Below are 535258 nucleotides of genomic sequence, written 5' to 3'. Positions count from 1 at the left end.
GACCATAGGAAGCAGAACAGCACAGTCTCCAATTACGCAGACTGTAAGCACGGGAATAAAGCTTTGTTTGATTTCTGAAACCCTTCCTTTATGTCCTGTTTTCATCCAGGTAAGGGTCAACTATATTCACAATACTACTGACAGCAGGAAGATTAAAATATTCTTTACTCAGCAGCTTATTAAAAACAGCTCCCATGATGTTCAAACCGACTTTTTACACAGAACACTGACACAGCTTTGCGTTCTGAATCTCTTTTTCTCGTGCTTTTATTTAATGTGGCACAACGCACTGGGATAGGGGTATTCTGTTCACAAACCAATAGCATTTAAACCACAGCACCCACAAAGCTGCAAGTAAGTGTTTTGCACACTAAGCAGGTCACCTGACTTTTCCCAGCTTTGTTTTGGGTTGTGGCACCTTTCTTTATTTTTTTAAATGATTTTTTTAAAATAACACTTACAGGTAATACACTGGGATAGGGGGTCTTCTTCATGGCTCAATAAGCATTTCAAATACAACAGCCACACTGCTGCAACCAAGTGTTTTACACACCAGACAGCCCCTAGAACCTTATACAACCTTGCTGTGGCTGTGGCACCTTTCTTTATTTTTTAATGATTTTTACAATATGGCACCATTAGACAGGCGGTACATGGGGATAGGGGGGTGCTATTCACGAATCAATAGCTCTTCAAGCACAAGAGTGCTGCAACCAAGTGTTTTACACACCAGACAGCTCCCCTAACCTTATACAACCTTGGTTTGAGTTGTGGAACATTGCTTTATTTTTTATGATTTTTTTACTGTAATCAAGTGTTGTGCTCACTAGGCAGGCCTCCTGACCTTTCACAGTCATGCTTTGTTGTGTGAAACTTTAATTCTCTTTTTAGGATTTTTTTAACATGGCAACTTCCACCAAGATGGGTAAGGGGTGGTGGGGGTGAGTAGCACCCCCCTATCCCCATGTACCGCCTCTCTAATGGTGCCATATTGAAAAAATCATAAAAAATAAAGAAAGGTGCCACAGCCACAGCAAGGTTGTATACGATTAGGGGGGCTGTCTGGTGTGTAAAACACTTGGTTTCAGCAGTGTGGCTGTTGTACTTGAAATGCTATTGAGCCATGAAGAAGACCCCTATCCCAGTGTATTACCTGTAGTGTTATCTTCAAAAAATCATAAAAAATAAAGAAAGGTGCCACAACCCAAAACAAAGCTGGGAAAAGTCAGGTGACCTGCTTAGTGTGCAAAACACTTACTTGCAGCATTGTGGGTGCTGTGGTTTAAATGCTATTGGTTTGTGAACAGAATACCCCTATCCCAGTGCGTTGTGCCACATTAAATAAAAGCACGAGAAAAAGAGATTCAGAACGCAAAGCTGTGTCAGTGTTCTGTGTAAAAAGTTGGTTTGAACATCATGGGAGCTGTTTTTAATAAGCTGCTGAGTAAAGAATATTTTAATTTTCCTGCTGTCAGTAGTATTGTGAATATAGTTGACCCTTACCTGAATGAAAACAGAACGTAAAGGAAGGGTTTCACTAATTAAACAAAGCTTTATTCCCGCCCTTACAGTCTGAGTAATTGGAGACTGTGCTGTCCTGCTTCCTATGGTCATAGGCGGGTTTTTCGCATGAAGCCGTATTGAACAGTATTTCTCGCGTTGTGAACGTGTGTACACAGGGGTCCCCCGGGTTCCAGTTAGTGCGTAATTACGCATCGATGAAAAACCGGAGGTTTAAAAAAAGATAATTAACTCACTGGATAGTTTGATGTAGAGGCAGTGGAAATTTCCACAAGTCATGGTCTTTAAAATGCAGTTGGTTTGAAGGTGTTCTGTACTTCCATTGTGAAGATATGGACAAAAGAATATTCGTGCTTGGATAAAAAAAAATCATAAAAACGACAAAGTGAAGGCTGAGAAAGCATTCACAATGTATTTTATACACAGAGCAAGTGTTCTCGCAACTCTAAGAGGTTTCGTGAAAACGCTACAGGCGTGCCAAAATCGTTTTCGAACTTCAAGCTAACTTTACCCCGGTACTGAGCAGAGACAAAATGTCCTGCTGCAGTTCCTATTCCTCAAGCACAAGGACAAGCGTTATTGAACCCCAGGAGTGCCAAGAGCTGTAATCCAGGTGTACAGGCATTGTAGCATTGGAACGTAAAAGTTTTACATTACCCTATTTTTAAAATAGACATCGCAAACTCAAAAATAATGCCCCCAAAATAAACTAAACTAGCAGACTAGCAGACTAGCTGTCTGTAGTACGTAGGATCCTAAAATACTTGTGACACTTCCCTGCTTATTTTGTGTTGGTAGTAATTTAGCATGAGATCAATTTAACAATTGATCAATTTTATTTCATTACAGAGAACTCGCCATACTTTATAAAGTTTTTTACAGTTGACTTTCCTTTACATTTTTAGTTCCTGGAGACGATACTCTTCTGAATAATGGTGAGTTCAGACCAGTAAAGTTGAAGCTTTTGCAAATATCTTAAATTTAGTAATTTCAACAAAGCAGGCTGGAAACAATATTTATTTGATGTGATTTGTATGGAATATGTATCCAGTGCTTTAAGATTGTTTTTCTTTAATACAACCTAGACATTCACTTATCTAATCAATAGAGATCCTTTATACATTTCAGGAGGTTTGGTGCAATGGATTGGTTTTCCATGATAAAGATATTATTTTATATTTTATTTAAATAAGTCATTTTGTTGATGTATGAAATGTATGAAATACATTTTAAACAGCAGTTATAGAGCATTTCCAGAAAGGCCTAATATGAACACTGAAGACATTTTATGCACGTCTTTTAACTCATTCAATGAGACAATAATTTTTAGTCAGAAAGTTCAAGCCAGTCTTTCAGTTATCCCAAGTTAAGCACATTAGAAATTAATTTAAATAATTGTCTGATATGATATTTTATCCTCTCGTTTTCATAGGATTGTTGTGGAATTGGTGGTAAGTTTTGTAAATGACTAAACTCACTAAATAACACAAGCTGTTACTGTAGTGTAAGACTTCATTCATATTTTTATAGGCTTGGCTGAGTAAACATGAATTGTTCAAAATCATGAGCATTCCATAAGACTCAGTGATCTCTGCAAAATACTCTTTGTGTATGTAATCAGCCTTCATTTCAATGCTTATTTTTACATCTACATAAAATAGTTAATTGTATAAAATAAATGTTTTTAATCCTGAAAATATCAAAATTTCAAATCAATTATGTAAACACATATAAAAAACTTTGCTGTCATTATTATTTTGAGTACATAAAAGAGATGATTATTAAACTAATTATTAAACCTCTGAGAAGTCATGTTCTCACTGAGCACTGTATCACTATTCAAAAGAAGATTATTGAATTCAACTCTGTCTGAAGACTAAAGAATTTCAGTACCTGCAATGAGTTTCTTCATGACATCTCTCAAAGTCAGAAGGAAGACAGTGAGTGGAGATACAGTATGATCACACTTCAGTATCTCCAGTAGGATTTTCCAGTCCATAGATATTAGACTCTTTGTATTTTTAAACAAAACTCTGCTGTTTATCTTCCTCCTTTCTCCCGTTCCAGGTCTCTTTACCCAGGAGACTCTTTTACTTCTTAAATATAAATGGCTCATTTGGACCGATTGTGCCAAAATCTTCAAGCACTGTGAACACAAACTTACTCTCTTCACAGTTTCTAATGAGAAAGATTTCAGTTCCCTTCACCTATAACATATCAATATTTTGGCTCCTGTTGTCTGTAATTGTAGAGAGGAAAATAGCAGAGCTTGAAAAACAGAATAAAGATCTGTGTGATGATGAAGTACTGTTCTGTTTCCAGTGTGTTTGAAGTGTACTGTCATTAGCAATGGGGTTCTAAAGATGTAATAATAATAATAATAATAATAAACTTTATTTTATATAGCGCCTTTAAAGGTGGCTTCTCAAAGCGCTTTACAGGATGACAATAACAATAAATAAGAAGACTAAACAATAAATAAGAAAATTTCACAAGACAGGACACAATTATAATTACAACAATACAACAATAAAGATAGAGGAGACCGTGGAAGATGGTATTAAGAAGAGCAGAGGGGTGAAGAATGGAACCAGTTAAGTAAAGGCTTTTCTGAAGAAGAAGGTTTTGAGTCTGGATTTGAAGGAGTTTAGAGAAGGTGACTCTCTAATATCCTTGGGCAAAGAGTTCCAGAGCTTGGGGGCATAGCAGGAGAAGGCCCTGTCGCCCATACAATGTAGACGGGCTTGGGGGACAGTAAGGAGAGCAGAATTTGAAGAGCGGAGGTTGCGAGGTGGGGAGTAGGGCGATAAAAGTTCAGACAGGTATTGAGGTGCCAAGCCATGTAAAGCCTTGTAGGTGAGCATGAGGATTTTAAAGTCTACGCGGAATTTGACCGGAAGCCAGTGCAAGGACTCGAGGATAGGAGTAATGTGAACACTTGTACTAGACCTGGTCAGGATTCTGGCTGCTGAATTTTGGACATACTGCAGCTTGTTCAGAGTAGATTTAGATACACCAGGGAGCAGAGCATTGCAGTAGTCAATTCGGGAGAATACAAATATGTTGATCAGCTTTTCAGCCACAGTTAATGATAGCATAGGGCGTAGTCTTGCGATATTTCTAAGGTGAAAAAAAGATGTTTTGACAGTATGCTGTACATGTGGGTCGAATGTTAAGCCAGAATCGAATATAACCCCAAGGTTTTTCAATTTTGATTGAAGCTCTAGTACAGAGCCATCTACAGACAGGGTTACAGGACTGGCTTTACGAAGTTGATGGGGGGTACCAATAAGCATGACCTCAGTCTTGTCACAGTTAAGATGAAGGAAGTTTTGAGTCATCCAAATTTTTATGTCAGAGATGCAGTTAGATAGAATAGAGACAGCCACGTCAGTGTCGGGTTTGGTATGGATGTATATTTGAGTATCGTCAGCGTAAAAATGAAAGCTGAGGCCATGTGATCTTAAAAGCTGACCAAGTGGGAACATGTAAATGCTGAAGAGCAAGGGGCCCAGTATTGAGCCCTGGGGGACACCAGACTTGACAAGACCGATTTCAGACCTGTACCCATTGAGAGAGACAAAGTGACAGCGATCAGTGAGGTAAGACTTAAACCATTTGAGGGCAGTGTCAGAGACTCCAAACACAGTCTCGAGACGAGAAAGCAAGATGTTATGGTCAACAGTGTCAAAGGCAGCACTGAGATCAAGAAGGATGAGTATGGAAAGAGAACCAGAATCAGAAGCTATTAGGAGATCGTTAGTGACTTTGACTAGGGCGGTTTCTGTGCTGTGAAGTTGACGGAAGCCAGATTGGAAGGGTTCGAAAAGGTTGTTTGTCATGAGGTGGTTATGTAACTGAAGTGTGACAGCACGTTCTAGAATTTTAGAGAGAAAGGGTAAGTTGGAGATGGGGCGAAAGTTGTTAAGATTGTCGAGAGCCATGTTAGGCTTCTTTGGCACTGGGGTAATAGCAGCAGTTTTGAGGACCGTTGGTACAATGCCGGTTCTCAAGGATTCGTGTATTATATTGAGGACAATGGGACAGAGAGAAGAGAAACAGGACTGGAATAAAGTGGTGGGAATGGGATCTAAAATAGATGTGGTGGGTTTCATGCGCGTAACTAGTTTGTTTAGGGATGCTGAGTCAAGAAGAGAGAAGCTGGAGAGACGGGAACCAGAGAAGTTGGATGAGGAGGGAGGAGGTGTGGAAATTATATCCGTAGTGGAGAGAATGTGATGCCGGATGTTGTCAATCTTAGAACTAAAGAAATCTAAAAATGTGTTGCAAAGTTGTGATGAGGCAGGTAATGTGGTGGGGCAGTTTGGCTTGAGCAGTCTGTTGATGGTGGAGAAAAGATGTCTGGGATTGTTTTGGTGGTTTTCAATGATGTGAGAGAAGTAGGTGGATCTAGCAGACTAGATGTTACGCCTTCTATTAGATTAATGAAGTTATCTTTTACTGCTAGACACAACTGCCCTCATCACTCACTGATGACTGTATCATGCTCTGTTCTTATCTCCTGTTGTCTGTATTTGTAGCAAGAATAGCAGATCTTGAACAACAGAATAAAGAGCTGCATGATGATGACAGTAAGTACTGTTCTGTTTTGTGTGCATTTGAACTGTAGTATCATTAACAGTGTGGTTTTGCAGGAATAAGAACAGATATTACACTTTTTTTTCTTTAGTGAAGTGTTTTTTAGTGTTTTAGTGTTTTAGTGTTAGTACTCGTGATCTCTCCCATGAGTGTATTGTGCTCTGTTGTTAACTCCTGGGTTCTGTGTTTGTAGAGAGGAGAATGTCAGAGCTTGAGAAACAGGTTAAAGAGCTGTACGATGACAGTACAGTACTGGTGTACTGGTGTATTTTCTGTGTGTTTGAAAAGTAGCATCATTAACAGTGTGGTTGTACAGTACAGTCATAAGAAAAGATATTACACTTTCTGGGTTACCACAGTGGTGCAGCGGTTAGCATTGCTGTGTCATGCTGTCATGTTCGTAAACCCCTCCTCTCAAGGATGCTCCAGCCCTTCCTTGTTTTATACTCATCTCCCGCACTTGCCTCTGGTTCCAGCCCCCATGCTATATAAGCCAGACATTCCTACCTATCTGGGCTCAGCTTTGGAAGATGGACGCCTGGAAGTCCGCCTACCCACGAGTCCAGGAGCGACTCGATGGCACAGGCTTCATCACAGCATCCTGACCTACTGATCCCGCTCCGGCTATTAACACTGTTTGTCTGTCAGGATGGATTACCCGGTCTTGGGCATTTGCTACACTCTCGGATTTGCCTCGGACTCCCTTGGACTGTTTGCCTCGGCCACACCTCCCCTGAACACCAGCGCACCGTGGACACGCCCCCTGTTTTCCTTCCAGCCCCTAGCATGCCTCTTTCCCCATGTTTTCCTCACTCCCCCCCAGATTGTGTTGTATGCATAGGGTCCTGAAAGATCGCTTCGTGACACATGCATTCCACATGCACTAGCACTGTCACGCATTCCACACGCTCTCACAAATGCCGTCACATTCCCACGTGCACTCACTTAAACAGACGCTCAGACCGCAACTAATCTTCCTATCGCCTTTCAGTCCCGTCACTATTTAAACCCTCCTCTTTTCCTTTACCTTACTCACTATTTCGGATTCTCCCTGGAGCTCCCTAGTGCGTGTACCCTCTTTCTAGAGCTTGTTCTAGTCTTTACTTCCTGAATCTCGCTAGATTCTGACCACATCTCCGCCTTTGCGCTTTTGGATTGGTTGTCTCTCTGTATTGTCTCTACCCGGTCTTGACTATCACCTGCCCTTTGGATTTCGGATATTAGGATATTACTGTGTTCATGTGAGTTTCCTCCAGGGGCTCTAGTTAGCTCGCATATTCCAGAGACATACTGGTAGGTTAATTGGTTTCTGGGAAACCTGGCCTTGGTGTGGGTTTGTGTCATTGTGTGCCCTGCCTTGCCCCTCTTGCTTGCCGAAATAAGCTCTGTCTCCCCCTGACCCTAAATTGGAAGGAGTAGTTAGAAAATGGATGGATGACACATTCTGTTACATTAATGAAGCGTTTCCTATTGTTAAACACAGCTACCTCAGTACTCATGTCCTCACTGAGGAGTATATCATGCTCTGTTGTTAACTCCTGTTCTCTGTATGTATAGAGAAGAGAGTAGCAGATCTTGAACAACAGAATAAAGAGCTGCGTGATGAGAACAGTAAGTACTGATCGGTCATCTGTTTGTCTAAAGTGTATTTTACTTATTACACAATATTCCTGGTCTTTTCAGCCTGTACCCATTTTCTTAAATTTATATATATGCTATATATTTTGCAGCATAATTTATTGCTGGAGTCTGCTTCACCTATGAAGGAGAAAGCAAAGGGAGTTTGAAAGTGGCAGGAAGTGTAGTATTTAACATGAACAACAGCTTCCCATTGATAAGAATATATATATATATCAGGCACAATTCAAGTCTGACACATTTCTCTTTTATTTATCTTAGTTTCCACTAGTGTGCTCTAACTCAGGTATAATTGTTGATCTTTATTATTTTTTACATTTCTTCCGGAGTACAGTAATAAAATCCTTTCACGATCTCTGTTTTGAAACTCTAAACATCTGCATCTCCTTTCAACTATCTCTGTATGACACCCCTCCCATTCAGCTGTAGTTGCTACAAAAACACCAGCCAGTCATTTGTTTAGGCCTGCACGAGGGAATCTACATTTCTGAACAGAAGACTCTTGTGGTGTCCCAGTAGAGCCATTTTGACACTGAGCAAGCGTGGCTGCTGACAACACAGTACCTGGACCAAGGCATGCGCAGTTACAAAAAAAATCACCTGTGCTGTAAAAGCTCATGTTTCCTGGTTTCCTTCAAGAGCTGAGTGGGAATGACAGGGGAGCAAAGTTTATGAAGTTAGATCACGAATGTAAATGAAGGTAGTTGCCCAAATCGTGATGAGACTTGTTTTGTTTTCTTTAAGAGGCAGCTGTGAAACTTTACATAATAACTGCTTTCAGGCTCTTAAAACCTAAATTTTACATCCTGCCACAAAGAGCCAGGTGATATACGGTATCATACTCTGTCATACTCTTGTTGTTTGTGTTTGTAGAGAAGCGTGTAGCAGAGCTTGAAGAACAGAAGAAGAAACTGCAGAATGAGAAAGGTACAGTGCCCATTGCAGTTTTGTGTATTATTTCTACAGTACAGGTTTAGTTTACACAACCTTCAGTCAACTTAGAATTTTTAATTTAAATTTATAGATAAGTGTGTAACAGAGCTTAGAGAACAGGATAAAAAGCTGCATGGGGAGAAAGTTCCTGTCCAACTTGCAGTGTTATATCATCAATTGTATTTATCTACACCGATCATTTTAAGCCATCATTTTAAAGTTTTCTGTAGCAATTTGGATTGTGCATGACTGAGCCTGGTGTTCAATAGAAGGATGTTCATTGATGTCCCTGTTATCAGAGCACCTGGATAGAAAAGACAGTCACCTACCTGGTCAGATCAATAGACCTAAAGCCACATGTTCTGGATTGTGATATTGCTGCTTTTCATTGATAAGAACAAATATTATAACCTTCACTTTAAATGTTTTGAAATGTTACTAGTCTCTATGCTTATTAATACACCTGTCCTTTGTTTATAATAGATCTTTGAGACCTTGATTTTGTTATTGAGCTTTATAATTCATATTTTACATCAATTGTGTTTTGTCATCTGAATATTTAAATTGCATTTGCATATATGCATTTAGACATGATTTACAGTGCTCATCAAATATTTGCCAGGTCGACTGTTTCCTTGCTAAATTCCTTTGCAAATATCAATTTGTGTTATAAAATACAGGAACTTATTTCTCAAATTAAACCTAATTATAAGATTTTGAGGAACATTATTGTCTCAACTCCAAAAATACTTTTTGCAAAAGTCTTATACAATTAATCTTGGCTTCACTTTTGAAAGGCAATAATTTTCGTTATAAGAGAGAAATGCATACAGTATATCCCTCTGTAAAATAAAGGTCAAACTAAATGGCATTATTTCTTAGAAAGTTTTGAAAATGTATAATCTCTTTTTAGTGTATGAGCTAATAGTGGATTTCTCTCTTCTAGATATTGCAGTGAGATGTGCCATGACAGGTATTTCTTTTTATTCCTGTCTCAGAATTATTATTAATTTTGTCTTAGTTTGCTTAAAGTTTTGAAGTACAGCAGATACAGGTTTGTTCAAGGTTGTAAGGTTATTTTCAATTTTGAATTGAAGTGTGGAGGAATAGTTTTATTCTTGATTTAGAACTGGAGGGGTGTACAGTAGGTATGAATTCTAGGAAAGTCACTACTGTTGTACATTTGAACAAGGAACTTCACCTAAATCACTCTAGTCACATACCCTGCTGTGTAAAGGGATGAAAATGTGTGTCACTTTGGATAAAAACCTCAGCCATATTAATCATTAAAATTGTTAAAAGGTACATTTAGAAACCAAGATTGTTTGTTTTGTTGGGCATGGACAGATGGGAAGTATGGGAGTTTATTGAAAGACAAAATGGAATGGAGAAGGTAAAAACAATTTGGTTTCTGGAATATTTTACTGGACGGTTTGTATAAAAACCCTATTTACTGTATTCTATTTCATTTGAAAAATTATCAAATATATATGTTAAAGTTAAAGACAGTAGTTAGGAATAGAATCCAGGATTTCTAGGCAATTCTAAAATTAACTTCTCTTTATATGACGTGTAGGTACAGTATCTTCCTTTCTCAGGTTCAGCTGAGGGTTGCTCTGAAGTCATTCTACTGGTATGAGCAAATGCTAACAAAACGCTAACTTTAGAATTCATTTTGTTGCACCAAGGTTTTTAAAAATTATAAATATAATTATATAATGTATAACAATTCAGGTGGGTAGCTGCGTCAGCATGCGTAGGCTGCAAAGGAACAAGTAATAGGTTTATTCCATGCTGAAAAAAAGAAGAAAGAGAACACAACGTTTCGGCCGTGGAGCCTTCTTCAGGTGTGAGAGAGACAGGGCAGTAGGCAAAGGTAAAGTATCTGGAGAACAAAGGTTGGGAGGGAGGAGGAGTGAGAGGCGGGAGCAGGGGACAGAAAGAGAGGCCAATCAAGAGGTGTGAAGTCAGAATGGGTGCAGAGAGGTGTGAAATGAAACTTCCAATGAATGGAGAAAATTTAAAAGAACAGTAATCTGTCGTTAAGGGAAGGGAGAATGTGTGATCCTAACTGCAGAATAATTTTAGTTTCGGTGGTCTTTCTGATGTATGAGTTCGGAAAACCGTCTTTGAGAACGCAGACGGAGAGATTAGAGTGGTCGTGGCCGTCAGAGGTGAAATGAGAAACAATGGGCTTGGAGAGATCTTTAATCTTCACAGCCCTGACGTGTTCTCTGAAGCGGTCTCCGAGTCTCCTTCCTGTTTCACCAATGTAGATGGCTGGGCATTTACTGCAAGAGATACAGTAAATAAGGTTGCTGGAGGTACAAGATGCTGTCTGGGTGATCCGGAATTGTCCTGAGGGGCCTTGAATGAGTGTGGTGGTGGCTGTGTACTTGCAGGTGATACAGCGAGCTCTGTTGCAAGGGAAAGTGCCTGGTGTGGATGGTTGTTGAGGGCGGTCAAGGGAGCTGTGAACAAGGATTCTCTTTCAATAATCTTTTTCCGCATTCTCTTTCAATAATCTTTTTTACCAACAGGTCAGTGGAGTTGCCATGGGCACCAGAATGGGACCCAGCTATGCCAACATTTTTGTCGGCTGGGTAGAAGAACGCTTCTTCGCCTCCTACACTGGCTATGTCCCTGACCTCTACAAACGATATATTGATGATTGCGTCGGTGCCGCCACATGCTCCAACGATCAGCTCGAGTTCTTCCTGCACCATTTCACCAACTTCCACCCGTCCCTCAAATATACAGTTCACATATCTTCCACCACTCTTCCGTTTCTAGACATCCACTTGTCTATCAACTACCCCCGACTTTCCACTTCAGTTTATTACAAACCCACGGATTCACACAGCTACCTCCTGTACAGCTCATTTCACCCCAACCACACTAAAAACTCTCTTCCTTTTTCACAGTTCCTTAGGTTACGAAGACTATGCAGCGACGACATCGACTTCGAGAACCAAGCCCTCGAAATGTACTCATTTTTTATCAACAGAGGATATCCCAGCAGTGTGATTGACAGGGCCCTTGCCCGAGCCAAAAACACCCCCCGGACCATCAACCCGATCAGGAACTCCCGCCGTAACAACCGCATTCCCTTGGTGCTTCCTTACCACCCTAACACACTTCCTATCCCCAGGACCATTAACCAGAATTTTTCCATCCTACAGGATGATCCCTCCATTGGGGCCCTCTTTTCTGATCGCCCTATCATCTCATATCGCCGACCACCTAATCTGCGTAACCTCCTTGTTCACAGCTCCCTTGACCGCCCTCAACAACCATCCACACCAGGCACTTTCCCTTGCAACAGAGCTCGCTGTATCACCTGCAAGTACACAGCCACCACCACACTCATTCAAGGCCCCTCAGGACAATTCCGGATCACCCAGACAGCATCTTGTACCTCCAGCAACCTTATTTACTGTATCTCTTGCAGTAAATGCCCAGCCATCTACATTGGTGAAACAGGAAGGAGACTCGGAGACCGCTTCAGAGAACACGTCAGGGCTGTGAAGATTAAAGATCTCTCCAAGCCCATTGTTTCTCATTTCACCTCTGACGGCCACGACCACTCTAATCTCTCCGTCTGCGTTCTCAAAGACGGTTTTCCGAACTCATACATCAGAAAGACCACCGAAACTAAAATTATTCTGCAGTTAGGATCACACATTCTCCCTTCCCTTAACGACAGATTACTGTTCTTTTAAATTTTCTCCATTCATTGGAAGTTTCATTTCACACCTCTCTGCACCCATTCTGACTTCACACCTCTTGATTGGCCTCTCTTTCTGTCCCCTGCTCCCGCCTCTCACTCCTCCTCCCTCCCAACCTTTGTTCTCCAGCTACTTTACCTTTGCCTACTGCCCTGTCTCTCTCACACCTGAAGAAGGCTCCACGGCCGAAACGTTGTGTTCTCTTTCTTCTTTTTTTCAGCATGGAATAAACCTATTACTTGTTCTAATGTATAACAATTACAGGTTGTTAAGAGTTAACAGCCTGTGAGATTAATAACACCTAATTCTATGTGCCTTAGTCTGTACATTACTCTGTGTGACGTCAGATCAAATGTGAACAAGGGGACAGATGATCTGGCCATGTGGTGATGTAGATACTGAAGACAAGAGGGAACTGAGCCATGTAGAGCAGGAGGCATTATAAAAGTGTCAAGAGCACTTCTTGATATTGTCTTAAATTTCTGAATTATTAGTCAGAATGATAGGGGCCAAACCAGCTATGAACTAACCTAAGAAGCAGAAATAGGTCTTTAAGCAATTTAGGAGGTGTCACATATTTGACTGCCTCAGGGCTTTGTTGTTCTTCAGTATCGTGACAAGTACAGTAACATCCAGTGACTCCCAGAGCCTTGTTTTTCCATCCTGGAAGCTCCATGAGTTTCAGTTGCACTGTCTGTTGGACCTCATGGACACTGACTAATTGCTCATTTAAAGGATTATATGAAATCTTGGAGTCATTAAAATGTCATATGTTATACAATATGTAAACTGCATGGAGAAGTGTTGAGCTCACTTGATTTTATGTATGAATTAGTTTTACTTTTTCAGGCAAAGTACTATTTACTTTAAAATATTTGTGTGTACTGTAAGTGTCTTGTACAGATGCAGCCATTCAAAATGAACGGGCGATACCGCATTATTTTGCAGTGCGCTTTACGCAGTCTACCGCGAGTTACCTTAATTCTCCTATAATACCGCAAGTAAAATAATAGTATCCGGAATTTCCGCAAGGTGGAGCTAATAAAGCTCAACCTCTCATGTTTGAGCTGTCGCCATCAAAGTCTTTAACGAAGATATTACTAATAGTATTGTAACGCTTACGGCCGACAGGCACTGTGTTAGATAGATAGATACTTTATTGATCCCGTGAGGGAAATTGCAGTGCAACAGCAGCTTAACACACACAACACAGCCACAGTGTAACGAATTATATAATAATAGTACAATACATACAATACAATACAAGAGTTACTCACAGTCCGGACACACAAGAGGAAACTAGAACAGAACAGTACACAGAAAATCGTATCACACGTATGAATATAAATATAGATGTAACCATAGATATAAATATAAATATAAATGTATTGCACAGGTCCCTGGCATATATTGCACAAAAGTGGCTGTAAACGGGAAAAAGAAAAAGAAAGAGAACAGATGTAGCAGTAGATGTGTATATGCGTTTAGTCCAGAAACAGGTCACTGTCGCTGTTGCCTCTGCCAAGACGCAAGGTGGATGCGTTGTACAGTCTTATGGCAGACGGCAAGAAGTTAGAGCCGGCGTACCAGAGCAGGTGATGTCACCGCTCTTCCCTGTGATAGCAGGACTACAGAGAGAGAGATCTCTCTTTGGCTCACTGGGCTGGGTCCCTGCTGAGTGCCGCGGGAGTTCCGGGTTTGAGCCCCCGACGGTGGGGGGCCGACCTAATGCGGCACGGGCACCTGCCTGAGCGTTACAGTATTAATAATGAATGACCTTGGACAAACTGTAAACTCAAAGTATTACCCTGGTCCACATTCTTTTTTTTAATTGACCGTCTTTGTAAAAGTAACACCACAGCATTTCGCAATCACGCATTTGTCATGCAAAGTAAAGTAATTTTTGAGAATCGATTCACCATGCCTTTCACATGCTCATAGAAGATATTGATTTAGGAACATGTATACTGTACTGTATACAGTATGTACATGTATATTTAATGTCTTAACTGTGCCCGTTTAAGTATTGAATATTTATATGGAATTTTACCACTGAAGGGAAAATTTAAGTCATTTTAATAACAATGAATAGTCACCTATGCGTTACAATATAAACATTTATATTGATTTAAATCGCGTTTTGATTTAAATCGCAAACGCAGGTTTAAATATATGTGTTTTTTTATTCACAATCAGACAAATGCAACATAAATTGATATCTTTGTCTTCTAAGTATCTTAATAAACTTTCAGCATAGCTTTCTCCCCGTTTAGATTTATTTTTCTTGGGATCTTGGGATCAAACGTGGAAAGGTTAGATTGTAATCGTTTTTATATTTTAAATACATTTTAGAAAAGTGTAATCTATACTAAAAAGCTGTACACCACCTGCTATAAAGATACATATTTTAATACTTCCGGGTTCGGATAGGACAGACACAAGAACTCAGACTTGCGGAGTTAAAGCAAGTTAAAACCTTGATTTTATATATCACCTTTAAAAGTGGCATCTCAAAGCAAAGTAAATACCCAACACTGATTGTACCCATCTGTCATGCTAATAAAGCACCTTGAATTGAATTGAGAGAGAGATTTAAACTGCGACACTTATCATTCAACCAGAGCTCGAAATATCACAAGGATCTCAAGAGCACAGCAAAGACTGTATTAAAAGTATACTAGTGACAAACTAGTATACTTTAGATCTTTTTTCTGAACCGGGGAAAATCTAAACATGTTTCTCTATAACAATAATAAAAAACATTATTTTACATATCACCTTTATGTGTTATGGTTAGCTGGTCTAAGAAAGGAGACTGAAAGTCATTCACATTGTTCAACATTATCTCCTTGTGGCTCCAGTGAAAACAATGCTATATAAAGACACTGTGAAGCCCTACCTGAGAGTTTCAGAAGATGGCAGATCAGTGAGGCTGATGGAGTTAGGGTTTCATTTCATTCAACTGGTCCAGGATGTCTTTGCACTTTGTGCTACATGCTCTCCTTGTTTCTCTCCTCCTGCCCCCAGTGCCAGTGACCCTGGATCAGGACACAATGAACCCCTCCCTGAGAGTGTCAGAAGATGGCAGATCAGTGAGGTGGACAGAGCAGCGCCAGAATCTCACTGACACCCCAGAGCGGTTTGATAAAGAGCCGTATATCCTGGGCAAGAGGCCAGAGGGGGCTGTGTGGGGGTACTACTGGGAGGTGGATGTTAAGAATAAGAAATACTGGGAGCTGGGAGTTGCTAAAGATTCAGTTCCCAGGAAGGGACAACTAACTCTGAGCCCTAAATCTGGCTTTTTTGTCCTCGGTCTTTGGAATGGAAAAACACTGGAAGCTCTGACTGACCATGAAACACCCGTGATCTCAGTTCCCATTCCCAAGAGAGTGGGAGTCCATGTGGACTACAGAGGGATGAAAGTCAGCTTCTATAATGCTGTAGATCACTCCCACATTTACACATTTGAAGAGAATATTGACAAGACAGTCCGTCCATTCTTGTCCCCTGGAAACAACGACCAGGATCCTCTGATCCTATCATCACCTGTACTGTCAGACTAGTGTGCAAAGTGTGCTGCTCATCTCATATGGGAAAATATGTTTGTATGTCACATTTTCTTTATATCTTCATTTAAAACTATTTCATGTGTGCAAAGTGTATTGTTCTTCTCAGAATCATCATTTATCAGCTATAATATTAAACGTAGAATGTGACCGGGCCTTGTTTTACATAAAGTAAATTTTGCTTTACCAGACTAATAGGAAAGGGGGAGTATTGCCCTCAGTCTGATAAATTACCAATGATATATTTCAGGCTTTATCTGACCACACTTAAAAACAGTAAAGGATAATTCAAACATTTGCAAATTCCTCAGTATGTTCTTAATTTAGCCCTTTACTTTTTTATCCTGTTTGACTGTTAAAGTAGATTAGTTTAAGTTGCCACATAGTCTTATTTATAACACTAGCTTACTTTATATTAAAATCAGTTGTATTTTAAGGTGGGTAGCTGCGTCAGCATGTGTAGGCTGCAAAGGAACAAGTAATAGGTTTGTTCCATGCTGAAAAAAAGAAGAAAGAAAACATAATGTTTCGGCCAACGTTGAATTGTATTTTAATGTTACATATAACTAAATATGTAAGTTTATTGTAAGAGAGCAACTGCTAGTTTCCAGTCTAACAGGTTTTCAGGCCTTTGATACAAATTTTAGGACAGTAGCATTCTTGTGCCTGGTTCAACAGTCCTGTCCTTACACATCTTGGGGGAGACTGTAACCGAAGTCTGTACCCCTTTGAAAAAAAATGAGGCGACACACATACATACTAATGAATACGTTAGATGAATACACAAATGCATACATACATCAATGAAAACACATAGTAAATACCTGTGAGAAATAATACCACCATCACTGAAACAGCCCTCTTAGACTAACTTTCTTAAAATGTGGTATTGTTAAGAAAATTCTCTTACCTGTATATAATTGTATATAAATTATGCCAAAGGTTTCAGGTAGAATTGATTGTTGCTTTCACGTTGCCAAAATCTGTTCTTTAGGAAGTGATGTAGCTATGTTGTCAAAGCCAACAGATTTGACCCCCATCTGCTCGACCACGATCTCGAACTGTGCTTATTTCCTGGTTACCTTTCCTGCCACAGCACGCTGTCTGTCTGTGTGCGCTGGTGCCCGTCCCTGCGGATTTCCCAGTGTCCGCTGCCTCTCGCCCTACACGTGCTACACCTCAAGACCCGACTCCAACAGACTGAAAATAAAGAGCACAAAAATAGATTTTCATCCTGGAGACAAAATACAACCAACTGTTCATTGTTAATATTTAAAGAATAAAACAGACTGTAGTTTTGTATTTTGTGTGATGTATTGAAACAATTATTTGCTATTTTCATTAGGTATTATTGCTTATTGAAGCAGACCACTGTAACAGAGTATTATGGCAATATCAACATACTGTGACAGAGAAAATGTAAATAGTGTGCCTCAGCAGTAACAGCTTTGCAATTGAAATGTGTTTATATGTAGTTTGTTAAAAAAAACCCTGCATTTTTAATAATAAAAGTGGAAGAAAAATCAACAAAATACACATTAAACTTTCTTGTCATGTGTCTACTGAGTGTAGAAATACTGTAATTACAAAGCCAGCCACAATACAATTTGATATATCCACTACATTGTTTCATAAACACTTGCAGTAATTAATGTAACTTGTGTACAAGTGTGCAAGCAATATTCATTTTCAACATTCATTGTGGAAATAAAGTAGAATTATATGGGCAATGTATTCAGTAAAGTGTTTTTTTTCTTCATTTTTGGCACTGTTTATACAGAACAAAATCCACATAACACCAGTTTTATATGGGTATTTTCAAAAAACAAAATCTACAGTGACAAAACTTGAGATTTCTTCATAAAAATCTTGTATGACTGCTTGAAAAATAAAACTTAAGCAGCTGCTGTATTTGCTCCTGCAGAGTGACTCACATTACACTGTAACTTTAAACTAGACCGTGTCAGCCTAAAGTCGTCAAACAATAATTAAGATTGTATGTAAAAAAAACACTGGTATAGAAATTTCAAAACAAAATAAAATTATTTAGCCGTGCAGAACGTTTTAAACTTCAGTTAGACCAGTCCGTGGACTAGTCAAATACTTAAAGTACACCTAAATTAAAAAAAACATTGGAATGTCTCTGTCAATTTTTTTTGTCACTCAAAAATTCCCAATACGTCATTTTTTCATATCGATGTAAAAGAAAAATGACCTAACACATTATTATTATTATTATTATTATTATTATTATTATTATTATTATTATTATTAGAACAGGGCAACGGGAATGCTGGAAATGAAGGTGGAGACTTTGAGAATGGGAGACGTGAATTATGTGTTTTCATTCCTGCCGTTTTACTTTTGTTTTCCTGTGTAACTGAGCCACATACTGTATTTGAAGGTTTCTGTTGCTGCTGACACACTGGGCTGGATTCGACTTAAGTCATTCCGGTTATCTGGAGCACAGTTGTATCTCCCGGACAGATTTAATTAATCGTTGTTTCAGATCCCCAGGAATAAAAACAGGTAACATTTTACTTAAGATTACTATATCGCTGCTCTTCTTTCAACATTTGTTCTCTAATGACATACAATGTCGGTTAATATTGACGGTTTTCCAAATAAAAAGATCTGGAGCTGATTCAAGAGCGTAATTGGTTGTGCGGTCCAGATTTACTGTACAGTAAATTCTTAGTGACAAAAAGATGTGAGGTATATCAGCAAAGGAAGTTTTCGATTGTTTCGATGTTGGAAATAATAACACTTTTTGTCAAGCTTTTGGGAGATATGTTACCCATGCTTGAAAGGCGAGCATTTTTTATTTGGGTGTTTGGAAAATAAGGAACCAGGGGTGACGAGAGACATTCAGGGTCGAGGGCAACATTCTAGATCTGGGAACCACATACAAAAGAAAAAAAAACAGACTATGTAAATATCTCTGATTTGTAGAGATCATGTAATTACTAGCCTTACAAAATAAACACGAAATTCTAAAGTTCTTTTCTTTATCAAAATGGAGACTACAGAAACACTTTCATTTTCGATCAGGGTGAGCTCGAAGAGGTTTAACTGTAAAGAGTTTCATTTACTGTAGCTTAATCAGTAACTAGCTGAGCAGAAGTTTGAGACCAGTCAGTAGAGATACTGTACTGTCGTGGAGACCTTTACAAGACTCTGGAGACTAAAATGCCATTACATAGACAGAGGCAGAGGAGTTGTGTTAGAATAGAGGGTAGCAGGAAAGGAATTTTTGGAACAGTGTCCAGTTTGCAGTACCTCTCGTCGCATACTGTATAAAAAACAAGAAAAGCAAACCCAGCCCTCCTACTGTACTTCATTGTTCACGGAGCTGTGGGATCAAAGTTCATTGACTTTCACAGAACACTTACAACACGTGCGTAAACATTATGGAAACGAGAGTCTGTAACTCCCAAATACTGTACCAGCAGTTTTAATGCGTGAGTGCAAGCGGTTCCGGCTTTGTAAAACTTTTACATCACCTTCTTTTTGAAATCGAAACTACAAGCTCATAATGTTACAAAATAAAAATAAGAAAACATGTAAATGTGTTTTTGTAGCACTTAGATTAGGATCCTGAAATATTAGTGGCACTTCCCTACATTTTTAATTTAATTATAAAATCACACCACAGTTTTCAACATAATTTGAGAATAAATACATTATCGATGTCTTAATATGATATTATTATCAATATAATATCATTATGGAATATAGTTTAATAGTACCTTTTGCAGTACACATGCTTTTAAAAAGGTTGTGCTTTTATTTCAGTATTTGCCTTATATTCATTTCCTGGAGATAAGACTCTTCTGGAGAATGGTGAGTTTACTCCTTTAATGTTTAGCTATTGGAATTAACTAAACTTCAAGCATATCAACAAAGCAGGCTTGAAACGAATATGTGCTTATGTTTTGTTATTTGTACAGAAGGAGTATGTACTGTAGTGTTTTCAGATTTATTTATTTAAATCTGTATTAAGTTCTTGATTTGTTCTGGCAATGTTATCTAATGTATTATAATTATTTATAATACATGAATGTATTAGTATAGTGTATTAGTTTATAATCACCCGATCCACCAGAAATTATTCTTGCTGTTGACAATTGTTTCAATTGATGAAACTCTTAGTAAGAACATGTTATTCATAGTATGAACACAACCTGAAGAATTTCACCCGTCTAATTAAGAGAGATCACTTTATTGACGATATACAATTTCTTGTATTAGGAACTTGTCTTTTCACATACCCCAGCTTGCTCTCCATGAGACACAGACAGGGAGAGAAGCTTGGGGTCAGAGCGCAGGGTCAGTCCAGCTATTTATACAGCACCCTGGGAGCAGTTGGGGTTACAGAGACAAATTCTATATTGTCTCTGAGTTACAGTATTATTCTTAATAATCAAATATGTTTTACACTGCTGTTTCCAGTATTTCCAGAAAGGTCTAATACAAACACAATGGGAAGAAATGAAGTTGCACGTCATTTAGCTCTGGAATTGTTACTGCCAAGTCAGGAAGTACAAGCCACATTCTCAGTTATGTAAAATTAATTTTATAAGAAATTGTTATAAATGATTTACTGACATTCTTTGTTTCTATTTTGACAGGGACAGGAAACTTCTAAACTGGGTATGTTTTTCTATTTTTGTAAATGATGGGTAATTATACTGTATGTGTCAAGATTAAAATCCTTTAAATTACAGGTATGTTTGTATACTAATTTGTTAACAGCCACAACCAGATCTTGTACTGAAAGACAAGTTTGTACTGTGGTGTTTTGGTTGACAAAACATGATCCGTTAAAAATCATCAGTATTGCATGTGGTCTTCTCTGGTCTCTCTATGATACTTTGTTCATGAGATTTTGTATACATGCAGAAAAAAGCATAAGATAGTGAAGACATATTGGTCATTTTGCATTTTTTGTGTAACTGCAGCCAGTTTCAGATGCTGCTTGTTGTTTGTTGGGTTTTCTGACTTTAAAGAAGTCACCACCTACATGGTGCAGTCTGTTTTCCTGTGTTTGTGCACTGTTAGTGTAGTGGGCAGTCTTCTGTGTTTGTACAGTATTTAGTGTAGTTGGCAGGCATTTGTGTTTATTCTGGGTCATTTGGGTCACAGTAGATAATTTCATTATATTATTTTCTATTATATATTATAATTTACTTTATATATATATTATCTCAAGGCTGAGGCATGTGTCTTCAAAAGGAAGATACACTTGGAATTATACATTAATATGAGTGTTTCCTTTGATAATTATATGTTTTTAGAGGATTTAGTTTTTTCTGTAAAGATGAATCTCACACAATTCTCCCTCACTTGTTGATCTTGTTTCTACATTTGCCTCCTGATTCATACTGTATATCACTCCTCCAATTGAAAAAGTCCCTTGTTTTTTTTTAGTAGTCAGACTAAATTACTTAAATTCTCTCACAAACACTGCTATGAAAGACTAAAGAATTCCAGTTTCTTCAATTAGTTTCTATTGACATTTCTCAAAGTCAGAGGGATGACAGCAAGTACACATATGATCACACTTCAGTATCCCCAGTAGCATTTTCCAGTCTGTAGATGTTAGACTCTTTGTATTTTTAAACAAGAGTCTACTGTTTATCTTCCTCAGTGCTCCTGTCCTGAGTATATTTACCCAGGAGACTCTTTTACTTCTGAAATATAAATGGCTCACTTGGACTTGGATTGTGTCAAAATCTTCAAGCAGTGATCAATCATATGTCCGTCTAAAGTGTATTATCCTTAACTAATTTTACAGTCATGAGATCATATATGAAACATTATGTTTTGTTAATCAGTCTAATTAACTTTACATATATGCTGTAAAAGAGTATTTTAATTGTTTAATTGTAAGAGTTTTGTACGTCAATCCATCTTGTATACCTGAACACAGGAATAAGTGCTCAGTTAGTCCTGACAAGCACTATATTCCTGGTCTTTTCAGCCTGTAGCCATTTTCCTAAATTTATATATACAGTATGCTATATATTTCACAGCATAATGTATTGCTGGAGTCTGCTTCACCTCTGAAGGAGAAAGCAAAGGGAGTTTGAAAGTGGCAGGAAGTGCAGTATTTAACATGAACAACAGCTTCCCATTGATAAGAATATATATACAGTGGTGTGAAAAAGTGTTTGCCCCTGATTTCTTATTTTTTTGCATGTTTGTCACACTGAAATGTTTCAGATCATCAAACAAATTGAAATATTAGACAAAGATAACACATGTAAACACAAAATGCAGTTTTTAAATGAAGGTTTTTCTTATTAAGGGAAAAAAAAATCCAAATCTACATGGCCCTGTGTGAAAAAGTGATTGCCCCTAAACCTAATAACTGGTTGGGCCACCCTTAGCAGCAACAACTGCAATCAAGTGTTTGCGATTACTGGCAATGAGTCTTTTACAGTGCTGTGGAGGAATTTTGGCCCACTCATCTTTGCAGAATTGTTGTAATTCAGCCACATTGGAGGGTTTTCAAGCCTTAACCGCTTTTTTAAGGTCAAGCCACAACATCTCAATCGGATTCAGGTCAGGACTTTGACTAGGCCACTCCAAAGTCTTCATTTTGTTTTTCTTAAGCCATTCAGAGGTGGACTTGCTGGTGTGTTTTGGATCATTGTCCTGCTGCAGAACCCAAGTGCGCTTCAGCTTGAGGTCACGAACAGATGGCCGGACATTCTCCTTCAGGATTTTTTGGTAGACAGCAGAATTCATGGTTCCATTGACCACAGCAAGTCTTCCAGGTCCTGAAGCAGCAAAACAGCCCCAGACCATAACACTACCACCTCCATATTTTACTGTTGGTATGATGTTCCTTTTCTGAAATGCTGTGTAACTTTTACGCCAGATGTAATGGGACACACACCTTCCAAAAAGTTCAACTCTTGTCTCGTCAGTCCACAGAGTATTTTCCCAAAAGTCTTGGGGATCATCAAGATGTTTTCTGGCAAAACTGAGACGAGCCTTTATGTTATTTTTGCTCAGCAGTGGTTTTCGTCTATTTTTGCCCAGTCTCTTTCTTATGGTGGAGTCATGAACACTGACCTTAACTGAGGCAAGTGAAGCCTGCAGTTCTTTGGATGTTGTGGGGTTTTTTGTGACCTCTTGGATGAGTCGTTGCTTCGCTCTTGGGGTAATTTTGGTTGGCCGGCCACTCCTGGGAAGGTTCACCACTGTTCCATGTTTTCGCCATTTGTGGATAATGGCTCTCACTGTGGTTCGCTGGAGTCCCAAAGCTTTAGAAATGGCTTTATAACCTTTTCCAGACGGATAAATCTCAATTACTCTGTTTCTCATTTGTTCCTGAATTTGTTTGAATCGCAGCATGATGTCTAGCTTTTGAGGATCTTTTGGTCTACTTCACTTTGTCAGGCAGGTCCTGTTTAAGTGATTTCTTGATTGAGAACAGGTGTGGCAGTAATCAGGCCTGGGTGTGGCTAGAGGAATTGAACTCAGTTTTCCAAAGATGTGATAAACCACAGTTGATTTATGTTTTAACAGGGGGGGCAATCACTTTTTCACACAGGGCCATGTAGGTTTGGATTTTTTTTCCCTTAATAATAAAAACCTTCATTTAAAAACTGAATTTTGTGTTTACTTGTGTTATCTTTATCTAATATTTCAATTTGTTTGATGATCTGAAACATTTCAGTGTGACAAACATGCAAAAAAATAAGAAATCAGGAAGGGGGCAAACACATTTTCACACCACTGTATATCAGGCACAATTCAAGTGTGACACATTTCTCCTTTATTTATCTTAGTTTCCACTAGTGTGCTCTAACTCAAGTATAATTGTTGATCTTTATTATTTTTTGCTTTTCTTCAGGAGTACATGAATAAAATCCTTTCACAATATCTGTTTTGAAAATCTAAAGATCTGCATCTCCTTTCAACCATCTCTGTATGACACCCCTCCCATTCAGCTGTAGTTGCTACAAAAACACCAGCCAGTCATTTGTTTAGGCCTGCATGAGGGAATCTACATTTCTGAACAGAAGACTCTTGTGGTGTCCCAGTAGAGCCATTTTGACACTGAGCAAGCGTGGCTGCTGACAACACAGTAACTGGACCAAGGCATGCGCAGTTACAAAAAAAAAATCACCTGTGCTGTAAAAGCTCATGTTTCCTTGTTTCCTTCAAGAGCTGAAACTTCATAACTCATCATAACTCCTTTCAGGCTCTTAAAACTTAAATTTTACATCCTGCCACAAAGAGCCAGGTGATATACTGTATCATACTCTGTCATTCACTCTAGTTGTTTGTGTTTGTAGAGAAGCGTGTAGCAGAGCTTGAAGAACAGAAGAACAAACTGCAGAATGAGAGAGGTACAGTGCCCATTGCAGTTTTGTGTATTATTTCTACAGTACAAGTTTAGTTTACACAACCTTCAGTCAACTTAGAATTTTAATTTAAATGTATAGATAAGTGTGTAGCAGAGCTTAGAGAACAGAATAAAAAGCCGCATGGGGAGAAAGTTCCTGTCCAACTTGGAGTGTTATATCATCAATAGTATTTATCTACAGCAATCATTTTAAGCCATCATTTTAAAGTTTTCTGTAGCAATTTGGATTGTGCATGACCAAGCCTGGTGTTTAATAGAAAGATGTTTATTGATGTCTCTGTTACCAGAGCACCCAGATAGAAAAGACAGCCAACTACCTGGTCAGATCAATAGACCTAAAGCCACATGTTCTGGATTGTGATATTCCTGCTTTTCATTGATAAGAACAAATATTATAACCTTCACTTTAAATGTTTTGAAATGTTACTAGTCTCTATGCTTATTAATACACCTGTCCTTTGTTTATAATAGATCTTTGAGATCTTGATTTTGTTATTGAGCTTTATAATTCATATTTTAAATCAATTGTGTTTAGTCATCTGAATACTTAAAGTTGCAGCTCAATTATGCATTTAGACATGATTTACAGTGCTCATCAAATATTTTCCAGGTCGGCTGATTCCTTGCTAAATTCCTTTGCAAATATCAATTTGTGTTATAAAATACAGGAATTTATTTCTCAAATTAAACCTAATTATAAGATTTTGAGGAACATTATTGTCTCAACTCCAAAAATACTTTTTGCAAAAGTCTTATACAATTAATCTTGGCTTCACTTTTGAAAGGCAATAATTTTCGTTATAAGAGAGAGATGCATACAGTATATCCCTCGGTAAAATAAAGGTAAAATGGCATTATTTCTTAGAAAGTTTTGAAAATGTAGAATCTCTTTTTAGTGTATGAGCTAATAGTGGATTTCTCTCTTCTAGATATTGCAGTGAGACGTGCCATGACAGGTATTTCTTTTTATTCCTGTCTCAGAATTAAGGAGGAATAGTTATTATTCTTGATTTAGAACTGGAGGGGTGTACAGTAGGTATGAATTCTAGGAAAGTCACTACTGTTGTACATTTGAACAAGGAACTTCACCTAAATCACTCTAGTCACATACCCTGCTGTGTAAAGGGATGAAAATGTGTGTCACTTTGGATAAAAACCTCAGCCATATTAATCATTCAAATTGTTAAAAGGTACATTTAAAAACCAAGATTGTTTGTTTTGTTGTGCATGGACAGATGGGAAGTATGGGATTTTATTGAAAGACAAAATGGAATGGAGAAGGTAAAAACAATTTGGTTTCTGTAATATTTTACTGGACGGTTTGTATAAAAACCCCATTTACTGTATTCTATTTCATTTGAAAAATTATCAAATATATATGTTAAAGTTAAAGACAGTAGTTAGGAATAGAATCCAGGATTTCTAGGCAATTCTCAAATTAACTCCTCTTTATATGACGTGTAGGTACAGTATCTTCCTTTCTCAGGTTCAGCTGAGGGTTGCTCTGAAGTCATTCTACTGGAGTGAGCAAATGCTAACAAAACGCTAACTTTAGAATTCATTTTGTTGCACCAAGGTTTTTAAAAATTATAAATATAATTATATAATGTATAATAATTACAGGTTGTTAAGAGTTAACAGCCTGTAAGATTAATAACACCTAATTCTATGTGCCTTAGTCTGTACATTACTCTGAGTGACGTCAGATCAAATGTTAACAAGGGGACAGATGGTCTGGCCATGTGGTGATGTAGATACTGAAGACAAGAGGGAACTGAGCCATGTAGAGCAGGAGAAGGCATTATAAAGGTGTCAAGAGCACTTCTTGATATTGTCTTAAATTTCTGAATTATTAGTCGGAATGATAGGGGCCAAACCAGCTATGAACTAACCTAGAGAAGCAGAAACAGGTCTTTAAGCAATTTAGGAGGTGTCACATATTTGACTGCCTCAGGGCTTTGTTGTTCTTCAGTATCGTGACAAGTACAGTTACATCCAGTGACTCCCAGAGCCTTGTTTTTCCATCCTGGAAGCTCCATGAGTTTCAGTTGCACTGTCTGTTGGACCTCATGGACACTGACTAATTGCTCATTTAAAGGATTATATCAAATCTTGGAGTCATTAAAATACCATATGTTATACAATATGTAAACTGCATGGAGAAGTGTTGACCTCACTTGATTTTATGTGTGAATTAGTTTTACTTTTTCAGGCAAAGTACTATTTACTTTAAAATATTTCTGTGTTCTGTAAGTGTCTTGTACAGTACCACAACTTAATGCAGCTTTCTGCCATATTTAAAAAATATTCTGTTGTCAGGCTGCACTACTGCCAGGACAACAGAATATGCTGTGCACAACACTGCCAGGTGGAACACAGAATGCTTAATATGGCCTGTGGAAGCATTTGGACTGTAGCCAGAACACACCTAGTTTTACTAGGTGAATATGTAGATGACATATAGCCAGTTGTTTGGACAGGTCTCTGTTATACTCTGTTGTTTACTCCTGTTGTCTGTATTTATAGAGAGAATAACAGAGCTTGAACAACAAGTTAATGTTCTACGCACTGAGAACAGTAAGTACTGTACTATTTGTTGTGTGTTAAAACTGTAGCATTGTTAACTGAAGGTTTTGTCTGTAATAAGAACGGATATCACACTCTTGTTGAAAAGTGCAATGAATATGTGCAGTGTTTTATTAATAGTACTGTTCTAAAGTCATTTTCACATCATTTTTCATTGTTTGAAGACATTTTTTTTAGTTTTATCCATTTTTTTCTGAAACCTTAATTACACCCCCTTCATAGTTTCTGATCTGATCATAGTTTCTTAATCTCCTGCCTCCTGTCTGTGAATGACAGGTTCTGTATTCAAAGCAGCATTTTGATGAACATCAGGGATCCTATTGAACCAACTAATTACTGATTTAAAGGTATTCTGTGTATTATAGATCCAGCAATTCAGAATGCACACCAGATAATGCAGCACACTGCACCACACATACCACAATTTAATGCAGCTTTCTGCCGTATTTCAAAAATATTCTGTTGTCAGGCTGGACTACTTGTAACACTACCAGGTGGAACACTTAATGCTTAACATGGCCTGTGGAAGCATTTGGACTGTAGCAAGAACACACCTGGTTTTACTAGGTGAATATGTAGATGTCATATAGGCAGTTGTTTGGATAAGACTCTGTTATACTCTGTTCTTAACTCCTGTTGTCTTTTCTTGTAGAGAAAATAAAAGAGCTTGAACAACAAGTTAATGTTCTACGCACTGAGAACAGTAAGTACTGTACTATTTGTTGGGTGTTAAAACTGTAGCATTGTTAACTGAAGGTTTTGTCTGTAATAAGAACGGATATCACACTCTCGTTGAAAAGTGCAATGAATATGCGCAGTGTTTTATTAATAGTACTGTTCTAAAGTCATTTTTACATCATTTCTCATTGTTTGTAGACATTTTTTTACTTTCATACATTTTTTTCTGAAACCTTAATTACACCTGATCTGATAGACAGGAGGTTCATCACCTGCCTCCTGTCTGTGAATGACAGGTTCTGTATTCAAAGCAGCATTTTGATGAACATCAGGGAACTACCTACTGATTTAAAGGTATTCTGTATATTATAGATCCAGTCATTTAGAATGCATGCCAGATAATGCAGCACATTGCATTGCACATACCACAATTTAATGCAGCTTTCTGCCATGTTTTAAAAATATTCTGTTGTCAGGCTGCACTACTTGTAACACTGCCGGGTGGAACACTTAATGCTTAACATGGCCTGTGGAAGCATTTGGACTGTAGCCAGAAAACACCTGGTTTTGAATCCTGGACAGTCTTTTTCCAATTATAGAATTTAAGTTGTTTACTGTTTAGACTTAAGCTGTGTATTACAGTATGAAAAATATTAAATTAATTTAAAAAGAAAGTAGGGCTATTTTGCAAAAACAAAATTACTCAGTTTGATATATAAAAATAGTGGCTGCACCTGTAATTACATTCATGTTGAGCTGTATTCATGTGTAGTCTTTTTTTCATTAATTGTTCTGTTTTATAGTTACAAACATCATTTTTTAATTTTTAAGTATTTCAAATACATTTTCAGTTTTTCCCTCAAATTCTTGTTTCAGAACTGAGTTTGAAAATGAGTGTTTTTTATTAACAAATGTGGGTCTTATTGAACCAACTAATTATTGATTAAAATGTGTAGATTTAATTTAATATCAGAACTACAAAGACCTCAAACAACTTTATTTAGTAAAAGAAAGGTGAAATATATATGCAATGATATTGAAATAGTACAGAATGGAGCAGTAGATTGTACACCAACCTTTTCAATTTATACCTTAAGTCTTAATTATAAGGACTGTAATATTTGTGTCCAGCACAGTTATTCTTTTGACAAGTTTAATTAAGAACACTCCTTAATCTTTTGCTCTCTAAAAACTCAGGAATGATGGAAATTGGAACAACTGTTGTAAATATTGAGTTGTATTACACTGGTAGGAAATTGGCAATTTTAAGCTTTGCATTCTACTTCTCTGCCCTCATAAATTACATAGAGAAAACCCCTAAATAACACACAGAACACATTCAAACACAGTGAGATCTGAGAGCATAGTACTAGAGCTCATTCCATACATTTACCTGTGTGTTTCCAGCACACACCAGGGACACAACCAAGGATGATCTGTAGAAAAGATGTGATTGCATTTTATCACTTTGAAAGCCTTATCTTTAAAAAAGCCAGAGGCAAAGTTTGAATCCGAGGATTCCCATTAATGTTCTTGTTACCTAAATGTCACAATCGTAAACCCCTCCTCTTAAGCACTCTCCATCCCTTCCTAGTTTATTATTTATCTCCTGCACCTGCCACGGTTCCTGCCCCCATCCTATAAAAGCCAGACATTCCTGCCAATCTGGGCTCAGCTTTGGGAGGTGGATTCTTCCTGCCCCTAATCTAGTCTTTTTTCCCTGTGTCTTCTGACTCGTTTCTGGATTGTGCTGTCTGCATAGGGTCCTGAAAAAACACTTTGTGACACTAAACATCTTGGGTAGAAGAATGGTCATCTTTCTAGTTGGATTAGAGAATGTAAAATCATGTTTTCTAGGCTATGATCTTACTGCTTTCCAGTGATGAGAGCAGGTGTTATACCCTTTGTTTTTATAGGTTTTATATGAAATTAGATTTCTTTGTTTTATTAGTGAGCTTCAGTTCACATTTTGAAACAGTTTTGTCAATGATATGTTCTTGAAGTTGTAGTTATATTATTCATGACATTTAGGACCTAGTTTTTAGTGCTTTTCAAATGTTTGCTAACTAAACCCACTTTCAAATGTTAATTCCTGTATTTTACCACAGAAATGTACTTCTAATTAATCCAAATGAATAAGGTTTGAGAAACATTGATATCTAAAATATGAAAATGATTTTTACAAAAATAAAAAGGCTCTGCCTTCCATAGTTTATCTAGGATTTACTTCTGGGAAGACAAAGATTTTGTTTTAAATGGGAAATTATTTTTTTCCTTATTATAATTTAGGAAGAACCGAAAGGCCTCTTTGTTGCAAAGTTTTGAAAAAGTAAAATGTCTGTTTACTGTGTGAATTAACAGTCACTTTATCTCTTCCAGACTTGGTATTGAGACGTGCCATGGCAGGTATTTTTTTTTGTTGCCATCTATACATTTGTTCAGTTTCCTTTTAATTGAGAAAAAGTTTGTGAACCCTTTGGAATGATCTTTATTCCTGCATTAATAGCTTTTAAAATGTGATCTGATCTCTGTCATAATAATGCATAAACACAATCTGATCAAACATGTAACACACAAACAATTGCACTTTTTCATGTCTATATTGAACACATTGTTTAAATACTTTTTTCCAGCAAGGACAGAGAGTATGTGAACTCTTAGGATAATGACCTGTATTAAAGGCAGAAGTAAGGATTCTAAAGGGTTCACAAACTTTTTCTCTTATAACTGTATACAGAATATAGCTTTGTGGAGTAGTTAGGAATCTGGACTCAGACCTGAGAGGTTGTGGGTTCAAATACCATTTGAGACCCATTTGTACCTTAGAAGAAGGTCCTTCATTTGAAGCTGTATAAATTGGTTCATAGAAGTTACTTTGAATAAAAGCATCAGCCACATTTAATGAGAGTTAAAATATGTATTTAGAAACCAAGTTTATTCACATTAAGTTCTTGAATGGCCCTACAGAGACTTGTCGCATATACGCAGTGGACATACAGTACGAGATTTGAGACAAAAAATATTTTTTGGAAGGTTGTACTAGACCATTTGAATAAAAATCCTGTAAGAGTACTCCAATTGGCTTGAAAACATAACACATTTGTTTTTCAAAGTGAAAAAACAGTGGTCTGGATAATCTAGTTTTACACGAGGCTACTGGGTAAATCTAATTTATGTGAGATTATGGTTATCGTAAGGGTTAGCCCTCACAACCTTGATCAGAGGCCCCTGGGCTACACAGTTTGTAGCCCCCCCCATCTCAATTACCAGAAAAAAACAGGAGAAAATACTGTAATTCAGTGATGTGTTTAATAGCCTGCTTCCGCCGATTCAGACGTGGCACACGCAGGGAACACACACATACAAACACACTACTATAGCCTGTACTGTAAGTACAGCAATACAACCAATAAATCAGATTCACAGCCAATCTAGGAGCTGGCTCGTCATCATGATCGGCGTTGATGTGGTCTGCGACAAGGCTGGAGCTGGCTGCAACTAGCCTATCAACCGCGGTTGTGGTAGCACTGGCTGCAATGTTAGCCGTGAACTTGGGGTCAGGGTCTGGCTCAGGCTGACTGGAAAATGATCAAGCAGACTAGAAATAATCAGTCAATCTGGGGACATTTAAAGTAGATCCTGCTCACGCTGTTCTTTTAACATCTGTGCTTTCTGTTTTTACACCCCATTATCATATTATAATGAATACAGCCGACATACAGGTTGTACAAGCCGGTTGCAGTGTGGTGATGGCACCGCCTTCTACTCCCCTGCGCATAACAGGGAGGTTGGCCGCCCTGGCTGACAAAGGTCTGCTTTAGCTCAGCTGGCAATACCCCTGTTGAGTGATGCTGGGGACCTGGATTCAAGCCCAAGATCCCAAACTTAATACAATATTTTATATCTCTCATTTTGATGCTAGCCACCGTAAACTTGCACCAGAGATGACCCACTGAGTGACACAACAGTGATATAAAATCCACCAAATTATATTTGAACCGCGAACACATTGCATCTAACCAATCATCGATTCACAAATTATTCAACGTTTTTATGGACCAATGGAGGCCCACAGGTCAAGTTACAAAAATAATAATAACAATAATTCAGGCCAATCAGGGGCCCCTGTGCCGGCCTGTTCGTTAATCTTGACAATATCCCTTTTTCTCAGGACAGGGTGAGTACAGTACCCTGCAGTTACTCCATTGGATGTGGGTAGATGCTGATAAAATTAGTATGTTCATAATTCATTTGGTTGCATCTAGGTTAATTATTACAATAAGAATGATAAGCATCTTATAAGATTATTGACAACTAGATCTGTGTACCTTCAAATGCACATCAATCTGAATAACCATGGACATTTAGAATATGGAAGTCTATGATCTGACCACTTGGCAGTGTAGGTCCTTGAAGGAATAGGGCCCAGAACTATTGAGGACTGTAGTCACTACAAAGTGTCAGAGGCTGTTTTTCTTTATTGCAACAAATACATTCCAGTGCTCTTTATTTAATAAAGTGTAAAGTACACTGTCTGTTGGACCTCTTTGAGGATTTTATTAGAGCATTTATGAGATGTTCAAGTCATTAAATGATCATTACAAAGTGGACAGTATAGTGAAGTAAGGAGTTGCATTGTATATATGATTTTCTTTCACTCTTTCAGACAATGTTGTTTTATGAAACATTCTGAGTGTAGGGATGCAATGTGTGTCACCCACTGTGTCCTGCCTTAAAGCAGTGTTACACAGAAATGTATAGTCCAAGTACAGCCTTGGTCACCTTATGTTATTACCAGGAATAGGAGTTTTTGAGTGACAGTTACAGTTATGACCTAATGGCTATTCCTTATCATGTTATCCCACCTGTTAGCTATTCCTGAGATGTCACGTACAGCAGCATGTCTGTTTAAAATTCACCCAAGCCAGTTCAGGAGTGAGTATTTGAATACACATGCAATCAACATTAAACAATCATGCAACTGAAGAAGCAAACATATTGTGAAAGAGAATTAATCCATTTTGTTTCACTCAGGTGGTTGAAAAATGGTGACTTTGAAGGTCTTTACACTTTTTACTACATTCCCTCCCTGTTTCTCTCCCCATGTCGCTAGTGAAAATGAAATGAAAATGCTAGATAAAGACACAGTGAAGCAATTCCAGAGAGTATCAGAAGATGGCAGATTAACAAGGCTGATGGAGTTAGGTGTAAGGTTTCAAAAATAGTTCAGGAGATATTTGTAAGTTTTACTACATTGTCTCCTTGTTTCTCTCCTCCTGCCCCCAGTGTATGTGACCCTGGATCAGGACACAATTAACCCCTACCTGAGAGTGTCAGAAGATGGCAGATCAGTGAGGTGGACAGACCAGCGCCAGAATCTCACTGACACCCCAGAGCGGTTTGATAAAGAGCCCTATATCCTGGGCAAGAGGCCAGAGGGGATTGTGTGGGGGTACTACTGGGAGGTAGATGTTAAGAATAAGAAATACTGGGAGCTGGGAGTTGCTAAAGATTCAGTTCTCAGGAAGGGACAACTACCTCTGAGCCCTAAATCTGGATTTTTTGTTCTGAGCCTTTGGAATGGAAAAACACTAGAAGCTCTGACTGAACCTGAAACCCCCCTGAAATCAGTTACCATTCCCAAGATTGTGGGAGTCCATGTGGACTACAGAGAGATGAAGGTAAGCTTCTATAATAATGAAGATCACTCCCACATTTACACATTTGAAGAGAATATTGACAAGACAGTCCGTCCATTCTTCTCCCCTGGAAATAGAGACCAGGATCCTCTGATCATATCGGTACCAGAGCTGTCTGATTAGTCTTACAGGAATGAATGCATAATGTTTAAATAATCATTTGAAAACTCTTATGTTCAGAACTGCTTTCCATAAACTTATTTTTCTAACTAATAAACACATTTTTACTGATTATATTAAGCAGTGCAATCTTAATATGTTCTTAATTTTGCCCTTCACTTTCTCTACACCTGATCCTGTTTGGTTGTTAAATCATATAATTTATACACAGCCTTTTCTCTAAAACTAGATTAGTTTATATGAAAATGAAGTGTACATTATTGTTGAATACATTTAAATATTATATTACATAAACAGTATATTAAGTTTGAGTGTGATGAAAGAAACATTGTTCTTGGTCAATGTTGTGTTTGTTTTCCTGATAGTGAACATTTTTCAATATACTGTACATACTGTATAAAAGTGACTTTGATGTTGTCTCTGTAGATGTCTAGTTGTTTTCTTTCTGATGGAAATGAAATTCTCTAGCACTTGTTTAGTTTTTCGAATATTTTTACCTATAGAAAATAGGTAGATCATGCAAAGCTGTGAGTTACTGTGCTGTGGAGTACCAGTCTGTGAGAATCTGCAATAAGTAAGGTGGTCGATTCCCATAACAAAGTCACAAGGAAACTTTTTTGTATTTTCCCAAACTCTGAAACACTACAGAAACCTTTAAACACATGTAACATAAAAAATAAACTCCTGTTTTGCATTTACATCACATCTGCATTTTGAAAAAATTATAACAGTGGTGATAAAAATGGCCTGAATGCTGTTTTGCTCATTATCTTAATTTCAGTAACTTTGTTTTTGTATGAAAAGCCAGTATGTGGTGCATTGGCTGTATAAGAATATAAAATGTTGACATGAAGTTCCTGACCAGTGTCTGTACAGTACTTCATTGTGTTTTGGGGGGCTGGATAATGGGTGGTGTCAGATGAGGTGTAAATATGAAAAACCTTCCTGTTGTGCTCCAGATTTATTAACCAGCCAGGGTATAAATTAACACCACTGAGTAGTTCTAAGCAGTGAAAAAACAGGTACTGAAATACATTTATCTTAATTAAAGAGCTTTACATTAATCTGATTGTATAGAGTATGTAGTATAAAACAATATTTCAAGGGTACCAATGTCTGACTTAGGAATTCATGTTGATACCAGTAAGGGATGTGTCCTAAGGATGGGACCCTTATAAAACTTCACCCCCTTCTCTCTCATGATTGTATATGTTAGCAATCCTTAATAACGCTACAACTCCTGTCCACTGTCTGCAAAGCATTAACTAATGATTAAATGTAATAAAACAATATATTTGTAGTACATGCAAAAGCAAATTTATCAAATTTTGAATACTAAAATGTCTTCATGCAGCAGTTCAGATTGTACATTCATAACAAAAACATTCTATAATACTGAAAAACAAAACACACAAAACAAACGACAAGCCATCTGTCACGCCCTCTGCAGCCAGAGGGCGCTCCTACTCTGTCCTGTCCCTAGTTTCCTGCTTTGCTGTCGTTCCGGTTTCCCTCTTTCCTTGGGCTATATACAGTGGTGTGAAAAAGTGTTTGCCCCCTTCCTGATTTCTTTTTTTTTTGCATGTTTGTCACACTGAAATGTTTCAGATAATCAAACAAATTGAAATTTTAGACAAAGATAACACAAGTTAACACAAAATGCAGTTTTTAAATGAAGGTTTTTATTATTAAGGGAAAAAAAAATCCAAACCTACATGGCCCTGTGTGAAAATGTGATTGCCCCCTAAACCTAATAACTGGTTGGGCCACCCTTAGCAGCAACAACTGCAATCAAGCGTTTGCAATAACTGGCAATGAGTCTTTTACAGCACTGTGGAGGAATTTTGGCCCACGCATCTTTGCAGAATTGTTGTAATTCAGCCACATTGGAGAGTTTTCGAGCCTTAACCGCTTTTTTAAGGTCAAGCCACAACATCTCAATTGGATTCAGGTCAGGACTTTGACTAGGCCACTCCAAAGTCTTCATTTTGTTTTTCTTAAGCCATTCAGAGGTGGACTTGCTGGTGTGTTTTGGATCATTGTCCTGCTGCAAAACCCAAGTGCGCTTCAGCTTGAGGTCACGAACAGATGGCCGGACATTCTCCTTCAGGATTTTTTGGTAGAAAGCAGAATTCATGGTTCCATTTACCACAGCAAGTCTTCCAGGTCCTGAAGCAGCAAAACAGCCCCAGACCATCACACTACCACCACCATATGTACGGCGCCCTCCAGGGGCGCCGTACAATGGCAGACCCTGCGCTCTGACCCCAAGCTTCTCTCCCTGTCTCTGTGTCTGTGTCTCCATGGAGAAAAGCTGGGGTATGCGAAAAGACAAATTCCTAATGAAAGAAATTGTATAGGGCTAATAAAGAAACACACACACATATTTTACTGTTGGTATGATGTTCCGTTTCTGAAATGCTGTGTTACTTTTACGCCAGATGTAATGGGACACACACCTTCCAAAAAGTTCAACTTTTGTCTCGTCAGTCCACAGAGTATTTTCACAAAAGTCTTGGGGATCATCAAGATGTTTTCTGGCAAAACTGAGACGAGCCTTTATGTTCTTTTTGCTCAGCAGTGGTTTTCGTCTTGGAACTCTGCCATGCAGGCCATTTTTGCCCAGTCTCTTTCTTATGGTGGAGTCATGAACACTGACCTTAACTGAGGCAAGTGAAGCCTGCAGTTTTTTGGATGTTGTTGAGGGGTTTTTTCTGTCCTCTTGGATGAGTCGTCGCTGCGCTCTTGGGGTAATTTTGGTCGGCCGGCCACTCCTGGGAAGGTTCACCACTGTTCCGTGATTTCACCATTTGTGGATAATGGCTCTCACTGTGGTTCGCTGGAGTCCCAAAGCTTTAGAAATGGCTTTATAACCTTTTCCAGACGGATAAATCTCAATTACTCTGTTTCTCATTTGTTCCTGAATTTGTTTGGATCGCAGCATGATGTCTAGCTTTTGAGGATCTTTTGGTCTACTTCACTTTGTCAGGCAGGTCCTATTTAAGTGATTTCTTGATTAAGAACAGGTGTGGCAGTAATCAGGCCTGGTTGTGGCTAAAGAAATTGAACTCAGCTTTCCAAAGCTGTGATAAACCACAGTTGATTTATGTTTTAACAGGGGGGGCAATCACTTTTTCACACAGGGCCATGTAGGTTTGGATTTTTTTTCCCTTAATAATAATAACCTTCATTTAAAAACTGCATTTTGTGTTATCTTTGTCTAATATTTCAATTTGTTTGATGATCTGAAACATTTCAGTGTGACAAACATGCAAAAAAATAAGAAATCAGGAAGGGGGCAAACACTTTTTCACATCACTGTATACTGTAATACTGGTGTGGGTCTGTTACTGATTTTTTTATTTTATTTTTTTAAGTTGAAAAGGATACAAAGGCAGGCTCAAGTAAAAAGAAAGAGACAGAATTCTGTCAAAGACTACTTACGATACCAGAACATGACCATGAGCACATCCCCATTTAAGTACAGTTTCCTGTTTCACAGGGCTGAAGAGACTGCAAAGTCTGGAAAGGAAGAGATTTCAAGGTTGGTATCACTGATAGAAATTGAGGGGTGTCTGGGGGTGAAGCAGTGGTGAGAATTGAGGGGTGTCTGGGGGTGGAGCACTCAGGGGAACGAATCCTTCAATAAGCACTTTTTATGCCTCCATTTGTATTCATGAAGCATGCCAGATTTTTTTATTTTAATTTGGCTAGGTCAACAAGGTCTCCTGTTTTTATAGTGATAGAGCTGCAATCTCTGCAGGTGCTTCTGTAAAGTGTGACGAATAAGAATTATAACATTCTGAGCCAAACAAGACAAAATTTCCATCTTCCCCAACTCAAGCTGAAACTAAATCGTGAAAACCCCATCAGATGCTATTTCTTTCATGTTTAACGAAAATCCAGTAAAACATGGACTTTAAAAATCACAGTTCCATTTTCTTTACCAAATATATATTGTCACACCTTTGTGAAAATTAATGATTATGAAAGAGCATGTGTAATGTCTTTTGCATACATCAAGTATAATGCTCTCATTGAGCATTCCTCTGTAAAACACGTCTTTTTCATAATTTTTGGGAAAAGCAGAAAAGACACAGCTTCACAAATTTCCTTTTGTTTTCTTGGTGTGAACCAGTGGAAACGTAGACAGGTTGTTGCCTAATCTTTAATAGATTTAGAATGATTTAACAGTAAGACTTATACCTATTACTGGTTTACAGTCGATCTTTCTATAAGCATGAAAAACAAAAGTTTTAAGACTATGCTTATACTAAATACATTTTATCTTGGATTTACACAGCAAACGACAAGAAACGAGTAATTTGAAGGAGAAAGAAACTGACAGTGACGGGTTCGCCGAGAATAGACGGGAAGTCAGGCTCATGTTTAACTAAGAACGGCGCTTTATTAATCGGACGTGCGTCCGCCACAGCAACCACAACAAAGGGAGGGAAAGGGAGAGGCAAATAAGCTACAACACACTTGGGGTCAATTCGGGAACAGTTACACAGTATAGGGTGGTAATTGGGTACAAACCCAGGGACTGTGCACACCTGTTCCACCAGAGGTCAGCTACACTTGCCAGTAGCTCTCCTAGTCCTCGCCCTGGCCACCACTACTTCCGTCCCGCCCCTCGCCGAGCACCCCAGCAGGGCGCTCTTCGGCCGCAGCGCCAGGCGAAGGCTCTACAATATAATGACATGCAGCCTTTTCAGTAGAGATAAACTGGTATCGTTTCCCAACGACATAAAATCCCATTTCCAGTCCGCAGTGATACTGTACGCTTAGACCTATTTCTTGGGTGTAATGCACCTGACTGCGTGAGGGCTGCAACACACAGTATGACTCACTATGCACTAAATAGTGAAATCGCAACGATATTTCCGTTTTTCTATGGGACCTCCAAGCCATTTGGCAAACTACACAGAGATAAAGTACAGCCGACGACAGGTAAATGAGATGAGTCAAGCAGAAACAGATACGTCCCATTTTTCATGGTGTTTCTGACACTCACCTTAATCTATAGTATAAGAACAATACTTATACTATAGTATAAGAAAAAAGAAAAAAGTGCGGAAAAAAGAACTGTGGAAACAGGAATGCAGCCCTCAAACCCAGAAACAATTAGTTGCAGGACGTACTGTAACACAAGATATACTTCACACCTTCTTCAGGTGCGAAGGCTCCACAGCCGAAACGTAGAGTTGTTTTTTCTTTTCCTTTTAGCATGGAATAAACCTTTACCTGTTCCTTTACATTCCTACGCAGGCTCACGCAGCTACAGTACCTACTTGAACTTCTAACAGTTAAGACGAAAGTCCTGTTGGTAGGCATGTGTTAGCCGCCGTATCTCGTTTAATCACAAAAAGTGTTGTTTTTTTCAGTGGCCCTAATAAACATCCGTACCTTTACTTATTTTGTATCTTAACCTCCGGAGCTGAATGGGAATACTGGAAGCATACGTGAGACATTGCGTGGGTGTGGGCCACGGGATTGAACGTAGTTTCGGTCCTGCGTTTTTTTTCCCCACAGGTCTGAGCGTGTCTGCTGTTGCTGATCCGGTGTGAAGGAGTTGAGCTGTCTAACACAATCTCGCTACCTGCAGCAGAGCTGTATTCCTTCCGCCGGCTGATCCCCTTGAACAGAAACAGGTAACAAACGATCCTGCATTAATATATCGCGGCTCATCTATCCGCATGTGTTTTCATTGTAAACAAAATGCCTAGTTTATGAATTACCACTAAACGACCGCGACTTAAAATAACTCAAGGTGATTGACTGACTGACAGTGTGGTCCCGACTTTTATTTTCTTAATGCCAAAAATTTGTGCAGTGTAGTGACAAAGAACACGTTCAGTTGTTTTCGGGAAATAACGCTTTCTGTAAAGCTTTTCAGAGACTGTTTGCCTACAGGTGTTTTTTTCCGATTTTTTTAAAATGAAGATGTAGGGGTGATGAGCGCTCGACAGCAGGTTTTGGGAATCCGAGGCAATAGAGCTGAGACAGATGGTGGGAATCGCGTTCAAGAAACATGGTAAATCGTAAATCGGGGCTATTTACACATCGTAAACATGTGTAAATATCCCCTGCTCTGTGAGAGTAATTTAATCACAGGGGATACAAAAGAAACGTTAATTTCAGAAGCCTTTGTCTATAAGAAAGTGGAGATTAAATATTTCACTTTCATGCCATGATGAAGTTAACAGTGTCTTTTCTGTGAAGAGTTTCATTTAGGTTAAATCTTAACCAGGGGAGCTCAGCCGAAATTAGTCAGAACAGGTATCGTATTGAGCTGGAGATTTTACAAATCTTCAGGGACAGAAATGGCACTAAAGAGAAGGGTTAAGATCGAGGACAGGGATTCTGTAGAACAAACACGGATAACCCGCTCCTCCTACTTTCCTGGTCACTGAGCTGTGCATGAAAGTTGCTCGATGTTCACAGAACGGTTAGGACATCCGCGTACTTTTAACGCCCGGCTGTCTGTCCTGTAGTTAGAGCTTCTTTTAACTGGAAGAAGAGACGCACAATCTCAAGGAGTGCTCAACTGTTGTACAGTAGGTGAGTCTTGGTGAAGTACCTTTAAAACCGTTATTGACGCAGTTTGTCTAACCTACCTAGTGCGAACACGCTAAAACGTAACTGAACAGTGACGAAATGTCCTGCCTCAGTTCCTACTCCTCAAGCACGAGAACAATGAACCCCAGGAAGAGCTGTAATGCAGGTGTACAGGCATTGTAGCATTGGTAAAAAGTAAAAATGTAAAAGTTTTACACTACCCTATTTATAAAATAGACATCGTAAACTCAAAAACAATGCCCCCAAAATAAACTAAATGTGTAGCTGTCTGTAGTACTTGGGATCCTGAAATACTTGTGACACTTTCTTAATTATTTTGTGTTGGTAGTAATTTAGCACGAGGACAATTTACCAATTTATCAATGTTATTGCATTACAGAGAACTCGACATACTTGTTTTCTCAACATATTCAGTTTTTTTTCCTGATTTTGAGTTCCCAGAGCTGAGACTCTTCTGAATAATGGTGAGTTTAGACCAGTAAAGTTGAAGCTTTTGCAAATATCTTAAATTTAGGAATTTCAACAAAGCAGGCTGGAAATAATATTAATTTGATGTGATTTGTATGGAATATGTATCCAGTGCTTTAAGATTGTTTTTCTTTAATACAATCTAGACATTCACTTATCTAATCAATAGAGATTCTTTATCCATTTCAGGAGGTTTGGTGCAATAGATTGGTTTTCCATGATAAAGATATTATTTTATATTTTATTTACATGAGTCATATTGTTTCCTAATTAATGAAATACATTTTAAACAGCTGTTACAGAGCACTTCGAGAAAGCCCTAATATGAACACAGTGAAGAAATTGTATGCACTTCTTTTAACTCATTCAATGAGACAATCATTTTTTAGTCAGAAAGCTGGTCTTAAGCAGATTAGAAATTAATTAAATAATGATAATAATATTAAATATTAGATTATTAAATAATGATCTGATATGATATTCCTTCCTCTCATTTTCATAGGATTGTTGTGGATTTGGTGGTAAGTTTTGTAAAAGATTAAACTCACGAACTAACACAAGCTGTTACCATAGTGTAAGACATCTTTCATATTTTTATAGGCTTGGCTGAGTAAATGAGAATTTTTCAAAATCATGAGAATTCCATAAGACTCAGTGATCTCTGCACAATACTCTTTGTGTATGTAATCAGCCTTCATTTCAATGCTTATTTTTACATCTACATAAAATACAGTTCATTATATATTATAAATGTTTTTAATCCTGAAAATATCAAAATATCACATCAATTATCAATTATGTCATTAGTTTTATGAGTACAGAAACGAGATGATTATTAAACTAATTATTAAACCTGTGAGAAGTCATGTTCTCACTGAGCACTGTATCATGCCATTATGGAAGAGAAGATTATTGAATTCAACTCTGTCTGAAGACTAAAGAATTTCAGTACCTGCAATGAGTTTCTTCATGACATCTCTCAAAGTCAGAAGGATGACAGTGAGTGGAGATACAGTATGATCACACTTCAGTATCTCCAGTAGGATTTTCCCATCCGCAGATGTTAGACTCTATGTATTTTTAAACAAGAGCCTGCTGTTTATCTTCCTCAGTGCTCCTGTCCCTGGTCTCTTTACCCAGGAGACTCTTTTACTTTTTAAATATAAATGCCTCATTTGGACTGATTGTGCCAACGTCTTCAAGCAGTGTTAACACAAAAACTTAATCTCTTCACTGTCTCTAATGAGAAAGATTTCAGGTCCCTTCACCTATAACATATCAATATTTTGGCTCCTGTTGTCTGTAATTGTAGAGAGGAAAATAGCAGAGCTTGAAAAACAGAATAAAGATCTGTGTGATTATGAAGAACTGTTCTGTTTCCAGTGTGTTTGAAGTGTACTGTCATTAGCAATGGGGTTCTAAAGATGTAGGAACAGATGTTACACCTTCTATTAGATTAATGAAGTTATCTTTTACTGCTAGACACAACTGCCCTCATCACTCACTGATGACTGTATCATGCTCTGTTCTTATCTCCTGTTGTCTGTATTTGTAGCAAGAATAGCAGATCTTGAACAACAGAATAAAGAGCTGCATGATGATGACAGTAAGTACTGTTCTGTTTTGTGTGCATTTGAACTGTAGTATCATTAACAGTGTGGTTTTGCAGGAATACAGCTGCCCTTAGTACCCATGTTCTCTCCCAGGAGTGTATTGTGCTCTGTTGTTAACTCCTGGTTTCTGTATTTGTAGAGAGGAGAATCTCAGAGCTTGAGAAACAGGTTAAACAGCTGTACGATGACAGTAAGTACTGGTGTATTTTCTGTGTGTTTGACATGTAGCATCATTAACAGTGTGGTTGTACAGTACAGTCATAAGAAAAGATATTACACTTTCTGGGTTACCACAGTGGTGCAGCGGTTAGCATTGCACTGTCACGCATTCCACATGCTCTCACAAATGCCGTCACATTCCCAAGCGCATTTAAACAGACGCTCACGCCGCAACTAATCTTCCTATCGCCTTTCACTTCCGTCACTATTTTAACCCTCCTCTTTTCCCTTACCTTCGCTCACTATTTCGGATTCTCCCTGGAGCTCCCTAGTGCACGTCCCCTCCTTCTATAGCTTGTTCTGTTCTTTACTTCCTGACTCTCGCTTGATTCTGACCATGTTTCTGCCTTTGCGGTTTTTGGATTGGTTGCCTCTCTGTATTGTATTGTTTTGACTGTCGCCTGCCCTTTGGATTTCAGGAACTAGGACTTGTTTCTTTTTTGGCAGCCTTTTCTATCTGGATTATCTTATTACTCCTCGGGAAATAAGCCTACTTGAGACCTGCACAGGGTCCTTATTTTCAGCATTCAAAATTGCTAACATGCTGCCTCTAAGAGCTTGGGCCCTGGGTTGCTGTCTGCATGGAGTTATTTTCTCCCTGTGTTCATGTGAGTTTCCTCCAGGGGCTCTAGTTAGCTCGCATATTCCAGAGACATACTGGTAGGTTAATTGGTTTCTGGGAAACCTGGCCTTGGTGTGGGTTTGTGTCATTGTGTGCCCTGCCTTGCCCCTCTTGCTTGCCGAGATAAGCTCTGTCTCCCCCCTGACCCTAAATTGGAAGGAGTAGTTAGAAAATGGATGGATGACACATTCTGTTACATTAATGAGGAGTTTTTTTTTATTGTTAAACACAGCTACCTCAGTACTCGTGTCCTCATTGAGGAGTGCTCTATAGTGCTGAGGATGCTCTGTTGTTAACTCCTGTTCTCTGTATGTGTAGAGAGGAGAATAACCGATCTTGAACAACAGAATAAAGAGCTGTGTGATGAGAACAGTAAGTACTGATCAGTCATCTGTTTGTCTAAAGTGTATTATCCTCATTTTACAGTCATGAGAACATGTACAGTATGAAACATTATGTTTTGTTAATCACCCTATTGTGCTTATATAAATATGCTGTAAAAGAGTATTTTAATAGTTAAATAGTAAGTTTTGTACATCAATCCATCTTGTATACCTGAACACAGAAATAAGTGCTCAGTTAGTCCTGACAAGCACAATATTCCTGGTCTTTTCTGCCTGTAGCCATTTTCTTAAATGCTATATATTTCACAGCATAATTTATTGCTGGAGTCTGCTTCACCTCTGAAGGAGAAAGCAAGGGAGTCAGAAAAGTGGCAGGAGCTGTAGTATTTAACATGAACAACAGCTCATCGTTGATTGACTATATATTGGGCACAATTCAAGTCTGGTATATTTCTCCTCCATTTATCTTAGTTTCCACTAGTGTGCTCCGAGTCAAGTATCATTGTTGATTTTTATTTTTGTTCTTATGTTTAGGAGTACGTAAGAGTCAACTGTGAAACTTTACATAATAACTACTTTCAGGCTCTTAAAACCTTAAATTTTACATCCTGTCACAAAGAGCCAGGTGATATACTGTATCATACTCTGTCATACTCTTGTTGTTTGTGTTTGTAGAGAAGCGTGTAGCAGAGCTTGAAGAACAGAAGAACAAACTGCAGAATGAGAGAGGTACAGTGCCCAGTACACAGTTTTGTGTATTATTTCTACAGTACATATTTAGTTGACACACCCTTCAGTCAACTTAGAATTTTTAAATTTATAGATAAGTGTGTAGCAGAGCTTAGGGCTTAGGAGAAATTTCCTGTTCTACTTGCAGTGTTATATCATCAATAGTATTTATCTACGGTGATCATTTTAAGCCATCATTTTTAAGTCTTCCGCAGCGATTTGGATTGTCAATAACAAACACAGGTCTGAATGGAGGGATGTTCATTGATGTCCCTCTTACCAGAGCACCTGGATAGAAAAGACAGTCAACTTCCTGGTCAGATCAGTAGCCCTAAAGCCACATGTTCTGGATTATGATATTTCATTGATATGCAATCCTTTTCATTGATAAGAACAAATATTCTTACTGTACCTTCACTTTAAATGTTTTGAAATGTTACTACTCTCTATGCTCATTAATACACCTGTCCTTTGTTTCTAATAGACCTTTGAGATCTTGATTTTGTTATTGAGCTTTATAATTCATTTCTTAGAAAGTTTTGAAAATGTATAATCTCTGTTTTTATCTCTTCTAGATATTTCAGTGAGACATGCCATGGCAGGTATTTCTTTTTATTCCTGTCTCAGAATTATTATTATTATTATTATTATTATTATTATTATTATTATTATTATTATAATTATTATTAATTTTGTTTTAGTTTATTCAAAGTTTTGAAATAAATACAGGTTTGTTCAAGGTTTTGAGGTTATTTTCAATTTTGATTTGACAATGATGCACTGGTCTGGAGTTACAGTTATTACTCTGGACTCAGAACACCCTGAGGGTTGTACAGTAGGTATGAATTCTAGGAGAGTCACTACTGTTGTACATTTGAACAAGGAACTGAATCACTATAATCACATACCCTGCTGTGTAAAGGGATGAAAATGTGTCACCGGATAAAAACCTCAGCCACATTAATCACTAAAATTGTTAAAAGGTGCATTTAGAAACCAAGATTGTTAGTTTAGTCATGTATGGGATTTGATTGAATTACAAAATGGAATGGAGAAATTAAACAATTAGGTTTCTGGAATATTTTACTGGACGGTTTGTATAAAAATCCCCTTAACAGTATTCAATTTTATTTGAAAAATCATCACATTTATATGTTAAAGATAAAGACAGTAGTCGGAAATAGAATCCAGGATTTCTAGGCAATTCTCAAATGTACCCCTTTTTATATGACGTGTACAGTAGGTACAGTAGTTTTCAGTAGGTTCAGCTGAGGGTTGCTCTGAAGTCATTCCACTGGAGTGAGCAAATGCTAACAAAAAAGCTAACTTTAGAATTCATTTTGTTGCACCCAAATTTTTAAAAATATAACATTATAATTATATATAATCATAATTATAATAAGTACAGGCTGTTAATATTTACATCTAACATCTAATTCTGTGTGCCTTAGTCTTTATATTACTCTGAGTGACATCAGATCAAATGTTAACAAGGGGACAGATGATCTGGCCATGTGGTGATGTAGATGCTGAAGAGAAGAGGGAACTGAGCCCTTGTGGAGTAGGAGAAGGCACTGTAAAGGTGTCAGGAGCGCTTCTTCATAGTGGCATGAATAACTGAATTATTAGTCATAGGGGCCAAACCAGCTAAGAACAAACCTAGGGACACAGACATAGGTCTCTAAGCAATTTAGGATGTGTCATACATTATATTTGGCTGTATCAGGTCTTTGTTGTCTCCCAGTTGTTGTTGTGACAAATATAGTATATTCCAGTGACTCCCAGGGACTCGTCTTTCCATCGTGAGTTTCAGTTGAGAGAGAGTCATTATTATCCCCAGGGGTTTTACAGCAGCAGTGTTGCTGTGCAGATGGACAGAAGAACATAAAAACAGGAACAACAATATATATATATACATATTTGCATAGAAAGTCAAGTGTTAAGTAAGGATAAAGCTATTGGTATGAATGAGAACTTAAATCTGTTGATTTTGGAGTTGGGGAGTCGCTATCTGCGTTCTGGTGGGAGTAACTGGAAGATATTAAATAAGGGGTGTGAAGGATCATCACAGATGGATTTTGCTTTATGTCAAACACATGGATGATAGGTGGAGGAGAGGGCTGGAAGATCAGCACCAACGACCTTCTGACATGTTTTCACCAGTTTGTTCTTGCCTCTCAGATTAAGGTTGCAAAACCAGCAGATCAGGGTAAAAGTTATAACAGTTTCAAGGAAGGACCGGTAGAACAAAACCTACCTATGAATCATTGATCTTAAAATAGTTAAGCTTCCTTAAGAAAAAAAGATGCTTTTGACTTTTTCAGAGGATCAGGTCAGTATTGTCTTCAAAGTTAAGCTTGGAGTCCAGGACAGTCTCCAAGTACTTGTAATGTTTTACTAGCTCCACTAAATCTCCCCCCCATGAAGGTTAGGGTGGGAGTGTTTTTCCTGAAGTCAATTATCATGTCTTTGGTCTTGGACAGATTTAGCTTGAGGAAGTTTTGTTCACACCAGGTGGCAAACTCATCAATGATCGGTCCGTGGCTCCACTCGTTGGCTTGCAGCAGGCTAACAATGACAGAGTCGTCTTCAAATTTCATTATGTGTCTTGAGAGTTGCAATTGTTTGTGTATAGGACAAAGAGTACGGGAGACAATACACATCCTTGGAGGGACCCAGTAGAGGAATGCTTTTTGTTGGATAAAAGGTTGTTGACTCTCATCCTCTGAGTTCTGTCTGTTAGGAAATCAGTAACCCAGCTGACGAGATTGAGATCAAGACCAAAGTTTGATAGCTTAGTTGCCAGTAGGTGAGGTTTAATACAAATAAACGCAGAGGAGAGATCCACAAACAGCAGTCTAGCATGGGTCTTGTTTCCCTCAAGGTGTTGGAGGACAAGATTGAGAAGGCATGCTGTAGCCTCTTCCACCTCCCTATCTGCCCTATTAACAAAATGTAATGGATCTAGCTGATCCTTAACTTTGGCCACAATCTCATTTTTCATCATCTGTTCAAAACCTTTAATAACAGATTAGAGGTGAGGGATATTGGTCTGTAATTATTGAATGAACTGGGAGATTTGACTTTTGCTACTGGGACAACAACTGATTATTTTCACACCTGTGGAACCTTTTGTTGGGTTAATGACATTTGAAAAATAAAAGAAAAGATGCCACACTGCTGTCTGGCACACCTTTTCAATACTCTACTCCCCACCGAATCAGGACCTGGACTCTTCCTCTCCTTAATCTGCCTGAACCATTTACAAACCTTAGACTCATCAATTCTAACTGCACGATCAGAGATCCTGGCTCTGAACTCCCTAATTTCATCAGAAAAATCATGTCAAACCAAAGATAAAATTGATTCAGATCATTGGCAAAGATTAATCTGATTTGCCACCTATATTAATACTGATGCCTCTATTCTTGTGCATTCCCACCATAGACCTAATACCCTCCCATGTAGAGCATGAGTTATCCTTATGTATTACTTCCTCCACTTTATCCTTATACCTATATTTAGTCTTATTAATCTCTCTTTTGAAATCTTTTGCACTTCTTTAAACAGAACAGTGTCACCTTGATGGAAAGTGATTTTTTTTTTCAAATTCAGAACTGACTTGAGAGATTTGGTCACCCAGAGCGAGTTAGGCTATAAATTGCAAGATTTCAGAGGAATAACGGTATTTTCTGAAAAAAACAACAACGCATAACTGGTGATTGTATCTGTCAGCTCATCGAGATTAGAGCACGAGTGATTAAAAAATGTCCCAGTCCATGCACTTGTAGCAGTCCTGCAGTTGCTGTATGGAGTCCATGGTCCAGACCGACAATGCTCTGCGTTCGGCTTTACCTCTCTTCAGGGCAGTTTTGTAGGTCGGAATCAAATGCACTGATTGTTGGACCTCATGAACACTGACTAGTTGCCAGAGATCAGAGACCACATTTAAAGTGTTATATGAGACTTTCAAGTCTATGAAATGTCAAGTGTTATAAAATATATAAACTACATAGAGAAGTGTTAAGGTCACTTGATATCTGATTCAAGGTTAGAGATTCAGTCTAGTCCCTTTCTTTTAAGCCCCAAAGAGAAAGTGTTGCTGGATAAGGACATTATGAACCCGTAACTGAGAGTTTCAAAAGATGGCAGAGCAGTGACCTGAAATTGATTATGGTTAGAGATTTTTGTGACTCAGATTGTCCAGGAATGGAGACTATGAAAATCTTTGCACTTTTTACTACTGTACATAAACCTTAACATCAGTGTGTCATAAGATGGCAGATCCTTGAGGTAGAGTTAGGGTTAGCTGGTCAAACAATGGAGACTGAAAGTCTTTCACTTTCACTACATTCTCTCCTTGTCTCCAGTTAAAAAAATCTGAAATAAAGACACAACGAAGCCCTACCTGAGAGTTTCAGAAATAGCAGGAAATAGTGAGGCTGATGGAGTTAGGGTTAGGATTTAATTTAATTCAGCTGGTCAAGGAGGTCTTTGCACTTTGTACTACATTGTCTCCTTGTTTCTCTCCTCCTGCCCCCAGTGAAAGTGACCCTGGATCAGGACACAATGAGCCCCTACCTGAGGGTGTCAGAAGATGGCAGATCAGTGAGGTGGACAGAGCAGCGCCAGCATCTCACTGACAATCCTGAGCGGTTTGATATGGAGCCGTATATCCTGGGCAAGAAACCAGAGGAGATTGTGTGGGGGTACTACTGGGAGGTTGATGTTAAGAATAAGAAATACTGGGAGCTGGGAGTTGCTAAAGATTTAGTTCCCAGGAAGGGTCGAATAACTCTGAGCCCTAAATCTGGGTTTTTTGTCCTCAGCCTTTGGAATGGAACAACATTGGAAGCTCTAACTGGCCATGAAACCCCTGTGATCTCAGTTTCCATTCCCAAGAGAGTGGGAGTCCATGTGGACTACAGAGAGATGAAGGTCAGCTTCTATAACGCTGTAGATAACTCCCACATTTACACATTTGAAGAGAAGATTGACAAGACAGTCCATCCTTTCTTCTCCCCTGGAAATAAAGACCAGGATGATCTCACCATAATCATCACCTAGGTTGTCTCACTAGCTTTAAAGCAAAGAATGGATAACTTATTCTTTTATGTTCAAAACTGCTTTCCATAAACTTATCTTTCTCACTCATTAACACATTTCTGCTGGCCTTACTGAGCATTTCCTCTGAAACAAAGTTATTTTAAACATAACATTTATTCATTTTACAATATGTTTACATTAGAGAAGTATGTTAAACATTGTTCCTGGTCAATGTGGTGTTTATTTTGCTGACTTATCAAACCTTTAATCAGTATATGTTGTACTGATTTACAATTTACAATCGAGATGGTTTCTCTCTAGAAGTACTATTTGGTTTCTTTCTGTTTAAAATGAAATTCAGTAGGACTTGTATTATTTCTGAGTTTTGTTTTAAATTGATTTAATTTGTTTTAATTGATATATCAATTGATTGATATAGGAAATATGTATACCATGCAAAGCTTTGAGATGTTTGAGATATCTGTGTTGTGGAGTACAACATTGACACATTCACATAAGTCTGATGGTGAGAATCTGCAGTTAATAAGATGGTTGTTTCCCATCACTAAGCAAACATGAAAGTTTGTTTAAAGTTCCCAAACTTTGAATCACTACAGAAACCTTTAAACACTGAGATGTTTAAAGAGATGAGTGAGATAGAAATGAAGCAATATACTCCAAAAACTGGAGCACCTGGAGGAAACCCACACAAACACAGGGAGAACATACAAACTCCACAGACAGCACCCAGGTCTGGAATTGAAAACAGGGCCCCAGAGCTGCAAGTCAAATGTCTAATTAAACAAATGTCCAAAAATTATTTAACTAAAATAATTATTTTAGAATTACTAAATTAATTTTAGTAAGACAAATGATGTCTTTATTCTTGTGTAATTATTTTACTAGCACTGAAAAAATACAATTTTACTAATCACTAACTGGAACCATTGGGCAGCTGGAGATGAAGGTAGAGACAGACCATGTTGAAACATGAGATCAGTAACTCCTGAATTATTTGTGCCATAATGAAAAAGTCAAAGAGTAGAGGATTTCATCATATTAATCAAAGAAGAAATAAAGTACAACCATGATTGCTGTTGACACTATCACTATATGTAAGTACCCTTATTAAAAGAACAGAATTGTTTCTGTACGAACGTTTGACAAATACCTGCAGATAAACATCACCACTTCAACCCTCTTAGACTAACTTGCATAATAATACGTTAATACGTTAATACGTTTGGGCTGATTGTTGTTTTGAGCCTGGTCATATCCTGCCATCTGTTTGAGAAATATTGTACCTATGTGGTTTTTGAGAAAGCCTGCAGTTATAGAGAAACTGTCCATTTTCTTTCCTTACTTATAGCATCTTTCTAAAAAAAACATTTTTAAAAACTTGGAAAGTGGCCAGAATCGTATTCCAAAAACATGCTGCTTTCGCTCCTGTATAAATGCACCTCTGCTGTACCAGCCTGGTGTTTGGCTATCTGGTCCAGCAGGGAATCTGCAGACCAGTTGGTTTCTGTCAGTATTCTCAGTCTGAGGATCAGCTCTGCTGGATGTGGGTTGATCTCCCGAAACCCATAAATTCCCAGTTCTGAGCAGGTGATCAGGGAGGACATGTGAACCAGAGGAAGACAATGAGGGTGAAGAACTGCAAATAAGTAAGTCTGCATGCCTGCATTTCTGAATAATTCGTTTTTTTTCGTGTGGCTCCATAAAGGCTAGATGAACTGTGCACCTCTCTCTCTCAACTCAAGGAGAGTTGCTATGACATTTGTCCATGAACAAAGTAGGCCTGGTGATTCTCAAGTTGAGAGAAGAGATTCCCAACACCAGACACAAGGCCACAAATTTGGGGCCACAACTTGGCAAGGAATGCTAGGAAGGACTTTTGTAAGCTGCAGTTTCAAGAAACTGAGCAAACAAACCTAAAAAGCATCCACATATACAGTATGTATATCCTGTATACCAAGAACACACTGTTTTGTCATTTTACTGATATTAAATGTGACATCATTTATATTAACTGACATCATGTGCTTATACTGAAATAAAACAACCAACTGCATTAAACCTCAAGCAATAAGGGAGCCCGTAGATATCACTTTTGTGGTCTTAAAGTGCAATTTATAATAAAACGGAAGAAATTGCAACAGGCATTATTGAAAGGATTTAGAATTTAGAAAACAGATCATTCCGATCCATCCACATGATGGTCCCAGTTTGGGAAAACAGAGTCACTTCTCTAGTGGTTAAATGGGGTATAACCCCCTCCCATTGCTTGTATAAAAATCAGAATTTTGACCCATTAAAATAGCATCCTTCATTGAATATTAATAAAAAAGACTGTAATGGAGTACACATCACATACTTCATTATCTTTAAAAAAGGGTAAACTGAACAAGAAGTTTTCCCAAATACTGGACATTTTATCCTGTATCTCCTCATAGAAGCAATAACAATCCCTGAAGGAGAGATATGCAAATCACAAATTTGAACTGGCCAATCAGAACCCTGGCAGGAGAGACAAGCATGTCTTTCTCTGAAGCCAATAAATAGGGCAAGCCAAGAACCACAATTGGGAAGTCAGGCCTGCGAGACTGGAAGTTAGGTCCGGAAGTACTTGAAGAAGTTAGGCCCAAGTGGACTAGATTTCAAAACCCAAGGAAGCCGGCACACAAAGGAGAAGAAGTAAAAAAGATCTCAACTGGACCAGGGAAGCAAAGTCCAATACGATGTTCCATCCTCTCCAGTCAGCAGCCCGTCTACTTGCACTCCACAGCTATGCTGGATCAGCTCCTCAGCAGGGTCACAGCACCCCTCGCCTAATAAATCTCCACTGATCAGGTGATGCCTACTTCCCCGCTATTCAGAATGTAAGCAATTGGAACTTACCAAGCACCCTCATTTTCACACCTCTTAAAGGAATAGGTTTCATGCACCTTGTGCTTGGGTTCAGTGTTTGATAGCATAAAATAGTTATCTTAATGAGAACTTACTGTACTCTCATGCCTTTTGCCTCATATAGAATTTATTAACACTTAGCTGTTCTATATTCAGTAAATTGCACTTTTCTTTCAATTTATTGTATCAATTTCCTCATCTCTTTCTTTGTATTAATTTTATTTCTAATAAACTAATCTATTTTAATAAACCAAAGCAGTCCTGACTTAAATTCACACAGATCAACCACACTGCTATCTTGAATTTGGTTTATTAAGCATTAAAAATCACATTAATCTGGCTGTGGTCATAAAAGGGTTGGTGTGGTGATTATCACAAGATCACAAGACCTGTTTTATATCTTCCTTTGATGTTTCAGTAACCTAGGACACATGGTTTGGGTCTTGCGGTCGAAAGTGCCTACAACAGGGTCTAAGGTTTAGTCACATGTGCTTTTCTCCCAGAATATGTACGATTGACTGGACTGAGGTTCATGCAACACTCCAGAACCATCTGATCCGTGCACACTAGGTCAGGTGAGAAGAGATCCTATCTTGAGGCTCAGGGGCAAAAACGGCCTTGTCCACTGTTGCTCTCACACCAAGTCATAATATGTTCCCAGGACTCCTGCACGTTGATGTCCTCTGGGTCAGGACTGGAATTCCTGTTGCTCTGCCCGTCTCCATCCATGATGCCCTGCTTGACAGATCTGCTCTCTGTGTCACGATATTAGTTCCCCCTCCTTAAGGGTGCTCCAGCCCTTTTACTTAAGGCTTTATTCTCTGCACCTGTTCCCCATTCCCAGCCCACCTTAAAAGCCAGGCGCTGACGCTCATCCGGGCTCTGCATCTGATTTCTATATTGTGTGAGTCCGGGACCAGGAAGCGCCTGGTCCCGTTAAGGTTTTAACCTCTGTTCCCGTTCCTGTTCCCCGTCCGCCAGTTCCGACCCGGCCTTCATGGTTTTAATTCCCTTCTTTTGATGGATCTCCTGGTTTTCGACTTACTCATGTGTTTTTGGATACTCTAAGGACTTCTCTCTCGGATTGTTCACCTCGGCCACACCTCCCCCGTGCACCAGCGCACCTTGGACACGCCCCCCTGTCTTCAGCCCCGTTTTCCTGCATGACGTTTCCCTAGTGTTTCCCCACTCCGTCGGACTGTGTCGTCCGCATAGGGTCCGGAAAGAACTGTTCGTTAGACTCTGCTTCCAGTACATGCAAAAGAAAATCTGTCAGATTTATTTTCAAGATTTTAGATTTCAGATTTACCAGATTTACTTTGGTTTGAAAACCAAAATGTCTTCATACAGCATCCTAAATTGTCCATTCACAACAAAAATGTCATATAATACTGAAAAAGAAAACAAGCCATCACAGTTTTCACAGGACAGAAGGCTGAACTTGAAATAAGTTTGCTTACAAAACATTTGTTTTATATGTAATCCTTTATGAGCATTAATGTTATTTCCATGAACATACACTGCTATTTAGAGTTCACCAGTACAGTCATCTCTGCTATTGCATGAGTTTTGTTAGCATGAAGTGGGTGTCACATGATTGGTGAATTGGGGAACATTGTCAGTAAAACACAAATTTCGTGTTGGCAACAACATGATTACATCCCCAATATTTTAAAAGTGAGTTTTCATTGGCTTTTCAGAAGTGTAAACATACACATTTGGAGCATGGAGACTACGTGTAGGAGGTGTAAGTATGTATTTTTAATGAGTAGTACACAACTTTTAATGAAAATAGATGATTGCATCAGTAATACACTAAATGTTCCAATTATTTGAATTATTTTGCCCATGAAAACTCACCTTACGCTTTGCGGGATTGGGGAAGAATGCAACTTTATTGCGTCAAATGCTCAGTTAACCCGCCTGCTTTGTTGTAAACTTGAGAGTCACTCCGCAATTTTCGTTCTTTTTTTTTGCTAACTTTGCCGTGTTTTGCATAAATATGAGTGGACAAAGTGAGAAGAATGTTTACAAGAAGCATTCTGGTGATCAAATTGCTGGTGGTGAATGTAAAAGAAAGGCCATAACACTTTAGGAGAAACTGGATATTATAAAATGTTTTTGAACTTAATGAAAGAACAAGCAAAATTGTTCGTGCAACGGGAATCAGTGAGGCTACATTACTTATCATTAGACGCAATGCCCAGAAAATTAAAGCAAGTTGTATTGCTGGAACAAGCTTGAGTGCTAGCAAATCTGTGAGATCACAGCAAAAGGAAGTTGAGGAGATGGAGCAGCTTCTTGGTGTGGGGATCAAAGAACAAACAAAAACTGATCTGGGACAAGCTTTCTCACTATATTAGAGGCTTATTAATTTATGAAGACCTTATGACAATCCTGCAGATGTGCTTGCCTTTAGTGCCAGTAGTGGCTGGTTTGTGTCAATTTTGAGGCAATATTTTTTGTGGTCTACTCCTAACCCTATTTTTTCCCTGTTATTTTTATTGCACGATTTTCCTATTGCATTTTATTGCATTTCTATGACTGTATTAGTAAAACTGTGTAGAGTGTGTTGGATATCCAATGAACCAGTCAAGGAGGAAACTGAACAATGAAAGAGATAAACCTCCCTGGTTTATCAGAAGATAAACAGGGAGTGTTTGTCTGCTCCTTGTGTGGAAGCTCAGAGAAGTTTGGGAGACACTGGCTCAAATCTGGTGTCTGACTGCACTGCCGATTTACCACTTACAGTAATAAGCTTAAATGTTTCATTTTGATTTTGAAATATTATGTTAGTTTATACTTAAAAAAAGTTGGATGAACTAAATGGGTTTATGAGCACAGTCCCTATAATACCTTGAATAACCTCCGCTTAACACATCAATCACTTTGATATTTTTGGAAACAGAGAAAATGTTCCTCCTTTTGATTTGTCCTTTCCAGTTGGTGTTGTACCCGACTCTCCTGTTTCACCTCCTGCAGGTCCTCCAGACTCCCTCTTCACCAGCAGGGCTGTCTCTTCACAGGCAGAGTCTCTGCTCTTCTGCTCTGCGTCCTTCTCCTCCGCTGTGCCTGTTCCTCCTGGTCCAGCTGGGCTTGAGGCTTCAGGATTGTCCTCCAGTGCTGGAGGTGCAGCTGTTCCCTCAGACTGACGCTCATTCTTGTAAGTGAACGTTGGGTTTTTATAGTCTTCAGTCTGGACTGGGGTTTCAGGAGGAGCCTCACTGCTCTTCCCTTCTTTCTCTTTCTTCTTGTCTGTCTCCTGATGTGTCTGACTTGCGTCTGTTTCTTCTGCTTCAGGACTCTTCTTGTGCAGGGCCTCTGTTTGAGCTTTAATCTGAGCCCATGGCTGGTCAGAAGCTGCCTCTCTGTCTACAGGAGAGATGGTGAGGGGTTTCCTGCACTGTTTTTCAGTGCCAAAGAAAGGATGGAGCCCCTCAGTGAAGGAGACAGAGAAAGTGTAGATGTGAACTCTGGCTTCCACATTGTAAAAGGAGACCTGCCCCCACCAATAATCCAAATACACCCCCAGTTTCCTGGGCTTCAGGCTCAGGGGGAGGAGAGTGTCGGGGTTTGTAGCAGCAAAAAACTTTTCATCAATCAGTCTCAAAGCCCAGAATCCTCTTTCACTGTGAATGATTACTTTCCCACTCCTCTTAGCAGATCCTTTGGCGACTCCTACACTCCAGTGAGTCTTCTCCCCCACCTCCACCTCCCAGTAGTGTCTCCCTGAGGTGAAGACATTCCTACCCAGGACACAGAGAACTTGCTCAAATCTCCTTGTACTTTCTGAGACAGCCTGCTTCTCTCCCAGTGTCACAGTCTTTCCACCTTCAGACACAGAGACAGCCTGCTTCTCTCCCAGTGTCACAGTATTTAAACCTTCAGACACACTGAGGGTGACCTGTGCTGTTTCAGGATCCAGAGTCACGTCCACTACAGAGAAGAAGAATAAGCTGAATAAATTCTGCAAGTAAAATACACTTTGTGTTATAGTGCATGACATGGCTGTAGAGGGGTGGAGGTTTTGGGACTGTAGGTGTGGGGTTGAACCACCAGAGGGCGGCATTGTTACAGTCCCAGGGATACATTCTCCACATTCTCACCAGGAACTGACAGCAGCTGTGGAAACCAGCTCTCTATAAAAGTGCCCACTAGGATCCACAGTTTGTCTAACCTGAGCCTCACTGTCAGTTTGGAAGATCTCAGGATGAGATCCATTGGGGGGGGGGGGGCATTTGTATAAAATGGTTATGATTGAATGGAAGGTTAGGACTTTTCTTACTTAGTAGCAGCCTCAGTTGTTTCTGTGTTGAGTCACTGATAAGGAAGAAGACGGGTAACGAGAGAGACTGGCTAAATGGAATCGACTGGGTGAGGAGCTTCCACTGCTACAGTATTGTGATGTAGAGTCACACGTGCAGATGGAGGGTCAACTACTAGGGGTTGTAACACTGGGGTGGTTCCCTGGACCAATTAATTTCCCTTCCTAAGCTACTGTCAAAGTGGGATCTGTTACAATGGTTTAGATTAATGTACAAGGTGATTAAATGAGCAGTGCACTTAGTATTGAGTTTGGATGAGACAGCAGTGTACCTACTAGCGGTGCATTTTCATAGACCTTGGTTTAAAATGTTTCAGTCCTGAATTATTTAATTTCAGTTAAATAGCAGCAATCTCTGATACCCTATAACCAATCAATAATCATAACTTTTAAAGAATGTATATACTACTTGTTTTACAATTAACTGCATAATGAGTAAGATATAATGCACAACCCAACAAATAATTGAGCAAGACAAAAAACAAGGTGAATATAAAAAGAAAACGGTACCTTTAGATTCACAAATCCTGTTCCAAACTAGAGACAAAAAAAAATGTTTATTCATAAAACACTCTCAATTTGATGCCATATTGAATAATATGTATCAAGACTTGGCAAGATTTTGTGAGCATATCAGATAAATTCAATGTTGGTAAAAGTATAAAGATGAAACTAGAGTATTTCTAATGCACTAATAAAGAATGATAGTTCAGTCATTCCTATAGTAGAAATTGGCTGGTTTCTGAAGCTCAATTTATAATGAAAGATTTGTACAGTACAGATATACTGTAACTTATTCTAACAATATTTGTTCACCTAATCAATGCATACTGATGTTTATGATGTGTCAATCTTAACTTGTCAGGTTGTTACAGATGTTTGATCTCTTGCAGTACAGAGCAGGTGCAGCAGGTACTCCACATGGCTCAGTATCAGGATTAAAACTATAGCTGCAGCATCACAGGTGCTCTGATCTCATAGTGGAAAGCATTACCAAAGGGAAAGCTGTCTGACACCAATTATATACATCACAATACAGCCCTATACGTATGTATTGGGTATTTTTCATTTAAAACAGCTGTGAAATTGTATTATTTTGACCTGTATTATTTAGGTAAATCTCACAACAAAATCAAAACTAAGTGACAATGGCACAGTATCACATTTCATATTGAAGTCAGTATCTGAAGTACTATCAACTTAAAAATTAAATACAGAGTTTTATATTGAAAACATAAATATATATCTTTGACTTTGACACACCCATAAAGACCAAACAAAAACAAACATGTTAGAAATAGTTACCTGAGTTTGGGATTTGTCTTACAGCGTCTGTGAAGGAAAGAAACAAGAAGGCTGTGTAAACTAATCTCAAAAAATACAATTCTGTTTAGACTTCCAAGTACCAGAACATGAGCACAAGCACATCCCATTAAACTGCAGAGTTTCCTCTGGGGTTAAAGTGTGAGCTACCTGCTTTACTGCAGAACAGGAAGTTTGTTTGTAGTCAAAAACAAGGACCCAGCTCTGGAAAGCAGGGGCTTCTGGGTAGGAAGTACAGATGTTTGAATTAATCACTGAGAATTATGGGATTTCTGGGGTTGGAGGGACTGATGAGATCAGAGACTGGGTATACTGTCCCTTCAACTCTTTATCCCTCTGATTTTCTTGGACAAATAGAGTTGGGATCCTCTGGGAAGGGCTTTTGTCATCATTTCTCTTTGCAGGAACAATGTTCTGTAAACCTGACTCTTCCTCAGGGCTAGATATGACATTTATATCAACACAACAATTGAAAACAAACTGTGAGCCACCTTCATCTACAGCACAGCTTTATGGAATATCCCTCACCCTTACAGGAGGTCTGGATGTCAGGTGGAAACAATAAACAATTAAAAAAGTAGTTGTTCCTGAATATTACATACATACCTAACAGATCTGTCTGATTCCCATGAGCTGCAAATAAGAAAAAATATTTCCATGTTTTCATTATTATTTATGGCTTTTGCATAAATATGATAACATCCCCAAAGCCCAGTTCATATTATACAGTATAGTGTGTACATTACAATAGTATAGTTGTTTTGCTAATGTTATTAATGCTAATAACATTCATAAACACTGCCACATAATAGAGGTATTTGTTTATTGTATTTCAAGTAACATTTACATGGTAAACTATTTTACCACTAACTCATTAAATTAATATAATCTAAACTATATATTTTTTTCAGCTTAATTTAGAAGTTAGAACACTTCTAAATTAGAAGATAATAATTAGAATTAGTTAGAATAATAATTAAGATGTAGTGTAACTAGGATAAGTTATTTATTTGCTAATGGTTGAATATATATATTTAAACATTATCTATCTGCATTTACGTTCCTGAAATGCATGTTCACCAACAGTTCATTACAGCAAGACATTCAAGTAGGTGGCCGCATCAGCATGCGCAGGCAGCAAAGGCACAAGAAAACGTTTATTCCCTGCTGAAAAGAGAAGAGAAGAAAGGCTGTGGAGCCTTCTTCAGTGGGCTCAACATTGTGTTTCTTCTGTTCTCTTTTCAGCACGGAATAAAACCCTTACTTGTTCCATTACAGGAAGACTTCCAGACACTGGAAGAGACAGGAGAGGGAACAGCACTGTGTGTCCACACCTGGACAGCAAAAAGACTGTGAGGGGGTCCCCCTGCCACAGAGGTCACTCTACAGCTGTGACCCCCAGGCATGCTCATTCTGCAATACGAAATGTGATCAATAATACAATTTACCTTTTTGGAGGCTGTGCAATTCTTTTTCCACACGGTCTATAATATTAAGCAAAAATCAAACAATAAGACCGTATTGGTTTTATGTGGCATCGTTTAAAAATTGATCTTTTTCATAAAATGTTATCTAAAATCAGAACAGATGTTAAAACGTTTTGCATTACAGCAGTATCAAACGACAGTGAGTGAGACAATTTATACAGTGTGCCTCAGAATACATTTTAACCATGTTTATATCTAGTTTAGCAAAGTTTATATAACAAGTGTAGCAGGACAATGTAGAATATATTTACAGTAAGTAGCCCATTAAGCGCAGGGTCATGGGAGGAGCTGGAGCCTATCCCAGCAAGCAATGGGCGCAAGGCATGCACAGACACAGACACAGACACTAATCTTAACTTTCTTAATTTTCTTAGTTATTTTCCAGATTTCTATTTAACAAAAGGCTTTTACCATTCCCACAGTCAAGAGGTCAAAGTTGTTAGTCATTAGTGTGTTTATTCCCATTTTATGACACTGCATAGAGAAAGCAAACTTTTGAAACTTACCATATTCCTTAAGTTTCTTCTGGGCATCTGAAACAGAGAAAATCTGTTGTGACAAAACTTGAAGCTGTTTCATGAAAATCCTTGAAAAACAGTGGGAACAAACCCTTGACTGAGTGAATCTGCTGTGTTTGCTCCTGCAGGTCGACCTACAATGTACTCTAACTCCAGTCTAGAAGAGTGACCTCAGTCTCCTGGTGTTACAGGGCCTGGCAGTACACCAGTACACTGCGTCTGATGATACAGTACCTTGATTCTTTTTTTGAGCATAAAGCAAAGCAGCCCAGAAGCAGAATAGAGCCAGTACTGCAGGAATCACGATAACAGAGATGTACAGTCTCACAGGATGGCTGCATTCAAACACACGCTCTGCAAAACAGGGGATATAGAGAGTTTTTCTTACAGTTACAGGCTTAGAACTTTGTTTTTGTTCATCAGAATACCATGGATTGAACCAGCAAGTTGAAGTCATATTTGGGATGACTGTGTTCTGTCCTGTGAACAAGGTTCCAAAGAGAGGAGGTCAGTACTGACACGGTGCCTGTCTGCATTACCTTCCCTGTTCCACAGAACACATGGTGTTCAGAAAGGCTTTTACTTAATTAGTGTCTGTCTGCATCATTGTCTAACCTCTGCTGCACTTCCATAAAGGCGCTATATACTGTATATATTTTTTTTATTATTATGCTCTTCAGGAAAAAAGAAGAATCCAAGGTCTAAACTCACCTCTGACCAGCAGGTTCAGTGATCGCTCATCAAAATACTGCCCAGGGCTGACGTGACATGTGTAGATTCCTTCATCTGAAGCTGTAACAGCAACAGGTCTTTCAGCAACAGGGAAACGTTGCCTTTCTCCAGATCTGGATGGACCAGGCTGACTCTTCCTTTATAGACAGATCCTACTGTCTCCTTCCCATTCTTGTGCAGGTAGAGAAAGTCTGTGAAGCTGCCCTTGAACCACCTCACCTCCATGCCTGCAGCACTGGTCACGGGTTCGAGGTGACAGGGGAGGACAATGCTGCTGCCCTTAATGGCAAGCATAGAGGATGATGGGACCACGACCTTAACCTGCCCTGCAGAGGAAAAGAGCAGGAAGGTGTGTTCATGTTGTACATGTAGTAGTCATGTACTGTGGTATGACTGAACGTGCTGCTGCCCTCAGTCACCTGACCAGCTCCAGGAAGACAATCGGTCAGGTGATTGAAAGCAGGAAGCAGAGGTTTTTGGGAAAATAAGTTAGTGACGCCAGTTTTGTTTGAGGCCAGTAAGCAGTTTAACTGCTCATGCCTGTTTTTTAGGGACATCAAGAAGTTCAGGTAGGAGTTCAGAAAAGAACTTAGATTTTGGTTTGGTTGTTGTGGGTTTAGATTTTCCCCTCACTTAAATAAAATCACACTATTTTTTTCACTTCCGCTATCACTTAACAGCTAAAAATAGTGTACTGTTTCCCAGACCACAACCAATGTCCACATCCTCCACCAAAACTGATGGGCAAACCTCTATGGCTTCACAGTGGACATTTACTTTTTGATTAACACCCATTGTGCATGTGTATACTTCTGCATTGAGTAGCTATGCAAATGTGTATTAGTGCATACTGTATGCAAATCTGCTCATGTTTGTGAAGTACTTGTGACCTGTAGTTTTGACTGGTGTCATATTCAGGATGTATCACAGTTTGGACTATGTACTTCTGGAATAGGCTACAGACTGCATCATATCCCATCAGAACTATCCACTGTCAGACAGTCAGTCAGATGGACTATTGTGCTTGGTTAAGGTTACAAGGCATACTAATTCAATTAGAATTCCATGTTATTAAATACTTCTGATAATCTTTATGGGCCATGACCAAGCAGTAGCAAACAGCTGTATCTGATTGTTACAGTAAATTAAAAACCCCATCACCCTATATCTCTCATTTCTTTTCTTACATGTGTTTTCTTCACTGTCTCCTTCTGATGTTGCCTTAACTCTGTATTTGTAACTCATCCTGGGTTCAAGTGAACTCAGTGGCACAGAGCTGTCCCACGCTTACCTGTCTCAAGTGCTTGTGAGAGGGAAAGCAGAAAAAGCAGTTCAGCACAAAACCGGAGGAAGTTCCCCATCTTGCACCTGACAAAGAAGATACAGTTGTTCTCTTTATCTTTGACTCCAATCGCTGGACAAACTACTGCTGTTCTCAGTCTGTCACAGAATAAAATAGACTCAGTAGCCTATTCTTTATCTGAAGAGACAAGGCCAAGATTTCACAAATTTCACACTTTCAAATACTTTAAAAAAATTAAACATTAACACAGTGAATAGCAGGCTCTTGTGACCTGAGCTCTTGTGCCCTGGGTTTTACTCTGGGCTAGGCATTCTCTCCCTGTGGTAGCCTGTAGTTTAAACTCTGTGTTTTCAAATAACCCCAGAAATATGTTAATGTGAGTACAGTTTAATAAATGCTATTGACTTGGCCTTCAATATTATATGTATTATATAAAAATACACATTAGAAAAAAACAGTTAATAGGAATATTATTGTATACTAATGAAATAAATCAAATGATGACAGAAATAAACATTATTTAAACAATTGTCATATGAAGTAATATCAAAACAAATATAAAGCTGAAATAAGGCAAAATGTGTACAGTATTTTTAATTATTATTATTAGTATTATTATACAATGATAATGTGTCTCAAAATAAAAACATTTGATTATAATTGTTTTTTTCCACATACAGGTATATATTATAATAGAGCATCTGTAACGTTTTCAATTTCATGTTAAACAAAAGGCAAAAATAGCAAATTATGAATAAAAAAGGAAAATGCTCTAAATAGTATTAAAATCAAACAAATACTGTACTTCACGTAAGAAAGGAAATTAAGTCATACCAGACGCAGGTACATTTCTTTTGAGAGGCTACTCCTTATTCCTGGAATTGTGCTCCGAGACAAAACTAATAATATTTCAATGAAGTACCTCTGTACCCATCGAGAAAAAGTGAAGTGTTTGTGCAGTGTTTTTTAGTACTGCGGCAAAGCTCTCGGAACTCTAATAGAGAATACCGCAAATGAATGACAAGGGGAGAGTAATTTGAGAGGGTTTTCTTTTTTATTCTGGAAGTGTGCCCCAGGACAAAACTATTATTCGACAAAATACACCTTTATCTATCATGAAAAAGTGAAATTACAGTATTTTACGAAAGTGGTTTTAAGTACTGGGCAAAGCCTTGGGAACTTTAAAAGTCTATACTCAACAAGGTTTTCATTGCTTTTCCTTAGACCTGTTATTTTTTCACAATACGCGAATTTGGCTTTACGTACCTCCCTTACCCCTGCGTAAATTGTGAGTCGACTGTACTCAGCTCATACTGTACATATTCATCGGGTTCTGACATCTGAAATGTTTACAGTTCTTAAACGTCTTGAAACCGTCTTTTAACTAGCACGCTTCATTACCAACTTAAGATATCAACCATTTTATGAGCAAACGAAGCCGAATTAATCGACTAAGTTCAGCTAAGGCTTTAATTAAGCAAATGATTCAGCTGGAACAGGAGCCAGCAGGTGTGGGGATCTGTATGAAGTTTATATTTTCGGTTTGGGGTCGAAGGTGGCAGAGGTGTTGAAAACTGGAGCGGTCCTCCATGGAGCGACATTATTCATGACATAACTTTTGAAGACCGAAAGCGAAAAAAAAAATATAACTCGTGACTTGTTTTTACAAACAGCGTCACATTTTAAATAAGTGTACCGAAGCCTGGCTTTTTACTTTGGTTTACCATCGGATCCTAAAACATCCATAAAGATGTGAGAAATCGCTGAATATCAGACGCGTCTCACGGTTTGTAAAAATGGTTTTTTTAACTCGACAATAGTGCGCGCTCGGGGCTGAGAGGTGTTGACTGAGAGACCTCAGAGAATTACAGAGCTTCGTAAAACCCGTTTTACTTACAAATCACCGTCCTATAAGATACATCTTGTCATGTTAAAATTAGTATTTTAGTGTAGTTAAGCAAACTGATATGGGTGTGAATGTCTGATTGGGATTGTGGACACAGATCCCGCACACTGCACAGTAGTACAAACGTGTACAAATATAAGTCTCTCAGGATAAAAGTATTAGCCAATTTGAATTCGTATTTTGATTAAAAATAACAATAAGCGGAAGGAAACGGATCAGATATATCACAATTAGTTATTGGGTATAGCAATGATAACCACCAGACAGACCGTTTGCACTCATTCTCTCATTCTCAAACAGAATGTCTTGGCAAGTCACAGAACTGCTTATCAATCGTGAAATATTTTCGATACTTTCCGAAATATCAGCTAAATTTGTGATGCATTGATAGTCCAGGTAACGAAGAAGTCCACAGTTTTTTTTTTTCTCCAAAGACCTGATCTTGATCATAAAGGTGTCCTGGCAGATTGGTACTACAGTACGCCGGCGCCGTGTGTATACAGAGCCACCCACCAGCTACCTTGCAAAATCTACTGTACCTTTTCAATAACAAGAATGCCAAGAGACAACAAAAGATGCAGGATAAAAGACGGAAAGACAAGAAAATAACCGTTTTATAGAAAACAAATCTCTTACGTCCTTGAAGGCTTCGTCTTTGTGTAAAATGGAGTCGCATAAATACACTTTCACTTTCTTATCTTAATTCCTGCCAGGCATGGGTCGGGAATTGTCTATTTCAGGCAAACATTGTGTGACTGGCAGGGACGGAGAGAATTCTCCATTTTCATTGGAAAAAATTGTTTTTCCAGGGAGTAAAAAAAACGCGCTATGGTATCTCAGAATTGCGACTTAGTAACTCAGAATTCCGACTTTATATCTCAGAATTCCGACTTAGTATCTCAGAATAGCGACTTCATATCTCACATTTGCGACTTCGAAATAGCCCACATTTCATTGTCTATCCTTTTGTTATTGCAACGGATTCGGGTTCTAGGGCTTGTGCTCTCACTGCATTGGCTCGAACCCGGGTCTTGCCAGCTGAGCTAAAGAAAACTTTCTTTAGCCTCGGCGGTCAGCAAACCTGTTATGCGCAGGGGAGGGTGGTGCCGTCACCACACTGCAACCAGATCGTACAACCTGTATATCGGCCGTTCCGTTACACTATATTCATAAATAGTACAGGATCATAGGATCTATAGGCCTGAAGACTTGTCTTGTACAGTGCCCTGATAAAAATCAAATTAATTACACTAATTTTTATAGAATCCCATTTCCACCAGTGAGGCCTCCATAGTACCCGGATGGAATAGTGCACGGTGGGCTTTTAAAAAAAGTTTTTATTTAAACACCAGAAATACAAAAACGGAGACAGAATATGAAATACTCTGTGTATTTGTACTTGTAGAGAGGAAAAGAGCAGAATATTCAATTCAATTCAATTTATCTTTATATAGCAACTTTCACAACAAGGTTCCCCCAAGGCACTTAACAATGCAATACAGAACAGAAAAGACCAGAAGACAATGGAGGAGAGGAACCAAAAACTCCTGAGTAAAGAGAAAAATAAACCTCTAGGGGTCCAAGGTTACCTGTCTGCCCAGCCCCTCTGGACATGCTATCATTATACAATTAAGAAAAGGTAAAAATCCTTCAATGATGTCTTCTGTGTATGAACATGAACAGCAGCCTAAACATCTACAGCTTGCCAAAGGTACTGTGCTGTCTGCCATGTTGTATCATGAATGGAACTGTTCCAGACCACTTTTCATTTGAGGTCTTTCATCTTAAATACACTGATAATGTGCACTCAGGTTTTTTTTAGGTAGTGCTTTAAGGAATCTTTTTAATTTGGATCCGAAGTTTCACTTTGCACATTTCTTAAAAAATAATTAAATCCCTTCATAGTGTCTGATCTGATAGGCAAAGAAGTTAATCCACTGCCTCCTGTCTAGGTATGACAGCGCTGTTATTCAAATGCAGCATTTTGATGAACAATCAGAGATCCTATTGAACTAGATGGATATTAATTTACCTGTATAGAGTTAATTTAATCCCCAAACTACTTAAAATGAATTTATGTAATAAAATAAAGGAGAGGCATCTACAGTATGCATTGGCATAAGCAGTTAAAGTTAAGTCCTGTATATCATTTGAGACCTGATATCCTTTGAAGGAGATACATTAAAATACAGTATTTTCCAATTCATCAGTGTGTACAATACATACATATTGCTAAAAATTATTTTAGTTTACAACACAATTTCTCTTCTCGGAATGTTCCCAACTGGTTTACAGAAATCCCCAATAAAATATTTAATTAAAAAGTCTAAAGAAAATAATTTCACAAGTTTTGGCAAAGTGAAAAGTCTGTTCATTGTATTAACACTGCCTTATCTCGTCCAAATATTTCAGTGAGACATGCCATGGCAGGTATTTTTGTTATAATCAGTTTTAGTTATTATGTAGATTGACGTAAATACTGTATTTTCAGAAATGTTATGCATTGAATCTGAAGTTCACACTGAATAAGCACATAAGTACTGTATTGTGAAAGATTGTGGAAATTTTTGTTTCTTTTATGTGGTCCAGAAATGGAAATTGGGAAAGTCTCTTGCACTTTGTGCTACATTCTCTAAACCCCTACCTGACTGCGTCAGGAGATGGCAGATCAGTGAGGAAGACAGAGTTAGGATTGGGATTTTATTTCACGCACTAAAAGCCTCTCACTTTGTACAACATTTTCTGCTTGTTTCTCTTCTTGTGTCTCCAATGACAGTGATGCTAGATAAAGACACCGTGAACCCCTATCTGAGCGCATCAGACGATTGTAGATCAGTGAGGTGATTGAGATTAGGAGTTAGGAATTAATTTACCTCAACTGGTTGAGGAGGTGTTTGCACTAACATTGTCTCCTTGTTTCTCTCCTCCTGCCCCCTTTGACAGTGACCCTGGATCACACAATGAACCCCTACCTGAGGGTGTCAGAAGATGGCAGATCAGTGAGGTGGACAGAGCAGCGCCAGAATCTCACTGACACCCCAGAGCAGTTTGATAAAGAGCCCTATATCCTGGGCAAGAGGCCAGAGGGACTGTGTCGGGGTAGTACTGGGAGGAGTATGTTAAGTGTCACAGATGTCGGAGAGGACGAACTGTGGAGAGGCAGGAGAGCAAAAGACCCTATGCGTAGTGGTGAGACGAGGGTTAGCCCGGGCTCAGCTGTTCAGGAAATGCCGTATAGAAACCTATGCCCTCATGGGGAGACCTGGTGCTAGGCGGGTTTCAGGACATCCAAACATCAATGCTGAGCGAAGGCAGACAGAAAGACCCGGAAATATATAGTCCCAGAGAGAGAGCCCTTAGTCTTTGGGCTGGATCAGCGCTAGAAACTCGAAATGACCCTGGGACTGCGGTGAAGGTGATGAGCATTACCAGGAGAGTAGGGGTCCATGTGGACTACAGAGAGATGACTCTCCTTCTACAATGCTGTAAATCACTCCAACATTTACACTTTCAAAGAGAAAATCAACAAGACAGTCAATTCTTCTCCACTGGAAATAAAGACCTTGACCCTCTAATCATATCAGCACCTGTGCTGTCTGACTAGAATTACAGCAATGAAAGGAAAATTAGTACATTTGTCAATTCATGTACTCAGAACTGCATTCCATAACCTTTTTCTCACTGATAAACAACTGAAAACAAATCTAAAATTTCACTGGCCTTACTGTGCACTTACCCGAACAAGTGATAGCAGTGATAATCTTGAATATATTTTAATTCAACCCTATATTCCCTTTACACTTGATCTTGAAACTAATCTCTTTTAAAAACTCTACAGTGGCCTATCTCTAACACTAATTTAGTATTTATGAAGACAAAGTATATGTTATATTTAATATAATTAAATATACTTAAATGTGATTATGCAACAATAACAGATCTTTTGAACATTTGTGGTAAAGAGAAATCTTTAATTGTAATGGTAAAAATGAAATTCCTGACCAATGTTTGTACAGTATTTCATTGTGATTCTTGGGGCTGGACACTGCATGTTGTCAGTTGAAGTTGACAATATAAAAACAATGATAAACTTTCCTGTAGCTCACAAAGCTTATTAATGCTCCCCGTTAGGGTATAAATGAACATAATTAAAGAGCAGTTCTAGGAAGTGAAAATGCAGGCTATGAAACACATCTGAATTAAACTGAGTTAAATAGATCTGGTTGTATGTGTGTTATAAAATAATATTACCAATGACTGATTCGGGAAGGTTCTGTTGATAGCAGTCAGGGACGTGTCCATAAATTCAAACTAGGGAATAAAAACACTCCACCCTCCTCTCCAATGTAGAGTACATGTTAGCAGTACTTACACCTGTCCATTATCTGTAAAGCCTTAACAAATCATACAGTACACAGACACTGCAATATGTCTACATTGCTTTATTTATAAAACATCCATCAATCCATCACAGCTTCTTCTGATTCAGGGTCGCGGGGTAGACAGAGCCCATCAGGGCAAGAAATGGGAGCAAAGCATGGAATTCCAGTACATGCAATAGCAAATCTGGCCAATTTCCTCTCAGCCATTTTGATAACTAAAATGTCTTTGTGAGGCACCATTGTCCATTCAGAATAAAACCATCACACAATACTGAAAAAGAAAACTCACAAACCACAAGCCATCACAGTTTTGACAGGACAGAAGCTGGCCAAGCTTTAAATCAGTTTACTTTCCAAACATCCTTCATGAGCATTAATGTTATTTCCAAGAACATACACTGTTCTTTACAGTTGTCTAGTATTAGTGAAACTGTGTGGGGTTTCTCAGATATGCAGTGATCCAGTCAAGAAGGAAACTGATCTATCTGAGATAAACCTGCACTGGGAGTGTTTGTCTGCTCCTTGTGTGGGAGGTCAGAGGAGTCTGGGATATGCTGGTTCAAATATCATCTCTGACTGCACTCAGTGTGCTAATTTATGAGTTATGAAAATAAGCTCATACAGTATGCTTCATTTTAATTTTGAAATATGTTAGTTTATACTTAAAAAAAGTTAGAGAAACAAAATGGGTTTATGAGCACAGTCCCTATAGTACCTTGAATAACCTCCGCATAACACATCAATCACTTTGATTTTTTTGGAAACAGAGAAAATGTTCCTCCTTTTGATTTGTCCTTTCCAGTTGGTGTTGTACCCGACTCTCCTGTTTCACCTCCTGCAGGTCCTCCAGACCCCCTCTTCTCCAGCAGGGCTGTCTCTTCACAAGCAGAGTCTCTGCTCTTCTGCTCTGTGTCCTTCTCCTCCGCTGTGCCTGTTCCTCCTGGTCCAGCTGGGCTTGAGGCTTCAGGATGGTCCTCCAGTGCTGGAGGTGCAGCTGTTTCCTCAGATGGACACTCATTCTTGTAACTGAACGTCGGGTTTTTATAGTCTGCAGTCTGGACTGGGGTTTCAGGAGGAGCCTCACTGCTCTTCCCTTCTTTCTCTTTCTTCTTGTCTTTCTCCTGATGTGTCTGACGTGCGTCTGTTTCTGCTGCATCAGGACTCTTCTTGTACAGGGCCTCTGTTTGAGCTTTAATCTGAGCCCATGGCTGGTCAGAAGCTGCCTCTCTGTCTACAGGAGAGATGGTGAGGGGTTTTCTGCACAATTTTTCAGTGCCAAAGAAAGGATGGAGCCCCTCAGTGAAGGAGACAGAGAAAGTGTAGATGTGAACTCTGGCTTCCACATTGTAAAAGGAGACCTGCCCCCCTTCATAATCCAAATACACCCCCAGTTTCCTGGGCTTCAGGCTCAGGGGGAGGAGAGTGTTGGGGTTTGTAGCAGCACAAAACTTTTCACTATTCAGTCTCAAAGCCCAGAATCCTCTTTCACTGTGAAGGATTACTTTCCCACTCCTCTTAGCAGATCCTTCGGCGACTCCTACACTCCAGTGAATCTTCTCCCCCACCTCCACCTCCCAGTAGTGTCTCCCTGAGGTGAAGACATTCCTACCCAGGACACAGGGAATTTGCTCAAATCTATTGTCACCATCTGAGACAAACTGCTTCTCTCCCAGAGTCACAGTCTTTCCACCTTCAGACACACTGAGGGTGGCCTGTGCTGTTTCAGGATCCAGAGTCACGTCCGCTACAGAGAAGAAGGATAAGCTGAATAAATTCTGCTGGCAAAATACACTTTGTGTTATAGTGCATTACATGGGTGTAGTGGGGTGGATGGGACCGGACTGTAGGTGTGGGGTTGAATCACTAGAGGGCGGCATTGCGACAGTCCCAGGGATACATTCTCACCAGGAACTGACAGCAGCTGTGGAAACCAGCTCTCTATAAAAGCACTCACTGAGGAGACAGTTTGTCTAACCAGAGCCTCACTGTCAGTTTGAAAGATCTCAGGATGAGATCCATTGGGGGGGGGGCATTTGTATAAAATGGTTATGATTGAACGGAAGGTTAGGACTTTTCTTACTTAGTAGCAGCCTCAGTCGTTTCTGTGTTGATTCGCTGATAAGTAAGAAGACAGATAAGGAGAGAGACTGGCTAAATGGAATCGACTGGGTGAGGAGCTTCCACTGCTACAGTATTGTGATGTAGAGTCACACGTGCAGATGGAAGGTCGACTACTAGGGGTTGTAACACTGGGGTGGTTCCCTGGACCAATTAATTTCCCTTCCTAAGCTACTGTCAAAGTGGGATCTGTTACAATGGTTTAAATTAATGTACAAGGTGATTAAATGAGCAGTGCACTTAGTATTGAGTTTGGATGAGACAGCAGTGTACCTACTAGCGGTGCATTTTCATAGACCTTGGTTTAAAATGTTTCAGTCCTGAATGTTTATTTAAGTTAAATAGCAGCAATCTTTGATACCCTATAACCAATCAATAATCATAACTTTTAAAGAATGTATTAACTACTTGTTTTACAATTAACTGCATTATGAGTAAGCTATAATGCACAACCCAACAAATAATTGAGCAAGACAAAAACAAGGAGAATATAAAAAGAAAACGGTACCTTTAGATTCACAAATCCTGTTCCAAACTAGAGACAAAAAAAAATGTTTATTCATAAAACACTCTCAATTTGATGCCATATTGAATAATATGTATCAAGACTTGGCAAGATTTTGTGAGCATATCAGATAAATTCAATGTTGGTAAAAGTATAAAGATGATACTAGAGTATTTCTAATGCACTAATAAAGAATGATAGTTCAGTCATTCCTATAGTAGAAATTGGCTGGTTTCTGAAGCTCAATTTATAATGAAAGATTAGTACAGTACAGATATAAGTTATTCTAACAATATTTGTTCACCTAATCAATGCATACTGATGTTTATGATGTGTCAATCTTAACTTTTCAGGTTGTTACAGGTGTTTGATCTCTTGCAGTACAGAGCAGGTGCAGCAGGTACTCCACATGGCTCAGTATCAGGATTAAAACTATAGCTGCAGCATCACAGGTGCTCTGATCTCATAGTGGAAAGCATTACCAAAGGGAAAGCTGTCTGACACCAATTATATACATCACAATACAGCCCTATACGTACGTATTGGGTATTTTTCATTTAAAACAGCTGTGAAATTGTATTATTTTGACCTGTTAGGTAAATCTCAAAACAAAATCAAAACTAAGTGACAATGGCACAGTATCACATTTCATATTGAAGTCCGTATCTGAAGTACTATCAACTTAAAAATTAAATACAGAGTTTTATATTGAAAACTTAAATATATTTCTTTGACTTTGACACACCCATAAAGACCAAACAAAAACAAACATGTTAGAAATAGTTACCTGAGTTTGGGATTTGTCTTACAGCGTCTGTGAAGGAAAGAAACAAGAAGGCTGTGTAAATTAATCTCAAAACATGCAATTCTGTTTAGACTTCCAAGTACCAGAACATGAGCACAAGCACATCCCATTAAACTGCAGAGTTTCCTCTGGGGTTAAAGTGGGAGCTACCTGCTTTACTGCAGAACAGGAAGTGTGTTTGTAGTCAAAAACAAGGACCCAGCTCTGGAAAGCAGGGGCTTCTGGGTAGGAAGTACAGATGGGTTTGAATTAATCACTGAGAATTATGGGATTTCTGGGGTTGGAGGGACTGATGAGATCAGAGACTGGGTATACTGTCCCTTCAATTCTTATCCTTCTGATTTTCTTGGACAAATAGAGTTGGGATCCTCTGGGAAGGGCTTTTGTCATCATTTCTCTTTGCAGGAACAATGTTCTGTAAACCTGACTCTTCCACAGGGCTAGATATGACATTTATATCAACACAACAATTGAAAAGAAACAGGAGGTCTGGATGTCAGGTGGAAACAATAAACAATTAAAAAAGAAATTGTTCCTGAATATTACATACATACCTAACAGATCTGTCTGATTCCCATGAACTGCAAATAAGAAACAATATTTCCATGTTTTCATTATTATTTATGGCTTTTGCATAAATATGATAACATCCCCAAAGCCCAGTTCATATTATACAGTATAGTGTGTACATTACAATAGTATAGTTGTTTTGCTAATGTTATTAATGCTAATAACATTCATAAACAATACCACATAATAGAGCTATTTGTTTATTGTATTTCAAGTAATATTTACATGGTAAACTATTTTACCCCTAACTCATTAAATTAATATAATCTAAACTATATTTTTTTCAGCTTAATTTAGAAGTTAGAACACTTCTAAATTAGAAGATAATAATTAGAATTAGTTAGAATAATAATTAAGATGTAGTGTAACTAGGATAAGTTATTTATTTGCAAATGGTTGAATATATATATATATTTAAACATTATATATCTGCATTTACGTTCCTGAAATGCATGTTCACCAACAGTTCATTACAGGAAGACATTCAAGTAGGTGGCTGCATCAGCATGCGCAGGCAGCAAAGGCACAAGAAAACGTTTATTCCCTGCTGAAAAGAGAAGAGAAGAAAGGCTGTGGAGCCTTCTTCAGTGGGCTCAACATTGTGTTTCTTCTGTTCTCTTTTCAGCACGGAATAAAACCCTTACTTGTTCCATTACAGGAAGACTTCCAGACACTGGAAGAGACAGGAGAGGGAACAGCACTGTGTGTCCACACCTGGACAGCAAAAAGACTGTGAGGGGGTCCCCCTGCCACAGAGGTCACTCTGCAGCTGTGACCCCCAGGCAAGCTCATTCTGCAATACGAAATGTGATCAATAATACAATTTACCTTTTTGGAGGCTGTGCAATTCTTTTTTCACACGGTCTATAATATTAAGCAAAAATCAAACAATAAGACCGTATTGGTTTTATGTGGCATAGTTTAAAAATTGATCTTTTTCATAAAATGTTATCTAAAATCAGAACAGATGTTAAAACATTTTGCATTACAGCAGTATGAAACGACAGTGAGTGAGACAATTTATACAGTGTGCCTCAGAATACATTTTAACCATGTTTATATCTAGTTTAGCAAAGTTTATATAACAAGTGTAGCAGGAAAATGTAGAATATATTTACAGTAAGTAGCCCATTAAGCGCAGGGTCATGGGAGGAGCTGGAGCCTATCCCAGCAAGCAATGGGCGCAAGGCATGCACAGACACAGACACAGACACTAATCTTAACTTAATTTTCTTAGTTATTTTCCAGATTTCTATTTAACAAAAGGCTTTTACCATTCCCACAGTCAAGAGGTCAAAGTCGTTAGTCATTAGTGTGTTTATTCCCATTTTATGACACTGCATACAGAAAGCAAACTTTTGAAACTTACCATATTCCTTAAGTTTCTTCTGGGTATCTGAAACAGAGAAAATCTGTTGTGACAAAACTTGAAGCTGTTTCATGAAAATCCTTGAAAAACAGTGGGAACAAACCCTTGACTGAGTGAATCTGCTGCGTTTGCTCCTGCAGGTCGACCTACAACGTACTCTAACTCCAGTCTAGAAGAGTGACCTCAGTCTCCTGGTGTTACAGGGCCTGGCAGTACACCAGTACACTGCGTCTGATGATACAGTACCTTGTTTCTTTCTTCGAGCATAAAGAAAAGCAGCCCAGAAGCAGAATAGAGCCAGTACTACAGGAATCACGATAACAGAGAGGTACAGTCTCACAGGATGGCTGCATTCAAACACACGCTCTGCAAAACAGGGGATACAGAGAGTTTTTCTTACAGTTACAGGCTTAGAACTTTGTTTTTGTTCATCAGAATACCATGCATTGAACCAGCAAGTTGAAGTCATATTTGGGATGACTGTGTTCTGTCCTGTGAACAAGGTTCCAAAGAGAGGAGGTCGGTACTGACACGGTGCCTGTCTGCATTACCTTCCCTGTTCCACAGAACACATGGTGTTCAGAAAGGCTTTTACTTAATTAGTGTCTGTCTGCGTTGTCTAACCTCTGCTGCTCTTCCATAAAGGTGCTATATATTTTTTTTATTATTATTATGCTCTTCAGGAAAAAAGAAGAATCCAAGGTCTAAACTCACCTCTGACCAGCAGGTTCAGTGATCGCTCATCAAAATACTGCCCAGGGCTGACGTGACACGTGTAGATTCCTTCATCTGAAGCTGTAATGTCTTTCAGCAACAGGGAAATGTTGCCTTTCTCCAGATCCGGATGGACCAGGCTGACTCTTCCCTTATAGACCGATCCTACTGTCTCCTTCCCATTCTTGTGTAGGTAGAGAAAGTCTGTGAAGCTGCCCTTGAACCACCTCACCTCCATGCCTGCAGCACTGGTCTCAGGTTCGAGGTGACAGGGGAGGACAATGCTGCTGCCCTTAATGGCAAGCATGGAGGATGATGGGACCACGACCTTAACCTGCCCTGCAGAGAAAAAGAGCAGGAAGGTGTGTTCATGTTGTTCATGTAGAAGTGTCATGTACTGTACTGTAGTGTGACTGAATGTGCTGCTGCCCTCGGTCAACTGACCAGCTCCAGGAAGACAATCGGTCAGGTAATTGAAAGCAGGAAGCAGAGGGTTTTGGGAAGATAAGTTAGTGGGCCAGTTTTGTTTGAGGCCAGTAAGCAGTTTAACTGCTCATGCCTGTTTGTTAGGGGCATCAAGAAGTTCAGGTAGGAGTTCAGAAAAGAACTTAGGATTTTGGTTTGGTTGTTGTGGGTTTAGATTTTCCCTTCACTGTAAATAAAATCACACTATTTTTTTCACTTCCGCTATCACTTAACTGCTAAAAATAGTGTACTGTTTCCCAGACAACAACCTATGTCCACATCCTCCACCAAAACTAATGGGCATACCTCTATGGCTTCACAGTGGACATTAACTTTTTGATTAACACCCATTGTGCATGTGTGTACTTCTGCATTGAGTAGCTATGCAAATGTGAATTAGTGCATACTGTATGCAAATCTGCTCATGTTTGTGAAGTACTTGTGACCTGTGGTTTTGACTGGTGTCATATTCAGGATGTATCACAGTTTGGACCATGTACTTCTGGAATAGGCTACAGATTGCATCAAATCCCATCAGAACTATCCACTGTCAGACAGTCAGTCAGATGGACTATTGTGCTTGGTTTAGGTTACAAGGCATACTAATTCAATTAGAATTCCATGTTATTAAATACTTCTGATAATCTTTATGGGCCATGACCAAGCAGTAGCAAACAGCTGTATCTGATTGTTACAGTAAATTAAAAAACCCATCACCCTATATCTCTCATTTCTTTTCTTATATGTGTTTTCTTCACTGTCTCCTTCTGGTGTTGCCTTAACTCTGTATTTGTAACTTATCCTGGGTTCAAGTGAACTCAGTGGCACAGAGCTGTCCCACACTTACCTGTCTCAAGTGCTTGTGAGAGGGAAAGCAGAAAAAGCATTTCAGCACAAAACCAGAGGAAGTTCCCCATCTTGCACCTGACAAAGAAGATACAGTTGTTCTCTTTATCTTTGACTCCAAAAACTGGACAAACTACTGCTGTTCTCAGTCTGTCACAGAATAAAATAGACTCAGTAGCCTATTCTTTATCTGAAGAGACAAGGCCAAGATTTCACACTTTCAAATACTTTAAAAAAATTAAACATTAACACAGTGAATAGCAGGCTCTTGTTACCTGAGCTCTTGTGCCCTGGGTTTGACTCTGGGCTAGGCATTCTCTCCTTGTGGTACTGTAGCCTGTAGTTTAAACTCTGTGTTTTCAAATAACCCCAGAAATATGTTAATGTGAGTACAGCTTAATAAATGCTTGTGATTTGGCTTTCAACATTATATGTATTAATTATATAAAAATACACATTAGAAAAACAGTTAATAGGAATATTATTGTATACCAATTAAATAAATCAAATGATGACAGACATAAACATTATTTAAACAATTGCCATATGAAGTAATATCAAAACAAATATAAAGCTGAAATAAGGCAAACGTGTACAGTATTTTTAATTATTATTATTATTATTATTATTATTATTATTATTATTATTATTATTATTATTATACAATGATAATGTGTCTCAAAATAAAAACATTTGATTATATTTGTTTTTTCCACATACAGGTATATATTATAATAGAGCATCTGTAACGTTTTCAATTTCATGTTAAACGAAAAGCAAAAATAGCAAATTCCTGGAATTGTGCTCCGGGACAAAACTAGTTTAGTGAAGTTTTTGTGCAGTGTTTTTTAGTACTGCGGCAAAGCTCTCGGAACTCTAATAGAGAATACCGCAAATGAATGACAAGGAGAGAGTAATTTGAGAGGGTCTTCTGTTTTATTCTGGAAGTGTGCCCCAGGACAAAACTATTATTCGACAAAATACACCTTTATCTATCATGAAAAAGTGAAATTACAGTATTTTACGAAAGTGGTTTTAAGTACTGGGCAAAGCCTTGGGAACTTTAAAAGTCTATACTCAACAAGGTTTTCATTACTTTTCCTTAGACCTGTTATTTTTTCACAATACGCGAATTTGGTTTTACGCACCTCCCTTACCCCCGCGTAAATTGTGAGTCGACTGTACTCAGCTCATACTGTACATATTCATCGGGTTCTGACATCTGAAATGTTTACAGTTCTTAAACGTTTTGAAACCGTCTTTTAACTAGCACGCTTCATTACCAACTTAAGATATCAACCTTTTTATGAGCAAACGAAGCCGAATTAATCGACTAAGTTCAGCTAAGGCTTTAATTAAGCAAATGATTCAGCTGGAACAGGAGCCAGCAGGTGTGGGGATCTGTATGAAGTTTACTGGATATTTTCGGTTTGGGGTCGAAGGTGGCAGAGGGGTTGAAAACTGGAGCGGTCCTCCATGGAGCGACATAATTCATGACATAACTTTTGAAGACCGAAAGCGAAAAAAAAAAACAGATATAACTCGTGACTTGTTTTTACAAACAGCGTCACATTTTAAATAAGTGTACCGAAGCCTGGCTTTTTACTTTGGTTTACCATCGGATCCTAAAACATCCATAAAGATGTGAGAAATCGCTGAATATCAGACGCGTCTCACGGTTTATAAAAATGGGTTTTTTAACTCGACAATAGTGCGCGCTCGGGGCTGAGAGGTGTTGACTGAGAGACCTCAGAGAATTACAGAGCTTCGTAAAACCCGTTTTACTTACAAATCACCGTCCTATAAGATACATCTTGTCATGTTAAAATTAGTATTTTAATAGAGTGTAGTTAAGCAAACTGATATGGGTGTGAATGTCTGATTGGGATTGTGGACACAGATCCCGCACACTGCACAGTAGTACAAACGTGTACAAATATAAGTCACTCAGGATAAAAGTATTAGCCAATTTGAATTAGTATTTTGATTAAAAATAACAATAAGCGGAAGGAAACGGATCAGATATATCACAATTAGTTCTTGGGTATAGCAATGATAACCACCAGACAGACCGTTTGCACTCATTCCCTCATTCTCAAACAGAATGTCTTGGCAAGTCACAGAACTACTTATCAATCGTGAAATATTTTCGATACTTTCCGAAATATCAGCTAAATTTGTGATGCATTGATAGTCCAGGTAACGAAGAAGTCCACAGTTTTTTTTTTCTCCAAAGGCCTGATCTTGATCATAAAGGTGTCCTGGCAGATTGGTGCTACAGTACGCCGGCGCCGTGTGTATCCAGAGCCACCCACCAGCTACCTTGCAAAATCTACTGTACCTTTTCAATAACAAGAATGCCAAGAGACAACAAAAGATGCAGGATAAAAGACGGAAAGACAAGAAAATAACTGTTTTATAGGAAACAAATCTCTTACGTCCTTGAAGGCTTCGTCTTTGTGTAAAATGGAGTCGCCTAAATACACTTTCACTTTCCATTTTCATTGGAAAAAATTGTTTTTCCAGGGAGTAAAAAAAACGCGCTATGGTATCTCAGAATTGCGACTTAGTAACTCAGAATTCCGACTTTATATCTCAGAATTCCGACTTAGTATCTCAGAATAGCGACTTCATATCTCACATTTGCGACTTCGAAATAGCCCACATTTCATTGTCTATCCTTTTGTTATTGCAACGGATTCGGGTTCTAGGGCTTGTGCTCTCACTGCATTGGCTCGAACCCGGGTCTTGCCAGCTGAGCTAAAGAAAACTTTCTTTAGCCTCGGCGGTCAGCAAACCTGTTATGCGCAGGGGAGGGTGGTGCCGTCACCACACTGCAACCAGATCGTACAACCTGTATATCGGCCGTTCCGTTACACTATATTCATAAATAGTACAGGATCATAGGATCTATAGGCCTGAAGACTTGTCTTGTACAGTGCCCTGATAAAAATCAAATTAATTACACTAATTTTTATAGAATCCCATTTCCACCAGTGAGGCCTCCATAGTACCCGGATGGAATAGTGCACGGTGGGCTTTTAAAAAAAGTTTTTATTTAAACACCAGAAATACAAAAACGGAGACAGAATATGAAATACTCTGTGTATTTGTACTTGTAGAGAGGAAAAGAGCAGAATATTCAATTCAATTCAATTTATCTTTATATAGCAACTTTCACAACAAGGTTCCCCCAAGGCACTTAACAATGCAAGTGACCATACCTGTTATGAATACAGAACAGAAAAGACCAGAAGACAATGGAGGAGAGGAACCAAAAACTCCTGAGTAAAGAGAAAAATAAACCTCTAGGGGTCCAAGGTTACCTGTCTGCCCAGCCCCTCTGGACATGCTATCATTATACAATTAAGAAAAGGTATAAATCCATCAATGATGTCTTCTGTGTATGAACATGAACAGCAGCCTAAACATCTACAGCTTGCCAAAGGTGCTGTGCTGTCTGCCATGTTGTATCATGAAAGGAACTGTTCCAGACCACTTTTCATTTGAGGTCTTTTATCTTAAATACACTGATAATGTGCACTCAGGTTTTTTTTAGGTAGTGCTTTAAGGAATCTTTTTAATTTGGATCTGAAGTTTCACTTTGCACATTTCTTAAAAATTAAATAAATCCCTTCATAGTGTCTGATCTGATAGGCAAAGAAGTTAATCCACTGCCTCCTGTCTAGGTATGACAGCGCTGTTATTCAAATGCAGCATTTTGATGAACTATCAGAGATCCTATTGAACTAGATGGATATTAATATACCTGTATAGAGTTAATTTAATCCCCAAACTACTTAAAATGAATTTATGTAATTAAAAAAGGAGAGGCATTTACAGTATGCATTGGCATAAGCAGTTAAAGTTAAGTCCTGTATATCATTTGAGACCTGATATCCTTTGAATGAGATACATTAAAATACAGTATTTTCCAATTCATCAGTGTGTACAATACATACATATTGCTAAAAATTATTTTAGTTTACAACACAATTTCTCTTCTCGGAATGTTCCCAACTGCTTTACAGAAATCCCCAATAAAATATTTAATTAAAAAGTCTAAAGAAAAGAATTTCACAAGTTTTGGCAAAGTGAAAAGTCTGTTCATTGTATTAACACTGCCTTATCTCGTCCAAATATTTCAGTGAGACATGCCATGGCAGGTATTTTTGTTATAATCAGTTTTAGTTATTATGTAGATTGACATAAATACTGTATTTTCAGAAATGTTATGCATTGAATCTGAAATTCACACTGAATAAGCACATAAGTATTGTATTGTGGAAGACTGGAAATTTTTGTTTCTTTTATGTGGTCCAGAAATGGAGACTGGGAAAGTCTCTTGCACTTTGTGCTACATTCTCTAAACCCCTACCTGACTGTGTCAGGAGATGGCAGATCAGTGAGGAAGACAGAGTTAGGATTGGGATTTTATTTCACGCACTAAAAGCCTCTCACTTTGTACAACATTTTCTGCTTGTTTCTCTTCTTGTGTCTCCAATGACAGTGATGCTAGATAAAGACACCGTGAACCCCTATCTGAGCGCATCAGACGATTGTAGATCAGTGAGGTGATTGAGATTAGGAGTTAGGGTTTAATTTACCTTAACTGGTTGAGGAGGTGTTTGCACTAACATTGTCTCTTTGTTTCTCTCCTCCTGCCCCCTTTGACAGTGACCCTGGATCAGGACACATTGAACCCCTACCTGAGGGTGTCAGAAGATGGCAGATCAGTGAGGTGGACACAGCAGCACCAGAATCTCACTGACACCCCAGAGCGGTTTGATAAAGAGCCGTATATCCTGGGCTAGAAGCCAGAGGGGACTGTGTCGGGGTACTACTGGGAGGAGGATGTTAAGTGTCACGGATGTCGGAGAGGACGAACTGTGTAGAGGCAGGAGAGCAAAAGACCCTATGCGTAGGGGCGAGACGAGGGTTAGCCCGGGCTCAGCTGTTCAGGAAATGCCGTATAGAAACCTATGCCCTCATGGGGCGACCTGGTGCTAGGCGGGTTTCAGGACATCCGAACATCAATGCTGAGCGAAGGCAGACTGAAAGACCCGGAAATATATAGTCCCAGAGAGAGAGCCCTTAGTCTTTGGGCTGGATCAGCGCTAGAAACTCGAAATGACCCTGGGACTGCGGTGAAGGTGATGAGCATTACCAGGAGAGTAGGGGTCCATGTGGACTACAGAGAGATGACTCTCCTTCTACAATGCTGTAGATCACTCCAAGATTTACACTTTCAAAAAGAAAATCAACAAGACAGTCAATTCTTTTCCACTGGAAATAAAGACCTGGACCCTCTAATCATATCAGCACCTGGGCTGTCTGACTAGAATTACAGGAATGAAAGGAAAATTAGTACATTTGTCAATTCATGTATTCAGAACTGCATTCCATAACCTTTTTCTCACTGATAAACAACTGAAATCAAATCTAAAATTTCACTGGCCTTACTGTGCACTTACTCGAACAAGTGATAGCAGTGATAATCTTGAATATATTTTAATTCAACACTATATTCCCTTTACACTTGATCTTGAAACTAATCTCTTTTTAAAACTCTACAGTGGCCTATCTCTAACACTAATTCAGTATTTATGAAGACAAAATATATGTTATATTTAATATAATTAAATATACTTAAATGTGATTATGCAACAATGACAGATCTTTTGAACATTTTGACAGAAATCTTTAATTGTAATGGTAAAAATGAAATTCCTGACCAATGTTTGTACAGTATTTCATTGTGATTCTTGGGGCTGGACACTGCATGTTGTCAGTTGAGGTTGACAATATAAAAACAATGATAAACTTTCCTGTAGCTCGCAAAGCTTATTCATGCTCCCCGTTAGGGTATAAATGAACATTATTAAAGAGCAGTTCTAGGAAATGAAAATGCAGGCTATGAAACACATCTGAATTAAACTGGTTTAAATAGATCTGGTTGTATGTGTGTTATAAAATAATATTACCAATGACTGATTCGGGAAGGTTCTGTTGATAGCAGTCAGGGACGTGTCCATAAATTCAAACTAGGGAATAAAAACACTCCACCCTCCTCTCCAATGTAGAGTACATGTTAGCAGTACTTACACCTGTCCATTATCTGTAAAGCCTTAACAAATCATACACAGACACTGCAATATGTCTACATTGCTTTATTTATAAAACATCCATCAATCCATCACAGCTTCTTCTGATTCAGGGTCGCGGGGTAGCCAGAGCCCATCAGGGCAAGAAATGGGAGCAAAGCATGGAATTCCAGTACATGCAAAAGCTAATCTGGCCAATTTCCTCTCAGCCATTTTGATAACTAAAATGTCTTTGTGAGGCACCATTGTCCATTCAGAATAAAACCGTCACACAATACTGAAAAAGAAAACTCACAAACCACAAGCCATCACAGTTTTGACAGGACAGAAGCTGGCCAAGCTTTAAATCAGTTTACTTTCCAAACATCCTTCATGAGCATTAATGTTATTTCGAAGAACATACACTGTTCTTTACAGTTGTCTAGTATTAGTGAAACTGTGTGGAGTTTCTCAGATATGCAGTGATCCAGTCAAGAAGGAAACTGATCTATCTGAGATAAACCTGCACTGAGAGTGTTTGTCTCCTCCTTGTGTGGGAGGTCAGAGGAGTCTGGGATATGCTGGTTCAAATAACATCTCTGACTGCACTCAGTTTGCTAATTTATGAGTTATGAAAATAAGCTCATACAGTATGCTTCATTTTAATTTTGAAATACAGTATGTTAGTTTATACTTAAAAACAGTTAGAGAAACAAAATGGGTTTATGAGCACAGTCCCTATAATACCTTGAATAACCTCCGCATAACACATCAATCACTTTGATTTTTTTGGAAACAGAGAAAATTTTCCTCCTTTTGATTTGTCCTTTCCAGTTGGTGTTGTACCCAACTCTCCTGTTTCACCTCCTGCAGGTCCTCCAGACTCCCTCTTCTCCAGCAGGGCTGTCTCTTCACAAGCAGAGTCTCTGCTCTTCTCTGTGTCCTTCTCCTCTGCTGTGCCTGTTCCTCCTGGTCCAGCTGGACTTGAGGCTTCAGGATTGTCCTCCAGTGCTGGAGGTGCAGCTGTTTCCTCAGACTGACACTCATTCTTGTAACTGAACGTCAGGTTTTTATAGTCTGCAGTCTGGACTGGGGTGTCAGAAGGAGCCTCACTGCTCTTCCCTTCTTTCTCTTTCTTCTTGTCTTTCTCCTGATGTGTCTGACTTGTGTCTGTTTCTGCTGCTTCAGGACTCTTCTTGTACAGGGCCTCTGTTTGAGCTTTAATCTGAGCCCATGGCTGGTCAGAAGCTGCCTCTCTGTCTACAGGAGAGATGGTGAGGGGTTTTCTGCACTGTTTTTCAGTGCCAAAGAAAGGATGGAGCCCCTCAGTGAAGGAGTCAGAGAAAGTGTAGATGTGAACTCTGGCTTCCACATTGTAAAAGGAGACCTGCCCCCCCTCATAATCCAAATACACCCCCAGTTTCCTGGGCTTCAGGCTCAGGGGGAGGAGAGTGTCGGGGTTTGTAGCAGCATAAAACTTTTCATCACTCAGTCTCAAAGCCCAGAATCCTCTTTCACTGCGAATGATTACTTTCCCACTCCTCTTAGCAGATCCTTCGGCGACTCCTACACTCCACTGAGTCTTCTCCCCCACCTCCACCTCCCAGTAGTGTCTCCCTGTGGTGAAGACATTCATACCCAGGACACAGAGAGCTTGCTCAAATCTATTGTCACCATCTGAGTCAGCCTGTCTCTCTCCCAGAGTCACAGTCTTTCCACCTTCAGACACACTGAGGGTGGCCTGTGCTGTTTTAGGATCCAGAGTCACTTCCACTAAAGAGAGAAAATATGTTCATTGTTAACTGTGTTCTATTTATCACCTCTTTTATCATTTTTGTGATAAATGATTTATTTAATAGAGTATTTAGTACAGTTAAATGTACAGTAGAAGGAAAATATATGTAGTCAATGCTCTTGGATTTTTATTTTCTTGAGGCCCATTTGGGGTAACCATAAGCAGTTATGGTTAATAATCAGGTATTCAGTTATATTAAAAACCATACTATATTAGCTAAGGAACAAGTAATAGGTTTATTCCATGCTGAAAAAAAGAAGAGAGAAAACAAAACATTTCAGCCGTGGAGCCTTCTTCAGGTGTCAGGTCACACCTGAAAAAGGCTCCACGGCCGAAACGTTGTGTTTTCTCTCTTCTTTTTTTCAGCATGGAATAAACCTTTGCAGCCTACGCATGCTGACGCAGCTACCCACCTGAACTATATTAGCTAAGAACTAATGTCTTTAAGTTATTTAACTTACAAATAATTATAATGTTAAACATCAATACATTTATACAATTACAATTCCCCCTTCATTCATGATTGAGCTATAATGTTGAGTTAAACAATAATAATGAAAATATAAATGTTACCTTTAGATTCACAAATCCTGTTCCAAACTAGGAGAATAAAAAAACAGGATTACTCTTGAAATACTGCAAATCCCCTTGCATCTCAAAAATAAGTTTCATTGTTTTGTAAGTAAAACTGAGGAGAATTCTAGTTGGGTGATATTAAATAATTAAAAATGTGTTTGTGACTTCATATAATATAAGGGGGATCAAATCAGTTTCTGTCTTTACTACAACAGGTCCTGTGTATATCTCGTAATCTGATTCTTCAATTAGGCTCATTTAAAAGAAAGACAAAGTGTAGACTTAATGGCACAATCTAACAGCCTTGTTGTTTAAAATGTGTAAGTCTTTGAGGGTGCTATTGACATTTAAACTCTCTCAGTGCCATGTGGACTCTCACAGGTGCTGAAGAGAGTTCACATGGCTCAGTTGAGGATAAAAACTCTAGCTGTGGTAGTGCATCACAGATGCCCTGATGGAACAGGTTAAGCCCACTTTATCAATGTGGCTTAACAATATTGACAAAATAACAAATGAACATATTATATGTATTTGTCATTTCATATCCCAAAAATGAAACACATTTTACCTCTGAAGCCGTAAGCTGAAGGCTGAAGCAACAGGAAACTAAAAATTAAATTATATATATATATATTTTGCATAAATGCAATGTATTGTTTACTGTAATATGTTGAATATGATGAGATCATGGCTACTGGGACTCTGGACACGTGCTCCTTTCTCTGTGCACCCCCAGCACCCGATGGCATCACAATTGCTTACTTTCCTTTTAGCTCTACTCTCTGTCAAGGCTGAGAGGGGCCTTCACTGGGTTCTCAAGTGGGTAGTACCCCTCCTCACCAGAGTTTCATTGATCAACCCACAATACCTCAGGAGGGCTCAACAGCAGAAGCCAGCACCCTGGAACACCTCCACAGTACGCCACTCAGCACAGCTCTATCTCCCTACAGCCACTGCTCCTTCCTTTTAATCCATGTCTATCTGGATGCCTCCTCTGCTTGCTTACTGCCTTCGGTCACTAGCTTCTTCCTTGCTGCTCCTTCAATACCAAGCAGCCTCAGGCCTCGCCAAAGTGGCTGCCCTGCAAAACCCCCCACAACCAACTTCAACTGGGAGATTCCTTGCTCTCCATCTGTTTTGCTGACACTTGAGGATGAGGGACTATGGAACTTACTGCTACAACAAAGCAAGACCGAAATAGCTACCTGAGTTTGGGATTTGTCTCACAGCATCTGTGAAAGAAGGAAAAACAAAGGTTACAGAAAGTAACCACAAAGTACATTTATTTAGATTTAAAATAGAGCAATCGAATGTGACCAAGTACATCCCACCTGCAGGCAGATTTTCCTCTGATTTTAAAGCCCCCTTAATTAATTTAGTATAAGCAGAGGATAATGTAGGGCTGGAGTGACAGCTGAGTCAGAAGTGATTGAGATCGAGTACACTATTCTCTGTAAATAAACACAATGCTTCGCAGTTTTAGTTGCTGCTTGGGCTTTGGAATATCAAAGTTTCCTGTGTCTGAGAGCAGCCTTTGCTCCAATAAAGATTCCTTTCACCATATTTATTCAAGCAAGTCTGTGTTTGAATGTGCTCAGGGTCTGTGAGCCACCTAATTACCTCCGGGACCTACAGTACTACAGTGAACTTCCCACTCATTACTCCCTCTTGTCCATCTCCATCACGATTTTGGTCAGCTTGGAATAAGAGGTTCACATGTACAGGAAAGGTGGCAGATATTAGCACTGCTGTTTATTAGAAAAGTACGTTCTAACAAATCTACAAATCTTAAAATCTGAGGGGATGAAGAGACTGATGAGATCAGAGAGTGGACTAACATTACTGTTCCTTTTTGCCTCTTCTCCTTCTGATTTTCCTGAACAAGCAGGGTTGGGAGCCTCAATAAAGGGCAACTGTTGTCATTGCTCTTTCTAGGAACAGTGTTCTGTAAACTTGACTCTTCTTCAGTGTCACGATTATAGTCCCTCCTCCTTAACGGGCTCTGGCTCTTTTCACTTCGGACCTGATTCTGTGGACCTGCCCCTTGTTCCAGCCTCCTTCCCGTCCCCTTAAAAGCCAGACACCCACTCAGTTCGGGGCTCTGCATCTGATTCCCATATCGTGCGAGCCCGGGACCTGTATTCGTTTGGCTCCGTCATGTTTTTAAGTTTCCGTTCCCCTTGCCGGTTCTGACCCAGTTCATGTTTTTAACCTGTCTGTCTTGTATGGATCGCCTGGCTTTTGGACTTTTCCCTGTCTTTTGGATTTTCCGTTCATCTCATCCTTGGATTGTTTGCCCCGGACTCACCCCCCTGGACACCTGCGCACTTTGGACACGCTTCCCCATATTCATTCCCGATTCCTGCATGACTTTTTCCTAGTGTTTCCTCACTCCACCCCAGATTGTGTCGTCCGCAGAGGGTCTGGAAAGAACTGTTTTGTTACACTCAGGGCCAAATATGACATGTATACTGTATCAAAGCAACAGCTGCAAACCAACTGTGATCAACTTTCCTCTACAGCACAGCTTTATCCAATATCCTGCTTCCAAGGATACAGGAGGTCTGGGGAAAATAAGTACTTAGAAGAGTATTACTGATGCAGAGTACTTCTGATGCACATTAGATACATACCCAACAGATCGGTTTGATTCCCATGAACTGCAAATGAGAAAAATATATATTTTTATTTCTCTTTCCACATCTTCAAGTTTTCAATTTAATACTTAACATCATCATTGTCATCATCAATCATCATCTTTACAAATATAGCATTTTATTTATTGGATGCTGTACTGTATATCATTCATCATTTATTTGTTAACAGTAGAATTGGTATGTGTTTAATTCATCTGTTCATGAAAACTGTTTCCCTGGTGATTAAAGTATGTGAATATTTAAGCTCTCTGATCACATTCCACTAATGTGGTCAAACTAACTGTGAGATCAGCCATAGTCTGGTTCACAGCTGCCCTCAGACATATCAATATGTATCAGCCCTGTTAATCAAAAACTTGTGTTTTGTAAATGGTTATTACAGAAATAAATAAATAGGACTTTACCATGCCAACATAGTACAATAATAATTCCAATTTAACTACTGCATGTTAGTTAAATATTTAAAAAAAGAGCTGAATATATTTATTTTATAACATTCCTGTTTCTACATTACATATCTAGATATATTCAAGTTGAAGTTATTTTTCTCAAACAAATCTTAAACAAATCTCAAACAAATCTTAAAAGACTACATTTACATTCTACAAGCCAAAGTTACATAAAGTAAGTATATACAATATGTGTGTGTGTGTGGAATGTTGTAAACACGTATGTATAAATCAAAGCTATTTATTTCAAATCAGACAGTTGAAAATAAAAGTTTAAGCTTTTATTTGTATTTCAGGCAATCATACCACAATATCAGAAGAACATTTTTATTTTATTTACTTGCAAAATTCAAATAAAATCTAAAATTAAAGATTTGGTGTATAATATGATTTACCTTTTTGGAGGCTGTGCAATTCCTTTTCGACACGGTCTGTAATATTTCAAAAATACAAATTAAATTTATCAGGATGTGCTATGAGTATTGATTTTTTATCACAAGGCTAAAAAAAATGAACTTACCATATTCTTTAAGTTTCCTCTGGGCATCTTAAAAAAATAAAATATTTATTGTAAGTGACAAACTTTACATTTTTACTGAGAATAAAAGAATATTGGAAGCAATAATAATTGTGATTTTAATACCTCTCTGTATATGATAAACACTTGTATCACTTCGTGAGTAAGGCCTGTGTTGTGTGAATTTATACGAGGTCTTGCAATGTGAATTATATTATGATCAACTACAGTGTTGATCATAGTGTTAGTGATCACAGTGCAGAAATCACAGACTGGTGCAGTCAGATCTCAGCCAAGCAAAGTCCAGTCAAGGACAGCCCAATCCCAGTCCTCATAAGACAACTCCAGTGCCAGGTTTTCAAGTTCAGAATTCTCTTAATTGAACCTTTAATTAAAATAACCTAATTAGTGAGACCTTTTGAATTGTTTTTTTGCATACAGGCTTTCGAGTAAAGTTACATCTGTTCCAGAACTGAATTCACCAAGGGCTTAATTCGCAAAGTAAGCAAATTAGCCAAATAAATTGGCCAGCAGCCATATCACCCTGCAACTCACAACTGGCAACCCACTAAAGCTAAGCAGGTGTGAGCCTGGTCAGTACCTGGATGAGAGACCTCCTGGGAAAAACTAGGTGTTAGTGGGGCCAGCAGGGGGTGCTCACCCTGCAGTCCATGTGGGTCCTAATGCCCCAGTACAGTGATGGGGACACTATACTGTAAACAGGCGCTGTCCTTCGGATGAGATGTAAAACGGAGGTCCTGACTCTCTGTGGTCATTAAAAAATCCCAGGGCGCTTCTTGAAAAGAGTAGGGGTGTAACCCCGGTGTACTGGCCAAATTTCCAATTGGCCCTTACCAATCATGGCCTCCTATTAATCCCACTCTATGAATTGGCTACATTACTCTGCTCTCCTCCCCACTGATAGCTGATGTGTGGTGAGCGTTCTGGTGCACTATGGCTGCTGTCGCATCATCCAGGTGGTGGAGGGGAGTCACCATTACCTGTAAAGCGCTTTGAGTGGAGTGTCCAGAAAAAGCGCTATATAAGTGTAAGCAATTATTATTATTATTATTAAAAACCTGAAATACTCCTCAGTAAAACTGTAGCCTGTTTCAGTTTGAAATATGACAATACCTTGATTCTTTTTTTTTGCATAAAGGAAAGCGGCACAGAAGCACAGCAGGGCCAGTACAATAGAAATGATGATAACGGAGAGGTACAGTCTCACTGGATGGGTGCTCTTAAAGAACTCGTCTGTAAGAGAAACAATAGAGTAATTTTAGTTTGTGTCAAGCAAAATCTTACTTAGAAAACAATGAGGTTTCAGGAGAAACCTAGGGCAGGCAATACCCTGCAGTTTTAAAACATCTCATTTTCCAATTGGCCCTTACCAATCAAGTAAGGGCCAAGAGTGGTGTCTTGTGACACCTTGACCATTGGGGTGAATATTAATGGAGGCACCATTAGGGCAGGGGTCTCCAATTCCACTTCTGGGGAGCAGGTGTGTCTACAGGTATCTCTTTAAAGCACCAGTATCTGATGCCGGGAAAACAGGTCCAATTAATCCACTAATGACTCGATTCAGGTTTTTACAAGCCCAGCTGACTGAAACCTCCAAAATAAGATAGAGTGACCCCCTGCCCAAGGGTATCCTGGGTTGGCAAATGGATGTAAGGAATGCTGGTAATGCTGGGAAGGAAGCATTCACGTCTTCACATCCTGTGTGTACAGGCGAACCTCAGTTCAGATCAGTGACGGCATGAGACGTAAACGTCCTGTCACCTGAACCATCGTTCCCCGAGCTTCTCTTCGGGAGAAGAGACACTACAACCTGAATACAAAAATTGGTAGGGAGAGCTAAGACATGCGACCACAACAGGTTTTGGAGGGGGCCAGGCTCAGAGGAAGCCTGATGGGGACATTTGGATTCGGGTTCAGCCTCTGGGGGAAACGACCTACCGTTGACTTTCATCCGCGACTCCAACTGCACCCTCTGCTGCTGCTGGGTCACCACACAGTCCACACCATGGCTGTTGGTCCTCTCTACGTTGAGGTGGCTGGTGACGGAGTAGGGACTGTCCTTGCTGGGCTGACTGACTGGCTCCACCACCGAAGAGAGTTTTCTCCCACCCTTGTCTGTCCAGAACATCTGGGGTTCAGGGTACCAGCCCTCAGAGTGGCAGCTCAGCTTCACAATGTCTTTATCAAATTTGGAGATTTCTATCTCCGGGCTGCTGCCTTTGCCTGTGAGTAGAGCAGAGATAAATCAGCTCACTGAACATGTCCTTTGTACATCAGCCTGTGCAGAAATCACTAATCTCACGGGAGGCAATGCTGGCCAGCTGACATAATAATAATAATAATAATAATATTTTTTTAATTATTATTCCTTATATATGTATAGCACTTTTGTGGATACTCCAATCAAAGCACTTTACAGGTAATGGGGACTCCCTTCCACCACCACCAGTGTGCAGCCCCACCTGGATGATGCTCCAGTACTCTCACCACACTCCAGCTCTCAGTGGGGAGGAGAACAGAGTTATGAAGCCAGTTCAGAGAGGGGGATTATTAGGAGGCCATGATTGGTAAAGACCAGGGGGAAATTTGGCCAGGATGCTGGGCTAACATTCCTACTCTTTCTAAGCATCCTGGGATTTTTAATGACCACAGAGAGTCAGGACCTGGGTTTTACATCTCATCTGAAGGACAGGGCCATTTTACAGTAAAGTGTCCCCCGCCCACGGGCGGAGCGGTGGCTCTGTGGCTAAGGACCTGTAACTGGAAGGTTGCCGGTTCAAATCCCACGGCTGGCAGAGGAATCCTACTCTGTTGGGCCCCTGAGCAAGGCCCTTAACCCCAACTGCTTCAGGGGCGCCGTACAATGGCAGACCCTGTGCTCTGACCCCAAGCTTCTCTCCCTGTCTGTGTGTCTGTGTCTCCATGGAGAAAAGCTGGGGTATGCGAAAAGATGAATTCCTAATGCAAGAAATTGTATAGGGCTAATAAAGAAACATGATTATTATTATCACTATACTGGGGCATTAGGACCCACACAACCCACAGGATGAGCACCCCCTGCTAGCCCCACTAACACTTCTTCCAGCAGCAATCTTAGCTTTCCCAAAGGTCTCCCATCCAGGTACTGACCAGGCTCACACCTGCTGAGCTCCAGTGGGGCTGCCGGCTGTGAGCTGTGAGCTGTGAGCTGCAGAGTGATATGGCTGCTGAACATTTCACAACCAGAGCATGGCCTCATATTATTTTTTTGTTCATGCACACAAGTGAAAGCATTTGTCTCCTTAGTGAACACATGTTCACTAATGTCTCAGAAAGGAGTACAATCCAGGGAAATTAGAAAGGGGTAGAGAATATCGACCTTCAACACAGCCTCCAGACGTACTGACAGAAGCCGACAAGGCTGCACTTGTACTCACGTGTAACACGTAGCTGCATCTGGGGCTCCTCATACCAGTCCACATTGCTGACATGACACTTGTAGATGCCTTGTTCCGAGATCCTGACGTTCTGGAGCAGCAAGGACACGTTTCCTGTCTCCATCTCCTGTCTGAAAAGCCTCACTCTGCCCCTGTAGTCCGACCCCTCTTTCTCCTTCCCCTCCTTGTAGAGGAAGACCAGGTTGTCAAAGTTCTCTTTGAACCACCTCACCTCCATGGCTGTGGCACTCATTTCGGGGGACAGCTGACAGGGGAGGACAATGTCGCTGTCCACACTGGCCACCACAGGCTCTGACGGCACAATGAGCTTAAACTCCTCTGTAAGGAACCAGAACATTGTTAATGAACGAGTGATCTACAGTGGGCAAGTACAGAAATAGGAGTGTGTACATCCATCCATTTTCTAACTGCTTCATCCAGATTAGGGCTACAGTTGAGCTGTCACGGCATTCAATGGGCGCAAGGCGGGGTACACCCTGGATGTGATGCCAGTTCATCGCAGGGCAGACACACAGATACAAACACTCACACCGGGGCTAATTTTCCCAGAAGCCAGTTAACCTACCAGAATGTTTTTGGATTGTGGGAGGAAACTAGAGCACCCAGAGGAAACCCACGTGAACATGGGAAGAACTTACAAACTCCACACAGACAGCACCCCAGGAATTGAACCCGGGGCCCCAGCGCTGCAAGGCACTGTGCCACCCACATTTATATAGAGTAGGGGTTTATTAAAATTTAGCAGCAGATTGCTACTGTCAACTTAATTGGTTTATTCAAATTGAGTGGCACATTACTAATGCAATGTAACTAATGTCAATTTTATTTCCAATTCCTAACACAGCATAATGTGGTTTTTAAAAGCTATGTATTGTGGAGCTTTCTGATGTCCATATTTGATACAGCCCTTTGAAAGGATCATACATTTTCCTTTTGAGCACTATTTTTTTTATTGACTAAAAAATAGATAAATCATTATTTACAAAAGTATAGCAAGCTCCTCATGGAGCAAAATGCCCTGTATGATTTATGGAGTTGTGCACCTGAACTGTCTGTCTTCTTTCCCGAAACTCATTGGATTTTCTTTAAAGGAAATATGCAGAATTTGACTGTGTTCTGTTTTACAGGAATTCCATTAGACACAATTATTCTAACGATTTAGCGAATAAAAGATTATTATAGAATCAATGGAATAACCTAATGTTTACGGCACTTCAAATTACATAAATTTATAACTGTAACAGGGATTGGACACTCCTGTCTTCAGTGACAGTTAATTTGCAGGTTTTCAATCCAACTGTGAATTTCAAAAGCTTAGATAAATGAATTATTTAAATGAGAAGACTAGTGACAGTAGATGAGATTTTTCAGAAATTATTTCAGAAAAAAAGAGTGACACACTGAACAAAAAATAATTCAGTCACGTACATTTCAAGTCTGGTGTATCATGGTGTTTACTGGGCTATTTAATCAAAATAGTAGTACTGCCTAATAAGGTTGGCTTGTTTTTTTTATGCTGATCATTTGCATTTCTGTTATTTCTCTTTCTTGAAACATTTACTTATATACAGTATAAGCAGTTTATATCTTTGTTCTGATTTCGATTAGAACATAATTTGGTGATACTGATTATCTTTTTGAGAGATTCTGTTTCATTCGTATTTTTATCTTCACTTGTGCCAATATTTCATTCTAGCCAACATACAGTATGTTGCTGTACATCTGCCTCACCGTTTTCTTACTGCAGATTGTTGTCAAGTACCACAACACAAGGACAACCTGAAACCTTCTATGCAGAATGACTTGATAACTCAATTCCACACCTATACTCACGTTTCGAATCAGCATTTCTGACGAAGGAAGTCAGGAAGAGCAGGAGCACGGCGCAGGCCACGGCGGAGTTTCCCATAACGCACCTGTCCAGGAACACAAAGTCAGGGTGCAGCAGTTTAGCGCGCAACTCCAATTCATTACACTGCACCTTACACCAATCATTTCCCTGAGCCCTTTATCCCACCGATGACACCATATTTGCAAAATATGGCTGGCATCTTCTAAGCCCCAGTTTATGTTATGAAGAAAACATATTACGGCTGATTTAAACAAAATATTTCGATAGCTAAGGGCAGTAATTAACATTCCACAGGGCAGGACCAGGACTATGTTACCAAAGTTGATAAATTGTCTTCAGTCTCAGGACAATGAGAACCACATACATTTCAACATGCTGATCAATAGGAGGGCCTTGGTGATTATTTTCTTCTTCAGACCATTTATACAAGTACTGTAAGAGTAGCCTTTTTGTTTTCAGCCCAACTTTCTGTTTCATCTTCAGCCTCCACACCACCTTCAATTCAAAAGTACTCTGCAGCAGGTGAAGTGTTTCCCTTATGTGTAGCAAGCACACCTTTGCTGCACCCTTCTTTAATCTGCTTCCTGTTTGGACAGCCCTGAGGAGGTTACTCATTAACGATGCAGACACAGCTGTGAACAGCATTTCCAGAAGCAGGATTTTTGTTTCTGTATCAACCCAGATGATTCAATTCCTGCCCCCCACATGAGATGAACTCTGGCAGAAATGCCTACAGGCTAAGTGCTCGTCACTAACCCCATCTATCTTTGGAAGAGGGCAGAAGAGAGATATGAAGCGGGTACTTCATTGAAGAGACAGGTACAGATGAATTCCACACTGAAAAGGACAAAGAAGAAGCACTACATTCGAGCTTTTGAATGGCTAAACCCTTTTCAACATGGAATTCAACTTTACTTGAATTTACTTGTTTTACTCAAAACCGCACGGCAGCGCCTATTCTTTCTCCACAGGCTAAAGACGTTTGGCATGCCATCACATATCCAGGCCAGCTTCTACAGGTACACTATTGAGAGTGTCCTGACTGGCTGCATCACTGCCTGGTATGGGAACTGCTCACCCCGGGATCGCAAAGTACTGCAGAGGGTGGTGAAGTCAGCGCAGCTTATCACCAGCTGTGAGCTACCAAGCATCCAGGAGATCTACTCAGCTAGATGTCTGAAGAAGGCCAGGTCCATTCTCAAGGACCCCAGTCATCCCAGACACAAACTGTTTTCCCTCCTACCGTCTGGTAAATGGTACCGAAGCATTCGGTCCAAGTCCAACAGACTACAGAACAGCTTCTACCTCCAGGCAATAAGAATGCTAAATAGCCAACCTGCAGCTCCTTTAGCAAATCACCTGTAATGGCTACATAGACACACAGTTTTCATTGTATTCAGTGTATTCAGCATAACTGTACTACTTAGACATAATATATTGTTTACACCCTGGACACATAGCAGCTCTATTTATATTGAGTTTTCTCTGAGTTTACATGATTTAATTTCTATTACATTATTATCTATTATGATGTAACCTAACCCCCCCCCATTATACCAGAGCACAATAAGGCACTGGTTGTATTCAGTATTAAAGCACTGCAAAGGAGCACCTAGGAAAGGCAGCAAGTTAAGTCACCCTGAGTTTGATCTTCAACACTGGGCTTCCCTATCGTGGTGTTGGAAGCCCATTTTCCTGTTGATTATTGCACTTGGTTACTTTACAGAACTTTTAATTAATAATAATCTGATTTAATTAATACTAATATGATTAGTGGAGTTTTAAACAGAAATTCAGGAGTGATGTTAGATCCTAATCTCACACACTTCTGTTCTCCTAATTATGGTCTTGCAACTAGGGCATCTTTTTGTGCGACTCTCTTACAGCCCCCCACCTCTCTACACCCTTGTAGCAGCTCCCTAGCTCATTCCCGGCGAGAGTCACGCTTAATATGCTCTACCTATGAATGACCCGAGTACTGAAATCTAAATTGTTTTCGACTCTTAAACATCTTGAAACTTTTAACTTGCGCGCTTCTTTACCAAACATAAAACATCAACCTCTCCAATAACAAGTGAAGCCACATTTATCAATTAACTTCAACGAATTAAGCAAAATGGTTCCGTTGGAAGTCAGCAGATGTGTTGATCTGTATGAAGTTTATATTTTCAGTTTTGGGTTGAAGGTGGAAGAGAGGTTGAAAAACTGGTTTTGCTATTCTAGTTGTGGGGCATTCCGGTGGGCCGTCCTGTGTGGTTGTGCACCCGCGACTGTGTTCAGAAAACCGCAGGAAAAAAAATCTGCGTTCGCCTTTCTGTCCATTAGCGATTCTTTCCAAAAAAAAAATTGCGGGAGGAGACGGGATTATTACGTTATATAACCGCTCCCAATACACAAACCCAGGGCTGAAGGAGTACCAAGAAGCTACAGTAATGTTCGTAATACATAATTGCAAAGCGTTTCTTCCAGAGACAGTAATAGTAATGTTAAAAATCCACCGCGACCACTGTGGTCATATGGGAGTGTTTTTATTCCTCCCTGAAGCGGTCACGCTGCCAAGAATCCATGACATAACTTTTAGAAGACCGAAAGCGGAAAAAAAACAGATGTAACTTGTGACTTGTTTTTCCAGACAGCGTCACATTTTACATACGTTGGCCGAAGCCTGGCTTTTAGCTTTGGTTTACCACCGGATGCTAAAAAAATACACAAAGATGTAAGAAATCACTGAATATCAGACGCGTCTCACGGTTTCTAAAAATGGGTTTTTAAACTCGACAATAGTGCGCGCTCGGGGCTGAGAGGTGTTGACTGAGAGACCTCAGGGAATTATAGAGCTTCGTAAAACCCGTTTTACTTACAAATCACCGTCCTATAAGATACACCATGTCATGTTAAAATAAGTATTTTAAAATACTTTTTTTTTAAAAAAAGAAGACTGTGTTAAAGCAAACAGATCTTGGGGTGAAAGTCTGAGTGGGGCGTGGACCCAGCACCCGCACACTGCCCAGCAGTACCAACGTGTACAAATATAATTCGCTTTGGATAAAAGAATAAACACATTTTAATACGTTTTTCGGCTAAAAAATAACACTTAAGCGGGGGGTAACGGATCAAATATGTCACGATTAGTTTGAAGGAGTATAGCAATGACGTCATAACCACCAGACCGTTCGTACTCATTCTCAAGCAGAGTATCTCGGCAAAGCACAGATCTACTTATCAATCGCGAAATAGTTTCGCTTTCTAAAATATCAATCACATTTGTAAATGGATCGTTACTTGACATCGTTAGTCCCCGGTAACGAAGAAGCTTTTTCCCCCCCAAAGACCCGATCTGTCGATAGTAAATCCAATAGGCATATTGGTGTTACAGTACGCCTGCACCCTGCGTATCCGGAGAAACCCTCCTGCCACAGTGCAAACCCTCCCTGTTCAAGAAGAGGAATGCCAACCAGAAGACAACGGTCGACGCTGGATATGAGACGGAAAGACAAGAAAATAACTGTTTTATAGAAAACAAATCTCTTACGTCCTTGAAGGCTTCGTCTTTGTGTAAAATGGAGACGCCTAAATACACTTTCACTTTCGTATCTTAATTCCTGCCACGCATGGGTCGGGGATTTTTTCTTTTTCAGAGCAAACATCGTGTGATTGGTCAGGACAGATAATTCTCCATTTTCATTGGTAAAGAAAGCTGCGCGAATCGTCCCTCTTGCCTTGATTTTATTCCCCCGGCGAAATAAACTGTACTGTGGGTGGTTTACTGAGAATAATCCCTAATCAACTCTGAACTGTACCGCAACTAAAACAAATTAGGAAAGATGTAGAAATTTCTCAAGTTCAGCTTTCAGCAAAAAAGCTAAACATTTCTATTAATAGTGAAGGGGATCAATTTTACAAACCATTTGATTGTATGTCTGTTATACTGCATATATAATCGAACGAGTACATGTGCATTATAATAGTAATATAACGCAATGGGGGCTCAGGCGGGCGCCCTTGCCGCATTAGGTCGGCTCGAACGCGGGACTCCCGCGTCTCTCTGCAGCGACCCAGCCCGGTGAGGCAAAGAGAGATCTCTCTAAAGCCCAGTAGCTGTAGTCCTGCTATCACAGGGAAGGGCGGTGACGTCACCTGCTCTGGTACGCCGGCTCTTACATAGTGCCTGTCGGCCGTAAGCGTTACAATAATAATAATAATATAGTGCCTAAAAGTGGCTTCTCAAAGCACTGTATGGTAAGAAAAGGCACACAGTGAGAGGAGAGCAGAATCAGGCAATTACAATAAGGGTTTAGAATACAGTAGGAAAGCAAAGGGGCAGACACAAAGCCATTGAAATTAAAGTCCCTCTAAAAAAGGTTTTCAGTCCTGATTTGAAAGAGCTCAGGAAAGGTGACTCTCTAATGTCCTTAGAGCTAGAGTTCCATAGCTTTGGGGCATAACAGGAGAAAGCCCTGTCACCCCAGAGTGTAGACTGGCTTGGTGTACAGACAGGAGAGCAGAATTAGAAGAGTGAAGGTTGCGAGGTGGGGAGTAGGACGATAGTAGCTCAGACAGGTACCGAGGTGCCAAGCCACGCAGAGCCTTATAGGTGAGCATGAGGATTTCGAAGTCCAATTTTGAAGGAAGCCTGCGCAAGGACTCCAGGACAGGAGTGATGTGATCACTTGCACGAGACCTGGTCAGGATTCTGGCTGATGAATTCTGGACATAGTGTAGTTTGTAAACAATTACAATGATGAAGGGAAAGTGTGCTCTGAAAAAACACATGAAGGAATTTCCAAAGCTTTAGTTCAAGTTACATAAAAAATATTTTATTGGAGACATTTCTGAACAACACATACACAATGGACAACACTGTATATACATTTCCAACTATCGAAAAGACTGCTAATGTATTATTATTATTATTATTAATAATAATAATAATAATAATAATAATAATAATGTTGTTGTTGTTAATAATATCTAATTATAGTTAAACATTAATAATGATTGTTAAGCATTTTCTGATTCTAAGAATAACACTTTAAATGAATATAATAATCGCATCTTCTAGTTTTCGAAAACAGTTACACTATGTCATATTGTCATTAGCCAAGTTAAATTTTCATCAGCCCATGTTTGTTTTCTCAGGTCAGCACAGTCCAGTTGTCCTCGTTGACTGAAAATAAGATTCTGTACAATTTTTCCGAGGACCGTTTTGATCATCTTTACCGGGTTTCTTTAACTAACCGGAGTGCCGTGATATTTCAAAATACACGTACATTATTTCATAGTACAAAGCTTTGATTTATTGCCGAATTCACCTTATTTACTTAACTTTGAACTTGAATGAACGCGTTATGCCCGTCGTTCTGTAATTTTTTGTACTGGAATAGACGAAATGAAATGCTTTTAGTATTACAAAGTTTCGAATAAACAGAGGGCGATATTGCCAAGTTTTCCTTAGTTTACTTAACCTTTTTTGAGTCGAGCCTGCTGAACATGAACGAACACGATGCGTCACTGCTTCTGTGCAGGGATAGACACGATGACATTCACTTTCATCGAACTGCGAGCGGAGAATGAAAAATATTTTAAGATACTGTAATATCTGCCGACATGCACTTTGCCAGTGCAAAAGCAGTATCAATAACAGACGGCATTTTGACCTGACCAGCGTAAGCAGGGAGTGACGTCACGCGAGTCCAGGTGTCGAAACAGTGAGCCCAGACGTGTGGGTATAAAAAATGACAGAAAAAAAATCAGAACAACAGCAAAACGAATTCCATCTCCTCCTGCAAAGTCTTAGAGGACAGTACCGACGAGCTATAGATCCATGGTTCAGGTTTGAAAATGGAACAGCCTTTCCACTGAATTCACTCTAATTGGATTTATGGTATATTTAAATCAGCTCTTTCGAGTCATCGAAACTGCTGTGGTTGGTCTCGGAAGCCAAAATAAGAAGTCTTCCCCTTCTTTTCCACCGAGAACCGCTTCCCCAAACGCTGACACCACTTCTTGTAAATGAGTGATGTCGTCCTACTCAATACTCGGCAATATGCCGCAAATACCTGTTCACGGCAGGATTCGAGTGTCAGTTTTTTTTTTCTCCCGGCGCGATTATTCTTTAAATGGAAACCTTCCCGGCTGTTGTATATAATTCAGCATCCCGTGAAGATCTGTATCCCCTGACTGACTGCTCCTGCGCTGCCTTCGTATTGTCTGTAGTAAACGCGCCAATCTTTTTATTTATTTACATCCTGTGATTTGCATGTCCCGAACACGAAAAAGAAAAATGACACACAAGCATTGTCCGCGCTCTTCCTGGTTCCCCTGTCTTATCTACAGAAAACACAATCCGTAAATGCTGCGGAGGACGTAAATACGTTGGAAGACAGCTTTTAACAGACGAAACAACCTTGCGTTTTCTGTAGACAGGACCACCCGAGATAGCGCAGGCAATGCTAGTGTGAGTGTTTGTCTTGGTGTTTCTTGTTCTCACTTTCTTCCACTTGTTCAGCAAAAGTCTTTCCTGCTGCAGTTTCACATTGTTTCACAGTTTCTTACAGTTCTTTGAGGTCACATTTGGAGTCAGGAGCCGTCCTGGGCGAAGTAGGTAACTGCATTAGGGCCCCGTGGCCAGCAGGGGGCCCCCTCAATGTGCAACACAACCCATTTTTAATAAGCGCATTCAAATGTGAGTGAAAAATTCCCCTATTCTGTTACTGCAGTGGAATATCCTAATGGAAGCCCAGTCATAAAATTAAGAATCAGGATGCTTCAGGCTGCAGTACAGTTTCACTTTAAAGCTTAGAATGTCAGCTTGACATTATTCTATCATACAATGCTAAAATATCCACAGACACCAGTGGAACAATCAATAAATCAATATTGTTTTATCAGTGTCTTGTCCTAATATTCATACTGTACTGTATATGGATATTTGGTAACCATGTTGTGCCATTTTCTAATCTCGATTCTTGCTCAGATATTTGTATTTTCCCCCTTTTTAGCCTCGTCACCTATGCAATACCAACTTTCTGGAGATTAGACCAGCACTAACTGTACTCCTCATGATGGCAGTTTCACTTCAGTGCAGGACAATATGTTCTAATGAACTTCAGCTGGAACCTTTAAAAGTGGCTTCTCAAACCACTTTAAAGCAGTAAAAACCAAACAAAGGAGGCAACAGAATTACAGAAATGGGGAAAAAGGGGTTTGCAATACAGTAGGACAATAAAATAGCAGACAGAACCAGTCCCCTAAAAACCCTTCTAAAGAATGTGGATCACTTCCATGAGTCCTGATACTGGCTGCTGAGGTCTGCACTTGCCCAGTTTTGTTCACTGTGCATGTAGGCACCCTGGTGAGCCAGGAGTTGTAATCAATTTCAAAGAGGATGAAAATGGTGACTCACTTTTCTTAGCTACTGTAAGAGGTAAACATAGGAGATAGTCTGATATTTGAGGAGGAAGAAGGATGATTTTACAATATTTGCACATCTAGGTGCCTGGATCTAATAGGAGCAGCAGGTGCAGTGTCCTCCACAGACAGGGATACTGCACTGGCTTTACAGAGTTAATGGGAGGAGCCCAGAAGCAAAACTTCAGTCCTGTTGCAGTTAAAAGAAATAAATGTTTGTTCTTAACACTTGCTTTCATATAGAAAAGTGTCTAATTACAGTATGTATTGTCAGCTCTTGGGTGCTCTTATTCTATGCAAATCAAGTATGCAAATCAAGGGCCGTTTAAAGATTCGTGTTTCAAGCCACGTATTTAAAAAAAGTGAGGATTAGTAACTTCCTGTATCACAAGACCATTGTTTTCATACTTTTCATTGTATTCGGCATTCTGCACTACTTGGACATACTGTAATGTAGTGCATACACCCTGGACACATCGCAGCTCTATTTATATTGAGCTCTGTCTGAGTTTATTTTATTCCATTTCTGTTGCAGTATTACAGTGGATATAAAAAGTTTACACACCCTTATTGAAATTGTGTGTTTTTGTGATGTAAAGCCAGAAATTAAGATAAATCACGTCAGACATTTTTCCATCTTTAATGTGACCTTGCAACCAACAAAATTCAAGAGAAAAACAAATAGATAATTATTAAGAAAAATAATTTAAATAAAAAAAAACCACAACACCATGGTTGCATAAATGTGACTTATATCCACTGTATGAGTCATCATGTAACCTTATTTTGTAACTTTAATTTTGTGATTTCTACCCCCACCCCTGCCCCCTTGAGCTCGCAGAAGAGACATTTCATTTCCAGCAACTACTGCTTCACGGTGTGTTGTTGTGGATTTGATAAATACAATTTGACTGATTTGATTGCAAAAAGAAAAAAAATCTTAAATGTGAAAAAGAATCAGGATCTTTTAAAGGGGGCACTATGCACCAAGATAACCCAGGTAGTTCATAATTCGACTGCAAAACAACATTGGAAACTCTACCGTCTCACATGCAGACCAGGGGAATCTTGGAAAGGATTTTTATTTTCAGATAAAACAACCGAACATATAACCAACACACTCGGTACTTTTAATTACTCGATGTGATTAAATCAACGGGTTTGCATTTTGTGCAATTTGAGTTCGGTGGGGTGGAAGTTTTGCATTTGAAAATAGCGCCTCCCTTTTCGAAGTATGACGCAAATACAGAAAGATCACGACCATCAGATCTTTCAATTGTGATCTTTGATAAGCTGACCCCAGTGGCAGAGACTTGAAATGATTTCTGATTGATTGTCTGCATCTCCAGAGAAGACCTCTTTGAAAGCTTCATTTGTCGAGAACGTTATAATGATCGTTACACACGCTAGTAAAACTTGAAAAATATTGTTACAATTGTGACTATAGATTACAATTGCACAGTTTTCACCGAAACAAATTGCACCCGTTGTTTTCATCACATCGAGTAGTTAAAAGTACCGAGTGTGTTGGTACCTTTAAACTGGCTTGTACACAGTCACGTGATTACCAGGAAAAAAACAAGGCGCTATATCTTGGAACCGACAGCAGCAAAACGCTACTTTCAACAGCACAAACCGGCACAACGTAGCAGTAACGAATGAGATGGGTTTTATCGTTTGTGCTGTCTGTAGGGGAGGGATCAACCTCAAGAAGATGCGTTTTTAAAAAGTTATGCCGACACACACTCTGTCCGTATTAGGAATACAACTGAACGGAAATTAACTAGTTAAATGTTTCCGTTATGAACACACTTCTCACCTTGAAGAAGACTCTCCTGTAATCAACTTGTTGTCATCTACCTTCGCTTTCAACCTTCATGCCTAATATCAGCTCGTGAGATGTATTGTCATACGGAGGTGTTTGCTGGCGTTTCAATTTGCTCAGGTCGTCAACACAGCGAGATCTTCGAACACAGTGAAAGTTACCGCGACCTGCATTACAGCTATGATGTTAATATTATAAGCAATCATTGTGAAATTCAAACACATCACAGTGCCATTCGATCAACGGCATTTCATCACGATTTAATGAGGTTGTTTACAAGTTGTATTAATGAGATTTAGGGTTCCGCTTTGCTGTAACTCTTTTTCCTTGTCAAGGTTATATTTTATATTGTTTCAGTTTAGACTGATGATACACGAACAAGTTGATCACAGAGTATCCGGGCAGTCAAGCTGTGTCACGTGATTTCACTCGCAACACCCGCGTCCGAAACCTCAGCGTGTGAGAATGTTCTGGACTTCCTTACCTGCTCCTGATTGGCCCACAGGACAGCGCGCGTCTCAGTGCGTGTATATAAGCCCCAGCAGCAGGCCCCATAGTTATTCTTTCTCTTGAAGTGTTTTTGTGTGAGAAATGGGGAGAGGAGTGGGTGTGATGGATTTCCTTTTGCCTGGATTGTTAGCATGGCTCTGTGTTGCAGTGGCCCAAGCCCAGCTCAAGGGTCCAGGTGCTGTTTTTGGTGAAGAGGAAGATTATGATGGTTTTGAGCCCAATGTGGGTAGTCCTGTATTCCAGGAGACCCCACCAGATGGATATGATGGTTATTCTGCTGGAGAGATGAGAGGGGTGCTAAATGGGGAAGAGCAGGACTTGATGGAAATGAGCTCTGATGCTGAGGGGGAAGAGCTGGATAAGGACTCTGGTGCTGATGTGCAGAGAGATGTGGCAGCAGTGACAACTGGTCCCTCTGGAGCAGATCCTCCCTCATCTGATCCTGGTAGGGAGTTTCTTCAAATCTGTGGAGTGAAGACAACTGCATGGTAGTGAAGTAGTTCTACTGTATTTCCTCTAAGAGGAAGTCTGGATGCATAGGAGTGTTCATGACCAGTGGAATGTCTGCATGACTCCTTGGCATATGGCTGCTCCTTCTTTCCTTTAAGTAGGTTACAACAGAAATTCCTTCTGATGGAATCTTCATCTAGACTGAAATGCATTCTTGTAGCTCTTCACAGGAACAAGTAAATGTTTATTCTGTACTGAAGACAACCCTTTACTTGTTCCTTTGCTGCTACTGCAGCTATCAACGTGAAGGTATTTTGCCCAGTAACGCTTCTTGTGGTCTTCTCTTCCCTCCCAGACTCTCAGGGTGACCCCGAGCAGCAGCAGCAATCCCACAGCCGCCCCCTGCTGTCCTGTGGCAAGAGCAGTATGATGCTCAAGTTCTCTGTGACGCGGTTCAGCCGAGTCTACCTGCTGAAGGGTGAGGTCCTGCCCTGTCCACTGTACCTGCATCCTGCAGCATAAGCTGACCATAGTGGTCTAACTTGAGTAAGCAGCTGTAAAAGGCTGGAGTGGGGGACTTGCTGTAAGTTCCCAAAGGAGGAGGCAGAGAAGGAATACAAATTGTTCCTCTTGCATTCTGTTAATGCAAGGGGTGTCATTGATGTGTCCCTTAGAGCTAAAGGGAGAGCTTAGCTGTATGAATTTAACCCCCCTCTTTCCTACTTCTCCCAGGTAAAATGCCTCCTCTCTTGGTCAGTAGCCTCCCCAAGAGATGTGGGCACAAGGTGCGGACCACCAGGAGCTGGCTGGTGCTGGTGGCTTCCTACAAAGGGTGTTACGTCAGGACCTGGGTAAGGTGCCAGTCTGGTGCTCAAACATGCCTGGGTGAGGTTTGTCAGTGAGGAATTGATCCTGTGATGCTCTTCTCCACTGCAGAGGAGGAACCAAAGGCAATACTATGCCCTGACAGTGAGATACTATGACAAAGAGCAGAGGAGATGGGTGACTGGTACTGTGTCCTGCCATGTTCCAGTTGCCCCTCCTCCCCCACCCCCTAGAGGCCTGACCATCTCCTGCAGTGAGGTGTGCATGACTGTGACCCTGCCTGCTGGCCCCCTGGAGGAGATCAAGGTTCAGAGTGAGTGATTGGCAGTGAGAGCGCCACTTCAGTGGGGTGTCAGTGCATTTCCCTGGTAACATGCACTGCATTGCTGAATAGATGTGAATACTTCTTAGCACCTTGTTCATAGTATGGGCCATGAAATCTGACCATAAATCTTGTGGTCCCTGTGCAGGTTCCTCTGGCAGTCTGGTGTCTGTCCTGGACACTCCATCCTGTGGTTACTCAGTGACTGCAGGGCAGCACCTGAACACCCTCTCTATCCTGTACACTGGCTGCCATGTCCGGCTTGTGGTGAGGAGATTCACATAAAGCTATTATGGCCAGTGGGTGGGTGAGCCTTCTATGGGTGTGAGCACCCTCCAACTAAAGCTGAGCTGTTTTATTGATCTCTTTCCAGCATGGAATAACCCTTTACTTGCTCCTTAGCAGCCTATGCATAGTTATGTAGCTAGCTACTTGTTAAGATTTCCAGCAGGCACTCCAAATAAGACCATAGCTGGTCCCTGAGCAGAAGGAATTGCATTTGATAGCACCTTCAACTTCTTCCCAGCAGTGGATTAATGGCCTTTATTATTGTAGGATCACCGCTACACTGTCAAGGTAGTGTATGTATCGAAAGATGGGCCAAGAGGAGAGATTGTGGTGTCCTGTCCCTATCGCCCCTACAGACCAAGGGAGGGTGAGTGAATAGGTCTCTTTGGCTTAGCCATTCCTTCCCTGGTTGTGCTGACGTGTCTAATCCGATCACTGTAGGCTGCAAGATACCCAGGAGCCATCGGGTGGCCTGTGGTCCAGGGAGGCTCTCCACAGCCCATTGCTTGGCCAAGGGATGCTGTGTGGACCCAGGAACATCCTCTTGCTATTATCCCCTGGAGGGTAGGCCTCTTCTGTACTATCCCAGTCTTGGGCAACTTCCCACCCTAAATGGAAATGGACAAATCCTGACTTGCCCTTCTCTCCCCAGAGTGCACTGCTGACAAGCACTTTGTCTTTGCTGTCCCTCGGACCATCTCTGTACCCCCTGTGGATCCTGCCAGCCTGGTGATTGCTGGCAATGCGTCCTGCACCCCTATCATCTGTACCTCAGAATTTGCCATCTTCAAATTCCCTGTCAATGGCTGTGGGACCCATGCTTTTGTGAGTACAGTGGGAAAGGGACCAGTTAAGAAGCCCTAAAATTGACTGGATAGGGTTCCTCTGAACAGGAGCACTACCCTCCTGTGGGTGGTTATTAAACATGTACTGACCCTGCTTCTACCTGGTCTCTGCTCAGGTGGTGGGAGAGACCACCATCTACCTGGCAGAGGTGGAGACTCTGGCCAGATGGAACATCCAGAGCTATGGAGTCATTACCAGGGACAGCCCCTTCAGGTGAGCAGGGACACCATTTCATGATCTTGGGCCTGTTTAGATGGTAGCACTTGTGTAATCCTCCACTGCTCTCCAGACTGCTGGTGGAGTGTCGCTATGCTAAGGGGAACCTGGCCAGCACAGGCTACCTGGTGAAGAGCCCCTACCTGCCCTCTGCTGTCCTGTCCCAGGGAGTGTTTGGGGTGCAGCTCCGGATTGCTACAGGTGATGCATCTTAGCAGAGGGACAACTGCTAAAAATCTATGGTTTGGGTTGAACAACCTGCTTTCTGTAGAATTCCCAACATGGTACAGCAGTATAAAATGCTAAGCAACCCTTCTCCATCTTCTAGACGAGAGCTACTCCAGGTTCTACCCTCAGTACCACCGTCCCCTCCGGCTCCTGCTGGGGAACCCAGTCTACCTGGAGGTGCGACTGCTGAACTCTCCAGACCCCAGCCTGGTGCTGCTGGTGCACTACTGTGTTGCTTATCCCCGGTCTGGCCAGGCTGTCTGGGTGCTGCTCTATGATGGGTGAGGGGCTACTGTGTGTAAAGCTCTAACCCTGGGCTGGTTAGTGGGTTGCAGACAGTGTCCTGATCATGCTGCCTCTCCCTGCAGCTGCCCCAACCCTCTGGACTACGGCCACATGTCCACCCTGCACATCCACTCCAAGCTGCCTCTGCCCAAGCACCACCGCCGCTTCCACATCCAGACCTTCCAGTTCCTGGACAGCACCTCCTACTCCTACATCAATGAGGAGGTGAGGCTTTTTGAGGATGCAGACTCTATAGATCCCTATAGAGCCACATGCTGAGTTGTCACTGTTATCCCCACTCTAAAATCCCTCTTGCCATTCCCCTCTCCTCCAGATCTACTTCATGTGCTCCACAGAGCTGTGTCTACCATCCGAGCGGCAGTGTGTGGAGGGCTGCTTTGATGGCCGCAGTGAGTGTCTGCAGTTTCATATTCTTCCCCAGCGTGTGTTCCTTCTGCCTGTGCTCATCTGATGCCTTGCTTTCAGCTGCTCAACAGTATCTTCCCCTTGGGGACTTCCTGTTTCTCCTGCAGTAATCCCAGTGCTGGAGAACCCTGATGCTGACAGGCGCTGTGTCAGGACCCCCTGTCCAGGAAAGGATGAGGGTCCCAGGGACTGAAGGGTACGTAGGGTACCATTGCACTCCTTGATCAGCTTTTTAATGCTGAGTGTAACATCAATAAAATACTATGAGGATTCCCCTCTAGGGTATGGGTCTACTGCTCATATCTAAGGCCTACTGTAATTCCCATCTATAATCTTGTTTCTTAAGGAAACCTCTTCCTGTGCTCAAAGAGCTTTTCTCCTCTTTTTCAGGTTCCTGCCTACTACTTTGTGCTCCAGGAACCAGCAGCCTCTGTGTCTCAGATGGTTTTGTTGGAGAACATCAATCCTAATAAAGATGTTGCAAGTGACTATGTGCTGAGTATTTGGAGAGGGGGGGGGGGCTGGGCTCTTGAGCAAGTAAAATAGGTGTCATTATCCAGGGTGTGTCATGGGCTTACTGACTGTAAGGGTTTAATAGTGCCATCTGGCATTTCTTTAGTTGCTATGATGAGACCCTGTCATTCCTTGGTCAATATAGGTTACTGCCAGTGTCTTGGTGAAGTCTGCTTCCACTCAAATTTCAACCTGGATTTTGGTGAACTTGTCTTTTTAGGTATTTTTCTGTTCTGGACACTTTTAGTCAAGGCAGGTTGAGCCTTCACCAAAGCAATGTCTATTTTCACAAAAGTAGTTCTTGCACTTTGCAAAATATGCAGCATGACCTGTAAGAATGAATTCATAAACTTTCTGCTTAGGCTCTACCTGGAAGCTAGATAGGGGGTAGTAACCTGTAGCTTCCACAATGCGTTTATAGACCTCCACCTTTAAAGAAAGGTGTGTAAAATCCCACAATCATGAGTGATGTGATTCAGGCAGTGTTAACAAGAATGTCTATACAGATCTCACTGCTGTAACCACCTGTGAAACCAGTGTTGTACAGGGTATCTCAACTTGTTCCATGATGCTATTCCTCTCTGTGCCAGTGACAAGGTGTTCTGGAATGGTTTGTGAATGAGAGGACTGTCCTAAATCACTCCTTTTTAAACATCTAGCTGTGGAAGTGGGTCCATTTAAACATGGATAATAACAGTTTATGAAAGAACTTGGATAGGTTCACTTCTGTTGTGTGACAATATTTTCCTAGTCCATGTCTGCATCTGTGGGATGGTAGACTTTCTGATGTTTTGTGGATGTGTTATCCACTACCTTGTGCAGTAGTACCCTTTAAAAAAAATCCTGCTTTTTTTTTTTGTTCCCCACCAGTGACGAAGGAGCATCAAGTGTCTTCAGAGAGTGGCCACTCCAAGCTTTTTGAAACGCGTGTCACGACAGACAGGTTGAATCTCTGCACGTCCATTGGTGCACATGTCTGAGAGAATAAGAAACTGATTAATTCTTTAGATTTTAATCAATCGCACTGTGACTAAGTGCTAGCTAAAGCCTTTGTGCAAATGTTCATTTTTTTTAATGCTACATCTGCAACTCTTCTGATTAGGATATCGCGGGCAATTTTTTCCCCATTTACCCAAAAGTACAGAAGATACTAACAATGCAACATAAACTACTGCCCCCCACCCGTGCAACAGAGGAAATTAGATTTGTCCTTGCATTGGTAATGGAGTGCTTGCGCTCGGCAGCCGGGGTTACTGACAGTCGGGGTCGCCTTGGATGGTCACTTTATCACCTGTAAAAAGGTGCTGTGTCTCGGAAACGCACGCCCCAGCACAAGCGCAGCACTAAAAAATGAGGTGGGTTTCAGCGTTTGTGCTGTTTGTGGGAGGGCCAGCTTCATGCTGCTGTTCCAAGATGGGATCTTTTGTTTCGCTGGCAACTCATTAGTTCTGAGGAGGTCTTTCAATTTTTTGTTTTAAAGCGAGATGTTAATCAGCTTTTATAGTGCTCTTTGGTATCTTGACATTAAAATACCGAAAGGGGCGGCTGTTTGTTGTACGCTTCGTTATCAAATGGTCCAGAGAGCATAGGACTCAACTGGAATTAGCGGACATTTGCAGCGTTAATAATTGCTTACACTTATACAGCGCTTTTCTGGACGGACACTCCACTCAAAGCGCTTTACAGGTAAGGGGGACTCCCTTCCACCACCACCAGTGTGCAGCCCCACCTGGATGATGCGACGGCAGCCATAATGCGCCAGAAAGCTCACCATACATCAGCTATCAGTGGGGAGGAGAGAAGAATAATGAAGCCAATTCATGGAGGGGGATTATTAGGTGGCCATGATTGGTAAAGGCCAATGGGAATTTAGCCAGGAATCCGGGGTTACACCCCTACTCTTTTTGAGAAATGCCCTGGTATTTTTAATGACCACAGAGAGTCAGGACCTCAGTTTAACATCTCATCCGAAGGACGGCACCTGTTTACAGTATAGTGTCCCCGTCACTATACTTGGGCATTAGGACCTACATGGACTGCAGGGTGAGCGCCCCCTGCTGGCCTCACTAACACCTCTTCCAGCAGCAACCATAGTTTTTCCCAGGAGGTCTCCCATCCAGTTACTGACCAGGCTCACACCCACTTAGCTTCAGTGGGTTGCTAGTTGTGAGCTGCAGGGTGATATGGCTGCTGGCTGTGTTCTTCGTAAGGAGGACGTCTTTTTTCAGCACAACCTTTTTTTTGGCTGGTCAGGCAAAGTAACAGACAGTGTCGCCTGCTGCAGTCCAGGTCGTTGATTTTTGAGGGAAAAATGGTCTCCTTATGGTGATACAGTACATACAATTTCTCTATTGCATACAACTGACTATGATTAGTAGTGTTTAGGAAAGTGATTTAACGCGTAGTTGTGTTTCCTGGCAGTTGTGGTTTTCGTCATTATCTCTACTCGGGGTTACATCGTGTTTCAAGCTCTCCCCCAACATTGCCTTTCGTAAATGGTAAAGCACGTCTTAAGGAGTTACGAAGGACCTTGTTTTCATTCTAATAAAGTGTCTTCATCGTTCTGTGGAACAGTATCTATGATTACACAGAACCTGAATGTGCAGCGGTTTTGCTGTGTGTGAAATATCTCTTCTCAAGCTGTATGAAAGCCTTTGTCAGGTTTCTTTGGCGTCCAGGCGATCAAGAAATAAGATGAATTTGTTTGCTGGCTTTACACAGAGCTCAGGTGATATTCCGAGCGTGATCTTGGAGCATTGTGGGTCAGTATCTGCACTGTAAGAGGCATTTTGAGTAATGCAGTGTAAAACCCCGCTTCGATAAGACCATAAAAAGGTAAACGGTCTTTTGACAGGCTGTAATAATGGACATGTTTAACTTGTTTTAATGAATTATACTCATTGCAGTTAGTACTGTAACTCTCTTTGTCAAAGTTAGACTTTTGTTGTTTTACTTTAGTCCTCTCATTCAGGAAGAAGTACTGTAGCTCACACACTGCTGACCCGCATGTGACTTGAGGTTCTACCCTCAGTACCACCGGCCCACTCACTGTTTCTCTTTGCTTTTTAGGGTCCTAGGAACTGGTTCTGGGTCCAAGATGTTGTTGGAGAAAGTGAATCCTAATAAAAATGTTGAACTGGATGTCTTGTCAAATGGATGAGGGAGCTGAGTTAATTAAAATCTCTCCACTGAATATAGTAATATCCCAATTTCTCTGGACTATTCTTGTTTACTGGAATTGCTCTATTTGGAACAGCTTGCCAAATGTCTAGATGGTGTAACCCACTGATTTTGTCTACAGTTCTTTCCCAAGGCACAGGGGAAGGGCTGTAGTTGCTGAAAGGAGAGCAGATCTGCATGTCATTCTAGGAGTCAAGAATTGAGCTTCTCAAGGAGTGTTCAGCATGAACTCCTCAGTAGTGACGAGGTACTCCAGGCAGCTATTGACTCCATTTACAGCCACTGCTGTATAAACCCACTCAGCAGGAGGTTGGCTTTTGTGTTTGTAACAAGCACAATGGTCTGTAGACATGGGCTGTGTTTGTGGTTAAGCTTCTGTGTTCACAGAAACAATCAGTTCCCCGGTGCAAAAACACCTGCTAGTAAGAGAAGGGGGCACCAGCTGTGTAATAAATCGGTTGCTCTTGACCTCTGCTGCATATGGTGTCTGGACCCAAAGCTGGAGCTTGAAATTTCCTGAAGATCCTCAAGAGCAAATTCACCCAAATTGCTCCATGTAAACAGCCAGCTGTCTACTCAGTTACAAGAGTAACTGCGTTGGAAGACCATTACTAGTCTAAATAGTGAAATACTAGCCTTCAACATTGTATTCTGAAGGGGGGGGTTTGCAATTGTAAGCCAGGCTCTAGCTGTACAGTAGTTGACTTCTATTCTGGAGTCACTACATCTGGTCAGACTTGTTGCTGTCAAAGCTTCCAGAACTGGTGAGGTACCTGCATATGCTGGTAGTACCTGACGACTGGGGCTCCTGGTGCCCCCACAAACGTGCTGGGTTTTGCTCCAGCAGTTGCACACTCCTACTCCCCCTTCCATGACATCATGTTAATTTGAACTGTTTGTTCCCACCTTTAATATGTTGGGGCTTTAAGTATTTTGGAAGTGAAAGAAAATCCCAAACTTTTCTGGAAGGGGGGGAAAAATAGGGGGGCAGAAGGACACTGTTTGAGAACTAGTTGCCCCGAAACATAAAACCCATCTCATGTAATCAGAGATGTAAACAGCCTGTGAGGTCAAGCTTCTTCACAGTCCTCTTCAGAGACACTTAAAAGAGACCCATATACCCCTATAGAAGGTGGATTTACCCCAATACAAGCGAAATGTTGAGGGAAAAAAACACCAGTTTATTCGGGTGGGATATCCTTGCCTTATTAACACAATATACAAGAAAGTAAGATTACATTTACGCTAAACTGTTGCAGGACAGCGTTAATGGTAAAAGTGCTTACTATGTAAAGGACAAGTTAAAACGTATTTAACATTATAGGATAAGACAGAAGTTCTGTTGAATCCTTTTTTGTCGCCATCTTATGCGGACGTATTCGATCCACATAATGTTTTTTCATATAAACAGACAAATAGTGTCGCTTGTTGCAGCCGGTGGCAAGAATAGATCTCGGCTTATTGCAGAGCTGGGTACAGACACGACCAGATAAATAAAGACGGACTATGGGGAGTGGTGGTAGGAGAGATGATCCTCGCTGTTTGTGTTTTAACACGTGTAAAATGAGCTGCATTTTCCACAAGCTACAGCAATGTGTTCGCATGAAAATATGTTCTCATTAAGAGCATTTCTCTTTGCTACGCCCGTTCCCCTGGATAAAGAGTTTTACACAGCGTTAATGACATTAGTTTCGCTTCTCCCGTTAAAGCTTTTTATCGCATCTTCATTTATCAATGAAAAAAAATCTATGATTAAGAGAACACCAAGGAAGCACATTTTTTTCTGTGGAAATCTTTTCTTCTCTCAAGCTATACGAATGTATTTCTTAGGTTTGGATTAGGTTCATACAATCGATAAATAATACGGCGTGTTTTCCAGCTTTTCACTGAGCTCATACAGTAGCAAGATCTTCGAACTCGGTAAATAATACCGCGATGATCACAGCAACAGTCATGCTGTATAAGATCAATGCGGAACTTACGCTTCCATTTTACGCTGAAGTTTATGAACAGAATTTCATCAATCTTTAATAATGGGATTGTTGACAGTTTGTATTAATGAGATTTACCATTCCCGTTTAATGGAGTCAATACTGTAACTCTATATCTTAGTGAAAGTTAGACTTTAATTGGTTTTGTTTATTAGGCTGATTCAGAACAATGTAGCTAAACGCTGGCCCGTACATGTCTGCGCCGTCATCTTGTGTCACGAGATCTCATCCTCAACCCCAATACAAACTTCAGCGCGTGAGAATGTTGTGGCCTGCTTACCGGACGCTGATTGGGTTACAGGACTGCGCGCGCTTCAAAGTTCCTGAATATAAACCCCAGCCGCAGAGCAGAAAGTTATGCTTTCTCTAGAGTTTGTATTTGATTTCATTGGAAATGGGTGCTGGTGGTACTGTTGGGGCTTTATTCTTGCCTGCATTTTTAGCATGGCTCTGTGTTGGAGTGGTACAAGCCCAGCTCAAGGGTGGTCTTTTTGATGAAGAGGAGGGTTATGATAGTTTTGAGGCAAGTTTGGGTAGTCCTCTGTTCCAGGAGTCTCCAGAAGATGGATATGAAGGTTATTCTGTGGGAAGTGGAGTAGGTGGAAGAGGGGAGTCAGTAGCACAGAGTAGGAAGGAGCAGGACTCGATGGCAATGGACTCTGACTCTGAGGGAGAGGAGGAGATGGACAAGGACTTGAGTGCTGATGTGGCTTCTGAGAGCATCACAGGCATGCAGAGAGATGTAGCAGCTGTGACATCTGGCCCCTCTGGAGTTGAGGACCCTTCACCTGAAAGTGGTAAGGTATTGTTCACTCTCAGCTGAAGCAAGGGGATGGACACTTCTATATAGATCAGCTGTTTCTTTCCCCCTGACACCCCACTCAGCCTATCACCTATAATGCATCTCATTCCTTGTCCTGTTGCTTTCCCAGACTCTCAGGGAGACCCTGAGCAGCAGCAATCCCACAGCCGCCCCCTGCTGTCCTGTGGCAAGAGCAGCATGATGCTCAAGTTCTCTGTGAGGAGGTTCAGCCGAGTCTACCTGCTGAAGGGTGAGGTTCTGTCCTGTCCACTGTACCTGCATCCTGCAGCATAAGCTGACCATAGTGGTATAACATGAGCAAGCAGCTGTGACAGGCTGGAGTGGGGGACTTGCTGTAAGTTCCCACAGGAGGAGGTGGAGAAGGAATGCAGATGGTTCCTCAAGTCGTGTTAATGCAAGGGATGTCATTGACATGTTACTTAGAGCTAGAGTGAACTTGGCTGTATGAGTTTAACCCCCCTCTTTCCTACTTCTCCCAGGTAAAATGGCTCCTCTCTTGGTCAGTAGCCTCCCCAAGAGATGTGGGCACAAGGTGTGGACCACCAGGAGCTGGCTGGTGCTGGTGGCTTCCTACAAAGGGTGTTACGTCAGGACCTGGGTAAGGAGCCAGTCTGGTGCTCAAACATGCCTGGGTGAGGTTTGTCAGTGAGGAATTGAACCTGTGATGCTCTTCTCCACTGCAGAGGAGGAACCAAAGGCAACACTATGCCCTGACGGTGAGATACTATGACAAAGAGCGGAGGAGATGGGTGACTGGCACTGTGTCCTGCCATGTTCCAGTTGCCCCTCCACCCCCACCCCCTAGAGGCCTGACCATCTCCTGCAGTGAGGTGTGCATGACTGTGACCCTGCCTGCTGGCCCCCTGGAGGAGATCAAGGTTCAGAGTGAGTGATTGGCAGTGAGAGTGCCACTTCAACAGGGTGTTGGTGCATTTCCCTGGTAATATGCACTGCATCACTGGAGAGATGTGAATACATTTTAGCACCTTGTCATAGGCCATGAAATCTGACCATAAATCTTGTGGTCCCTGTGCAGGTTCCTCTGGCAGTCTGGTGTCTGTTCTGGACACTCCATCCTGTGGATACTCAGTGACTGCAGGGCAGCACCTGAACACCCTCTCAATCCTGTACACTGGCTGCCATGTCCGGCTTGTGGTGAGGAGCTTCACTTCATGGTTTCATGAACAGAACTTGGTTGGATCATCAACTAATAACTTTGTCATCCTAGCAGACAATTGTGGGTGTTTCAGTAAGGTGACTGAGCTTCTAGCATCTTCACTTACCTCTTAAAGACCAATACCTTTTGGCTGTACATTTGGCATGTATTTGGAGTCTTTAAACCAGTAAAGCGCTCTCGCACCCAAAGAGCTTCACAACTGAAGTTTTATCCATCTCTTTCCGGCATGGAATAACCCTTTACTTGCTCCTTAGCAGCTTATGCATACTAATGTAGCTAGCTACTTGCTAAGACTTCCTGCAGGCACTCCAAATCAGACTACAGCTGGTCCCTGAGCAGAAGGAATTGCATTTGATAGCACCTTCAACTTCTTCCCAGCAGTGAATTAATGGCGTTTATTGTTGTAGGATCACCGCTACACTGTCAAGGTAGTGTATGTATCGAAAGATGGGCCAAGAGGAGAGATTGTGGTGTCCTGTCCCTATCGCCCCTACAGACCAAGGGAGGGTGAGTGAATAGGTCTCTTTGGCTTAGCCATTCCTTCCCTGGTTGTGCTGACGTGTCTAATCCGTTCACTGTAGGCTGCAAGATACCCAGGAGCCATCAGGTGGCCTGTGGCCCAGGGAGGCTCTCCACAGCCCATTGCTTGGCCAAGGGATGCTGTGTGGACCCAGAAACGTCCTCTTGCTATTATCCACTGGAGGGTAGGCCTCTTCTGTACTATCCCAGTCCCAGGCAACTTCCCACCCTAAATGGAAATGGACAAATCCTGACTTGCCCTTCTCTCCCCAGAGTGCACTGCCGACAGGCACTTTGTCTTTGCTGTCCCTCGGACCATCTCTGTACCCCCTGTGGATCCTGCCAGCCTTGTGATTGCTGGTAACACGTCCTGCACCCCTGTCATCTGTACCTCAGAATTTGCCATCTTCAAATTCCCTGTCACTGGCTGTGGGACCCATGCTTTTGTGAGTACAGTGGGAAAGGGACCAGTTAAGAAGCCCTAAAATTGACTGGATGGGGTTCCTCTGAACAGGAGAACTACTGTACCCTCCTGTGGGTGGTCATTAAGCATGTACTGACCCTGCTTCTACCTGGTCTCTGCTCAGGTGGTGGGAGAGACCACCATCTACCTGGCTGAGGTGGAGACTCTGGCCAGACGGAACATCCAGAGCTATGGAGTCATTACCAGGGACAGCCCCTTCAGGTGAGCAGGGATACCATGTAGTTCTGAGCTCCATTTCATGATCTCGGGTCTGTTTAGGTGGTAGCACTTGTGTAATCCTCCACTGCTCTCCAGACTGCTGGTGGAGTGTCGCTATGCTAAGGGGAACCTGGCCAGCACAGGCTACCTGGTGAAGAGCCCCTACCTGCCCTCTGCTGTCCTGTCCCAGGGAGTGTTTGGGGTGCAGCTCCGGATTGCTACAGGTGACGCATCTTGGAAGAGGGACAATTGCTAAAAATCTATGGCTTGGGTTGAACAACCTGCTTTCTGTGGAATTCCCAACATGGTACAGCAGTATAAAATGCTAAGCAACCCTTCTCCGTCTTCTAGACGAGAGCTACTCCAGGTTCTACCCTCAGTACCACCGGCCCCTCCGGCTCCTTCTGGGGAAGCCGGTTTACCTGGAGGTGCGACTGCTGAACTCTCCAGACCCCAGCCTGGTGCTGCTGGTGCACTACTGTGTTGCCTACCCCCGCTCTGGCCAGGCTGTCTGGGTGCTGCTCTACGATGGGTGAGGGGCTACTGCTTGTGCAGCTCTAACCCTGGGCTGGTCAGTGGGTTGCAGGCAGTGTCCTGATCATGGTGCCTCTCCCTGCAGCTGCCCCAATCCTCTGGACTACGGCCACACTTCCACCCTCCACATCCACTCCAAGCTGCCTCTGCCCAAGCACCACCGCCGTTTCCACATCCAGACCTTCCAGTTTCTGGACAGCACCTCCTACTCCTACATCAATGAGGAGGTGAGGCTTTTTGAGGATGCAGACTCTATAGATCCCTATAGAGCCACATGCTGAGTTGTCACTGTTATCCCCACTCTAAAATCCCTCTTGCCATTCCCCTCTCCTCCAGATCTACTTCATGTGCTCCACAGAGCTGTGTCTACCATCCGAGCGGCAGTGTGTGGAGGGCTGCTTTGATGGCCGCAGTGAGTGTCTGCAGTTTCATATTCTTCCCCAGCGTGGGTTCCTTCTGCCTGTGCTCATCTGATGCCTTGCTTTGAGCTGCTCAACAGTATCTTCCCCTTGGGGACTTCCTGTTTCTCCTGCAGTAATCCCAGTGCTGGAGAACCCTGATGCTGACAGGCGCTGTGTCAGGACCCCCTGTCCAGGAAAGGAGAATGGCCCCAGGGACTGAGGGGTATGAAGGGTACCATTGCACTCCTTGATCAGCTTTTTAATTCCGAGTATAATGGTCTCAAAATCCTATTGAGGATTCCCCTCTAGGGCATGGGTTTACTTCTCATATCTAAGGCCTACTGTAATTCCCATCTATAATCCTGCTCCTGTTGCAAGCTTCTTGAGGAAACCTCTCTTCCTGTGCTCAAAGAGCTTTTCTCCTCTTTTTCAGGTTCCTGCCTACTGCTTTGTGCTCCAGGGACCAGCAGCCTCTGTGTCTCAAGATGGTTTTGTTGGAGGAAGTCAATCCTAATAAAGATGTTGCAAGTGACTATGTGGTGGATTCTTGAGCAAGTGAAATGGGTGCAATACCTTGGATGATGTTGTGGGCTTACCAACTGTAAGGCACTAATAGTGCCTTCTGGTATCTGTTAGTTGCTACAGTGTAGGTTGTTTTCAGTGTCTGGACTGACCCTGCTCCTACCTTCTCTGCTCAGGAGAGACCACCTACCTGGCTGAGGTGAATACTCCAGCCAGACAGAACATCCAGAGCTATGGGGGTGACTAGCAGGGACAGTCCCTTCAGGTTACCAGGGATACAATGTGTAGATGCAGCCATTCCAAATGAGCGGGGTGCACTGTGGTACAACACTGGGTCTGTTGCATCATAACACATTGTCTTGTGTTTCTGCCCTATGCAAATTAGCTTGTTAGTAGTATCCAGAATCGCCTTCTAAAACACCCAGGTAGAGCTAATTAAGTTTGCTGTCAGCAGAAAACACCTGCTTTTGAATCCTGGTCACTACTGAGGGATTCTTTATTCAGTATTCATATAATTAAGAATTTAAGTTCTACTCTGTAGGTTTCTAACTTTTAAACTGTATTAGAGCATGTTATCATTATACATTAAAAAGTTGGTATTTTATGGAAGCAAGATTGCTCAGTTAGATGAAAGTACACAACTTACTACCTTAAGTATTTTAAGCATGTATCTTTACTGAAGGTAATACCAGTAGTCTTTATAATGAATGACCTTGGACAAGCAGTTAACTCTAATGTATTACCCTGGTCTATTTTTTTTTGTAATAGTCTTTGTACATGAAAAGACTTTTTCGTTGACAAAGTAACACAACAGCATTTTGTTGATCTGATCACCTATTTGTATAATTGGAAACAAAGTAAGTCTTGAGAATCTGATTCCCATCCTCCTAAATCCTATTAATTTAGGAACAAACATGTAAACTTTATATTGGTAGTTTAAAGAAAATACACCCCACTATTCCATTTCTCCCTAAACATGTTAAGCATCAAAGTCTTGTGTGGTTATCTTGGGAACAGTTTTACATGGTCCTTCTGCCCATGTTGCTGTATGTTTATATACAGCACACTGAGGGAAAAGTGAGTTTTATACTCTTCTGTGAGTATGCTCAATATTGGAGTAATCAAAAGTATACTTTTAGAATTTGATTAATAGGGAATATAAGTTCTTGATGTGTGGTTCCATAATATAATTATATTCCTCTACTGTAGCACAAACAGTAGTAGACTTTCTATTGATGTACAATATATGGCTGTTTCACTACTTGTCACATGACTGCATCAGTGGCGTGATGGTTTAAGTGACTGACTTAACCCTGAGCTCAGGTGTTTTATATCCGCTATCGCCATGAGTTCTTTCAACAAAACATCTTTGAAAAACTTTAGTAGTATGGGGACTTAAACTTTTTTTTCTAAATATCTCAACATTTCAATTTAAGTTTATTAGTAACTAAGTTTCAAACTGCTATCAATATGTGGAAAAATAAGTGAATCCTGTTTTTTTTTATGGGCTGTAGCTCAAATCCTCCTTAACTAAAAATTAGACAATATTATTGGACAAGGTTGAGGCTAAAGAAATCAATAACGATTTTAATTCAGAGATCTAAATATATTTAACGCGTACACCTGACATGAGAGGGTGCGTCTGCGCGGTGACGTCTCCGTCCCTCCCGCTGAATCGCTACACTAGCAGGGACCTGTGCCGTGTGGATCCCTTTACATCTCCCTTCAGATTTAAGTTTATTAATATCTTCCGTATCGCATTACAATTGTTACGCTTTTCAAAGGTGGAAGTCCACCTCTTTTCTAACCGCTTCATCCAGGACAGGTAACAGTTTCACCCCTCTGCCTGTCTGACTTTCTTTTTAACGCTTCTGTTCCCGAATCGCAGCGGGTGAGAAACAAAGTGGAACTTAGAGCGTACACATTTGAAAACTTATTCTTTATATTCGTTCAAATCATGATGTCTGTGGGTTTTATTTTACACGGGAGACTGACACAGCTACTGTATAGCCGGCTAGTGTGTATTGTCTGTTTAGGGTTCTGTAGCATTCCAGTTAATGTTTGTACTTGCAAGAATAGATCACAAACATTAAACAAAAAACATACTTGCTTTATTCTGTCCATTTGAGCAATCTTGCTTTTATAAAATATACTGACTTTTTCATGTTTGATGTGTAAGATGCTGTAACAGTTTAAAATTATTAAAAATCTAAACTGCATCAACTAGAATTCTTATCTCTTAATATAACTACCAACTGGTATTAAATACAGCTTTTTACTATAGATTACACTTTTCTGAAAATGTATTTAAAAAATAAAAATGACTACAAACTAATCCTTCCACATTTGAGCCCAAGAGGAATCACATCACGCTCCTGCTTTGTTTAGCGATGGTATGAACAAATCTAAATGCAGAGAAAGCTATGCTGGGAGTTGATAAAGATAGAAGACAAAGATAATGATTTACGTTGCATTGTCAGATTGTGAATCAATAAAGGCATTTAATTAAACACCTTTTGTTTTAATTTAAAATGGGGCTAATGGGGACTCATTATTTCTCTCCTTGTCAAAACTTGTTCAATTCAATATAATGCCAGTAATATTTGCTATTTTAGTTTTTCAATGAAATGTTTATTTGTTAAAAGAACTCCTGGCGACAGCTGAATGTGAACCCCCACCCTCAGCCTTATAAGTCAGTCACTTAAGCCATCACGCCACAGAAACAGACACATACAATATCAAGCACTGAAACAGCCATACACACATCAATAGAAAGTCTTATACTACTGTTTGTGCAACAGTACATTAATATACCGTTACTAATTTATTTAGGTACGTGAATCCATATATTCCCTATTAATCCAATTCTAAAAGTATGCATTTGTTTACTCCGATATCAAGCGTATTCGCAGAAAAGGTTAAAACGATCAATTTTCACAAACTATATAAACATACAGTACAGTAATATGGTCAGAAGGAGCATGTAAAAACGTTTCCCAAATAACCACATGTAAGACCTGGATGCTTAAAATGTTTAGGGAGAAATGGAAAACTGGTGTGTATTTTTTCTTTAGACTACCAATACCAGCAATATAAAGTTTACATAATGTTTATGTTCCTAAATTACCATCATTTATGACCTTCAGATGCGGTATGCCCCTATTCTTCTTATGCTCAGCTACTAAAATTTCCCTTAAGTTGTAAAATTCCATATAAATATTCAACTAAGTGGATTAAAATGTGCACAGTAAGATTAAATGATTAAATCTTTTCTCTACCGACCAATGCACCACGGGTGCCCCTGTCGGTCATTTTGGCCAGCCAGTCACACCGCCGTACGGCGCGGTGGCCTTGTGCTTAGTTGCGTGCAGTACGGGTTTGTACCGCGAACCTTGAATGGCTGCATCTGTATGAGACAACTGGGCTAAATGTGGCCACGAGTCATTCCTTAAAGATAGATTACAGGGGCGCGCCGAGGTGGTGCAGCCATTAAAAAGAGAAGCACAGCCTCCACCTAGTGGTAGGAAATGGAATTACAGTATTTAACCTGAATTTGAAGTTTGTTCTGTAATATTGAAGTTAACAGAAAATATTATTTCAGCCTCAGCTTCGTCTGTCTTGACAGTGGGGTTGAAGTGAACAGCCCTGTGGAGCTGCCCAGGCCCTTGTCTTTAAATGCAGCTCACTGCGGCTGCTATGGTAAACATCACGGTATTGTAGAGCTCTGGAGACGAGCTGCCCCTGAAGCCTGAGGACCTGACCCCTAGCTGCCTTCTCCAACAGACTCACTTCCCCCTTTCCCCTTCCTCTGTGAATAGGGGACCCCGCTCCCTCTCACCCTCAATCTTGCGCCAAGCCGCTAGCTGAGCAGTTGGCTCTGTAGGCTACCTCCTCTGCTTGCCTGAGGGACGAGCACACCCCTGTCTTGTAAAAGGGCAGTAAACCAGTGAGGTGCAGTTCCAGTCTCCTGCTTCTCTTCTTACACCGCCGCCCGTGTGCAGGGGTAGTTAATGGAGGACCGCTACAGTATTACCAGGCCGGGCTCCAGGGTTTCTGCCACCACCTCAGTTCATTATTTGTTGGTTCTTACCCACGTGGGAGCGTTGCAATTTGTTTGCTTCAAATTTAAAAAAAAATGAAAACATTGAAATTGTTTATTGAAAAAAAACAGTTTCTACTAGTGTATAACATTTTCCAAAAAATAACTATTACAAACATTTTCAGTTAAACTTATTATTTATGTACAGTACTGTAACAAAGAAAAGCGTTACTATCTTCCAGTTTGGGCAGCTTCTCAAAAATTAAAGGAAATTATCAAACATACTGATTTTTTCTACTGTTTATGCTTGCTAGGTTTTTTTATTTCTCGGTTAAATCTAGTATTTTTGCTATGGTACTTTACACTGATATTAATGCTCGTCCCGACAAATAATTTTCAGACATGGTGGATCTCAAATAGGTTTTAATTAGTTTCAGTTTTGAGAAACTGCTCTCACCAGAACTTACTGAAACTGGTAATGATAACATAATGTGTAATACAAAAGCAACGTTTGGGGTGAAAAAATATTTTTTTTGCTACAAATTTACACTTTTACAGGGGGCTTCAATAAAGCTGTCATAAATTTCTTCTCCATCAATACTTTAGAAAAGCTTTTTAGAAAACTAGCATTTCATATTTTAATATCATACAAAAAGTTGAAATTATGAGCTGCATGCACCTGATAAAATATCTTCTTGAGGAAGGTATAGCTACATCCACAATACAATGGAAACATTCAACTTTAAACCTTTCTTTTGTATCCAGAATAGAATCACATTGGAGACTGATAATAAATCTGTCTTCTCTACATTCGTGGATGAATGAATCGTTGAGATGCAAACATCGGTTCAGCGTCAAAATCCTTTGCTATTGCTGCTGCCTTCTTGATGGTTTCTTCAAATCCTTCATCCCAATGATATTTAAAAAAATACTTTTTATCCAAAAGTGTCTTAGGGTATGTATGCATTTTCTGAAAATGTCAATAGGGTGAAGGTTTTGCTGAAAAGAAAATCATCCAAACTTTACCAGTGACAATGTTTACACAGGAGTACTGAAAAAGATTATCTTTCAACAAAGAGCCTCAAACAGCTTCGAGCCGAACATGCCAGGCAACCTCTCTGTATTTCTTCTGTGTTTTGGTAGATTTTTCTAGAAAGAATATGATGGCTGAAATATGACCCCTGGAAATGTGCCTGTGCTTGTTTTGCTGGTGCCTGGAGCTGGCCCTGGGTATAACACGCAACAAGAGCGTAACTATATATAATATATAACACACAACAAGAGCGTAACTGCATCTAATATACTGTATAACACTCAACAAGAGCATGATTGAATATAATATATAACACATAAAACTGGAGGTCATGAACTGCCTGTTTAAAGGGAATGGAAGCTGAATGAAACACGATGCTGCAGGTCTGCTGTGTCTGGAGTGCTGCTGTGGCTCAGGGGGTCACTTGCCCATCGTATTCATTGTCACCCTGGAGTGTAGGTTCTGGGGAGACTCTCCCAGCCAGGGTTTTCCCTGCAAGAGACAGAAACACTCAGTTCACCACTTCAGTATGAGTTTGAATCGTATTTCAGCTCAAGTTATATGGTTGTGGTTAAAGTAGAGTGATTCTCATTATCAGTTCTGCAGGTCTTAAACAGCTGTGGTTCTACCTGGTACTGAGGCCCCATCTTCCTCTTGGACATCATCATAGACCAGATCATCCTCAGTCACACCCCCTGGAGAGAAGAGAGTCACCTGGAGAGTTAGTGAGAAACCTACAGTATATCATCACTATATCACTGAATACACACTACAGAACAAGATGATGAGAATAGTATACAGTATATACACTAAAACAATATCCAATATCTACCTTACATTCCCATATGCCTTGCCATTGACACAATGATAAATAAAATAATTCACACTGACGTTTGTTTCATACATTTAAAGTCATATACAGTAGAAGACACACAGCTTAAAATACTCAGAAACAGGTGTGGCTCTACCTGGAACTGAGGTCTCTCCACCCTGCTTCACATCATCATAAACCAGATCATCCCCAGACAGACTCCCTGGAGAGAAGAGACTCAGTCAATTGTATCCGCAAGCAGTGAGTAAAGTCTGCACCATTCACTTCGATGAGTTCAAACACCTTGATTCATACCCAGTTCCGATAATTTACCACTGTTGTGAAATATATACCTTTGCAATAGCTCCCATGGTCCTGACACTTTGAGGTGGTGCCCCAGGACTTAATCCTTTTATTTATGCACAATTCATTACTCTAAAATCTGCTACAGGTAGAATGATCACAATCACTTCAGGCCCAAGACTGTCTTACCTGGAGTTTTACTGTCCTCATCTGCCACATCATCATAGTCCAGCCCTCCAGAGAGATCACTCCCTACAGCACAGAGATCAGACAGGACAGTCACTCCAGCTGCTGAGAGACTCCTCTCCTCACTAGACCCCTTCTACTGCTCTAATAGGAATAATGTTTGCACAACTGACACCAGCTTCAGGAAGAAGACAGTAGTGAAGCAGATGGGCAGCAAACCTTTTCTGAGCTGTCTATACTGTCCCTGCTGGTAGAGCTTGTAGTCAATTTCCTCATACAGAGCATCCTGGTAGGGTAAGGAGGTAATTTCTCTTTGAGCAATCTCTGATTGGAGATGAAGAACAGGCATATTAATGTCGGGATTTTGCACAAACATTATTCATTGACTGATTATTGTCAGTATGCAGAGGGCAGTTTGTCATTTTTAACAACCAAAAATAAAAGACAAATTAAAACAAAGAAAAAAATATCAATTTTTAAACACAGTGAAAGAAACATATTTCAAAGTGAAAGGAACTGTGATTCCCCAGTGTATCTTTGTAAATGAGGCATCATTCCTCATTTCTTCACTTCACTGCCAGATCAGAGCCAGACCAGTACTGTGGAGGTGAGATCAGACACCACTGACCTGCTCCTGATCAGCACTGCTGTGCTGTCGAACACAATACAGAGTTTGACTGGTAGAGACAGTGGGGAGACCAAGCTCACCTTTCTGAAGGGCTCTGTTCCTCTGTCTCTGCCCACAGGCCAGGGCTGCAGACACGAACAGCAGAGCTCCCAGGACGATGCAGACTGTCCACAGAGAGGACTGGCCTCCTGGAGCCTGAGGGGCTGGTCTGGGCTTTGGAGGATCTGAGACAGAGGAGGAAACAGGCTAATGGTTTTCTTCTATGTAAGTTGTCTATGGTGGGATGATCTGATGCAAAGGAGATGTCAGTCACACAAAGAATCATTGAGTCAAGCTTGAAACCATATGAAGCAAAATATGTGAAGATTCAGACCCCACTGAACTGTGAGGTGTTTTTATAACGATGAGGTTCAGATATGATTGAAGTTAAGGTCGCTGATATATTGTACTTGTTAACTGTAGAAAAGAGGGCTCAGAAATGTTTGAAAATCATCTATTCAAGATGCCACTAGCTCTCTCTGCACTCACCAGCACAGCGAACCCCTGCTCTCCTCCTGTGCTGGCAGTCGCTCTGCCCCAGTGCGGCGTGCTCACAGTCCCACAGGTGGAGTTCGCTGCCCCTGCAGGTCACCTCGTCCAGCCACACCGTCCCGTTCCCCTCCCCCCAGGAGGCCTCTGTCCCAGCGCTCACTGCCTCCCCACAGCCCAGCTGCCTGCACACCACCTGGGCGTCCCGCAGGTCCCAGGAGTCATCGCACACCGTCCCCCAGGAGCCCCCGTACAGCACCTCCACCCGGCCAGAGCAGTTACTGACCCCTCCCACGAGCCGCAGCCTCTCTGTCTCTGCAGGGAGAAGGGGACAAGAGAGTCAGGTCTGGGCAATCATTCAAAGCTCTCTGGTAAAATCTGGTCAATTAATTTGCACCCAGGAAGGCAATCATCAAGAAAAACTGTGGAGTTCCATTCCCTCTGATAATTCCCTCTGATAATCAAAACCTCTAAGGAGAATCCTCAACTTTAAAGCAAAATTCTATGTCAGGGGCCCCCTAAGGTCCCATCCATAAGACATAAGACATGCTGTCTGCTCTGGGCTGCACTGCCAGTGAGTGTGTGCAGGTGAGGGAGTGCTGGATCAGCCCATTATATCCACAGGGCATCCAACTGACCTTTAATGGCACAAGCCAGCTGTTTAATGAATTAACATTTAGATCACCGGATCTTTAAAAGTAGGTTTTCCCGAAGACATACTGTTAATGGAAAATAAAAATATTTGATAAACATAAGAATCGTGATCCTCAGTCACAGTTCAAGCACCTGTGTCTTTATGTTTTCATACCAACACGATCTCCTATTGACATAATGGATCCTTAACTGGCTTTAGTCACCTCAATTTTCACTGTATCCAAGTTTTTAGTCATCAATGAGATCACTGCAGGACTCGCAGGCTCTGATTGTAGCTCAGGAACAAACAGGCAGAAGTTTTTCCCTTCGAGGTGCTGGTTGTATCTGAGGCACATGCCACGTGTGTCAGTGATTTTGTTTTTATAAAGGCAGCAGCAACATTAGCAGAAAATCTGTTTAATGTAGGTCTGGAGCTCATAGACCATCATGGTTTAAAACACCTGTCAGATCGCAAAGATACTGGCAGAATCATTCTGTCTCCTGCAGCTCTCTCTCTCTTGTGTGGCTTCTACAGGAAACAGGCTCCTGAAGACAGGGGAAGCTGTTTCTGTGTGTCTGCTTGTGTGAAGAGAGTGTTTTCAAAGTGAATCCTACAGACAGTGATATTGTTGGACACTTACATCACAATGGCTCACAGTTGATAGTTCTCTAACAATTTCCAGTTATTGCACAACACAATGTGGCACAATGCAGTAAGAAATAAGGGATGATACTGTGTGTTGTTCAGTGTGATGTACAGGTGTCGCAGAGTGACAAACGTGTGTGGAGGGCAGCAGGTTTTGGAGGCTATATTGATGTTAAGAATGTTTCTAGTGGCCAGTGTCATTGTTAGTTTTGGTATGTTTTTGTTTCGCCTTGTGTCCACTTCTTCCCTCTAATCAAGGACCCCAAGCCTTCCTAGTGCGGATGTCACGGAGTAAGGAGAATGGATGTGGGGGCACCAGGTGTCAGGAGCTGTGAGATTTAATTTGCATTGAAGTGCCAGTGAAAGTCAAGTGTTGATGCAGTTTCATGCCTTGGCCCCATGTGTTTCCTGCCCTGATCAAAGACCCTTTTAGCACAGACACTGAGCAATTACCACATCATTCATAAACAGACTGGAGTTTGCCCCTGATCGAGAGGAGCACCCAAAAAACAGAATGCAAGTGCATTGCCACAACTGGCCATCTATACACAGCCATTTCTGAATGTGCCCAGGGCAGTAAGCTCTGCCCACGCCCATAACATCACAGGGGTACTTCCACCCCCTGGGGGATGAGTCAACAGCCCTTGCTAAGAAAACTTCAAAAAACCTCAGTGAGCAGAGAATGCTGGACTACTGGAGAAGGAAGGATTGTGGGAAACTGCAGCAGTTGGACTCAGGAGGACTCGACTTGGAGAGAAGGGACTGGGAGCAGAGGAGGATGACCCCAGCATCGTCTTCTTCCCCTTGCACCTAAACATCAGAGACAAACTGGGTAGTGGGGAGAAAAACAAGAGACACATTTTTCAGCAGTTCCTGTAGTTAGGGGTCACCCACTCCATGACAGCCCTCTTTTTTGGGGGGGCAGGATCTCCCACAAACACCAGATGCAGTCATGGGACAGCCAGGGGGTTTAGAAGAGGGACAGGAGAGTTAGAAGAGGTTCCATGGCCCCTGTGGTGTAGTGTGGCCATGCTTTCCATGGTCACATGGGACTTAATGTTAGAGAAGGGAAGGGAGCAATACAAAATGAGTGACTGATGAACCCAAAGATAAGAAGTAAGAGGTTGAATTGTGGGACAGTTTCAGTAGATTAGCTGATGGGAAGGTTTTTTTTATTGTTTTTTTTTGTAGAAGCAGTTTTAGAGAAAAACTGAGGGTCCTGGAGAGAAAGTGTTTTGAGGTTGGTGAGTGGACTAGTTACCCAGATATATAATGAAGACAGGCTCAAGGAATCACTCAGAGCTCGAGAAGAGCTTAGGCTTTTGTTTTTTGTTTTATGGGGCCATAACCATACTGTGAAAGAACATTTCTCAGGAAAGTCACAGATGCTGCAAGGGAGGTGTGGTGGCAAAATAGTTTGTAGGCCCATTGATACTGTCTGGAGAAGCCCTGTATGCTGCAGGATAGTGATTGGGGATTATGGGATCCATGAGAGTATGCCTTCATGACAGTAAAGGTGTACTGCCCATGTGCTGCAAAGGAGGTGTGCTGTTGAAAATGGTTTGTGTTTTCTGTGTTACCTCCTGGCATGCAGCCTGGGAGAGCCCTCTGCATTGCAAGGGATGCTTATGGCAATCAGAGATTATGAATCCGCATTACTGTAGAGAAAAATTGACCTGGGAACACTGGGAAACTGTGAAAGAGACAGATAGGTTATTTGGAGAACCATGGTTACTCTAGGCAGATGGATCCTGGGGCTCTGTGGGCCACAGATGTGATTTAATTTGTTGCAGCCAGAAACCAGTAGACGAGTCTGAACCGCAAAAAGATTCCGGGGAAGCAGGTGCAGGACAAGGAAAATCTGAGAAAGCGCAGAAGTCTTGAGAGACAACTGACATAACAGCAGCCTGTGGATCGACAACGGCAGAGTCCACAGACTGGGGAAAAAGCGAGCTGGGGGAAGGAGAGCCAGGGACACCGGACTGGACAACAGTTGAGGTCCACATGAAGAAATGGAAAGTGCTAACGGGTAGAAGAATGAGGGAGTTTTCAGAGGGTTGTCCAGTGAGGGAGAAGGACAAAGTGCCAGTATCCAATTGATTCCAAAGTCTGATGGAATTAGGATCTGGGGAAGGGAGTAGAGGAGAATCTGAAGGGGTAGGAAATGCATGTGTTATGAAGGATGACAGTGTGTGTGAGTCGAGGACAAGTGAGGGAAGCTGAAGGTATGAAGTATGAATAGGAAACAATCGAGAACATTGGTCTTATCTCTTGCAATTAAATGATATTCTATAAGGCTTCTTGGTGACTCTTGATCCCACCTACTAAGTTTCGGCATAAAATTACCGTGCTGTGTACAGCACCATACAGGCCCCAGAGAGTTTCTAAAAACAAAATTCAGATAATTCAACAAAACCACCTGTCCCAAACCTGGCTTGGGCCAAAAATAGTAGAATGAGGTTAAAAATTGTCTCAGTAGTGTGTGAATGCTAACCCTAACCCTACCTGGGCTTCCAACTGAGCATTTCCGCAATCTATACCTGAGCCTCTCTGGGCATCGGATTTTGACGTTCCCCAGACCGAAAGGTATGAATAGGAAACAATCGAGGACATTGGTCTTATATCTTGCAATTAAATGATATTCTATAATGCTTGTTGACAACTTTTGATCCCACCGACTCAGTTTTGGAATAAAATTACCGCGCTATTCACAGAGCCATCCAGGCCCCAGAGAGTTTCTGAAAAAAAAAATTAGATAACTCTACAAAACCACCCGTCTTAAACCTGGCTTAGGCCAAAAATAACATCACTGAGGTTAAAAACTGTCTCAGTAGTGTGTGAATGCTAACCCTAACCCTACCTGGGCTTCCAACTGAGCATTTCCGCGATCTATACCTGAGCCTCTCTGGGCATCTGGGCATTTTGACATGTACCAGAAACTTAAAGGTATGTGTATGAAACAAGCAAAAGTACTGACAAAAGGTTTTCCAAATTTATTAAATTCAATAATGTTTTGTTAAAACGTTTGACTCAGTTTTGGGATACTGTTACTGAGCAGTGTACATTCAGTAATTGGATACCAAAACTGAGTAAGATAAAAAGTTTAAGAAAAGCTGATCTAATGTTTATACACTCTTATATTTCTCATTTAAAGTGCAAATTGCATCTTGTCCTAAAGCTGACTTGGGCCCCAAACTACAGCACTAAACGTGATATTGACAGACAGCAGCCTTTGAGGGGGACCTCTATTTAAAACCACTGTCTGTGAGAGCTTCTAGAGCACTTTGAAGTCCTGCCTGAAAAATCTAGAACTGAACAACACATTGATTGATTGATTGATTGATGCCCATGTTAATGGGCTTACCTATTAAATATGTTCAAAATGAACACTTTTATTGGAGAAACTTGATTACATTAGAACCCATCCCTGCAAAATAAGATTCATTTTCAGAAGGCTTGCTTTTCATAAATTCTCACAAAAGACTAATTGTAAAAATATAACCAATAAACCTTCATGGAAATGCGTGACACTGGATAATTATCAAACAGCTCAGTTCCGTTTCCATTTTGAACATAAATACACCTGGGAAATAAACGTTCTAGAATAGTACTGTTATATTTGTTGTAGATTACTACTTTATCTCTGGAATTCTGTAATAAAGGCACAAACTTCCAGATTCAGGCACAGTTTCTTCCCACAAGCTGTCGGATTACTGACAGATCTAGCACTACCACTGGCTCACACTGGTGTTTTTTTTCTCACACTGCTTGTCCAACATTTATGATTTTAATGTCTATGTATTGGAGCATACATGCAAATAAGCATTTCATTGCACTTGTGCATGTGACAAATAAACTGAACTGAACTGAATTCATCTAAGCATGAAAGCAATAGATCTCAGGAGATAAAAGCTTTGATAGGAGCCCCTGCTAATTTAACGCCGGTAATATAAAGCAACACTGTTTCTAAAACAAAGTAAACCTTACTGAGAAAGAAAAAGCAAACACATTCAGCAGAATAACAAGAAATTAAACTCAGCACATGCCAGATATACTGCAGAAGTAACAGAGTTCCTCTTCTTCAGGAAGATATAAGAAGCCCAGGAAGATACTAATGGTTTTAATTAACAGAGGTTCAAGAGGAAATCAAATTCTAATCTCGCACTTCAGATTTCATCCACAAAAATACTCCCTGGCTGCCCACATCTTTGGACACATCTTTTCTTTTACCCCTCCCTCCACCCCAACTTCGCCATTCCATCTGCCTCCCAGGTTCATTCCTCGAGTTGTGACAGCACTGGTTTCCACAGTATTAAGTATTTTGTCCCTTAAAGACCATAATTATTAATCGTGAATAGAATGAGACCAAACTACTAAATATGGGGTCTACAGAAAAGACAAATGTATTTTCCAATTCCAATGTCTTGGAATTACAATTTAGGATATGGCTATCTTCTATGGAGAAATGCAGGGTTTTGCTTGCAGGTAGCAAAAAAAAAAAACTATAATTACAAAATGGGAAATACTGAAAAAAAAGTGTTTATGTTGACGCATGATTTACATCTTTTACACAATGTGAGAAAGCAATTGAAAAGGCGAACAAAGAGCACATAATTTAAAATAAGATAAGTTAATGATGTTAAATTTGAATTAACATAATATGAATTATGTTAAAATTGTACAACTCACTAATAAGTTCACATTTAGAATATTGTGGTCAAGTTCTGTCAACACACTACAGAAAAGATAGTGCTGCTCAGAAAGTACAGAGAAGAGCAAGCTCCATGAAGCTGGGCCACTACAAACAGCACAGACAATGAAACTCATCGTTATCAAAACCGCATTTGTCAGTGCTCCATTTATGCTGATTTGTACCAATGAACGTAGCGTTTGCACTGCTTTCATTTCGAGATACTGTATGTAATGTAACATATTACATAAGTGTCATGTAAAATCATTCATAAAATTTAACCTCTTAAACAAACATTATTCATATTTAACTCGAATTAGATTATCAATATGTATTTTGTAACATGAATAAAGATATCATATTACTTGTTAAACTCTTTAAATATTAGGATCTTCTAATGGATTTAACATCCTACTTTAATTTACACACTCAAATATGGACAAAAAAGTATATTTCTAATAAATCTGTTATCAATTATGGGGAGATACCATACCCATTAAATGAAATGGTCAAGATCTTACAGAAGGGAAGTATATCTCCAGTAAAAAGAGTTTGTTTTGTTGTGTTGAACAATAAAAAAAATATTATTTCAGCTGCAGCTTTGTCTGTCCTGACAAGGTATAACATATTGTATATCAAGAGCACAAATGAGTATAATATGACCCACACCACCCACAACTAGAAGTTATAAACTACCTCTTTAAAAGAAATGTAAAACTGAATGAAACACAATTGCAACACAAGAAAGAACTGATTCTGACAGTCCAGAACAGGATTGCAAATTAAGGTACAAGAGAGTGAATTTTTAAGCGTGGGGTGAGAACAGTGATTACCTTTGGATCATGTTTCATGTTTACTTTCTCAGATTTCTGAATAGTACGCACATGGATAAAATAGTCCAAAATTATTTCCATCATTGTAAGAGGAAAGGATTAACTATAGTAAATACAGTAAATATAAATCCCATTAAGGCTTTTTGTTCTAAAGTTGAGTAGCATTTTGATATCCATATCTCCACAGTCCTGTCCTGTCTCTCCTCAGCCTTGTCTATTGGTCCTGCTGTCTGCTGCAGGTCTGCTGTGTCTGGAGTGCTGCTGTGGCTCATGGGGTCACTTGCTCCCCTCATAGGGCTCATCGTATTCATTGTCACCCAGGAGTGAAGGTTCTGGGGAGACTCCTCCAGACAGGACTTTCTCTGCAATAGATAGAAACACTCAGGTTCACAACTTCAGTATAAGGCTGAATCATTTCTCAGCACAAGTTACACAATTCTAGATAAAGTAGAGGTGATTCTCATTATCAGTTCTGCAGATCTTAAGTAACAACTGTGGTTCTACCTGGTACTGAGGTCTCATCTTCCTCTTGGACATCATCATAGACCAGATCACCCTCAGCCAGACCCCCTGAAGAGAAGAGAGTCACCTGGAGAGTTACTGAGAAATGACTACACCGTATCACTGAAAACATACTATTAATCAATATGTTGATGTGTGTACACTAATGATCAAAATCCTGAATACACACCACCAATCATTATGTTGACTAGACACATTACTGAACACAAAACCTACCTCATACACACTTCATGCTCTTTTCATCAAATATCTTTCTTTTCTCAAAATCATGATAAAGCAAATTATACTGAGTTTTGTTTTATACATTTATAATCACTTAGAGGACACACAGTTTTCTAAACAACTCTGCACATGTTCAGAAATACTTGTTACTCAATAACCTGACTATACCTGCTAATAAGGTCTCTTTGTCCTCCTTCACATCATCATAGCCCAGATCACCCTCCGTTAGACCCTCTGGGGAGAAAAGAGTCACCTGGAGAGTTACTGAGAAACTATCATCACTGTATCACTGAATACACACTACTGATCAATATCTTGACAATACACCACTGAACAATTTCCACAATCTAAACAATACACACTTTCATGTTCCTTTTAATTAAATACCTTATCTATCCCAAAATCAGTATGAAGTAAATGACAGTGACTTATGTTTCATCTAATCATAGTTCCTTAGAGAATATACTGCCTTATGATCAGCTCTGCAGATGTTCAGAAACAGCTGTGACTCTACCTGGAACTGAGGTCTCTCCATCTTCCTTCACATCATCATAGTCCAGAACATCCCCAGACAGACTCCCTGGAGAGATGAGACTCAATCAACTGTATCCGCAAGCAGTGACCAAAATCTGCACAATGCATGTATTTCAACTCATATAAGGTTTCATATCCAGCTTCAATAATAAACCCCTGTTGTTGGATATGTAGTTTTGAGATATTCTTGATCTTTAGTACGTTGGGATGGATATTGTGCAAGAGATACCTTGCACAGGATGACAGAGGCGCCCTAATTTGGTAAAACCAGTAGAATCGACCATCAAGACTTTCGGAAGTAGGTGTCACGATCGTAATCCCTCCTCTTAAGGGCATTTGGCCCTTTCGTATTTTAGTTGATTATGTGCACCTGCCCCCTGTTTTGTCTCCTTATTTAAGCCTGGCCCTCTCACTATTCCTGGCTCTGCATTGGAAGACAGACGCCCAGAAGCCCACCTACCAGCGGGTCCTGGATAGACCCGACAGCATAGGCTTCATCATGGCGTCCTGACGTGCTGAGTCTGGTGCTTGGAGCACCTGGCCTCATTACTGTTTTTATCCTCCTGATTCCCTGTCCCTGTTCCGGATCTCATTCCAGTTTTAATCTTGTCTGTCTCAGATTAGATCTCCCGGCTCCTGGATCCTGGACTACGCCCTGGTTTCCCCTTTGGACTACTTTAGGACTTGTTCATCTGCGCCACGCCTCCTGAGCACCAGATTAAAGCCATCACACTCCCCTGTCTGTCTTCCCATCCTGCTCCTCCTGTGTTTCCCTTGAAGTCTTATTCCAGTCACTTCCAGATTATACCATCTGTATAGGGTCCACAATACGCACTACTCAGGAGTCAGGACCAGCTCCCGTAACTGTAGGAGGAACCTTGAATACCTGAAGTACTCAAGTACCTGAGGTGCAAACCTCAGAAAATCACCTCAGAACTCCACACAGAAGGCACATTCAAATTGCAATTACTCAGCAGTGGTGCCCTTGCTAAATCTTCCTTATTCATCTACAAACTAGCAACAAAATGCTCCTAGATATGAATGGTAAAATAATTAAACTCACTTCAGGCACCTGCCTGACATACCTGGAGTTTCATTGTCCTCACCTGCCACATCATCATAGTCCAACCCTCCAGAGGGATCACTCCCTGCAGCACAGAGATCAGACAGGACAGTCACTCCAGCTGCTGAGAGACTCCTCTCCTCACTAGACTCCTTCTACTCCTCTAATAGGAATAATGTTTGCACAACTGAACCCAGCTTTGGGAAGAAGAGAGTGACGAAGCAAATTGGCAGCAAACCTTTTCTGTACTGGCTGTACTGTCCCTGCTGGTACAGCTTGTAGTTGATTTCCTCATATAGAGCATCCTGGTGGGGTAAGGAGGTCATTTCCAACTGAGCAATCTCTGATTGGAGATGAAAAACAGACCCATTATTGTCAGGACAAATGTCATTCATTGACTGGTTAGTGTCAGAATGAACAGGGAAATTCCTCATTCTCACTAACCAGAAAAAAAGTTACAAACTGAAAAAAAATGAATTGTTGCACTCATGCAATGTACAGAACCTGCAGTACTCCACAGTGAAAGAACTGTAACACTGTGTGTCTTTCTGAATAAGGGCACCAGTCACCATTTCTTCACTTCATTGTCAGATCAGAGCCAGACCAGTACTGTGGATGTGAGATCAGACACCACTGACCTGCTCCTGATCAGCACTGCTGTGCTGTCAAACACAATACAGAGTCTGACTGGTAGAGACAGTGGGGAGACCGAGCTCACCTTTCTGAAGGGCTCTGTTCCTCTGTCTCTGCCCACAGGCCAGGGCAGCAGCCACGAACAGCAGAACTCCCAGGACGATGCAGACTGTCCACAGAGAGGACTGGCCTTCTGGAGCCTGAGAGGTTGGTCTGGGCTTTGGAGGATCTGAAGCCAAATGGAAAATATGTTGCTATTCTTTTTCCTAGCGTCATCCTAGCATTGGGCGGAGCGGTGGCTCTGTGGCTCAGGATCTGTGCCTGTGACCGGAAGGTTGCCAGTTCAACTCCCGCAGCTACCAGTGGAATCCTACTCTGTTGGGCCCCTGAGCAAGGCCCTTAACCCCAGCTGCTCCAGGGGTGCTGTACAATGGCTGACCCTGTACTCTGACCCAAGGCTTCTCTCCGTGTCTGTGTCTCATGGAGAGCAAGCTGGGGTATGTGAAAAGATGAATTCCTAATGCAAGAAATTGTATAGGGCTAATAAAGCAACATTATTATTATTATCATCCAACTACAGTATAAGGTCTTTCTCAAAGACAACGATATGATGCAATGGAGATATCACTCACACACTGAAGCACTCAGTCAACCTTGAAACTATATGAAGCAAAATTAGTGAAGATTTAAAACCCAGACATGGGGTTCAGACATGATTGAACTACAGGGCTCAGAAGTGTTTGAAAATCATATATTCAATCATATACTTTTTAATATATCTTTGCACTCACCAGCACAGCGAACCCCTGCTCTCCTCCTGTGCTGGCAGTCGCTCTGCCCCAGTGCGGCGTGCTCACAGTCCCACAGGTGGAGTTCGCTGCCCCTGCAGGTCACCTCGTCCAGCCACACCGTCCCGTTCCCCTCCCCCCAGGAGGCCTCTGTCCCAGCGCTCACTGCCTCCCCACAGCCCAGCTGCCTGCACACCACCTGGGCGTCCCGCAGGTCCCAGGAGTCATCGCACACCGTCCCCCAGGAGCCCCCGTACAGCACCTCCACCCGGCCAGAGCAGGCGCTGGGACCCCCGGACAGTTTTATCCTCTCTGGCTCTGGGTGCGACAGAAGTAAAAAGAGATTATAGAGAGATACTACTGATGATTTTAAGCAGAAGATTTCTTGCAAATTAAAACAAATGAAAAAATCTAGTTACTACTGTAGCAAACACGGTAGTTCTTATTGAAATATTATTGATTTCAAATCCATTTTCAGCAGAGGGTTTCACTCATCTCTTTTCAATGTGTCAACTAAAGCTGAGCAGGTCATAGTCCAGCTGTGCAGGTGTAACAGGCAGTGATCTGGGGTAAAGTTTGCTGTTAAACTGAAAGTAATACCAAGTCCTTAAACTAATGAGGAAGACAGACATACTGTACACTCTGCACTTACAAATCAACACTTTCTAAGTGTAGATTCCTAATACATAAGTAGCTGCACTGATAAGTCTCTTGCTATGCTGTGTTGTACTACTAGATGTGATCAGGATAGAGCCTCTAGTTTCTCCAATCCTGATGTATCCTAGTTACAGCACTCGCTGTGCAATCAGACTCACTGGCACAGGACACTCCTGCATCCTCTTTGTGGCGGCAGTCGCTCTGCCCCAGTGCGGCGTGCTCACAGTCCCACAGGTAGAGTTCGCTGCCCCTGCAGGTCACCTCGTCCAGCCACACCGTCCCGTTCCCCTCCCCCCAGGAGGCCTCTGTCCCAGCGCTCACTGCCTCCCCACAGCCCAGCTGCCTGCACACCACCTGGGCGTCCCGCAGGTCCCAGGAGTCATCGCACACCGTCCCCCAGGAGCCCCCGTACAGCACCTCCACCCGGCCAGAGCAGTTACTGACCCCTCCCATGAGCCGCAGCCTCTCTGTCTCTGCAGGGAGAAGGGGAACAGAGAGTCAAGTCTGGGCACACAAACAAAGCTCTCACATCATATCTGGTGAATTATTTTGCATGAGGAAGGTAAATTCCAAAACCATGCAGAGAACAAACACTGGCATACCCTGCCAAAAACCTATTTTTTGGACTCAACTTATACAGCAAATTTATAAGGAGTGGCCCCCTTTTCAACTCATGTTGTCCCTGTCTATAAGAAAAGTGTGTGAGCCTCAACATGACATGGCACATACCTGCTACCCAGCATACTGTAATGCAACGGGGACTCAGGCGGGCGCCCTTGCCGCATTAGGTCGGCCCCCCACCGTCAGGGGCTCGAACCCGGGACTCCTGCGTCTCTCTGCAGCGATCTAGCCCCGTGAGCTAAAGAGAGATCTCTCCACAGCCCAGTAGCTGTGGTCCTGCTATCACAGGGAAGGGCGGTGACATCACCTGCTCTGGTACGCCGGCTCTTACACAGTGCCTGTCGGCCGTAAGCGTTACACTCTCCCCCGCTTAAATCGCCGTCCCCGGCGAAGGTCTATCCCACCCCGCTTCTGACACCAATGTAACGCAACGGGGGCTCAGGCGGGCGCCCTTGCTGCATTAGGTCGGCCATATCCCGACTGAGGCTCGAACCCGGGACTTCGGCGTCTCTCTGCAGCGACCTAGCCCCGTGAGCTAAAGAGAGATCTCTCTTAAGCTCACGGGGCTAGGTCACTGCAGAGAGACGCGGGAGTCCCGGGTTAGAGCCCCTGAAGGTGGGGGGCCGATCTAATGTGGCAAGGGCGCCCGCCTGAGCCCCCGTTGCGTTACAATACTATAAAAGGGGTAAACAGAAGTCTCCCATCACCATGATGTTACCTGGACAGTGGGGCTGATCTGGGTCTTCAGTACAAGGTCTTGGGGTGGTGGGGGCTGGTTTCTCTCTTTTACCTGTAGTAAATTTAATTAGGTATCTGTAAGTACACTCTAGTGAACCAGTAAAAGGAAATTAGAGTGGAATTTACCAGCATTTGTGGTCATTCTGAAAATGCTTTGAAAATCAGGGAGCAGTGAAAAGAGAAGTTAAATCTGTAAAGCACTGTACCTGTGCAAATTAAACCTACTACGTCTCTTTCAGTACAGGTGTTCTCTCCCCAAGGGGAATGGGGGCACTGCCACAGTGACACGTCATGCTTTTTACACTGAACATCATCAAGCCATTTGAGACCTGACCCATCGTCAGGGGTATTAAAGTCAATGAAATCCCCACAGTTCAGCTGGCGACATATCAGTGAAGCTGTGTGAGAGTCCATGAGGTTTTGACAGATGTTTCCCCAGGTGCCATTGTAGAAGACCTCAGCTCTCCCTGCGCACTCAAACTGCTCGCTCACCAGCCTCAGCTGCTTGAACTCTGGGGAGAGAGATGGTTAATTACATTGGTAATTAACGAATTAGTAATTTAATTTAATTAATTTATTATTAATTATTAATAAAGAAGCTATCATCCAAACAGCTTTGTTCAAATAAAAATTAAAAATCAGTTGAATGTTATGTAGCTGGTTTTCTGTGTTTGAGTTGGACAAGGTTAAATTTAACTTTAAGTTACATTTTTTCTATATTCTCACAAATTCATAAACAGGATTCTGCTTCCACACTGTGTATCATAGTTTCCCTAGTGATCATTAAGTAAACTTTCTTCTCAGGAGATTAATATTGATTAAACAAATTTCTTTGGTTATAAGAAATTAAATCACACCTGAGCACACAATGGTCACGTCCTCCTTGTGTCCGCAGTCGTGCTGACCCCAGGGTCTGGAGGGACACTCCCACAGAGACGACTCGTTCCCCAGACAGCCCACCTCGTCCAGCCAGATGGGTCCGGTGCCCTGGCTGAAGGACACTGGCGCTGGGGCGCGGACGGCCGTCCCACACTGGAGCTGCCTGCACACCACCTGAGAGTCCGCCAGGTCCCAGGAGTCATCGCACACCGTCCCCCAGGAGCCCCGGTGATACACCTCCAGCCGCCCAGCACAGGGGCTCTCCGCCCCGGACAGCCGGAGGAGCCCGTGTTCTGTGGGAGAGGAAAACAGCAGGAACTCTGCTCACTCTTGTGTGTTTCAACTCTTTCACTGAGACACAGAGAGGAAACGACAGGATCTCTCTCGGGAAGGAAGAACAATGAGAGACCTGTTTCACTTTCTGAACAACAACAGCAATGATTGTATTTAACAATCGACAACACTAAAAATTGTTCATAAATTCACGTTTAAGTTTGGCAGTAAAGGAGCTGGACCATAAGCTACATATTTTATAATTCGTTAAACATTTTGCTTCTGGGGAAAAATAATAATAATTAAGATGTAATGTATTTATAAAAGGAGGTAAAATATAATGCAATTAAAAAATTAGACAACGTTTCAAATTCTATCTCAAAATTCAGCATGAATAAAGAAAATGTGTGTTTTTTATTTTGTGAAACTGATTTCTCGTTCACTAAGCTGCAGTGTGTGTTTCGGGCAGGCGTGTTGTCAAAACAAAAGGAGGTAAATTATAATGCCCTGTGAAAAATAAACATATTTGCACATTCTGCCTAAATGAGTGATGAGAATTTTTTTTTCTTTGAATTCACCAAGAATGAAGACAGATTTAGTTTTTTTTTTCTTTCATGAAAATGATTTCTCGCTTCAGTGTGTGTTTCGGGCAGGAGTGTTGTCCTGCAGACGGACTCACTCTCACAGAGCACTCCCACGTCACTCCCGGAGCTACAGCTGACCGGCTGTGGGCGGCTGCAGTTCCCCAGGTGAGTCTCGTTCCCGGAGCACGAGACGCCCGAGAAGCACACGTCACTGCGGCCCGACCCGTAGCGAGAGGAGCTGGAGGTCTCTAGAGCCGAACCGCAGCCCAGCTGTCTGCAGAGCACCGAGGCGGCAGAGTCTGTCCAGGACGAGTCCAGCAGTCGCCCCCACTTGCCGCTGGAGAAGACTTCCACCCGCCCGTCACAGTGCCCGGCTCCTCCCACCAGCCTGACCCCTCCCGCCGCTCCTGGCAGAGTCAGGCAACACAGGAGACAGACAGGAGTTTCACAGTGAAAAAGAGCCGTATCTAAATACTGTGGGAGGTTTCATCACTTCAGAATCAGAACATTAACAAGAGATCAGCTCTGTTTAGGATAAACACAGCTCATTCAGAAGTTGTGCATTCAGCAGTCTTTCTTTATAATCGCAAATGCAAATAACCATTAATTACTACTAATAACGTATGCAAATTCAGTAATAACTTTGAATTAATAAGTTGTTATTATTAATCATGTGCTTACGTAATCTGCATACATTATGCATGTATTAATCATAAGAGCACACAATAATAAATAAGAACATTGGAAATCAATTTCCAGTAATGTAAACACAAATATCCATTATTAAGTGATATCATGCATCATATATGTATCATAATTTATTATTAAAAGTAGTATCCTAATTTGGAAACCCATAGTCAGATTCACAAAATGTACACTTTTACAAAAACAAACTCATTGTCATTGCTCATTGTAATAAAATGTTAATCTAATTTCCCATAATGCATACTGTTGAATTTCAAAATAATAATGTTATTAGTTCAGGTGGGTAGCTGCGTCAGCATGCGTAGGCTGCAAAGGAACAAGTAATAGGTTTATTCCATGCTGAAAAAAAGAAGAAAGAGAACATAACGTTTCGGCCGTGGAGCCTTCTTCAGGTCACCTATTACTTGTTCCTTTGCATAATAATGTTATACTTTATATTAATGAATTGAATGATTCCCAAGTAAGCCCTTTATACAAACCTGAACTGATAAATAGTTCATACCTCACTGTGGAATTTCATTCTCATGAACCTTAAATAAAAATGGCCTGTTACAGTCTGGGAGAGAGCAGGACTCACCAGAGCAGACGACTCCCACATCTCTGCTGTGACTGCAGGAGCTGTGAGCCCATGGAGAGATGGGACAGTGTCTTAGCTCAGTCTCGGTGCCCTCACAGTCGAACACATCGGTCCATGTGGAGCCATTGCCCTGTCCGAATCTGGCCGGGCCCAGGACTGCTTCAGCATAGCCGCAGTTCAGCTGCTGACAGAGGACTGTGGCGTCCCGGAGGTCCCAGCCCTGATCGCAGACTGTCCCCCACTGAGCCCCCAACTTCATCTCCACTCTGCCAGAGCACCGGTCAGGACCGCTGGCCAGCCTGAAGTCAGTGTAGCCTGGACACAGGACACAGGCCACAGGACAGGACATGGGACAAAGGACATAAACACAGGACACAGGACACGGGATATGGGACACAGGCCACAGGACAGGGCAATGAGTGGAGATAAGAGAGAACAAAGTGTATCATCCATTGATAATACTAGGTTAGCAATATTTTGTTGGTGTTCATATTCATGTGAAAAAAATCATATAATATTGTTATTGTTACGGATTCGGTCAGAGAAACCGAAACCAAGTAGTGAACCCACTTGCGGGAGCCGACAGAGACGAGTCGTGATCCTAATACCGTAGCCGAAGGAGAGAGCCGAGAGTCCAAGGGAAGCCAGTGATCCAAACCGAGAGGGAGTAGCTAAAGCCAAACCGTAATCCAATAGACGTAGTAAAAGGGGAAAAAACAAAGTCGGAACCAGAACAGTACGAGGAGGTTGAAGGCGTAGCGCAACTAAGAAGCTCGAAAGGGAAACCAATACTGAGCGAGGAGGTAGGGAAAGACTAATGCTTAAATACCAGATGAGACGGAGGTGTGGTGGTGAATGCGTACCGTGATAGGTGGACTGATAAACTAAGGCTACGCCTTCTTCTGCCTCTTTCGTTGCCGAGAGGCAGGGATTGTAACAGTTATATGATTTTTCTATTTTATATGACTTCATATTCATGTGATCATATTCTCAGACAAATATTTACTAAAAATTGGGACTTAGAGTTTCCATTCAAATTTGCAACAGTAATATAGTACTTCAAATATGAAGTAAAACTTAGCTGTTTTAGTTCTCTGACTTTTGAGATTTGTCTAAAACCTTTAAGATTGATTTTGATATGTTAGGAAGTAAGATATTGTAAGTTTCTTACCATAACAGACAATGGAGACGTCATCCGCATGTGTGCAGTTGTGCTGCTCTCTCTTCAGGACTGGACAGTAGGTCAGTTTCTCCTCATCACCCCGACACTGGATCTCATCTCCCCAGACGGGCCCAGTCCCCTGTCCTGAAGAGGCTCCTCCCAGCACAGCCCTGGAGACTCCACAGCCCAGTTCTCTACAGACCACGTCCGCGTCTCTGGAGTCCACAGACTGAGAGCACACTGACCCCCAGGTGCCTCCTCGATTCACCTCTAATCTTCCCTGGCATGTCCCTCCAGAGAGCCGGGCTGTGTCTCCTAACATAAAGAGAGCTGAATTCATTGAACAGTTTTGCATTTCATGGGAATGACAAATGGAAGGATATTTTTTAAGTATATAAATAGTCAAGAAAATAAAAGGGAGACTTTTTAACCGAAGAGTTAAATGACTACCACTGTCAAAACAAAACAAAGAGTAATTGAGATCCTGGATTAAACAATTACTACAAACCAAATGGGAATGAGAAAAATAATAACATCTTTACAATTTGATTTTTCCATGAAATTTCACAAATTTGAGTTATTAGAGGCACAGTTGGGTTATAATATCAATAATAAATACATAGGTGAAGAATTCATAAAAATATAACAGACTTACACTTACATAACAGGTCACACTGTTTTTTAGATTGTATTATTTTTAAGTTAATGGCACATATTATGTATAAACACAACACATACAGGCCTACACAAATCTCACCTGATTCCACAATCCAATGTTAAGGTTGCAACAGACCAGACGTGTGAAGGAAATAAAAAGGACACATCAGTATCCACTGCCTTTCCTGACACCCACGGACACTCAATTACTGTATATGAAGTTCACATTTGTAACTAATGCGAACTAACTATCAGTGTTGTGTGTAATTGTTTGTGTCTCACTCGCCTGTACAATGTGATCTCTGTGTTTGGATCACCTCAGTATCCCCATCACAGAGACTCCACCACCAAGGTTCTGTGTATCATCTGGTCTGATGTCACTGGTTAAGTGAAAGACCAGATCACAGGATTTAAAAGTGTGAGCATGTGTGGGAATGGAGATGGGCTGAGAGACTGAGGTCCACATAGTTTAATTAGTTAAATTCAAAATAAACATTTTCTATTCTTATCGTCATGGAAAAGAGTCCATGAATTATTCTTACCTGAGCATTTCAATCTAATGTTGTTCTCATGAGTGCAAGACTGTGAATCTGCTGGACAGTCTAGCAGAGATGACTCTGTTCCATTGCAGCGAACCCCAGGTAGAGAGATGGGCTTTGACGCATCAGGGGAATACTGACCACTGACAACAGTTCCACAGTTCAGCTGATCACACACAACTTTACCATTTTCGTAATACAAGTCTATGTCACAATATGTCCCCCACTGTCCATTCTTAAAAATCTCGACTCTTCCATCACAGCGATTTCCAAATCCAACCAGCCTCACATCCTCACATCCTGAGAAGAGAAACATGTGTTAGTGAAGAAAACAGAAGAAATAAACAGGTGAAGAAGTGCAGGATTGTTATGTTTGGTTTGGTGGAACCTGGTAAGCCTTCTGTTTTCTAAAGGTGTTCTCAGTCAGAGGGAATCGAACCCTCACTGTCCTGTCTGGTTCCTTGGTCCTGGTCAGGTCTCTACTCACATGCAGTAATATAACTCCTGGGAAAACCACTCCTTGGAATTTTCCTCTTAAGGAATTACTGCTCTTGATACCACTATTACTGCTCTTCTCTCAACTACTTTCACTCATATTCTATTCCCATTCCTTTATTGTTCTCCATTATACTCTCAACACTGTTACTACACTTAATTCATAGGGAGAAATGTAAATATTAAAAAACAAAAAACAGAAGTGTAATTACAGATATTTTCTCATGAAATTTCTTTTGAAGATCTTTTAATTTTCTAACTGCTTCTTCTAGTACAAGTCACGGGGGGCACCGAACTCTATCAGCCACAAGCAACAGGAGCATGTCAGTGCATACTTAATTCTGTTTACTGAAGCTTTCAAATCTTCTGTCATGCTAGCAAGCTACTGTACATTTTTGCCAGAAAATACAAGATATTCCTTCTTTGCAGTTCCTATCATCCTATTTTCCTTCTTAACATGGATCTTAAGTTCCTTGAGAAAGTTCTAGCAGGTTGAATGGAGTTCTTTTTTTCTCTCCATTATCTTAACTGTAAAAACATAAAATCATAGAAACCCAAAATAAAAAACTCCACAGCTGAGAGCAAGAAAAAATCTGACAGGACTGAGAGTAACTGTTACGGTACTGTAGGTATAACTTTTTTAGTTGTAGTGGGTAGCTGCGTCAGCATGCATAGGCTGCAAAGGAACAAGTAAAGGTTTATTCCATGCTGAAAAGAGAAGAAAAAGAAACACAATGTTACACCTGTGGAGCTTCCTTCTCTTTCAGCATGGAATAAACCTTTACTTGCTCCTTTGCATAACTCTTTTTTTATTGAATTCTGCACCCTCCAAAAATTATCAGGTTATTACACAAGCTCCATTCAATTTTCATTTTGCAGTGTGATTAAGGGCTCTGTCACACGCAAAAAATACATATTAAGACAAAAAAGAAAAAAAATCAGGTTTATGTTCTTTTCTCCAATCAGTTGTTGTTCATCTTCAAATTTGACTAAGGTTTCTGTCGTCGAAAAATATATATATATAAACAAAAAAGATTGTGAAATTGTTAAAAATACGATACAATCTTTTAACTATAAATTTCTTAAAATGTATTTAGAGGTGTTTCCTGAACAAATAAGTATTTGAATTCTTTCATTTTAAGAGGGAAAAATATGCTAAAAAAACTTATTTTTAATTAAGTTAAAATAAGATAAGTTGATATCCTTAAAACTCACTGAACATTTTTACTTATTGTTTTTAAAAAGCACAGTCACCAAAAAGATATTCTTCTAGGATTTTACCAGTGGCTTAAGCATGTTGAATAAAACCATGTTGAATTGAGAAATAAGTGAGAAAATCACCTCTCCTCTGTGACCATAAGTTATTTAAAAATATTTATACTGAGTTATTACAATATATTTAATTTGTATTTAATACTTCAGACAAACATTGATTATCGAACAGAACCTACAATTCTAATCATATTAAATTTGTCAGCTCTGTCCACCCTCATGAGTGAAGAGCGACTGTCTTAACATACACATCCAGTACCATACTGATAGACTGCAACAGCAATAAAATAACAATAAGGATTACATTAATCAGAACTCACCTGCTAACAGAATTATGATCAGGTCAAAGAGGTAAATAAGTGGAATCTTAAGGATTTTTTCCATCCTTGTCTGAGCCCTCGTGTGAAAATGATAATGCGCACTGATTATGTCCCAAAGACGAACACCCAACATCACTCCTGCTACAATGTCACATCCTCGAACCTGTGTCCACCAATCACAGACACACGCACCTTCTATAGGCCGAGAGGTGGAGCCCCAGAGTTAGGGAGATGACCAATAGGAGCCCCTGATTTCAGTTTGATCCATTTATAGTAGAGATATGTATCTTCATTAGCAAAAACGTCTCCTACTGCAGGTACTGTACAGTCTTGCAAGCTCTTTGAAGTCTTTTTCAGCAAAAAAAAAAAGATTATACAGTATGCTTTTAAAAGTTAATCAAGATATCAAAAAGCAACATCCTGCTGGAGCAGTTTATTTACAAAACTTTAAATTACAGCTCAAGACTGGGTACCTGCAGGATAGGCTGAACTTGATTCTATTGCGTACTGCTGTCTATGAGCTGCTGGCTGTACTGATCTACTATAGAGTGATATGACTGTAACCAAATCCCAAGCAGCACTGTTAGGACTTATAAACACAAGACAGCTGGTTTAACTTAAACACAGTGCTGGGCCTGGGCTGCACCACAATTTCAGTTCACAACGTTGCCAAATTACACAATCATGACCCATTGCAAAGAGCAAAGTGCGTAAAGTAGGTTCAGGAGATCAGTCTGCTGATACAGTATTTAAACTAATTTGTGGAAAATTACCATAAAAGAATTGTCCTGACACTCTGGACTCACTTGTTCAGCAGACACTCTAAATATTGGTGCCAAGGTGCTGTGATACGTCCACTCAGTCTTTTTTAAAGGGCTGACTGTATCTTTATCAAAGATGAGGGCCAAGTTGCAAATTCAAAGCAAAGAAAATGCTACAGTGCCATAAGCTGTTGAAGTATCTGAGGAATCTAATTATTTTCAACACAGTGAACCTTCCTATCCAGTCTTTGTGAGTGAAAACACTAATATTATTAATGCTTTGTGACCTATAAGCTGTCGGTTGTGGCCTTTTCCTTGGAAGGGTGAAACCTGGTGCCTCCTGTGAGCCTACAGTGACTCTCTGCATGCTGTCTGCTCTGGGCTGCACTGCCAGTGAGTGTGTGCAGGTGAGGGAGTGCTGGATCAGCCCCCCATTGAGACACACAGTCCAGAGCAGAGGTCCAGCACAGTGTCTCATCCTGGAGCCCATTATATCCACAGGGCATCCAACTGACCTTTAATGGCACAAGCCAGCTGCTTAATGAATTAACATTTAGATCACCGGATCTTTAAAAGCAGGGTTTTCTAAGAACATTAATAGAAAAGAAAAACATACTGTATAACGAACATAAGAACAGTGAATCTCAGTCACTGTTCAAAAGTCCTAATGTCTTTATGTTTTCATTCTATCACAATCACCTATTGACTTAGTCAATCATTTACTGTCTTCAATCACCTTAATTATCGCTGTCTATGTCTTTAGTTATCAAGTGGTTTGGTTTCCATACAGAACCTGCAGGCCTGTGGCTCTCTGGGAGTAGGAGAGAGGATCACAGCAGCACAGCTAAACACAGCAAAGAGATCACCACAGGACTCGCAGTCTGAGATTGTAGCTCAGGGCTGAACATGCAGGGTTTATTCTGTTTGAGGTGCTGGTTGTATCTGAGACACTCACCACATGCATTAGTGATTTTTTTAAACAAGGCAGTAGCAGAAACTGTATAATACAGAACTGAGATCATAGGCTATCGTGTTTAAAAACACCTGCAAAATACTGGCAGAATCATTCTGTCTCCTCCAGCTCTCTCTCTAGTGTGGCTTCTACAGGAAATGCACTCCTGAAGACTGAGGAAGCTGTATCTGTGTCTGCTTGTGTTAACAGAGTGTTTTCAAAGTGAGTCCTGCGGGCCGAAATATCGCTGGAAACACAATGGCTCACAGCCGCTGTCAATAGTATTCTGACAATTCTGTTTCTGTTGTGTCACAATGTGTTAAAATACAGTAAGAAATCAGGAATGATACTGCAGTGAGCGGCCCTACAGATTGATAATGGCAGGGAACTGACTGGAGACAGGAGTCGTCTTAGTTTTAATAGCAGGGGGTTTATTGCCCTTTAGTTTACAGGGCTGTTCTGCTCACTAGGGGGGAGAGAGATGGGGTGATAGAGTGAGAGGGGAGCAACAGTCTCCCATAGCAGCACATGTGGCGAAACAGAAAGTGGAAATGGGGGACCCTCCTTATACAGTACAGGTCAATGCAGACAGGGTCACAGTCAGGGTCAAGGTTGAGAGGGAAGAGGGACAATCCTGTCACGGAAGCCAGGTTGGTCTCCCATGGAGAGTGGTGTTTTTGACCCTACGTGAGGTGGCGATTCCGGGAAAAGGACTATAGACGGGGTTCAGGGTAGACACACAGGGTTTATTGGTGCTCACAGTGAAGTAGGGAAGTTCGTGCAGACGAGAGGGGAAAATCCGTAGGCAAAGATATCCAAGAAAGTCCAAAGGGAAGTCAGGAAACAGTCCAGAAATCCATAGCCAGGAGATCCATCAGGAGACAAACCGGAACACAGACGAGAAGACAAGAATCCAGGGAATACGGGGCTCAGTGGGTCAGGGAGCATTACCAGGCCTGTGCCCTCGGGTCACGGATATGGGGCGACCTGGTACTGGGCGGGCCATCAAGCTACAGTGTACTAAAGCTGAGCCCTGAAGGCAAGAAGGAGTAAACTTAAATAGGGAAACTAAAACAAGGCACACCAGGAAATAATGCAGGTAATAATTCAAAGGACTAACGTGAGGAGGTTGGAGCGCCCTCTGGAGGAGAGGATGGTGACCGTGACTAGTACAGCACTGCTGCAATATTGTGAGCTGTTCAGTGGAAGACACAGCAAATTCTTCACTTTTACATCAGTGCTGTGCAGTTTAGACTGAATTGGCTGTTCACGTATTAAAGGAATTTCATGCAAAGATTTTGAAAAGAAACTTTTTCAGAAAGAGACACTTTTCTTCTGCAGTGAGGATGATGTGTTTGGTTTCTGGGAAAACACCCAGAGACGTCATCCCTGCACTGCGACAAGCTCACAGACTTTTTACAGAGTCTTTGTGCCTGAAGGAATGTACAGGTGAACAGAGTGACAAAAGTGTGCGGTGGGCAATAGGTTCTGAGGTATAGTGACTTTAAATATGTAAAAAATAGCCAGTGTCTTTGTCAGGGTTGGAGTGTTTTAGTTTTAATTTGTGTCAGCTTCATCCCTCTAATCAAGGACTCCAAGCCTTCCTGGTGTAACCAGTGGGGCAAGTGCAAATCATCAATGACTGAGCATCACACTGTTTGTCTAGAGGCCCATTTACTACCCCACAGTTCTGTGGTGATGTGGGACTGGGAACAGGCTGGACCAGCCCTGGAACAGAGACTCAGAGGAAGCACAAGGAACAAAGCAGGCAGAGACGATGCACTGTTACATCTGAGTCAATACATACAGTCAGTTTATTAATTAGCTTCTACTAGTTAAGTCTGCCTATTGCCTACTGGGATCATCAAAACACTCCAGCCCCTCACTGCTGTCCTGGAGTTCTGGCCAGGAAGAAAATATATAAACCTCACTCAGGGGGCTCTTATTGAGAAAGATGTGGGACAAAGATCACACCACTGGACATGGGAGAGGACTTGGAGACCGGAGGGGTACAATGGTGCTATGAGGCCCAACAAGATACTAGACTGAGGCCCAACAGAGTACCAACAAGATACCAGACTGTGGTAATTTGGAGAATGTTACTGGATTTTCCTTTCTGGGGCATTGGTTTTGAATTGCTGGTAACCAAAAACATCATATTTTTGAGTGTGTGTCTTTTATGGATGCCTGTCTGTTCTTCTGTTCTTTCAAAGGTCCTTCACAGCAGGACAGAGCTGCTGCACCATAACAATTCCTCCACACTGCTGCCCCTGTAGTTCTTCTAACTATTCCTCCTTGGATACAACCTAAGATCAGTTTTTAGCCTGGGCCTTTATTACTACTTTACGTTACTAAATGGCAGATAAGTAGTGAGATTATTAAATGCAACAAGTCTACCAAATCAAAATAAAACATATTGTCTAAAATCTTATTAAAACTTAAATTTATTAAGAAAACAAAACAGAAGGATCACCAATAGGCTCATACCAAGAAGACATGGTAATGAAAGCACATTTGAAAGATGCTTCAGGTTGCAGTACAGTTTCACACCACTCTATTAAAGTGTACAAGATAGGCTAAAATACATACTCGATTTGTTAAAAGGTTGTTTGCAGGGACACACAGAGGTGAACGTAGCTGTTAAAAGACAACCACAACCTCCTCCTGGTGGTACAAAATGGAATAACAGTTCCATTACAAGATCACAAAAAAGCGCTGTGGGATCTTGTCTTTTATATCATGGTATAACACATAGCAGGACATAGCATTTACTGTAATGAATATAATATGAACTATAACACACATAAAACTGCAGGTTACAAACTGTCTCTTTAAAAGGAATGGGGAAATGAATGAAACAATTATAACACAATGAAGAGCAAATCCTGTGAATCCTGGACAGGACCGATTATTAACCTTCAATAGACTTACCAGGGGGTGAGAACACCGATTATTTGTTCTATATAATTGTTTTACATTTATTTTTCATCTCAGAGATTTCTGAATAGGCTTTGAAAATGACTTAAAAATCATTTCCATAATTGTAACAGCAAAGGACAAACTCAAGTAAATAAAAACAAGTTCCATTGAATATTCTATTTTTGAAAAGCTGAGTAGCATCTTGACATCCCTGTCTCCCCAGTCCTGTCCTGTCTCTCCGCAGCTCTGTCCATTGGTCATGCTGTCTGCTGCAGGTCTGCTGTGTCTGGAGAGTTGCTGTGGCTCAGGGGGTCACTTCTTCTGCTCACAGGGCTCATTGTATTCATTGTCACCCAGGAGTGAAGGTTCTGGGGAGACTCTTCTAGGCAGGACTTTCCCTGTAAGCAACAGAAGCACTGAAAACTTTGGTTTTCAGCTTACACAATTCTGGTTGAAGTAGAGTGATTCTCATCATCAGTTCTGCAGATCCTAAGAAACAGCTATGGTTCTACCTGATACTGAGGTCCTGTCATCCTCTTGGATGTCATCATAGGCCAGATCACCCTCAGTCAGACCTCCTGAAGAGAACAGTGTCTGTTACCTGGAGAGTTACTGAAAACCTATCATAATGGTATCACTGATCAAAATCCTGTGAGCGCACTACTGAGCAAGATGATGACTATAGCATATATACTCCTCTTATTGTTTATAATAATATGCTGTACATAGTGAAAAAGAAAAAAAGTACAATATAGAGTACAAAAACAGTTTCATAGCTTACAGTTTAATACAGATAGAATGTAAGGCAATCAGACCATGGTGAAAAGGTAAGTCCGAGTTTGGATCTGAAGAGAGTCACTGAAGTTTTCTCTTGTAGGGTCTGAGGAAGGGCATCCCATAGCAATGGAGCAGTGCCAGAAAAAGCACAGTCTCCGAAAGTCTGAGATTTAGTACTTGGTAGAGTGAGCATAGGACCTGAGATCTTGTATTGAATACATGACTATGTAGGCAAGCAAAGTAAAGACTTAAGTGTAGAAGTGATATGCTGCCAAGATCCGTTGTGAGTTAGTAATCTAGGTGCAGAGTGAACAATCACCTGATCAATTTCCAAAACAATATAAACACGTACTGTATGTGCGTTTACATTAAATACCTTTATATTCCCAAAATATATATTCATATATAAATATAAAGACTTTTATGTATTAATAGACCTTTAGAGGAAACACTGTCTACTGATCAGCTCTGCTGTGACTCACTGAGCTCTCTCCATTCTGCTTCACATAATCATAGTCCAGATCATCTACAGAATGACTCCTTAGAAAGAAGAGACTCAGTCAACTGAATCCTCAAGCAGTGAACAAACTCTACACCATGCATGTACTGTATGTTAACTCATATAGAATTTCATATCCAGTGGCAATAATAATCAACTGTTGTTGGATGTATAGTTTTGAGGTTTTCTTCACCTTCAGTGCCTTCTTTCCATAACACTGGGATTGGTATGGGACCAGATATGCTCTGAACAGGATGAGAAAGGTATTCTAATTTAGTATAGCCAAAAGAATCGACACACCAAATCTTTGGGAAGTGGAAGGAAGTTAGAGTACCAGGAGGAAACCCATCCAAACCTGACAAGCCCATATACAGTAAAGTCCACGGAGAAGGAACTAGTATTTGATCACAAAACCCCGAGGCTTTGAGACAATAGCACTATCCACCTCACAGCCGTGGTGCTCTTGAATTGGAATCGTGGTGGTGCCTGGGGAGCTTCTAAATCCTCCTTATTCATGCCCAAACCAACACTGAAAAGCTCCGAAACTCGAGAAGTGAAAAAAATCACAATTACTTCCATCCTCAGCCTGTCTTACCTGGAGTTTTACTGTCCTCATCTGCCTCATCATCGTAGTCCAGCCCTCCAGAGAGATCACTCCCTACAGCACAGAGATCAGACAGGACAGTCACTCCAGCTGCTGAGAGACTCCTCTCCTCACTAGACTCCTTCTACTCCTCTAACAGGAATAATGTTTGCACAACTGACACCAGCTTCAGGAAGAAGACAGTAGTGAAGCAGACAGGCAGCAAACCTTTTCTGCGCTGGATGTACTTTCCCTGCTGGTACAGCTTGTAGTTGATTTCCTCATACAGAGCATCCTGGTAGGGTAAGGAGGTCATTTCCCACTGAGCAATCTCTGATTGGAGATGAAAAATAGGCCTGTTAATGTCAGGACATCCCACAACTTCATACATTGACTGGTTAGTGTCAGACACTGGACACTGGACACTCTCTCATTCTCAATAACCAGACAAAAATCACTAATTGAAACTGAAAGATAAAAAATTGAGTTTTTTAACTCAGCAAGTCTACAGAACCTAATTCAGACTCCACAGTGTATCTCTCTGAATGGGGCACCATTCACTTCATTGTTCAGATCAGAGCCAGACCAGTACTGTGGAGGTGAGATCAGACACCACTGACCTGCTCCTGATCAGCACTGCTGGGCTGTCGAACACAATACAGAGTCTGACTGGTAGAGACAGTGGGGAGACCAAGCTCACCTTTCTGAAGGGCTCTGTTCCTCTGTCTCTGCCCACAGGCCAGGGCAGCAGCCACGAACAGCAGAGCTCCCAGGACGATGCAGACTGTCCACAGAGAGGACTGGCCTCCTGGAGCCTGAGGAGCTGGTCTGGGCTTTGGGGGATCTGAAACAGAGGGAAAAAACTGCTTCTATTGTTTTCCCTCAGCATTTTTCAAGTATAATATAAACTCTTTCTCAAAGGCGAGGATGATCTGATCCAAAGGAAATGTCAATCACAAAAAGCACCACTCAGTCAAGCTTAAAACCAGATGAAGCAAAACAAGTGAAGTTTCACACCCAACTGAACTGCAAGGTGTCTTTAAGAAGATTAGGTTTAAGATGTGATTGGAGGTAAGATCCCCGATATATTGTACTTGTTAACCGCAGAAAAAAAACATTTACATTTGTTTGAAATTCGTCTAAATGACACTAGCTCTCTCTTTGCACTCACCAGCACAGCGAACCCCTGCTCTCCTCCTGTGCTGGCAGTCGCTCTGCCCCAGTGCGGTGTGCTCACAGTCCCACAGGTGGAGTTCGCTGCCCCTGCAGGTCACCTCGTCCAGCCACACCGTCCCGTTCCCCTCCCCCCAGGAGGCCTCTGTCCCAGCGCTCACTGCCTCCCCACAGCCCAGCTGCCTGCACACCACCTGGGCGTCCCGCAGGTCCCAGGAGTCATCGCACACCGTCCCCCAGGAGCCCCCGTACAGCACCTCCACCCGGCCAGAGCAGGCGCTGGGACCCCCGGACAGTTTTATCCTCTCTGGCTCTGGGTGCGACAGAAGAGAAGTAAAAAGAGATCATAGAGAGATACTACTGGGGATTTTTAGCAGAAGATTTGTTGCAAATTAAAACCAATGAAAAAATCTAAATCTAGCAAATATAGTAGCTCTTATTCAAATTTTATAAAGTTTGATTTCAAATCCATTTTCCACAGAGCTTTTGACTCATCTCTTTTGTATGTGTTAACTAAAGCAGGGGCTCCTACTCCTGGTCCTGGGGATCCCCACACCTGCTTAATTCAATCACTGGATACCTAATAGATCTGATCATCGTTCTGTAATTATTCTGACATCCTTAACCTAAAACAGGTCTGTGTTTCTCTACTTAAAATCTTCAAACTTTCAGCAGAAAAAACAACTGGCAAAATGTCCAACCAGGTGACTTGTTGGATGCAGTACGTCAAGAGTGGATCCCTGGATCAGGACTGGGAACCTCTGAACTATAATATATAAAGCTGGTGCTGTCCTGAAGACTAGAAGTGAACAGAATATTGTTCCAGCTGTTGTAAGACACAACATGATCAGGTGTCATGAGTGGGGGTGCTGTGTGCAGTACAGGGAGGTACAGATGGGATAGAAGACATCTTGAGCTGTGCAGGTGATATGGCCTAAAGTTTAGGTTCTCAAAGTGAAAACAATACTAAGTCTTTAACATTTATGGACCAAACTGGGGCGCTGGTGACTACAGCACACTAAAAAAGAAATGAATGATAACTGTAATTAAACAGGTTATTTTTAACAACAACTTACAAGTGATCTCTAATATCTTCTAAAACAACAATGAAAGCAGAAGAGACATCTTTTTTTCACTGTAATAAATCTTTTTTAAAGACCCACCATCACAACCCGACAATAACAACAATCTCACACACCAAAATAGAACCTCAAAAGCAAGAGCTCAGCACGTACCTGCTGCACCACGTGCTGAAACTAAAAGAGTAAACTTGTTTACCTGACCACAATAACGAAGTATGAAGGGGGGGGGCTAATTGGTTTACGTTGTTGTCATTCATTATTTTTTTAACCATTTAGAGCCCTAGGAGAAGTGAATGCCTCTCTGTAAAATGTCTCAGGAAAGAAAAAAACCCAAGTCAGGCTTTATTTGCGAAGCACACAGCCCTTGTGACCATAATTACCGGGCCTCTCTGTGGTCAACAAATCAAACCTGCTAGGAAGTCTAGGCAGTGAGACAAAAGCAATTAAAGTAATTGCAATAGCAATTACAGCTTTTTAATATTTTTAATAATATTTATAAGTCTTCTGTGTATGCAAGAATTGTCATTCTGGTTCCTGTCTTCACAATAAAATACGAAGATTTTATTTTTTGTTTGTTCAATTTGTCACAATTTTATATCCAAGCTAGTAGACACATAGGGCAAGGTCTACGAGCATTTCCAGCTATTTTGCAGTGCCACAACTAAAATAATTGATCTTTGAAGACAAAAATCTATTTCTTGTTGTTTTTTTTTTGTTATTTTTCCTGGATATTGCTGTGTGGTTAGTGGACACAATAAGTCATATAAGAGACCTAATGACTTACACTTAATGCCAATTGTTTAGCTTGAATCTAACCCATAAACCAGGCTTGTACTTTATAAACTTTTAGAGATATTACAAAATGTTTGAGGGGACATTATTGCAGGCAGAAATTGCCTCTACAGGTCTTTGACACTAAGGAAAGAACAAGATTTAAGATATGTCCAAGATAAAACCAGTTGCTAGTTTCCTAGTACTTAAGTCTAGCTGCAGTGATAAAACTGCTGTACTGCTTTCTCTTACTACTGGATGTGATTAGGATAGAGCCTCTAGTTTCTCTAGTCCTGTTGTGTCCTAGTTACAGCACTCGCTGTGCAATCAGACTCACTGGCACAGGACACTCCTGCATCCTCTTTGTGGCGGCAGTCGCTCTGCCCCAGTGCGGCGTGCTCACAGTCCCACAGGTAGAGTTCGCTGCCCCTGCAGGTCACCTCATCCAGCCACACCGTCCCGTTCCCCTCCCCCCAGGAGGCCTCTGTCCCAGCGCTCACTGCCTCCCCACAGCCCAGCTGCCTGCACACCACCTGGGCGTCCCGCAGGTCCCAGGAGTCATCGCACACCGTCCCCCAGGAGCCCCCGTACAGCACCTCCACCCGGCCAGAGCAGTTACTGACCCCTCCCATGAGCCGCAGCCTCTCTGTCTCTGCAGGGAGAAGGGGAACAGAGAGTCAAGTGTGGGCACACATACTAAGCTCTCAGGTTAAATGTGGTCAATTCATTTGTACACAGGAAAGGGAAAACCTAGCAAGGAAAACATGCACCCCAAACCTGCACTCTAATAGCAAAAACCTTTATGGGAAACCTCCACTTGTAAAGCAAAATTTTGCATGGGTGACCGCCTTTCCAGGTCACCTCACCCCCTGTCAATAAATAAAAAACTGGATCTCCTACTTTGTGTGAGACCAATCTATCACTCAGCACACTGAAGAGCAGGTAAACAGAAGTCTCCCATCACCATGGTTTTACCTGGACAGTGGGGCTGATCTGGGTCTTCAGTACAAGGCCTTGGGCTGGTGCCGGCTGGTTTATCTCTTTTACCTGGAAAGAATTTAATTAGGGATCTACTACACAAGGTGAAAAAATGGAGTGGAATTAAAAAAATCTATTCAAATTGCAAACGTGCATGATGCTTTGAAAATAAAGGCGCAGTAAAAAGAGAAGATAAATCAGTAAAAGACTGTACCTTTGCAAATTAAACCTGCTACGTCTCTGTCAGTACAGCTGTTCTCTCCCCAAGGGGAATGGGGGCACTGCCACAGTGACACATCATGCTTTTTGCACTGAACATCATCAAGCCATTTGAGACCTGACCCATCGTCAGGGGTATAAAATTTATCAAAATCCCCACAGTTCAGCTGGCGACATATCAGTGAAGCTGTGTGAGGGTCCATGCGGTTTTGACAGATGCTCCCCCAGGTGCCGTTGTAGAAGACCTCAGCTCTCCCTGCGCACTCAAACTGCTCGCTCACCAGCCTCAGCTGCTTGAACTCTGGGGAGAGAGACAGAGTCATTGGTGATTAACTACTGTACACAGCAACATATTAACTAATTCACTGCGAATAACAACACCCAGGAATGAGGTTTTCTGAAACAAGTATGGAGTGTTTTAGTGAGCTTAATCTGCTTGGCACAGGGCTAATCTCCTGGCCATAACATAAGGATTCTGGGATCCCTGTGCAGAATGAGGTGCAGCAGCATGGGGTGGAGGAGGGAAGCAAAAAGATGTATTTGAGGGAGAGAAGGGGATAACATGTACCATTTATAATGTTTCAGTTGAGGAAATGACATCAGCAATGATTGTGAAATACTGGAAGCTGAGTCCAATTTAACTTGGTTGTTGTTATCCTTACTGAACTAAAAATTCCATTTAGTAATTTAGTAATTCAGCTGATTCTATTATCTGCAACAACTGACTTTTATATCCATTTAAATGGCTGGTGGTTTACTGCAGTGCTACAGATGAAAAACTCTGCTGAAGCATGTAACAATATGTCTCATATGGGATTTAAGCCCACAACCTTCTAGTTATGAGTCCAGAATCCTAACTACTGGGCCACACAGACAGAAGGCACTGGACCCAGGTGATCACAGCTGACAGTAAAGAGGTGATAAGTAGCTGGAAATAAAAACCTGAACTCTCACCACACATCAGCTCTCAGTGGGGAGGAGAGCAGAGTAATGAAGCCAGTTAATTGATGGGGATTATTAGGAGGCCATGATTGGTAAGGGCCAATGGGAAATTTGGCCAGAACACCGGGGTTACACCCCTACTCTTTTTGAGAAACGCTCTGGGATTTTTAATAACCACAGAGAGTCAATACCTTGGTTTTGCGTCTCATCCAAAGGATGGTGCCTGTTTACAGTATAATGTCCCCATCACCATACTGGGGCATCAGGACCCACATGGACCGCAGGGTGAGCGCCCCCTGCTGGCCCCACTAACACCTCTTCCAGCAGCAACCTTAGTTTTTCCCAGGAGGTCTCCCATCCAGGTACTGACCAGGCTCACACCTGCTGAACTCCAGTGGGCAGCCAGTTGTGAGTTACAGTGATATGGCTGCTGGATTAAAGTTGCAGTACTGCATATTATAGATCAATGTTCGCTACAGAATTGCAATTACAGAACATAAAGGCCAGAATCACTATTGAAAAAGACCTGCTGTTAATGGCAGATTGATATCAATTAATATTTTTCGTTGCTTATGAGGAATATGGCTGTCACACCTGAGCACACTATGGTCACGTCCTCCTTGTGTCTGCAGTCGTGCTGACCCCAGGGTCTGGAGGGACACTCCCACAGAGACGACTCGTTCCCCAGACAGCCCACCTCGTCCAGCCAGATGGGTCCGGCGCCCTGGCTGAAGGACACTGGCGCTGGGGCGCGGACGGCCGTCCCACACTGGAGCTGCCTGCACACCACCTGAGAGTCCGCCAGGTCCCAGGAGTCATCGCACACCGTCCCCCAGGAGCCCCGGTGATACACCTCCAGCCGCCCAGCACAGGGGCTCTCCGCCCCGGACAGCCGGAGGAGCCCGTGTTCTGTGGGAGAGGAAAACAGCAGGAACTCTGCTTACTCTTGTGTGTTTGAACTCTTTCACTGAGACACAGAGAGGAAATGACCCACTTAGCTTTCTTCTTGAGAGGAAAGCATAGTGGGTCAGTTCTTTCACTGAAAATTCAGTCTGAGATTATTAAGAAGGACAGAAGCATTTTATACAACAATCTACAACAAAATAAATTGTTGATAAATTCATGTTTACATTTGTCAGTAAAGTAGCTGGATCTCAAGCAACAAGTTTCCATTTGCTTATGGGAAATAATGATAACTGAGAAATCAGTTATTTGGAATTATTCCATGTCACTTGTATATTCAAAAGGTGATCAAATATAATTCCCTTAAAAACAAACATATTTGTAATTCTATCTAAAACTTCAGCAAGAATGAAGATAGATTTAATGTTTCTTTTCTTTAGTGAGAACAATTTCTCATTGAGCTGCAGTGTGTAATTTGGGCAGGAGTGTTGTCCTGCAGACGGACTCACTCTCACAGAGCACTCCCACGTCACTCCCGGAGCTACAGCTGACCGGCTGTGGGCGGCTGCAGTTCCCCAGGTGAGTCTCGTTCCCGGAGCACGAGACGCCCGAGAAGCACACGTCACTGCGGCCCGGCCCGTAGCGAGAGGAGCTGGAGGTCTCTAGAGCCAAACCGCAGCCCAGCTGTCTGCAGAGCACCGAGGCGGCAGAGTCTGTCCAGGACGAGTTCAGCAGTCGCCCCCACTTGCCGCTGGAGAAGACTTCCACCCGCCCGTCACAGCGCCCGGCTCCTCCCACCAGCCTGACCCCTCCCGCCGCTCCTGGCAGAGTCAGGCAACACAGGAGACAGACAGGAGTTTCACAGTGAAAAAGAGCCGTATCTAAATACTGTGGGAGGTTTCATCACTTCAGAATCAGAACAGTAACAAGAGATCAGCTCTGTTTAGAATAAACAGCTGTTTCAGAAACAGTGCAATATTCACTCAGCACTTCGTAAATATCTTCAAAGGCAAACATGTAATGATTGCTATTAAAATTGTGTGCATGTAAGTAATTAATTAACAATTATAATTTGTTTTATGTCAATATGTAATATCTATACATTCCACATGCATTAATAGTAATGAATCATATTTTTGGACACCAATTGACAGATCATATAAAATGTAAGGTTACGATAAAGTATACATTTAGCATGGACATACAGTCCAAAAACAAAGTCTGGGAGGGAGGAGGACTCACCAGAGCAGACGACTCCCACATCTCTGCTGTGACTGCAGGAGCTGTGAGCCCATGGAGAGATGGGACAGTGTCTTAGCTCAGTCTCGGTGCCCTCACAGTCGAACACATCGGTCCACGTGGAGCCATTGCCCTGTCCGAATCTGGCCGGGCCCAGGACTGCTTCAGCATAGCCGCAGTTCAGCTGCTGACAGAGGACTGTGGCGTCCCGGAGGTCCCAGCCCTGATCGCAGACTGTCCCCCACTGAGCCCCCAACTTCATCTCCACTCTGCCAGAGCACCGGTCAGGACCGCTGGCCAGCCTGAAGTCAGTGTAGCCTGGACACAGGACAGGGCAGAGAAGAGAAGTGAGTGGGGATTGTGAAGCAGAAGATGTACTGCATTTCTGTATTACCAATAGATAATACTGGAAAATTGATAATTTGCAGGTCTTCATATTAATGTTAATATATATATGGTATTAAGGAACAAGTAAAGGTTTATTCCATGCTGAAAAGAGAAGAAAGGAAACACAATATTTCGGCTGTGGAGCCTTCTTCTGGTGTGACTGTTTCCTTTCTTCTCTTTTCAGCATGGACTTAACCTTTACTTGTTCTTTTCCAGCCTACACATGTTGACCCAGCTACCTACTTGAACTATATTGTCATGTCATGTCATTTACCAAACAACTTAGTACCATACGGTGTCCCAGGAAGCCGGAGTCTCCTTGGCAAGCAACAAGCGCAAGGCACAGTACACCCTGGACAGGGCGCCAGACCATCGCAAAGAAAGTGCAAGCATGGGGACAACTTGGAGGCCATGGGGGGAAATTTGTCCCGGAGACCGGGATAACACCCTACTCTTATCAAAAAATACCGGGGGATCTTTAATGACCACTGAGAGTCAGGACCTCAGTTTAACGTCTCATCCAAAAGACAGCCCCCACTACAGTCTAGTGTCCCCACCACTATAGCAGGGCATTAGAACCCACACAGACCACACAGTGAGGACCCCCTGCTGGTCCCACTAACACCACTTCCAGCAGCAACCTTAGCTTTCCCAGGAGGTCTCCCATCCAGGTACTGGCTAGGCTCACACCTCCTGAGCTTCAGTGGTCAGCCAGTTGAGAGTTGCAGAGTGACATACCTGCTGGTGGAACTACATTGTATTAAGACTTATATTATATAATATATATATAATTATATTATATAATATATATATTTTAATTTGCAGGACTTCATGTTTATGAGATCCAGATCTAATTCGGATAATTACAAACAAAATGGTGATTATTAAATAAGGAAGTTTTTCTTCTACACATTTTCCACAGTAATAATAGAGTACTTTTAAGATGAAGAAAAGTTGAAATACACATTGCAAGAGCTTGTGCCTTTTAGTTCTCTAACCTTTACAATTTCTCTGGAACCTTAACAGATTGTAATTCATTTTTGTAAGGAAGAAACTGTAACTTTTTTACCAGAACAGACAATGGAGACGTCATCCGCACGTGTACAGTTGTGCTGCTCTCTCTTCAGGACTGGACAGTGGGCCAGTTTCTCCTCATCACCCTGACACTGGATCTCATCTGCCCAGACGGGCCCAGTCCCCTGTCCTGAAGAGGCTCCTCCCAGCACAGCCCTGGAGACTCCACAGCCCAGTTCTCTACAGACCACGTCCGCGTCTCTGGAGTCCACAGACTGAGAGCACACTGACCCCCAGCTGCCTCCTCGATTCACCTCTAATCTTCCATAGCACATCCCTCCAGAGAGCCGGGCTGTGTCTCCTAATTGAAATATAACGTGTGTTTACATTCAGAATAAAACAGTTTCTTTCCGATCTTCCTGAATATCATCCATGATTACAGGTAACAGAAAAATGCAGGGACGGTGAATCTGCCTTCTGATTTGTTTCAGATATCTGGATTTAGATAAAATGTAACTGTGATCAAAAGATAAAATATTTCACTGAGCCATCATTTTAGCTGCCTTATTATAGTTGTAGTATATAACTATAGTATTATAGTATAGTTTAAGAGAAATTCATTTCAGAATTTAAAGGGATAAAAAGTGAGTACAATGTTATACAATATTAACAGCGATAATTCCTTGTTTATTTGTTTTAATCTTTTTTTCTTAAAGCTTTCTAAACAAATGCGGTAATGTTAAAGCTACCGCTACTGTTACAAATACTACTTCAAGATGAATTATTAAGAATTTATAAATAAAAACAATACAAAAATTGTTTTTATTAGTGTAAATTACTAATAGTAGTGTAAATTACACAGATAAAAACATGTTCTTTTTGTGTCAACATCGAAAACAATCTATCCCTGAGGATAAAATCAGAGCAGCCCTTTTGTTGTTTGTTTTCTAAAATATATTATGAAAAGAAAAGTGTGACCATCCCCTTACCAGTGCAGATGACTTCAGTGCTCCCTTGAGAGCATACTTTTGAAGCAATTGGGTCAGATTTACAGTCTTGCAAAGAGGATTCCGTTCCTATGCACTGAACTCCAGTCAGGACAAAGGTATTTTTATCACTGTAAAAGTATCTAGCAAAAATGTCCCCACAGTTGAGTTGATTACATATAACTTTTCCCCTGTTCAAATTCCAGCCATTATGACAAACTCTCCCCCATTTCCCATTCTTAAAAACCTCCACCTTTCCACGACAGCGGTTACCATGTTCCACCAGTCTGAGATCCTCACAGCCTGGAACACAGAAAAACATGACTTTAGATTCACAAAGAGATTTAGAGCCAGATACTGTAATTCACAGTGTACATCTTTACTAGTATTGACAGGACTCCATAAATTCCTTTAAACTAATAACTATTAACATGTTCAGAAAATAATACCCCTTAGTCCAATTAGCATTTCACTAGACAAGAGTCTGTGAATCACTTCTTTATCATTGATCATTGTCCTCCTGCTTCACAACCCAATTTACTCAAGAGACGAGCAAGCAACAGATCTAAACCTCTAACACTGCAGATACACAGTACAGTATTCTTTCTGTTAAAACCTTTCTCATGCACTTTTTATGATCCTCTCTGATAAGATGAAATGTCACAGATAGGAAAGGCAGCAGTTCATAAGTGACGAGCTCCTGAAGTCTGACATTGTCTCCTGTGACAGAAGACTAAGATTTCAAACAAACAAATATCTATTTGTACTAAGTGCATGACTCATTGCTTGTTTAAAATGTAATAAGGCAACAGATCATTACAGACTTTATAAAAGTTATTTTTGGAAGGTGAGGTTTATATCTAGAGCAGTAAAGCTTTGTACAATGTAGTCATTCAGAAGGAAGAAGATGGATAGACACTGGGGGGTAATAAACAGAACTGGCTCAGAGAGTTTGTAGTCTGTGAAACGTTCAAACACTTCTAATGTGAAGATCTTAAATGAAAGGTAATTTGAAGCATTTAAATAACAAACATAAATTGACAGTGTTTTCATGTACTCTCAGCATATCCACCGATCATGTGATTTGTGAAAACTAATGATGTTAAAGGAGTATAACAGAACAAGATTTACCAGAACACACAACGGTGATGTCATCTGCATGTGTATTTTATTTTTTAACCATTGAATGACATTGTATTTGAATTGGAATGTTTTTGTAATGATACATTCAGTAACTCATCCATTTTACTCCACCCACACACTCACACCAGGGCCAGTTTTTCCAGAAGCCTATTAACCTACCAGTTTTTTTGGAATGTGGGAAGAAAGCGGACCATCTAGAGGAAGTCCATGCGAAAAAGGGGAGAGCATGCAAACTCCACACAGACATCACCCCCAGGAATTGAATCCAGGGGTAAACTTTCTTATATTCTTATGCTCTATTTTATTCACACCACTGTTGCTCTACTCTTACTGTAGTTCTTACCAAGAAGATGTACATTTTAAATATAAACATATATTTAAATATAAAAGGTATTAGTCTTTTTATATTTTAATACCTTTTTAATATAAAAATGTATATTGTGAAAAAAAGTATTTTGTCATACACTTCATCTACTGACTAAATTCAACAAAAGCTGTTACCCAGCAAACAGAAAAACAACTGCAGATGTATTAAATTGAAAAAAGGCTATTTGAAAATAAAAAGAAAAAAAGAATGTCAAGCACATGCCACTAAATTCTAAATGATTTTATTAAACAGAAAAGTCACACGTTTTCTTTCACATTCTCAGCTTTGCTGAGAATCACACTGGATAGTGTACTATCCTATTATACTGTATATTACTACTGTATAATGGTATGTATTATACTATACAATGCAATAGGATTGTCTACTATCCTATCATATACTATTTAAATCTGGAAACGGCCTGAATTAAATATAATAAAGACAATGTCAGCATCAGCCTCCAGCAGATGGGCATTTCAACAACTGTACAATTACACTGGGAATTGGCAAATTTCAATAATCTTTCTATAACATACTGTATCTTCTTCTGTGTTTGTAAGCAAACATTAAAAATATCCTTGTAAATGAAATGATGCATTGCCCAGCTTAAGGTATGGAATAGTAAAAAGCTATAAAAGAAAAAAATAATGAAAAATGTTTAACTGACAGCTGCTTATGTTTCTTCTGTTTACTTATGCTGAAACATCAAATGAAATCAAGAGAGAAAATGAAGTGCTGAAGAGAGAAAAGTCTGTCATTTCTGAAACCCAAACCCAGATATTGTTTCCTGTAAGAAAAGACTGTTGTGTTTCTATATGTAGTAGTAAAAATAAAGTCATAGAAACCCCAAATATAAAAACTCCACAGCTGAGGGTAATCACCGGAGAAAGACCAACAGGACTTTGATATATCAGAAAATAAAGCAGGTATAAGATAGGTATCATGCTCCCTTCAAACATATATCAGATGAACTCAAGTCAATCATTCTGCATCTCTAAATTTTCAGTTACAGAAAAATATATTTAGACTAACAGAAAGTGAATTTTCAAGTTCTCTACTGTCTGAATGAAAAGTCAAAACTGAAATTGTTTCATGAATAAAGATGCCATCAAATTCTTTAATTTTAAGAAGGAAAAATGTTCTTATAGTAGCCTTCTGATGCTGACTGAAGATTATTAGCAGTAGTACCACCAGCATTATAGTAGTTGTAGCAGAATTTTTTATTTTAGGATCGCTCAAAACAAAATTTTCTACTAGTACAGTACTACCTTAAAAATTGAATAAAAACATGTTGAGTTAAGAAATAAGTAAGAACATTACCCTGCCTCAATTGTCATAAGTAATTTAAAATATTTAGACATTGCTCGCATAAGATACTTTTCATTTAATACTTGAGAAATACTGGGATTATCTAAAATATCTTTCAGTTCTTATCATATTAAATTTGTCACTGTCTGCTCTGGCCACCATCATAACTGAGGAGTGACTGCTTTCACACACTGATCCAGTACCACACTGAAGGACTGCAACAGCAATCAAGAAACAATTAGGGATAAATGAACCAAAACTCACCTGCTAACAGAAACAGGATCAGGTCAATGAGGAAAATAAGTGGAATCTTAAGGATTGCTTCCATACTTGTCTGGGTCCTTGTGTGAAATCAACAATGCGCACTGATCTCGTCCCAAGCTCTCGCATAGATGAACACCCAACATCACTCCTGCTACAAAGTCACATCCTCGCACCTGAGCCCACCAATCACAGACACACGCACCTTCTATAGGCAGAGAGGTGGAGCCCCACAGTTAGGGAGATGACCAATAGGAGCCCCTGATTTCAGTTCGATCCGTTTATAGCGAAAAAATTCACTTTATTAGTAAAAACGTCTCCTACAGCAGCTACACTCTTGCAAAGTGTTTAAAGTTTTTTTTTGCAAAGAAAGATTATATGATTTTAAAAACTAATCAAGATATCAAAAGGCAACATCCTGTCAAAGCAGCTTTTTGACAAAACCAAAATTATAAATTAAAACTCAAGTCTTGGTGCATCTATATTAGGCCAAAATTCATTATATTATATATTATGTAATCCGCTGACTATAGTGATCTGCTGCAGAGCGATGTACAGTAAATGTGACTGATTCATGATCAGCACTTAGGACTCATACATAAATACACATGAGATAGCCTGTTTAGTTCAATCACAGTGCTGGGCCTGCACACAATTTCAATACATATCAGCTACAAATTATTGGATCATAACCTACTCAATCCTAAAAAATATATTCTTATCATTTAATTAATAATTTGTTACTTTACTTCACCTTATCACTGTTTCCACGTCTTAAGTCATCGAGGGGTTTGGTTTCCCTATAGAACCTGCAGGCCTGTGGCTCTCTGAGAGCAGGAGAGAGGATCACAACTACACAGTTAAACACAGTAAAGAGATCAGCGCAGGTCTCCCAGTCTTTGATTGTAGCTCAGGGATGAACGTGCGGTATTTACTTCCTTTGAAGTACTGGTTTTATCAGATATATGCCATGTGTGTTAGTGATTTTTTAAAAAAAGGCAGCAGCAATAGCTCCCTCTATATGATACAGGTCTGGAGCTCGTAGATCATCATGTTTAAAAACACCTGTCAGATCGCAAAGATACTGGCAGAATCATTCTGTCTCCTGCAGCTCTCTCTCTGGTGCGGCTTCTACAGGAAACTTCAGAACTCCAGAAGAAGGAGGAAGCTCTGTGTGTCTTCTTGTTTTAAGAGTGTTCTCAAAGAGAAGGCAGTATTGTCAAACACTTGAAGCATAATGTCTCATGGCCACTTTCAATAGCTCTCTAACAAGTCTGATTGTTTGCAACACAACGTTGTAAAACACTAGAATAGATAAGGATTGATACTGCAGTGAATGGCCCTACACTTCAGTTCAGCAGCTTGATGGTGGCAGTGAACAGCCTGGAGACAGGAGTCTTAGTTTTTCTTACAGGGGGTTTTTGCCCTTAGTTTATAGTGGGAGTGCTGGTCACTAGGGGAGAGAGAGAAAGGGGGATACAGAGAGGGGGGCTGCAGTCTCCCATAGCAAGAAGAAAGATGGGGGACCCCCTTATACAGGGCAATGCAGGAGGAACTGAATGCAGTCAGGGTCAAGGGTGAGAGGGAAGTGGGACAGTCCAGCACTGCTGCAATACTGTGAGCTCTTCAGTGGAAGATTCAGCACATTCCTCACTTTGTATCAGCAGTATTGATTGAACTGACCCTTCACGTACTACGTGAATTTAATGCAAAGTTTTTGAGAACATTTTTTTTTTCCAGAAAGAGGAACTTTTCTTCTACAGTGAGGGTGATGTGTTTGGTTTCTGGGAAAACAGCTGCAGATGTCATCATTGAACTGCAACGATGTCACAGTCTTTTGATAGAGTCTTATTGCTTGAATGAAGGTACAGGTGTCACAGAGTACCAAAAGTGTGTGGAGGGCAGCAGGTTTTAGGGCTACATTGACTTTAAGACAATGGCCAGGGTTTGTCAGAGTTTTTTTGTTTCTGTTTGTGTCTGCGTCTTCCCTCTTATCAAGGTCTCCAAGCCTTCCTGGTGTAAACTGTGGGGCAGGTGCCAATCAACAAAGACTGAGCATCACACTGTTTGCCTAGATGTCAAGTAATTACCACATAGTTCAGTGAAGATATGGGATTGGGAACAAGCTGGACCAGCTCTGGAAGAGAAAGGCAGAGAGGAAGCACAAGGAACCAAGCAAGAAATGAAGAAATGATACACTATTACACCTGATCAAATGCATTAAATCAGCTCATTAATTCATCTCCACGAGTTAGGTTTGTCTGCTGCAATTCATGATCATCAGAATACACCTTCTCCTCAGATTAGCCTCAGCCAGGGGTTCTCAGCTGTCACCAGCAAACATGGGGTTTCAAATCCCAGTCACTGCTGAGGGGCAATCTTTTTCCAATTAAGTTGTATACACTTTAGACTTTTAATAATTTTAAACTGCGTATTACAGCATGTTAAACATTAAAAAGTCAGTATATTTTACAGAAGCAAGATTGCTCAGTTACATAACCTTCCACCTTCTTCATAAATAATTTAATTATGCAAAAATATTTGAGGCGTCTAAGGCTTTAACTTGGTAACTTACAGTGGGTTCTGATTTTAACATGCTTGTTCTAACATTATTAAGTTTATATATTGCACTTCATAAAAAGTTACAACGTTTTATCCCTTTCTAAGAATACGTAGTAAGAACACCACTTGCTGTTACTGTAAAAAGATAAACGTTGTAGTGATTTAACATCACTTGATAGTTATATTAATATGAAATTGTGTAACTAAGCAGCTAAAGAATCACAAGTGGACGTTTTGGAAACATTTTGACATTCGTTTCTTTTTTAAAAAAAGTTCTGTTGTCCTTGTGGTAATGAGCACTGTAGTGTAGCAAGCTGCACCCAGGCTCGGTTTGTTTCTCATATAGCTTGGGATTTTTTTAAAAACCAATAACTGTACTATATAGTACAGCACCTGGAATCGAACTTAGTCCGTCAGCGTCACTCAACAGGGAACCATTCTGATGAACTAGTATAAGTTAAACATTGTGTGACTTTAAAAGCTGTAAAAAAACGGTTTAGATAGTTAAAAAACACTTTTTATGTGCGACAAATGGGTGATTTTTCTTCCTCGTGATCATCTTAGAATCTTTGGGTACACTGTAAGATTTGTACTTTTTAATTAAACGTTTAAAACACTTGAATTTAATCAAAGTTGTACAGATTTAATACCTCTCGATAGTAATATTAATATGGAGTCGTGTAACTAAGCACCTAAAATATCACAAGGGGACATTTTGGAAACTTTTGAAGTTTGTTTTTCAAATATACATATTATTGTCCTTATACTAGTGGTAATAGGCAATGGACTGTCATGTAGTGCTCTGAACCCAGGCAGTTTAAAGCCAGATCAGAGAATTATTGTTTCTTACATAGGCGAATATATAAGAATAGTCCACTATTATAGCTTGTTGTTGGCTACGGTGTGAGTGTATCTGGATGAATTATGTAAATGATGGTTTCGTGATTTAGGATTCCTTCACTTTAATGGAGGGAAAGGGGTTATATTTACACATTGTGTATCGCCTCTTCTTATATTTGTAAAAACATTCCATGGACGAGCTGTAAACTGAAGAGAAAGAAAAGACACGTCTCCTCTTTTCAGCTTGGAATTTAACCTTTATACAGACCCTTTTGGCTATATTTTATAAATAGCCGGATGAGTAATAATGATTAATAATAATTGCTTACACTTATATAGCGCTTTTCTGGACACTCCACTCAAAGTGCTTTGCAGGTAATGGTGCTCCCCTCCACCACCAAATTTCAGCATCCACCTGGATGATGCGACAGCAGCCATAGAGCACAAGAATGCTCACCACACACCAGCTATCAGTGTGGAGGAGAGCGGAGTAATGAAGCCAATTCATAGAGGGGGATTATTAGGAGGCCATGATTGGTGAAGGCCAATGGGAAATTTGGCCAGGACTCTTTTCAAGAAACACCCAGGGATTTTTAATGACCACAGAGAGTCAGAACCTCGGTTTTACATCTCATCTGAAGAATGGCGCCTGTTTACAGTATAGTGTCCCCGTCACTATACTGGGGCATTAGGACCCACACAGACCGCAGGGTGAGCGCCCCCTGCTGGCCCCACTCACACCTCTTCCAGCAGCAACCTTAGTTTTTCCCATCCAGGGTCCCATCTCCTGACCAGGCTCAAACCTGCTTAACTTCATTGTGTAAAAACAAACTGGATTAATAACTAGAATAAGAAAAAATATTTGACACATACTTTGAAACCATACGGCTTTGGAACAGAGGGAGGCAAGCCCCGGCTGGGAGGGGGTTCGGTAGTTTGATTTTCCTGTGCAAACCTTATTCGCTACGTTTTTCGTGGATTCCGTGTTTTTAACTAAACCCATTTTTATGGGGTTTAAAACCATGCTTTGTCTATTTGAGGCACACATGTTATTGTTTCCTATTCTTTATTTTTTTTTAAATAAAAAAATCAGCATGATATCGCGCCGATTCTTTTATTTTATTGTGCTGATTCAATTAAATTGCCCATCGTTCTACACAATATTATGTTACGTTTTTGAGAGACTTCAGAAGGCTTCAACTGGTGCATAAAAAATCTAGCATAATGCCTTCTAGCGTTATGAAATCACTTGCACCCCTGATCCGCTTTATTCAAACTAAGGTTTCTGTAATTGCAACAAGGTACTAGATATAGTTTAAATAAAAGTTGTGATTTCTTTTTCACAAATCGCAAGCTTTTAAGCTGTAGGTTGCAGGCTCGGTGTTATTTGTTCACAAAGTTATTGACATCTGAAACATTGTGTCACATAAATAGGTATTTTAATAAGCGAAGCTTATGAAAACCGAAGAAAAATCTGACTGAAAAAGATACAAGAAGCTTGAAATTATTATTAAATTAGTACTGCTAATAATGACCAGACACATTATTATAGTCTCAGTGGTATTTTTAATTCTGCTTGTTATTCTTGATTTTAATTACAATATATACGATTTCATTTTAAGGCTTGAGGCGTCTGTTAAATTGCCCCACGAAGAATGAAGTGTTTTGAATTAAACCGATTGAACAGTTGACAGTATTCACGTTTGCTAGTTCGCGTTTTTATTTCATTATTAATATAATTTAACATTAAAAATGTTATAATATATATATATACAAAAAAACATGTTAATATAGTGTACCTAATATTTACTATTTTAAGTATTTGTTAGAAGAAAAGCTTAATCATCGAAAAAATTATCATCAGTGAATGAGTCAAATTAAAAATAAAACGTGTTTACAAAAAAGTGGATTACAGTAATACTGCCAGCTGTATAAATACATATATTTAGATCCTTAAATTAATATAGTTAATAATTTCTTTAGATAAGCGATTTCATATTATATTTCCTATTTAGCGGGTTCTAAAAAGTTTGAGTTTTTTTACTGCGATTAACGAGCATAGAAAATACTTGCACATGGAATTCAGAGGGAGTTTCAGAAATTAAACAGTCTGGAACACCCTGTCTCAAAAATACACGTTTGATAAACTGAAGTTTGTGAAAACAGTGCCAAATCACCCCAAACAAAATACAATTTTAAAATAAAAGTAGTTTGAAATTATTAGCTGTTATTAATAAATCACTTAATTTTGAACGTGTTGTGATATTTAGAAAATACCATTAAATTCAATATAATGTCGATAATATTTACAAATTTAGTTTATGAAAGAAATGTTTATTTGTTAAAAGAAAGGTCATGGCAAGAGCTGGGTTCAAACCCCCAACCTCCAGCATATAAGACTATATGAATATAATTATATCGTTATTAATTTCTTTAGATACGCGATTCCATCTTATATTCCCTATTAACCAAATTCTAAAAAGTATGCATTCATTTACTGCGAAAACGAGCGCAAATATTAATAGAAAAGGTTAAAACATTATAACTTTTTCTGAAGTATAAACTTCATATAATCAGAAGGAGCACATAAAAACTTTTCCAAAATAACAACAGTATGTAACCGAATGAAAAACTTTGATGCTTAAAATGTTTATGAAGAAAGTGGAATACTGCTGTGCATTATTTATTTATGTGGGTAGCTGCGTCAGCATGCGTAGGCTGCAAAGGAACAAGTAATAGGTTTATTCCATGCTGAAAAAAAGAAGAAAGAGAACACAACGTTTCGGCCGTGGAGCCTTCTTCAGGTGAGCCTTCTTCACACCTGAAGAAGGCTCCACGGCCGAAACGTTGTGTTCTCTTTCTTCTTTTTTTCAGCATGGAATAAACCTATTACTTGTTCCTTTGCATTATTTATTTATACTATCAATACCAGCCATATACAGTTTACAAAATATGTTTATGTTCCTAAATTAATATCATTAATGACTTTCAGACACGTTATGCTCCGCTTCTTTGTATGCTCAGCTACTAAAATTTCCCTGTAGTTGTAAAATTCCATATTAATATTAAATATTAAGTGGAGTTAAACATGCACAGAAAAGAGATTAAATGAAGCAATCGTTTCACTAACAACCAATGCACCACAAGTGCCACCTTTCGGTTATTTTGGCCAGCCAATCATGTACTGTGGTATAACGTGCTAAACTGTAGATAATTTTGCATGGTACAGGGTTTTACTGTGCATTTTGAATGGCTGCATCTGCATATCTGCAGCAGCCATATCACCCTGCAACTCACAACTGGCAACCCACTGAAGCTCAGCAGGTGTGAGCCTGGTCAGTACCTGGGTGGGAGACCTCCTGGGAAAAACTAAGGTTGCTGCTGGAAGAGGCGTTAGTGGGGCCAGCAGGGGGTGCTAACCCTGCGGCGCATGTGGGTCCTAATGCCCCAGTGTAGTGACGGGGACACTATACTGTAAACAGGCGCTGTCCTTCGGATGAGACATAAAAAACCGAGGTCCTGACTCTCTGTGGTCATTAAAAAGCCTTTATCAATCATGGCCTCCTAACAATTCCCCTCTATAAATTGGCTAAATTACTCTGCTCTCCTCCCCACTGATAGCTGGTGGTGAGCGATCTGGCGCACTATGGCTGCCGTCGCATCAGGTGGATGCTGCACATTGGTGGTGGTGGAGGGGAGTCCCCATTACCTGTAAAGCGCTTTGAGTGGATTGTCCAGAAAAGCGCTATATAAATGTAAGCAATTATTATTATTATTATTATTATATCTGAACTTCCCTGGGCATCAGATTTTGACATTTTCCCCAAACCAAAGAGTATGAGTGGGAAACAATACAATGGATCGAAGCTCTTGCAAGTGAATGAGATTCAATAATGCTTGGTTACAACTTTTGATCTGACCGACTCGGCTTTGGGATGCAATTGCCACGTGGTGTCACGATTGTAGTCCCTCCCCCTTAAGGGCGCTCCAGCTCTTTCACTTCGGTCTTGATTTTGTGCACCTGCCCCCTGTTTCAGCCTGTTCTCAGCCCACCTTAATAGCCAGATGCCCACTCAGTTCGGGGCTCTGCATTGAGTCCCGTATCGTGCGAGCCCGGGACCTGGATGTGCCTGGCTCTGTGATGGTTTTATTTTCTGTTCCTGTTCCCTGCTGGTTCCGATCCGGTTCTTGTATAGTCTCGGATGGACCACCCGGCTTTGGACTTTGCCCGTTTTGGATTCCCCGTTTGGACTACCTCTGGATTGTTTGCCCCTGACTCACCCCCCTGGACACCTGCGCACTTTGGACACGCCCCCCATTTTTGCTCCCGACTCCTGCATGCCTTTTTTCCCTGTGTTTTCTCACTCCACCTCGGATTGTGTCGTCTGCATAGGGCCCTGAAAGAACTCATGTGTTACACCAGGCCATACATAGTTTCCAAAAAGTAAATTTCAGATAGTAGGAAAAAGTCACCCATACTTAACCTAACTTGGTATCCATCACTGAGCTTTAAAGTTGTTTAATTAGTATGTGAATGTGAACCCTATCCCTAGCTGGAGTGTCAACAAATTCTCCAAACCAAAAGGTTTGAGTGTGAAACAATCAAAGCCATTGATAAAAGCTTTAATATAATCTATAATGTATGGTTAATGCTTTTGATCCAATGACTCAGGTTTTGGATCCAATTTCCACACCATCCAGGCCCCAGAAAGTTTTTCAGATAGAAGCAAAAAGTCACCTGTCATAAACCTGACTTGGGCACCAAATTCAAGAGCTTAGCTTAAATATTGTCTGTGTAATCTGTGAATGTCACCCTTACCCTACCTGGGGTGTCATCTGAGCATTTCCACGATCTATATCTGAACCTCTCTGGAAATTGGATTTTGACATGTTCACCAAACCAAGAAGTATCACTTTGAAACAGTCAAAATCATTGATCAAAGCTCTTGCAAATGTATTAGATTATGTTTGTTTGCAACTTTTGATCTGACTGACACAGTTTTATGAATTAATTACCAAGTGATGCACAGCGCAATGCAGGCACCAAAAAGTTTCTGACAAAAAAGGTTCAGATAGGAGCAAAAAAACACTCGTCCTAAAGCTGACTTGGGCCACAAAATCCAGCGTTGACCTTAACAATTGTCTAAGTAGTGTGTGAATGCTATCTCTAATTCCACAGTCAATATCTGAAGCCCTACAGGCATCTAATTTTGACATGTTCTCTTAGCCAGAAAGTAAGAGTGTGAAAAAGTCAAGAACATCGATAAATACTCTTGCAAATGGATTAGATTCTATGATGTTTGTTTGCAATTTTTGATCCGACCGATCCAGTGTTGGGATAAAATTAGCGTGCTGTGCACCGCACCGTCCAGAAGTTTCCAACAAAACAATTTCAGATAGGAGCAAGAAATTACTCATTCTAAACCTGACTTGCTGGCACTTAGCTTAAAAACTGTCTAAGTAGAGTGTGAATGCTAATCCTAACCCTATCTGGGGTGTGAACTGACATGTACATTAATCTGATATGAAACCTTATTGCCAATTTTGGCTTAAGAATGTTTTTTTTTTATCATCCAAGAAAAGAACTTGTTAGAAAAAGACATTTATGAAGCTCAAGGCCAGGGAATTAGCTCCGGGAAAAGGAAATAGAGTCGATACAGTGATACACTCATATTCAAGACCAAACAGCCTGTCTTACATATTAAATTCAATTTACTTTAATTCAAATTGTATTGTCCCATTTGGGGACATTCGTTTTACAACACACTCCTAACAAAATAACACAATAACAGACAACATTTTACCAACCAAGATGTCAGTGCAGCACTGATACAGCAAGATAAGGGAGAAGATAGCTACGATTGTTTAATTAAAAGAGATATTGCAGTGGATGATATTCTGTATGGAAGACATATGGAAGATTCCGAAAAAGCTCAAGACACCACTATAGAGGCCCCCGTACCAAAAAAGAGGAACAATGACCTGACACTATTGGAAATGCAAGAGAATATTATAACAATACTGCCAGCCACAATCAACGAGAGCACAGACAGCCTGGAATGGGTGATTCAAAACAAAATAGCGAGTATAGAAGCATTAAAAAATCAATAGATTTTGCATTTAAAGAGGTTGCCAATCTGAAAAATGAAGCTAAGAAAATTGAACAAATAACTGAAGAACAAGCTCCTTCTCTGTCCTGTCTCTCATTTCCGGTTCTCTGCTGTCCTTCCGGTGTTTCTCTCTCTCTGGGGCTATATATTTCCGGCTTTATACTTCCAGGTCTTTCACTCTGCCTTGGCTCAGCATTGATGTTCAGATGTCCTGAAACCCGCCTAGCACCAGGTCGCCCCAAGTCCGCTACCTGAGGGCATAGGTTTCTATACGGCATTTCCTGAACAGCTGAGCCCGGGCTAACCCCCATCTCGTCACTACGCATAGGGTCTTTCACTCTCCTGCCTCTCCACGGTTCATCCTTCCCGACATCCGTGACACATCGAGGAGTTTACACCAAAAGTAAATGAAGCCAAAAGATACAAACGATGATGGAATTTGTCCCGGAGCAGGAGAAGGGGGATGTTTAACAAAAGAAACTGAAAAAGCAAAGTCAATCTGGCCTGGGTCGAAAACAAATATTGAATCAACAATCAGCATTGTACACCAACTGGAGAGAATGAAACCGATTGGAGATATGATCATCATTCGGTTTACAGTCAGAACTACAAGGGATTTACCATGGAGTGAATATTTGAGAAGCAAAAAATTTAGGTTTGGAGAAGATATGATGTCATCTGACAAAGCTGCCAGGAACCAGCCAGGAACATGGCTGAGACGTTTGAGCTCAATTACTTATCTTTTGAGGCATGATCTAAATTTACATTTAGTGTGACAACAACCAAAATGAGGGACTAATAATCTTTTAGGATTATTACAGTTTTTTATATAAGGGGACTTTCCCTTACTGTATATCAATCAATAGTATTCATCAATAGTATCTGATGCTACCTTTATTTCCAGGGGGGTATTACTCTCCTTAGAGGCAACAACAGAACCTATAATTACCAATCAATTAAATGAATTTATTCGGTGGTGTTAACAATTTAAAATAGAAATGTAACAACAATTATATAAGGAACATATGTTTACCAACATACATTTCACTTTGAAAGACTTACTGGAACTTAAATTTTAATAATACAAATTGGCAGAGAGTATGAAAAATAGTAAATATGTATTGGCAATGTGTGTATTGTAACGTATTACCAATAAAATTGAAGACGTGTCATGTAACATTATTCATAAAATTTAACCTGTTAAACAAACATTATCCAGATTTAAACTCAAATTAGATTATCAATACGTATTTTGTAACATGAATAAATAAATCATATTACTTATTAAACTCTTTAAATATTAGGATCTTCTAATGGATATGACACCCTGCTTTATTTTACACACTCAAATATGGATAAAAAGTATATTTTCTAATAAATCTGTTATTAATTATAGGGAGATACCATACCCATTAAATGAAATGGTTAAGGTCTTACAGAACAGAAATACAGTATTAAAACTGAATTTGAAGTACACATCCAGAAAAAAGAATTAGTTTTGTTGTGTCGAACAATAGAAAATATTATTACATCTGCAGCTTTGTCTGTCCTGACAAGGTATAACATATTGTATATCAAGAGCACAAATGAATATAATTTTACCCACACCACCCAGAACTAGAAGTTATAAACTACCTCTTCGAAAGAAATGTAAAACTGAATGAAACACAATTGCAACAAAAGAAAGAACTGATTCTAACAGTCCAGGACAGGATTGTGAATTAAGGTACAAAAGAGTGAATTTTTAAGTGTGGGGCGAGAACAGTGATTACCTTTGGTTCATATTTCATGTTTACTCATGATTTCTGATTTCAGAATCCTGAATAGTATGCACATGGATAAAATAGTCCAAAATTATTTCCATAATTGAAAGAGGAAAGGATTAACTCCAGTAAATAAATATAAATTCCATTAAGGCTTTTTGTTCTAAAGTTGAGAAGCAATTAGACATCCATATCTCCACAGTCCTGTCCTGTCTCTCCTCAGCCCTGTCCATTGGTCCTGCTGTCTGCTGCGGGTCTGCTGTCTGGAGTGCTGCTGTGGCTCAGGGGGTCACTTGTTCTGCTCATAAGGCTCATCGTATTCATTGTTACCCTGGAGTGAAGGTTCTGGGGAGACTCTTCCAGACAGGACTTTCTCTGCAAGAGATAGAAACACTCAGTTCACCACTTCAGTATAAGGCTGAATCATTTCTCAGCACAAGTTACACAATTCTAGATAAAGTAGAGTGATTCTCATTATCAGTTCTGCAGATCTTAAGAAACAACTGTGGTTCTACCTGGTACTGAGGTCTCATCTTCCTCTTGGACATCATCATAGACCAGATCACCCTCAGCCAGACCCCCTGAAGAGAAGAGAGTCACCTGGAGAGTTACTGAGAAATGACTACACCGTATCACTGAAAACATACTATTAATCAATATGTTGATGTGTGTACACTAATGATCAAAATCCTGACTACACACCACCAACCATTATGTTGACTAGACACATTACTGAACACAAAACCTACCTCATACACACTTCATGCTCTTTTCATCAAATATCTTTCTTTTCTCAAAATCATGATAAAGCAAATTATACTGAGTTTAGTTTTATACATTTATAATCACTTAGAGGACACACAGTTTTCTAAACAACTCTGCACATGTTCAGAAATACTTGTTACTCAATAACCTGACTATACCTGGTAATAAGGTCTCGTCGTCCTCCTTCACATCATCATAGCCCAGATCACCCTCCGTCAGACCCTCTGGGGAGAAAAGAGTCACCTGGAGAGTTACTGAGAAACTATCATCACTGTATCACTGAATACACACTACTGATCAATATCTTGACAATGCACCACTGAACAATTTCCACAATCTAAACCATACACACTTTCATGTTCCTTTTAATTAAATACCTTATCTATCCCAAAATCAGTATGAAGTAAATGACACTGACTTATGTTTCATATAATCATAGTTCCTTAGAGAATATACTGCCTTATGATCAGCTCTGCAGATGTTCAGAAACAGCTGTGACTCTACCTGGAACTGAGGTCTCTCCATCTTCCTTCACATCATCATAGTCCAGAACATCCCCAGACAGACTCCCTGGAGAGATAAGACTCAATCAACTGTATCCGCAAGCAGTGACCAAAATCTGCACAATGCATGTATTTCAACTCATATAAGGTTTCATATCCAGCTTCAATAATAAACCCCTGTTGTTGGATATGTAGTTTTGAGGTATTCTTGATCTTTAGTACGTTGGGATGGATATTTTGGAATAATAGGAATAATGTTTCTATTATTCCTATTATTCTGTGCACCTATTATTCTGGTGCACAACTGACACCAGCTTTGGGAAGAAGAGAGTGACGAAGCAAATCGGCAGCAAACCTTTTCTGTACTGGCTGTACTGTCCCTGCCGGTTCAGCTTGTAGTCGATTTCCTCATATAGAGCATCCTGGTGGGGTAAGGAGGTCATTTCCCTTTGAGCAATCTCTGATTGGAGATGAAAAACAGACCCATTATTGTCGGGACAAATGTCATTCATTGACTGGTTAGTGTCAGAATGAACAGGGAAATTCCTCATTCTCACTAACCAGAAAAAAAGTTACAAACTGAAAAAAAATGAATTGTTGCACTCATGCAATGTACAGAACCTACAGTATTCCACAGTGGAAGAACTGTAAATCCACAGTGTATCTTTCTGAGTCAGGGCAACAGTCACCACTTCTTTGCTTCATTGTCAGATCAGAGCCAGACCAGTTCTGTGGAGGTGAGATCAGACACCACTGACCTGCTCCTGATCAGCACTGCTGGGCTGTCGAACACAATACAGAGTCTGACTGGTAGAGACAGTGGGGAGACCGAGCTCACCTTTCTGAAGGGCTCTGTTCCTCTGTCTCTGCCCACAGGCCAGGGCAGCAGCCACGAACAGCAGAACTCCCAGGACGATGCAGACTGTCCACAGAGAGGACTGGCCTTCTGGAGCCTGAGAGGTTGGTCTGGGCTTTGGGAGATCTGAAGCCAAATGGAAAATATGTTGCTATTCTTTTTCCTAGCGTTATCCTAGCATTGGGTGGAGCGGTGGCTCTGTGGCTCAGGATCTGTGCCTGTGGTTGGAATGTTGCCGGTTCAACTCCCGCAGCTGCCAGTAGAATCCTACTCTGTTGGGCCCCTGAGCAAGGCCCTTAACCCCAGCTGCTCCAGGGGTGCTGTACAATGGCTGACCCTGTACTCTGACCCAAGGCTTCTCTCCGTGTCTGTGTCTCATGGAGAGCAAGCTGGGGTATGTGAAAAGATGAATTCCTAATGCAAGAAATTGTATAGGGCTAATAAAGCAACATTATTATTATTATCATCCAACTACAGTATAAGGTCTTTCTCAAAGACAATGATATGATGCAATGGAGATATCAGTCACACACTGAAGCACTCAGTCAACCTTGAATCTATATGAAGGAAAATACGTGAATATTTAAAACCCACACATGGGGTTCAGACATGATTGAACTACAGGGCTCAGAAGTGTTTGAATATCATATATTCAATCATATACTTTTTGAATATATCTTTGCACTCACCAGCACAGCAAACCCCTGCTCTCCTCCTGTGCTGGCAGTCACTCTGCCCTAGTGCGGCGTGCTCACAGTCCCACAGGTGGAGTTCGCTGCCCCTGCAGGTCACCTCGTCCAGCCACACCGTCCCGTTCCCCTCCCCCCAGGAGGCCTCTGTCCCAGCGCTCACTGCCTCCCCACAGCCCAGCTGCCTGCACACCACCTGGGCGTCCCGCAGGTCCCAGGAGTCATCGCACACCGTCCCCCAGGAGCCCCCGTACAGCACCTCCACCCGGCCAGAGCAGGCGCTGGGACCCCCGGACAGTTTTATCCTCTCTGGCTCTGGGTGCGACAGAAGTAAAAAGAGATTATAGAGAGATACTACTGATGATTTTAAGCAGAAGATTTGTTGCAAATTAAAACCAATTAAAAAATCAAGTTACTACTGTAGCAAACACGGTAGTTCTTATTCAAATTTTATAAAGTTTGATTTCAAATCCATTTTCAGCAGAGGGTTTGACTCATCTCCTTTCAATGTGTCAACTAAAGCAGAGGTTCCTATTCCTGGTCCTGGGGATCCCCACACTTGCTTAATTAAATCAGTGAATTCCAAATAGACCTGATAATGGGGTTAATTTGAACTCTCAGTGTTTTCACATCCTTAACCCAAGGAAGGTCAACATTTTAACCACTGTTTTTCTTATCTTACAATCTCCAAACATTCGCCGAAAATAAAACTGGTGAAGCTTCCAACCAGGTAACTTGTTGGTTCCATTAAGGATTTAAGTCAAGAGCTCAGCAGCAGTGAAAACCAGCAGGTGTGTGTGTCGCTGGATCAGGATGGGGAACCTCTGAACTATAATATATGCGGCCGGTGCTGATCTGAAGGCTAGTTGCTGTGAGACTCCACATGATCAGGTGTCATGAGTGGGGCTGGTGTGTACAGTACAGGGAGGTACTGATGGGATAGAAGACATCTTGAGCTGTGCAGCTGTAACAGGCTGTGATCTGGGGTAAAGCTTGCTGTTAAATTGAAAGTAATACCAGGTCCTTAAACTAATAAAGAAAACAGACATACACTCTGCACTACTTTCTAAGTGTAGATTCCTAATACATAAGTAGCTGCACTGATAAGCTTCTTGCTATGCTGTGTTGTACTACTGGATGTGATCAGGATAGAGCCTCTAGTTTCTATAGTACTGATGTATCCTAGTTACAGCACTCGCTGTGCAATCAGACTCACTGGCACAGGACACTCCTGCATCCTCTTTGTGGCGGCAGTCGCTCTGCCCCAGTGCGGCGTGCTCACAGTCCCACAGGTGGAGTTCGCTGCCCCTGCAGGTCACCTCGTCCAGCCACACCGTCCCGTTCCCCTCCCCCCAGGAGGCCTCTGTCCCAGCGCTCACTGCCTCCCCACAGCCCAGCTGCCTGCACACCACCTGGGCGTCCCGCAGGTCCCAGGAGTCATCGCACACCGTCCCCCAGGAGCCCCCGTACAGCACCTCCACCCGGCCAGAGCAGTTACTGACCCCTCCCATGAGCCGCAGCCTCTCTGTCTCTGCAGGGAGAAGGGGAACAGAGAGTCAAGTCTGGGCACACAAACAAAGCTCTCACATCATATCTGGTGAATTATTTTGCATGAGGAAGGTAAATTCCAAAACCATGCAGAGAACAAACACTGGCATACCCTGCCAAAAACCTGTTTGTTGGACTCAACTTATTGAAATTAAAAAAGCAAATTTATAAGAAGTGGCCCCCTTTTCAACTCATGTTGTCCCCTGTCTATAAGAAAAGCGTGTGAGCCTCAACATGACATGGCACATACAGTACCTGCTACCCAGCATACTATAAAAGGGGTAAACAGAAGTCTCCCATCACCATGATGTTACCTGGACAGTGGGGCTGATCTGGGTCTTCAGTACAAGGTCTTGGGGTGGTGGGGGCTGGTTTATCTCTTTTACCTGTAGTAAATTTAATTAGGTATCTGTAAGTACACTCTAGTGAACCAGTAAAAGGAAATTAGAGTGGAATTTACCAGCATTTGTGGTCATTCTGAAAATGCTTTGAAAATCAGGGAGCAGTCAAAAGAGAAGTTAAATCTGTAAAGCACTGTACCTGTGCAAATTAAACCTACTACGTCTCTGTCAGTACAGTTGTTCTCTCCCCAGGGGGAATGGGGGCACTGCCACAGTGACACGTCATGCTTTTTACACTGAACATCGTCAAGCCATTTGAGACCTGACCCATCGTCAGGGGTATTAAAGTCAATGAAATCCCCACAGTTCAGCTGGCGACATATCAGTGAAGCTGTGTGAGAGTCCATGAGGTTTTGACAGATGTTTCCCCAGGTGCCATTGTAGAAGACCTCAGCTCTCCCAGCGCACTCAAACTGCTCGCTCACCAGCCTCAGCTGCTTGAGCTCTGTGGAGAGAGACAGTTAAATACATTGGTAATTAACTACACAACAGTGCATTAACGAATTAGTAATTTGGAAGAAGCTATCATCCAAACAGCTTTGTTCAAATAAAAATTAAAATTCAGTTGAGTGTTATGTAGCTGGTTTTCTGTGTTTGAGTTGGACAAGGTTAAAATTTAACTTTAAGTTACATTTTTTCTATATTCTCACAAATTCATAAACAGGATTCTGCTTCCACACTGTGTATCATAGTTTCCCTAGTGATCATTAAGTAAACTTTCTTCTCAGGAGATTAATATTGATTAAACACATTTCTTTGGTTATAAGAAATTAAATCACACCTGAGCACACAATGGTCACGTCCTCCTTGTGTCCGCAGTCGTGCTGACCCCAGGGTCTGGAGAGACACTCCCACAGAGACGACTCGTTCCCCAGACAGCCCACCTCGTCCAGCCAGATGGGTCCGGCGCCCTGGCTGAAGGACACTGGCGCTGGGGCGGTGACGGCCGTCCCACACTGGAGCTGCCTGCACACCACCTGAGAGTCCGCCAGGTCCCAGGAGTCATCGCACACCGTCCCCCAGGAGCCCCGGTGATACACCTCCAGCCGCCCAGCACAGGGGCTCTCCGCCCCGGACAGCCGGAGGAGCCCGTGTTCTGTGGGAGAGGAAAACAGCAGGAACTCTGCTCACTCTTGTGTGTTTGAACTCTTTCACTGAGACACAGAGAGGAAACGACAGGATCTCTCTCGGGATGGAAGAACAGTTAGAGACCTGTTTCACTTTCTAAACAACAACAGCAGTGATTGTATTTAACAATTGACAACACTAAAATTGTTGATAAATTCACATTTAAGTTTGGCAGTAAAGGAGCTGGACCATAAGCTACATGTTTTCTTATTCGGGAAACATTTTTCTTCTGGGGAAAAATAATAATAATTAAGATGTAATGTATTTTGTATTTATAAAAGGAGGTAAAATATAATGCACTTAAAAAATTAGACAACGTTTCAAATTCTATCTCAAAATTTAGCATGAATAAAGAAAATGTGTGTTTTTTATTTTGTGAAACTGATTTCTAGTTCACTGAGCTGCAGTGTGTGTTTCGGGCAGGAGTGTTGTCCTGCAGACGGACTCACTCTCACAGAGCACTCCCACGTCACTCCCGGAGCTACAGCTGACTGGCTGTGGGCGGCTGCAGTTCCCCAGGTGAGTCTCGTTCCCGGAGCACGAGACGCCCGAGAAGCACACGTCACTGCGGCCCGGCCCGTAGCGAGAGGAGCTGGAGGTCTCTAGAGCCGAACCGCAGCCCAGCTGTCTGCAGAGCACCGAGGCGGCAGAGTCTGTCCAGGACGAGTCCAGCAGTCGCCCCCACTTGCTGCTGGAGAAGACTTCCACCCGCCCGTCACAGCGCCCGGCTCCTCCCACCAGCCTGACCCCTCCCGCCGCTCCTGGCAGAGTCAGACAGTACAGGAGACAGACAGGAGTTTCACAGTGAAAAAGAGCCGTATCTAAATACTGTGGGAGCTTTCATCACTTCAGAAGCAGAACAGTAACAAGAGATCAGCTCTGTTTAGGATAAACACAGCTCATTCAGAAATTGTGCATTCAGCACTCTTTCTTTATAATCGCAAATGCAAATAACCATATATTACTACTAATAACGTATGTAAATTCAGTAATAACTTTGAAATAATAAATTGTTATTATTAATCATATGCTTACGTAATCTGCATACATTATTCATGTATTAATCATAAGAGCACATAATAATAAATAAGAATATTGGAAATCAATTTCCAGTAATTTAAACACAAATATCCATTATTAACTGATATCATGTATCATATATGTATCAGAATTTATTATTAAAAGTAGTATCCTAATTTGGAAACCCATAGTCAGATTCACAAAATGTACACTTTTACAAAAACAAACTAATTGTCATTGCTCATTGTAATAAAATGGTAATCTAATTTCCCATAATGCATACTGTTGAATTTCAACATAATAATGTTATTAGTTCAGGTGGGTAGCTGCATCAGCATGCGTAGGCTGCAAAGGAACAAGTAATAGGTTTATTCCAAGCTGAAAAAAAGAAGAAAACACAACGTTTTGGCTGTGGAGCCTTCTTCAGGTCACCTGAAGAAGGCTCCACGGCCGAAACGTTGTGTTCTCTTTCTTCTTTTTTTCAGCATGGAATAAACCTATTACTTGTTCCTTTGCATAATAATGTTACACTTTATATTAATGAATTGAATGATTCCCAAGTAAGCCCTTTATACAAACCTGAACTGATAAGTAGTTCATACCTCACTGTGGAATTTCATTCTCATGAACCTTAAATACAAATGGCCTGTTACAGTCCGGTAGAGAGCAGGACTCACCAGAGCAGACGACTCCCACATCTCTGCTGTGACTGCAGGAGCTGTGAGCCCATGGAGAGATGGGACAGTGTCTTAGCTCAGTCTCGGTGCCCTCACAGTCGAACACATCGGTCCACGTGGAGCCACTGCCCTGTCCGAATCTGGCCGGGCCCAGGACTGCTTCAGCATAGCCGCAGTTCAGCTGCTGACAGAGGACTGTGGCGTCCCGGAGGTCCCAGCCCTGATCGCAGACTGTCCCCCACTGACCCCCCAACTTCATCTCCACTCTGCCAGAGCACCGGTCAGGACCGCTGGCCAGCCTGAAGTCAGTGTAGCCTGGACACAGGACATGGGACATGGGACACAAGACATGGGATATGGGACACAGGTCACAGGACAGGGCAATGAGTGGAGATAAGAGAGAACAAGGTGTATCATCCATTGATAATACTAGGTAAGCAGTATTTTGTTGGTGTTCATATTCATGTGAAAAAAATCATATAATATTGAAATATGATTTTTTTTTATTTTGTATGACTTCATATTCATGTGATCATATTCTCAGACAAATAATTACTAAAAATTGGGACTTGGAAAGGCAATTTATTTTAATAGAAAGAGTTTCCATTCAAATTTGCAACAGTAATATAGTACTTCAAATATGAAGTAAAACTTAGCTGTTTTAGTTCTCTGACTTTTGAGATTTGTCTAAAACCTTTAAGATTGATTTTGATATGTTAGGAAGTAAGATATTGTGAGTTTCTTACCAGAACAGTCAATGGAGACATCATCCGCATGTGTGCAGTTGTGCTGCTCTCTCTTCAGGACTGGACAATAAGCCAGTTTCTCCTCATCACCCCGACACTGGATCTCATCTGCCCAGATGGGCCCAGTCCCCTGTCCTGAAGAGGCTCCTCCCAGCACAGCCCTGGAGACTCCACAGCCCAGTTCTCTACAGACCACGTCCGCGTCTGTGGAGTCCACAGACTGAGAGCACACTGACCTCCAGGTGCCTCCTCGATTCACCTCTAATCTTCCATAGCACATCCCTCCAGAGAGCCGGGCTGTGTCTCCTAACATAAAGAGAGCTGAATTTATTGAACAGTTTTGGATTTCATGGGAATGACAAATGGAAGGATATTTTTTAAGTATATAAATAGTCAAGAAAATGAAAGGGAGACTTTCTTAACCGAAGATTTAAATGACTACCACTGTCAAAACAAAACAAAGAGTAATTGAGATCCTGAATTAAACAATCACTACAAACCAAATGGGAATGAGAAAAATAATAAAATCTTTACAATTTGATTTTTCCATGAAATCTTACAAATTTGAGTTATTAGAGGCACAGTTGGGTTATGATATCAATAATAAATACATTGGTGAAGGATTCATAAAAATATAACATACTTACACTTACATAACAGGTCACACTGTGTTTTAGATTGTATTCTTTTTAAGTTAATGGTACATATTATGTATAAACACAACAGATACAGGCCTACACAAATCTCACCTGATTCCACAATCCAATGTTAAGGTTGCAACACACCAGACGTGTGAAGGAAGAAAAAAGGACACATCAGTATCCACTGCCTTTCCCGACACTCACAGACACTCAATTACTGTATATGAAGTTCACATTTGTAACTAATGTGAACTATCAGTGTTGTGTGTAATTGTTTGTGTCTCACTGGCCTGTACAATGTGATCTCTGTGTTTGAATCACCTCAGTATCCACATCACAGAGACTCCACCACCAAGGTTCTGTGTATCATCCTGTCTGATTTCACTGGTTAAGTGAAAGACCAGATCACAGGATTTAAAAGTATGAGCACGTGTGGGAATGGAGATGGGCTGAGAGATGTTTGGAAGAAGCTACTGTGTGTAGAATCTTGTATATACTGTAGTAGTTATTCTTTCTGCTACAGTTACAAGAATGTGCACTGATGTCCACATAGTTTAATTAGTTAAATTCAAAATTAACATTTTCTATTCTTATCGTCATGGAAAAGAGTCCTTGAATTATTTTTACCTGAGCATTTCAATCTAATGTTGTTCTCATGAGTGCAAGACTGTGAATCTGCTGGACAGTCTAGCAGAGATGACTCTGTTCCATTGCAGCGAACCCCAGGTAGAGAGATGGGCTTTGACGCATCAGGGGAATACTGACCACTGACAGGAGTTCCACAGTTCAGCTGATCACACACAACTATACCATTTTTGTAATACAAGTCTATGTCACAATATGTCCCCCACTGTCCATTCTTAAAAATCTCGACTCTTCCATCACAGCGATTTCCAAATCCAACTAGCCTCACATCCTCACATCCTGAGAAGAGAAACATGAGTTAGTGAAGAAAACAGAAGAAATAAACAGGTGAAGAAGTGCAGGATTGTTATGTTTGGTTTGGTGAAACCTGGTAAGCCTTCTGTTTTCTAAAGGTGTTCTCAGTCAGAGGGAATCTACTCACATGCAGTAGTATAGCTCCTGGGAAAACCACTCCTTGGAATTTTCCTCTTAAGGAATTACTGCTCTTGATACCACGATTACTGCTCTTCTCTCAACTACTTTCAGTCATATTCTATTCCCATTCCTTTATTGTTCTCCATTATACTCTCAACACTGTTACTACACTTAATTCATAGGGAGAAATGTAAATCTTAAAAAACAAAAAATAGAAGTGTAATTACAGATATTTTCTCATGAAATATCTTTTGAAGATCTCTTAATTTTCTAACTGCTTCTTCTAGTACAAGTACAAGGTCAAGGGGAAACACCGTACTCTATCAGGCACAAGCAGTGCATACACTGGACAAGATGTCAGTCCATCACAGGACACACACACACATTAGAGCCAGTTCTCCCAGATGCCAATTAACCTTCTAGTACATCTTTGGACTGTGGGAGCAAAACGGAGAACCTGGTGGAAACCCATGTGAGCACCTCAGGAACTGAACCCAGGGTCAGGGAGCTAACCACTGCGCCACCATGCTGCACCAGTTTTTAACATATAAATTTACTATATTGTGATATCAGATACATATGGGATAAATCATGGGAAACATTTAAAGCTTATCTTCGGGCAAATAATCTCTTTTGTGTTATAAGGACAAAAAACACAATAGCAGACTCTCACTTGTATTTTTCAAAAACCCTTCACCTGAAATTTATGAAAGTAAATTTGATCTCCTGTCAACACAGCATGCAGAGCATAATTCATGTCCAGTTTATGGCCAAAAGGAAATGCATGGGCACTGAAGTCAGTATAGCCTGGACACAGGACATAGACTTGTCTTCCATCGATAATACTGGATTTTTTATTATTTTGCAGGTCTTTCACTTGCTGTATTAAACCCACTAGTTTTCTCACGAACATGGGGACAAGGCAGGCAAAGCCCTTGCTCATCACCTCTGTCAGCCTACAGTCACATCAAGTCACATGCAGGTCCAGTTAGTGGCCGACAGGTTATTAATGATCAATTTTTTCAATATTATTCAGAGCTGTGCAAATCTGGATCAGCCCCAGATCCCTCTTAAGTCAATGCTTTTTGAATAATTTGAATGTTTACTACTATGAATCAGGTCATTCAGGCAATAGATGCCTGCAGAATGACAAATCTGCTGGACCAGAAAAGTTTTAAAAAACAATACCTCTGCAGCTTTCACCCCTACTTAATTCCGTGTACTTAAGCTATCCCAGCGGGCAGTGATTCGTCGAATATACGTATATTCACGGTGAAAATACGGCTATACGTATATATACTTATAGCCGTATTTTCACCGTGAATATACGTATATTCGACGAATCACTGCCCACTGGGACAATTTGGCATACAAGGGTTTTGCGGAGGGGGTCTTGCCACCTACCTGAAAAAAACAGTAAAATGTTTGAGTGCCTATAGATTTTCTATTTTTATTTTATTGAGAAAAGTTGATACCATTTCCTGGACACACCGCCCCCCATCAGTGCGCGGTGCCCCGGGAAAAATCTGTAGGGGGGCGTCTGAAATTCTAAGGGGGGTGATATTTATTATTATTATTATTATTATTATTATTATTATTATTATTATTGTTTCGGTTGAAACGGAGCTGTACGGTGCAGCTACCCAAATGAAATCTCGCAGCTATGCCATTGATTAGTGCTTCATGATAGAAGATAACGACTAGCAATCTGGTATTTGCGATGAAGTTCAGTTTCACATTTTTCGTCACTCTCGTGGTTTGTATTGCCTGGGGCGAAAAGTACCACAAGCGTTCATTTTTGCAGCTACATCGATGGAGGTTCTGAATCGTTAAGAAAAAATAGTTGTAAAACCAACAGAAAGCACAGACTGCTATAACTAGTCCTAGTTATATAACGATTTTAATATAAGGATACTGCAAGGAATCGGTCCACCTGAGCAAACAGGATCGTAATGTTGACACTCACTAACGACACTGATATGTGCCGTTCTTGGACAGAGAGTCCTCCTGCACATCAAACAGTCCGAGTGACTGTTAGTGTCAATTAGTGTTGTCTGACCATTGACAAAGTACATCTATTTTTTTAGGGTGCAAATTAAGTTAGGTAAATCCTTTTGCCCAAAACTGAAGGGGCGACACTCCTCCCTCCCCCCGGGACGCCAGGCCTGTCCCCATCCTATTCCATAATGTCATTATATATAATACCATACAACAGTGACCGATCCTTATTAACTGCTTGAGTTACAATTGCACATCAGCACATAGCAGGGGGCACATAGCCGCAATGTATTATCAATGTAAAATTTCAACCATAATATCGACAACATTAATAAACGCATAAGTTGAGAAAATATCTAACCCAGCATATTTTCTGGTTATATACCACAATGCATTGCTAGTATTCGTTGGTCACCATTTTGGACACGTTTTTCAATCGTAGAAGATTGAAGTATTTATCTGCAAATATCTCAGCAATCCTCTTTTGACGAGTAAGTATAAATAATAATAATACTATCTGAATACATACAGATCTTACTTAAAATTATTTTGATTAAAATAGTACGTGAATAAGCAAAAAATGGCACATAAAAATAGTGTGAATGGGGAAGATGACACAAAATAGTTTTGCCGTTTCTCTAATTATTCTTATTATGTTATACTTTCAAATTTGGGTACTCTTTAATTTTGAGTAAGTGTGTTAATGTAATTAGTTTGTGTTTGTCATTACTATACTGTATATTGCCATGCTACCAGAATTTGTAGCTGAAGTTTAAGACTAGTTGTGTTTTTTATGATTATTGCCCATATGTTGATTGTTGATTGATTGTATACAATGTATAATTTGAAATACATATTTTTCAGGTGTGAATGTGTATTTTCAGAATAAATTTCTAAACTAAATCATTGGCTTGATTTACTAGTTTCTACACCTGTAAAACCTATCTTTGATGTATACTAGACTTCTAACCATATACGTATAATAGTCCTCTAAAGTTATCCGTATAATAGACCTCTAACCATATACGTATAATAGTCCTCTAAAGTTATCCGGAACTCCAACCATATATGTATAATAGTCCTCTAAATGTATCTGTATAATAGAACTCCAACCATTTATGTATAATGAACATCTAATCATAGACGTATAATTGACGTATAACAATAGACGTATGTTAGAATTTCATTCTAGACTAATTGCGGACCACATTTATACGTCTAAGGTATGCGTTTAATAGTTGTATATTATACGTCTTTTGCCCACTGGGTCTGTCATGTAAAGCTGCATGCTAGCAAGCTACATTTTTGCCAAAAAATATAAAATATTCCTTCTTTGCAGTTCCTATCATCCTATTTTCCTTCTTAACATGGATCTTAAAATCCTTGTAAAAGTTCTAGCAGGTTGAATGAAATTTTTTTTCCCCTCCATTATCTTAACAGATCAATCTGGTTTTATTAAAAATAGACATTCCTATTTTAATTTCAGAGTTAAAATACCAATTTCAGAGTTGGTCCAGATGAACTAAACTCAGTCACAATACTTTACCCTGCATCGTGGAGCAAGGAAAGGGTGCCCAATCTCCACACTTTTTTACCTCTGCTATGGAGCCGATCACTTACATGATTTTCTTACCTGATTCATGTACTCAGCAGATGGTAGAGTGTACCCATGGGGTAGTAGTTTAGCAGATGTATTAATTAAATTTTGATAAGACCGAACTTTTCCCTATTAGTAAGACCAGCACCCAAAATCCACTCCATACCTTACTATTTAAGATCGCCCACTCCAAATTTTTCTACCTGAGAGTCACAGTTACAAGATACAAGTAAAGTTTTTTTCCCGTGCTGGAAACAAAAGAAAAGAGATATAACTTTTTGGCTGTAGAACCGAAAAACATTTTGATGTCTTCTGTCTCTTTCGCTTTCATTTTACTCATTTTTATAATAATAATATTTTAGTATTGAAGAAAGATGTGAAGACGGGGGTTTGAATTTAATCCTTTCTGTATGAGGTTTAGACTTCTAAGTTACAAGCTGGGGTTTATGGCAGGAAAGGGGGTTAACTGATAAGGATTGCAAATGCAAGCTAGGAACCCCCCTGGGTGTAATCTTAAACTGACCATTTGGTCAGGACATCGTAAACTGGCCAAATACCATGAACCCCCCTCTTTACCATCAGACTGAGTGACATCAGAAACGGAGAAGAAGACACTATATAACCCAAAAGTTTGTAACAGTATACTTCGGTTTTGTTGTTTCTTGCGGGAAACAAGACTTCGGCTTTATTGTTCCTTGCATGCAATAAACTCATCTGTTTTGCTTCATCTTGGAATCAAAAACCTTATTCGTTCTGTTACAACAGTATGTAACTGACACATGTTGGTTTACAAAACAATAAAAATACTTGTAAAAAATTGTATTGTTGATAAAATAAAGCAAATGTCTTTAGACTGCATTCAACAAACAATCACAGAACGGGCAAGTGAAAACCAGAAACTTTTGAATTAGACAAAGACTACATATAGAATTACAGTACATTTCTATACATTCTAAGTAGATTTATTTTCCTCAGAAAACCCTAACCTTTCATTTCACATCCTCATCTGCCCTCAGAATCACTCTGCACAAATCAGTTTGTGTTTGGAAGTGGGTTGTTTATTAAGCAGTAGCTCAGCTGTTTAATGGGTTTACACAGCCTGGGCAACCTAACCCCTGCCAATCACCCATTACTTCCATACTGTATGTGTTAGACAACCGAGTGATCTTCTCCCCTTGTCCTGGGGCTTTGGGGATATAGAGCACTGCCCAGGCACTAGACTGAATTAAATATAATGAAGGACAATATCGTCTTCAGTCTGCAGCAACTGAGTACTTCAACTCCTTGCAGAAATATTTTGGGAACTGTCAAATGCCGATAATATTTTCATAAAATATACTCTTTTACCTTTTAAGAATGTGTTAATAATGTCCCTATAATTTAATTCGTTATAGTTGTGAAAAAGATGTGTTGTGTAACTTAAGATATCTACAGGCTAAAGCTAAAGAAGGACACATGCAAAGTGTTTGACAGACAGTTCCTTCTGTTTGTGTTGTTACCTTTTGCTGAAAAATCTATTCAGATATCTAGGAAACTGAAGAGCTAAAGAGAGAAATGTCATTAATCTCTGAGCACCATAACCAGATGTTGTTTCCTGTAAGGAGGGGCTGGTTGATTTCTATATGTAACTGTAAAAACATAAAATCATAGAAACCCAAAATAAAAAACTCCACAGCTGAGAGTAAGAAAAAATCTGACAGGACTGAGAGTAACTGTTACAGTACTGTAGGTATAACTTTTTTAGTTCTAGTAGGTTGCTGCGTCAGCATGCGTAGGCTGCAAAGGAACAAGTAAAGGTTTATTCCATGCTGAAAAGAGAAGAAAAAAAAACAACTTTTCACCTGTGGAGCCTTCTTCGGTTGTGAAGAAGAAGAAGGCTCTACAGCCAAAATGTTGTGTTTTTTTCTTCTCTTTCAGCATGGAATAAACCTTTACTTTCTCCTTTGCATAGCTCTTTTTTATTGAATTCTGCACCCTCCAAAAATTATCAGGTTATTACACAAGCTCCAATTAATTTTCATTTTGCAGTGTGATTAAGGGCTCTGTCACACGCAAAAAATACATTTTAAGACAAAAAAGAAAAAAAAACAGGTTTATGTTCTTTTCTCCAATCAGTTGTTGTTCATCTTCAAATTTGACTAAGGTTTCTGTCGTCCAAAAATATATATATATTTAAACAAAAAAGATTGTGAAATTGTTAAACATATGATACAATCTTTTAACTATAAATTTCTTAAAATGTATTTAGAAGTGTTTCCTGAACATATAAGTATTTGAATTCTTTCATTTTAAGAAGGAAAAATATGCTAAAAAACTTATTTTTAATTAAGTTAAAATAAGATAAGTTGATATCCTTAAAACTCACTGAACATTTTTACTTATTGTTTTTAAAAAGTACAGTCACCAAAAAGATATTCTTCTAGGATTTTACCAGTGACTTAAGCATGTTGAATAAAACCATGTTGAATTGAGAAATAAGTAAGAAAATCACCTCTCCTCCGTGACCATAAGTTATTTAAAAATATTTATACTGAGTTATTACAATATATTTAATTTGTATTTAATACTTAAGACAAACATTGATTATCGAACAGAACCTACAATTCTAATCATATTAAATTTGTCAGCTCTGTCCACCCTCATGAGTGAAGACCGACTGTCTTAACACACATCCAGTACCATACTGATAGACTGCAACAGCAATAAAATAACAATAAGATTAAATCAACAAGAACTCACCTGCTAACAAAATTATGATCAGGTCAAAGAGGTAAATAAGTGGAATCTTAAGGATTTTTTCCATCCTTGTCTGAGCTCTCGTGTGAAAATGATAATGCGCACTGATTATGTCCCAGAGACGAACACCCAACATCACTCCTGCTACAATGTCACATCCTCGAACCTGTGTCCACCAATCACAGACATACGCACCTTCTATAGGCCGAGAGGTGGAGCCCCAGAGTTAGGAAGATGACCAATAGGAGCCCCTGATTTCAGTTTGATCCATTTATAGTAGAGATGTGTATCTTTATTAGCAAAAACGTCTCCTACTGCAGGTACTGTACAGTCTTGCAAGCTCTTTGAAGTCTTTTTCAGCAAAAAAAAAAGATTATACAGTATGCTTTTAAAAGTTAATCAAGATATCAAAAAGCAACATCCTGCTGGAGCAGTTTATTTACAAAACTTTAAATTACAGCTCAAGACTGGGTACCTGCAGGATAGGCTGAACTTGATTCTATTGCGTACTGCTGTTTATGAGCTGCTGGCCGTAGTGATCTGCTATAGAGTGATATGACTGTAACCAAATCCCAAGCAGCACTGTTCGGACTTATAAACACAAGACAGCTGGTTTAACTCAAACACAGTGCTGGGCCTGGGCTGCACCACAATTTCAGTTCACAACATTGCCAAATTACAGAATCATGACCCATTGCAAAGAGCAAAGTGTGCAAAGTAGGTTCAGGAGATCAGTCTGCTGATACAGTATTTAAACTAATTTGTGGAAAATTACCATGAAAGAATTGTCCTAACAATCTGGACTCACTTGCTCAGCAGACACTCTAAATATTGGTGCCAAGGTGCTGTGATATGTCCACTCAGTTTTTTTTAAAGGGCTGACTGTATCTTTATCAAAGATGGGGGCCAAGTTACAAATTCAAAGCAAAGAAAGCAAAGAAAGTGCCATAAGCTGTTGAAGTATCTGAGGAATCTAATTATTTTCAACACAGTGAACCTTCTTTTCCAGTCTTTGTGAGTGAAAACACTTATATTATTAATGCTTTGTGACCTATAACCTGTCGATTGTGGCCTTTTTCCTTGGAAGGGTGAAACCTGGTGCCTCCTGTGAGGGGGCTGCTCTGGGCTGCACTGCCAGTGAGTGTGTGCAGGTGAGGGAGTGCTGGATCAGCCCCCCATTGAGACACACAGTCCAGAGCAGAGGTCCAGCACAGTGTCTCATCCTGGAGCCCATTATATCCACAGGGCATCCAACTGACCTTTAATGGCACAAGCCAGCTGCTTAATGAATTAACATTTAAATCACAGGATCTTTAAAAACAGGTTTTCCTAAGAACATTAATAGAAAAGAAAAACATACTGTATAACGAACATAAGAACAGTGAATCTCAGTCACTGTTCAAAGTCCTAATGACTTTATGTTTTCATTCTACTATAATCACCTATTGACTTAATCAATCATTTACTGTCTTCAATCACCTTAATTATTGCTGCCTATGTCTTTAGTTATCAAGTGGTTTGGTTTCCATACGGAGCCTGCAGGCCTGTGGCTCTCTGAGAGTAGGAGAGAGGATCACAGCCACACAGCTAAACACAGTAAAGAGATCACCACAGGACCCGCAGTCTGAGATTGTAGCTCAGGGCTGAACATGCAGGGTTTATTCCGTTTGAGGTGCTGGTTGTATCTGAGACCCTCACCACATGCATTAGTGATTTTTTAAACAAGGCAGCAGCAGAAACTGTATAATACAGAACTGAGATCATAGTCTATCGTGTTTAAAAACACCTGCAAAATACTCGCAGAATCATTCTGTCTCCTCCAGCTCTCTCTCTAGTGTGGCTTCTACAGGAAACGCACTCCTGAAGACTGAGGAAGCTGTATCTATGTCTGCTTGTGTTAACAGAGTGTTTTCAAAGTGAGTCCTGCGTACCGAAATATCGCTGGAAACACAATGGCTCACAGCCGCTGTCAATAGTATTCTGACAATTCTGTTTCTGTTGTGTCACAATGTGTTAAAATACAGTAAGAAATCAGGAATGATACTGCAGTGAGCGGCCCTACAGTCACATTTAGCAGATTGATCATGGCAGGGAACTGACTGGAGACAGGAGTCGTCTTAGTTTTAATAGCAGGGGTTTATCGCCCTTTAGTTTACAGCGCTGTTCTGCTCCCATAGCAGCACATGTGGCGAAACAGAAAGGGGAAATGGGGGACCCTCCTTATACAGTACAGGTCAATGCAGACAGGGTCACAGTCAGGGTCAAGGGTGAGAGGGAAGAGGGACAATCCTGTCACGGAAGCCAGGTTGGTCTCCCATGGAGCGTGGTGTTTTAGACCCTATGCGAGGTGGTGATTACGGAAAACGGACCATAGACGGGGTTCAGGGTAGACACACGGGGTTTATTGGTGCTCACAGTGAAGTAGGGAAGTTCGTGCAGACGTGCGGGGAAAATCTGTAGGCAAAGATATCCAAGGAAGCCCAAAGGGAAGTCAGGAAGCAGTCCATAAGTCCATAGCTGGGAGATCCATCAGGAGATGCAGACAAACAGGAACACAGACGAGAAGACAAAAATCCAGGGAATACGGGGCTCAGTGGGTCAGGGAGCATTACCAGGCCTGTGCCCTCGGGCCACGGATGTGGGGCGACCTGGTACTGGGCAGGCCATCAAGCTACAGTTTACTAAAGCTGAGCCCTGAAGGCAGGAAGGAGTAAACTTAAATAGGGAAACTAAAACAAGGCACACCAGGAAATAATGCAGGTAATAATTCAAAGGATTAACGTAAGGAGGTTGGAGTGCCCTCTGGAGGAGAGGATGGTGACCGTGACTAGTACAGCACTGCTGCAATACTGTGAGCTGTTCAGTGGAAGACAGCACATTCGTCACTTTGTATCAGTGCTGTGCAGTTTAGACTGAATTGGCTGTTCACGTATTAAAGGAATTTCATGCAAAGATTTTGAAAAGAAACTTTTTCAGAAAGAGACACTTTTCTTCTGCAGTGAGGAAGATGTGTTAGGTTTCTGGGAAAACAGCTAGAGACGTCATCCCTGCACTGCGACAAGCTCAGTCTTTTTACAGAGTCTTTGTGCCTGAAGGAATGTACAGGTGAACAGAGTGACAAAAGTGTGTGGAGGGCAGCAGGTTCTGAGGGTATATTGACTTTCAGTATTTATGTAATGGCCAGTGTCCTTGTCAGAGTGTTTGAAGTGTTTTTGTTTCTTCTGGTGTCTCAGTCAGGGGTTTTCAGTAAGAATGGTGTGGGACACAGGTTACAACACCAGACACAGGACAGGACTCGGGACGGGGGCAGGATTTGGACAGGACAGGGGAGAATTTGCACCACTGGGTGCAGGAAAGGACTTGAAGAGCAGAGGGGGCTCTACAGAGAGCATCAGAGGAAGGCTGAGGCATCGTCTCCCTCCTCCTACCCTGTACCTGTTGCAGAGAGACAGGGTAGGGGGAGCATAATGGGACATGTTGTTTAAGATGGGTGGGACTGAAGGACAATATCTTTTCCTTCGGTGTGGTGGAAAGGGGAACACATCAGAATACTGGACTGTGGCCGTCTGGAGAATGCTACTGGATTTTTCCTGCATATCAGGGTCACTATACATTTGTGATACCCCCATATCTGTGACACAGCTTGTAGTTTTCAAAATATAAAATAGGTGAAACTACACTATAGAAATCAATCTGATAAAAACTGTGGGTTTGCCCCCAGCGTTTGTGAAGCTACAGTAAAAAATATGTGGGCACTACAATACCCAAATAGAAAATGGTACAACTGGGGGCTGAAACTGACGGAATACCTGTCAGTGATCAAATCAATAATCTAACACGACTTGTTTTTTTCTGATAGAATAATGTCCAGAATTCTTGTTAAAATATTTGTATTATTTTTTATTAAATCAAAAACAGCATTCAAAAACTGAAAAAAAGCAAAATATCCCATTCCCCCTCCCACCCCTCAACAGTATTCCAGAACACAACATTGGAGCCCAGACAAGGATTTCTTGAGCTATCCATTTTATAATGGCATATAAGCAGTGCATTTAATCAATGCAACAGAAATTACTTGAAATGAGAGGCAGAAACGAAAGAGTAGTTTAAAAATCCTTCACCACAGAGAATGATAACTTTCTGTTATTCCTGCTGTAGTAGAGGTTCCAGTTCCAGAATCTGAACCCAGCAGACAGTGTCGACTCAGCCTCAGCCTTGTCTCTCCTGACTGTGGAACTGAAGTGAACAGCCCTGTGGAGCTGAACAGCCCCGTCTCTTTAACCACACCTCACTGGGGGCTCTCGTGATTCACATCATGGTAAAACGAACAGTTTAACAAGTGCAGAGCCGAATATAAAATGCCTAACAGTGTAATACACAAAACTGGAGGTTATGAACTGCCTGTTTAAAGGGATTGGAAGCTGAATGAAACATGATGCTGCAGATCTGCTGTGCCTAGAGTGCTGCTGTGGCTCAGGGGGTCACTTGTTCTGCTCGCAGGGCTCATCGTATTCATTGTCACCCAGGAGTGAAGGTTCTGGGGAGACTCTTCCAGACAGGACTTTCCCTGCAAGAGACAGAAACACTCAGGTTCACAACTGCAGTATTAGGCTGAATCACTTTTCAGCTCAAATTACACAATTCTGGCTAAAGAAGAGTGATTCTCATTATCAGCTGCAGATCCTAAGAAACAGCTGTGTTATTACCTGGTACTGAGGTCTCATCTTCCTCTTGGACATCATCATAGCCCAGATCACCCTCAGCCAGATCCCCTGAAGAGAAGAGAGTCACCTGGAGAGTTACTGAGAAACTATCATAACTACACAGTATCACTCAGAACATACTATTGATCAATATGTTGATGAGTGTACACTAATGATCAACATCCTGACTTTACACCACCAATCATTTTGTTGAGTAGACACATTACTGAACACAAAACCTACCTCATACACACTTCATGCTCTTTTCATCAAATATCTTTCTTTTCTCAAAATCATAAAGCAAATTATACTGAGTTTTGATTTATACATTTATAATCACTTAGAGGACACACAGTTTTCTGATCAAATCTGCACATGTTCTTGTTACATGTTACTCAAAAACCTGACTATACCTGGTAATGAGGTCTCTTCATCCTCCTTAACATCATCATAGCCCAGATCACCCTCAGTCAGTACCTCTGGGGAGAAGAGTCACCTGGAGAGTTACTGAGAAACCATCATCACTGTATCACTGAATACACACTACTGATCAATATGTTGACAATACACCACTGAACAATTTCAACAATCTAAACCATACACACTTTCATGTTCCTTTTAATTAAATACCCTTTTCTATCCCAAAATCAGTATGAAGTAAATGACAGTGACTTCTGTTTTATATAATCATAGTTCCTTAGAGAATATACTGCCTTATGATCAGCTCTGCAGATGTTCAGAAACAGCTGTGACTCTACCTGGAACTGAGGTCTCTCCATCTTCCTTCACATCATCATAGTCCAGAATATCCCCAGACAGACTCCCTGGAGAGATGAGACTCAATCAACTGTATCCGCAAGCAGTGACCAAAATCTGCACAATGCATATATGTCAACTCATATAAGGTTTCATATCCAGCTTCAATAATAAACCCCTGTTGTTGGATATGTAGTTTTGAGGTATTCTTGATCTTTAGTACGTTGGGATGGATAGTTTGCAAGAGATACTTTGCACAGGATGACAGAGGCACCCTAATTTAGTAAAACCAATAGAATCGACCATCAAGACTTTCGGAAGTAGGTGTCACGATCGTAATCCCTCCTCTTAAGAGCGCTCAGCCCTTTCGTATTTTAGTTGATTATGTGCACCTGCCCCCTGTTTTGTCTCCTTATTTAAGCCTGGCCCTCTCACTATTCCCGGCTCTGCATTGGAAGACAGACGCCCAGAAGCCCACCTACCAGCGGGTCCTGGAGAGACCAGACAACATAGGCTTCATCATGGCGTCCTGACATGCTGAGTCTGGCGCTTGGAGCACCTGGCCTCATTACTGTTTTTATCCTCCTGATTCCCTGTCCCTGTTCCGGATCCCGTTTAATATTTTCGGATTGGATCTCCCGGCTCCTGGACCCTGGACTACGCCCCAGTTTCCCCTTTGGACTATCTTAGGACTTGTTCGTCTGTGCCACACCCCTGAGCACCAGATTAAAGCTGTCACACTCCCCTGTCTGTCATCCCATCCTGCTCCTGCTGTGTTTCCCTTGAAGTCTTATTCCAGTCACTTCCGGATTGTACCGTCTGCATAGGGTCCAAAATACGCACTACTCAGGAGTCATGACCGGCTCCCGTGACAGTAGGAGGAACCTTGAATACCTGAAGTGCAAACCTCAGAAGATCATGTGAATTCCACACAGAAGGCACATTCAAATAGCAATTAATCAGCAGTGGTGCCCTTGCTAAATCTTCCTTATTCATCTACAAACTAGCAACAAAATGCTCCCAGACATGAATGGTACAATAATTACACTCACTTCAGACACCTGCCTGACATACCTGGAGTTTCATTGTCTTCATCTGCCACATCATCATAGTCCAGCCCTCCAGTGAGATCACTCCCTACAGCACAGAGATCAGACAGGACAGTCACTCCAGCTGCTGAGAGACTCCTCTCCTCACTAGACTCCTTCTACTCTTATAGGAATAATGTTTGCACAACTGATACCAGCTTTGGGAAAAAGACAGTGACGAAGCAAATCGGCAGCAAACCTTTTCTGTACTGGCTGTACTGTCCCTGCTGGTACAGCTTGTAGTTGATTTCCTCATATAGAGCATCCTGGTAGGGTAAGGAGGTCATTTCCAACTGAGCAATCTCTGATTGGAGATGAAAAACAGACCCATTATTGTCAGGACAAATGTCATCCATTGACTGGTTAGTGTCAGAATGAACAGGGAAATTCCTCATTCTCACTAACCAGAAAAAAAGTTACAAACTGAAACAAAAATGAATTGTTGCACTCATGCAATGTACAGAACCTGCAGTACTCCACAGTGAAAGAACTGTAACACTGTGTGTCTTTCTGAATCAGGGAACCAGTCACCATTTCTTCACTTCATAGTCAGCTCAGAGCCAGACCAGTACTGTGGAGGTGAGATCAGACACCACTGACCTGCTCCTGATCAGCACTGCTGGGTTGTCGAACACAATATAGAGTCTGACTGGTAGAGACAGTGGGGAGACCAAGCTCACCTTTCTGAAGGGCTCTGTTCCTCTGTCTCTGCCCACAGGCCAGGGCAGCAGCCACGAACAGCAGAGCTCCCAGGACGATGCAGACTGTCCACAGAGAGGACTGGCCTCCTGGAGCCTGAGGGGCTGGTCTGGGCTTTGGGGGATCTGAAGCCAAATGGAAAATATGCTGCTATTCTTTTTCCTAACATTATCCAAGTACAGTATAAAGTCTTTCTCAAAGACAATGATAGGATGCAATGGAGATATCAGTCACACAATGAAGCACTCAGTCAAACTTGAAACCATATGAAGCAAAATATGTGAAGATTTAAAACCCATCCAACCAAGGTACTATTTGCAAAATACTTTTAAAAGGATGGGGTTCAGACATGATTGAACTACAGGGCTCAGAAGTGTTTGAAAATCATCTATTCAAGATGCCACTAGCTCTCTCTCTGCACTCACCAGCACAGCGAACCCCTGCTCTTCTCCTGTGCTGACAGTCGCTCTGCCCCAGTGCGGCGTGCTCACAGTCCCACAGGTGGAGTTCGCTGCCCCTGCAGGTCACCTCGTCCAGCCACACCGTCCCGTTCCCCTCCCCCCAGGGGGCCTCTGTCCCAGCGCTCACTGCCTCCCCACAGCCCAGCTGCCTGCACACCACCTGGGCGTCCCGCAGGTCCCAGGAGTCATCGCACACCGTCCCCCAGGAGCCCCCGTACAGCACCTCCACCCGGCCAGAGCAGGTGCTGGGACCCCCGGACAGTTTTATCCTCTCTGGCTCTGGGTGAGACAGAAGTAAAAAGAGATTATAGAGAGATACTACTGATGATTTTAAGCAGAAGATTTGTTGCAAATTAAAACCAATTAAAAAATCAAGTTACTACTGTAGCAAACACGGTAGTTCTTATTCAAATTTTATAAAGTTTGATTTCAAATCCATTTTCAGCAGAGAGTTTGACTCATCTCTTTTCAATGTGTCAACTAAAGCAGAGGTTCCTATTCCTGGTCCTGGGGATCCCCACACTTGCTTAATTAAATCAGTGAATTCCAAATAGACCTGATAATGGGGTTTATTTGAACTCTCAGTGTTTTTACATCCTTAACCCAAGGAAGGACAACATTTTAACCACTGTTTTTCTTATCTTAAAATCTCCAAGCATTCTACGAAAATAAAACTGGTGAAGTTCCCAACCAGGTAACTTGTTGGTTCCATTAAGGATTTAAGTCAAGAGCTCAGCAGCAGTGAAAACCAGCAGGTGTGTGGGTCGCTGGATCGGGATGGGGAACCTCTGAACTATAATATATGCGGCCGGTGCTGATCTGAAGGCTAGTTGCTGTGAGATTCCACATGATCAGGTGTCATTAGTGGGGCAAGTGTGTAGAGTACAGGGAGGTACTGATGGGATAGAAGACATCTTGAGCTGTGCAGGTGTAACACGCTGTGATCTGGAGTAAAGTTTGCTGTTAAATTGAAAGTAATACCAGGTCCTTAAGCTAATGAAGAAGATAGACATACACTCTGTACTTACTTTCTAAGTGTAGATTCCTAATACATAAGTAGCTGCACTGATAAGCCTCTTGCTATGCTGTGTTGTACTACTGGATGTGATCAGGATAGAGCCTCTAGTTTCTCTAGTCCTGTTGTGTCCTAGTTACAGCACTCGCTGTGCAATCAGACTCACTGGCACAGGACACTCCTGCATCCTCTTTGTGGCGGCAGTTGCTCTGCCCCAGTGCGGCGTGCTCACAGTCCCACAGGTGGAGTTCGCTGCCCCTGCAGGTCACCACGTCCAGCCACACCGTCCCGTTCCCCTCCCCCCAGGAGGCCTCTGTCCCAGCGCTCACTGCCTCCCCACAGCCCAGCTGCCTGCACACCACCTGGGCGTCCCGCAGGTCCCAGGAGTCATCGCACACCGTCCCCCAGGAGCCCCCGTACAGCACCTCCACCCGGCCAGAGCAGTTACTGACCCCTCCCATGAGCCGCAGCCTCTCTGTCTCTGCAGGGAGAAGGGGACTGAAGAATCAAGTCTGGGCAAACAAACAAAGCTCTCACATCATATTAAGGGAATTATTTTGCATGAGGAAGGCAAATTCCAAAACCATGCAGAGAACATACACTGGCATACCCTGCCAAAAACCTGCTTGTTGGACTCAACCTATACAGCAAATTTATAAGGAGTGGCCCCCTTTTCAACTCATGTTGTCCCCTGTCTATAAGAAAAGTGTGTGAGCCTCAACATGACATGGCACATACCTGCTACCCAGCATACTAAAAAAGGGGTAAACAGAAGACTCCCATCACCATGATGTTACCTGGACAGTGGGGCTGATCTGGGTCTTCAGTACAAGGTCTTGGGGTTGTGGGGGCTGGTTTAGCCCTTTTCCCTGTAGTAGATTTAATTTTTAATTTAATTGCGGAAATGCTTTGAAAATCAGGGAGCAGTGAAAAGAGAAGTTAAATCTGTAAAGCACTGTACCTGTGCAAATTAACCCTGCTACTTCTCTGTCATCACAGCTGTTCTCTCCCCAAGGGGAATGGGGGCACTGCCACAGTGACACGTCATTCCTTTTACACTGAACATCATCAAGCCATTTAAAACCTGACCCATCGTCAGGGGTATAAAAGTCAATGAAATCCCCACAGTTCAGCTGGCGACATATCAGTGAAGCTGTGTGAGAGTCCATGAGGTTTTGACAGATGTTTCCCCAGGTGCCGTTGTAGAATACCTCAGCTCTCCCTGCGCACTCAAACTGCTCGCTCACCAGCCTCAGCTGCTTGAACTCTGTGGAGAGAGACAGTTAAATACATTGGTAATTAACAGTGCATTAACAAATTATTAATTTGGAAGAAGCTATCATCCAAACAGCTTTGTTCAAATAAAAATTAAAAATCAGTTGAATGTTATGTAGCTGGCTTTCTGTATTTGTGTTGGACAAGGTTAAAATTTAACTTTAAGTTACATTTTTTCTATATTCTCACAAATTCATAAACAGGATTCTGCTTCCACAATGTGTATCATAGTTTCCCTAGTGATCATTAAGTAAACTTTCTTCTCAGGAGATTAATATTGATTAAACAAATTTCTTTGGTTATAAGAAATTAAATCACACCTGAGCACACTATGGTCACGTCCTCCTTGTGTCCGCAGTCGTGCTGACCCCAGGGTCTGGAGGGACACTCCCACAGAGACGACTCGTTCCCCAGACAGCCCACCTCGTCCAGCCAGATGGGTCCGGCGCCCTGGCTGAAGGACACTGGCGCTGGGGCACGGACGGCCATCCCACACTGGAGCTGCCTGCACACCACCTGAGAGTCCGCCAGGTCCCAGGAGTCATCGCACACCGTCCCCCAGGAGCCCCGGTGATACACCTCCAGCCGCCCAGCACAGGGGCTCTCCGCCCCGGACAGCCGGAGGAGCCCGTGTTCTGTGGGAGAGGAAAACAGCAGGAACTCTGCTCACTCTTGTGTGTTTGAACTCTTTCACTGAGACACAGAGAGGAAACGACAGGATCTCTCTCGGGACAGAAGAACAGTGAGAGACCTGTTTCACTTTCTAAACAACAGCAGCAGTGATTGTATTTAACAATTGACAACACTAAAATTGTTGATAAATTCACATTTAAGTTTGGCAGTAAAGGAGCTGGACCATAAGCTACATGTTTTCTTATTCGTGAAACATTTTGATTTGATTCTGGGGAAAAAAATAATGATTAAGATCCTTTTTTGCAATTACTACACTTTTAATGTATTTTGTATTTTCAAAAGGAGGTAAAATATAATGCAATTCAAAAAATTGAATTCTAGCCCATGAATAAGGAGAATTTGGGTTTTTTCTTTTGTGAAACTGATTTCTAGTTCACTGAGCTGCAGTGTGTGTTTCAGGCAGGTGTGTTGTCCTGCAGACGGACTCACTCTCACAGAGCACTCCCACGTCACTCGCGGAGCTACAGCTGACCGGCTGTGGGCGGCTGCAGTTCCCCAGGTGAGTCTCGTTCCCGGAGCACGAGACGCCCGAGAAGCACACGTCACTGCGGCCCGGCCCGTAGCGAGAGGAGCTGGAGGTCTCTAGAGCCGAACCGCAGCCCAGCTGTCTGCAGAGCACCGAGGCGGCAGAGTCTGTCCAGGACGAGTCCAGCAGTCGCCCCCACTTGCCGCTGGAGAAGACTTCCACCCGCCCGTCACAGCGCCCGGCTCCTCCCACCAGCCTGACCCCTCCCGCCGCTCCTGGCAGAGTCAGGCAGTACAGGAGACAGACAGTAGTTTCACAGTGAAAAAGAGCCGTATCTAAATACGGTGGGAGGTTTCATCACTTCAGAATCAGAACATTAACAATATATATCAGCTTTGTTTAGCTGTTTTCAAATCACTCTTCCTATATATATGCAAATGTAAATATGTATTAAATACGAAAAAAATTGTGGCCAATTAGTAATATAATGTATGTAATTGTAGTTAATAATAATTGTAATAATAAACACAGCTCATTCAGAAATTGTGCATTCAGCACTCTTTATAATTGCAAATGCAAATTGCCATTAATTACTACTAAAAATGTATGCAAATCAGTAATAACTTGTGTTATAATAAATATTTATTATTGATCATATGCTTATGTAATCTGCATACATTATTCATGCATTAATCATAAGAGCACATAATAATAAATAAGAATATTGGAAATCAATTGTCAGTAATCCAAATGCAAATATCCATTACTTACTGATAACATTAATTATGTATGCACATTCCAAATTTATCATACTTTATTATTAATAGTAGTATCCTAATTTGGAAACCCATTGTCAGATTCACTAAATGTACACTTTCACAAAAACAAACTCATAGTCTAAAATGGTAGTCTAACTTCCCATAATGCATATTAATGAATTGAACAATTCCCAAGTATGCACTTCATACAAACTGAACTGATATGTAGTTCATACCTCACTATGGAAGTTCTTTCTTAAAAACAAATGGCCTGTTACAGTCTGGGAGAGAGCAGGACTCACCAGAGCAGACGACTCCCACATCTCTGCTGTGACTGCAGGAGCTGTGAGCCCATGGAGAGATGGGACATTGTCTTAGCTCAGTCTCGGTGCCCTCACAGTCGAACACATCGGTCCACGTGGAGCCATTGCCCTGTCCGAATCTGGCCGGGCCCAGGACTGCTTCAGCATAGCCGCAGTTCAGCTGCTGACAGAGGACTGTGGCGTCCCGGAGGTCCCAGCCCTGATCGCAGACTGTCCCCCACTGACCCCCCAACTTCATCTCCACTCTGCCAGAGCACCGGTCAGGACCGCTGGCCAGCCTGAAGTCAGTGTAGCCTGGACACAGGACACAAGACATGGGACACAGGACATAAACACAGGACACAGGACACGGGATATGGGACACAGGCCACAGGACAGGGCAATGAGTGGAGATAAGAGAGAACAAAGTGTACCATCCATTGATAATACTAGGTTAGCAATATTTTGTTGGTGTTCATATTCATGTGAAAAAAATCATGTAATATTGTTATATGATTTTTTTATTTTGTATGACTTCATATTCATGTGATCATATTCTCAGACAAATAATTACTAAAAATTGGGACTTAGAAAGGCAATTTATTTTAATAGAAAGAGTTTCCATTCAAATTTGCAACAGTAATATAGTACTTCAAATATGAAGTAAAACTTAAGTGTTTTAGTTCTCTGACTTTTGAGATGTGTCTAAAACCTTTAAGATTGATTTTGATATGTTAGGAAGTAAGATATTGTAAGTTTCTTACCATAACAGACAATGGAGACGTCATCCGCATGTGTGCAGTTGTGCTGCTCTCTCTTCAGGACTGGACAGTGGGCCAGTTTCTCCTCATCACCCCGACACTGGATCTCATCTGCCCAGACGGGCCCAGTCCCCTGTCCTGAAGAGGCTCCTCCCAGCACAGCCCTGGAGACTCCACAGCCCAGTTCTCTACAGACCACGTCCGCGTCTCTGGAGTCCACAGACTGAGAGCACACTGACCCCCAGGTGCCTCCTCGATTCACCTCTAATCTTCCTTGGCTTTGGGTGCCTATGAGCCGTGTAGTGTCCCCTATCGGGATATAATTCACCCCATTAATAAATATAAATAATAATAGTAATATAGTAATAATAATTTATTAATCTACTGTTTTGAAAAAACAATTTGTACATTGTCTCATCATTCTTATTTTCTGATCAGGATTATGATAGCAATGTTTAAAAGCTGAGTGTGCTGTGGGTCCATGGGGTGTTCAGAATCCGAACAATCATTGCAGTTTATTTCTGCTCATTTCTGCTTCATCTTCATTTTGTCTGGTCAGGTTTCTCAAAAATAAACTACTGCAACAAGTTCTTCTACTACAGTGAATATTACTACTACTAATAATGCATAAATCCATATGGCAATTGAGACAGAAAAGCTTAAAGAAATTGATTTAGTGTTTACTTCAAAGCCTTTAAACTTTTTTATTGGAGAATCATTGCATCTCAGGTCAGAAATTGAAACCAAAGAGCCATCTACTGTACCTATCTAGCTATACTGTATATCTATCATGAATCAGGATGCATTTGGAGCATGCTGTTGTACTTTTTAATCATATAATTTACTTTAATATATAATGTTAATGTAAAAAAACAGTTGCCTCTAATGGGAATATGTATTTCATAAACAGTACAGAGAGAAGAAACAGTGTGTATTAATTAAGTATTGTTTTTTTTTTTACAAAATGTGAATATAAAGATTTGTTTTGTTTTAAAATCACATTAAGGCACATACTGTATATATACATGTCAAGGATTCCTACCTGAACACTTCACTCGAATGTCTTTTTCATGAGAACATGACAATAAGAAAAAATTAAAGATGGTTGTCAGTGAATTCTCTGGACAGTCCAGCAGACTTGACTCTGTTCCAGTGCACTGAACCTCACTCAGCATGATGGGCCCAGATGATCCTGGGGCATAATAAAAACTTTCATAATCCCCACAGTTCAGCTGATTACACACAACTTTACCATTTACATGATACCAGGATGAAGCACAAACTGTCCCCCACTGTCCGTTCTTAATAACCTCCACTCTTCCATCACAGCGATTTCCAAAATCCACCAGCCTCAGATCCTCACATCCTGAAAAGAGTAAAATAGGATGTTAGAGAAACTAAAAAAATGCAAGCAATTTGAGCAGTGCTGCATTGTTATTTCATGGAATGGTAGACAAGCTGTGGACATCAAGATTTTTTTATGGTTTCAACATTTATGCCTTGTCATATTTTCAGTGAAGAAAAGTACATGAATATTTACTAGATCTAGATTTTGATGTATACTGTATATGTTTTGTATGTATTTATGAAAGTATTACAGTATATATTAAAGCATAGCATGTACAGTACAGTATATACAGTATTTGTATGTACTGTATATATTAAAGTGTTCTGCAGTGGCAAGTTGTCATACATTTAAATAAGTTTTAATTTACAAATCAACATAGACATGGAAAATAAACTTTCTAGAACAGTATTGTTGTACTAGTTGTAGATTAAAGATTGTGCACTGGAATTTATCAGAACATGAAAGCAACATAATCAGGAGCTAAAAGCTTTGACAGGAGCCCCTGCTAATTTAAGTCTTGTAATATAAAGCAACACTGTTTCCAATACAAAGTAAACCTTACTGAGAAAGAACAACAAACACATTCTCACTGCTCTTGAATTCTAACTATGTTAATGTCTGCAGTATAACCAGAAATTAAACTCAGAACTTGACAGATATTCTGTAGAAGTAACAGAGTTCCTCTTCATAGCCCAGGAAGATACTATTGGTTTTATTTAAGGTTCAGGAGGAGATCAAATTCTAATCTTGCACTTCTGTTTTTATACACAAAAATATTCCCAGGCTGCCCACATCTCTGCACACATCTTATCTATCACCCCTCCCTCCAACCCAACTTCGCCCATCCAGCTGCCTCCCAGATTCATTCTTCGAGTTGTGACAGCACTTGTGTGGAATTAGATTTTAGAATGTAACTGTCTTCTGTGAAGGAGTGCAGGATGTTGCGTGCAGGTAGTAAAAACAAACTGTAATTACAAAATGGGAAATAATGAACAGGGCTATTAATGAAAAAGACTTAGGTGTTTATGTTGACATCATTTACATCTTCTAGACAAGGTGGGAAAGCAACTGAAAAGGCAAAAACCAAAGTTAACAGCATAGCATTAAAATCAAGGGAAGTTAAAATAATGTCTAATAATGTCACCTTTAGAATTTTGTGGACAAGGTTTGTCAACACATTAAAGAAAAGATAGCGCTGCTCTTAAAGCAGCTCAGAGATGAGCAAGCTCCATGATGCAGGCCCCCTACAAAGAGCACAGACAATGAAACCCATCGTTATCGAAACTGCATTTGTGCTCCATTTGAGCTGCTTTGTGTCATTGAAAGTAACGTTTGCACTGCTTTCATTTCGAGATTGTAAGGAACAGTTCTTTCCGGACCCTATGCGGACGACACAATCCGAAGAAGTGGGGAAACACTAGGGAAACGTCATGCAGGAATACGGGGCTGAAGACAGGGGGGCGTGTCCAAGGTGCGCTGGTGCACGGGGGAGGTGTGGCCGAGGCGAACAATCCAAAAGAGTAATCCTTAGGGAATATCCAAAACACAAGGGTAAGTCCAAAACCAGGAGATTCATCAGAACACGGAATTAAAAACCACGAAGGCCGGGTCGGAACCGGCGGACCGGGACCGGGCGCTTCCAGGTCCCGGACTCGCACGATACGGAAATCAGATGCAGAGCCCAGATGAGCGTCAGCGCCTGGCTTTTAAGGTGGGCTGGGAATAGGAAACGGGTGCACAGAATAAAGTCTTAAGTGAAAGGGCTGGAGCACCCTTAAGGAGGGGGGACTATAATCGTGACAGAGATACTGTATACTGCCTTAGTTTTTCAGGGGTGTGACATCCCCCCTTCAATGGCGCAGGAAAACTGAACTGGTGTTCTTCTTTAATGCAGCATTACTGCCAGTTCTTGCCATTGAAAGTAGCGTCTGAGCTGCTTTTGTTCCCGAGATGTAGCTCCCAATTTTTCAGGCAATCCAGTGACTATGCAATGCAAACTTGATCGGTAGGAGCACAGTCTGGGAAGTTCATACACGGGATTACTGTTATTACACGCGGATAACAATATTTGCCATTTAATTTCTGTTTTTGTCTCGGGGGTCTGGTGGGGTAGAGATTTTGCCTTTAACAGCCTTATTTTCTGTGCATGTGTGTGCATATTGTAACGCTTACGGCCGACAGGCACTGTGTAAGAGCCGGCGTACCAGAGCAGGTGACGTCACCGCCCTTCCCTGTGATAGCAGGACCACAGCTACTGGGCTGTGGAGAGATCTCTCTTTAGCTCACGGGGCTAGGTCGCTGCAGAGAGACGCGGAAGTCCCGGGTTCGAGCCTCCAGTCGGGATGGGGCCGACCAGATGCGGCAAGGGCGCCCGCCTGAGCCCCCGTTGCGTTACAATATGAAGAATAAAATTAAATTTGTCACCAATATCATACTGTAATCACAAGAGTTGCCGTTTAGCCTTCAAAGGCAAACAAAAGCAAATGGCTGTATTTTCATTAAGAAGACTTAAGCTGCCATTTCATAATACTGTGTCAATAGTTTTTAAAACTGAAGAAGCAGTAGAATAACGTTTGTCAGTGTCCATTTTAAATAAATAGGTAATTTAAAGAACATTTAAAGTTTCAACTCATCTTTCAGGCGACATGCTTTAAAAAACGTAGAATGAGCAACTTTCTGCATTAAAGACGGTTTCTGCATTAAATTGTTGTACAATTTATTTATGCAAAGCAAATAAACAAACATGGAAAAATACCAGGGAATTGGATTGTATGTTTTGTTACGATCACAATGTACTAAATTGACATACTGTAAGCAGTTAATCAATTGTTAATTTCAAATCAGCAAAACAACACTGGAAATGCTACTGTATCACACATCCAGACTTCACTAATATTTGAAAATATCTTTTTATTTTTGAAACATTGTATGAAGACAATATTGTATTTGAATTGGAATGTTTTTGTAATGACACATTCAGTAACCCATTCATTTGAATCCATCCACACACTCACACCAGGGCCAGTTTTTCCAGAAGCCTATTAACCTACCAGTATGGTTTTTTTTGGAATGTGGGAAGAAAGCGGACCATCTAGAGGAAGTCCATGTGAAAATGGGGAGAACATGCAAACTCCACACAGACATCACCCCCAGGAATTGAATCCAGGGGTAAACATTGTTTTATATATTTTTATGCTCTATTTTATTCACACAACTGTTGTTCTACTCTTACTGTAGTTCTTACCAAGAAGATGTACATTTTAAATATAAACATATATTTAAATATAAAAAGTATTAGTCTTATTATATTTTAGTACCTATTTAATGTTGTGAAAAAAGTACTTTGTCATACACTTCGTCTACTGACTAAATTCAACAAAAGCTGTGTTACCCAGCAATCAGAAAAACAACTGCAGATGTATTAAATTGAAAAAAGGCTATTTGAAAATAAAAAGACAAAAAGAATGTAAAGCACATGCCACTAAATTCTAAATGATTTTATTAAACAGAAAAGCCACACGTTTTCTTTCACATTCTCAGCTTTGCTGAGAATCACACTGGATAGTGTACTATCCTATTATACTGTATATTACTACTGTATAATGGTATGTATTATACTATACAATGCAATAGGATTGTCTACTATCCTATCTTATACTATTTAAATCTGGAAGTGGCCTGAATTAAATATAATAAAGACAATGTCAGCATCAGCCTCCAGTAGATGGACAACTGTACAAATACTGGGACTTGGCAAATTTCAATAATCTTTCTATAACATACTGTATCTTCTTCTGTATTTGTAAGCAAACATTAATAATATCCTTGTAAATAAAATGATGCATTGCCCAGCTTAAGGTATGGAATAGTAAAAAGCTATAAAAGAAAAAAATAATGAAAAATGTTTAACAGACAGCTGCTTATGTTTCTGCTGTTTATTTCTGCTGAAACATCACATGAAATCAAGAGAGAAAAGTCTGTCATTTCTGAAACCCAAACCCAGATGTTGTTTCCTGTAAGAAAAGGCTGTTTTGTTTCTGTATGTAGTAGTAAAAATAAAGTCATAGAAACCCCAAATAAAAAAAACTCCACAGAGTTAGGAGAAAGAAGACCTAACAGGACTGTGATTTATCAGAAAATAAAGTAGGTATAAGATAGGTATCATGCTCCCTTCAAACATATATCAGATGGACTCAAGTCAATCATTCTGCATCTCTAAATGTTCTGTCACAGAAAAATATATTAAGACTAAAAGAAGGTGAATTTTCAAGTTCTCTACTGTCTGAAAAAAATGAAATTTTTTCATGAATAAAGATACCATCAAATTCTTTGATTTTAAGAAGGAAAAATGTTCTTATGGTAGCCTTCTGACACTGAAGCAATAGTACCACCAGCAGTATAGTAGTTGTAGCAGAATTTTACATTTTAGGATCGCTCAAAACATATTTTTCTACTAGTACTGTAGTACCTTAAAAATTGAATAAAAACATGTTGAGTTAAGAAATAAGTAAGAAAATTACCTTGCTTCAATTGTCATGAGTAATTTAAAATATTTAGTTATCGCTAACATAAGATACTTTTCATTTAATACTTGAGAAATACTGGAATTATCTAAAAGTTATTTCGGTTCTTATCATATTAAATTTGTCACTGTCAGCTCTGGCCACCATCATAACTGAGGAGTGACTGCTTTCACACACTGATCCAGTACCACACTGAAGGACTGCAACAGCAATCAAGAAACAATTAGGGATAAATGAACCAAAACTCACCTGCTAACAGAAACAGGATCAGGTCAATGAGGAAAATAGGTGGAATCCTAAGGATTGTTTCCATCCTTGTCTGGGTCCTTGAGTGAAATCAACAATGTGCACCGATCTCGACCCGGGCTTTCGCATAGACGAACACCCTACATCACTCCTGCCACAAAGTCACATCCTCGCACCTGAGCCCACCAATCACAGACACACGCACCTTCTATAGGCAGAGAGGTGGAGCCCCACAGTTAGGGAGATGACCAATAGGAACCCCTGATTTCAGATCGATCCATTTATAGGGAAGATATTTCACATTATTTGCAAAAACGTCTTGAGCAGAGAAGCTGCACTCTTGCAGAGTCTTTGAAGTATTTTTTTTTGCCAAAGAAAAGATTATATGCCTTCATAAATTAATCAAGATATCAAAAATCAACATCCTGTTGAAGCAAATTATTTACAAAGCCAAAACTTTAAATTACAGCTCAAGTCTAGGTACCTGTAGTAAAGGGGAAATTTCATTCTATTGCGTCCTTCTGTACATGATCTGCTGACCATAGCGATCTGCTGCAGAGTGATATAACTCTGACCAAATCCTGAGCAGCACTATTAGGAATCATAAACACAAGACAGCAGGTTTAATAGAGTCTCAAAACAATTGTGCAAAGCTGCTGTAATACAAGTCCACTCGTTGTCTCCAGGACTAAATATATCTTAAAATATAATTTAAGTTGCAAATTATAAAAGAAAGACTGCAGTGCCATAAGCTATTGAAGTATGAAAGGAGTCTAAATGTTTTCAACACAGTGAACCCCTTCTTTCCAGTATTAATGTAGTGAAAATCATTATGCTTTACCAATATTATTAATGCTTTGAGATCTGCGACCTCTCAGCTGAGGCCTTCTCCCTTCAGAGGATGCAGCACAGTGCCTCCTGTGAGGCTGCAGTGACTCTCTGCATGCTGTCTGCTCTGGGCTGCACTGCCAGTGAGTGTGTGCAGGTGAGGGAGTGCTGGATCAGCCCCCCATTGAGAGACACAGTCCACAGCAGAGGTCCAGCACAGTGTCTCACCCTGGAGCCCATTATATCCACAGGGCATCCAACTGACCTAATGATGTTAACATTAACATTTATATTCATATCACACCATATCTAAAAAAAAAAAAAGATTTTTCTTATGCCATTATTAGAAAAGAAAAACAGTTGATACACAAAAGAACAGTGATTCTCAGTCATTATTCAGAGCTCCGATGTTGTTATGTTTTCATACAAACATGAGATCCAGGGCCAATCACCATTTGATCCTTAATGATCATTGTTTCCAGGTCTCTGTAGTCAGTTCCCTACAGAACCTGCAGGCCTGCGGCTCTCCGGGAGCAGGAGAGAGGATCACAGCTGCATAGTTAAACACAGTAAAGAGATCAGCGCAGGACTCGCAGACTTTGATTGTAGTGCAGTGACGAACGTGCAGAGTTTATTAGGCACACGCTATACGAATTACAAGCATGATTTTTTTTAAAGACAGCTGTAAAACCTCCCGGTGTATAATGTAAGTCGGGAGGTTACAGACCATCGTGTTGAAAACACCTGTCAGATCGCAAAGATACTGGCAGAATCATTCTGTCTACCGCAGCTCTCTCTAGTGTGGCTTCTACAGGGAACAGCTCCTGGAGACGCTGCTGTCTCGGCGTTTGAACATGTGTGTCTCCTTGTGTTAAGACAAGATTTTTTTAAGCAAATGACCAGCAAATGACGATATTGTTGACAACTTGAATTGCTAACAGTCGCTGCCGATAGTTCTCTAACAATTCTGTTTATCGCGACACAATGTGAACAAATACTGAAAAAAATAAGGCTTGTTTCTGGGGAGTGTACTGTACGGTGGTACAGTATATACAGTACATTTTCATCACGTTGTGTAGGCAGTATTGATTCACCTGACCGTTCACATATTAACGGAATATAATAAAAAGTGTTTGAAAATAACCTTTTTTTTCACAACGCACTCCTCGACCTCTGAAGTCGCTGTGTTTGACTTCTGGGAAAACGGCTGCAGATACAGTCATTGCACTGCGGCGAGATCACAGTCTTTGAACAGAGTCTTTCTGCTTCAAACAGTGTACCTTGGAAGAGATACAGGCTATAGTAAAATCCAAAATAGTCGAAACTAGACTCCAGAAATCAATCTGAAACGAACTGTGGGTGTGCATTCAACGTTTGTGAAATTACATTCTCGTTCTTAGTACGCTGACACTAAAATACCATTTGAAAACAGTACAATTTGTAGCTACAGACTGCCTCTGTGGTGAGCTCCGTTCTTACTATACGTTTTAATCTTTAGAGGGCATACACAACATCGATAAACTAGCCCGGACTTGCTTTTCTAACACAACACTGTGATTTTCTATACTGTAGTTTGTACTGTATCCAGATCTCTCCTAGCATTCAGAGCTGTAACATACCCAGTTCAGGATCAAAAACACAGTAGTACTGTGTTTCTGTTGCACAAAAATGTACAGATGCGCATCCCGCACATCTTGGAAAACGTTGGTACATCTTTCTCCATTACTTAATTAAAATGTTATTTCTTCCGAAATCAACACTCAGGAATGTTGACGCCTTTTCTTATTGCATCAGGAAGAAAAGCTATGTGTTCCAGTTTAGAAACGGGATTCCAATAATAATCGGGCGCAGGGTCGGTGTCGCTATCCAAGGTGCTGAAAGACCAGCACTGGGATTTTATTTTCCACCGGGATTTCTGTTTTAACGACCAAAACCGGGATTGTAACGACGTCGTGAATTGTAACTAATACCTGTTGGTGTATACGTTTATGATATCTCGGCTTCATTTAAATTTACGCTCGCATCCGTTCCTCACTCAATGTGCACCCTCGTGTGGTTACTATTTTACGGGTTTGGCCTGTACTCAAGTCCGCAAGAGAAATACTAGTGCCAGTGCAGAGAGAGAGATTCCTGTGGTGCAGAGAGTGAGCCTTTCTCACAATAATGTTTTATGTTTCATGTGTTGTATGTATTGTTAACGAATATACTTGTACTTTCAATATCCGTACATGTTGCGTTAATTGTTTTTGCTTTGGCGACACTGTAACTCATCGGTCACGTCAATAAAGCTCATAGAATCAGACTTTGGATCGCTCTCCTGGCTCTCGTGTGCTGCCGGCTGGTTAATAGGGGAAGAGTTACAAGTGATCCCGCTGCAGAAAGTTTTCTCTTTCTGAGCCCTGAAGCGGTTTATCAGAAAGGGGGCCGGTTGTGTTTTTCGTGACCTCTCCTATAAAGTCTGTGGAAACTGTGGAGGCGGAATACGCCTTTCCGGCTCGTTTGCGCGCCTCCCTCCCGCTTGCAGTCGCAGCTCCGCTTCGTTCTTCTCCATTTGGCGCTGTGGCAGGACGAACGGCCCGGCGTTCTCACTCTCTCCCTCGGGGGGAACGCGGGTTCCTCGAAACGCGCCGAATCTGCACAGGCGGGCAGTGACAGCAGGAGGCGGGCGAGCCCAGACAGAGCGGAGTCCGAGGGAGTCGAGGCAGCGATGGAGCGTCGCTCCGAGCCTGGGGAGGTGGCGTACAGGACCGTGAAAGAGGTGGACCCGGAGGACGAGGTGGAGATTCTGTGGGGGGGAGAAACAGGTACTGTACGGTAACATCACAAGACGACAGAGGCAGGATAGGAAACTGTGAGTCAGCGTGAGGCGATATCAGAGGATGATACAGTGAAATGTCACGTAACATGACACATTACCCTGCAGTTAAATTTAAAATAGTGTTTCTGTGTTAATTGGGTGCATTTCAAGTGAATATATAAGTAAAGAATAGATTTGTCATGAAACTGGGTTTGCTACACCCAAATTATCAGATCTAAATAAGGAAGGAAGGATTCTGACTCATTCTTAGACGATATATTGAATTAGATTGAATTGAGTGATGTACTGTAATGTAATAAATAACAATCTCTTACCAGTTATAAAGATGCAAAAACAGCTTTATTAATGAAGTCCAGCAGGGTTGTGTGAAGTTCATCCTAATCCTGTGAGATTGTACGGATTTTTCCAGAAGAAACGATCTGAAACAATGCTGATGTAGCATGTGTTTAAGTGTGAATGAGATTTATGTAATGGGAGAATAGTGGGAATTGGAGCATTCAAAATCCTGGTGGGAAAAATCATCCTACTTTCAGATCTGAAAACTGGGTATACAATGTACAGGTTGGAAAAACAAGTATTCCATATATAGACTGGGAATTCAATACCTTAATCTCTAATTAAAGTAGACATGTGAGATAGGCAAAAGTCTGTTGCCGAGGAAGATCCAAATATAGCAACCAGATAAATTCCCTGGAATAAAGGAATATCCTGCATTGACAGGCTGATTTTTTTTTTTTTAGTCAGGAAAAGAGAAAACTACAATTCAAATACTCAAACTCCTCTCTGATATTGACACAACCAGCCTAGCGGACGTCTTCAAAATCAAAAACAGCGAAGCCCAACCCATAGAACTATAGGGGGGAGCTCTTAAAACTGAGAACAGGGGGCGCTGCTTTACACAAAGGGTTGTGGGAGTCTGGAACAAACTCCTAGAGATGTACGGGTGAGATCCCTGGATCCATAAGCTACTAGCAGCCAAATGAGGCCGCACGCCATCCTCTCCGTTGTAACCTTGTGTTCTTCTGTTCTCTCTTATTGGGTTTGTGAGTGTTAGTATAGAGTCACGCAGCTCAGGCCTTTGTAGTGCAACAGTCACTATAACTCCCGGCAATAAACATCACTGTGTTGGTGGGGTTTTATATTGTTGTATATTGATTTTTGTATGAGAGCTTTAATTCAAGGGGTTGAGACATGCTTCCAGGAAAGCTGGCGTCAGCACGGGGGTTTTGTGGGAAATGAAGAAATCGAATGTGAAAGAAGTCTTGGCAAGCACGTGGGAAAGGAGTTGGGGCCCCCTTCCTGTCGTGAGTCGCCCTGCACTCTGTCTCTCTACTGCTGTGATGGCTAAAAGCTCCAGACAAAGTGTCTGGCCTCAGCTGGGCAGAGCATTGCCACACGCAGCCCCCCTCACTTCCTTAGTGGGAGTCGTCATGACTCTGCTGCGTGTTGCTCTGACCGATGGTAGGAGCCGAGGTCAAGAGCTGATTTGCAGAGCTGCTTTGCTCGTGTAGTCGAAGCCTTTGGCCGCTGTCCGACAGTCGCTGCCAGAGCTCTGGGAGTCAGTGAACTTATCTTTTAGCTTTGGATAGTAGTTTCAGGAAAAAAAAATCAACAATTTAGCGTTGGTAGATAATTGGTTGGTTTTTCTAACATTAGGGTGGTATGGTGGCTCAGTGGTTAGTGTTGTGTTACGCCACGCCCCCAGAGTACTCGTCATTCCACCTCGCATTCCAGCACGGTTCCCAAATTAGCCCATTTACCCCAGCCTATTTAATGCTCCTCCACACATTTCTGTAACGATGCGTTGGTCAGGACCCTGTGCAGACGGTATAATCCGGAAGTAAGTGAAACAGACACGGGGAGAAGACGATGAGGATCTGGGCGGGGTGACGAACAAGGAGGCATGACGACAGAGGAGTCCAGGGAGAAGTCCAAAAGTCCAAAGCCGGGTGATCCATCCAAGACAAAACAAGACAAGGTTTGAGAACCGGAACGGGATCCGGTGCAGAGATGGGGAATAAAAACGGGATGATGAGGCCAGGCGCTCTGAGCCCCGGAGCCAGATGGTCAGGGCGACGTGGTGAAGCCTGTGCCGTGGGGTCTCTCCTGGACCCGCTGGTAGGAGGGCTTCCGGGGTCTGTCTTCCAATGCAGAGCCCAGAAAAGAGTGAGCGTCTGGCTAAATTAAAGAGGGGCTGGATAGGAGGCAGGTGCACATAATCAAATAAAACGTGAAGGAGCCGGAGTGCCCTTAAGAGGAGGGATTACGATTGTGACAACTTCCCTCTGCTCAGTACTAGGTTTATCCTGGCTAGAGCTACTCTTTCTATCGCTGTGACTATCTATTTGTTTACTGGCTTCCTGACCCTGGTTTGTTCCCCGACTACATCTCCTGGTTTCGGTTTGGGCATTATACTGATTGTACTGGATTTGACTCTTGGCTTCCTGCTCCCCTTCTGGTTATTTGTACTTTTACCCGGCTTGATTACCTACGGCTTACGGACCTCGGATTGCTCACTCAACTACACCTCTGGATATCGTTCTGGTTTCTGCACAGGGACCTCACTACTACTTCGTAACATATTGATACCTCACAACACTAGGGCCCTGGGTTCAATTCTGGATTTGGGTACTGTCTGTGTGGAGTTTGTATGTTCTTTCTGTGTTTGTGTGGGTTTCCTCTGGGTTGCACTAGTGTCCTCCCACAGTCTAAAGACATGCTGGTAGGTTTATTGGCTTCTGGGGAAATTGGTCCTAGGTGTGAGGGCGTGTTTGTGTCTGTGTCTGTGTTTCCTCTGCAGTGGACTGGTATCCGATCCAGGGTGTACCCTGCCTTGTGTCTGATGATCACTGGGATAGGCTTCTTTTCACCTGCAACCCTGAATTGGAAGAAACAGTTAGAAAAGGGACAGAACGATTAATAATATTAACATACAGAGCTACACATGTAATAAAGCATTCATTCCAGCAGGTGTCTCCTTCATACTACTCAAGGAAAACAGCATCTCATAGCGGTGATGGGCTTTTTGTCATTAATACACGTTTCACCTATTCAAAAAAATTGCTAAGACTGTAACTTCTTTGTTATTCATGCTAACCCTGTTGACTGGTGAAAAAAAATTGCTGTGCAGGATGAAAATTCCAAATCTTTCTGTGCTTCTCAGGGTCTCATGTAAGCTCTGCTGGAAGGGTGTCTTTGTACAAAAGCACTGCCCTGCTCTTTGCATCTCTGTGGATTCTTACTCTCATCGTTGGAGTGGGATTTTATTGTGAGTATGGGTAAACAGTGCTCACTACCAGTGCTGTTTCTGCACTGGGACCAGTGAAACAAGTGAAATGGAAATCTAATAAGTAAATTGATTCTTAAAATGTAGAGAGCTTTGCAAAAAATATATTGGTGCTTTAAGAAAATATATTTCAAGGATGTAATTGCTGTGCTACAGTACGTGCAGAATTTTAGAAAACAGTGCGTCAACAAAGTACACTGTTTAGGTCACTTTAGAAGACAATGTACCAAAACAATATATGCTGTCTGGGTCGTTAGAATTAGCCGAAAGTAACTGATAAGCTTTGAATAACAAATCTAGTGGTGCTTCTTCTTTCGTTTTATGATGTAACCTGTTTTGTCTTAGAGAAAGGGGAAGTTTTAGAAGGGACAAAGTGCTGAACTTTCTCTTACAGCGCAACGTCTTATAAAAACCCTGTACTGCTTGTAACAAATTGAGTCTCCGGTTGCACTTTGCAAAGTGGCAGCAGGGCTCCTAATATTGCAATATTGAAATAAAGACCTTACTCAGGTGAGAACTCTCTCTTGTGGCTTCCTTGATAGTTATATTTCCATGACACAAGAGATGCGGTATCTACAGTAGGTCCTCTATCTGATGTGGAGCACAAGTAGTAGTTTCACATAGTGAGATAAATTCATTTGTATAGACATTGAGTTTAAAAGCTCACAATTTTTGAAGCAACTGCTGTTCCAGTTAACACAAACACATTGAAAAGAAAAAAAGAAAAGGATTTGGTAAACTTCTATTCAAACATCAACAAAGGAACAAGTAAAGGTTTATTCCATGCTGAAAAAGAGAAGAAAAGAAACAAAGTTTCAGCAGTGGAGCCTTCTTTGGGGGACACCCAATCAAATCAACAAAGAATGCCCCTTTACATTTTATTTTGCCTTACCTAACAGAATAAATTCTCAATCTGAAACAAAACAATCGGTAAAAAACGACCATATTTAGTGTTTTAACAAAAGGCAAGTATCTAAGATTAAGTAAGCATTTCCTAAATGTAATTAGCATAGTAACATTTATGCTTTTAGATATTTTCATAGTAAAAATATAACACAAAATGCATCATATATTGTATTTATTGAATGGAAAATTCTCATTATTAAACCCACGGCTTGTATCTATTGACTGCAGAGTTTGTGGTTCAGAGAAGTTGTACCTTGTGTTTTAGTCTATAAGCAACCGGAACAGCAAGCAGAGAAATCAAGACTCCTGGAGAGCAATTCAGCTCTACAGATCCAGCTGGAGACCCTGCAGTCGAACTACTCCGGCCTGAATGCAGGTAAAGACAAAATATTCCTTTCCGGGATTTGTGATTCCTCGGTGCTCTGAAAATTTCCATTCAGGGACGTTTTTATTTTATTATAATTATAATTATTATTATTGTTGTTGTTTGCCACACAGACTTGCAGATCCAACTGGAGACCCTGCAGAAGAACTACTCCAGCTTGAATGCAGGTAAAGACAAGATATATTTCTATCAGCTATCTGTGATTCCTACATGCTTCTGAAATTCCCAGTTCAGAATGTTTTTATTTTTTAATTATTTTTTGTTCTGCCATGCAGACCTGCAGAATCAGATGGAGGCTCTTCAAAGGAACTACTCCAGCCTGACCACTGGTACTGCTCAGAAGCCTTCTGGGGGTTTTCCTTCAGAGTGCCCAGCCATTAATAAAGGGAGTCCCAGGGCTTCCTGGTAGAAGCACCAGTAATGGCACTGGTGGGCTGCGTGAATCGTTTCATCCATCCAATCGTTTTTGGTTCGAGCCCGGGCCATGATAGTAACCAATCTTGACCAGAATTCCCCCAAGTGTTTGTGTCGACCTGGACAAGTTGAGATCACTGGGATTAAGGTGTATGAGGTTCTCTCATAGTTTGGCACATAGGGACTCCTGTGTGGACACCTGTAGACTGAAGGACATGAGGAGCTCACAGTGAGCTCTGAGAGGTGGGTGTGTCAGAGGCACAAGTCCAAAAATCCCCATTGTCCCCATATTGGCTCAGGAGTTGCTTTCAGAAATAATGGCCTTTTCCAAGCTGGGTGGGAACAAAATAGAGAATGTAATTGTAACCCCCAAATCAGAAAAGGTAACCTATAAAGACTCCTCTTTTCGTTGGAAAGGTATATTGTCACAACGAAATGGGTTTCATCCTGGAAGACTTTACACATTTATTTTTAGGTTCTCTGAAGTCCTGTAAAATAAGCCTGCTACTGAAACATATTTACTTGAAATGCTGATCCTCGTTAAATTACACCTTTGGCTTACTGCAGAGACATGGCAAGGTATTTTGCAGAATGTGCTTTATGCTCAACCAAAGGAGGAGGTCTAGTGGTATTTTTAGCACAGAACAGGGTGTCAGTGTAGCTTCTTAAAGGACCCAGGGTCGTGTGCAGAAGGTGTGAACGATGACAGCCTGCTTTCATTGGCTTCAGAGCTACAGCAGAGATGGCCCAAAGAGAGGAACAGCTCCTACCTTCAGGGCGACTGTCCTAGTTTGAAGACTTACTTCATGGCCGTGATTGAACACTACCTCCCCATTGAGAAATGCTTTCCCATAGACACCACCAAGACTGGTAAGCATTTCAGTGTATACAGTATATTGTCCCACTGTAGGCGATTCGTGACAGGCATGTGCTTGATTCAATAATTCCTTTAGAACAGTTTTGAGGGAAATTAGTATGTGTAACGGGAGCCGGTCCAGGCTCCCGCGAAGCGTCGTTCAGGACCCTGTGCAGACGGTATAATCCGGAAGTAAGTGGAGAAGGACATCCGGGGAAGGAACAGCAGGAATGGACGGGTAGAAAGACAGGGGGGCGTGACTACGGTGATCCGGTGCTTGGGGGGCGTGGCAAGGGCAAACAGGTCCAGACAGTCCGAAAGGGGGAATCTGGGGTGCAGTCCAAAGTCCAAAATCCATCCAAGAGAAAACAAACAGAGTTAGAATCGGGAACAGGGACAGGGAATAAAACCAGGATAACGAGGCCAGGCGTTCCGGACTCAGGTAGTCAGGACACCATGATGAAGCCTATGCCGTCGGGTCTGTCCTGGACTTCCGGGTGTCCATCTGCCAATGCTGAGCCAGGAATAGTGGGAGTGCCAGGCTTAAATAATGACAGACAAAACAGGGGGCAGGTGCACGTAATCAACTAAAATACGAAAGGGTCGGAGCGCCCTTAAGAGGAGGGATCCCGATCATGACACTATGTTCTTGAGCTCTTTCTCATTGGTGTTCTTTTTTTCTTGCAGTGAAAAGCACATTCTCTGAATTATCAAGTAAGTCTGAATAAGTGCCTTCTTAATTTGTTGGTATACACAGCCTGATGAAATCTTTATCGGAAACATGATTGATCCTATACGGTGAGGCACTAAAATGCAACAACTGAAAATTGGAACCAATAGCATCTGTTGCCTTTTTAATGCCTCCTATTTGGTTATTTCTAAGCTCGGCATGAAATGAAATCCAAAGAACAAAATATAGCAAAGTTCTACAGAATAAAAAACATCATTTTGGAAGACAGTAGACTCTAAAGCTGGTTATCACTATGTTGCCCCATTCGAGAGCAGCAGATTCTAATCCAAGCATAATCACTGCTAAAATCAGGTACAGTCATAAAATGCACCCATAAAATCTATAACAGAGTTCCCCAAAAATACATCCCCTTGGGGGAAAGACACTCAGGATATCAGGAATCTGGTCACAGGGCGACAGTTGAGCAGTCAATTGATGGAGCCTTACCTTTCTAACCCAAAGCCAATCGAATATTACCTCTGGGAAATAAGATGGTATATCACTGGCTAAATAGTGGATCTGCCTGCCTAGATCCTAGAATTCATTTTTATTCTTGTTTCCACCTCCTCGCTGATGTACACATAGCTCCAGCAAATACGGAAGTAGACAAAAATCTACCCAAAACCATCATTGAACTTAAAACGCTTTCTGTACCCACAGGAATGAATGGTGAAGTCTTGACAGTAGGTAAGGTACTGGAAATGCTCTCGGTCCTGGAATTGCACTGATTTTGCTTAAAAAAAACCTTTGCTTTTTCCTCTTTGCACACCAATCTAACGACAACAGTCACTTCCTATTAACATCCGTTCTGCACGATGGATTGGACTAAGGGCAAGACCTTCAGTTGTAGTTCTCTTGAATCTAGAGTCAGAGAGTCATGTAATTGAATGCAATGCACTGTGTTAATCATTGTCCTTTTCTTCCAGTGTGGAAGTGGATTCGGAATGCATCAGGTACCGGCATTTAGCTGAATCTTTTTTGCCTGTAGAGCACATATTTTCCTCATGCAATACTTTGTGTGCCTTGACAGAGAGACTTTCTCATTGTTCATTTCAGAAGCTATAGCTGAAAGGCATTTACATAGAAGGTTAAAATAAAAGGTTTAAGTTTCTTATTTAAGTATCGGATGGAGACACTAGACTTAGGTTAAAAGTCTCGCCCTTCAGATGAGATGTAAAACTGAGGTCCTGACTCTGTGGTCATTAAAAATTGCAGGGTATTTCTCAAAAAAGAATAGGGGTGTTACCCCAGTGTCCCGGCCAAATTTCCCCCTGGTCTTTACCAGTCATGGCCTCCTAATAACCCCCCTCTCTGAACTGGCTTCATCACTCTGTTCTCCTCCCCCCTGAGAGCTGGTGTGTGGGGAGAGTACTGGAGCATCATCCAGGTGGGGCTGCACACTGGTGGTGGTGGAGGGGATCCCCATTACCTGTAAAGAGCTTTGAGTGGAGTGTCCAGAAAAGCACTATATAAGTGTGAGGAAATCATATTCTCATTAAAATAAGAATGTTTTGTTTTTTATTTTATTGAATTGGGTTTTTCTGCACTTTCAAAAGCAGAAGAGATAGTCCACTTAACTACAAGAGCACGAACCCCAGTAATATCCTCTGCTGAAGCATGTTCAACACTCGGGGTGAAAAAGGAGTATCCAGTGCCAGCTGTCCGAGTGGATCTGGAGGAAATGATTGTAGGACACACGTAGGGGGAGAAACCAAGAGGGCTAGTGTCACACACAGTGGGATTAAAAATGGATTTACCATTCATGTAACGCATTTCACTGTAAAGCAGTGTGAATAATTGATACTCAATGTGTATTCGTATCCCTTTTGCTCCACAGCTGATGTGACACTGGACCCTGAAACAGCGCATCCCAGTCTCATCCTGTCCGAGGATGGGAAACAAGTGAGGCTGGGTGATCAAAAACAGACTCTGCCTGAGTCTCCACAGAGATTCGATCCCGTTGTTTGTGTCCTGGGCAGGGAGGGATTCTCCTCTGGGAGACACTACTGGGAGGTGGTGGTGGGAGAGAAGACTGGCTGGGATTTAGGTGTCGCTAAAGAGTCCATCAACAGGAAGGGGAAGATTATACTGAGTCCCAGCAATGGCTACTGGACAATATGGCTGAGAAATGCAAACGAGTTTAAAGCTCTTGCTAACCCTCCTGTCCTCCTGCCCCTGAGCCTGAAGCCCCAGAAGGTGGGGATATACCTGGATTATGAGGAGGGACAGGTCTCCTTTTACAATGTGGAGTCCAGGAATCACATCTACACTTTCACTGACACCTTCACTGAGAACCTCTACCCCTACTTTAGCCCTAATCTTAAAAGCAATGGAACAAATGCTCACCCAATGATAATCACATCTGTTGATGATATTGACTTATCATGAGAAAATGACAGACACAAAGCAGTGTCTGACAGCAAAGTCTTTTGATGCAGAGCTGTTATACAGCAAGACCTTTTAAAGCAAAACGATCAATTTCAAAGGACAATAACATCCTTCTTTTGACAAGTGTTACACAGCTTTAATCTCTTGGCAGTATTCGACATAACAAATGCACATCTGCAGATTTAGAGAATGTCTCTAAGGCTTCACATTTGAAACGCAGTTCCATATGATAAATGTACATTGTATTTTATTATAACATTTAATATTTCAAAGGAACAAGTAATAGGTTTATTCCATGCTGAATACGTTGTGTTCTCTTTCTTCTTTTTTTCAGCATGGAATGAACCTTTACTTGTTCCTTTGCAGCCTACGCATGCTGACACAGCTACCCACCTGATTTAATATTTCATCTTTCTTTTGTCTTCTTAACATGCAAAGCTGGTAATTAACAAATGTCTAGTCTCTGCAGTCAGATGGAGGCAGGAAATGCAAGGGTTTATCATACTAAGACCCAGTGGCTTTCTCAGGATGTGAAGTTTCAGTTAACACATAGGTCACTGAGTGACGTGACTAAAAAATGACACTTGACACCAACCTTATTTTTAGCCCAAAACTGTGTATGTGTGGTTTGTCTGCTCAGCTTCAAATGTGTTATGATGGCTAACTACTGTGGCGATTTTCAGTAGCACTCTAACAGATGACTTCTCCTTCCGAAAGAAGTCCCTTAGAACTTCCACTTGTCATTCTGTGTCATTTTCCCACTAATGATCAGAATTAATGCCATTGTTGACCGTATCAATAATAATAATAATAATAATAATAATAATAAACTCTTTGCACTTATGGAGTGGTTTTCATCCAAAATGATTTCATATACCTTGATATATTCTCCACTTAATGTCCGTTTTTCTAGACTTGAAGCACTGAGCTCTCTATGATACTCTGCATTGGTTTCTATAGAGCAGGGGTGCACAACCAGTCGATCGCAAGAATGTTTGGCAAAAAATAAGTGGGCTATTCGACTACGTTTTTCGAAAGCCCAAATATTCATTCAGATCTGTGTATGTGATTTCATACATTTTACTGCCCTTGTGTGTGTTTAAGCCTTGTCGAATGGGTTGTAAAAGTCTCTTCCCTGAGTGCTGGCTGACACTGAAAAATAGGCAACAGGAGCTCCGTAAATACAGTGCCTTGCGAAAGTATTCGGCCCCCTTGAACTTTTCAACCTTTTGCCACATTTCAGGCTTCAAACATAAAGATATAAATTTTTTATTTTATGTGAAGAATCACCAACAAGTGGGACACAATTGTGAAGTGGAACGAAATCTATTGGATTTTTGAAACTTTTTTAACTAATAAAAAAATGAAAAGTGGGGCGTGCAAAATTATTCGGCCCCCTTGCGTTAATACTTTGTAGAGCCACCTTTTGCTGCGATTACAGCTGGAAGTCGCTTGGGGTATGTCTCTATCAGTTTTGCACATCGAGAGACTGAAATTCTTGCCCATTCTTCCTTGCAAAACAGCTCGAGCTCAGTGAGGTTGGATGGAGAGCGTTTGTGAACAGCAGTTTTCAGCTCTTTCCACAGATTCTCGATTGGATTCAGGTCTGGACTTTGACTTGGCCATTCAAACACCTGGATACGTTTATTTGTGAACCATTCCTTTGTAGATTTTGCTGTATGTTTGGGATCATTGTCTTGTTGGAAGATAAATCTCCGTCCCAGTTTCAGGTCTTTTGCAGACTCCAACAGGTTTTCATCCAGAATGGTCCTGTATTTGGCTGCATCCATCTTCCCCTCAATTTTAACCATCTTCCCTGTCCCTGCTGAAGAAAAGCAGGCCCAAACCATGATGCTGCCACCACCATGTTTGACAGTGGGGATGGTGTGTTGAGGGTGATGAGCTGTGTTGCTTTTACGCCAAACATATCGTTTTGCATTGTGGCCAAAAAGTTCGATTTTGGTTTCATCTGACCAGAGCACCTTCTTCCACATGTTTGGGGTGTCTCCCAGGTGGCTTGTGGCAAACTTTAGACGAGACTTTTTATGGATATCTTTGAGAAATGGCTTTCTTCTTGCCACTCTTCCATAAAGGCCAGATTTGTGCAGTGTAAGACTGATTGTTGTCCTATGGACAGACTCTCCCACCTCAGCTGTAGTTCTCTGCAGTTCATCCAGAGTGATCATGGGCCTCTTGGCTGCATCTCTGATCAGTCTTCTCCTTGTCTGAGCTGAAAGTTTAGAGGGACGGCCAGGTCTTGGTAGATTTGCAGTGGTCTGATACTCCTTCCATTTCAAGATGATCGCTTGCACAGTGCTCCTTGGGATGTTTGAAGCTTGGGAAATCTTTTTGTATCCAAATCCGGCTTTAAACTTTTCCACAACAGTATTACGGACCTGCCTGGTGTGTTCCTTGGTCTTCATGATGCTCTCTGAGCTTTCAACAGAACCTTGAGACTATCACAGAGCAGGTGCATTTATACAGAGACTTGATTACACACAGGTGGATTCTATTTATCACCATCAGTCATTTAGGACAACATTGGATCATTCAGAGATCCTCGCTGAACTTCTGGAGTGAGTTTGCTGCACTGAAGGTAAAGGGGCCGAATAATTTTGCACGCCCCACTTTTCATTTTTTTATTAGTTAAAAAAGTTTCAAAAATCCAATAGATTTCGTTCCACTTCACAATTGTGTCCCACTTGTTGGTGATTCTTCACATAAAATAAAAAAATTATATCTTTATGTTTGAAGCCTGAAATGTGGCAAAAGGTTGAAAAGTTCAAGGGGGCCGAATACTTTCGCAAGGCACTGTAGAGAGTGTTGTGTGTGTGTGCGCTACCCAAGAACGGTCTCTTGGTTATTACCGCACGAAGCCCACATTCGCTACAGTGCATAGTGGAGCGAAACAGACTGGCCGTGACGAATCCGCTAACAGTTTGATCAGTTTGATCGCCTATTTGATAGCGAAAATGATGAAGCAAAGAGACCGAAAACGTACTGTCACCACAAAGAATGGGAGCATGATTTATTTTTTGTACTTTCACATTCAAATCTGCAATGCTAGCGTCTACACGAAAAAGGGAAATATAGAACAACATTTCAAAACTGCACACAAAATGTATGATGTGGACTTTCCCTGCTAAAGGTGAGTTACAGAAAAAGAAGAGTGGAAAAATTAAAATCTCAACTAGCAGCATTCGGTTTTCACAAGGCCTAATGTTGTAAGAGGTAAAGTGGCAATCATCACATCGTTCCGTGTGAGCCACCTCCTGGCTCAACACAACAAGTCATTCTGGGATTGAGATTTAATTTTAAAAAAGCGTTTGCTGAGGCTGCTGACTTGAGATTTCAAAAACAAACATTTTTGGCGAGGTTCAGACAGCTGTTGCCTGAAATCAAAGAGTTTCTCTAGTCACTTAACCATGGTGAATATCCCCAATTAGAGGATGACCAGTGGCTTCTGGATTTAGCATTCCTCACAGATATGACTGAACTGCTGAATGAGCTGAATGTCAAGCTGCAGGGACAACATAAAAATGCCATCATGATCAGCAGTGTCAACACGTTCAAAAAAAAAACTACAAGTGTTCTCAAGACGTTTCTCAGGTAGGCTATTATTTTTTCTAAAATGGAGAACATTACTGGTTCACTGTAGCACGAGTCACTTGCTTTTATTTGCTGTCATTTTAGTGATGGGTATCGTTATTGTACTGATGTGTCCACAGTCTGTTTTTCCTATATCAGAACTTCACATTCACACTGGTAGATCATGCTGGACTGCCAAGTGAAAGAGTAGATCTTTCATTAAACAAGGTTGGGCACCCCTGCTATAGTGGTTTCTAGGTCAGTCATACAGTAAAGGAAGCCACCTCTTCCTCTCTGAATGTGGTGAGCATGTGTTGTTTCACCATTCAGTGATGAGCAAATACAAAGAGAACTGTGCTCTCTTGCTTCATTGTGTTCTCACTATACTTCATCAAGATAATAATAATAATAATAATTGAGTGTGTGTGTCTGTGTCTGCCCCGTACTGGACTGGACTTGACTTTCAATCAATCAATCAGTTTTTATTACTATACTGTGCCTTTCAAACCACATTCGATTCAAGAGCACTCAATGCACTTTATTCAAAGCACTCAATGTTCACTCAATTGGTCTGTATTACCACCTGGCCTATTTCCAGGTCTTTAGTGATTGGGAACGACGAGTCACCCACTTTATCTGGCGGATTGTGATCTTCCAGGATCAGGACTGCGTCTTTGAATCAGAGGTCTGAAACTCCACCCACATTGCAGGATAATTCAAAGAGTTGCTAGAGTGTACAACAAGCTGCCCAGCTATGCTGATCAAGCTCAGTGCAAGAGATGGCTGGATCCTCAAGTCACTGCTGGGGGGGACCTCTTTACACAAAGGGTGGTTGAAGTGCAGATCAAGCTGCCCAACCATGTTGGTAAAACCCATACCTTGGAAACAGATGAGATGTCACCATGTGTAGTTCAGGACAGTATAATCTGGAAGTAAGCGGAGAAGGACAACAGGAAGGAGACAATGAGGATCAGGACAGGTTGAAAGACAGGGGGATGTGATGCCGGTGATCTGGTGCTCAGGGAGCAACTCCAGAAAAAGGGAAACCAGGGCACGGTCTAATATCCGAAAACCCGGAGGTCCATTCAAGACAAAGACAAGAGTAAAAACAAGGAACAGGGACATGGAACCAGGAAGTTAAAAATTGACTGACAAGGCCAGGCGCTCCGAGCCCCGGATTCAGTTGGGTCAGGACGCCGATAGTAGGCCTATGCCCTCAAGCCATGAACGTATGGCGACTTGATGGTAGGCAGGCCTGAGGGCTTCGGTCTTCCAGTGCTGAGCCAGGAGCAGCAAAAGTGCCAGGCTTAAATAAGGAGGGACAAACAGAGGGCAGGTGCGCATGATCAACTTGAATACGAAAGAGCTGGAGCAGCCTTAAGAGGAGGGATTCCGATCGGGACATGAGATTCTCCGATCAGGAGAATCACGTGTCTCCAATCAGAAGAATCACTTCGAGTTTAGATTCCGGAATCATGATGAAGGCATGCTTGCTATGATGTTATGATAGAAAATTAAATCTGCAAAGTCTGCAAGATTTGCTTCTGTGCAACAGACAGCCAGGGTCTCATGAACGCTGCTATGGTTTTCGTGTCTGATTTAGCTACATAAATGGGAACAGGGACTGTGCCTGACTGCCGTCAGAAAACCACAGTAAACCATCTACCGAATATGGCAACAAACTGTTACTGGCCAATCATAAAAATGTCTGGTTTTGTATGGAAAGCTTGCTCATCTCCACAAATCAAAGCCTCTTGCTGTTCTTGAAAAAGTGAATGAGAAATGAGCTGCTAGCTGCATCTGTCCTCCTTTAGTTATTGTAATAAAGAAAACTCCATCTCGATTCACCAGAGTCATGTGGCTTTGCTTGTGTTTCACTGTCCCTAGATTTGCATCATGTCAGAGCAGTTTCTTTTGTCTCATAGGCACACAATCACACCAGTTCCCCAGTTGACTTACTAGCATCGCTTTGGGCTGTCCAAAGAGAGTGGACTGAGGGTGCTCTGTGGAAACCCGCACAAACTCAGGGAGAACATGCAAACTCCACACAGACCGCACCCCAGGTCAGGAATTGACCCCAGGGCCCCCACAGTGCAAGGCAGCAATGCTAGAAACTGAGCTATCCTACTGTCTTTTACTTTGTTCCTCACCCAGGCAATGGCTAATGGCCAAGAGCTGCACAGAGCACGATGATTTAACTCCTCTTGAGTCATGACAGATCACGCAATCAAGCTTTCTTTCACAGGAACCACAGTTTCCCAATTCATTGGTTTTAAGAGGCCCAGAGGCTGACTCTGACATTACCACCTATACAAATACAAATGCTCTTGCCCTGCAGATCTGGGCACTGGGGATTCACATACCCTCTGACACAGCCTGGCAGGGGTCCTTACATCAAAGGGGAATGACCCCAGTGGAGCACAGTGATGTGCACAGTCCTCAGTGTTATGCAGAGCACCTCATGTGACATCTGTTAGCAGTTATCACCAAACCTGCAGCTCTCCTTTTAATATATCATGACTAATAGCAGTTTCTCTTTGACTCTAGATCTAAGCAGAATGTGCTCAAGAGCCATATATTGGACAGGAGGAATCCCAGTCAGAGAAACTCTGTTTGTTCCTCTTTTCCCTAATGGAAAATCATCAGGAATAGGAGCAAACACTGCCTTGCACACCTTTGAATTCCTGTGTTTTGCTGTATTCCTGTATTATTTTCCTGCCCCTCGCCCACTCCTCCCCCCCCAAAAAAACGGAACTGCATTTTCAAAGCCGATTCATTTCTGTAGTGCATTCTGGCACGGATCCTATTCCGAGGTGTGGTTTAGCAACCAACCCTCAATATTCGACTGGTTTTCACAGCCAGAATACTGACCGGCTCTCAAGAAGTAGACCTACAGTATCTGTACTTACATCATACAATGTCGGACTTCTCAGAAACTCACGCTCTGAAATCGAGAACAGGTACGGAAGACTTTTTGAGATCAAAGCACTTATTTTATTCTTATTTTTAGGATGCAAACGCGAAGGTCAGTAATATACTATTTGGTTGCGTTAGTCGTCCGTGAATTAAGTGACTGTTATATTCCAGTTTCCTCAAAAAGGTAGCATTTTTTGCAAAAGAACATTCTGGTGCTCTTTTTAATTTAGAATTTTGGCTATTACCACAGTGCCCGCTGTATTGTAACAACCAAACGTTTCAAGAAATATTACTAACTTCTACAAATTCTAGAAAGTGTCGGAAACCGAGGAAAGAGGCGGAAGAAAGAGTGTTGTCCTTTTTTTACTTTTGGGGAAAAACAAACAAATATGTACCGGAAGAGCGCTGTCTTAAAAATGTGTGTGTGTGTGTGTTATTGTTTCGAGGCTTCTGTAACCTCAAAGCAGCGGAGTTCTAAACTCATTACTGTGCAGTAGGGAAACGAGGACAAAGTCTGACTTCTCCATCACTTCATTAAGCGCTGGGTTCTCTTGGGGTTACTGTTATTTAAACTCTATTTTAAAAAATGAATTCAACGAGTCCATTAGCATTTCTCAAACCCATGGAGTATTATTATGCATAACATTGCGCAGGACCAAAAATGACATGCATGTATAGTTTCTTCAAAACGATTTTAAGAGAGTACTCAGAACATCGGTAATTCGGAAATGGTTTAACTTTGCAAAGGGGGCAAATCGGGGGATGATAAAAGGTATATATTTAGCAGTGTCTGAGTCATTGTGGTTAACACTGCATCTATACTGTTCTAAGCGTTAAAATCTGAACCATGTTAATGTTAATTCACAGTATCATCTTGACCTCCACTTTTAAGCGTGTTAAACGTAGAGCTGGGTTTTAAAATGAAATCGTTAACACTTCTTATCTCATTTTTGGGCTTAAAAGCAGTTCTCCTGCTGTTAGCCTCTGCGACCCTCTGTAACTATTCTTCCTTGAGTGTTTTGTCACATTTCTGAGATCCATCAACCCCAGAGACTTACTTGAAGCAACTTATTTGCGCACATTAATCTTCGAATGACTGCGCATACTGTTGCTAGCGTGTTGTGAGCCACAGGCACCATCACAGGCAGCTGACAGAAACTCGTTTTTATGTTTTTGACAAGAAGTAAACAAACTGATTCTTAACATTTGTATTATAGGATGTCGCTTGTTCTTTTTAGGGTGCTGATGCTCAAAACCACAGCTTGGACAGTATAATATGCTTCCTGCTGCCTGTGAACCTCTTTTGGTGTCTTTGGTTTTTTAGTAAAATGCACTTCTGCCTATGAGCTGGCATTTTCTCCCCTCAAAAGAACCGCAAGAGTTGCGCAAACGTCCCTACTGCCATCTTTGCAGAAAGAGTGCTTTGGGGGTGTGGGGCTCATGGTCACCAGAAGGATATGACCTACCCTCTGAGGTAGTAACCTTTGACAGGCACAATGCTGTACAAATATGTAAAGGAAGGAGCTGTCTGGCTTGAGAGGAAACAAGCAGAAGCATTTGACAACGAGACAGAAAATGCCCACTTCCCTCTCTCCTCCCCCAGGTCTGCTAACAAGCCCAGAGCTACCCTTCCCCCAGACTTGCTGGTACAACATGTGACACTGCCACTATCACCCTCTGAAACTCAGCCCTTGTATTGTCTTTCTCAGCAGCTGAGCGCTGCGCCCCTGACTGAACAAGATCATCACATACTCACTGACTAGACACCCAGCTGAATGCCACCATGCACACCATCACTGGATCCCTAGGCTCCCCTCCACTGGCTCCCTGTCCGGGCAAATAGCACTCCTCCCCACATCCGACGACTTCCAATAACCCACAAAATGCTTAAAACACTCCAAAACGCTCCTCACTTGCCACTGCACACGGACATATTTAATCCACCAAACACACGTCTGCCTTCAGGAAAACCAATCTGGAAAAACCCTCCCCAGCAAGGCTTCAGTGCAGACTCCACCTGGGCTCAGGACTGGGAATCACTGCGCTTAACAGACATCACCTGCCGTGCCCAGCAACCTCCCGGCTTTCACCTTCCATGAAAATAATAATATTATAATAATAAACTTCTTTTTATGTAGCGCTTTTAAAGGTGGCTTCTCAAAGCGCTTTACAGAATGACAACAACAATAAATAAAAAGAATACACAAGATAAAACACAATTCCAATACACAGAGGAGACCGTGGATGGTGGTACTTAGTATAGAAGGAGCAGAGGGGTACAGAATAGAACCAGTTCAGTAAAGGCTCTTCTAAAGAGGAAGGCGTTTAGAGAAGGTGACTCTCTCACATCCTTGGGCTTGGGGGCATAACAGGAGAAGGCCCTGTCACCCATAGAAGAGTGCTCCACTCTGATCTACTTTAGGATAGGTCATGGTCCATGTCTTGACAGTGTCACGACCAGCAATCAGAAACCTGTTACCAGAAAATGCTCTAACCCGTCCCCAGCGCTGGCGTGTTAATCAATCAGTCTCAGCTGTCTTGCACTAAACTCACCCCCGTCTCCACTCCTTATAAACCCTCCTTTAGTATCAGTCAGCGCTCGGTATTGGTTTCTCCTCTGGAGCTCCTACCTCACCTGTTGTTCTCATTGCCATCCTAATTCTTTACCCTTGGCTTCTTGGATTGTTTTGCCTACATATCGACTACGTCTTTGCCTAGCGATTTGGATTTCATGCCTAACGCTCTAAGATCACCACACAGGGTCCTGAAATACCTTTTGGGCAGCTCTTCGTAACAGACAGCCTCTGCAGATGGGGAATCGGTGCAGCCCTCTGTGTTCCTGAAGGGATGGAGCACACTATAGAGAACATCCTAGAGGACTTCCCACTCCACAGACTCAGAGAGGACTACACACCCTCAACTCAGCCGGAGCAGAAGCTGTCACTTGGCTCAGGGACATTGTCTTCGCTAAATACATTAATTCCTTTCTCCCCCAAAGCAGTGTACTCATTAATGGAGCCCTTATCAGACAGAGGAAGCTTCAGGCGCTGAAACATCACAGTAGTTATCGGGGAAAGCAACACCAGGTCTAAGCTTTGGATCATGTTCTGCTTTGGTATTCCAGAACCGTCAAAGAGGAGCGGTGGGACAGGGCCTTGTTGTGCAGTTTGCGCGGTGGTCTTTGCGTGCCTGTGGATCCTCACTGTGGTCGCCGGTCTGACCGTTTACTGTGAGTATTAGTGCTATGCCTTCACCCCTGGGACTCCGGGTTCAAATCCGGGCCTGGGACTTCTGGATGTGTGGAGTGGGTGTGTCATCACTGTGTCTGAGTGGGCATTTTTGTTCAGTGCTTAGATGTCCTTCCTATCAGCCCAAGGTTACAGTGAAATGGTCCCACTCAGAGATTGATCCCTGATTCCTGCAATAAAGGGACATGGTCATCCTATCTCATTATTCTATCCCACTCGTGAATTGCTCTGGAACCTACAGTATCTTCTCCTGTGCTTGGAGGCATCGTCTATTTACTGGTATTAAAAAAGAACTTCACATTGCACTTCACTCCAGAATCAAACCAGAGTCAAACCTGATATTTTCACTCCCACAGTGTAACTACAGTATGTTGTAGACCTTGACACATCATTTAAGCTCTATTAAGGAAAGTGCCTGCTGCAAAACGAGATGCGCCGCATACGCCTTCATCTTCAAGTGCAGTTTTTAGAAGCCCCTCACTGACGGGCATTATTTGTGAAGCATTTTATTTTTATTTGTCATGAGAGCGGTGGCAGAAACGTTTGAAAATCCTCCGTTGCGAAAAGACATTTCACTTCCTCCTCTTCATGTATTTCAGTTCTAAAGTGTCTTAATGTGTCACCAACCGCAGAGACTGTGCGTAAAGCTAAGTTCTAAAAAATGCAGTAAGGTATAATAACATTAATTGCTTAAACTTATATAGCGCCTATCTGGACACTCCACTCAAAGTGCTTTACTGGTAATGGGGATCCCCTCCACCACCACCAGTGTGCAGCCCCACCTGGATGATGCTCCAGTACTCTCCCCACACACCAGCTCTCAGTGGGGAGGAGAGCAGAGTGATGAAGCCAGTTCATAGATGGGGATTATCAGGAGGCCATGATTGGTAAGGGCCAATGGGAAATTTGGCCAGGACACCGGGGTAACACCCCTACTCTTTTCGAGAAAGACCCTGGCATTTTTAATGACCACAGAGAGTCAGGACCTCAGTTTTACATCTCATCCAAAGGATGGCACTTTTTCTATAGTATAGCATCCCCCATCACTATACTGGGGCATTAGGACCTGCACAGACGGCAGGGTGAGCACCCCCTACTGGCCCCTCACACTTGCTGAGCTTCAGGGGGGTTGCCAGTTGTGAGTTGCTGGGTGATACGGCAGCTGGCAAACAGGTACTTATGGAAAACCAACACAATTGAATGAAGTTGCTGCAGTTCCCTTGCGCTGCTCAGACCTCCACACGTCAGGATCAGACAGTAATCTTGTGCGTCTCTGTTGTTCTGCCTCTTGCCTCCGCAGTCTTTTACCTTGCGCCAGAGAAGGAATTGCAGAGGACGGAGCATAACAAACAGAAAGAGAACGTGACCTGGCTGCTCACTGGTAACTCCTTCTGTTTCACTTCACCTTTGACAAAGCAAAGCAACAGCGAGGGAGTTAGGTTACACTCTGAGCACCAGAGACACGTGGAGCCAACTCCAACAACATGGGCTCGAAATGTTAAAAGGCTCAGCTCACTATTTCGATCTTATTATTATTTTATTTTTTTATCTATATGTATTTGTATCTTTTTGGAAGTCCAGATTCACTGATTTTTCTTTTTCTTGGGAGAAGCTGTTGCTGCAGTGGCTCCAGGGCATCTGTCAATCTGACGATGTGAGTCCGTCAGCGCACACAGCAGGCCTGGCATCACTCGGAGGAGCGGCGCAGCTCTCCCTGAGAACACAGCCCAGTCCGTGGACTCCTTGTGGGAACACAGGGGTCGACCCACAGCGGCAATACTCCGCCAGTCACGTGCCTGTGCTTGACTGCACCTCTCCCGGTCCCAGCTGGCTAATGACAGTATTCAGACTTGTCATTGTCACTGGACATTGGGATTGTGGGCTCTGGCAGTTAACTTTCATGTTTGAAGGAAATGATCTAAATTAGAACGTCCTGGCAGTGTTTGTGTGCGCCACCCAAACTGAGGGTTTGTCCTGCATGTCCTGTTTTCTATACTGTTGTACAGTACACTGCACTTTGTGTGTTTTTTGATCATTCAGAGCTCATGTCTCGTCTGGATGAAAAGGAGTATGTCAAGCAACTGGCCCAAAACTCTCTGTCCAGACAGTTGTACAGCAGGGGTGAGTCTCAGAGACAGCTGTGGTTTTAAAACTGTTTGCAAATTCTATATTTCTGACACCTCAGATATCACCTAATAAAGCTGAAGGTCTTTAACTCCATCTACTTAAACCAGGGGATTTACTTATTTCTAGATTTTTGTATTCAGATATTTCTGTTGCTTAAACATCAATTCATTGCACATACAGTATATGGTCCTTTTCATCTCAAGGGATCCCCAGATCACATTACCTGTTGGTGGGGACCAATGGCACACAGTATTGAAATTCAGTGATGCAAAGCCAGACATTCTGCACCAACAACCCCGCCGTACAGAAGATCAAGAGAAGGAATGGGAAATTGTTCCACCAACTAAATAAAGGGAGACCAGATTTTGCAAAGCCAGATCACTTCATCACGTGATCTTAAATGACCAAGCAGTCAGGACCTTGGCTTATTGTTTCAGCCAGATGAAATATGTATTATTATTATTATAATGGGACCACATTCTAAGATGTATTTAAAGTGGTTTTTAACTATATTAACGATATAACTATATTATAGTGGTTTGTAAGTATAATGTATCAGTAACTGGTGTTTTATAACAGGAAATGAATTATAATCTCTGGCATTTTTGTTCTACAAAATAAAAATATTTATATGTTCAATGAATTAACAAATGCTGAATAATATTTCACTTTTTTTCTCTCTTTTAGTTATAAGTGTATATTCGGCGTCGTTGGGTAAGTATTATTAGGGCAATTGGTTTGTCTGATGCATTTAAACTTCAGTCCACTTTAAACTTAGCTTTAAATCTCTCACTCTTCTTTCCATGCAGGGGTGGAGGGGAAAGTCCCTAAGCCAGGTATTTATTTTCAAATAAAGTTGTGAAAGAAATCCTATCTTTAAACCTTTGGCCTAACGCTGCTACACTAGAGCAATGAGTTCTGGGAGATTGTCATCCTGAACTTTTGCTTATCAATTCTGTTGTCATGCGTGACCATAATAATACTCATCTGTTTCTGTTCCGCAGTTTGGGACTGGATCCAGGAAGCTGCAGGTAATGGCCTGTTTGAACATCAGTTATAATTCTTCTACGATCATTTCCGGAGGAAGTGTTAAGCTCATGTTCAGAAAGTCCCTGACTGATGGTGCTTCCTGTAGCTAAGAGCTGAGTTAGACACTGGCATGTATCCAGAGAGAGTCACTCTCAGTACTAGTTCAGTTTTTCAGCTCCACAAAGAGACTCAATGAATTACGTTTTGGATCATGTACAGTAGGTGTGTGTGTCAGAACCTCCTTTACCTTCGACATTGGACCACCTAGTCTCTTCTTCTCGGTGTCCGTATTCCAGCTTTGAAGTGGTATTGCAGTGGCTCTGTTCCAGACAGAGCAGATTCCTGAGACAGAGTGATACTGTTCCTGCTGGAACGGGCACCTTAGCCATCAGAGCCAGTCAGAGTGGGAATGAGGGCATATACTGGAGCACCCAGAGAGGACCCATAACTGGAAACTCAAGGCACCCCAGCACTGACCCTGCCCAGGACTCTACTGCTATTCAGTGGGTCTTCTAGTCAAATGTCCTTATCCCGTCACGTGTAAACTATTTAACATTGAAGGGTTTGTACAGTTTAGTGTTTAACACAGGGCTGAATCCCCACTGCCCTGAACCATAACCAATAAGATTTGGTTCTGTTGCTCGTCTTGGATCTCCAACTCCAACGACACCAAGGAAAGGAGTTCAGCTGGTCCTGATCATGCATGAGTTTGTTCAATGATGTGCTGTAGTTAGGAGCACAGTGGGAAGGTACACCTGTCAACACTGTAGCTCCTCAGTAGTGGAGCTGCTCATCCTGATATAATGGATGGGTTGGACTCAAGGAGTAGGGCAATACTCAGTGTTCTGTTGTTCAGCTCATAGGAACCCTCCACACAAACGGTCTCGCCCCAATCGAACACCAGCTGGAGGCAATCCCCACAAACACCGCCCATCTAACCCTTCATCCAATCAGAGCGCCTCACTTCCTAACACACCCTCCACTTCCAAACCTACTTAAGCCTTCTCCGTTTCCGCTGAACATCGCTCGGTATTGTTCTTTGGAGCTCCTTGCCTCGCTTTCATAAACCATTGGATCTTGTTTTTGGATATTCGAACCCGGGACTCGCCCTCGACCTCGATCTCGTCTAGCCCTTTGGATTTGTCTGCCTTTCTCCTCCTAGATAATCTTTGGTATCGAACCCCAAACTTGCCCCCTTCTATGGCTCTGCCTAGCGTTTTGGGATCACCTGGAATCTCTCCTGACTCAGCTCCCCAACTCCGCTTAGGGCTCTTCATTCGAACAACAATGCCCAGCGTTACACAATCAAGCAATTTAATCAATTAGGCAATTGTGTGGCATGAAGGCCGGAGGGCAGTGCAGCCCTCTGGGAGTTGAATGAATTTACTTCTATTGGCCCTCAGGGAATTAGTCTTGCTCCCCAAAAGCTCATAAACATATTTAATATAGGTGGGTACCTGCGTCAGCATGTGTAGGCTCCAAAGGAACAAGTAAAAGGTTTATGTCATGCTGAAAAGACAAGAAAGGAAACAACGTTTCGGCTGTGGTTCGCCCGAAGAAGGCTCCACAGCTGAAATGTTGTTTCCTTTCTTCTCTTTTCAGCCTGGACCAAACCTTTTACTTGTTTCATTGCAACATATACTGTATCATATATGTGACACTAATACAACAACAGGACAATACCATAATACAACACAACATTTAACAACATTGCTCAAGCAGCACTCTTCCAGTACAACATTGGAAAACAGACAATTAGCTTGTAAAGAATTGAAGAACAATCGTAATAAGATCCCTACTGGCAAACAGTCTTTTCTCGGCTCAACGATTGAATGCGTTAGCTGTAAAGGACGTAAATGCTCTCTTAGTCTTTATACAGGGGATCTGGTATGTCCTCCCAGGGGAGAGGAGAGTGTATTCTGAATAGAGTGGATGAGAGGGGTCTAGGAAATGGAAGATGCAGAAGGACGGTTTTTTTAGTGCTCTCTTCTCACGTTCACTTTATTTTCTCACTTCCACAGCTGACATAACTCTGGACCCTGAAACAGCAAACCCCTGGCTCTCCCTTTCCAAGGACAAGAAAAGAATAAGCATGGGGAAATCGTATCAGACGCTGTCTGCCAGTCCGAAGAGATTTGCCATTCTTGTCTGTGTCCTGGGCAGAGAGGGCTTCACCTCGGGGAGACACTACTGGGAGGTGGAGGTGGGGGAGAAGACTGCCTGGGATATAGGAGTGGCCAAAGAGTCCATCGAAAGGAAGAATAATAGTCTTATCAGTCCTAACAGAGGCTACTGGTCTATACAGCTGAGGAAAAACAATGTATACAAGGCTCTCTCTTCCCCTTCGACTGTCCTCCCTTTGAGCCTGAAGCTCCAGAAGGTGGGAGTGTATGTGGATTATGAGGACGGGCTCGTCTCCTTTTTCAATGTGAAGGAAAGGTGCCATCTCTACACGTTCACTGCCAACTTCAACGAGAGACTCTATCCATATTTTTCCCCCTCTACTTTGGACAACGGTCAAAACTCAGCCCCACTGATCATCTCTCCTGTCAGCTAGAGCGCTTGGACAAGTTGGGCTGCTCCAGTGTGTTAAGCAAAAACTTGCCTCGTTCCAAAGAAGAGCTGAACCGGACCAAGAGTTGTAACACTTTATTTCACAGAGGCCTCTGGAGCCATGATAACAAGCCACAGCCCTGCCTGGATGGACAAAGAAAGGCTCTCTGCCTAGTTTCTTGGTATCTTTTGTCTCCCCAGTTAGATTAGCTAATCATCTGTCATTCCATATAGAATTACCAATATGTATCCTCCTTGTATGCTAACACACAACTCCGAACGCTGTTGCTATAGAGCATACTTCAACACATCTAGTTAAGGATGGCAATGCTGGCACTGTGGTTAGAATTGGTGCCGTACAGCACAGGGACCCTGGGTTGCTATATATAGTTTTCCTCTTGCTGTCTGGTTTCCTCCAACAGTCCAAAGGCATACTGGTAGGCTAATTGGCTTGTGGGGAAATTGGCCCTGGTGTGAATATGTTTGTGTCCATTGTGTCCTGCGATGGACTGGAGTCCCATTCAGGGTGTACCCACCTTGTGTTCAGCACTTCCTGGGATAGGCTGAGGGCTACCGGGATCCTGAATTGGTTAAGCACTTATTGAAAGTGATGATGATGATGATGTCTAGTTTAAAAGGTCCAGTTCTGGAGACTGTCGTTAAGCAATGCTCTGAAAAAAGCAGCAGGATACAGCTGGGTTTGCAATCAAGTCACATACTGAAAAGTGATTGTTCCACCAAGCCCATAGTGATTAGAGAAAGCAAATATTCAATTGACCCCTTTACATTCATTCCTAGGCTGGCTGATACCAAGAAAATCTTCACAGCTCTGTAAGTGAATAGCATACAGTTAAAGTACACAGTCGTCTGCTTTAACATGACTGCTGTGAAACACTGCTTGCTTCAGTTTCAGTGTCACTGAGCATCTCTGCAAACTCTATCTGAAGTTCTCTGGGCATGGGATTTTGACATGTTCCCCAAACCAAAAGGAATGAGTGGGAAACAATCAAGACCACGGATAGAAGCACTTGCATTTGAATGAGTTTCAATCATGCTTGGGTACTCGTGTGATCCGACCGACTCAGTTTTAGGACACAACTGCCGCGCGTTGCACCACTTTTAACTTAACTTGGGCCAAAAATCGCACCCTGAAAATAAAAATTCTGTAAGCAGTGTGAGAATGCTGATCCTTACCCTACCTGCTTAAGATCTGCTTAAGAGAGACTTGTTTTTCATGTGAGAATATAGACAAGCACAAAGAATGTGAGACAGCAATATAGCCAAGATACACTAAAAAGAAAAACGGTGTCACATGCTAACAGTACTCAGTTGGCCACAAAGTACATCAAATCTGAAGGATTTTAGTAAAATGAAAGATCTGTCATACAGCACCAGATGATGAAATGCACATGGAAATAGATACAAGTATTGATATTTAAAGCCTTTTCAAAAGAGCAGTGATCTAACACCCCCGCCACACACAGCAGAATGAAATGTTAGGTAAACTAAGTTCATTCTAAAACAAAAGAAATCATGTTTATGTAAATAACAGCCCTTCAGATGGTAGGCACATTTCCTTGGTCGCTTCTGCATTGTAAGAGAATTGTTTAATTATTCTTCTCTCCTTGTAAAGATCTTACAGACCTTGACAAACCATTTATACTCCTGTTAAGGAAGGTTTTCATTGCAGGATGGGATTCCTTGCATGTGCCTTCAATTTAAAGTGCAATCACTTTCTTATCTAGAAAATGTAGATGTACAAAGCCTGTGTACAGTATGTTCTAAATGCATTTAGGCAGAGCGGTGGCTCTGTGGCTAAGGAGCCATACAATGGCTGACCCTGTGCTCTGATTCCAAGCTTCTCTCCCTGTCTGTGTGTCTCATGGAGAAAAGCTGGGGTCTGCAAAAAGATGAATTCCCAATGCAAGAAATTGTATAGGGCTAATAAAGCAACATTATCATTTTTTTTTACTGATAGGATTTTTTATTGCAATGATGAAATAAACCTTTCAAAGCTCACTCGTTGTTGCTCTGTGCTTTCTGAACTGTTTCATGAGAAACTGTGTCAACCTCAACACTTACAGGCTTCTGTTCCACCCCGTTACGTATTTAAACCCCTAAGTTAGATTTAGGTATATGGAGGATGTTGACGGGGGGTTTTAAGTCGCAGCAAATCTTGGCTGTCAAAGGTTCCAGCCCCCCTGGCTGTGGGAAGAGAAGACTGAGACCCCCCCGCAGAGGTTGCAGGTTCAAATCCCAGGTGACACAGTATGTGTTGTATGACAGAAGTGTAGTACAACAAGTACATGGCATCTGGGATTTGAACCCACACCCTCCCAGTAACAAAGTCCAACGCCTCTGTTCCCTGTGTCCCCCTGCTGTGGGATTGATACTGTGAGGGAGAAGAGTTCCAGCTGTCCTTGGCAGAACACACTGATACATCCAGCCCTGCCATAGGCTCCTCTGGAAACTCACCTACACTGTCACGCCCTCTGCAGCCAGAGGGCGCTCCTTCTCTGTCCTGTCCCTAGTTTCTGGTCTGCTGTCCTTCCGGTCCCTCTCTTTCCCTTGGGCTATATATTTCCGGGTCTTGGACTCTGTCCTTGCTCAGCATTGACGTTCGGATGTCCCGGAACCTGTCTAGCACCAGGGCGCCCCACGTCCGCTCCCTGAGGGCATAGGTTTCTATACGGCATTCCTGAACTCTTTGCACTAATGAGCCCGGGCCTTTTTCCCGTCTCGCCGCTACGCATATGGGTCTTTTTCCGCTCTCCCACTCCCCACGGTTAGTCCCTTTGGACGTCTGTGACATACACGTTGCTTCCTCTGTGCAGCTGTTTTAGAAAGAACACGTTTGGGTCTATAACAGAAACTAGAGAAATTTGACTGAAACCCCCATTTCACAGTTCGTAAGGACCTCATTCGTTACACACTGTTTGAAAACGGGGGTCTCAGACTCAGTTCCTCGATTTCAGCCTCCTCATTTTGCGCCACATGAGACATTCACGTCGTCAAAGGTAGAGTATTCTGCTGTACTGTATATCACCTCCGAGCCTTTCTTGCATGTTCTCCTGTGTCCACGGGGGTCTTCTCTGGGTGTTTGTGAGTTATCAAGCATTCCAAAGGCATTTTTATATAAATTATACGCATGAAAAGAAGTACCGTAAACAAGATCAGTCTTCACAGGTTTCTGACAGTTTCTGTAATAAAGTAGAATATAAATAAAAAATAAGAATCATGTCCGCACACACACACAAGAAAAAAATAATTTCAATGAACCCTCCTGCGTAAAATGCACCCTTATTTCTTGGTGTCTGAATAAAATTAGCCAAAAAAAAATGTGTCGATTCATCAAAATAGTGGGTGTGTACTATTAGGGGCGTTCACCGCGGAGATTCTGTTAATTCAGAACTTCAAACTATAAACATCCTCGATTGTAATATCATCTGTTCGCTGCACGACGGAATACTGTTTCAAATGTGTGATCTTCTGTTTTGCGGAAGCCATCGGCGATTGTCCTCGCTTCCAGTCCTCTCTTTCACCCTTCCTGCTTCCCAGATTCGGAACAGGGTCAGGATACACCTGCCGAATGACGCAGGACAGAAATGAGCGAAGTCAGGGTGAGAAGCACAGCAGACTTTTCTGCGTGGTCATGTCCCAGATGACTAAATGATTCGAAAATGAAATGTGTAAAAGGCCAGCTATTTAAAAAAAAAAAGACGACGGCAGCGCAAGTTTAAAAGGGAAAATGGCGCGTTGGCGCTCTTTTACTAAAGGGCAATCAAAGTGACAAAAGGCTTCTTTAAGGTTTACTGCCTGGCTAAAATGAAGGCTCTTTTTTGGGGCTTTTCTGTCTCTCTAACTCCCCCCCTCTCTTTTTTCTCAGACGCTAGTTTCCTTGCCGTTTCTGAAGGCGTCCCCGCTCTCCTACAGTACACTGGAGCACCAGACGGCTTAGTTACAGGGCGACCTTTACACACCTGACAAACCAAAGCACCGGTTTCTAAAGAGAGATTCAAACTGAAACGGCTCTATTGGCATGACCGAAGAATTACAGTCGTGCCAAAGCGGGAACAGCTAACAGAATTTAAAAAACATTTACAGAAAAAAAAATATTACTGGACATCCCTACTGTATATACAGTATCTGCATATCTATCTCTTATCACCGCAGTAACTATCGGCACCTTTGGCGTCAGTCTCAGACACACCTCGGCTGACGGTATGTCACATAAACAGCTTTTAACCACAAGGTAGAAAGGTGTAGGCAAAAACATAGTATGAGATATAGTAAAATTAGCAGGAACAGTAAAATGCATGGTAATATTTACAAGTCTGTTCTCGAAAGTGAGAAAAAAAAACGATGGCTGTATTATACTGTACGGTATTAAAAAAGCCAGCTGGATAAAAAAAAACATCAACCCACAAACCCGTACACCTGGGTTCTTCGGAAATACACATTATTGCATCTGAAATATTCCAGGCAACATCGATTAACAACGTTAAGCGGTTTAATTGCAACGTCCTAGCATCGCGCTAAACCTGTTCTCAGTTGTCATCAACCCACAGTAACAGCTGCTGCCCTCTGGAGGTGATGACATTGGAGGGACTTCAATTAGACCGCCTCTGCACATGGTTTAAACAATTTAGGAGCCTTCCAAGAGGAACACTGGATCACGTTAGAACATTCCAGATCAAAGTGGAACCAATATTGTCACAATGTAATGAATTTATGCATCTGTCGCTTGGTACGTTTGCAATATGTAACAAAAAATGCTTTCCAGAATCACTACATTGATTAATGATGAACCTTATTAATAAGTCTCATTTTGGGATAATTAATATGAATGTCTATCTTTATTAGTAGCTCTTTTACAGCTAAGGTTTGTAGAACCTTTAGTAAATGATAGTGAATATTCAGATAGCCCGAGGAGAGAGGAGAACGGACATTAAGGAAATACTATACAAACTTAAAAAGAGTGTAAGTCTTAAACGGGTTCGGTCAATCTGGGTGTGAATTTAATACATCGGATGCATTTTCATTGTAATGGGAAATAAAATGTGGTTCTCTGTGGAAAGCAGGATTATTGGGGAATTGGGGTACAGAGAATAAGTTGTATAGGCAAATACACTACAAGTGTACGCTAAAGAATAAAAACTCTTTAACTCCAACAAGCGTAGCCACTGAAAGTGCATAAGACTTACCTTTGTAATTTTGTGTCTGCAATTATAGCCTATACATATAATTCGCTTATTCGGCTGAAGGATCTACGTATGACTCTATGTAAGTTATCAATGGACCTAAAACAAAAGCCGCTATATTACAAGTGTTCGTGCAATTTTGATGAAACACTTTGCGTGTGAGGATGACAACTGGATGGAGACGGATACAGTATTCTCTGTAAAGTTTCTTTCTGAACAGTCTCATTTATGCCTGCTGCTTTCTCTCTCTCTCTTATCTCTACGGTTTTCTGTAGTCACGTTATATCGTACCCAATCAGAAAACAGAAAGATACATTAACGTAACCGTATTTACAAACACAAACACTGAAACACAGAATTCTGTATAACTAAAAAAATCTTTCAGCTGTGTACTGTAAATGAATAAAACGACAATAACACAAGACATGATCCTAAAGTGGTTTAACTTCAAACGCTGGGCTGCTATGCTCTTGTTTCGCGATGAATTACAATTTCTGTAAGTATCGCCTTAGTACTTACGTACCTGGTATATTTTAACATAAAAAATATTTAAAATAACATTAAATTACAATTTAGTTATATGCAAACACGAAAGGTAACTTTCTGCTCAGATTAATTTTAACGTTCTGATTCAGAGGCAGTTCGTGCTAATTAGAACAACAAGGCCGAGCCCTCAGCACCGCGCTAAGCACAAATTCAGGAGGTCCGCAACTTTGTTTATCGTGTTGTTTCAAAGCTGGCGAAGATCTCCAGATAACTAGTAACGCAGCGATAAAAACGTGCTAAATCCGAGAATTTGTTGCAGTGGACCGCCTGTTTCTTTCAAGAGAATCTGAACTGAATTCTTGAAAAGGAGAGTCGAGACGGGTGGAGGGCGAGGCTGCCCGAGATGAGCGCACAGCTCGCTTTCCACCTGCAACCCCTAGGTGGGGGGGTTTATACAGGTTAGCGCGCGTCACTCAGTCATAACGAAATTGAAAGTTCTGGAGAAATAAAAAAAAAACACGGTTTAGCACCTCCATTACAGGTATAGAAAGTCCAAATGAGATCTCTTAACATAACATTAACGTCGTTTAGCATTTATGCGCTCAGCGCCATACGGGAATGTGACCCAGAATATGGGATACTGATTGAGTAATTGGGTCTCTGTGGGTCCGAATCGAACACAGGTGAGAGCGCCCAGGTGTTGGGGCTGTGCCAGTGATCTCAGTGGAAGGGGAGCAGGATAAGGGGTTGCTAATCATGTTCGAGTCGTCAGGCTGGTACCCCGAGCCTGCAGTTGTGTGGGGGGCCTGCAGAGACGGAGACGGAGACTGGCCTGCTCACGGCGAGGAGACGTCTGACCATGCAGGAGAAGGATGTGAACAGGTACACCTACCGTGTTGGAGAGCCAGCTCTGAACCGGGTGACGGAGTACGACATCCCACGGGAGTGATATGTTCTGTGTAAGAGAGAAACACGTTTTTTTTAGAGTGACATTCCCATGGTGTTTCCTGCGTATCGGTCACTGCATTTGTAAGAACATCAGTGATCAACGGTTTGGCCAGAGTAAGGAAAAACAAGTTATGATTTATTCAGAAAGAGTGCATGCTAATGAATAATATTTTTTTGCAATTAAAATATGATTTTTACATTAATTGAATTTATAAATTTCTATTAAATTTATTAATTTGGGCGGAGGGGTGGCTCTGTGGCTAAGGATCTGCCATTATTAGGTGTTCATGAGAATAAGAAAATGTGGTTGTACCCTTAGGTTCATCCAGGCCAGTATTATAATTGAAACAGTAATTTGTTAATTGAAAGATGGGCCTTAAAGAGAAAAAAAAAGTCATTTTTCCCTGACATTTATCTCTGAATCACCCGTCTTTTGGATTTCAGATATGACGCCTTTTCTTTATAGCATCAGGTAAAGCCTCACCCTGTTTGATCAAATGGCAAATTATATTATGACATCATGATCATGTATATTATACATTTTCTATAACTTTCATTTTTATAGAAAGTTCTTCATCCTTCTTTTGACCTGGACGTGTTCTGTATTACAGTAGTGATGTGGGGTGCAATCTTCACCTCAGAACCTTTGCGTTTTTAGCTCCTTTAAGCCCTAGACTGGATATAAATACTAGATAATATGTGCTTAGTATTATACACATACCTGTAGACATGTAACAAAGTAATACGCATACAAAACATTCAATTAAGATTTTTCTATGTTCCATATTGAAATACTTAGGATTTTGTCAAATCTCTAGTTCCATGACTTTACTGTTGCATAGCCATCTGGACCATCGGCTCTTAAGAGAGACTCATGTACTTAGCGGAGCTAGTTCGGATACGGTGATGTCATCGGCCTCCCCGCGTGTAGCAGGGACCTCAGCCGCCTGGGCTGGGGGAGGTCTCCTTTAGCTCACTCGGCTGGTTCCCTGTTGCGTTATACTGGAGACCAGGGTTTGCGCCCCAGGTGCTGCGGGACGGAACGGGTGGCGGAGGCCACGAGCCCGCGCGGAACCGCGACGATCACACACTGCACTAGGGTTCTGCACAGACAGTTTCTCTTCTCTTTCTCCTCCACAGAGGATGTGACACTGGATCGCGATATGGCTCATCCCAACCTCGTCCTGTCTGCGGACGGGAAACAAGTGAGATTTGGAAGCCAGTGGCAGGACCTCCCCGACAATCTGGCGAGGTTTAAGAGATACCCAAATGTGCTTGGCAAGGATGGCCTCACTACAGGGCGTCACTACTGGGAGGTGACAGTGGGAGGAAAAGATTACCTGGACAGTAGGAGTGTCTGCCAGTAGAGACAAACACATGAAGCTGAAACCACAGGCAGGATACTGGACACTGGCTCTGAAGAAAGGAAAAGCTTATGCTGGAAGTCACTCCTTCCCCCTGGGCCCTGTTGAGAAACTGGGGGTGCATCTGGATTATGAGGAGTGGTGGGTCTCCTTTTACAAAGTGGAGACTGGGAATCACATCCACTCTTTCATTGATCAGGATTTCACTTTCCTTTCTTCAGCCCTCAGTATGATTCAGCCCCCCGATCATCTCCCCTGTCACTAAATCTTCCCTGACCAGTGTCTTTAAAAGAAATCATAAGACTCATGAAACCTATTATGCTGTAAACTGTATTAAAGCCAGTGTAGCCCATTTGTCAGCACAGTTTAGAACTGTTAGTAAGCCATCCTCTGTGGTTGTTTTGTGCTTTGATCTCTTATTGTTACACAGTGAAATTCTGAAATTCTTGCAAATTCTGAGAAAACACCTTGATTTGCCCCTGAAGCTTTTTAGAATTTGGGTTATTTGACCCTCCTGTATGTCCTAGGCGGCATTTCTTAAAACATGACGTTACCTTTCATAAAACGCAGTCGGTGTTTCCCGCGCAGATGTGATCTGTGTAGTAAATGTTGAAATCCTACTCTCCACAGACGTACAGCTGCTGCTTGACTTGACCGGTACTCATGAGAACTGTCCCTCCTCCTCCTGAGCCTTCAGCTCCAGTGGGCTGGGCTGTGTGTGAAGAAGCTCAGGCAGCAGAGCTAATATGACTGATATATGCAGAACAGACCCCAGTCTGCCCCTTTCTATAACATATCTGAAAATATGTATTAAATAAAAAATATGAAACAAATCTACAGATTTTATACAGTTAAAAGCACAAAACATTTGGTAAAGTTTTACTTGTGAATATAAACGAGAAGTTAACTTGAGCACTGAGGAAGAGTACTTTTAGCAACCAAGGTATTTAAAACTAAGCTTTTCTACAATATTTGTTCCTCTTAAAAGTGTTTGGCGGAAGCTTAATGTCTTAAAAACTGCCAGCAGCTTTAACATGGGAGACTCCTGGGAAAGCCAAGGTTGCTGCTGGAAGAGGTGTTAGTGGGGCCAGTAGGGGGCGCTCAGCCTGCGGTCTGTGTGGGTCCTGATGCCCCAGTATAGTGAGGGGGACACTATACTGTAAAAAGGGCCCATCCTTTGGATGAAATATAAAATTGAGGTCCTGACTCTCTGTGGTCATTAAAAATCCCAGGGTGTTTCTCAAAAAGAGTTGGGGTGTTATGCTGGTGTCCTGGCCTAATTTCCCCCCTGGCCCTTACCAATCATGGCCTCCTAATAACCCCCCTCTCTGAACTGGCTTCATCACTCTGCTCTCCTCCCCACTGAGAGCTGGTGTGTGGAGTGTCCAGGGAAGTACTATGTAATTTTAAGTATTAAAAACTGCATACGGTGCTTTTTTTGAAAGTGTGAAGACACTATTTTGTATAACTTCTGGAATGTGGTAATTGTTTGCTGTATTCTGTTGTGTACGTCTAATGCTATTTTGACAATAAGTATTGTTTGTCTTCGTGAATGTCTCTCCAGATTCACACTTTGCCGAAAAGGTCATTTGTAGGCTCTAGAAAGTGCATGTTCAGTCTGGTCCACTGGGGGGCGATAAATCGGACTCACATGGAGATACGGTGGCCGGGCAGTATTTAAAGATAGAGCCTGTGCTATGCTACTACGGAACGGGATAGCTACAGTACACTATCTTTAAAATGTCTTAAGGGGATTCAGTGGAATTAATTATGCAAACAATTGTTTCAGTTATGCAAATTAAGCGTTTAGTTGGAACCAGAATACCCTCAAGCACTGCAACTGTCTACCACCACCTCTGACAGAAGCAACAATCTGCCAATATTACACTCCAGGGCTCACAGGCATGGCCACAACTGAACCAAGTGTGTTCACACACGACTCTACAGCTTCCGAGGGTGCCAGTGGCACTGCCTGGGTCAGCTCTGACTTCAGCACATACTCGCAGTTTAAATTCGCCCTTCAAGCCTCCTCCACTGTGTGGTTTCAGCACAGTCCACACGGACGGTCCCCTATTTCAGAATCGAACCCAGGACGCCACTCGCTACAGCTTAATTCTGCAATACTGCTTTCGATAGACAAGGAAATGAGGGGAAAAAAAAACAAGAGGAAGTCATTCAGTTAACATGTTCCGCCTTTTCATTCTTGAGCTTTAGTTTACTAATCCGTGAACCTGAAGTCCAGTCGCTATCAAGATCAGTTGAAATATATTGTGGACATTTATTAATTGCACGTACCCTGGCATTCTTTTCACACGGATTGCATTTTATTTGCCATTTTCACTTTTTTTCATTGTGTCCCATAAAATGGTATAACACTACTCCTCTCCGTGCTCCGCTATGATTTCCTGCTTTTAATTGCGTTTTAAAACGCATTAAACATGTTCCGCCTTAAAAGTGTATCAGGGAAGAGTGAAGGATTCTGCAGCAGTTTTCTAAAAAAATCTAAACCAGTAAAAAAGGGCTGCTGTGGTGTTTTTTTTTTTAAATTAGAACACGGCTTCTTGTGCAGAGCTCTTGTACACCTGGAACACTGCTCGTAATGTGACTAGCTTTGGATAAAGACAGCTTCACGGGAGCATTATGAAATTGTGCAATAACAATAATAAGAAAATAATAATCACTTTTGGGTTGGCACAGTGACGCAGTGGCGAGCATAGCTGCCTCGCAGCCTTGTGGGAGCCTGGGTTCATTTCCAGACCCGGGGGTGCGCACTGTGTGGAGTCTGCATGTTCTCCCCAGGTTCATATGGGTTTCCTCCCACAGTCCAAAGACATGCGGGTAAGTTAATAATAATAATAATAATAATAATAATAATAATAATTGCTCACACTTATATTGCGCTTTTCTGGACACTCCACTCAAAGCGCTTTACAGGTAATGGGGACTCCCCTCCACCACCACCAGTGTGCAGCCCCACCTGGATGATGCTCCAGTACTCTCATCACACACCAGCTCTCAGTGGGGAGGAGAGCAGAGTGATGAAGCCAGTTCAGAGATGGGGATTATTAGGAGGCCATGATTGGTAAGGGTCAATGGGAAATTTGGCCAGGACACCGGAGTTACAACCCTACTCTTTTCGAGAAACACCCTGGGATTTTTAATGACCACAGAGAGTCAGGACCTCGGTTTTATGTCTCATCTGAAGGACGGCGCCCGTTTACAGTATAGTGTCCCCGTCAAGATACTGGGGCATTAGGACCCACATGGACCGCAGGGTGAGCGCCCATTACTGGCCCCACTAACACCTCTTCCAGCAGCAACCTTAGTTTTTCCCAGGAGGTCTCCCATCCAGGTACTGACCAGGCTCACACCTGCTGAGCTCCAGTGGGGCTGCCAGTTGTGAGTCGCAGAGTGATATGGCTGCTGAAGTTCATTGACTCCAGGGAAAACTGGCCCTGGTGGGAGTGTGTGCATGCTTGTGTCTGTGTCAACCGTCCTGTGATGGACTAGTGTCCCCTCCAGTAGTTCAAGCGCTTTGACCAGAAGATGCAGAACTGTCTCAGGGCAAAGTGCTCCAGCTGGATCCTATAGGTTCTGTACGTTTTCTCCAGTTGCAGTACCGGAGCCGAACAGCAGGTGGGGGAGACGAGCCGCCTGAGAGGTCCTCGGTTTGGGCCAGTGTGTGTGTCGCAAAGGGGGCAGGAGCAGTGCGGTGGCGGCGGATTGTGTCTGTGGTCGGAGTGGCTGAGGGTTTTAAAATTCTTTGGGAAAAGCCGACATTTGCAAGCCGGGCTGTGGGGGAAGGAAGCAAAATAAAAATTAAACAGCGGAATTTACCAAGCAACAGACACTCGCGTCTCCTCTCCCTTCCACCACCATCATTCCTGCCCGGGATGGAGCCAGGGAAATAATACCAGGACTAGACGCGTCCTGCAAGGATGAGCATTTGAGAATCGCTTTGGATTTACACCCTGCGGGCGCAACCGGGGGAGATCGGCAGCTTTTCTCTGTCCCCTGGCCGCCATCCTCCTTTGATTTCCTCCCCAGCGGTTTGGGAAGCGGGAGGGACGGGAGGGGGAGGAGGAGGAGGGGGCGGCGCCGCAGTCCCCGGCGTCGGCGTGGATCCGCCAGCCGGCAGGGAGGAAGGCAGAGCCGGCGAGTCCTGGGAAAGCGAGAGCGGGGATCGGCCTCCGGCGCAGGAAACTGGAATTGGGGATGCGGCGGAGTTTGGTTTCGGGGGGAAAAAAAGAGGACACACGACAACGCATACAAAGACAAAAAAAAAAAAAACAATAAGCAAAGGCAGGCATGAGCGAAAACAACAATAGCAGCAATACGTCGTAAGGGAGAGAGAGAGAGAGGATCAGATTCCCTGCGGGATTTTGCAAACGGGGTGTTCGGCGAAACATGCGCGGTTTCCTTATTCGTCTTCCTGGAGAAATGCAAGGACCCGCATCGCCCAGGGCTCCCACCGCGACTGGGAACCGCACGTAATCCGGGGGGGGATTGGACACTAAGGGTGAGGGGGTTTCTGCTGTGGATTGTGGGGACGAGAGGAGGAAAACATCTCTGTGGAACATCATCATCATCATCATCAACACCTGCCGCATATATCTCTCCCCTCCCCTTAATCCTCCAAATAACAAAACCAAAACAAAACTGGAGACTCGCCGCAGCATCTATTAACTCTCAATCAACCTCGGACCCCGTCACCCCCGGGCGAAACTGGAAGCAAAAAGATCAGGGGAAGAAAAAAAAACAACAACACTGGGAGATCATTTTTAATCGCTTTTATTGTGTACTGGAAGACCTGAAGGGAACTGCTGGTCATCAAGTCGTGTTTTTTTTTTTTTGCGGGGGGGATATCCGACTGGCTGCTGTTTTTGTTGTTGTTGTTGTCGTTTAGGATTTGTCTAGCGGGAAGTGAAGTGAAGCCGCATGCTTTCTGCCGGGACAGTTTTAATCGTCTTTGCCCGAGGCTGCCGGCAGCGGAGCGATCCCTGAACGGACTCCCAGCAGCTCAGGGTTGTGGAGGTGGTGGGGAGGAACAGTCGTCTAAATTTAGCCCTTAATAAGAAAATCCTACACACACACACACCCCCAAGAGGTTACCGCGTCCCGGTGAGGCCAGGCGACGCTGGGAACTTGGGGCTTTCACCCTATTTCCTCCCTCTTTTGGTTTGTGTTTGTCCTAAAAAGATCAGAAACACCATTGCAGTCGTTTACGTTTCTAGCGAAAAGAGGCCGGGCAGTGACTCAGACCGAGCTGAAGTCTGAATCCCCAGAGCCATCTCTCTTAATCTGGTTTTGTAAATAAGCCTGACAGGTCTTTTAATTCTTGGAGCGCCGCAGTCGCGGGGGAGAAAGTCGGCGGATAAACTCGTTAAATAGGTTTAGAGACTTATAGGAAATGCTCGAGTTCAGGACGATGAGAGGGGACCCACGTCTGGGGTCTTGGAAATGTTAACGAGTGAAGGAAAACACAGCTGAAGTTTGAGTTAACTACGCCTTACAGGTGAAATACAGACATTTAGGGAGGAAAAAAAAAGTTTATTGATGCTGTAGTTGTCTCAAGCGACATACCATTTCCAAACGGACAGCATCTAAGGCTCAAGTGATTTTTGTTTTGTGACGCCAAGTATGTGCTAGTTTAATTTTTTTTTTCTGTGGTAAAACACATTTTAGCTCCAGTTTTAAAAATTTTAGGTGAAGGCGCGTTGTTTTTTTTTTTTTTGAAGTGAAAAATAGATTGTGGTAATTCCTTTTTTTTTTTTACACTGGGTCTAATAAGTTTGAACATCCTGGCGCACACTCCCGGTTCATTGGAAACATTGGAAGCAAATTAGAAAGCATTTTTTTTTTTCGTTTACCCGGCGCTTCGACTCTGAATCTCCGATACACTGGGCAACCAGCTGGGAGCTGTTTTGCCACATCTGCCCGTAGGCACCGTGACTGACCCGGGGTGCTGCCCCTCTGCAGACCACAGACCTTGGCATTTAACCTGAGGACGGAGCGGCAATAACCGGACAGGCAGAAAGGCGGAACGATAACCAAAAAAAAAATGCCTAAAATCCTAGAATCCTGACGCGCCTCCGAAGGGATATTTCTGTGTTGTCTGGTTCTTCTGGGAATCCGGTCTCCGGCAGGGAGAGACGGGCTACAGGGGACCGGAGTCATGAGCGTCCGGCCTCCCTCCTCTGCTCTGGACAGGTAAGGGTTAACCCGCGTTGAGGGTGACCCCGCTCTTCGGGTTTCGGGGTTTGGGGTTGGAATTGGGGGGGGGGGAGAACATTTTCCAAATGTTATGCTGCCGACCCCTCCAGCTGTGGACTCCAGCTATGTCTGGGCTTTTTCCAGACCGGCCCGCCGGCTTTAAATCCTCGCGTTCAGTCTCTCAGTCAGGGGTCCCCGGCTGGTGTGCCTTCAGGGTCTCAGTCTAGTTGGGGCTCTTTTCAATTATGTGACTTCATTGCTGCACATTGGTGGTGGTGGAGGGGAGTCCCCATTACCTGTAAAGCGCTTTGAGTGGAGTGTCCAGAAATGCGCTATATAAATGTAAGCAATTATTATTATTATTATTATTATTATTATTATTATTATTGCACCAGTTTACCGAATTATCCCAGCTCTGCTGGTCCTGTTGCCTTAAAGAGACCTGGAAAACAGGATCCGGGGTCGAAGAATCCCTGTTCCAGACGAGTATGCTATGAGAGCTGTTATTTTTGTTTTTGACACAGAGTTCGTTAAATAAGCCTTTCTTTTAATACGGGCTTCCCCATTCCTCAGGGTTACCACTACCCCTGTAATGTAGATATCCGAATATCCGCCTGTAAGTTATTTTTTTGTTGTTGTTATTTACTTTCTCCATATATATCGTGTTACAGTTAAGGAGAGGTGAAGGGCGGGCAGGTTTGCGCTGTAGTGAAACTCCGCGATGTCATGGCGCCTCGTCACAGCTGGGCGCTGAACGTCTCCTTTTCGGACCCCGGACCCTGTCCAGGCTGTTGCACGGGGAGGGCCAAGAGGGGCGAGTGTGGCCTAGGTTGAGGAGGAAGCTCTCGGCGTATTCCGCAGTCCGGGTTATTGGCATTCGGGGGCGCGTACCTACCTGGCTGTGGAGGAACAGGTGTGAGCAGGTGTCTAAAAATAGAAGAAGAAGAAAAAAAAACAAAACTTATGTTTGCGGTGCTGCTTCCCTGAACTGGTCGGGGTTCCTGGAAAGCATCAGGACAGGTTCTCTAGGGAAGTAGGAGACCTGAGGCAGGGGGGCAGCGATTTCTACTTGGTGGAGTTCTCGTCCTGCAGCGGGTACTGTGTCTAACAATAGGGATCCCCAGTCCTTCTGGAGGGGGTGTTGTGTCTACAGCAGGGGTCCCCAGTCCTTCTGGAGGGGGTTTTGTGTCTACAGCAGGGGTCCTCAGTTCTCTGGAAGGGGTGCTGTGTCTACAGCGGGGATCCCCAGTCCTTCTCCTGGAGGGGTACTCTGTCTCAGTTGGGGTCCCCAGTCCCGGTCCTGGAGGGGGTGCTGTGTCTATAGCAGGGCTCCCCAGTCCTGGTCCTGGAGGGGGTGCTGTGTCTATAGCAGGGGTCCCCAGTCCTGGTCCTGGAAGGGGTGCTGTGTCTATAGCAGGGGTTCCCAAATCCGGTCCTGGAAGGGGTGCTGTGTCTACAGCAGGGGTCCCCAGTCCTGCTCCTGGAGGGGGAGCTGTGTCTATAGCAGGGGTCCCCAGTCCTGGTCCTGGAGGGGGAGCTGTGTCGACATGTTTTCTAGGTCTCTATAAGAGCTGGCAAATTGGTCCAGTATTAATCCCAGTAACCAGCTGGTTCAGTTGAGTTGGATTGAGATACGCGCACTGGCGCTCCAGGACCAGGACTGGAACCCCCCTGTCTATCGGTTCTGCAGACCGTGAGCGGTGATAGATGTGAATCAATAGTCCTGAGCCAGAAAACTAGTCACCACAGGGGATGAGAGGGTCTCCGTCCTCGTCCTGCTTCTCATTCTTGCACTATTACAGCTGCGCTCCCGGTTCCCTTACTTTGGGAATGTTGCCACATCCAACCTTTTCTCAAACGTTTTATCCAGTACGGGCTCGAGGGGGAGCTGGGGCCTATCCTGGCAAGCAACAGGAGCAGCGAGGCAGGGTACGCCCTGGATGGGACGCCAGTCCATGGCAGGGTACGCCCTGGATGGGACGCCAGTCCATGGCAGGGTACGCCCTGGATGGGACGCCAGTCCATGGCAGGGTACGCCCTGGATGGGACGCCAGTCCATCGCAGGGCACACACACACACAAACATACTCGCACCAGGGCCAGTTTTCCCAGAAGCCAGCTGACCTGCCAGCATGTCTTTGGGTCGGTGAGAGGAAACTGGAGCACCGAGAGGCAACCTAGCCAAACCCAAGGAGAACATGCAAGCTCCACACAGACAGCACCCCGGGAATTGAACCTGGGCACCCAGCGCTGTGAGGTAGCACTCATACCGCCTGCACCACCCCGCTAGTAATTAATAAAAACCATGGCTTGATAATCACCCTGGGTTTAAAAGTGAGGTGCAAGCTCGTGATTGCAGAAAAGTATTCCAGGTCCTGACCTGGAACGTCGAATCGGACTGAACCCGCTGGCTGAAGGTCGCACCGACGGCACCCCAGGAATCGAACCCGGGACCGCGCAGCCCTGCGAGGCAGCAGTGCTCGCCACTGCGTCCGTGTGGCTGCGTGGAGATCCTTAATTATTTAATCAGCAGCCAGCCGGATGGGGGTCTGTCGTCCCAGTTTCTCAGACTGGTTATTAGATGTCAGTGACAAAATAAATCCGTTGCCGCCGCCATCGCAAAAGTGTGACGAATCCCGACCGCGGCACAAAATCGTCCACTGTGTGAAAATACTCTATGGTCTCTCAAACTGCTGGTCTGATCACTTGCGGATCGTGACGTGGAGCAGCCCTTCCTGCTCGCTAGTCTCTGTGATGACTGCTGTACTGTGATGTAGCACGACTAAGTCCAGGTTGTGCAGCAGACATGTCAGCGCAGAAATGTCCCAACGTGCTCTGCACGCACAGTCTCCCGAGTAGTATTTGTCGGTAAAACCCTCTCGAAGGCGAGAGCACTATTTCTCTTGGATTAAGAGAGATGGATTCGCAATCCCACTCGTTTACGGCGCAATGGGGCCGCAACACGTCAGCCGAAGTCTTGTTGCCTCGTTCTGAACCGCAGAAATATATGCACGCCTGGAAATGTCCTCTGTTTTGTGATGGAAAATGGAGGTTTTACAAGTTACCGTGTGCTTTCATCCTGGTTTGAAATGCGCTCATCAGAGCCGATTCTTTCTAGCCCCGAAATGGAGGAATAGCGTTGCAGCTCCCAGTCAAAGGCTGCGGTAGTGTGGATGAGCGGCATTCCATTGGGAAGGCATGGGAAGGCCTGCTGGTGCTCCCTCTGTCCCGCGGAGGAAACCCAAGCCAGTTGGCGGTATATGAAGTGCGCGCACACGCGTGTGTGGGTGGTGTGTGTGTGTGGGGGGGGTGGTGACGGGGTTTTCCTGGCAGAGCGTCCGTGACGTCCACACTCCTCCTTTCCCAAGCCCCATCCGCCCCCTTTCCAGAGCCGCGTGGTTTAGGGGCGGGAAAGACATCCCTGACCTCAGGAGTCCGTGGGAATGCGGAGACTTTAACCCCGTCTGCCGCGGGCAGGAGTTGACTTTTCCCGGTCGACGGCAGAGGTCCAGAGGGGTGTTCTCGGATGCGGAAGGAGGGGGGGGCCCCTCCCGTTCTGGGACGCGTCCTCCTCTTGCAGTTGGACGGGAGACTTTGGGGTGCAGGCGGATGGGTGGGGGGAGCGGAGGCAGGGAGGGGTGGAGGGGACTGCTGTGCTCCGCCCTCGGATTTATTTCTTCTCATCTTTTCGGCAAAAGCCAGACTGGGAAGTTGTGTGTTTTTTTTGGGGGGGGGGGAAAACAACTTTATGCCAGCAGCCCTATCACCCTGCAGCTCCCAGCTGGCAGCCCCCCTGGAGCTCAGCAGGTGGGAGCCTGGTCAGTACCTGGATGGGAGACTCCTGGGAAAAACTAAGGTTGCTGCTGGAAGTGTTAGTGGGGCCAGTAGGGGGCGCTCACCCTGCAGTCTGGGTGGGTCCTAATGCCCCAGTATAGTGATGGGAACACTATACTGTAAAAAGGTGCCTTCCTTCAGATGAGATGTAAAACTGAGGTCCTGACTCTCTGTGGTCATTAAAAATCCTAAAAATCCATAGTTCTGGCGCACTATGGCTGCCATCGCATCATCCAGGTGGGGCTGCACACTGGTGGTGGTAGAGGGGATCCCCTCCCCTCCACAGTCCAGATTCTGGACTGTCCAGAAAAGCTCTGAATAAGTGTAGCAATTTATTATTATTAATAATAATAATAATAATAATAATAATAATAATATTATAATATGCCAGGGCATTAGGAATTAAGAACATAGAGGAGGCCATTCATCCCATCTAGATGGTTTGGTAGTTAGTAGTTGATTGATCCAGGGGTCTAATCCAGATGTTTCTTAGAAGAAGCCTGGGTATCGGCTTCAGGAGCTGCTTGTTCCACACTCCCACCACCTTTTGTGTAAAGTCGTGCCTTCTGTCTTGATTGGAGAATGTTACCCCCCCATTTCATGAAACAGTCCAGGGTATGAGCTTCAAAAGCATAGCTGAACAGCTCGTTCCAGACTCCCACCACCCTTTGTGTAAAGTAGTAGTAGGATCTCCCCCACCTGTTTCTTGAAATATGCCAGGATATGAGCTTCAGCAACATGGCTGGACAGCTCGTTCCCACCACCCTTCATTTTTCGGATCTGTAAAGCCTTAATTGAGTGCCTTGTTTAAGCAGGGATATCCAATCCTGGGTAGGACCCCTGGGTTCACAGGCTTGCCCTGTTCCAGTAAGTCAGTGGGTTCCCTTTCAAAAGACCCTTTCAGTCTGCGGCACATGCTGTGATTTATCATGATAATCGGCTGCTCTACCCCCTCCTGAAGATGAGGCCACAGACCAGGTGTCCGATCTCTTCTGCTTTGTGTTCTTCCGGCTCTCTGTTACACAGCTGGTCTATTGAACTAAACCAGGATGGGATTCCTCCCACAGTCTAAAGACATACTGAGAGATGAATTGGCTCCTGGGAAAACTGGACCTGGTGTGAGAGTGTGTTTCTGTGTGTGTGTCTGTGTGGGCCCTGAGATGGCCCGCTGTCCCATCCAGGGACTGATCTTAAATTTAGATACAGCAGTCAGGACATGGGTGGCGTTGTGGGCCATTGCACAGGGAAGGGAATGTTTGAGCAGTCAGCTGTCACAAGACGTTGAGAAACGTCCTACATTTCCATCCGTTTAAGAAAACGGGTTAAATAGCAATTGGCTTAATTGTTTGACAGCCCAGGTTTCAACAAAAGCCACAAGACGTGAGATCGCCGCAATTCACTCCTCATCCTGGAGGGGGCGCTGTGACGTCTGGTTTTCATGCCAGCCCAGACTCTTAAAGATCTGATTTACCACCACTGCCCTATCTCCGCTCACTGAGGGTTGGAAGTTGTCTGGAAAACTTGCTAGAAAGTGGCCTACCAGAGGTTAAAAAGGAACAAGTAATAGGTTTATTCCATGCTGAAAAAAAGGGAGAAAGAAATCGCAACATTTCGGCCGTGGAGCCTTTTTCAGGTGTGAGCAAGACAAGGCAGTAAGCAAAGGTCATGTAGCGGGAGAACAAAGGCTGGGAGAGAGGAGGAGCGAGAACTACCTGAGGTTAATATCACCGCACTAGACCCACAGGGAAATTCAGACTGCGAGCTGTGGTCTAAAAAGGGTTAATCAGGACCTCGCAGTAAGAGCATGAACTTGCTCCACTTCCGGGATCAGTTTCCCGTTCTCCCAAAGGCTCTGTTCCTCAATCTAATATTAAACCTCTTGTGTGAATCCTTTTTATAAGTCTCGGGCTGATGTGGCGAGTTTGAGTTGATAGGAGCTTTTCTAGATGGGGGAGGCAGCGATGCAGTCTCGTTCCCCGTCGGCGTCAGGCAGATCATGTTGGCCCCCCTTTCCGGAGAGGGGGTCTCTGCGTTTTCCATCAGCACGACATCCCTCTCAAGTCGGGACCCTCCGAATTTCAACATGACATCGCAGTGTCTTTCGCGCGCTGTTCCACGCGAGGAGGGAGGGAGAAGCTTCGGCCTGGTTTTTTGGGGGGGGGTCGCCCTTCCGGTCTCCCGACCCAACGCGGGGAAACCCGACTGTCGTCCACTTTTTGGAGGGGAGGGGGGGATGAGAGGGGGCTGACGGTCGGGGTTTTTTAAGCATTGGGGAACGCGGTTTCTGCAATGAACCGCCCACTGTGCGCTTGAAGCTTGTTCCCCGGGGTCCTCCAGGAAACAGCTGGCTGTTCCTGTCTGATTTCTAGAAACCGTTGGCAGTCGGACGAAGTACAGTACATGGGCTGAACGACCTCTGAGAAACCGTGCCGTTGGAATGCTGCTCTGTGCAGGGAGGCTGGGCTCATGGGCTCAGGCTGTATTGGTGTAAAACACCAGAAAACAAATAAGGGGTTCATTCAGAATGAATCGCAGCTGTAATATTTGGGAGCAAGTAAAGGTTTAGTCCATGCTGAAAAGAGAAGAAAAGAAACACCATGTTTCGGCTGTGGAGCCTTCTTTAGGTGTGTCTGCTATAATATTTACTCAAAAGATCCCAGACCGTCTTGCAGAAATTGGAGGGGTGCTGTTACATCAGGCACTGTAGCCCCACCACATTGCAGTTAAGATTGAGAAAAGACAACGTGTTTCACCAGTTGAAAGAAGGAGCTATATTACTTGACTGGCATTTTTAGATGGGCCAAAGTGGAATTTATTCAGGCCACCGGGGGTAATATCCTAACTATGTCAAAGGATGTTATATAGCTGGGACATAGCTTGCTGGGATATAGGCTGCAGCTCCCCCATGCCTCTCAATTGGAAAAAGTGGTTAGAAAATGGAAGGATGGATGATGTATACATTGCTCAGCTCTAGCCTGCCCTTCGTTCAGTTATTTCTAATGTGTCAAATGCTTATTTGCTCTGTCTTAGCATGCTGCGCTACAGTTCGCCTATGGTCCAGTTTTCAAGAGCACCCAACAGCTACATCATCCGGTAACTCCCAGCTGGCAGCCCCACTGGAGCTCAGCAGGTGGGAGCCTGGCCAGTACCTGGATGGGAGACTCCTGGGAAAGCTCAGGTTGCTGCTGGAAGAGGTGTTAGTGGGGCCAGTAGGGGGCGCTCACCTGAGGTCCTGACTCTCCATGGTTATTAAAAATCTCTTTTTCGCTTCTTGGAAGTAGGAGTGCGTGTTACCCCGGTGTCCTAGTCAAATTTCCCCCTGGCCTTTACCAATCATGGCCTCCAAATAATCCCCCTCTCTGAACTGGCTTCATCACTCTGCTCTCCTCCCCACTGAGAGCTGGTGTGTGGGGAGAGTACTGGAGCATCATCCAGGTGGGGCTGCACACTGGTGGTGGTGGAGGGGATCGCCATTACCTGTAAAGTGCTTTTAGTGGAGTGTCTAGAAAAGCGCTATATAAGTGTAAGGAAAATTTATTTGTATATTTATTTAGTCCATTTACCCTGTTCCTGTCTTGGGTATCATCCATGAGTGACGCACAAATCAAGTGTACTTTACCAGGTCATCCCTGTGTGGGTTTCACTGTACCATGAGAGCTCCAGTAGTATTAAATTGGTGTTGATAAAGGCCCATTGGCAGTGGTGGAGGGGATCCCCATTACCTGTAAAGAGCTTTGAGTGGAGTGTCCAGAAAATAATAATAAAAATAATAATAATAATAAACTTTATTTTATATAGCGCCTTTAAAGGTGGCTTCTCAAAGCGCTTTACAGGATGACAATAACAATAAATAAGAAGACTACAACAATAAATAAGAAAATTTCACAAGACAGGACACAATTATAATTACAACAATAACAATAGAGGAGACCGTGGAAGATGGTATTAAGAAGAGCAGAGGGGTGAAGAATGGAACCAGTTAAGTAAAGGCTTTTCTGAAGAAGAGGGTTTTGAGTCTGGATTTGAAGGAGTTTAGAGAAGGTGACTCTCTGATATCCTTGGGCAAAGAGTTCCAGAGCTTGGGGGCATAACAGGAAAAGGCCCTGTCACCCATACAATGTAGACGGGCTTGTACGGGCTTGTATAATGTAGAAAAGCACTATATACGTGTAAGGATTATTATTATTATTATTATTATTATTATTATTATTATTATTATTATTATAAGCAGCTTATCTCTGCAGCTGTAAAATTTGCCAAGAGGACCTACATGACAGTAGAAGGCAGGGGATCCAGATCGTCCGCCCTAACTTGGACCAGTAACTCTTGTGAGTGGGAGCTACCTGCTCACCAGTGACTCGTTAATGACTTCCAGTCAGGCACCGGGGCTTGTGTGTGGCTGCCCATGACGGAGCTCCAAGTGTGTGTCGGGGCAGCCCGAAAAGGAAGTTTACTGTTCGGGCTGGCGTTGTTTAGAGTTTTACCCACCCACCCTCTGTTTGCTCTTCCAAGTCTGGACAAACAGTTTTGCTTACTTACTGGAATTGCGTCAGAGAGCAGGACTGTGCGGCGTGATTTTTTTTTTCCCTGCCTTCCAGTGATGCATGTGACAGCTGTTCACACAGAGATGCAGCTGCGTAGCTTTTGTGCCCTCTGTGACAGAGAAGTGCCAGTGTGATTAGGGGCAGCACCGAGGACACTCGAGCTGAGGCAGCGGCTTCCTGTTCATAACTCTGATTGATTTCATTAGGCTTGCAATTATTGAAATGTTGTCTCTGTTCCAGTTACCACCCCCGGTTACGAGTGCTGTTCTTATTTGCTGTGTTGGCTCAACTCTTTGACGCACTCATGTTTTTTTTTTTATTGTTGCAGCCTTGATTTTATTTGAGTCATGAGTCTGTGTTCTTGTCAAGTGAGTTGCAACAGCACTGCAGCTAGGGGCTTTTATGGGGGGGGCATTTGCTTTCATTGTGCTTTTGCACGTTGCGCGATATAGAGGTGGTCCCCAGTTTCTGATCCTGGGGGATCCCCATGTATCCTGGTTTTCGTTCCAGCTGAGCTTGTAATCACTGGTGCTCTCCTTTGCTCGTTTATTAAGATGTTTCTCCCTTATTTCTCTTTTAACAGCTGTTGGCGGGTGATCAGTTTGTGTTGGAACAGAAATGAATGAGAGGGACATTGCACCGTTAATGCCAATAATGGGTGTGGCATAGCAACAGACATGCCCACATTGGGGCGTGGTAATATACTAGACACGCCCACAACAAACTTCTGCCTTCTGCAGAGGTCCAGCTGGTTCCATTTCAGTTTGAACTGCTCGTTGGGGGTAGTTCAGAACCTTGGGTATCGATAAAGGGATGATCCCCATTAGGATCACTTTCAATGTCTTTTAAGAGCTGAGAGCAAATTTAAAAAAGAGCCAGAGTTCCTCCATGACCAAGCTTGGGGACCACTATACCACAGTGTGTTAATATGTTGATTGAGTTTTTCTACACCTAGCTGCCATTGCATGAGTTTTACCATGGTCTGTAACCTTTTTTTCCTTTTTCTGCTTTCCATTAACCACTTTGCATTTGCCCAGTGCCTTTGCAATATTGCTGGTATGATTGCTATGGGCTGGATTCCCTGCCCGATCTACGTCACTGGTGCGTTTGCTCGGGGCTGCGATCGGTGCTGCGCGTGCGTTTGCTCGGGGCTGTGTTGTGTATGCGATCGGTGCCGCTTGTGCGTTTGCTCGGGGCTGCGTTGTGCGCTCGCACGATCGGTACCGCTTGTGCTTTTGCTCGGGGCAGATATGTGTAGAGAGGAATTGTGACAGGCTACTGGACTTAAATCCCTTCTAAAATTCAAAATACTTTATTCATCCCCGGGTGGAGGCAGTTTAAGAGAGCAGCGGACCATAAAGGGGATCAAACCCGTGACCTTGGCGGTATTAGCACCTCACTTTAACCAGCTGAGCTCACCGGCTATATAACGGTTGAATTGGTCCCATTAAGCCACTAATAATCTAATTTAGCTCGTTAAATTGGAATGAGTTGTTGGAATGCTTACAGGTTCCCTTCATCAATGCGGGTGTCGGGTGTGTGGTGTGTCCATCGTCGCTGTGTCTCTTCTTTTATGCTGTTTCTGTGTCTCTTTCTCTCCCCCACTTCCTCTGTCCCCAATGTCTTGCCCCTCTCCCTCCCTGTCCTTATTGCCCTCTCCTGCCCCCCCCCCGCCCCCCCCCATGGCACCAGGACAGCCAGTAAGAGAGACACTTACCTGCCCAGGTAGGCTATTCAGAAGACCTGAAGAAAGTGGCATCAGCAGCATACACTAATAGTAGCAATCCATCATCATCGTCGTCGTCTTCTTCATCGTCCTCAGATTCAGACACGTATGTGGAAACCCCTCAATGCAATAAGTTGAAATTTCTCCAAGGCTCAGCCCACCTTTGTGGTTTTTCCAACGCACTGCTGAACCAACGCTTTAGTTGTTGACTTGACAGTCTTGCTTTAAAATAACGCTGATCATTTGTCGTTTTCCCTTCAGATCAGCCAGCAGTAGGTGAACCCCCCCAATGCAAACGCAACACGTTTGTTTTCTGATTTTTGTGTTGTGATTTTTACACACCTGCATGTTAAAATGCTTTTTTTAAACCTAAAAGACCCTGTGAGTATATAGTGAGTATAAAGCCCGGGCTGGAATCTCTGTTTTCTTTACAGAGTCTCATGTCTTCAAACAAAGACTTACCATTTATATATAAATAGCCAGCAGCTATATCATCCTGCAGTTCCGCCTTAAAAAAGAAATGTATCCGGCAGTTCCATCCTGGCAGCCCCACTGGAGCTCAGCAGGTGTGAGTCTGGTCAGTACCTGGATGGGAGACTCCTGGGAAAGCTCAGGCTGCTGCTGGAAGAGGTGTTAGTGGGGCCAGTAGGGGGCGCTCACCCTGCGGTCTGTGTGGGTCCTAATGCCCCAGTACAGTGATGAAGACACTACATTGTAAAACAGGCGCCGTCCTTCGGATGAGACGTAAAACCGAGGTCCTGACTCTCTGTAGTCATTAAAAATCCCAGGGTGTTTCTTGAAAAGAGTAGGGGTGTTACCCCAGTGTCCTGGGCAAGATTTACCTGCTGGCAACTATATATATTTTATTAGGGTTCCTCCCATCCCTTGGTAATGGAAAGGGGTGGGGGCAGCACAGAGTAAGTGTTAGGGCTCTGGGATCCTAACTGGAAGGTTGTGGGTTCGGGTCCCAGCTGTGGACACTGCTGTTTGTACACTTGAGTCCCTGGGCTAGGCAGCCATTTATTCTGATAGACACAGCTTTTGTTGATTGTCTTGGTTCCCTTTTAAAGGGTATCTCGAAATTAATGATACAAATCACTTTTATTTCTAAATCACCCTTCCAAACCCAAGGATGCTGTACATAGTGATACGTCCTGGCCAAATTTCCCACTGGCCCTTACCAATCATGGCCTCCTAATAATCCCCCTCTCTGAACTGGCTTCATTACTCTGCTCTCCTCCCCACTGAGAGCTGATGTGTGGTGAGCGTTCTGGCGCACTATGGCTGCCGTCGCATCATCCAGGTGGGGGCGACACACTGGTGGTGGTTGTGGGATTCCCCATTACCTGTAAAGCGCTTTGAGTGGAGCGTCCAAAAAAGCACTATATAAGTGTAAGCAATTATTATTATTATTATTAAAGAAAAAGAAAAAAAGAAGATTAACAAGTAAATACAGTGAAACAAGAACATACAGGATGAACTGTAAGACGATCAGACATAGGCCCTAGTAAAATGGTGAGTTTTAAGTTGAGATTTGAGTCAAATCATGTGTCTCAGAAGGTCAGAGAAAGGGAATACCCTTACCGTGGAGCAGTGGTCTCCAGAGGACCAAGAGCGAGTCCTGGGTACAGCGAGCAAAGGGCCAGCCTCAACAGGTCAACAGGACAGACCCTGCGTGAGACAGTGTAAACACAGAGGAGCTCAGAGATGTGTGACGGAGCCAGATGATTTCGAGCCTTGGAAGTCGGGGACAAGATCTTGTATCGATTCTGTGACTTATAGGCAACCAGCGTCGAAACGCAGGTGTAGGAGTGAAATGCTACCAGGGTCGGCATGAGTTCGAATCCTAGTTACAGAGGTTTAGACTGACACTTGTTACATTTTAGAACACTTTTTTTTTTTTTAAACCGAAGAGTTGATCAAATCCACAGAAGGATAAGGGGGTCCTGTCGTTGTTCCGGTTTGTTTTAAACGTCCAGTTTTCCTTCCCTTGCCATGACAGCGTTTTCGTGCTTGGTGTGATGTCACACTGATACTATCTTGATCAAGCCGGCTTCCGTGTAGAAACGCTCCAACCTCACACCCTCCCTCCCTCATACGGTATATGAGATTCTGTGAGGATAAGAAGAGATCACATTGCAATTTTTTTTTCTCTATTTTTTTTTTTTCCAAAAGAGCTCATCAGATTAGAAACGACTTCTGTCTGGCTCCTTTTTTTTTCTGAGTTACGACAGGAACGGAGCTACAGTGGTTCTGCTTTTGCTTGTCGGGGGTTGAGGAGTGCAGGGCGCTGTGTCTGCACCAGGGCTCTGATGCGCGTGCTGACAGAGAGTTCGTGTTTAAACCAGCGCTGGTGTCGGATTTCCAGGGATTCATGTTTTGAGGGGTTTGGACAGCCCGGGTTTCTCATTCCGTCTGAGGAGTTTTAGAAAGGGGGCCAATTAAGATACGGCGACTTAAACACACAGCAGAGCCGGGCTCTCCCCACTCGGGCCGAACTGGGCCCAGTGCAGAACCAGGCTTCAGTACTAGTCTATGCCTTTCCCCCCCCCGTCCCTGTTGTAGCGCCCCCTGTCTGCAGCCCCATATCATAACCCTGGCAAAAATCAGTGTTTCGGGGTCTTGATTTGTGTGTGTGTCGGTAGGCGTTGGGAGTTTTTAATCATCTTCAATGTCTTTCTTTCCCCCATTTTCCCCTCCCCCTCCTCTCTCTCTTTGTTTTTCTGTCTTGTCTTTTCCATGCCTGTCATCAGCCCCCTAGCAGCCTGGTAAGTGCTCCTGCCCGCCCCTCCCCTCCCCCCCCCGGCCTTCCCAGCGGAAACGGACGCATGTCTGTCTGTGCACGGCTTAGCAATCCACACAACAGGGAGAACGGCCTGCAGCTCGTGGTGCGACGGGCCTCTCCCCTCCAGCCTCTTCCTCGACGCGCGGTCGTCCGCGCTTTCCTGTTCCCGATCCCTCGCTGCACGCCGCGGGTTTCCCGCGGTGTCGCTCCGCCGCTAGAGGGGCCGAAGCCTCTTGATTTGGTGGGCCCTCGCTGGAACCTCAGCTCTGCTGAAACGTCGCTAATCTCTTCAAGAAACGCGGAGTCCCCCTGCACTGATGTGACAGGCCAGGGCGAGGGCGAGGGCAGTGTCACGGCAGGGCAGGGCGGAATGGCTTGTGCCTCTCCTGCGACCTTGTGTTAGCGGCCTCTTTTCCGGAGTGGCGGGTAACGCACTGTGTGCGGTGTAGCAGAGCCAGATCCTGGTCCTGGAGGTCCGCTCTCCAGGTTTGTGCTGCAGCCCAGCTCTCAGTTACCCAGCTGACCGCGCCTTCATTGATTAAGTCAAAGGATGCATTTGGACAGTTTTGACTGCTTTCAGCCCCGAAAGATGTCGGAGGCTGCCTTTTATCTCCCGCATCGCCCGCGTGAAGCAAAATCCCAAGCGCTCCGACGGAAGGAAATATCTCAAACGGTCCGACCAGGGAGCCTTCGATGAAGGCCTTGAGTAGGTCATGGAGCTCGACTGGATTGAGACCCAGCAGGGGTGTGGGCCTTCTGGCCCAGCCTCTCCTGGGTACCTGATTGGACTCTGCGGTGGAGGAAATACTTTGTTTCCTTGGACCCTTCCCAAGGTTCTCATCTGCTCACAAACCTGGGAAAATACACGCAGACTGATTAAAAAAAATCAACTCCCAGCTTTGGGAGCTGCTTTAAAGAGGCAAAATTAATCCCGTTAAGTCAGATGAAGTCAGTATAAAAACAAAGGGGATCAGTTTATACCTGCAGGGGCGACACTATACTTTGAAAAAGACGCCATCCTTCAGATGAGATGTAAAACTGATGTCCCGATTCTCCTTAGTCATTACAAATCCCAGGACATTTCTTGAAAAGAGTAGGGGTGTTACCCCGGTGTCCTGGCCAAATTCCCGCTGCTCTTTACCCATCATGGCCTCCTAATAATCCCCCTCTCTGAACTGGCTTCATCACTCTGCTCTCCTCCCCACTGAGAGCTGGTGTGTGGGGAGAGTACTGGAGCATCATCCAGGTGGGGCTGCACAGTGGTGGGGGTGGAGGGGATCCCCATTACCTGTAAAGCGCTTTGAGTGGGGTGTCCAGAAAAGCGCTATATAAGTGTAAGGAGTATTATTAATTGATCTAAGAAGTTGCTTCATTGGAATGTTTGCAATTTGTTCCGAGTCACAAGTTTGGGATTTTATTTCACTTACCAAATACAGTGGCTAAAGTGGCGACATGTTTAGGAGCTGGGACCGGACAGTTCAAATGAATCTTCTTCTTCTTAAGACGCTGAAGGGCTTGATGGTGTCACTGAGGGCTCAGCTGGTGTATGGGACACCAGGGCCAGGACTGTGAACCTCTGGTCTTAGCGATGCAGGGTGACGTCACTGGAACAGGAGGGGAATAAAAACCCTTGCTGGTTTTGTACGAACGGGAAGGTCGGGATCAAGGGTGCGAGTCTGAGGTTTGAGGCAGTGGAAGAGGGACTGGGATTTGGGGGTGGAGGTTAGCCACTTCGGTTTCAGATCCCACGTCAGGGCTCATGCTGCTGCTGCGACAGGACAGCTCTCTAATCCCGAGCCCCGGAGAGAGACCGGTCTCGTCCAGCACCGCACTCGATGTCCCCTTCACCTAAAAGAGACTGCTGGGAAGGCCCATCGCCCTCCAACAGCCTCCTCCTCCCTTCCCTCCACCTTAAAAAAGAAATGCATTCCAAAGGCGCCACTTCCTTGTTTGCGCCTGCTCTCATTTGCATTGGTCTGGCGTCAGGAATGCGGTCAGATTTTAATAACTTGCAAAAGCGTTCCGTTCGCGTGGCATCAGATTTGCAAAGCACGGCGGGGGGAGTTTGTGGTTTTTGGTCTTCCTGCAACGTTTGCAGGTTGGTGTGCTCGCGCTTGAATCCTCAGAGAACGGTGGTGCACAGTTCCAGCAGCCCTATCACCCTGCAGCTCCCAGCTGGCAGCCCCACTGGAGCTCAGCAGGTGTGAGCCTGGTCAGTACCTGGATGGGAGACTCCTGGGAAAGCTGAGGCTGCTGCTGGAAGAGGTGTTAGCGGGGCCAGCAGGGGGCGCCCCGGCATAGTGACGGGGACACTATACTGTAAAAAGTTGCCGTCCTTCGGATTAAAAAAATCCCAGGGTGTTTCTTGAAAAGAGTAGGGGTGTAACTCCGGCGTCCTGGCCAAATTTCCCATTGGCCCTTACCGATCATGGCCTCCTGTTAGTAGTGTTAGTAGTTAGTAGGGCCAGCAGGGGGCACTCACCCTGCGGTCCATGTGGGTGCTAATGCCCCAGTACAGTGATGGGGACACCATACTGTAAACAGGTGCCGTCCTTCGGGTGAGACGTATAACCGAGGTCCTGACTCTTGAGTCCCCATTACCTGTAAAGCACTTTGAGTGGAGTGTCCAGAAAAGCGCTATATAAGTGTAAGCAATTCTAATGACTATGAATTCCAGCCCTGGAGGGGGGAGGGGCCCTTCACAGCTGTATTGAACACGGCGGGAGAGCCTGCTTGGCCCAGGCTAATACTGAGCTAGAGCTTTTGCTTCTGCATCTTTGCCTGTTAACAAATTCACGTGCCGTCTTAGTTTGCTTTCCGTTTTTCCTGTTTCACCTGCTGTCAACTACTGCCCAGCTGCTTTCCATGTTGCATGGAATCTAACAATTCTTGCATGCCCTTCTGTTTCCATGCTTTGCCGTTATTTTGCACTTGAGGAGCATGATCTTTTATCACGTGGTCCGTTATGATCTATGCAAGAATTACTCGCAGGGACGTGCGCCGTTCTGTGTGGTTTGTGCCGAACCGAGCTCGTCAGTGCATGAGCCTTGCTGAAGATGAGCTCAAGTATCCCCAGGTGCTTATCGCCACTTGACTCCATTTAACTCAACAGGACGTCTGAGTTGTCGCTGTGCCCCTGGGCTGTGCGACAGAGCGCTGTCCAGGGTGCTGACGTGGTGTGGCCGAGCGCGGTGCGCTGTTGATGGTCTCTCTCCCTCTGTCTCCCAGGTTGAGCAGCCTCTCGATGGGAGACTCTGATCGCAGGAATTCATCTGGCCACCAGAGGGAGTCGCTGTCCGACTGCGCCACTGAGAACACAGGTCTGGAGGCCATGGCAACATAACTGTCTGGATACGTCCAGAGTGAATATGATCAATGATCAGTGAATGGGGAGGGGCAAATACAAGCCCATTTGGTCCCTTGCTTTCTGGTGTTGGGTAGAGGATACGGACGGATGTTTTCAACCAGCATGCACTGCAGTGAAGTCATGCGAAGTAAAACAAACTTTTGCTTAAAGTGTGCAGGAAAAGGGATTCCCTCACAGTTTCTAAAGACAGATGCTTGCGTGAGACGGATGGATGCTGAAGGCAAATGCATTAGAGTTCGGGGTTAGGGTTGGATTACATCTTCCGAGGCCAATTGTCGGGAGTGAAATTAGAATGGAAGCAAGAACCCTCGTTTGAACTCGGTCCTTGCACTCTTGTCCTCAAGCAGCGCCCCCTGGTTTTTCCCAGAGGCCCTTGAGGATGGGTGTCAAGTCACTTCACTGACCTCTTTATTCAAAGCAACCTGCAAAGGAAAAGGGGAGAGCTGTAGCACTGCCTCATCCAGATAGACGAAGGCCCTCTCGCGGGATAACACATCGCCAAGTAACGAGCTCATCGCGTGTAACCACCAGATGGCGCCAAACCCAGCGCATTCCTCCCGAGCCGCTAACCCACGCTTGCCGTCTTTGCCCGATGCAGGTTTGGTCCAGCGGTGCGTGATCGTGCAGCGGGACCAGCTGGGATTCGGGTTCACGGTGTGCGGAGAGAGGATCAAGCTGGTGCAGAATGTCAGACCAGGTACAGGGCTCTCTGCTGCCTTCGGTAAACAAAACCCTGGAAGGAAGCTATGGGTTGTGAGTCACACCTTTTCCCGTACTTGGCTCCCCAGCAAGAGCTGGTTTCCATCCGAAGCCCGAAACTTCATTTCTGGACAGCCTGTAGAAATCTTGCACAAAAGCCACAGAGGCTCCAGCGTCAACAATAATGAAATCCCCCCTCATTGAAGATGCCATTTTGTGAGGAGAAGCCTGGTCTTCAGAGCACAGGAAGTGTTATAGAATCCTTTCATGTTAACTGACTATTGACAATTTATTTTACTTATTGTTTATTTTCTGTTATTTACTTGCTTGGCCTCTCTTAAGTTCAAAACATTGAAAGAGGAGACATGAGATGAGAGGTAGGCGCAGCTGCCCTGAGGGGCTTCTGAGGACTGGAAAGACGCGAAGCTTGTGTCCCATTGAGACCACTGCCGAAAGGCACACAGTCTTGGTGAAGAGCAGTCCTTCTCAAGGACGTCACTGACGCTCGGCCACCAGAGGTTTTTTTAGGTCACTGTTCCCTGATGATGGCTGTGTGCAGGATCATATTCCGAAAAATCTAGTGATTGGCAAAAATATGTTTGTCCTTTTCCAGTGAGTTAGGTTTCCAGTTTTTGCAATACAACACAGGTGTTTGTATTGTACCGTCTCATGCCTAGAACTTGCACAGGGCACCAGTGGCACAGGGTCGGGCATGGGTGGACCCTGTCCCAGTCTGATACCACTTTTGTTTGCTCTGGTAGGAGGTGCGGCGGTGAAGGCAGGGGTCCAGGAAGGGGACCGAATCATCAAGGTAAGGAGATGAGTAAGAATCAGGACTTTTTGGGGGATGACTCCAGAAGAAGGAATGGGGGAGTTAGGAAGTGTTATTACTTTTACATTAAAAAAAGTATATAAGAGGTATATAAATACTTCTGAAGGAGGGATCCCTGTTTGAAATGTCGTTTCCAGAGCTCGTTTCTTTCTGCAGGTCAATGGATCCCTGGTGTCCTCGATGTCTCATCAGGAAGTAGTGAAGCTGATCAAATGTAAGTCGACACTGTCCCATCTCGCAAGAGATGCCCCGCAGGGCACATGGCCTCCTGAAGCTGAAGCTGTGTTCTTTTACTGTCCTAGCTGGCACCTATGTGGCGCTCACGTTGCAAGGCCCCACCCCCTCCAACGCCTCACTTCCTCTCCAGCCCCTGCCGACGGACACTTCGCCCAATCACAGGGCAGCGCCAGGGGGCGTGGCACCTCCGCCCCCCCTCCCCCCAGCTCCAGCTTCGGTGAGCCTTACCTCATCTCAGCGCATCACCGGGCCCAGACCCCTGCAGGTAACGTATCACAGCTCCAGCAGTGATCCAGTGGAGAGTTAACTCTTCCTGTGTACATTAAAAAAACACAGATATCTTATATGCTTTTTGACCACATGTTTCCTGGTGGGCTGGTGTCCCATCCAGGATGTACCCTATCTAAGGCCTTGTTGTTTGCCGGGACAGGCTCCGGGCTCCGGCTCCCCTGCGACCGTGAATTGGATGAAGTATTAAACGGATGGATTGCTGGATGCAACCTGATCACAGACTCGAAACGTTTATCCCGGGATCAGCGCTTTTGCGTGATTTTCTAGCTTGCTGATTTAACTCCGCTCTGAGTGTTTGCATCTCCTTGGATTATGGAAGCTAAGCACGCTTTTGGCACAGCTTCTGGAATCTCCAGATTCCCTCGCCCGCCAACATGGACCTTCTCTGACATTACTACTACTACTAAGTTACTCATTATTAATAATATTCTTTAAATAGATAGATACTTTATTGATCCCGTGAGGGAAATTGCAGTGCCACAGCAGCTTTACACAGACAACACAGCCACAGTGTAACGAATTATACAATAATAATAATAGTACAATACATACAATACAACCAGTACAGTGAGGGGAGCACTAAAAGAGTGACTCACAGTCCGGACACACAAAGAACAAACTAGAACAGAACAGTACGCAGAAAAATCGTATCACACATATGAATATAAATATAGATGTAAATATAGATATAGATATAAATATAAATGTATTGCACGGGTCCCTGGCATATATTGCACAAAAAACGGTTGTAAACGGGAAAAGAAAGAGAACAGATGTAGCAGTAGATGTGTAGATGCGTTCAGTCCAGAAACAGGTCACTGTCAATGTTGCCTCTGCCCAGACACACAGTGGATGCGTTGTACAGTCTGATAGCAGAAGGCAAGAATGACCTCCTGTAGCGCTCCCTGTCGCACCGTGGATGAATCAGTCTATTGCTGAACGTGCTCTTCATTTCTTCAAGCCTGTCATAGAGGGGATGAGAGACGTTGTCCATGATGGCCTCTAGTTTGGACACCATTCTCCTCTCAGCCACTACCTCCAAGGGGTCCAGGTCAGACCCAACGACAGAGCTTGCTCTCCTGATGAGCTTGTTCAGCCTTTTAGAATCCACTGCTCTAATCACAGGGCCCCAGCATACCACTGCGTAGAAAATGGCGCTTTATATCTGACATCTTTAAGAGTAGTTTCGCAAACTGATGTACTGTAAGAAGAAAAGGAAGGAGAGTGGATAAAACAGGTAGCACAGTTAAAAACAAGGGATCAGAAAAGCAGTAGAAGATGCGAAGGGACTGACATTGATTTAAGTAAAAGCCTTTCGGAAAGAAGAAGGTTTTGAGTCTGGATTTGAAAGTGCTCGGGGAAGGTGACTCTCTGATATCCTTAGGGCTAGAATTCCAAAGCTTTGGAGCATAGCAGGAGAAGGCACCCGTAGTACATAGAAGGGCAGACAGGAGTCAGGTGAACAGCAGTTGCGCGATGGGGAGTAGACAGATACTAATTCAGACAGGTACCAAGGTGCCAAGCCACGTAGAGCCGTACAGGTGAGCGAGAGGATTTTGAAGTTGACATGAAACCTGACAGGAACCCCCTGCAAGGACTCCATGACGGGAGTCATGTGATCGCTTGCACTAGAACTGGTCAGGATTCTGGAATTCCGGGGAGTTGTCTGCTGCTTGGCCCCATGGAGGTTTGCCGATTTGGAGTGGATTTCAAAAGGCTTGGGGTGCGATCTGACATCGCATGGTACCCCTGTTGTAGCCGCTAAGCTTTATTTGAGGGATTCTTTCGTAGAACAGGGTAAGGAGGGTAGGGGTATCGATGAAAGTGGGGCTCTTGCAGGGGACGTGTGCATGGAGAACAATTTTAGATCAGTGAAATTTGTCTCGGGAGAAGCAAAGCAGGGTTGGGCCCTAGTGAGTGATGGAGCGGGTCGCGTCAAGAGGGAATTTAGGTTTGCAGCTGGAAGCGATGCGAGCTGGGAACGTGCTCGGCGATGCGTCCTGAGAAGGGTGTCTGGTGCCTTCCGTCTTCTAATATACACATCTCCGGAGAAAGCCCCTAATTCTTTAACGCACTGTAAACAGGAAGAGCTTGTCATCCCTGGTCCTCTGGCTTTTAAACGCCCAAACTGTACTAATTTAAACATGTCATTTCTCCAGACCAGAGCACTAGCAATAGGGAAATAAATCTTTATATTAGAGCCCTGCTACACCCTGTACTTGTCTCCATAAAAAAAAAATTGTGTGTTGTGTTGTATTTGTTTTCTGTATGTAAAATTCAGGGAATGGCAAAAATCCAGTTGTCTTGGAAAAGGAAGGCGTATCAGTCACATACTATTTTTGAGCTTGCCTTGGTTTCCAGATAAAGTGTCCCCTCTAGTGGCCATTAGGCAGCATAACGTTATGACTGAATCAGATGAACACAGTTAAGTGCAAGGCTGGGGTATAGATGCTGAGTTAAGATAAGATTTTATTGTCCCCTGGGGTAATTTTGCATGGACACACAGCACTCCTGTACATTTAAATAGAATGCAAACAAAAAAAGAGAAACAAAAGGAAGAAAAAAACATTGCAAGTGATTTTCTTACAAAAAAAATAAAATAACATTGCACATCTCTCTATTGCACATGTATAACACATAACAACACATAACGTTTATAACACATCCCAAAACACATTGCACTCAAGTGGGGTGTAAGAGTCAAAAGTGTGTTTATCCTTGACATTTGTGTTGACAGCTTAGAGTTACGGCACTGTAGGACACACAAAGCACAGCACCACCTTTTTCTTTCAATCGCGACGAGCACTCAATTAAAACTGGGCCCTATTTCCCGCAGCAGATGTTTTGTAGTATAGGCGGACTTGAACCCTGCATCTACGCTCATGTTCTGATGTGTCGTTGCTTTTAGGCCTCAAGCAGGCACTCTTGAGCAATCCTTGTCGTTTCCCTTTAGGACCCCGAGGTGCAGAAACACGCCACTCAGATTCTGAAGAAGATGCTGCAGCAGGAGGAGGCAGAATTACAGGTGAGGTTGAACCAGCTCCTTCAACTCCAGTGCTAACGGCTCCAGGACTTCACCTGTGGTCAAGGGCTTTGAGAAGCCGATGGCCGAGAAAACATGATACTTTACACAGGATAATCGAGAGAAAGTGCAGTAGATCTGCGAAGTGATTTGCTTCCTTCTTTAGTTTTCATGTGGAACAGGAAGCATATGAGCTTGCTGTGCTTCTTTTCTTGTGTCATTTTCAAATGCTGAGAGAATGGAGAACAGATGTATAGTAAAGCTTTTTTGCGGCAGGGGGGGAGTTCATAACAAACATTCAGTAGAAATACAAGCCCCCCTTCCAAACAATGGCTATGTCTGTAGCGCAGGGGTCCCCAGTCCCGGTCCTGCAGGGGGCGCTGTGTCTACAGCGGGGGTCCCCAGTCGCGGTCCTGCAGGGGGCGCTGTGTCTACAGCGGGGGTCCCCAGTCCCGGTCCTGCAGGGGGCGCTGTGTCTACAGCGGGTGTCCCCAGTCCCGGTCCTGGAGGGGGCGCTGTGTCTACAGCGGGTGTCCCCAGTCCCGGTCCTGCAGGGGGCGCTGTGTCTACAGCGGGTGTCCCCAGTCCCGGTCCTGGAGGGGGCGCTGTGTCTACAGCGGGTGTCCCCAGTCCCGGTCCTGCAGGGGGCGCTGTGTCTACAGCGGGGGTCCCCGGTCCTTGTCCTGGACGGGGTGCCGGCTGTGCAGATTTTGCAGCGCCAACCCCTGAACAGCTGGTAATCCGGTCCAGTTAAACCACTAATGAACTGATGAATTACACATAAACACACCAGTTCTCCCCTGCTGAGGACTGGGGACCCCCTCTAATGTCTCTTTATGGTCAAGCGCTCATCCCTCAAACCTGCAGCAGGACGTGTTGGTGAGCGGTTTTTTTGGGGGGGGGGTGGTGGCGGTATCCTGTCAATGATCCGAAGTTCGAATCTGGCTTGGGGCCCCTCGCAGCCCCCTGATGACCCCCTGCCTCTCTTCCTCAGGCCCTCCTGGAGGAGCAGTCCCGAAACCCCTCCCCGTCCCTGGAGGAGCGCATCGAGAGCGCGCAGAGGCGGGCCCACCAGGTCCGAGTCAAGATCCAGCAGGACCTGGTAAGAGCACCCTGCACTGCTTCAGAGTCCAGATGCCGAAGGGAAATAGCCTGCGTTTAGTTTAGAAACGTAGCACAGTGTCATAAGGCAATGAGCCCTTGTCCATGTCGCATTGCTCGTCCCCGATCAAGTCACTTTCTGATCCAAGCGCCTACGATCCCAGAGCTGTGTGCTTGTCACATTCACACTGCAAGATCCAGCTTCTGTCCTTTATATGTCAGATACTTTGTTCTTACCGTGTGCTATGTATTTCACGCAGCTGAAATAGCTCAGTTGGAAGAGCGTTAGAGTGAAGATCTAAAGGTCCCTGGTTCAATCCCAGGTTTAGGCATTTTGCCAGCAGCTCTGTCACCCTGCAGCTCCCAGCTGGCAGCCCCACTGGAGCTCAGCAGGTGTGAGCCTGGTCAGAACCTGGATGGGAGACTTCTGGGAAAGTTCAGGTTGCTGCTGGAAGAGGTGTTATTGGGGCCAGCAAGGGGCACTCACCTGAGGTCTGTGTGGGTCCTAATGCCCCAGTATAGTGATGGGAACACTATACTGTAAAAAAGGAACCGTTCTGCGGATGAGTGTAAAACCGATCTGGGGTCTGGGGTCATTAAAAATCTCAGGGGGTTTCTCGAAAAGACTAGGGGTGTTACGCTGGTGTCCCGGCTAAATCATTACCAATCATGGCCTCCTAATAATCCCCCTCTCTGAACTGGCTTCATCACTCTGCTCTCCTCCCCACTGAGAGCTGGTGTGTGGTGAGAGTACTGGAGCATCATCCAGGTGGGGCTGCACACTGGTGGTGGTGGAGGGGATCCCCATTACCTGTAAAGGGCTTTGAGTGGAGTGTTCAGAAAAGTGCTATATAGATAGATAATACTTTATTAATCCCGTAGGGAAATTGACGATACATATAAATATGTGTAAGCAATTATTATTATTATTATTATTATTATTCAAATACTCGATATTTCCGACTTTATATTTCAAAGCGCAGGACCGAGGAGCTGTAGAAAGAAGTAACGCAAGCTGGTGAAATCAAGCGCTGTATTAACGTGGAGCTACAGTAGGAGTTGCTCCTGTTAAAGCACGTTGAGCGAGTGTGCTCTTCATCCCTGTCTCGCGTCTTATTTGGAAGTTCTGGAAAGGACTATCAAATAAGACCATAAGACCGGCGGCGCCGCGAGGCTGCGGAGCTGCTGCTCCCGTCTCGGGCGCTGTCCTTATTTAAACATTTGTGCGGCGTGGGAGGGGAGGCTCGTTTGTTTATAAATGCCGGCGTTTTTTTTTTAAGTTGTATGTTATTTAACTAGTTGTTGTTGTTGTTGTTGTTGTTGTTGTTGTTGCTGCTGTCCTGTGTTTATGTTTTGGGTGATTCCTTTAACGTCTTTGTATCGGAGCCCACATGCAAAGAAGCATTCCACTGCACTTGTGCACATGACAGATAAACCGAACTGGGAGCAGACGCCCAGTCGCTGGGCTCCCTCTCTCCCCATACATGGTGTCGCCAGGCTCTGCGTTTACTCTCTGCCTGCTGAGGTTTACGTTAACCCAGTTCGGCTCGAGACTCCGAGCTGCCTCCGGCCTGCAACAGGTTGAACTTCGGACGCTCCTGCCCCCCCCCACCCCCACCCCCTCTGCGACTTGACACGTTCCCGAAGGGAGGATTTAACCCCAGCCCCCTTCCCCTTTTTCCTTACTTTCCTCCATTATTGTCCCAGATGGGAAACGGCACACAACCCATTAACATGCGCGATGAGAAAGATGAATAAAAGACCCCATCCGTTGTCCAAATTAAGCAGGCTGATATCCATGGGAGTAAAGGGTTTTTGTCTGTCCTGAGAATCGCTTTGAGCAAAGCTCCTCTGAAGCTTTTTTTTTTTTAAATGAAGAAGTTCAGCTGTGGCTGGGCCAGCTAAGTAATCAGGAACAGAAACACTGAGTCAGGCGTGCCTTGCCTGTGCAGAAGGGTAAGAAAGGAGGAAATGGGATGACTGGGTGGGGGGGGGGTTGGAGATATAAAAGGCTTTGTTAATAGAAGTACCTTTTTTTTTTTGACCTGGACTTTTACCCTAGAAACAGCTAGAAACTACCCTGGCCGCAGGCAGTATGTGAATATCGGTCGTTGTAGGCCAGGGGGTGGGCAAGTACTGCCCGAGGATGTTGGCCTCTTGAGTTGTGGGTTCCTCTCCGCCGCCACGGCGACAGGTCTGCGGCCTGCGAGGGTGTTGTGCGACCGGCGTCGGCTGGCCAGTGATTTATTCAGCACTTCCTGGCGGAGCGCGACGGAGGTCGGGGCTGACACAGAAGCTGGGAAACCACACGTCGCCGGGGCGGGCAGTCTTTGAAAGTTTTTGGCTTTCCAGGCTCGGGCACGCGATTCGGTGACGCGATTCTTTGCCTTTGTTCGCCCTGTCAACCCCAACCCCCCACCACCACCACCACCACTACCATTTTAAGTTCCTTCCTCTGAATTCTCGGCCACAGAAGCTGGCTTTCGCAGAAGAAAGCGAGCCGCGCCGCGGTGTGTAGAGGGGGCACCGTCGGCGGTGTTGTCGCGCCTCCGTCGGCTCGTAGCGCGCGGTTTTGTTTTTCTGTCGCCGCTCTCATCCGCCCGAAGACGTTGCTTTCACAAGACGGCGCGGCACCAAAGAGAGGCGGAAAGGAGTAACAGCTTGGAGCCGTCTTCTCGAAGCCGATTCCAGGCCAGGGTGGGGAGGTTAATAGTGCGCTCCCTGGTCACGTGATTCCTGGAGGGCTCCTGGGATACCACGTTCTTTTAGTCGGGAATATTCCATGAGCAAGGGAAAACGAACCTCGGACAGCTGGGCGGGTCGCTCGAGGAACGAGAGCAGGAGCAGGACGAGACGGGCAGCCGAGCTGGCGACCCGTCACGTTGTCAGCCCATGGTGACCGTTCCCCGGTCTCCCCGCGGGTTGATGGGCAGCGCCCCGCGGAGAGGCCCCTGGGCCGGCCCTGCTGCGTCACACCCTGCGTGCGATCCTGTCTTTCAGGAGGGCACGCGGTCCTGGTCCGAGTCCGGAGCCAGCTACCTGAGAGCCGGAGAAGGTGAGTGACCTGCGATAGGCGTGTGATCCTCCCTGTGGCGTGTTACATGCCAAGAGCCCAGACGGGGCTCAGTAATAGTGATGCTAGAATGAGCACAATTATGCCGAAGAGTAGCCTCTTACTGATATCAAGAATAAATCCTGAATATTAAAAGTATGAATCTCCCTTATAGCTGGTTTTATATTGGGATATAACCTGTTCAGATGGAAATTAGACCTCTGTGGATGGGCATTGTCAAGCCTGATCAGATTCTCTTCCTTCTGCTGTCTTACTTTAGTTGTTTTCCTATAGCATGATTTGCTAGCCCAATATCTCAACAGGCTATCAGTCTGCCATAGGAAAGAAATCCTGATGCCTGGTTTCGTTCCATTTTTTTTGACAGGCCGGCTGTCTATGGATTCGCAAGATGGCGACTTTGAGGTGGGCGATCATCATTATTAGCTGATAAAATGTTGGGGATCCTGGGGCGATGGGTGGAGTGTGTATGTTCTCCCTGTGTTTGCCTGAGTTTCCTCCAGGTGCTCCCGTTTCCTCTCAAAGTACGCAGATATGCCTGTGGGTAAATTGGCTTCTGGGAAAATTGGCCCCGGTGTGAATGTGTGTGCGTGTTTGTGTCTGGGTGTCCTGTGATGATCTGGCGTCCTGTCCTGGGGGTATCCAGCCTTCCACCTGTGGCTTGCTGGGATAGGCTTCGGCTCTCCTGCGACCCTGTATTGCTTAAAGCAGTTACCCCAAAAGCACCCAGTGACTCAGGAAGAGGCAGCATGATCCTGCAGTCATGTTAAATATGTGCAACCTCCCCTCATATCTGATTTCTTTTTCATAGAATGTGCCATTTTGGAAAAAGGCAATAGCTCTAAGCTCAGCCTGAAGCTCCAGTCGTTTACTTTGTTCTTTGAGAAAGTAACACTGCCCCAGTCAGCTAGACAAATCATCCAAGACCAAAACTGTAGCATTTTAAGAGCGATGGAACTATAGACCTTCAAAGCTTAATAATATTTGTTCTTTGTTCTTGAGCTGTGAAGTTTGCAAGGGGACCCAGTGTTCTTATAAAGAACCTTGTATTGGTTTATAAATGCACCTGCTTATAACGGCACTGACAAATTCCATCACGTGGACGTCTTCAGAATGAATGATGAAACGCAAACCTGAGACCCGGGTGACAACTATGTGGAAGTGCCTATAAAACCAAGAGCAGGAGACACTTCTTTACCCAAAGGGTGGTGGGAGTCTGGAACAAGATGTCCTGCCGTGTTATTGAAGCTGATACCCTGGCTTCTTAATGGAAAAAAAACTTTGTGCAATCAATAAGCTACCAGGGTCAATGGGTTCCTCTCCTTCGTTGCTGTTAAAAACAGATTCTTTCGAGTGATGCATAACCAAGTGAACTGAACCTCCTTCTGATACAGTAACCTGAACGCGTTCACTGGATTGATTTTCTCGCGACTTATCATTTTTTAAAATTTCTGTAGGGATTTGAGAGTCCCAGGTCATCCCCGTCTCTCTCAGCTCGGGCGTCCCAGCACCGGCGACAGGGATCCGAAACGATTTTCATGTCGGATCAGGTGAGGACCTTGTGGGCCATAACCAGTACCAGTACATATACCAGTAGAGGAGAAACACCACTTTAAAACATCACAAAGAAACTGTCAAGGGCTGATGGCCGAGTTCTGCACGTCACAGGGTGTTTGATTATTAGACAAGTGGACACAACAAGTCAACCGTTGAATAAACAACGAGAATTGATTTCGCTAGGGTTCGAGACCCCAGATCATCGGCCCAGAGGAAGAGGAAGACGACGAAGATTCTCAAACACAGAACGAGGTATGGAGCTGGACTGTCTTAAAAATCAAGGTGTGATCTTTGATCATAGTTGGTTAGACCCACAACTATATCTTTGAAGTGTTTGACCGGGTGCCCTCCGTTGTGCAGAGATTATTTTGATTTATTTCATATGCTTCAGATGCTCGAGTTTCTCTTCAGCTAAACTGACTTGTTACTCTTGGAAGTTTCCTTTCTATGTTGAGCTGATTCTTTCTGCTGCTCTAATCTGGTCTGAACTCAGCTGGAACATATTTAAGATCTTTTTTTAAAAAAAATGCAGTTAATTTAAGCTTATATATATTTCAAAGTATATATTAGATGTCAGGTTGATTGGATCATTTCAATGAACAAATAACCGGAATCCCTGTAAGCAGTTTGCGTTGGACATTTAAACAAGTGCCAGAAAAACCCACTGAGGAATCTCTTAGGATTCCTGACTGTTTGTGCTTATGTGCTTTGTTTGTGTTTCGACCCCCTTTTCCCCCTCGTTTTTGTTTATCACTTGTCGTTTTTGTACCCCTTTGTGGGCATCTTCCCCTGTCTCTCCATGATTCCCTCCTTCCCTCGCAGATGGACGGGCCCTTCCAGGACATTGAGTTGCTCAAGTCTCGCCCTGCTCACATGACCGTCTTCATGAGGTACATCTTCAGCCAGCTGCTCGACCCCAACCCGCTGGTGAGTACACACCGTGACGCCCACTGGGGTCAATAACGATGAGCAGAGATCCAGACACACTGGGGATAATAACAGCGCTCACAATGAGCAGAGATCCCCAGACACACTGGGGTTTAATAACAGCGCTCACACTGAGTAGAGATCCCCAGACACACTGGGGTTAATAACAGCACTCACACTGAGCATAGATCCCCAACACTGGGGTTAATAACAGCACTCACACTGAGCATAGATCCCCAACACTGGGGTTAATAACAGCACTCACACTGAGCATAGATCCCCAACACTGGGGTTAATAACAGCACTCACACTGAGCATAGATCCCCAACACTGGGGTTAATAACAGCACTCACACTGAGCATAGATCCCCAACACTGGGGTTAATAACAGCACTCACACTGAGCATAGATCCCCAACACTGGGGTTAATAACAGCACTCACACTGAGCATAGATCCCCAACACTGGGGTTAATAACAGCACTCACACTGAGCATAGATCCCCAACACTGGGGTTAATAACAGCGCTCACGCTGACCAGAGATCCAGACACACTGGGGTTAATAACAGCGCTCACACTGAGCAGAGACACAGACACACTGGGGATAATAACAGCGCTCACACTGAGCAGAGATCCCCAGACACACTGGGGATAATAACAGCGCTCACACTGAGCAGAGATCCCCAGACACACTGGGGATAATAACAGTGCTCACACTGAGCAGAGATCCCCAGACACACTGGGGATAATAACAGCGCTCACAATGAGCAGAGATCCAGACACACTGGGGTTAATAACAGCGCTCACACTGAGCAGAGATCCCCAGACACACTGGGGTTAATAACAGCGCTCACACTGAGCATAGATCCCCAACACTGGGGTTAATAACAGCACTCACACTGAGCAGAGATCCCCAGACACACTGGGGTCAATAACGATGAGCAGAGATCCAGACACACTGGAGTTAATAACAGCACTCACACTGAGCATAGATCCCCAACACTGGGGTTAATAACAGCACTCACACTGAGCATAGATCCCCAACACTGGGGTTAATAACAGCACTCACACTGAGCATAGATCCCCAACACTGGGGTTAATAACAGCGCTCACACTGAGCATAGATCCCCAACACCGGGGTTAATAACAGCGCTCATGCTGACCAGAGATCCAGACACACTGGGGTTAATAACAGCGCTCACACTGAGCAGAGATCCCCAGACACACTGGGGTTAATAACAGCGCTCACACTGAGCATAGATCCCCAACACTGGGGTTAATAACAGCGCTCACAATGAGCAGAGATCCAGACACACTGGGGTTAATAACAGCGCTCACACTGAGCAGAGATCCCCAGACACACTGGGGTTAATAACAGCGCTCACACTGAGCATAGATCCCCAACACTGGGGTTAATAACAGCACTCACACTGAGCATAGATCCCCAACACTGGGGTTAATAACAGCGCTCACACTGAGCAGAGACACAGACACACTGGGGTTAATAACAGCGCTCACACTGAGCAGAGATCCCCAGACACACTGGGGATAATAACAGCGCTCACACTGAGCAGAGATCCAGAAAACACTGGGGATAATAACAGCACCTATGATGAATAGTGATCCACTAAATCCATTGTGAGATAGACTTTAGATTCCAGGCTGAGTCACTGAGTCATCTCGTGCCTATATTCTATTCTAAGGAAGCGAGCCGCTATCCGAAGAGTTGCATTGTCTTATTTTTAACTTTCTCCCTGGCTGACTGCTGTTTCGTTTTCCCTCCTCTCCCCTAACCTCGGCAGCTGTTCTACCTGTCGGTGGAGGCCTACCTAAGTGCCAGTCCGAAAGACGCCCGACACATGGCGTCTCAGATCTACGCCAACTTCCTCGATAAAGAGGCGGTAAGCCGCGTCTCCGTCGTGTGTTCTGTCACGCCAAAGGGACGTTTGCGTTTCAATGCCACTGACGCATTTGGCTGCGTGGAAAGAGAGAAATGAAACTGACGCCAGCACAGGACCGATGTGTGAAGGTTTTAGTTTTCAAGCCCCCTGTGTGTGTGCGGTCTCCCTGCAAGACGAGGGAAGTTTCTGCCACCCTGTTTTGACACGGTGCGGGGAGGGAGAATTTGTCTTCAAATCTGTTTTTGTCCACCCTGTGAATCTTAAACTTCTGCACAACTGTCCCTGGGTAAGATGACGATTAAAGGAAGGTGTGGGGGGAAGTTTCGGATAATAAAAATAATAATAATAATTGCTGACACTTATATAGCACTTTTCTGGACATTCCACTCAAAGTGCATTACTGGAATTGGGTAGTCTCCTCCACCATCATCAGTGTGTCCCCCCACCCGGATGATGCTCCAGTACTCTCACCACACAGCAGCTCTCAGTGGGGAGGAGCAGAGTGATGAAGCCAGTTCAGAGATGGGGATTATTAGGAGGCCATGATTGGTAAAGGCCAATGGGAAATTTGGCCAGGATGCTGGGGTAACACCCCTATTCTTTTCAAGAAATGCCCTCGGTTTTACGTCTCATCTGAAGGACGGTGCCTTTTCCCTGTACAGTGTCCCTGTCACTATACTGGGGCATTAGGACCCACATAGACCACAGGATGAGCGCCCCCTATTGGCACCACTAACACAACTTCCAGCAGCAACATTAGTTTGTCCCAGGAGGTCTCCCAACCAGGTAGATTAATCACACCTGATTGATCCTTTGTGCATCATGGACTTCCACAGTCCTAGCCAGATCCAGTGTGCTTCACTGCCCTATCATGCAGTTGTTTGTGCTGCTCTAATATGATTTTCACATCTTGGGTTGAGCAAAAAAGTGCAGTGTGTTCATCATTGTATTCCTGTAACCTTGACCTGAAACCAGCCCACAGGAAAAGCCTGCGAATTTTGACACGACTGCAAAGTAACGTCAAAAGACATTAGCTGGCAGAATAGAGGTGGACGCTGGCTCGAGTTGGTCTCCCAGAGTGCCAGATTGGAACAGCCTGCCGCTAAAAGAATCTCAGCCATATTGAAGGTGCAGGCTGTGCAGAGTTTCCCTTCGCATGAATGAAAGAAAGAGTTTTTGGAGTTTTTTTTAAGGGAGCATCCCTACAATAAAGGAGTACTTCTTACTTTTTTACACAAAACATCAGGCCATCAATAAACTGCAAATACCCTGTACTTGTGCTTTTTATTAAGCTATTTTTTCATGTTTTGCAGCCTCTGAAAATCCGGGTATCCGACGACTTCATGGCAGATATAGGTAATTCATTTTATTTCCCCTGTAATGGAGCTTCGGAGCCAAGCGCAGCTGATTTAGATGTTTGATAGGAAATCCACCAGATGTACAAACGCATACTTGCTACAAAAACCACTGAAATCGACTCAAACGTGGCAAAATCAGCTTCTGTTTATCCCTATGTGCGCCGTTTTTTACACACACTGCTATACAGAGACGATAAGTAGGCGACACTCTTCCGCTCTTTTTAGTTTTTAAGACGGACAATTTTTTATGTATTTGTGTTAAAAAAAGACCATTATCCTCAGATGGCCAATTTCAGGGACGGAGAAAAGCGCTGCTCCACTCTCTCTGGAGTTGTAAGAAACGGGGACAATCATGTGGCGTCTCTCTCTGTTCCTTCCTTCCTCCCAGACGGTCGCCTGCACGCTCAGGAGGACATCCGCGGGCCGCTGTCGGACATGCAGCTGCAGGTCCTTCCCGAAATCCAGGAGCAGATCCAGGACTACAGGTGAGTGGGGGCCCTCCGTCTGGGCCGAGATGCCCCTACCCCCAGACAGGTTTCCATCGCGCGATCCTTCAGAGCTCCCTTCGGCTGTAAGTGGAACTCCGTGGGTCTTCGACGTGCCTCTGTCCAGAACAATGACTCCCCGTAGTGGTGCCTCAAAGTCCTTTCTTGCTGTCTTTGGATTGAGAGGCTTGTAGCAGTCAAGCCACGAGATAGGCCCTGTTTATGTGTAGCCCCCAGTCAGTAGTAACCTTTATGTTCTTATCACTCTTCCCTCTTTCTGCATTCCAGACAAACCTGGGGCTCTCGTCGCTTGTCTCACTGATAAACCGTAGGGTCTACCCAGCCAGTTCCTCTCTCTGCCGAGTTCCCCCTCCGCAGCTTTCCGTCTGTTTATAACGCCAGTACTCTTGTAGGGCGGCACGGTGGCGCGGTTGTTGTCCTTGCTGCCTCGCAGCGCTGGGGCTCTGGGTTCGGTTCCTGGAGTGTGCTCTCTGTGTGGCGTTTGTGTGTTCTCCCCGGGCTTCCTCCCGCTGTCCAAAGAGATACGAGGAGGTTCATCTGCGAAAACAGGCCCCAGGTGTGAGCGCTTGTGCGTCTCTGTTTGGGCCTGTGTGTCTGCACTGTGATAGGCTGGTGTCCCTTGCGGGGTGAATCCTGCTTGATGCTTGTTTCTTGCCAGGATAGGCTCCTGACCCCCCCCCCACCGACTGTATAAAGGGGGTTAGAAAATAGAGGGATAGAAATGCTCCTGTACTAATCCCAGTACGCGGAGATCTGTGTCTCTGTCCCCCAGCTCTTAGGATGTCAGTCCTTTGTCCCCAGCCATTGGTCCCCTACTGAAGCAGGAAAGGTTAGATGAGGAGACTATTAAGCCCGTCTTAATAGTCTTGAATGGGAGTCGGATAGCTACATGATCTGAAAATCACATTGAACCTTTTTTTTCCCCCGAAAAAAGCTTTCATAGTGTGGGGAGTGACTCTACAGACTATATCTCCTGTGTTATGTTCCCAGATGCTTTCATCATTTTGGATCTTAAAAGGTTCCCTGGAATGTTCCCTTGTTTTTCAGGCCCGTCAATATCGAGATCACAACACGTCTTCATCTTAATTCCTGACCTTTTCAGATCTGTCTTCACATTCGTGCGGTTTCCCCCTTCAGGACGCGGCGACTCTCCTGGGGCTCCCGTTCTCGGCTCTTGTGTTCTGAAGGCCTGTCTGGTTGGGGTCTGCAGATGAGGGGTGTACAGAGGGAGCTGGCGGGGGTGTCAGTGTTATTTATAGTCGCCTCTCTCGCAGGAATAAGCAGATGATCGGTCTGGGCTCCCTGTTCGGAGAGGGCGACCTGCAGCTGCTGGACGGAGATCCCGCCAAGGAGAAGCAGATCGTGGACCGCCAGGTCACGGCGCTCTGGGAGATACTGTGAGTGGCACACCTCTTTCAGTACCCTTCCTCACCACGACTTCCCCACCCATTCTCAATACTTTGTTTTTCTTGACCAATTAATTGTTTGGCCGTTGCGCCACGAGAGTCGGTCACAGGGCGCTGTCCGCTTGGTTTCAAACCTTAACTGAGCTTTGTTCAGAGGGCTTTGCCTCGCCAAGACTCGACCTTAAAAATGTGAGGCCTCTGTCACGGCGGCCCCGACTTCCCCCCTTTTCTTGACCTTGCTACCAGTCCAACACTCTGTGGGCATCTAGAGAAGAGTGCCATTTCTCTCTTCTTTCATTTGAACGTTTTTTGTTGTTGTTTTCAGGTCCAAGCATGAGGAGGATAGAAGGTAAGTTGGTCCCTGCCGTGCTCACAGTGCGTGGGTAGATGGGTCGTTACTGTTCTCCTTGTTATCATTTATTAATAATAGTGGTGTTGTCTGTCGTACTGTCGTCTGCTGTATGTGTGTGTCCCGAGACATTAGAGCCAATAAGAATTCCAATGTACGTGTACATGTGGCAATAAACTCTACTCTACTGCACTTGTACGCAATCCTCTGTGTTACAACACAAGACTGCAGGTGACTTTGGAATTTGAATGGTAGTCAATACGTCTAAATTGGGACCCTCGCAGAGAGAAAATAACTGCAAACTGGTAAAACTCTCTGTCTATATCTCTGTGCCAGATGCCAGGATACTCTGGGCTGGAAATGAAAATTCTGGGTCTTTCCTTTTGGACCGTGAGCTGCTTGGAATAAAATCAAAGTGTTGCACGCGAAGGACGACTCACGTTCCCGTCCTAGAAAAGCCCTGTCCTGAGTCTTGGTTCCTCACCCTGTGCTCTCTCTCTCTCTCTCCCCCCAGCGCTCCCATTGCCTCGGCCATCTTGCTGTACCTGCGACACGCTGGGATCAAGCTGAGGGACTCGCGAGTCTTCAGCATGCTGGACAAGTCCCAGGAGAAAGACAAATGGCTGCCCTTCTTTCCCAAAACCAAGAAGGTACTTCAGCAGGAAGCCAGCTGGGTGGGATGTCAGCGAGAGGGGAAGTCCGCTCCTCCCCCCAGCCTACTCAGTGCCTGAGCTCCTTCCAAGGAGGGAAATGTGTGGTCTCGCACTTCCTGCCACTTCCTGTGTCCCACATTTGCCCTCTTTCTCTTTACACACTTCCCAACTCCCTGTCCTCCCTGCCCCACACTTCTCCTCCTCGCCCTCTCTTCCCTTACGCAGCTGGGCTCTGGTGGATTTCCCAGAAGCGCGATCAGAAATATATCCCCCTGAGCCCCTTAGCCACCAGGGAAACGGGGAATAAGCAGCCATCAGACGGAAAGAAGGGAAAACGGAAGAGAGGAAAACTGAGCCACAGAACGTCAAGTTGACGCTCTTGACTTAGCCGAGACAACTCTCTTCTTTTCTTCTTCATCTGCGAGGAGCCGAAAAAGAAACTCCCATACAACCACATTGTATTTTAACGCCTGATTAACGCACCGTTAAGCGATCACGTTGATTGAAAGGAAGAAAGGGGTTGTCCTACCAGCTAGCGGTAAGAAGTCAGGTTCTCAGGCCAGGGCCCGATCACCCAGTCAGACCCGGTCCAGTGCAGAGGATCCTGAGCCACAGGCGACGCAGATAAATATCTGTGAATGAGCAGGTTGTGCGTTAGTGTGCCTCACCCCCAACACCGTCTCCCCGCCTGGCCCACCACCTCGCTGTCCATCTCTCGTGGTCTCAGTCTCTCTCTCTCTCTCTCTCTCTCTCTCTCCCCAGCCCAACACGACCAAGAAGGAGCGGGAGAAGGAGAAGGACGCGGAGGAGAAGAAGCGGAACCCCATCCTGAAGTACATCGCCAAGCCCCGGAGCACCTCCCAGTCCAGTAAGAGCCCGGCCCGAGCCCCCAGCCCCCCTCTGCGCCTCTCCTTTGCTCAGAAGTCACGTCCTTTTGTTGCTTTGCGGCTGTTCCATTTTTTGAGTTTTTTTTTTTAATTTCATCATGGGTGTTTTTTTTTTTCTTTTCTCTGCCTTTTCAGCCTTTCATGTTCCCTTGTCACCGACGGAAGGTAATCTTGTTTTAATTCATTGGCATCGCTTTCTTTTTGGGTTGCTTTTTTAAACATTTCAAAGGGCAAGGGGCACCCAGGGCAAGAAAGCCTTAGGCTTTGAGAAACCCAGAATTCCTTTCTAGTTTTAGGAGGAATGTGGGTAAACTAAAGCTTTTTAGAGTCTTTTATTTTCATCAGATCTGTATTTTACACAAAAGCTAATATATTTGTGCGAACTGAAGCAATAGGGGAAGATGAGTGCTTGAAATGGGCTGTTATTCTCTTCTCAGATACTGGCTAAGCCTTCATATGAAGTTATTAATCTTACTTTCAGATTGTAAAAAATTATAGGGGCACTGCCTTTTTCCAAAAATGTGATCTGAAAATCATTTTTTTCTGAAGAATCTAATTCTAAAAGCAGCCTAGGTTTGGGAAAGCAGGTCATGTGTTTTCTCTCACGTTTGTACATTGCGGTTCGGCCTTTCCCGTTTCTTAAGATGCCCCTTTTTTTTTCCCCGGGATGTTTGTAGTTCGTCCAGGCAGTGTTCGCAATATAATTCAGCAGTTTGAGAACAACCAGCACGAGGGGCTGGAGCCAGGGACCCAGAGACTGTCCACGGGGAGCCTGACCGAGGAGCTGCTGGAGGTCGAGAGGTGGGTACTCGCTCTGGACTGCAGGGCCTGACGTCAGGGGCACCTTCACAGAGCCTGAAGGCTGAGTTAATGGAGCTTGAGTCTAGAGACGGCCGGCGAAGGGGAGGGACAGGGTGACGACCCCTGATCCTTGAGGGCTGCTAGTGATTGGGTGAAAGGGGCCACGGCTTCTGACCCTCTGAGATGGCCAGCAACTGGGGGGGGACAGGGAGATGACCAGCGACAGGTGGACACCTGGAAAGAGATCACAGGCTCTGACCCTTGGGGACGGCCAATGACTGGAGGCCAGCACTTGGGGGAGACGGTAACAGCTGGTACTTGGAGGAAGGGGTGATAGCCAGCAACCGTGGGACGGGGTGACATCTCCTGACCCTTGGGGACGGCCAGCGACTGGGGGACAGAGTGACGGCCTCTGACCCTCAGGGACGGCCAGCGACTGGGGGACAGGGTGATGGACAGACACTGAGGGAGAGAGCGAAGGCCCCTGACCCTCAGGGACGGCCAGCGACTGGGGGACAGGGTGATGGACAGACACTGGGGGAGAGAGCGAAGGCCCCTGACCCTCAGGGATGGCCAGCGACTGGGGGACAGGGTGATGGACAGACACTGGGGGAGAGAGTGAAGGCCCCTGACCCTCAGGGACGGCCAGCGACTGGGGGACAGGGTGATGGACAGACACTGAGGGACAGGGTGAAGGCCCCTGACCCTCAGGGACGGCCAGCGACTGGGGGACAGGGTGATGGACAGACACTGAGGGACAGGGTGAAGGCCCCTGACCCTCAGGGACGGCCAGCGACTGGGGGACAGGGTGATGGACAGATACTGAGGGAGAGAGCGAAGGCCCCTGACCCTCAGGGACGGCCAGCGACTGGGGGACAGGGTGATGGACAGACACTGGGGGAGAGAGCGAAGGCCCCTGACCCTCAGGGACGGCCAGCGACTGGGGGACAGGGTGATGGACAGACACTGGGGGAGAGAGCGAAGGCCCCTGACCCTCAGGGACGGCCAGCGACTGGGGGACAGGGTGATGGACAGACACTGGGGGAGAGAGCGAAGGCCCCTGACCCTCAGGGACGGCCAGCGACTGGGGGACAGGGTGATGGACAGACACTGGGGGAGAGAGCGAAGGCCCCTGACCCTCAGGGACGGCCAGCGACTGGGGGACAGGGTGATGGACAGACACTGGGGGAGAGAGCGAAGGCCCCTGACCCTCAGGGATGGCCAGCGACTGGGGGACAGGGTGATGGACAGACACTGGGGGAGAGAGCGAAGGCCCCTGACCCTCAGGGACGGCCAGCAACTGGGGGACAGGGTGATGGACAGACACTGGGGAGAGAGCGACTGGGGGGGGTGTCTCACATTGGACTCTTTGATGTTGACTTTCTCGTTCTGTCTCCGCTCTCTGTACGTCAGCCCGGGCGGCGGCGGGGTGAAGCTGGCCCGCTCGGAGTCGCTGAAGGCACAGGGCGAGGTGCGCAAGCCCCGGGTGGAAGTCGTGCCGCGCTCCCGGAGCGACGTGGACATGGACGACGCGGCCGAGGAGAGGGAGAGGGAGGGGGCCCGGCTGCACCAGTCCGCCTCCTCCTCTGCCTCCAGCCTCTCTGCCAGGTCAGCCGTCTGCCCTGCCCAGGCGTCTCTCCGGTCTCTCTGACTCCTCGTCCGTCTCTCTCCTTTCCTTTTCTCTGCTGTGCCTCCTTTTCCCTGTCACACCTTTCTCTTATCCTCTAGCTCCTTTTCCCTCTCTCTCCTTTTCTTTTCTCTGCTATGCCTCCTTTCCCCTGTCACACCTTTCTCTTATCCTCTACCTCCTCTTCCCTCTCTCTCCTTTCCTTTTCTCTGCTGCGCCTCCTTTCCCCTGTGGTGCCTTTTTCTTATTCTCTAGCTCATTTTCTCTTTCTCTGCTGTCTTTCCACTATCACGCCTCTCTTTTATCCTCGAGCTCCTTTCCCTTCCTCCGCTGCGTCTCCTTTTCCGTCACGCCTTCAGTCCCGTTCTCCCTTGCTCCTTTCCTACCTCTCCTCTCTTCTTCACCTGCCCCCGCCCCCCCTGCCCGCTCGCCCCCCACAGCTGGGGTTTTCAGCTCTGTCCAGCCTGACGCGGTCTTGCCGTTCTTTGACAGAAGGCGCTCACACCTGCCTCGTTTCCTCTTTTTCAGATCTCTGGAAAACCCCACTCCGCCGTACACTCCCAGGTCACGACGGAAGTAAGTGTTTTGTCACGTTAAACAACAGAGCTGTGCCCCGCGACCACCCCTTTTCCCAGTTTCACTGGCCCTGTTCCTCCTGCTTTCGTCACTGTGGAACTCTTGAGCCTGTGTAGCCAACCATGTACGAACCACTGACAAGCACTGCAAGGCAGCAGCAATTTGAAAGCCAACGGGCTGTGATCTCTTTTCCATCTCTTGCTCTGCGGAGTCCTTTATTTTACCCTGAGCAGAAGCAGATCTCTGATGGTTTTACGGAGACTGAACACAAAGAATTCCTGCCTTCCTGATTGTCCTCCTGCCTCGCATTGTGTTTTCACTAACCTGAAGTGTCTCGAGACGCCTGCGGGCCCCGAGAGCCGGAATCCAGCAGGTTTTCTAGATCTGTAAACGATGGAGGGCTCAAGGCAGCTCACTTACGCCAGCAGAGCCATATCCCCCTTTAGCTCCCAGCTGGCAGCCCCACTGGAGCTCAGCAGGTGTGAGACTGGCCAGTACCTGGATGGGAGACCTCCTGGGAAAAACTAAGGATGCTGCTGGAAGAGGTGTTAGTGGGGCCAGTAGGGGGCGCTCACCCTGCAGTCCATGTCGGTCCCAATGCCCCAGTATAGTGACAGGGACACTATACTTTAAACGGGCGCCGTCCTTCGGATGAGACGTAAAAGCAAGGTCCTGACTCTCTGTGGTCATTAAAAATCCCAGGGCGTTTCTCGAAAAGAGTAGGGGTGTAACCTCGGCGTCCTGGCCAAATTTCCCATTGGCCCTTACCAATCATGGCCTCCTAATAATCTCCATCTCTGAACTGGCTTCATTAGTCTGCTCTCCTCCCCACTGACAGCTGATGTGTGGTGAGCGTTCTGGCGCACTATGGCTGCCGTCGCATCATCCAGGTGGGGCTGCACACTGGTGGTGGTGGAGGGGGATCCACATTACCTGTAAAGCGCTTTGAGTGGAGTGTCCAGAAAAGCGCTATATAAGTGTAAGCAATTATTATTAATTATTACTTACGTCATGAGGAGCACAACCCACCACCGCCATTTTCTGGGCCCCGGTCTCTGTGCAGCAGATTTGAATGTTCTTCGATTTGATTGCGGTAACACTGTTGCTCTGGCTTCTTGAGTGGTCATCGTGTTGTCATGTTGGGAGTTGGAAGTGTGCTGTAAAACGAATTTCCCCCACGGGACAGTGAAGCTCGAATTCAGCGGGACGACCAGTCGACATCATGCAAAGGGGGTGGGGGGGACCCCCATCTCGGGGCTGGCCGGCGCTTTTCTGACCTCTGCCACGTCCCTCCCGTCCCACAGAAGCATGGACTCTCCGGTCACCCTGTTCCCCGAGAACCTTCTCCCCAACCTCCCAGAGGACGACCCCGAAACCCAGAACTGGCAGCAGACGGTGGGGCCGGACGTCCTGTCCACGCTGGAGCCCCGAGAGATCGACCGGCAGGCCGTCATTTATGGTACGCCGATAGCCTCTTTGTCTGCACGGAATTACTCGCACGGGGGTGTGGTGTGAGTCGGAAGTTTGGGAAAAAAACAAATCTGATGCTTTTCTCTAAACATTTCCCCATGTTTTGTCGTCTTTGGGAAATAGTGGTCGCAGTTTCTAGATTTCTTACAAATGTGCATACATATATAACCCCTGCAGTTCTCCCGGCCCCTGCCGGGATTCAATCCCAGTCGCTCATGGACTTCGAAATACACACAGCGCCACACTCTAGGCAGCAGATCAATCCTCCAAGCCAAAAGCCCAGGTCCTCCACCACAGGAAAGTCCTACACGACACCAGGGACTAGTGCAGATCCCGGTCACTCGCAGGCTGGGCCACACCCTGGACTGCAGATAACTCGGCTAAGCCAAAAGCCCACGTCCTCCACCATAGTTTAGATTTCAGAAGGGGGCCCCATCACTTGTGTAACTCAGTGCGTGAAACCCGTTACACCAACAAACCTTAAAGTTTCGTTCCACCCTCAATAAACGACATCAGAGCTTCATCTAACTTCCTGTGACACAGTACTGCCAGTGTTTAGAAATGGACCATTTCGTTTCCGTTCCCAACGTTGTACGGTTTAATCGCGTCAGAACCCCCCTGCCGGGGTCGGATTCGGGTTCGAAAAGGAACACGCAGTACCTCGAAGCAAAACCAGTACTGGGTTATTTGAACTGGGTTTTCCTGTGAAAGCGGAACCACTGACTGTTCCCGTTTAATTTCCCCAGAGCTGTTCACGACAGAATCCTCGCACCTGCGGACGCTGCGGGTTCTCGATCAGGTGTTCCTGCAGAAGATGAAGGGCGTTTTAAACCAGGAGGAGCTCGGCTGCATCTTCCCCAACCTGCCAGAAGTCTTGGAAGCGCACTGTGAGTGAATAGTCCGGGTGAATAGTAAAAAGCAGAGACGGACCTGGGAACGTTGTTTTGGGTCCCTTGGTATGGGGGAGAAGGGCCTTGTTGGTGGATAGCTGAACATGCTAAAAAGATGTTTTCCTGTTGTGTTTTTTTCCCCGCGCAGCATCTCTCTGTGAATCGATGAAGAAACTCAGGGAGTCTCTGATCGTGAATACCATCGGTGACATCATGCTGGCCCGGGTGAGGACTTTCTCCCACCCCCACCCACATTGCATGTCAACCTGATTTTTGTCAGGACTAGCGGTCACCCCAGCAGCACCAGCTAGTGGGAGATCTTGCAAGATAGCATGTAGATGGTAGAAAAAACATTCCAGTCAGGTGAATTGATCTTCAGTTCACAGGTAATCGGCAAGCACTCAGCGTGGCTCTGCAGTTTCCCTCATGGGATCAATAAAGTATCTATCTATCCTCTCCCACACTGGCATGTTTAGCCACTGCCCGCGCCTTCTTTGCTACGCCCGGCCCCTTGCTCGTCCGCGTCCTGATGTGTCACGCACTTGTCTGCTTTTTCTCCTCTCTCTTCGTCGCCGCGCCAGTTCGAGGGCCCGGCAGGGCAGGAGTTCCAGGAGAAGGTGTCGCAGTTCTGCAGCCGGCAGGCACAGGCCCTGGAGCTGATCAAGAGCAAGCAGCAGAAGGACCCTCGCTTCCAGCAGCTCATCCAGGTCAGGACCGCAAGCTTTTCCACACCCCCCGGGGTAACACATCGGCACCCCTCCCGCCACCCGCTCGCTCCTCACCAAATAGTTCTGTCAGCTGAGGTCATCGCGCCTTGTATGGCTGGCTTGAGGAGCACAAGATCCTTCTCTCTCCTTCCCTGCCTGGAATAATAATCCCTAATGGAGGACCGGCACAGTCTGTAGCTCGGTTCCAACAATTGACCTGTCTCGTTACCACCACTGCTGGAGATCCCGCTAGAGCAGTGGTTTCCAATCCTGGTCCTGGTGAAAACTGCTGGTTTCCATCCCATCCCACCTTCATTAGATAACTGAAGCCTGACTTGATCTAAGAAGTCAGGCTTCAATGACTCATCATGTTCCTTTGATGAGTCATTGGAATATTTGCAATTTGGTTTCGAGTCGCACGTTGGGGATTTGTGTTTCATTTGCAGAGGACAACGGTTAGAGCTGCAAAATGTTTAAGAGCAGGGAACACAAGTTCAAAAAGTTCTTCTTATCGTTACGTCAGTGAGGGGTTTGATTGTGTGACCGAGGACTCGACTGGAACAAATGCCAGCAGGACCAGGATTGGGCACCACTGTGCTAGAAGGACATGGCTCTGCATTGCATTAAAAGCCATGTCACACCACATCCTGTTTACGCATGTAAGAGACATTACAACCACGAGGAGGCCATTCCATTGTTTTCTGTTCTTACTGCCAGTACATTTTTCGCTGAGCATTCCTGATGTTTTGGAAAGTTGGGAAGCCTTTTGATGAGCTGAACGAGTTGCAGGAGAAGAACAGCTTTAATTTGTGACGTAGACCTCCATCTAGTGGTAACATGTGGAAACACACTTCAAATGTTCAAGCTGGGCTGCTTGCAGAGAAACAAACGTGTTATTTGGTGTGTGGTCACTAGTGTTGGGCCAGGTTTTTTTGATTGAGGTGCAGCTGATGACTTGGGTGTGCACTCGTGGGTTTACATCGGAAAGAGACGCTTTTCCCGAAAGCATTGACATGCTCAGGAGTTTTAAAAGTTCTCCAAAATCTTGTGTTGTTTTATTCACCCCGTTTTGTTTTTTTTCTGCATCGAGCTGGCTGAGAGCGCAAGTCTCTCGGGTCAAAGTGAAGTTTCACCTGTACTCACTGTGGTGACTCAACGTGCTTCATTGTCACGGGTCTTAATCCCGGCTCTCGCTGCCGCCTGGCCATCATCAAGTCCCCCCCGATGTGTTAACCGAGTCCTTGGTCTGGTTCCTGGTTTGCGCAGGAGTGCGAGGCCAACCCACAGTGTCGGAGGCTGCAGCTGAAGGACCTGCTGGTGTCCGAGATGCAGCGACTGACCAAATACCCTCTGCTGCTGGGCAACATCATCAAGTACACGGACAGTGAGTGATCGTGGGAGACCATGTGTTTATCTGACCAGACGGATGCTTGGAAATAATGGCTGTGTTTACACACACAAGTGGTCTGCAGCCAGTAGATTGCAGGTTCCAGCTGAGATTCGGCCAGTTTTGGCTCTGACGGCTCTCCAGTTGAAACCCGCGTACATTGGAGCGCAACTCCAGTCCTGAAGTAGCTGTCTGGTTTTCCCTCCATCTGCGATTTTAATTAATTTAATTAATTGAGCTGATTATTCCTCTTAGCAGTTGGTTTGTTGTAGGCCTGCATCAGCTTCTAATGAGAAAGAACCTGGAAGCCTCTATAGTAGCCTGACCCTTGATGACTGGAGTCACCCATTCCTGTCTGTACTGGTCTCAATATCTCCAATGCACTCTGTCATGTGCATCATCATAGCCTTTCGGTCTCGTCTGGCTGCCTAATATCCACTACTGAACTGCTGCTTCTCCTACTTTTCTAATCTTTCAACCCCCCCCCTGCTTGGGAACTCTCTCTCCTGCTTGCTCTCATTTTCTTTTCCTTGAAAATGGGAAAACCCGAAAACCAAGACTTGCGAGTCAGGCATAGTATGCTACAAAATGGGTCATCTCAAGTGTACGGTGTCCAGCCTGAATGCAGTGTGTTCTTCATTAAGACACTGGACCAGCAAGTGGAGTTTCCAACACGGTGTCTACAATGACCAAATGCATGATCACAACAAGGATTCCCACGGGCTCGTTCCCGGGTAGTTCTGTTCTCGAAGATCGCGTACCTGCCTGCCTTTCCGTTGTGTCCGATTCTCTCGCCACCTCTCCCTCCCACAGCCTCCAGCAGCGACCTCCCCTCCTTGCAGCGTGCCCAGGACTGCTGCCGGGGCATCCTGAAGAACGTCAACGAGGCGGTGAAGGAGACGGAGAACCGGCACCGGCTCTGCCAATACCAGCGCAGGCTGGACCTCACGGTCCTGGAGCGGATGACCAATCCCATTGCGGCTCAGTTCCGGGTACGGTCCTGCCCTCACCACCCTCCATCCCCCAGCCCCTATCCTTCTTCTCCTTCATTGCTTAAGAATGGCCACCATTGATTTAAACTCCAACCTCTATGTTGGTCCTCCGATCCTTAATGGCGGTCATTTCGTGGTCCTCTGAAGTTAGCACCCCTACAAACAGCACAAACAATGAAGCCCACCACATTTGGTGCTGGTCTGTGCCTTTGACAAATAGTATCTGAGATGCTTTTGTTCCCAGGATACTGCGCCATCTTTTTTCGGGGTGTCACGTGACCCGTCACAGTGGCTGGGGGGTGAGTGACGAGTGACGTCACACTGCGGGGAAAGAAAAGTAGTTGTATCTTGGGAACGAAAGCATCCTGAACGCTACTTTCAACAGCACAAACCAGCACAGGCAGAGCACTAACGAATGAGGCCTGTTTGGTTCTCCCCACATTCTCTCTGGGGCAGTTGAGTGACGTCACGTCCCCGTAGGAATGAGGCACTACATCTCGGGAACGAAAGCAACACAAGCGCTACCGTCAATCGCACGAGCCGACACACGAACGGAGCACAGATTTCATAGTGCTGTTTGTAGGGTTGCCAACTTCATGGAGTTTCATTCCTCGTGGTGGGTTAGGCAAATTCTGTCTGAGTGTCTTAGGTAATCAGGTGGGAAATCGGGCCTCTGCTGGCATGAGGGACGTCCTGCTGTCTAACTAGCCCTTTTGTGCCCCGCAGAACCTGGATTTGACGACGAAAAGGATGATCCACGAGGGTCCGCTGACATGGAGAGTCAGTAAAGATAAGGCCTTAGGTGAGACCTTGTCCTCCCCTGTGTTAGCCTGTCCTGTCTCCTTTATGCTCTCCTCCACGGTCTTTGTTACATGGTTCCTTGCCCTTGTTGAAACATCGTCTGCAAGCAAGAAGAAGCTGCTGAGCCCAAATCGCTTGTTGCTAAGCGACCCAGGGATCTCATCCAGCCCTTTCTTAATAGCCATGATGGCACCGGGTTCAACGACATGACCGGGAAGTTGGTTCCAGAATCCCACAACCCCTTCTCCCGTGTCAAGAAGGGCCTCTTGTGCTCCGTTTTTTTTTAAAGGCTCTTCCCCTCACGTTCCTTTTGTATCCTCCGGTTCTCCAAACCGTGTCTCTCGCCCCCAGAGATTCAAGCCCTGCTGCTGGAGGACATCCTGGTCCTGCTGCAGCGCGTCGACGACCGGCTGATCCTCCGCTGCCCTTCCAGGAACTTGGGGGGAGGGAACAACGATGTCAAGATGTCCTTCAGCCCCATCGTCAGTCTGGACTCTTTGCTGGTCAGATCCGTGGCCACCGGTAAAGCACCGTTTGTCCTCTGTGGCTTTAAATTTATTTAAAAGCTAGTTAAGGTTTACCGTTTAGCGTCCGTTTCGTCCAGTTTCACAAAACAGTTTGGAAGTTGCGGTGAGGTGGGTGGCTTGGGCACGAGCACCCTTTTTAGATTTAATTCCGAAAGACATTCACATGCTAAAATCCATTTTTCTTCAAGTTCCTTCATGAGCCTAAGTGACTCCTAAGACTGCAAGATCCTGAATGGGACTCTTGGAAGAAGAGGTTGAGTGGTTGGGTTCCGTTACAGGTTATTCCCTGCAGGTATACTTGGGTGACTGGTGAAAATGGTGGAAAACTGTGGAAGGATACGCATGGTGCTGTAAGAATTTAAACCCACAAATAGCCCCAATTTAAACATGCTGGCTCAAAGGCTCCTCCGTTAAGCACCAACCCCCCCTCCTCAGGAAACCCCATCATCCCGTGTTGTTCCATTTCTCAGACAACAAGGCCCTGTATGTCATCAGTACGTCCGAGAGGCAGATCTACGAGCTGGTGGCAGGGACGTCGTCCGAGAAGAACACGTGAGTACTTGCTCTTTTTTCACTTGGCCCATTTTCCCCGCACTTTTTTCTAGGATTTTTCCTGGCCTACCGATCTTCTCCATTGTGCGTTTTTCCTAATGGATTTTAACCTTTTCTGTTGTCCTTTTTTATTTTGCCTTTTTCCCCCATGTCTTTTCTTCTAGTTTCCCGGCCTTCTTCTCCCTTTCTTCTACCGTCTGGTCATGCAGTAAACCCTAAAGTGCACAATTATATTTATTGGCTTGTGGATGTTTTAGTGCTGCTATATAAAAGTGTTTATATTTCCATATAAGCATGCAACTGTATGATTATATTCTGTCGCACGTTTTGTATTGCACATATACACTGTGTACAGTGCAGTCCTGAGATCTGCCGGCGACATCGCTGTAATGAGATGTCATGAAAAGGCAGAAACGATTTTCGGCCCGGTTAGTCGGCCCGTGGTGTTGCAATATAAAATAGATAAGTGCCCGAGTACGCTGTCACAGCTGTGATGTTCTGTAACAATGCGCCGGCCTGATGAATCGTGGTGGTGGCCGTATAAAACAGATACATGCACCATCACAATTCAGTTTCAGAGCAAAACCCCACGGAACTACAAAGCGGAGTGGAACCCAGACATGTAAAATCGTAAGAAAAGAGGCCAGCAGGAATTCACCCAGAGCAAGGCGCAGCCCTTGTGATCGGCCGTGTAGGACAGTCCTTGCTGTGACTGTGCGGGACCCTCCCTAGCACTCCTTTGGAGAAGAGGTTTCCGCCCGGCTGAGGGGGGGAATTGGCCTTTTACTTTGTCTTCTTGCGTTTGCAGCTGGAAGGATTTGCTGGAGAAGGCCATCGCGCTGGCTTCCCGCTCTCCGGGGCCTGCCGAGCAGAGGGAAGCCCCCGTCACGTAAGTTCGCCCCTCCTCTTGTCCCATTCCCCGAATGGAGCCTGTGCTGTGTGTTGTCTGGTATAGCTGTCTGAATTCAGCCCCTCTGGGATCCTTACTTATTCCAAACTTCCTGGCTGTGGGCTTGCAGACTGATATCTGTCCTCTCCCAGGTCATCCAGTCTGGATCTGGACACTGCAGTCTCACCTGGAAGTGGAGTTTACCAATCAGGTATGAGATCGAGGCGGAGGGGGGGGTTGGAGTTTTGAAGTCTTACGTCTCCTTCTTTAGCTCCTGCCTGGGGTACTCAGAAATTGAGTACCGTGAATGTTGATTTGTTAAACAAGCTGGTGGAAACTTGCTAGGAGTTCTTCTCGACTTTGTCATGCTCTCCCTCCCCAACTCCCCCCGTAGAAGACTCTCTGACCGAAAGTTCGGCTTCCATGGAGACGGAGCCCCCGGAGGATGAGGACGACGATGTTCTGACGCCCACCCCCCCAGCCGACCCCTCGGTCAACGGCGGCGATGACATCAGTGGGCCGGTCGCAGAAATTCTCCCTCCCCCGGCGTTTGAGAGGGGGATAGCCGATGCGGCTTTGGATGACGGTGAGAGACAACTTTAGCATCACGTCGTAGTGGTTCGATCTGGACATCTTTGTTTTGGTTTGGATTTCATGGCAGCACTATGACAGGCACCCCAACAGAGATCGTCCACCCTTCTCTCACAGATCCACGGTTCTGCAGTTTTTCATCATTTTACATCACCAGAAGCTCAAATCTGGTCGCGATTACGGTTGGGGTTCTGAAATACTGAAGGACTTGGATGCATAGATGTGTATAAACCAAAATTGCTTATAAAAACTTATAAGCTAAACTGATACTAACACAGACTCTGTATCTACGCAACTTAAAGTACTGTTGGCTCTAGTTAATTGTTTTATTATTTGCAAAACTGAGAAATAAAAATGATTTTAATTGCAATGTTGGTCTGGATATAGAAGGGCAGATGGTGCCTCTCTCTAGGCCTGTATCTTCCATTACTTCCAGGGAAGTGTGCCTCCAGATCAGTTCCCTCTGTGATAATGTATCCCCCTCTCGCTTTGATTTCAGTGGAGAATCTCCGGCTGCTGATTTTTAGAAACATTGACGATGGGTGGAGCCAAGACTCGGACGACACGCCCACCAACGAGACAGCCAATGAGACACCGCGCGGAATCAGCCCCTTTCAGGAGCTCGCAGAAAGAGGGCGGGGAGAAACTGGAAGCCATGCCCCGCCTGTTTCAAACAATCAATCAGAGCTCCAAGAAACTGAAATTCCATCTCCACAGTCCCAGTTACCCATTAAAGTGGTCCGGAAAGGTATTCACACTAAAAATTTTAAGTTAAACAGATGCTGAATGTGCAATACTTCTAGCCTCAGCAATGGATCCAAAGGTATTTGTAACTGCTGTGTGAATCATTCTACAGTTTTTGGACCAGAAATCATCGCTGGTACAAATTAAGCTTATTGACCCTTGTGAGCATGAGAACTCACTAGAAAATATTGTGTTTTGGACATGCAAGACTAACCAGTGCGTCAAATGAGTTTTTTCAACTATCTGCACCTGAGGAAACTGCAGTGCATGTGGTAACTCGGCTTCTAGTTGGGTCTCCACAGTAACTCTTTGGCCAGAAGAGCACAGCTAAAGTGGGATGGGGTGTATCTTGGGTGCAGCCACGGAGAGCTCTGAAATCTTGTCCGCTATCCCACGAGGTGCTGCCCAAAAATCACTAACTCACTTCACAGATGTGTTTTTATTTGCTGTCAACTTACATGAAACTGATTCAAAAAGAAACCCACAGTGGGGTGCTTTTCAGGCGCTGGGGTTGTATATGCTTCATCTTCTTAACTGATCAAAATCCCCTGGCTAAGCTCATCCTAGACAGAATAACACAAGGGACTGAAACAGTTGAATATATGACGAGGAAGTGTAACGTGTGTAACAATGAGGAATCTCACTAGCAATTTGAGCACTTGATGAAGCTGAGCTGACGCCACGTCCTATGTGCTTTTCTGCCTCTTGCCCTTTCTTTTTCTGGTACTGTGTTGAATTGGTTGCATGTGTGACGTGAGCTGTCGTCCGTGAAATTAGACAACCAGTTATTTGCCCGATTTCGGTAGTTGTCCAAGAGTTTTTCCACTTGCAGTGTTAGGGGGGCAGCTGCTCACTCTGTTGTCCAACTCTGTGCACCAACCAGGCGACAGTCGTGTAGCTCTTTCTGTGCATGTGCTCGGGGGTGATTTTCTGTTCTTCCGGTTGTGGTGATTTTAATCTTCTCTTTCTTCCTGTTTCTCCTACCCTCCCCCCCAACCTCCTCCCCCCCAATGCACTCACACCTCCCTTCTTCCTCCCCTTTTCAATCACACTGTCTCTTGTGCACAGCTGAGGGGGCGGGCACTTCTTCTCTCCCTGATGACATCACTGATGATGTCGCCACTGACTCCAGCCAATCGGCCAAGTGCTCGCAGGCCAAGGAACAGAGAGGCCGAGCCAGTGTAGATGGTAATAGGAAGCTATGCATTGGAAAACAAATCCTTTGAAAGCTCTCGATTCCAATCTGAGGAAACGCAACATATGGAATATCATCGTCATTTTACTGGGTCTTGTGCCATGGAAACATTTTCAAATTAAAGCAAAGTTTGTTCTGCATGTCCTCAATGTTAAGTCGGCTACTGATGTTGACATTATAATACTGCTGTGTACATGAAAGAAAATATTTTACATGACCAATGTGCCTTTAAAATAAGTGTACAATAATCGAAAGTTCAGTGCAGGACTTAAATCGAAATCTCGCACCTACAAAGTAAGATATACTGGAGAAATTGAAATTTTAAACTGGATATTATTCACAGTTTTGAAGTTTCCTGTACATTGGGGATTACAGTCAATATTTATTATTAAAATATAAAAGAAACTGGTCTTAAGAACAACGCAGCTGTCTAAAGGTGACCAAGGTATCTGTATGCAACAAATGCGTAGGTTTGATTCATAGTGAAACGTTGCGCTGGAGAGTTTTACAGCTGTTGTTTCTGATTCTAGGCAATATGTTCTATCTGGTGATGCCAGAAAGCCTAAAGGAAAGCAGCACAGACGATCCCCACACGGACACGGAAAGCTCACGGGCGCGAAATGGGGAGTCGGACACTCGGGCGAAACAGGATGTGACGTCATCGCAGCGGGGCCCTAGCGCCAGTGCTGCTCCCGCCGCCCCCGCGCTGGGGACGGACCGCAGCCAGCTCCGCCTGTTCGGCCAGGCTCAGCCGCCCCGGGCGCAGAGACACGTCATCAGAAACGTGGACGAGATATTCCAGGCTATCGAGGAGCTGACCGCCAAACTGCACAAGTTAAGGGTAAGCGAGAGATTCCCCCGTCAGAGCTGCTGAGATCGAGTCCGCCAGCCTCTGTCAGGACACCCGACCGTGCGAAGGGTTACGAACGAGAAAAGGCCAGTTAGACTCATTCTGCCCATTTGGTAGTGAGTAGGTAATTAATTTGAGGATCTCATCTGATGGGCACTTGATAGAAGCCAGAGTAGCAGCTTAGGCAATGTAAAGGCCTGTCCCTACTCCCACAGACCTGGGTGTGTTCCATCCATCATCAAATGCACTTTGCAATGTCAGTCTTAGCATTTTAATTACTAGATTTACTCTTCATGTACCTCGAGTCAGTTTATTACAGGATCTAGCCACTGAAGAGAACAAAACTAAATCTCTTGAGAACGACAATAAAAAACCTGGCTTTCTGTTTCCTTTGTACTCTACTGTCGTGGTTTAGAAGCTCATTTCGTGATTTACACTTCTTTTGCACATGTGTTTTTCACCTTCACTATGGGCTTTTGTTTATTAAATGGAACATTACTGTTTTAAGAGCTTTTCATCTGTAAATATTAAGCTATGTCCCTCACTCACCATCCATAACACCCAAAATCACACAATAAATGGGAAATGTGCACATCTTGATCAATGTGCAGTGTTGTGGGGAACAAGTCATGTTGTCAACACTGGTAATTTAACTAGCTTCCTTTAGGACACAGCTGGATGAGATCCATAGAACAATGAGCTAGTCAAAAAAAACAAGCAAAATTGATCCGAGGTGTTAGTGTATGTGTGTGTCTGTGTTTGTATCTGTGTGCGTCCTGCAGCGGAGTGGCGTCCTGTCCAGGGTCTATCCTTGCTTACACCTTTTGCTTACTGGGATAGTATCTAGCTCCCCCCATGACCCTGAATTGGAAAAAGCAGTTAGAAAACAGATGGATGAACAACCAACAAGCTGTAAGACCCGAATAGTGTTACCTTTCTTGTGTTGGTGCCTCTTTGTCCTCCAGAGGGATCAGAACAGAGCTCAGGTCCATGCAGGCGTATATATCTGAAGACCTGAAAATCCACAGTACATGGTTTCTGTTCCGGGCTCATAATCTTCCACCTTCTTTCAGGAAATTGAAGTGGCTCACAACCAGCTTCTGAAAGGGCTGTCGCTACAGTCTGCCAATCAAGAACGTGACCACACCCAGGGAGAGTCCACTGTTGTCCGGACACGCCCCTTTGACCGGGGCGCAGGGGACGGTAAGAAAATTTGAATTGAATTTCGCTCTCGTTTTCTGATCTTAAATGTTGGAATCGCCAGGTCCTTGATCCGACACCCCCCAGGAAACCTAACGGGAGCTTTGGTTCATTAGCATTAATTATGCTCATTACCAAATGAGTGATTTACGAATCCATTCACCATTAACGGCACATGCACTGGACAGTGCTCATCCCTTGGGAAGCATTTCATGAGGCTGTCCTTAAATCTACTCAGTTGTTTCAATCAACCTCCTCTTTAATGGATGGCTTTAGTTTCTGACATATGAGTCATATTTTCCTACAATATGTTTGTTACAGGGTGGAACAGTGATGCATTGGGTAGCATTGCTGCCCCCAGCTCTAGGGCCCTGGGATGAATTCCTGGGATGCCATCTGTGTAGACATTTAATATTCCCCCTGTTTTCGCATGGGTTTCCTCTAGGTGCTCCAGTTTTCTCCCACAGTCCAAACACATGCTGGTAGGTTAATTGGCTTCTGGGGAAATTGGTCCTGGTGTGGCTGTGTGCGTCTGCCCTGTGATGGACTGGCGTCTCGTCCCAGAGGGAATCCTGCTTCGCACCCCTCGCTGGCTAGGATAAAGTCTGGCTCCCCTGCAAGCGAAGCGTGCACTGGCCGAAGCGGTGAGGAGCGGATGGATGGTTTTGTCGTGGCGGTTGTTTTTAAAGCTCTCTTTTTCGTCTCTTAGGTAAAGAAGGCGCCCCGGCCGAGCTGAGTCAACCTGAAATTCAGTCCACCGGGTTCTGACCTTTCCGGTACGTTCCCCCTCTCCCCGTCCCGTGGGCGCACGTAGAGGAGCGGACTCTGGGAATGGTCGTGAAGGCGGAAAGATCATTCCTTTTGCTCCGGACTCCGAGCTCCCCTCTCCTTTTCGTTTCCCTGCATGTACTTTGCTTGAAAGCAAACCCTGGAGGAGGGAGGGGGACAAGCAGCCGAAAACATGAAGGAAAACTGAAAGTCAGTTCTATTGACTTGAGCCAAGTTTTGGAGGGGGACTGAAGAGGAGGCGAAGAAGAAGAGGGCCGTGGCGCAGTGTTGTTGCCAAACAGTGCTGCTTCTTTGACATATCCAGGGACTCTGTGCTGTACAGGGCTGGGGTCCTTTCTTCCCGGCTTCCAGGTACTCGAGGATATAACTGTGAGGGTGATGCCCCTGGGAGGGGGGGCTTCCAGTTGGGTACGGGTTCTGGAACCGCCGCCAAGTTTGAGCCAAAATGGCGGGAAGAATTAACAGCGTATGGGTACGTGTGGGGTTTTTCTGGGGGGTGGAGGCTGGTTTTCTGGGAGGTTTGCAACGTGGGAAGGTTGAAACTGTGAAGTGGCCGCCATTTTGGCTCCAGTCCAGCAGATCATGGCAAACTCTTAAGTAAAATGGCGTGCGGCAGGCTTTCCATCACGGTGCATGCCTTAAATATGTGAAACGAGCGTCATCTTGGCTCTGACAGGAGAGGGCGGGGGAGCAGTGTGGCCACAGGCATCACTATAGAAATCCATAAAGACTTTGGAGCCAACATGGTGGACACTAGGGATGGGGTTTTGCCATCATTTGTAGCCGTAACCATCTTATGTTGGTTCCTCGGATTGCCAAATACAGCAGAGCACCCGGTGGCAGTGGGGCACAGTGTCCTGTGTGAGACTGTGCTAACCTCTGGCTTTGAGTTTGTTTGGCTAGCCAATCTCTGCCGTTGTCCGCTGTTCTTTTCCAGAGGTCAGAAGAGCACAAGTCTTCTTGAGAGTGTCAGGCGTTTACAACGTCTTGTTAAGGTGCAGCTCCTTACCCACCAGTGTGGATATCCAAGTCATGTTTGTGTCATTTACTGAGCCATCTTAACCCCTCCATTTGACCCCAGAAAGCAATAGAATTGCTTGTCATGACATGACCATTAAACCTTAAACCCTCCTTTTTTTTAACAATTTTTTAATTAATAGTCACTTAATCCAGAGTTTTTTTTTAATATAAACTTTCTTTACTACAGATTTGCCCAGCGCAGAGAATTTGAGAATGAGGATACTGGAAGCATGTGATATGTCTGAATTCTGGGAAAGACTCGGTGCTCTGTCTGCCTCTGTTGTGCTCTCTCGCAACCTGGGTTTCCTGTGACCAACCTGGTTCCTGTCTCTCGGTGTGCTTCGCTGTGCTTTCAGTACTATTCCTATTGGGCTTTACTGCACTGTACTCTTTTATTTTTTAACTGGCTTTTACTTTGTTTTTTAGGAAAGTTTTATAAGGGTTGTGCCCAGGGAGTCGTCTCCCTGGGCCCTCAACAGGTGCACATATTATTCAGCTGTGGTATAATTTATTTATTATAGACTGTGATGAAGGATGATTTAGGAGCTTCCAAGTTGGGGCTTTTTCTGGCACACTACAGCCTTGAGCCCGCCGGTACTGACCACAAGGGGGCAGCCTTTACCCCACGTCCATGCAATAACCTTAACGAAGGAGGTGCGGAGCTATGTGCACGTGAGTGTGCAGGGAATTCAAGCGGACACCCGCGGAGTGCTTTGGCCTCTTTGAGGGATGTTTCACCCGAGCGCCAAATAAAAATCTAACAGTGGAGTGGGTGGTTGTTGGTGGGCAGCGCACCCAGGATATCTTGCACAGACATCAGTTCCAAACTGTCAAGTCCGTCTGAACCTCTTTCTCTTTCTCTCGCGACTGGGCTGTTTCGCATGACCTGTCGTATCGGTACTTCACAGCGGCCAAAGCTAACCTGCCTCTTCAGTGAAATCTACATTATTGTGAGGATCAGCATCAGTCATCTTAAGTCACCTCTCATAACACAAACTCAGGAGGCTGCAGTTGAATGGTTGCCTTTGGAGGCAGGAGTAAGGTCTAACTGAATCTGCCAGCAGAAGTGTGAGCCCGGGGGCAGAGGGTCAGACTCCTGTAAAATCTCATAACCATTAAACTGCTGCACCAACTGCAGGAGTGCTTATTGCATTTGTAGGCTCAGTGTTGAGGCTGTTCATCTCCCGCACTCTGACTCCGTTATTAAGTAAAGTTCTGGACTGTGGAAAGGTGGGTAGTTCTGCTGGCCCAGAGCATTTGGGTCCCGTCTTGCTGATTGGGGTGGAGTTTGCATGTTCACCTCACCTGGGCATACAGCTTCCTGTTAGCTGGGATTTCCCTGCATCGTTCCAGCCCTGCCTGTACCAGCCTCTCGTCTCGAGTACAATCACAACCCGTGTGACACCGACCACCCTACTTCACCTTGTATGGCTGACTCCTTAACATTGCCCTGCTTCTAGGTGATGGGATCTTGGTAAACTCACTCGAAATCTTAGACGTGAGGTGTTCGTTCTCATTTTACGATGTCGCAGACTTCTGTGAAGCCTCATATTCACGCTTATTGTCTTAAGTGAGTTAATTCCCTAGAAATCTTAACCACACTTGAAAAGCTGAGCTTTTCAAACAGACAAGAGGAGGAGATGTCACTATAAAAAGCTTTATCTAGATGCATTTCACAATACTTTCAGTAACCGCTTACCCAATTCAGGGTTAGAGTGGCCTGGGGCCTACACACACATACTCACATAGGGCCAATTAAACTACCAGCATGTCTGGACTGTGGGAGAAATCACAGCACCCAGAGGAAACCCGTGTAAACACAAGGGAACATACAAACTACACGCCAACAGCACCTCAGAGCCACAATTGAACCCAGGGCCCCAGCGCCGAGAAGCAGCAACAGTAACTGCTGCGCCACCATGTTGCCCCTAAACAAATTTATTATATCTAAATGAATATAATTGGAGATGAAGACAACTGTATAAGCCACAGCGAGATGCTGTCTATGCCTGCTTTTTTTAAGGTCCCCGTGTGAACTTCTCAGGGTGCTTGTGTATTGGTCCATAAAAGCTCAAACTCTACACGAGCCGGACCAAACTATTTCAAGCCGCCAGGTGCTGATACGGTTTCTTTAGACTTAGGTGCATTTGTTCAGAATTTGGTGGGAAGCTAAAAGACATGCATTTTAATAACCGGATAAGTGCCGTTGAGAGATGTTGTGTCAAACCGGTAATGAAGTCCCATATCCACAGCGTAGTCCGGAGCGCAGCAGGAAGTTGAGCGATGAGAGAAAGGGGACCAGTTTTGCGCCGAGCCCATGTGCTTCAGTTTCACAAAGCAGCACGCTGGGTTTAAACCCATCCCCGAAACCGGCGAATGAAGGAAACGAGGAACCTCAAGATGTCTGTTTCTTTGTGTTTTGTTTTGGTTTTTTTTTCAATCCGCCGTCACAGTGTTGCTCTTCCGCGCGCTGCCGGAGTGGTTCTGTTCAGTGAGCGCAGCCTCCCCTCCCTCGCCCTCGCGGCCTCGACGTCAGCGTTCGTATCCCGTATCGGAATGTTTTTTATCTTGTTCCTTCCAGAGTGACGGAGCCCCCTCGCCCCCTCCCTCCGCCCCCTCGCCCCCCTCCGAGCCGCAACTCCGCAGCGGAATGTTTTGTCAATGTTCTATAATGCTGTAAATCCTGAATTATTTTGCGTTTTGTAGATACGAAGAAATGACTGTAAAATCTTTTTGTTGTTGTTTTTGTTTTGCTCCTTGTTTTTAAAAGAGAAATAGCCATGCCAAACGGAGGTGTATTATGGTTTCATTTTGTGTTTTGTGTCATTAAAAAAACACAACAACAATGCAACATGGCACAAATGTGCATTTCGGTGTGTGTTTGGATTTCCTGTTCCCCTCTCTCCTTTTTTTTCCTAAATGAAGTTTGACAAATCCGTTGTTACTTCTCTTTCACACTGAGAAAAAACAACTTTCCTCCTGCTGTTGATGGATGTTAGTTACCTGTGGATGTAGTTTTATTTTCCCCTCAGGTCTTCAAAGTTCTCACTTCCAAGTGCTATAAATGAGACTGTGAAGTGCCACCCAGCAGCTTGGTCATGAACCCTGTCACAAACAGAAAAGAGGTGAAAATGGACAGGGTGTCTGAGGTGAGGAGGAGGAAAGAGCCGTGATTGGACTGGGTGCCTGAGGTGAGGAGGAGGAAACAGCCGTGGTTGGACTGGTTGTCTGAGGTGAGGAGGAGGAAAGAGCTGTGATTGGATGGGGTGTGTGAGGTGAGGAGGAGGGGTATGAGTTGTGATTGGACTTTGTTGTCTACGGTGAGGAGGAGAGACCCGTGATTGGACTGGGTGCCTGAGGTGTTGGGAGCTTTTAGAGCTGTGTTTAACTTGAAAGGTGGGGGAGTATCTGGGGATCTTATGTGAATCAACCAGTAACGCCTCTCCTTTAGAAAGCAGGAGGGGTTCTGTAGCCCAAATGTGGCTGTTTTAGATGGGCTCCTCTCATTAGTTACCTTTCTTATGCTCTTAGATCACAGAGCAGGGACACAACCTCAAATCACATACATTAAATAACAACTCCTTATCATTTGCTTGTATGTTGTATGTTTTTATTTATATACAAATAACAATGTCCAAGTGCTTTGTAGCTTAAGCAATATTAACTTGGCTATCACTTGCTGTCACGTATCAAGCAAAGGTAATGTAGCTTTATGGGAGAAAGGTGTGCCATTTGTTCATGAAGCTTAAGCACTTGAGGCTTGGTCACCATAGTCCACAATCTCCACATCATCGTTTGAATTAACCCACATGATTCACCACACGTAGGTAGTGGAATCCAAATCACAATTCCAGCATTTCCCTTTATTAGCTACCTATAGTATCTTAAAGCATTCAGTCCTCCAAAGCTGCTTATTCTTGGTGGGCACTGCAGGAACCTGGAATTGAACCCAGAAGTACATCTGTATAAGGCAGGACCTCGCCCTGGACAGAATGCCAGTCTGGATGCCAGACGACCCAAAACAGTTAATATTAGTTCATTATCCTTGGCAGTATTTCTTCGGGAAGTAGGAGGAAGCCCACATATCTGAATCAGGATGCATGCCCCACACAAAAGGCAAATCAAGAGAAAATTTTGCAATGACAAGTTTTCTATTTGACTTTCCCCCTGTACCAGATTTATTTGAATTGAACCTAATTTTTGTAAATTGACCTGATTTAACTAACAACTATAAAACAACCCCTTGTTGCCTAAATCTAATTTCTACCACTTTACTGATAGCTTGCCTGCCTAACATCTGCCCCTCTTATTGTCAATATTATCAACAGTTCCTTTTCCACAGGAGTGATCCCTAATGCTTTTAAAGCCTGCATCAGTCACTGTAATAATGAAGAAGCCTGGCTTGGATTCTGATATAATGATGAATTACAGACCAATTTCTAATTTAGCATTTCTATCTAAGGAGTTACATTGTGTTGGATGCACATCATTTACAGGCTCACATCATTGCTAATCTGTTTGAACCATTCCTCTAGTTTTCGCTCTAATCACATCTCTGAGACTGTTTGTCAAGGGTTTGAATGGTTTGCTTGTTGCATCTGATTCAGGGGCTGTAAGCATTCTCATGCCCCTTTGATTTTAGTGCAGCTTTTGAGACAGTAAAACATCTCAATCATTTTCAAACATTCTTCTCTGTCGGTGGTGCTGTCTTTAACTGGTGCTGCTCTTATCTGACTGGCAGGTTCCATTTTGTTTGGCTTTGTCCTCATAAATTCCCCATTGCCCCAATCAATCGTGGTGTGCCACAAGGTTCAGTTTTTGCCCATTACTTTTTATTATTTACATATGCAAACATGGTCTTCAGTTGTCAAACTCTGGTTGACATCAAATTCCTGGAAGCTGATTTGCCTGCCCATACCCACATTCATCAGACCCAAACAATCACACCAAACGCTGCTGATGGGAAACATCATCTGTACAGACTAGTACAGAAGCTAAGACTGAGCACAGGAGTATGAGAAGGTGGTTCTTGAATACCAGAAGGAATTACAGTCTGGCAGGCAGTACTGATTGCCTCTCGTAGCACACTGTCATGTTGCTATGTAACACTAGTCACTAAAAACTCTTGACACTGAAGATTAGTGTTCAGTTAGTTGATTCAATAATATTGTTCCAGGAATCAGTAAGAAGATTTTGTTAATTAAGACAAGGTTATTAGTTATGGAAGCCCGTTTCCATTAGGGAGTTAAAAAAAACGCGCTATGGTATCTCGCAGTTGCGACTTAATATCTCAGAATTGCGATTTAAAAACTCAGAATTATGACTTTATATCTCGCAATTGCCACTTTTTATCTCACATTTGCGCCTTAGAAATAGCCCACATTTCATTGTCTGTCCTTTTGTTATTGTAACGGATTCGGGTTCCAGGGCTTGTGCCCTCGCCGCTCCCACCCTAGTTCATGGCTCACTGCATGGGCTCGAACCCGGGTCTTGCCAGCTGAGCTAAAGAAGACCTTTAGTCCTGCTGACCAACATCTCTGTTATGCGCAGGGGAGGGCGGTGCCGTCACCACACTGCAACCAGATCGTACAACCTGTATGTCGGCCGTTCCGTTACACTATTTTCATGAATCGTACAGGATGATAGGATCTACAGGTCTGAAGACTTGTCTTGTACAGTGCCCTGATAAAAATCAAATTAATTACACCAATTTTTATAGAATCCCATTTCCGCCAGGGATGCTTCCATAAGTACCCGGATGGAATAGTGGACGGTGGGCTTTTTTTCAGTTTTTATTTAAACACCAGAAATACAAAAAAGGCGACTATGAAAAAGATACAGAAATAGGCACTTCACATCCGGAGGAATTCCCAATTATAAAAACTGAAACGTATACTTTTTACATATTTCCATTGTATGTCTTGACTTTTGATTCTTTAAATTTCTAATAGAATTAAGTACTTTAAAAGCATTAATAGAGGGAGCAGTATAAGGCCATTTACTTTTGTGGATGAACTATTTCGCCAAAATAATTAACAGATTAATAATAAGACCATATCCTTTATCCAAATCATATCTAAATATGAAAATATAAAATATAAAAATCTTTAAATTGAACATTTACCTGTAAATGTTAATAACATTTTGCAAATCTATCCAAAACAATTTTGGTACAATTCCTTTTTTACTTAAAAATGGTCTTCTGTAGGGTGGGAGCAGCGAGGGCACAAGCCCTAGAACCCGAATCCGTCACAATAACAAAAGGACAGACAATGAAATGTGGGCTATTTCACAGTTGCAGTTGCAAGATATAAAGTCATTATTCTGAATTTTTAAATCGCAATTTTGAGCTATAAAGTCGCGATTCTGAGTTTTTAAATTGTAATTCTGAGATTTCAAGTCGTAACTCTAAGATTTTAAGTCGCAACTCTGAGTTACAAAGTCGCAATTGCGAGATACCATAGCAACGTTTTTTTTACTCCCTAGTGGAAACAGGCTTCCATAATTAGTTGCACCCAAAATGTGTTAATTATTATTGAGCCCAGGGGCAAAAGTAGCTTTTTTATTAACTTAGTACAGCATTCCTGGTTTGGAAAGGCACTTTATAAATACATTGTTATATATAACTATTATTATCCTGCACTTGCCAAATGACTCCAAAAACACTCAGGAACAACCCTTAAGTCTCTTACGTGGGGGGATGATCAGTGGATCGGAGTTTTCCCCCCTTTCGTTCAAGCCAGGACAGAAAAAGGGATAGAGTTTCTCTGTGAAGGTGTCGGTGAAAGTGTAGATGTGATTCCTGGTCTCCACGTTGTAAAAGGAGACCTGTCCTTCCTCGTAATCTACATACACCCCCAATGTCCGGGGCTTCAGATCAAGTGGCAGAGGGTCCCAGGAGGCAGCGTTGGCACTGAGCTTCGTTCCGTTCCTCAGCTCCACCGTCCAGTAACCGTTCTCGAGGTTCAGTATGACGCTGCCCTTCCTGCTCACAGATTCTTTGGCCACTCCTATAAACCACTCCGTCTTCTCCCCTACCTCCACCTCCCAGTAGTGTCTCCCTGAGGTGAAGCCCTGTTTGCCCAAGACGTTGATAATCGGGTCGTATCTCTCTGCGTAGTTGGGAAAGTCCTGTTTTTCCTCTCCCAGTCTCACTTGTTTCCCATTGCCGGACAGGATGAGGTTTGCCTGAGCCGTATTGGGGTCCAGAGTCACGTCAGCTGTGGAAGAAACAGAAGAGTACCGCCTCATCGATCCTGTCGTCTCTAGCCCATGGTTAATTGGGCGTCGTGTAGCAGATGTAGACAGATTCCATCCATCCATTTTTTTAATGATTGTAAGCCATCATTACGTGGAGGGGAGCCAGAGCCTATCCTGGCCATCAAGAGGCACATAGTGTACGTCCTGGACAGGACACTAGTCCATCGCAGGGCAGACATGCACACGCGCAGCAGGGAAGAAACCTGGAGCACCTGGAGGAAACCCACGCAAACAAGGGGGGTAGGCATAGAAACTCCTCGTAGCGAGCACCCTTGGCAGATTCTTTCAGTAGGAGATTCAAAACAATAATAAACATACTTCCCCCAAACGGGTTCGGTTCCATGGATCAGACCCTGAGAGTCTGAGCCTGGGTTATATCACTAGCAAACTGGCAGGGGGTACGACTCCTCGCATACAACTGATTGTGCACAATGAGGCTGCCAGGGCATCTCTTGATGTGTGGGCCTGCTGTATTGCCTGAGATTTCCTCCAGGTGGTGCAAACTATCCTTTTAGGAGACGTATGGAATTAATAGAGCAGCAAGCATTGACCTGTTTAAGAAATGATTTGGAGACGTGATTAAATATTGACCTGGCAAATGAACATTGCTATACATTTTTAGAGATCTTGGCAAAAGGTGTTCTGAATTACTGTATGTTCAGCCCTTTGTGTTGTGCAGTGGCTGCTATGAGAATGCTCTATCTACATGATTCAGTCAATGTAGTTTTAAAGACATCCTTGACTTTCGAGAACATTTCAGCAGGGGTTTGTAAAGAGATTATTAGACAGTACCTGATGCTTCACAAATCCACTTCCACACTGTCAAAAAGAGAGAAGGACTTGGATTAATATCACTCTATGCCACTGAAACAATTAGGTTAGTTCCTAAACAACCACTTAAAATAACCCGTTAAATCTGAAAAAGAGGAGATTAGGATTTGATCAGGTCCTGAAAAGTATGATGGTAAGGTTGTGAAATCTTCTGAACAGTAGGAAAGCATGTTTTAGATCAGGAATGATTCTATGGTTCACAGAAGCACAGTGACAACTTGGAAGCCCTTTTATCCTTCTGAATTTTCCATGGATTACAATCATAATTTTCTCACTTCCTAATTCAAGCTCTACTTTTCTCATTGTTTTGGTGATGCCTTCATCTCCCTCTGCTGAACAAGAACACCTCAATCACACGTGAATGGCACCCTGCATAACAAATTAGGTTTCTTATAGTGTTTATGCAATGAAGAAGTGGTATTTTATCTCTTTTGTTCCTTAATGCTGTAGCACCTTTGTTGACAGGGAACCCTTCCTTGAGGGGTCACTAAAGCAAAGTTACATTACTCAGCAACTGGACCACCCTGCAAATCACAATTAACAGCCACGAGCACTCACCCTGCAGTCTGTGTGGGTCCTAATGCCCTAGTATAGTGATGAAGACACTATATTATATAAAGGGTGCCTTCTTTCAGAAGAGACTTAAATCCAAGGGCATGACTCTCCATGGTCCTTAAAAGTTCCAGGGCATTTGTCAAAAAGAGTAGGGGTGTCCTGGCCAATTTCCCCCTGGCCTTTACCAGTCATGGCCTCCTAATAATCCCCATCTCTGAACTGGCTTCATCACTCTGTTCTCCTCCCCACTGAGAGCTGGTGTGTGGTGAGAGTACTGGAGCATCATCCAGGTGGGGCTGCACACTGGTGGTAGTGGAGGGGATCCCCATGACCTATAAAGCTCTTTGAGTGGAGTGTCTAGAGTGCTATATAAGTGTAAAGATTATTTATTTAGTCTATTAACCCTGTTTCTGTGTTAGGTATCATTCTTGACTGACACACAAATCAAGTGTACATTAAATGTCATTCATTTGTGGATTTTAGTGTACCATGAGGTGTCAATAAAGACCAATTGACAGTTGTTCAGCATACAGTAGGTAATAGTTTTAAAAGGAAAAAAAAATGCAAATCGAAAGGCATTGGAGACAAACTTTTGAAATTACCTGACATAAAGGTATTCCCCCTTTTTCCTGCAGAGAAATCATTAGTCAGATTAATTAGCTGCATTATTGTTTAAAGACATCTGTTGGCTTTCGTTTAATGTTTACTGGGCTTCTTCCCCTGGAAATGATCAGAACATTATATTAAGAAATTACAGCTATGCAAGATGAGGGCCATACACTCAGCAAAAGAATGTACAGTAGGTTTTACTCTATTTATGTACTTCATATCTTACATTGGCATGTCATTTATCAGCAGAGCTACAGCTGTATTTCCTTCCCCTGTGGTGGTAGCTATTCCTGAACTCCTCCCTGTCAGACTCTCCAGTGGGCTAACACAGCAGCTTATTGCTCACCACTGTGTTTGGGCATCTTGACATGCAGCTTACAGTATCTAAGTGGACACTGCTCTGTACTGTGTGTTAAAGAAAGCGAGCTACGTTCCAGGAATCGGAATGCAATTCATTAGACAAGACAAGTCGGTGACACGATGTGGTGCAAACGCACTGCTGTTGTTTCCTACCTGTGCCAATGAAACTCAAAGCCCTCGCTGTGGTGCAGTGAGCAAACGTCTCTGGAGAAGTTACTGAGCATGTGTCAGGCATGAGGCGAGCGAGACAAATCAGCCAAGACGTTTTGATGCAGTTGCTACAGAGGCATGCCCCTGTGAAAGTTTACCATAGCAATCATCCATTTTCAGGGACTGCTTAATTCAGTGCCACGGTGTGCTAGGCCTGAGCCTAACCTGGCAGATTGCTATAGATACACCTTGGGCAGGCTGCCAGTCCATCACAGGCCCCACCCACATACACTGTCTTCGTACTAAACTGTAGCTAAAGTGTGTTACATTCACCTAACAGACAAGTCACAATATAGACCATACAGCATGACACAACTATAAATGGATGAATTTCAACCTACTCAAATGTACATTTGCTTGTCGCTTTCCTGTTCTCTGAATTTCAGATCAAGGACAATAAGTATTTAAAGTATGTGTTAATATTTTTTGTATGTGTATTTAATTTATTATTAGTATTATCAGTAATGTTTCATGCTATATATTAAATATTTAATAAATGAAATGTGTATTAGATATTGAATAGATATGTCACAAAAACTTGCGAGTACCCATGCAGGGAAATGTCATTATTGGTATGTTCTGAGGCCCTTTTACTCTCGTGGAAATTATGTCATCTATTGACATTTTCGCAGGTCTGATTAGAAACTAAGATTCCTTCTGCCTGACACATGATGGCTCCCTCATTGTAGTCCTTCTAGTTTGTATTAAACTTAATAAGAAAAAGAGAATGACAATATGGGTGGGAAAATATAATGACTACCTGGTCATGGTAAACTTTCACATGGCATATTATTGCAATTGGGAAGGAAATGTTGACAAAGGTTTGAGAACGCAAATTAATTGAATCCAAGACAAGGGCAACACAAAAATCAAAGTAAAAGGTAGGAATTCTCACTTACTTGACAGTGCCGAAAATACCTGATTGACTAAAAAAAAAACATAGTACTTTATTACCATGATGTATTGTCAAAGTTGGAAAACAGGCTTGCATCACATAGCCTTAATGCACGGTTTTGCAGTAGGTGATATATGTATGTTTCCTAGGTGAAAAACGCTGCAGTGCTAGTGGATCACTCTTTAAGAATCAGCAGAATTTACACCTAAATAATCTCAATTCCACTTATTCCCATTACATGGTAATTTATTTGTATTTAATTAATTAATTTTTTTTGTGAATGCAAATGTTTTTGTTATTGTCTAATAAAAACAAAAATGAGAGAGTGAAAAAAGATCCAAAGTTGTGCATTTTTTGCATTTACACGTTGAAAACATTTAATGGTGAATAAATGTTTCTGTTTTAATTAAATGAGGCATTACTGTCAGGAAAGTGGCGCAATAATAACTAAAATCTGTTCAAAATATTTATAAGGTCTATTGCAGATTAACAGCACTAAAGCTAATACTGTATAACAACCCTAGATTAAAAATCCAGCACACTGCAAAACCTTGGGGATGGAGGGATGTTTTATATTTTGGACAAAAACCTTTTGGTTAGCATGTACGTCAATGTATAACCCGAATCTTTTGCACCTTAGCACACTAGTGTGTCCATTTCTGAAATTTGGACACACCCCAACTCGTAATGTGTTTGTGCGAAGGGAATGAAGATTTAAGCACACTATTCAGCTTGATCAGACTTAGTGTATAAAATCGATGACATTCTGACCACGAGGACAAGCCAGAAGTCCCCTATGAAACAAACCAAAAGGCTGCTGTATTGGTGTTGGTAGTGGGATTGGTGCCTTAATGATCGTGCGTTTAGGTGGCCTTGGGACTTCCCTCTCTCCAGAAATGTCATTAGGAGGTCTTTCTTTTTCATCAGTTAAGATGAAGAACAAGCAACGTTTCACTCTAACTGAGAACCATTTGTCAGCAGCTTTTATCCTGAGCAGATCAAACAGTTGACAAGTTGAGGACTGAGCCCCAAAAAAGACGAAAAAGGATCCACACTGTATTTCGAAATATAACAGCAGGAACAAGAGAAGCTACATATTTAAAAAAAATAAATAAAGCACATTACCAGTTATGTTTTTATCATAGGGGAACACCACCTCCAAGGGACAGCTTACACTTCTGCATTTGTGGGCACTTTTATGACCATCTTGGTGCTTCTGGTATTCTGTAGTATGGACACAAGTGAAAAAACAGGTAGTTAAATTGTGAAACTGCTCATTCTGTTTGCTTTGTGTTCAGTGGCACAAAATGTGCCAAGGGTTATTCTTCTGGTCTGACAAAAGTTTGCTATGGACCTGCATTGATTTGCCAGTAAGACCACTGACTTTATTGAGCATTTTTTTGTACAGTATACCAGCAAATGGCAAATTCAAGTCTAATGGTGTTCTAGTCAATGAACGCCTGTGGTTTTTAAAAGCGTGAGTTTTCCTTACATGTTTCAGCATTGGCCTCATTGGTTCAGTTTTACCACAAACTGGAAATAAATTAAGTCCAGCATCAACAACAAGAAGAAAGTTCTCCATTATAAATCGTGTTCACTTTTTAACAACTCAAGTATTTTATGTTCTTTGCAATTTGTAGTACATTCATTATAGCTCTAGTACCAAATAAAAATGTGCCATGCTGTAATAATTAATGCTGATGCAAAGCTTAGATTAATAAAATGCTAGAGAGGATGTTACAATGATAGGTTTTTAGTGTGGTGAACTGAAACGTAAAAAAACAGATAACAGAAAAGTTAAATCGGCTGCTCTTCTAACTTCACAGTCTTCTTCTGATGCCCAATATTGTAATACAAGTAACTGTATAAATGTTTTGCTGTAAAAGTGTATAGATTTTCTGGAAAAGCAAACATTCCCTTTTCTAGGATTTTGCTTTTTCAGCCTGGCTGTCGAGGAGCTGTGTGATGGTGTCCTCTTCCGTGTCAAAACTCACTTATGACACCCAGCATGGTGATGAGAGTGATGACCCACAGGCAGGCAAAAGCCAGTGCAGCTCTCTTGTACAAAGACGTTGTCCTAACAAATCTCTCCTGTGACCCTGAGGAAAACAAAAACACAATTATTTTATCAGCTGTTTAATGATCAAATTGCTTCTTCATTTATTCTCTTGCTGAGAGTTTGGGTACGAGACAAACACCACAGTCATAAGCCACAAGTGGGCAGTGAATAATGAAACCAAAGGACAGAAGGCTGACCAGTTCCAGCCCTGAAGGGACTGGCTGCAAGTGAGGAGCCTCATCAAAAGATGATCCTCTGCTTTTGTTCTAATTATCCTCTCATTTCCCTAACATGTAAGAGCAATAAAAGGCATCAGTTTACAATGACTCAGTTCAGTCTGGTCACCTTTCCTGTTGATGCAGCAACTTGCCAGTCCTTAGATACCATCCCTACCTTCAGCAACTGTGGGAAGAGCTTTGTTAAAAGCTCGCGATTAATCTTGTTACAGATGGTGGGTTCCCAAATTAGAGAATAAGCCGGAAGTGACCCAATGGATAAATCAACAAGTAAAATAAACTTTTACTTGTAAAAGACTTATCCGTCTTGCAAGGATTTTGCCATGAATAAACCCCAGTGGTTGGTATAATAATAATAATAATAATAATAATTGCTTACACTTATATAGCGCTTTTCTGGACACTCCACTCAAAGCGCTTTACAGGTAATGGGGACTCCCCTCCACCACCACCAGTGTGCAGCCCCACCTGGATGATGCGACGGCAGCCATAGTGCGCCAGAACGCTCACCACACATGAGCTCTAAGTGGGGAGAAGAGCAGAGTAATGAAGCCAATTCGTAGACGAGGATTATTAGGAGGCCATGATTGGTAACGGCCAATGGGAAATTTGGCCAGGATGCCGGGTTTACACCCCTACTCTTTTCAAGAAACGCCCTGGGATTTTTAATGACCACAGAGAGTCAGGACCTCGGTTTTATGTCTCATATACTGTTTACAGTATAGTGTCCCTGTGACTGTACTGGGGCATTAGGACCCACATGGACTGCAGGGTGAGCGCCCCCTGCTGGCCCCACTAACACCTCTTCCAGCAGCACCCTTAGTTTTTCCCAGGAGGTCTCCAATCCAAGTACTGACCAGGCTCACACCTGCTGAGCTTCAGTGGGTTGCCAGTTGTGAGTTGGAGAGTGATATGGCTGCTGGCCATAGTTACAGTACATTAATTCTTTGTTCTCTGGCACAGCTTTGGTGAAAAGAGTAATAATTCAGGCACTCTTGGCTAAACAAATATGTATTAATGACACCTCCGATGACAATACACACACTTCACTACACACAACACACACGTTTCTCTATTTACAGGCTGACAGACAAGGCGTTTCAGAGACCTACTGTATGTCTAGACCAACCTGAAAACCCCCAGACTGCTACCTATTCAACTCTTAAATAATGCCTACGGAGGCCAAAGAAGAGATAAGCTGCCTTCTAAACTAAATAGAATACAACCTACGAACAGATCTCCAACCCAGATGCCACCAAATAATTGGGAAGGTTATCTCCCTATTCTAAAATGCACCCACAAAGCAGAAAAGGTCGCTTTTAATCAAGGTTAACACGGTTCAAACGTTTAGCTTCAGTGGGGTCTTCTCGAACAAGAAACTCTCGCCTGGTACAGGCTTTATGTTCTGTGCTCTGATCTTCTGCTCTCTTATATGGTGTCTTTCTGGACTGCTGATTGGCACTTAACTATTTACCCCAAACTGAATTGACCAAGGTAAACCAAAGTAAACGTAACCATTGCTTTGATTTCTGAAACTTTACCCCCTACATCTCAGTAAACACCCCACTTTGCTTTGAAGCTGGAAATGTTGACACTGCCTAGGCATTAACCATTGTCTCTTTGAGACACTTCCATTGGCTGCTCCAGCTGTAACAATATTTCCCATGTCCTTCATTGCAATTGATAGGCTATAGTCTTACCCCCGAAATTTGTTTTAAGTAGTTCTAGTATTTGTAACATCTCTGCCTTTTCTATTTAATATGGAACACAGTCTACACTATGCCCCAGACATGTTCCTGGTTTATTCCTTGATAAACATCTGAGTGAAAAATCCATTGGATTCATCAGACATTTTCTTTTCAGGCCCATTATTTTCCCAGAGGCATTCTACTTCATGATAAACCCTCATGATAAGGGTCAGGACGGTACCTTGTGATTTCCCTTTGTGTGGGGCATCAGGTCCAAGCTGGGAGAGTGTTGAATAGACATCAGTGGATTTCAGCTCTATACTCTCATAAATGTTGTCCATCTTCAGAAGCGATGTCCTGCAGACAGTCGCAGTTTCTCTGGGATATAAGGAGTCATGCTCTTATCATACAAATTTGCAGGGCAGCGAATAGCAGTGTGGTCTGTGTCCTGTGGTCTTCTCTTGGGCAGCGTTCTAGCCAGTGACAACAGATAAGGCTCTATGAATGTGGTTTCATTCAGCTGTGTCTATTTATAGATGCCTCTACAGCAAGTAGGCCTTCTAATTGTGTGCTATTTATACAATGTTAGAATTTAAAATAATATTAATTTTAAGCCTTGGGTAAATACTTAATTTATACTAAATAGAACAAAATTGACACTTTTCATTCATGCTATGGAAAAGTACTCCTTTTATAAGAATATCCATTTACAACAGCATCCGTTAATCCTGGCAGTGTGCCTGTATTAGGATGCTATTTTCTTTTTTTTCTAAAATACCTTGCACCTTATAGCTCTAAAATGCCACAGAAGGCTTTGTTGATTTACAATAAGTGAACTCAAAAACCTAACCAAAGTGGCATATGTTCCAAATCTTTCCAAATAGCTTATTTAATGATGATACTGTATAAGATCTGCTTCAGAGGTGATCTTTATAACAAGGCAACCAGTCTCACTCATTCTGGAGATGCAGTACATAGACCCATGCCACAAAACATACTGTTATCATTTATTTGCATAGCAGACACTTTCTCAGGGTATAATCAACAGTACATGTTAAAGAAAATACCAACAAAATGTCAGTCATTTAGTTAAAACCATAAAATCTAAAAAGGTTTTAAAAAAACAGGATCATCTTGGAAATGCAACTACTGTACTTCTCCTACCTTGAATGTGTATGAAAAAAAAAATCCTAGATGACTATACACTGTATACTTGCCCTTTAAAAAAAACACTGTGCCCAGTTTAATTTTAATTTACTTTTATGATTAAAGCACAAAAAATGTTATTTAAAGTAAGGATGAATCATCAAAATGTATAAATCAACTGTTTATATGGAGCATAATGAGAAACATACATTTCACGTTTAGTCAGGTTTTCTCAGTGGGAGAGATGATCAGTGGGGCAGAGTTTTTGCCATCATCATTGATGCTGGGATTGAAGTATGGATACAGTTTCTCAGTGAAGGTGTCAGTGAAAGTGTAGATGTGATTTCTGGTCTCCACATTGTAAAAGGAGACCTGTCCCTCCTCATAATCCACATAGATCCCCACCTTCTGGGGCTTCAGGCTCAGAGGGAGGAGGACAGAAGGGTCAGCAAGAGCTTTAAACTCATTCCCATTTCTCAGCCATATTGTCCAGTAACCATTTTTGGGATCCAGTATTATTTTCCCCTTCCTCTTGATGGACTCTTTTGCAATTCCTAAAGTCCACTCAGTTTTCTCCCCCACTTCCACCTCCCAGTAGTGTCTCCCAGAAGAGAATCCCTTCCTGCCCAGCACAGAAACAACAGGATCGAATCTCTGTGGAGTGTCAGGGAGGTTCTGATTTTTGTCTCCATCTTTCACTTGTTTCCCATCGGGAGACAGGATGAGACTGCGATGTGCTGAGTTGCGGTCCAGAGTCACATCAGCTATTTAGGAAAGAAAGAACCAAAACAATTGAGAAACAACATTTGAGTCAGCAGGGGACACTCACCCTGCGGTCCATGTGGGTCCTAATGCCCCAGTATAGTGACGGGGACACTATACTGTAAACAGGTGCCGTCCTTTGGATGAGAAGTAAAACCGAGGTCCTGACTCTCTGTGGTCATTAAAAATCCCAGGGCGTTTCTCAAAAAGAGTAGGGGTGTAACCATGGCGCCCTGGCCAAATTTCCCATTGGCCCTTATCAATCATGGCCTCCTAATAATCCCCCTCTATGAACTGGCTTCATTACTCTGCTCTCCTCCCCACTGAGAGCTGATGTGTGGGGAGCGTTCTGGTGCACTATGGCTGCCGTCGCATCATCCAGGTGGGGCTGCACACTGGTGGTGGTGGAGGGGATCCCCATTACCTGTAAAGCGCTTTGAGTGGAGTGTCCAGAAAAGCGCAATATAAGTGTAAGCAATTATTATTATTATTATTATTATTATTATTATTATTATTATTATTATTATTATTGTTGTTGTTGTTGTTGTTTGACCCTGGTTTCATTACCTTCTAGAATGTCTGTGACAGCAGCATCTACTACTCTGATCAAAGAGGGTCATGACATTTCTCCCTATTTCTCACAAACCTGTAAGATAACCTTTTCACATGCGCATATTTTAGCCCTTTACTTCACAAACACTTTTTTTCCTCAAAATTCTAAAGGACACGGGTGAGGAGAGGTGAGGTTGGCCACATGACCAGCCATGTTCCTGTTCACTAAAATAAGACACGTCCCCCTGTCTTTATTCCCGTCTCCTGCATGACTTTTCCCCCCATATTTTCTCACTATTCCGGATTGTGTCGTCCGCGTAGGGTCCGAAAAGAACTGTTCGTGACAGAGAGGTAATTGTTAACCTGTACCTGAAGCCTCATGAAGCCACTTCCACACTGGGGAAAAAAGGGAAGATCAATCATTTGTCTTCTGTGACTTTATATAATTCATTGACACAATCTAGCCTGCTTCTGTCATAAAACTTTGTCTAAATTTCAAAGTCAATAACATTGTGTTTTCCTATAGAAAATGTAAAGCTCTAATTTAACCATGTCATACAACTCTAATATTACTAATTAACTCTAATACTAGAATTTTTGCTATTAGAAAAGTAAACTCAAACCTCATACAACCATTTGGAGTAGCTACTATCTCAATGAGTTTCAAAGATAACCAAAATGCCTTAAAGCCTTTTTAAGTATTTAAAACACATTAAACATTTTATTTTGACTCTTAATTTCCACATTTTTCTAAATAAATGTATTAAACTAGTCTAATCCATCTTTTATTGGTATTAATCTATAAGATGCACTGTATGTATTGTACACATTGAAAGCCATTAAATTGGGTGCTATGAATTATATTCAAAATAATTAACTAATCCTTTCTAGAAAAAGAACTTCAAGACAGCAGTAGATACTAACTGTAATTACTTGATAGAAATTTTTAATTACCTGGTATTGGGACAACTCCTTCCTTTCCTGTTGGTAAGAAAATCTGTACTTATTAATCAGTATATTAATAAACACTTCAAATATTGTTCTGTATTTGTGGCTTACTTTTCTTTACATAATTTGAAATTTACTTATCTGGCAAGAAACATCTACTGCTACTATTCCTGTGAATCTACTATAATTTACTTTTGGTTTGAACAAATACTGATGTAAAACCTGACTTGATGAAGCTAAATAAAATAAAAGTGCTCCAACCAAAACCAACTCACGTGAATATTCAGCAAACACACGACTGACTGAAATAAAAGAATATTAAGTTAGTGAGCATAAAGTCCGTCTGCGCAGACGTACAAAGTACAAAAAATGGTCAATGCATTGTTGGCAGATGCTGATTGTACATCCTATCCTACTTCAGAAGGTAAACACAGCTGTCTCATAGGTGTTGCAGATGAAAGATTCATACCAAGCTTTGATGCCATGTTAACTACCCAATCAGAACTCTTCTACAAATGAACCATGGGTAGTCACATTGGTGGCATCCATGGGATTGGTAGAAGGTTGACTGAGATGGGGTAAAGATGGGTGCCAAGAGAAATCTGAATTTTCTGATTTATACCCCAGGGGCTTTAATTCACTAGGCTTGAGAGATGACAAGGGACAAGGGATGACAAGTCAAGAACTCTTAGAAGAGAAATCTAAAGTCTGGTACTTCTACGCTGGTGAGGTGGTGTAATGTCTTTCTCCTACATATTCTTAATCAACTCCAGAAACACAAATACAATCAATACAGTAGTGATTTACCAGTCTTGTTGGTGTCATTGGGGAAGCACATCTCTATGGGGAGATAACTGCCCTTCATGCTGCTGTAGAGACGCTGCAGTCTGGAGTTCTCAGCCTCCTCATCCTCCACTTTCTTCTGCAGCTCTGGGTGACACCGAGCACATTTGTGTTCAGGGTCAGGCATGTTTTGTCTCATCAAATAGTGCTGATAAATGCTTGTTTAAGGCTTATTTGTGTTACGATAGGAAAACTATTTCTTCATATGGAAATAAAGTTTGCAGTGTGTAAATTAAATCTGGATTAATGGAGATCAGAAGCACATCCTAATTGTAAAAGGAGGACAAAATAAGATAGAAAGAAAACAATTATATTTGTCCATATTTTAACAAGATTACAGTGTAATAACTTATATAATGTACAAATAAAGGTAGATTAATTAAAACACCACTGTATAGTGTGATGATATGGGGTAAAGTTACAGAGCTATGATACTGTTTCAAATAGTTGATTATGAAAATGGAAAACAAATCAGAAATAAGATGAGTGGTATGTCAGAAAGTAAAATAAATCTTCATAACCCCCAACTTGTAAAGATAGTGCAAGAATATACCTGAGTGGTAGATTTAAAGGCCCATGAATTCTTTGTTCTCTGGCCCACCTTTGGTGAAAGAGTAATAACTCAGGCGCTTTGTGTTAAACAAATATTTACTAACAATTACAATACACATTTGTCATGGATGTCGGAAAGGGCAGGCCGTGGAAGGGCAAAAAAGACCCTATGCGTAGTGGTGAAACGGGGGTTAGCCCGGGCTCAGGGGGTCAGACGATGTCGGGTAGAAACCTATGCCCTCCGGCTGCGGAGCAGACGACCTGGTGCTAGAAGGGTCTCAAGACATCCGAACCCTCAACGCTGAGCGAGGAGGAAAGGGTGACCTGGAAATATACAGTATAGCCCCAGACCGAGATACACTGGAAGGACAAGCAAAGCACAGGGGAACTAGGAACAGGACAGAGTAGGAGCGCCCTCTAGCTGTAGAGGGCGTGACAACATTAAACAATACACAACATATGTTGTTACACTATGTAGAAATTTACAAATAGGGCATCCCAGAGCTCTACATTCTAACCACCCCAAAAAAAAACCTACAAAAAAGCTGATGGGTTTGCCATAATGATGGTAAAATGCTCTTAGCAGGAGCTGGCATGATCAAATAACTCTTGAAGAGTGAAGTCTTGTCTTCTGATTGGTAGAAGTTGCTACAGTATATTGTTTTCCCCCTGTGCTTTCATGATGAACTCCAGAAAACAATTCCAAATCTCTCCAGACAAGACATTTAGGAAAATGAATTACAAGTCAAATCAATACAGTAGTTATTTACCAGTCATTTTGGTGCCATTGGGAAAACGCATCTCTTTGGGGAGAAGGTTGTCAGACTGGAGTTCTCAGCCTCCTCTTTCTCCAATTTCTTCTGCAGTTCGGGGTGACTCCGAACACACATGCAACATGAATATGGAGACACTGTTACTCACCAGCCTTGGAGCTCTGTGTAAGCTGACAGCTTCTGTTCACGTTTCTGTAGTCTGTCTGTAGATCTGAATGGTCTCTCTGAAGGTCTGAGTGTTCTCTTTGCAGTGTCTCCAGATTATTCTGTAGCTCTGGATAATCAACAGATAAAACATAGGAATATACAGTATGTTAGATGAACATGGAAGTGACCATCAGACAACTCACATTTGTCAATTACAATGTAAAGGATGAAGTGTGAAGCACTGTGTGATGTAAAGATCATTTTTAAAAAAGCAACACATACGCATAAATGTTTATGGATAAACATGGCAACCCAGAGGTCTACGTTCTAACCAGCCAGAATAAAAAAACGCAGACTGTTACTTAGTATTTCACTCTTAAATAGCACTTACAAAGGCCAAGAAGAGATAGGTTGCATCCTAAAATAAATAGAATACAACCTACAGTTAAGTCTCCCACCAAATGATTGGAAACGTATCTCCTTATTCTAAAAATGCATTCGCCAACCAGAAGAGGTTATTAACCAAGGGTATTTTATACAGGAAATCGGAGCTCCCTAACAACTACAGGGAACTACATGTATAGCAGGTTCTCTTAACAAGGTTCAAATACTTAACTCCAATCTGGTCTTTCCAGGTGATCTGAAACAAGTAGCTCTCACCTTATATACCTTCCTCTTCCTATTCCTGTCCCTCTGCTTCACCATCCTTTTATATGGTGTCTTTCTGGACTGGTGATTGACACTTAATCATCTACCCAGAATATAATTAACTAAGATAAACTAAGGTGGGCTTTATGGTTGTTTTGATCAATGAATCTGAACCTCCTACATCTCAGCCAAACATCCCTTTGAAGGTCAAAACTGCATCTTAACTTTGCTCCATAATTATAATATAATTTTATTCAACTATTATTTATTAACTTTATCCAGCAAAAAGACATACAGTTCAATGATAAACCCAGAAAAGTACTTGCCAGTGATGTGTGAGGAGCTGTTCATCTTCAGGTCCAACAAATCATTCTGAAGCTCAGAGACACGTCTAGTTTCCATTGAACTGCGGTGAACTGAAAAAGTGCAATTGAAGCTCAACCTCTTGATAGTTTACAAGTTTTTGTCATGTCTTTCATGGAGAAGGTCTTCCAAATGCAGCTTCACAAGTCACCGTGTGAAGGTTCTGTAATTAACCGAGCCAACCACCCATGCATTTCCTAACCCCTTTGTCTAATACAGGGTCACAGGGGTGTCACAAAAGCCGGTTCTGACTCCCGTGGGGTGCGTTATTAAAGACCCTATATGGACGGTATAACCCGTAAAAGACGACGGAGGAAGGTACAACGCGGTTAGGATGGGTTGACAAGACGGGGCGGTGACCGTAGAGAGCAGGTGCAGGGGGGATATGAGATAGCAACCAAGTCCAAGGAAATCCAAAAGGGAAGTTGAGGTGCAGTCCGTAACCCTAGAGCCAGGAGATCCATCCAAGGCAAATGGTTAAAAGGGGGAACCGGGTCGGAACCGGCACAGGAACTAAAAACATCACGAGACCAGGTGCTCTGAATGCCGGACCCAGGCAGTCAGGACGCCAGGGAAAAGGCCTGCCTTCGGAGAAGCTGGAAAATAGGCAAGCCTTGTGGAGTCCATCTTCCAATACTGAGCTCGGAACTGCAGAGACGCTAGGCTTTGAACCAAAAAGCAAACGAGACGCACTAGGAAATAATAAATCTAATCATAACAGAAAGGGGTAGGAGCGCCCTCTAGAGGAGGGATGTGGAACGTAACAAGGGGATGCTGGAGGCTACAGAAAAGGGCACAGGGTGGGATACACCCTGCATAGGAGACCAAGCCACCAAAGGCCATCAACACAGACACACAGTCACACCTGATAATTTATCTACTGTACCATCATGGCTTTGGACTGTGGGAGGAAATCCATGCAAATACAGGGAGAACACAGAACCCCAGAGCTGCAAGTCAGCAGTGCTAACGACTGCACAGCCATGACGCCGTCATTAAGAATTTGCCCCCAAGTGGTCTGTCACTGAACTGTTTTTAATACTCACTGATGAAGCCCAGTCCAGCAATCAGAGTGATGATCCACACACAAGCGAAGGCTACTGAAGACTTCTTGTAGAAAGACACTTTTCCAGCACTGTTTCCCTGAGATGCTGGGAATAAACACAGGTTGTGGGTTGTCAGAAATCCCCAACAAGGAGGTTTCTCTGTGCTTGGCTGACTGCGTTTCTGTAGCAATTTTAAGGAAATTCTTTAATTACAACTTCATTAATTAAATAATAAAAAGATTAGCCCTTACAATTGAGGATATTGTACTGCATTTACAAAATTGACTTTGTTCATTGCATTTTAGTATCAGAAGGGATTTTGCTTACAGTTTTACACTACAACATTTATCTGGGTTTAATAAGCAAAAGAAATATTAAGCAGCTGTATCACCCTGCATGTCACAACTAGTAGCCCACTAGAGCTCAGCAGGTGTGAGCCTGGTCAGTACCTGGATGGGAGACGCCTGGGAAAAACTAAGGTTGCTGCTGGAAGAGGTGTTAGTGGGGCCAGCAGGGGGTGCTCACCCTGCGGTCCATGTGGGTCTGCTGGTCCGCAGAAGTGTGAATATTTAATGTTGTACGTTTGGTGTCTGAAATGAGGAACTAACCGTGCCATTGTCTCATAATGTAAAATACTAGCATAATGTTTTTAGAAAAGAGAAATCAAGCTTACAAATAAAAAATTAAACAATGGACAAAGACCACTCCAAAAACAGAACCTTTAAAAGCCTTACATATAGCATGTGACTAATTTAATCTGAAATTAAACAGACACAGTCACTCAGAAAGACGTACGTACATCATATGAAACACATTTTGTGACTTTCATGAACACCTAAGATTTTAAAAAATCAATAAAAATTATTTTGAGAAAAAATTATAAAAAATCTAACTTGACAGTTTTCTCTCTCATTTTTTGTTCTGAAAAAGAGATTTTGTGTCTTTTATTCACAAATAAGATTTAAGTTTTCTCTCTCAGTTTTTTTCTGTTTCACTTTGAACAAGCACTAAGTTCGCTTTTACGAGACTATCAGAACATACAGTAACCTAAGTTTATGCAGAGTACACGACACCATTAATGTTCAAAGAGAATTTCTAAGTCAGTATTTTTTAAATACATTTCTTTTAAAAATTTTAACTAGTTTTATAGCCATTTTTACTTTTGTTTTCTAATCATATTCAGTAGGTTCAACAATTGGAAGCAGAGTCTACAATCTTAAAGATCTTTAATATTGACATGGCTGTGGACTATACCTGCTGAATTCCCTTGACTCCACACGGCAGCTGTAGGCTGAGAACAATATGAATAAACCAGAGTTGGTTTAATCTCCACATTCTCATAAATGTTGTCCATCTTCACGGTGATTAAACTGCACTGATATTGAAAATGCAACTGAAAGAGGAACTTGTTATTTACAAGTTTACAGTAAAACCTTATGTTGCAAATTAAATATTTTCATTAATAGGACGATTCTTACATAAAATATGGTGTGTTGCATCTGCCTTGCATGGATAGGACACCTTCTTCAGCACTTTCATTGTTTGATTCTTAGAGCTGTTGAATCAACCTTTTTAATCAGAATTTACAATGCTAAATATCCCAGTGCAATTGTTCAACAGGAAATATGTATGCCTAAAGGAGAGTGTAAATTGGTTAATTTGCAGCTGATTTTAAAGACAGCTAATTGAGGCTGATGAGCTGCTACACCACATGTCTGTGTTGGTCAAATACAAATTATCTCTCCAGTTAGTTGTGATTTGTATAGGGCCAAAGATAAAGCTCTGTTCAGATTCTCAATAACTACAGTTACTTCATTGATTTTTCTTTGCAAAACCATTTTGACTTTTCGGTGTCTTTGTGATATTTGTTTTTGCCATCAACGCCTTACCATTGTCTATACTTGTTTTTACAAACTGCCACACATTTACGCAGAACCTCCCTGTCACAGTCCATTGTCCCCACCTGCTTCACTCCCCAAAAGGGCAAAAGTGCCGTACCTGAACGATTACCGCCCACTAGCGTTAACATCTGTGGTGATGAAATGCCTGGAGAAGCTGGTGTTGTCACACATGAACTCCTCCTTTACAGACTCCCTGGACCGTTTGCAGTTCGCCTATCAGAACAACAGATCGGTGGATGATGCTGTCTCCCTGGCTCTGCATACAGCCTTGGAACACCTGGACACTAAGAACGCATATGTGAGAATGCTGTTTGTGGACTACAGTTCAGCATTCAATTCCATCATACCAAGCCAACTGGTGAAAAAGCTCAGGGGACCAGGACTGTGGAACTCTGTCTGCAACTGGCTGCTGGATTTCCTAAACAAGAAACCACAGGTGGTGAGGATAGGTAATAACACATCAACACCACTCACCCTGAGCACTGGCACCCCACAAGGCTGCTGTGAGGATATGTCTAGGATATAGCTAGTTGTCTTCATGTAATATCCCCTCTGGCCAATTTGAAAATCTAGTACTAGACCCTACAGAAAGGCTTCTTGGGTTAAATGGAGAGTTACTGAAGGTAAAAACTGCACCTTAACTTTGCTCCATAAATAATGCCCTCCATAATTTTATTCGACTATTATTTATTATCTTTACAGAGAAAACAGATGCATAATGGTTATAGAATAAAGATTATTCTATTCAACAATAGTTGGTGGAATTTGCTATCTATACATAAAGAGCACAGATGAGACATACATACAACATACCGTACAAATTTAAACAGGACAGAAGACAGACAAACATCGTCACAGAGTTCAGAGTTCATATGGCAGTGGGAAAGGAGCTGAGGTTGGGCAGTCCTTTGATTTGAAACATATTCCAGAAGGGAGGAGCTGGAGGAGGTTATGAGCTGGGCGAGAGGGGTCTGAGATGATTTTCTTGGCAAGACTGGAGGAGCGGCTTGAGTACTGAGATGAGATAGAATGGAGTTCATAGCCAACAACTTTTGCAGCTTTGGGCACAATCTTCTCCAGTTTGCCTTTGGAGTAGTTCTCCAATCTCCCAGACCAGACTGTGATAGAGGCTGTGTAGAATTGAAGGAGGAGTTGCTGGTTCACTCTGTGTTTTTTGTGTCGCTAAGAAAAAACACCCTCTGCTGTGCTTTCTTGACTATGTGGTCAGTGTTGGTACCCCATTTAAGGTCACTGTTTAGATATGTACCCAGATATTTAAAGGAGTTTGTGGTCTCTATAGGAAGGTCATTAATGAAGACTGGAAGTTTTGTGTTCTGGAAGCCTTGGAAGTCAATGATGATTTCCCTGGTTTTGGAAGCATTGGGTAGAAGGTCGCTGTCCGAACACCAGGCTGTTCCCAAGTCAGTCTGCTTTCTCTAAAAAGTCTCATCATTATTCGAGATGAGGCCAACAATGGTAGCATTGTCTGCATATTTGAAAACCTTGACAGAGTCATCCCGAGAGGTGAGGTTGTTTGTGAAAAGGGAAAAGAGCCATGGAGATAGGACACAGCCCTAGGGAGCATCTTAGAGAGTCAGAAGGCAAGATGTCCAGTTATTCACCCTGACAGTCTGCTGGAAATGTGGTAGAAGATCCAGAATCCAAAGACACATAGCAAGGTTGATGTTCAAGTCCATCTGTTTACTGAATAATTTATGTGGATTAATGGTATTGAATGCTGAGCTGAAACCCAAAAAAAGGATGTGGGCATAGGAATTTGGCTTCTCCAAATGCTGGAGTATACAATGGAGAGCCTGGTTAACAGCGTCTTCGACTGACCTGTTGGCCTTGTAGGCAAACTGGTGAGGATCCATCAGGGAAGTTGTACAGTGCTTGAGGTGCTTAAGCACTAGACACTCAAAGGCTCTAATAGTCACCGATGTCAGAGCAACTGGACTATAGTCGTTGAGGCAGGATATTTTCGAAGATTTAGGAACAGGTATTATAGTGGATATTTTAAAACGGTGAGAGGCTTTCTGCTGAAGAAGTGAAGTGTTATAAATGTTGGTAAACACAGGAGCCAGTTGATCAGCACAATAGCTGAGGGCTGCAGCTGATAAACTGTCTGGGCCTGTGAACTTCTTCAAAATTTACAAATTTTTGTCATGTCTTTCATTCTCTCAGGAAACAGTCTTCCAAATGCAGCTACAAAAATCACTGTGCAAAGGTTCTGTAATTAATTGAGAAGATCTGGCCAATCAGGGTCACAGGGGATGCTGGAGCCTAACATGTGGTACCCATGTCCCTGATGAAGCCCAGTCCAACAATCAGAGTGATGATCCACACACAAGCAAACACCACTGAAGTCCTCTTGTAGAAAGACACTGTTTTTCAGCACTGCTTTCCTCAGATGCTAGAAATAAACACGGGTTGTGGGTCGTCAGAAATCCCCACCAGCTGGGTTTCTCTGTGTTTGGCTGACTGGTTTTTTCATTCCTCAACTGGGAAAAGCAGTATGTGAGAGAATTTCATTTTCATTAATTAAATGGTAAAGAGATTAGCACTTTAAATTATGGATACAGTATTTACAAAATAGACTGTGTTTATTGGATGGTGGTATCTGTTCCGCATTCTGCACGCACTGTCACACATTCCACACGCTCTCACAAACGCCGTCACATTCCCACGCGCACTCACTTAAACAGACGCTCACGCCGCAACTAATCTTCCTATCGCCTTTCAGTCCCGTCACTACTTTAACCCTCCTCTTTTCCCTTACCTTCGCTCACTATTTCGGATTCTGCCTGGAGCTCCTTAGTGGACGTCCCCACCCCCCACCTTCTATAGCTTGTTCTGTTCTTGACTTCCTGACTCTCGCTAGATTCTGACCACGTTTCTGCCTTTGCGGTTTTTGGATTGGTTGCCTCTCTGTATTGTATTGTTTTGACTGTCGCCTGTCCTTTGGATTTCAGGAACTAGGGCTTGTTTCTTTTTTGGCAGCCTTTTCGCTTTGGATTATCCTATTACTCCACGGGGAAATGAGCCTACTTGAGACCTGCACAGGGTTCTTATTTTCAGCATTCAAAATGGCTAACAGTATCATAAGGAACATTGCTTACAGCTATACATTAGGAAATGTATCTGCTACAATGTAGAGGTAGAATTTGGCAGTACACTTTCTTAAATTGAAATGTTCAACAGATGTTAACTGTGTGAGTTTGTCTTAATGTAACTTTAAAGCTGTGAATTGAGGAGGTCAGGCCAGATATCTGTAGATGTAGAATCAACTCAAGACAACAGGAAATTTTAAAACCACTGAATAGTGAATAATGTATTTATAGTGGTCAAAAAAAGGAACTAACTCTACCTGTGCCTGAAAGCCCAAAATACTAGCATTTTGTTCTTAAGACAGATAAATCATGTTTACAAACAAAATAATAAACAGTGGACAAAAACCAATACAAAAATAGAACCTTTAAAAGCCTTACATATAACAACATGAGACTTAATTCATCCAGGAGATTAAACAGAGTCACTTAGAATGAAGTATATACAACATATGAGGCACCTAAGGTATTAAAAATAAAAAACAACTGAGGAACAAACTCAACAGTTTCTCTCATTTATCTTGTGTTTCACATTATGTGACACCATTTATGTTCAAACAATTTCAAAGTATTTTTCAAACTTTTTTTTTGAAGTTTTAACTAGGCTTAGAGCAATTTTTACTTTTGTTCATTAATCACGTCATAGATGAAACAGATTTAAGAAGAGTCTGCGGCCTCAAAGCTGTGTTGTATCGGCACGGCTCTAGAGTCTACCTGCTGAATTCCCTTGACTTTACACGGCACCTGTAGGCTGAGGACATGATGATAAATCCACAGCTGATTTCATTATCACATTCTCATAAATGTTGTCCATCTTCATGGTGATTAAACTGCCCTGATCTAGAAAGGGCTGAAGAGGACCTTTTCTTCTTTATTTCCAAGTTGATTTACAGTAAAGTCTTATGATGTCAATAAGGTACTGTTGTTGATAGAAGACTTGAATGTAAAATACAATAAAAAAAATTCATGCACACTGAAATTTGCAAAACTATTTTGTCTTACTATGATAATCTACAAAGCACATTTTATAATATTTTCTATGTTTAATTTATATTCATATTTTTAAAGACCATAAGGAAAAACAGAAATTGCCATAGCGTGACTATAAACGGTTCTAAAGAAGGGAAACAACTGCTTCCTGACAACATATTAACATTTAAAAACTCAAATATATAAGAGAAAGAACAGAGCCCTCATGCACTGTAAATTCTGTATTACCTTAAAAAAACTCTAAACCATTCAAAATAACTTCTTCTGTTGCTTTTTGTTATTTACAGTATACCAGTTCATTGGAATGAACAACAACCACAAACTAAGTGTGCTGAATTTGTTTATTGAGAGTTTCAGTCAGTTTCAGTCAATTTGGATTAACCTGCTTTACTGAGGCTCAGCCCCCCCCCAGTCATGGGAGGAGGAGGCTGGGACCTCCTGCAGAGTGAGGAGTGACCAAGGGGCAGCTGGAGATGGGCTGGAGGAAGGCAGCAGAAGACAGTCACACGTTAAGGAGAAAAAAAAAAACTTCTGAGTAATATTTAGAGATTTTTTAAACTGAGGAAAATACTATCAGAAATGATCCCAATTTAGGAAAGCTGAGGCTGATTGAAATTGGCAGTCATCCCTCCTGAACTTTCCTTGGAAATTCTATAGGAGTAAGAATGCTTGATAAATACAGTGAACACAAACTTAAAAGAGGTTTATTGCAAAGCTGTTACATATGTTATATGTACATTTCATACTGACACTTTTAAAGGCTTCAGAACATTCAGAAATGAAAGTACAGAGGTGCTTGGATTCTCATGCCAGAATCATCCACAGGAACAAGCACCATATTCACATCAATGAGCAAAGACAGCTTGGATTTTTATATAGAAGAAATATATAAATATACACATTCAATGTGTTGGACTCTCAGAAAGAGGTGATCAGTTGGGTGGAGATTGGTCCTTATTGAGACCAGGACAAAAGAATGGATGTCGTTCCTCAGTGAAGGTATCAGCGAAAGTGTGGATGTGATTCCTGATCTCACATTGTGAAAGGAGATCTGTCCCTCTTCATAATCCACATACACACCCACATTCTGAGGCTTTGGGCTGTGTGAAAGTAGGACAGATCAAAGCCCTTGTAGACCTCATCCCTCAGCCACACACACCACAAACCACATCTGGGGATTCGTTTATCATGTTTCCTACAAAGCAGTCTAATAATTATAAATGATTCCACATTACAATTCCAAATTACAGCAGTGAAGCATTCATTTCATAAAAGCAGTTAATTCGTATTAATGCAAATATAATTATTTTAAGATACCAATTTCATACTTATACTGCGTGACTGACAGGAGAGATGATCAGTGGATCTGTGTTTTTACCACCATCCATGACACCAGGGTAATAGAATGGGTAGAGTTTCTCAGTGAAGGTGTCAGTGAAAGTGTAGATGTGATTCCTGGTCTCCACATTGTAAAAGGAGACCTGTCCCTCCTCAAAATCCACATAGATCCCCACCTTCTGGGGCTTCAGGCTCAGGGGCAGGAGGACAGTAGTGTCATCAAGTGCCTTGTACGCACCATCCCTCAGCCACACTGTCCAGTAGCCATTCTTAGGGGAGAGCATAATCTTCCCCTTCCTGTTGATGGACTCTTTGGCGACACCTAAATCCCAGTCAGTCTTCTCTCCCACTTCTACCTCCCAGTAGTGTCTCCCAGAGGAGAATCCCTCCCTGCCCAGGACACAAATTACAGGATCAAATCTCTGTGGAGAATCAGGCAGAGTCTGTCTTCGATCACCCAGCCTCACTTGTTTCCCATCCTTGGACAGGATGAGACTGGATTGCGCTGAATTGGGATCCAGTGACACATCAACTGTTTAGGAAAGAAACAACAATGACCAATGAGAACTGTACATATACTGTACTGTATGATTTGACATAAATGTATGACTCTATTTTTACTTTTACAATGTTTCTGTTCAGAGTTGAGTGTGACCTGGTGTGGTGGTGACAGGAAACACTATTGAAGAGAGATGATGGGAAAACCGTACCTGAGGCCTCACGAATCCACTTCCACACTGGGGAAAAAAGGAGTTTAGTTATTTGTGTGCTGCGAAGTCAGGTCCATTAACACAATCCACACTGGTGTATTCGTAAAGCATTTTCTGGCATGTAAGGTTTTTGACAATTTTGTTTTTGTTATCAGAAAAAAAACTCTCTTTGTGTGTGCAGTAGTTCCAAAGTCTAGCAATGTGACAGATAATTAAATGCCATACAACTTGAATGACAAATGTTCTAAGTAATACTACTATAAACAAAATAGCAAATGAGAGTTTAGCCCTTGACATCTAAATTTTTTTCTAGTTAAATCCATCTTGTATGAATGTTCTAATGTTTGCAGTTATTTAACTGATAATATTTATATATTATGGTCATTTATAGCCACTCAATCATATTCTATGATAATTATTATTAATTTGACCTTCCTAGAACAGGAAATGTAAGTAGGTAAGGTTGATTGTAAATTTTAATCACATTTATATATAATTAAATGATATATATATATATATTTGTATACTGTATTAAATATATTTAAAATATGAATACAAACTGTATCTTCATGATTTTGCAGGTATTTAATCAATCAATTCTATATAATGGATTTAAATCGATTCAATCACGTGCTAGGATTTTTATTCAAAATTATATATTACTAGACCTTTCAAGAGAAAATGAAAAGACAACTTGTTACCTGGTATGGGGGTAACTCCTTCCTTTCCTGTTGTGAAGAAAATCGTCACTTACTGAATATATTAATAACACTTCTTCATTACTTTACTGTCTGTGTTTTTACTTACAGGTCACTGTCGAAATAAAGGAAACACTGACAAAGTATATTAATAGGGTGTTGGGCCAACAACGAGCAGCTACGCAACTTGACATAGATTCTACAAGTGAATGGAACTGTACTGGACACCATTTGTTCAAGAGAAAACCATCGTGTTCTCATGAAAGAATGAGATGAATGTTTTTGTTGGTGGTGGTGGAAAACGCTGTCTCACTCCAGAATCTCCCATAAGCGTTTAATGGGGTTGAGATCGGGTGACTGGGATGGCAGTGGCATCGTTTTCATGCTCATCCAACCATTTCCTTTCCCTTTCCCTCAGACCTTCATGCAAATATCATATGTACAATGTTTCTATTGAGAGATTACTAACATTTTCCACATGGCTGTGATCTGGAAAAATGTCCTAACCCTAGTTTTTCTGTTTCTGTTTTATAATGTGCTTTTGGTTATGACCTAATATTAATATAAAAGCTGTGTTAAAACTATAACTGAAATTAAAAAAAGTATTTCAAATAAAACCAACTTACTTGAATACTCAGAAAACACACGTCTGACTGAAATAAAAGAACATTGACAGTAAGTGAGCATAAAGTCTGTCTTTTCAGAATTACAAAAATACAAATAAAATCACTTCAGTTTTTGTGGTGTTGACTGTTCATCCTGTGGTTTTTCAGGAAAAGGTGTCGCATTTGAATTATTCACACAAAGCTTTAAGGCTTTACTATGCTTGGCTTGAGGAACAATAGCTTGGCCATGTTACTTATCCAGTCAGAACTCTCCTACAAATTAACAATGGGACAGACACATCGGTGGTCTAGTGGGATTGGTAGAAGGATGCTTGGCTCAAGACTGGTGTCAAGAAAGGTCTGATTTCTCCATGTATATACCCAATTGGCTTTAACCCACTTGTCTTGAAGGATTACAACTTGGCCATGTGGAGCAAGTGCTCATAACTCTCCTATAAAATGAACTGATTGGTGGGATGTTATTGCTGGAAGGGTTCCTGTGCAAAGAATTTTGGGAAGAGAAGACTGAAGCCTAGTATTTAAACTTTAGTGAGCTGGTGGGAGCTGGGGTATTCTCTTTCTCACAAAAATACATGGAGTAGTACAGATCAAATCAATAACGTAGTGATTTACCGGTCTTGTTGGTGTCACTGGGGAAGCACATCTCTACGGGGAGATAACTGGCCTTCATGCTGCTATAGAGACGCTGCAGTCTGGAGTTCTCAGCCTCTTCATCCTCCAATTTCTTCTGTAGCTCTGGGTGACACAAACCACATTTTAGTGCAAGATAAGACATCTTTTCAATTTAATCCTTTATTCAAGCAGAGAGCATGATTGTAACTTTGACAAGAGTGAAGTAGCACCTAAATGCTTGTTTAGGGTGTGTTCATGAAAAGTAAATTATTTCTCCATATGGAAATAGATGTAATGTGTATGTACCGTATGAGGCATATTAATCGCTGCCGAAATATACAAGGTGAATATTGAGAAACTGTTACTCACCAGGGGCAGCCCAGTGGCAAATGGTGACCAATGCTGTCTCGCAGCGCTGAGGTCTTGAATTCAAATGTGCAGTTTGTGTGTTCTCCCCATGTTCGCATGGGTATCCTCCGGGTGCTCCAGATTCCTCCCACAGTCCAAAGACATAGGGGTAGGTTAACTGACTTCTGGGAAGATTGGCCTAGGTGTGAAATGTGTTTGAATTTGTACAGTATCTGTCTTCCCTGTGATGGGCTGGTGTCCCTTACAGAGTGTATCCTGGGGCCTATTGCTTGCTGAAATAGGATCCAGCTTCCCTGCAATCCGGAATTGGATGAGGTGGTTAGAAAAAGGATGGATGTGGCTCACCCGTCTTGGAGCTCTGTGTAAGTTGACAGCTTTTGGTTACATTGCTGTAGTTTCTCTGCAGGTCTGAATGGTCTCTCTGAAGGTCAGAGTGTCCTCTTTGTAGTGTCTCCAGTTTCTTCTGTAGCTCTGGATAATCAACAGATGAAACGCAGGAATATATTTTAGATAAACATTAAAGTGACCATCAGGCATCTCAAAGTTGTCAATAAAAAACATAAAAGATTGAAGTGTGAAGCTCAGTGGGATGTGAAGTTCATTATTGAAGAAGCAACATTTAGTCATAAATGTTTACCAGTCTTGGTTTTCTGCATAAGCTGACAACTTCCAGTCACATTGCCATAGTTTCTCTGCAGGTCTGAATGGTCTCTCTGAAGGTCAGCGTGCTCTCTTCGAAGAGTCTGCAGCTTCTTCTGTAGATCTGCACAATGGAGAGAAGGTAAATTACTTTTTCTTACCAGGTCAACTTTGTCATGAGGAGATGGTAATGAGGGATATTTTAAAAGTTACAAAATATAATTACTATATTTTCTTGCCAGTTCAGGTACAAAGAAGAAATTGTGTGAATTGGGTTCCTGCAACCTGTCATGGGCTGAGACCTGAAATTGGTCAATAAACAGTTGGAAGAAGGTTTGTTGGTCACCAGTGAGATATGAATGGATAAACATAAAGCTCACCAGTTTTGGATCTCTGCCTGAGAAGACGGCTCTCTGTCACATTCCTGTAGTTTCTCTGTAGATCTGAAAGTTCTCTCTGAAGACTAGAATGTTGTCTTTGAAGAGACTCCAGAGTCTTCTGCAGTTCTGGACAAAGAACACAAGGGACTTATCTCTCCTAATCTTGGAGTTGTTGTTAGAGTAAAACTTTAAATTGATGATCAACTGAAGTAAAGAAAGGAAGAACTATAAAAAAAACTCATTGTATTGTCATATTTCATCATATTGGTCCTATTTGAATTTGTTTTAGCTAAACATTATTATATATTAGCCCACAGCTATATCACCCTGCAATTCACAGCTGGCAGCCCCACTGAAGCTCAGTAGGTGTGAGTCTGGTCAGTACCTGGATGAGAGACCTCTTGTTAAAGCTAAGGTTGCTGCTGGAAGAGCTGTTAGTGGAACCAGTAGAGGGGGCTCACCCTGCATTCTGCGTGGGTCCTAATATCTCAGTATAGTGATGAGGACACTATATTGTAAGATAAGCATTGTCCTTTAAATGAGACATAAAACTGAGGTCCTGACTCTATGTGGTCATTAAAAAACCCAGAGCATATCTCGAGAAGTGTGGGGATGTTAACCCCAATGTCCTGGCCAAATTTTCCCCTGGCCTTTACCAATCATGGCCTCTTAATAAAACTCATTTATTAAATGGCTTGATTACTCTGCTCTCCTCCCCACTGAGAGCTGGTGTGTGGGGAGAGTACTGAAGCATCATCCAGGTGGGGCTGCACACAGGTGGTGGTGGAGGGGATACCCATTACCTGTAAAATGCTTTGAGTGGAGTGTCCAGAAAAGCACTATTTAACAGTAAGGAATTATTATATAATCCAATCTTCAAGATAATTATCTATGAAAAGTCATAAAGCGTCACAAATAAAGGCCAATTTGATGTGAGGTCTTTAGAAAGGAAGCAACATATAATTACAAAAGTTTACCAGTCTTGGATTTGTGCAGCAGCTCACAAGTGCCAGTGACATTGCTGTATCTTCTCTGCAGGTTAGAATGGTCTCTCTGAAGGTCAGAGTTCTCTCTTTGCAGAGCCTGCAGCTTCTTCTGTTGCTCTGCACAATGGAGAGACATTAAATGCCATGTTTTACCAAGAGATATCTGTCTTGAGGAAATGGTGAAATTTGTCAAAGCCTTGAAAGAGGATGACACTGTGAAGTCATTTGACAATGGATATTTAACAGTTGTCAGGATAATAATACAGTAAATGCATTTTCCCTCCAATGTAACTACAAACAAGACATATTTAGCTGAGATTATAACCATAAACATCTGGCATGGGCTGTGACCAGAAATTGGTCAATGAACTGTTGGAGAGAAGGTTTGTTGATCACTAGAGAGGTAGGAATATCAAAACATGATGTTTCACCAGTGTTGGTTCTCTGTGTGAGAAGATGGCTCTCTGACACATTTCTGTAGCTTCTCTGTAGATCTGAAAGGCTTCTCTGAAGGTTAGAATGTTGCTTTTGAAGGGTCTCCAGGCTCTTCTGCAGTTCTGGATATAGAACACAAGGAATGTATTTCACCTAATCTGGGAGCCATTGTTAGAGTAGAACTTTTAGTTGATGATCAACAGAAGTAAAGAGAGGAACATAAAAAAAATCTCCTTGTATTGTTTTGTAGAGCACAAAAAGTAACTCACCAGTCTTTGACTGCTGTGTGAGCCGACAGTTTCTTGTCACATTGGTACAGTTTCTCTGTAGATCCAAACAGTCTCTCTGGAGGTCACTGTGGTCTGTTTGAAGGGTTTGCAGTTTCTTCTCAAGCTCTGGATGTTCCAGAAAATAAATATTTGAATTTGTTTTAGCTAGACATTACGATGTAATCCAGTCCTTAAAAATTCAGCAATAAAAAGCCATAAGATATAAAGAGTATAGCTCAGCGTGACGTAAAAGTAATTATTAATGAAGCAACTGATAAACATTTGCCTGTCTTGGATTTGTGCACAAGCTCACAAGTGCCAGAGACATTATGGTAATTTCTCTATAGACCCCAAAGGTCTCTTTGAAGGTCAGAGTGAACTCTTCGCAGAGTCTGCAGATTCTTCTGTAGCTCTGCCCAATGGAGAGAAGGTAAATGACTTTGTCTGACCAGGTCAACTTTGTCATGAGGGATATTATAAAAGTTATAAAATATGATTACTATATTTTCTTGGCAGTTCAGGTACAATGAAGAAATTGTGAAAATTGGATTCCTGCAACCTGTCATGGGCTGAGATGTGAAATTGGTCAATAAACAGTTGAAAGAAGGTTTGTTGGTCACCAGTGAGATATGAATGGATATATGAATGGTGAGATATGAATGGATAAACATGAAGCTCACCAGTGTTGGATCTCTTCATGAGAAGATGGCTCTCTGTCACATTCCTGTAGTTTCTCTGTAGATCTAAAAGTTCTCTCTGAAGACTAGAATGTTGTCTTTGAAGAGACTCCAGAGTCTTCTGCAGTTCTGGACAAAGAACACAAGGGACTTATCTCTCCTAATCTTGGAGTTGTTGTTAGAGTAAAACTTTAAATTGATGATCAACTGAAGTAAAGAAAGGAAGAACTATAAAAAAAACTCATTGTATTGTCATATTTCATCATATTGGTCCTATTTGAATTTGTTTTAGCTAAACATTTTTATATATTAGCCCACAGCTATATCACCCTGCAATTCACAGCTGGCAGCCCCACTGAAGCTCAGTAGGTGTGAGTCTGGTCAGTACCTGGATGAGAGACCTCTTGTTAAAGCTAAGGTTGCTGCTGGAAGAGCTGTTAGTGGAACCAGTAGAGGGGGCTCACCCTGCATTCTGCGTGGGTCCTGATATCTCAGTATAGTGACGAGGACACTATATTGTAAGATAAGCATTGTCCTTTAAATGAGACATAAAACTGAGGTCTTGACTCTATATGGTCATTAAAAAACCCAGAGCATTTCTCGAGAAGTGTGGGGATGTTAACCCCAATGTCCGGCCAAATTTTCCCCTGGCCTTTACCAATCATGGCCTCTTAATAACACTCATTTATTAAATGGCTTGATCACTCTGTTCTCCTCCCTACTGAGAGCTGATGTGTGGTAAGAGCACTGGAGCATCATCCAGGTGGGGCTGCACACTGGTGGTGGAGAGGATCCCCATTACCTGTAAAACGCTTTGAGTGGAGTGTCCAGAAAAGCACTATTTAACAGTAAGGAATTATGATATAATCCGATATTTAAGATAATTATCTATGAAAAGCCATAAAGTGTCACGAATAAAGGCCAATTTGATGTGAGGTCTTTAGAAAGGAAGCAACATTTAATTCTAAAAGTTTACCAGTCTTGGATTTGTGGAGCAGCTCACAAGTGCCAGTGACATTGCTGTATCTTCTCTGCAGGTTTGAATGGTCTCTCTGCAGGTCAGACTTCTCTCTTTGCAGAGCCTGCAGCTTCTTCTGTTGCTCTGCACAATGGAGAGACATTAAATGCCATGTTTCACCAAGAGATATCTGTCTTGAGGAAATGGTGAAATTTGACAAAGCCTTGAAAGAGGATGACACTGTGAAGTCATTTGACAATGGATATTTAACAGTTGTCAGGATAATAATACAGTAAATGCATTTTCCCTCCAATGTAACTACAAACAAGACATATTTAGCTGAGGATATAACCATAAACATCTCATCTGGCATGGGCTGTGACCAGAAATTGGTCAATGAACTGTTGGAGAGAAGGTTTGTTGATCACTAGAGAGGTAGGAATATCAAAACATGATGTTTCACCAGTGTTGGTTCTCTGTGTGAGAAGGTGGCTCTCTGACACATTTCTGTAGCTTCTCTGTAGATCTGAAAGGCTTCTCTGAAGGTTAGAATGTTGCTTTTGAAGGGTCTCCAGGCTCTTCTGCAGTTCTGGATATAGAACACAAGGAATGTATTTCACCTAATCTTGGAGCCATTGTTAGAGTAGAACTTTTAGTTGATGATCAACAGAAGTAAAGAGAGGAACATAAAAAAAATCTCCTTGTATTGTTTTGTAGAGCACAAAAAGTAACTCACCAGTCTTTGACTGCTGTGTGAGCCGACAGTTTCTTGTCACATTGGTACAGTTTCTCTGTAGATCCAAACAGTCTCTCTGGAGGTCACTGTGGTCTGTTTGAAGGGTTTGCAGTTTCTTCTCCAGCTCTGGATGTTCCAGAAAAGAAATATTTGAATTTGTTTTAGCTAGACATTACAATGTAATCCAGTCCTTAAAAATTCAGCAATAAAAAGCCATAAGATATAAAGAGGATAGCTCAGCGTGACGTAAAAGTAATTATTAATGAAGCAACTGATAAACATTTGCCTGTCTTGGATTTGTGCACAAGCTCACAAGTGCCAGAGACATTATGGTAATTTCTCTATAGACCCCAAAGGTCTCTTTGAAGGTCAGAGTGAACTCTTCGCAGAGTCTGTAGATTCTTCTGTAGCTCTGCCCAATGGAGAGAAGGTAAATGACTTTGTCTTACCAGGTCAACTTTGTCATGAGGGATATTATAAAAGTTATAAAATATGATTACTATATTTTCTTGCCAGTTCAGGTACAAAGAAGAAATTGTGAGAATTGGATTCCTGCAACCTGTCATGGGCTGAGACGTGAAATTGGTCAATAAACAGTTGAAAGAAGGTTTGTTGGTCACCAGTGAGATATGAATGGATATATGAATGGTGAGATATGAATGGATAAACATGAAGCTTACCAGTGTTGGATCTCTTCATGAGAAGATGGCTCTCTGTCACATTCCTGTAGTTTCTCTGTAGATCTAAAAGTTCTCTCTGAAGACTAGAATGTTGTCTTTGAAGAGACTCCAGAGTCTTCTGCAGTTCTGGACAAAGAACACAAGGGACTTATCTCTCCTAATCTTGGAGTTGTTGTTAGAATAAAACTTTAAATTGATGATCAACTGAAGTAAAGAAAGGAGGAACTATAAAAAAAACTCATTGTATTGTCATATTTCATCATATTGGTCCTATTTGAATTTGTTTTAGCTAAACATTATTATATATTAGCCCACAGCTATATCACCCTGCAATTCACAGCTGGCAGCCCCACTGAAGCTCAGTAGGTGTGAGTCTGGTCAGTACCTGGATGAGAGACCTCTTGTTAAAGCTAAAGTTGCTGCTGGAAGAGCTGTTAGTGGAACCAGTAGAGGGGGCTCACCCTGCATTCTGCGTGGGTCCTGATATCTCAGTATAGTGACGAGGACACTATATTGTAAGATAAGCATTGTCCTTTAAATGAGACATAAAACTGAGGTCTTGACTCTATATGGTCATTAAAAAACCCAGAGCATTTCTCGAGAAGTGTGGGGATGTTAACCCCAATGTCCGGCCAAATTTTCCCCTGGCCTTTACCAATCATGGCCTCTTAATAACACTCATTTATTAAATGGCTTGATCACTCTGTTCTCCTCCCTACTGAGAGCTGATGTGTGGTAAGAGCACTGGAGCATCATCCAGGTGGGGCTGCACACTGGTGGTGGAGAGGATCCCCATTACCTGTAAAACGCTTTGAGTGGAGTGTCCAGAAAAGCACTATTTAACAGTAAGGAATTATGATATAATCCGATATTTAAGATAATTATCTATGAAAAGCCATAAAGTGTCACGAATAAAGGCCAATTTGATGTGAGGTCTTTAGAAAGGAAGCAACATTTAATTCTAAAAGTTTACCAGTCTTGGATTTGTGGAGCAGCTCACAAGTGCCAGTGACATTGCTGTATCTTCTCTGCAGGTTTGAATGGTCTCTCTGCAGGTCAGAGTTCTCTCTTTGCAGAGCCTGCAGCTTCTTCTGTTGCTCTGCACAATGGAGAGACATTAAATGCCATGTTTCACCAAGAGATATCTGTCTTGAGGAAATGGTGAAATTTGACAAAGCCTTGAAAGAGGATGACACTGTGAAGTCATTTGACAATGGATATTTAACAGTTGTCAGGATAATAATACAGTAAATGCATTTTCCCTCCAATGTAACTACAAACAAGACATATTTAGCTGAGGATATAACCATAAACATCTGGCATGGGCTGTGACCAGAAATTGGTCAATGAACTGTTGGAGAGAAGGTTTGTTGATCACTAGAGAGGTAGGAATATCAAAACATGATGTTTCACCAGTGTTGGTTCTCTGTGTGAGAAGGTGGCTCTCTGACACATTTCTGTAGCTTCTCTGTAGATCTGAAAGGCTTCTCTGAAGGTTAGAATGTTGCTTTTGAAGGGTCTCCAGGCTCTTCTGCAGTTCTGGATATAGAACACAAGGAATGTATTTCACCTAATCTTGGAGCCATTGTTAGAGTAGAACTTTTAGTTGATGATCAACAGAAGTAAAGAGAGGAACATAAAAAAAATCTCCTTGTATTGTTTTGTAGAGCACAAAAAGTAACTCACCAGTCTTTGACTGCTGTGTGAGCCGACAGTTTCTTGTCACATTGGTACAGTTTCTCTGTAGATCCAAACAGTCTCTCTGGAGGTCACTGTGGTCTGTTTGAAGGGTTTGCAGTTTCTTCTCCAGCTCTGGATGTTCCAGAAAAGAAATATTTGAATTTGTTTTAGCTAGACATTACAATGTAATCCAGTCCTTAAAAATTCAGCAATAAAAAGCCATAAGATATAAAGAGGATAGCTCAGCGTGACGTAAAAGTAATTATTAATGAAGCAACTGATAAACATTTGCCTGTCTTGGATTTGTGCACAAGCTCACAAGTGCCAGAGACATTATGGTAATTTCTCTATAGACCCCAAAGGTCTCTTTGAAGGTCAGAGTGAACTCTTCGCAGAGTCTGTAGATTCTTCTGTAGCTCTGCCCAATGGAGAGAAGGTAAATGACTTTGTCTTACCAGGTCAACTTTGTCATGAGGGATATTATAAAAGTTATAAAATATGATTACTATATTTTCTTGCCAGTTCAGGTACAAAGAAGAAATTGTGAGAATTGGATTCCTGCAACCTGTCATGGGCTGAGACGTGAAATTGGTCAATAAACAGTTGAAAGAAGGTTTGTTGGTCACCAGTGAGATATGAATGGATATATGAATGGTGAGATATGAATGGATAAACATGAAGCTTACCAGTGTTGGATCTCTTCATGAGAAGATGGCTCTCTGTCACATTCCTGTAGTTTCTCTGTAGATCTAAAAGTTCTCTCTGAAGACTAGAATGTTGTCTTTGAAGAGACTCCAGAGTCTTCTGCAGTTCTGGACAAAGAACACAAGGGACTTATCTCTCCTAATCTTGGAGTTGTTGTTAGAATAAAACTTTAAATTGATGATCAACTGAAGTAAAGAAAGGAGGAACTATAAAAAAAACTCATTGTATTGTCATATTTCATCATATTGGTCCTATTTGAATTTGTTTTAGCTAAACATTATTATATATTAGCCCACAGCTATATCACCCTGCAATTCACAGCTGGCAGCCCCACTGAAGCTCAGTAGGTGTGAGTCTGGTCAGTACCTGGATGAGAGACCTCTTGTTAAAGCTAAAGTTGCTGCTGGAAGAGCTGTTAGTGGAACCAGTAGAGGGGGCTCACCCTGCATTCTGCGTGGGTCCTGATATCTCAGTATAGTGACGAGGACACTATATTGTAAGATAAGCATTGTCCTTTAAATGAGACATAAAACTGAGGTCTTGACTCTATATGGTCATTAAAAAACCCAGAGCATTTCTCGAGAAGTGTGGGGATGTTAACCCCAATGTCCGGCCAAATTTTCCCCTGGCCTTTACCAATCATGGCCTCTTAATAACACTCATTTATTAAATGGCTTGATCACTCTGTTCTCCTCCCTACTGAGAGCTGATGTGTGGTAAGAGCACTGGAGCATCATCCAGGTGGGGCTGCACACTGGTGGTGGAGAGGATCTCCATTACCTGTAAAACGCTTTGAGTGGAGTGTCCAGAAAAGCACTATTTAACAGTAAGGAATTATGATATAATCCGATATTTAAGATAATTATCTATGAAAAGCCATAAAGTGTCACGAATAAAGGCCAATTTGATGTGAGGTCTTTAGAAAGGAAGCAACATTTAATTCTAAAAGTTTACCAGTCTTGGATTTGTGGAGCAGCTCACAAGTGCCAGTGACATTGCTGTATCTTCTCTGCAGGTTTGAATGGTCTCTCTGCAGGTCAGAGTTCTCTCTTTGCAGAGCCTGCAGCTTCTTCTGTTGCTCTGCACAATGGAGAGACATTAAATGCCATGTTTCACCAAGAGATATCTGTCTTGAGGAAATGGTGAAATTTGTCAAAGCCTTGAAAGAGGATGACACTGTGAAGTCATTTGACAATGGATATTTAACAGTTGTCAGGATAATAATACAGTAAATGCATTTTCCCTCCAATGTAACTATAAACAAGACATATTTAGCTGAGGATATAACCATAAACATCTGGCATGGGCTGTGACCAGAAATTGGTCAATGAACTGTTGGAGAGAAGGTTTGTTGATCACTAGAGAGGTAGGAATATCAAAACATGATGTTTCACCAGTGTTGGTTCTCTGTGTGAGAAGGTGGCTCTCTGACACATTTCTGTAGCTTCTCTGTAGATCTGAAAGGCTTCTCTGAAGGTTAGAATGTTGCTTTTGAAGGGTCTCCAGGCTCTTCTGCAGTTCTGGATATAGAACACAAGGAATGTATTTCACCTAATCTTGGAGCCATTGTTAGAGTAGAACTTTTAGTTGATGATCAACAGAAGTAAAGAGAGGAACATTAAAAAAATCTCCTTGTATTGTTTTGTAGAGCACAAAAAGTAACTCACCAGTCTTTGACTGCTGTGTGAGCTGACAGTTTGTTGTCACATTGGTACAGTTTCTCTGGAGGTCACTGTGGTCTGTTTGAAGGGTTTGCAGTTTCTTCTCCACCTCTGGATGTTACAGAAAATAAATATTTGAATTTGTTTTAGCTAAACATTATGATGTTATCCAGTCCTAAAAGAATCAGCAATAAAGAGCCATAAGATATAAAATAGCTCAACGTGACGTAATAGTCATCATTAAAGAAGCAACTGATAATCAAACATTTGCCAGTATTGGATTTGTGCACAAGCTCACAAGTGTCAGAAACATTATGGTAATTTCTCTGTAGACCCGAATGGTCTATGTGAAGGTCAAAGTGCTCTCTTTATCTGTAGATAAAGAGGATGAGGATGAGACCATCACAAAGGTCTACACCTGTCTTGGCTTGTTTTATAAGCTGACTGTGTTCCGTGACATTGCTGTAGTCTCTCTGAAGGTCCGAAAGATCTCCCTGAAGGTCAAAGTTGTCTCTTTGAAGGGTCTTCAGTGAATTCTGTAGTTCTTGATGCCAAACACAAGAACTTTCATGTACTTTTGTAAACTCTGTTGGCATACATCTTCAGGATGATCATTGAAAAGCCATGGTGGAAAACGTTCTGAACCTATTAAGTTGTAGGTCATCACTGAATGATCTCGGTGAAAATCAACATTTTACCTTTGATGGGTCTCAAGATTTTTGCAAAATTTGGATATACAGTAATGGAAACAATAATTGTCACATTTGGCTTCATCCTTATTCGCTTCTGAAATAATGGAGAATAAAAGCCAGCAGAACTTAGTGCATCCTGCTAACATCTCCTTTTGTCCACAAATGAAGAACTAAAACATCTGCAAGATGTCTGATGTCATAATTTGATCATTCATATCAATATTTACAGATACAATTAAACAATGATAATGTCTATTTATATTAGACTCTATTGCTAGAGTCCCAGAATGCTCTGTATACTTCACTATTATACAAACACATAATATGCTCAGTGCAATGCACTCATGCTCCTCTTCCACTCTCAGTATTTGTAGCTGAGAAATTATTTGATTAATAGATTTTTGTTTACATTATTTCATTAGCTAATAGAAACTCTAGAGAATAAATTATAATTTACCAGTGCTGTATCTCTGGGTAAGCAATTGGCCGTTTGACAATTTCCTGTAACTTTCCTGTAGATCAGAATGGTCTTTCTGAAGGGTAGAGTGCTGTTTTTGAAGGCTCTCCAGAGACATCAGAAGTTCTGGGTGAACCACATAAAAGATATTTTCAGTTGATCTTGAAACCTGGGATTATGTACAGTAAGTCCTCAAAATGATTGTTTAAAAAGCCACACAAGAAAGAGGTTTGTAACTGTAAACATCACCTGTCTTGGAGTTCAGTGTAAGCTGACAAGTTTCAGTCACATTTCTGAAGTTTCTCTCTACATCGGCATGGTCTTTTTGAAGGTCAGAAAATTCTTGCTGAAGGATTTGAAGCTTGTTCTGTAGTTCTGCAGAATTAACAAAAGAATAGTTTTTTTGTTGATCTTGTTACTGGGTAGGTAAAGCTGATCAGTCAAAATGTAAAATGATGTTTAGTGTTTTAAAAACATGAAATCAGGTAATATGAACCAGTCAATTGTACAGCAGTGTAATACACTTTATTGCGTTAGGTAGCATGGTAGGACAATCTGTACATGTGTTATTCCTAAGAAAGTGTCGAGTTAAGATTGAGAACATGCCAATAGAGATGCCTATCTCCCCAGTAAATTGCTAGTCCCAAAGAAGACTTGACTTGGATCCTACATGAATCCCACTAATAAGAGTGGAAAGACTCTCACCTAGTTGAACCTATTTGGCCTGAAATTCTTCTATTTACTAGTAGCAGACACAGCTATGACCCAGGCTATTACTCAGAATACAATTTCTTTCTTTTTACACACTTATAAATCTCAACCTGAGATTCTCTGAATTGACTCTTCTAAGGAATCATATGGGTTTATTCTGACATCCTCCTGCGACTCTGCATAGCTTTTTAAGGAGAGGCTGTGTATAGGTGCAGCTAAGTTCCCCGATTGCCTTACACAGATGTAGTGTAAAACGTATATTTTCCATGCCCTGGTGGCTCCACCCTCTTTAAAATTCTTAAACCTGGCTGACCTCTTACATTAGTTAAACATTATTTTAGATGTTAGACAAATACTTTATATGCTCAAAATACTGTATGTCTTACACTACATCTAGATGTTTTTATATAGCACCTTCAAAGGTGGCTTTACAGAATGACAACAAAAACAATAAAAAAATACACAAGATATGCACAATGAGAATACACAATGAGAGGAGACAGTAGATGGGGATGCTGAATACAGTAGGAGCAGAGGGGTAAAGAACAGAACCAGTTAAGTAAAGGCTCTTCTAAAGAAGAAGGTTTTGAGTCTGGATTTTAGGAGTTTAGAGAAGCGTGACTCTCTGATATCCTTGGAGATATAGTTCCAAAGCTTTGGGGCATAACAGGAGAAGGTCCTGTCACCCACACAGTGTAAATGGAGGACTGAAAGGAGATCAGATTAAGTAGAGCGAAGGTTGTGAGGTGGGGAGTAGGACGATAATAGCTCAGACAGGTACTGAGGTGCCAATCCATGCAGAGCCTTATAAGTGAGCATGAGGATTTTGAAGTCAGCACAAAACTTGACAGGAAGCCAGTGCAAGGACTCCAGGACAGGAGATCACTTGCACCAGACCTGGTCAGGATTCAGGATTTGGATATTTTGGAGTTTGTTCAATGTGAATTTAGAAAGCCCAGCAAGTAGACCGTTACAGTAGTAAATTTGGGAGAAGACAAACGTGTTGATCAGCTTTTCAGCCACAGTCAGTGATAACATAGGACATAGTCTGGTAATTTGTAGACTGGTTTCTGATCAGACTGAGGTAAAAGAAAGATTTTCTGACAATATGTTGCACATCTGGGTCAAATGTCACGCCTGAATCAAATATCTCCCCCAAGTTTTTCAATTTAGTCTGAAGTTCAAGTACAGTGCCATCCACAGATAGGGTAACAGCTCAGGCTTTACAAAGTTGATGGGTGGGTGCAAATAAGCTTGCATATTGGCACTGTGTATTTTGGGAATATTACTCATACCACAACATTGACAGAGGTAGAACGATCTGAAGAGAATTCTACTTCTGACTTTTTAGTAAATAAAGTCTTATCAGCAATGGATAGCTGTTTTCCCCATCAGTATGGTATAGCTGATTTTGATCACAGAAATGACTGACATGGAGTCACTGTGTAATGTATGTTAATTCTAGGTTTAGTTCCAGATTTAGAAGAGCCAAAGTTCTTAGCTTCTAAAATAAGCAGGTTTCTGATGAGGAACTGAGGTTTTTCACCTTTTCAAACCAACTACTGAATTCTGCCTTTGGCGATTCAAGTTTTCGAACCAGTCAGCTACGTCGTAATTGACCCTCGATAAAAAAAAATCTCATTTTAAATTCAAAGCTTTTAGAAATGCAATCTTTACCAGTTATGAGGTTAGACGTGTTCATTCGGAAATCCTCCTGTTGGTTCTGCAGTGTTAGTGGATGTTCAGGAAGGCCACTTGCCTCAGAATGTTCCATTGACCTGTGGTAAACTGAATGGGCAAAAACATGTATGAGAAAACCAGCAACTGAAAACGCAGCAGAACTTCTCCTTCACTTGATGTTTTTGCAAAAGCATCTTAGAACTGATAAGTAGTTCAGGTGGGGATCTGCGTCAGCATGAGTAGGGTGTCAAGGAACAAGTAATAGGTTTATTCCATGCTGAACAAAAGAAGAAACGTTGTTTTCCTTCTTCTTCTTTTTTCTTCCTTTGCAGCCTAGGCATGCTGACACAGCTACCCACCCGAACTGCTTCAGCCTACTTCTGCTGTGACCCACTATGCCTTCTGCTAAATCTTTTTCTAGATCTCTTCGTCAGCCCTTCTCCTCCTCCCTGAGCTACTTGCCCCCTTTTCTCACCAAACCAGCATTCCATCTCCTCACAGTGACTGACCTGTTCCAAGACCAGGCTTTCTTACCAGCTCCTATTCCTTTACAGGATACCCGAAGAAGGCTCCACACCCAAAACATTGTGTTTCTTTTCTCCACTTTTCAGCATGGAATAAACCTTTACTTGTTCTGTAAAAGTACATATGCATTGGTCTATACATTCACCAATATGCAGCAGAGTACATTCAATACAAAACTTCCCAGTGTCAGCACTGAACTGCTCCCTGCTGGTACTCACAGTAGAGACCCACTCCAGCACTGAGTGTGCTGATCCACAGAATGGCAAAGACCAGCGCAAGGCTCCTGTAGGATGACACTCTCTTCTCTGAGCTCGGCTGAGTCCCTGGGAATGGGAATAAGAGACTTGGTGATCTTTGATGACTTCAGTGCCAGTACAGTACTTGAAACCACCAGAGCTGTCCTTTTGCCATTGTTATCTTTTTATAACAGGTCATCAACTTAAAGATTCAGAATTAAACAAAGGAACAGCACTGCGCTCATTCAGCAAATTGGGTTCTGTATTCTGTGCAACTGGGGCTGACAAAGAGGGAAGTAGAAAGTGTTCATATCTGATATTGTCTAATATAAAAGAAACTCCTGCACGCTGCGATGTGCCAATCTCTATTAAGTAAGTATGGATTTTTTGAGATGTGGTTTGTTTTTTCAAATGATAATTTACATTATTTTTATGTACCAGTAATGGAATCAAAGGTTTTGCACGTGTGTAGTTCCACTGTGTATAATATGACAATATAAAATCACAGTTCTCTTCACTTCATTTGCAATGTTTCCAGTTTTCAAGCACTTTACTTGAGATGACTGAATCACACTTTAGCCTTTTCTTTTTGTTATAACATTTGTGTTTCTATACAGCAGCAAAAAATAATGCTTCACAAAATACATGAATCCAGTTGTTCTCTTGTTAATACTAAGGCAAACATTTGCCTCAGAATTTTGACCTGTGGTAAACCGAATGGATAGATACAGGCAAGAGAACTCACCAAAACTGAAATACAGTATATTCAGGAGAGTATATTTCAGAGCTAGGAGCTTTATTGTTGATGGAAAAGAGACTTTGTCAATCCAAAAATTCAACTTTATTCAGTCTTTGAAATATTGTAATCAATGAGATACAGATAACAGAAATTCTGCCCTGGCTGAACCTAATCATATATTTCCAATCAAGGACTGTTGGACACTAAACTGTTGGCATTTCTATGTGAGATGAACAATTTTATTACTATTAATATATAGAAAATAAAGATCATTTACAACTCTCATGAGGAAAATGGACTGAAAACGGATGAATGATAGTTTATTAACATGGAAAACATAGGCATTGGGTAACTGTAAGTAAAAGTCCCCTCTGCCTTTGTTGAAAAAAAAATTCTTGTGAAGTGAATAATATTGTAAGAATTATTCTTTAACATAAGTGTTGAATCAGTTAAAAACTAAAAGAGGCAATTTGGCCCATGAAAGGTGCTATATAAAATGTAGGTTATGAACAGTGTTACTTGTCCTCAGAGATTGGTTCATGAATTCAGAAATTAAGGCTATTTTTCAGATTGACGTCTGGACTCTACCTTCAAGTTTCCCAGTGTGTGACGGCCCTTCTGTCAGCTTCCTCATGGTTTTAAGCTCCACGTCTTTCTCAGGATTCCCCATCTCTGATGATCGCCAGCTCTGTGGGCTTTCTCAAGAGGGACTTCTCTTTTATCTCTGAAGGGCTGGGTCAGGGGGAGGGGGGACTGTTGTGTGGAAATTCACCCAATTCCTTCGCCTGCTATTGCATCATGTCTGCCTGTGTGCTTAGTATTGCACAGACCTTTTTAGCCCTGCTGAGCTCTGCCATGCTCAGCTCTGCTCAGCTTAGTTCAGTTTAGCTCAACTCTGCTCATCTTAGCTCTGCTCAGCTCAGACCTGCTCAGCCCTGTGTCGCAAATCGCACACAAGCATGCAGGCAGCCAGGCGCCTACCTAGTTTGTGTCTGCTGAAGACCAGTGCTGGCCAGAGCACAGGGAAATATGGACGAGGAGGATGAATTGAACTTCTGTCCTATTTCGGTTTTACCCTAACTTTCGGAATTTGGTCACAAAGGTCCTACTGGTCCAAGGGTCCTTCCATGTGGCTCAAAGGGCAAAGACATTTCTCCTCCTGCGATCAAGCGTTTGAGCCTGGATTACTTCACTAGCCACTTATAGGTCAGGATTCTAGTGACAAGTTCCAAAATAATTTAAAAGAGAATCCAAGTTTGCAGGTAAAAATTTAAACAATTGACAAAGACCTCTTCAACAATTTAACCTTACAAACCTTATACAGTAATATATATAGTGTGCAACCAAATAGTCTTAACTTCAGCCATCAAAGTAAACACAGACTCACTCTAAATAAATGATGTACCTAATGTAAAAAGGTGATTTTGTATCTTTTGTTCATGACACAGATATAAAAGAAGAATCATAAAATATTTTGAGTGTAACAAGAATCTTATTTCTTTTTTTCTCTTACTTTGACCATGTACTGGGTTCTCTTTGCAAGAACACCAGAACATAATTGAGGTTTCCACAGTATGTTTGTTTTCAAAACAAAGTCAACATCTTTATTAGATTATCCCTTTAGATACAATTTGTAATTTGTTTTAGAGCAATTTTTACTTTCATCCTCTAATTGCATCCTGTAGATAAAGTAAAGTCTACAGCCTCAAAGATGTGTTGTATCGGCACAGCTCTGGACTTTCCCTGCTGAATTCCCTTGACTTTGCACGGCAGCTGTGCTCTGAGGAAAAGATGACAAATCCAGAGCTGATCTCTTTCACATTCTCATAAATGTTGTATATCTTTAAACTGCACTGAGATAGAAAGTGCAACCGAAAGAGGAACCTGCCTTCATTTACAAGTCTGATTCAAATAAGCTACTATCATTGACAGGACAAGAAAACTCTCATATAAAATTTGGTGTGTTTTACGCCTGCCTTTTGTGGGCTGGACAATTTCTTTAGCACTTTCATAGTTAGAAACTGCTAAAACTACTATCATATTTTTTAATTCGATATACCAATGCTGAGACACTTCAATAAGTTCTAATTCAATGATGTATTATTAATTTATTGTTAAAAATCATTGATAGATTTGTTAATAAATTATTGGATAATAATATTTCATACAGTTAATAATTAAATAAGTAATAATGTTTTTTTGTTGTTAATTATTTGCACACAGGCCATGCTGTGTCATTTCCATCAGAGGAAATGAAACTGAAAATTTTGAGGATTGACAGTAAGTTTCCATTTCCTAAGGCTGACATCAGCAGTACCTGAGGGTTTATATCGGCTGCAGTCCCTCGCCCAAGTCGCACAGCCTCACGGCCTGGAGAAAGAGCAGAAGCAGCAAGAAAGAGCAGCGGCTCACCTTGACGAACTCTGAGGGATTCGCTACTAAATCTCCTCATGAAGATCAAAATCTTGTCGCTATTCAGCCATTTGGTTAAGATCAAATATGTGTGGCCTGACCACAGCTCTTGGCCTTCCTGAGGTCTAGACGGAGATCGAAGACTCCTGAAGCGTGTGCAAAGTGACACTGGCCTGAGCCAGTGTCACTTTGGGTTGAGCCCATCAGTTTAAGGCTAGGCAGCAGCTGAGCTGTGTGGGAACCAGTATTTTCTCCCCTTCTTTTCTCCTCACCTTTCCTTTTATCTCTGCCTCCTTGACCTCCTGGCTAGGGTTGAGTGTGCGTGGCCTAACCACAATGCTCTCTCCCCCCCTTGAGACCTGGAAGCTTCTCTTCCTCTCTCTTCCTGCTCTTTCTTTCTACCTCCTTTGCCTCTAGGCTGAAAGTGTGCGTGGCCTGCGGACGCACTCTTCTTTCTCACTTTCTCTGCAATGGCAGAAACAAGGACCACTGGAAGAAGGTGGAAGAAGAAACGCCATGGCATCCTTCTTCGAGGGACTGGAGAAAATCTTTTGCCTCCAGACAAGTCAGTCCAGTGCTTACATAGAGATTTTTTTTGGGGGGGCTCTGATGTAAGTTACCAGAAGGTAACAACAAAATGTGGGGGGTGGGAACTAAACCCCCCTCTCTCTAATTTTCCGGTGGAACCGATGAGGAAAGGAAACCAGAGGACCATCACAATGCACATGTTTAACCCCAACCTGCCAACGGAGCTGGTAACCACTTTCTTGGAGAGACACAAGTGAACGTGATATCCCAGCCCCGGGACTTGAGGGACTGGAGTTCGCTGTCCGGACTGGCCAGCGCCAGTATCAAGCCCTCTTGAGGAAAGACCTAGACACCAGGGACTGGGAGCAGCAGAGTAAGACCTCAACATCATCATCCCTACACTCTACCCTAAAGTGGACTCAGAGACAAACAGGTTGGGGGGCGGGTGGGGACATCTGGGACAATTTTATTCAGGAAGCCAAGGCAGCAGAGGATAGAACTACAGGACTGCATTATTTTGGGACATTTGTTGGGTAATGGGGGCCCACTGGGGTATGTGGCATTACGCGGGGGCATGTTCAGTGTGGAGGCGGAGACCTGGATTAAGTGTGATGCGTTGCCTTAGCAACCACAGGTGACCAGGCTAATTTAGGACAAGCCGTAGCTGTGGAGGGCCCTGAAGAGCTCATTGAGCACCTCCCCGGAGGGACAGACAAGCATGATTCAAGTCCCGATACCCCGCAAGGAGATAACATTCCAGTGACAGTCCCAGACGGGATTGAGTCAGAGAGTGTTGAGGCCTCATTTTTGCTTCCGTTGATTTTTTTTTTATTTTCTTCTGCTGTGAGGATTCAGCGGGGCACGTTGACTTCTCTTTTGTTTTTGGCCCTGCTCTTTTTCTTTCAGTCTGGACCCCGATAAATAGGGATAGTCCAGACTAGAAACAACTGTTCCAAGTGGTCTTTCTTTGCTCCCTGGACTGGACCCGATAAATAGGGACAGTCCAGTGTGGCTGTCGCTGTGCCAAGCAGTGAGCTTTTTCCTTTTTTTTAATGGTTTTTGCTAACCTCACTCCGGTGCCTCCACCCCCTCAAATGGGGCATCGACTTTTACCGGTGTACTCTGGGTGTTGAGTGGACGCCAAGGAATGTTGTTAGCCACTGGGAAATAAAAGGGCACTTTAGGCATATTAGTATCTGTTGCTGGTCTCTGCATGCACTGCTGATTCTGGGAGATGAAAACAACCTGAGGACAAGGACAAGGACGTAAGGATATTAGCTAGGTGCTTAGCCACGTACAAGGCAGGAATAATTCCTGTTTAAGGGGTCACCTCTCCCCTTTTTCTTTAGGCACACTAAAAACGAAATTAGGTGTGACTTCAACAGCTGTTGGAAGAGGTTTGTTAACAGCCTGGGAATATCTCTGTTTTCCTTCAGTAATTGATAGGATATCATCATACCCAGGAAATTAATCTTGAGTGCTTCTAGTAACTGTAGCATGTCTGCCTCTTCTATACAAATGCTATTTCATTTGGAACATTGTCTTTCCTAAGCCTCAGGCATGTTGCTGAATTCTTCCCTGATAAACATCTGAGTGAAATATCCACTGAATTTGTCAGACATTTTCGTCTCATTGTTGAGACATTTCCTGTTGTTATCCCAGAGATATTCTATTTCATCCTCCACCGAGTAAGATAAAAAAACACAATAATCATCTGCTGAAGACCGGGTCAAGGTTGTAGCTTGTGAATTTTTCTTTGTGTGGGACACCAGGTCCAAGTTGGGAGCTGATGTTGAATAGACTCTGATTAATGTTGTTCATTTTCAGACGTTGTGCTCTATGGACAGTTATGAAGCTTGTCTGGGGTACCTGGGTATACAGAGGCCTTTATCTGACTAAACTGGATTCCAGTATACTGCTGAATACTACTCTCATCCAGCCTGCTTTTCAGTGGCAACAACATACTGTATAAGGCTCTAAGAACATGGGTTTCATTTGTTTTCATCAGTTCTGTTCAATTCAGCTGTATTTGTTTATTATAGAGGTCTTTACATTTAATAGACCCTCTTATTGTATGCTGTTTCTAAAATGTTAGCATTAAAGAGAATTTTTATTTAGCTCTCATTGTATTAAGAATAAAATGGACACTTTTTATTTATGGTACAGACTGAAATTACCCGTCTTACAAGGACATTTATTTGCCACTGTACCCATTAATTTTGGCAGTATGGCTGTTTTTTTGTCCTTATTAGAATTACTTTAAGGCAGGGATTGGTCATCCTTGGAGTTGGATCAGGTTTCACAGATCACTCTTAAAATCAGCAATATCTAAACAATCTGAACAATTTCAGTTTGAGCATTAAAGCTTTTAATTTGATCATTGAATTGAAGGATCATAAGGAATGAAAATGCAAGCAGCTTGTAGTTCCAAGATACTGCATTTGGCTTGGTTGACTTAATTGAACCTAAAAGCCAACTAAAGTATTAAATGTGTTGTGTTCCAGTCTTTCCAAATTGCCTATTTAATGGTAACTTATAAGAACTTCTAGATTCAAGCAGGCAACCCATCCTGATACTGTAGTTATGCCTTTGAACGGAATTGTTATTATTTACAATATATGCCTAGCAGGATATATTGTGAGTTTCAGATTAGATTAGCATGAATGAGTATGAACTATAAAATATGTTCTTTAGGTTTAAACATTATATATATATCCCATTTGTAACCTTTCTTTCAGCACGAACATTTCATTGTGACCATTTTTATTTAACTATATTATTTTAACTCAAACTAAAAACAATATCTGCAAATGTTACAATGAATCATCAAAATGAATAATAAAACTAAGCAGTCTATAAGTAGTACTACAAGAAACCTGAACTTGATGTTTAGTCTTTTATCTCAGTGGGAGAGATGATCAGTGGGGCAGAGTTTTTGCCATCATCATTGGTGTTGGGATTGAAGTATGGATACAGTTTCTCAGTGAAGGTGTCATTGAAAGTGTAAATGTGATTCCTGGTCTCCACATTGTAAAAGGAGACCTGTCCCTCCTCATAATTCAAGTATATCCCCACCTTCTTGGGTTTTGTACTCAGTGATAGGAGAACAGAGGTGTCTTCAAGTGCCCAATATTCATTATTCCTTAACCACATAGTCCAGTAGCCATTCTTGGGACTCAGTGTAATATCCCCCTTCCTTTTGATGGACTCTCTCGCAATTCCTAAAGTCCATTTAGTCTTCTCCCCCACCTCCACCTCCCAGTAGTGTCTCCCAGAGGAGAATCCCTCCCTGCCCAGCACAGAAACAACAGGATCAAATCTCTGTGGAGAATCAGGCAGAGTCTGTCTTCGATCACCCAGCCTCACTTGTTTCCCATCCTCGGACAGGATGAGACTGGGATGCGCTGAATTGGGATCCAGTGTCACATCAACTGTTTAGGAAAGAAACAACAATGACCAATGAGAACTGTACATATACTGTATGATTTAACATAAATTTATGACTATTTTTACTTTTACAATGTTTCTGTTCAGAGTTGAGTGTGACCTGGTGTGGTGGTGACAGGAAACACTATTGAAGAGAGATGATGGGAAAACCGTACCTGAGGCCTCACGAATCCACTTCCACACTGGGGAAAAAAGGAGTTTAGTTATTTGTGTGCTGCGAAGTCAGGTCCATTGACACAATCCACACTGGTGTATTCGTAAAGCATTTTCTGGCATGTAAGGTTTTTGACAATTGTGTTTTTGTTATCAGAAAAAAAACTCTCTTTGTGTGTGCAGTAGTTCCAAAGTCTAGCAATTTGACAGATAATTAAATGCCATACAACTTGAATACTGTACTGTGCTAAGGCTGTTAGAAAATGAAATATAGTTTAATGACAAATGTTCTAAGTAATACTACTATAAACAAAATAGCAAATGAGAGTTTAGCCCTTGACATCTAAATTTTTTTCTAGTTAAATCCATCTTGTATGAATGTTCTTATGTTTCCAGTTATTTAACCTATAATATTTATATATTATGGTCATTTATAGCCAGTCAATCATATTCTATGATAATTATTATTAATTTGACCTTCCTAGAACAGGAAATGTAAGTAGGTAAGGTTGATTGTAAATCACATTTATATATAATTAAATGATATATATATATATTTGTATACTGTATTAAATATATTTAAAATATTAATACAAACTGTATCTTCATGATTTTGCTGGTATTTAATCAATCAATTCTATATAATGGATTTAAATCGATTCAATCACGTGCTAGGATTTTTATTCAAAATTATATATTACTAGACCTTTCAAGAGAAAATGAAAAGACAAATTGTTACCTGGTATGGGGGTAACTCCTTCCTTTCCTGTTGTGAAGAAAATCGTCACTTACTGAATATATTAATAACACTTCTTCATTACTTTACTGTCTGTGTTTTTACTTACAGGTCACTGTCGAAATAAAGGAAACACCGACAAAGTATCTCAATAGGGTGTTGGGCCAACAACGAGCAGCTACGCAACTTGACATAGATTCTACAAGTGAATGGCACTGTACTGGACACCATTTTTCAAGAGAAAACCATCGTGTTCTCATGAAAGAATGAGATGAATGTTTTTGTTGATGGTGGTGGAAAACGCTGTCTCACTCCAGAATCTCCCATAAGCGTTTAATGGGGTTGAGATCGGGTGACTGGGATGGCAGTGGCATCGTTTTCATGCTCATCCAACCATTTCCTTTCCCTTTCCCTCAGACCTTCATGCAAATATCATATGTACAATGTTTCTATTGAGAGATTACTAACATTTTCAACATGGCTGTGATCTGGAAAAATGTCCTAACCCTAACCCTAGTTTTTCTGTTTCTGTTTTATAATGTGCTTTTGGTTATGACCTAATATTAATATAAAAGCTGTGTTAAAACTATAACTGAAATTAAAATAAGTATTTCAAATAAAACCAACTTACTTGAATACTCAGAAAACACACGTCTGACTGAAATAAAAGAACATTGACAGTAAGTGAGCATAAAGTCTGTCTTTTCAGAATTACAAAAATACAAATAAAATCACTTTAGTTTTTGTGGTGTTGACTGTTCATCCTGTGGTTTTTCAGGAAAAGGTGTTGCATTTGAATTATTCACACAAAGCTTTAAGGCTTTACTATGCTTGGCTTGAGGAACAATAGCTTGGCCATGTTACTTATCCAGTCAGAACTCTCCTACAAATTAACAATGGGACAGACACATCGGTGGTCTAGTGGGATTGGTAGAAGGATGCTTGGCTCAAGACTGGTGTCAAGAAAGGTCTGATTTCTCCGTGTATATACCCAATTGGCTTTAACCCACTTGTCTTGAAGGATTACAACTTGGCCATGTGGAGCAAGTGCTCATAACTCTCCTATAAAATGAACTGATTGGTGGGATGTTATTGCTGGAAGGGTTCCTATGCAAAGAATTTTGGGAAGAGAAGACTGAAGCCTAGTATTGATACTTTAGTGAGCTGGTGGGAGTTGGGGTATTCTCTTTCTCACAAAAATACATGGAGTAGTACAGATCAAATTAATAACGTAGTGATTTACCGGTCTTGTTGGTGTCACTGGGGAAGCACATCTCTACGGGGAGATAACTGGCCTTCATGCTGCTATAGAGACGCTGCAGTCTGGAGTTCTCAGCCTCTTCATCCTCCAATTTCTTCTGTAGCTCTGGGTGACACAAACCACATTTTAGTGCAAGATAAGACATCTTTTCAATTTAATCCTTTATTCAAGCAGAGAGCATGATTGTAACTTTGACAAGAGTGAAGTAGCACCTAAATGCTTGTTTAGGGTGTGTTCATGAAAAGTAAATTATTTCTCCATATGGAAATAGATGTAATGTGTATGTACCGTATGAGGCATATTAATCGCTGCCAAAATACACTAGGTGAATATTGAGAAACTGTTACTCACCAGGGGCAGCCCAGTGGCAAATGGTGACCAATGCTGTCTCGCAGCGCTGAGGTCTTGAATTCAAATGTGCAGTTTGTGGATTCTCCCCATGTTTGCGTGGGTATCCTTTGGGTGCTCCAGATTCCTCCCACAGTCCAAAGACATAGGGGTAGGTTGACTGTCTTCTTGGAAGATTGGCCTAGGTGTGAAATGTGTTTGTATTTGTACAGTATCTGTCTTCCCTGTGATGGGCTGGTGTCCCTTACAGAGTGTATCCTGGGGCCTATTGCTTGCTGAAATAGGATCCGGCTTCCCTGCAATCCGGAATTGGATGAGGTGGTTAGAAAAAGGATGGATGTGGCTCACCTGTCTTGGAGCTCTGTGCAAGTCGACAGCTTCTGGTTACATTGCTGTAGTTTCTCTGCAGGTCTGAATGGTCTCTCTGAAGGTCAGAGTGTCCTCTTTGTAGTGTCTCCAGTTTCTTCTGTAGCTCTGGATAATCAACAGATGAAACGCAGGAATATATTTTAGATAAACATTAAAGTGACCATCAGGCATCTCAAAGTTGTCAATAAAAAACATAAAAGATTGAAGTGTGAAGCTCAGTGGGATGTGAAGTTCATTATTGAAGAAGCAACATTTAGTCATAAATGTTTACCAGTCTTGGTTTTCTGCATAAGCTGACAACTTCCAGTCACATTGCCATAGTTTCTCTGCAGGTCTGAATGGTCTCTCTGAAGGTCAGAGTGCTCTCTTCGAAGAGTCTGCAGCTTCTTCTGTAGATCTGCACAATGGAGAGAAGGTAAATGACTTTTTCTTACCAGGTCAACTTTGTCATGAGGAGAGGGTAATGAGGGATATTTTAAAAGTTACAAAATATGATTACTATATTTTCTTGCCAGTTCAGGTACAAAGAAGAAATTGTGTAAATTGGGTTCCTGCAACCTGTCATGGGCTGAGACCTGAAATTGGTCAATAAACAGTTGGAAGAAAGTTTGTTGGTCACCAGTGAGATATGAATGGATAAACATGAAGCTCACCAGTGTTGGATCTCTGCATGAGAAGATGGCTGTCTGTCACATTCCTGTAGTTTCTCTGTAGATCTGAAAGTTCTCTCTGAAGACTAGAATGTTGTCTTTGAAGAGACTCCAGAGTCTTCTGCAGTTCTGGACAAAGAACACAAGGGACTTATATTTCCTAATCTTGGAGTCGTTGTTAGAATAAAACTTTAAATTTATGATCAACTGAAGTAAAGAAAGGAGGAACTTTAAAAAAAACTCGTTGTATTGTCATATTTCATCATATTGGTCCTATTTGAATTTGTTTCAGCTAAACATTATTATATATTAGCCCACAGCTATATCACCCTGCAATTCACAGCTGGCAGCCCCACTGAAGCTCAGTAGGTGTGAGTCTGGTCAGTACCTGGATGAGAGACCTCTTGTTAAAGCTAAGGTTGCTGCTGGAAGAGCTGTTAGTGGAACCAGTAGAGGGGGCTCACCCTGTGGTCTGCGTGGGTCCTGATATCTCAGTATAGTGACGAGGACACTATATTGTAAGATAAGCATTGTTCTTTAAATGAGACATAAAACTGAGGTCTTGACTCTATGTGGTCATTAAAAAACCCAGAGCATTTCTCGAATAGTATGGGGATGTTAACCCCAATGTCCTGGCCAAATTTTCCCCTGGCCTTTACCAATCATGGCCTCTTAATAACACTCATTTATTAAATGGCTTGATCACTCTGTTCTCCTCCCTACTGAGAGCTGATGTGTGGTAAGAGCACTGGAGCATCATCCAGGTGGGGCTGCACACTGGTGGTGGAGAGGATCCCCATTACCTGTAAAACGCTTTGAGTGGAGTGTCCAGAAAAGCACTATTTAACAGTAAGGAATTATGATATAATCCGATATTTAAGATAATTATCTATGAAAAGCCATAAAGTGTCACGAATAAAGGCCAATTTGATGTGAGGTCTTTAGAAAGGAAGCAACATTTAATTCTAAAAGTTTACCAGTCTTGGATTTGTGGAGCAGCTCACAAGTGCCAGTGACATTGCTGTATCTTCTCTGCAGGTTTGAATGGTCTCTCTGCAGGTCAGAGTTCTCTCTTTGCAGAGCCTGCAGCTTCTTCTGTTGCTCTGCACAATGGAGAGACATTAAATGCCATGTTTCACCAAGAGATATCTGTCTTGAGGAAATGGTGAAATTTGTCAAAGCCTTGAAAGAGGATGACACTGTGAAGTCATTTGACAATGGATATTTAACAGTTGTCAGGATAATAATACAGTAAATGCATTTTCCCTCCAATGTAACTACAAACAAGAATTATTTAGCTGAGATTATAACCATAAACATCTGGCATGGGCTGTGACCAGAAATTGGTCAATGAACTGTTGGAGAGAAGGTTTGTTGATCACTAGAGAGGTAGGAATATCAAAACATGATGTTTCACCAGTGTTGGTTCTCTGTGTGAGAAGGTGGCTCTCTGATACATTTCTGTAGCTTCTCTGTAGATCTGAAAGGCTTCTCTGAAGGTTAGAATGTTGCTTTTGAAGGGTCTCCAGGCTCTTCTGCAGTTCTGGATATAGAACACAAGGAATGTATTTCACCTAATCTTGGAGCCATTGTTAGAGTAGAACTTTTAGTTGATGATCAACAGAAGTAAAGAGAGGAACATTAAAAAAATCTCCTTGTATTGTTTTGTAGAGCACAAAAAGTAACTCACCAGTCTTTGACTGCTGTGTGAGCCGACAGTTTCTTGTCACATTGGTACAGTTTCTCTGTAGATCCAAACAGTCTCTCTGGAGGTCACTGTGGTCTGTTTGAAGGGTTTGCAGTTTCTTCTCCAGCTCTGGATGTTCCAGAAAAGAAATATTTGAATTTGTTTTAGCTAGACATTACAATGTAATCCAGTCCTTAAAAATTCAGCAATAAAAAGCCATAAGATATAAAGAGGATAGCTCAGCGTGACGTAAAAGTCATTATTAATGAAGCAACTGATAAACATTTGCCTGTCTTGGATTTGTGCACAAGCTCACAAGTGCCAGAGACATTATGGTAATTTCTCTATAGACCCCAAAGGTCTCTTTGAAGGTCAGAGTGAACTCTTCGCAGAGTCTGCAGATTCTTCTGTAGCTCTGCCCAATGGAGAGAAGGTAAATGACTTTGTCTTACCAGGTCAACTTTGTCATGAGGGATATTATAAAAGTTATAAAATATGATTACTATATTTTCTTGCCAGTTCAGGTACAAAGAAGAAATTGTGAGAATTGGATTCCTGCAACCTGTCATGGGCTGAGACGTGAAATTGGTCAATAAACAGTTGAAAGAAGGTTTGTTGGTCACCAGTGAGATATGAATGGATATATGAATGGTGAGATATGAATGGATAAACATGAAGCTTACCAGTGTTGGATCTCTTCATGAGAAGATGGCTCTCTGTCACATTCCTGTAGTTTCTCTGTAGATCTAAAAGTTCTCTCTGAAGACTAGAATGTTGTCTTTGAAGAGACTCCAGAGTCTTCTGCAGTTCTGGACAAAGAACACAAGGGACTTATCTCTCCTAATCTTGGAGTTGTTTTTAGAATAAAACTTTAAATTGATGATCAACTGAAGTAAAGAAAGGAGGAACTATAAAAAAAACTCATTGTATTGTCATATTTCATCATATTGGTCCTATTTGAATTTGTTTTAGCTAAACATTATTATATATTAGCCCACAGCTATATCACCCTGCAATTCACAGCTGGCAGCCCCACTGAAGCTCAGTAGGTGTGAGTCTGGTCAGTACCTGGATGAGAGACCTCTTGTTAAAGCTAAGGTTGCTGCTGGAAGAGCTGTTAGTGGAACCAATAGAGGGCTCACCCTGCATTCTGCGTGAGTCCTGATATCTCAGTATAGTGACGAGGACACTATATTGTAAGATAAGCATTGTCCTTTAAATGAGACATAAAACTGAGGTCTTGACTCTATATGGTCATTAAAAAACCCAGAGCATTTCTCGAGAAGTGTGGGGATGTTAACCCCAATGTCCGGCCAAATTTTCCCCTGGCCTTTACCAATCATGGCCTCTTAATAACACTCATTTATTAAATGGCTTGATCACTCTGTTCTCCTCCCTACTGAGAGCTGATGTGTGGTAAGAGCACTGGAGCATCATCCAGGTGGGGCTGCACACTGGTGGTGGAGAGGATCCCCATTACCTGTAAAACGCTTTGAGTGGAGTGTCCAGAAAAGCACTATTTAACAGTAAGGAATTATGATATAATCCGATATTTAAGATAATTATCTATGAAAAGCCATAAAGTGTCACGAATAAAGGCCAATTTGATGTGAGGTCTTTAGAAAGGAAGCAACATTTAATTCTAAAAGTTTACCAGTCTTGGATTTGTGGAGCAGCTCACAAGTGCCAGTGACATTGCTGTATCTTCTCTGCAGGTTTGAATGGTCTCTCTGCAGGTCAGAGTTCTCTCTTTGCAGAGTCTGCAGCTTCTTCTGTTGCTCTGCACAATGGAGAGACATTAAATGCCATGTTTCACCAAGAGATATCTGTCTTGAGGAAATGGTGAAATTTGTCAAAGCCTTGAAAGAGGATGACACTGTGAAGTCATTTGACAATGGATATTTAACAGTTGTCAGGATAATAATACAGTAAATGCATTTTCCCTCCAATGTAACTACAAACAAGACATATTTAGCTGAGATTATAACCATAAACATCTGGCATGGGCTGTGACCAGAAATTGGTCAATGAACTGTTGGAGAGAAGGTTTGTTGATCACTAGAGAGGTAGGAATATCAAAACATGATGTTTCACCAGTGTTGGTTCTCTGTGTGAGAAGGTGGCTCTCTGACACATTTCTGTAGCTTCTCTGTAGATCTGAAAGGCTTCTCTGAAGGTTAGAATGTTGCTTTTGAAGGGTCTCCAGGCTCTTCTGCAGTTCTGGATATAGAACACAAGGAATGTATTTCACCTAATCTTGGAGCCATTGTTAGAGTAGAACTTTTAGTTGATGATCAACAGAAGTAAAGAGAGGAACATTAAAAAATCTCCTTGTATTGTTTTGTAGAGCACAAAAAGTAACTCACCAGTCTTTGACTGCTGTGTGAGCTGACAGTTTGTTGTCACATTGGTACAGTTTCTCTGGAGGTCACTGTGGTCTGTTTGAAGGGTTTGCAGTTTCTTCTCCACCTCTGGATGTTACAGAAAAGAAATATTTGAATTTGTTTTAGCTAAACATTATGATGTTATCCAGTCCTAAAAGAATCAGCAATAAAGAGCCATAAGATATAAAATAGCTCAACGTGACGTAATAGTCATCATTAAAGAAGCAACTGATAATCAAACATTTGCCAGTATTGGATTTGTGCACAAGCTCACAAGTGTCAGAAACATTATGGTAATTTCTCTGTAGACCCGAATGGTCTATGTGAAGGTCAAAGTGCTCTCTTTATCTGTAGATAAAGAGGATGAGATGTGATCTAGACCATCACAAAGGTCTACACCTGTCTTGGCTTGTTTTATAAGCTGACTGTGTTCCGTGACATTGCTGTAGTCTCTCTGAAGGTCGGAAAGATCTCCCTGAAGGTCAAAGTTGTCTCTTTGAAGGGTCTTCAGTGAATTCTGTAGTTCTTGATGCCAAACACAAGAACTTTCATGTACTTTTGTAAACTCTGTTGGCGTACATCTTCAGGATGATCATTGAAAAGCCATGGTGGAAAACGTTCTGAACCTATTAAGTTGTAGGTCATCACTGAATGATCTCGGTGAAAATCAACATTTTACCTTTGATGGGTCTCAAGATTTTTGCAAAATTTGGATATACAGTAATGGAAACAATAATTGTCACATTTGGCTTCATCCTTATTCGCTTCTGAAATAATGGAGAATAAAAGCCAGCAGAACTTAGTGCATCCTGCTAACATCTCCTTTTGTCCACAAATGAAGAACTAAAACATCTGCAAGATGTCTGATGTCATAATTTGATCACTCATATCACTATTTACAGATACAATTAAACAATGATAATGTCTATTTATATTAGACTCTATTGCTAGAGTCCCAGAATGCTCTGTATACTTCACTATTATACAAACACATAATATGCTCAGTGCAATGCACTCATGCTCCTCTTCCACTCTCAGTATTTGTAGCTGAGAAATTATTTGATTAATAGATTTTTGTTTACATTATTTCATTAGCTAATAGAAACTCTAGAGAATAAATTATAATTTACCAGTGCTGTATCTCTGGGTAAGCAATTGGCCGTTTGACAAATTCCTGTAACTTTCCTGTAGATCAGAGTGGTCTTTCTGAAGGGTAGAGTGCTGTTTTTGAAGGCTCTCCAGAGACATCAGAAGTTCTGGGTGAACCACATAAAAGATATTTTCAGTTGATCTTGAAACCTGGGATTATGTACAGTAAGTCCTCAAAATGATTGTTTAAAAAGCCACACAAGAAAGAGGTTTGTAACTGTAAACATCACCTGTCTTGGAGTTCAGTGTAAGCTGACAAGTTTCAGTCACATTTCTGAAGTTTCTCTCTACATCGGCATGGTCTTTTTGAAGGTCAGAAAATTCTTGCTGAAGGATTTGAAGCTTGTTCTGTAGTTCTGCAGAATTAACAAAAGAATAGTTTTTTTTGTTGATCTTGTTACTGGGTAGGTAAAGCTGATCAGTCAATATGTAAAACGATGTTTAGTGTTTTAAAAACATGAAATCAGGTGATATGAACCAGTCAATTGTACAGCAGTGTAATACACTTTATTGCGTTAGGTAGCATGGTAGGACAATCTGTACATGTGTTATTCCTAAGAAGGTGTCGAGTTAAGATTGAGAACATGCCAATAGAGATGCCTATCTCCCCAGTAAATTGCCAGTCCCAAAGAAGACTTGACTTGGATCCTACATGAATCCCACTAATAAGAGTGGAAAGACTCTCACCTAGTTGAACCTATTTGGCCTGAAATTCTTCTATTTACTAGTAGCAGACACAGCTATGACCCAGGCTATTACTCAGAATACAATTTCTTTCTTTTTACACACTTATAAATCTCAACCTGAGATTCTCTGAATTGACTCTTCTAAGGAATCATATGGGTTTATTCTGACATCCTCCTGCGACTCTGCATAGCTTTTTAAGGAGAGGCTGTGTATAGGTGCAGCTAAGTTCCCCGATTGCCTTACACAGATGTAGTGTAAAACGTATATTTTCCATGCCCTGGTGGCTCCACCCTCTTTGAAATTCTGAAACCTGGCTGACCTCTTACATTAGCTAAACATTGTTTTAGATGTTAGACAAATACTTTATATGCTCAAAATACTGTATGTCTTACACTACATCTAGATGTTTTTCAGATTTTGAATAAACTTTATTTTATATAGCACCTTCAAAGGTGGCTTTACAGAATGACAACAAAAACAATAAAAAAATACACAAGATATGCACAATGAGAATACACAATGAGAGGAGACAGTAGATGGGGATGCTGAATACAGTAGGAGCAGAGGGGTAAAGAACAGAACCAGTTAAGTAAAGGCTCTTCTAAAGAAGAAGGTTTTGAGTCAAGATTTCAGGAGTTTAGAGAAGCGTGACTCTCTGATATCCTTGGAGATATAGTTCCAGAGCTTTGGGGCATAACAGGAGAAGGCCCTGTCACCCACAGTGTACATGGGCTTGGGGGACTGATAGGAAACCAGATTGAGTGTAGGTTGCGAGGTGGGGAGTAGGACGATAGTAGCTCAGACAGGTACTGAGGTGCCAAGCCATGCAGAGCCTTATAAGTGAGCATGAGGATTTTGAAGTCAGCACAAAACTTGACAGGAAGCCAGTGCAAGGACTCCAGGACAGGAGATCACTTGCACCAGACCTGGTCAGGATTCAGGATTTGGATATTTTGGAGTTTGTTCAATGTGAATTTAGAAAGCCCAGCAAGTAGACCGTTACAGTAGTAAATTTGGGAGAAGACAAACGTGTTGATCAGCTTTTGATCAGTGATAACATAGGACATAGTCTGGTAATTTGTAGACTGGTTTCTGATCAGACTGAGGTGAAAGAAAGATTTTCTGACAATATGTTGCACATCTGGGTCAAATGTCACGCCTGAATCAAATATCTCCCCCAAGTTTTTCAATTTAGTCTGAAGTTCAAGTACAGTGCCATCCACAGATAGGGTAACAGCTCAGGCTTTACAAAGTTGATGGGTGGGTGCAAATAAGCTTGCATATTGGCACTGTGTATTTTGGGAATATTACTCATACCACAACATTGACAGAGGTAGAACTATCTGAAGAGAATTTTACTTCTGACTTTTTAGTAAATAAAGTCTTATCAGCAATGGATAGCTGTTTTCCCCATCAGTATGGTATAGCTGATTTTGATCACAGAAATGACTGACATGGAGTCACTGTGTAATGTATGTTAATTCTAGGTTTAGTTCCAGATTTAGAAGAGCCAAAGTTCTTAGCTTCTAAAATAAGCAGGTTTCTGATGAGGAACTGAGGTTTTTCACCTTTTCAAACCAACTACTGAATTCTGCCTTTGGCGATTCAAGTTTTCGAACCAGTCAGCTACGTCGTAATTGACCCTCGATAAAAAAAAATCTCATTTTAAATTCAAAGCTTTTAGAAATGCAATCTTTACCAGTTATGAGGTTAGACGTGTTCATTCGGAAATCCTCCTGTTGGTTCTGCAGTGTTAGTGGATGTTCAGGAAGGCCACTTGCCTCAGAATGTTCCATTGACCTGTGGTAAACTGAATGGGCAAAAACATGTATGAGAAAACCAGCAACTGAAAACGCAGCAGAACTTCTCCTTCACTTGATGTTTTTGCAAAAGCATCTTAGAACTGATAAGTAGTTCAGATGGGGAGCTGCGTCAGCATGAGTAGGGTGTCAAGGAACAAGTAATAGGTTTATTCCATGCTGAACAAAAGAAGAAACGTTGTTTTCCTTCTTCTTCTTTTTTCTTCCTTTGCAGCCTAGGCATGCTGACACAGCTACCCACCTGAACTGCTTCAGCCTACTTCTGCTGTGACCCACTATGCCTTCCGCTAAATCTTTTTCTAGATCTCTTCGTCAGCCCTTCTCCTCCTCCCTGAGCTACTTGCCCCCTTTTCTCACCAAACCAGCATTCCATCTCCTCACAGTGACTGACCTGTTCCAAGACCAGGCTTTCTTACCAGCTCCTATTCCTTTACAGGATACCCGAAGAAGGCTCCACAGCCAAAACATTGTGTTTCTTTTCTCCACTTTCCAGCATGGAATAAACCTTTACTTGTTCTGTAAATGTACATATGCATTGGTCTATACATTCACCAATATGCAGCAGAGTACATTCAATACAAAACTTCCCAGTGTCAGCACTGAACTGCTCCCTGCTGGTACTCACAGTAGAGACCCACTCCAGCACTGAGAGTGCTGATCCACAGAATGGCAAAGACCAGCGCAAGGCTCCTGTAGGATGACACTCTCCTCTCTGAGCTCGGCTGAGTCCCTGGGAATGGGAATAAGAGACTTGGTGATCTTTGATGACTTCAGTGCCAGTACAGTACTTGAAACCACCAGAGCTGTCCTTTTGCCATTGTTATCTTTTTATAACAGGTCATCAACTTAAAGATTCAGAATTAAACATGGAACAGCACTGCGCTCATTCAGCAAATTGGGTTCTGTATTCTGTGCAACTGGGGCTGACAAAGAGGGAAGTAGAAAGTGTTCATATCTGATATTGTCTAATATAAAAGAAACTCTTGCACGCTGCGATGTGCCAATCTCTATTAAGTAAGTATGGATTTTTTGAGATGTGGTTTGTTTTTTCAAATGATAATTTACATTATTTTTATGAACCAGTAATGGAATCAAAGGTTTTGCACGTGTGTAGTTCCACTGTGTATAATATGACAATATAAAATCACAGTTCTCTTCACTTCATTTGCAATGTTTCCAGTTTTCAAGCACTTTACTTGAGATGACTGAATCACACTTTAGCGTTTTCTTTTTGTTATAACATTTGTGTTTCTATACAGCAGCAAAAAATAATGCTTCACAAAATACATGAATCCAGTTGTTCTCTTGTTAATACTAAGGCAAACATTTACCTCAGAATTTTGACCTGTGGTAAACCGAATGGATAGATACAGGCAAGAGAACTCACCAAAACTGAAATACAGTATATTCAGGAGAGTATATTTCAGAGCTAGGAGCTTTATTGTTGATGGAAAAGAGACTTTGTCAATCCAAAAATTCAACTTTATTCAGTCTTTGAAATATTGTAATCAATGAGATACAGATAACAGAAATTCTGCCCTGGCTGAATCTAATCATATATTTCCAATCAAGGACTGTTGGACACTAAACTGTTGGCATTTCTACGTGAGATGAACAATTTTATTACTATTAATATATAGAAAATAAAGAGCATTTACAACTCTTATGAGGAAAATGGACTGAAAAAAGATGAATGATAGTTTATTAATGTGGGAAACATAGGCACTGGGTAACTGTAAGTAAAAGCCCCCCCTGCCTTTGCTGAAAAAAAAGATTCTTGTGAAGTGAATAATATTGTAAGAATTATTTTTTAACATAAGTGTTGAATCAGTTAAAAACAAAAGGAGGCAATTTGGCCCATGAAAGGTGCTATATAAAATGCAGGTTATGAACAGTGTTACTTGTCCTCAGAGATTAGTTCATGAATTCAGAAATTAAGGCTATTTTTCAGATTGACGTCTGGACTCTACCTTCAAGTTTCCCAGTGTGTGACGGCCCTTCTGTCAGCTTCCTCATGGTTTTAAGCTCCACGTCTTTCTCAGGATTCCCCATCTCTGTTGATCTCCAGCTCTGTGGGCTGTCTCAAGAGGGACTTCTCTTTTATCCCTGAAGGGCTGGGTCAGGGGGAGGGGAGGACTGTTTTGTGGAAATGCACCCGATTCCTTGGCCTGCTATTGCATCATGTCTGCCTGTGTGCTCAGTATTGCACAGACCTTTTTAGCCCTGCTGAGCTCTGCCATGCTCAGCTCTGCTCAGCTTAGCCCAGTTTAGTTCAGTTTAGCTCAACTCTGGTCAGCTTAGCCCTGCTCAGCCCTGCCCTGCTCAGCTCAGCTCAGCCCTGCTCAGCCCTTCTCAGCGCTGCTCTGCTCAGCTCAGCCCTGTGTCGCAAATCGCACACAAGCATGCAGGCAGCACCACGTACCCACACACACTCTGCTCCACTCATGCACTAGTTGACACCACGCTCCTATCTATTTAAACCCTCTCTCCTCAATCCGTCCTCACTCACCATTGAGACTTTCTCAGCAAGAGCTACCCTCCTCTTAGATCTCGACTTCTACAGTAGTTCTCTCTCGACCTTCCGATAACGACCTTTTGTTTCACGACCTAGACTAGTCTCTGGATTAACGATTCGGATCCCGTCGCCTCCTTCGGATCCTTATTTTCAACCAGCCATCCGCCCACGCGCAGGATCCACCTAATTAATCTTAGTTTAGGCTTTCCTGAGAAGCTGCTCAGCTCAGCTCTGCTAAGCTGTTTCCTAATTGCCTGCAGCTCCCCTGCTTCATCTGGTCCATCGCTCATCTTAAGCAGCAGATTATTACACCTTTCCCACTTTTTGGGCATATGGTTGTCAGGGAACCATTTTGAAAATGGGCGACTGCCCCCCTAGATGAGTACCCAGTGAATTGTAACCAATACTTGCAATATTTATGAGGCACCATAAGAGTACCTGGTGCTCTTAGTAGATGTGACAACAGCCAGTAAACAAGAGCTGATCTGATGGAATACATTGCTTAATTATAGAATTAATAAGATCCATTCATTTATTTCAAATGTTTTTAACTTCCTTTGAGGGTTTATATAAACAAAAATGACCTGTTTAAAGAAGACCACTTCTTACGAGAATTCCATATACAGTAATAATAATTGCTTACACTTATATAACACTTTTCTGGACACTCAAAGTGCTTTACAAGTAATGGGGACTGTCCTCCACCACGAGTGTGCAGCCCCACCAGGATGATGCTCCAGTACTCTCCCCACACACTAGCTCTCAGTGGGGAGGAGAACAGAGTGATGAAGCCAGTTCAGAGATGGGGATTATTAGGAGGTCATGATTGGACGCCGGGGTAATACCACTTCACTTTTCGAGAAGCACCCTGGGATTTTAAGAACCACAGAGAGTCAGGACCTCAGTTTAATGTGTCATCCAAAAGACGCTGCCTTTTTACAGCATACGGACACTTACCACCAGATTCCTCAATAGCTTCTATCCACAAGCAGTGCGATTGGCGAACACATTTAGCCATGCCCCTCGGACCACACCTACACCATCTACCTCATTATGATTTCTTATTGATTGCACATCTGCAGTCATTGTTTACACGTCTGCATTGTTTACATTCAAACTCTTTACTTGTTTACTTGTACATTGTCTACTGTTTGTATGTATATTGTCTTGATGCACTGTCTGCACTTTGTGTTTTTACACTTGTTTAAACAATCGAGAGACTTTCTGTAAGTAAGAATTCCATTGGACCAGTACATGTACCGGTTACATATGGCAATAAAGTTCAAGTTCAAGTTCATTAGTATCTGTTGCTGGTCTCTGCATGCACTGCTGATTCTGGGAGATGAAAACAACCTGAGGACAAGGACAAGGACGTAAGGATATTAGCTAGGTGCTTAGCCACGTACAAGGCAGGAATAATTCCTGTTTAAGGGGTCACCTCTCCCCTTTTTCTTGAGGCACTGTAAAAACGAAATTAGGTGTGACTTCAACAAGCTGTTGGAAGAGGTTTGTTAACAGCCTGGGAATATCTCTGTTTTCCTTCAGTAATTGATAGGATATCATCATACCCAGGAAATTAATCTTGAGTGCTTCTAGTATCTGTAGCATGTCTGCCTCTTCTATACAAATGCTATTTCATTTGGAACATTGTCTTTCCTAAGCCTCAGGCATGTTGCTGATTTCTTCCCTGATAAACATCTGAGTGAAATATCCACTGAATTTGTCAGACATTTTCGTCTCATTGTTGAGACATTTCCTGTTGTTATCCCAGAGATATTCTATTTCATCCTCCACCGAGTAAGATAAAAACACACAATAATCACCTGCTGAAGACTGGGTCAGGGTTGTGAATTTTTCTTTGTGTGGGACACCAGGTCCAAGTTGGGAGTTGATGTTGAATAGACTCTGATTAATGTAGTTCATTTTCAGAAGTGGTGCTCTATGGACAGCTTGAATCTTATCTGGTGTATCTGGGTATACAGAGGCCTTTATCTGACTAAATTGGATTCCAGTATACCGTGGAATACTACTCTCATCAAGCCTGCTTTTCAGTTCTGTTCAATTCAGCTGTATCTGTTTATTATAGAGGTCTTTACATCTAATAGACCCTCTTATTGTATGCTGTTTCTAAAATGTTAGCATTAAAGATAATGTTAATTTAGCTCTCATTGTATTTAGAATAAAATGGACACTTTTCATTTATGAAAGTACCAGTCTTACAAGGAAATTTATTTGCCACTGTACCCATTAATTTTGGCAGTATGGTTGTTTTTTTTTTGTCCTTATTAGAATTACTGTAAGGCAGGGATTGGTCATCCTAGGAGTTGGGTCAGGTTTCACAGATCACTCTTAAAATCAGCAATTTCTAAACACTCTGAACAATTTCAGTTTGAGCATTAAAGCTTTTAATTTGATCATTGAATTGAAAGATCATAAGGAATGAAAATGCAAGCAGCTTGTAGTTCTAAGGTACTGCATTTGGCTTGGTTGACTTAATTTAACCTAAGAACCAACTAAAGTATTAAATGTGTTGTGTTCCAGTCTTTCCAAATTGCCCATTTAATGGTAACTTATAAGAACTTCTAGATTCAAGCAGGCAACCCATCCTGATACTGTAGTTATGCCTTTGAAAGGAATTGTTATTATTTACAGTATATGCCTAGCAGGAACTCTTCTGGGGATGAATACCTAATATACAATATTAGCTAAAGAAATCACAACAAAGTCATTCAAAAACAGTTAAAAATATGAAATGTGAAAAACCTAAACTGTGAGTTTGGTACAGAAGTACAATGCCTTTTCAGATTAGATTAGCATGAATGAGTATGAACTATAACATATGTCTTTTAAGTTAATACATTATATATATATATCCCATTTTTAACATTTCTTTCAGCAAGAACATTTCATTGTGTCCATTTTTATTTACCTATATTATTTTACCAAACTAAAAACAAAATCTGCAAATGTTACAATGAATCATCAAAATGAAGAATAAAACGAAGCAGTCTATATGTAGTACTACAAGAAACCTGAACTTGATGTTTAGTCTGTTATCGCAGTGGGAGAGATGATCAGTGGGGCAGAGTTTTTGCCATCATCATTGGTGTTGGGATTGAAGTATGGATACAGTTTCTCAGTGAAGGTGTCATTGAAAGTGTAAATGTGATTCCTGGTCTCCACATTGTAAAAGGAGACCTGTCCCTCCTCATAATTCAAGTATATCCCCACTTTCTTGAGTTTTGTACTCAGTGATAGGAGAACAGAGGTGTCTTCAAGTGCCTTATATTGATTATTCCTGAACCACATAGTCCAGTAGCCATTCTCAGGACCGAGGTCAATATCCCCCTTCCTGTTGATGGACTCTCTCGCAATTCCTAAAGTCCATTTAGTCTTCTCCCCCACCTCCACCTCCCAGTAGTGTCTCCCAGAGGAGAATCCCTCCCTGCCCAGCACAGAAACAACAGGATCAAATCTCTGTGGAGAATCAGGTAGAGTCTGTCTTTGATCACCCAGCCTCACTTGTTTCCCATCTGCGGACAGGATGAGACTGGGATGCGCTGAATTGGGATCCAGTGTCACATCAACTGTTTAGGAAAGAAACAACAATGACTAAACAGGAACTGAATATACTTGACTTAAATGTTTTCTACTTACTAGTTTTCTATTTTTTATCCGTATATGTGTATTTTTTCTTTTTTTCACCACTACCACTAAATGTTTACTTTCATCGCCGAATTAATTAATCGCTTATCTTTGCAATCGATCTACAACCGCTCATCTAAATTTCAACTGCTGACAGCCCACCTGCTGTGCTTCTGCTTCAACTTGATCTTTAAACCTGGCTGCAATCCCTTGATCCAGGATTTTTCCAGTGTCGTACCAAATTCAGTATGCTGTGGAAATCTGTATCCCATTTCAAAGTGTGCAAGTGCACTGGAAATCAGAGGTATGATTTGTCTGACTGCTCGTGCACACATTTCATATTGTCTGTAGGAAATGCGCGATTCTGAATTTCAGGTTTACATAAGTATTACAATTATTTGCATGTGCCGAACAAAAACAAAACACTCACACAAGCATTGTTTGCGCGTAGTAAAAGCGCAATTCTGAATTTCGGGTTTACTTAAGTATTACAGTTATGAGAATCTTCCTATGAATTTTGTCTTGTTTCGCATTACACAAACTAACTCTTTGCCTGAAATATTTTATCAGTAGGCAGAAAAATTCACCTTAGCCATGTTATCTGCACACAATAGTATCCCCTTACATACTGTACGTCTGTCTCCCCAGAAGCCATACTCACTCGTGTGATACCCCAGGGATACCCTTCTCCACAGTGTGAGAGTGTGGAATGTGGTATCCCCTGCAAATTTCGTGGCTGCTGCCCCCCAAAAAAACGCAGCTCACACAGCCAGCAGACCTCTGCTTCCCACACCCTCACAGCACCTCTGGGCCAGATCGGGCCAGCTGGTCCCGAGACACAGGGATACCGTTCTCTGTAGTGTGCGCATGTGGAATCTGATATCCCCTGCAAATTTCACCATCTTCAGTACTATTGAAACGTATTGTTACAGCTTTAGGTGACTTAGAAGTGTCTTTTAGATTTTAGATCAAGTTTGTGACGCTGGGAAGAGTCAACACTTCTAACTTCTAACTTCAAAGCAGAGAGGATGTTTATGAAGTCATGGTAGTAAGGTTTATCTTAGTAAGATAAGATCACTCACACGATTCATGTGCCTCTACTTATACCAGCCGCTTAAGAATTTAGTTAGAAATCCCGTACAAGTTGGGGGTTATGAATAATTATTTCACTTATTGACTAAACCGCTTGGTCAATTCCTGATTTTCACCAGTTTTGTAACCCCCCATTAAGATAAATAGATTTTTTATTAATCCCGTGAGGGAAATTGCAGTGCAACAGTAGCCAGGCACAGTCAACACAGTACAGTATAACGTAATAATACAATAATACAACAATACAATACAGTAAGCACAGCCAGTGAGAAGTGCAATAAAAATGGATTATAGAGAATTGCTCACAGTACAGAATATACAAAAACAAACCAGAACGTACAGTACTCAAGAACATGTATTGCACAGTATAACTATATTGCACATTATCTACAAGCATATATTGCACACCAGTTGTAAACAGAAAACCAGCTGTGAACAGAATTCATGTTTAGTCCCAAAACAGGTCAATGTTGCCCCTGCCCAGACACACAGTGGATGAGTTGTAAAGTCTTATGGCAGAAGGCAAGAATGACCTCCTGTAGCGCTCCCTGTCGCACCGTGGTTGGATCACTCTATTGCTGAACGTGCTCTTCATTCTCACAAGCATGTCATAGAGGGGATGGGAGACGTTGTCCATGATGGGCATTAATTTGGACACCATTCTCCTCTCAGCCACTACCTCCAGGGGGTCCAGGCCAGACCCAATGACAGAACTTGCTGTTTTGATGAGCTTGTTCAGCCTGTTAGCATCCCCAATTGTAATATATTTGTATATATTTGCAAAATATATTTGCATTCGTAACAATATATAATGATTAATTTACTAGAAATTTGCCATTTTGTACGGTCAATTTAGATAAAGTTGGGGGTTTTGATAAAAGTGTGAGTTGGGAGGCAGCAGCCACGGAATTTGCAGGGGATACCAGATTCCACACATGCACACTACGGAGAAGGGTATCCCTGTGTGTCTTGGGACCCGCTGTCCCAATCCGGTCCAGAGGTGCCGTGAGGGTGTGGGAAGCAGAGGCCTGCTGGCTGTGTGAGTTGCGTTTTTTTGGGAGGCAGGAGCCACACAATTTGCAGGGGATACCACATTCCACACTCGAGTGTGTATCCTGTGGGAGACAGACATATGGAAGGGGATACTATTGTGTGCAGACAACATGGCGTAATTGCTGATGTAACACCTAATTTCTCATAATTGTAATACTTAAGTAAACCTGAAATTCAGAATTGCGTGTCATACTTCCGATTTCCAGTGCACATGCGCACTTTGAAAGGGGATACAGATTTCCACGGTATACCGAATTCTATATGACACAAGCAGTAGACGGAAGTAATTTTTTCCAGGAAGTCATTCCATTTAGGATGCAGTAATTGCGACGAGGTGTAACTTACAAGCATTCTGGTAAAACACGAGAGACCAGTGTCGTTCCGAATTCGGTATACCGTGGAAATCTGTATCCCCTTTCAAAGTGGGCGGTGTTAGGGTGCCTGTTTTTCGGTACCTCTGCATTGTACTCCTTCTTTGGAGTGCCTCATTTTAAATATCTCACTCTACGATCTTAAAGTTTACATAACCCCAAGCTTAACGATGCATTTTTAGGTAACTTTGAGGATTTCCTTTCACCGTTATGCTTCAGAATTAATTCCCAAATAATGACTTCATTAAAAATTTCCTTCTTCACTCTGAAGGCTTCTGTAGAGAGTTCGGTGTAATTTAGTTGTGGTGGTGACGGGAAACTATCAAAGCAAAGAAAGATAACAGGAAAACAGTACCTGAGGCTTCAAGAATCCAGTTCCACACTAGGAAAAAAAGAGTTTAGTTATTTGTCTTCTGTGAAGTCAGATAAAACAATCCACAATGCTGTATTCCTAAAACATTTTCTGGCATGCAAGGTTTATGTTTTTGTTATCGGAAAAACAAACTTTCTATTTCTTTAAAGGTTTGCAGTGGTTCCAAAGTCTAGAAACTTGAAATATAAGGAAATAGCCTACAGGTTTAATACTTTGCTAAGGTTGCTGGAAAAAGAAATATAGTTTAATGACAAATGTTCAAAGTCATGCAACTATAAAAAAGAACAGCAAACGAGAGTTTAGCCCTTGACTTCTAAATTCCACATTCTTGAAATGTGTATTTTTAATACATTTTTCTAGTCAAATCCGTCTTCTATAAGTGATATTATCTTTGCAGTTATTTCATTTATAATATTTATATATTATGGTAATTTATAGCAATTCAATCATATTCTATGACTTTTATTTCAAAATAATATTTGACATGACCTTCTTAGAACAGTAAATGAAAGTAGGGAAAGCTGATTTTAATCACATTTATATATAATTATAGATTTTATTAAATATATTAATACATATTGTATCTTTCTGATTTAGCAGTTATTTAATAATTCAATTCTATGTAATATATTTAAATCCATTCAATCATGTGCTATGATTGTTATTAAAAATAATATATTACTAGACCTTTCAAGAAAAAAACAATTACCTGATATGGGGGCAACTCCTTCCTTTCCTGTTGTGAAGAAAATGTGCACTTACTGTATTGAACGATATATTAAAAATGCCTTTGCATTATTTTACTGTGTTTTTAGTTAGAGGTCACTATGGAAATAAAGGAAACACCAACATAAAGCAACTTGACATAGTGTAGATTCTACAAGTGTATGGAACTGTACTGGACACCCTTTTTTCAAGAGAACACCATGTGTTTTTGTTGATGGTGGTGGAAAACGCTGTCTCACTCCAGAATCTCCCATAAGCGTTCAATGGGGTTGAGATCGGGTCACTGGGGTGGCCTTGGCATCATTTTCATGCTCATCCAATCATTCAGTGACCACCTGTGCCCTGTGGATAGGGGCATTGTCTTCATGGAAGATTCCTCTCCTATCAGAGATGCTTCACCCAGGAAGAACCTGATCACTCAGAATGACTTACATTTGTTGCCTTCTAAAGGGTTGAGTGGACCTATACCATGCCAGGAAAATGTACCACAAACCATCTCAGTTGACCATTGCCTGTGTTCTTTGCACCATTACACTGGTGTAATAAGGGGTTTATACATCACACCCTGACCATAGTATCCCTCTCTGTGAAGTTCTTCATGGACTATACTTGATGAAACTGCCTGCTCATGCCTCATTGCCATTTACAGTCCAATGATTCAGAGTTATTCACCAATATAGCCTCACATCTTAAACCGATGGATGGACATCACTGTTATGCACATTTGTCCACAGTTGCCCCAGAGTGATGATGTCTTTCCCTCAGACCTTCATGCCAACATCACCTTAGGCACTGTTCCTCATGAAACATCAACAAGATGAGCAGCCTTCATCACTAATCTCTTGCCAAAAGAGCCCCAACAATCACCCCCCTCTCATAGAGACTGAGATCTCTTTCTCAAGACCTGGCAGCCAAAACAATGGACAACCAGGTCAGCCTTACATTTTTATACATGATCCTGCATGATCCTAATCCCGATGGCCTGTTACTGGCTTGATTAACTCAGGGATCCACACTTTCCATGTACTTTGTCTAATCTCTCACTTACTCAAGTGTTTCCTTTATTTTGGCAGTTACATGCAGCTTTACTTTATTTCAATTTAAGTATGAATACATGAGAATTGAAAATGTGTTTTTGCCTAATTCCGAGTATTAAATCTCACAATCTTCCCTAATTCACTGAGGACATAATACTACTCATTCAACATGTAAAGCAGCACCTTTTTTTTCTCCCAGATAGTATGTACAATGTTTCTATTGAGAGGTTATTAACATTTTCCACATGGCTGTGATCGGAAAAATGTCCTAACCCTAGTTTTACTGTTTCTGTTTTATGATGTGCTTTTGGTTAAGACCTCATACAAATATAAAAGCTGTGTAACAACTATAACTGAAATTAAAATAAGAATTTCAAATAAAACCAACTTACTTGAATACTCAGAAAACACACGTCTGACTGAAATAAAAGAACATTGACAGTAAGTGAGCATAAAATCTCTTTTAAGACTTACAAAAATAGAAATAAAATCACTTCAGTATTTTTGGTGTTGGCTGTTCATCCTGTGCTTTTTCAGGAGACACACATATTTCTCCCGAAAAGGTGTCGAATTACTCACATTAAGCTTTAAGGCTTTACTATGCTTGGCTTGAGGAACAATATCCTGGCCATACTGACCACCCAGTCAGAATCCTCCTAAAATGGACCATGGGTAGTCACATTGGTGGTAAAATGGGATTGATCAGGAGGGTGCTTGAGTAAAGATTGGTGCAACGAGAAATCTAAATTCTTTAGATGCTTTATGCCACTTGTCTTGAGAGATGGCTAATGAGCTGGTGAGTTGGTGTCTTGTCTTACACCTATGCATTCATAATGAGCTCTAGAAATGGAAATCATTCAATACAGTAGTGATTTACCAGTCTTGTTGGTGTCATTGGGGAAGCACATCTCTATGGGGAGATAACAGGCCATCATGCTGCTGTAGAGACGCTGCAGTCTGGAGTTCTCAGCCTCCACAGCCTCCACTTTCTTCTGCAGCTCTGGGTGACATGGAGCACATTTGTGTTCAGGGTCAGGCATGTTTTGTCTCATCACATAGTGCTGAAAAGTGCTTGTTTAAGGCTTATTTGTGTAAAGATGGGAAAACCTATTTCTTCATATGGAAATAAAGTTGACAGTGTGTAAAAGAATTCTGGATTAATGGAGATCAGAAGCACACCCTTATTGTAAAATGAGGACAAAAATAAGTATGAGTACAATAATATTTTTTTCCATATTTTAGCAGGATTGCAGTGTAATAACTTATATCATGTACAAAGAAAGGTAGATTAATTAAAACATATACTGCATAGTGTGATATATGGGGTAAAGTTACAGACCTATGATACTGTTACAAATGGGTGATTATGAAAATGGAAAAAAATCAGAAATACGATGAGTGGATTAATCGGAAAGTAAAATAAATCTTCATAACCCCCAACTTGTAAAGATTTTGCAAGAATATACCCGAGTGGTAGATAAAAAGGCACATTAATTCTTTGTTCTCTGCCACAACCTTGGTGAAAAGAGTAATAACTCAGGCGGTTTGTGTTAAACAAATATTTACTAACAGTTACAATACACATTTGTCATGGATGTCGGAAAGGGCAGGCCGTGGAAGGGCAAAAAAGACCCTATGCGTAGCGGCGAAACGGGGGTTAGCCCGGGCTCAGGGGGTCAGACGATGTCGGGTAGAAACCTATGCCCTCCGGTTGCGGAGCAGACGACCTGGTGCTAGAGGGGTCTCAAGACATCCGAACCCTCAATGCTGAGCGAGGAGGAAAGGGTGACCTGGAACTATAAAGCCCAAAACAAAGACACACCGGGAGGACAAGCAAAGCACAGGGAAACTAGGAACAGGACAGAGCAGGAGCACCCTCTAGCTGTAGAGGGCGTGACAACATTAAACAATACACAACATAGGTTGTTACACTACGTAGAAATGTACAAATAAGGCATCCCAGAGGTCTACGTTCTAAGCTCCCAGAAATAAAACCCTACAAAAGAAGCTGATGGGTTTGCCATAACGATGGTAAAATGCTCTTAGCAGGAGCTGGCATGATCAAATAACTCTTGCATAGGAAGAGTGAAGTCTTGTCTTCTGACTGGTAGAAGTTGCTACAGTATATTGTTTTCCTCCTGTGCTTTCATGATGAACTTCAGAAAACAATTCCAAATCTCTCCAGACAGGAAATTTAGGAAAATGAATTACAATTCAAATCAATACAGCAGTCATTTGCCAGTCATTTCGGTGCTATTTGGAAAACACATCTCTTTGGGGAGAAGGTTGGCTTTCATGCTCCTGTAGATATACTGCAGACTGGAGTTCTCAGCCTCCTCTTTCTCCAATTTCTTCTGCAGTTCAGGGTGACTCCAAACACACATGCAACATGAATATGGAGACACTGTTACTCACTAGCCTTGAAGCTCTGTTTAAGCTGACAGCTTCTGCTTATGTATCTGTAGTCTGTCTGTAGATCTGAATGGTCTCTCTGAAGGTCAGAGTGTTCTCTTTGCAGTGTCTCCAGATTATTCTGTAGCTCTGGAAAATCAACAAATAAAACATAGGAATATACAGTATGTTAGATGAACATGGAAGTGTTGTAACAAACAAATAAGTTCTGGACCCCGAGATGAAGCTGAGCAAGTGAGTTTTATTGCATACAAGGAACAATATAATCAAAGAATTGTTCAAAATTATAGGTGCAGAGCTCCGGTTTATATAGCAAACTTCAGCCGTTTCTGACGCAAATTCTTACCATGGTAATGGAGGGAGGTCACCTGTATTTGGACATTCTTGCGACCTTGAACACTTTGAATGGCCGGTCTCATCTTCCCATAGTTGGGGAGTCTCCAGCTCACACTTGGAATCTCTAATCAGTTAACTCCTGTCCCTGCCATAACTCAAAAGTGCTTAAGGAATGTTTTGTACCAAAAGAGGTCTTTGTGCAGAAAGAAATCAGTTAACCCTTTTTCACATCTCATATCTTTTTTCAGAACTGACCATCAGACAACTCATATTTGACAATAAAAATATAAAGGATGAAGTGTGAAGCTCAGTGTGATGTAAAGATCATTCAAGATCATTAAAGAACAAATAGACATAAATGTTTCTTGACGAACACGGTATCCCAGAGGTCGATGTTCTAACCAACCAGAAAAAAACCCAGACTGCTGCTTAGTATTTCACTCTTAAATAGCACTTACAAAGGCCAAGAAGAAATAGGCTGCATCCTAAAATAAAGAGAATACAACCTACAGTTAAATCTCCCACCAGATGAATGGGAACATATCTCCTTATTCTAAAAATGCAGTCGCCAACCAGAAGAGGTTTTTAACCAAGGGAATTTTACACAGGAAATCAGAGCTCCCTAAAAACTACAGGGAGCTACATGTATAGCAGGGTCTCTTAACAAGGTTCAAATACGTAACCCCAATCTGGTCTTTCCAGGTGATCTGAAACAAGTAGCTCTCACCTTCAACACCTCTTCCTATTCCTTTCTCTCTGCTTCACCATCCTTTTAAATGGTGTCTTTCTGGAGTGGGGATTGACACTTAATCATCTACCCAGAACATAATTAACTAAGATGGACCTTATGGTTGGTTTGATCAATGAATCTGGACCTCCTACATCTAAGCCAAACGTCCCTTTGCTTTGAAGCAGGAAATGTTAACAATAGCCAGGTGTTACCCTTTGTATCTAGATTTTAGAGACACTTCCATAGTCACCTATAGGTGTAACAGTATATAAAGGATATAGATATTTTTCTTCATGTAATCCTCACTATCCTCTGGCCAATAAGGAAATCTAGTACTGGATCTTGAGTTATATGAAAATGGGGCATTACAGAAGGTAAAAACTGCATCTTAACTTTGCTCCATAATTATAATATGATTTTATTCAACTATTATTTATTAACTTTATCCAGCAAAAAGAAATTCAGTACAATGATAAACCCAGAATAGTACTTGGCAGTGATGTGTGAGGAGCTGTTTATCTTCAAGTCCAACAAATCATTCTGAAGCTCAGAGACACGTCTATTTTCCATTGAACTGCAGTACACTGAAAAAGTGCAATTGAAGCTCAACCTCTTGATAATTTACAAGTTTTTGTCATGCCTTTCATGGAGAAGGTCTTCCAAATGCAGCTTCACAAATCACTGTGTGAAGGTTCTGTTATTAACTGAGGACTTCTGGCCAACCACCCATGCATTTCCTACCCCCTTTGTCTAATACAGGGTCACAGGGGATGCTGGATCCCACAGAAAAAGGCACAGGGTGGGTGGGATACACCCTGCATAGGAGACCAAGCCATCAAAGGGCACCAACACAGACACACAGTCACACCTGATAATTTACATACTGTACCATCATGTCTTTGGACTGTGGGAGGAAATCCATGCAAATACAGGGAGAACACAGAACCCCAGAGCTGCAAGTCAACAGTGCTAACGACTGCACAGCCACGACGCCGTCATTAAGAATTTGCCCCCAAGTGGTCTGTCACTGAACTGTTTTTAATACTCACTGATGAAGCCCAGTCCAGCAATCAGAGTGATGATCCACACACAAGCGAAGGCCACTGAAGTCCTCTTGTAGAAAGACTCTTTTCCAGCACTCTTTCCCTGAGATGCTGGGAATAAACACAGGTTGTGGGTTGTCGGAAATCCCCAACAAGGAGGTTTCTCTGTGCTTGGCTGACTGCGTTTCTGTAGCAATTTTAAGGAAGTTCTTTAATTACAACTTCATTCATTAAATGATAAAAAGATTAGCCCTTACAATTGAGGATATTGTACTGCATTTACAAAATTGACTTTGTTCATTGCATTTTAGTATCATAAGGGATTTTGCTTACAGTTTTACACTACAACATTTATCTGCACTAATGTACACCTAGAATTAGACCCTGAACCCTCTCTTAGATTGAAATGTTCCACAGATTCTAATGTTGTCAGTTTATCTTTAATCATGTTATTTCCATTGAGGAGGTTATTAAACGGCTAAAACTCTTTAGACATGTAAAGTGGACTTATTTCAGGGGTATAATAAGCAAAGGAAATATTAAAGCCACTGAAGTGTGAATATTTAATGCTGTACGTTTGGTGTCTGAAATGAGGAACTAACTGTGCCATTGTCTCATAGTGTAAAATACTAGCATAATGTTTTTAGAAAAGAGAAATCAAGCTTAGAAATAAAAAATTAAACAATGGACAAAGACCACTACAAAAATAGAACCTTTAAAAGCCTTACATATAGCATGTGACTAATTTCATCTGAAATTTAACAGACACAGTCACTCAGAAAGAAGTACTGTATGTACATCATATGAAACACATTTTGTGACTTTTATGCACACCTAAGATATACAAAAATCAATAAAAAATATTTTGAGAAAATATATCAAACTTGACAGTTTTCTCTCTCATTTTTTGTTCTGAAAAAAGAGATTTTCTTTTTATTCACAAATAAGATTTAAGTTTTCTCTCTCAGTTTTTTTCTGTTTCACTTTGACCAAGCACTAAGTTCGCTTTTACGAGACTATCAGAACATACAGTAAGTTAAGTTTATGCAGAGTACACGACACCATTAATGTTCAAAGAGAATTTCTAAGTCAGTATTTTTTAAACACATTTGTTTTAAAAATTTTAACTAGTTTTATAGCAATTTTAACTTTTGTTTTCTAATCATATTCAGTACGTTCAACAGTTGGAAGCAGAGTCTACAATCTTAAAGATCTTTAATACTGACATGCCTGTGGACTATACCTGCTGAATTCCCTTGAATTCGCATGACAGCTGTAGGCTGAGAACATAATGGATAAACCAGAGCTGATTTCATCTCCACGTTCTCATAAATGTTGTCCATCTTCACGGTGATTAAACTACACTGATATAGAAAATGCAACAGAAAGAGGAACTTGTTATTTACAAGCTTACAGTAAAACCTTATGATGCAAATAAGATACTTTCATTAATAGACAGGAAGATTCTTAGGTAAAATATGGTGTGTTGCATCTGCCTTGTATGGACAGGACAACTTCTTCAGCACTTTCATTGTTTGATTCTTAGAGCTGTTGAATCAACCTTTTTAATCAGAATTTCCAATGCTAAATATCCCAGTGCAATTGTACAACAGGAAATATGTATACCTAAAGGAGAGTGTAAATTGGTTTATTTGCAGCTGATTTTAAAGACAGCTAACTGAGGCTGATGAGCTGCTACACCACATGTCTGTGTTGGTCAAATACTTACAAATTATCTCTGCAATTAGTTGTGATCCGTAAAAGGCTGAAGATAAAGCTCCATTCAGATTCTCAATAACCACAGTTACTTCCTTGATTTTTATTTGCAAAACCATTTTGACTTTTTGATGTCTTTGTGATATTTGTTTTTACCATCAACCCCTTACCATTGTCTATTTTACGCAGAACCTCCCTGACACAGTCCATTGTCCCCACCTGCTTCACTCCCCAAAAAGGCAAAAGTGACGTGCCTGAACGATTACCGCCCACTAGCGTTAATATCTGTGGTGATGAAATACCTGGAGAAGCTGGTGTTGTCACACATCAACTCCTCCATTACAGACTCCCTGGACCGTTTGCAGTTCGCCTATCAACAGATCAGTGGATGATGCTGTCTCCCTGCCTCTGCATACAGCCTTGGAACACCTGGATACTAAGAACTCATATGTGAGAATGCTGTTTGTGGAATACAGTTCAGCATTCAATTCCATCATACCCAGCCAACTGGTGACAAAGCTCAGGGGACTAGGACTGTGGAACTCTGTCTGCAACTGGCTGCTGGATTTCCTAAACAAGAAACCACAGGTGGTGAGGATAGGTAATAACACATCAACACCACTCACCCTGAGTACTGGCATCCCACAAGGCTGCTGTCTGAGGATATGTCAAGGATATAGCTATTTGTCTTCATGTAATATCCCCTCTGGCCAATTTGAAAATCTAGTACTAAACCCTACAGAAAGGCTTCTTGGGTTAAATGGAGAGTTACCGAAGGTAAAAACTGCACCTTAACTTTGCTCCATAATTAATGCCCTCCATAATTTTATTCAACTATTATTTATTATCTACACAGAGAAAAAAGATGTATAATGGTTATAGAATAAAGATTATTCTATTCAACAATAGTTGGTGGAATTTGCTATCGATACAGAAAGAGCACAGATGAGACATACATACAACATACTGTACAAATTTAAATAGGACAGAAGACAGACAAACATCGTCACATACATATGTAAACAACTTTCCGTGTAGCAGCATAAATTATACAATGGAATTCAGAGTTCAGCGTGAATTCAGAGTTCATATGGCAGTGGGAAATAAGCTGAGGTTGGGCAGTCCTTTGACTTGAAACATATTCCAGAAGGGAGAAGCTGGAGGAGATTATGAGCTGGGCGAGAGGGGTCTGAGATGATTTTCTTGGCACGACTGGAGGTGCAGCTTTAGAGAGATGAGATAGAATAGAGTTCAAAGCCAACAATTTTTCCATAATTTATGTGGATTAATGGTATTGAATGCTGAGCTGAAATCCAAAAAAAGGATGTGGGCATAGGAATTTGGCTTCCCCAAATGCTGGAGTATACAATGGAGAGCCTGGTTAACAGCGTCTTCGACTGACCTGTTGGCCTTGTAGGCAAACTGGTGAGGATCCATCAGGGAAGATGTACAGTGCTGGAGGTGCTTTAGCACTAGACACTCAAAGGCTCTCATAGTCACCGATGTCAGAGCAACTGGACTATAGTCGTTGAGGCAGGATATTTTTGAAGATTTAGGAACAGGTATTATAGCGGATATTTTAAAACGGCGAGAGACTTTCTGCTGAAGAAGTGAAGTGTTATAAATGTTGGTAAACACAGGAGCCAGTTGATCAGTACAATAGCTGAGGGCTGCAGCTGATAAACTGTCTGGGCCTGTGAATTTCTTCAAAATTTACAAATTTTTGTCATGTCTTTCATTCTCTCAGGAAATGGTCTTCCAAATGCAGCTACAAAAATCACTGTGTGAAGGTTCTGTAATTAATTGAGAAGATCTGGCCAATCCTCCTTTATCTAATACAGGGTGACAGGGGATGCTGGAGCCTAACTTGTGGTACCCATGTCCCTGATGAAGCCCAGTCCAGCAATCAGAGTGATGATCCACACACAAGCAAACACCACTGAAGTCCTCTTGTAGAAAGACACTGTTTTTCAGCACTGCTTTCCTCAGATGCTGGAAATAAACACGGGTTGTGGGTCGTCAGAAATTCCCACCAGCTGGGTTTCTCTGTGTTTGGCAGACTGGATTTCTCATTCCTCAACTGGGAAAAGCAGTATGTGAGAGAATTTCATTTTCATTAATTAAATGGTAAAGAGATTAGCACTTTAAATTATGGATACAGTATTTACAAAATAGACTGTGTTTATTGCATGGTGGTATCTGTTCCGCATTCTGCACGCACTGTCACACATTTCACACACTCTCACAAACGCCGTCACATTCCCACGCGCACTCACTTAAACAGTAATAGGAGTAATCTTCCTATCGCCTTTCAGTCCCGTCACTATTTTAACCCTCCTCTTTTCCTATTTCACTATTTTTTTTTTTTTTTCACTATTTCGGATTCTCCCTGGAGCTCCTTAGTACACGTCCCCTCCTTCTATAGCTTGTTCTGTTCTTTACTTCCTGACTCTCGCTAGATTCTGACCACGTTTCTGCCTTTGCGGTTTTTGGATTGGTTGCCTCTCTGTATTGTAATGTTTTGACTGTCGCCTGCCCTTTGGATTTCAGGAACTAGGACTTATTTTCTTTTTTGGCAGCCTTTCCTATTTAGCTTTCCTATTACTCCTCGGGAAATAAGCCTACTTCAATCCTGCACAGGGTCCTTATTTTCAGCATTCAAAATTGCTAACAGTATCATAAGGAACATTGCTTACAGCTATACATTAGGAAATGTATCTGCTATAATGTTGTACTGCCAAATTCTACCTCTACTTCTTAAATTGAAATGTTCAATAGATGTTAACTGTGTGAGTTTGTCTTAATGTAACTTTAAAGCTGTGAATTGAGGAGGTCAGGCCAGATATCTATAGATGTAGAATCAACTCAAGACAACAGGAAATTTTAAAACCACTGAACAGTGAACAATGTTGTATTTTTAGTGGTCAAAAAAAGGAACTAACTCTACCTCTGCCTGATAGCCCAAAATACTAGCATTTTGTTCTTAAGACAGATAAATCATGTTTACAAATAAAAATAATAAACAGTGGACAAATACCAATACAAAAATAGAACCTTTAAAAGCCTTACATATAATATGAGACTTAATTCATCCAGGAAAATAAACAGAGTCACTTAGAATGAAGTATGTACAACATATGAGACACCTAAGGTATTAAAAATCAATAAAAATATTTTGAGGAACAAACTTGACAGTTTTCTCTCTCATTTACGTTGTGTTTCACATTATATGACACTATTAATGTTCAAACAGAATTTCTAAGTCAGTATTTTTCAAACTTTTTTTTGAAGTTTTAACTAGGCTTAGAGCAATTTTTACTTTTGTTCATTAATCACATGTTGTAGATGAAACAGATTTAAGAAGAGTCTATGTCCTCAAAGATGGGTTGTATCGGCATGGCTCTAGACTGTCCCTGCTGAATTCCTTTGACTTTGTATGGCACCTGTAGGCTGAGGGCATGATGACAAATCCACAGCCGATTTCATTATCACATTCTCATAAATGTTGTCCATCTTCATGGCGATTGAACTGCCCTGATCTAGAAAGTGCTTTCTTTTTTATTTCCAAATAAATTTACAGTAAAGTCTTATGATGTCAATAAGGTACTGTTGTTGATAGAAGACTTGAATGTAAAATACAATAAAAAAATGAACTCAGGCACACTGAAATTTGCAAAACTATTTTGTCTTACTATGATAATCTACAAAGCACATTTTATAATATTTTTCTATGTTTAATTTATATTCATTTTTTTAAAGACCATAAGGAAAAACAGAGAAATTGCCATAGCGTGACTATAAACGGTTCTAAAGAAGGGAAACAACTGCTTCCTGACAACATATTAAGATTTTAAAACTCGAATATATAAGAGAAAGAACAGAGCCCTCATGCACTGTAAATTCTGTATTACCTTAAAGAAACTCTAAACCATCCAAAATAACTTCTTCTGTTGCTTTTTGTTATTTACAGTATACCAGTTCATTGGAATGAACAACAACCACAAACTAAGTGTGCTGAATTTGTTTATTGAGAGTTTCAGTCAGTTTCAGTCAATTTGGATTAACCTGCTTTACTGAGGCTCAGCCCCCCCCCAGTCATGGGAGGAGGAGGCTGGGACCTCCTGCAGAGTGAGGAGTGACCAAGGGGCAGCTGGAGATGGGCTGGAGGAAGGCAGCAGAAGACAGTCACACGTTAAGGAGAAAAAAAAAACTTCTGAGTAATATTTAGAGATTTTTTAAACTGAGGAAAATACTATCAGAAATGATCCCAATTTAGGAAAGCTGAGGCTGATTGAAATTGGCAGTCATCCCTCCTGAACTTTCCTTGGAAATTCTATAGGAGTAAGAATGCTTGATAAATACAGTGAACACAAACTTAAAAGAGGTTTATTGCAAAGCTGTTACATATGTTTTATGTACATTTCATACTGACACTTTTAAAGGCTTCAGAACATTCAGAAATGAAAGTACAGAGGTGCTTGGATTCTCATGCCAGAATCATCCACAGGAACAAGAACCATATTCACATCAATGGGCAAAGACAGCTTGGATTTTTATATAGAAGAAATATATATATATACACATTCAATGTGTTGGACTCTCAGAAAGAGGTGATCAGTTGGGTGGAGATTGGTCCTTATTGAGACCAGGACAAAAGAATGGATGTCGTTTCTCAGTGAAGGTATCAGCGAAAGTGTGGATGTGATTCCTGATCTCACATTGTGAAAGGAGATCTGTCCCTCTTCATAATCCACATACACCCCCACATTCTGAGGCTTTGGGCTGTGTGAAAGTAGGACAGATCAAAGCCCTTGTAGACCTCATCCCTCAGCCACACACACCACAAACCACATCTGGGGATTCGTTTATCATGTTTCCTACAAAGCAGTCTAATAATTATAAATGATTCCACATTACAATTCCAAATTACAGCAGTGAAACATTCATTTCATAAAAGCAGTTAATTCGTATTAATGCAAATATAATTATTTTAAGATACCAATTTCATACTTATACTGCGTGACTGACAGGAGAGATGATCAGTGGATCTGTGTTTTTACCACCATCCGTGAGACCAGGGGTAAAGAATGGATAGAGTTTCTCAGTGAAGGTGTTAGTGAAAGTGTAGATGTGATTCCTGGTCTCCACATTGTAAAAGGAGACCTGTCCCTCCTCATAATCCAAGTATATCCCCACCTTCTGGGGCTTCAGGCTCAGGGGCAGGCGGACAGAAGGGTCAGCAAGTGCATTGTACGCATCATCCCTGAGCCACACTGTCCAGTAGCCATTCTTAGGGGAGAGCATAATCTTCCCCTTCCTGTTGATGGACTCTTTGGCGACACCTAAATCCCAGGCAGTCTTCTCTCCCACTTCTACCTCCCAGTAGTGTCTCCCAGAGGAGAATCCCTCCCTGCCCAGGACACAAATTACAGGATCAAATCTCTGTGGAGAATCAGGCAGAGTCTGTCTTCGATCACCCAGCCTCACTTGTTTCCCATCCTTGGACAGGATGAGACTGGATTGCGCTGAATTGGGATCCAGTGACACATCAACTGTTTAGGAAAGAAACAACAATGACCAATGAGAACTGTACATATACTGTACTGTATGATTTGACATAAATGTATGACTCTATTTTTACTTTTACAATGTTTCTGTTCAGAGTTGAGTGTGACCTGGTGTGGTGGTGACAGGAAACACTATTGAAGAGAGATGATGGGAAAACAGTACCTGAGGCCTCACGAATCCACTTCCACACTGGGGAAAAAAAGGAGTTATTTATTTGTGTGCTTCGAAGTCAGGTCCATTAACACAATCCACACTGGGACTGTTACTGGGCAGCGGAGCACATTTAGCAATAGACTGCTCCAGCTACGGTGTTCAAGGGAACGTTTCCGCAGGTCTTTCCTCCCGGCGGCTGTATAACGCTGCCCTAGGCCAGGACTGTTAGCCCTTCATCTGCTCGTCTATGGACAGCATGTTGCTCCATTGTACATTTTGGACAATCAGTCTGTATAAACCTATGCACATTTTGCACATATTTTATTGTTTTTACAGTGACTATGATCATCATATTTTGCACATACCTATGTATTATTTTTTTTATATTTATTTTATATCACTTTTCGTCTATTCTGATGTCTGTTTTTGCTTGTTTTGGGCTGGACTGCTGTAACACATCAATTTCCCTACGGGATTAATAAAGTATTATCTATCTATCTACTGTGTTCCTAAAGCATTTTCTGACAAGTAAAGGTTCTGACAAATTTGTTTTTGTTATCAGAAAAACAAACATTATATTTCTTTAAAGGTTTGCAGTAGTTCCAAAGTCTAGCAACTTGATAGATAAGGAAGTGCCCTACAAGTTGAATACTGTACTTTGCTAAGGCTGATAGAAAGAGAAAATAGTTTAATGACAAATGTTCTAAGTAATACTACTATAAACAAATTAGCAAATGAGAGTTTAGCCCTTGACTTCTAAATTACATATTATTGATATATTTATTTTATATATTTTTTCTAGTTAAATCCATCTTGTATAAATGTTCTTATGTTTGTAGTTATTTCACTTATAATATTTATATATTATGGTCTTTAATAGCCACTCAATCATATTCTATGATAATTATAATTAACTTGACCTTCCTAGAACAGGAAATGTAAGTAGGAAGGGTTGATTGTAAATTTTAATCACATTTATATATAATTAAATGTTATATACAGTATATATATTTGTATATTGTATTAAATATATTTAAAATATTAATACCAACTGTATCATCATGATTTTGCAGTTATTTAATCAATCAGTTCTATATAATGGATTTAAATCCATTCAATCACATGCTATGATTTTTATTCAAAATAATATATTACTAGACCTTTCAAGAGGAAATGAAAAGACAAATAGTTACCTGGTATGGGGGTAACTCCTTCCTTTCCTGTTGTGAAGAAAATCGACACTTATTGAATATATTAATAATGCCTTTTCATTATTTTACTGTCTGTGTTTTTATTTACGGGTAACTAAGTGTCTTAATAGGGTGTTGGGCCAACAACGAGCAGCTATGCAACTTGACAGATTCTACAAGTGAATGGCACTGTACTGGACACCATGTTTTCAAGAGAAAACCATCGTGTTCTCATGAAAGAATGAGATGAATGTTTTTGTTGATGGTGGTGGAGAACGCTGTCTCACTCCATAATCTCCCATAAGTGTTTAATGGGGTTGAGATCAGGTGACTGGGGTGGTCATGGCATTATTTTCATGCTCATCCAACCATCCAGTGACCACCCATGCCCCGTGGATAGGGGCATTGTCTTCATGGAAGATTCCTCTCCTATTAGAGATGCTTCAGCCAGGAAGAACCTGATCACTCAGGATGGTTTGTTGGCATTCACTGTGCCAGGAAAATGTACCGCACACCATCTCAGTTGACCATTGCCTGTGTTACATTGGTGTATAAGGGGTTTGTGCATCACAATCTGACCATAGTATCCCTCTCTGTGAAGTTCTTGATGGACTATACTTGATGAAACTGCCTGCTCATGCCTCATTGCCATTTACAGTCCAATGATTCAGAGTTATTCACCAATATTGCCTCACATCTTAAACCGATGGATGGACATCACTGTTATGCACATTTGTCCACAGTTGCCCCAGAGTGATAGTGTCTTTCCCTCAGACCTTCATGCCAACATCACCTTAGGCACTGTTCCTCATGAAACATCAACAAGCTGAGCAGCCTTCATCACTAATCTCTTGCCAAAAGAGCCCCAACAATCACCCCCCTCTCATAGAGACTGAGATCTCTTTCTCAAGACCTGGCAGCCAAAACAATGGACAACCAGGTCAGCCTTACATTTTTATACATGACCCTGATCCTGATGGGCTGTTACTGGCTTGATAAACTCAGGGATCCACACCCATGTGGAAACACTTGCTTTCCATGTACTTTGTCTAATCTCTCATTTAGTTTTTCCTTTATTTTGGCAGTTACATGCAGCTTTACTATATTTCAGTTTAAGTGTGAATACATGAGAATTGAAGATGTGTTTTTTCCTAATTCTGAGTATTAAATGTCATAATCTTTCCTAATTCACTGAGGACACATTTAATCCTAATCCTACTCATTCATCATTTAAAGCAGCGTCTTTTTTTTTCTCCCCAGATAGTATGTATAATTTTTCTATTGAGAGGTTACTAACATATTCCACATGGCTGTGATCTGGAAAAATGTCCTAACTCTAGATTTACTGTTTCTGTTTTATTATGTGCTTATGGTTAAGACCTCATACTAATATAAAAGCTGTTACAACTACAACTGAAATTAAAATAAGTATTTAAAATAAAACCAACTTACTTGAATACTCAGATAACACACGTCTTACTGAAATAAAAGAACATTGACACTAAGTGAGCATAAAGTCGGTCTTTTTAGAATTACAAAAATGAAATAAAATCACTTCAGTTTTTGTGGTGTTGACTGTTCATCCTGTGGTTTTTCAGGAGACACACATATTTGTCCCGAAAAGGTGTCACATTTGAATTAATCACACAAAGCTTTTGGGCTTTACTATGCTTGGCTTGAGGAACAATATCCTGGCCATAATGACCATCCAGTCAGAAATCTCCTAAAATGGACCATGGGTAGTCACATTGGTGGTAAAATGGGATTGATCAGGAGGGTGCTTGAGTAAAGATTAGTGCTACGAGAAATCTAAATTCTTTAGATGCTTTATGCCACTTGTCTTGAGAGATGGCTAATGAGCTGGTGAATTGGTGTCTTGTCTTACTCCTATGCATTCATAATGAGCTCTAGAAATGGAAATCATTCAATAGTGATTACCAGTCTTGTTGGTGTCGTTGGGGAAGCACATCTCTATGGGGAGATAGCTGCCCTTCATACTGCTGTAGAGATGCTGCAGTCTGGAGTTCTCAGCCTCCTCATTCTCCACTTTCTTCTGCAGCTCTGGGTGACACCGAGCACATTTGTGTTCAGGGTCTGGCATGTTTTGTCTCATCACATAGTGCTGAAAAGTGCTTGTTTAAGGCTTATTTGTGTGAAGATGGGAAAACTATTTCTTCATATGGAAATAAAGTTGACAGTGTGTAAATTAAATCTGGATTAATGGAGATCAGAAGCACATCCTTATTGTAAAAGGAGGACAAATAAGATAGTAAGAAAACAAGGTGAAGGTTGGCAGACTGGAGTTCTCAGCCTCCTCTTTCTCCAATTTCTTCTGCAGTTCGGGGTGACGCCGAACACACATGCAACCTGAATATGCAGACACTGTTACTCACCAGCCTTGGAGCTCTGTGTAAGCTGACAGATTCTGTTCATGTTTCTGTAGTCTGTCTGTAGATCTGAATGGTCTCTCTGAAGGTCTGAGTGTTCTCTTTGCAGTGTCTCCAGATTATTCTGTAGCTCTGGATAATCAACAGATAAAACATAGGAATATACAGTATGTTAGATGAACATGGAAGTGACCATCAGACAACTCAAATTTGTCAATAAAAATATCTAGTACTAGAGACACTTCAATAGTCACCTATAGGTGTAACAATATACTGTATAAAAGATATAGATATTTGTCTTCATGTAATCCTCACTATTCTCTGGCCAATAAGGAAATCTAGTACTAGATCTTGAGTTATATGAAAATGGGGCGTTACAGAAGGTAAAAACTGCATCTTAACTTTGCTCCATAATTTTAATATGATTTTATTCAACTATTATTTATTAACTTTATCCAGCAAAAAGACATACAGTACAATGATAAACCCAGAATAGTACTTGCCAGTGATGTGTGAGGAGCTGTTCATCTTCAAGTCCAACAAATCATTCTGAAGCTCAGAGACACGTCTATTTTCCAATGAACTGCGGTGAACTGAAAAGATGCAATTGAAGCTCAACCTCTTGATAATTTACAAGTTTTTGTCATGCCTTTCATGGAGAAGGTCTTCCAAATGCAGCTTCACAAATCACTGTGTGAAGGTTCTGTAATTAACTGAGGACTTCTGGCCAACCACCCATGCATTTCCTACCCCCTTTGTCTAATACAGGGTCACAGGGGATGCTGGAGCCCAAGGTGGTGAGATAAGGACACATGGTGGGATACACAATGGATAGGACACCAATCCTTCGGAGGGCACAAACACAAACACACACATACACCAGCGCCAATTTTCCCTGAAGCCAATTAACCTGCCAGCATGTCTTTGGACTGTCAGAGGAAATCCATGCAAGTATGAGGAACACACAGTAGTGTGTGCATCCCAGAGCTGCAAGTCAGCAGTGCTAATGACTGCACAACCATGACGCCCAACTGAAAACACAAGCCGCCCGAAATGTTTGTGTTGTGAAATCTCTGTATAGCTCACTGACTAACAGTTCCTTGATTGAGAAGGTACACACAGCACTCTGACCAGAACACAAGGCACTTGTGTTCCATCCATTTTCTAAATACTTTATCCAAATCAGGGTCACAGGGGAGCTGGAGCCTATCCCAGCAAGCAGTGGGCACAAGGCGGGGTACATCCTGGACAGGACGCCATTCCATTGCAGGAAACACACAAGTATGTGTGTTTCACATACTTTGCACATGTCTTCGGACTGTGGAGGAAACCCACGTAGACACGGGGAGAACATGTGTTGGTCAGGACCCTGTGCAGACGGTATAATCCGGAAGTAAGTGGAAACAGACAAGGGGAGGAGACGACGAGGAACTGGGCAGGTTGACAAACGGGGGCATGACGACTGTGCACTGGTGCTCGGGGAGAGGGAGAGCGTGGCCATGGCGAACAAGTCCAGAGGAGTCCAGGGGGTAATCCAAGGAGAAGTAAAAAAGTCCAGAACCGGGTGATCCATCCAAGACAAAACAAGACGAGGTTAAAAACGGGACCCAACTGAAAATATGAGCTGTCTTAAATGTTTGTGTTGAAAAGTCTCTTGTAGGTCACTGACAGTTCCTTGATTGAAAAGATTCACAAATCATTCTAACCAAAACACAAGGCACTGGTGAAATGCTGTATGTGTATTGACAAATTATTGTAAACAGAAATGACATCAGCCACTGTGTGAAAAAATGAAAAATAAACTAAAATTTAATCCAGTAATTAAGATTTTAAACATGCAGTCTAACAGTTTTTTAATACTCACTGATAAAGCCCAGCCCAGCAATCACAGTGAAGATCCACACACAAGCAAAGGCCACTGTAATCCTCTTGTAGAAAGATACTTTCCCAGCACGTCTTTCCTCGGATGCTGCAAATAAACATACAGTAGGTTGTGTGCTCTCAGAAACCAGCAGCTACAGTAGGCTTCACTGTGTTTGGCTGACTGCATTACTATAGCAGTTTAAGGACATTCCTCATTTCCCAGCTGGGAAAAGCAGAAGGTTGGTGGCATTTATTTCAATTTAGAAGATTTGCACTTTAAATTGAGGATATTGTATTTACAGAATAAGCTTTGTGCACTGCATGTTATCACAACCAATTGTGCTAATAGTTTAACACTAGGAAACTCATCTGGCATAATGTAATTAAAAAACCTCTCTTAGACTAGAAATGTGAAGTACACTCAATTCAGGGGTGTAAAGACAACAGCTAATTTAAAAAGCACACAACAGTGAATATTGAATGTTGTGCTGTTAGTGGTTGAAATGAGGAACTCACTGTGCGTCTGCCTAAAAAATGAAAGACTAGCATTTTCTCTTTAGAAAAGAGAAACCAAATTTGCAAATAAAACTTTAAAAAATTGCCAAAGATCACTACAAAAAAAGAACCTTTGAAAAACTTCTACATACAGTATATAGTGGAAACCAAATACTCTTAAATTCAGTCATCAAAATAAAAATAGGTAAAATAAAGTCATAAATAAATCACTCTAAAAGTATGTACATAATATGAAAAAGTGGATTTTAATTTATGACACAGATATGAAACAACAAAAACTATTTGGTGCGAAATAAGAAAAATGAATGGAACTTGAAATTGTTTTCTCATTGATTTCTGTGTGTCTCTTACTTTGACGACGTACAAGGTTCGCTTTTGAAAGAAGATCAGAACATAACTGAGGATTACGCACAGTGTGCGACACCATTAATGATCAATCTGATTTTCTAAGTCAGTATTTTTCAAACACAATTGCCTTTAAAGCACTTTAAAACACTTTTTGCTTTTGTCCTTCAATCTCAATTCATACATGAAACAGGTATTAGCAGACTCTACAGCCTCACGGATGTTTTAAATTGGCATGGCTCTGGACTGTACCTGCCGAACTCCCTTGACTCCGCACGGCAGCTGTCGGCTGAGAACATGATGAATAATCCAGAGATTTCATCTCCACGTTCTCATAAATGTTGTCCATCTTCATGGCATCACAACCACAGTGATATAGAAAGTGCAACAGAAAGAGGAACTTTTCTTTATTTACAAGTTTACAGTAAAGCCTTATGACGCAGATACTTTCATTAATAGGATAAGAAGATTCTTATGTAAAATATGATGTTTTGCATCTCCCTTGTATGGACAGGACAACTTCTTCAGCACCTTCATTGTTTGAATCCTAGAACTGTTGAATCAAACCTTTAAATCAGAGTTACCAGTTCTGAGACGGTTAAACATCCCAGTGCAATTTTGCAATTTTACAATATGTATACCTAAAGGAGAGTATAAATTGGTTAATTTGCAGATTTGAGGCAGATGAGTTACTACACCACGTCTGTGTTAGTCAGATACTTGCAAGTTATCTCTGCATTTAGTTGTGAACTGCAAAAGGCTGATGATAAAGCTCAATTTATTAATTTAAATGACAAATAACAATACAGAAATAGAATTTTAAAAACCTTATACTGTATATAGTATGAAGGGAAATAGTCTTAACTTCAGCCTTCAAAATAGACAACAAATAATTCACTCTAAATAAAATATGTCCATGAAATGAAAAAGTAATTCTGTATATTTTGTTTCAAATACAGATATAAAAGACCAATAAAAATAAAAAACTTGACTATTTCTTTGTTTTTCTGACTTTGACCAAGTACAGGGTTCACTTTTGCAAGAATATATCTAAATCAGAACATATCTGAATTTTGCACAGAATACATGACACCATTAATGATCAAGAGTAAATAATGATTAAAACATTTTCTGTCAATATTTTTTAAACGTGTTTGTTTTTGATGCAACGTTAAAATATATATTTTTAGATTATCTCATTGCAGTCATATCACCCTGCAGCTCACAGCTGGCAGCCCCACTGGAGCTCAGCAGTATGAGCCTGGTCAGTACCTGGAGGGGAGACTCCTGGGAAAGCTCAGGTTGCTGCTGGAAGAGGTGTTAGTGGGGCCAGCAGGGGGCGCTCACCCTGTGGTCTGTGTGGGTCCTAATGCCCCAGTATAGTGATGGGGACACTATACTGTCGCAATGCTCCGTGGAAAGAGAAGGGAATGACAAGACACAGGAAGGTGTCATGGCCATCCACTGCAACCAAGGAAGTCTCCAGTTGGGACGACTACCCGTACCACTGGAGCCAGGCTTCTGAGGTCAAGAGAGTGGGACTGCCCCAGTGCAACGGCTTTCCCACTTCAAAAAGCTCTCCTGCACAGGTTTCTTCATGCAGCACATTTTCCAAACAGGTGAGCTGCACAAAGTACAACCGTCATCGTCGGGACACAACGGACAACCATCAGATTATCTCATGAAATGCACATTTCTCAATGGAAATAAGTGAAGGCTCGGGGGAAGATGCTAGGGGGAGCTCCTCCCCTTTCCTATCGTTCAATTTACTGTTTAAACCCTAACCACACCAACACTCACGTCTGAGTTCCCTCCACCTTCCTCCCCCTCCTCTTTCTTTCATGTTGCCTTTGCAGTCAGGTTCCCTCTGGGGGTCAGGGAAACTCACTTCCCTGACCTCAGGTAGGCAGCACCACCTTGACCCCTCCTGTGGAGGTCCTCACAGCGTGAGTCTGAGTCAGAGGGGACCCCCGGCCTCACTGTTCTCAAGCAGCTTTAACCTACTGATTCTCCTCCTCTCGGTCACGAGACAGCGCCTCCAAAACAACTCTCAGTGAGTCAGTGGGTTTATTTCCTCTTTTCTATCCCCTGAGGGCCTAGCCCAGTCGTGAGGCAGCGCCTGTGAAAGCCACTCTCAGCGAGTCAGGGGGCTTCTTTCACTTCCTCCTCAAGCAATACCTCTCAAAGTGATTCCTCCAATCAAGGGTTCTTTCTCTTTCTCTCTGAGGGATTTGTTTCCTGTCAAGTGGCAGTGCCTCAGAGTGACTCTCAGCGAGTCAAGGGGTCTATCTCCTCCTTTCTATCCCCTGAGGGTCTAGCCCAGTGGCGAGGCAGTGCCTCAGAGTGACTCTCAGCGAGTCAAGGGGTCTATCTCCTCCTTTCTATCCACTGAGGGTCTAGCCCAGTGGTGAGGCAGTGCCTCAAAGTGACTCTCAGCGAGTCAAGGGGTCTATCTCCTCCTTTCTATCCCCTGAGGGTCTAGCCCAGTGGTGAGGCAGTGCCTCAGAGTGACTCTCAGCGAGTCAAGGGGTCTATCTCCTCCTTTCTATCCCCTGAGGGTCTAGCCCAGTGGTGAGGCAGTGCCTCAGAGTGACTCTCAGCGAGTCAAGGGGTCTATCTCCTCCTTTCTATCCCCTGAGGGTCTAGCCCAGTGGTGAGGCAGTGCCTCAGAGTGACTCTCAGCGAGTCAAGGGGTCTATCTCCTCCTTTCTATCCCCTGAGGGTCTAGCCCAGTGGTGAGGCAGTGCCTCAAAGTGACTCTCAGCGAGTCAAGGGGTCTATCTCCTCCTTTCTATCCCCTGAGGGTCTAGCCCAGTCGTGAGGTAGCCCCTCTCAATGTGACTCTCAGGGAGTCAGGGAAATCTTTCTCTTTCTTCTCCATTCCTGAGGGCTCAATTTCCTGTTGTGAGGCCGTGGCTCTCAAAGCGACTCACAGCAAGTCAGAGGGGTCTGTCTCTCTTCCTTCCCTACTTCTGAGGGATTCTCTCCCAGTTGTGAGGCAGCGCCTCTCAAAGTGACTCTCAGCGGGTCAGGGGTGTTTATGTTTTCAGGCCCCGGAGGCTGCTGAACCAGCCAACCCATTAGGACCACTGATTTTCCCAGCATGGTCCCGGCTCTATTTTCCTGTACTCCCAGTGAACTGGGTTTAGATAACTGGGTTTACTTTTCGTTCTCTAATCACATTCTGTTGATCACTTGTAAGAAGAGTCTACAGCCTGTATTGACTCAGCTCTAGACTGTACCTACTGATTTGCCTTGACTTTGCATGGCAGCTGAAGGCCTTGAACATGATGACAGATTCAGAGCTGACTTTATCTCCACGTTCTCATGAGTGTTGGCCATCCTCATGTCATTAAAACCACACTGATATAGAAAGTGTAACAAAAACTGGTCTTTTTTATTTACATAATTTTTACAAGATTTACAAAATCTTCTGATGCATGTTAGATACGTCGTTAATAGTAAAATAAGACTGTAACGTAAAGTTAAGTGCGTTTTACACCTTCTTTGTGTGGATAGGAACATTTTTAGCACTTCCACTGTTTGATTCCTAAAACTGCTGTATCAAGCTTTTTAATTAGAATGACCAATACTGAGAAATTACAAGATACAAAAAATACAAGAAATATGTGAACCTATAGGCAAATGTAAATTGCTTAATTTGCAGATGACCTTCAAGAAAGCTAATTCAGGCTATCCATATCTGGATAAGTAACCCACTATTCTATATGGCTATCTCAAGAATTCAACTGCGACCTCAACACAGGTTGATATCAATTCAATTGAATTCAATTATGAGTAATGCATTTACTTATGAGTATCTAATGTAGAATTTGTATTCGTGAGACACGATTTGGTATAGCAAATGGTATACAGAATGCATATTCTTTGTTTTGTATCTCTTTGTGTTTTGTATTTTTTGTAATATATTCTATATCTTGGTAACCCTCACAGTAAGATCTGCCATCTGTATCCAGGCAGACTGTTATATGTTTTTATATGCACAATTTAATGTTTAAATAAATGTATCTCAATTGAGTGGAGTTTGGTGCTTATTGAGACGAGGAGATCTGTCCCTCTTCATAATCCACACATACACCCCACCTTCTGAGGCTTTGGGCTGTGTGAAAGTAAGACAGACCAAAGGCCTTGTACACCTCATCCCTCAACCACACACCACAAACCACATCTGGGGCTTTTTATAACCTCTCCTTTCCTACAAAGCAGCAGAATAATTCTAAATGACTGCACATTACAGTTCCAAATTACAGCAGTGAGGCATTCATTTCATAAACGCAGTTAATTCGTATTTATGCAAATATAATTATCTTAAAATACCAATTTCATGTTCAGTCTGTGTGACTGACAGGAGAGATGATCAGTGGATTTCTGTTTTTACCACCATCTGTGAGACCAGGGCAAAAGAATGGGTGGAGTTTCTCAGTGACAAAGTCAGTGACATAATCCACATTGATCCCCACCTTCTGTGGTTTTGGGTTTTGAAAGGAGGACACAGATGCCACCGAATGCCTTGTATGCATTACCTCTCAGCCACACACACCACAAGCCACACTTGGGCTTCTTTTAACCTCCCCCTTCCTACCATAAATTACAATAATTAAACCTTTTACTTGGTTAACATTTCCACACACATATAGCACAATAGCGAATTAGGTAGTATCCTAGTAGTTTTTTTTATATTAATGCAAAAATAATTAAATTAAAACAGAAATGTTATATTCAGTCTATGTGGCTGACAGGAGAGATGATCTGTAATCCCTATTTTCTCCACCATGTGTGAGACCAGGACAATGTGTGAGACCATGCTGGGATTGAAGTATGGATACAGTTTCTCAGTGAAGGTGTCAGTGAAAGTGTAGATGTGATTCCTGGTCCCTGCATTGTAAAAGGAGACCTGTCCCTCCTCATAATCTGCATAAATCTCCCTCAGAGGGAGGAGGAGAGAGGGGACAGCCAGAGCTTTAAACTCATTCCCATTTCACAGCCATATAGTCTAGTAGCCATTCTTAAGGGTCAGTATAACCTTCTCATTTCTGTTGGTCTCTTTGGCAACACCTAAATCCCAGTCAATCTTCCCCACCACCTCCACTTCCCCAGTGTCTCCCAGAGGAGAATCCCTCTCTTCCCAGGACACAAACGAAAGGATCAAGTGTGGATTGCTGGGGAGATTCTGCCTTTTGTGGCCAATGTCACTTGTTTTCACATCCTTGAACAGGATGAAATGGGATCCAGAGTTATATTAAGTATTTCGGAACAAATATGTTACACTTGACAAGTGAGAACTGAACCAATTTTTATTAACAAATGTATTGGTCCATTTTAATTTCCTACTGCGATGCTTCTGCTCAGAGTTGAGGGTGACTTGGAGTGGTGGTGATGGCAAAAAATACAAAAGAAAGATAGCTTAAGCAATTTTCTAGTCCATACTGTAGATATCATCCCTAACTTCAGTAGCCGTTCAAAGGGGTTTGTCAACAGCCTGGAAATCATGTCTTCCATTTCCTTCAATGTAATTGATAGAAGACCATCATTGTACCTTAACTGTCTCTAGTATTGGTAAAGTTTGGTGCTGATCTTTTCCTTGGTAAACACCTGAGTGAAATATACATTGAATGAATCACATATTGTCAAGATGTTTTTCATTCTAAACATTCTACAAAAACATTCCCAAAAACATTCTACCTTATCCTTCACCAAGTGAGATAAAAAAACACAATAATCACCTGCTGAAGACCGAGTCAGGGTTGTAGCTTGTGAATTTCCTTTGTGTGGGGCATCAGGTCCAAGCTGGGAGAGTGTTGAATAGACATCAGTTGATTTCAACTCTGAATGCTCATAAATGCGGTCCATCTTCAGAAGCGATGTTCTGCAGACAGTCACAGTTTCTCTGGGGTATAAATAGTCATGCTCTTATACAAATTTGGATTTCACTGAACCGTAGTGTGGTCTGTGGTCTGTGGTCTGTGGTCTGTTCTTGTGTAGCTTTCTTGTTAGTGGCAACATGTAAGGTTCTATGAATGTGGTTTTCGTTCAGCTGTGTTTATTTAAAGAGATCTCTACAAGTAGTCCATCTAATTGTGCCCTGTTTCTACAGTAAAAGAATATTAATTTAGCTACTACTTTATGTAGAATAAAATAGACGTTTTTCCAAATTGCTTATTCAATGATGACTTATAAGACATGGTGAATCCTACCAAACCAGGTAACCAGTCTTCCCCGTTCTAAATAGACATTATTGTATTGACATTTCCTTTGGAGTCATTTAATCTTTAAAGTGTATGCATTATGTGCTTTGATAGCAATTAAGTCATGTGCTATGAATTTAATTTGAAATAATTAACGACATTTTTAGAAAAAAGGACTGCAAAATAGTAGAGTAGGTAATTTTAATTACGGTCATGTAGGTAGCTGTGTCAGCATGCGTGGGCTGCAAAAGAACAAGTAAAGGTTTATTCCATGCGGAAAGAAGAAAAGAAGAGACACAGCATTTCAGCTGTGGAGCCTTCTTCAGGTTTAATTATTTTTGTACAGGGACAGCTTCTCCCTTTCCTGTTGATAAGAAAATCTGCACTCAATAAACAATATTTTTATAAAACACTTTCATTCTTTTTCTAGATTTTTGGCTTGCTTTACTGGTAGAAATGTTCTACTTCTACTGTTTCTGTGAATGTATCATAATTTGCTTTGGGTCAAAACTAATACTTATGTAAAAGCTGTGTCAAGACTTCAAGAAACTTATGGGAGCATTCAGCAAACACTGGATTAACTGAAATAAAAGAACATTAAGAGAAAGTGAGCATAAAGTCTGTCTGCTCAGAGGTACAAAATTCAGCAAATCATGTTCTGTACTCTGTGCAACGAACAAAGAGGGATGTAGAAAGTGCTTATTTTTATATTTTATAGTATAAAAATTAAACATCTGCACACTGCTGTTTGCAAAACTCTATTTTGTCTTACTATATTAATCTGCAAAACCAAATTTTCTTATATTTTTATATGTTTAATTTATATTCATATTTTGGAAGACCAGAAGGAAAAACACAGAAATTGCCACAATGTAACTGTAAATTATGTGTATGAAATTTCACATTGTACTGTAATAATGGATTTTAGAGATGTGGTTTGTTTTTCAAATTCTGTTTCTCATTATTTTATGTATTGGCAAATGAATCTAAGGTTTTCAGTATGTGTACTGTAGTTATACTTTGTATAATATTACAGTATAAAACCACACTTTTCTTCACATAATTTCTAATGCTCGCATTTTTCAAAATCTTTATGTGGGGTGTCTGAATAAAACACTATATTTTTCTTTTGTTATGATTTACAGCAGCAAAAATGAATGCTTTGCAAAGTACCTGAATTTAGTAGCTCTTGTTCATACTGCTAGAAATTAAATATGGTACAGTATATGCAGAAGAGTATATTTCAGAGCTAAATGCTTAAATTCTTCTTGTTTTGAAGTAAAAGAGACTTTTAGAAATGTAGAAAGTCTGTGGCTCTCTCCTGCTTAGGTCAAATACATTTTTGTAAGTAAGCTTTCAAGTCGAGTAAATGTTATTACATTAAAATGTTTACTAAATACGTAAGCTCTCTGCCCCATCACTCTAAGAATTTGATATCAGCTCTCTTAAACACAACGATGAATTTCAAAGGAAATTTTTCCACTTTTACAGTTTAGTTTAAATAAATACACATAGAACAAACCTTATTATTTTACTGATTCTTATTATTAGTATCCTACAATCATCCTACCTTATTGTTGAATCTCGAATCTCACATTTTTTAGAAGAAAAATTGACTTTTTCCGCAAGTTTTCTTTTCTGAGAGACATTGGTTCTTGAGTACATTCAAAACTCTTTGAAATATTGTTATATAAATGAGATACAGCTAACATAAATCAGAAATGATCCCAATTTAGGATTGCAGAGGCTGATTGAAATTGGCTTTCCTCATGAACTTTCCTTGTAAACTCCATTAAATTCTGTAGGAGTAAGAATGCTTAATAAATACAGTGAACACAAACTTAAAAGAGGTTTATTGCAAAGCTGTTACATATGTTGTATGTAAATTTCATACTGACACTTTCAAAGGCTACAGAACATTCAGAACTGAAAGTACAGAGGTGCTTGGGTTCTCATGCCAGAATCATCCACAGGAACAAGCATCATATTCACATCAATGAGCAAAGACAGCCTGGATTTTGTTTATAGAAGAAATATATATATATACATTCAATGTGTGGGACTCTCAGAAAGAGGTGATCAACTGGGTGGAGTTTGGTCCTTATTGAGACCAGGACAATAGAGTGAATGTAGTTTCTCAGCGAAGGTATCAGCGACAGTGTGGATGTGATTCCTGGTCTCTACATTGTGAAAGGAGATCTGTCCCTCTTCATAATCCACATACACCCCCACCTTCTGAGGCTTTGGGCTGTGTGAAAGTAGGACAGATCAAAGCCCTTGTACAACTCATCCCTCAGCCACACACCACAAACCACATCTAGGGCTTCGTTTATCATCTTTCCTACAAAGCAGTCTAATAATTATAAATTATTCCACATTACAATGCCAAATTACAGCAGTGAAGCATTCATTTCATAAAAGCAGTTAATTCATATTAATGCAAACATAATTATCTTAAGATACCAATTTCATGTTCAGTCTGTGTGACTGACAGGAGAGATGATCAGTGGATCTTTGTTTTTACCACCATCCATGACACCAGGGTAATAGAATGGGTAGAGTTTCTCAGTGAAGGTGTCAGTGAAAGTGTAGATGTGATTCCTGGTCTCCACATTGTAAAAGGAGACCTGTCCCTCCTCATAATCCAAGTATATCCCCACCTTCTGGGGCTTCAGGCTCAGGGGCAGGCGGACAGGAGGGTTAGCTACAGCTTTAAACTCATTTGCATTTGTCAGCCATATTGTCCAGTAACCGTTACTGGGACTCAGTATAATCTTCCCCTTCCTGTTGATGGACTCTTTGGCGACACCTATATCCCAAGCAGTCTTCTCTCCCACCTCCACCTCCCAGTAATGTCTCCCAGAGGAGAATCCCTCTCTTCCCAGGACACAAGAAACAGGATCAAATCTCTTTGGAAAATCAGGCAGAGTCTGTCTTCGATCACCCTTCCTCACTTGTTTCCCATCCTCGGACAGGATGAGACTGGGATGCGCTGAATTGGGATCCAGTGTCACATCAACTGTTTAGGAAAGAAACAACAATGACCAATGAGAACCTTACATATACTGTACTGTATGATTTGACATACATTTATGACTCTATTTTAACTTCTTTTACAATGCTTCTGTTCAGAGTTGAGTGTGACCTGGTGTGGTGGTGACAGGAAACACTATTAAAGAGAGATGATGGGAAAACACTACCTGAGGCCTCACGAATCCACTTCCACACTGGGGAAGAAAAGGAGTTTAGTTATTTGTCTGCTGTGAAGTCAGGTCCATTAACACAATCCACACTGCTGTGTTCCTAAAGCATTTTCTGGCACTTAAAGTTTATGACAAATTTGTTTTTATCAGAAAAACAAACATTATTTTTCTTTAAAGGTTTGCAGTAGTTCCAAAGTCTAGCAACTTGACAGATAAGGAAGTGCCCTACAGGTTGAATACTGTACTTTGCTAAGGCTGCTAGAAAAAGAAAATAGTTTAATGACAAATGTTCTAAGTCAGTGGTTCTCAAACTGTGGTACGCGTACCGGCAGTGGTACGTGACGTGCCGCCAAGTGGTACGCCAAATGACCCTGGAACTGTGTCGTGTGCGCTGAAAAATCGGGACGGGTTTTCATATTTTGTATTTTAATACGTGTCAAATACGCAGCCTACGTACTACGATACAGTGCGCGCTAATACTTCAGGGGACACAAGAGATACTCTGTAATTCTATACCACTCTATAGGAATGCGTGCTACGGATGCAAGTGACCAATTGTATTTAAAAAAAGCTACTGTATCTCCAGCAAATAGAGAGAAAGGAGAATGTGCGTGATTTTGGAACTATGCCAACGTTCTAAACACAGGAATACATAGAAATACGTGCTGTGAATGCAGGCCATCTTGTGAGCACACGAAAGCGTGATAACAGAAAAATATTTAAGAACTGTTCTAATTTGAGGAAAATACACCGAGCGTCTCTGTGTTTCGCTCCCATGCGCATGAAATAAAAACTTTAAATAAATACGGAAATAAAAACGGAAACGCGGAAAAATGCAAGCTTGCGTATTGCTAAAGCAGGTAAGCTACACTATTTTTGAAGAACCTTATTTACCGTTGGCAAAAGAGCTGACACGTATTATGTGTAGAGAAAAAGCTGCTAAACAGCTCGTCCTGTTGCCCCCCTCCCCCTGAAAGACAAAGTCATTCATAGAATTATTGAAATGGCGGATGATATCAAAAGTACACTGATAGAGCGCGTTAAGATGAGCAGATGTTTTTCACTGCAATTAGATGAGTCTGTAGTCGATTTGGCCAATTTGCTCGTTTACGTTGGATGCTAGTTTGAGGGTATGTCCCATGAAGACTTTCTGTTCTGTAAACCGCTACCAACAGGAACTACAGGAGAGCACATATTTCAGCTTCTGAATGAATTTATCGAAGAGAACGGCCTCGACTGGATAAAATGCGTTTGAGTTTGTACAGACGGAGCTAGAGCAATGACCAGCCGACACAGTGGTGTAGTTGCACGAATTAGAGAGGTTGCTCCAGAAATTAATGTACGCATTACAACATCCACCGCGAGACCTTTGCTGTCAAGAAAATGCCTGACGATTTAATACCTGTTAGACTCTGTTGTGAATTGAATCAAGCCTCGAAAAATTAATTCACATCTGCTTTGCTCAACTAAACAGGCTCACCCCTCTCACTGAAATGGTGCTTTTTTATTAGTCGTTGTTAATGTTTTTTTTCTGTAAAACACTTTGAGAAGCCACCTTTAAAGGCGCTATATCAAATAAAGTTTATTCTTATAATATTTATTATATGTATGTGTGAGTGTGTGTGCACGTGCGCTCATGTTGGTCATTGAGAATTTCTGGGGTTCCTATGAGATGATGACTTGTAGGTGGTACTTGGATGCTTTGGTTGGATTAGGGGTGGTACTTGGTCCAAAAAGTTTGAGAACCACTGTTCTAAGTAATGCTACTATAAACAAAACAGCAGATGAGAGTTAAGCCCTTGTCTTCTAAATTTCATATTAAAATATGTATTTTTACATTCTTTTCCTAGTCAAATACATCTTGTATAAGTGTTCATATGTTTGCAATCATTTCATTTATAATATTTATATATTAGATAGATAGATAATACTTTATTAATCCCATAGAGAAATTGATGTAAACAATGGATATACAGGAGTCCTTGAGTCTGGCACCTCAGACCACTCGGCCATCCTGACGAGCTACAAACTATTATGTTCATTTATAGTCATTCAATCATATTCTATGATTTGTATTTCAGAATCATAACTTGACCTTCCTAGATCAGTAAATGTAAGTAGGGAAGGTTGATTGTAAATTTTAATAATATTTATATATACAACTAAATTATATATATATATGTATATTTCATTAAATATATTTAAAATATTAATACAAACTATCTTCATGAAATGCAGTTATTTAATCAATCGATTATTATCAATGTATTTAAATCCATTCAATCACATGCTATGATTTTTATTCACAATAATATATTTACTAGACCTTTCAAGAGGAAATGAAAAGACAAATATTTACCTGGTATGTGGGTAACTCCTTCCTTTCCTGTTGTAAAGACATTCAGCACTTATTAAATATATTAATAATACTTCTTCATTATTTTACTATCTGTGTTTTTACTTACAGGTCACTGTCAAATAAAGGAAACACTGACAAAGTATATTAATAGGGTGGTGGGCCAACAACGAGCAGCTACGCAACTTGACATAGATTCTACAAGTGAATGGCACTGTACTGGACACCATTTGTTCAAGAGAAAACCATCGTGTTCTCATGAAAGAATGAGATGAATGTTTTTGTTGATGGTGGTGGAAAACGCTGTCTCACTCCAGAATCTCCCATAAGTGTTCAATGGGGTTGAGATCAGGTGACTGGGGTGGTCATGGCATAATTTTCATGCTCATCCAACCATCCAGTGACCACCCATGCCCCGTGGATAGGGGCATTGTCTTCATGGAAGATTCCTCTCCTATTAGAGATGCTTCAGCCAGGAAGAACCTGATCACTCAGGATGGTTTGTTGGCATTCACTGTGCCAGGAAAATCTACCGCACACCATCTCAGTTGACCATTGCCTGTGTTACATTGGTGTATAAGGGGTTTGTGCATCACAATCTGACCATAGTATCCCTCTCTGTGAAGTTCGTGATGGACTGTACTTGATGAAACTGCCTGCTCATGCCTCATTGCCATTTACAGTCCAATGATTCAGAGTTATTCACCAATATTGCCTCACATCTCAAACCAATGAATGGACATCACTGTTGAGGATTATGCACATTTGTCCACAGTTGCCCCAGAGTGATAGTGTCTTTCCCTCAGACCTTCATGCCAACATCACCTTAGGCACTGTTCCTCATGAAACATCAACAAGCTGAGCAGCCTTCATCACTAATCTCTTGCCAAAAGAGCCCCAACAATCACCCCCCTCTCATAGAGACTGAGATCTCTTTCTCAAGACCTGTCAGCCAAAACAATGGACAACCAGGTCAGCCTTACATTTTTATACATGACCCTGATCCTGATGGGCTGTTACTGGCTTGATTAACTCAGGGATCCACACCCATGTGGAAACACTTGCTTTCCATGTACTTTGTCTAATCTCTCAATTACTCAAGTGTTTCCTTTATTTTGGCAGTTACATGCAGCTTTACTTTATTTCAATTTAAGTATGAATACATGAGAATTGAAGATGTGTTTTTTCCTAATTCTGAGTATTAAATCTCACAATCTTTCCTAATTCACTGAGGACACATTTAATCCTGATACTACTCATTCAACATTTAAAGCAACCCCTTTTTTTCTCCCCAGTCAGTAAGTACAATGTTTCTATTGAGAGGTTACTAACATATTCCACATGGCTGTGATCTGGAAAAATGTCCTAACCCTAGTTTTACTGAATCCATTTTATTATGTGTTTTTGGTTAAGACCTAATACTAATATAAAAGCTGTATCACAACTATAATTGAAATTAAAATAAGTATTTCAAATAAAACCAACTTACTTGAATACTCAGAAAACACACGTCTGACTGAAATAAAAGAACATTAACAATAAGTGAGCATAAAGTCTGTCTTTTCAGAATTACAAAAATACAAATAAAATCACTTCAGTTTTTGTGGTGTCGACTGTTCATCCTGTGGTTTTTCAGGAGACACACATATTTGTCCCGCAAAGTCTTGCATTTGAATTAATCACACAAAGCTTTAAGGCTTTACTACAGTATATTTGGCTTGAGGAACAACAGCTTGGCCATGATACTTATCCAGTCAGAACTCTCCTACAAATTAACAATGGGACAGACACATTGGTGGTCTAGTGGGATAGGCAGAAGGATGCCTGGCTGAAGACTGGTGTCAAGAAAAGGTCTGATTTCTCCAATTTATACCCAATTGGCTTTAACCCACTTGTCTTGAAAGATTGCAACTTGGTCACGCGGCGCAAGTGCTCATAACTCTCCTATAAAATGAACTGATTGGTGGGATGTTATTGCTGGAAAGGTTCCTGTGCAAAGAATTTTGGGAAGAGAAGACTGAAGCCTAGTATTTAAACTTTAGTGAGCTGGTGGGAGTTGGGGTATTCTCTTTCTCACAAAAATACATGAAGTAGTATAGAGCAAATCAATAACATAGTGATTTACCGGTCTTGTTGGTGTCACTGGGGAAACACATCTCTATGGGGAGATAACTGGCCTTCATGCTGGTGTAGAGACTCTGCAGTCTGGAGTTTTCAGCCTCCTCATTCTTCACTTTTTTCTGTAGCTCTGGGTGACACAAACCACATTTTAGTGAAGATAAGACATATTTTCAATTTAGTCCTTTATTCAAGAAGAGAGTATGATTGTAACTTTGGCAAGAGTGAAGTAGCACCTAAATGCTTGTTTAGAGTGTGTTCATGAAAAGTATTTCTTCATATGGAAATAGATGTAATGTGTATGTACCGTATGAAGCATATTAATCGCTGCCGAAATATACAAGGTGAATATTGAGAAACTGTTACTCACCAGGGGCAGCCCAGAGGCAAATGGTGACCAATGCTGTCTCGCAGTGCTGAGGTCCTGAATTCAAATGTGCAGTTTGTGTGTTCTCCCCATGTTCGCATGGGTATCCTCCGGGTACTCCAGATTCCTCCCACAGTCCAAAGACATAGGGGTAGGTTAACTGACTTCTGAGAAAATTGGCTTAGGTGTGAAATGTGTTTGTATTTGTATCTGTCTTCCCTGTGATGGACTGGTGTCCCTTACAGAGTGTATCCTGGGGCCTATTGCTTGCTGAAAGAGGATCCGGCTTCCCTGCAATCCGGAATTGGATGAGGTGGTTAGAAAAAAGATGGATGTGGCTCACCATCCTTGGAGCTCTGTGTAAGTCGATAGCTTCTGGTGACATTGCTGTAGTTTTTCTTTAGGAGTGAATGGTCTCTCTGAAGGTCAGAGTGTCCTCTTTGTAGTGTCTCCAGTTTCTTCTGTAGCTCTGGATAATCAACATATGGAACACAGGAATATATTTTAGATAAACATTGAAGTGACCATCAGGCATCTTAAAGTTGTCAATAAAAACATAAAGGATTGAAGTGTGAAGCTCAGTGGGATGTGAAGTAACATTTAGTCATAAATGTTTACCAGTCTTGGTTTTCTGCGTAAGCTGACAACTTCCAGTCACATTGCCATAGTTTCTCTGCAGGTCTGAATGGTCTCTCTGAAGGTCAGAGTGCTCTCTTCGAAGAGTCTGCAGCTTCTTCTGTAGCTCTGCCCAATGGAGAGAAGGTGAATGACTTTTTCTTACCAGATCACCTTTGTCATGAGGAGAGGGTAATGAGGGATATTTTAAAAGTTACAAAATATGATTACTATATTTTCTTGCCAGTTCAGGTACAAAGAAGAAATTGTGTGAATTGGGTTCCTGCAACCAGTCTTGGGCTGAGACCTGAAACTGGTCAATAAACAGTTGGAAGAAGGTTTGTTGGTCACCAGTGAGATATTAATGGATAAACATGAAGCTCACCAGTGTTGGATCTCTGCGTGAGAAGATGGCTGTCTGTCACATTCCTGTAGTTTCTACGTAGATCTGAAAGTTCTCTCTGAAGACTAGAATGTTGTCTTTGAAGAGACTCCAGAGTCTTCTGCAGTTCTGGACAAAGAACACAACGGACTTATTTCTCCTAATCTTGGAGTCATTGTTAGAGTAAAATTTAAATTGATAATCAACTCAAGTAAAGAAAGGAGGAACCATAAAAAAAAACTTGTTGTATTGTCATATTTCATCATATTTGTCCTAATTGAGTTTATTTTAGCTAAACATTTTTATATATTAGCCCACAGCTATATCACCCTGCAATTCACAGCTGGCAGCCCCACTGAAGCTCAGTAGGTGTGAGTCTGGTCAGTACCTGGATGAGAGACCTCTTGTTAAAGCTAAGGTTGCTGCTGGAAGAGCTGTTAGTGGAACCAGTAGAGGGGGCTCACCCTGCGGTCTGCGTGGGTCCTAATATCTCACTATAGTGACGAGGACCCCGTAATAGTAAGATAAGCTTTGTCCTTTAAATAAGACTTAAAACTGAGGTCCTGACTCTATGTGGTCATTAAAAAACCCAGAGCATTTCTCGAAAAGTATGGAGATGTTAACCCCAGTGTCCTGGCCAAATTTACCCCTGGCCTTTACCAATCATGGCCTCTTAATAATTCATTTATGAAATGGCTTTATCACTCTGTTCTCATCCCCACTGAGAGCTGGTGTGTGGTGAGAGTACTTGAGCATTATCCAGGTGGGGCTGCAAACAGGTGGTGGTGGAGGAGAGTCTCCATTATCTGTAAAACGCTTTGAGTGGAGTGTTCAGAAAAGCACTATTTAACAGTAAGGAATTATGATATAATCCGATCTTCAAGATAATTATCTATGAAAAGCCATTAAGTGTCACAAATAAAGGCCAATTTGATGTGAGGTCTTTAGAAAGGAAGCAACATTTAATTATAAAAGTTTACCAGTCTTGGATTTGTGCAGCAGCTCACAAGTGCTGGTGACATTGCTGTATCTTCTCTGCAGGTCTGAATGGTCTCTCTGAAGGTCAGAGTGCTCTCTTTGCAGAACCTGCAGCTTCTTCTGTAGATCTGCACAATGGAGAGACATTAAATGCCATGTTTCACCAAGAGAAATCTGTCTTGAGGAAATGGTGAAATCTGTCAAAGCCTTGAAACAGGATGACACTGAAGTCATTTGACAATGGATATTTAACAGTTGTCAGGATAATAATACAGTTAATGCATTTTCCTTCCAATGTAACTACAAACAAGGCATATTTTGCTGAGATTATAACCATAAACATCTGGCATGGGCTGAGACCAGAAATTGGTCAATAAACTGTTGGAGAGAAGGATTGTTGACCATTATAGAGGTAAGAATTTCAAAACATGATGTTTCACCAGTGTTGGTTCTCTGTGTGAGAAGATGGCTCTCTGACACATTTCTGTAGCTTCTCTTTAGATCTGAAAGGCTTCTCTGAAGGTTAGAATGTTGTTTTTGAACGGTCTCCAGGCTCTTCTGCAGTTCTGGATATAGAACACAAGGAACAAATTTCACCTAATCTCGGAGTCATTGGTAGAGTAGAACTTTTAGTTGATGATCAACGGAAGTAAAGAGAGGAACATTAAAAAAATCTTCATGTATTGTTTTGTAGAGCACAAAAAGTAACTCACCAGTCTTTGACTGCTGTATGAGCTGACAGTTTCTTTTCACATTGGTACAGTTTCTCTGTAGATCCAAACAGTCTCTCTGGAGGTCACTGTGGTCTGTTTGAAGGGTTTGCAGTTTCTTCTCCAGCTCTGGATGTTTCAGAAAAGACATATTTGAATTTGTTTTAGCTAAACATTATGATGTAATCCAGTCCTTAAAAAATCAGCCATAAGATATAAAACAGCTCAATGTGATGTAAAAGTCATTATTAAAGAAGCAACTGATAATCAAACATTTGCCAGTCTTGGATTTGTGCACAAGCTCACAAGTGCCAGAGACATTGTGGTAATTGTGGAAATTGTGTGAATTGGGTTCCTGCAACCAGTCATGGGCTGAGACTTGAAATTTGTCAATGAACAGTTGGAAGAAGGTTTGTTGGTCACCAGTGAGATATGAATGGATAAACATAAAGCTCACCAGTGTTGGATCTCTGCGTGAGAAGATAGCTGTCTGTCACATTCCTGTAGTTTCTCTGTAGATCTGAAAGTTCTCTCTGAAGACTTGAATGTTTTGATTGAAGAGACTCCAGGGCCTTCTGCAGTTCTGGACAAAGAACACAAGGGACTTATTTCTCCTACGACTTGGGGTTATAACATTATTGGGGGCTCGTCTGGGATATGAACCCAGGACTTCTTACACCCCAAGCGAGAATCATACCCCTAGACTAGTCTAGGGGATCAGAAGTCAAACTCAGATATTGAGGGATACTGGAGATAATGTTACTACCCCAAGTGTGTAGGGGTAAAGGGGTGTAACATTTAGGATAATTTTTGAAAGCATGTGGGTTCTGGTGAGGGACTAGGAAGCGTGATAACAAGGGTAAGGGAACTAGAGTGGTGCCAAAGAAAAGAAAATAAACAAAAATGGAGCTGGCTAAGAAAGTGAGGGAAAGCTGACCTGACTACAAAAGAAAACCCGAAACACATGGTCTTCGGCGTCTTCAACACCCTAGCTAACCTCCACTGACTACCCAAAACCATACAAGACAAACGGCACTCACCCATACTAAACTACTGTTACTAATACAAAATCAACTAAGTGTGTAGAATGTACCCTACAACCTAAACTAACCTTATACACAAAAGTTCACACAAAAACACAAGTGAACTAGGAATACAAATAAGGGAAAACGAGAGTAATCAACAGGAACAGGGTACAAAAAAACACAAAGGTTGAACATATAACACGTTGGGGCAAGGTAATGGCAAAACAAGGATAAACACACAAACAAACTAAAGTACAAAGAAACGAACAGAAACCAACAAAGCCGTAGCTAAATCAAAAGCGAAGCGAAGCGAAGCGAAGCCATAACCAAAACCAAGCGGGACCGAAGTCAAACAAAAGGCATCTTCCTTCTGAAAGCCCCCATGTTTTATACTGAAAAAGATGAGTTCTGATTGGCTGAGAGCTGATTGATGATGATGTCATATGGAAACAATGGTTAAATGGTGGGCCACTGGGGAAGGGAGAACAATCAAGGTCAACAGTGTGGAAAATAACAACAAAACACATATAGATCACACACTGGGACGTAACAATGATCAACTGAAGTAAAGAAACTAGGAACTGTAAAAAACTCGTTGTATTGTCATATTTCATCATATTTGTCCTATTTGAATTTGTTTTAGTTAAACATTTTTATATATTAGCCCACAGCTATATCACCCTGCAATTCACAGCTGGCAGCCCCACTGAAGCTCAGTAGGTGTGAGTCTGGTCAGTACCTGGATGAGAGACCTCTTGTTAAAGCTAAGGTTGCTGCTGGAAGAGCTGTTAGTGGAACCAGTAGAGGGGGCTCACCCTGCGGTCTGCGTGGGTCCTAATATCTCACTATAGTGACGAGGACCCCGTAATAGTAAGATAAGCTTTGTCCTTTAAATAAGACTTAAAACTGAGGTCCTGACTCTATGTGGTCATTAAAAAACCCAGAGCATTTCTCGAAAAGTATGGAGATGTTAACCCCAGTGTCCTGGCCAAATTTTCCCCTCGCCTTCACCAATCATGGCCTCTTAATAACTCATTTATGAAATGGCTTTATCACTCTGTTCTCATCCCCACTGAGAGCTGATGTGTGGTGAGAGTACTTGAGCATTATCCAGGTGGGGCTGCACACAGGTGGTGGTGGAGGAGAGTCTCCATTACCTGTAAAATGATTTGAGTGGAGTGTCCAGGAAAGCACTATTTAACAGTAAGGAATTATGATATAGTCCGATCTTCAAGATAATTATCTATGAAAAGCCATAAAGCGTCAAGAATAAAGGCCAATTTGATGTGAGGTCTTTAGAAAGGAAGCAACATTTAATTATAAAAGTTTACCAGTCTTGGATTTGTGCAGCAGCTCACAAGTACCAGTGACATTGCTGTATCTTCTCTGCAGGTCTGAATGGTCTCTCTGAAGGTCCGAATGCTCTCTTTGCAGAGCCTGCAGCTTCTTCTGTAGATCTGCACAATGGGAAATATTAAATGCCATGTTTCACCAAGAGAAATCTGTCTTGAGGAAATTGTAAACCTGTCAAAGCCTTGAAAGAGGATGACACTGTGAAGTCATTTGACAATGGATATTTAACAGTTGTCAGGATAATAATACAGTAAATGCATTTTCCTTCCAATGTAACTACAAACAAGACATATTTTGCTGAGATTATAACCATAAACATCTGGCATGGGCTGAGACCAGAAATTGGTCAATAAACTGTTGGAGAGAAGGATTGTTGACCATTATAGAGGTAAGAATTTCAAAACATGATGTTTCACCAGTGTTGGTTCTCTGTGTGAGAAGATGGCTCTCTGACACATTCCTGCAGCTTCTCTGTAGATCTGAAAGGCTTCTCTGAAGGTTAGAATGTTGCTTTTGAACAGTCTCCAGGCTCTTCTGCAGTTCTGGATATAGAACACAAGGAATGAATTTCACCTAATCTTGGAGTCATTGGTAGAGTAGAACTTTTAGTTGATGATCAACAGAAGTAAAGAGAGGAACATGAAAGAAATCTCCTTGTATTGTTTCGTAGAGCACAAAAAGTGACTCACCAGTCTTTGACTGCTGTATGAGCCGACAGTTTCTTGTCATATTGGTACAGTTTCTCTGTAGATCCAAACAGTCTCTCTGGAGGTCACTGTGGTCTGTTTGAAGGGTTTGCAGTTTCTTCTCCAGCTCTGGATATTCCAGAAAATACATATTTGAATTTGTTTTAGCTAAAAATTATGATGTAATGCAGTCCTTAAAAGATCAGCAATAAAAAGCCATAAGACATAAAATAGCTCAATGTGATGTAAAAGTCATTTTTAAAGAAGCAACTGATAATCAAACATTTGCCAGTCTTGGATTTGTGCACAAGCTCACAAGTGCCAGAGACATTGTGGTAATTTCTCTCTAGACCCGAAAGGTCTCCCTAAAGATCACAATGCTCTCTTTGCAGAGTCTTCAGCCTTTTCTGTAGTTCTGCACAAGGGTGTGACATTACATGTCAATTTTCACTAAGAGAACTTTGTCTTGTGGAGAGTGCGATATCTGGCAAAGCCTGTAAAAATGTATGGCAGTGTGAAGTCATTTGATATGGGATATTTCACGGTTACCAGAAAAATAGTATTCATCCCTCTAGTGTCACTACAAAGAAGATATATTTTTTTGAGGTTATAATCATAAATATCTGCTAAAAATATACAAAAGGCATAGATTTTCGCCACTTTGTTGAAGAAGAATTTTCTATTACATTTGATGTTTTAAATGTGATATCTTCAATGTAGCTGCAGTTCCAGTTCTGTATTGGTTTCCCTTTAACCAGTCATGGGCTGAGATGTGAAATTGTCAATAGACTGCTGGGAAGCAGGTTCTTTGACCACTAGAGAGGTATGAATATCAAAACTTGACGTTTCACCAGTGTTGGATTTCTGTGTGAGAAGACGGCTCTTGGTCACATTCCTGTAGTTTCTCTGTAGATCTGAATTGTCTCTCTGAAGGTTAGAATGTTCCCTTTGAAGAGTCTCCAGTTTCTTCTGCAGTCATGAAGAAATGAACATGCAGTGCTTATTTAAACTGATTTTGGAGTCTCTGTAAGTCAAAATCTTTTAGTCAATATCAATTTCTCAGTAGATAAAGAGGATGAGATGTGATCTAGACCATCACAAAGTTCTACACCTGTCTTGGCTTGTTGTGTAAGCTGACTGTGTTCCGTCACATTGCTGTAGTCTCTCTGTAGGTCGGAAAGACGTCCCTGAAGGTCAAAGTTGTCTCTTTGAAGGGTCTTCAGTGAATTCTGTAGTTCTGGAGGCCAAACACAAGAACTTTCATGTACTTTTGTAAACTGTGTTGGCGTACATCTTCAGGATGATCATTGAAAAGCCATGGTGGAAAAAGTTCAGAACCTATTAAGTTGTAGGTCATCACTGAATGATCTCGGTGAAAATCAACATTTTACCTTTGATGGGTCTGAAGATTTTTGCAAAATTTGGATATACAGTAATGGAAACAATAATTGTCACATTTGGCTTCATCCTTATTCGCTTCTGAAGTTAAGGAGAATAAAAGCCAGCAGAACTGCTAACATCTCCTTTTATCAACAAATGAAGAACTAAAACATCTGCAAGATGTCTGATGTCGTAATTTGATCATTCATATCACTATTTACAGAAACAAGTAAACAATGATAATGTCTATTTATATTAGACTCTATTGCTAGAGTCCCAGAATGCTCTGTATACTTCAGTATTATACAAACACATAATATTCTCAGTGCAAAGCACTCATGCTCCTCTTCCACACTCAGTATTTGTAGCTGAGAAATTATTTGCTTAATAGATTTTTGTTTACATTATTTCATTAGTTAATAGAAACTCTAGAGAATAAATTACCAGTGCTGTATCTCAAGGTAAGCAATTGGCCGTTTGACACATTCCTGTAACTTTCCTGTAGATCAGAGTGGTCTTTCTGAAGGGTAGAGTGCTCTTTTTGAAGGCTCTCCAGAGACATCAGAAGTTCTGGGTGAAGCACATAAGAGATATTTTCAGTTGATCTTGAAACCTGAGGTTATGTACAGAAAGTCCTCAAAATGATTGTTTAAAAAGCCACACAAGAAAGAGGCTTATAACTGTAAACATCACCTGTCGTGGAGTTCAGTGTAAGCTGACAAGTTTCAGTCACATTTCTGAAGTTTCTCACTACATCGGCATGGTCTTTTTGAAGGTCAGAATATTCTTGTTGAAGGATTTGTAGCTTGTTCTGTAGTTCTGCAGAATTAACAAAAGAATAGTTTTTTTCCATTGATCTTGTTACTATTGGGTAGCTAAAGCTGATCAGTCAAAATGTAAAACATGTTTAATGTTTTAAAAACATGAAATCAGGTGATATGAACCAGTCAATTGTACAGCAGTGTAATACACTTTATTGCGTTAGGTAGCATGGTAGGAAAATCTGTACATGTGTTATTCCTAAGCAGGTGTCAAGATTGAGAACATGCCAATAGAAATTGCCTTACACAGATGTAGTGTAAAACGTATATTTTCCATGCCCTGGTGGCTCCTCCCTCTTTAAAATTCTTAAACCTGGCTGACCTCTTACATTAGCTAAACATTATTTTAGACATTAGACAAATACTTTATATGCTCAAAATACTGTATGTCTTACACTACATCTAGATGTTTCTAGGGTTTATAATACATTTTATTTTATATAGCACCTTTAAAGGTGGCTTTACAGAATGGCAACAAAAAGAATAAAGAAATACACAAGATATGCATAATGAGAATACACAATGAGAGGAGACAGTAGATGGGGATGCTGAATACAGTAGGAGCAGAGGGGTAAAGAACAGAACCAGTTAAGTAAAGGCTCTTCTAAAGAAGAAGGTTTTGAGTCAAGATTTCAGGAGTTTAGAGAAGCGTGACTCTCTGATATCCTTGGAGATATAGTTCCAGAGCTTTGGGGCATAACAGGAGAAGGCCCTGTCACCCACAGTGTACATGGGCTTGGGGGACTGATAGGAAACCAGATTTAGAAGAGTGAGGGTTGCGAGGTGGGGAGTAGGACGATAGTAGCTCAGACAGGTACTGAGGTGCCAAGCCATGCAGAGCCTTATAGGTTCACAAAACTTGACAGGAAGCCAGTGCAAGGACTCCAGGACAGGAGTAATGAGATCACTTGCACTAGACCTGGTCAGGATTCAGGATTTGGATATTCTGGAGTTTGTTCAATGTGAATTTAGAAAGCCCAGCAATCAGCTTTTCAGCCACAGTTAGTGATAACATAGGACATAGTCTGGTAATTGGTAGACTGTTTTCTGATCAGACTGAGGTGAAAGAAAGATTTTCTGACAATATGTTGCACATCTGGGTCGAATATCATGCCTGAATCAAATATCTCCCCCAAGTTTTTCAATTTAGTCTGAAGTTCAAGTACAGTGCCATCTGCAGATAGGGTTACAGCACAGGGTTTACAAAGTTGATGGGGGGGTGCCAATAAGCTTGCATATTGGCACTGTGTATTTTGGAAATATTACTTACTCACACCACAACATTGACAGAGGTAGAACCATCTGAAGAGAGTTCTACTTCTGACTTTTTAGTTAATAACGTCAGTATAATCAGCTACGGATAGCTGTTTTGCCCATCAGTGTGGTATAGCTGATTTCGATCAGTATGTTACTTCTAGGTTTAGTTCCAGATTTAGAAGCTTCTAAAATAAAACTCTGCGGGTTTCTGAAGAGGAACTGAGGTTTTTCGCCTTTTCAAACCGACTACTGAATTCTATCGTTCGCGATTCAGGTCTCAATTTTAAATGCAAAGCTTTTAAAAATGCAATCTTTACCAGTTATGAGGTTAGACGTGTTCATTCGGAAATCCTCCAGTTGGTTCTGCAGTGTTAGTGGATGTTCAGGAAGGCCACTTGCCTCAGAATGTTCTATTGACCTGTGGAAAACTGAATGGGCAAAAACAGGCAGGAGAAAACCAGCAACTCACTGACAACTCAGCAGAACTTCTCCTTGGCTTGGTGAGTATTTGTTTTTTGCAAAAGCATCTTAGAACTGATAAGCAGTTCAGGTGGGGAGCTGCGTCAGCATGCGTAGGCTGTAAAGGAACAAGTAATGGGTTTATTCAATACTGAAAAAAAGGAAAAAGAAAACACAACGTTTCGGCTGTGGAGCCTTCTTCAGGTTTGAGCTGAAGAAGGCTCCACGGCTAAAACGTTGTGTTTTCTTTCTTCATTTTTTCAGCATGGAAAAAAACTATTTTTTTTCTTCCTTTGCAGCCTAGGCATGCTGACACAGCTACCCACCCGAACTGCTTCAGCCTACTTCTGCTGTGACCCACTATGCCTTCTGCTAAATCTTTTTCTAGATCTCTTCGTCAGCCCTTCTCCTCCTCCCTGAGCTACTTGCCCCCTTTTCTCACCAAACCAGCATTCCATCTCCTCACAGTGACTGACCTGTTCCAAGACCAGGCTTTCTTACCAACTCCTATTCCTTTACAGGATACCCGAAGAAGGCTCCACACCCAAAACATTGTGTTTCTTTTCTCCTCTTTTCAGCATGGAATAAACCTTTACTTGTTCCTTAAATGTACGTATACATTGCGCTATACATTCATCAATATGCAGCAGAGTACATTCAATACAAAACTTCCCAGTGTCAGCACTGAACTGCTCCCTGCTGGTACTCACAGTAGAGACCCACTCCAGCACTGAGAGTGCTGATCCACAGAATGGCAAAGACCAGCGCAAGGCTCCTGTAGGATGAAACTCTCCTCTCTGAGCTCGGCTGAGTCCCTGGGAATGGGAATAAGAGACTTGGTGATCTTTGATGACTTTAGTGCCAGTACAGTACTTCAAAACACCAGAGCTGTACTTTTGCTATTGCTATCTTTTTATACCAGGTCATCAACTTAAAGATAACTGTCAGAATTAAACAAAGGAACAGCACTGCGCTCATTCAGCAAATTGGGTTCTGTATTCTGTGCAACTGGGGCTGACAGGGAAGTAGAAAGTGCTCATATCTGATATTGTCAAATATAAAAAAAACTCCTGCATGCTGCAATGTGCCAATCTCTATTAAGTATAGATTTTTTTAGATGTGGCTTGTTTTTTTCAAATTATGATTCACATTATTTTTATGTACCAGTAATGGAATCAAAGGTTTTGCACGTGTGTAGTTCCACTGTGTATAATATGACAATATATAATCACAGTTCTCTTCACTTCATTTGCAATGTTTCCAGTTTTCAAGCACTTTACTTGAGATGACTGAATCATACTTTAGCTTTTTCTTTTTGTTATAACATTTGTGTTTCTATACAGCAGCAAAAAATAATGCTTCACAAAATACATGAATCCAGTTGTTTTCTTGTTAATACTAAGGCAAACATTTGCCTCAGAATTTTGACCTGTGGTAAACTGAATAGATACAGGCATGAGAACTCACCGAAACTGAAACTGAATTTGGTATATTCAGAGGAGTATATTTCAGAGCTAGGAGCTTTATTGTTGATGGAAAAGAGACTTTGTCAATCCAAAAATTCAACTTTATTAAGTCTTTGAAATATTGTAATCAATGAGATACAGATAACAGAAATTCTGCCCTGGCTGAACCTTATCATATATTTCCAATCAAGGACTGTTGGACACTAAACTGTTGGCATTTCTAATTGAGATGAACAATTTTATTACTATTAATATATAGAAAATAAAGAGCATTTACAACTCTCATGAGGAAAATGGACTGAAAATGGATGAATGATAGTTTATTAACATGGGAAACATAGGCATTGGGTAACTGTAAGTAAAAGCCCCCCCTGCCTTTGCTGAAAAAAAAAATTATTGTGAAGTGAATAATATTGTAAGAATTATTTTTTAACATAAGTGTTGAATCAGTTAAAAACAAAAGGAGGCAATTTGGCCCATGAAAGCTGCTATATAAAATGCAGGTTATGAACAGTGTTACTTATCCTCAGAGATTAGTTAATGCATTCAGAAATTAAGGCTATTTTTCAGATTGACGTCCGGACTGTACCTTCAAGTTTCCCAGTGTGTGACGGCCCTTCTGTCAGCTTCCTCATGGTTTTAAGCTCCACGTCTTTGTTAGGATTCCCCATCTCTGTTGAGCGCCAACTCTGCGGGCTGTCTCAAGAGGGACTTCTCTTTTATCTCTGAAGGGCTGGGTCAGGGGGAGGGGAGGATTGTTGTGTGGAAATGCACCCAATTCCTTGGCCTGCTATTGCATCATGTCTGCCTGTGTGCTCAGTACTGCGCAGACCTTCTCAGCTCTGCTCAGCTTAGCTCAGTTTAGTTCAGTTTAGCTCAGCTCTGCTCAGCCCTGCCCTGCTCTGCCCTGCTCAGCCCTTCTCAGCTCAGCTCAGCTCAGCTCAGCCCTGTGTCGCAAATCGCACACAAGCATGCAGGCAGCACCACGTATCCACACACACTCTGCTCCACTCATGCACTAGTTGCCACCACGCTCCTTTCTGTTTAAACCCTCTCTCCTCAATCCGTCCTCACTCATCATTGAGACTTTCTCAGCAAGAGCTGCCCTCCTCTTAGATCTCGACTTCTACAGTAGTTCTCTCTCGACCTTCCGATAACGACCTTTTGTTTCACGACCTAGACTGCTCTCTGGATTAGCGATTCGGATCCCGTCGCCTCCTTCGGATCCTTATTTTCAACCAGCCATCCGCCCACGCGCAGGATCCACCTAATTAATCTTAGTTTAGGCTTTCCTGAGAAGCTGCTCAGCTCAGCTCTGCTAAGATGTTTCCTAATTGCCTGCAGCTCCCCTGCTTCATCTGGTCCATCGCTCACTTTTCGAGAAGCACCCTGGGATTTTAAGAACCACAGAGTCGGGACCTCAGTTTAATGTGTCATCCAAAAGACGCTGCCCTTTTACAGCATACGGACACTTACCACCAGATTCCTCAATAGCTTCTATCCACAAGCAGTGCGATTGGCGAACACATTTAGCCATGCCCCTCGGACCACACCTACACCATCTACCTCATTATGATTTCTTATTGATTGCACATCTGCAGTCATTGTTTACACGTCTGCATTGTTTACATTCAAACTCTTTACTTGTTTACTTGTACATTGTCTACTGTTTGTTTGTATATTGTCTTGATGCACTGTCTGCTTTTTGTGTTTTTACACCTGTTTTAACAATTGAGAGACTTTCTGTAAGTAAGAATTCCATTGGACCAGTACATGTACCGGTTACATATGGCAATAAAGTTCAAGTTCAAGTTCATTAGTATCTGTTGCTGGTCTGTGCATGCACTGCTGATTCTGGGAGATGAAAACAACCTGAGGACAAGGACAAGGACGTAAGGATATTAGCTAGGTGCTTAGCCACGTACAAGGCAGGAATAATTCCTGTTTAAGGGGTCACCTCTCCCCTTTTTCTTTAGGCACTGTAAAAACGAAATTAGGTGTGACTTCAACAAGCTGTTGGAAGAGGTTTGATAACAGCATGGGAATATCTGTTTTCCTTCAGTAATTGATAGGATATCATCATACCCAGGAAATTAATCTTGAGTGCTTCTAGTATCTGTAGCATGTCTTGCCTCTTCTATACAAATGCTATTTCATTTGGAACATTGTCTTTCCTAAGCCTCAGGCATGTTGCTGATTTCTTCCCTGATAAACATCTGAGTGAAATATCCACTGAATTTGTCAGACGTTTTCGTCTCATTGTTGAGACATTTCCTGTTGTTATCCCAGAGATATTCTATTTCACCCTCCACCGAGTAAGATAAAAACACACAATAATCACCTGGTGAAGACCGGGTCAGGGTTGAAGCTTGTGAATTTTTCTTTGTGTGGGACACCAGGTTCAAGTTGGGAGTTGATGTTGAATAGACTCTGATTAATGTTGTTCATTTTCAGAAGTGGTGTTCTGTGGACAGCTTGAATCTTATCTGGGGTATCTGAGTATACAGAGGCCTTTATCTGACAAAATTGGATTCCAGTATACTGTGGAATACTACTCTCATCCAGCCTGCTTTTCAGTTCTGTTCAGTTCAGCTGTATCTGTTTATTATAGAGGTCTTTACATTTAATAGACCCTCTTATTGTATGCTGTTTCTAAAATGTTAGCATTAAAGATAATTTTTATTTAGCTCTCATTGTATTAAGAATAAAATGGACACTTTTTATTTATGGTACAGACTGAAATTACCCGTCTTACAAGGACATTTATTTGCCACTGTACCCATTAATTTTGGCAGTATGGCTGTTTTTTTGTCCTTATTAGAATTACTTTAAGGCAGGGATTGGTCATCCTAGGAGTTGGATCAGGTTTCACAGATCACTCTTAAAATCAGCAATTTCTAAACACTCTGAACAATTTCAGTTTGAGCATTAAAGCTTTTAATTTGATCATTGAATTGAAAGATCATAAGGAATGAAAATGCAAGCAGCTTGTAGTTCTAAGATACTGCATTTGGCTTGGTTGACTTAATTGAACCTAAGAACTAACTAAAGTATTAAATGTGTTGTGTTCTAGTGTTTCCAAATTGCCCATTTAATGGTAACTTATATTCAAGTATATCCCCACCTTCTCGAGTTTTGTACTCAGTGACAGGAGAACAGAGGTGTCTTCAAGTGCCTTATATTCATTATTCCTGAACCACATAGTCCAGTAGCCATTCTCAGGGCCGAGGTTAATATCCCTCTTCCTGCTGATGGACTCTCTCGCAATTCCTAAAGTCCATTTAGTCTTCTCCCCCACCTCCATCTCCCAGTATAGTCTCCCAGAGGAGAATCCCTCCTTGCCCAGCACAGAAACAACAGGGTGAAATCTCTGTGGAGAATCAGGTAGAGTCTGTCTTCGATCACCCAGCCTCACTTGTTTCTCATCCTTGGACAGGATGAGACTGCGATGTGCTGTATTAGGGTCCAGAGTCACATCAACTATATAGAAAAGAAAGAACAATGGCAAATGAGAACTGTAAATCTTTTATGATGCTTTTTTATTGCTCAAGACCCTGAAAGATTTTCACATGCTCATATTTTACATCTTTACTTCACAAACACATTTTTCCCTCCAAATTCTAAGGGACGCGGGTGAGGTGAGGTAAGGTGAGGCTGGCCACATGACCAGCCATGTTCCTGTTCACTAAAAGAAGACACTAGATCTCTCGCATCTTCACAAGCCTGAAGTCACATGAGGCCCAACACTCAGTATCTTATTGCTGATTTTAGATCATAGGTGTGCAACGCCAAACCTGCACAATCCAGCAGATTTTCTACATTGTTAAAAATAATTCTCCTGGTTACAGGAAAAAAAAAGTTTTATTAATTTTTAGAAATCCCTCATAAGATGAGGTGTTACCTGACTATAGTCAACCTCAGATTAACAACATTGTATCTTCTCTGGTGTAATATAGGTATGAGTGATATTAATATATGTATCAGAAACACTTTGGAGGAAAGAACATTTTCAATGTTACAAGTGCAGAGTGAATATCGGCCTGGGACTTCAAAGATTCAAGAATGAACTAGTGCTACAATCCCCATGAAAATGGAACAGGTACCCTATGATTTCATCCAGGCTCATTGCAAACAGGTGAGCCATTTCACTAACCAAGAGATATATTTAGAAAACTGTACCTGAAGCCATACGAAGCCACCGCCACACTGGGGAAAAGAGGAAGATCAATCATTTGTCTTCTGTGGAATCATATGATCTATTAAGGCAATCTAGAATGTTTTACAGTATTCCAAAAACTTTTTCTATAAAAGTCCATAATAATTTTGTACTATAGGAAAAGCAAACTGATTGCAGTAAACATTGCAGTAGCTACTCTGTAAGTTTGAAATTTAATTGAAATGCCTTATAGCTTTGCTATTTTTGAACATAGTAAACAATTAATTTTAACTGTCATTTTCACATTCTTTTACATAGATTTTTAACACATTAATCCTGTCCAATCCCTTTTATATTGTTCGTATTTCCAGTTTATTTTCATTAATGTATTATCTGCATTAGTACCCCTCTGAATTGTGTGCTTAAATTTTATTCCAAACAATAATTAAGTAGACTTTTGAGAAAAACAAGTGTCAGTAGGAAATAGTCAATTTAAATTACCTGGTGTCGGGACAACTCCTTCTTTTCCTGTTGGCAAGAACATCAGCACTTATTGAACAGTATATTATTAAAGACTTTTTTTTATTTTTGGTTTACTTTTTTAAAATGAAGTTGGTTGTAATCTACAACAAATCTACTACTACTACTACTGGGTGAAAGAATCTATTATCATTTGTTTTTGGTTGAAGATAATACTAATATAAAAGCTGTATTAAGACTAAGTATAACAATAAAATAGTTCAAATCAAAATAAACTTATGTGATTCAGCAAAAACACGGTTGACTGAAATCCCAAAAATATTAAAAGAAAGTGAGTATCATCTGTCTCCTCAGAGATACAAATTACACAAATGATCATTTCATTTAGCAATTTCCCCTCAGGGGATCAATAGAATATCTATCTACTGCAGCATTTGCAGATACTGATTCTTCATTATATGTGGTATTATAAGAGATACACACTGTCACCCTAAAAGGTGTTGCAGTTGAATGATTCACACAAAAAATGAAGGCTTTACTACACTAGGCTTGAGGAACAATAGCTTGGTAATCCAACCTGTTGACTAACCAGTCAGAACCCTCCCCAGGAAGTGACATTGGTGGTTAGAGTGGGATTCTTTGAAAGGATGTTCGAGTACAATTTGGCGCGATGAGAAGTTGGCATTCTCTGATTAATACCCTGGGGATTTTGACCCCCAAGTCTGGCCATGTAGAAGTGGCAGTCAGAACTGTCCGATAAAAATCTTGTATTTCTGCACTGTTGATCCGGTGATTGGTGGGAGCTCGTATAATGTCTTTCTTCTAAACATTCATTGACAAATTGCATATCCTCTGCAAACTGGAAATTTATTAATTGTCTAGATTTATGTTTCAAGTCCTAGCCCACACTGCCAGGGCCAAAGCACTATATTGGTGGTAACCATGGGATTGAGAAGCCTGTTGTTTGACAATCGGTGTGGACACAGAAAAACGCATGACATCTGGAAGCTGTTGAGGTAGTTGAGGTGAGGTAGCGCTGCACACAGTTTCACATTTATACATAGAAGCTGCACACTACCCACGACAGCATCCAGACCTTTTGGAGATGTAAAGAAAAGCTTGCCTGCAGCAATGGGGACCTGTGTTTAATAGCCATCAATTTTCTATAGCCTTCCAGTGTTATGAGAAGATCAAAGACTATACCAGAGATCAACATTATTCAGATAGAGCAGTCATGGATGTCGGAAAGGCCAGCCGTGGAATGAACAGTAGGGACCCTATGCACAGCGGCAAAAAGCGGGACAAACACAGCTCCCGGCTCAGGAGTCAGGCGGTGTTGGGGATGAGGCATATGCCCTCAGGACACGGACGTGGGGTGACCTGGTGCTAAGCGGGCCTCGCGACATTTGTACCTTAATGCTGAGCCAGGAACACTGGAGACACAGGGACTAAATAGGAAATGGAAACCAGACACACCGGAAGAACATGAATAATCACACAAAACTAGGAAAAGGAATGAAGTAGAGTGCCCTCTAGGGGTAGGATGTCGACCGAGATAGTACCGCACATAGAAAAAGCTGCACAGCACAGGGGGGAAGAAAAACCTCATTTATCTGTCAGGAAACCTCCGGGAGTCCACGGCTGACAGCTACCCCCTCCTCCAGGGTTATACAATAAACTTTATTAACATATGGTAGAGGGAGCCGAAAGTCTCTCGTGGACTGTGACAGAGCAGTGCTTTTCATCATACTTCTACGCTTGTCCTATACTATATTGCATACATCAACATAGCATTTTGCAACACTTCTGACTTTACTCTTCGTATAAGAAAGTTCAACCAAACGTACATATGCATTGTTTTATACATTTACCAATATGCCATAGAGATCATTCTTCCCAGTGTCAGCACTGAACTGCTCCCTGCTGGTACTCACAGTAGAAACCCACTCCAGCACTGCGAGTGCTGATCCACAGAATGGCAAAGACCAGCGCAAGGCTCCTGTAGGATGACACTCTCTTCTCTGAGCTCGGCTGAGTCCCTGGGAATGGGAAGAAGAGACTTGGTGATCTTTGATGACTTCAGTGCCAGTACAGTACTTGAAAACACCAGAGCTGTCCTTTTGCCATTGCTATCTTTTTATAACAGGTCATCAACTTAAAGATAACTGTCAGAATTAAACAAAGGAACAGCACTGCGCTCATTCAGCAAATTGGGTTCTGTATTCTGTGCAACTGGGGCTGTCAAAGAGGGAAGTAGAAAGTGATATTTTTTTTTATATTTTATAGTATCACCACAATTTTATATTGGTACATTTTATTGTATTGTTGAATGTTTCATTTATATTCATATTATTGGAGACTAGAAGGCAAAAAAGAAAGAACCACACTGTAACTGTAAATTATGTGCAAGAAATTACACATCATACCGTGGCAATGGATTTTTAGAAATATGGTTTGTTTTTCAAATTATGTTTTTTTGTTTTTTTATGTATGTGTTTATGTAATTTTTTGTTTAAATTATGTTTTTTATCCCTGGGTGGGTCAAGGGGAGGGGAGAGCTGTTGTGGGGAAATGTGTAGAACTCTCCCCTTCCTTTAGTTTTTTTATTTTCTTTAGGAAAACAATCTGACAGCCTGGAAGTGTCTCCTGAGCTTGAGAAGGAACATTACATGTCTCTGCCTCGGCTTAGACCCGCTGTCTCTTATGGAACTCTGACTGTCTTTAACATCTCCATTCCATTTGCCCAATATCTTCGCTCATCCGTCATTTCCACACGAATCCTGTGACACTGCCACCCCTTGGCAGGAGTTTAGCTCTGCATTCTTTCTGGATCCATTCTGTGGATTATAAGATAAGATATGAATTTGCTTTAGGAATCTGTCTTTTCACATATTCCAGCTTGCTCTCCATGAGACACACAGGCAGGGAGAGAGAAGCTGGGGGTCAGAGGGCAGGGTCAGCCATTGTACCGCACCCCTGGAGCAGTTGGGGTTAAGGGCCTTGCTCAGGGGCCCCACGGAGTAGGATTCCTCTGCCGGCTGCAGGATTTGAACCGGCAACCTTCCAGCCACAGGCGCAGATCCTGAGCCACAGAGCACAGAGTTTAGCTCTGGATTCTTTCTGGATCCATTCTGTGGGTGTGGTTGGCAAGTAACCACTTTGAAAATGGACGATTGTCCCCTAGGCTGAGTGTCCAGTGAATCGCCCATCCATTTTCAAACCACTTTATCCACTCCACGATCACGGGGGAGCTGGAGCCCATCCCAGAGAGCAACTGGTGCAAAGTGGTTTACAACCTGAATGGGACTCCAGTCTGTCACAGGGCACTCACAGACACAGACGTCCACACTCACACCAGCGTCGGCTTTCCTAGAAGCCCATTAACACACCAGTATTTCCTTGGACTGTGAGAGGAGACCAGAGCAAACGCCTGTGAACACAGGGAGAGCCTACAAACTCCACACAGAAGGCACCCTATGTCTATAAAAAAGTACCTGGTACTCTTATTAGCTGGGAGTAAGAAGGAGTTACTCTGATGCAAAATGTTGCTGGATCACAGAATTGGTTACGATTAATTCATTTACTTCAAATGTCTTTAATTTTATTTGAGGGTTTAAATAAGGAGAACACAAAGGTCATTAACCCTAAGTAACTCGCTAAGAGAAAGGTGTTTTGAAAATTCCATATGTTGTCTGTTCCAATGAGAATTTGCAAAGGAGATAAACAAGATACCTTTCACACGTTTGTCCTGTTTTTGTATTGAATACACCACTACAGTATTTTCATTATTGCAAATAATAATCTGTATACTGAATTAGCTGCACAAGTCCTGTCAAGGTACTCCAGTGTGAAATCTCAGGAGAAGCACAGGTATTTATAGGTACAGAATGTGTACATTTATGCCGTTAAAGCCCTCAGACTATGAGGCAGAGCAGAGACAGTAAAAAGAAGCCCGCGCAGTTTCTCTATCTGTACCTTATTCAAGACAAACTGTTGAAGAATAAATTAATGAAGCCAGAATACTTCAATACTTTATTGATAAGACAAACCGTTAGAACACAAATGTTGTTTCCAGACACGCAACAGCGGTTAAACGGTACGCTTTATTTCATGAAAGCAGATGATTTGTATTCATACACGGGTAATGTCTTTAAAATATTAATCTCGTATGTGGTCATACGACCAGGGGTGCTGTGTTTGTACCGTCCGTATTCAGAGCGAGACGGATCGCAGCTCGTCCAATACAATTTCATCCGGGGGAATTGTCGCCGGCTATGAGCCATCGCGTTCACGGAAATGAATAGTAGGAAACAGAACTTGAAGCCTCACAAAAGCCACATTCACACAGGGGAAAGGTCTTCGGTGAAGTCAGGCATCTCTTAAGTCGCCTTATCCGTAAAGCATTTTCTCTTTTTTTCGACAGGAAAACCAAACTCCTAATTAGGTGCAAAGCGGACAATGAGAACTTTGCCGACCGCTACATCCTCGAAAAACGAAGGGGTGAGGGACGGGTTGTTATTGTTTTTTTTTCCAACTAGCCTGTTCCCAGGTAATTTTTTGGGCGGGGGGATTTTAAAGAGTGGAGCTCCTCATAACTTTAATTATTAAAAATAATAACTTAGTACTGGTATTGCATATTCTTCCTTTAAGGGCTCATGACACTGCTGGAATCTCCACTTATTTTTAAGTCTGTGAAAACTTTTTGTTTTTGCCTCGAACGAATTTTAATGCTGCGGATTGCAATTTTGTAATCCTGATCTCTTACAATTTTTAGATTTTTTTTATTGTCTCTTTGTACTGTATGATTGTATTGAATACTTTGTTTTATACATGCAGATTTTATATTATGCATTATTGCACTGTTAATAGTTCATTATATGCCCAGTTGGAATAAAACCCGTTTAAAATAGATCGGAAAAAAACTACAGCACCCAGAATTCAAAGGGCCGGCATCGGACTTCCGCGCTGACATCACCTAACCAGGGCACCTTTCAAGATGGCGGCGGCAGCAGAGGCGCAGGATAATGAACTGGACGAGTTGTTAGACAGTAAGGACGGTACTTCTTCTGTAAATGTCGGATGTTCAAAGGAGTAGCTGGCGTTCATCGGTGAAGGAGAGGGCGTCCCAGTGTGAAAATTTTGGTTGCTGAACAGAGTACACGGTGTAACCTGTCACCCAAGACAGTTGAAACGCAGAATGATTAAACGAGTGGTTTTGCGAAATAGAGAAAAAAGAAGGGTTTTTTCTATTTTTTAAAGCTGGTTCTATCAGCATTGCCGCAGTTATTGTTATCTCTGTTAGGCAGTTGAAGCTGTAGTAGCAGTTTATTATTATACTTGCCATTGCTTTGAGAAGAAAATGACACTTAAAGAAGTGTCTGCTGTTTTCAAGTCGGATGTTGATGCCAGAATTTCAACATTTTAACACTTAAGCCACATTTAACGATATCAGCTCAGTAGATTGCGAATACTCTTGCTGTATATAGCAGTAAGTGAGGCATGCATGTCAGGTAAGACTACACTCGTGTGTCGCTGTCCCGTTTTGGAATCGGGAGCACCAGCATGTAAAATGCACCCGAGTTGATGCACCTGATTGTTAACTCTGACGACTGGGAATCGATATTTGCTGGTGGTTATGATGGCTGTTGTTAATGTTGAACAGTCAAGACCCTATACGTCCTTCGACTCGCAGCCCTGTTCTGTGTCTAGCACTACCGCGGCGTTTAAAAACGTGTCGCTCCTGCCCATCACAGATCCGACCTCAAAACTTGAGTGCTTTTCGGAAACCCCCCCCCGGCACAACCCACTGCTGTGTGTAGTTTAAATGCAGAGTGATAGGCCTGGGGTCAGACGTACATTCTTCCCCAAAATAACAAATCGATCCTCAGGATTCCTAGAATTCTGCTGGAATCCGAACCAGTTCTGAACCTACTGGGGGAGGAAACTCAATAGAGCTGCAGCCTGGTGTGTGATCTCCTGTCACAGCCTGAGGAACAGTGAGCCTGTCTCTCAATAATAGTAATACAGTGTGTGATCTCCTGTCACAGCCTGAGGAACAGACAGTGAGCCCGTCTCTCAATAATAATAATACAGTGTGTGATCTCCTGTCCCAGCCTGAGGAACAGACAGTGAGTCTGTCTCTCAATAATAATAATACAGTGTGTGATCTCCTGTCCCAGCCTTAGGAACAGTGAGCCTGTCTCTCAGTAATAATAATACAGTGTGTGATCTCCTGTCACAGCCTGAGGAACAGTGAGCCTGTCTCTCAATAATAATAATAATAATAATAATAATAATAATAATAATAATAATAATACTGTGTGTGATCTCCTGTCACAGCCTGAGGAACAGACAGTGAGCCTGTCTCTCAATAATAATAATAATACAGTGTGTGATCTCCTGTCCCAGCCTGAGGAACAGTGAGCCTGTCTCTCAGTAATAATAATACAGTGTGTGATCTCCTGTCCCAGCCTGAGGAACAGACAGTGAGCCTGTCTCTCAATAATAATAATACAGTGTGTGATCTCCTGTCCCAGCCTGAGGAACAGTGAGCCTGTCTCTCAATAATAATAATACAGTGTGTGATCTCCTGTCCCAGCCTGAGGAACAGTGAGCCAGTCTCTCAATAATAATAATACAGTGTGTCATCTCCTGTCCCAGCCCGAGGAACAGTGAGCCTGTCTCTCAGTAATAATAATAATAATAATAATAATAATAATAATAATAATAATAATACAGAATGTGTTCTCATATCCCAGCCTGAGGAACAGATAGTAAGCCAGTCTCTCAATACTAAAACAGTGTGTGATCTCCTGTCACAGCGTGAGGATTAGACAGTGACCATCTCCAATAACAATAAAAATAAAAGATCTGTAGCCCAGTATGTGATCTCCTGTCACAGTCTGAAGCAGAGACTCAGTGTCTGTCTTGAAAGTTTTGGCAGCACTTCAGTTCATCCATGATGCCAATAAAGCCATTTCAAATTGAATTTGGGTCTCAAGCTAAATTCCTGTGGGACCCAAGCAGAGAAGTCCATCCCTGGTGCAGGTGTGTCCACTGGTTCCCATCCCAGCTCTCAACAGAACTGGCTGGTTACTGGTTTGGCTGGACCACTGGAAGAGTTACCCTCGGCTCGGGCGCTGCAGCTGTACAGTGACCTCGCAAACCTGCTTCTCTCCTGCCAGCTGTGTGCCAGCGTCTGCGTTTGAATAATCCCAGTAGCCGCCAGCGAGACGACCCGAGTCGGGACCGGATTAGATTCTGTTCCTAATTGACGGTTTTCAATTTTCGTTTTTGATCAGGTGCCCTGGACGACTTTGAGAAGACCAAGCCCTGCGCCGCGGCCCCCAGCTCTGAGGGAGAGCCGACTGCAGCGCCCCCTGCTGCTGCCAGTGACAAGGAGACAGTGAGTCGGTCTTCACTGGCTTTGCTTAAGTGACCTTGATCTAGTCCTGTAAAAGTTACTCCTGTGCCCCCGTTTTGTTTTGCGTCAAGCGGCAACCATTTTTCCAGTGGATGAGAGGATCCCAAATTAAACTGATAGACTAACTAGTATATAAATTTGCCGTGATCCATGTTGAGATTTGAAATGACGCACTCCTGCTCATGCAGTCCGTCTCAGGCCTACATTTCCGTGATGCCGAGATGCAAGAAGTCGGATCGCAGTTCAGTGAGGCCAGGTTAGCTCAGGCCACTTCCAGAGAATATCAAAGACGACGCACATAAGGTGTCTCGCCCGTGGTGCTCTGAATCCAAGCAGTTTTGCAGGAATTTTCTGTCACCTCCCTAATTATGAATGGGTGTTTAGTGACCAAGGCAGACGGATTAGAACTAGACAAAATACTTCCACACTTGGCACAGTGGCTATTTGTGATAAGGTGATCACCGCCTATGGGTTATTTCTGAGTCCAGTATTTTTCAGACCATTGGCAGGAGTGAACCCAGGTCAGGTCCGATTCTATTGTACGATTCTTCACGCACAGATAGTGCTGATCTTACACTGTAGAGCCCCTTACTTATAGATAGATAAGATAGATACATAAGACTTTATTGATCCCGAAGGGAAATTGATGTGTTACAGCAGCCCAGCCCAAGACAAGCATAGTCATAGTCATAGATCATAGTCACTGTAAAAACAATAAAATATGTGCAAAATGTGCACAGGTATATATAGATTGAGTGTCCAAAAAAGTACAATGGAGCAACATGCTGTCCATAGAGGAGCAAATGAAGGGCTGACAGTCGTAGCCTAGGGCAGCGTTATACACCCTGACAGCCGCCGGGAGGAAAGACCTGCGGAAACGTTCCCTTGAGCACCGTAGCAGGAGCGGTCTGTTGCTAAAAGTGCTCCGCTGCCCAATAACAGTCCCATGAAGCGGATGAGAGGCGTTGTTCACGATCGCTGTGAGCTTGGTCAGCGTTCTCCTCTCAGCCACCACCTCCAGGGGCTCAAGGCTCAGCCCCAGCACAGAGCCCGCCTTCCTGATCACTTTATTGAGCAGAATGCAGGATGTGGCTGTAGACATCCAACCCCGCCTCTCAGCCCTCAGCTGGAAAGGAAATATTAATGACAGGGCAACACCCAGAGTGAATAAATAGATTCCAGTGACGTACACTTGAATATACGCTGTTGGAGCCGGAATTATCATGGCTGCCGGCGCCCCTGGCTCCTGGATAAAGGATGCACGCTCGTTCCGATCCCGGGGCCTCCCATCGTTCCCGTTTCCCGTCGCCGCGTGCAAACGTGTGCGCTGGGAGCTGTCGATCCCAACCTGTCCCGTCTCCCCGCCCCTCCCCGGCTGCTCTAGTGCCCCCCGCTGCTGGAGGACAACCAGTTCTTCGAGGCGCTGTTCGAGGGGGAGCTGGCCAGCCAGGCCCGGGAGGAGTTCGACAGGGCCATGAGGGAGCTGGCCCAGGAGGAGCCGCACCTGGTGGAGCAGTTCCAGAAGCTCTCGGAGGCGGCCGGCAAAGTGGGTACGTCTACCGCCCCCACCCACCCGTCCGCCTGGCCGGGATCGCCCACCCCCCCACCAGGAGTGGGGAAATCTGGGAATCGGGAATCTAATAATAATAAACTTTATTTTATATAGCATCTTTAAAGGTGCCTTCTCATAGCGCTTTACAGAACGACAACGACAAAAAAGTACACAAGATAGACACAATGAGACAATAGACGGGGTACTGAATACGGTAGGAGCAAAAGGGTAAATAAGAACCGGTTAAGTAAAGGCCCTTCTATAAAGAAGGTTTTGAGTCTAGATTTGAAGGTGACTCTGATATCCTTAGGGATAGAGTTCCAGAAGTCTGGAGCACAGCAGGAGAAGGTCCTGTCACCCAGAGAGTGTAGACAGGACTGGGGGACAGACCAGGAGACCAGAATTAGAAGAGCGAAGGTTGAGAGGTGGGGAGTAGGACGATAGTAGCTCAGACAGGTACTGAGGTGCCAAGCCATGCAGGGCCTTATAGGTGAGCATGAGGATTTTGAAGTCGACACAAAACGCATCCATCCATCAGTTTTCTAACCAATTCATCCAGTTCAGGCTGGGGGCGGACGCACACACTCGCACCAGGGCCGATTTTCCCACAAGCCAGTTAACCTGTCAGTATGTCTTAGGACCATGGGAAGGAACTGGAGCATCTGTAGGAAACCCATTGGAAATACAGACTCCCTGCAGATAGCACATCAAGTCTGGGATTGAACCCAGGGCCTGAGCACTGTGGGGCGGCAATGCTCACCACTGCTCAGTGCCTCCCATCAGGAACAGACCAGATGAGCGAAGGTCCCTCACAGTCCATCGTCTGGTACTGTTGTATGTGATCCAGGTTAATACAGAAGCCAGGCGTGAGATGGTTCAAGCCTCTTCTTTATTCAGCCAACTGTGCACAGGATGAGGGGAGATGCCTCAATAATAGGAACTGTTTTCTTTTTGGGGTTCTGCTTATCCTCTACAAAGACATAATTGCAGCCTGCCTTAAAACATTGCCATCTCACTATAAGAGCACAAAAACAGATTTTAGGCTGGAAAACATCTGTAGCGGACTACAGAGGAATGAGGATGATATGTAGGATACCAGCTCCCTTTTCAAATGATCTAAATGAACATTTCACCCACAAAGGTGAAAGGTGGGAGGTTTCAGTATTTAGAGATGCCCTTTAGATGCTTGTGTCAACGCTGTTTGTGATTTGCGGCTTTGCATCCCTCAATAAATCTCTTTTCACAGGAACAGATGCGGCGTCACAGCAGGAGTTCACTTCCTGTCTGAAGGATACCCTCAGTGGATTGGCCAAAAATGCAGATGATTTACAGGTAGGCACACAGGGTTCTACACAGAAACAGCAAAGGTTGGGCTTAAGAGAGGCAATTTCAGCTCATGGAAATTCGCTAAAGGCATCCTTTTCACCACTAGGAGACGCTTGGTACTCCAGTAAGAAAATTAACATGATGCATTATGAAGAGCTCTCGGTTTTCAAATTGCCCATCAAAATAACTATCTTAATCCCTCCTCATTTTATTGTACTGCAATATGTCGTATCCATAATAGTGGAATTATATTTCCATGGATCCTTATCCTTTGGGTGCACAAGAAATCGGAAAGTTATTAATAAAGAGATTTGTGTGTTGGTACCTTCTTATAGTGTTTTATTGTTGTGTGCAATTTGACAAAGATTCAGTTTTGGTGCTGTTTTATTGTCATCATTTTAGCGTTGCTAAAGAGTATTGATTTGCTGATTTTTCCCAACCTCCAGGGACAATGTCTTTAGACCAACTTGCTTGACAGCCTGAGTTGATCTTTTTATTACCTTTTTTTTTTCGGATTGCTTGAATAGAAGAAGAAGAAGAACTGAGATTAATGATTTCTATGCACTCTGTCTTCAGAGCTCTGGATTGGCTGGGGAGGACCTGGCCAAAGCTCTAGAAGGGCTGGGATTGGAGGAAGGCAACGAAGGAGGCGGGGAGGATGCCAACATCCTCCCCATCATGCAGTCCATCATGCAGAACCTGCTGTCAAAGGACGTGCTGTACCCCTCCCTCAAAGAGATCACAGAGAAGGTAAAGCAGCTGTCACACTGCCCCCTAACTGTGGGGAGGACTGACCTAAGACAGGCAGGCCCTCTTTCTAAAGGGGAAATGGTTTAGAGTGCCCTCTTATAATAATAAATAATCCTTACACTTATATAGCGCTTTTCTAGACACTTCACTCAAAGCGCTTTACAGGTAATGGGAACTTTCCTCCACCACCACCACCAATGTGCGACGGGAGCCTTAGTGTGCCAGTGCACTCAACACACAGCGCTCTCAGTGGGGAGCAGAAGAGAGTGATGAAGCCAGTTCAGAGATGGGGATTATTAGGAGGCCAGGAGGAAATTTTGGCCAGGACACCAGGTTGACACCCCTACTTTTTTAGAGAAACACCCTGGGGTTTATAATGACCATGGAGAGTCAGGACCCCAATTTTATATCTCATACAAAGGATGGCGCCTGTTTACAGTACGGTGTCCTCGTCACTATACTGGGGTATTAGGACCCACATGGACTGCAGGGTGAGCGCCCCCTGCTGGCCCCACTAACACCTCTTCCAGCAGCAGCCTTAGCTTTCCCAGGAGTCTCCCATCCATATTGGCCAGGCTCACACCTGCTGAGCTCCAGTGGGGCTGCCAGCTGGGAGCTGCAAGGGGATATAGCTGCTGAGTATTTTTAAGGAGTCCTTAACTGAAGCACAAAATCATATCAACAGCTATATTGATTAATAGTAGAATTAAAAACATAAGATGAGGAGATCCTCTCCGAGATCAGAGCAGATAGATGGTGTGAGTGTCCTGATTTTAACCACTTGACATGAGAAGTGCCCCAGTTTTTTGTAAGAAATCCCTTGTTGAATATCTTTGAACCTAAGACGTGAAAATTACTTGTCCTGCATGTTCTGGGCAGTTAGTTTTTGAAGGTGCAAAAAATACAGTAAAACAATAGTGCACATCGAAACCGCATGACAAAAACACCTGATGTCAACAGAGAATGTCTCCTGTCCGTTTTCTCTCCTCCTTGTTCTGGGCTTCTGCCTTTCTGACCCTTCTCCTGCTCTGTTGCCTCCACCCCTCCTCTCTTTGCAGTACCCTGATTGGCTGAACTGCCACCGGGAGTCCCTCCCTCCTGACCAATACCAGCGCTACGAGCAGCAGCACAGACTCATGGGAGAAATCTGCCGGCAGTTTGAGGTCGAGGGTGAGCAGGGCTGCTTTGAGACCGTGCTGGAACTTATGCAGCAGGTGAGACGTGTGGTGCCTTTTCCTGGCCCTGCAGTGTCTAAGAGGGTTGATTTGTTTCTGGGCCCTGGTGCCTTAATGTCTAGCAGGAGCAGTGCTTGTATAACGAGCTTCACTCTATAGCTAATACTTTGGATCAAGCTGTAAGTCCAGTGTCATAAAGATTGCAGGAAAGTAAGTCCGGTTAATGAGTTAAAACGAACGTTTTCCTTTTGTAAGGCAGTGTGCTGACTCCATATTGTAAAACCTCATTGCTCACTAGTGGGATCACTGTGTGTACAGCAATACTACCATGCATGACACTACAAAGGCTTGTGGCAACGGCACAGATGATTGTAGGATGTGATTTACCATCAATCGGCGAGATTCACACCATCCTCTGTCGCAATAAAGCCCTGATCCATCATTCAGGATCCCAACCATCTTGGCCACAAACTGTTCTCCCCCCTCTGCTTTGACAAGTGGTACAGCACTGTTGAAGCACAGACCACTAGGCTTAAGAACAGTTTGTAATCTACAGCAGCTCGCATCCTTATGCCTCAGAACTCTTCACTGTGCACTTTTGACTTGGAATACCATATATTTATTGTTCCCTACCATGTATTTATTGTTCTCTACCACGTACTTATTGTTCTGGTTGTTTATTGACCATACATACTGTACCTTATAAATAATGATCATTTTTGTAATGTACTGTCTAGATTGTGTGGTGGTGTCTGTCGTACTGTATCGTCTGCTGTTCTGTGTATATCCCGAGAGAACGGCGCATATACATGTGGCAGTAAACACCTCTTTTCTGCTCTACATTGTACGCAGCGTGATTGTGAGCGTGGTGATCGTATTTATTGATTAGCAGAAAGAGGAAAGGCCCAGAAGACAGGGAAGATGGGATTTTTAATAAGGCTTTCTTTTTTTATATTAACACAAGACAGTGGAAAATAGTTTGCCAATTCTATCCTAGGTTTTTTTAAGCTTCTAGTTGCTTCCCCTGTTTATCAACACATTGCTGAGTGTAGCAGTTGAAATCTCTGCTTTCTCTTTCAGCTGCAGGATCTTGGTCACCCTCCCAAAGAGTTAGCAGGAGAGACGGTGAGTCAGTCACTTCATATAGCTCTGCTTATGCACCAGGGTGTTCAACTGAGCCCTTGTAGGCCTTGTTCTTCAGTTGTCTGATATGAAGATAAAAGCATGATTATGGATTCTTGTCTAATGACTGAACTGGGCTTAACTACAGCTTCATTGCTGTAAAGACTGGGAATATTTTGAAAATCCATCTTCTTAAGAGCTAAAATGATATGCTTCTTGTGTTTTGCCCATGTGACATTGTAAATTCCCATTTTTCATTAGTTTTTTTCCCCCCACTTTGGATCAGTTGCATTGTTAGTCTGATTATTTAAGTAACTGTAACACTAAACCAGGCTCTGAGGTGTTTTGTAGCTAACAGTACCTTTAACAATGTCAGTGTTAAAGCTTTTGCGTAATCGACTGTATAGGACCTTAAGTTAAATCCTGTATATGTCTAACAATGTTACTAATTAGGTTAATTGTTTAATTGGAGGTTGGAACAAAAAACAGAAGAACTAGGACTTTTGTGAGCTAAATAAAATGATGACAATAGGAAAATCAGGATGATTCCTGTTCTGAGTTTGAGACCCCTGGTCTTCATACAGATGTAAAGAACTTAAGCACCCAAAGGTTACAAGCAAGAGGAGGCTATTTTGCCCACCTGATCCCTTTGGTAGTTAGTTGATAATGGACCCAAGGATCTCATCCAGCTGTTTCTTGAAAGAAACCAAGATACAGTCCCGCTCTTCTCTGGTTAGAGAGAGGCTATTCTCTCTCTAGATCATTGAACATTTTTAGTTTCTTAGTTAATCCTCCAGCTGGATCATCAGCCACTAATCGGCAAAGCTGTGTATCTTGTATTTTGTTCTGGTCTTACTGTGTTAGCGTGTCCTGGACCAAGAGCCCCAGTACTCGACAGACACCTTATTCTGTGCATTGTGCCCATGTCAGTAGTTGCACAAGATCTAGATTTAAGTGGATTTAATCAGAACAGGCCATTTGTTACTTGGGAACTGGAGGACCCTCTGACGTCTGATGAGTAGGTCGCACCCATGCAACATAGGACAGACTGCACGAACGTGCCTGTTTCTGTGGTAGCGATATTCCAGCCAGGAGCAGTGCGAGTGTGCGGGCTGGAAAGGTTAATCTCATGCCGAAAAACACACAAGCCTCTTGAGCCTTTTTGGGGTGTGAAGGAGATGGAGAGATAAGGTAGTAGGATATAAAGCACAGGAAAAGAAAGTACGTGAGATTGTGTATCCCAGTGAATGGAGATCTGGGGAGAGAGGCATGAAAGTTGAGGTCTGTAAAAGTATAGAGAGATCTTCTCCAAAGAAATCCAGGTCAGAACTTTTGCACCTTCAGTGGTAGACTGATTTATGTCACTATGTCACTCAAGACTCCTCATGCCCCCCCAGTTCCAGGGGAATATGTCTTTCGGCGCGCCAGGTTTTACCCACAGGTTGGTCATAGTGATCCAAACCTGGGTTTCAGCCTCGCCCGCTGCCCTGCTGCTCGAGAGAAATCCAGATATCTCGAGGATGATGACTCCCATCTCCCGTTTCCCTTCACAGCCCCCGGGCATGAACTTTGACCTGGACTCGCTCCATCTCCCAGGAGCCACTGCGGGTGGCGAGCAGTGCGCCATCATGTGACCTCCCGGACGGGCGATAAGATGGGGAAAGAGGGAAGAAAGGGTGACGCCCACTCTTTTCCACGAGCTCGCTCGCCCTCTCTCTCTCGGCCAGCTGGAGATTAAACGGTTTAAAACAGACTGCCGCCCTCGTGGTGAACTTTCACAGCCACCTTCTTTTCCCATGTCAAGTGCAGTGTTCCTCTGTTGACCACCGCTGAATACCTCTCGAGTGAATCCAGCCCCTGATTTATAGTTAGGTGGGGACATCACTGTCTTGCAGTGCACAGCATTGGGAAGCCATGGCGTGTTCATGGGAAATGGAGTTTCCGGTTCCTATCTGTGTGGTAGGTTTCAGCTAAACTACAATTCCCTCCATGCTGTGGTGTGTACCAGGATGCTTCCCTGGTAGTCTGAGTCAATTTATGATCTTCCTGTATAGGTAGAAGTGTTGAGTTTACAATTCTACTGCAGTTGGCACTTAAGAAAGGATACAAACGAGACGATGGTCCTTGTAGTTGGTTATTAATTGATCCAAGGATCTCATCCAGCTGTTTCTTAAATGAAACAAATTAAATGAGACTTTTTGTGTTCAGTGCTGTCTGAGGGTGTAATACAAGGTGAGTGGGAAAGACTCAGAGGCATTTGAAAAAATCAGATACAGAAGTTAGCTGAAAGGCCACTGGTACAGCGAGACAGAGACAGTAGGGATCCCAATTTTAAATGATGCTACAGTACATGGGTACACTTGCACTTAGAATCCTGGGGGTTTGGGGGTTCCTGTATTCAAGGACACTTGAGTACAGCTGGTTGCCACAGCCATAATACATCCAGGTTTCTATAGATGGATAATTTGATTCAATACAATCTTTTCCCACATCCTACTGCTATAACAAAGTTATCTCCCTTGTCTTCCCACAGAAATGTCTTTTTAATTAATCCTTCGGGGGCTGTGAGAATATTCTCGCTTGATCTCTGCCAGGATAATCCTGTTTGTATTTTAGAAAAGAAATGACAAATTAAGTAATTCTTCAGAAATTTGTGGTAGGGGAATTGTAAAAAACGTTGCCTTCATTAAATCAAAGGCCTAAAATATGAAGTAATAAAGCCTGAAAGAGACACTATTTCAGTAAAAGAAGTTTTAAAAAGCATTTTTCAATTGCATTTTTAATCTGATCTGGTAATGTGTTCCAGATATTTTAGAATCGAAACAGGGCATCATGTAGCCATTTGAGACAGCAGTCATAAATCTTCAGATCTAGTTTGAAATGTGATGTTTCAGTGTAGGTCATCATTTCTCAGAGATAGTGATATATTCTGAGAGGAATTAGCCGGCAATAACAATTGTACTAAATTTCTTAGTCAAATTCAATGCATAGTGGATACATAGAAACATTCACCTAGGGTTTGAGAGAAATGAAAATAATATACTATAACACTAAAAGCTGCTTACATTCTACAGTATCTTTGAGGTCAAGTATTTTTTTTACTAGAAAGTTTCAAGTTTAAAGCTGCTTATTAAAATTGCCTTATTTGAAGCAAAACCTGGATCAATTTTCATTTTTTTAAACAAGTTTTTAACTTGGCGGAAATGGTTATCCAAGTGCTTGGACTGGGGAGCTGTTGCACACACATAATTGCACACTGCAGAGGAACAAGTAGAAGTCTCTGTCACATTGAAAAGTAAAAAGAAAAGGCTCCACAGGAATAAGAAGCAGTGGTCAGTGTGGAATCGACCTCTACTTGTTCCCTTATGTAAAATGACCACACTTAAGTCACTAAAGTGTCCAGAAGGACTCGTGCCTTCCTTCTGAACAAACTACACACAATTTCTGTCAGATATTCAAGTCCATGCTCTCAAGAGAACTGTGCTCTAAAGCAATGCCTGGTGTACGGTCGATTTCAGGGCTTTGAGAAAGAGAAAACTAGTTAAAGCCACTCATTAAAGGAAATGTTAGGACTGATCGACTGCAGGAACGTGACTGAAATGTGCACAGCAGAAGAAAAAAAACATCGGGACGCTTCTTTGGTTGATACATCTTAAACTGTGCCTCATCAGAAATCCCCCCGAGCTGTAGAGCACTTCATCAAAGGCTTAGGGCAAAGGTTACAGTCACTTAAATGCAAATGAAATGGTTTTAAACCTTAAGATAATCCTGCTAGATAGCAAATATGTCAGCGGTTTGCAAAGGGTGTCTTAAAAATGGCTCCAAGAAATATCTGTAAATAACTTTTTTCTGTACTGGATATAAAATTAGGACCCAGAGTAGATTCAAGTTTCAATTAGTGGTCCCAGTGCTGTATCAAAACTACAATAAAATTTACAGCGGAATGCTAAAGTGTTGTGAGCTGCTTTTTCCTTCATCCTTCTGAAATGGGCAATAAATCTTTGGGAGATAATCTTGCAATAAAGACCTTTAGTGAAGTCCATGACAGAGTGTAGGCACTCTCATCAAGCCAGAGCTTTCCCTAACTGCGACACTAGTCCATCACAGCAATGCTGGTATGCATGTACGGATGGATGGTCGGACAAGAGCCTTAACAAAAAAGCAGGAAGAGTTAAACCATTCACCCTCCATCAATGCTTAACAGCCAACACAGAGAGCACTTGGCTTCAGCTACAAGCACCACTGTCCTCCTCTTCCATCAATCACTGCTTTTCAGTAGTCCAATTTTTTTCCCCCCTTCATAGATCACAGGTCAATCAATCACTAAGTTAAGAACAGGATTGCAATTTGAAAAGCAGCGATCACAAATTTCAGGGGTGACCCAGAGGAACCTTAAGGACCACCGGATGATCTTTATTTGGCGTTCAGGTAAGGACACAACTTAAAAAAAAAATTTAACTGTTTCAAATAGAATGACCTGTCTTACAGATCGTGGTGGCTGGTAACACACAAAAACTTCCATTTCAGGTCTACATCTTGACACAAACCAGCTGGAAGGCAGCCGTTGTTCAAAGAGAACTTTATTGAATTCACTGTGCATTACAGCAAGAACATTAATGCGGAAAATAGGCTTCTACAACAACTTGAATACGTTGAGTACATCCGATACGGTTACAATATATCATGACAGGTTATCGACATGCTACTGCGGCGGCAGAAGTCAAGTGAGATTTCTCGAGGAGAAGGCGGTGTTCCAAGGGAGAAAGCAGTCCGGAATCTGAAGATCGGATCAGCTGGGATTGGAGGCGTGGCTCCCTAGCGGAACTGAAGAGGGCTGATGCGAAGCCCGATTGCGTCTTTGCCAATTTCCGTGGCCTGAAAAACAGAACATTTCAAGCATCCAAGCAACCGTTGCTATAAAACTGCCCTCAACCCACCGTTTCTTTTGAAATTCTTTCCAAACAAGCTCATGATCTTTCATCGTTGGAAAATGTGCATTTAATAGGATAACATAGGACTAGCTGAGACTTTCTGACTTGCCCGGATTTATTGATACATCTGTGTGAAAAATGATTGAGTGCTGTTCCTGTACGTTGCAATAAAAAAAAGAAAGAAATGCAGGGAAGCACAACTTGGCACTATAAGAACCTGGAACCTTGTAAAACCTAAAATGAGTTCAACTGCAGCGCCAACGGAAAGGAAAAATTTGCCCTTCCTTACCTGCGTGATTCGGCACACCTGGCCCTTGTACTCTGGGCAGTAGCAGGCACCAGAGAGGGGGCACTTCTCCACGGCCTTGCCCCGGTACAGGGGGACGTAGGAGGCGGCGCAGATGTCGAAGGGGTTGTGGCTGTCGTAGTTCAGCTGGTGAGCGTCAGTCGGGCTCTTCTCGCAGGCGGCCAGGATCTTCCGGGTCTGGAAAAGGGACACATCCCCGCGCGTGACATCGCGGCAGAGCCTCGGTCACAGCTCGCGGAGCCGGCCCTGGCCGAGATCCGGTTGTCTGTGCCACGCAGCCATCGGTAATCTTATAACGCTCAGTTCAACATCTGCCGGGTTTAAGAGTTTAGCTCCAGCTGTGTGTGACCTTTCCGAGGGTCTGATCGAACGTGAATAAGACCCATGTCACCCCGTGGCCCCGCCTATTCAACAGCTGCTGCCTGCGGGTGCTAACCCCAGCCCCTCTGGAGACATGGAGGTATACCTGCTGCGCCACTTCCGGCTTGGGTCCCAGTTCCAGGAGCCTCCTGGCGAAGCCGGCGGCGGTTTTGAAGTTCTTGAGCTTGAAGAACAGGTTGACTGCCGTCCTCAGCACCAAGATCATATGCACGGGCTGCAGGCTGCAGTGAGTGAAGTAGGCCGCCATCTGCGCGCGGGAAGAGGCAAAGGTCGGGGATTTTCAGCTTTTGAAAAACGTGTGAGGTTATCGCTGTCCCCCCCTCCATCGTTTGGTTCCTGTTTCCAGGTCTAGCTGCCCCACCTGATTTTTGAAATGCCGTTTCCCGGTTTCTGAAGAGTTAAGTGGACTAGAGAGCACATAAATCCCCCCTGGAGTCAGTTTTGAGTCCAGAGACATAACCCTTAGCCAGCTATGCTGCTCCCACATTTTTCCTGACACCTTTAATAATGAAATGCTACAGAGTTCAATAGTATACACCCCGGTATCCAAACCTAATTCGTTCCTGAAAATCTGTTCGGAAAGGCGGGAGATCGTAAATCGAAAATAAAAATTCCATTATTTCTTCTGGGGAAAATGCCACCCTGTTCAGGAACGAAGACAAGTTCAATCCAAAACCACCCTAAACATATAGTACCATACAGACCATTATAGCAAGATAAGTGAACAACGCAGTTCTACTCAAATAAACTAACTATAGCTGTAAAATAATTAATGATATTGTAGTGCCTTTTCCTGGCGCTGTGGCCGAAGAGCGCCGGCTGGGGTGCGCGGCGAGGGGCAGGACGGGAGTAGTAGTGGTCAGGGCGGGGACTAGGAAGGCCGCTGACCAGTGCAGCTGACCCACCGTGAAACGGGTGGACAGAGTGGTGAGATCGCCCGGATTTGTGCAAATAGTTCCCTGGTTTCGCACCCCTCTTATAGTTGTACCCAACTCCCACCCTATCCCTGTGTAACTATACCCGAATAGACCCCAATGTGTTGTGCTCTCTTTTTCTCTCTCTCTCTTTCGCTCTCTCTTTTCTGCTGGACGCCCGTCCGAACAATAAAAGCTCCGTTTTTTCTTTTAAACGAGAGTCTGAATTACTGTCAATCCTCGCCGAACCATTGCAATATCGTTAACGTTACAATATCAGATTTAAGCCCCATAATGAACAGCAACTACAAAACAAACACAAAAAACTATTTGAAAATGAGAGCACAAGCTCTGCCGTGATCGTAAACAAAGCACTTCTGCCTCACGGCGTCCTGTCTTGCACCCGTGCAGAAACAAGCAGCTGTTCGGCGGCTCTGAATTCAAAAATTCGCGGAAAGTTCTCGGCCAAAGTCGCTTTCGAACTTCAAAGTTCGGATTACTGATGTTTCGTTATGATATCGAATTACAAGGTACAAATTCTTCATGTTCAGATCATATACCGATCATTCTTATACCGGGAATCACTGGCAGAGAGCAGCTTCTCTGCGTAGCTTGGAAATGCAAGTATGGGAATATTCTGAATGTTGATGGGGTTAGAAAACATACGCAGCTTGATCTGGACCACAATGTACTCGATTGTCATGGCCGTGTGTGACACCTCTGAGAATTGTGTTGGGAAAACATGATTCGTTAATGGTGTCCATGTAGTGTTATAAAAAAAGACCGAAGAGCACATTTCATGCCATGAAGAAGTCACGTGAAAGGCTATCTGGCAGGTGGCAGGTAAAGACAACCAGAAAAGAAAAGACAATCTCTCCTGGGCCCATTCCTCACCTCACAGAGCCTCTTCTGTTGCTCCAGTGTCTCTTTGGGAAGCTTTTTCCTCTCGGCCTCCATGGACAGCCCCACGATGTACTCCCGGCAGATCGTGATCAGCTGCTGGGCCTGCACAAGAAACGGCTCGGTTAAAACTGCAGCCCGACAATCCAATATCCCACCCCATCAAAACCCTTTACAACGTTCCTCCCCTGAAGTGCGAGTCGGCAGCCCCAGTTCTCTTCTGCTGAACCACCCTGGTTTTCAGATTTGTTAACCTGATCTCTGGAACAAGCTGCCCAGCCACACTTTCAAAGTCGATACCTTGGATTTCTTTCAAGACATGGCTGGGAGAGATCCCGGGATGAATTAACCACTACCAAACAGGCTAGATGGGCCCCCCGTTCGAAACTTTTCTCTATTCCGAGTTTGCAAGAAGGTTGAAATTTGACGGCGAGATTATCGCACAGGTAAGAAAAATATTAAAAGTACAGCACGCTAATGCCCGGATCTCGTCTCTACAGTTCTCAATAGGATTGACTTGAAGTGCGGCGCCCCCTGGTGGTGAGACTTTAGGAGACGCCACTGTAGAAACGGCACAACAGAGACAAACGCCTGACGAAGCAGAGGCAGACTCCTGATGTTTTTGTTCGGGGGGGGGGGACAACGCGTGGCAACGGGAATGACTCCGCACAACTGACGCTAGCCCCCGGACGGCGGGCGCACCTCCGCGATCTCTTGCTTGTTGTCCACGACCAGCAGGGGCACGCTGAGCAGGATGGCGCGGAACTTCTCCACCGCCTCCTCAAACTTGCCGCCGGTGGTGAGCTGGTAGCAGGTCTGGAGGCGCGAGATGAGGTCGGAGAGCCGCAGGCCGATGGCGGGGAGCGAAGCCTTGGGGGAGGTCTCCTTCCTGCATAGAGAGAAGAAGAAGTGCAAACACTTGACCAGCGCCGATTTCTGAAGCCATTCTACCACCATGATGGCTGACCACAGGGGCTGCCAATCCTGACCCTCGGGGCCAACATACCTGCTGGTGTGTGCATCCGGCCGAGCTCTCAGTAACACAACTGAACCTCCAGCTGACTTCATAATAGGATTATGTTTAAACTGATCGACTGTTTTCAGCACTAAAACATACTAGCGTTTCGGAAGTAACAAAACTCCGAACTTCGGCGTAGATTAAAACCTGCAAGTGTTCCAATCACACAGCTTGTCGGTTCAATTCAGGCTTCTATGAAGTAATTAAGCTGAGACGGAATGAGAACCAGCAGATGTTAGGACCCCCAAGACTGAGAACTTCCATCCTACCATGTGATCAGCTGGTAATAAACGCTGTTTCCAGACTGAACAAAGGCCCCAAGCAAATCATTTTCTTGTGGGGAAAAACCTGTCCTACTGACCCAGAGCCATCTTTTTTCTGGTCTTTGAATATTTCCAATCCACGCTCCCCAGACGGTTTTCACTCTGCATTAAACACCTTCAAGATGAAGCTTCAGATTACTGGCAAAGTACACCAATCACGCGATCGTTCCTTCAACGCTGACCGACAAAGCCCCCCGGTTCGAGAACAGCCTCTGGAAGTCCCCGGGGCAGGGAAGAGGACTCACCAGTTGCGCTGGGGGTACCCATGCAGCGACGGCAGGCTGGGCAAGCCCTGGTAGCAGGTTCGCCCGCGGGCGTAGGTCTGCATGAAGAGCTGCTTGTAGCAGGAGAAATCCACCACGCCGACCTGGTCGTGGAGGAGCTGTGGGGGACAGAGTCAACCATCAGGAGCCAGAGATACATGGTCAAGAGTTAAAGGGTCACGGTTGGGTTCCAGCAAGGGCTAGACCACTACAGTAACACCGCATGGCCTATCTGTACCACGGCGACGTCTGGAATGCATCACCGAGATGTTTCAGAGTACAAATTCATGATTTCCAGGGCACAGGTTAACCACCTGAAGCGATGCTTGGTTGGGTTTCAGAAAAGAAATGGTAAAACCTAACATGGTATGTGAACTGTAAAGCCTTGGCTGTAGTCTTCGACCTTATGGAGACAATTTCATCCTAGCGCCGAGTCAGACACCTCCTCAACGTGATGCTGTGAAGGGGGAGCCGCGACACTGTTTTCATATTTCGACGTGAGAACGAATCAGCGTTGATAAGTTCATTTCAAACCACCAGAAAAGTAAAATGTGCACAGTTACTCATAAAGCCTCCAATTCACACCACAAGATAAATGAAATTTCCAGGTATGCACAGAGATTCAGAACGAGGTAACAAAACGTCCGGTGAGGTGAAGCGGCTCTATTACATTGTAAACAAGCAGGTTTGTGAACGCATCTCTTTTAATCCAACAGAAATATTTCTCTTGACTTCGAGACAACTTACTCGTTAAGTCTGCATACAGACCACATTGGAGCATTTCTGTGGTGAAATGTCTGCTGTACAACCTGTACTTATTCATTCGTACATCGCATTACTTTAGTCATTATGGTGACTAGCGAGCAGGAAGGGCTGCTTTGCGTCACAACTCGTGGGAACTTGAATGCGAGTCTGCGACAACATGGGGACTTACAGTACTTTCACAAAGCTCACGATTTTGTGCTTCACTGAAAATGTGTACATTTTCTCTCTACTGTCAACGCATTTATTTTGTTACCGGGATTTAATAATCAGTATTAATTGGGATTTAATAACCGAGAAATTGGAACTGCAGTTCCCCTTTGAGGCAGGAACTGCTTCTGAAGGGCATCGACACTGCTCGTCTGGTCTTACCCTCATGGCTGTCTCGAAGGACCCTGCCAGGATGTGGTCGACAGGAAGTTGCGAGTTGTTGCACCACACCTGGGCGGGGCCGACGCCCTTGGTGGGCGGGACAAAGAAGCCATCCTCAACCCCGCCCCCTGAGCCAGCTGGGAGCTCCTATTGGACACAAAGAGAGACCCAGTGAAACACGTCACCTTGCAAAGGAACCGCAGGACTTTAAAAACGTTCAGCTACAAATACAACGGAGGATGCTGACTCATGCTTGCAGAAAAGCGCGTTATTTTGTCCTCGCCCTGCTCTTTTGATTTTCGATCCTAGCTGCTACCCTTCCCCTTCAATCTCACCAGCTCTGGGGGCAGCTCCAAGTCTTCCTCCACCTCCCAGCCTCCTCCTTCCTCTTTCCCAGCTCCTTCCTCCCCGAAACCCTCCTGGGTATCCAAGAAACCATCTGTCGGGAGAAGGAGTGCAAAAGGAGTGGGACAGCATGAGAACATCTTCCCACGCAGGCAGTGCCAATAAAAATCTGACCCAAAATCAGCACGCCTGTGGCAAATCCAAATTTCCCCAAATGCACGCTGGCACATACACGCAACAAATTTCCAAATGCCAGCACAGACTACATCCGCCAAGCATCGATGACACAGATGGAACTGGTGCATTCGCTCAGCCGCTGTGACAGACTGTCACGACCTCAATCCGTCTTGGCATGGGTTCACATTCCCCGCCCTGGGGTACAGGCAGACACCTGTATGAATCGCTCTCCTCAGACTCGCACCCACAGCCAGCGACTGCAATCTTCTCGCCGTTTAAGCCACATCCACAAAGGAGGCGGCACGCAGGAAAACAGGCAGTCAGACTGGGGCCTTACATCACAAATATTCTTTATTTTGTGAAAAGTATAAGAGTAACTGCTGGAATATGTTAACTTAGCCTGGTCCAATTACCATACCCTTAACATACGTTAAAATAAGAGCTGATCTACAAAAACAGCGGCTGCCAATAATTTTCTCCTGCAATAAGGTGTCAGGAAACAAGCCACTAACCATCCAGAGAACAGGATGAAACCCACCTAAAGTGTGACACCAATCTCTGTCATGTGCCACGGTGGAACCGTACTGTACGAAAGAGTGGGGAAACCCTAGCAGCCACTCTGTTCGTCGGGAACTGAGCTCAACACGGGCCGGAACCGCGCAGGCCTGTTTCCCCTGCGACTCTGCCGAAGGACTCGCCAGAACCGCAACGTACCCTCGTCCAGCTGCAGCTCCGCGTCCTCGCCCCAGCCTTCCCCGCCGGCCACGTCCATGTCCAGGTCGGCCGCCATCTGCCCCGCTTTGCCTGAGAGGGAGACCCAGAAGATGCGTTTCGTGCCTGGGCAGACCCCACAGCCGCCGCTGGAGCCCCCTCAGGTGACTGAACGGTTCGGAGCTCTTGACTTTGTTTTCCCCGTCTCCGAAGGCCCGGCCTCAGGAGTTGCTGAGGTCTTATCGCCGTGCCAGAGAGGGGACCCTACATCAGGAAGCTATGGGGAACCCTCCTTCTTTCCACTGCATAAAACTAACTTTATTAAATTATATGATTGCGCACGACAAACCTACACCAGTTTTTGACCCTTGACTTAAATTCAAAGGTCTTCAACAATTCACACCTTTTTAAAGCCTAAGGGAGGCAAAGCAAATGAAACCCGTGCCACTGGACTCTCATGAGTGATAAGTAACAGAAAAACACCCACTGATGATCCTCACAGCTTTACAGCTTTTAGAGAGCCAAGAAAATTCAACAATTACATTCGAAACGATTTACAACTAAGAGTCCAGTCAGTAGTTTTAGGCCTGGTCACAGTCCCCTGAAGACCTCCTACCCTTGGTGGCGATGGCTCCCTCGAAGAAGCCCTTGGTGACGGTCAGCAGGGGCCAGTTGGTGTCCAGGGGCATGATGGGAGGGGGTGGCTGCAGCAGTTTGGCGTCAGGGTCAATCTCCGGAACCTGATTGGTTACGATGCACAAATACCTGTCACAATTCCACACAGTGCATTTTTTTTTCCAGTGTTGAGAACCCAGAAACACTACAAAGGCCACTCTGTATGATTTCCTGGTTTGGTTGTTTGCTCACACAACCTCATCCAAGTCTTTTCTTGGAGAATTCAGGAACATTGCCTGGGATAGTTAGTTTCAGACACACACAACCCTCCCGATCTCAGCCTCAAATGAATTATTTATTGGTGTCTGCTTGGGTCTTCTGAGAAGATCATCAGTCGAGTTAGAAAGTGCTGTTCACTCAAACGGAACTTCAAACTTTCAACCTCAGACAAATTCCAGAGCAGGGGAGGGCTACTCCAGCCCTTATAGGCCAAAGACCTGCAGGATTCACAGGTATTCTTCAATCAGCAACAGGTCAAGACCTCATTAAAAAGAATTACACTCGTTCAAAGAATTTGCTCTATTAAGTCATTGAATAGTGGAATGAAAACCTGTGGCCACTGGAGGACTGGAGTTATTGTTTTAAAGGAAAGATCTGCTTTGCCCAGTCTGTGGTCAGACCTGTGGTCAGGACCTTGACCAGGAGATGGTCAAGATGACCCAACTGGCCTCTCTCTTTGTCCAACAACAGGAGGGACTTACGGTCTCCTTCTCTGGGTCGAAGGTGGCCTTCAGAGCTTCTGCTTCTTCATCCAGGCCATGGGTGGCAGCAGTCAGGTAGGCCAGAGACTCTGTGAGGTGAACGAAGAAAAGAAAGAGTGAAGGACTGGACAGGAATGGATGGAGTCCAGCACGAGTGACCACTGGCGCACCAAGCTGCAGGTGTGAGACCCGAGATCCCTGAAAAACAATACTCTTTTGATGTTCACAGAGACAGTCCTGCACGCCACCTGTCAGGACCGCGCAGGAAATGCGGAGTAGTACGACCATTCGGATTATTCTAAACATTCCCAAACTATGGTGTAAGATCCGACTGGTTGAAAAGCAGGAATGGATGGGTGTCTCCAACAGAAAACAAAACTGAATGAAAAAAACATCAAAAAGCTCAGTCGAAGTGCTTCATCAATATCTGTGGGTACTAATAAAGCACTTGATGGATAATTAAACACCCGTGTACAACATCTATCCCTGCGCAAAAACCACTTATTGAAAAAGGTTTGTTGGGTACTGGCTGTGGTCCACCGATGCCAAAACCGGACAACATGAACAAGATAGGGCAAACCCAAGATGGGGTGCAGGTCGCTCACAGGACTCAATTTAGAGACTCCAATCAACGCAGCCAGCATGCGTTTGGACCTAGGGTCCCCACCTCTGGTCCTGGAGAGTCAACCTGACATGTTCTTCAAGGGCCGAGACTTACTCTGGCCGCAGTTCTTCAGGATGCGCACCCTCTCGCTCACATCTCCCAGGTACAGGGCGCCCTGGTAGTGCCCGCTCATGTCCTTCCGGATCTCGGCTGGAAAACAGGGATCTCTGTGTCAGATGTTTGATCAAATAAAAAAAAATCAACGGAAGGAGTGCATTATGGGAAAACTAGGAAGGCGAGAGAGGGGGAGTCGGCTTCCTGGCATGCCTTGAAACAATCAAAGCCACTTAGGCGAGACAGACTTGGGCTGTACTGGCAGCAAGCTATTGCTGGTGTCTATTGCTCTAGACACGTGTGTAAATAAATTCTTCTATCTACACTGTTAAAAAAAACATCTCTGATCGCAAAAGGAACAAGGTTAATGAAATCCTAAAAACACGCCTCATGCAGTGCACTTCAAACGCCAATGGCGAACAAGTGCTGCTTCTGTTTTTGCCGATAGCGTACTGGCATGGCGGCACGGACGAGACAGCATTTGCTCCTGGGGGATCTGCCTGATTGCCTGCAGGTGCTTGGAGAACAGCCCCAGGCAGAAACCGAAGCAGTATTAACTGCTTTCCGAGGCAGCCAAGCACCTTGAGAAAAAAAAATGGTTGGGCATTTCGCAAAAGTGACTGACTTCAGCCTCCACCAACCTTTGTAACCGACACATGCTCAGGAACTAAACTTTAAGGACTTTAAGGATCACTTAAAGAGCTCCTGCAGGCTGCGTCACACAGGAACTCGCCAGAGCTTCTCACCGATCTTCATCATCTTGCGCAGCTTGTCAAGGTTGCCGGTGATGAGGTAGAGGAAGGTGAGCTTGTCGAAGTTCTTGGTGCGCTGGTAACACATCTCCACGATCTGGTGGTGGCCCTGCAGCAGGGCCACGGTGCCCAGCTTCTCCCAGCACGACTTGTCGTCCAGGGCCTTGGCCGCCTCCAGAGCCACCTGACGGCGGTGGGAGAGCAAGAGAGTTTAGGAAACCCAATGCCACTGGGGTCATCGTGACAATGGGCCAAAATACAGAGAAGCCATCCTGAATTCTCATTCCCACAATGCACTGTTTCTGACAAGTAATCGGTATTTACTTTCCAGTAATTGACTTATTTCCAGATAACTTTTACAGGTACTTATTTCCAGATTATTTTACAGGTAAATTGACTCTTGGTTTTACATCTACATCTGTGAGGTAAAGACAGTGGTTATTACCTCCTAGGTTAAGAAGCTATAGAAGCAAAACTGTAGAATAAAAAATGAGAACCCACCACAGCACAGGGACAACGACAGATTAGGAAACTAATGCCACTGTAGCTATACTGTGAAGAATCCAGCAAATTCATCAGAACAGAAGCTGAAATGATGGTACGCAGATGACTAATAAGATTCTGCAGTGCTACTTTTAAAACATAAAAACCGTCATAGGAAGTTCACTGGTCTTTTATTATTTGGGGGGGAGGGGAACCCCTTAATTTTAAAGAGTTGCATTGCTTTGAGGACATAAAAATTGAAAAAGTCCAAATGCTTCTTTTTGGTTTGCTGTCCTCAGAAATGACAGGAGCTGGAACAGAAGCAGGAGTTCCACGTCCGTACCCGGGCATCCGGGGGGCGGGATGGAGAAAGGCTCACCTCGATGTTGCCGCACTCCAACGCCAGGCTGAAGCGAGTCTTCTCGTCCTTGACGAAGTGCAGGGCCACCTCGGGGTACCCCTTCTTCTGCAGGTAGGCTATGATGGACTGGCCCACCAGCTTGGCGTTGCGCACCATGTGGAGAACCTTGGGAAACCAACACGACAGGCATGGCTTGCGTGCCCCACCACAGGGGGGAGCCGTGCCAGCCGCCCCGGGGAGTGTAGTGCCCTCACTGGGGGGTAAGAACTGAAAAGCTGAAGGGGCAAAGATGCATCTGTCTACAAAAACAGGTGCAGAGAAAGTGAGGAGGGTCTAAAATATGAGCTGATGGAGACCTACTTGAAATCCCCTGTGAAAAAAAAAATAAAAGCACCTGTTCAACTATTTCCAGGTGGATGCTACACATTGGTGGTGGTGGTAGTGGGATTCCCCATTACCTGTAAAGCGCTTTGAGTGGAGTGTCCAGAAAAGCGCTATATAAGTGTAAACTATTATTATTATTATTATTATTATTATTATTTCTGTCCACTGTGCTGTATTTGTCTTGGTCACCGCACATAGCAGTGAGACCATTAATTAGCATGTTTCCTAAAACAAACCCCACCGCTGCCACCACGAGGTGGGCTCACCTCCTCATACTTGCGGTTGACCAGGGCCAGCTTGAAGCGGTACTCCGTCGGGTCGATGGTCAGCACCCTGGGGCGACACTCGCGGTCCAGGCAGTAGACACTGTTGCCACGAACGCGTGTGACGTAGATGGGCAGGTCCAAGGTGCGGATTATGCCATGGTCTCTGGGGGGGGAATCATCAGTGTCAATTAAAGCCAGCTACCTCCTCAAGGCATCGGTTTCTCAAACTAAACTACAGCTGCCAATACACTCTAATAATAAATAACCTGTCTCTGGTTTAAGATTTTGCACTATTTCTGCAGAGTACAGTGTGAAGATGCATGTATCATACTTATGATGTACTAAACCCAAGGGTCCCCAAATTCCAGTTGTGGGGGTACAGATCCAGCACACTTTTTGTTTACTCTTTTAACCTTTAGCTGACGAAGACCAGGAAAAGAAAGCAATCATCACACAGTATAACTTCAAGTATTAAAAAAAGAACCATTTCTGCTCACAGGAGGGGATTTTGAATAAATCGAATTTTAGACGGGCAGAGTTAAAGCATTACCCATTCTTTTTCTAATTCAGTTAAACTTTTCTATTACAATTCAACTTGAGTGCAATGTTTTCTACTGGAAAGCAATTCTTCTGTGCGGTTTTTAGAAATGTTCATCGGCAGCTGTAACCTAAATAGCTCTCGCAAACAATATTATAGATTCATAAGCACATTTTTCCCCAAATGTTACTCTGGAAGATAAGGATTATTAATTCAATCCGGGAGACTAAGAAATAATATATCCCTAAAATGTAAGATGTAAATTCCTCCTAGAGATGTAATCTCATTTTATTTTAGGCTCTCCAGAAGAATTCTTCCTTTCTTGGAAACCTATAAAGCTTCGGATAAGAATCCTGAAGTATGTAACTGGGACAAAGCAGAGATAGGGCGCCAGTAGGTAAAGATGCAAGGCAGACAGCGAGGTCTGTATTTGCGTCCAGCCTCCTCGCCTGCACTGCCGTAGGGCTGCTGTCTGGACGCGAGTCCACGAGTGCGTCACGAGTGCGTCACGAGTGCGTCACGAGTGCGTCACGAGTGCGTCACGAGTGCGTCACGAGTGCGTCACGAGTGCGTCACGAGTGCGTCACGAGTGCGTCACGAGTGCGTCACGAGTGCGTCACGAGTGCGTGTCTGCGGACGGGCGGGGGGGGAAGGGTCTCACCCGGAGGTCAGGGCGTATTTGATGTGGTTGCTGGTGGTGTAGATGAAGACCCCGCTCTCGTCCCAGGCGCCACTCTTCACGCGGATGTTCTCGTGGATGTTGCACAGGGACTCCAGCTTCCTGTTGCAGATCATGATGGCTGGGCGGACGGGAGCATGGGAAAAAAAATGAGGCAAGAGCGTGAATCCCCATAATGCCGGCACATATGAGCGCATGTAATCGGCATCTGTTTGCACTCGTTTGTCCCAAAGAAAATTTGAGCTTTTTGCAGGTGAAACATCTCTCAGCTTTAGATCTAGAAAATAAAGACCCTTCTTGACGCTACTGTTGAGATTTAAAGCAAAGAATCTATATAAGCAGAAAAGCAAAATAAAAAAAATGCATAAAAAGCTGAGGCTCTAGAGGAACTCTAGAAATCGTGCGCTATGTTTTGACGTTTCAACAAAATGATTTTCCCTTTCTGTACAGTTGTTCCAATTTTTGAATCTAATGTAACAGTAACCAGCATTAAGTGACATACACCCTCTTATTTTGACAGACTCCTGTCATTTCTCCACCCTTACAAAGAAACATTTTCCGCCGAGTATCAAACAACCTCCATTTCGGCTCGCTCACAGAACCATGCAATCACCCCGCACCAAGTCGAGCCCAGGGACGGCGGAGCCAAGATGGCTGCCCGCGAAGAACGCAGTTTCCACACTCACTGTGCTTGGCCAGCAGCGCGACGTGGCTCATGTCGGTGGACCACACCACGTACTTGACCTTGGCGATCTTGACGGAGGCCAGCGCCCGCTTCTGCTGCACGTCGAAGAGGGTGATGGAGTCGGCGTCGCGCAGCAGCAGGTTGCCCGTGCCCGCGTAGAAGATCTCCTCGCAGTTGGGCACCTGCACCTTTTTGGCGATCTCGTTCTTCAGGTTCTTGATCAGCAGCTGAAACAAGGCATGGGGCCAACTTTTACACGGGCAGGGGGATCATTGATTACTAGTGGCTCTTGTTGGCCTAAGCGGAGGACGACGTGAAATGAAATACCGGAAATCACAGAAAATAAAATTCGGGAGGTTCAAGTGGTGTACCTTGGCTGCCAAGGACCAAGTGCACATAACATTACAGCTGTTGAGCCTCCTTCGGGTGTCACCTAAAGAAGGCTCAGCAGCCAAACCGTTTACCTCCCTACTTCTCAGGGTGGAAATACATTCATGTTAGACAAAGCAATAAAGCTCAAAGTTAGCATTTCTCAATAAAGGGGTCTTACGAGTACAGTGTGCAGAGCCACGGTCTCAAACACTTCTATCACGTGTCACTTCCTTCATGACCAGCGCTGTCGAACCCGGAGCCGACGGGGACGTTCCACACTTACCGAATGCATGCGGTCCAGGACAGCGAATCGGTTCCGGGCCACCCAGACTGCTGTAAGGCCCGACGAGCGCTTGCCCTCTGGAGCTGAAACGAGATCCGGAGACCGGAATTGATTGAAGAAACGGCCTGTTTTCCGGCTCCCGTGAGGGGACAGCCTGCAGCAGCAGTTGACGGTGTACGAACGCGCGTTTCCGGTGCAACCCGTGCAGCTGAAACCCTGCTCAGGCATTTAAAACCTCCCCTCTCGGCGAAGAACGTCAATACGAGGGTCTCAAAGTGATTGCAGCAGCACAGCGTCTATGACCGAAAGAGACATCAGAAAGAGTACCCCGATACCTACCATCGGGATTCTGGGAGTCCGAGTCTCTGGGGATGGAGTAGAGATCATAGGTGCTGTTTTCCAGATTGGTGGCCCTCTGTACACAAAGGAATAAGACAGAAATTACAAAAAAAAAATAGCAAAAGTAATGAACAGAAAACATCCTGTGCTACATTATACAGCGGCCGTTAAACACTCGACAATTTCAATTTCATCGTTGCTGCTGAAATAACGAATCGGAAGGGATGTGGTACTTGAGATCCTGCATCTCTACAAAGGGGCTCACCGTGCAGAGAAGGACAGCGTTTTCAGCTGGGTTGTAAGACATGCTGAAGACTGGAAACTTGGAACCACTGAAAGAAAGAAACTCGATTACTACTGGAAAACCCTAACTGGAGAACCGGAGAGACACGGTCGAGACAACAAACAAAACTGCTGGCACCAAGATGGGGGCTAGGGGTGCACTCGTGTCGTCTGTCGAGTCGTCTGCCTCGGGCTGGACGATTTCACCGATCAGCCACACCGCAAGATGGCGGCCTAGCGACCAAGCACCATAGCAACCAAGCTCCCGCGCGGCTCTGTCAGCCAATCCGCTGGCGCAACAGAGGGACCCCCCCCCCCGGCGGTTGGCGGCCCCGCCCCCGCGCCCCGCGCGGCTGTGCGATGACGCACCTGCGCAGCTGCATGACGGCGGTGTCCTTGCTGCTGTTGAAGTCCAGCTGCCGCAGGAAGCGGTCCTTCACGTAGTACAGCATGTTCCCGTACACCGCGTAGGCCGGCCTCTCCCGCTCCAGCTTGAACACCAGCATCCCGCTGTCGTGGCCTATGGACAGGAGAGAGAGAGACGCGACGCCGGTCAATTCCAGGTCAACACCATGGAGCACAGACACTCAAAATAATCCCACCTGGCAGCCCGAGCTCGTTAACGTCACTCAGACTTGCCAAGGAGACAAAAACGGCTCCCTTCCCAGTCAAGACAGAGACGTGCAAATAAGATAAGATCACTTTATTGGCCATGTACGGTTTCTAGCATTAGGAATTTGTCTTTTCACAGACCCCAGCTTGCTCTCCCCGAGACACACAGACGGGGAGAGAGAAGCTGGGGGTCAGAGCGCAGGGTCAACCACAGTCTATCCCAGCAAGCAACAGGCGCAAAGCAGGGTACACCCTGGACAGGACGTCAGACACATACAGTGCCTTGCGAAAGTATTCGGCCCCCTTGAACTTTTCAACCTTTTGCCACATTTCAGGCTTCAAACATAAAGATATACATTTTTTATTTTATGTGAAGAATCACCAACAAGTGGGACACAATTGTGAAGTGGAACGAAATCTATTGGATTTTTGAAACTTTTTTAACTAATAAAAAAATGAAAAGTGGGGCGTGCAAAATTATTCGGCCCCTTTACTTTCAGTGCAGCAAACTCACTCCAGAAGTTCAGCGAGGATCTCTGAATGATCCAATGTTGTCCTAAATGACTGATGGTGATAAATAGAATCCACCTGTGTGTAATCAAGTCTCTGTATAAATGCACCTGCTCTGTGATAGTCTCAAGGTTCTGTTGAAAGCGCAGAGAGCATCATGAAGACCAAGGAACACACCAGGCAGGTCCGTAATACTGTTGTGGAGAAGTTTAAAGCCGGATTTGGATACAAAAAGATTTCCCAAGCTTCAAACATCCCAAGGAGCACTGTGCAAGCGATCATCTTGAAATGGAAGGAGTATCAGACCACTGCAAATCTACCAAGACCTGGCCGTCCCTCTAAACTTTCAGCTCAGACAAGGAGAAGACTGATCAGAGATGCAGCCAAGAGGCCCATGATCACTCTGGATGAACTGCAGAGAACTACAGCTGAGGTGGGAGAGTCTGTCCATAGGACAACAATCAGTCTTACACTGCACAAATCTGGCCTTTATGGAAGAGTGGCAAGAAGAAAGCCATTTCTCAAAGATATCCATAAAAAGTCTCGTCTAAAGTTTGCCACAAGCCACCTGGGAGACACCCCAAACATGTGGAAGAAGGTGCTCTGGTCAGATGAAACCAAAATCGAACTTTTTGGCCACAATGCAAAACGATATGTTTGGCGTAAAAGCAACACAGCTCATCACCCTCAACACACCATCCCCACTGTCAAACATGGTGGTGGCAGCATCATGGTTTGGGCCTGCTTTTCTTCAGCAGGGACAGGGAAGATGGTTAAAATTGAGGGGAAGATGGATGCAGCCAAATACAGGACCATTCTGGAAGAAAACCTGTTGGAGTCTGCAAAAGACCTGAAACTGGGACGGAGATTTATCTTCCAACAAGACAATGATCCCAAACATACAGCAAAATCTACAAAGGAATGGTTCACAAATAAACGTATCCAGGTGTTTGAATGGCCAAGTCAAAGTCCAGACCTGAATCCAATCGAGAATCTGTGGAAAGAGCTGAAAACTGCTGTTCACAAACGCTCTCCATCCAACCTCACTGAGCTCGAGCTGTTTTGCAAGGAAGAATGGGCAAGAATTTCAGTCTCTCGATGTGCAAAACTGATAGAGACATACCCCAAGCGACTTGCAGCTGTAATTGCAGCAAAAGGTGGCTCTACAAAGTATTAACGCAAGGGGGCCGAATAATTTTGCACGCCCCACTTTTCATTTTTTTATTAGTTAAAAAAGTTTCAAAAATCCAATAGATTTCGTTCCACTTCACAATTGTGTCCCACTTGTTGGTGATTCTTCACATAAAATAAAAAATGTATATCTTTATGTTTGAAGCCTGAAATGTGGCAAAAGGTTGAAAAGTTCAAGGGGGCCGAATACTTTCGCAAGGCACTGTACACTCTCACCAGGGCCAATTTTCCCAGAATCCAATTAACCTACCAGTATGTTTTTGGACTGTGGGAGGAAACCCACTGCGAATGGAGGGAGAATATATAAACTCACAGAAAGTACCCCAGGTCCGGAACTGAACCCACTGTTTAACGGTGCCGCCCCCACGGGTACATGTAATATTTACAATTGATTTATACGGTTAGAAATGCCAATACCCATGTGAGCTCAACAGATGTCCACCCCAAGAACAGGGCGGGCAGTGAACGGGAACAGCGTGCACTGCCGAGGGCAAAGGGGGCACTCTCACCTGCGGCAAAGAGGTTGAGGTTGGGGTGAGCCCCCAGAACCCAGAAGCGGTCGTGGTCCCGGCGGAAGGTCTGCACCCCGGTCCTCTTGGACATGTCCCACACGCGGATGCTCTTGTCCTCGGAGTTGGAGAGGATGAGCTCCTGCCGGGGGTGGAAGACGGCGCAGGAGACGTTGTTGTAGTGCCCGCGGCACGTGTCCAGCTCCCAGGCCTTGGACTCTGCGGCGGCCGGGAGAGAAGAATGGTTACAGATGGGACACCACCCATCACAGCCCGCCTGCTAGTCAGCAGCTAACCGATCCCATGATGCCTCTCATCCAGCCGCTCCCTGGAAGAAACCAGGCCCTGTATGTAGAGAAATGCCTCCTGTCCCGACTGGAGGACCACAACCAGCAGTTTCGTGAAGAAAGCCAGGGGAATCGGCTGCAAGAACATGGCTGGGCAGCTTGTTCCACATTCCCACCACCCTTTGTGTAAAGACAAGCTGTGTTCCGCATTCTCAGTTTTAAATGCTCTTTAACAGTTTCCTCTTCTTCTATTCTTTTATTCTGAAGATGTCTGCTGGGTTGACTTTATCAGTACCTTTGGGGATTCTGAATACTTGTATCCCCTTGGAGGCCTAGGATGTATCTGGTTACACATTTCTGAACTGATCCCAGACTGGTAACATCTATGCTATAATCCAATACACCACATTCTAAATGAGGCCTTGCTATAGATTTCTACTCGACGTGTTAATGACATGCTGCACACAGAGCTTTTGACCAAATGACAATTCTACCTTTCCCCACACCCTCGGCTGAAACGCATGGCTATAGAGGCTGCCCAGCCCGCTCACCGTTCATCCTCCAGATCTTCACCTGACGATCGTCTGCTCCCGACACGATCAGAGGCATTGTGGGGTGGAAAGCGGCCCAGTTGACCCCACGGTCATGGCCCTAGACGCACGGAGGGTAAAGGTCAGAGGGCACAACCGTCCATCTCCTGCCAAGTCCCCGCGGAACAAGGAAGAGGAGGGACAAAGCTGCAGCATTATTTCTGCTGTATTTCTAAAGACGTGGAAACAACCCAAGCTTACCTCCAGCACGTGTTTGACAACGGCATCGGACGCTCCGAAGAGGTCGACCCCGGAAATCCCGCGGACCTCCGTCTCCACGGCGCCGGGGGACAGATTCTTCTTACGGAGGCCTGGAACCAAGATCCACGGCAGGCGGGAAGGGTACCAAAATACACGTTACACACGCAGGCAACCACACGCGGGGAAGGGGACCGAAGACAAACCGTGACACAGAGCCAAGCGCAAGGCGAGCGAGGACGCACACAGATCTCCCCCCCCCCCCCCGGCTTTCGAGACGTCTGGCGCCACGCAATCGCCGAATCGGGTAAACGACACTTCGGAATACGCCCAGCACGTGCGAAGAAAATCAAGTGAGCTTTGATGAGAACTCAGTGGAGATCTCTCAAACAAGCCCACCATACCTTCTGCACACGCAGAGCTTTTAAAAAAAAAACTCTGGATGATGGGGGGGAAAAAAAAACACATTCCAAATGCATATAACAAAAAAAATTCAGGACATCAAGTGCTCAGCTTTACTCCTGTTGGGAACCTGTTTATACAGATAAGCTGTAGGAACCTTGATATTCTTCCTTTTACAAAACAAAAAACTGTACTGGGGAAAGTTAATCCTAAACACCTATGAGCTACACTTACAGGGTCCTTATGAAAGGGATTGATATTTAAATGAATAAAAAGCTGGGAAACACTGCTTTAAGGATGTATTACTTACCACTGTACACAATAGATTACTGGACCTGACTCCTTTTAACGCAAGTACCTTCTAGCCCAAAAAGGAAAGGAAGAGCACCAGGCCTATAGTTCATCCAAAGGGATTTATAAACAGAATTCCAACAGGAGCAAAAAAAAAAAAGGTAGAACAGGAACCAAAAGCGCAACTGTAGATGTTTCCGGTGGTGTGTGGGTGTAAAAGGAAGGAAGAAGGGCAAGGGGGAAGAGTTTCAATGCCGGACCGTCGGCTGGTGGGGATGTGGATAGTGGGGGGGAGGGAATAGGGCTAAGATCAGGACAGACTTCGGTTTGTGTGACGGCCTTGTCAGTACAGGAGTTATAGGTTTTGGATTTCATGCAGTTAGCGATCAGGCACAGGCTGAAACTGTTTAACTCTCGCAAAAACAAAACAAGAAAAGAACGAGGTCAGCCTTCAGAGCACTTGTGGGGTACCTGCAATGTTCACATATTGCTATCGAGGCTTTTTGCTGGTTAAGACAAATCCAAACTCAAGACACTGTAGTAGACACGCAGCAACTAAAACTGGGGGAAAGAATTCCCTCTTTTTCTGCATGCCAACTAATTTATTATAACCGGGGGAAATGTTAGAAGAGAAAAGGTCATGTGATCAGTCATGCCTCCAATCACAAAGTTTCTAAAGCACAGTGCAGGCCATGCGTTAGGATTCTGGTTAAAGGAACATTTTAACTTTGGTTATTGGCCCTGCTGAAACGCATTAGCGAGCACTCTCCGAAGTAATCCTTTTTCTCCAGTGCTCTTTGCGAATCCAGCTCACTGAAGTATATTTTCTTACTTGTCAATCCTTTGAAGGAAAATCTGAGAAACCAATTTTGTCATTAAGACAATCGGGGGGAAGAATCTCATGACCGCAAGGGATGGCAGTAACACGGAACAGCGTTTGGGGATCTAGACCTGTTCCCAGAGGGTCAGTTTGGATCCTGCAGTTTCCTTGATTAAAGTGATATACTTTGCCCTGATCGCCATTGCTACTGTATGAATGAGTATCAGAATTTTGCTGGGGGAAGGAGACGACCTGCAAAGTACTGCAGTGTCCCAACCAAGGGGTGCAAATGTACTGGTAGTGTGCATAGCAAACCAGGATAAGCCCTCTCCTGTAGTCACTAGGGCTTCTGAAGAGGCTTGTGGTAGCCCTTGCTGGTCATTTCCAGAAAAACTGGTACAAAGCATTGCTCTGTGTGAAGGCAGCCGAATGCCATTTCCACTGGGTGTTAAGAGCAGTTAAGCAGGCAGGCAAATAAAGAAGGCGCGAGCTACGATGACATCACACAGTCACTTCCCAGCATCCTCCACACAGCAAGCAGGGGAGAAGGTTACATCACAACGCATGCAGCGACACAAAACCTCACCCCCCGACTCCGCCCCCCTTTCCCGCGGGACTGTGAGAGTGGACCCTTTGCCCCAGTCTTCAGTCACAACAGACTGACACTGCCTGCGCACGGGGCAGTAGCTCCAATACACACTCGGAGAGCGAGTACTTCACTGGATCACCAGAGACACGACGTATAGTATCTGGAACAGACTTGATTCTGCCCACGTAAATCCAACCACTTGTTAAACCAACATATCTCCCTTATTAAAGGAGGAATCATATAGTAGATCTTTTTGAAAGGGGTGACAGAAAAAGGAAACTGCCACTTTACAGTGTTTTATCAATTTTTCCATTCAGTTTAAGGCAGTTGTGCATGGCAGCCACTGATGGAAAGTCCACAATTCCATGCTGAAAAGAGAAGAAAGAAAACAACGTTTCGGCCGTGGAGTCTTCTTCAGGTCTGGTCGAAACGTTGCGTTTTCTTTCTTCTCTTTTCAGCATGGAATAAACCTATTACTTGATTCTTTAAATCTGTCTCACATTAGCATTAGTATATAATTAAGCATGTTCAGAAGCATTGCGTTAGGCTCCATTTTACAGAAGCCATCGTTAGCCAATTACAGCGTGCCATCAGGGGCTGTGTGGAAAGACTCCACAGCAAAATGAGATGGAGCAAGCCACAACTACCTTGTGCTGAAATCTCTCTGAATGGCTCAATTCCTTTAGAAGACTGCCTTGTCCTGTTACCCACAGGGGTGTCAGAGCAGGCTACCTCAGCAGTGTCTCTTTCAGGCGACAAAAGTCTGGAAGACTGGGGTTCGGGGGGTGCCCATCACCTCACCCGCGGAGGAGGCGTTACGGGGGATGTCCGTACCTTCTTGTCCATAACCCTAATATCCCCCCCCCCCCTCAAGCCCCAAATTACCCCAAACTCAGCCCGGTCTCCCCTTTACCTCCCCCTTGGCCTTCTGCCCTCTCTCCCCCACCCACACGCTCACCCGAAATATCCCACACTCGCACGGTCTGGTCCAGACTGGCCGACACCACCAGGTCTTCAGAAGGGTGGAACTGGGCGCACATCACATAGTGGTTGTGCCCAGTCAGCACGCTGGAGGGAGGGAGAGAGAGAGGCGGGTTAGGGGTTAGGAAAGGGCACTCTCTGACCGCTGCCCCCTGTCTGTATCAAAGGAAATGTCATCAGGAAGCAGAGCAAGGCAAAACCCACTGACCTTAAACATAAAAATCACATTACTCACTAAAACACCCTCTCAGCTGTGCACAGAGTACTATGTAACACACACATGAAATAGAACAATGACTGTAGCATATAAGGACACAGATGACCAAGTTCTGTAGTGCCCTCTGCTCTTTTCAATCTCTGATTTACAGCCCACTTCAATAGCCAAAGCCTGTGGACAGATAAAAGAGCTGTATAGACTCCTGATCGACACTAACATGGGGCGTGTATTTTTTAAGAAAGCTGTACAGACCACAGATGTGCCTGAACACGATGCTTATATTCTTTATGAGCTGTACAGAGCACAGATCTCCACCAACATGATGCGTATATTCTTTAAGAGAACTGCATAGACCACTGATCCGTATCAACATGGTGCTGATATTCTTTAAGAGCACAGACTACTGATCTCATGGTCTTTAATGCACTTACCAAACACAGGTCCTGGACTGCCAGTTCCAAATGCGAATGGTCTGGTCGTCGGAGGCACTCAGAATCCAGGGATAGTCCTTCAAGGCAAAGAGGCATCTGTCAGAGAAACTCTCACCCTGTGCGCAGCCTGTTCAAAACTCAAGCAAACCCTTCTTTCAGAAAAAGTGCTGGTCGGCTCCAGTTAGATATACATTACAGATCGGGTGCAGATGATTAAGGCTCTTCTAAAACAGAGGAACGAGACAACCTAACAGAGGTTCGCCCGTTGATAGTTAGCAGTTTATCGATCTGAGGATCTCATCCAGATGTTTCTTGAGAGAAGCCAGGGTACTGGCTTCGACAGCGTGGCTGGGCAGCCTGTTCCACACTCCCACCACCCTTTGTGTAAATACATGCCTCCTGTTCTCAGTTTTAAATAGACTTCAATGAGGTCATGAGCAGAACAGACAGGCAGAGGGAATAATGTCAGGGCTGGGCGGAGGGGAGACACTCACATGGTGGAAGAAAGTAGTCCGGATGTAATCCAGATGGCCCAACAGAGTGAAGAGGCAGCGTCGCAGTTTGTAATTCCAAACCTACGGAGAGGGAAGAGAAATTGGAAACCGAATGACATTGGAGTGCGCAATGAGCAGTCACACCACTCTGACAGAGACAACGGTTTTCCAACCTTCTTCCATCCCATGGCACTCCTCCTGAAAAAAACAAAATCTTGGGACCCACCACACCCATCCCCACATAAACACATCACCTGCTCAAATACATTATTTTTTGACTGATCACACACAAAAAAAAAGGGGCAGCAATGGTGACCCTGCTGCCTTGCTGCACTGAGGCCCTGGGATCAATTCTGGACCTGGGGTGCTGTCTGTGTGGAGTCTGCATGTTCTCCCAAGGTTTGCACTGGTTTCCTCCCACAGTCCAAAGACATGCTGGTAGGTGAACTGGCTTCTGGGAAAACTCCCTAGTGTGACTGTGTGCATGTCTTGTTGGGATAGGCTCCAGTCCCACCCCACCCCTAACCCTGAATTAGATGAAGGGGTTCGAAAATAGATGGAGCTATAATCAAAACTTATTTCAACTTATTTAATCTGAGTTGCCTCAAAGCGCTCAGTGGCCTCATCCTGGCAGGAATTGGGGGTTGGTGAAACAGAGCTCTCAGACATTCTCTGTTCTTCTCCGTCACGTCCACCAAACCTGAAGAACTTCACTCGCAGCCCACATGACTCCTGTGTCTTTGAGTGCAGCCTGTCTTCATCCAATCACAGCACTACAGGAGACTGAACTAACTGACAACGCAGGCAGCAAAACGGCAGAGAAAGAAGACTGAAGACAATCGTGTTTCTGGCAGAACTGCGATTGGACAAAGGCCTAATTAAAATCCAATATATTTCTGTGTACCTTCTGCTCTTCAAGCCCACCTTAACCTGGAAAGGCACTCCCATTAATATAGGCTGATTAGAAAAAGATCTTTGAGAACTTTTTAAGTTGAAATATTCCAACAACTCCACTTGGTTTATTGGCACACAATTTCAACACATGTAACTGTAGACTCTACATGACCTATGCCAGCACATACACAGTATGTGGACTTGGGTCTACACTGTGGGGAGATGGTGTGACTGTTGATAAAGGTTTGCGATTGCACGCACACGGCGTGTCCGCACATAGAGTGCTGTCTGCACGTGCACCGCGCGTGGTGCATATATAGCAGTGTGGCAGCAACACGATTACCTTGATCTTGTAGTCATCGCCCCCAGACACGAAGAGAGGCTGCTGTTTGTGGAAATCAATCCCTCGGACCGGGCCTGCACAAAAACAGAAGCTTACACCTGAAGAAGGCTCCACAGCCAAAACGTTGTTTTCTTTTTGCTCTTTTTTAGGAGGGAATAAACCGATTACTTGTTCATGTGAAATAACTCTCCTGCCCCCTGAAACACCGTTCTACTGTATTATTTGTATTGTAGTGTAGGACTCTGCATTAAAATATCCCCCAGGGGATAATAATGATAAATGAACCCTTTATTGCACAGTTTTGTGTTTCTTTGACCTCTCTCTTTTCAGCAGAAATGGGGATCAAAACACTGTACATTGTGCAACAGAGACTTGGGCTTTTTGATAGAATCTTATCAGACGTGTGAAATATTTTCTTAGAGTGACGGTTGTTAAGGTCCCTCATCTGTTTCATGCACTTGCTTCTTCTTTACTGCAGTATCACCGGGGAACTATTCAAAGATGGGGCTGCTCCTTTACGAGGGAGCGCCTTCCTCACCGTCGTGCTCGTCGAACTTGTCGATGAGGGTGCACATGCGATAGTCCCACAGCTGGATCACGCCGTTGTGGAGGCTGGCCAGGATCCACGGGCGCTTCGGGTGGAAACTCAGCCCTGTGGGGGAAGAGGAGCGGACAGAGCACACACTGGCTCAGTCAACAGGGAAACAAGATCCAGAACACGACGTCTCCGGCTTTGCTTTGTTTTTTTTTTTATTAATCGTCAATGTTTCCTTTTCTGACGCTACAACTAAACCCGAATGCAGAAAAAAAAGCCGAGTTCGTTTTTATTTAAAGAAATACATGTGAGATTGCGAGAGAAAAAAAAAGAAGTCCGCCGAAAACTACCTGTTGCGTTCTAGGAAAGATTGCAGGAAGGATCGGTAACTATAAAAACACCAACATCAAATCGGGTCAATCAAAAACATGATTAATGATTTGTTTTCTCTAAACAGGATGGCTATGTGGGTTTTCTGTGGTTTTCACTCGGCTGACCCCCGTAAAAGCATCAGTGATTGAAAGATTACATTATAAATGCTGAATCTTTTACACTGCGGTCAAGCTGTACAGAACAGATTCAGTGTAAAAGCCGGAAGGTCAATACTGACAGTTACGGTTACCTTTGAACAAACTAAGCATAATTCAAAGTCAAATAACTAAAAAGCATAAGTCAAAAAGGAATACTCTCTTTGTTCATCAATCAATTAACAGTTAATTATGTAACAATCAACAACTGATAAAAAACTAAACTCATAATTCATATAATAATCTCATTAATAAGAATTATTTAACTATAATCTGACTAATCTATCCAAATCTTATTATTATACCATGTTTGCAGCTGAATCAGTCGTCACACACCCAGTCCGGCTGCTGGGTTGCAGACGACAGCAGCAGCAGCACGTCATCACGCCACGAAAAACGCTGCTCTTTTTGTGTTTTCTTTTATTTAGATTATTTTCGGAGGTCTTCAAAATGTGCGCGGACAAGAAGGACAAACGCGACGTCGCAAAAATAAAAAAATAAGCGCCGCCGTACCTTTGACTCGGGCCGATTTCGTCTCAAATTTGGTCAGCATCTTCGCACCTGCCGCGGATCTCTCGTCTTCAAGCCCAACAAAGGTCTATCCTATTGCAAAAAAAGAAGACTAGAACACTACTACTATTGTGTTATATATATATATTTTTACTTCAATCTCCTCTCCTGTTCCCCTGACACCCACCTAGGGCCGCATCAGTGGATTCGGACTCCTTGACACGTCACCTCGCCACCCACTTCCTCTTTCCTGTGAACAATAAAGCTGATTCAAACAACACGGAAAACGCTCCACGTTGGCTCTCGGCGTTCAACGACCTCCGCTGTCGGCCATCTTGAGAAGGTCGAAGTTATTTGCCGTGCAGTATATTATCACATAAAGAATACCTGTTTTGCTTTTTTTTAACCTATTGAATGTGCTTATAGTTGTTGTGGGTATTATTTAGTCACGTTAACACATAGTTAAGCGGAAGAATCTTCTTACATTTATGGCCAGCAGCTAAATCCTCCTGCATTGTACAACTGGCAACCCACTAAAGCTCAGCAGGTGTGAGTCTGGCCACTACCCTGATGGGAGACTCCTGGGAAAGCTTAGGTTGCTGCTCGAAGAAGTGTTAGTGGGGTCAGCAGGGGGCGCTCACCCTGTGGTCTGTGTGGGTCCCAATGCCCCAGTGACGGGGACACTATACTGTAAAAAGGCCCCATCCTTCGGATGAGATGTAAAACCGAGGTCCTGACTCTCTGTGGTCATTACAAATCCCAGGGCACTGCTTGAAAAGAGTAGGGGTGTTACCCTGACCAAATTTCCCCCTGGTCTTTACCAATCATGGCCTCCTAATAATCCCCATCTCTGAACTGGCTTCATCACTCTGCTCTCCTCCCCACTGAGAGCTGGTGTGTGGGGAGAGTACTGGAGCATCATCCAGGTGGGGCTGCACACTGGTGGTGGTGGAGGGGATCCCCATTACCTGTAAAGCGCTTTGAGTGGAGTGTCCAGGAAAGTGCTATATAAGTGTAAGGATTAGTTCATATTTTGCACACCATGAAAATCTTACACGAATTCTTCCATGGCATTCATTTAATTTATTTCTTTTTTTCTTGAGTTTTATTGAACATTAGATAATATGAGTTAAAGGAGAAAACGTATCTTAAACAAGAAAAATCAACAAAAGAGACTCTTAAACTGTGTTTCCTGAGATATTTAAAACTCTGAACAAGATAAGATGGCTTTTTATTGTTCATGTTTTTCATGGAGTGTACAGTAAGTAATATCGCATTTCCATCGAATAAACATTTAAAGAAGGAGTAGTACGGGACCATAAAGGAACAAGTAAAAAGTTTATTTCTGCTGAAAAGAGAAGAAAGGAAACACAAAGTTTCGGCTGTGGAGCCTTCTTTGGGTGTGAGCATTGTGTTTTGTGGAGGTAATTGCAACCCACTATCAATAATTATAAATGACCCATTATTTATTCATTATGAACACTGTAGGGAGAATCTTTGTGTTTTGTCAACATTTTATTGAACATCAAATAATACAAACAAAAGTGAAAAGGTGTGTGCAAAAGACAACTGATCAATAAAACCACAGAACAATATGCTGCCAGAGGTAATTACAAATCTGAACACCATGTTATATATTTACTTACATCACCTGTATTTTTTGCCTTGTTGTTTTTCAATTTTGAATGGTATTGAAGTAATACTGAATTTCTTCCATATAAGCATTATAGAGGAAATTACTTTAGACCATTTTGTCTTGTAAATGTGAGATTTACCCAGCAGCACTAACATATTACTTCTAAATAAAAGGTTAATTTTCCATATTGCATCTTGCAAAGTATAACCTAATATCAAACTCCTTAATTCTAAGATTCATATCTAAAAGCTTACATATAATGTTTCACAAGTCTATCCAAAACAAAGTTGTTTATATATATATATTAATTTGACAAATAAATGCTTCAGTTTCTTTTCTGAATCTATTTAAGTGTTAGTTCAACCTCAGAAAAAGTGTCAAATTGTATTTCTTTAATCTTGTTAGGAAGGAAGTATCTGTCAGCGGTTGTCCAAACTAATTTTCTAGGTCATATTTTCAAACAGAAGGATGGGTAAAGGTTTATTCCATGCTGAACACATGTATCTCTTCTTTTTCAGCATGGAATAAAACCTTCACATATTCTTCTCCAGCTGACACAGCTCCCTACTTGAATTCCAGACGGATATGCAGAGAGGAGTGAAGCAGGGTTTAAATGGATTCCTTAAGGAGTTATTATTGCATTTTTTTTATCTTTTATCTCCACACCATTGAAGAACAGATTCACTGTAAAAGCCGGAAGGTCAATAATGACAGTTACGATTACCTTTGAACAAACTCACCACTTTCTCAGGAATAACATATTGTAACGCAACGGGGGCTCAGGCGGGCGCCCTTGCCGCATCTGGTCGGCCCAAAGTATAGGTGGCTCGAACCCGGGACTTCCGCGTCTCTCTGCAGCGACCTAGCCCCGTGAGCTAAAGAGAGATCTCTCCACAGCCCAGAAGCTGTGGTCCTGCTATCACAGGGAAGGGCGGTGACGTCACCCGCTCTGGTACGCCGGCTCTTACACACAGTGCTTGTCGGCCGTAAGCGTTACAATATTCCTGGGTGTAACTGGAATCTATCCAAAAAAGAAGCATAAGTCAAAAAGGAATACTCTCTTTGTTTATCAATCAATTAATTAACAGTTAATTACTTAACAATTAACAATTGATAATAAACTAATAATAATACATATAATCATCTCATCAATACTAATTATTTAACTATAATCTGACTAATCTAACCAAATCTTATTATTATACCATGTTTGCAAGAATATAATATTTATGTAGTGAAAATCATGTTTATATATTAAATTCCACTATTGTAAGACCTACCTAAATACCTCCAAATACCAAATACATTCAGTGTTCCGGACACATAGTGCCAGCCAGTTGACATATTGGTAAGGTCAAGTTCTGCGGGTACAGATGTCTCGCGAGTGCCGCCATTTTACTGAGGTCTGGAAAGCACCTCCGTCGCGTTTCTATGACAAGGAAAGGCGATCGCCCATCCTTCTCTGTCGGAGGTTTGGTGTTTCCTGTGAGTGTATTGTTTGATGGTCCGAAAAATCAGGAAGATGGCTTCTTCCTTACGACAGTGGATTTTATTTCTGATCGTAGTCTGCGTTTTAAATTCAGGTAAGCTGCATCAACTGCGGTCTGCAGTGTCGACCAAAGACTGGAAAGCGAAATGAAGTAGGAAGCTTTGGGTCAGATTTTGTTTTTCCCAAAGAAATTGTGCATTTGTCTCTGTACAGGTGAATCAAGACAGTTTAAACAAAAGTATACTTTAATACATCGACAAATAAGCGATACCGAATTTATCGCAACCGAGGTTTAGTGCGAAGCTGAGCAACTGTTGTTACAGAAATAAAGTTACTTGCTACTAATAACCCCTGAGTGTATCCCTAGAGTCCATTCCCCCAGACACCAGGAAATCAGACTTGTTTAAAATCCGTGCTGCATGCCCGTGTTAACCCGGAGAGACTTCACATAGGCAGGGCGGTCAGTGTTGGTTTCTCGGTCACCCGGTACTTCAGTTCGGACAGATGCCTGGTCGTATCCGCGTTTATTTTATGTGGTCGTTTATTTCAATTAAACGCGTTTTTTTGTGTCTTAGCAGAGGCGATGTCTCCGGCTCACTTGCTGCTGGTGGTCATATGATTTAGTCATACGCAAACCTCGGGGTTTGTGTGTCAAACCCGAACTCGGAGCCTCATGAGAACCTGTTCCCGAATTTCAGTAGCAGTATTGTAGCAGTACCGGGCGAATTCTCGCAGTGTTCTGCTCATCCAAACATTACAAAAACAAACAAACAAACAAACCAATCATTATTTCCGAGGTGGTTGTATACTTAAATAAAAGATGTCGCATTGAAATAAGGCGCTCTCAGTGTCCTCTTTTTCAGCGGCGAGTTTAATTTATGTACCTTGCTTCAATCTATGTGAAATGCTTTGTTTTAAAAGCGTTAAGCAAATGTAGGGTGATTCTGGCTGTCATTACATAGCAAGCACCGTAGTTGGAGCGATGGCGAGAATCTCTCTCGTTACGTTCATCTTTTATTTATAAAGAGCTCACCGTCCCTCTTGTAAATCAGTACACGAGAATGGTCCTATGGTTTCAGTATGAGACTGGGAAGATGGGTTGTGTTGGGAATAAATAGTCAACAACCAGTACAATTCAAGACCTGGGGTGCTGTCTGTTCACATTTCCTCCCACTGTCCAAACACATGCTGGTAGGTTAGTTGGAAGACTGGCCCAGGTGTGAGTGTGTGTGTGTGTGTATTTGTGTGTACCCTGTGATGGACTGGCGTCCTGTATTGGATGAAGATGTTAGAAAATAGATGGATGAATAATAACAATAAACTTTGTTATATAGCGCTATTAGAAGTGATTTCTCAAAGCGCATCACGCTATGAAAAAAGCACACAATGAGAGGATACAGCAGGATTTTAACAATTACAATAAGGGTTTGGAATACAGTGGGAACGTAAAGGGGCAGACATAGAACCAGTTCAATAAAAGTCCTTCTCAAGAAAGAAGGTTTTGAGTCTAGATTTGAGGAGTTTAGACAAGGTGGCTCTCTGATATCCTTAGGAATAGAGTTCCAGAGCTTTGAGGCATAACAGGAGAAGGCCCTGTTGCCCATACAATGTAGACTGGCTTGGTGTACAGACAGGAGACCAGAATTAGAAGAGTGAAGGTTGCGAGGTGCGGAGTAGGACGATAGCAGCTCAGACAGGTACTGAGGTGCCAAGCCACGCAGAGCCTTATAGGTGAGCATGAGGATTTTGAAGTCCACACGAAAACTGACAGGGAGCCAGTGCATGGACTCCAGGACAGGAGTGATGTGATCACTTGCACAGGACCTGGTCAGGATTCCGGCTGCCCAATTCAATACATACTGAAGTTGATTCAGTGTGGATTTAGGTACCCCAGCAAGCAGGGTGTTAGAGTAATCAGTTCGGGTTCGGGAGAAGAAGAAACCATTAACTAGCTTTCCCACAACTGTTGCAGAAGGTAGTCTGATGATGGAACGTTGGTATTTGGTCGTGTCCCTCTTATGTGCAGCAAGCGCTCGAAGTCTGCGACCTGTTTCGCCCCCCCAACCCCTCCTCCAGCCAGGACGCGGAGCTCGGCGGCGTTGGGATCTGTATTGGTTCCACTAGCAAAGCCGCTTGGGCCCCTAGTGGTGGCGCTGCTGCTGCTGCTGATGATGATGATGATGATAACGGCGGCTCTCTCTTTCTCTTCCCCAGCGGGGACCCTGGCCAACTCGGTGGAGCAGAAGATCTACGTGCTCCTGAACAACACGGCCCCCTGCGTGCGCCTGCTCAACTCCACCCACCAGATCGGCTGCCAGTGTGAGTAGCGGTTGGCGGGGGCTGGCGGGTGGGCGAGGGTGGTGGGAGGAAGATGGCGGGGGCTGGCACCTCCGGTAGTAGGTGGGGGGGGGGGTCAGGGTATGCCACGGTTTGCGCTGTATAAACTCCAGGTCGCTGTATAAAATTCGGTCTCTGGCCCTTCCACTTGACTTAAAATGGCCTGGAATTCAATCCAAGCTAATTCCAGCTTGTGGACATCTTTATGGATATGGATGTTGGAACTGATGTATTTAAACTAAATAACGTCCACTACCTAAATCCTGGGGTTTTTCTTTTTATTGCTGCAGAGTCTGTTTAATCCATGACTGACGTCTGTCTTCTCATTTGCTTGCTGGATGCAAGTGCGTTCAATATATTGCTCGATGCGCTCCTAGGAGTGTAGAGAATAGGTCAGGGTAGGAACCTGCTACCGTAAAACTGAGTAAAAGTGAGCGAAACCGTGAACGTGCATGGCTCTCGGGGGGGGGGGGGGGAATCGCAAGAGGTTCATCCGGGAAACCGTTGCGCAAGTCAAATTTCGTGCAAGTCAGCCGAGCCGATCTGCCGGTAGGAGTCTGTCAAGCGGAGTGGAGTGATCTGACTCTGGGCAGGTTCGGGCTTGAGGTGGGTCAGTCTACACGGCGTGGGTTTCAAGGGGAGCTGCAACGCCGCTTTCCTGTTTCGGGGTTGGAAAGAATCCAATGGGTGCCTTTCAAACCACCGTAAGAGTAAACGGTACACGGTAACTTGTAAAACCTCCAATTCACATCGCAAAATAGACAGCATTTCCACGTGTGAGCAGCGTCATGTTCTGCGATTCAGAACAAGGCACCGAAACGTCTGGTGAGGTGAAGCAGCCCTCTTGCACTGTAAACAAGCAGGCTTGTGAATCCATCTCTTTTAAGCCAGCAGAAACATTGCTCTCGACTTTGAGACGGTTTTGCCAACAAATACTACTTCCTAGTCAACTCTGCCTGCAGGTCACATTGGAACATTTCTGCTGTGAAATGTCTGCTGCACAACCTGGACTTATTCACTCGTACATCACATTACAATAATTATTACAGTGACTAGTGAGCAGGAAGGGCCGCTTCACGTCACAATTCTAGTGAATTGTCGCTCTCGCCCGGCGACTTGCACTACTTTCACGATTTTATTTTTCATTTGGAATCTGTACATCTGTTTCTGTATGGTCAAGGAATTTATTTCCTTACCAAGATTTAATAACCAGTTCGAGAAACTGGGGTGGCAGCCCCCCTTGAACACAAGTCGCCCAGTTGTTCGTCAGGTGGCTGGTGCTGGCGGCTGCCTATATAGTTCGCCTTGCGTTCGATGCCGATGACAAGGGTGGATAAGACTAGTTCTGAGACTTCTCTCCTTCCCTGTCCGTCAGCCTCCATCTCGGGCGACACCGGTGTGATCCATGTGGTGGAGGCTGAATCGGATCTGAACTGGGTCCTGGCCAGTGGGCCCAACCCGCCTTACATGGTCCTGCTGGAGGCGCACCTGTTCACCAGGTACGAGTCCACCCTCCCCACACTCCGGCTCCGTCTCTTCCTTCTTTCCCAGTGATGCTCCTCTCCTGCTTCAGGCCTCTTGTGTTTTTTTTTCTGAAATTTATAACTACTTAACTGAAATGCATCCAGTTTATTATTTCATCAGGTTGAACGGGTCAGTCCCTTCCTAGATCTGGTCCCACCGATCAGTTTGTTCTGATCCAGGCTTGGGCATGGCTAGTAATCGCAAAAAATGCATAGCAACAGAGATTTGAACCATTGGGTGATCATATTAATAAAATATTAATAATTCCTTACACTTATATAGCGCTTTTCTGGACACTCCACCCAAAGAGCTTTACAGGTAATGGGGATCCCCTCCACCACCACCAGTGTGCAGCCCCACCTGGATGATGCTCCAGTACTCTCACCACACACCAGCTCTCAGTGGGGAGGAGAGCAGAGTGATGAAGCCAGTTCAGAGAGGGGGTTATGAGGAGACCGTGATTGGTAAAGGCAAGAGCTTGTACAAGAAACAAGGAGACTCGGGCAAAATATAAGACTGTTTTTTTTTCCTCTTGCAGCCATCTAGATGTTTAGTTTAAATCTGGGCCCTCTGTGATTATTAATGGTTTAGGTGCCAAGGGGATCACAATCCTGGATGCAGGCATTTGGGTCTGCAATCCCTGGGATGTTGTAAGATTTAGGATTAGCAGAATGAGTGCTGCTGGGGAAAATCCCTGGGATGTCTCGTGTTGCATCCTTGCAACTTTCCGAGTCGAGTGAAAGAGCTGAACGGGGCCCTCCCTCCTCCTCCTCCCCTCCCTTTCCCCCTGCCTGTTTCTCCCGCAGGGACGTCATGATGAAGATGAAGGGCTCCTCCCGCGTGGCGGGCGTCGCCGTGGTTACCCCGAAAGCCGGCCCCGCGGCAGGGTTCTCCCCTCACCACAAGTGCCCCAACGAGGCCACCGGTAGGAGCCGCCGTGTCCCTTCCCTTCCGTCGGTCCCCCGGCCCGGAGCAGGCGCGGTTCGGGCGGTACTAACGTTGGCGTTCTGTCTCCGGCGGCCTGCCGTTCAGGGGTGTACTCGGAGAAGTACGGGCCGGAGTTGGCGCACTGCAATCAGACCGTCTGGAACCCCCTGGGCAACGGCCTGTCATACGAGGACTTCCCGTTCCCCGTCTTCATGCTGCACGATGACAACGAGACGGCCGTCGTCAAGAAGGTGAGCCTGCTGCTCGGTCCAGAGGGGAGGGGGGCGGGAGCATCCCAGAATCCTTGGCAGAAGATGGGATTGAAAGGTCCACCTCCTGTTAGTCGCTCGAGAGTAGGAGCTGAGGTTTCTTGGGATGTCATTTTTATTTCTGCTCAAATCAAAACCATCCTGGATTCCCAGATTAGTTATGTGATAAAGAGGCATTGCAGAAGATGGGTTCAGAACACCTTTACTGCCTTCTCTCGCGCTCTCTGTTCTCCGGTATTGTAATCTTTTCTCGATCTTGAAACGTAACCGCATCGGCTGCTCTCAGCTGTCTGGCCCTGTAGAATCTCACGTCGGCCGGGGCAGATGGGAGATGTGAGTGCTGCCTTTTTTGGGGGGGGGGGGAGCAATCCCAGCATGCTCGGCTCCCCGGCCGTTGACGTCTCTCTTGACGTTGGCATTGCAGTGTTTCCGGGACCACAACGTGGCAGCGAACGGCACGGCGCCCCAGTTCCCCCTGTGCGCCATGCAGCTCTACTCCCACATGCACGCCGTCACCGACACCGTCACCTGCATGAGGCGCAACAACCTCCAGACCAGCTTCAGCATGAACCCAGGTGCTTCGCGGGGGTCGGGGGCGGGGCCGAAACCTTGACTCTCTGGTGGAAAGGGCCGACTTTCTTGATGGGTGCGGCAGCTGTTCTGGGGAGAATCCACGGGAAAGAGCCCCGATTCTCCTACAGCTGGCGTATGAGGTCTGATTCGTAGAAGAAGGGCCTGCGATTCAGCAGCCAATGGCATACAAAACTATTTGATATTAAGCAGCAGGTATGGATACCTCTTTGGTGGCACAGCGCTGAGCGTTGCTGCTTTGCAGTGCTAGGGGCCCTGGGTTCAGTTTCCTGGGTGGTATCTGTGTGGGTTCCTCTGGGTGCTCCGGTCCTTCCTACAGTCCAAAAACAGACTGGTAGGTTCATTGGCTTGTGGGAAGACTGGCCCTGGTGGGAGTGTGTCTCTGTGTACCCTGCGATGGCCTGGCGTCCCATCCAGGGTGTAACCTGCCTTGCGCCCCCATTGCTTGCTGGGATAGACTCTGGCTCCTCTGCGCCCCTAAAGTGGGTTAGAAAATGGCTGGATGGGTGTGTTTTCCCTGATCTACGGGATGCACAGGTTTCCTGTCGCATCCTTGAACTAGAACTTTATTGCCATATGTAACCGGTGCATGTACTGGTACCATGGAGTTCTTACTTACAGAAAGTCTCTCGATTGTCTCTCGAGTGCAGGCGGTGCATTGAGACAATATACAAGCAAACAGTAGACAATACACAAGTCAACATGTAAACCACGACTGCCTCTGCAGTTATTATTCATTAGACTTAAAGATGCTACACAGATGGAATATGCAGAAAACCTAGTCATCCAATGATTGTGGGAAGAGGTATCTGTATCTGTATCCATTGTTTCATTTTCAATACGTTTTTACGTCACTGGCCACTGCATTGCTGACAGGAACTCAAGAGGAAAGGTAACTTAAGCTGTTTGTTCAGGGGGAGTGCAAATCAAGGGTTCCTTGATTTTAGGGATGCTGCACAAAGATTTTGACCATTTTGGAAGGCTAAACAGGGGATTTGTTTGTAACCAGGCCCTGTGGTGCCCAACCCCAGTGTTTAGGCTAGTGCTTACTAGTGTTGCGGTGGTGGTGCTGTGGCTCAGGATCTGCGTCTGTGGCTGGAAGGTTGCCGGTTCGTATCCCGCGGCCGGCAGAGGAATCCTACTCCCTTGGGCCCCTGAGCAAGGCCCTTAACCCCAACTGCTTCAGGGGCGCCGTATAAATGGCTGACCCTGCGCTCTGACCCCAGGCTTCTCTCCTGTCTGTGTCTGATGGAGAGCAAGTTGGGGTATGTGAAAAGACAAATTCCTAATGCAAGAAATTGTATATGGCCAATACAGAAATCTTACAGCTGTAGGCCCGAAGATCTCGGGACCTGGTAAATGGAGGAAACATCCACAAGGGGGAGCAATTGGCTACAGGTTTATAAGTACAAGAGTAATTCTAATATAGGACTTTACAGGATAAAGCACCTGCTAGCGGTGACTTCTTTTGCTTCCACTTTTCTTGGGGCACCTGCAGTAATTTTGTTTTTTTAGGACCCGACAGTGTTAAAAGGAGAAGCAGTTCAGACACTTTTGGGTATTTGCTGTCTGCTCCGCAGCACAAAATGTTCCCTTGTCGTTTTCCCCACAACAGAGTTGTCTGTTTTTTTTAGATGTTAGCTGTGGAAACTTTTTTTTTTAATGAGAAGTTTCTGGAGTATGAAAAAATGGGGAAAAGCAGGCCAAAGTTTTGCATATTGAGGCGAGCTCGGGTGTTTCCTAGGGATTGTGTTGTGAAAAGACAAACTATTTCCTGTAGTTTTCAAATGTTGCTGAATGACAAATGATACCCACGCTTCTTTTTCCTACCAGTGTTTTTACTGCAAACTAACAGGCTGAAACAGACGGTTTTCAATTTTCAAATTTTAATTTTAATCCAGAGCACGGGGGTCTGAGTTCTTGTATATTTCAGTTTTTGTCTCTCTTTCAGACATGTGCTGGCAAATAATTTTGTTTTAAAAAAAAATCAGTTTGAGCATGTGAGTTTTGCAATACAAATACTGATAGGGAAGAGTGCAATTATCATCTGTCAGCCAGAAATATTTGAAAACTTTTAGAGGATCGGAGTACTTTCATGAGGCACTGTAGGTGGTATGCCTGAGAGAGACATGGGCGTGAGCACAGAGGGATAGAATACAGGCTTTCAATCCATTTTGTAGGAGAGGAAGAGGAAATGGTGAGCTTGCTCATGGGAAAGGGCAGAGGTCACGGGACAGTCCAATGAAGGGGGGTGGGGGGGGGGGGGGTAGTGAAAACCCCGAAAGAGCCACAACGGGCAGTTTGGCAGCTCGGTGCCAAATTTTGGTCAGATCCATAACCACGCTGGCGATGGAGTGGAATACCGGCGGGGGCCGGGAGTGTGACCCCCTGTCACTCGTGCCGTTGCAGATATGGTGTGCGACCCCCTGAGCGACTACAACGTCTGGAGCTCCGTCAGGCCCATCAACACTTCCGGGCGGGTGGAGCCAGGAGACCGGGTCATCGTGGCAGCCGCCAGGGTGAGTGGGCACGGCCGAAGGGGACTGGTGGTGAAGGGGGGGGGTGTATCCCCATGTGCATGTTTGACATTCACCACCACACACGTATGAGCAGGCTCACGGTCTTAATTTTAATGATAAATTCAAGATCGAAGGACATGAGAGGTTACACGTGGAGGAGCCCAGACTCGAACCCAAGTCCCATGAGTTGGGAGGCAGTACTAGCACCACAGTGCCAATCATAGCATAAAATGGGAATAATAATATCCTGTGCAACAAATACATCAATTTAAACTTGATGCATAGCCTAAGGCCCTGTATTTGTTTTGTTTTTTTTGCCTTCAGGCTGTATTTCCACCTGATTATATGTTTTGCCGGAGCAGGGTGCTTAGAAGTTAGGGGAAAAAAATGCTTCTTGGATGGGATCTTTGATGTAACCATGTGCAGTCTGGCAATCTCGTGCCTCTTGGGGTAATTCTAGGTTGCCTTATCTGGCTGTATCTCTAAGTAAACACATATGGTGACAATTAAGGTGTCTTTGCTGGATGGCGATGAAGTTGTATCCTTCATCACAGATCCCCAGCTATAACAGCTGTCTCTCCTAGCACAAGATGGGGGAGGGGGCAGGGAGCCCAATAGAGCTGTCAGCCCAGTATGAGAAACAGGGAGGAGTCTCTATACCAACAGTAATTCATTGTCGTAAACTTGTGTCAATGAATTGCTCGTTGTTAGGGCTAAGGCACTACTAATCCATCAGTCGTGCACAGAAATCTTGTTTAACTCGAATGATCTTGATGCAGCTGGACAGCCGGTCGTTCTTCTGGGAGGTGGCCCCCGGTGGGGAGAGCACCGTGTCGGGGTTCGTCACCCTCCTGGCTGTGGCCCAGGCCTTGGCCAGCGTCAACGAGACGTCCGCCACCCTGCTGCCCAAGAACATCCTCTTCGCCTTCTTTCAGGGGGTGAGTCGGCCGTCCGCCTCCTGGCCTGCCTGGCCCATCCGCGGGTAGCAGGGACCTCAGCCGCCTGGGCTGGGGGAGGTCTCTTTTGGCTCACTTGGCTGGTTCGCCAGGGAGAGCTGGGTTCGCGGCCCAGGTGTTGCGGTGACGAACCGGCGGGGTGGGGCGGCGAGGGGATGAGCCCGTGCGGAACCGCGACGGTCAGGCGCGCGGGTCCGCTGGGCGGGATTGCGGCCGCGGTCTCTCCGAATGCTCCTTGAGATGTCGGGGGGCGCGAAAGAACGGGGTCGTCAACAGTGGCGGTTTCACGGCATCAGAATCCCGGCTGGCAGCTCCTCACTGGGGTATCCTCGCTGGTCTCTTCTCTTCCAGGAGACGTTTGATTACATCGGCAGCTCTCGGATGGTGTACGACATGCAGAACGGGAAGTTCCCTGTCGGCCTGGACAACGTGGACTCCGTGGTGGAGATCGGACAGGTACGGTGTTAACGCGTGGCGCGGCATGCGCGGAAGCTTTTAACCTAAACGTACAAATGCTTGGCCTAAATATTATGAGATTTGTCTGTTCCTGAGATATCCCTTCTCAGTATAATAGTTTAAAAATTCCTTACACTTCTATAGTGCTTCATCACTGTGCTCTCCTCCCCACTGAGAGCCGGTGTGTGGGGAGAGTACAGGAGCATCATGGAGATTATTAGGAGGCCGTGATGGGTAAAGGCCAGAGGGACATCTGGCCAGAATACTGGGGTAACAAGAAAGGTGAAGAAACACCCTGGGATTTTTATTGCCGACAGATAATCAGGACCTCGGTTTTATGTCCCATCTGAAGGATGGCGCCTTTTTGCAGTGTAGTGTCTTCATCACTGTACTGGGGCATTAGGACCCACACAGACCACAGGGTGAGCGCCCCCTGCTGGCCTCACTCACACCTCTTCAGACAGCAACCTGAGCTTTCCCAGGAGTCTCCCATCCAGGTACTGACCAGGCTCACGCCTGCTGAGCTCCAGTGGGGCTGCCAGCTGTGAGCTGCAGGGTGGTAGGGCTGCTGGTATATTTCTCAACTTGTTTGAATGCTTTTAGCAGACGCCATGGTGGGAACATGAAGCTCTGTATTGATCATGTGTACAATTTGTTCCCCATTAAGAATGCTAGAACTGCAGCAGACGGGTTTGTTTTTTCTCTGCTGTTGAAGATATTTAAGGGTAACCTCTGGTGAGCTCCAGCCTGTGGCTCATACTCTTACCGTGGCAAGTGAAATAGTGAATTGTTAAATACATATCATGCTTTGTGGAGCTTTTGGGTTCCTGAGGCCTTTTCCATTGGTCCAGGATCAAAGAATAAAAATATCGCTGGGCCCTGGGCTGAATTTAATACAGCTTGAATGGCAGTGAGGAGCAGTGGTAAGGGTTGTGTAACCAGAAGGTTGTGGGTTCAAATCCTGGGTGAGACCCCGTTGTTGTACACCTTGAGCGAGGTCCTCGGCCTGAATCGTTAGTCAAGTACCCTGCTGTATAAACACGAGTCGCTCAGGATGGCGCTGTTTGTTGTTTTGTTGTCTTGTGCCTCATGCCTCCGGCGTCTCGGCGCCTGTGTGCTCTCTCGGCCAGGTGGGTCTCCGGAGCGGGTCCGAGCTCTGGGTTCACAGCGATCCCGTCTCCCAGAAGAACAGCAGCATCAGTGAAGAGGTAAGACCCCTCAGGAGATGAAGACTGTGGTCAGGCTGTGAATGGGACCCTGATGCAGCATGACGCAAAGACTGGGGTTCCCAATCCTGGTTCTCTGTTTCACACGGGCACCCCATTCAAGAAGGGTTATCACACCTAATAATAGGGATCGCCCTTCGGTTGTTTTCACCTCCTAAACGTGAAGGAGGTCTGGCTCCTAACTATCGCCTTTCTCAAGTAATCTAAAATCTCCAACCTTTCAGCAGAAGAGCTAAACTTTTGCCCAGAGAGACTCGATCATTCAGTTAAGGAACGATTCATGTCAAAACCTCCGCTGCAGTGAAAAGCAGCAGGAGTGTGAAGATTGAAAACCAGGATGGTTTATTTTTTTTAAACTGATACACGTCAGATATGTACCACCTGTTTCTTTCCATTGCAGGCCTTTGTCCTAGCTGATCCCTTAAATCCTGAAGTGGTCTCAGGATCTAGGGTCTATTAAGTAATTAAGTATAGGCAATTGTTACCTTCTGCCACTTTGGACAACTTGGTTGTGATTAGGAACCTTCCTCGCACTGTGTCAGCTTGATGTTTGTCTGGACAGACAGGCATTCTGGGATATTGAGCCTCTCTGAAGTCATTCAATGTCCTCTCCAGGTTAAGAAGCTGATGTCGTCTCTGAGCAGCTCCAGCACGGGCCTCAACGTCACCCTGATGCAGCCCGACGTCTCGCAGCCCCTCCCTCCTTCTTCCTTCCAAAGGTTCCTCATGGTTCGCCCAATCCCAGGGGTCGTCCTCACCGACTACCAATCCGCTTTCAGGAACAAGTGAGTGGGCAGGGCCTCGGCTGCGATAAGCAGCCGGATTGGGTGTGGGTCACTTTCCTCGCGCGGAAGGTGGATGTTCATACACTACCCACCGTCATGGGAGGTGGAGTACCAGTTAGCATTTTACAGAGCTCGGCTTTATTTGATCCACCATTGCAGATCATCTGCAGTGATCTGTTGGGGGGCTCGCTCTCTGGATTCTTACGTTTTCCATAATCTGGGCTGTTCTCTTCACCCATCGAAAACCAAAGCGAACAGAAACAGAAGGGATGACACGTCAACCACAGGGCAGTTCATTTCTGTACAAGGCAACCGGGTCCAATAACAAAAACTCTGGAATTACTGGTCCTTCCAAGGGCACAGTTTGTGCAGAGTTTTCAGCCTACGCACACCTTAGCCTTCAGGCTGCAGTTCCCAGTTTTCGGGCAATGGGAGCGATTCTGTGGCGCAATGTGGTCTTCAGCTAGATGTCCACCATTAGGAGTCCCAGACGGAGTCACCGAGCCTTTCGGCAGCTTATGCTCCCAAATTGTAACCAATGAAAACTCTTAAGCGAGAGATATACAGGTATCAAAATATTTGATTGGCAAGAAAACACAGCCGCGACGGAACGGCGATCCCTTGATTGCCACTCTCCTGCAGACATCGGGTTATTTATGGGATGTTCCAATGTGCAGCCTTTCTCGCGCCCCCTCCCGAGATTCTCACCCTGACCGGAGCGCCAGAGCTCATCCCTGCCTCTTCCCCACGAAATTCCCCGCTGTGCGACTTGCCCGTGGGGCCATGGCCCCGCTGGTGCAGGAGTGAACCCCCCTGTTTCCACCTCCCCCCCCCCCGCAGGTACCACGAGAGCTCGTACGACACGGCGGACAACCTGCGCCTGAAATACCCCAGTGGGATGACGCCAGAGCAGCAGCTGGAATTTGTCACCGACACAGCCCAGGTAATGACCCTGACTCCATGGGAAGCCTGCTCTGTTCCGCCAGGACTTTGGGAGAAGCCGATGCAGATTCCTTATGTGCACCCCAGTAATCTTCTGTAAGAGTCCTCGGAGAGGCAGATCCAGATTCCTGGTGTGCGCCCCAGTAATCTTCTTTAAGAGTCCTCGGAGAGGCAGATCCAGATTCCTGATGTGCGCCCCAGTAATCTTCTTCAAGGGTCCTCAGAGAGGCAGATCCAGATTCCTGATGTGCGCCCCAACAGTCGTCTTCAAGGGTCCTCGGAGAGGCTGATCCAGATTCCTGATGTGCGCCCCAGTAATCTACTTTAGGAGTCCTCAGAGAAGCAGATCCAGATTCCTGATGTGTGCCCCTGTAATTTTCTTGAAGGGCCCTTGAAGGGGTTTCTCCCTCAAAGAAGCAGAGCAGATCCAGATTTCCTGATGTGCGCTCTAATAATCATCTTTAAGGGCACTCGAGACAGTTTCTATGTCCTGCATTGTGCCACAACAAGGTGCGCATAGCCCGTTGCCAAGCAGGGGCTCTCGAACCTCAGTGTGAGAAAGTACAGGGGAACAGATAGACGTCTGCCTCTTCCTGGGAGCAGCGAGTTGGGAAAGGACTTGACCGCTGGCATCTTCTTGCTGTGTCTCATGTGTGCATCTCGGCGGGGGTTGTATCAAGCCGAATTCTTAAGTTTAACAATTCCCTCAGCCCGTCGGCCTCGCGGGAGAGCGTCGTGGCGGGAGGCGGGCCCCACGAAACGGGCTGGAAGCACCCTGTCCAGGTGTCCGCCCTCGGAGGACGCTAACTTTGTCTCTGTCTCGTCAGGCCTTGTCCGAGGTGGCCACCGTTGTTGCCCGGGCTCTCTACAAGCATGCTGGCGGCTCGGACGCGGACCTGTCCAACATCCAGGCTGATCCCAAAACTGTGAGTTGGGGCGGAACCCGAAGAGACGGATTTCCTTAAATATGTCCAATCTTGGAGCTTAATTCTTAAACCTATATTTGTTTTTGTTCGGGCCAATCTGTTTTTCTGTAAGAATCTTAGCTCTTTACCTAGCTTCATGTGAAATCCCTCAAATATGCAAATGGTGTGTTCTTTGTCCTTTAAAGCTTCGGACATGCGAGTACGATACTGTAATGCTGAGGAAAGAACCTCAAAAGACCTGGCTTTGTGGGACTGTTGTTGCCGACATCTTTCTTGTAGTAAAATGTCATCATGTTGTCTCAACCTAGGATTTAAGGAGTTTTTCTTTACAGAAGACATGGCCTAAAATTAAAGGGCAGGATATGGATTTAGCTTCATTGACGTGTTCCACCAGCAGCCTCTCCATTACTCTCATGTGGAGTATCACAAGAGCTGATTACCTTTCACGGTTTCCCCCTGTAGGAATGCATCTGATAATGGTGCCAGAAACACATTGGCTGGAAGTGGGGGTAACTATCAGGCCTGGGACCCCCAGAGCTTTCCCTTCTCCCATAGGGGGGGTTTTCCTCTCCTCTATGTCCACATGCTCAACAGCTGCTGTTTATTCTGTAAAGCACTCTGTGGCATAGTGTTGTAAAGGGCTCTATAGCTAATTGGTAGAGCTGTCGAGTTCAATTTCAATTATATTAAGAAATCAAGCAGATACATCCAGTCTGCTGCCTGCTTTTAACTTGTTTTTTTGTTGTCACAGGTCACCCAGATGCTCTACGGCTTCCTCATTCAGTCGAACAACTCATGGTTCCGGTCTCTGGTCAGCCCTGACCGGCCCTCTGACATACTGGGTAAGAGAGTTTATTTCACTGCTCCAGCAGGGTTCCCAGTCTGTATCCAAGAGCTTCTCAAGCTCTTGATCATTAAACCCCAGATTTAACTTCATTTACCAATTGGAGCTTTGTGCCGAGTTTTCAGTTCCAGAGGTGCCACGTGTTGTGTGGGTATATTACCTTTTCATAAATGACCTGCAATCTTAAGAGGGGAAAATAAGAAAAGTATGATTTAATCAAACTGTCAATTCAATTAATGGTTCAATTAAATATAGCGGCTGAAAGGAGACACCACATCAGGGCCTGAACTGGGCCGCCGTTAGAAAGGTGTTTAGAAGCTGAGAAGCTTGAATCAGAGGGTTGTGGGATCAGGGCATCACTGCAGGGCTTGCTGTGATCTCCTTATTTCGGATCTGGGGTAACGTGAAATGAAAACGAATAGAGAAAATCTTTGTTTTGTTTTGGGGATGTTGAAGAAGCCTTTGGAAGAGGCTGAAAGTCAGTCCCTAAAATCACTGTTCCTCTAAACGGATCTTAAACCTTCCCTTTTGCAGCTGTGCCTGGCTGGTGATGTTCCTCATCTGCTGGGCGCAGTTATGCCTCACTGCTGGGAATGTTACTGATAGAAGCTCCTTCTCTAGATAGAGTCGGAGAATAATGATAATAATAATGTAATGTTGCTTTATTAGCCCTATACAATTTCTTGCATTAGGAATTCGTCTTTTCGCAGACCCCAGCTTTTGTCCATGAGAAACAGACACACAGACAGGGAGAGAAGCTTGGGGTCAGAGCACAGGGTCAGCCATTGTACAGCACCCCTGGGGCAGTTGGGGTTAAGGGCCTTGCTCAGGGGCCCAACGGAGTAAGATTCCTCTGCCGGCTGCGGGATTTGAACCGGCAACCTTCAAGTGACGGGCACAGATCCTTAGCCAGAGAGCCACCACTCCGCCCAAGAGCGGTGGAGAACGAGGCTTGCTCAAGTCTGTTCCTTTTTTTTTTCACCCCTCTTTTCTTCCCAAACCGAAATGGCGTTCCAGAGGACCGAGCTCCCCAGTACTATGTGGCGGTGAACACACCGGTGAGATCCACACAGCTGGTGAAGTATGTGCTGGCCAACCTCACCGGCACCGTGACCAACCTCACCAAGGAGCAGTGCCAGAGCCCGGAGCAGGGGACTGGAGAGAGCAAAGAGGTCAGGGGATCGCAGTGCCGCGCTCTTCTCCGTCTTGACTTGGCGACTCTGCGTGCTTGTTTGCTTTCACAGCAAAGGATGCTGTTAAAAAAAAAAAGTTTTTTGTTCTTTTCCCAGTAAGGGAAACACGGCGTTAAGATCTAATGCTTTGATTGTCACGCTATGCGTGACATGATTATGCGGTGCCAGCTTAGTTTGGAAAGAGTAAGATAGAATGAATGTTTCATTGGATAACCAATTATAAACTCTACACTTGGCTTGGAAAATGCAGAGGCCTCTCACTTCAGCAGCTTTGCAGCGTCAGTCAGAAGGAGTTACAACAGGACTTTCTGTTGTATGAAGGCATACAAAACGTTACAAACGAGAGGAGACCTATTTGGCCCGTCTAGGCAGATAGATTGATGCAAAGTTCTCATCCAGGCGTTCCTTACGATGAGATGAGCCAGTGCATCTGCTTCAACAACATGGCTGGTGAGCTTGTCCCATACTCCCCACTGCCGTTTGGCTAATTAAGTGACTCCTGTTCTTGATTTTATTAGTAAATAATCACTACACTTATGTGGTTATTTTCTGGACACTCCACTTCAAGTGCCTTATTGGTAATGGGAACTCCCCTCCAACGCCAATGCGTAGCCCCACCTGGATGATGAGATGAGCAGCCGAAGTGAGGCAACAATGCTAACCACTGCTCCACCGTGCCACCCCTACCAAAGTAGTAGTAGTGGTAATAATAATTCATTGCTTTTCTGGACACCCCACTTTACAGGTAATGGGGACCCCCTCCACCACCACTAGTGTACAGCCCCACCTGGATGATGCTCCAGTACTCTCACCACACACCAGCTCTCAGTGGGGAGGAGAGCAGAGTGATGAAGCCAGTTCAGAGATGGGGATTATTAGGAGGCCATGATGGGTAAAGGTCAGGGGGAACTTTGTCCAAGACACAGGAGTAACACCCCTGCTCTTTTCGAGAAATATCCTGGGATATTTAAAGACCACAGAGAGTCAGGACTTCTGCCTCTGTTTTATGTCTCATCTGAAGGACGGCACCTTTTTTACAGTATAGTGTCCCCGTCACTATACTGAGGCATTGGGGCCCACAAAGACCACAGGGTGAGCACCCCCTGCTGGCGCCACTAACACCTCTTCCAGGAGCAACCATAGCTTTCCCAGGAGGTCTGCCATCCAGATACTGGCCAGCTTCAGTGCGGCAGCCAGCTGTGAGCTGCAGGGTGATAGAGCTACTGGCAAAACTGCTTTTTGGCAAATATCCACGTTGGGTCCACTTGAATGCTCCGGTTCTACCATTCATTCTGAGGACATCTACTGCCTGGACTTAGTACAGGATATAGACTGAAGATTTGAGTAGTCCTCCCACTTTTCATTCCAGTAAGGATTTTTTGTTTTTTTGCTCCCCAGCTGTACGAATACCTTTGGGTCCAGGGCTCGGTGCCTCCCAACGCCACCGATGCGGTGCCGCATTGCGTGCGGGCCGCAGTCCGCCTCTCGAAAGCGGTCTCCCCGGCCTTCGAGCTGAAGGATTACGGCTCGCAGACCTACTCCACCTGGACGGAGTCGAGGTGGAAGCTCATCAAAGCGCGCATCTTCCTCGTGGCCAGCCGGGAACTGGAGGTAAGGATGGCGAGACCTTCACTTCTCTCCGGGCTGGGGAACCTGCCGGCAATCCGTTTCAGAACGGACGTTTTGCGGGCGACGCTTTGCCATGTTGAAAGGAGAATTTGGTGGATCCCTGGGATTGTCCGTCTTTTGGCATAGCATATTCTCACCAAGAGGGGGGAATGAGGTTTGCTCCTGGTAGGGGTTTAGGGGTTGATATTCGGGGGTAGTCGTTTTGATGTTCATTTTTCCCCCATGCGTTTAGTTTCCGAACTAAACAATAAAGTCGATCGCGGTAACACCGAATCCTGCCTCTGTCCGCTGTTTTGCAGATGACGACGCTGTCCGTGGGGATCGTCGTCCTCGTCCTGTCGCTGCTGGTGACGTACTTCGTGAGCTCCAAGGCCGACGTCATCTTCACCAACTCCAGAGAGCCGGCCAGCGCGGCCTACTGAAGGGCCCCTGGGAAGGGTGCTCTTTTCCAGCAAAGGCCCAGACCTAGAGTTTCCATTCCCTATTGGAGACCGGGCAAGAGGGCACATCCCTCTGGACTCTTGACAAGAAAACACATTTTACATCCTGTTCCGGGGCACGGATGGACTGTCTGCCGCCAGGAGAGGCAACCACTGGAAGAGCTACCGGCTTGTTTTTGGAAATCTTGGCTGGGAAGGGGAATTGGCATTTTCTTCCCACCCGCCTCCCCCCAGTCCCCTCTTCCGTCGGCCAGCGATTCTCCAGGTGACCCAAAAACGAGCGGGGGGGGAGGGGGGATAAAAGTTTGAATCGACTGCGACGAATTGGTGAAATTGAAGAAAATGTAAAAAAAATCAACAAAGAGCTGTGCCTCTCTCATGTCCCCGCCCACCCCTCCTACACTGGCTCCGCCTCTTCCCCTTTGGCTCCTCCCCCACCCGTCGTGACTGTCCTTGCCTCCATGCCAGAAGTCTCTCCTGCTCTGCTCCGCGGCTCACATTGATCTAATTTAACGGGGGGGTGGAAGGGATTGGCAAAAAGAAAATCTCTTGTAAAAGGAAAATAAAGTCTGTCAGGCCTGGACCATGCATGTCCGAACCTGTAAAGCAGTGTCCGTTTTACTCTGGACAGCAACGGAACAGTTTTTGTATCAATAACAGTAAGAGTTTTTGGATCATGTGTGGCGCTCAAGAGTGGGCCGTTCACCCACCTGCTACGCTCTTAGCGTCCGTGACTAGGAGGCGGGAGCCTCCGAGAAATGCTGTGTGCAGGATTTATTCATCTATACATCTCTCACTTGCCCTGGCAGAGAACTGTCACCAGAGTTGAGTCTTTTTGTTTTTGCAGCAAGGGGGGGAAGCTGGTTAGAACAGACAGCCTGCAGCAGTTGCGTCCCCAGATCTAATCTGTGCGAAGCGTTCCTCAACGCCGTGGCTGAACGTAGCCTGAAGAAATCCCACTGAGCAGCAGGTTGGACTACTGCCGCGTTCCAGCCTGGGGCTAGATCACGTCTTGGGTTTTTTTTTTGTTTTATCCTCTCTCTGAACTGAATAATCAAGTTGAGCGAGATCGAGGGGGGAAAATAAGAGGTTTTAGATTTCTGTATACAGTAGAGGACTTTGTAGGGTGAGCAGAGACTTTGATTTTTTTTTTTCTTTGATGGAGCTGGCAATGTTTGTGTTGGGGGGGAAAAAATGTTTTGTTGTTGTTTTGGGGAAAAAGAGGTGGCGGCACTAAGCTATCCCAGCAATCCTCACTCACCGTGCGAGAAACTGTTGGTGCAATACTTTAACGTCATTTTCTTTCCTTGAGTGGGCCGTTTCTCAACGACTTCTATTGTTTTTTTTTTTTGCAGAGGAAGTAAAGCACTAATGTTTGAAAATGTTTTTCAACTACCAGAATCAACCTTTTTTTTTTTTTCCTCCTCATTTTGGCGCTAGCACTGTGCTGATAATTCTGTATTCTCCGGGCTGTTAATCTGAAAGTAGAATCCAGCTGGATGCCAAAAAAAAAAATGGAACTACTTAGGAAAATGCACTACTTGATCAGAACTGCCGCCACTGCCGCCTTCATATTTGTGTAAAAATAAATTTCAACCAGCCTCTGTGATGGTATGCCATCGATAAGCAGGAAAGATATAGCTTTCCTCTCGGAGAACATATGATTCAGCACTCCTGAAGTACACACACCTTTCCAGATTGGAGTCATATAAAGCTGTCGGTTTAAAATATCTGTACTATAGGGGTCTTGCCCCCAAGGCCTGGAGAACCCCAATCCAGTTCATTTCACGGGTCACTCTAAATCAGGGGTCTCCAACCCTGGTCCTTGGGGAGCTCAAATCCAGGTAATCTAGTAGGTCACATTTTCAAATACTGGCAACTAACATTAACCTGTTAGTTATCGATGGATCGACCGCAGTAATCTGTTCAATTGGGAAAAAAAAAACGCTTCAGTTCTTTGGGAGCTGGAATGCTTAGATTTTAGTCTCAAATGATGTCCGGAATTAATTAAATTAATAAATCACGTCTTGAATTAAGCTGTCTTGATTTGTTTACTATCTTTAGTAATTGGGGATTTCCTGGTGGGCCCCAACACCAAGCTGGCTGTGGGCTCTTTGGAATCAGAGTGCTAGATTCCCTCTTTACTTACTAGTCTGAATCCTTCCACCCAAAATGATTGTATCGGCTTTGCTCGTTTTCCGAAATTGGTGTTCAAGGTGGAAGTTTCAAGCGCAATTTATGAACACGAACATGGCGCTTGGCCACATTAAAAAAAAAAAGCCTTGCGGATTCCGAAAGGCCAAGCAGCGTCATAAGACGTGATTTTAGAAGTTATAGTTTATGGAACTTGGTGTTTCTAGAGCCCTGTGGAAAATGATGAAGGCGGAATCAAAGCACACCACAGACGAAAACTGAGTTTTGAGCTGCGCCCGCAGCTATTTGGGTTGTGATTGAGCGTGTTTTCAGCTATTTCTCCTGTTCGCTCCACCGCTGAATGGACGTCGCAGGTCTTCACAGAAAGTTCAACCTGTGTGAAACATCCAGAAAGGCAACGGGAAAAAAAAAACTTGAGAAATGACAGTCGAACCGGTCGAAAAAGGGGTTGAAATTCGCCCGCAGAACGCCAGCAGTTAGTAAACGGTCGAATTATAGTGATTTGGTTAGGGCATGTGGACAAGGAGAGGAGTAAAATATTACACTGACAGGTGTGTATGAACAATTCAAGTGTCGGTGCTTCTAAACTGGGAAGTACGGCGGCGAGCGCTTGAAGGAGCATTTGGAAAGCGCCTCGCCTCGGCCTTCATAGCCCTCCCGTCACGCCGACTGCCGGCAGCGTTCACACAGCTCACAGCTTCGAGGTCGGAGCTGCTAATATCTTTAGAAAAAGGCTCTATTAACCGATAACTGGTCTGATATGTCTTTTTGATTGAAAAAAATAACATTTAAGAGCCGAATGGTTTTTTTAAGTGTCATTATTATTATTATTAAGCAATCCGAGTTCCTGCGCTTGAAGAGGCTGCCCAAGCGCTATTAACCCCCAGCTGGTAGACATGAGGCGAGTGGCGAACGATTATATTACTGTACTTTTTTTTCTTTACACTTGTTTAATGGCAGAGGAGTGTACATATTTGTGAGGATGGCAACTTTTCTTTTTTGACGAGAATAAAAATGTGAAGACTGGTAGCATTTCGTTTTTCGTTATTGGTTCGTGGTCGGTCATCTGACATTTTCATCTTTAAAGTGGTTTGTCCCCCCTGAATTTTCTCTGTGAGACCATTTCAAAATAAACTATAGATGCACACGGAGGTTTCTATATACCTGGATGGGAGACCTCCTGGGAAAAACTAAGGTTGCTGCTGGAAGAGGTGTTAGTGGGAACAGCAGGGGGACGCTCACCCTGCAGTCCATGTGGGTCCTGATGCCCCAGTACAGTGACGGGGACACTAGACTGTAAGCAGGCGCCGTCCTTCGGATGAGACGTAAAACTGAGGTCCTGACTCTCTGTGGTCATTAAAAATCCCAGGACGTTTCTCGAAAAAAGGAGAGGTGTTACCCCGGTGTCCTGGCCAAATTTTCCATTGGCCCTTACCAATCATGGCCTAATAATCCCCCTCTATGAACTGGCTTCATTACTCTGCTCTCCTCCCCACTGATACCTGATGTGTGGGGAGCGTTCTGGCGCACTATGGCTGCCTTCGCATCATCCAGGTGGGGCTGCACACTGGTGGTGGTGGAGGGGATCCCCATTACCTGTAAAGCACTTTGAGTGAAGTGTCCAGAAAAGCGCTGTATAAGTGTAAGCAATTATTATTATTATTATTATTATTATTATAGAAATGACCCCAATAAACTGGGAATATGGAACGTCTCAATTAAAACCTCTACATTGTTTTTAACGGGTAAACTGTCACATTTACATTCAGAAAAACAACCCTGTTAATGTGTTCTTTCATCCTAGATACATTTTATCCAAAGCTACGTGGATTTCGTTCGCATTTATAAAGCTGGGTCTTTGTACTGAAGAAATCTGGGTGAATACCTTGCTTAAAGTTACAACAGAGGTCTCACCCGGAATTTGAACCGGCAATCTTCTGGTTAGGAGTTTGGCGCCCAAACCCCTGCTCGGCACGGAAAAAGTTATACACCACTCTGGATTGCTTCATAATTACTGTATAGGTCTGCATTAATGACAATCCATCTTGTTTAAACCTGTTAACGGCTCCTGCCCAGTGGCATATTTTACAATAACCATTAGGTTCATAAACGCTGTGCCCCAATTAAGCCGAGACTTCAAAAGCAATGTGGCGTAATAGTAATAGTGTAATGTTCGCGTTACTATACCAAAAACGCGAATTTCGAGCTGGGGCATGATCCTGTACAAGAATTGTATTGATCCAAGTTTGTAAATAAAAAAAACACTTGATCCCATGTAACTGGTTTCAAGTAGCAGCAGAATGCAAGGCTAATTTGTTCGCTGAAAAAAAAAACAATTTAAAGCCTGCGGTTAGGGTGGATAAAGAAATCCAAAGTTCTTTTAACAGGTGGCCTAGTGGTTTTTACAAACAGAAGTGAAATTAATCCCCGTGGAAACGTCGTTTACTATAAAAAAATAAATGATATCCAACGATTTCCCTATAAAAACATCGGGGAGATCTATTTTTATGGGGGAGAATCGATCAAAATATTTGATCGTGTCTTTTCCTAGTCCCGTTACCGCCCGATCTCATCCAAGCGCCGCGGCTCTCTCAACGGGGAGGGGATCTGGGTGGACAGAGCTCGCCTGTAGTTTTCCTGCCGGACTCCCCTCCGGCGGCGCAATCTCGCAGGGCGATCAGCCCGACCCTCAGAGCAAGCCGTGTTGCGGATGATCGGCGCAGACACCGATTAGTCTCAACTTTCACTCTTTTTAAGTGCCGGACGCCGGCCTTTTCCTTGTCTGCGGGCAGGCCGGGTGGGAGTACGTGGGTTCAGAGGCGCCATTGATGCATGAAAGTGTGATCGACTGGAAAGAAAACTTGATCCCTTCTGCAAACCGCTGCACCCATTCGTCGCCTGCCTGGTGTTACACGCCGCAGTCGAGGAGCGATGCTGTAAGTCCAAACACACGCACGTCTTGTAATAGATTGAATGTCCCTGTATCAGCACCGGTAGTGGTAACTAGTCACTCCCTGTAGTAACTTCTAACGAAACACTGCAAACAGATAAGGATGCGATAAGTTAAGAAGAAAACTGTAATTTGGACACGGAGTCGCCGTTCAGTAGTTCTAGTTTATGTGTTCAGGGAGTTCTTTAATGATCATTTTTTCAGTTCACATACGATATAATTGTAGATTTTAATTGCTGGATGTAAACCAGTCCTCACTACGTAGTCTGTTCGTTTAGTGCAGCTGTATTGTTTGCTGAAGAACATGAACGGCTTTTTTTTTTTTTTTTTTTAGAAAACGCAGTGGCTTTGAGCTTTTGGAAACGTATTATTCCAAAGAAGCAGGAATACGTTTCCCTCCTGACGCCTGAAGCCACTTGGTGCTTAAATACTTTATTCGACGCTGGGTAATGAAGGCCTTTTGAATAGTGTTACGTGGAGCCGCGCTGTTAAGTGGAAGAGATGAATTGGCCCGGCGTTTTGAACAAAATGTGAATTGCCGAGCTTTTGCTTACAGACGCGGGGAGGGAGGGGGAAAAAAACGACAAGTGGTTTGTACGGTACTGGGTGGCGATACGCGCTTTTAAAGAGCCGCGCTGTGAAGTTTTGCGCCGCGGTGCAAATAAAGGGGGCAGGCCGGGGCCAAAACAAACTAAAAATCAAAGCCGGAGTCAAACGACTTTGCTCCTTAATGAAGCAAGACGTGGGCCCGAGGAAGGAGAATCGAGGGAGCGAGTAAGGGGGAAGAACGCGTGGAAAAAAAGGAGAGAGCGAGAGAGAGAGAGAGCGGGGGGAGGGAGAGCGTGTGAATGTAAAAGCGAAGGAGGGGCGGGAGGGAGTGAGGGATTAAACGCTGGAACAGTCCGGCTTCGCTTTTGAATGGGGGGAAAGAGAGGCAGGAGGAGGAGGAGGAAGAAGGGTCACTGTTGTTTAAAGAGAGGCAAAAAAATCGGGAGGTGAGAAACGGATATTCGGCAGGCAAAACCAACCAAGGGGAATTACACGTGTGTGTGTGTGTTTTTCGTGTCGGATTGGGTGTAACGAGCTTTTTTTGGCGGGGGTTGAATATAAAAAAGACTTTCTTGTCAAATGCTTATTGTGTGACACCCCCCCCCCCCTCCACACACACAGTTAAACACATGCAACATTAAAGGCAGCAAAGGAGGAGGAAGAAGCCACGGCGTTTTGAACGCGAGACCAAAGGAATCCATTTGGATCTGAGGAAGAAGAGATCGGGGTTGGGATATATGATTACTAGCCGGACGGGGGAAAAAGGGAGGGGGGCCGGATCGATCCATTGTTTTCTGTATGGCGTCTTGACTGAGGCGTACAAGGAAGATCGTGGCCGAATGTTGCCTTTTTTACCTCTCGGAGACAAACGTCAAAGATCTGTCGCCTTTGGATTTCTCTGGGCGCTCTGAGGTTACGGTGAGTCCCTTTCCCCCCGTCATTGTTAAGGGTCTCTGTTTGCATTGAATGCGGGGCGCTTTCGTTGATTTGTACCCACTATAAACGTCCAGCCAGAAAACAAGCTGTTCGATTTCTATCCCTATTCTTGCCCTGTTACTGTGCTCGAAAATGTTTGCATTTCGTGCTTGAAACGTAGTAATATATAGAAGAGCACACACCCTTATCTTGTTAACCTAGTATGCATCGATGCGGCTCTGTAACTGGAGACAAGGAATTACATCCTGTTGAAATTCAAGTATTCATCTTTACTCTTCCCCCCTCAAAGAAACGTTTTCACGTTGCGATCGCCGTTTCGGGAGACTTTTTCGGTGTATGCTGTACGCCGGTGTCGAATCCGGTTCTGTACTGTTTTCGTTTCTGTGTTTTTTTTTAAGATTTTTTTTTTTTACCGTGAGAAAACACGTCCTGCACGAAATAAAAGTTCATCAAACGAAAGGCAGCGCACGTTCGTCTTGTTTAACCAGGAGATGGGAGGAAAACGCCGCAAGAATTGTAACTAATTCATAATTGTTTGAAAAGCGGTGCTCAGCGCTACAAAGTAAATCTGACGTCTCTGGTCGCTAAGACAATGTCAGCACCTGGCTCGTATGAAAAAGCGTGTGTGTAGGATCTCGTTAGAAAACGTTCTCTTATTTCTTGTAGGTTTTTTTTTTCCTCCCCTTGATTTATTTATTTATTTTTTGGTGGGTGGTGGGGACGGAGTTACGTTTGATCTGATTTCATTTCGAGTTGACGGGTTCGGGACGGGCTTTTGTTTCCTTTTCAGTTTCCAAGATAAACAAAAGGCCACAGAAGCCTGGAGCTCGCCTGGCGGACGAGCTGGGGGTGGCCGCCGTGGATGATGCAGGGATGGGGGGTAGCCGTCCTCCGGGAGGCTTGGCTCTCCCCTGTTTGGGGAGGAGAAGGAGGGGGTGAATGAAAAGCCGTGAAAAGAGAATCGCTGGAGGGGGTCTGGCTATAAAACCGAACGATTTTTTTTTTTTTAAAGGGATTTTTGTTTCTGAAGTTAAGAAATGTCCCTTAACCCCCACCGCTCTCCCCCTCGACGTGCAGAAAGATAAGTCATGTACAAAACCGTTTGATTCGTGTGCCCTTTTGTGTCATTTGTAACTTCGGAGTGATAGTTTATGCATGTTCAAACAGAGGCAGTAGCAGATTCAAAGGAACTTTAAATCGGCAGGCCGTAAGGGTAAGATCGATAACATTTCAAATGAAATACAACTCGTTTTTTTTTTAACTTGGGTCTTTTCCTCCATGCAAGGTGTAGCCTTTAAAAGAGAATTAACCAGTTTGCACAAACTGCTTCTTCTGAGTATTCTTGCGTGCTACGTGGGAAGCGTCGCGCTTTTTGTTCTTTTTGGCCTCGATTTTGAAAATGCAAGACATTCCAGCTGAGAGCGAAAAACTAGAAACCGTTTCAGCTATTAAATCTGATGCAGGAGACGATTGGTCTGGGGTTGTTGATGACACTGTGGTTAATGAAAATGCTTGTGGTTTGCTGGTGTAAACCAGGCTTCCAGTCACTGGGTCTGGAGCCCAACCGACTCTAGAAATGAGACATGTCTAGATCCAGGCTTAGCTACTGTTGTCGATGCAAGGTTTTTGGGAAAGACAAAGTAGAAGCTGTCTTCTGTGTGCACGGAGAGGAATGAATGGTTTCCCAGGTTCCCGAAGAGACCAAAACTGAACAAAGGTCCTTTTAAGTTGTTTTTTTTTTTTTTCAAATAAAAAAAAACTGATCAATTTGGGCACACTCCTGTCCTGCCGGGCCCTTCAAGTGGGATATTCTTAAATGTCGAGCTATGGCATCTCTTGGCCTGGTGCTTAATCATTGTCGCCAAGCGTCTTGTATCCGGCCTCATCTGCTTCGAGCTCCTTCTTATTAAAAATGCAGCTTGCCCGGATTTCAAGATTAACTTTCCTACCCCGTCATTAACCACTGTCGTTACCTCATTCATCACTGGGCGCCGCTCTCCCATTGTCTCGCCTTCTGCAATAAAAACCTTTATTTGTGTTTCCCCTAACGCGAGCGTCGGAGAGATGGACTGGTATCCTAAACGTCAAAACTTCGGTCTCGCCTGTTGGTGTCCCGTTCGTACCGGCCTCTGTTCCAGCGGAACAGCCCCATGGTGCAAATCTAGCATTCATTATCGAAAAATAAGGCAAAAGCCGTCCTGATTCAAAGCATAACGCAGTTATTTCTGAGCCTTTGCGCCGAATACTACACATAACGTGGATTCCAGGAATGATTGTATCTCGGAGGTACAGACTGGATTGGCTGACGTGCGACAACTCCTCGAGCCCTTGAATTGAGATTTCAAACAGGAGGGGGGGGGAAACCGGTTCATTCCTAGTTTCATTTGAGGTCTGCGGTTTTCTTTTTAACCAATCTTGTGCCTTTGGGGCTAATCTTCCTTAGCCCTGGAGAATGTTCTACTGGTAACCTTGGTCAGACTCGACCGGGCAGTCAGTGGCTGAGCTGTTGCACCTGCGTTCTTGTGGGGTTTTGTAGTTGATCCAGGCCGCCCTGGCCTGAATCAGCTCAGCGTGGTTAACGGCGGGACTAGATCTTATCTTTGTCACCCTGAGTGCCTGCAGCTCTCCCCTGTTCTCATAAGCCGCCGGATCTCGCTCGTTTGCCCGTCTCCTTTGCCTTCTGTTTATTCTGGGCTGGATTGTATTAGTGTCCGGTGACAAAAAATGCGTTCCCTTGCTCGTCACCTCCCCCGTCATTTCTTCCTTGGTGGTGAGTCTGGCATACCGAGGAGTTCATAACTTGGAGCGGGGAAGAGGAATGGAGTTTTCTCATTCCCATCGTTCCAGCTTACTCTTAGATATTTCAAGCAGGGAGCTGCGTCTGCAGGCGTAGGCTGCAGAGGCGCATGTAAAGGTTTGTTCCTGTGCTGGAAAGGGAAGAAAGGGAACAACGTAGGCTGAAAGGTGGCCTTTTCTTAAATGGGCTTGGTTAAAGTCCTCATAGAGAGCGGTTAATGTTGGTGGTGGTGGTGGTGGTGGTGGTGGAGTCATACTCTTCAGGTTGGGTGCAGCGTAAGTGGAAATTGTCTGAAGCTGCAATCTCATTCGACAGGAAACGTTGTTTAATAGATACAGAGAGGTGGCAGTGTACTGCAGACCATGTCAGCAGTTAAGTTTCATCCACGTGGAGTTCATGTGCTCAGTCAGACTTGGGTAAGTAGTGTACTAAATTAGATAAGTTAATGTCTTACTTAGTTTATAGTATCAAGCCCAGTGTAAAATCTGCAGATTTTCGTCTTGACGTCTGCACCGTAGCCTAAGCTGCCAAACAAGCATGCTGGCTTGCATTGCTGTAAATGTTTGACATTTTTCAACAGGTTTCATCTGCAGTGTTTTCTCATTGCTCCTTCTGTACAGTAATGCGCCCCTCCCACGTGCTTCTGGGAATGAAACGAGGTGGTTCAACCTGAGCTCAGCCTGTGACGGGATCGTTCATTTCTCGAAAGCTGGAGGTCTTCTGGGCAGGTCCGACCCACCCATCTTGTGTGTCTACACGGCTACAGTCCGGGCTTCCAATGACAGTGTTGAATCTGGTCACACAAGGTCTAAAGACCCGTGAAAGTAGTGCATTTAAACGGAGGGCTGATTTACAAACGGGGAGCACTCCTATCCTGGAGTCCTTGCACTGGCTTCCGGTCAAATTCCATGTGGACTTTAAAATCCTCATGGTCACCTATAAGGCTCTGCATGGCTTGGCACCTCAGTACCTGTCTGAACTATTATCGCCCTACTCCCCACCTCGCAACCTTCGCTCTTCTAATTCTGCTCTCCTTACTGTCCCCCAAGCCCGTCTACATTGTATGGGTGACAGGGCCTTCTCCTGTCATGCCCCCAAGCTCTGGAACTCTCTCCCCAAGGATATCAGAGAGTCACCTTCTCTAAACTCCTTCAAATCCAGACTCAAAACCCTCTTCTTTAGAAAAGCCTTTACTTACCTGGTTCCATTCTTCACCCCTCTGCTTCTCTTAGTACGACCATCCACAGTCTCCTCTATATATTGTAATTGTGTATTTTTCTTATTTATTGTTGTTGTCATCCTGTAAAGCGCTTTGAGAAGCCACCTTTAAAGGTGCTATATAAAATAGTTAATAATTATTATTATTATTATAGTTGTCTGCAGGGTAGTTCCATTCCGTTGCTGGTCAGAATATCCGCTGACACTGATTATATACTCGGATTTCGTAGCTGTCCTACGTGTAATCATGCGTATGAATGAGGGCACTCGGGCTAAAGCACTGCCTCAAGGTAGGTTGTCTAGGACTCCCAGTGCCTTTAGCTTAAGCCTCCACCTCCTACCTCCCTTCCTTGCTTCTAAAAACACATTCATGACCCAGCGACCTCTGTCAGCCCCCACCTGCTCTCCAGTGTACAGCAGATGGGCCCTGCAGAGGTCAAAGGTCAACCTTTGTGCACTGCTTGGGTGGTGGAGTATGGAGGGGGGTAAGTTCTCAGTTTAAATGGGTAAGGTAGACAATAGCCTGGCTACTGTTTGAATATGCCATTGGATGGTCTGTGACACTTTCTTCATGATTCCCGGGAGTGTTTTGGCCCATTCCAGTCAGCTGGGCCTTGCCACCCCCAGGTCGATGGAATAATTTGTGTGCAATCTGGAGCCTTAACCCACGGCTGCCAGGTGTCACCCTTCCTCAAAAAAGTGCGAATGTTGTCCCAGTGTACTGCAGAATGATCTCAAAGACTTGCAGTTCTCGGGACCACCTCTCTTGTTGACAACCGTCAGTATGCTCCGTTGCTATGATGAGCCATGTCTATCCGGTCAGTTGCAGTGTTCAGTGGTCAAGGCTGGGCTTTACAGTAGAAGAAGGTGGAAAAGGCACGTGGGCTTGGCTCGCCTGCCAGAGAAGGCTCTGAGTCTGTTGCAGTGACCCTATGTCGTGACTGCACGGTCCAGTACGTTGACCACAGTTTGTGGAAGGCTGGGTGTGACCTGGTTGATGTACAGAATGAAACAGATGAAACCCCGCTCGCGGTCTCCTTTCCTCTATCTGTGCCAATGCGTCGGCACACCCATGGGCATCGTTTAAGGTTAATATCCAGACTCAAAACCCTCTTCTTCATAAAAGCCTTTACTTAACTGGTTCCATTTTTCACCCCTCTGCTTTTCCTAGTACCACCATCCACGGTCTCCTCTGTGTATTGTAATTGTGTTTTATCTTGTGTGTTCTTCTTATTTATTGTTGTTGTCATCCTGTAGAGCGCTTTGAGAAGCCACCTTTAAAGGCGCTATATAAAATAATGTTTATTATTATATAATATCGAAGGGCTTGCGATTCAGGCTATGGTTCTATCGTTTGCCCTTCATCTTTGCAGGTGAGTGATAGAATTGCTTGGGGATTGGGTGAGAGGGAATTAAATCTTTGTTGTTGTTTTTTTAATTACGCCCTGGGCTTCTGCTCTTGTCAAGTGCCAACCGTAAACGTGCTCCAGTTGGTTTCTGAAACACGTTGCCCTGCAGGTTTCGTCTCCCGGTGGCGTACGAACTATCGGGGCGTGCCTTTTCGAAAGGGAAGCTCGGCAGCACCGATGTAAGCACAACCTTTTTTTTAGGGGGGGAAAAGGAGGTGGCAGTTCTTCACTTGCCCTCGCAGCACAGGCTGACCGCTGGGCCCATCAAGAGAGCCTGTAATTTCTGAAAACGCTCGGCGAACGCTAGCGCTTCATTAAGGGCAGTCGGCTTCTCCGAAGAGCCGCCGTCTTGGGCTGCTCCTTGAACGTCGGGCTTCGGTCCTCGCTGTAGGCGGCGCTTTTTTTCCCCGGAACTTTCTGGAACTTTCCAGAAGGACGCAGTTAAAACCAAGGCGAAAGAGGGTGGGTGAATAACTTGTGTACTGCTGCTTCCTGTGGGGGCACGTAGATGGCATTGGGGTGCCCAAATGAATACCCGCGGCTCTTATTTTCATCACACGACCTGCCTTGTTCCTGGGCTGCCTACCTTCTGATTCGGAGAGGTGTTGGCTGTCTGTTGACAGGAAGGAGCCGTTGAGCAGGGTCTCCTTTTTTTCCCGCTTTTAAATGAAGTCAAAGTAATTAGAGACAGCAGTTACAGTTAAGGTCCTTCCAAAATAAGGCAAAATTACTCCATGTTTTGCCAAATGCCAAATTGGTTCTGAGACTATATTCTCTGCGAGACACTCAGACGGTGGCTCAAGCAGGGAGTTAGAGGTGTGTGAATTTGATCAAAAGGTTTTATGCTGAACCGTCTCTAATGTCGAGGCGAAAGATACGACCGTCCAAACACGTCACATTCGGTCGTTTTCGATGATGATCAGTGTACGAATGTATGTTTAATTAGTTATATTTGGGAACTCCTTAGATTCCTTTAAAAATCTTTTGTAAACTCACAGGAACTTTAAATGATCTCTGTCAGTTTATATATACCAGAGAAGGTGAAGACTTTTTCTCTCCCCTGGCAGCTGTATAATCACATGGAGGGCAGTGTTTCCAGTGCCCTGGGCATGCAGTTTATCCCCCTTCCCACAGTGTCTGAAAGAGAAAACGGTAGGCTATCGCAGAGACCCTGGGCCTGTTTCTACTGCTGTTCAGTTTGCCATAAGCACAAGTGCAATGAAATGCTTTTTTTCCAGTGGAAAAAGACAGCACTGCACTGCACTGGCCACTCTATTTGGCCGATGTTCATGCCGGTACTTTTAAGAGGAACAGAAAAGCGTGAGACGTGCGGCATTGTTTACCTATCGGAGGGCTAAAACGGACTTTGCAATCCAGTCAGACCTCTGAGCGAATCAAGTTACGTGCTCTGTGTTCCTGTAAGTTGGGATCTGCCATTTGAGTCGGTGTGCGTCGGTCCTGCGTTGTGCCATTGAAGAGGAACACAGTCGAAAGACGGCGCACAACCGGGGCGATGGGGTGTTTATCGGTTGTGGCGGTGACCTGGAACGCGCACGCTCTTCAGTGTTTGTGCTTCCTTGAGGTCTGTGATGCGGTGCTTAACTACATTTTTTGGGGGGGTGTCGTCGTGTGATGGTGGCTCTGTTTTGTGTCTCGCTGGCGCAGCTCCGAAGAGCCGGCGTCTGGCCTGCTCCTTGACCGTCAGGCTTCGGTCCTCGATGTAGACGGCGCTTTTTTTCCCCCGGAACTTTCTGGAACTTTCCAGAAGGACGCAGTTAAAGCCAAGGCGAAAGAGGGTGGATGAATAACTTGTGTACTACTGCTTCCTCTTGCACAAAGAGTAAGCAATGAAATCACAGGAAATATTTTCGCTGTGCTGCTTTTCAACACCTTTTGGGTGTGGTTTTTGGGAATTTGCGCAGTAGTCGGAGATGAGGAGAAGTTTTTCCTTCATTTCCATCCCCTGTTCCTTAGCTTCTAGCTCAGTAGTCCCCGGTCCTGCTTGACCCACACGCCTGTGGATTGGTTTGTTCCAGCTGAGCCCTCAGTTATACAGCCAGACCTTTCACTGTTCATTTAGTTATAAGAAGATTCATTTGATCTGTGTGTTCCCAGCTCTTAAGCATGATGGGGCTTTATCCATTGTATTTTGTAAGTCAAATAAAATCCCAAACTTGTGAAGAGAAACCAAATGCAAATATTCCACTGAAGCTACGTCTTAGATCAGGTGATGCTTCAGTTATCTAATGAAGGTGGATTGGAATGAAAACCAGCAGGTGTCGGCAGGACCAGGCTTGGGAATTGGTGTCTTAGGTCTTCCCCTCTAGTTAACAGCTGATCAATGAACAGTCTCGCATGCTCCGTTAATCCAGAAAGCCTTAATTAAGTGGAGATCTGGCCTAAGTCATTTACCACTTGAGTTTTTTGGAGAGAAAATACCCAGGCTTGCCTTGAGTGCCGATCTAGGCCTTCATCCTAGGAGGATCAAATCCCTGAGTGTGCAGAGACAGTGCCCCCCCGTAATCGGCCCCCTTGTCTCTCACAACTGTACTGCAGTTTAAACCAGTGATCAGTGGCAAAAGGCTCACCCCTCCTCCCACAAAGGGCCAGTTTAATGACAAGCAGTGAGTCCCATGAAAGCAACAATGTTGCCTTTATGCTCAGTGCTTTAATTAACAAGCCATCTCCAGCCACCCAGAGTGAGGAGATTGCAAGGCCTTCAGTTCACAGCGATCCACTCCCCAGTGGAGCGATTTAATTTTTCTCCAGTTTAGGGGCGCTTTCCGATCAGTGAAAGGGGTGGTTTACTTTGTTGGGAGCTGGTGCACCTTCCAGCAGTCAAGGATTGAGGTCTGCTTAGTTGAATGTGGAGGGATAAATGGGTGAGGGAGGCATTGGTGCTGGGGCCCAGGTTCAGTTCCTGATCTGTGGTGCTGTCTGTGTGGAGTTTGTATGTTCTCCCTGAGTGTGTGTGTGTGTGGGTTTCCTCATGATGCTCTGGTTAATGGGCTTCTGGGCAAACTGGCCCTGGTGGGGAGTGTGTGCACTGTGATGGACCGCCTTGCACCCATTGCATGCTAGGATAGACTCTGGCTCCCCTGCGACCCTGTATTGGAAAAGCAGTTAGAAACTGGAGGGCTGGAAGAATGAATGGGTGGAATACGTAATGGACTGGGGCTCTCCAGGACCTAGCAGGGAGACCCCAGCTTTAGATGACCCCAGATAGGACGTTCTCAACAGTGCCACAATAAACCCGAATGCTGCCTATTCCAGATACAGTGGGTTTTATTTATCCCTTTACACATCGGGGGATATGTAGCAAGATCCAAATGTATCCCTGTATATAAGCACATCGTGACGAATCGTCCAGCTCCAGTGTCCTCAAACTTCCCGGCCTCTCGCAAATCCAAAATTTTCAGAAGCTTTGGCACATTACAACTTGCCGCCTCTTTTTTTTTTTTTTTTTTTAGAAAAGAAGGAAGACTCCCAGTATTTGAAATGCACTCCCCAGTAGGTTCCCCTCGAGTTGATTCTGAAGGCTTCCAGGCTGGCTGTTCTACACGGAGCAGGTACCCTTGTAGTCTTCTCTGTTGAAGACTGAAAGGGTTCAGTTTCCTTAACCTGCCAAACGTTGAGTCCGGGAATGTGTCCTTGATGGGTTCTAGTGAGCAAATAGCTCTTTCTGAAAGGCAGTGACTCCACGTTTCTAGAGTACTCTAAAGGAGGTCTTACCAGCGCATTGTATGGCTTTAACAACCTCTGTTGATGGAAATTCTTCCCTTTGACTAACTTGTCTTTTGGATGTCCTGGAAGACGACGGGGTCTTCGTAGGCCCGGGGTCCGTTTCAGGGAGGTGAACTGGTAGATGGAGCATGAAGCCCGTTAATATCTCTGTGCTGTGTACTCCAAGGAGTGGCCAAATTTCCATAAAAGCTTCCGGCTTGTCAAATTAAACCCAGCCATGCCCGATCACCGGCTCCTTAATTGGAGCTCCTCTGCGCTGGGAAGGATTTAACTCGCGCCCGGGGGTGTCAATATTTTGATTTGTCTCCCCGTTCCGGCTCCCGTCGGGGAAATCGGCTAAGCCCCTCTGAGGTGGTGGCAGCACGACTGATCGTGTAATTATCCGGCTGTCATGCCCACTGGCGCTGGGGCTGACGGCACTGCGGTGGCACGGTGGCACGGTGGCCCGCTCTCTGAAAGAGGGGTTTACCGGCGTGTCAGCTCTGTGATTCCTATTGTTTGGGGATTAGCTCGTCGGGAGGCAGGAGATGTTGTTGTTGTTTGTTGTTTGTTTTAATGCGTCGTCTAGTCGCCGTGTCGAGGGGGGGAAAAAAAAGCTCTGGTAAATACCGTTTGCACGTCTCGCCGTGTGATAATTGCACGGGGGCGGGGTGGGACGTGAGAGCTGACGGCCTCTTTGCCACAGAGCTGCCGCGCGGTTCGCTGTTAACCGCGGCCGCAAACCCCTCATTATTGGGATTAAAGTCGCCGGGGTGGGGGTGCAGTCTAGATCACTGGGAAGCAGAGGGGTCTCCCTTGAAGTAGCAGATGACGGGCTGCAGATCGAGATCTCCAGCCTCGGATGGAGCCCGCGAGAAGAGTTTTCTCGGTGCCTTGCAGGCGTGCTGGTTTACAGGTGGCTGTGATCGGAATCACAACCCCTCCCCCCCCTTCGCCAGGTCGGCTCCACGTGCAGGTTTGCTTGTTGTGCTGCAAAACCACTCCGCGTCTAGCAGGCGCAAACAAGCCGATCGGTATCACAACGGCGCACGCCCTGCGGTCTTTGCGGCAGTTCTCTTTTCCAGCCCGTCTTTCTTTAAAGGGGAGCTGCAGTGCTATTTTTGTATTTTGGGGTTCGAAAGAGCCCGGCACTGGTGAGTGCACTTCAAACCGCGATGAAACTAAAATGTACACGGGAACTGCGGCTCGCAACTGGCGTTTCACTGGAGCTCAGCAGGTGGGAGCCTGGCCAGTACCTGGATGGGAGACTCCTGGGAAAGCTCAGGTTGCTTCTGGAAGGGGTATTAGAGGGACCAGTAGGGGGCGCTCACCCTGCAGCGATGGGGACACTATACTGTAAAAAATTGCAAGTTTTTTCTTGGGGGGGGAAATAGGAGTTTTACCCCAGTGTCCTGGCCTAATTTCCCCCTGCTCTTTACCAGTCATGGCCTCCTAATAATCCCCCTCTCTGAACTGGCTTCATCACTCTGCTCTCCTCCCCACTGAGAGCTGGTGTGTGGGGAGAGAACTGGAGCATCATCCAGGTGGGGCTGCACACTGGTGGTGGTGGAGGGGATCCCCATTACCTGTAAAGCTCTTTGGGTGGAGTGTCCAGAAAAGCGCTATATAAGTGTAAGGAATTATTCATATTTTATTATTATGATCACCCAATGGTTCAAATCTCTGTTGCTATGCATTTTTTGCGATTACTAGCCGTGCCCATGTTCTGTGATTCAAAACAAGCCAACTTCTGGTGATGTTGCAGCCCTATTACATTGTAAACAGGCAGGCTTGTGAATCCATCTCTTTTCATTCAGTAGAAATATTGCTCTCAACTTTGACTGCTGCTCCCCTCTAGCTCAAGAAAGATGAGGCCTAGTCGCATCCCTGATCTCGTTGTTCCCGTGACGGATGGGATACAGGCAGTCTGAGGTCCAGCGAGGGTGGAAGGAGCTGGCTGGCTGTGGCTCGAGATCCGGTGTCCCCGAATCCCGAGTCAAAAATCCACCTGCCCAGGCTCTTCCTCTGCAGTTCTATTTTCCAGTACCCCAGAGCCTAAACTTAGGGTAGTGGGGGAGACAGAGCCTGAATTAGAAAAAGACTGCATTGTCCCGGCAAACAACAGGCACAGGCAGGTACACTGGTCTATCACAGGCACACAGACACTCACACCACGGCCAATGTTCCCCAGAAGCCAATTAACCCACCTGTATGTCTTTGGACTGTGGGAGGAAACCCACACAGACGTGGGTTGGGAAAGCATGGAGAACATGCAAACTCCACACAGACGGCACTTCGGATCCGGAATAGAACCCAGGGCCCCAGTGCTGTGAGGGTGCACTGCTCACCACCGCACCACCATGTTACCCTTGTCTGGCTATATTAAGCGTTATTGTAAATACATGCCTAATATGCTCATGTGAGTTATTACCAAATTGACTAAAGAACTGAGATAAGATGGATAAGACTTTATTGATCCCGAAGGGAAATTGAGGTAAAATTGAGATAAAAACACCTTGCACTATTATGCCAGGCCACTCCTATCCAGGAGTCTCTGTGCCCGGCCTTGGCAGCTGTTCATCTTAATTACACTCCCAAATAAGTGCATTACGTGGGCTGGGAGTGCAGTTTTATTGCTTATATGAAGTGTTTAAGCCTGGTGCACTGGAGAAACTAAGCTGATTGATTATCGCTTTAAACTTTGCATTAAATATTTAATCCATTCTATTGTCTGTCCGACCACATAGGGTTCTGTGGGTTAGATTTCCAGAAAAAAACGGTGTAGGCTTTTTCTAATTCTAGTGAAAGGAGAGAGATCACGATCGGGGATTAATCTCCCAGGTGCACTGATGTTGTCCCGGTCTTACCCTTAGTTTTTTTTATTATTTTAAATTCCGGTTTCAGGGTGATTGAAAAAGTCATTAAAGCCCACACTGTTGTCTGCTTCATAGACTTTTTAGTTTTTGCCTGCGGATGATTAACATTTCCTTGTGTAGTAAGCAAGCCAAAGATAGAGTAGAATTAAAAAATGAAAGCTTAGATGTCCCGCGAGTTGTGCAGTATTGCCCATGTCTTTTTGCAGTGACTTTTTAAAGGCCAGTGGGTGATGTTTTAGGTGCCTCTCCGGCTGCATACAAGCTACACGTTACCAAGGTGAAACAAGGTCATTGTAGGGTTGAACAAAACTGCCTAGTTCAAATGCCTGTTCCATGTGGAATGATGACAAGGGCTCAGGACCAGTGACAACAGGGCCAAACGTTCACGTCACCAGTGTGAACTAGCTGGATCACCCATTTGCTCCTGGCCAACCAGCTGTATGAAGATGGGTGCCGCTTTTTGGCAAAGAATTATAATCCCAGTCCCGATGGGGTCTCTCACTTCGGTGAATGCCTCAGGACCTAGGATGTACACTCCTCTGGTTAGCCCCAATGGTAGGAATGGTTTTAGAACCTTTCAAACTAAGACCACAGCCGAAGGTAGCCTGACCGCTTTCTTCCATCTTGTGTAAAGGTCACTGCTGGCGTGGCAACGCTGCAAAGCATGCTGGTTCCTGCTGTGCCATGGGTCAGGCCTGCCAGTTCCTGGAGAGTTGTAGTCTACAGGTCAAATACTAGGATACAAAACAATAGAATGGGTCATACATCCAATAACAAGTAACATGTTGCTGAAGTGGCTTCTGTCTCCTTGTAAGCAGAATTGAGGGGCAGCACTATGCACAGTGTTTAGCATTGCTGCCTCACAGCCCAGGGGCCCTGGGTTCAATTCCGGACCTGTGGTGCTGTCTGTGTGGAGTTTCTATGTTCTCCCCATGTTTTTGTGTAGGTTTCTTCCCACAGACCGAAGACATAATAATAATAATAATAATAATAATTGCTTACACTTTTATAAGGCGATTTTCTGGACACTCCACTCAAAGCGCTTTACAGGTAATGGGGATCCCCTCCACCACCACCAATGTGCAGCCCCACCTGGATGATGCGACGGTAGCCATAGTGCGCCAGAACGCTCCCCACTCATCAGCTATCAGTGGGGAGGAGAGCAGAGTAATGAAGCCAATTCATAGAGGGGGATTATTAGGAGGCCATGATTGGTAAGGGCCAATGGGAAATTTTGGCCAGGACACCGGGGTTACACCCCTACTCTTTTCGAGAAGCGCCCTGGGATTTTTAATGACCACAGAGAGTCAGGACCTCGGTTTTACGTCTCATCCGAAGGACGGCGCCTGTTTACAGTATAGTGTCCCCGTCACTATACTGGGGCATTGGGACCCACATGGACCACAGGGTGAGTGCCCCCTGCTGGCCCCACTAACACCTCTTCCAGCAGCAGCCTTAGTTTTACCTTACATACTGGTAGCTTCTGAAAAACATTGGCCCTGGTGAGAGTGTGTGTGCCCAGTGATTGACTGGTGTCTCGTCCAGGGACCCAGCCTTGTGCCCATTGCTTGACGGGATTGACAGTGGCTCCCCTGTGACCATGAATTGGCTGAAGCAGTTGGAAGTGGTGCAAAATGGAAATGCACTCTGAAAGAACATCAGTTCCATTGAGTTGGAACGGTTTCATTGTTTCTCAGACCCGCTTGTGTTGGCTGTCACTTAGAAAACAGTCTACCAAGGCGCACATCTTGTGCAGCGAATGATGGGATTGATTGCCCACCTCGGGTCAAGGTAAATAGGCAGGCTTTTTTTGCCGCAAGATGATTTGCTGTAGCCTCAGTTTGAGGTGATCGGGTGTCCCTTGATCAGTGCAAGCTGATGCAGGGGCAAAAGTGAGGGTCGCAATATCATTTAATCCTCCCTGTTATGGGAAATTAACTCGACCTGCGTTAACCTATGATATTAACCGTTGCTACACGCTTCATCTGAGAGATGCACATAGCCATCACAGATGGCTGGGAGCTTCTTTGACAGCCTGATAAAAAGATGGGAATCTCAGGACACCTCATCTCGCAGTTATGGGCGTTGGGATTGGATTCTGTCCACTTGAGTGTCACACCTGTCAAGATTGTCACGCTGAAGAGGATTATGGTGCTCAGACCGACGCTGACAGCCTCGAGAGACGCTATACAAAACTGTCGTGGATGAAGGAGCTTCCTGTCTTTTAGCCTCAGGGAGCTCGTACAGTATATTTCTTATCTCGGCGTGAAACATTGGGAACGGAGGAAATTTAGAAGAGTGGTCGTTTGTGTACGTGACATTAGACTCTCCATCGCGCAGTCTTCCTTCCTTTCTTTGCTGCTGTCTCCTTTATTGGATGTACAAGGGGCCTTTTCAGAGTTTGGACATTTTTAATTGAACATTTTAAAGCCACGCATCTGGCTAGGGAAGGCACAGATGCAAGAAAACAATCTCTGGTTTTCAGCTCTCCCCTCTTCTCGAGGTCTGGAGCCGTGCGGCGATGTCAGTGACGTCGAAGCATTTGTTGTTCAAAAGTTGATTCGCTTTAACAATGATCTTGTTTGAGGTTTCCTAGGTTATGATCTCCATATCTGCCAGGTAGCTAAAGAGGCTGAATTTGTGGTCAAAATAATGTTAAGAACATCAGATGTAAGGCTTCAGGTAATGATCTTTTTTCATGCTTAAAAGTTTTAAGTTTTTTTTTCTGCTTATAAGCAGCATTTCTGGTAAGAAGTGGCAGCCAGGATCAGTCTGATCCTTCAAATAGGAGAGTTGTTCCCCCTTTAAGCTGAACACAAACCCGCAATGGAGCCGACTCCCTCTGGTTTCAGGATGGGCAGGGAGAAGCTGGAAGATCTCTTAAAGCCCAAGTCCTCCTGTCAGATCCTTCCTAATTGTTTTTCTCCTCAAAAGCCTTAATCCTTCCACAAAGAGCCCAGTTTTGTGGGTTATCAAAGGGAAACTGCGGCACTATTTTTATATTTTGGAATTAAAAAGAATCTAGAAATAAGTTTTGTGCTTCATTCGAAATGTGTACTTTTTTTTCTTTTATAACGTCGATTAATTCATGTTGTAACCGAGATTTAATAACTGGTCTGAGAAACTGGAACTGCAGTACCCCTTTAAGGGGGTGCTTCTTGACCACACACATTTCTGTGGCGTTAGACAAATCTCATTGGGAGCAAATAAAGGTTAAAGATATGCTATAACACAATATTATATGTAGAACACCATCTCCTTGTTAGCCGTTTGCATATTACCTGCAGAACTCCCTACAGTGCGTGAGCTTGCAGCCAATCAAACGGCAGACCAATCAGGGCACAGCTCAGCGGGTTAATGAAACGTGCTTCATTTCCTTTGTTTCCTGTTGAGGAAATATTTAAAAAAGATGGGGTTTCCAAGCCTTCTGCTTTCAACGAATGCCATCAATGATTACTTTTAGTATAATCGGCGATTGGAACGTTTAGTCTGGTTTGATCAGTTGCGACTAAAGCTCTTAAGTCTCGCTGTGCTGTGATCACCCATTGTTTTAAGTTTAAAGGGTGCAAGTGGATGACATTCAGAATATCCCTGTTGGGGTATGGAAGCCCAGTCATTAGGCATTGTACCTCCCACGCTTCGAATGGAATCCATGAAATTAGCTGAATTAGCAATCAGATGTAATGACTGATGATAACTGGTGGCAATCAGCCGTAATGACTGATAATTGCGTTTTAAAGAGATATGTTTAGTTATAAGCACCGAACACTACAAATAACACTATAATGGTTAAGCCTAATATTTCAATAGATGATGGCACGTGTCTCACTTGAAATCCATTTAAATCACGTGGCCCCCCAGATAAATATTGGACACCTCTTAATCCTCCCCCAGCGCACACACGCGCACACACACACGGACACACACACCTTCCAGATCAGTGGGAGCACCACTGGGTCATTTTAGAGAATCATGTTGCCTAAAGACACCATGAACCAGGCTATACTAAAAGAAAAATAAAAAACAGGTGTTTGATGGGGTTAATGGCCTTCTGTGTTTACAAGCCCTTTTTATGTTCCTAAGGAATCCCTAAGGAAGAAAGTGCTTCCGATTGTTTGCTGGAGAAACGGATGGAGGTGAGGCAGTCGGACACTGGCCCTACTCCTGGAAGGGCCTTTCCAGTGCCCTGTCTTTCACTCATCCTTGGAAGCGTATCCGTTACGTCAGACAGAACTAGACAAGCGACAGTCGTTCTCGAAAGGTGCCCCTGAGTATTAGAAACTATATGGCCGTTACCCAGCCTGTGAGCGGCCGTACCTGTTCCCTCCTCTCTTTTGTCTTTTAGAGTGTGGACCGGCTGAACGTTTCATCACTGCCTCTTGCCTCAAGGGGAGACGCGACGCACGTTTTCACATTTCGGGGGTTAGAAAGAATCTGCATCGCTGAGTGCGTTTCAAGCTGCAATCATAGCAAAATGTACACAGTAATGTGTAAAACTCCAGCAGCCATATCACCCTGCAACTCACAACTGGCAACCCACTAAAGCTCAGCAGGTGTGAGCCTGGTCAGTACCTGGATGGGAGACCTCCTGGGAAAAACTAAGGTTGCTGCTGGAAGAGGTGTTAGTGGGGCCAGCAGGGGGCGCTCACCCTGTGGTCCATGTGGGTCCTAATGCCTCAGTGTAGTGACGGGGACACTATACTGTAAACGGGCGCCGTCCTTCGGATGAGACGTAAAACCAAGGTCCGGACTCTCTGTGGTTATTAAAAATCCCAGGGCGTTTCTCGAAAAGAGTAGGGGTGTAACCCCGGTGTCCTGGCCAAATTTCCCATTGGCCCTTATCAATCATGGCCTCTTAATAATCCCCCTCTGTGAATTGGCTATATTACTCTGCTCTCCTCCCCACTGACAGCTGGTGTGTGGGGAGCGTTCTGGCGCACTATGGCTGCCGTCGCATCATCCAGGTGGGGCTGCACACTGGTGGTGGTGGAGGGGAGTCCCCATTACCTGTAAAGCGCTTTGAGTGGAGTGTCCAGAAAAGCGCTATATAAGTGTAAGCAATTATTATTATTATTTTTATTATTAAAACCTCCAATTTACACCACAAAATAGACAAAGGTATGCACAGCATCATATCCTGCAATTCACAACAAGGCAACGAAACTTCCGCTGGTGTGTTGTGACCCCATGGCACTGTAAACAGGCAGGCTTGCGAATCCATCTCTTTTATTCCAATAGAAATATTGCTCTCGACTTCGAGACGGTTCTGCCAACAAATACTGCTCGTTAACTCTGCAGATCGCACGTTGGAAACTTTCTGTGGTGAAATGTCCGCTGCACAACCTGGACTTATTAGTTTGAACATCACATTAGTCATTCCGGTGACTAGTGAGCTGGAAGGGCCACTTCACAGCGCGGTTTGTGGGAACTCGATTGCGAGTTTGTGACGACATGGCCACTTGCAGGACTTTCACGAAAGATCGCGAGTTTGTGCTTCCTTCGAAGTCTGTATGTTTTTTTTTTCTAAACTATCAATGAATTTATTTTGCTACTGAGGTTTAATAATAATAATAATAATAATAATAATTGCTTACACTTATATAGCGCTTTTCTGGACACTCCACTCAAAGCGCTTTACAGGTAATGGGGTCTCCCCTCCACCACCACCAATGTGCAGCATCCACCTGGATGATGCGACGGCAGCTATAGTGCGCCAGAACGCTCACCACACATCAGCTATTAGTGGGGAGGAGAGCAGAGAGTAATGAAGCCAATTCATAGATGGGGATTATTAGGAGGCCATGATTGGTTAAGGCCAATGGGAAATTTGGCCAGGACGCCGGGGTTACACCCCTACTCTTTTCGAGAAACACCCTGGGATTTTTAATGACCACAGAGAGTCAGGACCTCGGTTTTACGTCTCATCCGAAGGACGGCACCTGTTTACAGTATAGTGTCCCCATCACTATACTGGGGCATTAGGACCCACGTGGACCACAGGGTGAGCGCCCCCTGCTGGTCCCACTAACACCTCTTCCAGCAGCAACCTTAGTTTTTCCCAGGAGGTCTCCCATCCAGGTACTGACCAGGCTCACACCTGCTGAGCTCCAGTGGGGCTGCCAGTTAAGAGTTGCAGGGTGATATGGCTGCTTTAATAACCGATCTAACTTAAAGTGATGGCCGCCACTGGAAAGCAAACCAGTGAGACCCCAGGAGCCTGGGGTCTGTGACCCAGGCTGGGGCAGGCCGAGGCACAGCAGTGGAGTGACTAGGAACCAAAGTCCCCCTTTTTTTTTCCCCCCAACACCATGGATTTGCGAATCCTCCTTCAGGACGAAAGGATTACCAGAGCTCTCGAAAATGGAATCGAGACCCATGACGGACTTTGACAGCCACGCTTTCCGGAAGAGTCTTGAACCACCGACGTGGAGAGACGGCGGGGGTAGGGGAAACGTTGGCAGTTTCTGCAGTTCCCATCTTAAAACGTTCAGGAAGATAGGAACTGCTGGGTTCTTGTAAATGCTAAAACAGGGCCGCGACTGAACCTGAGAGTCACGGGCTGCTGGGAGACCTCGCTTTTAACGGAGCTGGTCCTGAAGTGACCGGGGTCCCGGCTGCCGGACCGTTTGCTCCTTACACTCCGGGCCCCAGACGGCAGGAAGAGGAATGCTGGGGAAAGAAACGTCGAAAGAAACTCGGGCCTTTGTTTGCGGTGGGTGTAGCCTGGCTAGGCCATTGTGTGCGAGGCTGCTGTCGTCCGGAGAGCAGGTTATTATAGTATAGCCTTACAGCAGGGCAGTGCTGCTCTTTCCTTGCTGCTCTCAGGAGCAGGGGGGGGCACCATCGTGCTAACAGGATATTCCAGGAAGAAGAATGGGAAACTTTATAGGCCTGCTTGAAAAGCGACACCCGTTTGCTCCATTCTGGCAGAAAGCTTCACAATAAGGTTATTCACTTGGGGTATGAAACTGTATTGGGGCCCCCTCCTCCTTGTAGTATTCTTCTCCTCTTGGAGCACAAGAGTTCGTACCACAACTACGAGCTCCCGTTTCAGTTCGTATCTTTTGGCCTAAATATTCGGGCTACAGGTGTCACGTTATGGACTCGAGTAAAAGAACCGAAAGCTGTTACTTCCATAAGCTGGTCTGGATGCCTTTGGGCTCCCTGTACGGAGGCTTTCATTCACCTAGATTCCGATTTTCTTCTTATTTGTGTCTTTCATTTTAAAAACGGTGCTTGGAGCTCCAGCTGAATAAATACCTTGTGTTGGTCTGAACTGTTGATCGATGCTCTGAGTGGTTTCCTGATGATTCCTGGTCTGTTAGCGGGATTCGGATAGGGGCTGTCAAAACGTATTTCTGCAGCTCCACTGAGATGAGCTATTGTTATAATATTATTAATAATACATAATAATTCCTTATACTTATGCAGCACTTTTCTGGACACTCCCCTCAAAGCGCTTTACAGGTAATGGGGATCCCCTCCACCACCACCAGTGTGCAGCCCCACCAGGATGATGCTCCAGTACTCTCAGCACACACCAGCTCTCAGTGGGGAGGAGAGCAGAGTGATGAAGTCAGTTCAGAGAGGGGGAGTATTAATAGGCCATGACTGGTAAAGACATCAGGGTAATACCCCTACTCTTTTTGAGAAATGCCCTGGGGTTTTTAATGACCACAGAGAGACAGGACCTTAGTTTTACCGCTCATCCGGAGGACAGCGCCTTTCTTACAGTATAATGTCTCCTTTGCAATACTGGGGCATTAGGACCCACACAGCCCGCAGCGTGAGTGCCCCCTGCTGGCCTCAGTGTCACCAATAACCCCACTAATACTAATAGTGCAATTATATTGAATAAATATTTAAATCATATTTGATTTCAGCTGAAGGTTTCCGTTGCACTCTTTAACAATATACGAGAGGGGAGCCCAGCTCTGGTCCTCAAGTGCAGGTGTCCAGCAGGGTGTATAGGATTTTCTTTTGGAAATCTCCCAACTTCTCCAAAACGAGGAAAGGCTTCAACTCGTCCAATTATAAGCAATTACTGAGTTCAATTAAGTAGCTTTCCTCTCCACCCCCCGGAGGGTTGGTATATCCCTTGCTCACAGCCCGACTATACTCGGCAAAAGACACAATTGAAAGTTTGAATATGCTGGGCGATGTTAAAGCTCACAAACTTCTGAGTACACAGTCATTTTCCTGAGGGTTTCTGGTGTGTTAGGAGGATTCGGATATGGGAGCTTGTACATATTTCTGCAGCTCCAGCTGGGAGCTCAGTGGTTATGGTATGAGCACAGTGCAAGGTACTGGGAGTCCAGCACACTGTCCTTGATGTTTCAGCACTGTTTTTTTCTAAGAAAGACCAGTCCTGGAGCTTCACGATCTGCAGTGCAGCAGGTGTAAAGCCTAGTTACAGTTCGCCCCTAAAACATCCCGTTCATTGCCTTAGCTCTGTCTCGCAACGCAAACGGGAACATTATTAACGTGTGGAATGTATCGCCAGCCTGTGTTCCTCCGGGTGGTCTGATGTCCTCCCGCAGTTATTTGGCTGCTGTGAAAAGTGGCCCTTGTGTGAGCGTTTGTGTTTGTGTCGGCCTGCCCTGCGCTGGACTGGCGTCCCACCCAGGCTGTGCCCTGCCTTGTGCCCGTTACTCTCTGGAGCTGGAGCCTAGCCCCCCCCCGTGACCCTGCACTGGATCGAGCAGTTAGAAAATGGCGGCATGTGTCACCAGAGCACTTAGGGAAGAGCTGCTGGCAGCGTGCGAGGCCGGGCTCGATGCGGCGATCGATTTGGTCAGTGAATTGGAAAATGACGGTTTGAATGGGTTTTAGTACAATCCTGTGAGCACTCTAGCTGAAGCCCTGCAGGAACCAAAAGGGGGGGGTAATTTGCAATGTGGCTGAGCAAATTTCCTGTTCTGCAACAAACTGACCTTTATGCCGATCAAAGCTTCGAAATTGCTAATGAAGAATATCCCGTGAAAACCCGTAACACTTCTGTCATCTAGTACAGCAGGGGAACCAGAGAGTGTCATAGTAACTTACATTGATTTCTGTGAAACTGGCATCTGTGCTGTAGCACAATGCACTGTGTCCCTCCAGGTGCCATCCCATAATCCCCGTCAAACGTGTTCTAATACAGCCCCATAATCTGATTATTCACTTAGTGGGATTGAGCTGTCTGGGAGATGGGTAGATTATTCCTGACTGGGGTGGTGTCTTAGCTCCTCGAATAGAATACTAGATAGCCTGTACTAGATGACAGAAGTGTTACGGGTTTTCATCTTTGCGACATCTTAATTAAAATTGCCCTCTCTTCCCATGAGCATTTGGCAAAGAAAAACGTACGCTCGTGGACCGAAAGAGGGCCATGCTACAGAACATGTTGCAAATTATCAAATTATGCCCCGAGGCCTTGTTCTGTAGCATGGCCCTCTTTCAGTCCACAAGCGGACGTTTTTCTTTGCCAAACGCTCATGGGAAGAGAGGGCAATTTTAATTAAGATGTCGCAAAGATTTTTCAATAATGGGAAGAAGCAGAAACGACGGGGGTGGGGTTTCTGGCAGAGATAAAGATCGAGAAAGGAGAAACAAATCCCGCAGTGGACTTGTCCTACAAATCAACAACTTTGTAATGAGCCGTGTTGTGCTGATATGTGGTGATGTTTCTGCATAGTACATGTTTGGCAATGGGTTATGTCTGGAAGTGTACAAACACTAAAAAGAAACCGCAGTGACTTCTCTTTTGGATCCTCTCCATCACTGTCAGACAGCTGTGCTATCCGATACACAGAGCTGTGATGCAGGTGAGGCACAGAAACCTGACCTGATAGGACCAGTGACCATGCTTTGGCCTGAGCTAAACCGGTCTGGCTAAATCTGGTCACCTTGTGACAGAAATAGACCTAAGTCTTCTGTGACACCTGTAATAATGAAGACACACGCCATCTGGCCTTTTTAGCTCAAGCAAGAAACTGCTGTAAGAACCTTTGACCCCCAGGTATTTGTAAACTAAACAGTTGCGCAAAGCATTTTTAAAACGCTGTAAGGCCTCAGGCGTGACTTTATTTACTGGAGCAGATGAATGACTCGGCAGTTTATGCTTAATGGGGTCTGTGTGAGGCGCACGCTGATGGCTGTGTTCAGTGTCGTACAGATTCACAGATCGGCTCGTTTCCCCCACGCTGTCTGCAGAGAGGCAGGTCACACACACCTGCTGGGTTTCTCTGCGCAGAGCATCAGGATGTGCTGGTTAACGTTCCTCGAGGCTTTCTTCTTTTTGTTTTGGTTTTGCTGGTTCGTTTCACACAGTTCCCCAGAACGTTTTCGTGTCCTTCACCAAAACAAAGCCCTGGCGCACAGAATACCTCTGAATTTAAATGACTGAAATCTCGCCCCTGTCTTTCTGACGTGGAGCCGGTCGAGCAGTCGCAGAGATCGATGTCGTGGTTTGATTAAGGCAGTCATCCATTTTTTTTTTCTTTCAGCAAGCGGAGTTTCAAGGGACTCGGATTTTGGATGTTGAGCTGTGAAAAAGAGAGGCAGGACTCTTCCACAGCAAAGAGAGTTCAAACCACAAGGTAATGGCAGCTTATGGGGTTTTTTTTTGGTGGGGGGAGGATAGGGGATATTCATCTGGTCGTTTGCTGAGCCCTTTGTTTTTCTGGTACAGGCGTGTCCCTCCCCATATTTTTTAGGATTTAATTCATTATTAAAAGCGTTCCTCCCAGCAAATCGACTGCCATGGTTTTGATGCAAGAGGACATTTTTTTTTGGTCTAGTCCATCCATCCATTTTCTAACTGCTTCTATCAATTCTGGGGTCACGGTGGAGTCGGAGCCTATCCCAGCAAGCAACGGGCCACAAGGCAGGGTGTACCCTGGGCGGGACGCCAGTCCATCACAGGGCACACACAGTTCACACCTAGGCTAATGGTCCCAGAAAGGAATTAACCTAACCAGCATGCCTTTGGACTGTGGGAGGACACCAGAGCAGCTGAAGGAAACCCACAAGAACACACAGACCACACACTCAGGAACTGAACCCAAGGGCCAAGCACTGAGTGACATCAATGCTACCCAGTGTGCCGCCCAGTTGCCATAGTGATTTTCCTCACTATTGCTGAAACATTTTATAATGTGAATTCTATTTATTGATGCACCACTTTTAATCCCCAAAAATACCAAAGATCCATCCTAAGGGACAAATCTGCTCATGTGGTCCCGCTCTAATAATTGTTGCTTGATTAAATTATCTCCAAGGGTAGCAGCAACATGTTTTGTTCAACACGTGATTAAATGCCCGTTAGTCTTTCTACTGCAAGACGCAACCAGCAGGATAAATTCTAGGTCAAAAAGTACACGCCGATTGTTGTCGCTTTGCCTGCAGCCTCAAGTCTTCCTCTCTGCAAGCTCTGCTATCAAGTTCTTGTACTCGGGTTTGATGAGATCTCTTTCTCAGTGCACAACGTGCCTGGACCACATCGGACCTGCCCTGGAAGGTCTGGCTTTATAGGAATGAATCTGTTTTCAATTTCAGTGACCAGTCCTCACCAGCTCTTAAGTCTTTTATGGTCAATCGTAATACCGTTCATTTGCAGTTGTCCTGTAGGTGCGTGTGAGTAGAGGACGGGGTGTTGCTGTCTGTTGAGGTCGGGTTTTAGGTGGAGCAAATGCAGATTCTGACATAAGAATCTGTTGGCTTTTATAGAGCAAACAGCCCTGGATGAAACCGGAGGAGGTTATAAATGTGAGGGGGCTTTCAGCTCATAAAGCCCGTGTGGTAGTTAGGAGTTAATTGCTCTGAGGATCTCATCCAGCTGTTTCTTGAAAGAAGCCGCAGTACTGGCTTCAACAATGTGGCTGGGCAACGTGTTCCACACACCCACCTCTCTTTGTGTACGGAACTGCTTCTTGTTCTTGCTTTTCGATGCACTTCCACCTAGTCTCCTGAGTTTGAATAACCCTCCTTCCCCCAGATCAGAATCGCACTTTTCCCTGTGTTCCTGTGCCTTCCCCCTCTGGGAGATGTTTAAAATTTTAGGTTTTGTTTTGGAGCCTTTATCATGGCAAATGGCCAAACCTGACTGGATTGACAGCCGTGTTCCCCAGCAGGCATGTGTAATGGATTGCAAAGTGCACAAGGGAAAATAAATGTGTTTGACGCAACCCGAGAGAAAAAAGCTCCTCTTGGACATATGTCAACACCGAAAGCACCGTGTTTTGATGCCTGTGCCGTTTAGTCAGCTGAGACTGCTGGCCGGCCCCTCCCCCCGAGCAGAGAGGCCAACACGCTTTAATCTTTGAGCGAGATCGTGCGAGGCGATTCTCTCGGAGAATGCCACCTGATCTCGTGGTCTTCGGGCCGGGCTCTGAAAGAAGGCCGCCACCATCTTTGATGGCTGGGGTGGCGTTTTCCGCCTCATCTGGGCCAGAGACTTTCGCTAGTGCTCTTCAAGAGACTCTGGCGTTGGACTTCCAGCTGAATCTAAGATTTTAAAATGCAAAGTTTGGGGAGGGGTTCCCTGTTGCCTCTGGATTGCTCAGCTAAATAAATGTCCTTGTCTGATTGCTCCATTTCTTCAGCCGCAGTGCTTCTGTCTTGACTCAGGTGTTTTACAGGTGAGCGTGCTTTTAATACAGTGAATGTTTTGAGTGATCAACTGTTAAAAACCCTCAGAAAAGACCTAGAGGCATCCTGTATGTGTATAGTTAAGCAATATCTGATTAATTGGCGGTTCAGTTGACTACTCAGACAGCATCGGAAGACAGGAGAGATTTGACCCTTGGGGAGTTGGTGTTTACACCAGGAGTTACATTCCCTGGTCACCTTTAATGTTTCTCTGAGCAAACCACCTTTTTTTTAACTAGTTGGCATATTTTCAGCCAATTGCTAAGCGCCTGTCGGTTTCCCTGCAAGGGGAGGGAGAATTGAATCGGGGGTTAATTTCCAGACTGCTTTCAGTCTGGGTTTGAGCTAACCAGAGCAAATATTGCTTTTAAAAAAAAAAAGAGGACTGAAAGTAGTTTCGTGTGTGGCTGTCCTTTCCCCTTTCCCCTTTCCTGCGTGGGGAATTCCAGATCCGTTTTCCCCGATGTCGGTTTTTGCCACCCCTGCAAAAGAAAAGGGAAAGGAAACTGGGTGAGAAAGGGACACCTGAATCTGACCCAAGGGCTTGAGCTTTGTTGTCGGCTACCTGCACTGTTTTTTTTAATTGGGTGCAAAAAACCGGGGGAGGTGGTCGCTAAACGGGCCTGCTGTTTGATCGTCGTTTCTGAGCAGGATCCTCGCCATCGGGAGAGAGCCTGAAGGAGTTTCGTGGCAGGCCGAATCGCACGTCTCCCTTCCCTTGCCCCCCTCCTCTTCATCTCTTCGCATTGCTCCACTGTCTGATCTCGTCTCCTGGGTGACGGGGCCTCCTGGTTGCCATGGCAATGAAAGGCCTGGTTTTTTTGGGGGTGGGTGGGGGGGGGACAGGGGAGGGTTTGTGCGGTTGCCGGGCCGACGTGACCTTGCAGCCACCCTCCCAGCTTTGTGCGGCCCTGTTTAACGATGGGGGCGCCTTGTGGAAAAGAAAAACCTCTTCGCCTTTATTTTGTTCACCTTTCAGGGGGGGTGCGTTTCTGAAAAGTTAAAAACGGGGCCTTTTGTGAGGCGATGTCCCGGCGTAACTGACCAGCCAAGAAAAAAAGCACCAAAATGTGTTTCCAACAAGCCTAATCAGGTTGTAGGCCTCTTTAAACAACAACTGAGATTTTTGCCATACATTGACGCTTCTAAAATGCTGTTCAAAACACGTTTGTTCAGCTGTTCCCACTCTTGTCTGGATTTATAGAAATATTCTCCTGCAATTAAAATATGCCACTGCCTGATTTTCTTTGAATATAACTTTGAATATGCGCAACATCTCCCAGTCAATTAACCCACAGTCTTAAGTTCATAAGACGGGTATCAGATGAGAGGAGCCCATCTAGCTAGTTTGGTAATTAATAGCTTATTGGTGCAAGGGTGTCGTGTCGTCCAGTCGTTCCTTAAAAGAAGGCAGATTTGTTGCAGCCTCTCGCCACTCTTGGCGTAAGAAAGCGCCTCCCATTCTCGATTTTGAGAAAAAAAACATCCCAACGCAGTAAACTGTGAAGGCCCAGATTGACTCACCCAGCACGACCACAGGAAGCTGATTAAATTTGCCCCTTTACCCTGAAGGGCGACAGGCCACCGGCACCTTTTGCTCGTAGCGAGCTGTGGAAAGCTGGGCCCACTCAACACCTCAGCGGGGGGGATGCACAGAGACGCTGCAGAGCGCTGATGTTCCAGTAGGTGGCTGTTTCTTGTGGTCAGGCCCAAGCAGCGCTGGGGGGCTTTGACGCTTTCTAAAAGCAGTTTGGTGATGTGTGTGTGGGCAAGGTTTCGTTCCACCAGCAGGGCTTGGAAACATAGGTGGGAAATAAGTGTGGAAGGTGAGACAATTAGCACCTTAGTTTCTACACGTAGCAGCAGGCTGTTTTTTACCTTCCGATAACATGTCTCTTTTTTTCCATGACTGTCTCTCTAAACCACCTCTAAAAGGATTCTTTCTGGGGTCCGGGTGAAGGCCAGCACTGACATCTCAATTCCCCCCTACACTGGATGTGCACCTCATTTTCCCCACAAGTTCTTGTGGGGCCAAAGCAACAATAACGGTTACTTAAAGCCCCCCGGTGTGTGAATAGCACTTAATATTTACAGAACGTGTGGTGCATTTCAGCTTGAACGCATGTCTTTGCATGCCTGAAGTGCATCTGCGTACATGTGTAGTACGCTCTTAGGACCTCTTAAGAATATCGGTGGCGAAATGCTAGTTCATGAGGTCACTGATCTCTCTTGCACACGTCTCCTTCGGATTCATTTTTACTAGTTTACGATAATTGTTTTTAGTCTCCCCTCGTGCTGCGGTCAGTGGACGACCCCTTTTTGCAGCCTCTGAGCAGCTGTAAGATCGAAAGCCCCAGGTGCAGGCAAGTTTCGGCACCAGAAGTCAGCTGACTTTACCGTCGCCCTGACTGGCGTTTGTAGGACTGAGGTGCCTTGATCTAACAGGTGGATGTTGTGCCACTGTTGGGCTCCGTCTCCCTCTGCAGATGTCGGTATCTCCCCCCTCTGGGCTGAGAGCACCCAGATATATACGGCTCATGTGATAAGCCTGGCACAAGAGCGGGGAATTCTTAACCGCCTGTCCCTAGGGATTTATTTTATTTCTTTTTTTTGAGTGAACAACTGTAATTCTGTCAGAAATGGACCGCCAGACTTGTCCGTCCCGGCTGTTAGATAGGCTTGTTATCTTTTCCCTCCTCTGCCAGCAGTAGGATTTCTCCCGCCACTGTTAGTTGTTTTTCCAGTCCTTGATATTTTCTCAGCTCGCCCCCAGGGGCAGTTAGTGCAGCACGGTTGCCGGGACCAGCTGACCTCGTGCATTGGATTACACAGGAGAGGAAGCAGCAGCAGCAGCAGGAGTGAGCGAGACAGGTTTCCAATCACATTGACACGATGTGCTGAGCCATGCAGGTGGAAGCTCTGTGCTCCTCTCCTGATGGGTTGGATGGGCAGCACAGTCTTCTTGCAGTATGAGCTTTTGTTCAGTCTTCTTTCCAGATGAAAAGGGTTCCAGTAAATAGGGCGGCATGATGGTTTCTGGGATGCTGTCTGTGTGGAGTTCATATGTTCTCCCCGGGTTTGCGTGAGTTTTTTTTCCCCCCCCAGAGTGCTCCTTTTTCCTCCTGCAGTCCAAAAACATACTCATAGGTTAATAGGCTTCTGAAATTGGGCCGTGTGTGTGTGTGTGTGTGTGTGTGTGTGTGTGTGTGTGTGGCATCCTGTACAGGGTGTACCCTGCTTTGCGTCAGTTGCTTGCTGGGATAGGCTCTTACTCCCCAGCAGCCCTGAATTGGGAGAAGCAGTTTAGAAGGTGGATGCATAGATGGTTCCAATAAATACTGAAACATTGCTGCTCAATGCTTCTTGTTTTTCTTCCAAAAGCCTTTTAGAATCTTTTCAACCCTTTTTTTGTGCTTATCATGCATGCGGGGCATAATATTGACCTATAATCCTGGACTTGGCTCAACGTGGAGGGGGAGGACTGCACCACACAAGGGATGTTAAGTCCCTCTCTCTGAAAGCTATAGCTGTTTGCGGTTCCATAACAGCTCAGACTCTTCACTAGTGGAGGGCCTAGAAGTGGTGGTCAATTAGGCCAGTTAAGTCATTGAAGAGGTTCGAGAGGGGGGAGCTGAAGGTAAAAGGTTCCACGCTGTAAAACAAAGCAAAAAGCGTCCCAGCTGTTGGACTTCTTCACACACTTCACCTTTGCTGTCATTCAGCCAGAAGTCGGCTGCTCGTCTGTCCTCGACATTAGAAATGCTTCTTGTTGGACGAGGCTTTTTTTTTCCCTTCCCACTCCCACCTCGGTGCCAAAAGCACAATAATGACTTCTTTTGTTAGCTGTTTTTTTTTCTTTCCATCTGCTGCTTTCTCGACTCGGCCCCGGAGGTGGTCAGTCGATGGCTCCCAGCTGGTCTTGTCCACTCATTTCAACGGCAGAGGGAGCAGTGCTGAGTGAGCCCCCTTCCAACCACACTGGGTGAAAGTGACGTAGACAGTGTCCTCGATAGTGGCATCGCTGTATGCTCCAGCATTACTGCTGTTCATAACAAAGAGACACTACAAAGGCTTGTGGCAACGGCACAGAGGATTATAGGGTGCGATTTACCATCGATCAGTGAGATTCACGCGATCCGCTGCCTCAGTAAAGCCCGGTCCATCATTCAGGATCCCAACCATCCCGGCCACAAACTGTTCTCCCCCCTGTGCTCTGGCAAGCGGTACCGCACTGTTAAAGCACAGACCACTAGGCTGTAGAACAGCTCCTACCTTAAGGCAGTTTATATCCTTAACAGCTAACTGTAAGGCCTCCGAATTCAATGCACCTCTGCTCCTGTTGTGTGGACTGCCATGTTTTTTTTCCCCCCACTAGCACGTTTATTGTTCTCTCCAACATATTTATTCTGTTGTTACTAGCTATTGTGCACAATCCTGTAATGTTCTGTCTTCATTGTGTTGTTGTCTGTCATATTGCCATCTTATGTACTGTGTATGTGCCGAGAGACTGTTTGAAACAAGAATTCCAGGGTACACATACAAACTCCAAAACACTCCTCTCGGCTCTCTCTCCTCTCTACAGCTGCTACCCACTCGACAGTTCTCGGACACCTTTTCTGCGATTGCCTGTTACTTGTTCCGTTAACATGTTGATTGATTCAGTCATGTCTGAACTCTGAAGTAGAGGCGGCAGCTCAAGATCAGGGATCGAGAGTCAGGGGTGCTGATCCCCCTGAGGTCATACAACACAGGACCTTGTTGAGTCGCATCTAAATCCCACCTGGCTTAATGACCACCCCCCCACCCCCCTTCTGTCTTTTTTCCAGGCTCGTCCCCAGCTCCTGGGATTCTCCGGCCCCAGTGTTCGCCCGGGCTTCAAAATAGATTCTCTCAGGAGCAAAGTCGACCTCCTGAAGCTGCCCCTGTCCCTCTCTGCCAAGGCGGTCGGCACTCGGAAGCTGAAGGAGGGGGGTCCGCCGGGGCGCAGTGGGAACGGCCAGAGGGAGGAGGGAGGCAGAGGAGGAGGAGGAGGCGGCGGCGGCGGCGGCGGAGGAGGAGGGGGAGGCGGGGGGACCGGCCACCGCCCCCGCAAGCCCACCTTGAGCGAGGAGAAGTCTCGGAGCAGCACCATGGACACAGAGTCGCAGTACTCGGGCTACTCCTACAAGTCCAGCCACTCGCGCAGTTCACGGAAACACAGGTAAACGCGGGCGAGGGCCCCAAGACCGCGGGTTGACCCCCTACGTCATAGAGCCATCCCGTGACACCGCTGCGGCTGTACATGCCGCCGGAGGTAAAACAGGATCTCGCACACGGGGACCGAACGGCGGACTTCACTTCGTTCCGCTGGTTCTGGGCTTCTCAACGTTTTGAGGCCTTTGTGACAACGTTGTGCGTTAGTGGAGCTTTTCAGTGGCAACCTCTCGTCTGCGGAATATTGTTTCGTTAAAACCCCTCCTGCTGCTGACGTTTCAGAATTTCACCTCAAGACGTGCTGGTTTCTGATGGCCTTCAATTTACATTCGGTTCCTCTGTTTTCATTTCATGTTCACACATGGTTTCACTTCCTTTTCGTTTTTGTTTACTGTCCTCGACTTGCAACTGTAAAGTACCAGTATAAGAGTGCAGTCGATTGGACGGAGATGCTTTGCAATACAAGTGTGTTGCAATTGCTTTTTAAATACTTTTATCACCTGACTGGTGGAATTCATCTAATAACCAATTTCTACTGTAAAATAGTTTTATAGAAACGTGGTGTAAGAAAACCCTGATTGTCACCATGTGACACTTCTATGCATTTCCCATTGTTATGTATCCATCCACTTTCTAACTGCTTTATTCAGTACAGGGTCATGGGGAAATCTGGACCCTATCCCAGCACGCAACTGGCGCAACTGGTGCTATTGCAGGGCACACACACAAACACAGACATACACACTCATACACAGGACCTAGAAACCAATTAGCCTACCAGCATGTCTCTGGACCGTGGACAAGAAACCCAAGTGAGCACAGGGAGAACATACAACCTCCATGGAGATAGCGCTCCAGGAATTGACCCCAGGGTTCCATATCTGGTGCCACTGTGCTGCCCACACACTTGTTTCTAGCATCATTAAAATACAAGTAGTTTAATGAGGTTAAACTTAAATAGGTGAACCTGCTGCTAAATAGTCCATCACAAGACTAAAAGTGCACCCAAACCTTGGGTCACGCTGTTCCCGAGCTGCTCCCCACAGCCAAGGGTTCTAATAAGTTGCGGTGCTGGATTGGTGGCAACATCCTGATGTGTGGATTGTCAAGTAAAGGTTCTGAAGAAATAAGAGGAGAATGCAAGCTTTCGAAGGCTCACAATCTTGTAGGGCGTGTGTCAGATGTTTTTGACATGCCTTGTCTGGATTGGCGGACCACTAAAAGAGCACAGAGTCTTAGTAATGAGCTGACGTGATCAATCACTTGGGCATCTCTTGGTGCTCCTAATTGGTTTGCGATGAACTCTGGAGACATCCCTGGGAATGACCCTAATTAGGTTTTCTCCCGTTTCTGTTGGACGCCAGCTGTTGAACACAAGGCGTTGTAGCAGCAGCACCATCTCAGCAGTAGGGAACCTTCCAAATTCTTTCATCTCTGGTATTTTGCAGACCAACCCCCCCACCACCACCACCAGTGTGAGCACAGTGCAACATCTGTCCGGCCCGAGATTAATCTTAGGCGGATTAGGGCATTGCGTCATCTGGGGAGATCTGATCGTTTCATCCATCAAGCATATGAAAAAAAGTGTCTGATTCTGTAAAAAAAAAAGGCAGTTTTAGACTTATTTTTTTCAACTGAGACAGCACAGTGGGGTTGCAGTACGAATACAGGATGGAGCCAGGTTAAGGTGCAGTGGGGATTGGGGTCTCATCATTTGTCTCGTGGATTATGTGAAAAATCTACAAGTTTAAGCTTAATTAAGCCCTTAGTCGAGGGGAGAAGGCTACAGCGAATACAGGGGATACATTTTGAGCCAGAGTTTCTCTTTTTTCTCTTTCTCTCTCTTCCCCCACCCCCTCAGAGAACGCCGGGACAGACATCGTTCGAAGAGCCGAGATGGTAGCAGAGGCGATAAATCTGTGACCATCCAAGCCCCTGGAGAGCCACTGCTGGACAATGAGTCTACCAGGGGGGACGACCGGGTGAGTGCTTCTTTGGGTCTGCTCTCCTCTCTCTCTGTGCGGCCCATGAGACTTGGGTTTGGCTGAACAGAAGTCAAAAATGTCCCCAAAGGAGAGCATCGGTCTTTCACAAGGCGAAGATAACGTAGATGCCTACGATCAATTTTCTGTTTCTCCGATTTAGGTCTTTTCCTTGGTCTCTGTGTCTCTCATTCCTCTTACCTTTGTCACTCTCTCCTCCTATCCTCTGCTTCTTTCTCACTCATCGCTGATTCTGCTCTCTTTACCTTTTGTGCTCATCAGTTTCTCTCTGCCTCTAAAAATAAAAAGCCGGAGAGATGAACTGTGGGATCCCAGCATTGTGAGGCAGCCTTTTTATCCCTTGGTTTTGTCCCACGGTGTCCAAGCACAATGCACGCCGGAGATGAGACAGCGGGGCGAAGTTCTCTCTGAGGGAGCGAGCGCTGATTAATGATCAGCCGCGGGCCCGGCGACAGCATCGGTCTGGCTCTCTTTGTCCGGCGTCTGGGCGGCCAGAAGCTGCCAGGCTTTTCCCGGACAAGGGGGATCAGCCGGGGATACTGCCGGGATTCTTCGCCAGCTGCGAGCGCAGAGGGGCGACGATGTCGCCATTGTCGGGTCTGCAAACCTGGTGATGCTGCGTGAACCTGTGGTCCCCAAGCACATCCCAGGAGGCGCCTGCGCACGCAGGAGTGAAGAGGCTGAACTGCATTGTTCTCGCAACAGACGTGTACCTTCGGTGTCCTCTATTACAGCCCGAGAGAGAGAGAGTGCTCGAAACCTGCACCTGCGATTGTGTTCTTGGTATTGTTAGAACTGGTTAGCTGGAATGATAAGTGGTTCTGCCAAAGGCCTCGAACAGCTCTAATGGATTAAATCGGGATAAATGTTCATCTGAATGAACTTTGGTCCAGTATATATGGACCGTTCCCACGTTTAGACCTACTTCCTCTCTTCCTCCTTCCCTCACTGCGCTCCGTCTCCTTCCTCTTTCGTCTGCTGTCCCTTACGGTCTTGTCCTCTCCCTCCTCCACGCTAGGATGACAACTGGGGCGAGACGACGACCGTGGTAACGGGCACCTCGGAGCACAGCGTCTCTCACGAGGACCTGACCCGCATCGCCAAGGACGTGGAGGAGTCGGCCGCCCCCGACTGCCGCCGCTTCCTGGGGCCGGCCCTCTCGGGGGCCCTGGGCCTCTTCGCCTTCCTCACCCCGCTGGCCTTCCTGCTGCTGCCCCAGCTCCTGTGGCGGGACCAGTTGGAGCCCTGCGGGACGCCCTGCGAGGGCCTCTACGTCTCGCTGGCCTTCAAGCTCCTGGTCCTGCTTATCGCCTCGTGGGCCCTCTTCCTGCGGCCCCCCAGGGCCACCCTGCCGCGGATCTTCGTCTTCCGCTCGCTGCTCATGGTGCTGGTGTTCCTCTTCGTCGCCTCCTACTGGCTCTTCTACGGGGTGCGGGTGCTGGAGCCCCGCGAGCGGGACTACCGCGGCATCGTGGAGTACGCCGCCTCGCTGGTGGACGCACTGCTCTTCATCCAGTACCTGGCCATCGTCCTGCTGGAGATCCGACAAATCCAGCCGGCTTTCTGCCTCAAGGTGGTGCGGTCCACGGATGGGGCCAGCAAGTTCTACAACATCGGACATCTCAGGTATTTACCGTGCTTGGAGCCCACCCCCCTTCCCTCGGGTGTGGACAAGAAGGGATCATCCGCCTCAAGCAAGTTGGGGCAGAAGCACAGCTAAAGCGATCTTCCAGATTTCCATTTTGCTTAGGGGGGCACAGGAGAGTGTGATGCAACCCAGCGTGGCCAACCCGCTGGAAATAACACGCCAACTCTTACCAGCCCGCTAGATTGTGGGTACCACTGATCATCAGTGGGTGAAACGGAGAGCTTACCATGGATATTTCCTCTTCTACCTGTCAGGGGTTGGTCAGGGCACTGTGGCCAAAAAGCCATCGCTGGTGGGGTAACAAGTTTGTCGGAGCTTTAGAACAGCACAGCTCGTGGTTGCAGAGGTAAAAGGAACAGCAGGTCCAATTTCTCAGACTGCTTATTAAGTTTCAGTAACAAAAGAAATTAATTGGGAGAGAAAAAAAAAGACCAATTTTGAATTAAGCACAAAATCGCGAATCTTGTTGAAAGTACAGTGAGTCACCATGTTGTTGCAAATTGGGAGGAGATTGGGCCCTTATTGCTCATTAGTCACTGAAATGTGACATATGAACGAAAAAGTCAAGGTTGAGCAGCAAGCATTTCACCACAGAAATATTCCGACTTGATCTGCAGGCAAAGTTAATGAGTGCTTTTTGTCGAAAGCGATATCTCTGTTGGATTAAAAGAGATGTATTCACAAGCCTGCTTGTTTACAATGTAATAAGGTTGCTTAAGATCACTTCACAGGCGTTTTGTTGCGTCGTTCTGAATCGCAAACTTGTAAATTGGAATGAGTTACTGTGTACCTTTTTAGTTTTACTGTGGTTTGAAACGCACTGATCGATACCGAGTCTTTCGGTGTTGCTAAAAATAGTGTTGCAGTTCCTCTTCAAGGGGAAGTCTAAGAGGGGGTTTTATCTTAAGAGTTTCACATCGAGACCATGAGAGCATGGCTTTTAGGCTTGAAATCCAGTTTTAGGGCAGTCAAGTGCTCAACCCCACCAAGCTGTTTTTGTGCCTGTTGCTTTAACATTTGAACATTTCAGAGCCCAAAAGGCATTGAAATGTGTTGCTTCTCTCTGTCCCGGTTGCAGTATCCAGCGAGCAGCAGTTTGGGTCCTGGAGCGCTACTACAGTGACTTCCCGGTCTACAACCCCGCCCTTCTCAACCTGCCCAAGTCCATCCTGTCCAAGAAGATGTCTGGCTTCAAGGTGTATTCTCTAGGAGAAGGTAATGGCTAAAATCGAGCAAGTTCCCGAGCAGGTAATCGCAACTGGTCTCGAGATTTGGGCTCGTAATGCGACTGGACGATGTTGGGTCCTGTTGCTCTTGCGGTATACTTTCTGTAAGGTATAGATGCATGATTTTCACAGTATGCGATCCATCCATCTGCAAACTGCTTCCTTCAGTTCAGAGTTGTTGGGGGAGACAGAGCCTATCAAGTTCAAGTTTACATTTATTTGTCACTCCAGTCATATACAAGTATACAGTGGAACGAAATATCGTTCCTCCTGGTCCATGGTGCTAAAACAGACAGGACACTGACATAGACATTGTAGACAGGATACACATAGTGCAAAGTGCGGATAGAGTAAATCACAAGGCAATACATAGTACAATATACACAACACACTGGGGGGATTTAAACCCTGTTTCTGGAATTGGAGTGGGTGCAGG

General features: G+C 43.2%; 23 protein-coding genes, 4 long non-coding RNA genes, 1 other non-coding gene and 1 pseudogene across 48 annotated transcripts in view; 12 read left to right on the top strand and 17 right to left on the bottom strand.

Annotated features, from left to right (window-relative positions):
• Nucleotides 1-2419: 2419 nt before the first annotated feature.
• On the top strand, nucleotides 2420-34302 carry LOC138238318 (E3 ubiquitin-protein ligase TRIM21-like). Its single transcript, XM_069188580.1, has 9 exons — nucleotides 2420-2456; nucleotides 6063-6113; nucleotides 7678-7731; nucleotides 8632-8685; nucleotides 9638-9664; nucleotides 26895-26945; nucleotides 27607-27657; nucleotides 30012-30038; nucleotides 32919-34302. The coding sequence occupies exons 5-9, from the start codon at nucleotides 9658-9660 to the stop codon at nucleotides 33452-33454; spliced, it is 672 nt and encodes a 223-aa protein (XP_069044681.1). The 5' UTR covers nucleotides 2420-2456; nucleotides 6063-6113; nucleotides 7678-7731; nucleotides 8632-8685; nucleotides 9638-9657; the 3' UTR covers nucleotides 33455-34302.
• A 4725-nt stretch (nucleotides 34303-39027) lies between these two features.
• Nucleotides 39028-49239, top strand: LOC138238317 (E3 ubiquitin-protein ligase TRIM21-like). Of its 2 annotated transcripts, XM_069188577.1 has the most exons (10): nucleotides 39028-39105; nucleotides 39949-40015; nucleotides 40413-40497; nucleotides 41004-41022; nucleotides 42057-42107; nucleotides 42254-42304; nucleotides 43274-43327; nucleotides 43975-44028; nucleotides 44604-44630; nucleotides 48572-49239. In XM_069188577.1, the coding sequence occupies exons 3-10, from the start codon at nucleotides 40495-40497 to the stop codon at nucleotides 49093-49095; spliced, it is 783 nt and encodes a 260-aa protein (XP_069044678.1). In that variant the 5' UTR covers nucleotides 39028-39105; nucleotides 39949-40015; nucleotides 40413-40494; the 3' UTR covers nucleotides 49096-49239. The 2 variants fall into 2 exon arrangements, with proteins under 2 accessions (XP_069044678.1, XP_069044679.1); XM_069188578.1 differs by lacking the exon at nucleotides 39949-40015 and having other exon boundaries at nucleotides 39064-39105.
• A 4211-nt stretch (nucleotides 49240-53450) lies between these two features.
• Nucleotides 53451-64274, bottom strand: LOC138238314 (butyrophilin subfamily 1 member A1-like; annotated as a pseudogene).
• A 3730-nt stretch (nucleotides 64275-68004) lies between these two features.
• LOC138238313 (butyrophilin subfamily 1 member A1-like) lies at nucleotides 68005-96379 on the bottom strand. Of its 3 annotated transcripts, none has more exons than XM_069188554.1 (11): nucleotides 96271-96379; nucleotides 92720-92802; nucleotides 90866-91204; nucleotides 89388-89672; nucleotides 88563-88682; nucleotides 87432-87458; nucleotides 87307-87342; nucleotides 86439-86465; nucleotides 85011-85037; nucleotides 83803-83829; nucleotides 68005-69703 (listed from the first exon to the last, which is right to left on the bottom strand). In XM_069188554.1, the coding sequence occupies exons 2-11, from the start codon at nucleotides 92793-92795 to the stop codon at nucleotides 68703-68705; spliced, it is 1965 nt and encodes a 654-aa protein (XP_069044655.1). In that variant the 5' UTR covers nucleotides 92796-92802; nucleotides 96271-96379; the 3' UTR covers nucleotides 68005-68702. The 3 variants fall into 3 exon arrangements, with proteins under 3 accessions (XP_069044655.1, XP_069044657.1, XP_069044658.1); XM_069188556.1 differs by lacking the exon at nucleotides 83803-83829 and adding an exon at nucleotides 70586-70612; XM_069188557.1 differs by lacking the exon at nucleotides 68005-69703 and adding an exon at nucleotides 81507-83207.
• A 6153-nt stretch (nucleotides 96380-102532) lies between these two features.
• LOC138238311 (zona pellucida sperm-binding protein 4-like) lies at nucleotides 102533-106857 on the top strand. The gene is made up of 15 exons (XM_069188551.1): nucleotides 102533-102928; nucleotides 103289-103411; nucleotides 103666-103784; nucleotides 103870-104071; nucleotides 104229-104347; nucleotides 104636-104735; nucleotides 104810-104932; nucleotides 105021-105193; nucleotides 105330-105427; nucleotides 105504-105631; nucleotides 105759-105939; nucleotides 106027-106168; nucleotides 106278-106353; nucleotides 106477-106565; nucleotides 106760-106857. Exons 1-14 carry the CDS (start codon nucleotides 102565-102567, stop codon nucleotides 106560-106562), a joined length of 2034 nt encoding a protein of 677 aa, XP_069044652.1. The 5' UTR covers nucleotides 102533-102564; the 3' UTR covers nucleotides 106563-106565; nucleotides 106760-106857.
• A 5545-nt stretch (nucleotides 106858-112402) lies between these two features.
• On the top strand, nucleotides 112403-116721 carry LOC138238307 (zona pellucida sperm-binding protein 4-like). 3 transcript variants are annotated; one of them, XM_069188540.1, is made up of 15 exons: nucleotides 112403-112850; nucleotides 112986-113105; nucleotides 113356-113474; nucleotides 113560-113761; nucleotides 113913-114031; nucleotides 114461-114560; nucleotides 114635-114757; nucleotides 114846-115018; nucleotides 115160-115257; nucleotides 115351-115478; nucleotides 115606-115786; nucleotides 115874-116015; nucleotides 116125-116200; nucleotides 116324-116412; nucleotides 116623-116721. In XM_069188540.1, exons 1-14 carry the CDS (start codon nucleotides 112448-112450, stop codon nucleotides 116407-116409), a joined length of 2070 nt encoding a protein of 689 aa, XP_069044641.1. In that variant the 5' UTR covers nucleotides 112403-112447; the 3' UTR covers nucleotides 116410-116412; nucleotides 116623-116721. The 3 variants fall into 3 exon arrangements, with proteins under 3 accessions (XP_069044641.1, XP_069044642.1, XP_069044643.1); XM_069188541.1 differs by having other exon boundaries at nucleotides 116324-116421; XM_069188542.1 differs by having other exon boundaries at nucleotides 116324-116444.
• Nucleotides 116722-122209: 5488 nt separating this feature from the next.
• On the bottom strand, nucleotides 122210-123386 carry LOC138238324 (uncharacterized). Of its 2 annotated transcripts, XR_011189379.1 has the most exons (5): nucleotides 123303-123386; nucleotides 123087-123149; nucleotides 122752-122817; nucleotides 122413-122478; nucleotides 122210-122275 (listed from the first exon to the last, which is right to left on the bottom strand). It is a non-coding gene; the product is annotated as an uncharacterized lncRNA (long non-coding RNA). The 2 variants fall into 2 exon arrangements; XR_011189378.1 differs by lacking the exon at nucleotides 123303-123386 and having other exon boundaries at nucleotides 123087-123244.
• A 9610-nt stretch (nucleotides 123387-132996) lies between these two features.
• Nucleotides 132997-154248, bottom strand: LOC102693348 (deleted in malignant brain tumors 1 protein; the record flags this gene model as incomplete). The annotated part of the gene is made up of 16 exons (XM_069188256.1): nucleotides 132997-133025; nucleotides 133405-133467; nucleotides 133621-133725; nucleotides 134101-134244; nucleotides 134807-135121; nucleotides 135619-135933; nucleotides 136800-136871; nucleotides 137026-137331; nucleotides 137677-137991; nucleotides 138651-138962; nucleotides 139838-140152; nucleotides 150786-150848; nucleotides 151002-151106; nucleotides 151474-151617; nucleotides 151945-152259; nucleotides 154137-154248. Coding segments are annotated over 16 exons (3030 nt in total), but the record flags the coding sequence as incomplete, so codon positions are not given.
• Nucleotides 154249-154974: 726 nt separating this feature from the next.
• Nucleotides 154975-158692, bottom strand: LOC138238206 (scavenger receptor cysteine-rich type 1 protein M130-like). Its single transcript, XM_069188255.1, has 5 exons — nucleotides 158689-158692; nucleotides 158084-158398; nucleotides 157351-157662; nucleotides 156533-156847; nucleotides 154975-155297 (listed from the first exon to the last, which is right to left on the bottom strand). The coding sequence occupies exons 1-5, from the start codon at nucleotides 158690-158692 to the stop codon at nucleotides 154975-154977; spliced, it is 1269 nt and encodes a 422-aa protein (XP_069044356.1).
• Nucleotides 158693-176835: 18143 nt separating this feature from the next.
• On the top strand, nucleotides 176836-180152 carry LOC138238322 (uncharacterized). Its single transcript, XR_011189375.1, has 2 exons — nucleotides 176836-177049; nucleotides 179956-180152. It is a non-coding gene; the product is annotated as an uncharacterized lncRNA (long non-coding RNA).
• LOC138238186 (deleted in malignant brain tumors 1 protein-like) lies at nucleotides 177573-181430 on the bottom strand. Its single transcript, XM_069188235.1, has 6 exons — nucleotides 181161-181430; nucleotides 180365-180679; nucleotides 179723-180028; nucleotides 179497-179568; nucleotides 178851-179165; nucleotides 177573-177949 (listed from the first exon to the last, which is right to left on the bottom strand). The coding sequence occupies exons 3-6, from the start codon at nucleotides 179928-179930 to the stop codon at nucleotides 177573-177575; spliced, it is 972 nt and encodes a 323-aa protein (XP_069044336.1). The 5' UTR covers nucleotides 179931-180028; nucleotides 180365-180679; nucleotides 181161-181430.
• LOC138238205 (scavenger receptor cysteine-rich type 1 protein M130-like) lies at nucleotides 180354-183434 on the bottom strand. The gene is made up of 4 exons (XM_069188254.1): nucleotides 183155-183434; nucleotides 182409-182723; nucleotides 181161-181472; nucleotides 180354-180679 (listed from the first exon to the last, which is right to left on the bottom strand). The coding sequence occupies exons 1-4, from the start codon at nucleotides 183432-183434 to the stop codon at nucleotides 180354-180356; spliced, it is 1233 nt and encodes a 410-aa protein (XP_069044355.1).
• A 12868-nt stretch (nucleotides 183435-196302) lies between these two features.
• On the bottom strand, nucleotides 196303-197817 carry LOC138238327 (uncharacterized). Its single transcript, XR_011189382.1, has 3 exons — nucleotides 197719-197817; nucleotides 196647-196712; nucleotides 196303-196367 (listed from the first exon to the last, which is right to left on the bottom strand). It is a non-coding gene; the product is annotated as an uncharacterized lncRNA (long non-coding RNA).
• Nucleotides 197818-197857: 40 nt separating this feature from the next.
• LOC138238204 (deleted in malignant brain tumors 1 protein-like) lies at nucleotides 197858-203468 on the bottom strand (the record flags this gene model as incomplete). Its single annotated transcript, XM_069188253.1, has 9 exons — nucleotides 197858-198036; nucleotides 198413-198556; nucleotides 198857-199171; nucleotides 200074-200388; nucleotides 200705-200776; nucleotides 200869-201174; nucleotides 201503-201817; nucleotides 202305-202616; nucleotides 203402-203468. Coding segments are annotated over 9 exons (2025 nt in total), but the record flags the coding sequence as incomplete, so codon positions are not given.
• A 10142-nt stretch (nucleotides 203469-213610) lies between these two features.
• On the top strand, nucleotides 213611-223733 carry LOC107077236 (zinc-binding protein A33-like). The gene is made up of 10 exons (XM_069188570.1): nucleotides 213611-213911; nucleotides 217089-217193; nucleotides 218383-218493; nucleotides 218616-218669; nucleotides 218778-218831; nucleotides 219646-219786; nucleotides 220460-220486; nucleotides 221163-221189; nucleotides 221429-221455; nucleotides 222340-223733. Exons 1-10 carry the CDS (start codon nucleotides 213815-213817, stop codon nucleotides 222888-222890), a joined length of 1194 nt encoding a protein of 397 aa, XP_069044671.1. The 5' UTR covers nucleotides 213611-213814; the 3' UTR covers nucleotides 222891-223733.
• A 5544-nt stretch (nucleotides 223734-229277) lies between these two features.
• LOC102692942 (zinc-binding protein A33-like) lies at nucleotides 229278-240370 on the top strand. 2 transcript variants are annotated; one of them, XM_015346059.2, is made up of 8 exons: nucleotides 229278-229438; nucleotides 232519-232623; nucleotides 233943-234023; nucleotides 234683-234763; nucleotides 235457-235483; nucleotides 235579-235605; nucleotides 235774-235800; nucleotides 237820-240370. In XM_015346059.2, the coding sequence occupies exons 1-8, from the start codon at nucleotides 229396-229398 to the stop codon at nucleotides 238353-238355; spliced, it is 927 nt and encodes a 308-aa protein (XP_015201545.2). In that variant the 5' UTR covers nucleotides 229278-229395; the 3' UTR covers nucleotides 238356-240370. The 2 variants fall into 2 exon arrangements, with proteins under 2 accessions (XP_015201545.2, XP_069044632.1); XM_069188531.1 differs by lacking the exon at nucleotides 232519-232623.
• A 9632-nt stretch (nucleotides 240371-250002) lies between these two features.
• Nucleotides 250003-308086, top strand: arhgef11 (Rho guanine nucleotide exchange factor (GEF) 11). 7 transcript variants are annotated; one of them, XM_069188524.1, is made up of 43 exons: nucleotides 250003-252560; nucleotides 262633-262665; nucleotides 265420-265434; nucleotides 268680-268771; nucleotides 269417-269515; nucleotides 270279-270328; nucleotides 270506-270563; nucleotides 270652-270851; nucleotides 273831-273902; nucleotides 274894-275001; nucleotides 278001-278055; nucleotides 278438-278475; nucleotides 279528-279620; nucleotides 279811-279879; nucleotides 280450-280554; nucleotides 282355-282453; nucleotides 283767-283809; nucleotides 284200-284296; nucleotides 285592-285714; nucleotides 286049-286072; nucleotides 286587-286722; nucleotides 287488-287593; nucleotides 287748-287777; nucleotides 288290-288413; nucleotides 289827-290021; nucleotides 290569-290616; nucleotides 291921-292075; nucleotides 292833-292973; nucleotides 293125-293201; nucleotides 293558-293683; nucleotides 294950-295067; nucleotides 295884-296062; nucleotides 296789-296864; nucleotides 297215-297385; nucleotides 297861-297942; nucleotides 298751-298831; nucleotides 298984-299042; nucleotides 299226-299417; nucleotides 299922-300170; nucleotides 301235-301354; nucleotides 301892-302202; nucleotides 303285-303414; nucleotides 304121-308086. In XM_069188524.1, exons 1-43 carry the CDS (start codon nucleotides 252526-252528, stop codon nucleotides 304177-304179), a joined length of 4473 nt encoding a protein of 1490 aa, XP_069044625.1. In that variant the 5' UTR covers nucleotides 250003-252525; the 3' UTR covers nucleotides 304180-308086. The 7 variants fall into 7 exon arrangements, with proteins under 7 accessions (XP_069044625.1, XP_069044626.1, XP_069044628.1 ...); XM_069188525.1 differs by lacking the exon at nucleotides 304121-308086 and adding an exon at nucleotides 303857-304101; XM_069188527.1 differs by lacking the exon at nucleotides 262633-262665.
• trnaf-gaa (transfer RNA phenylalanine (anticodon GAA)) lies at nucleotides 275260-275332 on the top strand. Its single transcript has one exon. It is a non-coding gene; the product is annotated as a tRNA-Phe (tRNA).
• Nucleotides 308087-310616: 2530 nt separating the features above from the next.
• On the bottom strand, nucleotides 310617-320327 carry LOC107077232 (E3 ubiquitin-protein ligase TRIM39-like). Of its 3 annotated transcripts, XM_015346045.2 has the most exons (7): nucleotides 320165-320327; nucleotides 317935-318039; nucleotides 317066-317164; nucleotides 315945-315971; nucleotides 314469-314495; nucleotides 313273-313299; nucleotides 310617-312440 (listed from the first exon to the last, which is right to left on the bottom strand). In XM_015346045.2, exons 1-7 carry the CDS (start codon nucleotides 320262-320264, stop codon nucleotides 311887-311889), a joined length of 939 nt encoding a protein of 312 aa, XP_015201531.2. In that variant the 5' UTR covers nucleotides 320265-320327; the 3' UTR covers nucleotides 310617-311886. The 3 variants fall into 3 exon arrangements, with proteins under 3 accessions (XP_015201531.2, XP_015201532.2, XP_069044624.1); XM_015346046.2 differs by lacking the exon at nucleotides 314469-314495; XM_069188523.1 differs by lacking the exons at nucleotides 314469-314495; nucleotides 315945-315971.
• Nucleotides 320328-320918: 591 nt separating this feature from the next.
• LOC102692338 (zinc-binding protein A33-like) lies at nucleotides 320919-329102 on the bottom strand. The gene is made up of 9 exons (XM_015346058.2): nucleotides 328958-329102; nucleotides 327704-327808; nucleotides 326621-326710; nucleotides 325648-325773; nucleotides 324139-324261; nucleotides 323607-323633; nucleotides 323338-323364; nucleotides 322753-322779; nucleotides 320919-321833 (listed from the first exon to the last, which is right to left on the bottom strand). Exons 1-9 carry the CDS (start codon nucleotides 329055-329057, stop codon nucleotides 321292-321294), a joined length of 1167 nt encoding a protein of 388 aa, XP_015201544.2. The 5' UTR covers nucleotides 329058-329102; the 3' UTR covers nucleotides 320919-321291.
• Nucleotides 329103-334389: 5287 nt separating this feature from the next.
• LOC138238305 (girdin-like) lies at nucleotides 334390-372718 on the bottom strand. Of its 4 annotated transcripts, XM_069188516.1 has the most exons (28): nucleotides 353489-353598; nucleotides 352144-352248; nucleotides 351398-351508; nucleotides 349259-349384; nucleotides 349010-349135; nucleotides 347867-347971; nucleotides 347594-347719; nucleotides 347154-347279; nucleotides 346181-346306; nucleotides 345501-345626; nucleotides 345228-345353; nucleotides 344788-344913; nucleotides 343815-343940; nucleotides 343135-343260; nucleotides 342862-342987; nucleotides 342417-342542; nucleotides 341444-341569; nucleotides 340764-340889; nucleotides 340491-340616; nucleotides 340051-340176; nucleotides 339074-339199; nucleotides 338692-338817; nucleotides 338400-338525; nucleotides 337686-337808; nucleotides 337074-337100; nucleotides 336451-336477; nucleotides 335750-335776; nucleotides 334390-335571 (listed from the first exon to the last, which is right to left on the bottom strand). In XM_069188516.1, the coding sequence occupies exons 1-28, from the start codon at nucleotides 353568-353570 to the stop codon at nucleotides 335030-335032; spliced, it is 3543 nt and encodes a 1180-aa protein (XP_069044617.1). In that variant the 5' UTR covers nucleotides 353571-353598; the 3' UTR covers nucleotides 334390-335029. The 4 variants fall into 4 exon arrangements, with proteins under 4 accessions (XP_069044617.1, XP_069044619.1, XP_069044618.1 ...); XM_069188518.1 differs by lacking the exon at nucleotides 349010-349135; XM_069188517.1 differs by lacking the exon at nucleotides 349259-349384.
• Nucleotides 358186-362546, bottom strand: LOC138238306 (zinc-binding protein A33-like). The gene is made up of 7 exons (XM_069188522.1): nucleotides 362426-362546; nucleotides 362134-362259; nucleotides 361420-361542; nucleotides 360808-360834; nucleotides 360180-360206; nucleotides 359443-359469; nucleotides 358186-359271 (listed from the first exon to the last, which is right to left on the bottom strand). The coding sequence occupies exons 1-7, from the start codon at nucleotides 362442-362444 to the stop codon at nucleotides 358730-358732; spliced, it is 891 nt and encodes a 296-aa protein (XP_069044623.1). The 5' UTR covers nucleotides 362445-362546; the 3' UTR covers nucleotides 358186-358729.
• A 3247-nt stretch (nucleotides 372719-375965) lies between the features above and the next one.
• Nucleotides 375966-383879, bottom strand: LOC107077226 (zinc-binding protein A33-like). The gene is made up of 6 exons (XM_015346028.2): nucleotides 383759-383879; nucleotides 382221-382343; nucleotides 381736-381762; nucleotides 380290-380316; nucleotides 379563-379589; nucleotides 375966-376633 (listed from the first exon to the last, which is right to left on the bottom strand). Exons 2-6 carry the CDS (start codon nucleotides 382276-382278, stop codon nucleotides 376092-376094), a joined length of 681 nt encoding a protein of 226 aa, XP_015201514.2. The 5' UTR covers nucleotides 382279-382343; nucleotides 383759-383879; the 3' UTR covers nucleotides 375966-376091.
• A 1444-nt stretch (nucleotides 383880-385323) lies between these two features.
• LOC138238161 (uncharacterized) lies at nucleotides 385324-387206 on the bottom strand. Its single transcript, XR_011189300.1, has 3 exons — nucleotides 387108-387206; nucleotides 385871-385975; nucleotides 385324-385405 (listed from the first exon to the last, which is right to left on the bottom strand). It is a non-coding gene; the product is annotated as an uncharacterized lncRNA (long non-coding RNA).
• A 4733-nt stretch (nucleotides 387207-391939) lies between these two features.
• On the bottom strand, nucleotides 391940-425656 carry LOC107077227 (uncharacterized). 2 transcript variants are annotated; one of them, XM_069188521.1, is made up of 20 exons: nucleotides 425574-425656; nucleotides 424229-424333; nucleotides 423377-423487; nucleotides 421426-421551; nucleotides 420713-420838; nucleotides 419605-419730; nucleotides 419332-419457; nucleotides 418894-419019; nucleotides 416995-417120; nucleotides 416541-416666; nucleotides 416268-416393; nucleotides 415830-415955; nucleotides 414853-414978; nucleotides 414471-414596; nucleotides 414196-414321; nucleotides 413493-413615; nucleotides 412857-412883; nucleotides 394495-394521; nucleotides 393311-393337; nucleotides 391940-393132 (listed from the first exon to the last, which is right to left on the bottom strand). In XM_069188521.1, exons 1-20 carry the CDS (start codon nucleotides 425653-425655, stop codon nucleotides 392591-392593), a joined length of 2556 nt encoding a protein of 851 aa, XP_069044622.1. In that variant the 5' UTR covers nucleotide 425656; the 3' UTR covers nucleotides 391940-392590. The 2 variants fall into 2 exon arrangements, with proteins under 2 accessions (XP_069044622.1, XP_069044621.1); XM_069188520.1 differs by lacking the exons at nucleotides 391940-393132; nucleotides 393311-393337; nucleotides 394495-394521 and adding exons at nucleotides 407668-408827; nucleotides 409009-409035; nucleotides 411371-411397.
• Nucleotides 425657-433940: 8284 nt separating this feature from the next.
• Nucleotides 433941-444721, top strand: pex19 (peroxisomal biogenesis factor 19). The gene is made up of 9 exons (XM_069188514.1): nucleotides 433941-434120; nucleotides 434531-434668; nucleotides 436922-437025; nucleotides 438428-438593; nucleotides 439842-439927; nucleotides 440498-440671; nucleotides 441730-441885; nucleotides 442927-442971; nucleotides 444522-444721. The coding sequence occupies exons 2-9, from the start codon at nucleotides 434617-434619 to the stop codon at nucleotides 444600-444602; spliced, it is 864 nt and encodes a 287-aa protein (XP_069044615.1). The 5' UTR covers nucleotides 433941-434120; nucleotides 434531-434616; the 3' UTR covers nucleotides 444603-444721.
• Nucleotides 444722-447532: 2811 nt separating this feature from the next.
• Nucleotides 447533-473086, bottom strand: copa (COPI coat complex subunit alpha). 2 transcript variants are annotated; one of them, XM_069188512.1, is made up of 31 exons: nucleotides 473009-473086; nucleotides 472825-472914; nucleotides 471788-471901; nucleotides 471250-471323; nucleotides 470013-470093; nucleotides 469519-469595; nucleotides 468848-468957; nucleotides 465791-465900; nucleotides 465551-465650; nucleotides 464713-464931; nucleotides 462260-462410; nucleotides 461874-461940; nucleotides 461609-461684; nucleotides 461270-461352; nucleotides 460616-460841; nucleotides 459912-460050; nucleotides 458713-458875; nucleotides 458081-458227; nucleotides 457213-457402; nucleotides 456467-456562; nucleotides 455749-455837; nucleotides 454989-455112; nucleotides 454376-454465; nucleotides 453475-453578; nucleotides 453140-453286; nucleotides 451988-452124; nucleotides 451104-451290; nucleotides 450396-450506; nucleotides 448673-448834; nucleotides 448189-448383; nucleotides 447533-447843 (listed from the first exon to the last, which is right to left on the bottom strand). In XM_069188512.1, the coding sequence occupies exons 2-31, from the start codon at nucleotides 472862-472864 to the stop codon at nucleotides 447784-447786; spliced, it is 3669 nt and encodes a 1222-aa protein (XP_069044613.1). In that variant the 5' UTR covers nucleotides 472865-472914; nucleotides 473009-473086; the 3' UTR covers nucleotides 447533-447783. The 2 variants fall into 2 exon arrangements, with proteins under 2 accessions (XP_069044613.1, XP_069044614.1); XM_069188513.1 differs by lacking the exon at nucleotides 473009-473086 and having other exon boundaries at nucleotides 472825-473001.
• Nucleotides 473087-475894: 2808 nt separating this feature from the next.
• Nucleotides 475895-496693, top strand: ncstn (nicastrin). The gene is made up of 17 exons (XM_069188511.1): nucleotides 475895-476040; nucleotides 478161-478265; nucleotides 479659-479782; nucleotides 480614-480732; nucleotides 480840-480985; nucleotides 481428-481578; nucleotides 484004-484113; nucleotides 484893-485051; nucleotides 485421-485525; nucleotides 486656-486733; nucleotides 487367-487536; nucleotides 488377-488479; nucleotides 489306-489404; nucleotides 490156-490246; nucleotides 491266-491420; nucleotides 492840-493052; nucleotides 493370-496693. Exons 1-17 carry the CDS (start codon nucleotides 475959-475961, stop codon nucleotides 493490-493492), a joined length of 2133 nt encoding a protein of 710 aa, XP_069044612.1. The 5' UTR covers nucleotides 475895-475958; the 3' UTR covers nucleotides 493493-496693.
• A 32885-nt stretch (nucleotides 496694-529578) lies between these two features.
• Nucleotides 529579-535258, top strand: part of vangl2 (VANGL planar cell polarity protein 2) — an 8831-nt gene continuing 3151 nt past the window's right edge. Inside the window, exons 1-4 of the mRNA XM_069188510.1 lie at nucleotides 529579-529952; nucleotides 531807-531927; nucleotides 532967-533574; nucleotides 534675-534811. Coding sequence (XP_069044611.1) covers nucleotides 529882-529952; nucleotides 531807-531927; nucleotides 532967-533574; nucleotides 534675-534811 — 937 coding nt within the window. The 5' untranslated portion in view covers nucleotides 529579-529881. The remainder of the gene's footprint in view (nucleotides 529953-531806; nucleotides 531928-532966; nucleotides 533575-534674; nucleotides 534812-535258) is intronic.

This window comes from Lepisosteus oculatus, chromosome 4 (assembly GCF_040954835.1).
Source record: "Lepisosteus oculatus isolate fLepOcu1 chromosome 4, fLepOcu1.hap2, whole genome shotgun sequence".
Taxonomy (NCBI): Eukaryota; Metazoa; Chordata; class Actinopteri; order Semionotiformes; family Lepisosteidae; genus Lepisosteus; species Lepisosteus oculatus.
Note: the sequence above shows the minus strand (reverse complement) of the source record. Positions and strands in the feature narration are given on the sequence as shown.

Coding starts and splice junctions, on each gene's coding strand:
- LOC138238318 (XM_069188580.1), top strand. Junction 26,946..27,606: donor TGTTCTACGCACTGAGAACA/GTAAGTACTGTA, acceptor CTTTTCTTGTAG/AGAAAATAAAAGAGCTTGAA. Junction 27,658..30,011: donor TGTTCTACGCACTGAGAACA/GTAAGTACTGTA, acceptor TATCTCTTCCAG/ACTTGGTATTGAGACGTGCC.
- LOC138238317 (XM_069188577.1), top strand. Junction 42,108..42,253: donor AGAGCTGCATGATGATGACA/GTAAGTACTGTT, acceptor CTGTATTTGTAG/AGAGGAGAATCTCAGAGCTT. Junction 44,631..48,571: donor AGTGAGACATGCCATGGCAG/GTATTTCTTTTT, acceptor TCCTGCCCCCAG/TGAAAGTGACCCTGGATCAG.
- LOC138238313 (XM_069188554.1), bottom strand. CDS start 92,795: ATGGGAAACTCCGCCGTGGCCTGCGCCGTGCTCCTGCTCTTCCTGACT. Junction 87,343..87,431: donor GAGGAAACTTAAAGAATATG/GTAAGTTCATTT, acceptor GAAATATTACAG/ACCGTGTCGAAAAGGAATTG. Junction 86,466..87,306: donor ATTGCACAGCCTCCAAAAAG/GTAAATCATATT, acceptor TCTCATTTGCAG/TTCATGGGAATCAAACCGAT.
- LOC138238311 (XM_069188551.1), top strand. CDS start 102,565: ATGGGGAGAGGAGTGGGTGTGATGGATTTCCTTTTGCCTGGATTGTTA. Junction 104,072..104,228: donor GGAGGAGATCAAGGTTCAGA/GTGAGTGATTGG, acceptor GTCCCTGTGCAG/GTTCCTCTGGCAGTCTGGTG. Junction 106,354..106,476: donor GGGCTGCTTTGATGGCCGCA/GTGAGTGTCTGC, acceptor TTTCTCCTGCAG/TAATCCCAGTGCTGGAGAAC.
- LOC138238307 (XM_069188540.1), top strand. CDS start 112,448: ATGGGTGCTGGTGGTACTGTTGGGGCTTTATTCTTGCCTGCATTTTTA. Junction 114,758..114,845: donor TTGCTATTATCCACTGGAGG/GTAGGCCTCTTC, acceptor TTCTCTCCCCAG/AGTGCACTGCCGACAGGCAC. Junction 116,016..116,124: donor ACTCCTACATCAATGAGGAG/GTGAGGCTTTTT, acceptor CCTCTCCTCCAG/ATCTACTTCATGTGCTCCAC.
- LOC138238206 (XM_069188255.1), bottom strand. Junction 157,663..158,083: donor TGTGGGAGTCGTCTGCTCTG/GTGAGTCCTCCT, acceptor TGACTCTGCCAG/GAGCGGCGGGAGGGGTCAGG. Junction 156,848..157,350: donor CGTGGGAGTGCTCTGTGAGA/GTGAGTCCGTCT, acceptor CCTCTCCCACAG/AACACGGGCTCCTCCGGCTG.
- LOC138238186 (XM_069188235.1), bottom strand. CDS start 179,930: ATGGACTCTCACACAGCTTCACTGATATGTCGCCAGCTGAACTGTGGG. Junction 179,569..179,722: donor AGTAGGTTTAATTTGCACAG/GTACAGTGCTTT, acceptor AATTTACTACAG/GTAAAAGAGATAAACCAGCC. Junction 177,950..178,850: donor TGCAGGAGTGTCCTGTGCCA/GTGAGTCTGATT, acceptor TGTCGCACCCAG/AGCCAGAGAGGATAAAACTG.
- LOC138238205 (XM_069188254.1), bottom strand. CDS start 183,434: ATGTGCTATGGAAGATTAGAGGTGAATCGAGGAGGCACCTGGAGGTCA. Junction 182,724..183,154: donor TGTCTCCATTGACTGTTCTG/GTAAGAAACTCA, acceptor TCCTGTGTCCAG/GCTACACTGACTTCAGGCTG. Junction 181,473..182,408: donor TGTGGGAGTCGTCTGCTCTG/GTGAGTCCTGCT, acceptor TGACTCTGCCAG/GAGCGGCGGGAGGGGTCAGG.
- LOC107077236 (XM_069188570.1), top strand. CDS start 213,815: ATGGAGCGTCGCTCCGAGCCTGGGGAGGTGGCGTACAGGACCGTGAAA. Junction 218,494..218,615: donor CTACTCCGGCCTGAATGCAG/GTAAAGACAAAA, acceptor TTTGCCACACAG/ACTTGCAGATCCAACTGGAG. Junction 218,832..219,645: donor CTACTCCAGCCTGACCACTG/GTACTGCTCAGA, acceptor CATTGGCTTCAG/AGCTACAGCAGAGATGGCCC.
- LOC102692942 (XM_015346059.2), top strand. CDS start 229,396: ATGTCGGACTTCTCAGAAACTCACGCTCTGAAATCGAGAACAG. Junction 232,624..233,942: donor CGCCGGTCTGACCGTTTACT/GTGAGTATTAGT, acceptor TTGCCTCCGCAG/TCTTTTACCTTGCGCCAGAG. Junction 235,801..237,819: donor CTGGATCCAGGAAGCTGCAG/GTAATGGCCTGT, acceptor TCACTTCCACAG/CTGACATAACTCTGGACCCT.
- arhgef11 (XM_069188524.1), top strand. CDS start 252,526: ATGAGCGTCCGGCCTCCCTCCTCTGCTCTGGACAG. Junction 293,202..293,557: donor GTGACATCATGCTGGCCCGG/GTGAGGACTTTC, acceptor TCGCCGCGCCAG/TTCGAGGGCCCGGCAGGGCA. Junction 299,418..299,921: donor CGATGCGGCTTTGGATGACG/GTGAGAGACAAC, acceptor CTTTGATTTCAG/TGGAGAATCTCCGGCTGCTG.
- LOC107077232 (XM_015346045.2), bottom strand. CDS start 320,264: ATGGACAACATTTATGAGAGTATAGAGCTGAAATCCACTGATGTCTAT. Junction 317,165..317,934: donor CACCATGCTGGGTGTCATAA/GTGAGTTTTGAC, acceptor TCCATACTACAG/AATACCAGAAGCACCAAGAT. Junction 313,300..314,468: donor GGGGAATACCTTTATGTCAG/GTAATTTCAAAA, acceptor TCTTTTTGACAG/TGTGGAAGTGGATTTGTGAA.
- LOC102692338 (XM_015346058.2), bottom strand. CDS start 329,057: ATGGACAACATTTATGAGAATGTGGAGATTAAACCAACTCTGGTTTAT. Junction 327,809..328,957: donor GAGTCAAGGGAATTCAGCAG/GTATAGTCCACA, acceptor GTTTATTCCCAG/CATCTCAGGGAAACAGTGCT. Junction 321,834..322,752: donor GTGGCTTCATGAGGCTTCAG/GTACAGGTTAAC, acceptor TTTCCTAAATAG/CTGATGTGACTCTGGACCGC.
- LOC138238305 (XM_069188516.1), bottom strand. CDS start 353,570: ATGGGGAATCCTGAGAAAGACGTGGAGCTTAAAACCATGAGGAAGCTG. Junction 341,570..342,416: donor GCTCCACAAATCCAAGACTG/GTAAACTTTTAG, acceptor TTCTTTGTCCAG/AACTGCAGAAGACTCTGGAG. Junction 337,101..337,685: donor CAGTGACACCAACAAGACCG/GTAAATCACTAC, acceptor CTTTTATTTCAG/TCAGACGTGTGTTTTCTGAG.
- LOC138238306 (XM_069188522.1), bottom strand. Junction 361,543..362,133: donor TGCACAGAGCTCCAAGACAG/GTGAGCCACATC, acceptor TGTGTCACCCAG/AGCTACAGAAGAAATTGGAG. Junction 359,272..359,442: donor GTGGATTCGTGAGGCCTCAG/GTACGGTTTTCC, acceptor TTTCCTAAACAG/TTGATGTGACACTGGATCCC.
- LOC107077226 (XM_015346028.2), bottom strand. CDS start 382,278: ATGATGGCCTGTTATCTCCCCATAGAGATGTGCTTCCCCAATGACACC. Junction 379,590..380,289: donor AGGAGTTGCCCCCATATCAG/GTAATTGTTTTT, acceptor TTTTTTTCCTAG/TGTGGAACTGGATTCTTGAA. Junction 376,634..379,562: donor CTGGATTCTTGAAGCCTCAG/GTACTGTTTTCC, acceptor TTTCCTAAACAG/TTGATGTGACACTGGATCCC.
- LOC107077227 (XM_069188520.1), bottom strand. CDS start 425,655: ATGGGGAATCCTAACAAAGACGTGGAGCTTAAAACCATGAGGAAGCTG. Junction 415,956..416,267: donor CACACAGAGAACCAACACTG/GTGAAACATCAT, acceptor TCCATTGTGCAG/ATCTACAGAAGAAGCTGCAG. Junction 411,398..412,856: donor TGTGTTTTCTGAGTATTCAA/GTAAGTTGGTTT, acceptor TCTTTACAACAG/GAAAGGAAGGAGTTACCCAC.
- pex19 (XM_069188514.1), top strand. CDS start 434,617: ATGGCGGCGGCAGCAGAGGCGCAGGATAATGAACTGGACGAGTTGTTA. Junction 434,669..436,921: donor ACTGGACGAGTTGTTAGACA/GTAAGGACGGTA, acceptor GTTTTTGATCAG/GTGCCCTGGACGACTTTGAG. Junction 442,972..444,521: donor AAGAGTTAGCAGGAGAGACG/GTGAGTCAGTCA, acceptor TTCCCTTCACAG/CCCCCGGGCATGAACTTTGA.
- copa (XM_069188512.1), bottom strand. CDS start 472,864: ATGCTGACCAAATTTGAGACGAAATCGGCCCGAGTCAAAG. Junction 471,324..471,787: donor CAAGTTCGACGAGCACGACG/GTGAGGAAGGCG, acceptor GTTTTTGTGCAG/GCCCGGTCCGAGGGATTGAT. Junction 465,901..468,847: donor GCGAGTGTGGGATATTTCGG/GTGAGCGTGTGG, acceptor TCTTGGTTCCAG/GCCTCCGTAAGAAGAATCTG.
- ncstn (XM_069188511.1), top strand. CDS start 475,959: ATGGTCCGAAAAATCAGGAAGATGGCTTCTTCCTTACGACAGTGGATT. Junction 485,526..486,655: donor CCGTGGTGGAGATCGGACAG/GTACGGTGTTAA, acceptor TCTCTCGGCCAG/GTGGGTCTCCGGAGCGGGTC. Junction 491,421..492,839: donor GGACTGGAGAGAGCAAAGAG/GTCAGGGGATCG, acceptor TTTGCTCCCCAG/CTGTACGAATACCTTTGGGT.